We start from the raw sequence: 532,300 nt of genomic DNA, 5'->3' as shown, positions 1-532,300 counted from the left end.
ACCATCTTGTTTATGCAAGTGCAGCAACATTTTCTCTCTGTTTCCCATTAGTTGTGAAAATGAACCACATTCATTATACAAATGTCACTGCCTGCTGGTGGCGTGCAAGAAGGAGCTGGAGGTGGGGTGGGGGCTGAGAGTGAAGCTGCTAATGAGCTGTCATTAAGGAAAAAGAGCAGCTCTGGCTCATTTTCAGTTTTGTAACTGTGTTGCCAGGTGCACATATACAGCGAGGTGCGCATTTTCATCGGGGAAAATAATTGCTGCAAGAAATATAAAATAATAATGTGAACTAAAGGGCAAAAACATGACAAAATGCGCTAAAATTTGGAATAAATTTTTCCCGTGAGAAATATAGTCGTCCCTCGCCACTTCACACTTCGATTTTCGTGGCTTCACTCTATCATCGCTTTGAAAAAAATATATTAAGTCATAAATCATGCTGTTTTGTGGTTGAATACGGCCTATTTAATATTTATTATCCTTAAATTAAGCTTTTTCAAGCATAATGTATATGAACTAAAATACAAATACAAGGCATTCAAGGACACTAAGCATATGCAGTACTGGTCACTAGGTGTCAGTAATGTTACTGCAATGTTTGATGAAACACACAAGGACCAGACTTGATCACTGGAACAACAGGCTTTTATTGCTGATGTGATTTATCGCACAACAGGCACAGTAATCCCTAATAAAAACAAGGTCGACTGTTGCGGCCATTACCCTAGCAAAGCTCAAACTCAACTCTGGATCCCCGACGTCACTTCCTGTCCGCTCCTCACTCAGCTCCCCCAAGGTGAACACATCTATAGTAACATACACGTACATGAGTCTTATTTATGTCTTAAATGACTTATTTTCTGTTATTGCGTCTGTAAAGATGACTATAGGGGTGTTATTTCACATGTAGAGGGCTCTAATAATGTTAAAAATCATATTTAGAAGGTCATAAACAGGTTTTCTAGGCTCTCACTATAAAAATATTGGATTTGTAAATAAGGATTCTTACTTTGCGGAAGTTCACTTATCACCGTCGGGTCTGGAACCAAATCACCGCGATAAACAATGGATTACTGTATTTTTTAAATGTGTCCAGGGCCGATTTAAAAAAAAAAGTCTTACAAGATTTGCAACTATAGAAGCACATTTTCCCCAAACAACATACAATTGGTAAATTACAGCCGAGTGTAAAACTACCAAGAGCACAGTGTGGTTCTTTGAAATTGTCTGGTGGTTTTCGACAGGTAAGTTGAGCTTCGACAATGAAGCAGATGGCGCCGCAGACTCTCTCACTCTCACGCAATATTCAACAGTCATTGTGTGGAGGATTATTCATGTACACTTTAGGATTCTGCCGTCTCATGTAGCCTTCTTTCAGCACACTCCCATGCGGGCGGACGATATTGCCACGCAGCACACAGGTGCCGTTACACAGCATCAGGTGTCTTTCCTAAAGGTCACACAGGGACGGGAGGATTCTGAGGAGGAGAGAGAGGGTGTCCTAGATTTGCAGCCACTCTCTGTGGACACTTGGTTTGGTTGCCATGGACAGTCGGGGGCTAGCTCTAAATCTGGCATCCAACCTGATTTGCTTATGAAATCAGGTTAGCTCTTTGGGGCTCCTGTCGTGTTAAACGGGTCAAGTTAGGCGCACAAAAGGGAGAGTGTCTACGGCGCTGGTGTAAATATGACGGTGCAATACTGCTATTGGTAGAACCAAATCAGCCTCAGCGTGACTTCACCAAGCATCTTTCCACAATTGGCGTCAAGCATTTTGCCTTTTGTTTGGTTTCCATGGCAACACCAGACTGGAAGCCTCAGAAACTGTGGACTGCCAAATGAGCAAACTCATTACAGCCTGATTGTCAAGCCGTTGTGATTAGTGGAAATGAGAGGAACCCATCCATCTAAACAACTTATTAGATGAGGCCTGCCTCCACCAATGATCCACTTAAGCTGTCTGTTGGTACAGCAACCTGGAGCCTCCTCGCCGGGAGATGGGAGGGGTGCGAGAGTACAAGCGGCCATCTGGCAGGAAAAACCTTTCAACTGATCCCTAGCCTGACCTTTATTTTGATATCATTATGGAAGTCCTGTCCCTGAAGCTCCATTTCTACATCAGGGTCAATACAGACCGACACAGTCGAGTCTGATGTTCCTACAAATGTGTTTGAGTCTTAAAAAAACAAAGAAAAAAAAGACATTATCAATGAATGAGGAAGCAGAGGTGTGTGCGTAACATGTGGTCAGGGTTTAACAGAAGCAGAACATCCAGGAGGAAGTGGACATTTTTATGGATAAAATGTCAAAATCGCTCTCTGTGCCGAGCTCCGTCATGCTCGACCGGTCCATCGCACGCACATTTGCTATTTTGTTGCCTTATTTTGATTCCATGATGACGACATCACACAGCACCAAGATGAGCAGGTCATAAAAGTCAAATAATGACAATACAAACACTTTACATAGACGAGAGCGCAGTGGACAAACTATTTCCCCCCCGCATTCAAACATCACACTTGTAGCATTTAAACATTAAAAAAAGATTACACGTAAATCACTTCTAAAAAGTGTCATTATGAATAATAAGAAGTTCATTTCTGACAGTTTCCCAAAACTTTGGGTCTTTTATTTAGTAAAATGCTGTAATCTATTTATGAAATTATGTATTATGAACAAATTGATTATTACATATGATATTAATAAAATACATACACATTGTACATTTTTTTTAATGAATTGATGTATGTTTGGGCTTAACAGTTGATAAACCTTATATTACAGAAAGCCATGGTGGTGGTTGTATTGTATTAACATTTGCAGTGTGATGGCAACCTTGCAAATGTGCAGCTTATTTGCTTTGCAACAATGTAAAAGTATGCAAATGGCCTTGGTCCACATGGAAATATCCCAACTTGAAGCCATTTGGAAGAATTTGGTTCTGCTGGGACCAAAGAAACTGCTAGATAATTCTCACTAGGGTCGCGGGGGTATGCTGGAGCCTATCCCAGCTGACCTCGGGCGACACGTGGGGTACACCCTGGTTGCTAGATAATCATAAGGCAAACATTTGTCAAGCAAATTAGGCCAAGAAGGTCGCTTGTTAAGATGCACAAGTGCAGATCTCACTAAAGTGACGACACCCCTCACATTTCAGCAATCATTGTACTCCTCTCAAGAGCGAACACTGTGGAACAGGGGTGTCCAGACTTTTTCCACCGACGACCACATACTGAAAAACGAACGGATGCAAGGGCCAATTTATATGTATTTCAAGAAGAAGCTGCATCTCAGCTCTGTGATCTACTGTAGGTGGAAAAGTGTTTTTTTCCCATTTATGCTGTTGTTTTTTTAAATTGTCCATATAGTTCAACTTTTTTCTTAAATAATCTTTGTAATATGTTATATTTTTTACTTTATTCCCATAATATTATCACTTTTTCACCAACCTAATTTTCAAAAAATTACTTTGTTATATATATTACTTATACATACTATATATATATTTTTTTTTTATTATCATAAAAATATTTATTTTTTTGCATTTCTGTTGTTTTGTTGTAAACTATTTCAGCTTTTTTCTTGTAAATTTTGTTCTCGTAATTAGGACTTTATTCTCGTAATATTTTGACTTTATTCTCGTAACTTTTTCCAAAAATTACAACTTTATTTCTAATAATATTACAACTTAAATTTTTTTCCTTTATTATTTCAAGTTTATGCTACTGTTATTCTTCCTTATAATATTATGACGTTATTTTTGCAAAGTTCTGATTTTTTTTCTCGTTAGATCACAACTTTTTTCTCTTAATATTTTGACTTTTTTCTTGAAAAATGACTGCTGAACTATCCAGTTTTCAAATTGAATATATTTAGAATGTGGCGCGGACCGATAAAAAAACAGCCGAGGGCCACAAATTATCCCCGGGGCGCAATGTGGACCCCCCCTGCTGTAGAGAGTAAACGTATATATACTTTAGAGTAGTCAGTGTCCAGTTTGTACAGCAGTGTAGATTAAGTTTCCACTCAAAATGAGTCAACACAGCCATTATGATCTAAATAACACAGGTGTGTACACCTCACAGTGAACATGCCCCCTATTGTGTCCAAAGTGTTAATTTTCACTGACTTAATCCTCTTGGGCATGGCATTTACCAGAGTTGTACATGGTGTTACTGGAATCCACTCCCACTCCTCCATGATGACATCACCAGCAAAGCTGGTGGATGTTTGACACCTTGCGCTCCTCCACCTTCACCTTCAGCTTCCTTAACAAGGCACTTGTCATCTTGGAGGCGAGGCAAGTTCATTTATAGAGCACAATTCGTAACCTGGGTGAAGTTGGACCTCCACTGCACGCAAAACTCTGGTCAAATAGCCCCATTCGTTTGTGCTGCGTTTGTGTTGTTTTGTGTAATGCTGTTTTCGCTTTTGAGTTATTACTGATTCTTTCATAGCTCAAATAATTTCATCCAGCCCCCCATTTGCTCCAAATTAAAGCAAAGTAGTCCCATTCATTTGTGCTGTGTTTGTGGTGTTTTGTGCAACTAAAATGACTGTTTGTGCTGGCATTCTTTTTGAGTCATTAAAGAGTTAAGTTTTGGGCTATAATCAGCCCCCCTGACATGTTCACAATGAAACCAAAATAGTCATTCCCCCCCCCCTTCAGTTGTGCTATTTTGCACAGTAAAAATGATTGATCCAGCCCCCCACTATTCCAACCCGGTGACTATACAGTACATCACATATACATTATACACTATACCGTACAGTACACCACCAGGACTGTTCCTTTGAAGTCAGCAACTATCTTTACATTTGCTAATTACGAGACAGGTGACACTCAGTGCTGAATTATTTACGAGCCTCACAAGCAAACTTGTACCTGAAGTCTTGCTCCAAAGTGCTAGTAATTTGATGTGTGAATGAACTTGGATGTGGACCAGTGTTCCCTCTGCTGTAGATGCACCCACAAGCTACGTTGCTGTCGCTAGCGAGCTAGCGTGCTGTTCTCCTGTATGTTCAGATACTGTTTGCATGGTCTCCTAGCTCCCTTTGACCAGGGTTGCAGCTATAAGAAGACTGCAGTTTTCATGTGAACACGCATGGGGCATTGTCCCTGCAACTGTGGCGGCTATGTGAATAATTCATAGCTGACACTTAATGATTAAAGGTTTGTTGGGCGTCACACATCACGCCGCCAGAGAGATGACTCTATGCTAGTCACACATAGACTCATCTCTTAGAACTACATTGAGAAACGTTTAAAGTGTGTTTCATGATTGCTGTAGGAATCTGTACTTGAAGAAGAACAGAGGTCAAAGTAATTGAGCAAGAACTGCGCGGCGCGCCACTCCGGGTCCACTTAAACCTCTTTTCTAGGGAATCATTTAACGAGGAAAATTGGAGGGATGGTTCCCGTTTTGTGTTCTTCTTGGTTGCCAACGAATGAGGTCATTATGTCTATTCCAGTCAGCGCTGGAGGCTTTGTCCTTTAAACATTATTGACAAATTGTACAAGAAGCCGCTCACACTAAATTTGCTTGAGACTCTGATGCTCCATATACAATTTGTGACCTATATAACGGACTGTGAGACACTGTCATCCTTCACATTCTTCACAAAACACACAATAAAGGACAACCTAGAGAGAAGACTGGTAGAGGACAAGTTGTAAAAAGGATGCATCCAGAAAAGGGACGTTTCATAGAGCAGAGGTTAATAGTGCAGAGAGGATTGACAGACAATAGGTCGGGCTAATGAGTCATGAGGTTGGCTTTACTGGTGCTGAGGCATTTCCGCAGCCGCACGCTACTCAGTCTGCCATCACAGCGTCCAGTTCAACCCACAGACATGTTTGACATGCTGGCTGTGTCATTGGCTTCTTTCAAGGCACTTTCTCTTTACTGTGCGTTTTAAAGATATAAAAACAGATCGAAAGCGACAGCTCAGTAGTGCACGTAATGGGATACACCTATGCAGTCTACGGGGATTGCTATTAAAATACCTCCAAACACCTCCAACAAGGTTTTATGGTTTTACATCCATGCTGTGACCATGTAGCAACAGGTACATTCATGATAACATGTAATACTTACACTATTTTGCGTATTTCGGCCATTCTGAGTATTACTGGAGCTTCCCAGCTTGGCGTATTGATGTCACATACAGTAGTCACTTAACAAATAAACCTTCTAAGAATGTTATCTGAACATTCTGACCATCTTCCCAAAATGTTAGTTGGGAATGTTTGCAGAATGTTAACGTGTGGAGTTCTGTCTTTGTTATCGGAATGTTAGTTGCTAATGTTATGCAGAAACATTCACAGAACGTCTCTAGAATGTTTTATCAGAACATTGAAAGTACATTCCCATGCTTATTTTGTTTACCTCTACTTAATTCAGAATGTATGCTAAAAGTCAAGCAGCTTTCAAACTGAAAGTAAACCACTGTTTATTAAAGGGATAGTTGGACTTTTTTTTTTTTACATGAAGTTCTATGACATCCCCATCAACAGTGTAGCGCATAAACAGCGACTTACCCGCCCCCGTGTTGATCTTGCTACCTCATCATGTCTTTGGCAACAATCACGTCTTCAGTGAGTAAGCTTAAATGTTCATTTATCCCTTCCACACATCATTTATATGTATTTAGATGTTTTATGCATGTAAGACTATGTATTGTAAAACTAGGGACCTGCCGTTGGTATCGCGGGAGATGCTTCCATTGCTACTCAAAAGGAACATGAAAATGAATTCCTGTCACAAACGCGTAAGAGACTGTTGAATTTGTGTTTGCGTGTGTGAGTTAATAGGCTGCTAACTGGTTCATCGAGTCAGGACTCTACCGTTTGTATTCTGGGATGGGAGAGGGAAACGGTTTCCAAAATACCTTAAAAATAAAAAAGATCACGGGCATAAAAATGAAGACAGTGATGCCATGGCATTGCCTCAAAGCACCTACATTGGATAAAAATCAATCATTAAGAATGACTTTCTTCAAGCAGTGGAGGCTCAACGGAGTGCACTACTTGGCTGCAACCAGCAGAGGCGCTACTGATTCAGTCTCAAAAACATGACGTTTGCTATGCATTTATCCTATTGACCAGTCCTTGTCATAGCAATCTGATTGGAGGCGGTCATGTCAATACCCATAGGGAGCTGGCGGTTCTTTAAACATGTTATCTTACTCACAATGGCGTACACCATTGTTTCGAGTCCCTCGCACGCCATAGCAAGTATTGCATGTCCCTGTGGCTCTGATCCAACAGGAGATCAGCGGTGGTACCAGGGAATGCTGAGTCATTATAGCCCACCAGCTGCCCGTCTAGACTGCCTGGCAGCACCAACACGGCTGTAGCGCCGTCCTTCTGTGTTCTCCCTTGACCCAAAAATGAATGAACAATTTCCATGTTATTTTGTTTCAACAATTTATTGTACTGTACATCATCTTACAGTCAAACTAATATGCAAACACATTTTCTTTTGTACAAAATAGAAGCTATAAAGGAGGGGAACTAACATTAACACATCCCGTGTGGTCAGTCATTTCCTGGGTCAACCTGTAAAAGAATAGGCAGCGGGGGTGATCGGCCATTGCTCAAAATGACCGATAAAGTCCTGCGGCAGACAATTTGCTACATACAACTGTGAAATTGTGAAGACTGAGGAGCCAAATTGAGGTGGGGGGGTTAACTGTATGGAGCGAAGCCAGTTGGAGTTGAAGTTACACAATTAACCAAGTGGTCAGCATTGTGACCACATTACAAGTGAAGCGCAGCCCTAAGCATCTCCACAGTGAAGCCATGAGTTGCTTTTTTGCAAGGTGGGGGGGGTAAGCCTCCAGCCAAAGTCCCACCTGTGTCACTGAAAGCCTTTTATATTACATATTTTCATTCTTAAGAGGATAAAGAAGTCCATCCCTGTTAGTCTGGTGCAGTGTTGTGATAGGTAATAAAAGGGTGTGGGTTCTTTCAACAAGAGAGGCTCTGCAGAAAAGAGGCTGCCGTCACGAGGATGGGGAGCAAGGTGCAAGAAGAGGAGGTGAAGGCAGCGTGCAGCGAGAGGCCCGCTGCAGTGGGGGAGTTGGTGGTGTTGGTCGAGCTGCTGTAGGTGTCCGTGGCCATGGTGGGCATGCTGCTGTTGGAGGTGTAGTTCATGCCTGTGCTGGGGTCTGTGCTGTTCTGAGAGACCACCTGATTAGGAACATGAGGAGGAAAAAAGTTGATATATAGAGAAAACACTGAAAAACTGACCACACATTTTAAATGCACGCGGTATGGTAACGGTTTAGTTGATTTCTAACATGTTTAACAAAGTTCCATTGATGTACAGGACAATTCATATCTGAAATGAAGTAGGAAGAAGCAGAGCTTATTTAATCCATCCCTTCTTCCCAAATGCAGTTAAAACAAATGAATTAATCAGGAAGTCGCACAACATACGCCCAGGTCGGGTTTCTTCTGACACCAGAAGTAACTTTAGACCCTCTCGCCACATTTGCGCAGGGCAGGCATCATTACATCTGAGTCATCAAGTCTTAGGTGTAAAGAAAGAAGGATAAAAACACATAGAGGATGATAAACATAGGATGACAAGGATGTAATTTTTTAAAATTACTGCACCATTCAGAAGATCATTCTATCAATTGTAAGGTTACTCTCTAAAAATCCCCAAACAGATGCTCCAGCTCCTTAAATGAGAGACTTTAGACTACATAATAGCAATACAACTCATAACACAACCCACAACATTTTAGTCAGTGTCAATGCAGGCTTACCTGTGTTGATAAGCAAATGGCAAAGGCAATCACTCCCAAGTGGACGATGGTCATTTTGCACATGTTGGACCTGTTGTCAAAAAGCGATGCGAGTGGACAAAGCGTTCTCCCTCTGTCGATAATTTTGCTTCCAATGCTGCAGCCGTCTGCCGCTCAACTACTCTTATATACGCAGCCCGGTGACGTCACCAATAGCCAGGAAGTAATGAGGGAGAGAGGAGGGAAGGGCGAGACAGCGGTCATGACGCCATATTCTGTGTATTGTACTGTTATTAATTACGTAAGCGGTTAATTAAAACACTTTGAACACAATTGGAAGGGCAACCGACCATATAACCTCTGTATATTTTTTTCACTTACTTCACTTTATGCTTTTACTGTGGCTGAAATCAGCAACATGTCGAACGGGACGAGCAATACAGTTGACACCTGCACCAGACCGACCGTCATTACGTTCCCATGGTGACCATGATTGGCAAACCACTCTCAAATGAGGTTTGCACCATTCTCTAGTAGAATAAGCAGATTTAGTTAATCGTTGGTATTTATTTGGAAATCAGTTTCAAGGAATTACTTTATATTCATCTACTTAGGTTTAAAAAATTGCGTATGTAAACCTGTTGAACGTCTCCTGTCGGGCCACTAAAAAGCAAGGCAACAGTGACATCTAGTGCTCAAACAACAGAACGTAAATTTAATTACAGTATTTACTGTATCAGGTCATCCATACTCCATCATTAGGACTATCTATCTATCTGTCAGTCTATCCAACCATCTTAATTAATGTATCTGTGTATCTATCATGCTAACGTGGTGACTAACTACTAGCTAGCTATCTCTAATCTTACGATTCCATCACATTATATCTCATGCAGCATAGTTGTATGTATAAAGGTGGTAACAGTAATATTTGTTCTAGAATAGTCTCTCTACCTGTCAATCTATATGTTTTTAAATATATAAATAAAATAAACTCATTACACTGTTTATAAAAGTACAGTACACGATAATGGGGTTCTATCAAGTAGACATTGCCCCCTGTCGGCCATTACAGCTACTACAAGTCACCCCTGAATACAGTGTTACTTTTTCAAGTTGAGGAGTCAGGGCAGCCTCCAAGATGTTCCAAATCCTTTAAATTGAGAAAGTAAACATGCTGCTATCATGTATCCATGGACTTTTCATAATTCACTCCAGATGTTTGGGGACTGTAACTTCATCCCTTTGGACAGCCTCGCGTCCCCTGTCATTTGTCTAAGTGGATGGCTACTTTAACCCCCCACCCTTCTCTCCTCGTCTCTCTCTCAGAAAGGACCATCGTTCCCTGCAGAGGCACCAGATGTGCGCTGTTATGGAGATTTGGAAAGAGAGGGGGGACCTTTTGTGAGGCATCAGATAAGCCCAGTTTCCCAAAGCAGGGTCGGATCGAGTGACATCAGCGGGTCTACGAGGGAGCGAAACCCAAACCCCGAGCACGAGGTCAGATTTCTGTTTACACGAGCGGTGCTGCCTGGATTCCTCCAACCAGAGCAGACTGAGCAAGAGTGGAGACAGTCTTGTCTTCCTGGCTGTCTCTCATTACTAGAACATAACACTTAAATTTCACTTTTAAGTACACTTAATTTGAAATACATGTTCTGTGGTAGAACTAGTACTAGTGTTATATTATACTAGTGCAAGTATACTTCACTAGACTGAATTTTCCCACATTTTTGTAAGGATACAAAGTAGTATTGTATGTTAAACACCATGTGTGTTTCAGGCAGCAAGTTGACCTCTACCCAGTCCCAATTTCCACATTTCGGTGTCTACCGGGCCAACCCCAACCCATTGAAGACTGACATTCACGTCCAACCATGTACTAATATTTCAACATGTTAAATTCTAAACTCAAGATTCCATGTACAGTAGAAGGTAGTGTGTAAAAGATGGCATGATGCACAGATGAAATTATGTGCTAGAAATACACTCAAACGCCCTTTTTTGTGGACGTACTGTATACAGTACATCCCACAAAACTTTGCAGAGTACTCACTTAATAAAACATATTTGTGATACTGCTGTCATCAGTGGCGGTTCTGGCTCGAATGAAGCCCTGGGCGGATCGACGCATAGCAGAGAAAGTGACATATTCACAACAATAACACAATAACAACATTCACTGATATCGTGTTGTGATGACTATGATATAACACATTCACAAAATTGGCCACAAGTATTTTTTTTGATTGTCAGTAAGTGACATTGACAGCTTTATACACACGCAAAATACAATACCAGATTGCTGCTTGTCTAGCCCTGGCATGAAACCCCATACTATTGTACTAAAATTTGTAAAATACATCTAGTAAAACAATATGGATTTACTTACTGAAACTGACAGATCGACTGCAAGATAGGCTAGAAAGACAAGTGACAGTGATCCATATTTAGCTAGCAATTCGCATGAAAACCCTGATTATTATTATTATTAAAAGATTTGTAGTGACGCTGCAATCGACTCTAAATTGCCCATAGGTATGAATATGAGTGTGAATGATTGTTTGTCTATATGTGCCCTGCGATTGCTGCTCCATATTTGCATAACAACAAAATGTTTTACTGGTTTGACATTTTACACATGAATAGGGGATAACTTCTTTTTACACTCGCACATCAATTAAGAAATGAGACACACGTGGAACATTGAAAATCAAAATTATTAAAAACTATTGTCCCCCTCTTGTCCCCGTACTCCCCTTTCTGTTTCCTTTTCTCTTCTTCTCTATCCCCTCCTGCTCCGGTCCGGACGCTCCATATTTGCATAACAACAAAACATCAGTCAAATAAATTATGTATAATAGTGGAAAGAGCAAATACTATCTGCCTTAATGGCTAGACAGGACAAAAAAAAAAAAATCTAAATTAAGTGTGTTATTGTTTTACCACCAACAGTGGTTTGGTTAACTTCTTTTCACACTTTTATAACAAATGTTTTACTCTTACAGTGGCTAACTTCTTTTTACACTTAAATGACAGTTAGTAAAGTTAAGAATCCTAAAACGTTACTTAAAACCTAGCCTGTACACTTAATCAACAGTTTATGACAGCAACGGTTTGACCATAGAAAGTACACAGAATGAATCTGCATTATGTGTTCCTTCTATGGGGATAAAAAAACAACAACTTTTGTATGCAAATCTCGATCAAAACAGTATACCAAATGTATTTATATAAGTAAGCCAAATGTACTTTAGTGTACTCCCAAAGTCTCCGGCAGTATGCCTCTATTTCTGCACATGTAGGCTATGTAAAAATAACCAGGTAAAAATAATCACGTAAAAGCAATACAACGCCTTTCTCACTCATGTTTATGTTGCCGAATGCAACCCGATCATCTCTCATCTTTTCCTAAGCGGCTGGGAAACACGATAGGCACTAGTTCCCCTGCCTGGCCTTTAACATCCAGAATAACCACGCAGCACAAATGTTTCTCTTAAAAGCTCACAATGCTTAAAGACGTAGACAGACAAGAACTTCACCTGACTTCCTCATCTTTTCACACATCTTGACCTTGTGGGCATTTCAGGTGTTTCACACTGGACATGCTCTGATCAAAAAGATGCCGGGTGGAAAAAAAAACCTCCGCCTGGTATCATTTAACCCACCGTGGCCTTCTCGTCTCCTTATTTTAGGACAAGACTATACAGACAGTGTTTGTACTGTGTCCCCTCAGATAAAACAGTCTTTGCATTCCTTATGAAATGTATCTGCTGAGATTTGGGAAGGGGGGGGGACGGCGGTGGGTGCCAGGTGTTGGGTTACAACAAATCAGAGGCTCTCCCTCCTCCATCCTAAAATGTGGTGTGGAGCGCAGCATCAAGTGGTGCAGTTACACCAGGACTAGCTGGGTTAGCTTTCAAAATAAAAGCAAAATAAAAATGGGTAAAGCGTAGCAGAGCAGAAAATCTGCTTTAGTTATCATAGTTTGGGTTCACAAAATATAGACATTTTGACAAATATTGACACTTGTTGAAGAAATGCTTGGGTAATGCTAAATTTGACGTATTTTGATATTTTTACATTTAGTCATATTTTCCATGTTCTTAGTTTGTATTATTTTACTTTACCAATTCAGTGTTCAGATGTTTCAATGGCAGGCCCAATTTATCCACATTTTGGTCCACTGAGGCAATATGACCTTATTGTCATGTCTCAAGTCCTTATTGACGAAGCTACCGATAAAATCTAATATTGATAAATGTTTTTGTTTTTACATATCGTTGTTGTTTGAATGAGTGTGTTGATACTTTGCCAGTGAAACAGCAAATACTAGTTCAGTTAGCGCAATTACATGTATAAAAAAAAAAACTCCAAAGTTTAGGTCCTTTCAACTTTAATTTCTCAAAACATATAAAAGCATAGAAGCAGCCAACATTACATACAATATCCACCACAGAGCGTAATATATATATATATATATCTATATCTATATCTATATCTATATCTATAGATATAGATATAATTACCCCTCTGAAGGGATTTTATTTACATAGCCAACCGGAAATTCTACTTCCGGTATTGACACCAGCTCGACGGCGGTAAAGAGGAGCGAGTGGGGGCTTGTTCAACAGTGGAGCCTCCAGCACGGAGCGCACTACACACGCATGTCCCGCGTTCTCTTTGCGTGGAGCCCCAGATGAGGAGCTCACACGTCCGGGAATGACAGCCGCTGTCATTGCGAGTGACAGCTTTCACTCGGACTCACTTCACTGACTCAGTGAAGCCCCATCTACAGTTACAGCAGATCCGAAGCGGATCCACTTCTACAGACCGGGACTATGCCAGAGATGGAGAAAGGGAGACCTCCAGAAAGTAAACGCAGCAGGAAACCCGCGCACCCCGTAAAGAGGGAAATAAACCAGGAGATGAAGGTGAGGAAACGCTCGTTTTTCCTAATTTAGTGAACTATGCACAAATCACTGCAGGACTAACATGCTTAATGCACTTCTTATTTATGTGACCATAACTCATAAGAGGAATTGTTTTGTACCAGCAGTAATAATAATAAACATCTCTATCAACAGTCAAGACGTTTTAATTAGGCTGTAGATGTTAGCACAGTAACATTCATCTTTTGTGACGTCATGTGAGGCCAGCTGTGGCCGGGACATGCACGCTGTTGTGTCCACTGGAGATCCAGATGTGCGTCACTTCTTCACAGCGCCTGCTGGGCTTGGAGGGGAGGGGGGCGTGAGGACCCCTTAAATAACCTGCATCAGCCCCACACTGGGTGGCTGAGAAGAGGGGAGCACCACAACCACCTAACTGAAGATTTTAAGGTTGTCCTTCCAGTCAAAGACATGACTCCCTCCCTCCATTATGCACACATTACTGGATGGAAATGTATCCATGGACTGTGTGCTTTGTTTGGGTTCGGACACTGGTTATTTGAGACTGTTGGTAAGGGATATCTGAGGCTCCTTCAAGCAGGCGCTGGGAAGGAGGGGATGATTCTGGCATTTAGTGCAGGGAGGAAATGTGCGCTTTTTCTGTAAGTGGTTTGGACTGCGGAGTTTTGATATCCAGGGGAGGTGTAGTGTTACGAGTTCCCCTAATTTTAATCAAAACATGTGAAACGCTATCCTCACTTGATGTAAGCCTGCCCCTGGTTGGATCGCTCAGGGTCGGCCCCGGGCTTGTTGGCTTTGGCCGCAAGTTTCACTGTGGTTTAGGATATGGCCTGTCACTCTCACAAAGCAGATGTTTGTCTGAACTGCCAGAAAGAAACAAAAACAACATTGTGGGAAGTGTGGGCGGACAAAACTGTTGAATGAACGACACAAAGCTTTATCCGCAGGAAAACAATACATCACTGTACCTACGAGAGGGGTATAGAGAGTCTGTCACTGTGCCGGTTATACCCTTGACACCTGAATTTCACACCTTGAGAACAAACCTGTACCTCTTCTTTGGTTCTGGAAAAAGTACAAACAGTCCAATTACAGTCCAATAATTAACCCCAGAGCAGGCATTTTCAAAGTATGGCATCCAAATGATCACAAAACAACTTTTCAATCAACCAGACTGCATATTTTGTGTTGAGTTTTGTGTGTTTCTTTGCTCACTTTACAAGCTAAAACTCAATGTACATTTGACATAACTAAGTTAGCTTGTTTTTCTTTAGTTTTGTCAGTCTTCTGGAAGCTCCCAAGGGAGGCCCGGCTCACACTTTGAAAACCCTTGTCCGAGACGATCATAAATCAGGGTAAAGCATCTCTCATAAGTTACAGCCTACAGTATATACAACAAAAGGTCAAAACATGTACCTTGATACTAATACTTGGCGCTACACTGTCAGAAATATGCGTAAAGGTACAAATAGGTGTAAAACAAGAGTCCAGGTCGATGTCTGTCCTTTGAGGTGCTGTCCCTACTAATGTACTACATAACTCTTTGGTGCCAAAAATGGGACAATTGGTACAACTCCTCGGAGTTCAATAAATAGCCGTAGCTTGTCCGAAACAAGTATGATAAAGGACAGTTTCTGGCCCTTAAGGTACAATCCCTACTAATAATAATACACCATATTCATTGGAGTTCAGTGTCACCATTTACACATTTTTCCACAGACAAGTACTGTAAGCTCCTACGGGTCAAAAGTCATACTGTATGTTAGAAAAGCCGTGCCACCCCCACCCCAGTGACTGGCCGCTGTGTGTATGGTGTAGAGGCCAGACTTGAGTTCTTGAGTGAATGTGTAGCCATCTTAAGATGGAAAGAAGTTCACACACTGGAAGGAAGGATAACTGATTTCTCACTCTGTTGAGGTCCGGCCCAGTGTTGTCTCTGTAATACATCTGTTTCAACACCACATTGGGTCCCACTCCCTCCACTTCGCGTCCAGAGCGCAGCACCAGACACCAGATACTTGACTTTAATCATCGTTAGGCATATTTAGTTGGACATGATACCAGTGCTTGCACATACACAGCAGAAAGTGAGCAAGTCAAGGGAGAGATCCATTTCTCTGAGGCCCTGGTGGAGAGCAGAGGTCGGAGTGAGGAAAAGCAAAGGGAAAGAATGTGCAGTCGGTATACGCCACTACAACACAGACCACAGCAGACTGGCTGGGCTGGAAAAGGGTGAAACCTGAGAGGCAGGGCTGGGTCGGGTGTCAGGGCTGGAAGGTGTCGGGGTGGAGGGGAGGATGGTGAACACGGAGAGGATGGATGTGGAGAAGAAGAAGGGAGAGAAGCGGGGGCATTTCCGAGAAGCGTGGGACCTCGCTGCGGTGTTGGGTGTCCCGCTCTGATTTCTGCCCGTTCTGGATCAGGTTTCTCCTCCAATCCGGTTCTTCCAAAAGCCACAGAGTGAGGTGGGTGGATAAAGAGAGAGACCTTTGTGTTTTGAATTTTTTTTAAATCTGGTCATAATAAAATAAAGAAGAGGGGGAGACCACACATCTGTAGGGAACAGTATTCTTTTCTCCCGCTTTTTTCCCAATTAGAAGAGATAAACAAAAGGATGATTCATAGATCTCAAACTGGTGTTGGGTTTTAAACCTTTCCGTCTCAGATTTAGCAAGGGTAAACAACATGAGCACATCATGGAAAAAAGCGTCATACTGTACTCCACTGTGCGCACTTTCATTTCTCTAGCAGGGCGGGAGCTGAGGAAGAATCCCTCCCATTCATTCAGAGTAGTAGTGTCTGATTATGTTTAGCATAGGATCAAAACTTGTACACAATATCCAATTTGTGGCTCAGTTACCTTATACGTTTCAAAACAATGTTAATCCCGTACTTCTTTCTCATTTTTACTCTTGTAGACTTTTGCTGAAAGCACCATGAATGAGCTCCTGGGATGGTATGGCTATGACAAAGTAGATCTCAGAGACTCCGAGGCCAATGAGATCAGGAACTACAGGGAGAGGCGCCAGCATGTATCTGTGTTAAAAGGTAGGGGCACTGTTTAAATGAATTGGACATGACTCTGCCAACAGGTTCTGCAGGTTTTACTGACATTAAGTCATTCAGATTTGCAGCGCCTACGCTCTCATTGACTTTTTGGATCCTTGTCTTACAGAAAACTCCTTGCCAAAACCCAAGACCGCGGACAGCAAAGTCAGTCACTCAGTCCTTGCAATGAAAAGTGGTGAGAAGGATTCGTCCAGAATCCCTTCGTCACCTTCCTCTTCATCGACAAGCACATCCACACCCAAGGAGCACAAAAGTGCACCTGTCATTGTCCCTCTCATAAAGCCATCAGCAGGTAAAGATTCAAATTTTAATCAGAGAGTGACAGTTTTAATTGCCCTGACTCTATAAGTGAAAACAATTTGTTTTGTTGAACAACGTTTGTGGTGTACAACTAGAGGATTTGCATAGAGGATATCTACTGTATATATCTGAAGGTAATAGATTAGTCGTAGTTGGATCCAGTTTAGGGCTATACAACAAAAATCTGAGTAAAACATGCAATCTAATTCTAAGTGACAACAATTTTCTAAAACTATTTTTAACGAGCTGCATCACAAAGAAACGCTGCCTTTCTGCTAGAGGAGGACTCATGCTGCACTGTAGCATGACGGCTAACACTTCCCCCTCATTCTCTCCAGAGAGTTGACTAGGGCAAGTTAACCCCACTGCCCTGGCCGGCGAGGCACAGTGGCAATCATACATCAGCTCGTGGGGGAAGAAATTGCGTTCATTAATTGACTTTTCTTGTGACTTGTCTTTATTATGGGCAAGAAAGTACTGTGGAATGAGCGAGCGTGCCATGTTTTTGACTTGATGGATTATTTTCAGTCTTTCCGTTTCTAAAAAAGTTGTAAAATTGTCTTTAAAGCAGAACAACACAATGAGCAGTCAAATAATAATAATGATTAAAATAATAAAAAGTGTGATTTTTTTTTTAAACATGGGGTGTGTGTGTGCGTGCGGATGAGTGGCCGTGTTAAAAAATTGGCCCTGAGAATCGCAATCTCAATTCTAAGTAAGTAAATCGTGAGTCACATTTCTTGCAGAGTCTTGCAGCCCTTATCCAGTGTATCAAAGTTACATAAAACAAAGTCTACTTCATGTACTACTTCAACATTGTTGTATACTTATGTTGTTGCTAATATTGCTGCACCTATGAAAACTGTAACTCATCGGTTACGGTGTATGATGGAAAAATAGGGCTGCGAAGTTGCAGTTTTGCAAATGTTCTTTTTTTATTTTGACGGCTGTCTTCTTCTCCCCTGCAGTGGACGACGTGCAGAATGTGCAGATAGTGTGTGTTTGGTGCCAGAAGGAAGGTGTCAAGCGCTACTCTCTATGCATGGGTTCCGAGCTGAAGAGCTTCTGCAGTGAGAAGTGTTTCGCCGCCTGCAGACGGGCCTACTTCAAGCGCAATAAAGTGAGCAATGACCGAACATATTGATTGTGAGCGAACATATTAATGTTCATATTCATATCATTGCAATAGAGGCGTACCCCTTTACACACCCTCAAGGATTTTGTGACGTTATGATTGCGCCAGTTCACACAAATTCAACCAATCCCTGCAAAGTATGTGTCACTTCGTAACTTTGTCCAATCCCTGCAACTTCTCCGCACATTCTGGCCAATCTTCGTCATGTTTGCCAATCAAATTTGTCCCTGACTAGTGCTCAAACTTGAACGTCAAAAGTGTCAAACCAGTAAAATGTGTCCCTGCATTGTCCCCCCCCGCCCCCATGTTCTCGCTGGACTCCCTTCACCATCCATTCAGTCAGATGGCCCACCAATAACAGGGCTGCTCTCCGATACAAGTATTATAACATTTTTGAAAAAGGATCTCTTTGAACATTTGTTAGGAAAAAAAAATCTTGTGATGAAGGTCAAAGTGTATCGAGGACATATCAGGTTCTCGTTAATGGTGCGGGTCAGCCATTAGAGTGGTTTCAGTTTGTGAGACAAACCAAAACAACTACTATTAGGGACTGCTCTGATGCACACAACACCATTTATCACCTTCCACTAAGACAGAGATATACCCAAATTAGAGGTAAAGAGTGACAGGGTGACAGGCAGAGATATCAGCTTTCACCATCGCTGTTGCCTATACTGCAGGAGGCTTATTCATAAGATTGCTGAGACAAAAATGATGGGCTGAGCAGACCGTGTGCAACAAACTCTACTTTGTCAGAGGCGGGGAGGGAAGCGGCATGGTTGGCTTGTTGCTGCTTGTCTGAGAGGAAGGCCAGGAGGCCTGGGGCGAGGTGTCCACTTTCAGTGCATACCTTACCTTCAGCTGCCTCATGTGTCGTAACTCAACACGACTCGGTGGGCTGGGGAACACACTCGGATCCACAGCGGATCATCTTACATGAATCAAGAGGAATTTCCCATATTAATACTGGCAAGGCATTATTAATATGACAATACATCAGTAGCATCATCTCGCTGCGTGGTTGTAGAAGTATATCTGTTTCACCACACTTCCCTCTGCTGTACTGAATTGTAGGGTTTGATTCATTTCATACTCTTGCCTTCAAATTCGCCTTAATGCTTGTGGATTGATTCCAGCGTAATATTTGGATTTGAAGAAACAACATCATTTTGATTCAAGTTCATCCATCATATGTGAACTCACGTTTGCCGGTTTTCACCAATTAGGCCAGAGATGAAGACCTTCATGGTGAGAAGTCCCCCCTGCACCCCCATACGGAGGACTCACCCAGGCTGGTGATGAAGATAAACAGCAATGTTAGAGTAAGTACACTATAAAATTACAAGATTAAAACATGCACACAATATCTCACATTTAGGCAACCTTTTTATTGCGTATTCTCAAGGGACAATACTAAAAAGAGAAACTTGGATATAATATGCTGGGATGCATGTTTCCCTCAGTAAAATAACAGCTCACCAGTGTCGGCAGCACTCATGCAGCCGCAGACTATGAGTCTACCACCATAATGCTTGATTGTCGGACAATCATCTTGGTACATCTTGGTACTCACTTGTGTTGCAAACTTTTTAGACAATAATAGCTGTGTATTTTCAGGAGATAGCAAATCTGTACTACTTTATAAACTGTACACTGACTGCTCAATAGTACTATTGTGTATTACTATTGTGTACTACTACACAAGTACAGTCGTCCCTCGTTTATCCTGGTTAACTGGTTCCAGACTTGACCGAAATAAGTGAATTTACAAGATGTAGGATTCAATATTAATAAACTGAATATTTTCATAGTTATAGCATAGAAAACCTGTTGATGACTTTATAAATATGTTTTTACCATTATTGGAGCCATGCAGACGTGACATAACACCTTTAACATAGTCACCTTCACACTCCTATTATTCTTTGTTTAAAACACATTGTTAATGCGCAGGCTATGGGAACACTAACTAATTAGCCTCCAATTTATTTATTCGAAATATAAGAAAGGGTTTCAAACGGAGTGGGGAAGAAAGACAAAGTAAGAAGCCAAAAAAACTTACCACTTTCACACGAAATAGGATAACTTCTTTTCACTCTTTTATGTCGGATATGCCATGGCTGACTACTTGCAGTGTGATGGTAGTGTAATGTAAGGTCATGTGTCATTAATGTTTTGTGTCATTACTGATGCCTACTAGCCAGAATACTACATATAACTTGTATTTCTTTGTTTTTTTTTTTTTTACTAATAATGGGCCATCGTCAAGCATGAAACAATGATCATTAAATAATACATTTTTGGAAAAAATGCGTTAGAATGAGGGAGCGCTATTCGAACCACGATGTAGGGAGGGATGACTGTATATCCAACTTTCCTTTCCATAGTTGTGTCCCTTGAGACGATGCTATAAAACAAATTGTTTGCTGAAATGTAAGAGGTGTACTCACTTTTGTGAGGTACTATAATTAACATCGGATATGATGGGATCTCCTAATGACCCTCCACAGTCTCTCTCTCCTGTAATGCAGGTGTGTGATTGGTGTAAGCATGTCCGACATACCAAAGAATACCTGGATTTTGGATCTGGAGAAGAGCGACTCCAGTTCTGCAGCACCAAATGTCTCAATCAGTACAAGATGGATGTTTTCTACAGAGAAGCCCGTGCTGCTCTTACGTGTTCCAGTCCGGCTAGAGCCGGCCAGGAGGGGAGATCGGACACCAGTATTGCCGGGCAAAAACTTCTCACTCCAGAATCTTGGAATAACAGCAGTAGCACAGGGGAAGCGCATCATAGAAACATCTCCCCTAAGGGGCCTACACCAATCTTGGGCTCAACAGAATCATCCTCCATCTCCCCATCAGAGTCGTCATCATCATCTTCATCTAAGCTACTTGGTTCTGTACAGAGGACGGGGGACAGGTCCATCCAACAACCACCTCCTGCTTTGGCGGTGTCACCTCACCCTACTCTTATCTCTCCTCCTCTTCCACGCCCCCCTTTAGATCATCAGCCAATTCCTCAAATGCCAATGCCCTTCATCAGGCCTCCTCTTCATGCCCAGGGCCTCAGAAGCCCCCTTGCCAACCATCCAAGACAATCAGGCCCCTCTTCTAGCCCTATCCACAGAACCCCCCACTCTCCACACCTGCAGCCTCCCAATTCCTCCTCTATGAACCCCCCAGGACTGATGCACCCCTTCCCTCGACCCTACTTCCCTGGCTTACACTCCCCTCCAGTGAACATGTTACCTAGAGGCCCTGTCCCGATACCTCCTATAATGAACTTAGGCATTCCTTCCTTTAGTCCACTCCTACCACAGCCCACTGTCCTGGTACCTTACCCCATTATTGTTCCCCTGCCTGTCCCAATACCCATTCCAATCCCGGTTCCAGTGCCTCCCAAAACAAATCATGAAATCCCAAACCACAGTGGCGTTATACAGCCTGTCCCAGAGGGAACAGACAGATGTAGAACCATGCCCGCCAAGGTTCCATCTCCTGGAATACCTGAAGGGAATGCCCAATTTGTACACCACAAAGTGGGTGGAAACTTGTCACATGGTGACCCCAATTCCAAGGACATGAGTTGGGTTAAATCAGAGAGGCCATTCCCATCCCCATCATCCACATGCCACAGTGGGACATCGTCCCCCAGAGCACAGTACAACACATCCCCTTTCTCAACACGCAGCTCGGAAGGACTGATAGACTATAAACAACAACAGCAGCAGTCAGAACGACAAGTTATACAAAGGGTACTACAAAGAACCCAAGTGAAGCTGGAACCTAATGCCAGGGGATTACAGGACTTCTCAGGGTTGGAGGAGTCACGCACTGTGCAGAGTATCAAATCAGGGTTCCATGACATCATCCAACCCCCCAAATCTCCTTCACATGACACTGTAAACCAAAATAAGGACTCTCATGTGTCACCTCCACCAAGCCCTACAGTGAACAACCACCCATATGGTGCCATGTCTTCTGTCCTGAAATCTCAGAGCCATGGTCCAAATGGGATGTCCTCTGTACAATCCACAGGCAGTTCAGACTCACTCTTACCCCAAAGAGTATCAGCACCCCCAGCAGATACTGCACTGACTGAGCAGGAGTCCATAAAAGAGAACAAGTGCTCTGTTGTCGGCCCTGCACGAGTTGAGGGTCCGGTAGGTCAGTCTGAAGAGCCTTTAGTCACAGATGCAGGAGAGGACCCCCATTTCCCAGATGAGGACCATGCCTATGCCCTACCCACTGCACCAAAGACAGGTGGGAGCCCCACCCCGCTGCTCTTGCCCAAACTCAGGGACAAGGGTAGCTTGCGAAGCCCTGCTAATACACCCAATTCTGGAGACATGGAGCCAGCTCAGAAGAGGAGATGCTTGCGCATCCGCGATCAAAACAAATAACAGACAGAGGTAAGAAATGCTAATCCCGGGCTAGAAGGAATCATTAAACAGTGGCATGTCTTTCAAAAGACATTTTGCTAATGCTTTAATACATCAATTTGCATTGTGGCAACCCATGTCGGTTGAATTAAAAACCACAAATGATTCCAAATATCACTTGACCAAGGACCGGAAAAATGTGTGCACAGACTCCCATAGGGGAAACTGAATCACAGGTTTCACATGGTCACTAAACAGCATGGCGCCAAAGAGAGAGAATCCTGGTTACCTGGCACTCCTCCGTGCTCTAGGGTTACAACAGGGGAAGGAGGTGAAGGGCACGGGCAGTGAGAGTCACTTTGAAAGGCGATCACTTTCGCAACAACCTGACAGTCACAATGCTCTGGTTGCATGCCAGGATGCCTTTGCCTCCACACAGTAGCATGTGTGTTAAACATATACTTTCATCCAGGTCGGTTTGCAGGGCACGAGGTGGTTATAGTGAAGAACAGACTCAAGTCAGCAGTCAACAAGACAAATCAAGCAAGGTTAATTAATGGTGACACTGCAAACAACTTTCAATGTCAATGTAGAGATAGTCAGAAGAGGTCCTGTGACTAGAAGACCCAGCTGGGAAACAGCTGTGGGGCTTCTTTAGAAAACATGTGGACAAAACCAAATGATTCCATTATAGATGTCACAGTGACACTCACAGCGACTGTCATCAGCTTGCCTGACTATAGCGCTCGTTATTTCCCCCCATCTGCATTCACAACTGCTGTCCGTTGCCAACCAGATGTTAAGTAAAGGAGAACAGGCCCCTTGCTCTGGACCTATCAAAAGGCCCTCTTTATTTCACTTTCTGGGTTGGGAATCCAAATGCCTGTAACACCACCCGTGCATCCGCGCCCACTGGTACCTTGCCAATAAAGAGATCATGTTACCATTTCACTGTATGTCCTGAGATTAATCCGCTGATATTTAAGACCTGGTTTTTAATTTCAGCTGCTCTGCTCTTCCACTGCATGTTGCCCCTCAAAAGGGCAAGAGTCATCTTAATAAAAGCTTTTAAAATTCTGGCCCATTCACACAGAAAAGTCAACTGCTTTTTTGTCCCAAGCACGGCAAGATTTGCTTTCACTAAAAAGTGTGTGTTGTCATTTGTTGTGGTTTCAAGTGTTCCCTTAGTAACCGATACATATGAAATCACAGCGTGCTGCTTGTGTCGTGCAGACGGATTTATAGCCCTGCGATGTGTGTAATGGGAGCTGGCTGCTGCCCTACGTGAATGGCTTTAGCTTGCCACCTCTGTGCTCCGACCTGAGCTGTCCTATTGTCTTTACCATTACATTTATTTTAAACTATCTCTCACTCTGACACAAACGGCACCCGACTGGGGGATTTTGGCTCAGTAAACTTTTTCTGTCTAAATTTCCTTGAGTTTATTTGGGATATTTTATAGACTTGTGTAATCTGAACCCACCACTTGAGTATTCGCTGAGCTTTTGAAACTAAAACGCAATGAGACGGGGGAGTATAGAACGCTGGCTTCACATGAGCATGTGCCTGTTTGCATTTAATATGCTTGTGTGTGTGTGTGTGTGTGTGTGTGTGTGTGTGTGTGTGTGTGTGTGTGTGAAGGAGGCCAGATGTTCTTGGTTTGATTGTGTAAGGTATCAGTATGGTGTCGACCGGACTAAAAGTGTATATATGTCATGGGTGAACAAATAAATGTGGTGTGTTAACTTATCCTCATCTCCCCTTCTGTTTTTTTTCAATGAATGAACAGCACCCCTGTTCAACACAGGATGGCAGTGCCACATTCAGTACCACGCCCTCTGGTGGACGACGCCAATGCTAACACCTTCCCGCCTGATCCCCACAGCCCACCAGTGTTGCATGGCCTGTGGACCAGCAGGTTGCCAAAGCCAGAAGCAACCCACATGGCCACATGACCACAAGTCTCCTTGGTGTGCGAGGGGGAGGGACACAACACAATCGCATGTTTTGGACCAAAACAAGTATCCCCGGCTAGTGTTGTGTCCAAGGACTGTTTGAGACAGACGATCGTTTAAGATTTTGTCCCTTGAAGTGTGTTGGTGTGCCCAGATGTGATTGTCTTCCTCCTCCTCCTCCGCCTCCTTACTCCACACAGCAGACAGGGCACTGATCAGCCTTGTGTGGTCTTCTCAGATGGAGCCCGAACATGATCTCTTTCCAGGGGAAACGGCTTGTTTTCTCTGCCCAGCTTGCACAAAGAGCCACATTGTTCCTCTCCCCGTATACCACACGGACTCCCCACTCCAGGTTTTGGGTTACCTGGCCGACGGAGGCTCAGACTTCAGGAGCAGGAGGTTTTATTTTTATGACCGACAGCTTGGAATACAGGATACCCTTCTCCTCTCCATCTCCCTGCCCAATCTAAATACACTAACACTTGGGTTCTGAGGTTTGGGTTCCTCACTATCCACTATCCGCTTGTTCTGCCTTTCAGGGAGGGATGAGATGGGGAAAAAATCATCACAAAGGGCTTTTTGGTTAAGACTGATGACTGAGCAGTTTATGATAAGATGTCTACTGATGACTGAGCAGTTTATGACAAGATGTCTACTACTGTAGATATATGTTAAATAGTGTATAAAAAACATAGATTATAAAACAGACTGATCTACTGATACACAGTAGCTGGGATGGTGTGTGTGATCACTTTAGTGGTCCATGAATGTCATTTAAAAGACCCCGCCCATCAACATTTGGACAGCAAATCATTTTTCCAAATGGAGGGACATTTGATCAAATTTCCTTGAGCAACTACGGGGAAAAAAATAATTCATCAACGACTGTATTGACCTGAATATAAGACTTTTACCCTAGAAAAATAATCTGAAAACGACAGGTTGTTTTATATTCAGCGATTTATACATGCCAACCCGCAGATGGCGCCAAACGACCTCTCTGCGAGCAAGCTTTTCTTCCTGTCACTCCCTCACACCACGGACCATTAGAAATGCAGCCACAAAAAAGTGACCCACTCGAAAAAAAAGTGTCCCAAAGGTTTGGCAAGGTAGCAGACAACAGATGCGTAACTGCTAAGCAGCTAAAAAAATATATATATTTTTTTTATCGTCCACAAAAATATGAATATTGAAAAGGGTCATCTTATGTTCAGGTATGTCTTATATTCAAGTCAGTACGGTAATTAATTGTTGCTTTTTTACAGGAGAATGTTTCTCTGCACTCCTGTTTCCACGCCAGTGTTGTAGCAGAATAATGCTGTCTGGAGGAGTTGTGCCATAGCATGGATGTAGCTCAGCTTCCCATAGCTGATATCATGTTCTTCTTCAGACAGAAAACTCAACAGCACTTTTGTTGGTGGCAGCCAAGTAGTGCACTCTATTTTTAATCAATGATCAATTAAATGGATTATTTTGCTCGTCCCTAGTTTGACGTCTTTTTAACCCAAATATTGACGTAAAGGCAGTTTAACTGATCTGGATTCTGGCGTTTTTAAAAAAATGACTCTAATAACATGATTCCAGAAAAAAAAAAAGAGTAATATTACCAAGTGTGGTGTTTTTATATATATATGTATATATTCAAGCGTTAAATACTGCAGTATGCAGTGATCAGTATTACAATCCCTTATTTTGGGAACACATCCTGGGATTTTATCCAGCAACACTTTCTTGCTGATCATCACAGAGACACCCATCAATGTTATAATAAGTTATGACGTTACATTACTTTCACAAAAGTGCTTTCATTTGTCTATTATTCCTCACATGTCATAATTATGAGTGCCGATGCTGTCAAATGAACTTTCTGTTTATACGGTTAGGTCCAGACGTTTTTGGACAATGACATGATTTTGCCTTTATACACCACCATAAGCGTTGTCAAGTAAAACCATGTTGTGATTGAAGGCAAAATCATAGTACTCCATTTTAGTCCTGGGCCTAATTGTACACTGCATCCCCACTAGAGAGCAGTATGTGCTTTGGAAATATTACACCTGTTTGCTTTTAGCAAAAAAAAACAAAAACACCAGGAAACACTAACAATGCCACCATGAAATGCCAAATAGATTCTCTGCCAGGCCATTATGTTACCTATCACACAAACAAGATCACGCCTTCTGTTGACGGGATAAGTCACATGACTCAATAGAATAACATCCAAATATGACTCCCGCTTGTGCCATCATTCCAGAACTTTACATCCATTAGTGTGTCCTCCATCGCTCAAGCGTGAGTGAGCCCACTGTGGCAACCCACGTCACGTCACCCCACTCATTCCACATCACAGGCCAACAAGACAAAAAAATGACTATTTGTGGATTTATTGCACATGATTTTTGGTTTTAAAACGATTTAGTGCCACCGTTTTGTTGCTCGTATAGCCCGCTGTCTGAATGGATATCACAGGTTGTTTGTATTTGAACTCTTTGTAAAGTTAAATCAATAATAAAAAAAAAATATTCCAAGCAGCAGCATAATGTCAAATCTCAAGTGTCATGTATCCTAATTGTGAATGTGTGTTTCGCTAATTAACTGATTCAGGGACATGACATGACGGCAAGAACCTTAGTTGCAAAAGAAAAATCATCTATTTTTAGCAACAGCAGCAACATGTCTGCAAGGCTGTGCATCAGCATTCCTAAAATACTGAAAGTCAGTGGAGGCTTTGAACAGATTGATGAGATAAGAGGGCAGGAATTCCGGCTTGGTGGGGGCATGTGTCGGGGGTGTATCCCGACATGGAGCAGGATGGATGAACAAAACTGGTGGACCAGAACACTCCAAACCCTTACCAATAATAAAACGTGTATGGTGAAGAAGCTGTGTGACTATTCCGCGAAAATAAAACCCCACCGGAAGTCACTGACCTTGAAAATAAAAGCAACAAACATACGAGTGTAATACTACTACTACATTTAAACCCCATCTTTTTTATATTCAGCTGAAATCTAGCAACTATAACATTCCACCTGTTTGCTGACCTTAAAAATAGCTAACATACGCTAATGTTTGATCATATTTCAGAGTTATTTAAGTAGCAGCTGTTTGGATGAGAGCTGATTTTAATAAAGGCAGACTAGCCCAAACAAATAAAACTGTTTTATTTTTGTTTCCGACTCTTATCTAACTTATTTTGTCTGGCTATGTGCGTTTTGATTTCGTTTAAAAGAAAGAGACTGGAGTTTTAATTTGGTAGTCCGTACCGGAAGCGTCATGTCACGCCTCAGCTGTCTCTCATGTCTCTCGCACGCTGTACTCGGATCAGTTTGCCGAGCTGCACCTGGGAAAGACTCGGCTCACCTGAGAGGGAAGACCGATCCGCTTCTGTTCAGTACCGAAGAGTCCAATTGGAGCTCACCTGTCTTTCGCCACTTTTCACTAAACTTTAGGCTTTTAGGAACTCCATGGGTAAACAATAATTAACCTGACTAACTTGAACCGGGGAGCTGATATGAGGAGTCTTACCAGTCGTGAGTAGTCGAGCCCAGAGACTTTTAGAAAAAACACTTCCGGTGTTTTTTTCCTTCCTTTTATTTATTTATGACAGTTAAAGAGGAATAATAAACATGCTCGGGGCGGAGAGCATGCTGGAGAGCCGGCTGAAGAAGCTGGAGGCCCTCATGAAGAACCCAGAGTCGGTGCTAAACTTGGAAGCGCTGCTGGTAAGTTGTTTTTTTTAATCAATACACATATAGCGACGATCGGTGATGACGTCGTTAGTCATTCATGGCGGCAGGTTTGATGATCACGTGATCTTCTTTGACACATGTCAATACTGGGAACTTCATCAAACGGCACGTGCAATACAAAGTTTATTATTATAATTTACGTTACACTGAGTATTGTACACTTAATATTGTGATGAGCTTGTGTGTACAGTATTTAAAAGGAGGCTAGCTTGAGAGCGCTGATGACTCATCAATGCTGTGTGGTGCCGTACAAAGTCAGTTGACAACTGTTGTTGACAACTTTTAATCAGGAATACTGCTGCACTTCAACCCCTTCTGCCTACTTTATACCAACAAGCTCTCTCCCCAAATTCTACGAATGGTACTTTCCAACAGCTGATTCATTCATTTGAGCTGACCTGGATAAGTTGGGATAAGAGTTCTACATGTTTGCCATCCCTCAAGACAATCAAAGCCTATAAAAGTCCAGCCTCAGCCTTTTAAGAGAATGTTTCCTCATACCCTGAATTGTTTTTCCACTCTTGCTATTGAAATAATGCTGCATGTACTGTATGTCTTCATGCCACCCAGTATTTTTTTAAGCAATGTCCGTCCGCCATGTAACTTAACTATGGTGGAGGGCAGCTCCCACACAGGAAACTGAAGTCACATCCTGGAATTGAGATGCCGATAAACTGCGTCGTCCCTTTCCCGTTTGACTGCACAACACAAAAGGTGTTTTTGTTGTCATTTGTAGAACAAATGCCACTGTTGGAGTGGATTTCTATTATTTTCGATACATATTTTTTTGCAGTTTTTTGTGTGCTTCTGAATGAACTGGTGTTTAGGGTTCAGAATGAAGACATGATTAACCTGTTGCTGTTGTGTATTCATATTTGTTCACGAAAAGGGGAATTTTTTTAATGTTTAACATCTGGACTCTCCCATAAGTGCCGCCATAGAAGCACAGTCTAACATGAAGCATTTCAGTCAAACAAATAATACTTTTCACTACTTTTTGAAAAATGTGAGGCCTGAAAAGTGGGCTAACCGGTAACAGTCAATGCCCAACTCGGTTGACATTTTTTAGAGATCAAACTCACCCGACCGTGTTGAGATTTGTTCAGATTCCAGGAAAAACAATCAAAAGAGTTTCCTCTGTCGATTCAGAGGGATAAACACACAAGATAACACCTGACTTAACATGGCTAATAGTACAGAGAAACATGACCATGTTGTTATGATTGTTTTAGCAGCACAGTGCAACCGATCTAATCTTGTTTTGTCTTTCTGCTAGCCTAAGTAGCAATGACAACGCATTAGTAGCTCTATTACAGTCAGGGTGCTGGGAAAATGGAAAAGTTACACCAGCTATTTCAAGCATATTTGGTCACATGTCCAATGTATACATGACTTGCTTTGCTGTGTCGTTCGTACCTTGTCACCGTTAAAGATGAAGAACTTTGAACTTGGGCTTTGAACACGACCTCGGTCACCTTGTGTCACTTGAAATTATATAGCAGTGATTTAAAAAAAAATGACTTAAAAAGACACAAATAATATACGTTTAGAAATTCCACAGTTTTTCTATGTTTATGTTGTTTTGTTCTCATTGTGTTTTGGAGAGAGCGGTGACCTGTCCCTGTTCGACAGGCCTTGAACGCACCGTAGTTGTGTGCGTGCGCTAATGTCCTCCCAAGCTACACAGCTAGCCGGTCCATGGGTCTAAAAAGGCTGGGGACGAGGTTGGGATCCTTGCTTTGGGGGGTTTTCAAAGTGTGGCACAGTGAGTCCTGCCTCGGACTACTCACAGAAAACATGATTTTCTCCCATACATTTTGTGGCTTTTTCTGATTACTGCCGAAGAACTAAACATTAATTTCATTTTGCCCTTAAATGTTACTGAAACAAGCTTAGGGGTTTAAAAAAAATCTTCATTTTTCTCATGTTGTAGTCACTATGCATTCCCTACACTGTACTCTTTACTTGCGTATCTTGCTTGCTTGCTGCTGTAACAAGTAAATTTCCCCGCTGTGGGATAAATAAAGTACATACATGCTGCCCCACCTGAAGTCCAGCCTTTATTATCTGTACAGGAAATGTTCTGGACCATCATATAAGTGTAAATGTAAGTTAGCCACTGTAGTGTGAAGGTGATTTGCCTCACAGGTTTTTTTTTTAACATTTTTAAATGTAAAGTATGAAAAGAAGTTAACCACTGTGATACGTAAAAACAACAAAAACTTAACTTGAATAAGTACATTTGTCTACTCCTCTCACACCCTTTGTTTAGGTTGCTCAAAAAAAAGCAAAAAAAAAGCACACTGATGCTTGGTGAACTGATGTCGCATGAGGTATACTGATGTCGTACATGATGACAGAAAGTTTTGTGCGCTTTTAGACAATTTTTCCTCAAAACTTCAATCAAACTGTTCTGACTTCTAAGGTTCCACTATAATGCGTCACTGTAGATTTACGTCTACACATTTTAGTGGTGGACTATTTGTGTCCGGTTCAAGTGTGACAGCCTCCATTATGTTTTCAGTCTTATTTTGGTAACATCAGTGCAGTGACACAGGCGCGCACGCGCACGCACACACACACACACACACACACACACACACACACACACACACTCACACAGTGTGTGCGTTATGGCTGCCTCAGTCCAAAGCCATAAGCTGTTTGTCCCACAATAAATAGCCTGTGAGCATGCGGTCTATTTCCAACCGTCTGCAGTTGGGGGGGAGAGCTCTCCTCACCGTCGCTATTTAAAGGTGCGGAATTGTTCCGGATGCCCCCCCTGTCTGCTCAGGCACATGTCCACCGACAAACGGGCCATGGCGTTTTGATTCCATGCTGAAACCCGACGCTGCTGATGAAAAGGATGACACAAGTGAGGCCATCACGTTCAGCGCCCCCGCCCATACAACTGCCTGTCTGTGTTGTTTTACAACTTACAATGTCCTATTTTCTTAATAGATGATAGAAAAAGATGACATAAAAAGGTTTCCCAACATTTGAATCAGTTTTATCCCAGGACCACCCAGGATTCTGTGTGTGCGAAATTAGAGAAGAAAGGAGAATAAAACAGTATCATAGTTGGCTACATCAGTCCCCCCTCCCTACCTGTTTAAGAGTCCCTGTTGGTCCTGACTGGAGCTAAAAGATGATGTACCATAGTAGAAGTCTGCATGGATGCAGCTCAGCTTCCCATTGCATGTTGTTCATGTCCCCGCCTCTTGTCAGCCGGGATAGGCTCCAGCATGTTTGTGACCTTGAACAGAAGAAGCGGTAGAGAGTTACATACTGTAGTTCAAAATGTTATGATAACTTTCTCATGTTTAATGTCATGCTAACCATTGTTTTCCCTTCCAGGATTCCATAAATGCCTTGGCTCACGACTTGAACTATCCTGCTCTGCGGAAGAACAAGAACATCGAAACATTTTTGATCCGATGTAAGAGCTGCCGTGTCAATTAGAACATACAGTTGTTAGATTTCTCTTGTGCCAGGAGCCTAAATTGATCAGGCTGACCATTTGCACTCATCTTTCCACTTTTTCCGACAAGATCAAGTATGGCTGCTAGAGTTCCCATTCACTGTAGTCCAGTGTAATGAACGCCTGACTCACGTGACCCTGATGAAGTTGTTAACAGCTGACCCTCCTCTTTCAACACGATTGAAGTTTGGCCTCCGTGTCGCCGTGGTAACACGCACATCTCTCCACACAGTTGAAAAGGCGGTGAGCCAGCTGCGCGAGTTGCAGGTCAAGCTGGACGACTTTGAAAAGGTGAAGCTGATCGGAAGAGGAGCTTACGGAGAAGTGCAGCTGGTGAGATCTTCCTCCTTTGATGAATTGGATACACAGTACAGCTGCACGATAATTATTCAACTTTATTTATCACATATACAATCTACAGTGAAATTCATACCTGCATTTAACCCATCCTCTTGAGGAGCAGTGGGCGGCCACTGTTAGGGAGGCCATAGGCCAGCATCTTGGTCAGTGAAGCAGCCCTGTGTAGGAGAATCTTGGGGGCGTAGTGGATGAAGTGTCTTGCCCAAGGACACAACATCCCTCCAGTTACTGGACAACCCACTCTACCTCATGAATCACGCTGCTCTGCATACTCACAATGCAAGACCTGCACCACAATAATAAACATATTGTTCAATGAATACCTCTGTAACAGTGTCAATGAAAACATTACAGCAAAGTTAATAGTGGACGAATATTTCAATTATTGAACCTAATTTTATAATGCATCGAAGCTCTGATCCTGTTCTTAAGTAGTCTCATGTGACACTACAAGCTTAATTCTCGTGTCTGGCGAATGCTTTGTAGTGTAAACGTGTCTGGACGGGAGCAGTGTGTGGGAGAACGTAGTAATAGAGAGCGTATTGAAGGGGGAAACAAACGTGTGTCAGCTTGTCTTTCTCCAGGCGTATGCCTTTAAGTATGGCCTCCCGCCTCCCTCTTTGGCACTCATGTAATCCTGATCACCGTGACATCGTGATAATCTCACTCTTGTCTAAACGTCTGCCTTTTCCTTCCCCACGCCTCTGCTGTAGGTGCGACACAAGGCCTCTCGCAAAGTCTACGCCATGAAGCAGCTCAACAAGTTCGAGATGATCAAACGGTCCGACTCGGCTTTCTTCTGGGAGGAGAGGCACATCATGGCCTTCTCTAACAGCCCCTGGCTCGTTCAGGTGTGCACATGCTCACTTTTTATTGCGCTTATTGTTACAATCACTGGAGGTTGTCACTGTTGTTGTGGAATCAAAATCAGTTGAACGACTCAGTCAAGAAAGTACAAGTAATCCAGTCATCCCTCGCTATATTGTGGTTCGAACATTTTCCCAACATTAATTTCTGTAATTTCCAGACTAGATTATAAATCGCACTTTTTTTCATGGTTTGGCTGGTCCTGCAATTTATACTCCGGAGCGACTTATATGCTTTTTTCACACCGACAGCCACGAGAGGGCGCTCTAGACTTGTGTGCCAGTATCTGCTACTCCTATCACTCCTGTAGCACTGAAAATGTACAATGGAAACATCAACTTAAAAAGACAGCTGAGAAAGACGGAACACAAATGCCCTCGAAAAGAAAATGAGATTCTGCAGATTACAAGCTGCAAGCAAACTAGTTATGTTGTTTAGACTATAGTTAACTGAATAACTGCTAATATGTTACATTAACATACCAAATATTCACATTACGTTAACAGACACCTTTTTAGTCTGTTGTTCTCCATTTTGTTGTTTTTAGTATAACTTGCCTTTCAAGATGAAATGTCTGGTCTTTGTCTCTGATTTGATAAAAATAAATTTCTCCCCAAAAATGCAACTTTTAGTCCAGTGCGACTTATACTGTCCGTAAAATATGGTAATTAATAAATGATCGCTGTTTCATGGTTGACTACGGCCTATCATTAGTCAAAAAATATGCATATTTAAGACAATTTTATGTATTTTTTGCCTAATGTAAGCCTAACTTTTTCAAGCATAAAAATGGCTAGCTTAACTTTTTTGAAGCATAAAAATGGCTAAATGAACTAAAATACAAACAGTATAAGCCATTAAGCCATACCAACTTGTGAATGTAGTATTCTACATTGGTCAGTAGGTGTCAGTAATTGTTCGGTAAGACTACCACCAAAGCACCAGACTCAAACAACCGGCTTTTATTGCAGGTTTAAATGATGTCACAACACGCACAAGAATAACAACATAATAATAATAACATAATAATAATATCAGGGGTTACTGTTGTGGCCATAGCCCACAACAAGCTAAAACTCAACTCTGAACCCCCGACATCACTTCCTGTCCGCATCGTTTCTGCTCCCCTACAAGGTAAACTGTCTTAAATGGCTTATTTTCTGTGATTATATCTACTATATTGGGGAATACCAACATAAACGTGACTAAATGGGTGTTATTTCATGTCTAGATGGCTCTAATAATGTCAAAAAACGCATTTAGAAGATCCTAAACTGGTTTTCTATGTCGTAACTACATTTATATGTATAACATTTATAAAGAAGGAATCCTGCTTTGCGGAAATTCACTTATGGCGATGAACGAGGGATAACTGTATGTACTAGTTTATAATGCATGTCTTGTTTATGTAAACAGCGTAAAGTACCCAAGTCTACCCTTTCATTTAAAACTCTGTCAGGTCTGGATTTTTTAAAAATATGTTTAAATTCACACTGTGTTGGACACTCAACCTTCTAAATAGCTTTATATTAGTTAGGCATTCACAATCTATATGCAAATGTCAATGTTTGACATATTTCTTATGAGAAATGAGACAATGAAATCACCCCCTAAATGCCAATTTTCCTTTACAGTATAGGATTAATTCTACAAATATAAGGCAGTCAAGCATTATAATTCATTTTTTTAACGCTATATAAACAACTTGGAAAAATTTTTTTACTAGCATAATAGACCTTTTGATCACAATAATCTTCCTGTTCTGCACTTGCTATATATTTAAAATAGGTGCTAGTGTTGGGTTGAAAATGTTGTAAAAATGTAGACAGCTACATGTGTGAAATATGTTCTTGTTTCTCTTGTAGCTGTGCTGTGCCTTCCAAGACGACCGCCACCTCTATATGGTGATGGAGTTTATGCCGGGCGGAGACGTGGTCACCCTCACCTTGAAGTACGACATACCAGAGACGTGGGCTCGCTTCTACACGGCCGAGGTGGTGCTGGCCCTAGACGCCATCCACTCCATGGGTTTCATCCACCGCGATATCAAACCCGACAACATGCTGCTCGACCGGCACGGACACCTCAAGCTGGCTGACTTTGGCACATGTATGAAGATGGATTCTGTAAGTTGCCATCTAGCCAGCCTTGTTCTCAAGGCTACAGGAGGTTTGGTGTGTCAGTTGCCTTTTTACCAGCTCCATTGCACCATCTAGTGTTAAGATGCGAGAGCAACTCACAGTATTTTACATCAGCAGGATTTCTTCACTTAGTGTTTGGGTCTCTATAGCTCAAAAACATCACTTGTGCAAATGTATCCTACAGTTTTCATCTCTTCCTTTCTTATTATCATAGTGTTTTTGTGTGTCCAAAGACAGGCATGGTGCGCTCCGACACTGCCGTAGGCACACCCGACTACATCTCCCCCGAGGTGCTCCAGTCTCAGGGTGGCGAAGGTCACTACGGGCGGGAGTGCGACTGGTGGTCTGTGGGCGTCGTCCTATACGAGCTGTTAGTAGGCGAGTGACCTCTTGTGGATTTTGTGTGCTAATACACTCTTTACATGGAGACAAATGCATTGACACGGATAATCACGCTTAGTTTTGTCACACAGGGGAGACTCCGTTCTATACAGAATCCTTGGTTGGAACCTACGGGAACATCATGAACCATAAGAACTCCCTCCGCTTTCCAGATGATGCGGAGATGTCTCAGGAAGCCAAGACCCTCATCTGTGCCTTTCTAACAGACAGGTTTGTACTTTTCTGCTTTATTCTTTCTGACTCTTGACTGTGGCTCATGTCAGTGTTGTATGTTGCCCTCAGGAGTCGTGCCATAGCCTGCATGGATGTAGCTCAACTTCCCATAGCAGACCACGTTTTCTTCTTAATAGTAGTGATGGGCGGATGGATACTGCAGTATCGATGCTTCCGACACCACCTCCTCATGCTCTAAAATCTATTCTCAAATCAAAATATCGACACTTTTGATAGTTCAGTCAATTGAGCTAATGTATATGATTAGCAGGAACATGGTGGAAAGTAACAAAACTACTGAGGTCTTGTCAAAATGATACGCAGTTGGTGGGAACTACTTTTTCCTCCTCCTGAGTCAGTGCGTAAAGCGTAAGCACAGTGGCAGACTGCTACGTCAGTCAGTCTCACTCTGTTCAAACAACGGCCGATCGTAAACGGAGCCATGTGTGAATTGTGAATAAAGTTTTCATTCTTATGGTACCTACTTCTTAATAACTCATTTATTTTAGTGGTTTTATTATGTTGCTTATTTTCTTCTTTATTATTTAAAATAACGTTTTCATATGTTTTATACAGTCATGGAAAAAATGATTAGACCACCCTTGTTTCTTCTTCATGTTAATGCCTGATACAACTAAAAGTACCTTTGTTTGGACAAATATAACAATGACAACAAAAATAGCTCATAAGAGTTACATTTTTTTGGCAGTACAATGCTATAGCTATTCATGTAAGAACTTAAGTGACTTTGGTTATTATCAAGAAAACCATGGGAGTTGCTAGATATCAGCTCTCCAATTAAACTCTTATGAGCTGTATTTGTTACCATCGTTATTTGTCCAAACAAATGTACTTTTAGTTGTACCAGGCATTAAAGTGGATCAATAAACTGAAGAAACAAGGGTGGTCTAATCATTTTTTCCATGACTGTATGATTTTGTCCTCTGTTTTTTTCTGTTGTATTACCTCAGTATACTTCAGGGTTTAAAATAACTAAATTACTGTGATGTCATGTATTCTTATTCTTCATGACACATGAAGTGCATTTGCACAAAGTATCGGATCGATATCGCCGATACCAGCCTGAATTTTATTCAGCATTGGCTCAAAAATGAAATCAGTGGTATCGCACGACTACTGTTGTACAGCAAATGATTTGAGACCGAAACAACAGCGCCTCTGCTGGTTACAGCCAAGTAGTGCACTCCGTTTTGCATCAAGACACAGCGACATTATACATTTCAAACAATATACAGAGTTGATGAGAATGATCACTCCCAAGCTTAATTAAAAAAAAAGGTTAACTCATGAAAGCATTTGACTTTTGTAAGGACTAGCTTGACTGTAAAAACTAAAGTGAGCGTGCGTAACACCGCCCCTCCCTGGGAAGGCTGAAACAAGACCATTTCTGCCTCAGTACAGAGGAGCCTTTCAGGTTTCCTCACTCTGTTTATTTACCTTCTTCCTCGCCATTCTCTCACCACAGTTGAAAAAGTCTGCAGTGACGCTCCCTCACTCAATCAAAGATCATCTTCTCTGATTACCACTCTGACTTGATTTCTTCACATCTTTTCTTCTATTGTGATTCATTTTTCCATTGCCCTTTTTATGCTTTCAGGGGTTTTATAACTCACCTCTTCTCTCTTTCCCGCCGCTGTGTTTTTTGAGTCTGGAATGTCCCACACGTGGCAAGGCCAAGCTGCCGCGCCCCTTCGGCCGTGCACCCAGCAGTGGAGGAGGGAGGAAAAAGGGGGGTTAGGGGGAGAGAGAGTGTTGGTCGAGTTTTCAGAGCGGTGCAGAATGAGGCAGCTCAGTTCGTTATAGTTGCTATCGCACTCACATCTGACCTCTGTTATCAGAGGTGGTTCTGGTGCACGTCCACCAGTGGTCATGTGGTTCTCCACGCTGGTCAGTGTGGTTCACTCCTAGTGGTCAGTCCACTCAGCAGTGACTGTGATGACATGTTGATGATGGTGGAAGGTACTCACAGTCTGATTGCTTCGCACTTCCTGCTGTGTGCAGGGAGATTCGTCTGGGCCGCACCGGAGTGGAGGAGATCAAATGTCATCCCTTCTTCAAGAGCGACCAGTGGACCTTTGACAACATCAGAGAGAGTAAGTTTCTTTTGGAAATATTCTTATTATTCCCTCATCTACGACCTGGTTTGACCATTTTGGTGGCAATTTGCTTCTTCGGAGTTAGTTGATGGGTGATCTCCATCTCCTCATGTGCCCATCCTGCATGGTGCGGAAGACATTGAGGGCTATATGCTAACAGTTCATTTCTGAGTACTAAAAGCAGAGGCACAACGCTGCAATCTACTCCAGCAACACTGACTCACTGATCAAATACAGTATGAGCCAAATATTATGTCATGTTATCAGGCCATTATCAAAGTCGGCATGCAAGCGTTGGGTAAACAGTTTTGTTGTGGTTTCACTGCAACAAGGCCAACTATAACGCTGCACGGCCACAGGAATCACACTTTTAAAAGTGTATAAAAAAGTAAATCCACCTTTGCTTGACTTTATAGCTTCTTCAAAAAAGCTGATTTGAGTTAAAGGATCAGTTTCCACAAAAGTTTGTGTCTGTAAGCATTTCAAACATCATTTGTGAAGGTGCAAAATTGGACTACACATGACAGAATTACAGCAGGATGTCTCTCTGTATGTACGACTGCATGCAGCCTTCTTCACCTGGCTTCCATTATGACAACACACACAACTTGTGATCAGAGTCTGGCATGTCTGGAATATGAAACCACCACCACCACTGCTCTGCACACACACACACACACACACATGCACACACACACATGCACACATACACACACTGCAAACATGACCTGCTACTGTCCTCTATGGCACCCTCCAGTTTTAAAATAACAACAGTGCCCCCCGCTGCGGCGGCTCCTCGGTTGGAGTTAAAGAAGTCGTCACCACTGCTGGTAGGCAGCGCACCACCCCCACATATTCTCCTAGGGGCGGGTGGGGCCAGCTGTGCGGCAAAGCCTAATGAGAGGAGGCACCAGAGTCGCGGGGTTGTTGCCGCTCTCTCACTGTCACTGTGGCCTGGGCTGCCTGTCATTAACCATCCTCTATCAGGGTGCATACTGGGAAACTGAGCCACAAGAGCCTCCTTGGAGCGAGCCGGTTTCTCTTTCAGCTCACCACTTTTTGGCTTTTTATTTTTCTGTGCTTTTCATTTACCCTGATTGGCTTCTTTCCTTTGCGCACTATTTTCACATTATGAGAAAGAAGTGAGCTTGAGGAAAAGAATCACTGTAACTTGTGTGTTTTAGAAGCATGATGGATCAGAATCAAAATTGTATTTACATTTTTATTTACAAACAGTAGTTTGCAACCAACTTTTTTCACGTAGATGGCTTGAGTTCAATTACCAGCAAGGGCCCAAACACCCATTGGGGATGTCTGTGCTGGTCCCAAGCCTAAACAAATGGGAGGTTTGCATCAGGAAGGGCATCCGACGTAAAAACTAAGCTACAGTATATCACTCATGTGACTCGATGTGGATGCCAAAAGTCCCAAAAAAAAAATTGCACATCCAACTTTCATAATTGCCAACATATACAACTTTAAATCACTGCATTTTTATTTTACCTTTCATAACCTTATATCCTTTTTTCCCCAATTGGAGCAGTCCCAAATCGTTTCACACATTGTGTTATGTGACCATGATGTCACATAACATGTTATGTGACCAGTCAAGTTTGATTAGAAAAAAATCATACATCTGAAGACAATTTGTGATTGGACGATGTCTTCAGTTCACTTATTGCCATTTGGTTTGTCCTATGACATATACGTTTTTCAAATTAAAGCGTAAGAGAGTAGGCTGTATTTGTGAAAGGCTGTCTGTGTGTGTGTGTGTATATGTAATGTTTGTGTACGCACGTGTGTGTGGGCGCACAAAGTGAGCACTGTGCGTGACCACCGTTCCGGTCACGGCAGCCTTGCCCATGTCTCGTTTTTTTTTTTTTTTCTTTTTTACTTTTTCCTTTTTTACTACTAGCGCCCCTGCCAAAAGACATGCTTACTCGTGAAAGGGTCCTTTGAAGGCTTTAAACGTTAAATGTCTCTCTCCAGCTGTAGCTCCGGTTGTGCCAGACCTGAACGGCGACATCGACACCAGCAACTTTGATGACATCGAGGATGATAAAGGAGCAGCCGAGACTTTCCAGCCACCTAAAGCCTTTGTGGGCAACCAGCTTCCATTTGTCGGCTTCACTTACTTCAAGGATGACCAGTAAGTTTTGTTTTGTCTTTTATTGTGACACCTGCTTGTTAAGTCTTAGTTTTTGTTTCATATCTGTTTTTTCCACCCATTCAAAAAGCATCACGTGTAGCAACGTTAATGCAGGGCCTCTGACACAGGAAACGAGCTGCGAGCCACGACTGCTACCTTTTTTTCTTAAATAGAACCTTCCAGCATTCACACACTGTATGCCTGTTCACGCTCCACACTGTGCTTCCTTGTTCCGACAGCCGACCCAAAACAGCTCTCGCCTCTCACCATGAGCTCCTAAAGCCCGCGTCCTCTTCAGAGTGCATTCCACAAAAAAAAAAAAGAAAAATGTAACAACCTCATTTGGTTTGAGGTTGTCTGAGTACTGTTATTACTAGCTGTTGTTGTTGTTTCCTGTCTTGTAATTCTCAAGCTAGACGAAGATATTATTATGTGCAAGTCAAGATCAAAATTAAGCTTTTTTTAAACACATCAATTAAAAATGTTACAAAGATGTGCACACTGCCGATTGTATCTGGAAACTATTCTTCCATCCTGTAAAAACTGGCCTCAGATTCTTTATTTGTCATAAAATACATGGTGCAGGGCCATGTAATGGTTTCCAGAGATGCTTGCTTACCATCATCATATCTCTAAAAATAAACCCACCCAGACTGGCACTTGATTTCAATGCAAAACACCCCCAAAATGTTACAAATGACGTTTCCTTCTCCTCTCTCCCAGGCTGCTGAAGGCAACTAAAAACAGCTCAGAGGACTCTGATAACGAAAAGGACAAATTGGAGGAAAAACAGCGTCGCTCCGACAACAAGAAAGAAGTAAGAGTTTACTCGCATAAAGAAGTTGAATTTAATAGAAGCGCGGCATTCACGAGAATCTGAAAAGTGATGATTGTATAATACAGTTGAGCCCAAAGTGATTCATTCCCTGGCCATTTCTTAGGTTAAAGTGGTATCCTCTAGCTGGAGATGACACAAAAAGTGACAAAAGACTTTGTTGACTATTGTTTTCGAGATATTCACTTTCACCATTCTCATTGTTTTTTTTACATTTGGAAAGTTATTCATGTCCCTGACAATCTTGGATCCTGGTTACTATTTTTTTGTTTCCAAGTGGGTCTTGTCTCATTTTCAAAGTGTGGCATGTTGAGAATACAAAAGAGCTCTCCTACTCCCCCAAAAGCAGATTTTCTGGAGCATATTTTGTGGCATTTTTTGCTCACCCAAGACTGTTTACTCTCACCGCAGGAACTAAATTTAGTTTTTTGCCTTTAAACACAACTGAAGTCAGCTTAGCATTTTCTGAGCAGGTTTGAAAAAGATGTTTTTCCTTATTTTTCTTAAGCTGCTGTGAGTCCCATGTTGTCATTTCGAGCTAAAGATACTCATTCACCAAACAGAACTCAAAATTTGGCCACAATATGAATAATGCAGGGCTTTACTGTATATGCTTGTAGTATTTGATCACATTGTTTTCACTCCCCTCTGCTTTGCTAGCAGCTGCAGAAAAAAGTGAATGAACTGGAGGAGCAGCTGGACCATGAAATGCAGGCCAAAGACGAGCTGGAGCACAAGTTCCGGTACGAGCTAAACCGCATAGAAATAACACTGAGATGGCCTCAAAGCAGCGTCACTAGTGGTTACAAGATGACAAGAATATGGTTGAAACTCTTTTCACTCTATAATCTTCATCTTCTCCGCAGAAATGCCACCAACAGTTTAGAAAAGTTGGTCAAGGAATTAGACAAGGAGGTGAGGATGCATGCCACTGCTGCTTGATATCACGCAAAACGATGTTCTCTGTTTATTCCGCTTAGTCTGCGTGTATTTTCATCCCTCTGTGGTCAGATGAACAGCAGACAGCTCGTGGAGGCCTCACTCAGGCAGATGGAGCGCGATCGAGTGCTCCTGCAGCACGAGAGTTCCGAGAACCAGCGCAAAGTGGAGATCGAGACGGACAGGAAACGTGGACTGGAGAATGAACGTGAGCACCCGTTTTAGAGATCTACATAATGTTCGATCAGCATTCATTGTTCTTCATGTCTTATATTTTTATACTGACACACTAGTGAACAACCTGAGGGACCAGTTAGAGGATCTGAAGAAGAGGAACCACAATTCACAGCTCTCCAACGAGAAGAACGTCCAGTTGCAGAAACAAGTGAGGAAAGGGGGTGCTGATGTAAAATGATGACGAAGCTTCACAGCGTGATTATTTATGTGAAAGGTTCACGTCGTCTCCTTTTCATCGGCAGCTGGACGAGTCCGCTGCCACGCTTCAGGCTGAGCAGGATGCGGCGGCGAGGCTGAAGAAGAGCCAGGCGGAGATGCAGAAACAGGCCCAGAGCCTGGAGCTAAGCCTCAGGGAGGCTCAGGAGAAATGCAGGCAGCTTGAGGAGGGCAAGATGGAGCTGGAGAAGCAGCTGACGGCGCTGCGGGCCGAGCTGGAGGCGGAGAGGAGGGAGCGCGGCATCAAGACAGAAATAATCGCAGACCTACAGGGTGAGCCGCTGTTTTTTCATGTAATGGCTTTGTTTGTGTACACAAGTGGAGGTGAACTATCATTATGAAGTATTAAACACCAAATAACCTTTTTCGTGTATGCGAACATCTGTTGCAGTGGTAAAAATCCAACACGTGCTCCACTTGGAGCTGAGACAAGGAATAAGATGTTAATTGTTTATTGGAGCAGGTCTCGGGGAAATATTTAGGTCATAGGTGGAAACATCTTCTCAAAAAGCCTGAAGCAAAAGGCTACGAATGGCAAAACTGAAGTGCGGCCAGAACCTCTCATGAAATGCTTTTTGGAAACTTAATTTTAAATGTTGAGTGGGGACACTGAACAACAAAGTGTGGCCTGTTTGCACTGATGCCTCAGGTTTTTCCCCCTCCTCCTGTCTGCAAGTGGGCGGAGATAGGTAAAAGTGAAAACAAATATGAGGCATTACATCATGGTTCACCTGAGGATGTCATGTTGTTTTCCATATGCATGTTTTTCTCTCTCATGTCGTGCAAATGTTACCAGTCTATTTCTATGTATTCACACCTCTCTACTTCTTTGTATTCACCCACCTCAGGACGCACGTCTGGCCTGCAAGAGGAGGTAAAAGAAGTGAAGTCATGTCTCTCCTCAGTCCAGACTGAGAAGAACCAACTACAGGAGACGCTGAATGACCTCGAGAAGGTTGGTTTCAGATTTTTGGTTCCTTCCTTGAAGTATCAGAACTTCTAGTCAATAAAATAGGACTTTGTCTGTTTAGGAAAAGAGCAACCAAGAGATCGAGTTGACCTTTAAGTTAAAGTCGCTCCAGCAGAGCCTGGAGCAGGAGGAGACTGAGCACAAGGCCACGAAAGCCAAGCTCGCGGACGAAAACCAAATTTATCAATCCCTCGAGGTGGCAAAATCTGCCGCCTTAAAAGGTGAGCGAGAAGAGGGGTAAAACTGACAAAATCATTAACGTGTGGCGACGTCAACATATTTGAATTCCATCTTCCTTTTTTTCATTGTGTGACATCTTCATGGATTACAATTGAACAGTATAGTATAGTGTCTCTGTCATCGCCATGGTGACCCTGGATCACCTACAGTACTTTCAGTTTGAGCTATAAATGACAGTCACACTTTATAACAATAGGGGGCGCCCGAGTGCAAAAACTCTAGTCTTATGTTGGTCCTTACCTTGTGTTGCAGAGATGGAGCACACGCTTCAGGAGGAGCGCATTCTGAAGCAGGAGGTGGAGGCAAAGCTGCTGCAGCTGAAGAAGGACCACTCCATGCTGGACTGCGATTACAAGCAGGCGCAGCACAAACTGGATGAGCTGCAGACGCAAAAGGAGAGAGTTTCTGACGAGGTTTGATGATGTGACGATACTGTAACTGTCATCTGCAAAATATACAGTATAGATTAGATATGTGGATGGTCCTTTTTATGAAAAAGTTTAAGCATCACTGGTATAAATGACAACTTATTAGTACTGAAATATTTACAACACAATTCACAACCAGCTTGCACCAAACTAAGCTCACTGGGTTTTTTTTACCGTTACAATTTTGACAGCTTCCCATTGATGCAGCAAATCAGTAGGGTCTGAATGAATTTCACCCTCTGCACATTACCCCGTAGTTTAAAAATTACACAGCATACAATAACTTCCTTAATTTGACCATTCAGTTGCACAAAATCATGAGGCATCTCTAATGAAGAGTACTTACGCAGGTGAAGAACCTGAGCCTGCGCCTGGAGCAGGAGATTCACAAGCGCAGTCTAGCCCAGAGTGAGCTGAAAATGGAGAAACAGCAGGTGACCGTCCTGTGCACCTCAGAGAAGCAGCTCAAACAGGAGCTCAACCACCTGCTGGAGATGAAGCAGGTCCTGGACAAACAGAACAACGACATGCGCAGGTCAGACAACAACACGCGCATATGGTTGATTTAAGGCAACTGCTCGGGGAATGACAGATTGATGGTCCTGTCGCAGGGAGAAACAGGAGGCTGACGGCCTGTTGAAGGATTTAAAGGAACAGCTGGAGGCGGAGCAGTATTTCACGGTAGAAAAGTCATCTTTTTTTGTACAGCGATTGCTCCACGCACAGTAGTGCTACTTAACCACTTAATATGTGAATTTGCAATATGAAATGAATGGCAAATCCTGTTTTTCTCTTTTTGTAAGACCCTTTACAAGACGCAGATCCGTGAACTGAAAGAGGAGTGTGATGAGAGGAACAAACTGCATAAAGAGGCTCAGCAACGGCTGGCAGAATACCAGGAGGAAAGGTAACTGCAGGCTAAAAAGGCGGATGAGTAAAAGACTGCATGAATATTCAAGTAGCACGGAAGAGTAACTGTTTTTTTTTTTTCTTTTGCTCCGGGGCTCCTCCTGTAGTTGTGAAGTGTCGTTTACTTTTAAGCAACTGGGTGACTAGAAATACAAAACTGAAGAAACTTCTACGTATTATCAGCCAGTGTATAATCCCACTCTGTTCGAAGCTAATATTTTAAGTCACACAGTTGCTATTTTAACTGGATTATCTATTTTGATGCATTTTTTACTAATGTCATTTTTTTTGTCCTTGTATGAAAGAACAGATGTAATACATTCATACATTTCTTCAACAGTTTAAATTGATGAGTTCCATCTTGTTTCTTTTTCTCCTCCAACCACAGGGAATCGCTCGCATCCCAGCTGGAAAGCAGCCTGACCAAGGCAGACTCGGAACAGCTGGCTCGCTCCATCGTGGAGGAGCAGTACTCCAAACTGGAGAAGGAGAAGATCATGAAGGAGCTGGAGATCAAAGACATGTTGGCCAGACACAAGCAGGAACTTGGCGACAAGGAGGCCACAATCAGCTCGGTGAGAACACAGTGGATACGTAAATGAATAACAGCATTTTTTGCATCTTTATTTCATTACAATCCATTTAAAAATAATGATTGCTTAATATTTAAATTGAATTACCGTGCCGCTGGTATTGTCTTGTTAATTAAAGAATTACTTTTTTCTTTCTGTCTTTCACTGCATTTAATCGTATTTTGGTGCATTATTGCCACCAGTTGCTCACATGTGGTCCAATGTGGTCCATAAGCGATCCTAAACTCCACAAGGGACTTATCAGATGAGCAAGTCATTAAAAATCCTCAGCTGGCGTCCTGCATTTTAAATGAAGTTGGACAAGAGAATGTGTGTTTTCCAGTGAGGCACTGTTCTGGAACATTAAAGTTTATAGTTGTTATGGCGACGCAAGCTAACTTGTCGCATTCCCAGCTGGAAGAGTCCAATCGCACTCTCACCGTGGATGTTGCCAACCTGGCCAGCGAGAAAGAGGAGCTCAACAACCAGCTGAAAGAACTGCAGCAACGTGAGTACCGTCAAACAGCATTTTGCCTCGGTTTTTGTACAATAGCGCACGTAGCAAACCAGTCAGTTTGCCCTGTACTGTATCGTTCTGCGAAATCAAGTGCTCAAACAAAGCACCATATGTGTTGCTGACTTGCTGTCTGTGTATTTTTTATTGAACGTGACTGCTAAATAACCCGACATGGGGCCAAAGAAAGTTGTGATTGCCACGAATTTGATAAAGAAGATGAGAAACAGTATTGAATTTGATCTGGACAGGCTGTACGGGCAGTCTGCATCAACGATAACTTCTATCCATTTGTCATTTGGCATTATTTTGCACTGTTTTTGTTTTTGTTCATATTATTTTTTGTTGATATTTTTGGGTGTCTGGAACGGATTAATTGGATGTACATTATTTCGGATGGGAAAAATGTTTTGGTTTTCGTCGAACCTTTTGGAATGAATTAACGAAAAGCGAGGTACCACCGTATTGTTGAAGCCGCAAGCTTCAGCAAATAGGTGGAAAATAAGCAAAAAAAACAGCCTTTAAATTCTTGGAATACAAGAATGATCTTTTATTTGCCATTTCTGCAGAGCTCCAGCAAGCAAAGGATGAGGAGACGGAGATGAGCTCTCTCATAGTGTCCTTTGAAAAGCAGCTGCAGAACGAAAGGACGCTAAAAACTGTGGTGTGTGTTACCCTGCCTACACAAGGCTGGAAAACCTCTGACTCTTTCCTTTACTTTCAAGAATGTTTTCCACAAATCTTTATTATTCCAGACACTTTCCCAGTCGTTACTAAAAATGATGTTGGGCTGCAGGCTTTTGTTCAACTTGAAATGTTATTTTCAGCAACGGCAGGCTTCTATCACTGCAATTTTCCTCTTAAATTTGTCTTATCAAGAACTGCAGGATTATTGCGAGTTCTTGTAATTGCCTTAACCTAAATGAGAACCTATCTTAGAAACATGCTTACATTTTGTGAATGAAGCCCACTGCAGCTTTCCAAGTGCATTTTTGTGCCTTTTTCCACATTGGAATTAGTGTAAATACAAATCTTCTGTTGAAAACTTTGACATCGCATACCTAGTTACTATGGACCAACTAGTATTAACTGCACAGGCAGTTTTACTGCCATATAGGTGTAAAAAGAACTTAAGCACATTGAACTCAAATCCAAATTCCTGCACACCCTCACTGTATTCTGTACGCAGGCCGTCAACAAGCTAGCCGAGGTGGTGAGCCGGAGGGAGACGATGAAGGGAGTCCACCGAGGCATTGACATGGAGGTGCACAGGAGGGAGAAGGAGAACAGAAAGCTGCAGCTGGAGCTCAGATCAGAGAAGGAGAAATTCAACAGCACCATCATCAAATACCAGAGAGAGCTGTCGGAAATGCAGGCGGTGAGTACGCCCACACTACTTAGACACGGAATGATACATGAAGATATCCCCAAGAAGAACAGGGATTTCACAGCAGATACTAGTGGATTAGGACTCAAATATCTTGTGCAAAAACAGCCGAGGTGTCTAGGTTTTCTTCATATTGAAAGTATTACCGTTTTGTCTTTTCAACCGACATAATTGGTTCATCAATGTAGAACAACTCATATGCATCATCAGTGCGCACACAGATGATCGTTGTAACCAAGTTGCGACCAAGACAGGACATGCCCAAATTATCCAGGCTCAAAAAATTGTGTTTAGGATGGTGAGATTTTGAGTTGTAGTGCGTTTTCAGGCTCGGGCAAAATACGCATGACAGCCGCTGAACGAGTTTTTATGTGGACATTCAAACTTTTGAGTTGCGTACAATGAAACTATTGTTACATGGAGTACGAATCTTGCACCTGTTGTAAAATGATTAATGCTATATATAGTACTTTGGCCACTTAAAGCTAAGCAAGGCTTTCCAAAATGCGGCCAATTCTAAAAATATAATTTTTAAAATGACTACAAAATGTGGCCAATTCTAAAAATATAATTTAAAAAACTAACTAAACTAAACAAAAAAACTAAACTGATTTTTTTTTTTAAATCAAATGCAATTTTTTTAAATCAACTGTAATTTTACAAGAATAAATTGAAAAATATTAAGAGAAAAAAAGAGAAAAAGTCGTAATTTTATGAGAATAACGTAATATTACGGGAATAGTCATAATTATGAGGAAAAAATGAAAGTGCACTCGGTTTCTTGCTGGTGTACCATCGGTGGTGGTAGATTGCCTCGGTTATTATTCAAGTTAGGTGGTAGGTTGGTGTTTATTAGCACTGTTTCGCACATTACTCATAGACCAAACCTTCTTCATGGGTACATTCTTCCTACCAAGAAGACAACAAAGCGGACCAAGTTTCATCAACATCACACGTTTGTGTATGTCGTGTAGCTAATAGCGGAGGAGAACCAGGTACGTCAGGAGCTTCAAATGACGCTGGCCAGCAAGGACAGCGACATCGAGCAGCTTCGGTGCCAGCTCACCTCCCTCAGCGTTCACTCTCTGGACTCTACCAGCATCAGCAGTGCCAACGACCTGGACGCGGGCGAAGGCTACCCAGGTACCACCAAACCTTTACAAGAATTAGGTCTCCTCTTCCCGTTTCCTCCGTTTTTCACTTTGAATCTTCTGCACTTTTCCACCTTTTTTTCCCCTCCTTCTTCCCCCTATCCCAACCCCTGGGGCACAGTGCGTATTACTCACTCACAAACCTCTGAATCAATGTCCTTCACCTACCAGCGCACACACAAATCAGTGCGCATCGACACTCGGCCCGACCTCCGACGTTCTGCACACGCTCTTTTTGACTCTGACTCTGAGGATGAAGAGGAATGTGAAGAGCGGGGCCAGAGTCCCCTGGCTCTCACTTACCCGCAGCCTGAGCCTGAACATGCAGGTGACCCTGCATGGTGGTTCATGGTGTACATTAGAAATATCCATTGTGTATTGATACACGTTTAAAAAACACATTGACTTCTCGCATGTTGATGACTAAACCCTCTATTCTGTTTACTCTGCTTCTGCTGTGTCTTTTAATCCCGTTTTACTCACAGTTGACTCTCAATGCTGAATGAAATGTCGTTTACAAGTCTCCTCTTTGTGTTGTATTACTTTTTAGACTCCAGACTAGAGGGCTGGATTTCACTTCCTACCAAGCACACAAAGCGGTTCGGCTGGGACAAAAAGGTAATGATTATTTCTTGTATATTACATTCATGTAATATCCTTTTTTATCCTTAAACCCAATCCTCCCACTTTGTTTCCCTTCACAGTACGTAGTGGTGAGCAGTAAAAAGATTCTGTTCTACAACAGCGAGCTGGACAGAGAGCTGGCCAACCCTTTCATGACCTTGGACATAGAGTGAGTTCAGTCATTGTCATTTATGAAATAATCTACCATCAGATTGGAAAATAGAATGTAGTGACAGAGAAGTGTCATCGCCACCATAAATTCTCATTCAATGAGTCATGAGGAAAATAAAACAAGGTCAAAGTTAGTAGACGTCTACCAGTTTGACATTTTGTACAACGCACTTCAGTCAGGCCAAATAAACATTAGATAATATGTTATGTAAGATACAGGATGCTTAAAGTTGGAATAAATCAATGGCGTCGTTTTGTGTACGTAGAGTATAGCATCTTTCCAGGCAATAGTTATTGTTCAAAATGCTTGATTTTTTTTGTTGTTGTTGCTCGGAGAATAGAGAATAGAAGTTTGAAAAAAAGTGACCTGAAACGGGTGCAAGACAAGAACTTGTAGCTCCTGATTTGTGTTGATACACACAACAGTGCGTAGCGGTCAAGTCAGAGGTATCAGCTGTAAAAGTTTGATGTCCAGTTGAGAGTTGGCAAGCTGGCAGTGCACTGTGGCCTGATTCAATGTTGGATTTTCACCGTACGTCTACTTTCATTATTTGGGGTTCTTGCTGTTATTTGAGCTCTTCTCTCTTCTTTTCCTGCCGCAGCAAGCTGTTTCACATCCGACCTGTCACTCAGACAGACGTGTACCGTGCAGACGCCAAAGAAATCCCAAGGATATTTCAGGTAATGGAATAACATAACATGAATAAAACATTTTTCTTTCTCTTTCCCGCTGCTTTGCTAAGCCGTGTGCGAAGCCTGTTTTCATGCACTGATTTGCACCACTGGTGCTGTTAACGTGACATTTTTTATTTAAAAATTAATACAGAACTGAGAACATGTTCATGTGTGAGAAATTGTATACTCGGTAGGAGCTGCTGTTTTGGTTAGCAGATGTTTTGACAACGTTATCGTCTGCGCTCACAGATCCTGTATGCCAACGAAGGCGAGAGCAAGCGCGAGCAGGAAGTCACGGAGGCCACACCCTTCGGCGAGCGCCCCTCCTACATCAGCCACAAGGGCCACGAGTTCATCCCCACGCTCTATCACTTCCCTTCCAGCTGTGAGGCGTGCACGCGGCCCCTGTGGAACGTCTTTAAGCCACCGCCGGCCCTCGAGTGCCGCCGCTGCCACACCAAGTGCCACAAAGACCACCTGGACAGGAAGGAGGAGGTCATTGTGCCCTGCAAGGGTCAGTATATATAACTTACAACTTTCATTTTTTAATGTGCATTAACTAACCCGTGTTGCTTCTCTTGTTCCCTGACAGTGAGCTATGACATGTCCATCGCCAAAGAGCTGCTTTTGCTGACCAACAGCCAGGAGGAGCAGCAGCGATGGGTCAGTCACCTCCTCAAGCGCATCCCCAGGAAACACCCGTCAACCGCCGCCTCCCCGCCCCACGTTCCCGACATGGCGCCGGCGAGATCCTCCCCTCGTGTTTCGCCGCGCGCGTCGCCCAAAGGCTCGCCGCAGATTTCACCACATCGCGGGGCCATGAAGATGCCGTCCACCAGACAGCACCAGCAACCATCAGGGAAAGCCAGGTACGGTTTTTAGTCTTTTCTTATTTTATTTTTGCCTTTATGATTTATCATGCAATGCACTCTTATTAGTAATAATCATGTTTATCTGTGCTGCATATGCTCATAAATGTGCTGACATGCGATGGATATTTTACATTAACCCTTGACAGGACACTTTTTAAAATACTATTATTATTATTTCAATTTATATATCATTTATATATAAAATATTAATATTACATTATATATATATATATACAGTGTATATATATATATATATATATATATATATAATTATTTTAACTATTCTATTATCAAACAATTGTATTTTCCATTAACCCTTGATTCGTTAAAATGCTTTCACGATTTCAAGACTAGAAAAAACGATTACAAATTAAATTCTCATTTTTATTTTATTATACCTACATTTTTTTTTTTACATTTTACCCTTCATAGGACACCATAAAATGCTTTCTTAATTTCAAGCTAATTAAAAAATGAATTATCATTGTATATTTTAGAATATACATTTTTTATGAAGTATTTTTACTTTTACTACTTTTACTACTTTACTTGAGCGCACTCCCTCTTTCATCACCTTCCCCGTTGAAGGGTCAATGTGATGTTATGTTGACGCAGTTAGCCACATGCTAACTGGCTCTCGCCCCTCAGCAGCGGCCCCATGCTCCGCATCATCCTCCACTGACCTCTTCACCTTTGACACCACCATTCCTAACGTCTCTCACGCTTGGGAGACTGTAAGTAGTGGCGCTACCACGCACCCGCCTGCCAACCTGCCAGCCTGCCCACCTGCCGGTGTTGCCAATTAACCCTCTAACGTTCACTCACCGCTCTGTGTAATTGGCAGTGTATTGCCTTCAGTGATCCTTCAACTTACTGTTTCAGATTGCTTGAGTTTGGCCTGAAAGACTGGAGGTGGTCGTTGGACGACACCGATAGTGATGATGATGATGATATGGTCTTCTGAAAGAAGTGAAAAGTGGGGGGAAGGAGGGTAACTAGACCTCTGCATGTGTGCTTGCAGTGAATGTAATATGTTTGGAGTATTTCCTTGTATTGTGGTCAGGGATATTTAATTCATCAACAGCAGTGAGTGCCAGGCATCAGTTAGCGGTTTGGCATCCATTTGAAAGTGGGGGAGGCAGACCTCGTTTTGTTGCGGGGAAAAAAGGAGGCGCTGCATTATGACAGTGCGCCATGCACCAGGCAATCAATTGAAGCATGGCATGTATTAGAGTGGAGGCTACCGTAGGGTAATAATCTTTTATTAATTTGTTAGCTGAGTGAGTAAATATTTATATATTTAAGTACCCATCCATCCATCTTCTATGCCACTTATCCTCACTAAGGTCGAGTGTATGCTGGAGCCTATCCCAGCTGACTTCGGGCAAGAGGACTGGAAGTGGACTGGTCACCAGCCAATCGCAGGGCGCATGTAGACAAACACACACATTCACATTCACACCTATGGACAATTTAGAGTCTCCAATTAACCCAACAGCTTGTTTTTGGAATGTGGGGGGAGAAAACCCACCCACGCACGGGGAGAACATGCAAACTCCACACAGAAATGCCCAAACCCAGATCTTACCGATCTCTTGGCTGTGTGGCCAACATGCTAACCACTAGGCCACCGTGGGGGCCTATTTATTCCAAGTAGATTATACAAATATTGTTTGACTAATTTGTTAACTGAATGGATGAACATTTAATTAGGTAGGTTGCATAAACGCAAAGATAAAGTGCATTCACATAATCAGCAGTCAGATAGGATGTACTATGCTGGGGGGGCATGTGCTATTTTGTACAGAAAAAGGTGCTGTTGAGAGTCCCTCCATGTCAGCTAAGACGCAATTCTGAGCTGTAGTCATGACACACACACGTCACCAAAGAATGCAAAGGATAAGATATTTTGGGCTATCTTGGCGCCGATGGTCTGAGGAAAAAATGTACAAAAAGGCAGAGGGGACTAGCGATCAAGGCCGACTCTCTCTCCTTCTGGTCAGGAAGCCGCAGGAGGACATGAGGAGAGACAGTTAGCCCGGATATCAGAAGAGTGTGGAATTATTCTGTCTGAATTGTTTTCAATACATTTTGTAAATCTTCAATTGGAGTGCGAGTCTTCTTTCCTTCTCATAACTAAAGATTAACGAACACGTAAGGAGAGGTGAAATTTGTTTCATTAAATTTACTGAAGTGGTCCTTGTGGCCTTGTTGGGGTGCAGAGAATTTCATTTCCAACACTACTGTTTGAGGAAATATCAGTAAATACAACTAAAATGGACATTTCCAACCTATTGTTGTGTTGTTTACTTGAATAATAGCAGTTCATCGGCATTTTTTAGTTTACTGTGTTGATACTTTGTTGGCCGTTAATAATAGTTTCAGCTTTTTCAATGGAATATTCTCTCTCCTTCCTCCCACAGTTAACGGCGGCTGAGCAAAGACATTGTCCTCGTCTTTGTGGATGATTGACAGCAGTGTGCCGACAAATCAAGAGGAGAGAAATTCACTGGAAGTGTAAGAACTTTAAATAAGAGGAACAAGAGCACTACTTCTTCTTCAGGATAGTCAACACAAGCCTGCTTTTTCATAGCAAAAACCAAAAAAGAAAGTACTTTGACATTCATGTTTGAAGTGCAAGGTGTGTGTGCTTTGTATACCTGTATAAATTAAGAGGACTAGCACGTTTAGCACATGTGGATTGTATTATTTTTATGAGCAGAGAATATACGGCACACGCTGAGTTGACACAACAGATTGCACAATGTCATTGGTTTGTCTCACATTGTTGCAAAATGTGAACAGAAACAATCCCATTTTCTCTTCGATTACCAAATAAAATTATTGTACCCAGAAATAGGTTTCCATTGTGTCTTGTCGTGTTGTTTAAATTGGCTTCCTTTGCATATAACAGGAAAGAATCTGCTACGAACAATCCAGTAAAAGTAAAAAAAAATAAAAAAAAATGTAAGCGTATTTTCGCGGGTACCAGGTGACTTTTTCCAGGAGAGTTTCATCTCCCTTTGAGGTTCTTGTGGAGTGTGTGAGCTTGACTGCCATCCATACATAAATGTTTCAGAAGCGCCTAAAGCTAACCGGCGGACTCATACATCCGTAATGTAATAGCTCATCATGTTGCCTGTCTACTAAAGATTGGACTCCACAGTGCACATCTAATATGTTCTCTTATATCAAAGTCAACGGCTTTATGTCTACGTAGGTTAAATGACCACCTGATGGATGACCTGCGGTGGGACACACACACACACACGGAAAGAATTAAAGTCCTCATCGGATTTGTTCACAGACCCGACTGCAATAAATGAATAACTGCTATACAAGATTCATTGTTAATAAATGGAATATTCTCATATTTAGAGCAAAGAATACCTGTTTATGACTTTCTAATCACAGTTTTTAACATTATTAGAGCCAAGTCGACATGAAATAACACCCTTATAGTCACCTTTACACTGCTATTATCATTGCTTACACCACATTGCACAACTCTGATGCTGCACGGACTCGAGACAGCTAGCGAGCTAACCAGCTCGCTAGGACATCCCAGAGAGCAATATATCCTCCTGATAGTATTGATCCTCAATTGGTATGAAAGTTCCTCCAGTGTTGACAGTAAGTCACATGGTGGCTGGTGTGTCCTTGACTGTGTTAGGAAGAGTATCATGTTTGCATAGTAAGTAATGATTACTTTGGGATATTGCTCCCTATCACTCAGTCATCATCTGCAGCCTGACTGACACTCATCCAGCTTCAAGCATCAACTCCTCTTCTCTTCGTGATGAAGGCGTGTGCTGCAGCAGTCTTCTTCCTCTTAGCCTACGTCAGCCATGTTTCTTTAGCATGCCCACCGCTTTGCAAATGCTACCCGAGAAGAGCTGAGGTGGTCTGCAATAACGTTCCCCTGACGGCGTTCCCCTCCGAGGGCCTCCCCAGGAACACCAGCACCCTCACCATCCAGTTCACCAACATCACGTACATCACCGAGCAGGATCTCAAAGCCACGCCCCACCTGAAGGAGCTCCATCTGTTCAGCAACCGCCTGAGGAACCTCTCGTCGCACCTCCTCAGGGGCGTTCCTCACCTCGTCGCTTTGGACCTCACGGCCAACAAACTGACCCACCTGCCTGCAGATGTCTTCAGCCATGCTCCTCTTCGTAGCTTGGTACTCAAGAACAACCTGATGAAGGTAGCGGACGCCGGGTGGCTTCCGGACAACTGCAACCTGACTTGGCTGGACTTCTCTGGGAATCGCTTGACCAAGATCCCAGCTGATTTCCTCCAGAAGATGCCACATTTGGAGAGCCTCGACCTCTCCAACAATCTCCTGGAGAAGATCTCGGCAAATTCTTTGCATCAGCTCACCAAGCTTGATCGCTTGAATCTGCGCAACAACAAGCTGGACGCTCTGGATGCTGCTCTACTTGGTGGAACCCGGAACCTCACCTACTTGTTCCTTTCCAGGAACCGGCTCACTCACCTCCCAGAGAACATTTTCCAAGAGCTCACTCAGCTCCAACATCTCAGTCTGGATGACAACAAGCTGAGCAGCATCCCCACAGGACTGCTGGACCACCTTACGTCTTTAGATGACGATGGACTGGACTTGACCGCAAACCCCTGGATTTGCGACGGTAAGATGGAGTACCTTTTCAGGTGGCTGCAGAAGTACCAGAAGAAGCTCTTCCTTCCGGGGACCATCACATGTTCTGGTCCACAGTCTCTGAAGAGCCGTGCAGTGATCTCACTAACAGAAAGTGATCTAAACCTTCAGTCTTAGTCATGAAGACGTGCTGCATCATGTATGTACACAACAGTCGCTGAGCTGGTAGCAATTGCGGTAACAGTTTGCGCTTTATCGCTATGACAACATTGGTTCTGTTGCTCTTGTGTTGTGCAATATACTTGTGAATAAATGACCATGTGGTTAAAGAGCTACGATTTCCGTTCCGCTTTCTTACACACTCCAAATCATTCAAGTTAACAAACATGTCAGTTGTTTGAAATTTGAGAAATAACAGCCCCACCCTCTTTGTGCTTCAGGTAAATAAACACCCCGGCGAAATGTATGGTAGTCACTCCAAAAATAGGAAAAAAAAACATTTGGACCGTTAAATTACTGCTCTGTATTGGATATAACTAAACAACATGTTGGGATGAAACTACCATCTTCTTGTTTTGCTTTCAGTTTTACCGCAGGGAATACAGTAGAACCTCCGTTAGCGTCCTCCCCAGTTAGCGTGCTTTTCGGTTCACGTTGAAAATTTAGGCCCAAATTTTATTTGTTTATTTTTGGTTAGCGTACAATACGGCGCGCATCTCGTCGCATTGTTAATATAGTCCAACCGTGTTCTGAATGTACTTTTATCACAAACGTCTTTGTTAGCATAGCTCGCTAGCAAAATGGCAACCAGAACCCGAAGTCAGCTACATCGCCCGTCTTTGATGCCATCAGCGGTTGACTCTCAAAAATGTTAGCACAAAACACGTTTTTTATGGTTTTACGTGCATAAAACAATTCTAAATGCAGTTCATAAGTACACAGGACTTGATGGAAAAGGTCCTTTGTGCCAATAGATGGTAATCACAAGTCCGGCTTTCCACTCAACACAGCTCGCTAACCCACTAAACTCGCTTTGCAGAATTCCCCTTTAATTCATAGCAAAACAGGAAGGTGGTGCTGCTACATTGTGACTTTGGGAGCAGTCACTTCCCAATCACGTCTTCAATGAAGGTAAAAGTGACCTTAAGTGTTTATTTATCCCTTTCATTCACTATTTGTATGCATTTCGAATTGTTTTCTGCATGTAAAACTATAATTGTCAAACTATAAAAACATGCTTTTGTTTACATTTGTGGCTTCTGGAACGGATTCATTGGATTAACATTATTTATGGGAAAATTTGATCCGGTTAGCGTCCGTTTCGGTTAGTCAGCCCCTGTGGTAGGAATGAATGACACTAACCAAGGTTTCGCTGTATGTGAAAACCGAACTGCATTGAACACATCCATCAGGAGACACGCTAACAATGGAAGAGAATGAGGGTCTCCTGTATTGACTTCTTGGCTTCGGTAAGGAGACACATTTTATTCAAGATTAGACTGAGGGCAGGGTACGCCAACGTTAGCATATGTACAGTATTTATTTGTTCTTATTACTAGCTGTTAATCACAAAATGTTACAATCTGCTGAACCAATGACCCGACAGGTACTAGTAATAGTACCTGGTAGTACCTGCTGTAGCTAGCTGTGAGGATAACAGGCTAATGGCAGTACCAATACATCCCTGCCTTTAGACGTGGTAACCTCTGATGGCTTTTCAAATGTTTGCTCGGTTTTGTTTGCATATTGCAACATCTTGTCCAGACACATGTCCTCGTCGCTCCCCGCCTAACGCAAACTCATTCTACGAAAAACAGACATTAAGGTAAGGATGAGCGGTAGCCGACTGAGATATGAACCATTCTGATATTTGTCTTTTCATTTGTCAAGATGAACTTGAGGCTTCTTCTGACAACGTGCTGTGCTTTGACTACCTGTGGCGTCCATGCTTGCCCACACTTGTGCTCCTGCTCCTTTTCGCCCTCGGGTGCTGAGGTGGAGTGCAGCGACACCTCCATGACATCCTTCCCTGTGGACGCTTTGCCTCCCAACAGCACTCGCTTATCCATCCAGTCCACCCAGCTCAGCACCATCAAATCGGCTCATCTAAGTGCAGTGCCCCTTCTAAGGACGCTCCAGCTGTATCACAACAAACTGGAGAAGCTTCCTTGGGATCTCCTGACGAATGCTTCCCAGCTGACCACTTTGGATCTCACAGGTAACCATCTTGTACGCTTACCTGCAAAGATCTTCAAGCAGAAGTCACTGCGCAAGCTGCTCCTTAAAGACAACCTCCTTGAAGAAGCAGATGCTGACTGGTTCGTGGATAACAGCAGCCTGATTCTGCTTGACATATCAGGGAATCATTTATCCCACATCCCGTCTGCTTTTCTCCACAAGCTGAAACACCTACAACATCTAGACTTGAGTCACAACAACCTTGAAGAACTCCAAGCAGGAGCCTTGAAGAACCTCCATCACCTTGACACTCTTAACCTCGCAAGGAACAAACTAAGCGCCCTGAATCCATCGCTTTTCAACCACACTCGGAAGCTCTCACGACTGTTCCTGCAGGAGAATCATCTCAGAGAGCTTCAGCCGACCCTCCTTTTGGGTCTGCAGCGCCTTCAGATGCTTCTTCTCAACCAGAACCAGCTGCAACATCTCCCCCAAGGCCTGCTGGATGGCAGGAACTCTACTTTCCAGATGGTTCTGACGGGAAACCCGTGGCAGTGCGATGAGAAGATGGAGTATCTGTGGAGGTGGCTCAACGACCACCCTCACAATGTCTTCTTTTTGGACGAGGTCACCTGCGCTGGCCCCGAAACGCTTAAAAACAGACCGGTGGTGTCCTTAACGGAACAAGAACTTGGTCTTGCCAGAAATGATGATTTTGTAAAAGACGAATTGCCTCACTTTTTGGAAAAATAAAATCAAGCATATAATCAAAGCACAATGCAAATACATCCCCTAGCGGCTTTGTGCTGTCTCGAAATGCAGCAAAACGTTTTATTTATCCAAAAGGTTAGTTTCCGACATTTGCATTGTCATACATGTCATGTCAAAGTGTAACTATATTGTCAATATGCTCTTATATGCGCTTCAAATTGAAGGTCTTGATGAGGGCTTTCCAGATCTGTCACTATATTGCCGATATGTGTTCATATGATGACGTAATAACCACAAACATGATCAACGCAAAAGCGACTAGGTCAAAAATAGCAACAAGCCATATTGAGTCACATCTCAAATTAAAGGTCTTGATGAGGGCTTTCCAGATCTGGAACTATATTGTCAATATGCGTTCGTATGATGACAAAATAACAAAAAATTGTCAGAGCAAAAGCGACTTGGTCAAAAATGACAAAAACCCATATTGAGTGATATCTCAAACTGAAGGTCTTGATGAGGGCTTTCCAGATCTGTCACCATATTGTCAATATGTGCTCATACGATGAAGTAATAACCACAACAGTCATCAGAGCAAAAGCAACTAGTTCAAAAACTGCAACAAGCCATATTAATAATAATGGATTAGATATAGCGTTTGTCAAGGCACCCAGAGCGCTTCACAATGAAGTGATCCCATTATTCATTCACTCCTCAGTCACACACTGGTGTGTGGTAAACTACATCTATAGGCACAGCTTCCCTTCCCTGCGGCATCTCCGACCACCATCGGACATTCATACACTAAACTAGTGTGAAGGCAAGGATCCAACCGTCAACCTTCCGATTTATGGATGACCTGCTCTACCTCCTGAGCCACTGCCACCCCGTATTGAGTTTTTTTCTCAAATTAAAAAGGTCTTGACGAGGGCTTTCCAGAAAGAGAATCAGAAAAATGTAGGTATTCTTTAGACAACCAGTCAAATTAGTAAATGTTTGCACCCCAACTGAAAATTGCTAGTTTGTCATAAATTGTGACAAAATGCAAGATGAAATGCCAAAGAAAGAAATGAAGGACTATAATCTTGGTTGATGCATCACAACATGTAACAATTTCCAGCTAGCATACACAAATATGACCCCTTGTGGCTGAGAGAATAATAAATAAATGGGGAGCCAATGCCTTACATTTAACACATGCTTTATAATGGTGACAGGTTGACCTCGCAATGAATTATTACATTTATTTCTTATGGGAGTAATTGTCTAAATGCTGTCAGAAATGAAGAAAAAAATTGTGGTGTTTTTGTCTTTTTTTTTATGGTTTTAAGGAAATCAGACAGACCCTCCTCCCAGTTTCTCCTGCTTGCAGCATTGTGTGTCCTGATGTTTTTAATGAGTGTGTGGGAGCGTGTGTGTGGGCTGGAGCAGTGGCTGCATCTTCCAGCTGACCTCTTCAAGACTGTGTGGTTTGCTTTTTTTGCTGCTCTCTAACAATATGCATCCAGTCTTCCCATCATCTCCCAAGAATTGATCACAGGATCAATTCATAAATCTTAAGTACATAAAACCGCCTCACTTATGAAAATGAAACTCATCAGTGAAAGAGCGTTTGATGTAGAGCACAGTGAGTGCTAAAGGTTGATGAAGGTGCTTGGAGGAGGTGTTCATAAAGCAAACATGCACACTCTCCTCTAGTAAGGCTGTGGCAGGGCAGGCAATACATTTCATCCTGTTCTCCGTCTAAAAGTGAGCAGGCAGCTATTGGGGGGGGGGAGACGCCGCCCGCCTTCTCTCCTGACATTTCACGGCACCGCTGGCCAGTGGATGATGACTGACTGACACCATGTTGGGAAAAGGTCATACGTAAAGTTTTCCGCCTGCTGGGAAATTGTTTTGCTCAGACAATTTTGTTCTAAAGGTTATGAAAATGTTTCAAAATGTACAAATCCTGCCGGTAAACATCTTGCTCCATTTTTCGATTCAAATAACATCCAGTTTATTTTGAGGCTCTATCTTAGATGCTCGCTAATTCCTTTGGATTTTACAACATTTCTGAATTGAATATTTATATATATCATATATATTATATGTAGATATATACTGTAAACAATGACCAACTCATACTGTATATTTGGGATACTGAGAGTGATGTTCTTCATTATTGAATTATTCAAATCTCCATTTGGGCATCTCTGTGTGGAGTTTGCATGTTGTCGCCGTGCGTGCGTGGGTTTCCTCCCACATTCCAAAAACATGCACGTTAGGTAAGTGGTGACTCTAAATTGTCCATAAGTATGAATGCGAGTGTGAATGATTATTTGTCTATATGTGCCCTGCGATTTCCTGGCGTCCAGTCCAGGGTGTACCCCGCCTCTCGCCCGAACTCAGCTGGGATAGGCTCCAGCATACCCCCGCGACCCGAATGAGGATGAGGATAAGAGGCATAGAAAATGGATGGATATGCTCGTAACGTTCCGACTTTTCTTCCTGTGAATTTTTCGACTTTATTCTTGTAGTATTACAACTTTTGTCTCGTAAATTGGCTACTTTTTTTCTCATAAGTTTACAACTTTTTTCTCATAAAGTTACAACTTTTTTTCTCATAAGTTTACGACTTTATTCTCGTAAATTTAGGACTATTTTCCCAGAAATGTATGATTTTTTCCCTCAAAATCTCAGATTCTAATTTATTACTACTCCATCGTACTAAGCTGCTGAACAGGACGGGTGTGGAAAAAAAAAAAAGAAAGAAAATGTTACACGTGCTCATCTCTTACCATTTATCCAAACTGGCCAACTGCTTCTGAAAAGAATCAGAAGACATTTCCTAGATTGAAGCCTCCAAACATGCACTTTTAAATCTTTCAATCGATACATCAGATATTTTTTCCCTTCAACTATTTTCCTGTTCAGTCCAGGTTAAAAGGAGAAAAGAGGCTCATTAAAATGTAACCTGAAGGTGCAGGAGAAGCTTCACACTGAGGCAGCCAACAGAAGATGGACATAATTAACATGCACGCTTGTTCCCGCTGAGTCCCTTTTATATTTGATCAACCCTCCCACACATTGGGACTCAAACCTGTGCGCGTGCTCAGGGCTCTGTGGCTGTAATCATGTGCAGCATGTAGTGGAGGCGATGAGTGTGGAAACGGCATCAACATCCCATGCATTAACCTCCATGGGCATCCATCACTATACCGCCTGACATGCGTTGCATTCATGCCGACTCATAAATCATAGCTTGACAATACAAACTGGAGGGAGGCTTTAAACAAAATGTAAAAAAATGCTGTTATCTCATTACTGACACAGAGGACTGAGGTCGCTTCCACAACGGCATGATTGTAAAGGCTCTCAAGGGAATAATAGGCCATTAGGAGGCTACTGTTAGCTGGTGCACGCTGCATGTGTTTAAAAACCATGCTGCACATGTTATTTTACTTTGGCTGACAGAGTGCGACAGGCGGACAAAGCTTGAATGAAGACATTTTCGTTTCATTGACTCAATAAGGACAGTTGAAAGGCTCAAAGTGAGAAAACTGGAAGACTCCAGGACGTAGACCGAGCCGACGAACATCCCCAATGCCATACAACGCATATGACAATGTGACGGAAAATATGGTCTAAAATTCTGACAAAAATCCTGAATATTTTATTTTTAAAGTGTATTCCTCCATATAGGGTATAAAGAAAAAATTGGTAAAGATGGCGGTATAATTTGCCAAAAAGTGCTACTAATTAAAGGCAAAGTAACGCTGCATTCTTTTTTTAACTCTTGCTATTAACAGCTGCCTGTATAACCTCTCATTCAGAATTCGGCCAACAGTTGTGCACAAAACCTTTAGTTGTTTTTGTTTTACTTTTAGCGAGGGTTAACTTCTTTTTACACTTGTTAAGAATTAACATTAAGAATGTTTAAAAAAAAACGAGATGTGTAAAACTTGTGTGTAGGCATGCGCCAGTTGCCAGTTTCACAGTATGAAAAACTCACTAAAACAAACTAAAAAAAACACGAAAATGAATATTAATATTTGGTATGTAGATTTTAGGCAGGTAGTGAAGATTATTCGTTTCAAGTGGAAAAAAAGAATAATATATTTTTGCAGCCTTACAGATATTTTTGACTGGTCAAAGGTGTAAGTAAATTTTAAGTGTTCGCTTGTTCCTTCAGTGGACTACGCAAACCAAAAAAATGTTCTCAGTTGGTGTAAACATTTTTTGAGTAACACATACAGTGGCACTTCGGTCAGACGAATACTGAAACATGTGAAAACCGAAGCAGTTTTTCCCATTGGAAATAACGTAAATCCAGTTAATCCGTTCCACACAATGCAAGAGTGGTTAAGTGGCGGGTTATTTAGCAGTCACACGCAATAATAAACACACTAACAGTGAGTTACTGTACCAATGCATAGGGTGCTTTATTTGGGGACTCCATTTCATGGAATGATACAGTACAGGGAAAGCGGACTACTTTTTTCCGTGCAATCTTGTATAACAGACAGGGAATGAAAACCAGTGCAAGAACTTCAAAAACTGAATCATACAAAACCTGGGTCATTGGAAAACCGAGGGTCCACTGTAATTTTATCAAAGTTGAACGTTTCAACTTCAATAAATGAACTTGTCATTGCCGTCAGATCCCCTTTAATCCTTCAAGCATGTAAACTGCTTTGTTCCTTCATACTGATATACCGCACTGAAGTTTTAATGACTTTTTCAACCTAGCTCACCTTGTCCTGTCAGGACTTCGACGTAAGAAATAAAGCACAAGTTCATTACGCTGCCTGCAGGGACAATGACACCTCATTGACAGGCTAATAAACTCTGTAAAAGTTGCAAACACCCTGCATAAAATTCTGGAACATGAATGTTCCTGTGACCAATGTTGACTTTTTCTGTCTTTGGACATTGATTTCTCCAAGCTGAGTAATCATTCACATAGACCCACACAGGGGACAACCTGCCCTGGCAGATTTTAATTACCCCCAAGCATTAAAAAAAGGTCAGCACACGGCATTTCATCGGCTACTGACATCTAAATCTCCTCCATGGCTCCTCACATCCTGTGCCATAAGTTATTTGGGTCCGCTAACGATTGTTTCACTCTGATGGGATAGGGATTATCATCCGGCAGGGGCAGGGGCTTTACGCAGCATCTATAAAAGATCTTTCACCTGTTGTTGGCCTGCTGTGCTTCTGTTTCATGCTGCAGCAATGTAAAGGGGCTCCCAGGCTGCAGGAAGAAGGTCAAGGCGGCTGAGGAAGCTTACGTATCAATGTTTCTGAGGCAGAGTGAGATAAAGGGTCCCAAGAAGTATGGGCATTCATTGAATGCGTATTGACCGGTTTTGTTTGACATGTAGCTTGAAAGACCTGGTTCAGGACACAGTATTTCTTCAACGTCAATGCTGACGTGGGGCTTGGTCTTAAACCTCTTAACATGCAGACACATCAGTTCAGATTGGATGTTGTTGGAAGGGTTGGGTAAATCTTAACTTAACTTAACTCTAACTCCAAACCTCACTCAAAACCAAATCCTAAACCTAGACTTTGCTCTGTCCCTGACTGGACTCAAACTTAAGCCTAAATGTCACTTTAACCTTAACTCAAAACAAAAACTTAAACCTCACCCTATATGTAACTCTAAATTAAATCCTAACTCAAAGCAAAAACCTGACCATTAACCCAAGTCCAAATGAAACCCTAAACCTCACCCTAAAACCCAAATTAGGGTAAGGTCTAGGTGTTAGGACATGGTTTATGGGTTATGGGTTACGTTTAGGGTTTTGTTTTTAGTTTGGGTTGAGTTTAGGAATTTATTTGAAGTTTGGTCCAAGGTTAAGGTTATAACTCAAAACAAACCCTAAACCACACCCCTAAAACGAACCTGATACCAAACTTCAAACCAAATCCTAAACCCAACCCAAGCTCAAAACAAAAACCTAACTTAACCCCTAACCCAAGTCCTCGATCTAATTCAAATCATTGTTCTAGCCCTAAAACGTAACGCAAGCGCTAAACCTAACGCAAGCATAAGTCTAACCTCTTAACCCAGTACTAACCCAAACCATCAATCATCTCTACGACTACTACAGTGTCACAAATCAACATCTGTTTTCAAATGTTTGCCGTTTCCCTGATCCAAATAATTAGCTAGGGTAGGACGCCACTTTCAGTTAGATTGTTCATAACAATAATGCAAAGCCATTTTGCTGTATTTATTTGCTTCGAAAACAAAGCTTCTTAGAATAATTGCACAGCACAGATCAATAGTCCATCCCAGGGGAGGGAGGTACAGTAAGTCTAATGAAGCCCTCGCTGAGGATTGTTTTTAATTTAAGACATGCTGCTTTCAATTAATTGCGACGGTTGCCGCTATTGAGCATGGGCGTTTTCCACTCCAGTGACACACTGGCGTCTCTCTTTGGGCCCTTTTGGTCTCCAAGGTCAGTTTCCTTAATGAGACGTCCACACACGTATCAGTTGAAACATGGATCATGTGCTCTTAAAGCAGGAATAAAGAAAGAACTTTTTCATTTTAGGGCACCAATGCATGATTTCCTCTCCAGTATGCAAGCTGTGATGCACAAGAGAGCTGTTTGCTTCTTTTATGTGCCAGCTGATCTTTGGAACCCTCCAATGAAATTCATTTGCAAACAAAGTCAAGCAAAGGATGGATTGATTTTGGAATAAAGCGAGGCGGCTTTAAAACAAGCCTGAGCTTTCAATGATTCATTAGGCCGTCAGCCCTCAAAGAGCAAATTTACTCATTTCTTGGCAGGAAGGTGCAAGGTGTTCACTCCTGCTGTCAGATAAGGAAAAGCACCTTACCGGAACATTTTCAATGGCTGACATTTGAAGCAATTAAAGGGATAAGCACACAAGGAATCCTCATTTATTTATTTGCATATATGTTGAATTGGATTGGATATAAAATGTGAACACTATGCACCCCAAAATAGAAATAAAATGTTCAAAAAAGAAGTCGGTAATGAGTAGCTGCGCCATTCTTGTTAATCACCTCAAAAATTGGTTTGGGCATGCTTGATGCCAGTGTTTCCAGGAGGCTAGTGGAAATGTTGCTCCAGATGGTAACCATGGCTTCTTAGAGGGCATTCACTGTTCGGAACTGATGACCATTTTTGTAAACTTCCCTTGCCATCCATCCCCAAATATTAGATTTAGATCAGGGGAGCACACAGGATGGTCCAAAAGAGTGAGGCTATTTCTCTGGAAGAAGTCTTTTGTCAGGCGGCCATTGTGAAAAAGCCAGTCATTACCACACCGACCAGGGCCTTCAGTCATGAGGGATGCCGCCTGCAACATTTTCAGACAGACAAGGCCTTTGAAGACATTTTTTGTTCTTAAAACCCTTCTCCTACAGATGCCATCTGATGGTTATTGGACTGCACTCGGCACCAGTAAACAATCTACATCTGGGCTGAGGATCATCCCGTGTATTGACGGACAGCCGATCAGATCCTCAGGCTCAGGGCCACTGACATTTTTTTGGATCTACCACTTGACTTTTTTGTTCCATAACCCTTGATCTTTGAAGAAGTTTCAAATGACTGCCTTACTGCCTCCAACCTCCACAGCAATCGCCCGCTGTGAGAGGCAGCTCAACAGTCTGACCGCATCCAAAGAGAAGTTTTTTCTATGTACACAAAAGGCCTATTTGGGTGAAATATTGTTACCAAATCTGTGTTAGTGAGCACAGAGATAATCAATCCACCTCACAAGTGTGGCATATCAAGATGAAAGTGAACCTTAGGCTGGCCACAATTAAAGGCCGCTGTACTGTCCAAATACTTCTGTCACTAACTGTAGTCATATAAAAAGAGTGGCACGAAGCTAAATAATGTGATTTAGTGGCGACGGGGAACTTTTGCTGCATTCATGAGTGCATGATGCCAGCAGATCTTATTTATTTAACGACTTTTGCATTTGCACAATTGCTTCTTGTATGTGTTTTATGAGCAAATGTAAACACTGACTGGCCACTCCATTAGGTACACCTGCTCAGTCTATTGAGAGCCAATACAAGAGATGCGTTAAATTAACACAAGGAAGTCAAGTTTCTATGTTGGTAAACAACAAAACTACTATGAAGAGAAGATAATTTAAACATAAGGTATTATTCAGCAGTTTGTTGGGCACTTTGGTGCAAGTTTTACTGAAGAACACATCAATGTAAGCAGAGAGGAGGCCGTTTACAGGCGAGCAAATCTCATCTGCAAAGAAGATGAGTTTGAATTCTCTATTTCACATAAAAGGCTCCCTCATTCCTCCTTTGATTACAGCCTGGAAAAAACAACGAGGCTGTAACTCGCCTCCCGAATGTGAAGATAACCAAGCTTATGCCACTTTATCCCCAACAGGCTCATATCTTTTTCATTAAAAGAAGAGGAGATGAGGTCATATATAACGTCGCTAATCTGTTACCAGTAAACAGCGAAGCAGCTTTACAGTGGGAATCCATCATGTTTTTGGCAAACACACAAATTTTTATGATTCTGGCTGAACGATAGAATTTATTTCCCCCATCAATTTTTGAAGCAGTGGCTATAAAAAGTGAGCACGCCGGTGTTAACGTTAGCTTTTCAGTTGTGACAAATACAGAACCTTTATCTCTTCAAGACTGGACTATAGTAACATCCTGTTCATTGGAATTCCCCGCAAAGACATCCAAACATTACAAAACATCCAAAGTCGTGCGCCAGAATCCTAATGAAAAAAGTAAAAATAATAATGAAATTATCAACACACCACCCCAACCCAAAAATCACTGCACTGGCTCCTGGATTGAATACAAAATCTCTCTGCTTACCCATAAATGCATCACCAGTCAGGCACCAACTTACTTACAAAGTTACTCAATCCCCAAACATCCACCCGCCACCTCAGATCATCAGGCAGGATGCTCCCCCAGGTTCCCCTCACCAGCCTCCGGGTTGCAGGGGCAGCAACCCGAGGCAGCAACTCTCTCACTTGCTACTTCATCCAGGTCCTCCCGGCAAATCTCAAGGCCTTCCCAGGCCAGTTGAGAGACATAGTCTCTCCAACATGTCCTGGGTCTTCCTCGAGGCCTCCTACTGGTTGGATGTGTGCTGAACACCTCCCCATGGAGGCTTCCAGGAGGCATCCTGACCGGATGCCCAAGCCACCTCATCTGGCTCCTCTCAATAAGGAGGAGTAGCGATTCTACTCCGAGTTTCTCCCTCGATGACAGTGCTTCTCACCTTATCTCTAAGCGAGACCCTACGGAGAAAACTCATTTCGGCCGCTTGTACACACGATCTCGTCCTTTTGGTCACTACCCAAAGCTCATGACTATAAGTGAGTCACCACAACAAACCGATGCAGAGTCCGCATCACTGCAGATGCTGCACCTGTCTGCTTGTCCATCCTTCCCTCACTCTTGAACAAGACCCAGAGGTCTTGTCACAGTAGTGTCAGTTTGTAAAAAGTTGGTAGTCGAGTGAGAGCTGAAGGTCTTGGCCCGGTGAAGTCAGCAGGACCACATCATCAGCAAAAGGCAGAGACCCAATCCTACAGCACCAAATCAGATCCCCTCAAGGCCCTGGCTGTGCCTAGAAATTCTGTCCATAGAAGTAATGAACTGAATCCATGACAAGGGCAGCCCCGGCAGAGTCCAACCCTCACTGGAAAGGAGCCCGACCTATTGCCGGCCAATGCAGACCACGGTCTGAGTGAACCGCCTGAATTAGGTGTACTCCCTGCAGGACTCCTCGAAGAACACAGTCAAATGCCTTCTCCAAGTTCACAAAATACATGTGGACTGGTTGGGCAAACTCCCTTGCACCCTCTAGGAGAGTGTAGAGTTGGTCCACAGTTCTACGACCAGGACGAAAACCACACTGCTCTATCCGGTGGCTCGTCCACTCCAGAACCCCTGAAAAGACTTTACCAGGAAGGTTGAGGATTGGATACCTCTGTTCTAACATGTCTGCGTTCTTATCCCAAATCAGCCTCAATTAATACATTCTTGTATGTGTCCTTCATTCGTTGTGCAGTTTGGCAAAGTGTGAACTCCTCCTCCAGGGTGTTCCCCAGGTTGCTGGAAGCCTCGGTCCCTGCCAAACTTCTCCACCCTCTGTGGAGTATCGCTGGGCATGCTTACAGGCTGAACACCTAGCCGTTTTAGCTGGAGGTCAGGAGAACCACAATGGAGAGAGGGGCGAGGGACATCTCATAGGGAGGCAGGCCGAGGTGCACGGAGCCCTAGGATGCAGGCATCAACAGCGTAATTGCGTCACAAAAGGTACATTTTCTTCTGCTACATTTCCACATGTACTTGTTTTTCTGCTTGTGGTAACATATTTCATGGTTTTAAGCTTCAATCCTGTTTTTCCTATTTTACACAAGCTTACGATGAGTCTTGGTAATTGTTTTCTCGCTGATGGAATCAAAGCTGCTCCAGGGTGCATTTTAAACACTCGTTCAGTACACAACATGGAACATTCTATCCCGTCCTATTCCTCTGGAAAGCGACATGAGGGTGATTATTTCTTTTTTTTTTTTTCTGCAGCAGAGAATAAATCCCAAACGGAGGCTACACTTGGGGGCAGGCTGCCAAAGCTATCCATGCTCACATTATTATTCAAATGAAAGCGTTTGACCAGTTTATGGATGTGAATCCATTTAAATGTCTCATTTGTAGCGCCTCAGGACTCACAAGAACAGCAATCAGTCTCATTTTATCTTATCTTTTATCTTAGTACTGGAATGTGTTTCATTAAAGCAACACTATGTAATAATTGAACTTGAAATGAATGTACATGGTTCACTGGCTTGTATATGTACTGTAAGCTTCCATCAGGACGGAATAGCATCTTTAACATTGGATCACCTACTGTAGGGGTCTGGTCGAGCGTTGTGTATGTTTATCAAACTGAACACCAAAATCTAAATGTTCATTTTTTTATGTATTATTTAATTAGGTAAACCTTAACTATTTTTATTAAATTATATCCCCTTCGATACTATTATTTAAATTAATTGCCTTTCTCATATATTACACAAAATGTTCAACGGCACTGGCAGAAACTGCGTTAGTTACAGTCCAAATAAATTATGGTTATAAAACAAACAAGTACACAACAATGAGTGGCAAATGCATTCACATTTTATCTGAATCAAGTGCAATCAACACTTCAGGTTGAATTAACAATGAATGAATTAACAAGTCCAATTAAATCAAGTCTGTGATTAATTCTATCTGATAAAATACAAAAAGGCCAGATATGACCTGAGGAGGTCCATACGGGAGGCCAAAAGACAGTACAGACAGAAGCTGGAGGGCTACTATTCCACCTCAGACCCTCGGCGCATGTGGGCGGAGCTCCAGCACATCACAGACTATCGACAGCAGAGTAGCGTAGCCACGTCCAGCCAAACCACACTTCCAGATGAGCTGAACGAGTTCTATGCCCGCTTTGACACCCAAACTCCTGATGAGCAGAGAGGGTGGCTGAACCTGGGGAGCACACAGGACTCACCTCTCATGGTGACATCAGCTGATGTGCGCAGGGTTCTTAACAAAACAAACCCACGAAAAGCAGCAGGGCCAGACAACATCCCAGGACGTGCACTTCGGGTTTGCTCATCAGAGCTAGCTGATGTGCTTGCTGACATATTTAACCTGTCGCTTGCACAAGCATCTGTACCGACATGCTTTAAGTCCACCACCATAGTGCCCGTACCCAAGAAGAGCAACGTGACCTGCTTGAATGACTATCGCCCTATAGCACTCACTCCTATTGTTATGAAGTGCTTTGAAAGAATAGTCATGACCCACATCAAAAAGAGCATCCCGGCGGCAACTGTGGACCCTCTACAGTTTGCATATCGCCAGAACCGGTCCACGGATGATGCAGTCAACACTGCCATCCACACAGCCCTTTCTCACCTACAGGGCCAGGACACATACATCAGAATGCTATTTATAGACTATAGCTCTGCTTTTAATACAGTCAGCCCCCACAAACTCACAGATAAGCTCCTCACACTTGGCCTGTCTCCCTCCCTCTGTAACTGGGTGTTTAACTTTCTCACAGGCAGACCCCAGTCAGTCAGAGTCCACAATCGTACATCCAGCTCAAGAATTGTGAGCACTGGGACCCCACAGGGGTGTGTGCTGAGTCCTCTCCTCTACACGCTCTTCACCTACGATTGCGTGGCCTCCCAGAACAACACCAGCATCATTAAATTTGCGGATGACACTACAGTCATCGGACTGATCACTGGTGGTGTTGAAACATCATACAGAAGAGAGGTGGCGGACCTCATAGCTTGGTGTCGTGATAACAATCTCCTTCTCAATACAGATAAGACTAAAGAGATGATCATTGACCCAAGAACAAGGGAAAAGGAGCCGCATAGACCCCTGTTTATTGATGAGACTGAGGTGGAGAGGGTGAAAACCTTCAAGTTCCTTGGCACACACATCAGCGAGGACCTCACCTGGTCTCACAACACCCAACAAATTATGAAGAAGTCCCAAAGGAGACTGTACTTCCTGAGAAGACTGAGGAAATTTGGCATGCCCACCACAATCCTGAGTTGCTTCTACAGATGCACTATGGAAAGTGTCCTTACCGCCTCCATCACTGTTTGGTACGGTAACTGTACAACACGTGATAGGAAGGCACTCCAGCGGGTGATCAAGACCTCACAGAACATTGTTGGGGCAGCCCTCCCCTCACTGCAAGACATTTATAAAACTAGAGTCCTACGAAGAACACACAACCTCATCAAGGACAGCACACATCCACAACACTCATTATTCACACTCCTACCGTCAGGCAGACGCTATAGGAGTTTGAAGTCCAGGACCACAAGGCTGGCAAACAGCTTTTACCCACAGGCCATCAGGCTCCTCAACGAAGCACTCGCACACGCCGCACGCAACACACGCACACACTCATAGCACTCTATTTATTTATTTATTTATTTGTATTATTTACTTGTATTAATGTCTCTTCTGTTGTTGTTGCTTAATTTATTGGTATATATGTTTATGTTTCTTATGTTCTTATTCTTTCATTTGTTTTCTTTCTTTTCTTGGGAGAATGAACAGAATAAGATTTTCATTGCATGGTATAACTGCTGTTTTACTATGCACATGACAATAAAACTCTCTTGAATCTTGAATCTTGAAAATATGACTTGAACTTGAATTTGATACCTCATTCACTTCTCTAACCTTGTTATCAGTACATTTTTTTTATTATTACATTTTATTATTTTTTTAATGTACAATTTTTTAATGAAATTGTAATTATAATCTGTTGATTTAAATTCAACACAGAGCAAAAACGGACGGTACATCTAATTAGATAATTAAATTGATACAAAAAGAATACATGTATTTTCTTCATCCGTAATTATTTATGCACATTTTGAAATCACTATGGACACAAAACAGCTGCGGCTGTCCTGCAAGACGAGACAGAAGGGAAAGTGCTGCCATGTCACAACGTACAATGCGTGTTAATATGTCATCATTAGAAAACAATGAGAGGTGCAGGTCAGCTGGCGGGAGTTTCATTGCCCACGTAGGCAAACATTGCTTTTCAAATATGCTGCTGTGTCACTGCTGTGCTACTTACTGTTCACTGGAGCACACTGTCAGGATATCGTTACAAGAACTAAATGTCCATTGGAAAGTGTCACATTAACAGCCATGTTTTCTTCCAGTAATGATTATTTTTAGGTGAAAGTATGTATTTATGCGCCCACAGAATGCCTCAGACGAGCAACACGTGGGTGTGAAAATAGTGCTTATCCAACATGTACATGCATGCTAGTGTGCACCGGAGGCGATGTTTGTAACGAGTGCTTGTGAATCTATATTTGAACCTGAGGATGCATGTTTATTTGCATATTGTCCCCTGCTCCTTTACCCCCCCGCCCTCGCACAATGAGCGCCTTTGACATTCCGGCTCCACCTGTCACACCGCACAAAGGCCTTTCTGTCAGGTTGCTGGTCAGCCGAGATAGTCTGGTCCTGTTTGGAACACGAGTGGGCGGACGGCGTGTGTACATTGAACTCACTCTTCTGTCTGTACTGTCTTGATTTCAGCCTGCAGCCCGGTGGTAGTACAACAGGCAAGCAGTGGCGAGCAGGAGGTCATTGTGTGAGCGCTAAGAGGCGAATATCAACAGTGATCTGATGCAGGGGGTGTCCAACCTGTTTCCACTGAGGGCCACATAGTGAAAAATGAAAGGATGCAAGGTCACTTTAATACAGTATTTTGTAAACCAACACTTGGAGATAGGCTAAGAAGTTATATACTGTATATATATATATTTCAAGAAAAACCTGCATCTCCGCTTTGTGATTTACTGTTGGTGAGAAAAGCAGCTTTGCTCTATTTTTCCCCTTTTTGGTGTTTTTTTTTCATTTTCCAAATATTTCATATTTCCTCTTAAATAATCTTCATAACTATTCTTCTTGTGATATTATGACTTTATTCCCATAATATTACAACTTTCCCCCAACCTAATTTTGAAAAAATTATAACTTGTTTTGTTTGTTTCTCATAATTTTACGACTTTTTCAAAAAAGTACAATTTTTAAAAAATATTTAAATATAATATTTTTCCTTAGAATAATACGAGATTATTCTCATACTTTCTCGACTTTTTTTCTCGTTAGGATGCAACTATTTTGACTTTATTGTGGTAAAATTACAGTTGTTCATTCCATTCCTGCAGCTGTTTCTCCCCCCAACTATTTCAACTTTATTTTTGTACATTTTCTTCTTGTAATTATGACTTTATTTACATATTTTGAATTTATTCTCTTTTTCTGCAACATCACAATGTTATTCTTGTAAAATTATGTTTTGTTAGATTACAACTTTTTTCTTTTAATATTTTGACATTTTTCTTGCTAAATTACTGCTGAGTTTTCAATGTTGATATGCAAATTAGGTAATGACGCCATCTAACGACTTCTACGACAGCCAATACCTACTTTTCTTACTGAAAAGTTGGCAAAGGTGACGATCATCCAGGTCTGAAATCAGCATTTTCAATGTATTTATAATGAGTGCTATTGAACTGGGGTGCCTTATAAAGGGGAAAAGCCAGGACAATTCCAAGGTCCAGGGGGCCCAAGAAATTGGTAATAACTTATAAAATGAGTAATTAATTAATTGATAGATTTGTAATTGATTAATTTTTTCATGTGTCTCAGAATGCACCATTGCTACTAGTTACATGATATGAAAAAAGGAACCATAAAATCACCTTAATTTAGGCAAAAACATATTTTACTTACTTTTTTAAGACAACTCGTGAAACTTCCTGAGGATGAGACGCCTTCTTAAAGGAGACTTTGGTGAACTTCCAGCGCTGAGAAAGGCTGCTCTCGTCCGCTGAATTCAATTATTTTTCGGGCTACTAGCTTTAGCCGACTGACTGTCAGTCTGACTGTTAGCCGCATGGTTTAGCTGTCGTGTGACGTGGGCTGCCGTGAGCCTCCAAAACTCACCACACTCCGTCACTTGTTGCTCTTCAAATGCGGTATGAAAGCTTTTTACGCCCGCAAGAGAGTTTTCGTGGCACGTGTTAGCAGTCAGGTTGAGGCTCCACTCGGAAGACATGATTGCCACGCTGCCCAAGACGATAGTTAGGGCAAGACACTACACGGCACGCAAGGGTAGCTGCGAGATGCAATCGTGTTAAACCACAGGTAGTCTTTTGTGGTTGGTGTTGAAAGGCATTTATCGGTATACAGTATGCCGACCACGCGATTTTTTACGGAAATCGGCCAATACTGATCGGTATTGGCATCCCTAACATACAGTATACATATTGTAGATGTTTTTTCTCCCTCAGAGACGTGTGTGAAATGTTATTTACTCCCATACTGTTTACAATGCATAACCATGTTCATTCTTTTTATAACAATACCTTCAGTAGTCTGTTGATATACTGCATACAAATACATATTTAACGTTATGGCTTAGTCTACATCCTGCAATATTTACACATTATATATTGTCAGGATTTTTTTTTACTATTGTAATATTGATTTTTATTTTTTATTTCATGATGTATCTTTATGTCATTTATTTTTATTTATTTACTCATTTATATAAGCTTTTCTTTTATAACATTTTTTCTGAGCTATCCACATTGGTTTTTTTTCTCTCCCAGTTTGAAGGTGGTACATGTTAAGTGAACTGAGCGCTTAGATGTGGAGAAAGGGGTGGGATTAAATAAGCTTTGCTTCTTCCTGCTCCTTTTCAAACATGTTGACTTGTGGAAGTTGAGCATGTAATCATGGATAACCGTATAGGATGTATCTGAAGTAATCTGAGTACTTTTACGGTTTCTACTGTACCGCCTGAATGAACTGCCTTTATTACAAGGAAGCTTTTTATTCATTTTAATTTAAATACAGCATATACTCAGACAAGCTGTACAGAAAATGGATGGATGGGCATACAGTATACCCAATAAAGCGATGTCCTGCAGTGCATGCATTTACAGTCAAGACAACATATCACAGCCAGCAAATTCAAACCATTCATCTACAATATTAAGCTTCAATGTCATGTTTTAATGACAGACTCCCGTTGTGACATTTCCAAGGAGTGCGATTTCCAGTTGCACCTTTTCATGTAACCTTCAACTTTGCTTTGCTCCTTGCACCCCACAGTTACAGACACACACTGAGAGGTCAACGTAACGATCAAATCAATCCATACTGTGGACCCGTGAAAGAGAAGCACGTGGTGATGGCTGCAGCCTTGTGAAGTCTTACTGTTTGTTACTGGATTGGGGAGGGAATAGCAGCCTGCATGCAGAGGTCACAACCTTTTAAACATTCCTGCACTGCATGGATGGAGTTTATATCTGTTGCGTTGCCTCACGCAGTCATGCAGTGTCCGAAATTACAGTGACAGGAGAAGACACGCTACGGACAGCTGTGACTGCAAATGGAGCTGCTGCACTCCCTTACGGCCACAACATTAGGCACACGTGATACAGTAATAACGTTATGCTTTGGTACGAATTCAACAATATGTTTGTTACTGTGGTTCGCTACACGAGAAACCGCTCTCAGTATGGTGCAACACGGCTGGAGACAACCACAGTGTATCCCAATGCACACCTTCTACACGCGTTCCAATATTCAAGTGAATGAAAGTGGGGCAAATGGTGCACTGACAACCTTTTTTTGAACAGAAAATCTACAAAATATACATCTAGAATTGAACTAGGAGACACAAGATGGTCCAATACAAAAATGTAAACAAGTTATCTTTGTTTTGAAGATAAAATGTCAAATGACAATTAATTCAGTGTCCCTGTTGGGTACAATAATAAACATTGAAAGTAACACGGTGCTGAGGATTTATACACAGCAATAAACTACAGTACAGTACAAAGCACAAATGTAAAAGCTTGTTAGTCGAGATGAAGTCGTCCTGTCACATTTCATCTGCCTGCAGGGACAGAGGTCAATACTTACTCCATACGTCCCTTTAGGACCGATTCCTTCAAACTCATTTAAAACCTGTAAGAGAGGATTTCCCAAGTGATCCTGCAGCCTCCTGTTCATAATCATACCTTCTTGGTTGTTAAGGTGGAGTGTGGGTTAGTTTCTTGGTTTATTCCAGCGGTTTTCAGACTGTTTGACCCTTTCAGGCCACCGTACTTTTTCAAAGTTCTTTAGCAGTGTGGAAAGGAGCACATCATGTCCACGTAGGGTGTTAAAGAAGTCACATCGCATCACATAATGTAAACAAAAATCAACAAATAGCTTTTTTTCTCTTAAATTATGACTATTACGACTTCAACTACAGTGGAACCTTTAATGTCCGAAACTGTTTCCCCATAGGAAATAATGGAACTATAAATAATCTGTTCCATTGTCATCTTAATTAAATGTACAGGCAATGTTCTTAGTCATGTTAAACATTCTTAACAAGTGGAAAAATAAAGTAACCACTGTTTACATGAAGACGTAAACACAATAAAAGGGCCAGACTTGAACTTTAATGACCAATGCTCGCTGAACTGAGATATCATACGCACAAGACACAACAGTCGCTGTTTTGTATGACTTCAGGGGCGTATTTTTTCTTGAAAATTTTGATTGCATTTGTAAGAGTACAGTCCACGAAACAGCAATCATTTCCTAATTAATTTCTGAAAAAACACAATACAGCAAGGGAGCGATACTCGAACCGTGATATTGCGAGGGACGAATGTATTCCGCATTGCACAAACTATTTTTTTTACCTTTTAGTGATTCACGTGTCACATTTTTCCAACACTAAGTGTAACAAGAAGCTAACTACATTAAATACAACAAAATAAAACAGTTTACCATAAATTTAGAGTAATTGATAACAAGTGACGCTGGAGTGCTTTGAATATGAGATTACTTCTAAAAACTTCATGTTATAAAGCTAAACAAAAGAGTAAAATGCGCTTTAATGCTCGCTGAATGCTGAACTTTTGTGTTTTGGATGGTGTTAGAGGCATATTTTTTCACAAAAATTACAGACTGTACGACCTCATGGGTGTTTGACTTTAGAGGTTCCACTGTATACACACACTTGTCTTTTATTTTGAAATTTTGACCCCCCCCCCCCCCCCCCAATGAGATGAACTCATGCTTTCAGCTATGCTCTCCAAGCTGGTGTCCATGTTGGGGGTCTGGGTTGGCATCCCTCCCCTTCAGGGGGCCTTCAGCAACGACATGTAGGTGCCCCCCCACACGACACACGTGTTTGTGGGTGTCACCCTGCCCCCCATCATGGCCCGAGCGCAAGGCCATCAGTTCAATCTCATGCTTGGCAGCTGTCTCCAGCACCTGCTGCTTGTTGTAGAACAGGACGAAGTTGTTGATGATGGGATGGATGGGCAGGGCGATGGCGATCACGCCGCACAGGAAGCTGATGGCGGCATTGCACCTCCCTAAAGTGGTCTTGGGGTACACGTCTCCGTAGCCCACCGTAGTCATGGTGATGACGGCCCACCAGAAGGACTGTGGGATGCTGGTGAACAAGGTCTCGGGGTGGTTCTGCTCCATGGTGTAGCCCAGCGCAGAAAAGAGGAACACCCCGACGCCCATGTACATGAGGAGCAGGCCCAGCTCCTTCAAGCTGCTCTTCAGTGCAGACGTGAGGGTCTGCAGTCCTGAAGAGTGGCGCGCCAGCTTGAAAATACGCGCAATGCGCATTATACGTAAAGCCTGCACCGCCTGCTGCACGTTGGCCAGCTCCATCACGCCTGCACCAAGAGAGGTCAGAAGGAGCACCATGAAGAAGGGCATGATGGCCATGAAGTCGATAATGTTCATGAAGGCTAGCATGAATTTGACTTTATTGGGCGAGGAGATGAGGCGCAGGATGTACTCGATGGTGAACCAGCCGATGCACACCGTCTCGATGACCTCCAAGGTGGGGTGCTCCATGTGGTTTCCCTCTAGGTCCTCCACCTGCATATCCGGGATGGTGCCTACACACATCACCACGGAGGAGATGAGGATGAAGATAAAGGAGGTGATGGCGATGATATGTGCAGGGAAGGAGGACTCCGGCTTCTCCATGAGCCTCCACACGCACGTCTGGAAGCGCTGCCAGCCGCTTGCAGTTGGATCTCCTTCCCGGTCCACCAAAATTGTCCTCACCTTCTCTGCAATCTCTGCAAGTTCCTCCTCCACCTCCTTCAGGTGGCTCTTGCAACACTCATCCAAGAAATCAGAGCCAACTTTCCAAAACTCCATCTCCTTCATGAAGCAGATGGGGCAGATGCCTCGCTTCACATGGATCTCCCCGTAGTAATAAAGCTCAGTGATGCACCTGAACGCGTCTGGATCCCTGTCAAAGTAAAACTCTCCGTTATCCGGGTCGTAGTCATCACACAGTGCAGAGATATCCTCCGTGGACTGGTGGGACATGGAGTTCACCAGCTCAGCCAAGCGGGTGTCCGGGAAGCGGTTGAGAACGTCCCCGCAAAACACCTGTTTCACCCCGCCGATGTTCACCACGATCTCCGAGTAGTCGCTGCTAGCTTCGGAGCAGCTCCAGTCTGCGTATCTGCTCCTCTGGGTCCCCCACATCGTTCTGAGGAGGGGTGATTCTCTCAAACTTGTTGGACAAGTCTAATTAAGTCAGCAGGGTAGTTTAAAAAATGTAAAAAAAAAAAAAAAAAAAGGAAAGTCATACGTGGTTTCTGTGTGAAGTCTCCTTGCGTTTGGAAGCTGTGCGCGCCGACAAAGTTGGATATGAAGCGAGAGTGATGTTAAGTGAGAAATAACCGAGCCGTCTAACTTCCGGTATTTGCTGTGGTTTTATTTTGAAAGCTCGTATTGATTTTCTCTCTGAACAAACGTGTTGTAGCTACCTAAATACTATCGATTAATTGATCCTGTTACACGAACGATGACCATACTATTCCATGAACTAACATTTGTATCTAGATGTTTTTGTTTTTACATATTTGACAAATTTAGTTCAAAAACTGTCTGAAATAAGGCCATTTGGGCCAAGTCCTGTAATGTTAGCCAAAAGGCTAATTCTTTTACTGTATCTGGTAAATATCTTTTCTAAATAGGAAAAAGATGATTATGATACAAGCTGGGAAAAAACACATTTGAAACACTTGGTACTTACAGTAGAAGTCATTTGTCTCCACCTAGTGCCCAATCCGCCACACACCTACAAAACGTAGCTCTCATTTGACTTGTGACCAAATGAACTCGGTCATTTGTTTTCTTCGAAATAAATAGTAATAATATTTTACTACTTTTAATTACTACTAGTGATACTCATTTTTAAAAACTGTGGTTGTGGTGTTGGGATGTTGTGTTTACTTGACTTTTAGCATCCAAAATTGTAAGCTCCTATTTCCGGAATGCACAATATGTGGACTGTTACGTCACTACCACATTTTAGAAAAATACTGCGCTCTAAACTACATTGTAAACATTTGCATGTTCATGTTGGGAACTCGTAGGTATTCGTCATTTCCTCTGTTTCAATTATTGGTGAACGTAGCAATACCTTTAACCCTTACACGGCGTCTTCCGATTGGTCGACTGCTCGGAGCGCTCATTCTCAGCCAATCAGCGTGGGCCACGGTGAGTCTCATCCACTGACTTTTCTGCTCGGGCGCTGCATCAGCCCTTGTGTGTGTACTGTACTGTGTATGTTTGCTAGCAAAAGAAGTCGTGGAAGCGCCATAAGCCATGAAATCACAACTTTTTGGTGAGTCAAACTTGTGCAGTAGTTTTCGTAACTTCTTTAAAACGTCAAAATGTAGAGTTTGTTTGAGAACAGGTTATCAGAAAGCGTAGCTTGTTTGGCTAGCTTGTAATAATGACTGTAGCGCCAAATGTTTGCAGGTCCCTGTAATTAAATACAAACCTCAAATTTTAACCAATAACGTGTCCATGTTATATTAATCGTGTTTTTTTCTTAAAAACTGCCTCATACGTTTTATATTAAACGTGTCTTACATTGGCTTTTTCCATTACTCTGCATCACTACATGCTTCAGAACATTGTATTTAGTCCTAATATATGACTTATATATATATATATATATAACACATTTTTGCAGGAGTGTCGTTGGGTTGCTCGCTGCTTGTGTGTATCAGCGCCTTTTATTCCTCCAGCGATGATGTAATCGAACTGACCCCATCCAACTTCAACAAAGAGGTGATCCAGAGCGACAGTCTATGGCTAGTGGAGTTCTACGCTCCCTGGTGAGTGCGTACACATCTGGGATGGGCATAAACTAGCGCCAGTGTGTGTTCCACTAGAACTAAATCATGCTGAGTTACTTGTATTAATAAATTATTACAGTGCACCTGATTATCAAATAAACGTTCATCGAATTACATCTTTACAGGTGTGGACACTGTCAAAATTTGACGCCTGACTGGAAGAAGGCAGCCACAGCCCTCAAGGTAAACACTACATATTTGTGTTATTAGGATACATTTAGTTTAATGGGAGTACTCAAGTTTGAAGCACACTAAGAAAGTTGTGGAGTTGACATGTAATTAAGCTATGTAATAAGTGTGTTTTACCTCAGTGCCCACTTTCTTGCCGCAAGGTACCCACTAGTACTCGGCTCAACAGTGCTACTTGCTTTTGCACTGGCTATTATTTCCAATACCTTCTAGTACCAAGAGTATATGGCTAGAAACTACACGCATACTAACGTTACCTTACTCCAGTCTCCAACTGGCCACAGCGCTTTCTTTTCTTGCTGCTCTCAGTCTTCTCTTGGATGAAACATATGACTATTAAGTCTCCTTCCTGTGCCGCTTCTCAGGCTATTGTAATGCTTGAGGATGCATGGCTAAAAATGACCAAAATAAACACATTTTTAAGTTAGCGTACCCTGTTGCTGGAGTAGTCTACTCCAGTCTCACTTGACTGTTTTCTCGCAGCCCTCAGTCTCCTCTTGGATATGCTTGAATGTTCTCCTTCCTGTGCCGCCTCACAGGGTATTGTGAAGGTTGGTGCAGTAGACGCAGACCAGCACAAGTCTCTGGGAGGCCAGTATGGCGTCAGAGGCTTCCCCACCATCAAGATCTTTGGTGCCAACAAGAACAAACCAGAGGATTATCAAGGTACCTGAGGAGAGGATGTTTTATGGCATTTTTGCGCTCTATTCAAAAAGTGGTGTCAACTCATTGGAAGTTTCTCGCATCCCCCAGGTGGACGCAGTAGCCAGGCAATCGTGGACGGCGCCATGAGTGCTCTACGCGCTCTGGTCAAAGAGCGACTCAGCGGCAAGTCTGGTAGCTCTGGGTACAACAGACAGGTATGAGATGATTCAAAGCAGCTTTAATGGTGCATACAAAAAGCTAAGTGCCCCCCAATCCTCAATAGAGTGGCGGTGACAGCGGTGGAAGCAAAAAGGACGTGGTGGAGCTCACAGACGACAACTTTGACGAGATGGTCCTGGAGAGCAACGACGTGTGGCTGGTGGAGTTCTTCGCCCCCTGGTGTGGACACTGCAAGAAGTGAGTTGGACTCTTGGAAATGTCAAAGTAAACATCCAAGTAAAACTGTTTTTTTGTCCAGCTTAAGTTGGACTCCCATTTTTTAGGAAAATAGGCCCCTAAAATTGCACAGAATATTTTGAAAGAGTGTTCCTGTGCATTTTAGTGAGCTTCGTAAAGTATGGTTTATATGATGGTTGACTGTGTGCAATCACCAGTCTGGAGCCTGAGTGGGCTGCTGCCGCTACAGCCGTCAAGGAGCAGACCAAGGGCAAGGTTCGCCTCGGAGCTGTGGATGCAACCGTACATCAGGGGGTGTCCAGCCGATATGGGGTGAGTATTACAGCATCAACGTGTACATCACATCAGTCGTTGGTTGTGGCCCCTGCTGGTTGCAATCAAGCAGTGCACCTTGTTCGTACTATACAGCAGTCCTTTCTTAACTCGGAATACCTACTCTCCATGTATGCAGATCCGAGGTTTTCCCACCATTAAAATATTCCGCAAGGGCGAGGAGCCTGAGGACTACCAGGGAGGACGCTCCCGAAACGACATCATCGCAAGGGCCCTGGATCTGTTCTCTGATAACGCCCCAGCTCCTGAACTAATAGAGGTCAGTTCGTGCCAGGACAAAAGTAGGTGGACACAGGAAAAGGAAGAATAACTGCATGAATGTGTTGGTCGTGCAGATTGTCAACGAAGACGCCCTGAAGAAGACGTGTGAGGACAGTCAACTGTGCATCATTGCCGTCCTGCCGCACATTCTGGACACAGGTGAGACACACACTTTCATACACACACCTTTTGTACCGAAGAGCCTCGCCTATTTGCAGTTCAGCATTCACATCCCTGCATATTTGTGGATTTCTTTTCTCTGCTTTAAATTGCATATAGAAGGTGATTTAATGGCAATGAACAGCTATGAATCCAAAACGCTGTCCCACAAGTTAATTTGCTCAACATTTTCCAGCAGGAAAATGCTTGACAAGACGCAATGTTGTGTAACTGCACTTTCTGTATACTGTATGCTTGTAATTGTTTCTTAATGTGTAAAACGGAACTTAAAATGCATGTAATTAACTGTGACACTATTATAGGGTTTAGAGCAGGGCTCACCAACGTGGTGCCCGCGGGCACCAGGTAGCCACCCCACGACCACATGAGGTGCCCGCAAGCCTGCTTTTCATTCAGGTTTTCAGTTAATAATGAAAGAACAGTAGAAAGAAATGCATTCTGAAATACAAAATGTGAGTTGTGGACACCAGCATTTTGTTAATGTTCTGGTAAAACAAGCACATTCGCTTTGTTTGGGTTTAAAATAAGCTCTGAAAATAAATGTTACAAAAATGAGTAGCTCTTGGCCATTTTCATTTTGTAAAAGTATCTCTCACAAGGAAAAACGTTGGGGACCCCTGGTTTAGAGTGTCAAAAATAGGTGTTTTAGTGCTTTTTATTGGTGTGTCCATTGTTTGTTTTTCTTTTTTTTTTCACCATTCGTGGGAGTAACCTTACTAAGTATTAGTGCCTTTAAAGGCAGTACATTTTATGTCCACAGGTGCTGCTGGGAGAAACGGCTACTTGGAAGTGATGCTGAAGATGGCCGACAAGTACAAGAAGAAGATGTGGGGGTAAGAACTGAAGCACACTGCCATCATGCGGTATGGACTCTTCAGAGTCTCAGTGGAGAAGTGACTTAACAAGCTTCTTCCTTCCATCAGCTGGCTATGGGCCGAGGCTGGCGCTCAGATGGAGCTTGAGGCCTCCTTGGGTATCGGTGGCTTCGGCTACCCCGCCATGGCTGCCATCAACACGCGCAAGATGAAATTCGCTCTCCTCAGGGGCTCCTTCAGCGACACCGGTATTCACGAGTTCCTCAGGTGAGACATGCATGCTCCCTTTTGTGTTTTCGGAAAAGCACAGAAGGAACATTTAAAGCAGCAAGAAACAACACACTCTTTTGCAGGGAGCTTTCTGTCGGCCGAGGCTCCACCGCCACGTTGGGAGGCGGAGTCATGCCTAAAATTCACACTGTTGAACCCTGGGATGGTAAAGATGGACAGGTAAGAGCAACATTTTCATGTATGGTGCGTTGAATGACCAGAATGTCAGGTATCGCTGGATAACAATGCAATGATAGTGCTATGATGTTTGGTTGTATAGTGTAATGCCAAAAATATTGTCTATCACCCAGCTTCCTGAGGAAGAGGACTATGACCTTAGTGACGTGGAACTGGATGATGTCACCAATGACAAAACTGAGTTATGAGAAGAAAAAAAAAAAAAGTAGGGGGGACCAGGATCCGACCCTGACTATAAGGCTTGGATCTGGTCTGGTTCTATGCGACCTTCACCTTCCCTTCTCCTGTGGATGGATGGAAGGCCTGTTCGGTCGCAGTTACTGAAATACTCCAGAGGAGGCGCCTCATTTCTCACATCGTCTGTCGTTAAGTCACACACACACACAGTGGGGTGGGGGGCACTGTTCTTCCCTCAGTTAACTGCTGAAATAATGGAGCATATTTAGAGAGGAGGGGAGGAAACTGATTGTGATGTTTTGAGTGTTCATTTGTCTCTTTTTCAAAGTTCCTATGTTAAAATGTGGATTCAAAACAATCTTAAATGTTAAACCGGCATATTTTTTTTTTTCTGTTCCGATCCAATGGGTGAGTCTCTTGGTGGGTTCAGAGTAAAGAGGCCTGGGGTGGGGGGGTTAATGTGCAACATCTTGTGTAGATTTTTCTTACACAAACTTTATTTCAATTGTGTGAAAACATGTTTGTTACAATAATAAAACATTACACAACCACAGTCTCTCTATTTAAAGTCACATAAAAATGCATTCCACAGAGTGCATGCAATACTAAAGGCATATACATCTTATGTATAGAACAGCCACTCAGCATTCCTGAGCAACATATAGTCACTTCTCAACAGTTCAAATGTAATATTCATTTAACGTAACGTAGCTGAGTCATAATACTTTGAAGTAAGTGATCCAGCCAATATAAATACATGATATGGCACTTGACTTGGGGGTAAAAAGCATTTACACAGAATAAGCGCATCAGTCCACAGAAAAGCCACGATAATGTAAACATAAGACATGGAGTGCTATACTGTACATGTCAGGACCATGTTGTTTTCCAACAGTGCGGCCTCAGAACTGACGAGAGGTTCCCTGATCGGACTGCAGGAGTCTGACGATGGATGGGTCACTCTTGGCACCTTTAATGAACTCCTCCAAGGACAAGCGACCTGTCCCGTACACGGCACAAAAGCAGCACACTTAAGGACAGCTAGTTGACACGTTGGCCACCAGGTGGTGCTGTGGGCTTGCTGTCATATCTATTATGCCTGTCGTCGGGATCAAGTGACATCTGCAAGGCACCATGCGTCCAAAAATCGGGAGAAATCGGAGGAAGCCTGGGAAATAAGGGAGGTCTTCCGGGAAAATCAGGAGCGTCGCCATTAAAGAAGGGTGATTTATTGTTTTAACTTTTACTATTACATATTTATTGCACCTGTTGTTACTAGGGCTGTCAAATTCTTCAAATTTGTAATCAGATTAATCAGTTTTCAAATTAATTCATCATTATCAATCACCATTTGCAACTATGTCTGAAATATGCCCATTTTTACTGTATTTTATTGAAAGAAAGATAACAGGACAGGATTACAGTATATACAGTATATTTGTATTAACAGCTCCAAACTAACTGAAAATTTCAATCAAAATTAAATGAATTAACACTAGTGTCTTTAATAGTAGCAGGACATTTGAATCACACTTTAACTGTGTTGTTATGAGCAATGAGTGGTTGACAGGTCACCATGTCATCACAGGGGAGTATTTTCTGGGATTTCCGAGCATACTTAAATGCTGCAAATTGAATTTCCGCATTACAAAGTGAGTGATAATATCCACTTATTGTTTTTCCTTGTATTTCTTTTTATGTAGACCACACATAGATGTGTGATATTCGCAGTGTCCCTAAATGCATCTCGCTGTAGTCTAGTGACAATGAGGAAGTGTCGTTCCGATGACGAAGGGACTAGAGACGTGTTTGTGAGCTGGAGATACATATACACATAGATGTGTGATATTCGCAGTGTCCCTAAATGCATCTCGCTGTAGTCTAGTGACAATGAGGAAGTGTCGTTCCGATGACGAAGGGACGGGAGACGTGTTTGTGGGCTGGAGATACATATATGGAGATGGAATTGCGCTGCTGTTGATGTGTTCAGGTCAGAAAAGAAGTTATAAAAGAACGTCAGACTGTGTGACTCTATGGAGACGCTACACTGTGACTCAGTCTGCCGTCATAACAGAGAGGTGTGGCTTACCATGATCCGCATGCATTGAACATAATTAATGAAATACATTAGTTCTACTGTGTATCTTATTGTGTGTGTGTGTGGCTCACTTTGAGGCTACTGTTTGTGTATCAAGAGTTAGGTCCGATGCCAATGAAGATTGTGCCTTTATGTAACATGTTTCTTTCCCATGAACAGATAATAATCCATGCTCTGTTGGCAGGTGTGTAACGCATGTTGGGTGGTGAAGAGGTGCAGTGTTATCGATATGTTTTTGCTGAAACAGACAAATATAGCAAAACATCAGTCTCACCGTCGTTGTCGATATCCATCTGTCTGAAGATCTTATCCGTCCGTTTCTCCGGTGTGGATTCATCCTCGGGCATCTTCATCACGGAAGACACCATCTTATAAATGGCCTACAAAAGAATGGTGACACACAGGATGGTTATTTTTACTCAAGGCATTTATAACCGCTAACATTTTGAGTAGTTTTGTACTCTACAAAAAGGTCTTGCTGGAATGAGGAGAAAAGCATGGGGGCAAAAACACCTGAAGAGCAACAAAAGCATTGATGCATTTCTTATGGGCAAACACAACAGGCTAAAGCCAATATTGATACGACCCAGCAGGCAGCTCAGCTCACCGCATTGGAGTAGTAAATATAACCACAGAAAGGGCATGGGCATGCTCCAGGAGAAAACATCTACCGTCCTACATGCACTCAAATCCTTTTTAACAGAAAGCTGATAAATGAATAGGAAGGACGCAGATATACCATTTTGGTGAAATATGAGGACCTTTTTCAACCTTAAATAATAGTCAACTAAGCAGTTTGTGTGAAAATTGTTCCCCTACTGCAGTGGAAACTCCACAAATTCCAAACGCCCAAAAGGTTGCACAGTTCAGAGTTTAACCAAAATTTCCAAGAACAGCGTTTTTGAGTTACAAGCTAGTAGAGGTGTGTTAGACTTGTTGACTGTTCGACAATTCGATTCGGAGGAGTCTGGACTATCAGTGTCACGTCAAATCATATAAAAATGTCATGTGATCAAGATTGTACCATTCTGACTACATGGGAGGTGGCCACGGCTGCTGCGGAGCATACATTTTTACATAGAATGTCTTTGTGTTATAGTCTATTTTGAAAGCAAACCAATCTAATTTGTGCTAATAAAGAATTGAAAATGAAGTTGTGTTTAACAGAAGACCTATACTTAGCATGCATTCATAAAAACACCCGCTTCAGTGGCACAGTCCAAAGGAGCTCAGGTGAGCGCTAGCTTTGAACGCTAGGAAGACCGTGAACATCTATGCACTTACTGGCTCAAATTGGCTACTAAAAAATCTGTGTGGAAGTATTGTGACAAGGTTAAAGATGACTCCAGAAAGCAGATGTGGGAGAAAGTCACTGTTTTGCAAGACTCAACCAAGTCAAGTCTCAAGTAAAGACTTGCAAGTCCAACTTTATTAAAATGTGACCATGCAAAATACGCATTTTTGACCTGGAATTAATATAAAATTAATTAAGCAATTAATTATGCTCAATATTTCAAGTTAATTAAGATAAAAAGGTGTATTTTCTTAAAGTGTGCAGGGTAGGGGGTACATGGCTTCAGGGCAAATGTCTGAAGGGTACGCCACCGTAAAATGTTTGGCAACCACCGCTTTAGAGGCTCCACTGTATTTGCAATTCTGCGACACGTAGTGGTTTTTCCAATCAAACATCTTTATTACCTCCGCCAAGCGCAGCGCAAAGCACAAGCACTGAGGTCATGTGTTTGTTTGCTTGTGTTCAAAATAACTTGAAAGTTCAGAATGGATTTGGATGAAATTTTCAAGAATTGTCACAAATTGGATATGGAAGAACTGATTACATTTTGGGGGTGATCCGAATCGCCGTCTGGATCCAAGAATTTTTTAAAGCATTCTTTAACTTTACTTTGCAAAATAGGATCATTTTCGGCATTTGTGCATCTAACTCCACAAAAAATGGTCAGAGCGCTTGGGAAAAAAAACTACAAGACAAGTTTCCAACAGGTTCTACAAAATATCAAAGTGTATGAATGTATGAATGTAGGATTGCTTTTAGGTTTTAGGACCCGCAGCATACAATAATATGGAAACTGGTACTGCTTGAATAGTACTAATTGCTATTTTGCCCCTGCAGGTTCTTCTTGCCCTGTTAGTACCACAACAAGAAATACTAACAAACAACAAAAGAGTAGAGTAAGGTCTCCTGAAATTAATGTCCTTTCCTGAACTTAATTGTCATATTTTATTCAAAAGGAGAGTGATGACAGCAAGAAAATGGTTGCAGCAGTGGAGACTGTGGGAGTGTAATACTGCGGGTACAAGAACTAGGATCTCGTAACAGGTAGTACCTCACCTGGACTATCTCCAACATCTCAGCCCGACTGATGTAGCCATTGCCATCCAGATCATACATGCTGAAGGCCCAGCGCAGTTTCTGCTCCAGCCCACCGCGAGACGTCACACTCAGCGCGATGATGAACTCCCTGAAGTCGATGGTGGCGTCGCAGTTGGTGTCGAAAGTGCGGAAGACGTGCTCAGCAAACTTGGAGGCGTCTCCGTAGGGGAAAAAGTTAGCGTAGATCTTCTTGAACTCCTCCACAGTCAGGTGGCCTGTGGGGCAGTCTTTGAGGAAGCCGCGGTACCACTCCTGCAGCTCGTGGTCGGTAAACTCTGTGTTCTCTCTCAAATCGTTGAGGACCTCAGGTCGCAGCTTACTGTTCTGTTTTCCCATGATGCAGCTGGGCTGGTGTTTGTACAGTATCCACACTCCCACTGCTTTTGTTTTAGAAGACCACTCTGCTTCCTTCTCTCCTGCAGGGGACCAACAACTGTCATTAATATCCTTGTTGGAAAACACTCAATGATTCATGGGTTCAATACACTCACAGGTAGTCGTGCTGCATTCGAGTGATTTGGGAGATTGACTGTTGGATAGGCAGGGATTGTGCTTGACTCTCACTAGAGTGTGGTACATTCAGACTAAACACTGTGCCAACAAATTTTAAACATCAGAACTTCACAAAGGCTAACCAGAGCTTAACATGCCCACATGACGCGGTTTAACTGACAAATCATGACCAGGTAATACTGTTTTATTCCAGTCCTGTAGGTGGCCGGCATCATTAGCAAATTAACAATCTCGATTCTGACTCCAGTTTATGTTAATGATACTGGTACGTTATAATAATACACTGGCATGATAAAATAATCATAACAAAATGTATATGAATATTATAATATATAATTATATCATTGTTTTAGTTTATTTTTATTATTTCATTTATTTATTTAAGGTTTAAATTTAATTATTTAAGTTTTTGTGCGTTAAAAAATAATTTTTCCTTTTTTATACAACAAAAACCAACAAATACAGTCATCCTTCGCTATATCGCGGTTCGAATATCACTCCCTCACTATATCGTGTTTTTCCAAAAAATTATTAATTAAAAATCACCACTGTTTCGTGGTTGACTATGGCCTATTATGAGTGAAAAAACATTGAAAGACAATTTCTATGTAGTATTCTGGTCACTAGGCATCAGTAATGTTATGAGACATGACGTTAGATTTTATTACCTTTCACACTGCATGGAGCCGACATGCCATGGCTGAGACGGACATGCCATGGCTGAGATCGTGTGGAAAAAAAGGTTCTTCTCTCATGCTGTGTGGAAGTGGTACGTTTTTGGCTTCTTTGTCCTTCTTCCCCACTCCGTTTCAAACACTTTAAGTTTAGAATAAGTAAATTGGAAAGGCTAGTTAGCTTGGTAGCTTGCTATGCTAGCGGCAGCCGTCTTTTGTCCCTGTAGTGATCCCGTAGCCTGCGCAATGTGATGTAAATAAAGAATAATAGAGTGTAAAAGTGACTATTGGGGTGTTATTTCATATCTACAGGTCTCTAATAGTGGTAAAAATCATATTTAGAAAGTCTTAAACGGGCTTTCTATGTTGTAACTATGAAAATATTCCATTTATTAATATTGAGTCCTACTTTGAGGAAATTCACTTATCACGGTGAAGTCTGGAACCAATTAACCACGATAAATGAGGGATTACTGGATTCCTTTGTGTTTCAGATAAAAATGTACTATTTGTTTGTTGGAATGTTAGATTGTTATGTTATATAGTGAATCAACTCACTAGAGAAATATGGTTAATCATCATTTTTGCGCAATCGTATGAACTCGCTAAGAAAATGCATTGCCAGGCAATAATTGCCTTTTCTGTGCTACCAAGAGTGTGAACTCACACAGCAGGTGACACAATCCGACAGCTGTTTTTTTTTTGTGTAAGCGTGATCGCCACACTTAGAGGTTGAACTGAATAAAAAACAGGAATGTGAGTATAGTACTTCCCCAAACTGGATGACCCATTAGACTTGTATGCCCCTCACTTAAATCAATGACAAGTGCTGTACTAACATTTAAAAAGCTGTTTGACCAAATTAGGTCATCTCTTGAGAAAACACATTACTGGCATTTATGACATTTTTTAACATTGAGCTGAATGAACATTCTGCCTGCCCGATAAGGCACAGAGAGCCCCTCGAGTTTGCCATTCCTCATGCCCAACCCCCATGTGCTGCCTGGTCCTACTTTTTCCAGTGGCTTCCCCGCCTAATGAGTCTGCTTCACACGCTGGAGGTTGCAATGGAGCAGCAGGCCAATTTCACTGCAGCTTGCAAGGCTCACCTCTTTTCTATGTCACAGTTGGTCAAAACAACAGAGCCCTTTGCTGTGTCCCCAGATGCAAATGACTTTATGTAAGGCAAAAAAAACAAAACTGCATGTGTTTAATTACATGAACTTGGACAGAGAAGAACAGCCAGACTTGTAACTGCACGTGAATAGAACAAATTATGTACATTTATGTCATATTATCACAGGAATTGTCCCACGTTTACAACCGTATTACAGCATTTCCTCAAAGAGTGACGACATGCCTTATAAAATTCACCTCAACATGACTATGACTGATGCCAGCATGTGCTGTAGACGTGTTTGCCTCAACACAGAGCAGACGTGGCATCTGTAAAGATGAAATTTTACAGTGGAGTTGCAAGATAAACCGACTCTAACAAGAGCAGAAGCTTTGACAAATTTCACCACCAACCAGCCAAGAATCAGGGATTCAAAAAAAGCTGGAAGTGAGAAATGATACTGTATCGTGAGTCACTGAGGCTTTGAAACAATTTCGTAATATACTGTAAATATAAAATACACATACACACACAGAGCAATGCAATGCAAGTTAACATTTTACAAATTAAATTAGTAGATTGTAATGTATTGTCATAGATTTTTTTCATTCTACTTTTCTTAAAAGTAGTGTTCACATCGGGAATTGGGAAAAAATGAAATTATACACCAGTAAAACGAATAGAAAATGTATTTGTACTAATACACTGATAATAAACACCTGGTACTCTCTGCAGTTGAGCATTTCGAAGCCCCGATAAGAGTTCGTACGGTAAAGAAAATGTGGGGATTATTATTTTCTTCAGCTCAAACCTCTTTTCTTCACGATCAAAAATGTAAAACACAGTGCTCACTTAAATCTGGTTGTTCATTTAATGATGGTAAGGGTCACACATCATTACCCCGTGATCACACCTGTGCAAACACGGGCAACATTTTAAAGCACTCTTTCATGCTTTTTAATTGGATGTAAATCAAACAAAACATGAGCTCAGAGTGCAGGAGGACTCTTCATTTTGTGTGCGCTGGTTATAATAAAGACACCATCAAAGGGGTGAACCGATGTGGTGTCATCGGGTTAAAAATGATAAAAAGAGAGAATAAGAAATGAGCTCTGTAGTTATTTATCATGCTTTTTGTGCTGGTTCTCTGAAGTACCGTGGAGAACATCACGCACTGGATCAGGATGAAGTCCCCTGACACACCAGTTGCCAAGGCAACGGAATAGTGGTGCTAAAGCTCAAGTAAGGGAGGCAGTGCAACTGTCAATTCGGGGCACTAAATAATGCGGCACATATGGTATATAACATAATCGGACACATAATAAGCATTTACAAAGATTGGGATGAACAAGGCAATATCAGTGAACCTTTGACCTCAGAAATGTTCCTCACATCTTGTACAAACTCAAAAGAGTGTCAGCTTAGGAATTCTGACATAAAAGTCCCGCCGTTTGGTAGCCTACTACTGTGACTATTACCACAACAGCAAGTCGTGTACTTTAATATCGTCACAATTTTCCCATTTTTGACAGTTGTAATGCAAAAAAAAACAAAAAAAAAACAGTACAGTACAGAACTGCACTGCATAGTGGAAAACTCATGTAGGTGTGATGTGTGGGCAGCCTGATACTGTTGTGTTTATTTTCCACTGCGCATATCTTTACTATATAGTATCCCTTTCCAACAGCCAGTTAGTGAGCAGTCGAATGCTATGATTCCCATCAACAATTCTAGGAGTAAACAGCTCAGTTTTATTTGTTTCAGTCAAATTAAATTAAGTGTTTGACTCACTTATGATGATGGGTAGCACTCATTTTTCATTTTGGATATTCATAAATATACTGAAATACAAATATTAACCCTTGAGTGGTCCTTGACATTCTGTAAGACATTTATTGTTTAATTTCATTGTTTTATTTTATTTCATTGTATGTATGTCATATATGCATGCATTCCTTAAACAAATCATTATGTTATTTATATTTATTCATATATTTTGTTGCTTTATTTAACCCTTTCAAGGCCAGTATATTTACAAAACCTGACCAAAACAAAAAAGCCAAACAAAACAAAAAAGGTGATCAGACTTTTACAACAAAGTATCAGAACTTTTCCTGGAGAAGAAAAGGCATGTACTTCACATATAGATAAAAGGTAACAAAAATTATAATTGGGTCTAAGAAGTATCTGAAAACATTTTGACAACATTTTTTAACCAATGTGAATTATTCTCCCCTTTATTTGTTATCTCCTGATGAGTAACCAGTATTAACATAAAACAACTCAGTGTCTCACCAGCCATGAAGCTCACCGCACGTCACTGTTTTCATTGTTATTATTTATTTATTTATTTATTTATTTTTTACATACACACCTTTCAAAACACATTTTCTGTATCAACAATTTTGCTGCATGGTTTGAGCGGGAAAAACTAGCACCCTCTAGTGGACAAATATAAAAGCCCAACACTTCCATCATAACATCAAGGGTTGCATTGGTTTATGTTAACAGATTTTTTTTACATTTAATTTTCAATGGTTTTCAATTGGACATTTTTGCCTCGAGGAATGACAATGTCACTTCTTGTTAAGCCCGCATTACGAAACAGATGACAATTATTTTAAAAATAAATATCCTCTGTCACCTATATTTATTCAACGCAGCCAAACTGGCTTAAAAATAAAACGAACAATGACACAAAATGTCCCCAGGATCTCTAAAGGGTTTGTTGTGTGGTCAACACAGCCAAGACCGCAATAAGGATGTGATGCGGTCTTAAATGGGTGTAACCCTCAAACTACCGTCCTGTCGTCACTTGAATTGTCACGACACACTTTGTAAGAGTTGCTATGTCATAAGAAGTTTGTTTAAAAAGAAAGAAAGAAATACCTTTCCTTTTTTATTGGGGCTGTATAGTCTTCCGGTAGAAAAGTACGTTTTGGTCGGTCCACTTTTATGTCGTCTTCACAGCAGCTTATCTTCAACTTCTGACGAATAAAACATAAAAGAATGCACTCTGAAATGTGTTAAAGCTGACTTTGGTGATAAAATGTAGTATAATAGTTATTTTTTACCGTAGCGTCTTGCCGATGCTGAAGCTTGGACGGTTGGTGGAAGATGTGACAAGAGCTCGATTTTCATCCGGCTTGTCCATAAAACAACAATGGGGTAGACTCTTCATTTACATGTCGACTAAACATCTCTCTGTGGTAACTCCACTTTTATGGAATTCTAAATGGTATTAAACATTTACAGTAGATGTTTTGGTTGCCAAAAATATTTGATTTTGATGGTTTGCCTGCTCGTACGTGTGTCGTATATCCACGCGCCCCCCTACAAACAGAGTGGTTCATTCCACTCTCTGCTCGTTGCTTCCATCGGAGAAAAAGTCTCAGCGTCCGGTGGAAAATTATCTCTGAGGACTATTATTAGCTCTGTATCTGAAATACACGTCTGAGAAAAAACATCTGAATGCAAAGTTATTGCAAGAGTTATTCAAAAAGTTCCAGTTCAAAACTCAAGTTTACCGCCAAGAATCTGTATTTTTTTTAAATCCATAAGCCAGCACCAGTCTTTTTAAAGTTAAGGTCAAAGCTGCAAGAGTGTAATGATCTGCGTTTTGACAAATTAAAAACATTTATTCTTAATTCTGCAAGCTTTTTACCCAAGTAAGCCCATGCAAGTGTATCTTCACTTTTGCAGGTTACAGTGACACTTCAGGAAGTGTGGTGTGTATGTTAGCATTTCAAGTGAGTGAATCAATTATTAACTGTGTGTGTGTGTGCGTGTGTGTGTGTGTGTGTGTGTGTTTCTGAAGCCTGACACCTGTTCCCATAAGCACATGGCGTGTTTATCTCACTCTACCTAAGGGGAGGGAAGGGGTGCATGCAGGTGTAGGGAGATGAGGGGCACTTCTTTTTACACTTGTGTTGTATAGAATGTGCAGTAAACGCAAAAGCTTGGCTTTATTGGTTTTCTGTGTTATTATATGTGGTTAACTTATTTATACATTTGCATGGCAGTTAAGAATGTTAAAAGGTCACTCCAAAAATTGCAGTAATGGGCCACTAGCGGTGAAAAAGTGTCTTACTTTATCCTTATAGGGTGCGTTTGTCTGATTTTTTTCCCTGATTGTGTTCCTGCTGCTTCTCCCTGACCTTTCTCTGTTGTGTGAGGTAGCAGAGTCATCTTCCCCAACCTAAGTTCAGCAGGAAACAGCACAGCAAGCGCAAATGGCATACTTTCTTTCTAGAGAGTAGGCTTGGGGCCATAAGCAACCGGGCCCCAACAAATTCTGCCTAGCAACAAGTGGCCACGGAAACAATCTTTTTCTTTTCTCCAACTTCTCAGTCAGGAAAGTAGCTATTGCCTGTCCCGGAAGTTGCTAGAAGTCGTTAGATGACGTCATTGGCTGATTTGCATATTTTTTTGCATATGATGTTGTAACAACTGCTGTAGGAAAAAGCATAACCTCATAGGAGAGACAAAAAAGTGAATAAAAACACCTTAATTATGCTTACAACTACAAATAAACTTTATCCTTGGTTTGTTCATTTAAAATTGGCCATCACTTCAACAAAAAAAAAACAATTTTAATATTTTATCTCGGCCAACGCTTGTCAAAGTCTGGCCAGTGTATTAATTACATCACCTCCGGCCTCCACCTTTTATCTTGCAGTTAGGACTACTTGTTTAATTTATCACACAATGTTCTTCCATCACACGTTCTGACCCACTGATAGGTAAGTGATCGAGTCCCAATGAAGCTTGAGTGTAATGAGTAGTCATTTAATGAGGATTAAGAAACATTTACGTTTATAACCCCGGCGAGATTCACCCCGGTGTCATCGCGCCTCGTGCAAGCGTGATTCATGGATCCGAGAGCTCCCCTATGCTATGGAGGAGAACAGAAACTGTAGAAAAGTACGTGCTTTCACTTTTAAGTCCCCAAATACCACAAAACTCTCCAACGACGCCAGAAAAAGTCGCTACATTTGTCGCTAGTCACTTTTGTGACGATATGTCACCATGAGGGTTTAGAATTGTTGCCAGATTTAGCGACAAAGTCACCACGATGGCAACACCGGTGGCAATTCGTTAAGCAATTTGTTGTCCGTGTGGGCTATAACGCTGCATTTGGTTGACATTTAGTTAAAGAAAAAAGACATAATTAATGTAAACCATACTCCTGACACTGTCTTTTACTTTTTCTCCAATTAATTTTGTTGGAGACATGATGGTTAATGAACATTATGGTTAATGTGAATCAAAAATAACCATAATGAAGATGAAAGAGAGTTGATTTTGAAAAAAACAGTCCACTAGAGGGTACCATGAGACCGACAGTAAACAGGTAGGCCTTGAGAGTGTATCTGTCCAACATACTGTTGTTTTGACATCAGGCAGAGTCTCATTTCAGCAGTCATGTTGTGTAATTGGCATACTGCTTGTTTTGTTTGAAGAATTGTTTGTTATTTTGCTTCTAAAACGCACACCACTCTTATTTACACTTGTACTCACAAATATGGCAGAAAATATTGCGATTCCATTATCAATTCAAAACAATCTTTTCACCAGCGCAGTCACATTTCTATATCATTTATATCATCTGCCTGTTTTTATTGGTTAATGTTTTATTACTTGTCCTTTTTATGTTGTGCCCGTATTTTAATGGATGTCTTGATCTTGCTGGATGCAAAACAAGCTTATCTACTGCTACTAACAAAGTAACCTCACCTACAATGGACAATAATGTGTAAGAATAACGATTTGGTATGCACACCAAAGCAACTGAGTTGAAAGAGTTCACGTACGTTTAGGTGGATAACCAGACGCCATACTGTTCACTTGTGAAAGGATGAGTGATAAGTGAGGGTAAAGTCTTCTGTGCTTGTTAGAAATATGTTGTATTATGCCTCGTTTCTTCAGAAAAAAAACTTGCCTTCCCCAATATGCGTGTGTTCCTCAGCATGACTCACTTCTGCATAAGCACTCAAGTCCTCTGCCAATATAAAACAGGGTTTCCCCATACATTGTCATCTTGCACTACACAAACAAGCAGCACAGTTGACTTTTCCCTGCACTAAATAGTAACTCTAATGACTCATAATGTCGCTGCAGTCAAGTCAATTCAATATATCCATATGGAGCAGATCGAGAAGAGAACCACGCTCCTTACACATGAAAGAAAACCAAATGAACCTCACATGCACTGTCCAAACCAGTCAAGAGTTCAAAGAGAGTGGCGCCACATACCTCGCATACCTCCACCCCATCCTAACTAGATATTCCATGCAGTATGCCTGAATTTTATCATTGAAATATATGCATTATTAATATATACTGTATATATATCACATTGATAGGTGAGTACAGTGATAAGCATTACATGCACTTTAGATGATAAGCTACAGTACATGTGCAATCGAACATATTTGCTCTACTTTGCGATGTTTGATTGCGCTGTGCTGATGGCAGCAATTCTGTGCGAGACAGTGAATGACTTTTATGAATTCTCTTGGGGAATTAACACTTGTCTTAAAACCTAAATGTAAAAATGATACAAAATGCAATTCAAATGCACGTTATGAGACATGGTAACATTGCATGGAAAGCGTGACTTATTTGATTTTAAATGTTCCAATAAAGGACCAATAAGCTATTTAATGTATTATTTTAAAGCACCCATTGGAATACTTCTTAATAGCAGACTTTTTTCATTTATTTCTAATAAAGATGCACCAGTTTATTATTATTTTTCTTTTATTATATCGGATTTTAGCATTTTAATTATTATCATTACCTGTCTGCACCGACTGGCTGGGCGTGTCACATAAGGCAACTTAATCCCACCATAAAGGGCTATTTGTATCTATTATATAAGCCATGGGCCTACATATGTATGCACATTCATTTACAGCGTGAACATTAAGGAGAAAAAGTGAGAATAATAGCATTAATCCTAGTAATAAAACAGAACAATCACGGCGGATAACTTGATTTTAATATACATGTCCATAAAAATAATGAGTTTTTGCATGCCAATGTAACAAATATACAGTACAGTACTTACAGTACTATGCAATATGTGCACAATGCCATGCATCGTCGTAATCAACTTTGGTCTGCCATATTAGAATGGCGTTATCGATGAGTTTAGAAGTGTTATCACTTTGTGTCTGATAAAGTAGACATGTATAATTCCAGGGGGCTGCACGGTGCTTTATGGCACAGCGATACCCTGTGCATGACTTCTATGCGTCTGGACTTTCAGCTGATGTTTGCCCCATCTACACTGACCATATCTTAGGTATTATAAACCTACAGTCTGTCTACTGTATGTATTCCAGCGTATAGGATGCAGTCACCGCATGAAGTTAATTATTTGAAGTCAATTCTGGTATTAGTTATGTCTTTCAGTTTATTGGCTATTTTATAAGAATATAATAAGGGAAATCAGTAAGATAAATAGCAAGCCACTTGTGTTAAAGAGATAACGAGGTGAAAAAATGTCAGCAAGATGAGGCTAATGACCATCGATGTACTGGTTGTTGATGAATGTGCACCCTGACGTTGGTTACATTGCATTTCTGAAGGAGTCAATGGCCTTTTGGTTGGAAAAATAAAGTTTAAGTATATTAAATCCATTTCCTGATTGAATCACTTGGATAAATTGCACACACTGTAGCTTATCATGAAGTGCTCAAGGGCTAACCCATTTGTCACTCCCCCCCCTCCCCCTTTTTTTGTACCCTAACCATGTGCATGTCAGTCAAATGTCTTTCACTTGAACACATTTGCAAAAATTATGCTGGTATTACAAGTTTTACCATTGCGAAAGACAATAATGTGGATAACGCAACCAAGCACAGGATTAAAAACATAGTGCAGCCCTGAGTGAAACGGTTTCGCAGCAAATAAAGACCTTTGAATATTTGTAGAGCAAAGTTCATTATGCGGCCATTGCTGAAGTTTGGAGATTGTTTTTGTTTTCAGTTAAATGCAGGGGACTTAACTAACACAATACACTATACTATACTGCACTATACTGTACTTGCATGCATACAAAACAGACAATCCTGCGTGGTCCTCTGATCTATACATTTGGGGATAGATGGCAAGGGAAGTTTACAAAAATGCACATCAGACCCAGCTAGAGGATGCCGTCTTCATCACCTGGAGCAACATTCCCACTAACCTCCTGGAAACACTGGCATCAAACATGCCCAAGCCAATTTTTGAGGTGATTAAGGGGAATGGCGCAGCTACTCATTACTGTACTGAGTCCATTTTTGAACGTTTTATTTCTGTTTGGGAAATTTTTGCAATTTCAACTGGTCTAAAAATGTCATTATCAGGAGTGTGTGAATGTTGATTTTAAAATCATCAACGGAGAAAGTTCATTGTTCTTTGTGTTTGGAGCACGCCTTGATCACTCACATAGCACACGTTGTATCAGCGACCTCATTCACACAGCCGCCAGCTTCTATGATCACTTACCAACCACATTTACTGTGTGCAATTTATGTATATGACACCGTGAATAAAGCCCACTGTACAGGTAATTATGCTACTACACACACTAGTCGCTTGCTAGCAGGCACAGCAACATATAGTAGTTGTTGCACTTGTTGCTTGGAAGAATTCGTGGTGCAGAGTTGGCCAATAAAAAATGACACATGCCAATCACGACACTGTCTCCTCGGTAACATCAGAGGAGCCCGCTGCCCAAATGGCTTGGGCAGGACGGGGAGAGTTAGGAGGGAATACAGACACAACTCCAAAAGCAGCACAATAAGCTGTACACAAAATTTTGTGACTTTTCATGACTTTTGCCAATAACCGATAACATTTACATGACCTTACGGCTCAATTTTGGAGTTTGAAACCAGCAACGTTACTTGAACTTCTTGACACGGCACGATCAAACAATTTTGAACGATTTCTGAGAAGTTATCTGTGTTGTAAGCATCTGCTTTGGACAGTTTAGTATCCTTGAAAACCTTTTGCCTTTGTCCCTCCACACTGCAGTGGCTGGTTGGACTTTGAGTGTTCCAAGCAATGGCTCATTCCTCCGAGTACCCCCCACCCCCACGCCCCCAAACACACACACACACACACACACACACACACACACACATACACGGGCTTGAGATGGGTATAAAAGCTCTGAGTCCATCCCGACAACTCAGTCTTGTCTGAGGGGTCGAGCTTCAAGAGCCCATCATGGGGGACTCAAAGCTCTGCCTTCTGCTGGTCCTGAGCACCACGGCTCTGGCTGGTAAGTTGTTTGTACGTTATGGAGTTATAGTGTTTAATATAGTGCGTGATCATGTTATTGGTAGGATATCCAAATGAGAAGCTTTATGCACAACATTGATGTTACTGTAAATTCAAAGGGTTTATTTAAATAAATTGTAGTTGAAAGTATTTCCTGTATAATGAGTATAATGAGCATTACTAATAAAACTTTTGCTTATATTGACAGTAACAAGTAATACATAATACATTTTGGAAGCGTGTAACACTGTTGATTTCATGACAAAAATGCATGTCAGGTTTTTCTTGTAGGATTATTACCTTTAAGGTGTGTCTTTATCATTGTTTACGTGCTGAGTACCTTACATGGCTTTGTACCAGTGCTTCTTAAAAGGGGGGCTAAAAGTTTGGTCTCTTCTTGCTAGCTCAGCAGACAGATAACAGGTCCTCAGTAAAGACTCCAGTTGAGTTTCATGTCAGAACCTTTACTTTTAAGCCCTGTAAAACTGAACATACAGAAATAAAGCATGTCAATTATGACTTACATAAGATACAAATCATTTCTCTGTCACATTCAACATAAACAAAATTCATTGAAAAAAATGCGCTAGCTCGATGCAAATTTACATTGGAAATCCCATCTACGAGCTAGTGATTAGCATTAGCGATTTCAAACACCTCCAAATGACGGCTAATTCGACATTTAAATGTACATTCCACTTAAAGAGATGACGCATAATGAGGATAACATACTTTTGAGCTAACATTTCAGGCAAACAAGAGACAAGACTGACACATTGGACATCTAAATGGCAGTAGCTACTTCCTGATAATACAAACTAAACATAAATGCATACTCCCAAAAAACACACACCCCTGGAGGGACATGACAGAAAATAATTGTGCACTATTGCTTTACACTAATCTTTCATTAAGCAAGGGCCATACTAATAGATTATGATTTTTATTAGAATTTCTCTCAAACAATGCAACTTTTGATTACAATGTACAAATATTTACTTTCTTCTTTACAGTTGCCCAAGATGAAGATCAGCCAACTTGCCTGTGTAAGTTGCATCAGACCAATTGCTGAAAAATTAATCATGGCACAATAACAATGACTGTCTTAACCAAAAACTGGTCACTGCTCTTCTCTAGTGGCCAAAATGTACAAGACCCTGCACAAGTACGAATACCAATATGAAGCCGAATCTCTGAATGCCATCAACGGAGCCTCGCCTCTCAAAAACGGACCAAAGGCAACATGCAAGGTACAAGCGGTCCAGTTTCTTTTCTGATTAGTGGTGTTGAAGGGGCGGCAGTCACTTAGCTAGGCTACATATCAGACAACACAAGACATCTTTGTCATTCTGCTGGATTGGGTGGTGCACTTCCCTACTGATTAAAAATGGCCACTGTTTTCTAGTCACTGGTTTGTGCTGCAACTTGCGGCTTTGTAGAATTTGGGTGGACCAAAGAACAGAGAGTTGCCAGGAACAAAGCCAGACAGGCACCTTTTAACCTATTATCTGCTGGATATAGAGGGTCTCTGCCCTACCATTATAAAATGGCCACTGGTGCTGATCATCCTCACTCACTAGTTTTCTCTCTTGATGCGACATTTGACAAAGTGTCTCCTGTTGCAGGTTGAAATCGAAGTTCCGCAGACTTGCAGTTTCATCGTACGCACCACCGGGTGTAGCCTGAGGGAGGTGGTCGCCATGGATTCCGATGGCAACCCCGGGTTCGGCGCTAGCCCAAGCTCCAATGCCTTTGCTGCTGAAATGGAGCGGTAAGGGATGCCACGATAACATCTGCTTCTGAGCGAAATCAACATATTGAGACAAATGTATTCTCTGTGGTCTTTTAGATATCCTCTGAAGGTTGTGATTGAGGGTGCCTCTGATGTGAAACTCTACCCTGAGGAAGGTGAGACAACCACCATCCTGAACATCAAGAGGGGTATCATCTCCGCGCTGGCTGTGCCCCTGATTGAAGAGGACAAGGAAAACAATGTGGTATAGTGATTTCCTTTGGCAAAACAGCTACAGTATTCCATTTCCCCAATTAAATTAACAATGCCTTCTTTTTAAAGCATGCTAAACATCTAATTGTGTATTTGTCTTAGCCATCAATCCACGGTATGTGCAGGACCTACTACACTGTCAACGCTAAACAGGACATTGCAACTGACATCAGCCTGGAAAGGGATCTGTCCACGTGTGACAAATTTGTCCCAGTGAGAGATCACACTAGCCCCTTGGCGCTCATCTCTGGCTTGGTAAGACATCCAAAAAACAGCATCCATTAAATTGATATTAGCTGGGATGGGCTCCAGTATGCCCCCATGACTCTAATGACAATTAAGCGGCACAGAAAATGAATGAATGAAATGAGTAAATGACAGCCATTCAAAACTGATGTCGTCATCTTGATTTTCAGCATTACCCACTTGCCCAGTTGGTCAGAAGCTCACAGAACTGCAACTACAAGTTTGACAACGACAAGAAACACATGACCTCCGGGTCATGCACAGAGAAGCATATCCTGATCCCATTCTCCCACAAGTAAATCTGAATTTTCATTGTATACCATAATGTGCTTCACTAATATAGCATTTTGTCTGGGTCCTAAAGTAGTGTGTTGTTATTTCTAGGGGTGAATATGGTGTTACTAACATTGGAAAGCAAGAACTGACCCTGGTTCAGGTCTCTACTCACAACGACAGAGTTTTTGACCACGGTAAACCCACAGTCTAATCTATTGAACTCTCAGCTCCTCAGCAAAACCACTGATTACAACAATGCTATTACAGGTGATAATGCCAAGTGTCTTCATATGGACACTGTTGAGCACAAAACGTTTGTCCAGAACAAAGACTTTTACCTGGATCTCCTGAGACAGCTGGCCACACTGCCTGAGACCGACGGTGAGAAGAGGGCACACCTCTTCCATCAAATTGTTACCATGGTCCGTGGAATGAAGAAAGAAACCCTGAGTACCGCCATTCCTGAGTCGCTTGAAGTGTCCCGTGTCCTGACCTACCAAGTTCTGTCCCAATGTGGAACTCCAGAGTGCAGCAGTGCCATCATGCAAATCCTTAGGGGCTTTGAGACCACATTACTTGAAGTTGACGCCACCGTTTTTGCACTGGGACTCGTTTCCAACCCTTCTGCCCTCCTAATCAATGACATGCTGCAAATGGCCAAATACAAGCCAAGCAAACCCATCATGTACGCTCTGAGCAACGTTGTCAAGAGGTGAGTGATGTTACCTTTATTCAAGTTATACTTGTGACTGTCAAACAGGATTCAAAGGCTTTAAACATCTATTCGCCATCACAGGTTTTACAAAACAGAAGGCAAACTAATCCCTGAGATTCACTCTGTTGCTGAGTTCATGGCAGCCCATTTGGGTGACTGCTCAGGTGACAATGCTTTCCTGACTTTGAGGGTAGGTGTTTGACCAATTGGGTAATTCAATGACATGTTTGACATGGAACTATTACCCAAAAGCCTGTCTGGATTTGCATTCTTTACAATTAGAAAAACTTTTATTGGTGTTGTTCTAGGTTATTGGGAACATGGCTCCCGCTGTTGTTCCTGCTAGTCCTGCTCTCAGAGCGTCAGTGCTCCTGTGTGTGAACCAACCAGACGCTTCCCTTGCCGTGCAGCAAGCCGCCATCCAGGTTTACAGGCTGACTGCCATCCCAGATGAGGCAAGTCAACATTTTTAGATATACTATATTGACCTGAATGGGTTGTCTTATATTTTGGGTTCTACAGATCTATACATGCAAACCAGAAGGGGGCGCAAAATCAATTTGCCCCAAGGGAGTTAGAGCTTTTCTTCCTGTCATTTGTATACACACCAGTGATAGGTGTAGCTGTGACACAGACACATGATTATTCCAAAAACAGGTCTTCAGAAAGAGGGGTCGTATTTTGGCTATTTTAAGAGTAATTGGAATAATTGGTTATAATGCATGCTAATTTGTCATTGTTTTTAATCACAGGGAAGAAACGTTCTTACTCAGGTCCTTTTGGACAACACCAGCCCCGTGCAAAAGAGAATTGCTGCATATCTTGTACTTATGAAGAACCCTCTGCCAAGTGAGCTGGTGCGGTTGGTCACTGCCTTGCCCATCGAGGAAAATACCCAATTCAAGAGCTTTGTGGTGTCCCACATAGTCAATATTTTGTCTTCAAATGAGCCTGAAACCAGAGAGTAAGTGATCATTTTTTGGGTGTGATTTCAGAGCGCAACCAAACTAATAAATAATTTTGGTCAGAGGTATAACTGTATCTTTGTTTTCTTGCAAAGACTCAGACAAAAGATTCGTGATGCTGTCCAGGACAACGAAATTGGACCCATCATGGACCCCATCAAGTTCTCCCGTAACTACCGCATTGGATCTGTGGAGGGAAATATGATCTTTGAGGGTACCAGCTACCTGCCCAAAGAGGTCATGCTTGAAATGACACTTAAGGCATTTGGCTTTGACATTGACATGATGGAGGTGGGTGATCAAGATTGAAATAGTGTCAGAAAAAGTTTACCTAAGGTTAACCTGGGATTTGTGGTAACCTTTACAGGTCGGTATGGAGGGTAAAGGATTTGAACCAACCGTCGATGCTCTGTTTGGCGAGAATGGATTCTTCCCCGACACTGCCCTGAAGACAATGTACTTTGTCTCTAATAACATGCCACTCAGGGTCAGAGAGATCGTGCAGAGCTTCATTCCATCTTTGAGGAACGCTGAGATGAAGAAACTGGTATTTGAGTCTGACGATTTGAGGCTGAAAACAACTCTACTCTGGATGTATCAGACAATTAAGTCATTCTTCTGTGTTTAGGTCACTCAGAACCTGATGAAAGAAGTTGGGCTGAACCTCAAGAGGCTCATGGAGAAACTGAAAACCTCAAACTCTCCCGATGCAATGGTGTATCTGAGATTGTTGGGAAATGAGTTGGGATATCTGAAGAGCAACGAAATGGAAGAGATGGCTTACGGTGCTGCCATGGTGATTGACAGCATGTTCAAGATGTTCCCAAGAGATGTAAGGAAAGAAACCTGGTGTGAGGAGAACAGATTCAGGTTTATCATCTATGTGGGCTAAATCTGACTTCTATTTGTGCAGCTCTTGATGGGACTGATGACAAAGGCAGACAACACCATCTTTGCCCACTACATCTTCATGGACAATGAATTTTTCCTGCCAACTGTCACTGGTGTGCCTCTGAAAATTACATTGTCTGGAACCTTCACTCCTGGTGTCAAGGCTGGAATCAAGATCGCTCGTGACATGGTAAGTGAATGATTTGAGGGGAAGATTTTGTCTTTCGCACGTTTTAACAACATCTTTCTGTGTTTCCTCTGACAGAGTGAAGTGGCTTTCATGCCCTCTGCTGGCATTGAGTTTGCAACCCACATTGGAGCTTACATACCCGAATACGTCAACTCTGGATTGGAGATGCACTCCAACATATTCCATGAGAGCGGCCTTCAGGCCAAGATCTCCATGGGACGGGACAATGTCAAGCTGACCATCCCTGCTCCAAGGAGCCCAACCAAGCTCATAAAAATGACGTAAGCCACAAACAAAGTACGACATTTGTGTGAAAGTTCAATTTATGATTTCCAATCATCTGTATCATGTATTTAGAAACAATCTGGTGGCAGTGAGTGGTTTAAAGGTCATGACTCTCCCCACAATGGTATCAAACAAGATCGACGTTAGCAGATGCACCCCCTTCTTTGCTGGAATGAAATACTGCACTGCTCTTGAGTACATGGACGCATTCTCTGAAGAGACAACTCCCTACTTTCCCTTCACTGGTGACAGCAAGTGAGTAAACCCTCAAGAAACATGTACATTTACAGACTTTACGTATTTGTTTGTATGCGTAAACTCTTCTAGTCCTGAATCTCTGCACACAAAACAGTGAAGATTTTTCAAAACATGCACGGTTATGGATTTGCCTGTGCTATGATTTTTTTATGACAAATACACCACATGGTGGCGCCATTATTAAACCCCAAACTTTGACCCCATAAGTCGGATTGGCTTGAAAATCAACAAACAATTTGGTCCACACCTATAGGGGACCGACAAACACATGTCTGTAAAATATGATCAAGATTGATTGAAAAACATGGCCACTATCAACCAAAACAAAGTGGTCGAGTCTTAACAGCTAATTGTTCATAAGTCATTGACTATTTGGTTAATGATTATAAAACTGTATCTGTAAGTCTGTATTACGTATATGCTTGCATGTCTTCAAAAGCATTATGAGCACATCTCATAGTGGCAATGTTCTACCTAACAAAAACTCATCCATTATTTGATTTCTCGATAGGTTTTCACTGGAGCTCCATCCCAGCGGTGAAGTCACAGAGTATACTGCCACTCTTGCCTATGAGCTCCTTCAGGAGGGAGAAGAGGGCAAGCACAAGGTGGATGCTCTGAAGTTTATTCTGAGAGCTGAAGGTACTACACACCAAGACCAAACTATGGCCCATAGCTGCTCTGAAATGACATTATTGTGTTGGTGGGATAACAAGGCACAAAGCCCACAGAGGCCAGAGCAGTCATCAAATTCAACAGAAGGAAGAACATGATCACAGCTGACGTCCAGATCCCTGACTATGATGTGGAAGCAGGACTGAGACTGGGCATTGTAGATGGCAACACCAAAGGCAAAGGAACCCACTCCATTTCTTTGGATCTCATCAACAAAAACATCCCTCAGCTTTCCCTGATTGGCCGAGCCAAGTAAGAAATCAAGCACTAATGGACAATCACCATGTGTAATATTTTTTATTCTAACTCTTGGGTGTGTTTTCCAGTCTTGAGGCCATGAAGAAAGGTATGCTGCAAATTCAGCTTCTGGTCCCCTTGCTCAACATTGACGCCTCAGTCACAGCTAACATGAAGCGAGACAAAGAGTTGGAATTGAAGCTCAAGAGTGACATGAAGGTCATAACTGCTTCGTCCAAGCAGGAGCTCACAATGAAATATGGTAATATACATTTTTATGCTTCCTGTCCTAGAATGCAACATTGTCAGTTATAAAACATGCCGTTCATCTACAGTCATCTGAAAAAATTTGGATACCACATGGGGTAACTGTAAATGACTTTTGTGGAGCACATCGCTCAAAATGCTTTGGAAGACATGCTGGTATACATGTAATAAAGATATCAGAAGTTTTATAATCATGGTCAGTGGTTAATGAATTATGGGCAATTACTGTAGTTGATAAGTTCTGTATGTATGCCTGTTTTGTATGTAGGCCATGTTTTTCACCCAATCTTGCTCAAATTTTACAGACATGTGCTTGTCAGTTCCCTTAAGGTGTGTACCAAATTTCATAAAGGTACATTGGGTGTATTGTAGAGCTGTGTGTGAGAAATTTCAGGTCAATTCAATTTCTGGAGGTCAAACTTTGGGGTTTAACAACAGCGCCACCATGTGGTGTATTTGTCAGTAAAATAATAGCACAGTTAACACAGTAGGGGTGCATTCACCCTTTTGTATGAAGTGGTTCAGTAGTAGAAGAGTTAGGTTCCGCAAACAAACACATACAGATGTGAAAAAAATTCCATGGGGTTTAAGTGCTAAAGTTAAGTGTTTATTTGTTCTCCAGATGCGAGCAAGGTTGCAGTTGAGTTCAAGTCTGATGCAAACGCCGATGCCACCATTTTGCCAATTTCTGATATAGTTGAGAAGTACACATACGAACTGCTCAACACACAGGTGGGACAGACTGACATGAAGGTCTCGCACATATTCAAGAAGTTTGGGGAGGTATGATATAAATCTATTATAAGTATTATTTGTGTTAAGATCACGTAAAACAAAGCTTGTATTGTGTCATTGTCTATTAGGCAGCAAACAACTACATGGAGAAGTATGGTGATGACCTCCCTTACCTTCAGAACTTCAGAGTACCAGATATGCCTGAGATTTCTCTGCCAGAGACATTGTTCCTGAACACGTAAGTGTGGGTGAAAAATGGGTCACATTAATGGCTAATTGTTTTTTGAAAAAACATTTGTGTACTTTTGTACTTTTGCCAGTGAAACAAAGGCTGTATACTATTTCAACAAAGAGCGCTTTACCATCACTATCCCTCTGCCTCTTGGAGGAAAGTCAACCGTGGACCTAAACTTTCCACCAGCTTTAACTACACCTCACCTGTCTCTGCCTGAGGCTGGGCTGGAGATCGTCTCCAGGGAGATTCCAATTCCGGAACTTTTTGTTCCCGAGAGCCTCACCTTCACTGTTCCTCTTTTTGGAAAAGCTGAAGTTTCAACTGTGATGAGAAGCAACTTGTACGACATGGAGGCCTCAATGACAGCCGGTAAAGATGTTGTGGAAGCACCAAGCTACTCGGCCATGTTTGCTGTAAAAGGATCCTCACCATTTGAAATCCTCTCAGTTAAGATTGAAGGTATTTCATAGTTGAGATCTTTAATCAATCAAATTTGTTATTGTCACATGACCTACAGTCTAAAATTATAATTACTTTATATTTGTTTTATTTTGTGTTTCTTTAAGGCTCTGGTATGTTGGCCACAACTGATTCACTCAAGGCCCAGATAAAAGGCGCTCTGTCCCACAAGTTCATTGAAGCTAGTGTCAATTTTGTTGAGGATACAACCATCACTGACAAAATCAATGTGAAATCAAGCAGCAAGATTGTAGCCACAAGCCCATTTGGCCTCAATGTTGACATCGACCACAACTCTTTGGCTGGAATCAACACTGAAACAATTTTAATCAACAGCAAATTTGACGGAAAAATCAAGGCTGGACCCTTCCGTGGCCAGACCGTTTCAGCTCAGTCAATGAACATCCTTCCATTCAGACGAGAAGCAAAAATCGATTCTTTAGTTAACTTTGACTCAAATATTGCTCAGGCCGAAAACACCTTTGAAGCAACTTTTGCTAAGGGTCGCCTTTTAGTTGTTTCTAACACCAATGCCTTTGAAGACACCCTGAAGCATTCTGCTGAGCTTTCTTTCATAGACAGCGAGTTGTCACTGAAGTGCCACTCCAGTGCCCTTGCTTTCGGTATGAACATCGGAAACAAAGCTGAAGCCTCTGCTGGAGCTGGAAAATTTGTTCTGAGAATTGAAACAAATGGAGACCATTCTGAAAACCGTGTTTACTCTTTGATGACTTCCTCTCTTGATGTCAATGGCCTGACTGTAGACAGTGACGCCACCATTAAGCTTCTGGAGAATGAGGCCAAGCACAAATTGACCCTGAGATTGGACAAGGACGGTTTGACCACAGCAGGAAAAAACACCCTCCAGAGCCCGCTGTCTCTGGAAAACGCCTTCAGTTTTGGGCTGGACACTTCAAAGGCATCGCTGTCCATCACCAATAAGGCTTCATTGTTTGACCTCATGTTTTCTAATGGCAATGACCTGCTTGTGACCCTCTCCGGCCTTCAGTTCAACTCAAAGGCTCAAGCCCAGGCCAATCAGTTTGCATCTTATGGCCACGATATCACCACTGACCTGTCTCTGTATGCAGCATCTGCAGTTGTCAACAACGATCTGAAGCTTCTCACTACTAACCTCAATAATAATGTTCACCTGCAGGCAGACCTTTCCAAGATATACCTGACTGGTATCCTGAAAGCTACCTGTGATGAGGAAGAGATCAAGCACGTATATCAGGTTAACTATGCTGATATGACAGCCAACATAAAGTGCAGCACAACTGGCAAACTTTTTGGAACTCGCATGAGCCATAACTCAGAGCTTGAAATTATTGGTCTTGCTGCCAGGTTCACGAATGATGCTCGCTTTAACTCACAGTTTCTGCGTTTTGACCATTCTCTCCATTCCAGCATTGTTCCTTTTGACTTCAACCTTGATGCCCTCTTCAATGCTGATGGAGACATGGTCTTGTATGGAGAGCACAGTGCACAGATGTATGGAAAGTTCCTCTTGAGAGTACAGCCCTTGGCTTTTGCCAGCTCACATGAATGCCGTGCCTCGGTGACCCAGAAGCTAGAGAATGGCTTTTCCTTGGGGACCACATTTGACAATAAGATGGACACGGTTCTTTCCCTTGATGAACAGAAGACCAGTTTTAGTTTGAAGTCCAAAATGAATGAGCATGCCTTTAATCATGACATGAGTGTTTACAACACCATTGAGAGAACTGGCATGGAAATTTCTTCTATTATTCTTACAAACATTATCAACACTGAGTCCACAGAAAACCAGGAATTTGCCGTCTCAGGCTCCCTCAAGTATGACAAAAACACAAACTGCCACCTCATTAATTTCCCTCTTCTGGAAAATGTGCCTCTTTTCTTGGAAGGCATCAAGGATGCTGTGGTGCGTATTGCGGAAATTGTGCAGGACTACATCAGCAATGAGGAGATAAGGGCACAACTTGAGGCACTTCCTCAGCATGTAGGTGAGTTTGTTACTCAACTTAACATTGAGGGCCAAGTCATTCAGATGAAGGAGTTCCTTAGGGATTTTACCCCAAATCATCTCATCTCCATGGAGGATGTGAAAGCTGCTTTCGGAAACCTGAAGATGATTTTCCGCGAGCTAACCAGTGATGCTGCCCTTAACATTCAACACTATGCTGCCATTGTGAAGGAGATTATTCTCAACAGCAATCTGTCGGAAACCATGCTTTCAAATATCCAGGATCTAGTTATCGCCATTAATGATGAATATGACATCAAGGGAACCGTCGTGTATATTATCAATACCATGAAGAGGATGATCCAGCAGATTGATTTAGAGCAACTGAAAGGCACCAGTATGGCATTCCTGCATAATATTGACAGCCAATATGAAATCGGGATTAATCTGCAGTATTGCCTGGATGAGATGAAAAGCTTCAGTGAGAACTTTGACATTGTTCATTTTGTTGCTGAGCTGAAAAAGTATATTGCATCTCTGCATATCAACGCTTTCATGAAGGATCTGGTCAGTGACATTCCGATGGCAATATTCAGTGAGATGACAGAGTGTATTAGGAAACTGATCCAGAACCTGGACATCCTTGGCAAAATCAACACATTCTCTGCCAAGCTCAGGGAAATCATCGTAACTTTGGAAGCTGACAAAAAGGTCCAAGTCATCTTGGAAAAACTGGTGGAGGTTATCAAGCAGTTTAGAATGGAGGAAACCTTCAGTGCTATGGCCAAGATGGTGAGAGATGCAGATATCCCAACCAAATTCCAGCAAGCCTTCCAGAATGTTATCGACTACCTAAAATCCACTGAGGTTAAGGAAATAATTCAACAGCTGCAGGCCTATATTGAATATATGGTGCAGGAGCTGAAGTCACTGAATTATAACAAGTTTGTAGATTACGGCAATGATATCGTCGCTGCCCGTACTGTTTACATTAATGATCTAATCCAGGCTCTTGAAATTCCCCAGAAACTTGAAGCAGTAAAATATTTCTTTAATGTTGTCTATACCTCTGCTAAAGACATTATCAATGGTCTGAGAGAAATCAAAGCTGGCCAAATGATTACATATGTAAAGGAACTGATGGACCAGGCTGTGTTTGGAGATATCAATAGATTTATTAAATATATAAAGGAAGAAGTTACAAAAATTGACATCAGAAGCGAAATTACCTCCTACCTGAAGTTGGTGCGCAGTGTCTACAACAAAGCCTTGACCTTTGTTAGTGATAAGTGTACTCTTGTGATTGATAACATAAGGACAGTGATACCCGAGCAAAAGATCATCAGTGAGATTCAGCAAATCTTTGACGCACTCATTGCTGAACTGAAGAAATGTGAACTAAATACTCCATCCTTCACCATTCCTCTCACTGACCTCGTAGTACAATCCATGACCTTCAGCTTGGATAAACGTCGGCCAGTTGATATCCCCACTCAGCTGGACATCCCTGAATTCACCATCCTGGGCTTACATACCGTCAAAGCCACCACCATTTCCTTTGATGACATCAAACAGAGAATCATCCAAGTTATTGATTTCATCCTGAACTTCAATATTCAAATACTTGATATTGATACTTTCTTTGGAGACCTCAGAATGAAGTACATTCCTTCCATGCCTGAGATTAACTTCCAAGAGATCACTCTTCCTACGTTTTCCTTCCCAACCATCCCACAATTCCCTTTAGAGAAGATTGTTGAGTCTCTTAAGGTTCCTGAGATGCAACTGCAACTGCCAGCAATCTCAAGCAATATTATCGTCCCTTGCTTTGGTAAACTCTATGGTGAGTTCAGGTTCAACACTCCCATCTACACTGTCAAGACATCTGCTGAGTTCCAAAACACCACCACAACAGCACTGACTCCCGAGTTCACAGGCATCATTACTTCCCAGGCCACATCTCCCAGCTTTGAAATTCTCAATTACAAAGTTGACTCAAGTGCCCAAATTGCACTTCCCAAAATGAGCCGTATTGTCCTTGCAGAGTCTGTCAAGGTCAACCACCTTGCTCTTGCTGTTGAGCATCAGGCCTCCCTATCGCTGTATGGTCTCTCTGCCCAGGCCCAGGCAAAAACTGCGGTGAAAGTTAATAGTCCAATTTACACTGCTGATGTTATGAGCATAGCCTTTATTGCCATGGAAGAGGGAATGTCTGCTTCTCTTGACACAACCTACAACCACCTTGTGGACCTTCCAATCATTGGGGTCAGAAGTGATGCCACCATGAATCAGAAAGCGATCGTGCGCCAAGACGGCTACGCCCTCACTCTGACTGTTAACAATAATGGCAAGTCTGTTGCTGAGGAGGGCAACCACAAGAGCACCTTTTATCTCTCTTTCAGTCCAAGTGCTGTCACACTAACCTTCTCTGGTGACACAGACTCTAAATCATTGACAATGAAACAGCAAGTAACTGCTGAAGTTAGCCCTATGATCTACGGGTTTAATTTCCAAAATGAGATGAAGACCCAAATCATCAAGAACAGTCGGATTTCAACCTCTGGAAGTATCAACCTTAATAAGATGAAGGTTGAGCTGAAAGCAAACCATGACACAGAATTAACTGGATCGGTGAGAGGAGCTATTTCTAATGGAATTAACATTGCTGTCATTCCCTTCCAACTCATCACAGACTTCCAAAACACAGTCAGTTGTCGTGTTAAAATCTTTGGCGCACCAACTGCTAAGATTGGTTTGCAAAACCATTACTCAGCCACTCTGACACCCAATAACCAGAGGATGAACACAATTTACATTGCTCACCTTAATAAGTGGGCAATGACATCCAACTTCACCATCGATAACAACAAAAATGAGGCTGGCGTCTTTACCGCAATGGAAGGTAATGCCAATCTTGAATTCCTCAATAAGCCCATCAGCATTCCTGCTTTTGAAATTCCCTTTGCAGACTTCCGTACCCCAGCAATCACCGATGTGAACTTGTATGAATTGATTGGGTTGAAGCACCTCTTCATTACAACTGATCAAAATGTTGGCATACAGGTAGATAACAAGATTGTTTATCAGAAAAAGCAGGCTGCTCCCATTGCTGTCATAATGGGTCTCATCCAGATTCCACCTGCAGGTGACCTGATCACAGAGCTGTCCTTTAAGTCCGCTGTCATTAATGTGAATGTCAATACTGGACTGTATGCTTCAGATGACCTTGTTTTCCGTCTTGGAGCTACCACCTCCTCTGTGTTTGAGAGCTTGAAAGCCAAGCTTGACGGCACCACCAGCCTGACCACTAAAAGAGGAATCAAATTGGCCAATTCCTTATCGTTGGAAAATCGTCACATTGAAGGAACTCATGACAGCACCATCACCGTGAATACTAACACTCTGGAAACTGCTGCTTCAGCGGCTTCTATTGGACGCATTTCACTGCCTATACTTAGCTTGGAATTGAACCAGAAACTGGTTGCAGACACCAAAGCCAAAGCCAAGGTTCATGTCAGTTTGAACGTTAACGGTGATTTCAACATCCCTGTGATCGAGGCTGTTGGAAAAGCAAACAGTGAATACAGTCTGAAGCTGGAGGGAACCAGAGAAGTTGTTTCCATTGAAGCATTCACTAAGGCAAACATGAATGGCACAGTGCTTGATGGCTATCTAGTACTAGGAGTCCTGGATAGTGACGCTAACCTGTTCTTGAATAACGGCCTACGTTCCACCTCCAAGGTCATTGCAGATGTGAAGCTTAACCATGGTACCACCAAAGTGATCAAGTTCGATTTAATTGACAGTCTCGACTTGCAAGCCTCCCTCAGTCGTGTCTCCGCTGTGCTCAAGCATGCAAGCAACAACGAGCTCAACCTGTTCACTTTCAGCACCAATGGGAAGCATACTGGCCAGGCTACAATTGATCTTGCACCAATCTCTTCCCTGACTGCCGATATTGAAATGAATCTGTCTCAGCCCAGCAGCCTGGGTGATTTCACCATCGTGGACAAAACTGTGGCCGAAGTAACAATCGCCAAACAGAAAATCTTTACTAAGGGCAGGTTTGTGAGCCCGCTGTACATCTCAAACCTGGAAGTACAACTAGAGGGAAATGCTCCTGTTTTCAAAAGCACACTAAAGTCCTCTGCCACGTCAACTTTTGTCATCTTAGACTATGACATGGATGGTGAGTTGATGAGATTATTTTTGTTATCATAAAAATTGCACATTCCGTAGCAATATTTCTCATCTCACTCTCTCATTTCCCCAATAGCTTCTTCGACGCTATCCTTTGAGAATGCTGATTTGAACATGATCAACAAGCTTGTCCTGACACATGCCGACCTAAACATGGATGTCAACCACGTCATTGACCAAGCCATGAGGTAAGATTATCTCCTTGTTGGTATATTTTGGTATACAACAGTGCTACAATGTTTTTCCCCCTTCTTTCAGTGTCTATCGCCAAACCCTCAATGTGGACATTACCAGTCAGACTTTCACCAATATCAACCTTCGCTATGCTGCTCGCAGAGATGGTCTTAGTGCGTCAGTGTCAGCTCCATCCACTGGCTTTCTGGGCTTGCAGTTCAATGGCAGGATCCCATCTCAAATGAGTGCAAGAGTCTATGGCCGTTATCCTGTGAGTGGAATAACCTGCAAGTTAAATTGATGACTCAAATTATAGTATTCCTTGAGTGATTTTTCCTCATTCTTTCTCACAGTCCGCTCCAGAGGTTGATATTGACATCTTGGTCATCAAATCATCTTCCAAGAGTGCCAACAGTCTCCAGATTGTCTACAACAGGGAGACACCCAAACTCATGCTCTCAGAACTCAGGAAGAAACTCCCCTCCATCGTCTTTGCCTTCACTGAGTTTGCTAACAAGCATCAGATCACGGGGAGCATGGAGCAGTTGAAGAATGTGGTCGTAAACCACATCGGTGATGTCTATAATACCGCCATCAGCTATGATGTCCAGATGAGCCAGCTGTCAGTCCTTTTCAGAAACAGTGTCGTCCAATACCAGAAAACCATCCAGATTGCCTTGGATGCTATCATCAGGATCCTGAGGGAAACCAAGTTCAAACTGCCTGGGTCTGAAGAAATGACAACAATTCCTCAGGTCCTAAAGAAGGTGACCAGCAGCATTGCTGCCATGCTGGATAGAACCCTCCAGATTGTTTATGAGAACATGGCAGTCTACTACAACATCTTTGTGGAGAAAATCGGCAGTGTGAAAGTCAGCATGCCAGTAGGTGATGCAGTTACTGTAGCCCAGGTCGTTGAAACTTTAAAAATATATGTGAAGGGTATCTTAGGTGGACTGGTGTACTGTGTGGAAAACATGGACAGTCTTGACACGATGCTGGTGAAGATTGGCAAGACCCTGAAAGCTCTTGTTGACAAGTCCCAGGAGTTCATTGACTCGATCGGGTCTGACTATTTAGATGAAATCGTGATTCACATCAACAACATCTATCGTGACCTTGTCAGTCTCACGAAGAACTTCGTTGACCGTATCGCTACATTTGATATGGAGCAGCTGTACAATGTATACGATTACATAATGGACGTGCTCATTTATGTAGTCGACCAGGTCAACATCACCATTTTTGAATGCTTGCAACAATCTTTACAGGGGCCTCAAAGCAGGGTGAAAGTCACACGTGAAAGGCTTGAGATTGACCTTCCCTTCTCTTTCCAACTGTGAGGAAACAACCGAATCTGCATAGAACACTCCCGCCTGTTTGGAAGGAGTACGGAGTACAGTATTTATGACACTCAATGTCTGAGAGTTGCAATTAAACCTGTTTTTCACAAAGACGGATACTCCTGGAAAGAATGAAAATTGTCAATAAAGTATATTAAAATGAACCATAAATGTCTTTATTTCTAGAATTATCATGGAAAACCTTAATTTGGTAAAGGCAACTGAAACCAAACTGCATTGATTGGGTGGTGTTTGAACGAATACAGGAGTACCTTACAGTACAGTAGTACAGTAGTAAACCTTCAAAACCAAATTGAAATTTCCACTACTAAGTAAGGAAATAACTTCTTTGATTACTTCTGTGCAGTGTTTTCACATTGTGCACACTGTAATTTCATACTCTAACCAGAGTGTGAAAATATAGCAAATACAGAATAATACTTTCTGGGCCACAGTATTTCTTCTTAATGAATTTAACAACGGTGCAACAATGTGAAAAGACTTGGCTTGAATTATCAGAGTTAGAATTCCACATTGACATGGTCAGCAGGAGTCAATAGTAAATAGCAACAGCAGTTCAAATTTCGCGGCCTTCACAGTTTTTCAAAAATACCTAAATAAATTATCGCTGTTTTGTGGTTAGGGTTAGGGTTAAGCAAATCCTACGTATTCTTGGCATAAATTGAGCATTTTCAAGCATAAAAATGAATGAAAATACAAATATACGGCATTCAGAAGACGCATGCAAAGACATGCTATGTAGTATTCTATACTGGTCATTAGGTGTCAGTAATGTTACATTGATGAGACTATAGCCAACACAGGAAGTACACTGTCCAGAATAAAACAACAAGGAACTGTCGCAATGCTAACGTGTGAGTCTTTATTATCATATATATTATCTTATATATTGTCTTATTTATGTCTAATATGTCTTATTTTCTGTTTATTATGTCTACTATGTTGGATCATACAAGTGTAAGATGTCTGGATGGCTCTAATCATGTTTAAAAAAAACATATTTAGAGGGTCATAAACAGATTCTCTATGCTCTAACTATGAAAATATTCAGTTTAAAGATAAGGAATCCTACTTTGCGGAAAAGTCTGGAAACAATTAATCGCCACAAGCGTGGGATTACTGTACTGTTATTAGTGAGCGTGAGTGTTTGTTTTGATTTTAGTATATAACACAACATATGCCTTTAATTTGTCACATGGAGGGATTCTTCGGACACATGAAACACAGCAAGACATGCTGTGAGGCTTATTGATTATTAGTGATCCAAACAAAGGCTGAAGAGATACACAATGATGTCATGTGACCTATTGACCTACAGTGATGGGTCATGCTTTCCATTCTTTCACCAAATAAAACAAGCAAAGGCTGATAAATTAACCTACTGGGGAACTAATGGCATTTCTGTAGCATTTTTGTTGTATTATTGGAGGTAATAAACAGAGATTGTATGCTTGTCTTTAGTCAACCAGTTAATTATTCTCTCTACTGTACACTGTAGGTCATCAGCAGGAGGACTGCTGTCCTGATACGGAACCAGACGCTTTTCTATACCGACTAAAATCCTGCAGAACCACCTGACTGTGAGATAGCTGTGCTCACCACATGTGCCACCATGCTGCCCGACTCTAAGCCCAATGGGATACTTTGGATAAGGTTGTTGTTACCCACCGTTATGCAACAGAAGACTGTCATCCTCCGTCTGATTAAGTTATCTTCAATGCTCCTGCAAACAGTGTGTCCAAAGTGCGGTCTGGGGGCCAATTTCAGACCCGCAACTTGGCCCTGTCGATATTCTAGAAATAAAATGAATTCATTCTTAATGACATATATTTTTTAGATGTTACACTAATCTGCTTTGTCACCTATAACACAAAGCTAAGATGTGGATGCTTTTCAGATAGCTTAGCAAATACTGGCCTTCACCGGATTGGTTTTAGCATCTTAAATGTAAAAAATGTATCAAAGTGGCCCCCCACATCCTTCAATTTTTAGTTGTAAAGCGTTTGGACACCTCTGAGATCTTAATTTGTATTTCAATTATGATGTTTAATGACGAATTGCATTCCTTATCAAGATAAACTGTTAAAAAAAATAAACCAACAAATGTAATTCTTACATTATTATTTGTTAATAATTATTAGAATGAAAAATCATAAGAACTACAGTCCTCAGATGAGCCAAATAAACAAGAAAATTACATAATGTGTCTTCATTGCTGATTATATTGTACAGCAGGGGTCACCAACCCGTCGATCGCGATCCAACAGGCAATCTTTGGGACTTTGCAGGTCTATTGCGAGAATATTAGAAAAACAAATTTATTATTACATCAGTGCAGCGTATCCCCTCCAGGCACGCATTTTGACCACCGAACACGCCCGTACGCCTTGCCGCTCTCCAGGCACGCAACCCGCAACCTGCACTCTCCCTCTCCCCCGGAGAGGGAGAGTGACAGAGCGCAGCGATGTGCCTGCTCATACAACAGTCATTACTGCACGTTAATGTGGCTCAAAATCTACCTTTGCTGCCTCAAAATTAAGGCACAACTATAACTCCATAGATGTGCACCTTGAAAAAACGCTGCTTCTTAGGACTGACTGTTGTAGCTCTTTCGCAGTTTCACGACCGAGACCAGAGATCTTGGACTCAAAAAGGTTGGTAACCACTGCTTTATAGTATATTGGACTTATAATAATGTTGCAGGGTAAATAAATCTTAAATAAGAATAGATTCAAGGTAAAAGCTAGTGTAATACACTGTCAAACAGGCAGCAGATGAGTCACATTTGTTTGTGTCAGGGGTGTCGAAAGTCCAGCCCGGTACTCATTTATTATCAGCACGCACAACATTGTAGAAATAAAATAAAACGCTAAAAAAACAGCAAAAATGGGAACAATAGAGCAAAAAGGCACAAGCTTAAAAGCTTAAATGAAATCAAAGTCTTTTTACAAAACTTACAAATAATTATATAAATATATCAAAGTGGCCCCTGGCATCTTTTGATTTTTCCATATGCGTCCCTTGTTGGAAAAAGTTTGGACACTCCTGTGCTTTGTTAATATTATTTATATTGCTCAGCCAAAAGGCTATCTATCGGAGCTGTCCTGAATTAGTTTTAAAGGTTACTCATTGGACTTTAAAGTAAATTATACGTGTTTGTTTTACAAAAACAAGAAGATTTACCAAAAAGTGACACAAAATAGTACGATAACCTTCCCGTAAAAATTCCACATGACTACATTTCCTTGCCCGTTGATTTGTCGTCTCCAAAAACTGCAAATCAGAATATTCAGCATTATCACAGTGGCCACCCCCACCCAGTGCTGACATCAAGTCTTGATAGTTTGTGAAACATTTTTTACCTTTGGCCTGCCACAAGGACTGCTCAGACTTTGGAACCAGGGCAACACATTTCCAAGTCCCGCTAATCGCGTCCAGGCAGACGGAAGAACTATAAAAGCCTAAAAATCAAAGCACGGGGATTAGTCTTCACCCAAGGAGGAGACTCGTCTTACCTGAAGGCTTCCAGGTGCTAAGCCCGACATGGGGGGTGCCAGGTTCTGCCTTTTGCTGCTACTGGGCACATACACACTAGCCCGTAAGTACTACTAATAACCACTTATAAAGAGACATATGTTATTATAGCATGTTTTACATTAGAATTCATGTTAAATGGTAACTAAATCTGTATGTAGTAATTGTAATAATATAAAATTTTGTGATTCCTTCCAGAGCAAGATGTAGGAAGTGTGGATGACCAATCTCCAACATGCTTTTGTAAGTTTCCCCCTTTATCCTCAATAAAAATAGTAATGACTGTAAAATATTTGAGATGCTGATCCATAGGGTCAGTTTTTGAATCCGTGCTGTAGGGCCCAGCGTTGCCACTGTTTATTGACACAGTCAGAGAAGTATTGATTGAGGGCCGTAGGTTTGTTATTCGTGTTTTGGAGATTTTTTTCCAGCATTTTTGGTGAAGTGTTATGTTTAAAACATACGTTTCGGTACAAAGTGTTGCTGTGACTTGTGCTTTAAATCTAAATATCACTAGTCGAGCACAGGGGTGTCCAAACTTTTAAAAATTAACGATTGCAAGGGCCACTGATATTTTGTAGACCAACACATGTAGATATGCTAAGAATTTTGCTAATATTTTGACTTCATCCTTATGATATTATAACTTTTTCCCAACCTAATTTTCCAAAAATGACAACTTTATTTTGTTTTATTTGTTTCTCATATTTACATTTTTTAAAAATAAGGTAATTTTTAATATAATAATAATATTTGCTACTATGCAACTAAAAAGACATTATTTTTCCTAATAATATTACAACTTTATTCTTGTAAAACTGTGACTTTTTTTCCTTAAAGAAGAAGTTAGAAGATGACTTTTTTGTTTTAATATTTTGACCTGTAAAATTACAGCTGTCTTTTCCATTTTTGCTGTTTTTTCCCCAACTACTTCAACTTACTTCTTGTAAATTTCCTTCTTGTAATTACGGCTTTATTCCCATAATATTTTGACTTTATTCTGATAACATTATAATTTTTTTTGTTTAATTTCTTTACTTTTCCATAAATTGCAACTTTATTTGTTGTTTTGTTTTTTAATAATTTAATATAATAATTTCTATTTTATGTTTCTAAAATGAAGGGTTTTTTTGTTGTATTAGTTTATTTTTGTAGTTATTCTCGTACAATTATGACTTGTTCTTGTTAAATTACAACTTTTTAAATATTTCGACTTTATTCTTGGAAAATTACTGATGATTTTTCAATTTTTTCAGTTTTTTTTTTATTTTATTTGTTTAAATTAAATCAGCAGGCCACAAATGGCTCCCAGGCCGCACTTTGGACACCTCTGGTCTAGCACAATGATCTCAAACTGTGGTACAAGTGCCACTGGTCGTACGCCGACTCCACACCACAGATTTTAAAAAACTGAAATAAAATCATATTTGAAACATACATTTAGATGTGTTAAAATTGAATTCCAATTTGTTTTGCATAAATATTCATGCTTAACTCGCCTCAAGTACAAGCCACATATTCCAACCTAAGCCACGATGGCAAGTGGTGGATTTGTCTAACCCATGTTGGAAACGCATTTCAGTGGCCAAAAGATATAAGAACTTCAGACGCTTTGTGTACGACTATGAGGCTGAGACCTTCAACGGCGTTAGCGGCGCCACCAACAACAAGAGAGGCCCCAAAGTCTCCTGTAAAGTATGTCTCACGTCCGACCTGAACCACAGTCGGTAGGCTTTCATAATGAGGCTGAACAGCGTTTCATCTACTGCACAGGTCGAACTTGAAGTGCCTCAGACCTGTAGCTTCATCCTGCGCACTACAGAATGCTCCCTGAGCGAGATCCTTGCCGTAGACGAAGAGGGGAACGCGCTGTATCGCCCCGCTGCTGGAGCTCAGGCCTTCAAAGCTGCAATGGCCAAGTACGAAGCCTTTGACTTTTAAAGACAAAGCAAGCAATATCAGGTTGTAAGCGGACATCTGTTCATGTCACCAGGAACCCACTGAAGATCACAGTGGAGGGACAGACTGATGTGAAACTCTTCCCCGAGGAGGACGAGCCCGTCAACATCTTGAACATCAAGAGGGGAATCGTCTCCTCCCTCCTGGTTCCCGCCATGGAAGAGGACAGAAACAACAAAATGGTGAGAGGACTACCTGTTCATGTTCTTGTTTTTCTATTTATCTTTCACTCCAAGTAAAGCTTGGTGTCTGTTTGTGGTGAAGACTCATGCAAAGATAAACGAGTTGCACAATGGTGAGATAAACTGGACCAGCTGACACACGAGTCACCGCATGTTCCCACATCACCACCGCGGGGTCGAAGTCCTAGATAACTTTATCTCTGCGATCGCGTCACCTGCTCATATAGTAGACTTTAATCGGGCGTATTGATTAATAGTCTGACTTGGGTCGAGAAAACATGTTTACCGCTCCAGTGCTTGAGATTTACTTTGAGACTGAACTTTTGCTTTTACTATCTCATGTGCTTTTTTATATTCCAATTTATCTTCCAATATCATACAAACTGATAAAATAATGCTCAGTTTCATTTTTCATTGGTCTAAATTTCACAAGCAATGCAATACAGCCATTTTAATGTGATGTCGTATTGTGTTTGTTCCTGTAACAGACATACGTAGACTGAAATTGACTCTTTTTTGGGGGGGTCTGCTCCATGTAAATCACTGCTCTGTATTAAATACAACATACTAGAGTATCATTACAAGGAGAAATCACGCCATCTGGTGATGGCTTCCGATGTACTCAGTAACGACACTTCCGTGTTTTCCAGGCCACGGTGTATGGCATCTGCGCCACCGACTTCACGGTCAACACCAGAGGAGACATCGCCACCGACGTGACCGTCAGCAGGGATCTTTCCGAATGCGACGGCTTCAGCGCTCACAGACACGCCACCAGTCCCTTGGCGGTCATCTCCGGCATGGTAAAGGCCTCAAGCTGATACGCACATCAAACAAAACTGCACTCCATCAATAGAGTGAATTGAATACATACAGTAATATGCAAAATCATCTCCACCCTCAGCACTACCCCTTGTCCAAGATGATCAGCAGCCGCCAGACTTGCAACTACAAGTTTGACAACCAGAAGAAGCACATGACGAGTGGAAGTTGCACAGAGAAGCACATCTTCCTGCCCTTTTCCCACAAGTAAGTGTTAGAAGATAATAACCCAACCAAAAGATGTGAGAGGTTCTTGTTGTTTTCCAACCGCTGTAACTGTGTGTCCCGTTTAGGAATGAGTATGGAATTTCGACTCTGGTGAAGCAGACTGTGACTCTGAGGGAGACTGCCAAGATTAATGACAGAATCTTTGACCACAGTGAGTGTCCCTGCCTTTAGAACAAGGGGTGCCCAAAGTGCGGCCCCGGGGCCATTTGTTTGTTCATTGACCCGTGGCACATTCTAAAAATATAATTTAACAACAGCAAAAATGGAACAATCTGCAGTAATTTTACAAGAATAAAGTCAAAATATTTAGAGAATAATTAAAGTAATTTTATAAGAAAGTAATTTTATTAAAATAACATCATAACGTAATTTTAGTAGCTTAAAGTTCAGATATTAAAGAAAGATGTAAAAAAAATGTAAGTCATAATATTATGAAAAACAAACAAAACAACAAATAAAGTTCTAATTTTTGGAAAATTAGGTTGCAGAAAAAAACAAGAAATTTTACAAGAATAAAGTCAAAATATTATCATAATTACGAGAACATAATTGACGAGAACAAAGTTTAAGCTTTTTTAAAAAAAAAACAACAACAACAGCAGAAATGGAAAAAAAAACAGCATTCTAACAAGAAAAATAAAGTATTAAAGTAAATGAAGTAAAAATAATGTCATTTTAGTAGCATAGTGTTGAAATATTAAATAAAAAAAATGTTGGTTAAAGTTGTATTATTTCAGAAACAAACAAAACAAAATAAAGTTGTGTTTTTGGAAAACTGGAGGAGGGGGAGTTATAATATTATGGGAATAAAGTCAAAATATTATGGGAATAAAGTCATAAATGTCCGAAACTTATTCAAGAAGAACATTGAAATATTGGGATTAAAAAAAAACAAGCAAAGACCGATGTTCCTAATCCTAATAATACGTTTTTCACCTACATCACAAAGCTGAGATGAAGTTTTTTCTTGAAGTATATATATACACAAGTTCTTAACATACATTATGTTGGTTTACAAAATATCAAGATGGCCCTTGCATCCTTTCATTTTTCAGGATGTGGCCCTTGGTGGAACAAGTTTGGACAACCCTGCTTTAGAATGTGCTCCAATCTGCATAATTGTTTTTTCATCCTTTCATGGGTTGCCTTGTTTGTTTGTTTTTTTATGAACAGATGAGGCCAACCTCCGCTTCTTGCCAATGGACCACGTTGACAACAAGTCCCCAGTGCAATCTAAAGATGCCGCCATTGCCACAATGCAGCAGCTGGATACCCTGTCCCAGACCAGTCAGGGCGAGCAGCGTGCCTCCCTCTTCCACAAACTGGTGTCTGAGCTGCGTGGCCTGAAGGCTGATGTGTTGGGATCGGCCGTCCTTGAGATGATGGATGTGTCCAACTCCCTGACCATGCAAGCTCTGATCCAGTGCGGTACTCCGGAGTGCATCAGCGCAATGCTGAAAGTTCTCAGGACCGTTGATAAATCTGCTCTTGCAGTCGATGCCGCAGTTTACGCCCTGGCACTGCTGCCTAACCCCTCCCGCCTCATGGTCAATGACATGCTGGCCATGGCTCAGTACAAGCAGAGCAAGCCCATCATGTATGCGTTGAGTAATACAGTCAGGAAGTAAGTAAACAACTTGTTCATTCCGCAGATGTCAGTGGTGGTTTCTCATGTAAATACATCAAATTTTGTCACTAGACTGTACCAGACTGAGGGCAAAGTCACTCCGGAGATTACTGCTGTTTCTGACTTCCTGGCCTCCCTTCTGGGCCCAGACTGTGCTGGGGACAAAGACCTGACCTTCCTGACACTTAGGGTTGGTTATCAAATTTTAACCTCACACATGCACAAACTATCATCTCTCGAGCAACCAGTCTGTTTTCAGTACTGTTGAACCCAAGCCAAGTCCAGTACTTAAGAACTTAGCTATTACTACCTTAAGGATATACACCATCTACATTTACCAAACAAGGCTACTTTATTGCCACTAAATTGCAGTTCTTCATCTTGCCAAGCCATTTTGGAAAACAGTATGCTTGGGAAAAATGTAGACAAACTTGTGGAAAGCCTTACCAGTGAGGTGAAGGCTATTAGCTTCCATTTACACTTACCATTCTTTTTATGCACTTCCATCCAGGTTGTAGGTAACATAGGAGATGTCATGGAAGATGCCAACCCCGCTATCAAGAACACCCTGTTGAAGTGCATGAGACAGCCCACAACCACCCTGTCTGTTCAGCTTGCAGCCATCCAGGCTTTAAGACGCATGTCTTTGACAGATGAGGTAACTAGCAGGAAAAAAAAATATTTAAATTCCATTGGGAGTCATTTACACAAATGCATTGACAAACTTTTCCGTCCAGATTCGCGCTAACCTCCAGAGGGTCTGCCAGTATCCAAAGGGTGCTGTGCAGAAACGCCTTGCGGCCTACCTGATTCTGATGAGGAATCCCCAAAACAGCGACATTGAGATGGTGAAAAAGATCCTGAAGCAGGAGCAGAACGAGCAGATTAAATCTTTTGTGACCTCCCACGTCTACAACATCATCTCCTCCACCGATTCTGACACCCAGAAGTAAGAGTCCTTCCAGACATGTCCTGAATAATCAAACCAAATGTTAACACATTATTTTTCGCTTCAGGCTTGCTAGGAAGATGATGGACGCCTTGCAGGACATTGACGTGGTCACTCACAATGACTACACAACAAAGTCTCGCAACTATAAGCTGGGCGTGGCGCATGAAAACATGCAGGCTAACATTCAGGGCAACGTTATCTTTGACCCTAGCAACCACCTGCCCAGAGAAGTCCTGCTGGAATCTACCCTGAAAGCCTTTGGCTACAATATGGATATGTGGGAGGTGTGTAGCACTGCAGGACGTCATTGATAAATGTCGATAAGAAAAAATAACTAAATCTCATTCATAGGTTGGCATCGAAGGGAAAGGCTTTGAGCCCACGATTGAGGCTTTGTTCGGAAAGAATGGCTTCTTCCCAGACACTCTGTCCAAGGCTCTGTATTGGGCGGAGGACAAGATGCCAATCAAGATAAAGGAAGTTCTGGAGAAGTGGGTTGTTCCGTTGAAATCAGAAGGACAGAAGGTACAATTGAGGTTCACTCGTTCATTCATCATGTAGTTCCCGTTTTGTGTCATGTCACCATTAAAAGAGCCCCCTTCCCCCCAAGGTTCCTGAAGATCTTATGAGAGAAATTGTTCGCAATTTCAACAAGCTGATGAAAGAACTGCAGAATCAAGAATCCCCGGAGGCCATGGCCTACCTGAAGATCATGGGAGCAGAGCTGGGTTTCATCAAGGCCAGCGAACTGAGGTTTATTGTAGATAATGCCAAAATGTATGCAGACATTTTCCTCAAGGTCCTCCCTACCCAGGTACTGATTTTACTACTTATGACCATTTCATGACCACGGAATGAGAGCTTTTAAAGTGATTCTTTTTTTCTTTTTTATTAGGTTCTGTCTAAACTGATGTCCGGCACGGACAATGAGATCTTTATCCATTACATGTTCATGGACAACAAGTTTGTCCTCCCAACTGCATCTGGCCTGCCTCTGACCTTTTCTCTATCTGGCATATTTGCTCCCGGAGCTAAGGGAGGCCTTCGTATTTCCCCAAACATGGTAACAAAATTTTGTTCGAATTTTGTGGTTGAACATTATTATTAGTCAGACAATATGCATATTGAAGCAAATTTTACACATTTATTTGCCTAAATTAAGCATTTTCAAGCATAAAAATGCCTGAATGAACTAAAATATAAATATAATATAAAATATTCTATATTGGTCACTAGGTGTCAGTAAGTGGTTGTCGAGACAAGCAGCAGACTTGATCGCTGAAACAACAGGTTTTTATTGCGGGCTTCTCATAAAAATAATAATATTAATAATATAACAGGGGCAACTGTTGCAGCCATGACATACGACATGCTAAAACTCAACTTTGAACCCTCAACGTCACTTCCTGTCCGCCAGTACTCAGCTCCCCTAGGGATCACATTTACTGCAACACACATGAGCACTGTTTTAATTATGTCTTATTTTCTCTTATTATGTCAACTATACAAGCGTCTGTGTAGGCTCTCAGTCGTACAGGAGTTGTCCATCGAGGAAAAGGCTTCTTGAGACGTCATCTGTACTTCTGTGAAGAAGGTGTCGGACGTTTCGCTGTATTTAAGGCCTAAGCTACCAGCACTTATTAGTTCGCTGACGAAGCTCTTCGGATGAGGAGCGAAACGTCCGACACCTTCTTCACAGAAGTACAGATGACGTCTCAAGAAGCCTTTTCCTCGATCAACTATACAAGGTAATATGAATGTAAAGGTGACTATATGGGTGTTACTTCATGTCTAGAGGGCCCTAATTATGTTAAAGACTGTATTAAGAACATCATAAAAAGGTCTCTATACCATAACAACGAAAATATTTCATTTATAAAGAAGGAAACCTACTTCTCAGAAATTCACTTACATATAAATGACGGATTACTGTGATTGTATACGTTAATGTGTTTTTTTGCTGTTGTGGTACACTATACCGATTGATTCACATCATCTATTTCGTTCACAGAATGAACTGTTGTTCATGCCCTCTGTTGGACTGGAGTTTGTGACCCGAATGGGAGTCCATGTTCCCGAATTTGTTGACTCGGCTGTTGAGATGCACACCAGCTTGTACCACGAGAGTGCCCTCAATGCTAAGCTAACCATGGAGCCAAACCAGGTCAAACTCTCCATCCCGGCCGCAAAGGGGACTACAAAGCTCTTAAGAATCAGGTGACAACTGCCATAAAATGGCGTAGATTTTTAATACAGTAGTCCATTTTCATGAGACAATACCATGTCTCAGTTCATTGCGGCTGATTATCACCTTCATGCTGTAATCGTAAAATGTAACTTACGTTTCTGTTCTTTCTTTTTACACAGCAATACCGTGCTGATCGTGGGAGCAGACTTTACTGCCGAAATCCCACACAATATGGGCGACGTAAACTGTGACTCCATCCTCGGATTTAATTATTGCACTAAAAAACTGCAAGTTGACCTTCATAACAAAAAGAACGTGCCTTACTTCCCCCTGAACGGAGAGACAATGTAAGTCAAAAAATACAAGTGAAATTTTAGCAGTCTTTTAACCGTAATGGGATTTTTTAATTGTATTGAAATGGGGCATAAATGAAAAGCTAATGACAAACAAGTTTAATCTTTGTACTGTTCACCTCAGGTTTGCAATTGACATCAAGCCTGTCAAAGAGGTGTCAGCCTACACAGCCACTATTGCATACAATCTCCTCAGTGAAGGAAATGATGGCCGCCAGAAGGTTGATTCCCTGAAGATGACTCTGAAAGCTGAAGGTATACAATCATAATAATAGAAGATCAATTCTGGGAGTTCCCTCACCTGTCATACACCGCTGTTGAGTCCTCTAATCTCCCAACTCCTCAGGAGCTAAACCTACTGAAGCTTCGGCCACCATGAAATACAACAGGAACAGGAACGTCTTCACCACCCAACTCCAGATACCCGACATTGATGTCGAAGCCGGAGTGAAGCTTGGCTTGACTGACAGCAGCACCAAAGGCAAAGCCATCATCCTTGAGCTCTCCAACAAGAAAGTGCCACAGCTCACTCTGACTGGTCGTGCCCAGTGAGTAACTCAAACCACAAACTTAAGCTAGTATTTGGATTTTGGTCATCCAGGCAATAATTGTACCTTATCAATGAATTTCAGGCTTCATGCCATGACTGATGGAATGCTGCAGGTTCAGCTGTTGGTCCCCTCTCTGAAGACAGATGCTACCATCTCTGCTACCATGAGCAAAGCTGAAGATATCATCTTTGAGATCAAAAGTGATGTGAAGCTCCCAGAGACCTCATCCATTCAGTCAGTCACGTTCAAATATGGTATGTCTTAAAAAAAAACAAAAAAAAAACACAACTAACATTGATTCAACCAGTCCAGGGTGTACTCTGCCTGTCGCCCGAAGTCAGCTGGGATAGGCTCCAGCATACCCCCGCGACCCTAATAAGGAGAAGCGGCATAGAAAATGGATGGATGGATGGAACATTGATTCATTAATGTCACACTGTTTCACCTCAAGGGCTAACCAATATTTTGTATTCCAGGCGAGGACCAGGCTGAAGTTAAGCTGATGTCCAACATGAATGCTGAGACCAAAGTTCTAGTGCCTTACACTGAAGCCCTCAGGGTCTGGGTCAGGCAGTTTGCTAAAGATGCCATGGATCATCGGGTTGTCAACACTGACATGAAACTGCATCATATTGTCAACAAGGCCCTTGAGGTGAACTCGCTTGGTTGGAAGACTGTGACTTAACTTGAGTTCAAATTCTTCCAGATTACTGTAGTGATGGCTGTCTTTTATCATTAGGCCAGCAAGATCTGGATGAACAAGATCTCAGCTGATGTCCCCTACGTGGAGACTATGAGGAACAACATTGCAAAGGTGGAAATGCCCTCCATGCCCGACAACCTGTTCATGAACATGTAAGGGACACCTTATAGTTGTGACAGTTTTCTCTCTTCTTTGCCTTTTCGGTGAGTTCTCATTTTATCTCATTTTTAGGGAAAGCAAATTCCGATACCAGTTCAACAAGGACCATCTGACCATCAGTATTCCATTGCCTCTTGGAGGGAGATCCTCTGAGGAATTGAGGATACCTCCCATGGTCACATCCCCTCACATTTCCATGCCACAGCTGGGAATGGAGCTCGCCCCACGGGAGATAAACATACCCACATTTACAATCCCCTCTGAGCGAGAAATCACTCTGCCCCTTATTGGAATGGTGGAAGTGTCTGCCAAGGTGAACAGCAATTACTACAACTGGGAGACAACTATGTCTGCAGGCAACAACACTGTGAACTCTCCAAACTACATAGCAAAGTTTAAAGTTAAGGCTGACAGTCCAATCAAACTTCTCTCCTTTACAACTGAAGGTAAGGTTTATTTATTTTTGAATCAGACATTTACAAAAAAAAAAAGTAAGCGAAAGTGATATTTTACTGGTTTGTTTGCTTTAAAGGAGCAACAGAAGTTACCGATACAGATGAGAACACAATGAAATTCACTCTAAATGGCACCCTGGAGCACCAGTTTGTGAGTACAAGGGTTAATGTGGAGGAAACTATGGCAGTCTCGGACAGTGTCAAGTCATCAGGAATCTACAACATCCATGCTGCCACCCCTCTTGGTCTGCGGACGTCTTTGGATATTACCAACCACTTCACACTTGATTCAGCCAAGCTATTTGGCGATATCAACGCTGACGGAAGTGTCAGTGTTGGATCTTTAACCTCTAGCACCACATATCTCAACACCTTTTCAGTTGACCCTACAAAGAAGGAGGCCCGATTGGAGAGCACGCTGAGAGCAAACTCTGATATCCTTAAGGTTATGAACAAGATCAAGGCTGTGTACGCAAATGAGGAGCTTATGATTGATTCCAACACCAATATCAACAGTGACCCCATCAAGCACTCGACGAAAATGAGCCTTAACCACAAGGATGCCAAGCTTACCATTAAGTCTAACTCTGTGACCAAGGCTAATCAGAGAACACTTCAAAATCATGTGGAATTCACCGCCTCTGAAGGTCAAGCCAACCTCCGTTTAGAAAATAAGGCTGATGATACAGTAAACCGTGCCTACTCTTTGCTCACTGGCTCCATGAATCCCACTGGCTTGGAACTCAATACTGATGCCTCCATTACCATATTTTCGAGCCTTTCCTCTCACAAGGCAACCCTGACCCTGAACACGAATGGCCTGACCACCAGCTGTATTACAACTGCTCAGCACAGAGCACTGACCTTTGAGAATATTTTCCATGGGGGACTTGATGCTGCTGGCGCTACCATGTCTCTCACCACAAAGGGAGGCATTCAAGATAACAAAGTTGAGTTCAATGTTGAAGGAAAGGTTGCCGGCTCGGAAGTCTACCTCAATGGTCTCTTTACGGGCGACGTCCTGGGTGCCAACACAAGAAATACAATGAACTTCAGAGTAAGCGAAGATGGCCTTATCGTATCCAACAGTATAGTTGGATCTTTTGACGAAATGAGGACCGATAATACTAATTCCCTTTCCCTTACACTGAAAACTTTGACCCTCCACACCAAGAGCAACAACGTCCTTAACAAGAGAAACTCCTACATGCATGACATCACAGTTACCATGGAGCATTTTATAGCCACAGTTATGGTGAAAAATGATCTGAAGATCATGGAGATCAACGTTAACAATGATGCACGGTTCACGGCACAACCCTACAATGTGGAGCTGATGGGAACACTGAAGGGAGTCTTGTCAGGCGATGAACTCAAGCACACTTACGAAGTCAAGTTCAAGGACATGGTCCTGTCTACAAAGTGCAACACCAATGGTAAACTCCTGGGGTCTCAGATCACACATAACACAGATATGGAGGTCGCTGGTCTAACGATGAAATTCAACAATCTTGCCGATTACAAATCACAGTCTCTTCGTCTTGACAGCAAGATCAATGCTGTTGCTAAACCCTTCTCCCTTAACATTGATGCCCTCTTCAACTCAAATGGTGCAGTGTCTTTTTACGGACAGCAGAGTGGAGAGCTATACAGCAAATTCCTCCTGAAAGCTGAACCCCTACTGTTCACGCATTCATTTGAGTACAGAGCCTCAACCACTCATGAGATTGATGGCAGGCCCACTATCAAAACCAACGTGGACAACAAACTCAGCAGCACATTGAGTCTCCAAGAGCAGCGTGTCAATCTGAAGGTGACATCCAAGGTCAATGACAACACTTTTGAACAGGAAGTGGGGGCCTACAACAATGCAGAGAGAATGGCTGTTGAAATGAAAGGTGCATTGGCCACAAACCTCTTTAGTGAAGACAGTCAGGACTATAGTGTTTCTGGATTTGTCAAGTATGACAAGAACACTGACAGCCATTTCATCCAGATTCCATTCACCGAGCACCTCCCTGCCATGATTGAAAATGTAAAAGCCAAAGTGATGACGCTGATGGAAAACAGTATTGAACTGCTGACAGACATCAGCACCAAATATGAGATCAGCACCAAGTTTCAGAACAAAATATCTGAACTGAAGGAGGTCATTGACAACTTTGACATCAAAGTCTTCGTCCAAGATGTGAGAAAGTACATCAACTCCATTGAAAATGTCTTAACCAACCTGACGGCCAACTTGCCAATAGAAGAAGTCATCAATGTATTGAAATCAATCAAGGATGCCATCATGGCTTGGATCAAGAAACACAACATCCCTAATAGGTTCAATGTCATTTATGGCAAAGCGGAGGAAATTCTGTCAAAGTATGAGGTTGAGAAGCTGATCGGGGCAGTGATGGATGAGGTTGTTAAAATCATGAAGCAGTATCAGGTGAGGGAAAAGATTCAATCTGTATTTGCTCTGCTTCGGTCAGTTGACATTGAACCTTTAATTCAAAAGGTTATAGTACCTGTTAAGGAGCTTGTGAATGAGCTGTATTCCTTTGACTTCACACAGCTGATTGATGACATTAGAAATTATGTCATGAGAATGGTCCAGAAAATACAATCCTTTGATTATGACACATTAACAGCAGAGTTGAAAGAGAAAGTGACAGACATGAGCAAGATTCCCTGCTTTGGAAAACTCTACGGAGAGTTCAAAGTAAACTCGCCACATTACAAACTGAGGACTACTGCAGATCTAGAGAACACCACAGCTACATCTGTAACACCAGAGTTCAAATTGAACCTTTATTCTCAGGCCAGATCTACTTTGAAAGTCCTCCAGTTTACAGTAGATGCTAGTGCACATATTGCTCTACCCAAGATGAGACGTCTGGCAATCTCAGAGTACATTAAGATCGATCAGTCATCTTTCAAAGTAGACCACAAGGGGACAATGGCTGTCTACCACCTGGCAGGCCAAGGTTCTGCTGACACATCTGTGAACATAGCAACTGAGTTGTATTCTGCAGATCTTGTCAACAACATGTTCTTTGCCATGGAAGACGGACTCTCTGCCACTGTAAATACAAACTACAACCATGACCTCAACATGCCGCCCCTGAACATCTTCACTCACGTAACAACAACTCAAAAGACGAATCTTACGCTGGAGGCAGACTCCGTTCATGTGAAGATGAACAATCTGGCTAATGCAAAATATGCAATCCAGGAATTTTCAGATGAGGTAACCCACAACAGTGACATGGACCTGGTTATGGATCTCCACACAGCCAAAGTGGCTTTTATTGGTGCAACAGGCAGCAAATTTGTAAAAAACAGTCAGAATGTGGTTGCAGATATCTGCGTTTTCCGTCATGCTATTATTGATGCTAAATTTGAAACAGAAGGACCTGACACAAACAGTGTTGCACTGCTGAAGTTCCAGGCAAAGGCTGAAGATATGCAAATAGATCTCACCGCATCCCATGATGCTAAACTAAATGGCGGAACTCTTTCAAGCTCTGCCCTTGCCTTAATCACGCCTACCAAGCTCATGTTTGACACCAAGAATAGGGGATATTCCAGGCTACACTTTCCATTCCAGCTGCCTGGAAAGATGGAATTCCAGAATGACATGCTTCTTACGCTGACCTCTGAAGTACAACAAGCCAGCTGGACAGGAATGGCCCAATTCCAACAAAACAAATATTCCCATTACTTTACAATGGATAACGGCGAAAGGGAAATCAATATCGTTTCTCAGATCAATGGAGAGGCTAATCTTGATCTCTTGAGGCTACCAATCACTATTCCTGAAATAAGAGTGCCATATTTTGGAATGAGGACACCAAGAGTTGACTTCACACTGTGGGAAGATGCTGGCCTGAGATATTTCTTCATCACAACTCAGCAGACTTTTGACATGAGCTCCAAGATGAATTACATGAAGAACCCTGAGATGTTCACCATTAACATTAATGTAGATCCAGTAATCAGTGTCATTAACAGCAACATCAAGACGCTACACAAGAAAATGCTCATCGGAAAAGATAAGGCTGCCGCAGTACTGGCTTCATCGTACGGCAAAGCACAGGCAAAGTACGAAAAATACAGCATTGAATTGCCTAAAACAGTGACAGTCCCTGCTTACAAAGTTCCAGTCATCAATGTTGAGATGTCAACATTCACCATTCCCCTCCCAGACACCAGCCTTCTCACAATGCCTGCTCTGCATGTCCCATCAGCAATCAGCAAGTTGACCCTTCCCAAAATCACTCTGCCCAAAGTTAAGAGCATAAGGGTTCCAAAGATGGGTGATCTGACCTACGAGTTGTCCTTGAAAACACCAATGATCACTCTCAAAACCAACACCAGCATTCTCAACCACGAGAGCTTCATCATCAAACTTGATGCATCCTCATCTTCAGAGTGCAAGCTTCTAACAGGAAAAATTCAGGGCAACACCAATGTTAATGTAGTTGGCGGATTTAAGATGGCCTCTGTCCTGTCTGTAAAACACGCAGTGGTTGAAGGAAGCCATGACAGCACAGTCGTCTTAAGTTATGAAAACGCTGACGTGTCCATCCGCAATTCAGCAATGGTCAATCTGCTTGATGAGACTATGGAAATCTACCAGGAGATGACTGGAAACCCAGAAAAAGGCCTTGTTTCCTCTCTGTCCATTCCACCTGCTGGACATGTTGCGGTTCAGATGCAGATCGAGCGGCCAGCACAAGTGAGAGCAAGACTCTATGGTCGCTATCCTGTAAGTAGCAGCTTGAAATTGCCTTTTAATTGAAACCTTTAAGAAAATAATGTATTAAAATATTTGGTATGATTATGTTCTTTTTTGCAGACTGAACCAAAAACAGACATTGATATTTTGACCCTGAAGATGGCTGTAACGAATACTGAGACGCTGAACATTCGGACTTCCTGGAACATGGAGATGCCTTATGAGGTGATGCTGGTAGCGAAGAAGACGGTACCTGCAGTCGTGCAAACAGTCACTACTCCTGCTGTCATGACATACGAGAAAATTAACCGTTACGCCAGAAGCCTTGGGGCTTCCCTCGACCAGGCTAAGAACCAGGGTACAGTGTTGTTTAAGAATGCTGTTGACAACATTGCAGCAGTTAATGCCTCCAATGTCATAACATCTATCGCAGATCAGACTTCATTTATACTTAGAAAATACCAACAAAGGGTTGAACTTTTTCTTGATGCTGTGGTTAAATTCCTGGGAGAGACCAAGTTCCTAATCCCAGGGCATACACAGAGGCTGTCAGGGCTTGAGCTCTATAACAAATGTATTAACTATGTCATCACAGAATCTGACAACGCATTTGAGCAAATCGCACACTTCCAGTTATTCAGTTTTCTAAAAGCCGTTGAAATCTTTGAAAACATTCATTTCACAATTCCTGGCTCTGACCGTAGTGTCAGTGGAAGAGACATCCTTGATAGCTTATTAGAAGCTCTAACAAAAGTCCATGAACAAGTGACAAAAACACGGATATTTAAAAATATTGACAGGGATTTTTCTGCATTGATGGACTTTATTGTGGTCCAAATGCAGAAGCTTTACCGAATTATAAAAACCAACAATGTAGCAAAGTTCTCAACCTTTGTGACTGACATGTATAATGATGCCGTTAACTCCCCTGTCTTTGCTAATGTTGTCAAGCGGGTTGAGATGGTCCAAAGGATAATTTCTGAATATCTCACAACTGTCACAAGCAAACTTCAGACCATTGTGGCTGACATCTCCATTGAACAGCTTCAAGCAGACATTCAGCCCTCATTTGACTTGATGTTGAAACGCATGAATGCTTTCCATATCGATGTCATGAGAGTCCTTCAGGAGATGAGTAACACAGTTGAACCATTTCTGAGAGCTGGTGACAGACAGATGGAGGTTGATATTCCTTTTCCCTTTTCTGCCCAGTTTGCCTAAATACCATGGCTAACCATCTCTAATCCACAATGTTGTCCTGTCGTTTTGTCATATACAGTACATTTTGTTCATAATTTCACAGCTGTTGACTATTTTGCCTCATTGTATGTTGTACTATTTAAAAACCTGCTGGCTTAAATAAACACAGTTTTTACTGCAAACACCTTGATGAGTGTCCTGTATGTGCTTCTCAAGGGTATATTGTTCTTTTCCCTGTGAAAAATGGAAGAAAAAAAAAAGACAATCAAAAGGAAAGTTTCAAACAATGCCCAACCATTCACATACAGTATTAGTCATTTCTATTCTAAGGTCTAAATATAGCAGTGACACAAGTTCTCATATTCCTAAACAATGGAAAAGCACAAAGATACAGTCCTTTTGAGAGTTGCTATTAAAAAAATAGCAAAACTAAAAAAAAAACATCAAATGGAATACATGATTTAGTTACGTAGTTTTTCATTTTGTCACATTCGGATACTTTGTTCAAAGCACTTTTTTTAGCATAGATTTAAGGCATTTTTTTAGTCATTCAAGCTTTAATTGAGGATCCCTGAATTACAACATATTTATACAGTACATGCGTTTTTCGTACTACTAAACATGAAATGTGAACTCAAGACAAAAGGGTGCACAATATTGTAATGTTCAAAATACTGAAATTTTGTATCTGTAAAATAAATTAGATTAATTAAACATTTATCATGACTGATTAAAAAGCAGGAAGTGGATGATTTAATATAAATGTTTCTGTTAAAAGAAGTGAGTACAGTGATCCCTCGTTTATCACAGTTAATTGGTTCCAGATCCGACCGTGACAAGTGAATTTCCGCCAAATAGGATTACTTCTTTATAAATGGAATATTTTATTAGTTAGAACATAAACAACCTGTTTACAACCTTCTAAATATGGTTTTTAACATTTTTATAGCCCTCAAGATATGAAATAACACCCATACAGTCACCTTTACACTCGTATTACCCAATATAGTAGATATAATCAGAGAAAATAAGCCATTTAAGATTCAGAGCAGACTTTTACAGCCGCAACAGTAGCCCATGTTATTATGATGATTATGCTATAATTGTGCCTGTTGTGAGATCATTCAAACCTGCAATAAAAGCCTGTTGTTCCGGCGATCAAGTCGGGTGCTTGTCTCACTGAACATTAAAGTAACAAGTCTAATAACAAGAATAGGCTAACTAGTTAGCTCGGTAGCTTGCTATGCTAGTAGCGGCTGTCTCTTATATCCGTGCAGTGATCCCGTAGCCTGAGCCATGTGATGTAGACAATGAATAATAGGAGTGTAAAGGTGACTATATGGGTGTTATTTCATGTCTACAGGACTCTAATAATGTTGAAACCCATATTTATATTTATAAGTTATAAACAGGTTTCCTATGCTCTAATTACAATTTTTTTTTTACTGTACATTGAATCCTAATCCTACCTACTGTGGAAATTCACTAATAGTGAATTGGGTCAGGAACCAATTAACCACAATAAACGAGGGACGACTATTTGTTTTAGTTCATTTAGCCATTTTTAATAATTGAAAACCCTTAATTTAGCCAAAAATATGTAAAAATAGCTTAAATACTGTGTGCACCCCCCCCCCCCCCCCCCCCACTAACGGCCATATTCAACCACAAAACAGCATGATTTATTAATGTTTTTGAAAAACCGTGAACGAGTGAAGCCGTGGCGAGGGAAGACTGTACATTAAAATGAGACACAAAAAACGACATTGCTTTGATGGTGGCAACCAAGTCATATTTTTTTATTAATTTATTCAAAAAAAATTCTGCATTTATGTTGACAAACTGCTCCCGGTATTCCATTGAAAACAGACAGATTTTGTAACATCAATTGCATTAACATGTAACTGGCATACATTGGTGAACTATCACCAATAGATTAGTTTGGCACAGTCAGCACATTTTGCCAGCACAATTGTAGAAAAGTATACCATTTGAGTAACGCCTATCAATTTAAATATACTGACAATTAGGGACACAAGAGGGGAGCCAGTGTGGGAATAATCAGGCAGTCCAGCACAATGCATTCCTGTCCTGGAAGTCAGCAAAAAAAGCCCAGCAACGGGTAGCAGGCAGGAATGTGCCTTTTTACATCATTGTGATTTAAAAAAAAAAAAGATACTCTTCCAAACATTATTTTGACGATTGTTATTGGCAATACTAACGTTTAAGTACAACTCAGTTCTCCTCACAATACTCTTTGTAAGGACGTTCCTTGTAAAGATAAGCTAGATGTGCACCCCTATTGTCAGGTAAAGGCACAGTTACGGTACACATTTCATACACATGAGCACATCAAATTGTTTTGTTTTTTTTTTTATCTCCAAAATAAGGCGATACATTCACAGTCATTGTGCTGACAGTTTGGTGGTTTGACACCATGTCTACCTGTAACAAGTTAGTTCATATTGTTAACAAACACAATACAATACCCCCACTTAACATTGTCTTTTCTACCCTTTAAAATAATGTCATGATAGCCATCAAATGGCTTAATCCCACATAAGTGGTTATTAGCACACTTTTTTTTCAAACGCATACCATATTTACCAGAATGAAGACGTCTTATATTCAGGTCAATACAGTAAAACCCCTTGTACTGTATGTCTAAACTTAAATATTTTAGATTCAAGACTGAATATCTTGCGCTTTCTCCCAAAACACCTTACAGGCTACCAGTGACAACAATTATGTGCTTAAATGTACCTGACTAATATGAAAAATATACTTTCATGTTATTCAAAATTGTCACTGTGGTGCAAAATAAGGTTTTGTAGCATAATTTCACCACCTGATAGATTGACGTTTAAAGACATGGGATTAAAAAACAAAACAAAACAAAACAAAACAACACAACAACAACAACAACAACAAAAAAACTATACATTTGTAAACTGCATTTCATTCATCCATTGACAAAAACAGATGCATGGTAACAAGGGATGGGCATAATAGATAATGAATTAAGTGGACTAATTGATCTTTAATGAGTCTGTTTGATTGTTACTAATGCTGTACACTCAAATGTCGTTTTTTAATATATTTTTTTAAAAGATATGCAGTATAAAATTCACCAACCATGTTTTTTGATGAAATACTGTTAACTCACCTCATACACCACAAGTAAATTACATGCAAGTGCAAGCCACGTGTTCTCAGACAAAAGGTGATGTCAGGCAGAGGAAGGAAAACTGAGTACCTGCAAAACAAAAGATTTAACTTTTTAAAACGGCGGTACGTGGTGTAAAAAAAACAAAACAACCACTGGTTTAAAAAAACTGAAGAAGATTTTTGCAATACAAATTGTGTGGCCATCTAAATTGAATATAAATAATCCATTCATTGATTGTCAATTTTCACCATAGTCCAGCAAAGAAATACGTGCAGGTGGCATATTTTCCTGCCAAACAACACCTCCCAACTTTCTTAACTTACCGAGTGGACATAAATAACAAGTGCAAAAGTTACTGCTTTAAAAATGGCAGATAGGCAGTGGTCTAAATGCAGTCTATAGACTGGGAAGTTTTAAGGCAAAAAACGTGTTTTCAAACAGTCACAATCATGAGTCCGATTCAATGTCCAAAACGAATCAGACGAGGATCGTGTGTGTCCAAAACAACGTCTTTGGAGGCGGACTTGATCCAAAGCAGAGGAGGGACACTGCCTAGCTAGGCCTTGTCGAAGCGGGTCTTTGGTGGAAAAAGTCACATCAAAACGCAGCATTGTCGACAACCAGCCTGTTGAGACTTTTTTTTCTGTAGGGCTGCACGTGTGGCCGTTTCGAACACCTCCCATATGCCCTCTTTCGTCTTAGCCGAGCACTCCAAATAGTCATAAGCCCCGATACGCATCGCCATGGCGCGGCCGTCCTCAGGTCTCACCGGCTCCAGCTTCAACCGGGACAGCTCGTTCTTGACGTGCTCGTCGTTGCGCAGATCCTTCTTGTTAGCCACCAGAATGATGGGAACGTTGGGGCAGAAGTGTTTCACCTCGGGCACCCACTTTTCCGGGATGTTTTCCAACGAATCCGGGCTGTCCACGGAGAAGCACATGAGAATGACATCCGTGTCCGGGTAGGAGAGAGGGCGTAGGCGGTCATAGTCCTCCTGACCGGCGGTGTCCCACAAGGCCAGCTGGACTTGCTTGTTGTCCACCTCGATGTCCGCCACGTAGGTCTCGAAAACGGTGGGGACGTACACTTCCGGAAATTCGTCTTTGCTGAAGAGGATCAGTAGACATGTCTTCCCGCACGCTCCGTCCCCGACAACCACAAGTTTCTTGCGGATATCGGCCGCCGTCTGCGACTCCTTACCCATGTTGAACTCTTTCTTTGTGTCCCTAATGGTGCTGTTCACTTTATAAAGCAAAGGGTGCTTTCCTAAATATAGCTATCCAATCGGAAACAGGGAGGGGATTCTGGAGCAACTGGTGATTGGACCTCGCCGGCTTCTTCTTTCATAGGAGGGACATGCATGATGCTTTACGGGAATGAGCCGTTCCAAAGTAAATTAAAAAAAACTCAATGTACGTCTCAACAGCGGGTATGCTACCGTTAGCCGCACGACAGTTGTTTAGCTTTCAGAGTAAATGATAAAAGGGTTTTTTTCATTGTAACTTGAGGTGGGAGTATCGATCCGAATATCGACACTGGCCAGTCGTGTGTAGTATCGGCGTCAATCCGATACTGGCATGATGGATTCTATGTTACTCATTTGTCGTGCTGTTCATACTGTGTGTGTAGTATATTTACAAGGGTGTGGGCTATCGCCGTATCTGAATATTATTGTTATCGTGAGCCATGTACGCCCAACTGTATCGTATTGTGACATACCCTGAGATTCCCAGCCCTATGTCGTGTGCCTTTCTCTGAAAATGTACAGTATTGATCAATTCATGGGTAAAGCGGTATAGAATATGGATGGATAGGATTTATTTTCCTCAAACAATTGTATCTAATAAAAGGTAATAATTTTATTATTTTGTTGAATTTGTTACATTGTCTTATATTGTACAGTCCAATCTTGGCTTTCGTACGCCTCAGTTTTTGCATCATAAAACATTTTTGCCTCAGTTTTCATTCACCATCTCGGTTTTTGCACAATATTGCACATAACAAACTAGTCAGTTTTCCTTGTACTGAATGGTTTCGCAAAATCGAGTACCCAAACACAGCACTGTATGTGCTGCGGATTCACTGTCTCAGCATTTTTTATCATTAAATAACCTGCCATGGGGCCAAAGAAGGTTGCTAGTGCCAGTAATTTCACTAAGAAAAAGGTGAGAAACACTATTGAATTTGATCTTGCCAGGATGGATCACCAATAAGTTCCATCTATTTTTCATACATAATTATTTCACATTGTTTTCTACATGTAAAACTATAATTATTCTCTACAAAATAGTATTTTTGTTCGTATTTTTGGCTGGATTAATTGGGTTTACATGATTTCCTATGGGAAAAATTGCCTCGGTCTTCATACGTTTCGGTTTTTGTCTGACCTTTTGGAACGAATTAATAACGAAAACAGAGGTACGACTGAATGTATGACATAAAGTAATTGTGACTATAATAAAGATAAACAAATTAAAGGCAAAATCACAAAATCATTCAATGAGCTTGAAACATAGCCAAGTAAAAAGTATCAGTATCGGCAAAACTGGACCTATATTTACCGCGTATCGAATCGATACCAAAATGTGTAGTATCGCCGTCTCTCATGGTAATGAAGCTGGGAGGAGACTTTTTTTAACGCCGTCTCCTGCAGTTGACGTTACTTACAGGTAGGGGGCAGCAGCACTGGGACAACGTTAGCAGAGGCTATCAAAGCCTTGCAAAAAAAAAAATCTGCGCTCTCTCCAAGGAAACAAAACAATATAGAATCTGGTTTACGGCGTGTGCCTCAAGCCCAGAGCCTCTCTCGGATACGACAACGCGTAAGTACTCCAGGTTCTTTGTCCAAGAGAGTCCGATCGGCTGTGTTTTGCACGCCGTCGTTGTGCGAGCATTTCCTCTTTTGTTTAGCGGTTAAGGCCCCTCTTGTTTGGGACTTGAAGGGGGTGCCATGTTGTTTTAGCCGCTGCTGCTGCTGAGTGCCTGATGATTTAGCTAGCTCTCGCACAACTTGACACAATTAGCAGCGCTAGCACTGTGCGACATTTGTGGTATATTCGTAGGGAAATCTACAGCAGAATCCCCCACACGACTCACCTCTTCGTCGAAGACTACACACAATAATCGCTGTTAAAATGCAGCGCGGATTTATCAAGCAAACTTTGATGTTAAGCCATTATAAACAGGCCAGACGCGACTAGCGGTGGAGCTAGCCATAGGGAGCTAGCTAATGCTAGTTACAGTGAAACCGCATACGTGCACACTCTCATCCGTTTGGTCGTTATACTAAAGATTAACCAACAAGTAACACATTGAATAAAACCAAAATATACTCACCATGGAAGTGCAGCCAAGTAAACCAACCAGTTAGCGGCACAATTCCTGGTTGTGTTTGCCAGCTAACTCGTTAGCAAGCTCGTCTGTCGAAACGCCTGACGACCATTATGTGTTGTTTGTAACTTTTCCACGGTGTGTAATTGCAAACCATCGCCGTCACTTTGACTACAAAATGTGCTCATGGTGGGCAATTACACCATTAGTCTTTAAATGGATCCACAACCAGTGTTATAAGAACACCAATTGTATGGCCACAAGCTAAGCTAACGACAATGCTAACATGCTTCTTGTTGTGCAGTCGTTTTGTTCTTTTTGGGCACACTTAAACTTTTACTGATTATCGTTCGAAGATATTTATTTTCCGTGGACAAACATTTTATTCAACTATTAGTCGGAATGTAAAAGTGTCAGTTGAACTAGATGTATAGCCCATTGTATCGTTGAACATTTTCAATATATAGTTTACGTAATGATGATACGTTTTGATTGACACTGTGATAAATGCGTGAAAAAGTAGTGTAGAACTGCACTGTTATGTTTGTAGTAATTTTTGTCATCTAGATAAGCGATCAAAATTAGTAGACGCTACAATCTCAATAATAAACTAACTTACTTATATATGATTCTATTGCATTTTGCAAGTGTACTACTGACAAGACAACCATGTAACGCAAATGCACTGTTGTGTTTAGGTTTTCCCGTGGAATGAGCATTCCATGCAGCATCCTAGGTATGAATGACGTGGCCTGGCAGGAGACGAGAGGTGGGATGCTGCATGCAAACGGTGCTCCTGAGGCTGGAGGTGTTAGAGTGCACACTGGAGGGCCCCTAGCTGCGGTTGCCGGGCCTCCAGGAGGCCCGCATTTGCAGGGCATGGACAGGGGTGGCAATCCTACCCCGGGAACACCTCAGCCTCCGTTGAGCGGTCGCTCGCAGGATGACGCCACAGTGGGCTACTTCTTTCAGAGGCAGCCCGGAGAGCAGCTCGGGGGTTGCGCACCCAGCAAACATCGCTGGCCGACTGGGGACCCTAATCATGTTGATCAGGTAACAAACCACCATCAGAAATGACATTGTACAGCTGGTAAAGCAGTATTGATATACTGTCGATTGGATCGTGTGTGCATTGTCCGACAAAAGTCATGCGTCCACATCGACATGGCGTCTTACAGGTCATATGCGATTGTAGGACTTTTTTTTAAAAATGGTTTCACATTTACCAGCTGAGATGTAATGCAGAGGATATAAGTTGCAGATGTGCTGCAAGAAAATAGCATTTCTCTCGAATTGACCGTATTGTCATGAGCCACACATCCTCTTTGTTGAATAGAGCTCGGTATGTTTAACTGGTACTGCAGGGTTTCCACTACATGTAAATTGATCGTGGAGCACCACCACAGCAAAATAAAAGCAGCCACACCCTAAAAATGACATTTTTTTAAAAAAAACTTTTGGTGACATCATACCCAGCGTTTTGGTGCAGTTGGCGTTCACACTTTCCTCACTCAGTCTAGAGTCAACTTGCAGGTGGACCGGTTCAGTGGGCCGTGTTCACAGTTGACCAAACGAACCGTTCTAGGAGAGCAAACTGACTAGAGTTTGTTTTTATCCGACTAAAAATGACAAGGGTGAACACCCCCTGGAGCACTCTGTGCATTCCATCACCCTCATCTTCCTCAGCACAGCGCTTGTCTTCTTGGAGCTGTGTTTGAGCTCCTTATCCTGTTGTAAAACTGCCATGCAGCCCAGTTTCCCAGAGGAGCGGCTCATGCTCTACTTCAGAATGCTGCGATCCATGTTGAAATTTCCTCAGCGACCACATCCCCCCCACAGCGTTTGTAGCAGATGCTACCACGACTATGCATGACTTCCGACAAGACACAATTACCTTGCTATTCAGTTGTTGTCAATGGCTTTGTGGGTCCTTTTCAGCGCATAGTACATCCATTCTGCTATAGAAGCTTTACACTGACTACTCAAAAGTGTATCTCCCAAGTACAGTGGTGTGAAAATGTTTGCCCCTTCCTGATTTCCTATTTTCTTGCATGTTTGTCACACTTAAATATTTCAGATCAAACAAATGGTCAATGACAACACAACTGAACACAAAATGCAGTTTTTAATAGATTTTTTTTTTTATTATTCAGGGAGAAACAAAATTTAAACCTACATGGCCCTGTGTGGAAAAAGTGATTGCCCCCCTGTTAAAACATAGTATAACTGAGATTAATCGAGCTCTGTCAGTCTAGAATAGGTAATAAAGCCATTTCTAAACTTTTGGGATGCCAGCAAACAACAGTGAGAGCCATTACCCGCAAATGGTGAAAAGATGGAACAGTGGTGAACCTTCCCAGGAGTGGCCGGCTAACCAAAATGACCCCAAGAGTGCTGCGATGACTCATCCAAGAGGTCAAAAAAGACCCCACAATAACATCCAAAGAACTACAGGCCTCACTTACCTCAGTTAAGGTCAGTGTTCATGACTCCACCATAATAATGACACTGGGCAAAAACGGCCTGTGTGGCAGAGTTTCAATACGAAACTACTGCTGAACAAAAAGAACATTAAAGCTCATCTCAATTTTGCCAGAAAACACCTCAATGATCCCCGAGACCTTTGGGGAAAATACTCTGCGGTCTGACAAGACAAAAGCTGAACTTTTTCGAAGGTGTGTGTCCTATTACATCTGGCGTAAAAGTAACGGCGCATTCAGAGAAAGAACATCATACCAACAGTAAAATATGGTGGTGGTAGTGTGATGGTCTGGGGCTGTTTTGCTGCTTCAGGACCTGGAAGTTTGCTGTGAGAAATGGAACAATGAACTCTGCTGTCTACCAAAAAAATCCTGAAGGAAAATGTGCCGTCATTTGTTCATGACCTCAAGCTGAAATGACCTTGCGTTCTGCAGCAGGACAATGATCCAAAACACACCAGCAAGTCCACTTCTGAATGACTGAAGAAAAACAAAATGAACACTTTGGAGTGGCCTAGTCAATTGAGATGCTGTGAAATTACCTTAAAAGGCGGTTCATGGTGAAACCCTCCAATGGGGCTGAATTACAACAATTCTGCAAAGATGGGTGGGCCAGAATTCCCCCACAGCACTATAGGAGACTGCAAGTTATCGCAAACACTTGATTGCAGTTGTTGCTGCCAAGGGTGGCCCAACCAGTTATTAGGTGTAGGGGGCAATCACTTTTTCATGCAGGGCCATATACATAGGTTTGTTTGTTTTTTCTCCCTTAATAACAAAAGGGCTCATTTAAAAACTGCAGTTTGTGTTCAGGTGTGTTGTCACTGACTGTTATAATTTTGATCTGAAACATTTAAGTTAAATGTGGGGTGTGTACTGACTTTGTGATACGGTTTATATGTTGCTAAGCTAAGAGGGAGAAATTTACAATCTACCAGTTCCAGGACCTTTGTTCAACCACAATGTTTACAGTGGCTTACGTATGAGGTTTTCATTTCACAGGAGTTACAGTACAAGTTTCCTTTTACTGGTCTGTTTGCAGTGAGAAGCAGCAATAAACTTGTCTTATTTGCATTATTTTTACACTCTTGGACAAATAAATTGTTCCAAGTATTTTTGCATCCCTCTTTGTTTCAGGTCCGTGCTGTAGATGACATGAACTATGACTTTCAAGCTCTTGCTTTGGAGTCTAGGGGTATGGGAGAGGTACGACTTTTCAAAAATCTCTCCGTCTTCTGCTTTCTATCTGTTATTTTTCCACCCATGCTAATTCAAAAGTGACTGGAAAGTACATCAACTAGCAATCAACACTTTAGTGACACTATTGCACTACCAGCTTTGACTGTAATATCTAAATGCTAATGGTTTATTTTAAAGTTAACGGTGACAAATATCACGTGTATGCTTGCACAGTTAAAGGTGTGCATGCATTCATCTCACAAAGTGGCACATTTTGTTACTGAAGCTTTTGCCAGCAAAAAAGCTGTGGGATTCTGATGAACTCGCGAAGGATGGAAGAAAAGGAATGCTTCTTGGAGAGGAGTGGAGGGACAACGCATGGGGATCATCGCGTAAGTGAAGTAGATTTTGATGCCAATTCGTTAAAATGTCAATTTTTGAAGTATGTGTAATTTAGATTTACTGCGCAGTACATAGCCTACTGTAGATATTTGATCACAGCCGTTTTTTTTCTTCAGACCATTCGGTTTCCCAGCCAATTATGGTCCAGCGACGGCCAGGCCAGGGTTTCCACGGGAACGGCGATGCTAATTCCGTGCTCTCGCCCCGCTCAGAGGGCGGTGGCTTGGGTGTGAGTATGGTGGAGTACGTCCTGAGCTCATCTCCTGGTGACAAGATGGACGCTCGCTACAGGAACGGCGGTTATGTGAGTCATTGCACCCTCAAAGTTTGGAATGAATCGTCCTCCACATAGTGTTAGCTGGTGTTGTTTTGACTACAGGGTGGAGGAGATACTGACCCAGATGGGAGAGAGAAGAGCGATGGCCAAGAGAAAGTGTCTCCCTTTGAGGAGGACAAGAGCCCAGAGATGAAGGTGGGAGATGAGAATGATCCTGCAAAAGCCAATGGAAGAAGTTTACTAAATGGCATGGACAGAGACTGCAAAGACTTCAAGTATGTATCTTCTACTTATCAGTTGACTTGTAGGCTTCATGTTGTAAATGTAACTTGTGTGCCCCCACAACAGTCCAACTCCGGGAAGCCGACAAGCTTCTCCCACTGAAGCGGTAGAGAGAATGGGCCCCAACCAGACAGGGCTGGAGATGTTGAGCCAGCACCATCATGTCCATGCCCTCCAACAGCAGAACCATGGCCACAACAAGGGCCCCGTGGAGGACTTTCAGAGCCAGGAGGCACAGAACATGGGTGGTATGGAGCAACAAGCTGGCGTGGAATCCCTCCAGTTTGACTACGCAGGGAACCAGATTCAGGTGGACTCATCTGGAGCCCCAGTGGGATTGTTCGACTACAACTCTCAGCAGCAGGTATGTTTCATCACGGTCTCTACGTCAACTCTGAATTTTGTTACAGGTTTTGAACCCCTTTGCTTCGTTTCTAGTTATTCCAGAGGTCCAATCCCCTGACTGTTCAGCAGTTGACAGCAGCCCAGCAGCAACAGTATGCCCTTGCAGCGGCTCAGCAGCAGCATCTTGGTAAGTTAGCTGATCAGATAGTAATGCAGCACATTTAGCGCTAGCCCATTTTACACTGCCCTTTCAAAGCCAGCCTTGTTTCCGGGCTGCTCTTCTGTGTAAACAACCTTTACATGGAATGATGGGACCAAATCACCTTGCCATTTGCTCCTTTTGGATAAATCCATGCTCGAGCATGCGATGTAAAAATTGCACCTGCCGAACTGTCCCACTTTTCCTTGGGGTTCCTGTCATAGTGGTACACTGTACCATTTGTTGAAGGATTTGTTCTGGAAACCATACAATTAACCTTCTGTTTTTTTTGTTTTGTTTTGTTTTTTTTACTTAGCTGGCCTTACTCCTGCTTTTGTGCCAAACCCTTATATCATTAATGCTGCGCCCCCTGGAGCTGATCCATACACTGCGGCAGGCTTAGCAGCAGCAGCCACTCTTGCGGGTGAGCACCTCTCTGTTGTTCGTATGTATACTTTGCATTTTGCAAACAGTTGTCATCCTCAGCCTACTACTTTCTTTCACTATAGGCCCTACCGTGGTTCCACCGCAGTACTACGGTGTTCCTTGGGGTGTGTACCCAGCCAATCTTTTCCAGCAACAGGCCGCATCTACTGCCAATCACTCTGCTAATCAGCAAGCATCCAATCAGGGACCAGGGCCAGGCCAACCTCAGGTAACAGTGCTTTACTCTGGTACACTCCTCGGATTCAAATGCCGTGTGGCTGCTTAAAATGGTATTCAAGTTAGTCAGAGCATAAAGGAATGTTCTTCTATTCACAGCAATGCAGTATACAAGTTAGATATCGCTGCAGTCTTTGATTATGACATTGTCTTCATTGCGACCAGGTGATGCGCACAGGAAACAACCAGCGTCCTCTTACTCCTGGACAAGGCCAACAAAGCCAGCAGGAATCACTGGCTGCTGCAGCTGCTGCAAACCCTGCACTGGCGTACACAGGAATGCCCGGTTTGTGAATGACTTCATACGACCATCCCATGCAAATGCAGATCCTGTTTAGCTGTCATATATGCTGAGCTAGTAGTTCCTTCATCATTTCAGGTTATCAGGTGTTGGCCCCTGCTGCTTACTATGACCAGACCGGGGCCCTGGTGATGGGCCCAGGTGCCCGAACTGGCCTCAGTGGACCAGTTCGTTTAGTTCAAACCCCTCTCCTCATTAATCCCGCAGCAGCACAGGCTGGTAAGTACTTATAAGGCATAGCTAATAAGGTTGTGGGCAGAAGTTTGCATATACTCATTGGCATGAAGGTCACATGCATTTAGGGTCTCTTATGGTGGAATTATTATACAATCTTCAATTGTTTTTAAAAACGGTTTTCAATTATTTTGGATTTTTTTCTAATTCACACAGGGTCACAGTGATACATACAGACTGAAATGTGTATATACACACACACACACACACACACACTCACCTCTAATAAGTGGTGTTGAAGGTTCCAGAATGTCCAGAAAGGCCAAAACCAATTAACTTTGTGTTAGCGATCAGGATTGACTGCAGCTGGTGCTTACCCTTTGGCAGCAGAGAAGAATGATATTGACAGCACTCAATTGACTACTGAAATGACATTCATGGCCATGATGAGTGCTTCATGAGATAGTCACCTGAAATGGGTTTCACTTCACATGTGTGCCTTGTCAGGGTTACTTGGTAAAATTTCTTGTCTTAGTAATGGGGTTGGTACCATCAGTTGTGTTGTATGTGCGCGTGTCCAAGCATGTGCAAGCATGTGTGATCGCTTGCGTTTCAATCTCATTAAACTTTCTGGAATCTTTGTTTACACATTTTGCCTGGCTCTCACTGCCTCTCCAGTGGAAGCTAGCCAGCTCATTTTTGTCCTACGTCCAAGTTACAAGTGGCTATCAGGTTCATGGGGTACATGCTAACTTTGTTAAAGTGTCACTTAACAATCTTGCTCTCTTATCATTATAATACTTATGGCTTGTCTTCAAAACACTAGTTGCATGTCTAAGTTGTTCAACATAAACAGGTATTGTGTCAAGCTTTAGACAGTGATGCAATCACAGGGGTTTGCAACAGATAGCTCATAAGCTAGCAGTAACTTGCCACCTGATGTTGAGTAGTTCACCAAAGAATATTTCCTTCACTGCTTAGTAATTACACCTGAATTAAATGACAAATGAGCACACTGAGTGTTGTGTTATTTTGAACAAAAAAATATATTATTTGACAAGTCATTTACCATGTATTTGTATTACAAATGACTTCTCGGAAAGGAAACGTGTTGAAAACTTCACAAATCAGCCTCATATTTGGTATAATTGTGTAAAAATTAATTCACACAGTCTCCCTCTTTGCTCTGGCTCCTCACCTGTCCGCAGCAGCTGCGGTGTCGGCGTCAGGTTCCGGCAACAACATGTCAGGCCCCCCAGCCAATGGCTTGTACCGCTCCATGCCTCAACCTCAACCTCAGCAGCAACAGCAGGCTCCCCCGCCGAGCAGCGGCCTGCCCTCGAGTTCATTCTACGGTTCTGGATCTGTCTCAAACACCTCTCAGAGCAGCTCACTTTTCTCCCACACCTCTGCTGCACCTCCACCCCAGAGCTCCTCCCTGGGCTTTAGCAGCACCGGCAACTCGCTTGGTGTAGGCCTGGGCTCTGCTCTCGGAGGGTTTGGCTCTTCTGGTCAGTGGTGAAAACACCTAAGTTCTTTCCACGAAAGATGTTTGTGATGCTTTTATTACATGCTTTTATACTGTACTCTTTTCTTATTATAGTATCCAGCTCCACCAGTAGCAGCGTGTCTCGCAGGGACTCCCTGTTGACAAGCTCTGATCTTTACAAGCGTGGCAACAGCAGTTTAACACCCATTGGGCAGCCCTTTTACAACAGCCTGGGTTACTCCTCCTCACCCAGCCCAATTGGACTCACCCCAGGCCACTCACCACTCACGCCTCCACCTTCTCTGCCCTCCTCTCATGGTTCCTCCTCCAGCCTTCACCTAGGTGGGAACACTATCACTTCAGGATTTTCCACTATAAGACCATTCTGTGCTGTGTATTGAATTAGAAGTGCAACAAACCACTAAACGGTTTATGACACTCATCCTGCAATCTCAGGAGGCTTGACAAATGGCAGCGGGCGTTACATCTCTGCAGCACCTGGAGCTGAAGCCAAATACCGAAGCACTGGGGGGACGTCCAGTCTATTTAACTCCAGCAGCCAGCTCTTCCCTCCGTCTCGCCCTCGCTACAGCCGATCTGATGTCATGCCGTCCGGCCGCAGCCGGCTCCTAGAAGACTTCAGGAACAACCGCTTCCCAAACCTTCAACTCCGGGACCTGCCTGGACACATGGTGGAGTTCTCCCAAGACCAGCATGGATCCAGGTTGCTGAAATAAGCGTTCTGGTTTAAAATGCCACTGCACTCAGCGCAAGTAAGGTTTCATACATTTTTCCTTTCAGATTTATCCAGCAAAAGCTAGAGCGGGCAAGTCCAGCTGAGCGGCAGATGGTTTTTGGAGAGATTCTGCAAGCAGCTTACCAACTGATGACTGATGTATTCGGGAACTATGTCATTCAGAAGTTCTTTGAGGTAGGCACTGACTGTTCAATGATTCCATGCTGATGTTTTTGTAAGGTGGACATATTATATTTAACATCATGGTTTTTGTGTTTCAGTTTGGAAGTGCAGACCAGAAGCTGGCTTTGGCAACTCGTATCCGAGGTCATGTCCTTCCCCTGGCTCTACAGATGTACGGCTGCAGGGTAATTCAGAAAGCCTTGGAGTCCATTTCTTCTGACCAGCAGGTAATTGTAAGTGAGATTTTCTTACAAATTTCCTTACCATTGAGTTTTATTGGGATGTTTTGTTTTGTTTTTTTTTACAATGCAGGTGTACACAATGGTGGCACTTTGAAATGTCAGTTCTGACCCTTTAAATTCTTTGTTTCAGAGTGACATCGTTCGTGAACTGGATGGCCATGTTTTAAAGTGTGTGAAGGACCAGAATGGGAACCATGTGGTACAGAAGTGCATTGAATGTGTCCAACCTCAAGCCCTCCAGTTCATTATTGATGCCTTCCAAGGCCAGGTAAACTGCTTATCGTATTAAATGTAATGAGTGCGTATGGTGGTGTTTGCTATTTGTCGGATAATTGCATGCATAAGTTACCATAGAGCCTCTAATGATGGCCTCCACTGTAATAGATGTATGGACCCAATGAATTGCCATGGTCATACACATAGATAAATGCTGCACCTCAAAGGTACACCAGTGGTAGTAATTACCTTTTACTATGACTGTTACCATGTTTTTTGTGCGTTTCTCTACCACAACAATTCTTGTCAAGGTTGACATTGTTAAATGCAATTGCACAGGTCTAATAATCCTCTGTTAATCTTACTGCTCCTTCTGCAGGTTTTTGTCCTCTCCACGCACCCTTACGGCTGCAGAGTAATCCAACGGATTTTGGAGCACTGCACCCAGGAGCAGACTTTGCCAATACTGGAAGAGCTGCATCAGCACTCCGAGCAGCTGGGCCAGGTAAGCATCTGTTTTATTCTTTGCATCTTATGCCCACCATCATCATCGTTATGTGTATCTGCATGTCTGCTACATGTCATATTTTAGCATCGTAGTCACTGTGTTTGCTAAGTGTAACATTTAATGTATCTATGCTGTGTTAGCTTTCATTACATCTGACATGTGAATATTCAACATTCCCCCCCACCTATTCCATCCAGAAATATCAAGGCGTATCATTGGAGATGACACCCAAAACATATTATACAGTGTCCCGTGATGCACTGTTCAAGGTCAGAGCAATTTGCCTCTCTTGCGGATGTCCCTCTTTTTCTCTTCCTCTCTCCCTCTTTCACTGATTTTAACATTTAGATAGATTTGAACTCCCCAATTTTTAGGGGACCCTAACCTACCAATCTCTCTCTTGTTTGTTTTGTTTTTTTTTGCCTTTTCCCTTTTCTTGCTTGGTTCCAGAGGATTCACATGACTTCCCTTGTGTCTAATGATCTGCGTTTGCCCGCAGCGTCTCCTGTTTAATCTTCCTAAACCTAATTAATTAAATAAACACCCTTAGTTTTCTAGGGAATTACTGTAGTGTCAATTTGACGTATTGGTGGCAAGCAAATCGCTACATACGCACATGAAACCGGTTTCACAAGAAATGCATTTGAGTGCAAAAATGTGTAAGATCAAGCTGCCCTCTAATCTTATTGCCACTTTTTATTGAAATAGATTAATTCCCAATGGTGTTGTCTCCATCCGCTCACACCTAACTCACACCCATAACTGTCCATCACCCGTTTCCGAAGGGGCAAAGATGCTGCTGGTTTTGTGGCCTGTTGAGTCATTCTCCAAACCAGCAGCATTGGTTTTGTCTGACCTTCCGCAGTGATGACGTCATGGTCTTTGTAAGACTTGAACTTGAGGGTGTCTCTCATCTTATCACCATGCATGATTACCTCCATATTGACCAAGTCCACTGGTTCAGTGTAGTGCACGTGTGTCAGATGAATGCGTGTCAATCGTTGTGTGCTGAACCTAAACCGTGTGATGATGTTGATCTTGCACATCCGCTACCCTCCCCTGCAGGACCAGTATGGTAACTACGTCATTCAGCATGTACTGGAGCATGGAAGACCTGAAGATAAGAGCAAGATAGTGGCAGAAGTCCGTGGGAAGGTTCTTCTCTTGAGTCAACACAAATTTGCAAGGTTGGTCACTAAGCTAATCTTTTCATGCCTGAAGAGACAATTTGTTCTAGTTTGTTTAACTTTAAAGAGGGAATGGTTAGAGCTGAATACTCACTCACTTAAACTTTCTTGTAAACGTCAGCAGTAGGGTGCAATCATTACACACAGTGGCACGGCTCACTATCTTTTGTATCTTTCTCTTTTTCAAAGTTCTGACACTTGGAACTTTTTTGCAACCATCCTAAATTAAAAGAAAAAGGACAGATTCCTCTTAACGCTCGGAAATGTGCAGTGGGCTTGAATGCCTCATCAATCTCAAAAAAAGATGATTTAAAGGATTCCCTGGCTGGAATCTGCCTGTTCTGTCTTCAAAAGAACCACTATCCGTTCTTTACAGAGACTGAGTCACCAATGCTTGGAAGCTTTGTTTGGGCACTCATCAAATTTTTGTTACTTTTGAAAACCGAGGTTCCACTGTGCATTTATTGTAGAAGTACGGTAAATGCTCCACGTAATACCTCTATCTGATTAACCCCTGAATCTCCTATAGAGTTTTGAGTGCTTGGTCTACAAAAGCAAATAACCACCAAGATGTCTAATTAGCGGCGGTTCGAAAAACGTTGGAATTAATTATGCATTTGAAGCATTCGTGGTCAGCATCCAGCAGCTTTAGCTGCCTCTGTATGCACTTAAAATTTTTGGTTGCATTACTCAATCGTCAGTCGCTACAGTTTACAATTTGACACATCAGCAATATTAACGCTGGCTGAGCTGTTTGCTCTTTACCGCTATTACAGCATTGGTTCTGTTGTTGCCGTGTTATGCAATGTACGTGTAAATAAATAACCATGTGGTTAAAGAGAGCTACATTTTCCTTTCCGCTTTCTCATGCACTCCAAATCATTGTTAAAGTAAAAACAATATTAGGTGTGTTTGTGTGTGTGTATATATATTCGTGGCCATAAATGTTTATGCCAGAGATGATATGCCAATGTTTTTGGCATTGACTGTATATATGAGTTTTCAAATTTCAAAAATAACACCCTCTCTCCAATTATTGCCTGATTCCAGTCAACACGCAGTCCTCTTTACATGGACGTGGAGTGTGAGGCAGACTAGCCATCTGGCTATATAAGCGTGAAAAGAATGCTTTATACCCTTCTAAGTATCAGTGTGTATTGCTCTCTATTCATTGTGTTTTATATCCTAATTAGCCACCTGAGAAGGGAGTTACTCTCCCTTCAAGGCTGCCTTTTATCTGCTATCCGCTGGGCTGGGCCTCCTGCACAAAGATGCCTACCTCCCTGAAGCTGTACTTTCTGATTCGTTAGATGTGGAATGACTTATGTTGCTAATTTACGTACATGAGTGTGCATACCAAGTGGCCGCAGAATAAATGAACATTTGTAAAAGTATTTCAAAGACAACATGAATTGAATACAAAAGCTTAATAATATCAGTCATAATATTGAAAACGGCTATTATCAACCCCCCTTTTTTTCATCAACTTGTGTTCGTACACAGCGTGCCAGCCATTAAATGTTCAGAATCCTATAAAGTCATTGCGTGTATTGGTGTCACATTTTATGGTAGTTTAGTAAAAGGTTGGTTCATCGGCCATTTGAGTTATTGTGCCAAGCCCTTTTCTTTTTTTTGTATGCCTTGGGTGCGGCATGTCCTCTAACTGCTAATTACCATGCAATTCCTCCACGCAGCAACGTTGTCGAGAAGTGCGTGATTCACTCCTCGCGTGCCGAGAGAGCCCTGCTGATTGACGAGGTGTGCTGCCAGAAGGACGGCCCCCACAGCGCCTTGTATACCATGATGAAGGACCAGTACGCCAACTATGTCGTACAAAGAATGATCGACATGGCCGAACCTGCTCAGCGTAAAATCATCATGCACAAGGTTGGTGAGCTGATTAAATGGGTTTGGCAAATGTTATGGGAGAGGCCCAGTATGCTGGCAAAGATTATGTACAGCTATCAAAACGGTTACAAACTTTAGCACTAGTAAATTTTACTTGTGATTTTATTTGTAGTTGTTAAATAAAAACAAAAAAGACTAATTAATTTTCTCTGTAATAATTAATAATAATAGCAATTGAATATTTGCTTTCAATGTTGCATGAAACTTAAATAATTTAAAAATGTATCCCAACGAGAGACACATTAGAAATGTCGTCATGTCCACCAAAGTATTTATTTTTGTGTGCAGAACACACGCAATCATTTTATTTGTACCTCGTTCAACTGTTGTGTTAACATGACCTGAAAGCACAGAATGGGCCAAAAATTGCAGCGCTTTCATTGATTCTGATTCTTATGGATTCAAATCTCATTCAAAAGACAGTATACAGTTTCATTTGAGTTGACCTCGACACAGAACACATGAAGGACATGTTAAATACAATAATCAGTAGATTAAATTCAAGAATTAAATGAAAGGGTCATACGACTGTCTTATTGGGAGGAGGAAGTAGAAAAGGTGGAAGAACAAATAAAACAATAAGATCACTGCTACTTAGTTATTTCTATTGACGCTCCGATCAGGGTTTTATGCTGCCGATTCCGATACCAATCATACATGAGTGAGATCGGCCGATACCGATAACATGGATTAACTGTATATTTTTCAATGTATTTATGATGAGTGGTATTGGTAAATTGAATTGATGTTTCTCTTGCAAAATTGAAAAAGGAACATTTTAAATATTGAGGATGTCCAGTAAGGTTATTCAAAAGCAATTTTTTTTTAAAGTATTTTCTTCTGGGGGGGGACAAGCAGTTGATGGGCGTGTACTGTCTTTAAAAAGCACCATCGCCAACTACTGTCCTGGCATGCATATTGCAGCTTATTGTCATGGAAGTGGACTGACCTGACCTGTCCTGTCTTGGGTTGGGTTGTTTGTAGTATGGACCATACAGTATTTTCCTAGAATAGAGTTTGAATTCTAAATTGTTTGATCATATAATCCATTCTGGGTTTTGGGAGAGCCACTGTTGTCATGAGAAATAACGAATTTTTCCACCCCTTAGATCCGGCCTCACATTGCCACATTGCGCAAGTACACTTACGGGAAACACATTCTGGCTAAGCTGGAGAAATACTACATGAAGAGCGGATCTGAGCTGGGCCCCATCGGCGGCCCTACAAATGGTCTCATGTAGTCACGCTGACATCGCGGATTCCCGAAAAAAGACGCAGGTTCTTTCAACATCTTCCCTAAGACCATTTTTGTGAGGAGAAAACAAAAAGTCAATTCCACCTTCAAACGCTGTGACAACTGACTCCTGCCACTGTGCCGCCCCCTGGTAAGAGCTGCGGGGCGGCAAACTTCAGCAGGCTTATTCTCTTGGGTAAAGCACAAGGCCATTGTTAATTATGTAACTGATGTATTTGACTGGTTTTCATATTGTACATTTAATTTTTTTTACCTTGTAAATTCTTTGTAGAGGGAAAAAAAAGACATTTGCTGAAACTTCTTACAATTCACACCAGCAAGTGACTTATTAAAACTAAAACCGAATGACAAAATTCCATTTTGCTTTTTGAACCGGCTGATCTAAGTTGAGGTTATTTGATATTTCTAGATGATCCCATGCAGAGTTGAATCAATGGTATCCCCATGCCAAAGCAGTATACTATGGATGGTGGGGGTGTGAGGTTTCACTGGTCTTTGAATGCAAATCCATGGTAGTGTTTTTAAATGGATTGCCTTGATTTTTGTTTTGTTTTGTTTTGTTCCTTCCATTTCCGCGTCTCTGCCAGAGCAGTTATTGTTACCCTGTGGGCAGTCTGAATAGTGTTGGTACCAAAACCCTTCTATTAATCATGTGATTTAACAGGTACTAATGACGAGAAGTTAAAGAGAGGCGATAGATGGTCATAGCGGAGGCGATTTTTATGGGGATAGTAGGCGGGGCTTGGCAGCATGCCGTGGCAGGTTATAATGCTTGGATTTTTATTCTTCCCTCTTAATCATTTTAGTGTCTCGTAACACGAACACTGCCCCATAGCTAACATTATGTAGTAAATCATCTCGGGCTTATAGGTAGTTTAGTGTAGCATCTTTTGTGTGATTTGTCGCTTTTAGCCCACCACCGCCGCCACATAATCGTCACAAGTGTAAAGGGGAGTTTATCCCAGCGTTGTACATGAGGTGGCATGAATTAGTGGGACTCGGAAGGGACGTCTGTTTTTAATGCTCCAGTGTTTGTATTTCTAAACCTTTTTTTTTTCTTTTCTTTTTTGGTCGGGAGGGGGGAGTGTCATCATTTTGGGTATGCGTTGATTGGCGGCCAGTGGGGCCATCTTAAAGCTATACAACTGTCCTGTAATAATCGTAGTGATGGCTTCTTTGCTTCATATGAATTGTAGAATATATGTAGTATATGTGCAGTCGGTAAGTGTAAGATTTTTATTATTATTAGTTAAACTGAGGAAAAAAAAATCTAGTTGTGGTGTTTGACAGGCCTTGCAAACTTGTAGTGATGCTTTTATTCCCTCTGTACAGTTGTACATTTGTAAACGTTGATGCTGTAAATGGATGTCTTTTACATTTTAGCGGGGAGAAAAAGGCTAAAAGTGTGCATTTTTTTGATGTGTGTGGGCGTGTGTATATTCATCACTCCTTTCCCCCTCTTTTGAATATAATGTATACAGTTTTATTTGAGCAAGTGTTCTTTTAATGAAAAAAAATGTTAAGGCTTCACAATCGGGCATGTATTTTGTTTTTAATCTCTCTTACGGGGGAAAAAGGACAGCCTCTATTTGTACTGGAGCTGCTGTAACATCCACTGTTCATAGTCTTTCTGATGTGACACTTTTAAAATGGATTTACAAACAAAAAAATTGGAGGCTGCCTTTTAGTCTTCTGCTAACTTCACAGGATATGATGAGAAATATTTTTGTACAGAAAAAGTGCTGTATTTTGGAGCAGCGACTACCTTGTAAGCAAAAAGCATTGTAAAATATTGTCAATTATATAAATATGAACATATGAGTTTTGTCACGCTGTCAAAGTCATGTACATTTTCGGGTGGCCTTATGTACATTTCCAGATGTTAGATGAAGAAAACCAACTCAATTTTTTGGAGGCAGAATTGTGACTATGTATGATTAAACTGTTCTAACATTTCACCTGCAGTGTGTGTGATTTATTATTGCTGTATTTTGGATTCATTATTTAGTCTTTCTTTTTTTATATTAAAGTTTATTTATTTTCTTTTTTTACTATACAATAAAACATAATAGTTTAAAAAATATATATATATATTTATTTTCAGGATTTTTTTTTGTTCATCGTGCATTCTATTAGCGGGCGGGGTTTAGGAAAGCGAAGCCTTTTTTTTTTACAGCATGAACTCCAAATCAGCTGACTCCAAACATGAGGAAACGGTCAACTACGTTATTTCTGACTATTTATTTTTTGTCAATATTTACAGTCGACACATCGGTAAGTTTCAAAGTGATTTTTGAGGTCACGCTTATTGAAACGTCAATAGTCATTTCGTACTCGCAGATTCGTCTCTTCCGGAATTCACCAAGGCGTTATTTTAAATATACATGTTTCGTATTCATTTTGTATGTAGTTGGCAATGATTTGGAAGTGCAATGCATGCTGAGAAATGTTAAAAAATGTTTCACGTATTTCAACAAGCTATACTAAAGGGAAACCGTTCCATTTAAAGTGTCACTTCCTGTGTGTCGTTCAAAACGGCAATATATTCTTTTTTTTTTTTAAATACATGTTTTGGAGCTAATGTTGTGGCCAGTGAGTATGTTCTTGCCTCAAAAAGAGGATGTGTCGAAAAATAGAGACGAGGAGAGGAAAAAGAACCACAATAGCATCCGGTGGAGTTTTTCCTGTCCTGATTGACATACTGTATGATTCTCCACATTTTATGGTCTTGACCCCTTTCTCATCATTCATGTCATTAGTTTTGGGCCTCAGCAGAAGACTTGGAGGGATCAGGCTCAGGTAATTCCGGCTAAATTATAATCCATTACATATGCTTTCATATGCTATTTTTCTAATATGGAGTCTTCCCCTTCCCTGCAGCAGTTGACAATATGAATGATGGAGAATCTGAAACCAAAGATGATGTATGACTCATTTTGCATTTCCATCTAAAATTAATACGAGAAGTTATTAATATTACCTGTCTTTTAGAGTCGTTCAAAGTTGACTTTTGAACATTTAAAATGGCTTGCAGAAGACACAGAATCAGCCGTTTTTACTGAGGCAAAAGGCAACAGCTTATTGAAGAATGAAGGCATTGTTGCAGGTACTCTTAACTCATTTTGTTTGTGGTATTAAAAAAAGAGGATATAAATATGTGGGATTTTTTTATGCACAGGTGTTGTCGCAGGGGGAGTTTTGGGTGCGATACTTGCTGCACTGGCAGCTGTATTTATCTACAAATGGCAGAAGACTGATAATGGAAGAGACACTCAGGTCCAGCAGAGAACCTCATGAGATTATTAGTAGTTTATTTGTTTATAAAGCTTGTTTTAATATATTATAGGTGCTGTCAGTGTCAAAATGAAGGTGTATATATTCCTTCTTTATGCTTCCTGCCGTAAATATGGAATTTGAATTTTAGCAACACTGCTGTAAAATGCCAGTATTTTAACATTTGGTGCAAGAAAAATCAATATCAATAAAGGTGTGTTGTCCTGTAAATGTGTCAGAAATATCAGTGACTATTGTAATAGTCTTCATGCATTACTTGCCTAAAAAAAAACAGTTTGAAAAAGACCTCTAATAATCGGGGTTTAGAGGATGGTACTTGCCAGTCCGCACTGCAATGGAGCTCTTTCAAAGCATATTTTAGCAGCTGGTGAATATAGCAGAATATACAAATAATGAATATAGTCAATCAAGTGTACAGTATTGTGTTTTGGCACAATCATGTCCTTTTGTGACAGCGGTGTGCCGCCAGGGCCAGCAAAGCCTTTTCTGCTGGCCTAAACACCATGAGAAGTACTGACCTACATTTACATCTTAAATGAAATTCTATCAATTTGCTCCAAACTGTTATCTTCATTTCGTAGCGTGTCTCTTAGCTGCACTACTTTTAGACCGTTTATGTCAGGGGTGTCAAACTCGTGCCATGGAGGGCCGAGACACTGCAGGTTTTCTTTCCAGCCAGTCACTAAAACAGGTGATTTTAATGATCAACACCTTCAGTTTGAGGGAAGGAGCTCATCAATTAAATCACCTGCTGAAGAAACTGGTTGGAGAGAAAACCTGCAGCGTCTCGGCCCTCCAGGGCACGAGTTTGACACATGTGGTGTATGTGTATGTTTGAGTTTATTTGTCCAATCAGATTTCACTTCCTATGTGTTGCCATGTCGATGTAATCTGCCCAGAGCCTTCAGATTCAGTATTGTAGGTGGCTGTTATGTAAAGTCTATTAGCAATGGGGCTGTCTCTTTAACCAATCAGATATCAGATTCGCCTCACACGCAATAGCGTACATCAGCATTTTTCTGTCCTCTGATTGGCTGATCAGAGCAAAAAAAAAAAGGCCAAGTTGGAGCCATTAGCACACAAAACGCCCACAATGACCGATGAAAGAGAAAGGAAAATTGACTTGGTGTCGGACATTCTTTAAAAAAAAAAAAGAAAAAGCTAGACATGGTTTGTTTGCGTCTTCCGATCAGTGCTTCCAAGCGGCACAACTGGCTTACAGCCTCTAAGGAGCATACTCCATTGAGTTTTTATGTTTTTGTCACATTATTAGATAAATACTGATTCTGAACTGCTTCATATAATGTTGTAGCGTAGAGGTTTTGGAGTCGCCTGACGCTTGTTAAACACCACAGGCAGTTTACACCAGTCTGCGAGCAGAAATACTCGAGCATATCGTCATTAATGTTAAAGGTTAACTGGCTTTCGTGCTTTTTTTTAATAATGATGTTCAACACCAATACGTGAAATGCCTTTCTGTAATGCCAAGCATTGTGTTACTGTGTTTTTGTCCAATATTGCTTTAATTGCAAGGTGATGGTGGTGGTATTAAGAGGTGGATTAAGTAAGAGTTAAATCCCCACTGGGCCCAGGTACCAAATACACCACCTGCCACAGGTTTATGCATTACTACTCCACAGCCTTTGCTTCAGTGACAAAAATAGCAGTGTGAACACTACAATGCGAACCAGGTTGTTCATAAATGTTAAGTCCACATCAGAGTGTAGAACCACAAGTTTGGATGCAGGCTTAGCAAATAGGAATCATGAAATGGATTTCAAGATAACAGTAATGAACGAAATGAAAGCAGTACCATAAAACATTTGTTTTACCCTACTGATGACGTGTTATTGCAGTAGTAATCGTTTGCTAACAAGCACTGGCTGTGAACTGAATTTGCAACGGATTTGATGTGTTTTACACAAACGCTCTTTGACGTTTCTGACGTTTCTGACTTGCCGTACTTACTTTCATTTCCGGGTTTTTTGTTTTTATTGAGACGTAAGAGCAGAGCGTCAGGAAGGTGTTTCTGGCTCTGTCTGTTGATTCTACACAATTTCTCCTTTGCCTTCTCATTACTCTTGTGGTGGGCATGCAGCATTTTAAACTAGGCCAAGACAAACTGTACAGCACCAGATGCTGTGGATGTTGCCACGTCCGGACGGGAACTATCATCCTTGGAACATGGTACATGGTACGTAATATGGATTGTATGGGATTGATTGAAAGCTAGTTTTGGGAAACATTTGTGTCGCATACATTACGTTTACCTGTCATTATACGACATATCAAGTGAAATAACGTCGACTCGGCCAGGTTTGGGGAGTTGTGTTATTTCTCCAATAATGGCCTTCAATTGCAAACGGTAACTGGATGTCATGTTAATATTAGCATGCTAGCTTCTCAGGTCTACCGACTGTTTTAGTTGATTCCTTTTGAAAAACGAAAGCGAAAATAAACAACACTGCAAAGGATGTTTGAGTTTGTTGAGGATTTAAATGCGAAAGTATCGAAATATTAGTCAGATAGAATCATAGCTAGTAAGCTAGTACTTGGCTGAACTGTCGGATTTGTTTTTCCTTTGAAAAGGGAAACGACGCTGAAATAGCATTTCGATGTGTTTAAATTCATTTAAAAAAATATTGTTAACCTTACCACCCAAAAAATATCAGGTAGCGAAACAAAATGTTGTGTATATATATATATTTGTTTGTTTGTTTAGTAATTTAACAATATTGCATTCCGGTATTTAGCATATTTACCGTCCAACTTTGTATTTAATGACAGATAAATAATAGCAATATACAAATACTTGCATTCAGTCCAACTGCTATTTATTGTTTTCAGTGGTTGCACGACCTGATAACCTGTCAGTTGTGCTACATGACAACACTAGACAGGAAATACTGATTTAACTGCAAGTAATAAACCCGTGAAAAACTGGCTACACCATGTGAGGAGCAGCGACAGTATTGCTAGATTGAGACGGTTCTAGACTTGTAAATATTCCATTTAGTAACATTCCTTCCAGTTACGCCACCTGACTTACTGTTTTTTTCACCTGCCTTTTGCTACAGATATCAAATTAAACAGGTTTCTGTTTGCATACAAGTTAGGTAAGTCTTTTACATAGAATAAAGAGTAATAGTTTGTGTACCAACATGACTTCAAAGAAGCTCTTTTTTTTTAAAGATTTGAAAAATGTGTACAAACCTTTTTGCTCAGCCATGAAGGTCTTTTGGAGTCCTTAGGTGATTCAGCATCCTGTTTACTGCTATTTATGATGTTATGTCGTGTTTGTGAAGTGCCATGTTTTCGGGCGAGCCACCCCGATATTTGACAACACACAGATTTCCGGACAACGTTTTCAGGTATCTCAACAGATTTAAGATGACTCTTGTTTGAACAGTTTTTCTGAAAACTTGCGTCTGTCAAAGTACCATTTTTAAGTCATCAGTTTGGGCAGGTGTGCCACCTGACATTTTGGAAGTTTGAGCTGCCAAAACAGCTTAAAAAAAATAATTATATTTGAATGAAGTGGAACCTTACACTTTCCAAGAGTAAAGTTAAATATGGCATCAGTTGCTTACATTATTGAAAAATGAAATAATGCACTTGGACACAAAATGCACTTGTCATGACTCATTCGCTTTTAATGTATACCGTATTTAAAATTGAATTCATTAAATAAACTCAGAAGAATTTAGTAATTCCTTCTAGATATTACGACAGTAATCCCTCTTTTATCCAGGTTAATTGGTTTCAGACCCGCCTGTGCGAAGTAAATTTCCGCAATGAAGGATTCATTCATTGTAGATGGAAAGTTTTGTATTTAGAGAATAGCAGACCTGTTTACAATCTGCTAACTGCGATTTTAAACATTATTAGAGCCCTTTAGATGTGAAATAACATCCATATAGAGACTTAACACCTTGTCAAGTATTGTTGTTGTCTAGTGCCCGACAATAGTACAGTAGTCACCACTACTTCCCCCATCCGTGAAGTAGTCCTGGCGTTATTTGTTCCTGCTGTGTTGCGTTGTTTCCCGTGTGACGCCACACAATAGCAGGCATTTTGTTGAGATACTCCCATTTTATTTGTTTTTATTGTGTGTGGTTTTTATTGGAGTGTTTTTTTTCCGTCAGAGGTCTATTTTTTCTTGTTTTTGTTTGTGATTTGATTGTGATTTTTCTAAGTGCAGTTTTTGCTAAAAAGAGACCTTCCATTTTATTTCAATTGTTTTTTTTTGTTTTTTTTAATGTATTTTATTTTATTTTAAAGCCCTTCACATTCCAATTACTACGTTAAATACTCTTGAGCAGTTAAAGTTTCTGCTTGTGATGCGGCGTACTTTCATTATCTTGCCATATATTATCACTACATTAATGAAAAAATTGTCTCAAAATAATGTCAATATATTTTATCTGCAATAATTTGTACGACAACTATTGGCCAGCAAAATTTGTTACCGTGACAGGCCTATGTTTTACCCATTATAGTAGATATAATCAGAGCGAATAAGCCATTTAAGACATAAATAAAACTTGTTCTCGTGTGTGTCGCACTAAATGTGTTGCGTGTGGAGGACAGCGTGTCCGCGGTTCAGAGTTGAGTTTTAGCTTATTGTGGGTTACGGCTACAACAGTGGCCCGTTTTATTATGTAATCTGCCTGTTGTGAGATAATTTAAATCTTCAAAAAAAATTGTTTGTTCGTGCGATCGCATCTGGTGCTTGACTCACCGAACAATTACTGACACCCAGTGACCAACGTCTAATATCACGTTCACAATTTGAATGAGTCTTCTTAATGCCTTTTATTTGTCTATTTTAGTTAATTTAGCCATTTGTTTAGCCATTTGTTGCCATGGTTATGCTTACCAATGCTTAATTTAGGCAGAAAAATATGTGAAAATTGCTTAAATATTAATCTTTTTTCACTAATTGGCCATATTCAAACAGCATGATTTATTAATTACATTTGAAAAACCGTGACAAGGGAGAAGCTGCAAAATTCGAAAAGCGATGTGGTGAGGGACGACTGTTATAAATCACATCCAGGGGAAAGAACAGTAAATTTGCTCTTTTTGTCTTTTTTTCTTTAAAAATAGTTGTGTATCCATTTTATCTTTGCAAGCTTTTTGAAGCTTTTTTTTGTTGTTGTTCTCCTCAGGTTATCAACCTGCTTATGGGAATCCTTCTAACAGTGGCGGCGACCCATCCAGAAAGCGTTCCCTCCGTCAACTTGCAGTATGCAGTTATTGACCATTACTTAACATCTGATCGGATGTCAGGTAGGTTTAGTTGAGTGGACACTTCATTAGGCACACCCACACGCACTCATAGATCCACGGCAACAGGTTAGTTTTGCTGGACACTGTCAGAGACGTGTAATTGAGGGTTGTTCCTAATATTTAGTTCACCTTGGCGGTTATCAGAGGACAATGTTTTATTTATGATGCTATCAATTCTGCACCGATATCTAAAGCAGACAAACCCATGAGCTGTGGTTTTGGTGAGGCTGAACTTGATGTCTGCAGAACACTACAGAGCTTTTCTTCTTGTCACACGCACAGATGCAGCTGCGACACAGACGACACGCTGGGAAAAGTGTCCCAAAGGTTGTTAGCAAACAACAGAGGAGGAGTTATGACGATAATTTTAAGATAATGGTGATCAATGATGAGTCCTATTGAAAAGCACAAAAAGCAGGTGTTGTCTTATATTCAAGGTCAAAAGTACCTTTGGATGGTGTATTAGTGACGCACCAAAAACAACAGGAATAAACAAAACCATGACCAAAATGCATGCATAAAATAACGTTGTGTTTTACTTGTTTCACGCCAGGGAACGCCGGTGCCGGATTGGCCATTTCTCTGCTTATGGTGACTGTCAGCGCTATGTTGCTGTATGGAGCCATTGCTGTAAGTGAACATTGATGTAGCAAACACACAGCAACACAGAAAGCACAATACCGTACAGCACAAACTGTCTTTTTCCTGCATATCTGTTAAAACTGGATTTCCCAAAGAATTCCCACTATGTTCCTTCCTGCTTTACCTCACAGGCCTGCCTGATGGTAACGGCTGACAGGTTTGATAGCATTTTGACGCAGCACAGCATTGAGCTGCTCATTGAAGATTGATGCGCAGCTAAATGTGTTAAACGCACACTTTAGCATGCCAGTAGCCTGCGCAAGTGTTGGGCTTCAGCCGTGCAAGAAACACATACACCACCCAGAGTAGACTCACACTCACCAAAATAGTGGCACTGTTTCCCTCCACCCGTGCTGTAAAAAAAACCCTGATTAGCGTCCAGTGTTTTTTTTTTTTAACTTAAGTCCAAGTAGTGCTGCAACTCAGAGTGTGATGCTTTGACTTTAAGCCAGCAAGCAGGTAACATAGCCTACGGCCGTCGAATTATTTAGCCTTATTTAGCCCCATAAACGAGACAAAGTATTACACCTCGCAGTAACACTCCAGCTGTTACAACATCTAAAGGTTTTTCAATGAAAACTGACCATTATTATGTTGTCATGGCCATTAAATTGTTCAAGTGTTCCTAATGAAGTGACTAATGAGTGTCTAACAAGGCTGACAATAATTCAGCATGGCTGTCATTACAAACACAGTGGAACCTCGCCTCGGTTAGCACGTTTTTCGCTTAATGTCGAAAAGGGACAACCAAAATGTTGCCTCAGTTTGCGTGCATTGTCCGGTTAGCGCACAATATGACGTGTGGCTTGACGTGATATTAATACACGATGTGATTCCAACTACATTGATACGTATTTTTATCACTAAACATCCTTTTAGCAGGAACCGTCTCCAGCATATGATGTCATCAGTGGTTGACTATGTAGTTCTTCGCTAAATAACACAGTTGCACCACAAGTCTAACCGTCTTTGGATCCATTTTGGGTTATTTTGCAGCCGTGCTCAAAAGAAAAGCGGAGATTGAATTCACGATAACTCATGGCTAAGCACAAACGTGGTGTTGATCTTGCTGCCACATTGTGTTTTTGGCAACAATCACGACTTCAGTGATGGTGAAAGTAACATTAAATCATCATTTATATGTAATTACAAGGATGAAAACAGGAGAAAAAAAAGTTCACCAGATGGCTGGATAATGCTTAAAAGTTGGTCTCTGCTGTATGTGACTAGCAGAGAGGCATATGAAGTTAAAAAAAAAGTAAAAAAAAAAAAAAAAAAAAAAAAAACACAACAAGAGAGCGAGTGGCCGAGGCTGCCATCCGAGGCGCCATCTTGCATGTCATTTTCTTATCATTGGAAGAATTTAGACTGGTATATAAAATTATGGCCCAACCTTACCAAGGTTCCACTGTAATATGTTGAATCCTATTTTGGTTAATAAACGCTACTTCCTGTTGTGATTTCTCCAGCATCGCAGTGGGATGCTCATCCCGTTCTTTTGCTACCAGATGTTTGACTTTGCTCTCAGCTGCCTGGTGGCCTGCAGCTCCCTCACCTACCTACCCAGGATACAGGAGTACCTGGACCAGCTGGTTAGTCCACTGACATGACGACAGTCATTGTCACCACAGGTTGCGTGTTGATGAAGCACTCCTTGACAGCTTGTTGTATTTTCTGGAGTCCAAGGCAACAGCTGTTGGGAGTTAAGTGGTGGTTAAGTTTGTTTTTCTAACACTTGTTTTTTTTTTGTTTGCTTTCTTCAGCCGGATTTCCCCTACAAGGATAACCTGTTGTCTCTGGACCCCAGGTTCCTGTTCTTCTTTGTACTGGTCCTCTTTACCTTCCTCATTGTCCTCAAGGTGCCTCCTTCCATCCTTTTCCTTTAACCATTAAATACTTGGCATTGTTGTAATGCAACAAATAGCATATTTTTTATACTGTAACAGCAATGATGCTTGTGGAATCAGACATAATACAACACTCTAGTTTTCCTGGCTTTATAGTTTATTTGGAGTCGTACTGTTTGTGTTGTGAAAAATGGTGGTTGTCTTTGATTGGAGGGCGGAGTGGTTGTTTAATGAGGTGTTTAATTGCATGATTGAAGCCATTTTTGTGTGCGTTGTTATTCTAGGCGTACTTGATGAACTGCGTGTGGAACTGCTACAAGTACATCATCAACAGAAACAAGCCAGATGTTGCTGTCTTCCTCTCTTTTGAGAATCAGCCCCAGGTCGGTAAACCAGCTCAGAATGGTGACACTTTGAAATAATGTGACGTTTCAAAAACAGCTTCCAAGTCATTATGTTGGTCCACTGACCTGTAAGAATTTGAATAATTTCTATTTTTTGCATGGCGACCCATGAATACATGTTAGAGAGGTTTATAATATTGGTGGACCAGCCAGGACACGACCCTTGTTGTGTTTGCACAAGCATAACCGAAAACTAGCTTCTGGCCAAGTTTTTGTTGGTTAAATGCTTTTTAAATTTGTATTTACCAGTGTCCTAAAAGAAAATTATACTTATTAGCTGTTGGGGCAGCCAAAAAACCCATTCAATGCACGTTCCACTTAAAACAAATGCTGCACTTCAATTAGAGGCCTCGCCTTACTATGACCGATATCACCATGTGTCACAGTAAACGTCTTTATCTCATCGCACACCATCTGACGTGGGATCTGTAAAGCTGAAGGGGCTGCAAAAATTTAAAAAATTGCAGCGCTCATATATATATACAAATACGGTAACCAAAATATGAGACATATAATAGAGTGTAGTTCAAACATAAAGAAAGAACATTTTTTGTTATTTTTCAATAGGTTAGTGCATGAAGTGTACACTGGCTGTAAGCCTCTGCCATGTGTCATGTGCAGGCCTCACCAGCAGGGGGCATACCGACCACACATTAATGGACTGTGCCACACTGGAAGAAACTTGAGCACTGAAAAAATTGTCTGAAAATTCCCTTAGCATAACATTTAAATGTAAACCAAATAACATACGCTACATGTGTACACAGAGACTTGAATCCTCCTGTCTTGCTTCCTGTCTTGTCCAGTCCACCTTGCCCACCTACGAGATGGCAGTAAACATGCCTGACAAGGACCCTCCACCACCTTACATGCCATCGTAAGGACCAGCTCCACTGTGGACACAACACCTGCCACCGCCAAATGCATTTCTACATTCCCTCACTTTAATCCTCTCCGAGCGCCTCTTATCTACTGTACATATAGTGCAAAGGTGGGATCTGTGATCTGTGTGTGCATCGAATGAATGCCCCCCCCCCCCCCCCCCCCCCCCCCCCCAATGTTTTCATGAAATGCATCAGCATCCCTGACAATCCACTTCATTGTAACTCTTAATTACTGCCCTGTCTTTAACATTTAAACAGTTGCATCTCGGTTTAGGGAAGCACGCCGCAGCACCCTTTTGGTTTATTTGGCTTTGCTGCGGTTCACTACTACCACCACCATCACCAGCCCAGATGTTTACATCACACTCTGCTGCCAGCTAGTTTTCCAGCTGTGTACGAGAAAGGGAGGAGGGAAGCTGCTTTTCCACCAGCCTAATATCAACCTGTGAAGATTTGTTGTTGCATGCCTTCTTCCCCACTTAACTGACCCTAACATGCTTTTTGGTTCCATTTAATTCTACCCAATTTAATGACTTAAATAAAGGGTTGACAACCGCTAGATCTTCAATGGAGTCATTTTATTTTTTGTTGCTACAGACGCCCAATAAGCACCTTACCCCCTATAGACAGCTGAGCGCCTAGGCTCTTCTAAGTATTCCCAATGCATCGTATAAAGGCCTACGAATAAAATGTGTTAGCCCTCAGACACCTAATACTGAGCCAAAATGAAATGCATTTAAATAAATGCCTTACCCCTAATAGGTGCCTGGTACTGAGACATGAGTGCTGAGGCCCCTTAAAAGGCTGCGTTCTTAAGTATTCCAATTAAGCGCCATCATTTGCGGAATCAAATTACACAAAGCATTTGCACAAGTAAAGGCATCCACCCAAATAAACACCTTTGGGAGGCCTTCATTTAAAGCTGTAAACATTCAGTTATACTTGCCAGCATTAAGTATTTGTGGGGGGGAAGCTGATAACGTATTTGTAAAAATGACATGCCTCACCTCCAAAATGCTATCATTTATATATGTATAGGTATGCGGTGAAGGATCCACCTTGATAGTTGTATAAACTTGGCCTGATCCCCCTCCCCAAAGTATGCAGAATATTTCAGAAGTTGCCTCTTTTGGCTCGACCACCCTGAATGCCATCACTCACTGAGGTCAGGAGCTCATGTGACCCACCCCCACCTCGAGTGACGAGGTTGGACTTAAGCCCCCCTCATATGAGGAGGTGCAGCAGAGGCTTGCTCAGCACAGACAGCGAGAGGAGACAGCAGACAGACCAAAGAGGAGGATGAGGATGATGACGATGAAGTATTGGCTGTGGAGCATCGTGTGCAGCGCCCCCTTGCTGCTGGTCGACGTGTTTGCCACCTACCAGGTCTTAGCAGCAAAGAGCTTTGCACAGAGCAGAAACAACGCCCGACCACCCGCCAGGACCCTCAACCTAGCAAGTACGTTCACATCTTCAAGTCTGTTTTTTAATCAACAGTAAAACGGAACTCATGTAAACTGAATGCCATTTTATGCTACCACGCCATATGCCGGAAAGGAAATACTGCACTTCTAACCCACTCAACAATAACATATAATCGCATTTAGTAATGCTATTTTTGTCTTATATTTGTGGTTACTTAATCACTATTTAATTCCGATGTAACATTTTAAAATATATATTAGTATTCCCCCCCTTTAAACAGTACAATACGATACATGTGACATACAGTACACTTTACTATACAAAAATATACTATTCCATATGTGTCTGGTACGACAATACTACACATGTGTTTCAAACCTTACCATACTATATCTGTCTGAAAACTTGTGTCAAACTATATTATACTATACTACTATATATTATACTACTGTATACTATGTGTGTCCGAAACCAAACCAAATATACATGTCTGAAGCCTTACTGTACCATACTACACTATACACGTGTCTAAAATCTTACTATACTGTACTACAAACGAGTCTAAACCTTTAATATGTCTGAAAGCCCACTGTACTATACTGTATATGTCTAAAATCTTACTATACTACAAATGAATCTGAAACTACACTGTATTATACTATGTCTGAAACCTTACAGTGTGTACTGTGTATGTCTAAAATCTTACTTTGCTCTCCTACAAAAGCATCTCAAACCATACTGTACTATATTATACTATGTGTCTGAAGCCTTACTGTACTTACAATATGTGCTGTTTGTGTCAAAAAGCTTACTTTACCATACTAGAGATGCATCTCAAACCATACTGTACTATATTATACTATGTCTGAAACCTTACAATATGTACTATATATGTCTAAAATCTTACTTTACTACAAAAGCATTTCAAACTGTACTGTACGATATTATACTATACAGTGTGTCTGAAGTCTTACTGTACTGTACTATATGCCTAAAATCTTAATATACTACACTACATATGTGTCTGAAACCCTACTATTCTATACCATAGTATATTTTACTCCACTATACACGTCTCTGTGCTACACTATACTATGTATGATACAGTAACAGTAGTACAGTATCAGCTTCATGAAATAAGTAGTTGGAGTTAAAAGTGCAATATTTCCATCTGTAATTTCATATATAATGTAGCCTAAAATGAAGCCATTTTTTGTAAGTATGTCATCATGAAAGATTATATTCTGATCTTAAATTCTGGTCTTAAATGACTGGATGAAGAATGTCCTGTGCACGGCACGGAATCTACTTCACCTCGCTGTCCAATGGAACGCATGTACTGTATCTCCCAATTTTGCGAGTTTTTACAACTGATTTGTACTTGAACTCCATTGGAGATACGTGCTTTACACTGGACAGGGACATTTTGAGACGGGGGTGTTTCCAACATCTTGACTTGATGCAGACAACCCAGCAATATTCCCACCTTATTCCACTAATCAGAGTTTGTGCTTTAAAGAAAGTCAATGTGCAGAAAGTCTTGGGCCACCATTAGCAAAGTTAGCATTAGCATTAAGAACATACAGTATACATATTTGTTGAAAAGGTCATTCAAACAACAAACCTAGTGGTGTCCAAAAACTTTTGCACAGTAGTGTATTATACTACATGTTACTACATGTTACTAAAGCCTTTTTTTCACCAAATAGAACAGTTTGGTTCACTTTGGTACTCATTTTTCAGCATTTCCACTGTAAAGGGTATCAAAATGTAATTTTTGTATTGTTACTTATTTTTGGTATCCTTTTGGTATAGTTTCACCATCCAAGCTACACACCCCACAGTGGAAATTTGAACCATACCATAGCATTTCCACTCCAAATTTTCAGAAGCCTTTCTGTCAGGCCACTCGCAGTAGTACGGTTTGCTTAACAGTGGAAATGCAAGCCAGATCAGGATTTTTGAAAGCATACCGAACTGTCCCACTTGTTGAAAATGTGGCTTTAATGTTACCATGTTAACTCTCCTTTTGAGCAACCTTCTCCCTACTAATGATCTCCTCTTTGGTGGCCCTGTAGTTCACAGAAGTGACTACACGTATAGAGGAGGGTATCACTACCACTACCAGCCACCAAGGATCCCTCCAGCGGTAGTGTATCCACCTTTTCCTCGATCTCCTCCAGTGACTTACCACAGACACCCACATGCTCCCATGTGGCCCTATCACCACACATTCAAGGGACCACAGGTACCACGGGTGCCGCACATTTACAAAGGCCCTGTAGCTCACCATCCCCAGCATAAACTCAAAGGCCTCTTACCTTACCACTCGAAAAAAGGCCCTTGCCCGACAAAATCCAACCCCACTGTTGCGACTACGCCTGTGGTGTACCTTCCGGCCGTCCCTCCCACCCTGCGGCAAACCACACCGCCACCCCTGCCACCGACGACAGCTGCGCCGCTAACAACCGCCATGCTGGTGGTGACCACTACTGCACCGCCTGCCGTGGAGACCACCACTCCAGTGCCGGTCAGTACCCAAAGCGGCCCCATCACCACCGTCAGTCCTGTGGAGACAGGTAGAATATTACCAGACAGGTTTGCTCAACTGAAGCTTATTCTTGTTTTCTTGTGTATCAGCTAGCAACAGGCGTGGAGCAGGTCAGTTGTTTAATGAACACACAAAGTACAAAGTATTTACAGTAGATACGGTCCATTACTGTCTTGTTTTTATCCGGAAAAAATAGTACCAATCACTTTGGTAGGTAAAAACAGCAGTAGTTCCTGTAATTCCAATTTCCCTTCATTTTGCAACCACAACAAAATACATATTTGATTGAAACGTAAGAATTATGCAGATTTTTCCCTTGTTGCTGGGCAGAGTTCATAGGGTTCAACAAAAACTACTCCGGAGAGCAGTGGTTCTCAATTATTTTCTGTCATTAATTTATCTCTACAAATCGCTGTATGAGTTGCACCAGCATCGTTCAAGCATGAATAAAAACACCGACAGACCTGCCAACCTTGAAGAAATGGTACAAGTATGGTCCCCCCTGACTATCACCCCTCCCCCCCAAGACCTCACCAGGCCACCCCCTCCCACACCACTATTTGAGAAGCACTGCAATAGACCGACAAATTTATTCTGGCATAGTGAACATTTGTTCTGTATTAAATATAACTTGTATTAAGTGCATTGCTGTTTCAAACCTGCATGTTTGCACAATACAACTATAAATGCAACACGTGTTTTTGCTCACCGTGTGTGTAGCTTAGTTTTGTCCAATTTGGTTTAAAATTGCAATGGAAGTTGAGTCATGAACTGTGTCCGTTACATTGAGAGTGAAGATAATTGTTGCATTTATAATTTTGTTGACTATTATTGAAAGTTTCGACACACACCCTCAATAACGTGTCCAAACTTTGTCGATTGTAAGTGACTGGTGGACGACGACTCCCAAGCCGTCGTCCATCTTTAGGTGTGTTTGTCTGTTCTTGTGTGGCATCCTTTTCACGCAGACAAATGCGATGAAAGGATGAGACCAGTGTGATGAAAATATCGTTCGGCGATGCACAAAGCTGGAATGTTCTCTGTGCATCTCAAACAAGTCCTCGTCTTCCTGTTGTGGTCAGTGTGTCGCTTCTGTTGTTCAGCCTTAATGCTGCCATGTTGATCACCAGAGACAGACTCTCAGTGCAGGAGCCGCCCCTTGGACCTGGTCTTCATTATCGACAGCTCACGTAGCATTCGTCCTGGTGATTTTGAGAAGGTCAAGATATTCCTGGCGGACATGGTGGACACGTTGGTAGTGGGCTCGGATGCCACCAGAGTAGCCGTGGTCAACTACGCCAGCACAGTCAAGATCGAATTCCTGCTCAAGGACCACTTCAGCAAAGCCGACATGAAGAAGGCCATCTCTCGGATCGAGCCCCTGGCCTCAGGCACCATGACGGGTTTGGCCATTAGGACGGCGTTGAACGAAGCCTTCACCGAGCAGTCCGGAGCCCGACCTCGCTCTAGGAACATCTCCAAAGTGGCCATCATCGTGACGGATGGTAGACCTCAGGACCAAGTGGAGGAGGTGTCCGCTACCGCCCGGGCTGCGAGAATCCAGATCTACGCAGTCGGGGTGGACCGTGCCGACATGGCGTCTCTGAGGCAGATGGCCAGCTTACCTCTGGATGACCATGTCTTCTACGTGGAGACGTACGGCGTTATTGAGAAGCTCACCTCCAAGTTTCGGGAGACCCTGTGCGGTAGGACAAAGACTGGACAAGAGACCTTCTTGTTCCATTAACCCTGGTTCTAGTCGCACGGTAGGAGGCACCTACAGTCTAACAGGGGCGTTCTACGCTGCGGATCATCTTAAAACCCTTAGAATTTAAAACGCTAACAACAATAATTCAAAAGAATACACGTGAACCCCTAATGGACTGCAGATGTCGGCACTAGAACCTGATTCTAGCTACAAAATTAATACAAAAGAAAGTGTTAGGGTAAAAAAAAACAACCTTAAACTTTCAATATTTATTTATAGTTGTTGTAATATACAGACTGCGATTTAAATGTACACAGAACCTCATTTTCCCTCCCAAAACACCAAGTTTAGAGATGGACAAAGCAATTGAGTGATTCCCAAGCTTTTTACGGCAAGCAGTACAGGTACCACCGTTTTTGCTACTTTCGTTTGCCATCACAGTTTAGGCTCAAACTTTGTGCCATACAAAACATATTGGATCAAAAGATGTTGTAATCTCAATGAGTTTCAGTGAATCTTTGGTTAATAAATGTGTACTTGTATGAGCATTTCATACATAGCAGTAATAGAAGTTCTATTTTAACAACATGGCTGCTGTTTTTAGCAGACGTTTGAACAAATGAGGTTCTGCTGTAAACCATTTGGTGTCATATTGCATCATCCTAAGATTCTTGTGTTTTACCAGTGCTGTTCAGTACACAGTGTGGTGATGAGTTAAGAGTTGAATGACTTTTAGCATATCTTGACAGCCCCGTCCTTTAATCCCGGCCAATTCTAGGTCTGGACCCCTGTGCCGTTGGAAATGACTGCGAGCACACTTGCATCAACAGCAATGCCTCCTTTTACTGCAAGTGCCGCAATGGTTATATCTTGAATGCGGACCAGAAAACATGTTCCCTGAAACGTAAGCTCCTAGGTTTCACTCTATGCGTTCCTGCAGTGAACATCAAGCTTGTGATATTTTAAAACCTGCTCATATTATAGAATTGATAGTGAGTGCGGGGATTTTTTAAAATGTCATTGACTGATGTGACGTGTCTTCACTGCGGAAAAGAGGTGAAAGCCGAGGTGGTGGCGGATCCTTGCAAGTGTGAAGCCAGACTGGCTTTCCAGAAGCAGACGCAGGCCGCCATCCAACAGCTCACTGCCAAACATATCCTTCCTGTTTTAAACAGCACACACTTTAAGCACCCTCTGTATGTATACACAGTATATGCTGTACACCCATTGTATGTATACACAGTATATACTGTACACCCTCTGTGTACAGTATACACAGTATATGCTGTACACCCTCTGTATGTACAGTATACATAGTATATGCTGTACACCCTCTGTATGTACAGTATACATAGTATATGCTGTACACCCTCTGTATGTATACACTGTATATGCTGTACACCCTCTGTATGTACTGTATACACAGTATATACTGTACACCCTCTGTATGTATACACAGTATATACTGTACACCCTCTGTATGTACAGTATACACAGTATATGCTGTACACCCTCTGTATGTATACACAGTATATGCTGTACACCCTCTGTATGTATACACAGTATATACTGTACACCCTCTATGTACAGTATATACTGTATGTACAGTATCTATGAACGCTTGATTTGTATTCATACATTGTATGAACAGATGGATAGATGAATAAATGGAGAAATATTTGCTAGATGATGAAAGAATGAACGGACTAACGTATGGGTGAATGAGTGGACAAATACCTTACAGATGAATGGATTAACCAATGAATGGACAGATGTGGAGGAATTGATGAATAGATGATGGATGGATGAAAGGATGGGTGAATGATGGGACAAATAACTGAAAATGAATGGCTGGATGAATACTTTTTGATGATGAATGGATGGATGGGTGAATGAATGGGTGTACAGATGAATGGATGCATGACTACCTAATAGATGAAAGGATGGGTGACTGATCGGACGTTATTTTATAGATGAATGCAGGATCCAGCAAACTAATGGATGAATGAATAGATGAACAGCTGATTGGATGGATGGATGGATGAAGGGATGAACAGATGTACAGACAGAGGGACAGATACTCGGATGGGACGCTTGGATGATGGATGGATTAACACATGATTGGGCGAATGATGACAAGATGAAAGGATGAATGAAGGTATGGACAAATACTGTAAAAAATACCGTTGTGACAGCATGCACTATCTGACTGCATTTGGAGCAGCGTTTAGTGGCGTGCGCCAGTAAATGCGTTTGCAGACTGTCCTTGACTGAGGCCACTAGCTGATGTGGCAGCGAGAATAGAACGTGTGGAGAACGAGCTGGGTCGAGCATAAAGCTTTGACAAAGAGGTGAGTGTTGACGCTGGGGGGTGATGGGCAGTAAAAAAAGAAAGTAAAGTCTTCCCAGCGACCACACAGTACGACCTAGTGTTTATTTGCTCTTCGCACAGGCTTCCAGTGGGTGTCGGAGACATGGATTGCTGCAACACACATGTGCTTCCTCGCATACCTGCTGGATGGATGTCAAGCATGCAGCAGACTGGAGCAGACTATGGTGCCACTAATCACATCTACAGTGTGTCTGCTGCTCAAACTACCACACAACATCAGTATTGTGTCCGCATATTGTACATACTATGATTTGTTGCTATTTTTATTATTGGTGGCATGCATTTAATCTCTTATTATTTCATTGTATATAATTTAACAATGAAGTTTTTAATCATATATGAAATAAGTTCTACTTAATCCCTTTTTGTCTGTGAATATTATGAGTTGACATACACACTACGTATGTTTTGTTTGCAAAAAAAAAAAAGATATTAAACTATAATAAAATATTATGTGTTTTCCTTTAACCTGCCCACTAAACAGTATTATGTGTAAAACCATCATTTTGAAAGAAACAAGGCTAAATTATGAAAATAATGTTAATTTGAATAAAAGAATGACAAATAAAATACCTAGAATAAAAATAATAATAGACTAAAATGATAATAATAAAAGCTGACATGCTTTGAAAGATATCAGAGCTATTAGAAGAAATGATACAGAACATACTTTTGATTGGGGAAAATTCAACAATTAGTATAAAAAAATGTAAAAGTAGTAAAAATATTTATATAAATAGCAGCAGTGGTAAAAAGACAAGTAGGAGGCACATAAAGGCAGCATTTTAAAAAGCATAAATGATGAACAAATGACTTCAGTGTTTGTGCATCGTTTGTTTGACTATTACTACTCTCTAACGTTTTTGTATTCCTTTTTGATATCATAGCCACTTGATCCATATCGAACGTGCCCTTTTGACTTTGAAAAAGCCAAAGAGGTGTTTTCACACCTTTCATCGGTCTGTCTTGTATAAGCGCCCATACTGTATATTTCACTGTCAATATAGAAAGGTAAATATGGTGGTCAGACATTTTTGTGTTACGGCGTATAAAAAAGAAAATCTGTCCCAGAATGCTACATTTACAACATCAACTAATGGAAATAGAAATAAATTGTTCTGGTGTGAAACGGTCGCCATCATAAAACCGTTATTAATTGTACAGGCAATGTTTTAAGTAACGTTTTTAACAAAGCGTAAAAATACTGCGATAAATACAGTTTGTTTTTGCCATCGTTATGTGACGTCACGCCGGACTCCTGTAAATCATGCGAGACTTCCTCAAATCTTATAAGAGCAAAATCACATGAGACTTTTAGCCTTTTCTTTCACTTTTTGGGATACTTTCCTTACTTCTAGCCTTTAGCACTAACGGCTGTCTAGCTGCCGACTGGTTAGCGGCCATATGCATGTCAGTTGAAAGAAAATGTTACAGTTAATACAGATTTTATGTTGGCGGCAGTTTAACTCTGGAAAAGCTTCATCCAAATCAAATTGATCTCAGTGGGAAATGTTGTTTTGAGGTACCACACAATTAAACAATGTTTCCTTTCAAAATGTATTCGTCACCGTTTATGCTTTTGGTTGTTGCTAAGGACAAAAAGGGTCACGGGGTCTTCCTGCGTGACCTCTGCAACGAGTTGGCTTGTTTGCCAGAAAGTGAGCTGAAAACAGTGCGCCTCTTGTGTGTCCTTGCCGAGGCCCACGAGTCAACATTTACCTCCCAGTCTACTCGCGCCTCCTCTTTTACGAGACAGTTGCTTTACGTCTGTTTGCCGTCTTCACTGGGCTTTCATGGTCACCACACGCTGAAGGTGAAGACGCCGCCGTGTCAGGGGGCGAGGAAGATGAATATGGCTGACACGTCGCTGTGAAGAGGAAAAAAACCTTGTAAAGATTCCCTGCAATGCTCAGAAAATCCATCGAACAAGCTACACCTTTGCAGAGGTGTCTCTGTGGGACTTTTTTCCACGTTACAGCTTTCTTTTTTTAAACGGGCACTTTATATTAATGAACATCAGCAGAAAATGCAAACGCAAGATGGCTATTTTCCATCCAAAAAAACACTAAAAAGACATAAATCATACAACAATTCAGGTTAAAACAATCTTATTTGAAGTAACAAATGACAAACACTTCAATATTTCCGCCTGATTGTTGGCTTTTTTTCCTAAAAGACAGCACAACTGTATTCCAAAATGTGTGTCAAACGCCCAGACAACAATGTACATTTGTATCAATATAACATATACTGAATATTATATTTGTAGCTGAAATAGAATGTAAAAACAAGGGAGTAAAAGGTGAACTCCAGTCACCCTCATGAGGGAAGAGAAGACTGACAGAAGATGTGTGATGGATGATGGTTGTCTCCCGGACTTTAATACCTTGTGTTAACTCTCTCAGTGTGTAACTGCATATCACAGCATAGAGAGACATTTAAAGCATGAGCCTCATTGCGGACAACATTTACTTTGGTAGTGATGTCTATTTGTACAGGTATGTCTTATTTGCATGGTATTGTATCATTACCTTACAGGCCTGTGAAAAATGGTTTTATTCGGGTTTTACACAGTCGGGGGATTAATGATGCACAAAAAAGGAAGTGCATGCACGACCCTGCGTGACCTCTGCATCTTCTCTGTGACACTTTTCACCCCAACAGCTGTGTTCTTCACTAAGAAGATCACGTGAAACGCTATAACATTGTCCATAAAATAAAATACACAAAATGAAATGATGACTATATTCTCATAATGCTAGTGAACGCCATGTAGTTAATAATCTGTTAAAAAAAATTAATAGACTGTTAATAATAACAAAAGTAGATTTAGTTTTTCCGGGTTTAGCACTATAAACCGCGCCTACCAGTGCCGCAGCTGAACGCTATTGGATGACGTCACTTCCGCATTTCTGCCGCAATGGCGGACGAGTGTGTACAAATATTTGAAACTGCTACCTCTGAATTTAAAAAACAGAATTTTAAGCGGGCGGAAGAGCTTTACAACAGGTTCATTTCATTCTGCGCACAATCCAGGTTGTTGTTTGTTGTCTAAATGTGGTAACTAAGCAAGGTAACAGCAGTTGAGAGTAAAACGGTATCATGTCGTGTTTACAGGGAATGTGAAGCCGCTCATTTGGCCACTGCTTACAACAATCGCGGACAAATAAAGTATTTTCGAGTGGATTTTAATGAGGCGGTGGATGATTACACCTCAGCAATACAGGCTGACAGCCAGTTTGAAGTCCCATTCTACAACAGAGGACTAATACACTATAGACTCGGTAAGAAAAGGCACCCTATCAAGGATGATAGAATCACATCATGTACATCCGGCCTTCAAACTAAAACAATTTGTGATTGTTTGATTGTCATAGCCAAATTAAAACAGTCAAAGGCTGTGTATCATGTGTAGTTATTTGTGTTTTTATTAACATGGCTGACTCATTTTACAAATCTCCATATTCTTTGAAAATAAAGCACGTCTGGTTTACTAAAAGTCGTGCCAAGATTATGTGTTCTCGAGGACACTAGATGGCGCTGTGTATATTCTAATCAACATCATATGGAGGCTTTAAATTGCCTGGAAGAGGGAAATGCAGACTTGACAAGCCAATAGTGTGCCATGTCATCATCTTTGTTTTAAATGTCTTTCAGGTTTATTTGACGACGCCATTCGGGACTTCCAACAAGCTTTAAAGCTCAAAGAAGATTTTGAGGATGCCAAAATTGGCCTTCGACGCACTCTTCTAGACCAACAGGACAAAATAAACAGAGGATATTGACATCTGTGAAAATTGCTCGCTAAATGTGTCCTGCGGGGAATTTGTCAAATAATTAGTAAATGTATGCTGCTTTTGTAGATAATGAACCATCTGTCATACATTCATTTTCTATACCGCTTGTCCTCATCAGGGTCACAGTAGTGAGTAACTTATAGGCAGGGTACACCTTGGACTGGTTGCCAGCCAATCACAGGGCACATAGATACACACAACATTCACACCCATGGACAATTTAGAGTCTCCAGTTAACCGAACATGCATATTTTTGGGATGTGGGTGGAAGCAAGTAGCTGGAGAAAATGCACACTCCACACAAGGATGTTCCATCAATGTTCCATCAATGTTCCTGTATGTGAGGCGGATACGTTAACCACCATGCTGCCCACATCCCTTATAACATACTGGTATAAGCCTATTAATGATATTTAAGCCTAATAGTCTTAATTTGGATCTGCAGCAAATTGTACACGTTCACAGGTATGCAAAGGCTTCATTTTTTGTCACGGAGACTGATCCAAAATTTCTCCAAAAATATGAGGAAATACTGGGAAGAAAATGCAATATTAACTCATATGCTCTTATGTTTTTGCTCATATGTTAACACCAAAAACATGACAAAATAGAAAAACATAGGCGCTGTACACCAGTGGTTCTCAAGTGGTTCGGCTGCAGGCTCCACCATCACCCCTCAATGACAAATGGTGTATATCTTATATTTTAAGGGACAGTTTTCAACACAATATGTTTTGGCGTGCTCTTCTCCAGCAGATATCTGTAACTGTGTGTCGGACAGACGGCGCATTAAGTTTCCACTTAATGTCCTTCCTTTCCCACTCAAGCTTGACAGTCGCCCAGAAACATGGTATGCACCTCGCAGTGGCATAGCAAGCGAATAGAACGTGAGGTGCATTCACAGCCATTGGCTCATTACATTATTTTTTTTTTTCCAGGCAAAGACCCGTGACCCACTTTTGGGTCCCGACCTATGAGTTTGGAACCACTGCTGTACACAAAATGGTGGAATCTACTAAAAAAATGGTGGAATCATTTGTGGAAATTAACTTGAACAAGAAATTGATAATAAATAGATGAAAATTGTATCGGCGGATGTTTTAAGTGTCAAAACAGACAAAAGATGTCCAGCCTTATTGGAAAAAGCAGTGGATAGATCATAGAAAAGGTGGAACAGACTACTTAATTGAATGGATTTAATAAAGGTAATAGTTTTCCTGGCAGTAATGATCATTAAGGCTTGTTATGACTATTTTTTTCACCACGTCAGTGATGAGAACAGAAATTCAAAACAATATTTTACTCATGCTTTTCATAGTAATAATATATGACAAACTATTATTGTGAACATCAGGTGGGTTTATGTAATTAAAACCATGTAATGTTTTGTTTTGAACTTGTAAGCTGCATCGAAACAACTGAAAAGTGTACCTTTGTGTTTGCGTGTGCGTGTGTGCTGTGGGGGATGATCATTGATTCCTTCCACCTGTGTGTTGCAATTTAGAGCCATTTAAACAGGTGGCGAAGCCCGAAGGAAACAGTCAGCCCCTTCTTCACTTCAGAGTTGGTGGGGTGTGCTGGTCTTGTAGTGCCAATCGCTGCAAGTGATTGGAGTCCTGTGACTGTTGTCTTTTTTTTTTGGTTCTGTGTGGTTGTACTCCCACTGACTGCAATATGAGGAGTCTTGGGAACATGTGAGTATGTTGGTTTCATATTGAAGTTTCATCATGGTTTTCTGTCTAACTTGCCTATGTTTCAGTTTGCTATGGAGCCTGCTTGCTGTGGTTTGTAATGGAGCAAGGCCTAATATAAAAGGCAGAACAGACTCACGTAAGCTATTTTTGAGGGGTGTTTTGGGGTTTTTGCGGTTCACACTTGTGCTTGATGTCCTTTTTACAGGCAGGGGATTAATGTCTGAGTGTTTGGGTAACTTGATGAGGCTAACACTGGATGAGGCCCTTGCGGTGGGGAACCAGCTTGAAGTGGAGGCCATCAGTGAGTTAACTGAACAAATTTATTCTGTTTTTTTTTTTTTTTTAAATGTCTGCTTTCCTTCCAGATGGCACCCAACACATTGTGCTAACACCCACCTTGGCTGCTCAGTGTGGCTACAGCATGGAGTCTGACCCATGGGGTAACACCAGAATCTACACCTCACTGATGGGCTGCTATGTGGATAACAAAGTATGTTTTTATATTCCTGTTCATGTGTAAAACCTTTTCTAATCTACCCAAAGGCTTAGTAATTGCCTTTTCAGCACAGAACGTGAGGTGCATTCAGGTGGTGCTGTTAGTAGAGCAGATCCTACATATGGTGCAACTGTCCATGTTTCCAACAAGCAATTTGGTCTTCTACATCTGGGGTATTGAAATTTGTGGCCCATGAATGACTGTCCTGTAAAGTCACTTAACTTGGGAGACCTGTGGAAAATTCACAATCTTTTGGCTAGCATTTTTGCTGGCAGTCTTTTTAAAAACTGCAGGGCCCTCCTGTCAGGATCTTTTGACTAGCCTAAATTATATTCTGCTTAATTTGCTCACTGTTTTGACGTGCACATGTGTAACCTAGCATTGACTTATCTACAATTATAGTGAAGGGAGTCTACACCACCCCGGCTTTCTGAAAATCTTTAATAGCCTTGTGGTAAACACTGGTTAGTTTTCAGTTTAGCTGAGGGCAGAGAAAATGTAGTAACTTGGCAACAGGACGGTGTAACCTGCTCTTTTTAAATGATTTGAAATTGCTATTCTGTAGCACAAAAAGCTAAAGTCTGTGAAAGATTAATCTGAGTAATTTATCGCACTATTCACATGGTCTCACGGCCTTGCAGCAAGTGCAAAGCTGAATAGATGTAACTTCCAGTGCAGCTTCACTTAAAGCTTAGAAAAGGTACCTCCAAGTACTACGGCGTGTTTGACTAGTATGCCCTCTTGCAGGATGACGCAACCTTTAATGTGGGCCTCAGGCTTCAAATGTACAGCCAGAATCTGCCAGATGTGGTCTCCCATGATGTGATGCAGACATGCCGCTACACCCGCTGGGCCTCCAGAGAGATTCTTTGTGACAGAAACTACATGGAAGTATGTGGCTGTGGCACATTTTAGCCTAGTTGAAGAGGTCACAGTCTGTATTCTTCTAGGTGTCTCACTACATGGCAGCTCCTGTTCAAGCGACCAAGGGTGATGAGTACTCCAAGAATGCTGTCCCCACTGTATGTAGCTTGAGACAACTGTTTGCTCTTTGCACTTGATGAAATGAAAGCAAATCTCTTGTTCAGGCTCCTGGTGTAGAGAATGGTATCTGGAAGGTGACGTTCTACACCCCAGAGCCAGTGGTCATGATGACTGGTGAGGCCCAGCAAGCAGGATACAGCACCATGGCCAGCACCAACCGCCTGGTTGTGCGAAGTCCATACAATACAGCAGAAACCTACTCTGAGGATGTAAGTCACACTCGATACTAAATCTACTTCTCACCTCCCCTTTTAACCCAGACGTCAATTTCAGGTGGCTGGAGTCCCAATGGAAGTTCTCAAGGTTAGCGCCTACCACAAGACGCCGCAAGGTTTAACTGTACAGAACATGGCGGCTGCTTGTCCTACAGGTGAGTTTCTTCAAGCATGGGACACGTTTCCACAGCTGCAGCTCACTCTAGTTTACCCTTTCGACAGGTGGCGTCCTCTTCACAGACGACATGATCTCTTGGCACATTCCTCGCCGTGTGACGCCCCTTCTGGATGGCAGCTTTAAGATCCTTGAAATGCACATGGGAATCAATGGACAGCGGCTGGATCGACCTCAGATGGCCGCACGGGGGTACACTCTGTCCACTACAGACTTCCACATTGTCGTAGAGATCCCTGTGGGTTGTCCTAATGGCTACAACAAGGTTTGGACCACCCTGCATCTGATATGCAGGACTTGCTGTTTATGTCCATTTGCATGATTTATTTAACGTGTATGCATAATTGCAGAGCCATGCCCCAGATTACCAGTACCACATTACCTACACTGTGGAGCCCATGCTTGAAGTCCTGTGGCGGGCAGACAAGACCCAAGAAGATACCAGATACAAGATTTTGTTCCCCATCACCACACCTCTGATGCCCAGGCCTCCCCAAGCTGTTGACTGTAAGTTAACAGCTTCAATGCCAGACAGGAGAGCCTTGGAAGTGTAACATCTTTTTTTCAAGATCATGACCACTGCTTGCTTGTTCAGATACCAAAGCCGAAGAGAGGGTGTTCAGTGTCCACGTGGGGACCTTCCTTGACGATGTGGTGCTAAGGAACATCACCTTCTCTAAAGACACCTTGAGTGTTGAAGAGTGTGAAGCGAGAGGCTTTGTTGTACAGGAGAATCGCCATCCTGGTGGCCTAAAGAGCTTCTCTCTGCAAGTCCCCTTTGATGTCCCTGAAGTTCTTATACATGTATGTATATTAAAAAGGTAATCCACAGGTTTCCAGTGTGAATGCAAACATGAATGATTCTCCTATCTGCAGAACCCAGAGCCGCTGGTTACAACCTACACCCTCTCTGTGGTCTTTGGCTTTATGGTCCAACCTGAACAAACTCCATTTGCTCACCCAGTGGAGTTGCAGGCCTCTCTGCAGGATGTTGGTAAGGGCCCTACCTCTGAACAGTTCAGAAAGTAGCATGTGATCAAATTCATAAGCGGGGAGGGAAAGGCGAGGAAACAAAAGCTGAGCCATGGTTTCTGAATGCTTACTACTAAATACGAGTAAACAGTTGCCTGGTTGCTTTTAGTTTTGTACGTATTGTAATGTGGTTCACTATAGTTCTGAAATTGGAATTTTTTTTTTTTGTGGCATCTGTTCCGTATTTAACAAATCAAGTTTGCATCATAGTTTTCACATTACAAAATTCATTTTACACTTACGGTAATTTTAATTTGGGAGATGAAATTGCAGTCTCTAATGCAATTTGTTTCTCCTAGTGCTCCCTACACTCTCAGGCTCTTGTGATGAGAACCTGTTCTATGTCCAAGTCAAATACGGAAATCAGGGCAAGAACTTCCGGACTTTGGTCGGCTATCAGGCGCTCACACCAGAGCTGGCCCAAGCCTTCAAGTTGCAAGAGAATGAGACTCACCTCACCCTTGTGGTGCCCTTCGCTGCCAAACAGACGGTGTATGAGGTACAACGGATGCCTTAACTTTGACGCAAAGTCTTCGACGTTTATAACTTGTATTTTATTGTAGTTCATAACATCCGATTCAGTCCGGGCCAGAGTTGACGTGATGCTTTGGGAGCCAAACAACAACTGGCTGCTTGGTGATATGTACCTGTGCTGCAACTTCCCCTTGAAGACAACTGGTAAAAATACCATTCAGCACAGCTTGGAAACATCCCACTTGCAGGATAGAGTCAAATATGAGACTGAAAATGGGTGTAGGCTTTGCTACACATCTTAAAATGATGCTTGAAGTTGTCAGACACAGGAGCTGACCTTGCATGATAGCACTGTAGCTGACATGGCTACACTGGTGTTCACCTGGGGTCCTCAACTTGTACACTGATACATCTGATGCTGTATAGACTTGAGTATCTGTAAACTTTTTTTTTTTTCAAGCTAGTCAAAAAGCAGGTTTAGTTGCAACCACCACGCATGCCTAGATTCAATCTGTGCTAAATAAAAACACTTCATATACACTGAATATTTAAATTTGGCGTGACATGCGATTTGAACTTTTACAAACTTGCCCTCCCTATTGTCAGAGTGCCACCCCAATGGAACCATGACTGCGCTGGCTGTCAAGGTGGAGTCTGTGCCCAACCTCATCCCCAACTGGCTGACACTAAAGGACAAGGCTTGCAAGCCGACCTTCAGCAACGACCGCTTTGCTTATTTCTATTTCAGCGTGGACTCCTGTGGCACCACTAGAATGGTAATTTATTATTTAAGTATGATAAGATGGTGTCATGGGCTTAACTACATGTTGTCTACAGTTCTTTGACAACTACATGCTGTACCAAAATGAGATTGGCCTCTATTACAACACCAAAGGTGCCTCCTACACGGCACCTGTTGATCCTGACTATAGGTAAGCCTTCATTCGTCCTGATAAGATTTTAATACATTAACACATCTGCTTTCCTGCAGGCAAACTATCTCCTGCTACTACACCATCAATGAGACTCAAACTGTTGGCTTTGGCCATAAATCCCGCAGCACTTACCCTGCTGCTGAGATTGGACTGGGGCAACTTTCTGTGCAAATGAGGCTAGCTCAGGGTAAGACTACACATTACAATGTTTGTGTAGATAAAACCGCTTCTGAACAGTCATGCCCCCACCCCTTCAGATTTGTCCTATGACCTCTTCTACCAAGCTGGAGACTACCCAGTCGTGAAGTACTTGAGGGAGCCTCTCTACTTTGAGGTGGAGCTGATGAATACTCGTGATCCTAACCTGGCACTCATCTTGGAGAACTGCTGGGCCACCGCTCATCCAGACAGGGCCTCTCTGCCCAGTTGGGACATCATTGTGGACACGTAAGATCATCTCTTGCTGGCTTTTGATACTGTCCCACCATTTCACTAACTTTTATTCCTTTTTTATAAATATACTGTAGCTGTGGGAACCATGATGACAGCTACATGGCCCTCTTCCACCCAGTCATGGTTGATACCAGAGTCAACATCCCATCCCACTTTAAACGCTTCTCAGTCCAGATGTTCACCTTTACCAGAGACAATGAGGTTCTTCAAGATGAGGTACAGCCTGTTGCCATCTTTTTAAAAACTCTTCCAGCACATGGTACTAATTCAGTCTCTTCAGATCTACGTCCACTGTGATGTCGTGGTATGTGACATAAACAGCCAAGCAGAAGATGCCTGCAGAGGTCAGTGTAAACATCCCAGCCCCCGTAACTCTGCATTTCAAGGGCTCAAAGGACTGAGAAGGGGTGAGTTCTAACAAATCTTGGCTAAACTGAATCAATGAGCAGTTGCTTTAAATGCTTGGCTTCTTTCAGCACAAAGAAGCACAGACTCTCACCGGCAAAGACAAATCTCATCTGGACCAATTCTGTTTAACCACCGGTCAAAACTCTGAATTAAAGTCTTTAAAAACATGCTTTGAAAGCGTTTTTCTTTTCCTTCACCCCAAACTGTACAACTTGTGTTACAGTAGTGATGCATATAGTACCCGATAAGTCACTTTCTATCAAATCTTTGAGCGGTCTACCCAAACTGGGAGTGAAGACTCATTGGACACCTAGAAAATGGTATCTTCATACTAACTTGCGTTGGTGTTCAGTGCTCTTGTGTCCTACTTGATTACCTTCTCAACAGTAACAAATGTTGGCAACCATATTCAATAACTAAAGTAAAACTTTTTAAGCAGTGTTTCCCAACCTTTTGAGCCAATGCGTTTTACTTTTTAAGGGGGGGGGGGGGGGGGGGAAATCACATGGTATACCAAACATGAATGGCAGCAAGTGGCTACACAGGTTGTGGAGAAGCATTGGTTTTACCTGCCAGTCACAACATGAGCAAATTTCATTGTCTATTTGGTCCAGTTAAGTGAAAATAGGGTAGTTGTCCTTTGTGGTTAATTCTGGACCAGACAAATGAATTTGAAGATTTAACAGGATATTTTCAGTCTTGTAAAAAATTTGCCATTAGAACCCTGTTGACAGTCACCTTTTTATGCTCCTATTTACACCACATTGTGCAGGCTATGGGATCACTGCAGGGATGGCTGTGGGTCATAGCCTTTAGCAAGCAAACAAGTGAGCCTCCAATTAGTTTTCAAATTGAGTGCGGAGAGACGAAGCCAGAAACCTACCACTTCCACATGGAATGGGAGAACTTTGACTACCATGTCGGACATGCCATGGCTGGCTAGATGCAGCGTTAATGTAATTTCTCAATGTAACGTTACTGCCGCCTAGCGACTAGTACATATAACTTGTCTTAATATTTCTGAACTAAAAATAGGCCATATTACATTTTTGAAAAACTGTGCTAGCGAGGGTGTGCTGTTTGAACTGCTACGTAGAGGGGAATAACTACACACGTTCATGTGCCACGGCACAGTAGTTGGGAATCACTGCTTGTGTAGTCCAAAGTACAGCTTGGAAAGCAGAATAGATTTACTGTCAACATGCAGCCATTAAGTACAGCTCTGTGACCACGCCCCATTGTGCTGTGGCACAGTGGTTGTAGTACAGCTTGGAAAGTACTGTATATATAGATGTACAGTCTAAATGGCAGCAAGTGAGTACACCTCACATTGAGCATGTCCAAATTCTGCCCATAATGAGATTCATTATGGGCTTCAGGGACACTTTGTCAGCTGGAGTGAGCTTAACCAGCTACAACTCAACACCAGCAAGACAAAAGAGATGATCATTATCTTCCAGAGGAAAACGTCTCACTTCACACCGGTGAACATCCAGGGAGCGGACAGCTACAAATTCCTGGGTGTTCACCTTAACAAACTGGACTGGTCCGTCAACACTCACGCCCTTTACAAGAAGGGCCAGAGTCGCCTCCACCTGCTGAGGAGACTGAGGTCCTTTGGTGTGTGCAGGACTCTTTTACGGACCTTTTATGACTCTGTGGTGGCCTCAGCCATCTTCTATGCTGTGAGCTGCTGGAGAGGGGGCAGGATCAATAGATCAGGAGAGCGAGCTCTGTCCTGGACGGTCCTCTGGACTCCGTGGGGGAGAGAAGGATGTTGGCTAAGCTGACATCCATCATGGACAACACCTCTCACCCCCTACATGACACTGTGGGTTCCCTTAGCAGCTCCTTCAGCAGCAGACGGTTACACCCACGGTGTAAGAAGAGGTTCCGCAGGTCCTTCATACCGACCGCTGTCAGGCTCTACAACACCTGCACCACCTGAACCATGTTGTTGTCACTATGTATTCTTTACTTGCGTATCTTGCTTGCTGCTGTAACAAGTGAATTTCCCTGCTGTGGGATTAATAAAGTACTACACATACATTCACGATTCCCTCAATGAAGCACAGCTCCCCAATGCTGGGAGCACCCGTGCAGCGCTGCCACCACTGTGGTTGACTGTAGGCAAGACGCACTTGTTTTGCTCCTTGTGTTGCCAACTATTTGGACAGTCATGGTCGTGTACTCCAAAGTACATGAACAGTATATCCAAGTTGACTTTCTGCAGTATTATCCCCAAGATGCTGAAATAAGGATTACACCCAAGTGTGACATAACACATCAGTGTACTCACTCTTTTTCAGATGCTCTAAGAGCCAGAAAGGTGATTACAAAGTAATTCCCCAGGCAGACGCTATTGAGGGTTTAGGAGGTTCTCCAGACCTCGTGGACTATGAAGGGGCTTTGGCAGCATGCTAACAGTATATTTATTTGCATTCCCATTAGCGTCTGCTCCAGCCGTTGCTTATCTTCTTGGAGTCTGCCATTAAAATGAGAAATTACAGAACATTGGAACTAAGACCTGCTAAAGTTACAGTATCTGACTGAATTTTAAAGTGCTCTCAAAACCCTATTGAGGTGTTCAATTAAAGCCACACAACATGCAATTCATGAAAAATTGTGGCAAATAAAACAGTCATGTCAGCAATAATGGTGACATAACGTTTTATTCACATGGAGTAACTCAGCCAAGCTTCTTGCTTTGCAGCTGGTGTGTTAGAAGCAACAAGTTCAAGACCCCTCATGCAAATTAACACACGTGATAGTGGTGGACACAAGGTAACGATTGTTACTGGTTTTTCCAAAGTGCTGTACTTCATCTGTGTAGCGGGTTTCTTCCTTAGAGATTTTCCCTTGCTGTCCCCAAGTGCTTGTTCAGGTGGGTTCAGTCAGTCAGTTCTGGTTCATTTAGAAGTGTCTGATAAGTATATGCACCAAGGACACCACGTCATGTTTAAAAGTCACTTTATTTTCATCACTTTAGAAGTATGCACCCAGAAGACACGTGTCTGAGGTCGAAACCTGAAGTGGCTCGTCTTTGAACTACCAAAAAAAAGGTCATTGTCAAATCACAACTCAAAATGCTATATTTTGCAAATTTGGTGAAAACCCATCCCACCTTTGATCCTGTTGTCCTGGCTGGAACAGCGCCTGTTCCTACACGCTTCGCTCAGACGATTCCGAGGGTCACAGACCTCCACATCGCAGTGGACGTAGAGCTGCAATGATAACTCAATTTAAAAAAAAAGCTTCACACACAAATGGTCAGAATTTTCAGACACATTTTACATCCCAAGCAAAGTAATTCCAGCTTCCAATCACTCAAGACAAAAATTACCCGCTTCTTTAAGTTATCCTGGTCTTGTGCAAAAGCAAACATCTGGACCTCAAAGCGCTTGATGTGGGACGGGTACTGCACTCTGTCATCTTTCCACACAGGGTGGAAGACTACACGGTGTGGATCAACTGGGTTTGCACAGCTAGAAAGACAAGATACTTGCAATGCTACATCAGCAAAAGTACCAATCCCCCCCCCCCCCCCCCCCCCCCCCAACCACACCGTACCCATTTATGATTAGATTCCATCTGGGCTGGGATGTCCTGTCCTCATCCACTGTGGCCCAGCAGCTCTCCAGCTCTAGTGACACTTTAGGGTTCATTGACCTCATGAGTTCCACCTCGAAATATAATGGCTGCTGCAGGTACTTTGATATCGGGTAGTCCGAGTCGCCATAAAATTCATTGTAGGAGTCATCTTTAAGAGAAAAAAAAAAAAGTCATGTGCACATGGAAAGGGAGGTTAACTCAAAAGGAAATTGGAGTGGAGCCGCAATCATTTTTGTACATTGCAGTTCACTGTGTAGCCGGTCTGATATTTTTTTTTTTTTAAAAGTGCAATTTCACGTTTACCAGTATGACCGTGCCTTGTGTTCTGCATCCTTGTGGCTTATTAGGATGACCATCAGTGCTCTGTTGGGTGTGTTATGGTCTTTACTACTGCTACCAGTAGAGGGGGTTGTATACTTGTGGGAGTTGTCCACTTGTCAGTAAATAAAGCTACAACAGTCTTGATTGGCTAAGGGAGAATCCGCCCATTGTGTTCTGCATTCTGATTGGCTGTAGCCCATTCTTGATCTTTGTACAGGACTGCCCGTTTCCTGTTGTGATCATACATGCTGAATGAAGGCAGAAGTTACACGACTAATACTGTAAATGAATCTTCGCTTCACGAATGAGGAATACGTTTTAAGGATACAAAAACGCTGCAGCCCAACGGCGCCAGGACAAACCACGATCAGAGTGAAATATGCACAAGTCACTTAATGTGTCCAATCCGTAAATTATTAAAATTCAAATGAAATTGTGTTTAAGAGAAATTTGAATGTGCATGTGAGGGGGTTTACAGCTTTAAAAAAAAAAAAAAAAAAAAAAAAAAGTGTGATTTCACTTATCGCAGACTATTTTGGGAACCTATCCGTGATAAATGAGGGAACACTATTCGGTTGCATTTTCCATGAGATGAGGGCTGAGCTCGGTTCTTGCAGTTCTACCAAAAATTGTGTTGTGGTCACTCCCAACCAAATCCAGCAGGTTGAAGCGCCATACTAAAATAAAAGCTTTTAGCATGCGCTACATACCCACTGCGAGCCTCAGCGCCACTTGCAGCTCGCCTTTTCCATTTTCTGCATATGGTTCATTCCTGCGAGGCCTGGTACGGAAGGTCATGGCACGACTTGTATTGACGTCATAGTAGCAAGCAATCTTCAACCTTGGGGGGTGAGAGAAGATTGTTGTGAGCTGAGATTTTTTTTAAGCTATAAAAGTGATGTGTCACATTTAAAGATACACCGAGTTTTATGACTGGTAATTTTGAACGTAACCTTGGCAAGCTGTAATGTCTTGTGCAAGGTTACACTGGAGGTCGTTGCAATTCATTTTTTATTTGCTTTAGTAACCTAAATATAGCATCATAACTATTCAACACCACTCAGTGAGACTCACTCATAGTCCGGCTCATCTTGGCTGGAGGCGCTGTTCTTTCGAAGTGCATCCGGCAGAGAGATTTCATTCTCGTACAGCATCGCATTGGACAAAAACTGAGGACAAGACATCAGATCTGAATGGTTTTTGGGCGGGGGGTCCAGCATGTCACATTACCTTTCTGGTGGTCCCACATGTGTTTCCCGTGAAGACAAAATAAGCATAGCGGTCGTTGCTGTAGGCAGGAACGCAGGTAGGGTCTGCGAGGGTCAGCTGACGGGGGTTCAGACTGGGAACAGACTCCAGTTTGATCGCCAGAGCAGTCATGGTTCCATTGGGCAAACACTCTGAAAGAGCAGCAGCCAATGTATGCAGAGTCTGGACGAGAGAGCAGCTTCAGTCTTCTGAACGAACCAGTCAGCGTGGCGGGGAAACTACACGTCAGAGTGAAGGCTTGGATATCTTTGTTGGTTTCTGGATTTTGCAACATGATGTCAAGTCTGCCTTTGATGAACGACCCCACCTTTTTCACAGATACCTCGATAGCCTGGGAAGAATTTAGAAGTTATAAAAATTACGTCAGTCCGAACTGAAAACACCAAGTTGTGCAATAGACAACTTTGCCCAATGCCTTTTGTTCTGTTCTAAAAGAAAAACTGCACTTGCGGAAATTTTGCCCATCATCCACAACCCTTGTGAGAGATGAACGCCTTTCGTGCGTGTACGAAAGAGACAGCTCAGACTGCATGTACACACAACACTCCAAAAAAAGCACCAACAATGCTCCTTTTCCATACGTGACGTGCATATAACCAAGCTACAGCGACATTATGCCGCTCAAACTATGTTACAAGCACATCGACACGTACCCTTAACACACCGGCAAGCAACTACCTTCACCAGACTCTGCCGCAGCACATCAGCATCCTCAACCCTACTAAAAGATTAAGGCTACACTTTATTATTTCAGAGTTTGGAAATGCTAACGCTAGGCGTTCCTGTACGGTTCTGTGAAATAATGTGCAGAGTACTTTGAAGTTCCGGTAATGCTTAGAATGGGCAAAATACTGCAAGTATTACATGTTAGCATGAATGCAGCAGTAACTACATGGTCACAGCATATATATAAAACAGTTATAGGCGGCACATGTGCAGTACCGAGCTCTTTATTTGCAGAACGCACAGAAAACAAAGATGTGTTCATGTTTAAGGATTGTGGATGATGGGCAAAAATTCTGAAACAAGTGCAGTTCTTTTTTTAAAAAAAAGGCCACCGTACTTCATGGAAGTAGACCTCAGGCGCTAAGCTAACATTTTACTTCATATACCTCAAAGGCGACATCTTGGGACGTGAAGGGCACCGCAACGCTGAAGTGGGTTCCGTTCTCTGCGAAGCTGTATTCCTGTGCCAGACTCTGCGTCATAGGGCGCGTTCCCAGGGTCGTTCGGAAGGTGTGGCCTTGCATTCCATGTTGCACGAGAATGTAGAAGTTCCGCGAGTCGCAGACTCCACTGATGGAAGGTTTGACTAGGTGGAAATAAGATTTAAAAATAACTGAGCACAACATGTTAGTGAAACATTCAATCGAAAACTAGGTTTTACAAAAAGACTGTCAAGTACTTGCCTGCAATGCATATTAGTGGCAAACTCCACTTTTACTTCAAAACTCTGACATGGAATCAATTGCAACTGACTTTAGTTGTCTTTGATGTTTTGCCTCATCGAGCAGGCTTCATCTGTTTGATGAGTAGCTCTGGTCTGAGGGCATGGCACAGGGGCCCAAAAAAACCCTTTTACAAGTTAATTAGGGAAAGTGGTGAATTTTCCCAGAACAAAAGGAATGAGTGAGGAAAAATGTCAGTTGCATAAAGTTAAATATGTAAATATTGAGAAAAAAAATTCCCAAAATTAGGTTGCAAAAAAAAGTTACAAGACTCAAAATACGGGAATAGTCAATAAAAATTTTAGGAGCTGAAATGGCTGGAAAATTGAAAGCAGAAATGACAAGGTGTTCTATTAAGTTGCAATTTCACAAGCATAAACTTGTAATAATGTAATAGTTAAAAGAAAAATTGTTTAAGTTGAGAAAAGTGTTGGAAAACTAGGTCAGGAAATAAAAATTCTGGTAAGTAAAGAATTTAAATTTGAGAAATTGAAATATGGCAAATTAAAAGCAAAGTTTGTACTAATGCTTCCCCCATACCAAAGCCGAGATGCAGTTCTCTTAATAAAACTAGCATATCTACATGCTTTTACAAAATATCAAAAGCATCTTGCGTCTCATTTTAAGCATGCGGGCCTCTGGAAAGGTTTGACTTCTGGTGTACAACCAGAGCAATCCAGTTGCAATGGACTCAGTGCCAAGACTGCCATGACCTGGTTGAATGGAAGATCAGCAGCATGGCAGTTGTAGAACGTTACAATTTGATGTCTGCAGCTCTGAGTGGTACCACCGGAAACCCAAGTCTAAGACATGCTAACAAAATGGACCGCATTTTATCCAAGTGGTGACTGCCAAGAGTATACAGGCCCACTAAAGTTTAAGACTTCTTGTACTTACCCGCGTCAACCAATTTTGCGTTGAGATTAGTAGAGTAAGAAAACTGTGCGAACTCTGGAAGGACCACCAGACCAAAAATCAGCTGTAGCGAGTAGACTTTAAGCCCCGTTTCTTTCTGTTAGGAGATAACAGGATTAGGATTATTTTTATAAAAAAAAAAAAAAAAAAAAGAAAGAGACTGTGGAAAGTGCGAGACTGACCTTCTGCAGGACGACCCGGTCTGCGAAGGGTACTTTGAACGTGAAGAACTTCAAGCTGCTGTTCTGAGCACGATGCTCCTGCAGGTTGAAGCCTCGCTTGCTGCAGTCCGTCACCATCACAACCTCGCCGGCCAACGTGATGTTGAGTAGAGCCACGTCAGGCGCAAAAGGCCCGATGGTCACTTTGAACACTCCCTGCTGTACATCGGTGTCTGTAGACGGGAGACAATGGCAGACTTTAGATGTGTTTGAGAGCGTGCGGGCGTACACAAACACGTCACAATGACGCTTACTGTCATACACTTGCACGGGTTGCAACATCGGCGGCGTCGTGATGGGGCAGAGAACTTTGTATCTTGTGTCCCGATTGGTGGCATCCTCCATCCATAGCAACTCAAGCATGGGCTCAATCACATAGAAGACAAAGTACTGACTATTCTGGACCACACTCTTGGGGGGGGAACAAAACAAAAAAGGTTGTTACTTCATTTATGCAGAATACCCCCCCCCTTGAGACCCACCTTAAAGAAGCCGCCGGGTGCCCCGATGGGAATATGGACTGCGATGTACATGTTGCCAACAGTCATGTTGTAGCGCCGAGCCGACACCTCCGCGGCGTCCAACCTCGTTCCATCGATGCCCATGTGCACCTCCAGAAGTTGCAAGTTGCCAGAGGAAATGAGTGGGTCTATACGGGTGGGCAGGAACCAGCTGATCAGGTTCTCCGTGACGTAAACACTTCCTAGACGGACATCAGAGGAAATGCCACAATTGGAGCATGCAAGCAAAAGGCCAACCTGCATCAAATTCCTATTGAATTATATATTTAAAGAAAAAAAAAAAAAAAAAAAACATTTCCCAATGCCTTAGTTAAGATGTTACTACGCATTTTCCAAAAAGCAAATTGCCATCCAATGAAAAGCATGCATCGCTAAAATGTGACTTCCATCTGAAAAGCCACAAGATGTGGAGATACTGTACAGGCTTTTTGTTGGACAGCAACATGAGGTGTCCTGGGGGGGGTCATCTTGTGCTGCTATACCAATGACACTATTCACCCCAGTATAAACCAGTGTGCACATAATGCCTTTTACTTAGTTGCTTTAAGCTTACCTTCCACTATTGGACAAGCAGCAGCTGCCTCAATTTCAGCTGTGAGCCACTTCTTTTTAAAGATAGTGGTGGCTTGCAGCACGGCCATCGGCACACCTGCCACCTGTAGGGGGACATTGGACATTATAGCCAGTGTATTTAAAAAAAAAAAGTCAAAGATTGGTTTTAATAGTTTTAATGCCACATCACCATTAGCTGACAATGTGGGTGTGTTTTATTTTCAGGTGTGCTAAAGCTTGCAGCACATTCGAATGTTGGTGCCCTCCAAGCAGCCAAGGAACCTGTCGCATAGTCCCTTTAACCGTAACGACCATCAAATAATGGGGTTTGTTCAGCCCCCAATGAACTCACATGTTGTATGTACGTGTCAGGCGCAGACTTGGAACTTCGCAGGACGAGTCTCGTTGGCGTGTTTGCAATCCCGTAGCCGTACTTCTGGGCCTCCATCAAAGTCATTTTCTTCTCTTCAGGTGTGTTGACCACCAGTGTTGAGATTTTGTATCCCGAGTCAATTAACTTCTTTAAAAAAAAAAAAAGAAAAGAAAAATTAAACACCCAAACTCTAATACAAAAGCCAAAAGAAGGTATCCAACCTCAGCAGCCTGTCGAAGATCAAACTTTGGGGGGGTCCCTGGCGCAAGATTCCGAGGCTGAACGTAATCATCTGGCGCGACCCTTTTCACGGACACCTAGAAATGAGCACTCCAAGTGACCATCCATCTCTCCTTGTGCCCTCTGCTGTCACATCTAATGTGCCAGCCTTGATGCTCGCACACACCCGAAGCCACTCATCATACACGCACACTCCTGAGCCTGTGAGGCGTTCACTTGCCTCCATATAGTTGGGATCACAGATTATTTCCCTGGAGGCCGGCGTGCTATAGCTGCAGGTTTCAGCCACCTGGTACACCTCGCCTTGAACCATTTGGTTACCATAGAGCCTGAGATTTAGCACTATACTGAATGAATCCCCCTATTTAAAAAAAAAAAAATAATATGAGGCCCATATTGAGACACAGCTCTTCATAAAATGTAGAGCTGCACTGTGGTTACCATGTTTTGAGCAAAACAGTTATGAATGGAGGCGTAGATCACGATGGTTTCCTGCGTGTCGTACTTCATACTGAAGCCGCACTGCGTTGCCAAACTTTGCGTGAGCCTATAGGCGGAGTTGCCTTCAAGAAACAACAAATGTGAGACAAAAATATGAACTGCATACGGAGACTAAGAACTTACCGACAACAGCAGAAACTTCCAGAAGCTTCCCTCGAAGTGGACCGACATCCACACGCAAGAGATTTCCCAAACATTTGGACTGAATATCTAGGAGAAACAACCTCAGTGCATTAAATGGATTCTTTAACAACACAAAGTAAAAATTAAAAAAAAGCCTACTTATGGAAGGTGTCTTTTGAGCTTCTATAGTCCCAAGTAATGACAGGAGAAAAAGCCTGGAAGAAAAACAGATGGACTGTCAAACCACAAGAAGCGCTGACATGTAAATTAAGCAGGCGAAGAAGAAAAACAAAAACAAACACAAACACCCAACAAACCCCAGTCTGAACACGCCAGCCATGACACAAAGCGTGGGAATGAAGAACCACACTGTCCTTGTCGTTGCAGACAGCAAGGGGGCAAATGGCTGGTGTACAAATACTGCAACACACAGGTGCATCCAGTCAGAGCCTGATGAAGCTCAACCGCACCAAGAACCTGATTGGACGGCTGACTGATGTACCGGCCCTTTAAGAAGGTAAGAAAAAGGTAAGAGCAAACCTCTGCTTTGGTTTTAATGTTCTGTTTATTAAAATGAATCACAAAATGTGTAGCAGTAGCCATGTTTTATCAGTACAGTGTCATTTTAAGCCATTTTAATTACATACGCTCTCTAAATCAACGCTAAATATGTCGGATGCTTGCTGCTCCCTCAAAATTGGGGATATTGCTCCATGTCATTAATTTGACTGTCCCATGTCAAAGTAAGAATTTCATTCTCAACATGTTTTAAGCAGCTGGGATGAAAGGTCAGAGTGGCAGGCACAGGTCTCCGCTTCTATCTTTTGTCTTTCAGTATGTGTTTGCTGTTATCATTTGCAATTTCCCTCCGTGCTTGAAGATTTATTGCTTTATGTCCACATGTTCCTCCTTTCCCGGTCATGTTGCTGGGCAGAATCCGTGCGCTACGACAAATTTGTTCCCCGCAGCTCGTTGCAAAATACACCAGGCGTGTTCACCGTGGCAACGTGTGTGCTCTGCTGCCCCACATGACTTTATACACAAACTAAAGTTAAAAAAACAACATACAGAATCTATCTAAAATACCTATACACAACTATCTGCAAAGCTATGTACAAAAAGTCTTATTTATCATTTAAAGTAATATCATTTTCCGTTTTAAAAGTTCATACTAACAAGTAGTTTTATGTATTTTTAAAATATTTTGTCGATTTATTTCATGTTACAGTTACCCGGCTTGAATTCCGCGATATAGGACATGACATGAAATAACACGCCTATAATATTAGTCACCTTTACACTCCTATTATTCATTGTTTACATCACATTGTGCAACTCTTATGCTGCAGGGACTCTGCTAGCTAGGGAACTAGCGAGCTAACCAGTTAGCTTCAAATTTATTTCTTCTAAACCTGAATCCAAAAACGTACCACTTCCACACGGAAAGGGAGGAGAACTTTTTTTTTCCACTCTGTCATGTAGATGTATGGGGCCGCACGGTGGCCTAGTGGTTAGCATGTTGGCCACACAGTCAGGAGATCGGGAAGACCTGGGTTCGAATGGGCATGTCTATGTGTGTGCGTAGGCTTTCTACAGGTGCTCCGGTTTCCTCCCACATTCCAAAAAACATGCATGTTAGGTTAATTGGCAACTCTTAATTGTCCATAGGTGAATGGTTGTTTGTCTATATGTGCCCTGCGATTGACTGGCGACCAGTGCAGGGTGTACCCCGCCTCTTGCCCAAAGTGAGCTGGGATAGGCTCCAGCATACCTGCGACCCTAGTGAGAATAAGCGGCATCGAAAATGAACGGATGGATGGATGGATGGATAACCTGCAGTATACTTTTTCCTGAATTCCGAATCATACCACCTCAGGTATGACATTTGACTGCGACTAGTGTTACAGTGTTTCGCACAAGCCCAGGGCATGGGCCGCAGCCCACCAAATGAGAGTCCAGAGCGCTAGCGATCAAGCCAAAAGCCCAAGCTGGTAACTTGATGTCCAGCGCGGCTCTTAAGGTGTCAGGGAGTGAGGTTTACCAACGTACTTCTGCACAACTGCATCAACCGGCATCCGTTACACTAAATCCTCGTTGCGGCGCCATCTGATGAAACTGGTGGGGCACTGCCCCAATTGCAAAATGGAAACGGCCACCACATGTTGTGACAACCAAAAATTAACAGAACGGCTTCCCTAGTTCGTGTACACTCACATGTCCACGAACATTTCATGAGCCAGCCAATAAGATGAGGTCACAGGGTCCGTGACATCATCCCTCCCTGGCTGTTCCCACATATCAACAGCCGCTTCCTCCCTTCCTCCCTCCTGCCTCCTCTCCTTCTTCCCGGCCCCTCCCTGCAAGGGTGTAAAAAGGATCAAAGCGGCGCCGAGTTGCTCCGCTTCCATCTCTCCGTGAAGCTGCATCTCCGCTCCCATGAGAGCTGCGTTTGGACAAGAATGTGACTGGAGGCGTGTCAGTGCTTAAAAGTTTGATTTGATGGAAAGTGAGAGTTACCGAATTCCTGGTAGGTTTGCCTGTGTTTTGCAACTCAACATCTAATTAAAAGTTAATAGAGTCGGTAATGAGCTGGATGTAGTCAGCAGAACGTGTTGCTTTTTCTATAAACGCATGCAAAGTGTATTTTATCACAGTTTACCGAGGAAAAAAGCCCGATGGAATAACAGCAGCGGTTGCTAAACATCGGGAAATAATTGCCTTAACGTATATTTTAAAGGACAGGCTGAATGTGTTGGAGTCGTAATTGAAAGCCTCTGGTGATAATCCTGTTGAGCTCACCATGAAGTGACAGTTTCTCATGCCGCGTTTCTCCTGCACAAAGCATTTCCTGTGTGTGTGGTATTGATTTCTTTGCTTCAGAGGACTAATGTATTCCACAATAACAGAGCATGTTGCACTCAAAGTCTTGACTTTCTGGTTTCTGCGTGTCCTCAGGACCATGGGGTACGGGCAAATCCTCCACAAGTGTGGCTGTGAGGAGCATCAGCTTCACCTCAACGTGGGGGGTCTTCGCTTCGAGGTGGATGGCGATATGTTGCTTCGCTTCCCTCACACGCGCCTGGCTCGCCTGCTGTGCTGCCGGAGCGAAGCATCCATCCTGGAGCTGTGCGACGACTACTCCGCCGCCGACCGGGAGTACTACTTTGACAGGAACCCTCGGGTTTTCCTCTGCGTCCTAAACTACTACAAAACGGGACGCCTCCACATCATGGAGGAGCTGTGCGTCTTCTCCTTCAGCCAGGAGATCGAGTACTGGGGCATCCAGGAGTTCCACATAGCCAACTGCTGCAGCAACTGGTACCACGAGAGGAAGGAGTACATCACCCACAGGGACTGGGACGCCAGGAGCGAAGACGGCCAACAGCCCAGTTTCGACTCATCCATGGAGGAGCTGTCAGCGCTGGATCAGGAGCTGGATAAGTTCAAGGGTGCCTGGTGTGCGGAGGTCAGGAGTTACGTTTGGCTCAGGCTGGAAGATCCGGGCCATTCCCGAGCCTCGAAGATCATCGCTCTGGCATCGCTCAGTGTGGTGTTGACCTCCATCATCGCCATGTGTGTCCACAGCATGCCCGAGTTTCAGCACTTGGACGACAACGACAAACCCATCGAGGACCCTGTGCTTGCCATCCTGGAGGTGATCTGCATCATATGCTTCTCCGCCGAGTTCATCATCAGGCTGATTGTCGCTCCCTCCCGCAGGAAGTTCCTCGGGAACCCGTTAAACATCATCGACGTTGCCTCCATCTTGCCCTTTTACGCCACTCTGGCCCTGGAAAACTCTGACGAGGAGAGCGCCGAGGAGAACGAGGACATAGAGAACGTGGGGAAGGTGGTGCAGGTTCTCCGCCTCATGAGGGTTCTCCGGATCCTCAAACTGGCCCGGCACTCAATCGGGCTGCGAGCACTGGGGGCCACAGTGCGGCACAGCTATAATGAGGTGGGACTGCTCCTCCTCTTCCTCTCTGTGGGGATCTCCATCTTCTCCGCTCTTATCTACTTTGCGGAGAAGGAGGAGCCCGACACGGATTTGGGCACCATTCCTTCTGGCTGGTGGTGGGCCACAATCACCATGACAACGGTGGGCTTCGGCGACACCTGCCCGGTGACTCTTGCGGGGAAGATAGTGGCCACTCTGTGTATCATCTGCGGACTTCTAGTGGTGGCACTGCCTGTCACCATCATTTTTAATAAGTTCTCCAAGTACTACCAGAGGAACAAAGCCATGGAGGGGCAGTGTGTCCCTAACCCAGAGAGTCAAGACCCTGACCTTCCTTATTACAACATTCGGGACTTGTTCACTGACAGTGTGTATCCTTTCATTGGGGATATCACTTTTGGGAACAGCGTCAGCAGCGTAGGTGACGATACTGATGCCTCCAGCCTGCATGATGTCGACACGGACGATATTGACGCCTGTGAAACTCAAAATTAAAATCCTACCATTCCTGTCTGTCAAAAACATGTTCCCACCGGTTTCCTTGCTTTTTTTCTACCAACTTGTGAAATACACAGCGCTCCCGCCACCAGGGAATCACGTGAACCTTGCTCCAAGGCCTGAAAGCCCATTTTCTGCTTGAGAAAACTGCAATGATGCATGCGGCGGGGCCCTAATGTTAATGTTTTTTCAAAGTAATCTCCTGTATCGATTTGTCTGCTCGCTTCAACTGAAGAATTCAATGAAACTTTATTGAAAGTGTGCTGCTTCATTCTACTCTTGAGTTATCTTTCCCTTCATATCATCTGACATGCTTTGACAGTCTGTTAAACAAAAGGTACACCAAGCTGATTACGCCTCCTAACCAGAACAGATTAGCTGTTTAGGTTTGATAGAACCAAATGAATTTCGATTACAGGGGCTTTTTTTTTATCAGGCGTGGAGACGTACATACTGCTTATTCCACACGGTGTGCCGCCATGACTTACTGTACCACTTACTGTAATGACACACAGTCAGTAGTGGAACGGGCAAGCATTGGGCGTACACGACCGGGACTTGATTCTAGCTTACTTCAATAGAGTACACTGGGATAGCCCTAATGGGAGATGTTAGAATTATCTCTGTTCCTGAAATTAACTTGTACTGGCAAAGCTACACAAAAACTAACACGTTCCTAATGGCGCAAAATGTCACACTGACAACCATTGAAAATATCTTTTTTTGTTAATCCCAGATTTATCTTAATATGAACTAATGCAGTCCTTTATATTACAATTTCAATTTGCACTACTGGCATTCAGTTTTTATTTTTTATATTTGTCCACCAGATGACACCCATTTTTCCCATTTAAAGCATGCAGCAAAATCTCTGAGCTTTTATTGCTTTACTACTGAAATGCAGGCATGAGCACGGACATTTTGGGGGGCAGGTGCTCAAGCCAGATTATTCAGCAAATTTTGTGAAAGAGATAAATCAATGTTGTTGTGCATCAAACCTTATTTGGGGGGAAGTGATGAGCTAGAGTAATTTTTATTCTGAAATGAGTGGAAAAAAAATAGGCTCCAGCAGAAGGGGCGCTTTTCTCATGCAGGGCAAAAGGGCAGATGCTTGAGCACCACTGGGGTTTATGATATGCACGTGCCTGCTGAAAGGAGTGGGTCTCCTGTGATGTTGGATAATGGTGTGTATGTAAAATGTGAACGTGTATCTTATTATTTGAGCTTTAAACAGTAGCTACGTGAACATGCTGACCTTTAAAGGGTAAAATTCCCCCAAAACAGAATTAATATTGGATGTTTAAAGTGAAAACAAAATATTTTTTAATATTTACAAAAGCGGAAACTTTTTTTTTTTATTCTGACGCTCTAGCTGCTAATCACTGACCCATCTCACGCCCTAAAAGTCCTTGAAATGTATATTTTATATGTATATATTATGTATATATATGTATATATATATATATATATATACATATATATAAACGTAAATCGCAAGATATGCATTTAATTGTGTCGTAATAAAATATTCATTCAGAAAAATGACAAAAACCTGAAGAAAAATGCTTGGAATTGAGTATTTAAAGCAAAGCAGGAAGCATTGATTTTTACTTAGCTCAAATAAAAGCTCTCTGGGTGAAACGCGTCATCTTTAGTGGATGCTTGTGGGCAAAGCGGCGGCATCAAGAATCCTTGCAAGGGACTCAGAAATGATGATGATGATGTTGATGATGATGCACTGTCTGCATAACACATAATGAGTGTCTCTCGCCGCTACACACAGCGACATCAGGGTGTTCATCATACACGCTGTGCGTCGCATCATTTCCCCCAGCGTATGACGCACATTACGTAATGTTACGTACGGAATGTTTGACAAGGCAGCGATATTTACAATGAAATTCTGTGTAAATATATTTATAAAATATATATTTATAAAATTAAGTAATTTTGTTGAATTTCTGCATGTGACTATACTGATGTGAAAGAATGTGAGGGAAAAAAACGAATGTTCAAACAAATCATATGTACACTATGTATTTTTATTTTTTGTTCATGTATTTTTATGTATTTATGTATTTTTCAATCTTTATTATTTATATAAACAACTCAATGTACCTCAAAACCTGAAAAAAAGAAAACATGTATGACTTGACATATAAAAAAATAATAAAAAACTCATTTTAAATCGTAATAAGATGCATCCTATATCGTAATTTACAGTTTAAACCAGGGATGCTCTGATCGATCGGCGACCGATCAGTTTCGGACGATTTCCGCAAAAAATCGCGTGATCGGTGTATGCCGATAAAACGCTGGCAATCCCGATCACAAAAGGCGATCACCTGTGGCTAGCAGTATTACAGGCCGCAGCGACCCTTTCGAGCAATGTAGGGTCCTACCCTAACTATAACTCTTTGGCAGTGTCATCCTCCCACTTCCTTCAAAACAAAAACAATCATGTCTGCCGTGCGGAACATCACTACTAACACGTGCCACAAAAATACTGTATTTGAAGAACAACATTTGATGGATTATGGTGCGTTTTGGAGGCTCACGGTCACGGCAGGTAACGCAGCAATGTGGCTAACAGTCGCCCGTATGTGTGTGACAGTCAGAAGGCTAAGCTAATAACCCGAAAAATAATTGAATTCATCGGACGAGAGGACACCGGGTTCGCTAAAGTCTCCTTAAAGCAGGCGCCTCATCCTCTGGAAGTGTCAGAATGATAGATGTCTTCAAAAAGTAAGTAAAATATGTTTTGGTCTAAATCAAGGTGATTTTATGGTTCCTTTTTCATATCATATAGCCGGAAGCAGGGGTGCAGCCAGGAATTCAGGGTCCCATGAACACAAATCACATTGCCCCTCCCCTTTATTACGTAATTACTAATTTAGGGGGCCCTATTTTGGGGCCCACTGGCAGTCAAGGGACATTGGAATTTGCCTGACTTTTCCCCTTTCTATGGCACCCCTAGCCAATAGCACGCATGTGATCGGTATCAGCCGATTTCGGTCCTGCATGGTCGGTATCGGAATCAGCAGCTTAAGACCCTGATCGGAGCATCCCTGGTTTCAACGGAAATATTAGTTTCAATTTTAAATCTTTATTCAGACACAAACACTCAATATGCAGCATATACCTACATGTTTACCAAATAATGTTTAGTTAGTAAATAAAAGGAAAAAAAAGTCAACAGTATGTATTATTGTCATGTTTCATGTTCTATTTAATCACAACATTAATTAAAGCAGCAGTATTTAATAATGCCATTTGTAAAATACATTATAATACCATTTTTTGTGTGGTGTGCTGGTTTATTAAAGGTAAATACTCACTTTTACTCCAGTGGACCAGCCAGGACACCTCTCCTGTTGCGGTAGCGTTGACATCAATGCTAAGTCTCGGAAGAATAAAACTTTTATTTACATACGTATCAGACCATGAACGCCTTCCTGCAATTGTGTCGTTTGTTGTGACCGTGAAGAAAAAAAGGTCATTTACCCATAAAGGTCACAGTTGCTGTGTCAGCACAAATGTCGGCGCATTAATGACCCGTATTTCTATTCTACACTACTTGGGTTTCAAACGTGCCCCCTTCAGGCCTTTGTGCTGTCCAACAAAACAGCAAGCTTCACTACATTAAGGCTGAACGTGACGTGGCGATGCTTTGTGTTGGCTCAACTGAAATCTTAATCCACATCCACGCGTGGCATGGCGGGATATTAAGTCAGCAGGTGGAAAGGCGTGACGGGACAATTGACTTTCTGTCAGGTACACTGCGCTCCATTTCACCACTGGCAAGGAAGGAAAATCATTAACTTTTATCTCTGCTTTTCCTTTAAAAGACGAGTTGTTGTAGTTTCCCAGAGTGGATTCCGATGGACATTTATATTACTGTTGTTTATCTGTCTATCTATTTATATACTGTATATATATCTGTCTGTGTGGGACAGTGCACCACTGTATCCAGCAGATGGTGCTGTTCTAAAAAAACATGTTACTTTAAAGGAAAACTGCACTTTAAAAAAAAAATGTTGCCCATCATCCACAATCCTTAAGTGAAACATGAGCACACGTGTCTTTCCCTTTTCCGTGAGTTGGTGTGGTCATGTTTCACATAAGGATTGTGGATGATGGGCAAAGTAAGGAAAATCTATGAATGAATTCTGAAATGAATGTAAATCATTGTTACACTGTGGAACCTCTAAAGTCAGAGAATTTTGACCAAATTGCATAAGCCAGTTGTTAGACTATCTCAGGAGACTTCCAAATTCTGCCTGGCAGCAAGTAAATAATTACAGTAAAAGAGACTAAAAAAAACATACAGTAAAAGAGATGACTATAGTTTTCATTTTTCCTTTTCATTATATTTTATTTTTCATATAAAACAAAAAAAAACGCCACTGCTGCGGTCTGAAAAACCACTGACCTGCGGTGTGCTCTTCTTCCAACCTTTATGGATTTATACGTTGCTTGTACATGTGGGAAACGGCGTAGAAAGAAGTGAAAATACGACTAATACGTCACTATTAAGTATAAGTACGATCCAATCGGTCATCAGGAGCTACAGTAAATGTGTCTTCACCTTGCCTTGGACACTTGGGAGTGACTTCCCATTAAAAGCATGGAGCGTTTCAATTAGCCTGTGTGGACATGTTACATTATACATTCTGGCCATCAGTCAAGGAAACACCACCAGAAGAAGATCATCCAGGCTCCTTCATGAGGCCTCTACTGAACACTACGCAGCGCATGTTCACAGGCTAGTGATACAAGTCTAATGATGATGTAGTTTTATGTACACAAATGAGGATAAAAAGTAAGATGGATTGAAAAAAAAGTGTCCGGTTCAAAGCTTGTGCTGGTGGTGCTGTGGCTCTTTGCTCCAGTGATGAACACCCACTATCCACATTGGATAGAGCGGGATTTTAATGGAGGCAGTAAAAAGAAGGCAGGCAGGAAGGATGGCTTGTAGTGGATAAGAGGATAAACATGCTACCCTGAATGGCAACACTGATCCCCTTGAACATGCCTTTTCATTTCATTTGCATTGATGTGTTGTAATAGACACTCAGCAGGCTACAACATTATGGAGTACATAATAGTGGACCTTTGGTGTACAGTATACCAGGGGTGTCCAGACTTTTTCCACCAAGGGCCACATAATGAAAAATGAAAGGATGCAAGGGCCACTTTGATACTCGTATTTCGTAAAGCATATGCTAAGAAGTTATATATTTCAAGAAAAAAAAAATGCATCTCAGCTTTGCCTATTAAAATTATTAAGCATTATTTGTATGAACTTTGGACTTTGTTTTATTTTTAACATTTTTGCTGTTTTTTTTGTTGTTTTTTTAAATTTTCCAAATATTTCAAACCTTCTACGTAAATAATCTTCATAAATTTTCTTCTCGTAATATTATGACTTTAGCCCCACAGTGTTGTAACTTTTTCCCCTAATTTTCCACAAATGACAACTTTGTTTTGTTTTGTTTGTCTCATAATATTACAGCTCAAATGCTGTTGTAAAAAAATATTTCAACTCTGTGCTACTAAAATGACATTATTTTTCATCATAATATTATGAGTCTATTCTCTTAAAATTACAGCTGTTTTTTCCAATTCTGCTGTTGTTTTTTCCATTGTCCAACTACCAAATTTTCCAAAAATTACCATTTTATTTGTGTTACTGTTGTAAAAAAATAACTACATTTTTTTTTCAACTTTATGTTTCTAAAATAATCTTATTTTTCCTCATAATATTTTCTGGCATTTTTGTAAAATGACGACTTTTTCTTGTTAGATTACAACTTTTTACTTTTAATAGTTTATTCTTGTAAAATTGCTGCAGATTTTTACATTTTTGCTGTTTTTTTGTTTGTTTTTGTTGTTGTTTGTTTTCTTGTTAAGTTTTATTTTTAGACTGTGCCATGATCCAATAAAAAAAAAACAGCCGAGGGCCGCAAATGGCCCCCAGGCCATTTTTGGGACACCCCTGGTCTCCCTGTTGGAATTTGATCACAACTATGGTTGGTTTGGAAACTATTGACTATGGGGAACATAATAAAGGTATACACCACACCACACTGTATAACCTAGACCACTTATAGCACTGCGCCTTAAAGGCACTGCAGCATATTCTATTTTACCTCAGCTGCACGTAGTAAATCATCGTACTCATCCACTTGCACCACGCAATAGTGCCTACTCAGCCTTTTGCAGCATCAATAAGTGTCCCTAATTAAAAATCTATGACAATCTATGGCTTTATTGAATTCATAAATGTCCTGCCTTGCAGCCCAATCTGTGTTATAGGTTTTATGCAGCATGGCTTCATTTCACCCTAGCGGTCGTTTGTCTTCACTGCTGCTCGTCCGGCGATGTTGAACAATCCTCAGGCGGAAGTGATTAAACAGACTGACGGGATGGGAGCATCGATCATTAAGTTAATGGACGACGTTGCTGTTATGACCGCTTGCTTGCGGCTCTATAGGGGAATTTGTCTGTCAACAAATCTTTCATAGTCTAGTCACAGATTGTGAACAGTTAGTGTTATGGTGTGATAATATTGGCGCTACGGCTGTAAAATTCACTTTTATAGCCATGATCAGCAAAGCACACACAAAAAAAAATTGTGCTCCCCCTCAAGGTTGCGTTGCCATATCATTGCCAAGTATCAGTTGCATAGAGCATTCCAGTGGCCGCTGTCTTTAGTGAACTGTGAGCCCAAAGGCACTTAAAGCGCCAAAGACATTATTCAGCGAGTAATTGGCCACAGCATTGCTGGCCATGCACCCCCCGGGGATGGCTTTGATTAGCCAAGAAGATGACCTTGTGAATAATTGATCTGTACGCTTTATTTCATTTCAGATAGGACAGTACGGTAGGTTCCTTTAAAAGCTGGCCGAGGTAATAACGGAAAGGAGTATTGAGCCTGGGAAGGTTATAATTTTAACTCATTTACAGCATCGGAAATATAAGACATCCCTGAATATAATTTTCAAAGCCTATTTTTGGAGAAATATATTGAAGATAAAATCAGGGAAAGGATTAATGTGTGCTTCGCTGCCCTCCATTGTGTTGCATTCAGGTGACAGTGGCTCAGGAGGTACAGTAGAGCAGGTCGTTCAATCCTCGCTCCCTCCACCCAGTCACTGTCATTGTGTCCCTGGGCAAGGCACTTGCCTCCGTTGCTGCCCACACCCGTGTATGAATGTGAACGAATGTTTGGTGGTGGTCGAAGAGGCCGTAGGCGCGAATTTGCAGCCACGTTTCCGTCAGACATCCAGGGCAGCTGTTGCTACAGAAAATGACAGAAAATAATTGCGAACCGCTGAATTTGCCTATGTTTTTCACGCAATTTAAATGACAAATATATATGGTAATGTGTTAAAGTAGGGAGTTCCTCTTAAATCGTCGCCATACTTTTAAAAAGACGTCTCGTAGTTTCTGCAGCAGGTTTGTAGATAATGTGTGCTGACATGTTTGTATGAACGTGAATGGTGTCAGTTCAGTGTATTTATGCCAGGATGTAAACAGAGGAAGCACTTTGGGGCGGGGCAAATGTCTCATAACAATACAGGGTGTAAAATATAGCCTGCAAACTGTACTAACAGCTTTCCTTGTGGTCTTTAGGAGGATAATAATTCTCATTTAGCCTCATCGAAAATGTCACGATTGATCCCAGTGTACAATAACTGAAGAGGATTTATGTGACGCCGTCTCCATTTGTGCATGCACACTTGCCAAAACAAAGAAGTAGATACTTGCTATGAGGGGAATGTTGTATTATAATTGTTTCATTTTATGTGTTTATTGACTTTTAGGCCCGTGTAGGTGAGCTCGGAAGCTGTGTGGGGGCAAAGCTGGGCTGCAATAAGACACAACTGTCTCTGAAAAATAGAAGTAATAAATACAAATCCTTACCAAACTGACATAAGTGCAGTGTGAACGCCTCTGAGGCTGCACACAGCTACACCTAAGGTGCATTCTGAACCATAAACAGAACTTCCACAACTCCACAATACTTAGTGGAGCGATTCAGGCAACAGAGGGCTTTTGAATGAGTTAAAAAAAAAAAGCTTGTGCAAAGTGTCTCAGCAATCCAGAGCACTACATCACCTTCCTATCGGAGAGGAGAAGGCTGCATGTTGATGACTTTTTGATGGATGACACATTCAGGATCCATCTGATGTGATGATGGAGCACAGTGAGATCATAAAAGAGCCAGCTGCAGAGTGTCGGCTCAGGCCTTTGAGAGAAACATCCTCATGGAAATAGAAACACGCTGATGACATCAACCGGGCTCAGTGGAGCATATTTTTGGTAATATCTCTTGACCTGAACGTACAGTGTGAGTGTGCGTATGCGGTAAGTCGTGTCTCTCCGTCGGTCCGTATTTAAAGTATTGCGCCAAAATAGTCATAACAGTGCATGAAATACTGTTTATAAAAATCAGGATAGATTTGGTTGGGGCCTGTTTGGAGTAAAAATGCAATGGAATACTCACAACAGTGCATGATATGCTGATTTAAAAATCAGAATAAATATGGTTGAGGCCTATTTCCAGTAAAAACGCATCAGAATAATCACAACGTGTGTATTAACAGGTCTTGAAAAACATGGGTGGTCTTATATTCCGGGTTGTCTTATGTATATTGGGGCCAATACAGTGTTTCAGCAGTTGGCATGTGGGGTAAAAGTCAAGTGTGGAATACTCACAACAGTGCATGATATGCTGATTTAAAAATCAGAATAAATATGGTTGAGGCCTATTTCCAGTAAAAACGCATCAGAATAATCACAACGTGTGTATTAACAGGTCTTGAAAAACATGGGTGGTCTTATATTCTGGGTTGTCTTATGTATATTGGGGCCAATACAGTGTTTCAGCAGTTGGCATGTGGGGTAAAAGTCAAGTGTAGACACTCTTGTCCTTGTACACAGACCGCTAATCTACCACCTGCTGCTTTGTCCTCCATTATATACTTTGTTAAAGCAAGCAGGCCAAAGACTCTTGTCATTCAGTGTGAAGTGTCAGGAAATAAGACATCAATCGAAAGCACTTAGTGAGCGGAGAAGACTTTGGCAGGGCAAATCTCATCAAGGTGGCCTCTGGAGCTTCTCTTTTTTTATGCAGAGCCATCAGACCTGTAATGAACTGTGCATGATTTATTGGGAGTATGCGTTATCGTTGCTGCAGTGATTGAATCATATCTGCTTGGATGTGTCTTTCCATTCAAATTGAATTCCCATTGCCTCATCCTTCACCCTGATGTTTGATTTCATGTCAAGGAATCCATCACACTGCTAAACCAGCGAGAGTCTCCTCTTGTTGACAGCGTGGAAGTGATGATGTCCGCTCAAATGCGGTAGCGAGGCAAATCTATGCGTTCCATTAAAGCGAGCAGAGGCAAATCTTTGAAAACATGTCCGCGTCAGTCAGCGCGGCGCAATCGAAGGACCATTTGACAGAGCAAGGCTGCTGACTCCAGCTAAAACACTGACTGGGCGGGTGGGGGGGCTGTTTAATTCCATTAAGTTAGTCAGCAAATAAGGATGGACTCTTGTGTCCACAGCCAAGCGCTTCCCGTCTTTAAATTGCAGAGCATCGAGATGATGTACGGATAAGCAATCAAGCGATAAGTGTCACGGGTCAAGAGGTCAGTGGGGGGCACATGACATCAGTCAAGGCCATTGAAATGAAGTTTGAGTGGTTTATCACTTGGATGGCCCCTACAGTCATTACATGGAGTCATTTGGGTCCCTACCATCAAGGACAGATGGGATGTACAGTCAGCAAGGCTGGAGAGATGATGTTGGTATATGACATTCTCTCCATCACCAAGTTGCTTTTCTTCACTAATACTGCATGTGCTCCAATCTGAGCTATATCGTATTCACCTGAATATGAAATATATGTTTTTGAAAAACAGACCAGTCTTATATTCGGCTCCAGTAATAAAACCCATCTTGTCGGTCCAAAATTCATGTTTGACTTACATTACAGACATGTATTCTGCTTAAACGCTCAGCATTTACAGTGTGGACATAGAAAAAATCAGTTCCAGGGTCAAACCAAACTAGGAGCATGAACGGGAACCAGGAAGTAGCCTGCTAGCATGTTAGATGTTAGTCCATCTGTTTGTTAACACAAATACACTTTTGTTAATAGTTTGAGTTGAGTTGAATGACATTCCAGTTATTTATATTATATTATATATATATATTTTATATATATACACAGGTATATATACACACACACACACACACACACACACAGTATATGTCATCATAGTTGCACTACGGACAAATGTCAGGGTCCAATTTGTGACTGATGAGTGGATGACAGGTAGAGGACCACATTATCCTCTCTGACCTTGGGGAAATGTCCCTTGGAGCTCGTCTTCTGAGGACAGCAGGCTATCCTTTACTAGGCATGTCCTCCAACGAAGGCCATGGCCTTAAAGAATGCAAGCAATGTGCAAAGAGGAGGACAGTGCCATCATGTGGACAAATCCACTGTTGGATTCTTCCCGTAATGCCACCATCATAATAAGTCCTTCTAAGTCTTTAGGAAATAGATACTAGATACTATAGTTTTAGTTTAATAGTGCACAACACCTACATATATTCAATATTTAGTCATAAAAGCCACATTAAAAAAAGCCAAGCTTAATGAGGAACCAATCATTTGTACAGAAGCCATGCTGGAAAAACACTCTACTGAACCAATGTCTCCACCTGTTGGTCTTCCAAAATACTGCATCCTCATCAGTTGTGGATTATTACTGTAAATCCTTTTTTAAAAATCACTAGAAATACCCTTTACGTGCCTCAATCCAGAGGTAAAGACAATAAATATCCTTTGTTTAATAGATGTAATTCATTGGAACAAATATATGTCCTTGATACGTGTTACGTTCAACATTTCTACCGATTTCTAATCAATATACTTAGGGGAACTGCTTTGTATATATCGTGCTTCTGCGGAAGGTGAAGTGTGTTACTCTTGTGTTCAATGCTTTCAAGGCCAGAGTTGAGTCTAGCACAGAATTTGAAGCGGGGTCCACCCACTAGCTCCGTGTTACATTCAAGATACGCAACCATTTTGGACCATGTTTGTGACAATTTAAGGTAGGTTTAAAGCATTTATAGTAATAAATGGATATAGATAATATTGTGTTATTATGCATCATTTATTTTCTCATACAAAGTGCAAATCATGCATTCATCAAAAAATAAGGCATTCATAAAAAATAAGTAAAGAAATGAGAGCATTTAAATGTAAATGTTTCAATTGAGACTTGAGTAAACCGTGCCCTGTTGTCATCAAATATACCAAAATGTGATATTTTCTTGCAGGTTTTTCCTTCATAGAGTGAAACAGAAGAAGTGATCTTTTCATATGCAAACTGCGTAGATAATATCAACTTTATTTTTTGTTTGCTATGTCACACTTTTGGTACCCCTTTCAGGAGAATGACCCATATGTAAAAATGAATCAGACAAAAATTAAGAAAACATCTTCATTTGAAAAGCCAAAGGTCATGCCCATTTGACCATTTAGGTACCTTGGAAATATTACATTTTTGCAAAACATTAAAAATGTATTATTTGATATAAAGTACAACTATAACCACCTGGAAAAATAATGACACATTTTTACAGAACTTTTTAATTTACAGAATTTTTTATTTCAATTCCAAGTTATATTGCAACAGATTGCAACAAAATCACTGAAAAATGCATAAATATGACCATTTTTTATATACTTTTTTTTTTTTTTGTACAAACGATTTTAAGGGCTGTACAAAAGAAGTGCACAACCAAACCCGACAACATTCACACCAGCATATTTGGAATAAAAGTGCTCATTTTGGTTTTTTAAATGAGCCGTGAATTTTTGTTTTTGTTCTGTGCGAATTATTGTTGAACAGGCTACCTGATCATGAAACACCAACACCAGAGGCAGGTCAACGTACTGAAAATGACATCTAGTCAATTAAATAAAGGTTCTAAAAAGGCAACATTGGCAAAAGCATACCGTATAAGTGCATTTAGAAAAAAATAAAGTTCTCTTGAATATTTTAAAAGATACAAATGTGTGAAAAATGTGGAGTGCCGGCCTGACTGCGGGACTTTAAAGCTGAATATTAACAGCGACATCAGCCAAGAAATGAGTGCGAGAGGCCCACAGGAACACTTGAAAGGGTTCTCTTGTGCTTATTCCTCTCTTTGATCATTCTCATGCATCCCTTTTAGCCCTTTACCAGTTTTTGTCTCAGTGCCAGTCCTCGTCGTTGTCGTCCTCTCCCTCCGTCGAGTCTTCCTGGCTGCTCATCTCTGCCTGATTCTCTGTTCCGTCCTGATGGGACGCTGCCGTCGCCGCCAGTGTGGCCTCCTTGCGGGCTCGGGCGGCCGCTGCTGCTGCCTGCTCCTCCGCCGCCCTCTGGCGAAGAGCCGCAGCCTTCTTTTCTTGCTCGGCGTGACTCTTCATGTGGGCGCTTCGACTCTTCACTTTGTTAAACACCCTGTGAGACAGTGACAACAGTTTGGGGTCATGCAACCAGGAAACCAGAATGGTAATGTATTCACATTTATTAAGAGGCAAATACTGAAAATTAAGCAGGCTTTGGTGCACTAAGGATATTTTTTTTGTTATTCCACTCCACTGTATACAAAAGCTTTACCATTAATTGACAAACTCCTAACAAAATGTGTTGCTAGTTCAACAGGAAGGACAGGAAGGGACGTCGAGGGTTCAGAGTTGAGTTTTAGCTTGTTGGGGGTATGTCCGCAACAGTAAGCCGTGTTATTATTATGTTATTATTATTGTGTCTGTTGTGAGATCATTTAAACCTGAAATAAAAGCCGGGTGATCAAGTCTGGTGCTTCGGTGGTGGTCTCACCTAACAATTACTGACACCTAGTGACCAATGTAGAATTCTACATTCACAAGTTGGTGGTATTAATGGTTTATACTGCAGTTGTAGTTTAGTTCATTTAGCCATTTTTATGCTTGAAAATGCTTAATTTGGGCAGAAAATACATACAATTAGCTTAAATATGCTTATTTCTTATTAATAATAGGCTGTAGTCAACCACGAAATAGCATCATTTATTCCTTAATGTTTAATAAAACGCAAGCGTGAGGGAGTCATGTTTGAAAATATTTCCTTTGTAATTCCTTTCTATCTCCGTTTTTTATATACTGTTTTTATTTCTTAAATACCAAAAACTTAATTTCCACAAAATGTATTCTATGTACTTTTTGAAAATATATTTTTGAATTAAATTCTTTTTTCATCTTTTCATTTTTTTCTGTTCATGTATTAATTTTTTTAACATAATACAGTGTTTCTACTAAACTGTACTTTTTTTCCCCCCCAAAAGATGAAAGCTGAGATCGTGGACAAACTCCATCATGGCATCCCTTTGAGCAATTACTAAACATCTCATCAGACTGCTCTAATGCAAAAATAAAATATAACCCCTATGCTGCCAAAAGGTCATATTTGCATGGTATCAGAGGGTTGCTATGATAGGCTCTGATGTGATACAAGAGTTCCTGTGAAGACTTGGCTGGACTTACCTGCCACACTTCTTGCATGGAAATACCGCATCGGGATCTTGTGTTGGCTTTACGGGCGCTTTGCTCTTCTTTGCTGCCACGTCAGTCCGAGGCCTTTGTGGCGTCGTTGATGCGTAGGCAACCTCCTTGATGGCATTCTCCGGTTCTTTGAGCACCAGCACGGTTCCTGCCTGGAAAACAAGTTGTTATTAGTACGTCAGGTGTGGTTACACACATTAGGAGCTGATTGACGCCAACCAACACAAGCACTCACATAGTCATGAGCTTGTAGAGACTGAGCCACCATGGCCTGCTGATTGCTCTCCTGGTCGTAGGACATCTCCTTCTTCTCCTCCACCTGAGTCGGTTTGGACTGCTGGGAACTCTAATGAGTCGCAAAACACGTGACAAAATCTATTAGTAGACAGATTTTGACCTACAGACAATTCTGCATTTGGTGCAGTTCCCACCCACATCCGGCAGATGGCGCTGTTTTGCTTTCTTTGCAATGCGCTTTATTTTTAAACTGTTTATGAAACCTGCCTGGCAACAAACGACTACGCAAACAGGATAACAAGATTGCACATTTACGCATCTAACTAAAGAGTTAAGATTTCACTTTTTTTCAGCTTTGGCTTTGAACAAAAATCTAAGAAATAATAACATCAATGTTTAAGAAAAAATTTAATTTAACTTTAAAAAAAAAATACATGTAGTACTATATACACGATGAAGACTGGATTCCCTATTTCCAACATGTGGCTGGAGGGGTGGTTTATTTACTAAACTGTAAGGAATACCAGGTGTTTATTATGACATTTTATTTTTGTAAAAAAAAAAAAAAAAAATCAATACATAATAATATACATATTTCATGTATTTTATGACTTTTGTACTATTATGCTGTATATTTTATTCAACAATTGTACCTGTTTATTGTGAAAAGTTACCAATATAATTTTATTTGTGCAAATATGATTCCAAATTTTCCCAGTGGGAGAAAAAAGAGGCACCTCTTTGTTCAAGCCGACAATGCACCCGACGATTTAAGCGACTATTTGAGGAAATATGGTACAAAATTCTTCATTTTGAGCTAATAATGAAATGAAGCACTACCTTATTGTCCACGACAGCCTCTGTGTATTTATCCACAGGTGAGTCGCAAGGGCCAAAGGTTAACATCCCATTGCGGGCGATCTTCACTTGTTTCTTGTACGTGTAGTAGAATTCAACACACTGAGACACAGTCTTGGTCTGCACCTGGAATGGAACATGTCACACATCCTCAGCCAATAGGAAAAGGAGCTTTGATCTTAGCTACGAGTAGCTCTAGCAAGCACCTGGTCTGCTATCTCGCGCCCATGCTATGATAAACAATAATAATCAATTCCTGAACGTTTGAAAAACATGTTGAAAACTTTCACAGAGAACACGCAAGGTTTGCAAATCAGAGCCATAACAGAAGAAGCCTTTTATCCGCACCCCAGTCAATTCTTTTCCTGGCTTTGTCGCTATTCCGTGCGAACAGCACATACGAAGCCGACCCGGCAATTTTCCAGCACCAGAGCTGTAAAAGAGGTGGCACAGGGTGTTCCCAAACTAGGGTGTATTGTTTTACACCAGAAGTGTCACTTTTCCCGCCCTGTTGTGTTGAAAGTAATTGTTGCTGTCCGAAAATGCTAAGTGTGTATGAGAGTGTGTGTGAAAGTGCAGAAAGTTACAGCAATAGTCTGCCCGTTTCACCGGGATGTGGCACAGGCGAAAAAATGCTGTATCTCGTCACAGCCCTTTGCATATATAAAATGTGCAGCTGCACTGTATTTCCCTATTTAACTTTGTTGTTTGCTAAATTTGTACATGGGCTTTTGCTTTTAGAGGCAGCATGAAATGGCGTACAGAATGACCTTTATGAAGATGAGAGGGAGAAATGAAGAAGTGTACCAGTTTCTGCACCAAGAAAAAGTCCTTCCTGTAGGCAGAGATCCCTTTATTGAAGTAGTGCTTCTCTTCTACACTCCAACTGTCAGAGCCTGCCAGGAAATAAAGAGGAGGAAGTGTGAACTCATGACAACGTAGCAGGCTAATGTGGCCGACTCGTATAAACGGAAAGGCTCAACTTACCTGAGTAGTGATAACCTGCCAAGTGATGGCCTTTGGGGAAGATTGGCTCCTGAAGCAGCAAACGTCTGAGTGTCTCCTAAAAGAATGTGAAAAAATCATTTTTGTTAAATAGTTACATATGACACTTAAACATCGACTGACATTGGCATAAAAAATGATTGTAAGGCACTGTGAGGGGTGAGCAAGACGGCTACTGAATACTACTGAAAGAACATTATTTTTCCTCATAATATTACAAGTATATTTTTCATAAATTTGCTACTTTTTCTCTTAATATTTAACTTTATTCTCATAAAATTACAGGTGTCGTGTTCATTTCTGCTGTTTTTTTTTTACATTTTCCAACTATTTCAACTTTATCCTTGTACATTTTCTTGTTGTAATTACGACTTCATTCCCATATTTTTACTTTATTCTCGTAACATTAACTTTTTCCTTGACCTCATTTTTTTTAATTACGACTTTACTTGTTTTGTTTGTTTGTCATAATATTACAACTTTAAAAGAAAAACGTCTTTTTCTTTAATATTTCAACTTTATGCTACTAAAATGATGATATTTTTCCCCCTTATTATTTGCTGTTTTGTTTTAATTTTCTTGTTAAATCTATTTTTAGAATGTGTGCCGCGGCCACAAATGGCCCCCGGATTGCACTTTGGACACCACTGATTTAGGCCATTTTAATAATGGCTGCACTCAAATGTACTCACAAGAAAACTCCCTCCACTTTCATGTAAACAATGCAGAACCAGCTCCTGGTTGGTTCCTCCGCCGCTGATCACACTGGAACATGCCATGTTCATCAGGTTCTCCACTGGGAAGGCAACAGGAGGAGGATTAGTGAGCAGACAGATGGCGATACAGGTGAAGAATAATGTTCTCATAATGCTACCCACCACTGTCCGGTTCGGTGTGTTGAAGCTGTGTGTCACCCAAAGGAAGCCAAACCAGGTCAGCCTTGTGCTGCTCCAACTGCGCCGAGTGTTCGTGCCGCATCTCCGGAATTTCCGCCTGGTACTGCTGCCCGATGTTGATGCGCCTGGACACAAAGAGGAGCAGCAGGTTGGATGCTAACACGGTGGTCGCTTGTGCTCACGTAGGCTTGTGAACGTCCGTTGGAGCTTACGGTTCGAGGCTAACAGGCGTGGCGTCGGTGATTAATGGCAGAACCGGTGGTGTGATGTCTGAACTTGCTGCAAAATAGAAGAAAATAGGCTGGGTACAGATGAAGACGTCTTGATTATAAGACTCACTGCAGGACTCACTGGAACGCAGGAGGCTTCTGTTGGCCGTCTTGGGCGTCGCTGGCGGGGGGAGGATTTGGTTGCTCACGGCAAAGTTGGTGAGGAAAGTGGAGAAGTAGAGTCCTGAGCCTTCTCGCAAAGGAGATAGGATGGGCGGGGGCGTGTAGGGAGGCAAAGCGAGCGGGTTGTCCGGCATGCGTACGGGGGAGCGTAGATTGCTCTGGTAGGCGGTGATGCTGGAGTAAACAGATGCTGGGATGAAGGTGGAGGGTCTGGGCGGAGGAATGATGAGGGGTTCCGGCCGAGGTCGACGTTTCTGTTTGGTTTTGCCCTCCTCGTCTACACCTGGATCGTTTTCTCCGTCCTGGATGGGAGGAAGAAGAATCATAAGACACTCTAATATCCTCCAATAGTCACGTCCCATATCCTCTACTTGGAAAAAATAAGTGCCCCACATCAAACAGATGCCTCTTATTATTATAGTACATTTAATATTATCACTTATGGATCACTTATGCCACACGGAGGACGAGTGGTTAGCAAGTTGGCCACACAGTCAGGAGATCGGGAAGACCTTGCTTCAAATCTCCGCTTGGGTATCTCTGTGTGGAGCTCGCATGTTCTCCCCGTGCGTGTGTGGGTTTTCTCTACTCTAAACTGTCCATAGGTATGAATGTGAGCGTGAATGGTTGTTTGTCTATATGTGCCCTGCGATTGGCGACCGGTCCAGGCTGTACCCCGTCTCTCGCCCAAAGCCAGCTGAGACAGGCTCCAGCATACCCCCGTGACCCTAATGAGGACAATCAGCATAGAAAATGGATGGATGGATCACTTAGTAATACATTTAAAATAAAACACCATACCTCTAATAGATCACTAAATTACCCCTAGAACTGGTACTCCCTGCAGTTGAGTAATTTAACGCCAATATGAACAAATACGGTATTTAAACTATAACACAAACGTACTGTCTTTATCATCTTTAAGACTTAGAGGTAATAGTTTATAATTAAAAATGAAAATTCTACAGGGCTATATGGACAACGTCGTCTTTTCCCATCTAGAATGCCACATAGCCAGCCAAACTGCAAAATCGGACATATTTTCTAGGCTACAAGCAATGCTGACGTCCCAGCCAGTAACCTGCTCAAAGCTCTCTGTCACCGAGTTTCTGAGAGATCTCCGTCGAGCCACGATGACAGACGGTTTGCAGTCGGACGGCACCGCGGGCCGCTCCATCTGGCCCACTCGTCCGTGCATGGAAGCGCCCTGTGGTGCCGTTTGACTCCTGTGCACTGGCACCGACACGGGGATGACTAAAGGGACCATGTTGGCATGTTTGCCTCGAGGACCGTCTCCCTGCTGGAACACAGAAAGAAGCAAAAGGGGCAAAATTAAATGAGTGCACATCGTCATCCAGAAACAGTCACTTATTATTACTAGGGCTGCCATTAAAAGTGAATGGGAACTACCTGGAGTGATATTTTTTCATTACATGCTGTATAAAGACGGTAAAATGTGGGAAAATGAAAGTAAAGCATTTTGTATTAAAGGTCAATTACTGACACCTTAAAATCCATCTGTATTATTACCATATAAGGGCTGTAACTATAAAAGTGCATTCATTTGAAGAATATTTTTTTCTAATTACAATATGCAATTAGAAGACAAAAGTGCACAAAAAGTTAGGGTCACGGATAAGCTGGAGCCTATCCCAGCTGACTCAGGGCAAGAGGTCGGGTACACGCTGGACTGATCGCAAGCCAATCACAGGGCACACAGTGTAGTGTAGACAGACAAGCATTCACACCTACAATTTAGAGTCTACAATTAAGCTGACATGCATGTCTTTGGAATGTGAGAGGACCACACACATACAGGGAGAACATGCAAACTCCACACAGAGATGTCAAAACGGACATTCCAACCCTCGATCTCCTGACTGGCAGTAAAGATGCGACGCACTTGTACATCCTGAAAATCCAACTTTCCACAGATATTCGTGTCATTTTTATCAACCTTTGGGACAACTTTCACGGCAATCTCTCTCAAGTCTGTTTGAAATGTTAAGCACAGTAAAGGCATCAGATGATAAACTATGGATTGTGACTAATTGACAGTATGTGAAAGCGAGGATTAGTGCATTCAAGGCAACATGGGAGTTCAACTGTTCAGCTTGACAGTGTGGCCCCGCCCTTGGGAGCGCTGAATGACTGAGAAAGAGTGTGAGGAATGTGGAGGTGTGCAGACATGCAGCTGCTCTGGAACACTTGTGCACAACAGCGCTCATATAAATAGTGTACCTGCACTCACTGTCAATGTGAATTCGCTGTCTGTTCAACAGATATCAGCACATGGTCTTTCTTACAGATACACACGCCCCTTGCACGATCGAATTGATCTATAATACAAGAGCTGCATCAAAGATTCTACCTTTGCAAAGATAGTAAAGCTACAAAGCAGTTATTAACTCCAATGAAGAAATTAGACACAGCTGAAGGTCTGAGGCAGTGCTCCATTGCCAATGGGCATGATAATTCGTTAACGGACCATGACGTATCCTATCAATTATGCGGAATTGATTGTTAATGTGTTGAAGCAACGGAGGCACCATGGACATCATTACTTTTATCAACAACTAGTAAGGCGCATGTACTTTTGTTTTTATTTTCCAAAAGCATATAGTATTTAATTCGTAAAACAGTTACTCAGTATTAAACTCAGTATTATACTCAGTATTATTTTATGTCATTGAAAATTAGTTTACACGATTTACTAAATATGACATTTTTTATATCCTAAAAATTTAAACATTTAATATTCTAAAATATTTTTAAATGGGAAAAAAAGATAAATATTTAAAAATGATTTAACTGATCACTAATTTTCTCTGGAGTCAGCAACAGGGTAATGTCTACCCAACCACAATAACAAACATTATTTTTTGCAATGGAATATTTTTGATACAGTTTTGGATGGCATTAGATTGTGCAAGTCATCATACAGTTGCAGCTGGTCAGTTTGCACTAATGGCTGCTGCATGGAGATGTACTCCAGCGCTCCAGACTAACTTTTTTTTTTTTTTCCTTAGGAGCACAGTGGCCCCTAGCTTAAAATTTTAGGAGCACATGCAGAAACTTTATGGGCGCGCACCGAAAACGGACTCGCATTGATTATTGATAAATACACAAACAATAAATGACAACTGTCTTCCCCATCCACCTCCTTTCTGTCCATAGCTTCCGGAAGGTCTCATGGTGGCATTACATTAGAACTCCAATACCGTCCCCTTTCCTTCTTCTTTGGTGTTTGTCTCCTTTCTTCCTCTCGAGGAGTTAATGTGGGTTGGCAAACTGGCTCATTTGCATGTTAGTGTCAACTACTGGGCTGAAGTGTGGAGCACGAGTTTATCAGCAACAATAACTATTCAATAAAATACATTTGGCAAATTAACTAGCAAGGTTGCGAACTTCCGGGACACCTTGTTGGCAGAGCCAGCCAACCCAACAAACATGAATTGGATTTGATGCCTGTTTTAGAGTATACTAAGACATGGGAAGTTCATTGTTTAATAATATAATATATAGTTAAAAATAACACAATTCACAGAATAAAATAATTGAAATATCTTTCTTTTAAAATGTGTCCTGCTTAATATTGAAGTGTCCAGGTTTATGACAGGGCAAGTGTATCCAACTTCCAGCACTATTAAAACCACTTTGACAAAAAGAAATTAGAGGTGAGCTATTTGTGTTTTACGTGACTGCCAACATTTCAAGTGTACTTTATTTACAAAGCACACCTCCACTCAAACACTGTGCTTATTGTCTTTATGCTATTTTGTGCTCATTTGTCATTACATACAGGCACCATGTCCGAATTCAGCAGTTATAACAAATACTAAGAGTTGAAGCAAATATTCTTTGGCGAGCTACTGGTAGTTCACGAGCTACCTGTTAAGATCCCGTGATAGCGTCACTATTTTAAAACTGGACGTACCACGTATTTATATTGAACAACGTAGACACACAACTAGTGTTTTGAAAACAAGACATAATTATTATAAATGGTGACAGTTTAGATTGTGACAAGCAGTCGATTTTGCTCTCGCCGTAATAAGGGATGTCACGGGTCAACTCAATACAGAACAGGTACTTTTATCTGGTGGCACATGCGCGAGTAGATGAAAAATCTGCTCGCACTCTCTCATCTTTTACTCGCAAAAATTGACCATTTAGTCGCAGTCTGGAGCCCTGCAATATGCATGCACACACCGAGGAGACTGTTGAGGTCATAAAATAAACAAACCCAAAAAATTGATTTTGTAAGAGCTGGAGGAAGTGTCAAACAGAAACAGAGGTGGCGGGGTGGGGTTGGGGGAGGGGGGTCCTTCCTCTTTAAACTACAGCTTGTCTTTCCGCACATTCACTAACTAGATTTCTCAAGCTAGAAATAAATATCTCTGAAGTATTAAAGGCTTTTTAACCTCTGTTTTGAGTGCTGACATGGACTCGGGCAGCGAGGGCATTTCTGAAGCCTTCTGAGCCAGAGTCTCCAAGTTGATCTCCTTAGACGCCCTCCTCCTCCTGCGGGTGCTCTGGATGACTCCCCCGGTTGCCACCTGGCCGCCGTCCCCTCCTCTCGCAGCCGCCTGCACCCCTGCTACTCCATTCTGGGAGGCTTCTTTGGGGGCTTGAGCCCACATGTGTGCAGCAGACGGTGGGGCTAGCGGGGATTGTCCATCTCTGGAGAGACGGCGTGAGCGTCTCGGAGCGACCAGCGTTGTGTCGGCGGGTTCGGCGGGGTTCATGGAGACCCTTTCCGGGTATTGCTCGGCGAGAGCTACTAGCTGCCCGGGTTGGACGTCCAGTGATGGTGCGGCGTCCTTTTTGTCAAGTGGGCATGGTTCAGGAGGTTGATAAGTGTTGAAATTTGTGGGTTGAATCTCTTGCTGGGGTATATTTTGTGCTTGCTGCATTTTCTGCATTTGTTGCTGTCGCTCGTGTAGTTGCTGCTGGTGGTACTGCTGCTGCTGCAACTGCTGCATTTGTTGCATCTGCTGCTGCTGCTGAAGTTGCTGCTGCAGCTGAAGTTGTTGTTGTTGCTGTAACTGTTGCTGCTGCTGCAATTGTTGCTGTTGCATCTGGTGTAGCAGCTGCTGCTGCTGTTGTTGTTGTTGTTGTGTTTTCGGCTGTTCTCCGTAAGATAACCCCTGCATTCCCTTGTTGCTGGGAAAAACTGGGTAGTATCCCGACGAGAACTGCTGCTTGCTGAATGTTGTCTGGAAGGGCTGCAGCATGGAGCCCTGCACGTTGTGAGGCGGGCCCTGCAGCTCAACACCTTTGTGGCCATGTTGGTACGCTTGCAGCTGGGCTTGATGCATTGCAGCCGCAGCATGCTGCTCCCACTCCAGCCCCCTCCCCTGGGCTGGAACCCGGGTGGTATCTCTGTACACCTCAACCGGCCGCTGCAGTTGATTTTCGCCCGCCATCTGAAGAGGGTCGTGAACTCCTTTATGGAACGCCATCTGATTGCGGGCGTTCACACCGCCCATGTAGGGCCCAAAGTTCTGTCCCCATGCAGGCACGGGGGCTTCCTGAGACCAGCCGGTGGGGGCTTGTAAGGAGTCCTGGTGCAGCCACTTTACAGGGGCAACCTGTTGATAGGGCGGTAGAACCTGAGGCGCTTTCTCTGTGTTATAAACACCAGAGCTGCCAGCTGAGTCACTCTGGCTTGACTCCAAAGATGGAGGTCCCAGTCCGTAGTAAACCTCTCCTGAATGCTGCACAGGCTCCTTCATGGCTGCCACACGATGCTTGCCACTCTTGTCAGGGTTAATTTGAGGAGGAAGACTCATTGTGATGCAAAAAGACCGTGTCTTTGCTTCCTGTGGTTGACTTTTTGTGGAAGCCGGGACTATAAATCCAAAAGGAAACGCTGTGGCGGAATTACCAATGATGTTCAACGCCCATCCTCTATCGTGTGCCGCACCTTTTAGGAAGAAAAAAAACACTTTATTTACCTCTGAGGGACAGCACACAGGAAATGGAGGCCCGCAAATAGCCCAGAAAGGTCAAAGACCATGCATGCTTAAAAGATATGCATCATATTTATGTGCAGGATCTGTGACGTTTTAATGCAGTTCGTAGCAACAATGCCGGGCCTTTGGAGAGTAGCTGCTATTTGGCCTAACAAGAAATACAGGAAATGAAGTTCAATCACATGGGTATAGAGCCAGTGGTAGCTGTGTTGGAAAAGCAGCAATAAGGAAGCGTTGGAAGCATTGAGCGGTTAGGCAATACACAACATACACGTTGATCATATTACCTCATATACACGACGGTTGCTTCTCCATGGCCAGCCCCAATGACTCACTTTGCTTACGATCAAAGTCATGCAGATCCATTAAGGGGATTGTGCGCAACAAATGTCACAACTCCAAACAACTTTCTCCCCGGAGTTTCCCAGTACTCAAATATGGCGAAGTCTACAAGGGTGAAATCATCGAAAGCCCCCGGAGGTGCTGCTGCAACTGCTCTTTTACACTGTAGTTACAATGTTCCGCATTGTATCAGGCGAAATGCTGCCGCGTTTTCCTGGAAAACACGTCCACAACTTTTTCCCTTGACCGACTTTCCTCACACAGCGGCGACGGCGTGTGGAAACACTGCGATTTCCGCACATTTGAACGTTGCGCAGTCGAAGCGCGCCCATCTAAAGTGGCGACGTTGGCTCACGGCGCGCGACATAACGCGCGACAACGCTGCAAACGCACACAAAAAAATGTGCAATCGGACATAAAGTGGTGCAAAAAGCACCGAACGCAGCGCCTCACCCACAAACAGATCACAGCTTATCCTGTTTTCCAACCTGCTGACTTAGCCACGCCCACAACTGCATCCGTGTGCGCTTGTTTTGGCGACGCCGACAGCACGAGGCGGCGGAGTCTTGTCAACGGTGCAGTCGATTGCACTATATCGTTACCTCACGTGTCACGCGCTTTGCACGAGGCGATATGCTGTAACATTGAAAATGAAATACTAATACTGTAATTAATATATTGGTTCATTCATTTTGGTAACAATATTGGAAAAGATTAAACTGAAAATACAGGCATAAAAATATGATATTTTATTAGGATTTTTTTAATTTTATTTTATGATGTTTTTCAATGTCAGATTTCTCCATCATGTCCATTTTGGCATTGTAGGAAAAGTATTTTTTTGCAAATACTGAAGCACTGACAAAGAGTCCATCGGAAAATTAATTGTTTAAAAACATTTCAAAAATATTTTATGTTTTTCAATGTCAGTCTTTCCCGTCATGACCATCTTTTTTTATTGACAGTGCTTTGCATTTTTTTGGTTTCACATTTCAGTGCCAATACTTTCAATGTGAAGACACACTTTGTCTACAATGTATTGAATGTATTGCCAATGAGAGGGAATGGTAATGGGTTAGTTTATTTCAAACATCCATCCATCCATCCATCTATCTGTCTATCTATCTATCTATCTATCTATCTATCTATCTATCATGATAAAAAAAAATATATACGGTCATATACTGTATCATCTACAATGTAAATGTTTTTACATATGTCAATCAAAACAGTGTGTGACTGTCTTTTTGCACCAAAAATGATAGAATAATTATATAACAATAATAATAATTATATAACAATCATTTTCAGGTGATGGGCTATTATTTTTATTTTATTTATGTTGTTATTATTATTATTATTATTATATAACTATTATTAATTATTTTTGAAAATACATTTTCACATTAATTTATAGTTATGCTGAGTGTACTGCTATGTTTTGTTGCATTAATCCTTTTTGTTCCTGGAAAAATGACAAAAGTGATGCCATTTACGTCATGTTCGTTCAGACTATGACTTTGGCATCTTTAATATGGATAACTAATTGTGTATTAAAATCCACATGATTGGGTAATGTGTTTCTTAGCTTTACCTGTAGTTTGGGCTGTGGGCGATTTTATTGTTAACATTTGTTGTGCATCGTAAAGGGGAGGGGGAAGGCGGGGCGTTGCCATGGTGATTCTGCGGCTCATTCGGGAGCTTTTATGACGTCATTGCTGCCGCTCGCAGGACCGCACTGGGCATTATCAGATGGTTAGCTTAGCTCACGTTTAAGGTATGCCCCGTCGCCGTCCTTTCATCCGCAAGATAAAGTATCCGTTGGAATGACGTGGCAGTCGAGAAGGGGACCATGGAGACTCTCTCCCGGGGTCTCATCGCTGCGACGGAGCGAGGTAACGCGGGGACGAGGTCACAGGCGGGGGAGTAAACATGCTAGTTAGCTTGTTTGGAACTAGCCGCCTTGGTCAATTGCTGCCTTGCGGTTTACCCCCCTTGGCTACTTACTGTTAATAACCAAATGTCGCCCCCAACTCCATATTTTTGCGTCATTTTTATGCTTCTGACATATGGTTTTAATCAGCTAAAGCTACCTGCTAACCTCTCGCGGCTATCAGAGCACCGAGCTAGCACCTGATGTGAATCGTGCACAATCAATCACTTTAAGCAAGTGATTAGAATTGACAGGAAGGTATCTAACGTTACCGATCATCACCCTCACTGGCAAGCAGTGTGCTATAAGGGCTGATGTATATATTAATTTTTGCAGTGACGGGTTGGTGCGACTGATGTCAGCTTGTGACTGCAACAGAGATCACTCACCATGAGTGGAGAGCACACAGACATCCTGTCAACGGCAGATGTGGTCCGAGACAGATGGAGAGTGGTAAGACAATAAGCTGTTTCTTTTGAATGCATCCAAAATACTCTGACATCACACCCATTGGGCTCGGCTGGCACACACTGTATGTTATGAAGAACTGTCCTGCAGGTGCGAAAAATAGGCGGAGGTGGCTTCGGGGAGGTCTACGAGGTCTTGGACCTGCTGAGCCAAGCCACTGTCGCTATGAAGGTGGAGTCTGCCACCCACCCCAAACCTGTGCAGAGGACAGAGGCTGCTGTGTTGAAGAAGCTGCAGGGTGAGCAACCTTTACTAGAATTTACAGATGATCAATGCACTGTGTACTTAATTCAGCTGGGATAGGCTCCAGTGTTGCCACAAATCGGAAATTGGTAGCCAGATAGTGGACATTATTAAACATGAGAGAGCATTTCTACTTAAAGAAACTGTATTAAATTGTTTGGGTCAATTGCACATGCAATACCTGGATGAATATGTAAATATAGTATTGTATATGATAGTACTTTACTAATGATTGAATTCCATTGATTCATTGGTATTCATACTGTACAGTAACACATCCAATTAAAAAAAATATCATGCCACATTTATGAATTTAAGTTGTCGTAAAAAGAAAACGCATTTGTCAACAATGTGTCCAAATCTGTATACGATGATGTCCTGACTGGTTCATATCTTGATAGGCAAAGATCACGTGTGCCGCTTTGTCAGTGCTGGAAGAAATGAACGCTTCAACTATGTGGTGATGGAACTCCAGGTAGGCTCATCATTACAGGGTCCTTGAATTAAAAAAAAAAAAAAATCCCCAAATCGTGATTTATTTCACAAACGAACAACTATCTGACGGAGAAACTCAAGCGATTGTACACAAACATGTACATCTATTTAACTATTGTAAGTTATCTAGCACTAGAGAGTGTAGACTTCTTCCAAGGCCAAAATGTAAGCAAAAGAAAAATAAATGTTGCACAAAGATGTAATGGTTTCTACCTTAGTTTTTTCGGAATTGGTGAAGTAGGTTTGGTCATTTTGTGCTTTTTTGTTTGTATATCTCATACAGTAATGATTTGGAAATGTCTTTACCTCCACCAGTGGTCAACCTGCTATTTGGTTGTTTTGAAACACTTTTTCCCATAGGGGATAAAGAAAATTGAAATAATCCATTCCAAAGATTGTTGACTTTGCCACTTATTGTACTTAGCAGCCTGAACAGAGGCACATACATCGCAATAAGTTTTATTTCTTGTGCTTTGGTAATCAGCACACAGTTTGTTCACTATCTCTTGTACACGTATATGGTGGCTTTTACAAAAGCACAATAAAGCCAAAAAAAGTAAACCACATATGGAATTAAGCCTGCATTGTGCTCCTGTGTCGAGCTAACCCTTCGCTGGCTCGCTAACCAAACCAAATCTAATCTGGCATTGCAGCAATGTGAACAATGAAAGCTGTTATTGGTCATCTTGATTGCGAACACCCTCTCCTCTGATTTTGTATCAACATTTGCAATGAAAGAGACACATCGATTAGTTCCAGCTCTAACAACACTCCCCCGTCTCTCTTTAAGTGCCATTGTTTGGTCACATGATGAAGCATTAATGTACACTGTGTAGCTCTGAATGTTAGGCTTTTAAGACACCAATGTAGTCGTGTGGTTTTTAATTTTTAGTCACATACCCCTATGACAATTTGCATACCACACTTTGGGAACCTAAGCTTAAGATGATCTTGAAGCTGAAGTCCTGCAAGATTTTTTTTTTTTTTTTAAATAAACATTTCAGTCCTGACTGTAAAATGCAACTGTCCAAAGGGGAGGAACCTGGCAGATCTGCGCAGAAGCAGGGCCCGTGCAACATTCTCCGTCTCAACAACACTGAGACTCGGCAAGCAGATTTTACAAGCCATTGAAAGCATCCACTCAGTGGGCTTCCTGCACCGCGACATTAAACCGGTAAAATAACGGTCGCCTTGACTACTCATGACAGTTTTCAGTACCATGATTAATGGCTGAACTTTCACATCTTTGTTCTGTCAATCACAGGCTAACTTTGCAATGGGAAGACTAGCAAGTACCTGCAGGTGCTGCTACATGTTGGACTTTGGTTTGGCCCGACAATATATGACCTCCACCCAGGAACTGCGTCCAGTAAGCACGCCCAGAGATCCCTAAAATATGAGATTTCCTTGGCTAAACAGTGTTGTGGTGTTGTTTCCCCATCTCTTCCAGCCTCGTTCTGTGGCAGGCTTCAGAGGAACCGTGCGATACGCTTCAATCAATACTCATAGAAATAAGGTGACTTGAGGCATTTTTTTGTTTTTATTCTCATCAAGGGTTTCCCTAGGATTTTTTGAAGCTGTGGGAAGTGCATGGGGGGCGGACTGCTGCGGGTGTGTCGTGCCACTGCTGCGTCAAGAAGTTTCGTTTTTTATTATGACAAATGAAAACTTTTCTGACTTGTTTATTTAATAACTTATTTGCTGAACTTTTTCAGCAACCATCAGAACATGAACTGAGAACATTGCAAAACTGTTATTGTGGGACTATTAGTACAAAAGTACAAGATTTTGTACTATTTGACACAAAGCTCAATTTAATTTGATGCTTGTTTTAGAGTAATACGAATACATAGGAAATAAATTGTTCAATAATATTATTTTTTTTAGTTCAAAATAACACAAAATAAAATAATTTAAATATTTTTGTTATAGAAATCTGTCCTGTATAAATTCAGAGTCCAGGGTTATCATAGTGCAGGTTTATCCAACTTACAGCACTATTAAAGCTACTTTGACAAAAAGAAAGGAGAGGTGAGCAATTTCTGTTTTTATGTGACTGCCAACATTTAAATTGCACTTGATTTACAAACCACATCTTCACTCAGTGTGCTCATTTGTCATTTAATACAAACATCATGTCTGAATTGAACTGAGGTGAACTACTCAACATCAGCTGGTGAGCTACTGCTAGCATATGAGCTATCTGTTGGCTGTGATAGCATCACTATCTTAAAGCTGGACACACTACATGTTTATGTTGAACAACTTAAACACAATTCTAGTGTACCACATGAATGTGATAGCCACTTGTAGCTCGCCCGTGGCACAAAAATGAGCTAGCTTGCTGCTGCCAGAGAGGCAATGAGCGCAGAGGCAAAATGTGTAAACAAAGATGCCAGAAAGTCGAATGAGCTTGAAACGTGAGCGATCACATACGCTGGCATAGATAAGCTTAGCTGACTTTTTTTACAGACTGTTTTTCATTCTCAAGGTAATAAGGAACAAAGTGTGTCCCTCGGGTTGCGTACTTTTAATCTGGTCGCACATGCGCAAGTGCCAACATGGCAGACAGGCGATTCCAGTGCATGATAATCAAAATAAAGTGTAGTGAAACATTTTTAACATTTACATTTTTTTTCCTAACTAATTGTGGTCAATGTGAGTAAATAATAAGCTACAAATGTGTCTATATAGCATATGCATCCATTCATACAGTATATTACTTAATATTGTTTTTAAGTAAAAAAAAAATTTTTAAGATGTGGCTTTTATTTTACCGTGGCGTTGTGCCATGATCAATTACATGTAGCAAAAACCCTGTCATCCATGAATCATTCGTGTTCTTTTTACCTAAGACAGCCATTTTTGCCTTCCATTAGAAACATTTCTACATATGTTTTGAGTGTCATTTGTGTATTATTTAGGCTTCGCTTTGGTATGCATTGTCACTCTTACGTGTGTGATTATGACTGTGCAGGAAATAGGTCGTCATGACGATCTGTGGTCCCTCTTCTACATGTTGGTTGAATTCATGTCTGGTCAGCTGCCATGGAGGAAATTTAAAGATAAGGTATATTTGGACAATGATGGTTGTGTGTTGAGTCATTTGTGGCGCATAGTAAATCTGGAGAGCTGTACAAGATATGCACTGACTAAAGTGTACAAGTATGTCGACTGGCCAAAGTACGTCCAAGTTTACTTTCTGTAGTATTGTTCCATGAGAAGATTCAGTGGATCTGCGCACATTTGTGATTCATCATTCACAGCCGTGCAAATTTGTGGATTTTTGTTAAATTATTTCTGCAAAAAACACACCTTACATTATCATTCTTGAGTTTTGAGTACCTATAGATTTTATAATTTAAAATGTGTTTAGTGTGTTAGGCATTTTGAGGGGGGGCTGAATCTAATCTACAGTCACTTTTTGCAAATGTTGATCCGAAACCGGAGGAGAATGTCAACGTCAAGCTGGCAGGAGGGGGAGGGGAAGTGAGCTGTGAGTTTAGAAATACACTGTAGATATTTTTAAAGGCGTCTCAATTACTCGTAGATTTTCGCCATCCTCTGGTGGTCTGGCGGGGATCTACTGTGTACTGTATGTACGACATGTACTCAGTTTTGAGATATTGTATGATACCGTATGTAAACTATTTTACACAGGAACAAGTCGGAAATCTAAAAGAATCATACGACCATCATCAGATGCTTAAACACCTGCCATCTGAGTTCAGTGCTTTCCTGGATCACATCCTCAGCTTGGACTATTACACAAAGCCTGACTACGAGGTTAGCCATCACTTGCTTTGTACACATATTTTTTTGTCTCTACCAAAAGCTGACAAATGCGTTTCCTCTGTGACAGCTCCTGATGTCGCTGTTTGAGAGCGCTATGAAAAGCCACAATGTTCTGCACAATGACCCCTACGACTGGGAGAAATGCGACTCCGAGGACATGCTGGCTGTCACTGCAGTTGTGCCGACTGGCCAGGAGCTCACCCGCCTCACGCCAGCACACTTGGGGTACTCCTCAGCCTTTTACTGAAGCACTTTGACTCCATATTTCAAGTCATGTCAGTTATTGCTTGTGTGAAATGTGTGCACTGAACGACATCTTCTCTCTCTCCCTCCACAGCATGGCCAATGCTTCTGTGCTGCCAGTGGAGCTGCAGAAGGAAAACACTGAGGATGTCCTCATGCTCGGGGAACGCTTCAGTGATGCTGACAATTGCCCACCTATGCCCACCCCGTCCGGGCCTGTGAGAGACATATGGGAAGAGATGGACCGCATACAAAACCAGAAACATGTTGAGCCGGTGATCAGGAAGGTCAGTTTGTCGGAAAAATGTAAGGAAATGCATACAAGTTTCTGGTACATTTACATATACAGCATTATAAACAATTGGAGGATGCTCGATAGGGTACATTTTGGCTGTCTACAACCATTTAACTGGGTTTTTCATGCATTGTGAATGAAAGCACATTTACAGTCAATTATAGTTGTCTATGATTCGCTTTCTGCTCTAATCTTATTCAGGTGGCGACTGAGGACGAGCACAGTCAGAACCATGGCAACCAGAGCCCAGCTGGGTCTATGCAGAGCTCTCCGAGACGAGTGCGATCTGAGACAATGTTCCTGGACCGGGCTGTGCCACTGCTCCGCAAGATGCGACAGAGCCAGAGCTTGGCGTTTGAAAGGAGGCTAGCACCTGAACCCAAGCCTACTATTGAACGTTTTCTTGAATCCTGGTTTGTAATTCCAACATTTATATTGTGGTGTCATGATGCTGTATTTCCTCATTTAGTGTTGATGTGTGTTTATTTACTAAACTACAGAGAGTACCAGGTGTCTATCGGAATAAATGGAAAAGGTCGCTCTAAAACACGTGTCAAACTCGTGCCCTGGAGGGCCGAGACGCTGCAGGTTTTCTCTCCAACCAGTTTCTTCAGCAGGTGATTTAATTGATGAGCTCCTTCCCTCAAACTGAAGGTGTTGATCATTAAAATCACCTGCTTTAGTGACTGGCTGGAAAGAAAACCTGCGGTGTCTCGGCCCTCCGTGGCACGAGTTTGACACCCCTGCTCTAAAAGCTTTCTGCCCAACACCTCACTAATTTTTATTTTTCATTTTTGTCCAGTCGGGGCAAACCACCAGCCCTTTCACAACTTGGGGAGAAAGCCGTGCCTGATGAACACTCTGGCACCGGGACCGCCGACCCCCAGGACGGCGGGGTCAGCGGTGGCTTTGTCGCGGTCAACGTCAGTCCTGTGGTCCAAGAGGGAGACTCCCAGGAGTGGGTCGTGCTGGAACTGGACCAAGGCAGTAGTTCCGGAGCCATCAAGCCTTCAGCTGAAGCCCATCGTGAGGACAAGCCAGGGGGGACCCGCGGCACTGCTGACACTGAGAACCATTCGTCTGGGCTGCAGGATGGTCCGGCTGTACCGGGCAGTCCTCTTCTGTCACACCGCTCTGTGGGTTCGTGGTTACTTGGCCACAAGAGGCTGCCAGGAATGTTGGGACAGATGCCTTCAGTCATGGGAAGACCCCACATGGATCAGGTCAGTTGGTCTGTAGTTTTATTTTGGAAGAAGTACTGGCACGGGGTTTTGAAAATAAGTGGTTGTCTTCAATTCAGGGTTGTCTTATATTCGGGTGCATATTGTATTTAGCTGAATGACTTTAATGGTACATATACTGTACAGTATTGTAAAACTTGGAGCATTCTAAGTGGGGAACGTTGTTGTCTTTTACCACCATAAATTTCTAGTTATTTAGAGCTTAGCAGAATGTTACAAATGTGTTACATTTTTTGTGAAAGAGTTGGTTAAACTAATTTGTCAGCTGACTCGCACATTTACGAACGTTCCAGCTGTTTGGAAATGTTGTTGCTCATTTTCTTCATGTTCAACTTGAAAGCTTCTTGCTTATTTTGTGTAAATTTTCCTTCCATCCTGTAATAAATCTAATAAAATGTTCTTTTCAGTCTTCCAGCTACACACCACCGTCTCCTGTTCTTGAGAAGAGCGATCCAATGCCTGTAGAAGCCACGTCCAGTAAATCTGATGAACTCCGGAAAGATGGAGGGAAGACTGAATTTGCTCCATCAAGCCCTCTTAAAGGATCCACTACTCTCCTGACAAAAGACCCAGAGAGTGATTCTGGTCTGCCTGACTGTTCTTCAGAACTGAACCAGCAGCCTCAAACTGTCTCTGCAGCCATCGCTTCTTTACGGCCCAAAGACTCTCCCTCCTCGCCTAGACTGAGCCGCATCCCGATACGAGATGTCAGCACTCCCCCGGACTCTCCGAGCAAGAACATTCAAAGGGAAAGACGACACCGCTGGAGTAGCCCGGTCCCTGGATCCCCCACGCACTCCCCTTCTCCGTCTCTGTCCTGTGAAAACCTGCCGGCCACTTTGCCCCGAGAACGGCTCTCCTCGGAGCGAGGCTCAAGGTCGGACTGTGGAGGGGAAGACCCTCTTTCCCTGTCTTCCTCATCGGGCAGTAAAAGTAAAATCCCACGACCCATGAGTGCCACTTTTGTTCCTGAGCAGCTCACCAGCAGGTTTACGCCTCACCCACCTCCTGGTAAACCCTCCGCGGGCCCTTGTGCCGACCATAGGTATGACATACACACACACGTATTTCAAGGTTTCACATTAGACCTATTACAAGTAACTCTGACTAAATGTTTAGCTTGTTAAATTGAGAAATAATATAAACGTATTGACAAACTATATATATGAAACCAGTGGGTTTTTTTGCTTTTTTTATGTAATTTACCACAGGTGTAAATGTTGATCTCGGTGTTTCGGAGGTGTTTCCTCGACTGCAGAGAGCACCAGGCTTCTTTAGAGGCTAGGCCTCTTTTTATATACGTACATGTATCTGCATGTTTTCAATATTATTATTATTGTTATTACTATTTTAGACAGTAATACCTTGCTATTTATTAATTTGTTCCAAAAGCTCATGTAAATCCAGTTAATCTGTCCCAGACACCCAAAAATATTAACAAATTCATTTCTACAGAGACTAATTTTACATATTTACAAATGATGAATCCAGGCGAGGTCAAATTCAATAGTTTTGACTGACTAGTTGTACGAAAACCGAGACAGTGTACTAAAACGCAGGCAGCATTTTAGAAGAAAAAAAAATCATACGAAAACTGGGGTGTTCAAAAACCAAGGTTCCATTGTACTATATTGTAAAACACTAAATATTTTTTTTTATTGTTTACGAAAGATTATACTTATTTAGAACAAAATATATTACAGTATATGCATTGCAATCACTAACGGGGGAGTGTTCTCGTCAGCGGGCCTATATTCTTCTTATGTCTTTTCCAGTTCTGTATTTGTTACTCTACTTTACAGATACCACATTCACTGTGCATTATAGTGACAATCATAGTAGAGATAACTGCTAATGTTAACAGTATTTTTTTTTCCTGATGGGGAAAAATATAATGTGTTCAAGTGGATGCACCTGGTAATTAACAGAGGCACGGCATCTATTAGAGTGGAGGCTGTTATTTGAGGAAAAAGTCAACAGCTCATAATGGAATGAAAGGTGTGAACAATGTACTCATATTGTCGTCTTCATTCCTCAAGGCGGCGGCACTTGAGAGTACGAGCTAGCAGCGCCAGCGACGCCGACTCCCTGTGCAGCCTGAATCAACTGGTGCAGGACCACGGCGGCGTGCTCATCAGTGCGCCTCCTCCTTGCCCTTGCAACTCTTCCTCCTCCCTCCTGCAGCGTTCGCTCAGCTGCTCCCCATCCCGCCAGGAGCCCCGTGACGTCAGAGCGTCTCAGGGACGCAGCTGCTCCCCGTCTAGCTTCTCCGGGTCTTCCCCACCGCCGCCACCGCTGATGCCTCCCCCTCCACCTCCACCTCGGCACGGTCCTCTGCAAGCCAGGTCCTCCGGGCAGGGTCAGTGGGGGCCTCGCTCCATGGGGCGGGGCTTGAGCCAGGACGGTAAAGGCTCAGGAAAACTGGCTCGGTGATGAACAGGAAAAACTGATCTGGATTGCACGTGTAAATACGGTATTGGCTTCAAGGGAATGTATACTGTATGTATAAAAATGTATTTATTTATTTATTTGCTACATTAGCTTACGTTAAACCATACATTGTAGAATCCCTTAAATAGATACACTTCAGGAATGAAAATGGTTGCAACCAGGCTGCAAAATTCGAGTGTAATTTTTGCACACTGGTTGCAGCCTTAAAAGCCAGCAGCATGTTTGTGAGTTTTATCCATGTACATATAAGGGAATGCCATCAAATTATTGTGTATTTGTATACGACATACAATGAGTTTATGTTTATAGATCATCCAGAACTAATAATTATCATGCTAAACGAATGGAAATACAGTACATACTCATTCTGACACTTGAAAGAACACTAAGAGAAAGGAGCGTCAATCCTCTGTCAACTTAAAAAAAAAAAAAAGGTCTTTCATTTTGTAGGTAAGATAGCAAAAAATCTGCTCTGAAATGCTGCTGTTGCCTAAAAAAGGGATTTGTTTTTGTGTCTTTTGAGTTGTCATGTCATCAATGCCACACATGTATCTTTAAATACTTGATGCCATATCAGCCCATTATGAGACCAAAAAACTGTACATATTTACTATTGAGGAAATGACACACATAAGATAAAATCACTAATATTCATCAACAAAAGCAGGGGTGAGCAGGAAAACTGCTTTCTTAATAGTAACCATGACTAGCTGTATATTGGAATGTATTGATAAGTGCACTCATTGCTCAGTATTGTAAACATGCATGAGCATCATCATTGCATTTTTACTTCTTTTTACGCTTGTGTGATAAGAATGTAAGAAAAAAACACTATCAGACCACAGAGACATGTTGCTTCCTTGTCTTCCTGACAGTAACACAACACATCGCCCTCAGACACCATGTGTGTGAGAGACTTCTCCTCATGCTTTGAGCATTAAATACCTCCTCATTGTGGGAGTCCTTCAAGAGATGGTCTGGGGAACTTTGGCTTGATGAAAGGAAGAAGCTCTTTCATTGGGCAAGCAACAGGCAACACTGAACTAGCAGAGAGCTTGACACTAACCACAATCAGTGCAACACAAAAATGACAACAGCACATGTAACAGGTAAGTAAAAACACATTGGGGAACAGCTACTACTATGGGGAATAACACAACTATGTTAAAAGTGTTGTATGTCCTTGTCTCCAAATTGCACTTTTTGACAAACATAAGCATCACCAACGGCAAGCATGTTACAAATAGTGGTTTAAGAGAACAGATTGAACAAAAAATGTGTCACAATTTTGAGTTAAACTGCAGAGAAAGTGGTGTAAATTGTCATTGGCCTGAATAAGTTGGTCACTCAGGGCTGACTGGTATTCATGAAGATTTCTGTAGCACGTCCACACACAAGCAATCTTGAGAGGCAATCAGCAATTTGCTGTCATGCTGTTGCAATACACTCAATGATAACTGACATCAGAGTGCCAGAGCTGCCAGGTCTCTGGCAGAAATAGTTCATGTTCTGAACTGTGAATAAAGATTGAGACGATTGACTCAGTTTTACTTTTTTTTTTGTGGAATATTTGGTGCAGCCCAGACTCTGCCTCCAGCAGCCACCAGGTAAATTGCGTTTGAGGTTTTATATTACATATTGCATTTAAAAAATAAAATCCATTAGAAGTTAAGTTACTTGCTAAATATTTTATAAAATTAAAATTTTATTTGAACTAGTTTATTTGTACAACCAGCAAAAATATATTTCTATCAAGCTGCTTTTGATCATGAAAAAACATGTCAAGCAAAAATATTTTTGATTTTATTTAAAAGGTTTTGTTGCTGTTTTTTTTACTAAAATCACTTTCAATGTGCTTTAATGGAGGAAACAGGCAGAAGATTTAACATAGTTCAAGCCAATCAAACTTAAAATACGACTGGTGGTATTAATTAATCAAGACCATTTTTTAAACTAACTTTTTATTTCCTGTAAATGCAAGAAGGCCTAAATGTCAAGTTTATTTATAGTACATACTATTGGTTAAAAAACATGAATGTGTACATGTGATATATTTTGATATAGCTCTATCACTCGTACATGACTCAGCCATACCTGTCAACAACTGTATTAGAAAATAAGGGATTGCTGGTGCTCAAGTGTGGATACAGTCACAACTGTTAGCCAAACCCTTTTTTTGAATGAAAATTAAAACATGGGACATTTACGGGAAACTGAACGGGGGGGTGATGGGAAAGAATGGCAAAATGCAGGAGGGTTGACAGGTATGGACTGAGCTGGTTTATTTTATAAAAGGAGTAATACTGTACTTCAAAATACTCAAAAAGTGATTATGTTAAGGATGGCAGATTTTTTTTTTTAAATTGCAGTCAGCAGCATTAGTTTGTGTATTATCAGGTCTAGAAGAGAGGGGCGTTCTGTCTGGGGTCATCTGGCAACACGCTGATGGAGTCCTCTGCTTTGCCACACAGCATGCAAAGCATTGTGTACTCCTAAGGGATGCAACATTAATACACAAGTGAGAAAACATCCCAAAAACAAATGCGAAATCACATCAAAGCCACCACCATTTAATTTGAAATTAATGCATGTTATAAAATGAAAGTATAAACTACCAGGGATTTTATTTTAAGTAAGGTGTGTATTTAAGCAGAATGTGAGGGTCTTGTATCATATATTGTCCATACCTGATATTCATCCACAACAGAGAATGTATATTCATGTCTGGCGATGATGTGGTCACAGTTTTTACAAATATCTGAAGGGGGGGAAAAATGAGGCAGTATGTTATTAAATGGTGAGCAATGGATTCTAAAGCTGTTCGAAAAAAACATTGCAATTCTTCGTTTATACGTCAGTAACTCACATTGAAATATAATTGTGATGTGTTTACTAATATGTTGTGCAGATTGAGTGACATAGACGTATAGAAATAGAAGATATGATAAACAGTATGTATCATAGAGACTTACGGTCATAGGTGACTATCTCCTCTCCATCATCATCCTCCGTGGCTTTATTACAGATCAACACGAAGTCCCTATGATGGCATTTGGCACAGCCCAGGTAGTTCATCAGATAGGACCCATTCTCCAAACAAGTGTTCCCCTGAGCAGGTAGAACATTATCGAACGTAGGTTGTTAGAATTTACATTTTCTGTTGCATAATCAAGATACAGTAGAAGCGTTTTACTGCTCACAATGCAATAATAGTAGCAGTAGTAGTAGTGTCTAACCTACTCGATCAGGGTATTCTTTTTGCACACAACCGTTGCACATTTTAACTAAAAAAGCAAATAAATTGTATACGGTTTTTGGAAACAACTACATGTATACAAGATTCCTCTTCCGTATAGAAAGACACCGCCTGCTAGCTTGCTAGATCTGTAACGCATATTCACTACAGGACGGCAAAGGTAAAACAGCGCTTTGTATGGTATCAATGTGGTTTGTAGATCTAAAAATAATAATGGCTGCCACCCAACTTCCGCCCTTACAACTTCCCGTCTTTGCTTAAAAAACATAATTATTCCTAAATTTAAAATACACAAATTGTATTTGTCTATCTTAAATGTTTTAATGTGACACCTTTTTTAGGTTTTAAAAACAACAACTTTATGCTTTGTAGCTAGGGGTGGGAACCTGACGTCAACAAACATGGCGTCGCTGCAGTAGTTCAATGTAATCACCATGTGAACTTTTAGAGTTTCCCCTCTTTGTCAGTGTTAACAGTATAGGCACATCATTCGGGTAAGTGTAATCCCTTTGGAATGTACTCATTTCCACCAGTTTCGTTTGAGCAGGAATATTTGCACTTTTTTATCGACTGTTTAGTCCAGGCGTATTACTGTAACCTGCTGTGTACTTAAATATTAAGTCCAATTGGATGTAGACTTGCAACGATATTCATACAAATGTGATCCTTCATATTTATTTATTGCTCTAATTAATTACTTATTCGTTTCTTCTTTCCTAGACATGGCAACGGTTGGACCTTCACATGCGGGGGGCAAACCATTCTTGCCGAACAACCACAACCCACAAATGACAAACTACGGGAAAGCCAAACGTCATTTTTGCATTTTGTGTCGTAAGACATATATGAAAAATGTAAGTGGCCCTTAAGTTACGTAATATCCACCCTTCCATCATTTTCATCATTCATCCATCAGTCCGTCGTTTTCTATACTTATTAGGGTCAGCTGACTTTGGGCGAGAAGCAGGGTACACCCTGGTAGCAAGTCAAGCACAGACCACATACATAAACAACCTTTCACACTCACATTTGCACTCATGGACGATTTAGTGTCTTTTTTTTTAGCCTAATGAGGTTTTTAGAATGTGGGAAGACACTTAAGTATGCAGAGATAATTCACGCAAGCACAGGGAGAGAATGCCTCCCCTCATGTCTATGCTGTCCTTAAGGTAATGTGGTTGATAATGCTGACTAATAGTGGATGTATGTGTGTCCCCCCTAGAGATCCCACGAGCATATGCACAACATACTACATCACAAACAGCTGGAATTAGTGCTGGGCAAGTAAGTTAAGTCCACACAAGTTTGCCCCTGAAGAGGGTTTTGCGTTATTTATCTTGTGTTTTCTCCAACAGCGTTGACTGTCATGATTGCCTGGTGTGCAAGGTGTTCTCCATGGACCTTGACCAATTCGCCCAACACATCGCCACCTCTCAACATGAAGCCAATTTAAATAGCCTGTTACAGAAGAACATAAAGGCCATTTCACTTGCCGATACACTCCCTCGAGAGTCCTACAACAGGATCCTGGAAAGGAGCAAGAACTTAAAGAAGGAGGAGTAAGATTCACACCTGTTACTTCTATTTGTTTATAGAATGAAGCATTAATGTCCTTGTTCCACTTGCAGGAAAAAAATAGTAAGAAAGGAAAGAAAGAGACAGAAGCAAATCGCTGGGCAGAAACATGCGTCAATGCCACAGAGAGCCAGTGGACAACACCAGGCAGTGCACACACGGGCTGGTCCTAATACATTCAAACAAGGGAATCAGATGCAGCAAGACAACCGCACCGCTGTCTTCCAAAACAAGGAGAACAAACTAGATCAGCACGTTGACACCACAAGCAACCGCTCCAAAAACAACAGCCAATCAGGTGGCGCCGATATCCCACTGCAGCAGTTCCCATGCGCCGGGGTGGACCAATATCACAACAGGCCGTACCAGACTGAGGACACAACCGACTTCACTAGTGATCAGCTTCCTCATTCAGGAAGCATCATCTTCAGCCAAGATGAGCATAGCGGGTCTTTTCAACCAGAGAAAAGTGCTCCTGCCTCACACATGGGCATTGCTAATCCGGTTTCCATACAGGACATGGACGTCAGCTCCATGCTTAAGGAAATTAGACGGGCACTTGGTGTGAGGGAGCCATGTAGGGCAGATCGGGAAGCCCGGAAGCAGACCGCCGCCGAGTCAGGAGCCCGGCCATCTGAGCCATGCTCTTCAACCCTCAATAAGGATGTAAAAACATCTCAACGTAACACGGATGCCCCTGTCAGCCTGTCAGAGCGCTGCTCTTCAACCCTCAATAAGAATGTGAAAACATCTGAAGGTAGCACGGGTGCCCCAGTCAGCAGGGAGACAAGCCAGTCGCTTAGCTCCACATCTACAGTTGAGTCCAACGGGAACAGTAGAGGCAAGGTTCGGATTGCTCACAAAGCAGCTGGAGAAGTCACTGTTAGAAAGATTATCCCACAGTTTCCCGCTTTGTCTGGGCCTAAAAGTAAGCAGAGCTGGAGGAAGAGGTACAGTGAGAAGAAGAACAAGCAGAAGAGCAAAGAAGGGTTGCCCAGGTGAAGGAATCATTATACCACATATCAGTTTTTCTGCAACAGTTGCACACACAAATAATTAGAGAAACACTTGACAGTCCCCACATTCAGGGGTGTCCAAACTTTGACAAAACAAATATAATAAAAAAAACAGCTGCACACCCCAAATGCCCCACAGGCCAGACTTTGGGCGTTTAATCAATAAGCTCTTATATGGTGACATGACGACAACATAAATGTGTACCTCATCTTAAAATTACCATTATGCACAAATCCAATGCTTTTACCAGTCAAAGATTACCGAGTATACTATATTTTTACAATATTTTTTGTTTTGCTTCAGTTTTAGAATTGAGGTGTTGAACCCTGAGCACAACCCATCTGCATACGTCGCTGATGACCTGCCGCTCTCAGAGGGCTTCCACTGGGAGTCTGTCTCAAGTCCATGCGCGCCCCTTCCTCCTGCGATTCCTGCTCCTCTTTCTCCTCAGCAAGACGCGCCAGCGAGTGCGCCTAATGCAGCCACACAGTTGGAGTCAAGGATACGAGCATCGAATGTGAAAGTGGAGCGTGAGGACGAGAATAGTGACGGCAACAAGAGGAAACGCCAACAACCACAAGTCAGTTTTTTCAAATGTAATACCACATTAATGTGAATATAAGACGGGAAAAAAAGGTTTGTCTTGTTATATTTGGGGTCTTAGATTTATACACTGAGTCCCCTACTAACAAACATCCGACGTGCGAACACTCGTAGATACGAACACAAGCCGACTGGTCTATTTTTTCATGTGTTTTGCCTTATAAGCCCATAATTATTTATATTTAAGTCCATATTTCACACGCTTGACCAGTAGAGGGTACTGTGACACTGCGAATGGGACCAACAGGCGATTAAGACCAGTCGGAGGAGACCGAAGAAAAGCTAAATTTTAGCTGTACATGCAACCCGGCACAGCTTGTGATTAAAGTTTATGAAGAGTTAATAGGCCTGCTTATAATTCTACACCACCCACGGAACACTACCTCTTTTGGAAGAGTCTAACGACGACGATTTGTCCTTTTTTCAATATCTCCGCCTCCTCCACCACCAACGACGTATGCTCGGCCACTCCTATTCAAAGGTAAATAACATTTATCATTATGTATTATTATATCACTTTTATTATTGTTTTTTCATTAATTATCCTCGTTTAATATTACTACTGCATCCAAACTCATATTTACATACATACACATATACTGTATATGTATACACGTACATGTAGTACCTATATCATTGGTAATATTACCTTTTCCCCTACTTCAGAACAATTCCACTTAAGAACGGTCGTCTGGAACCAATTGTGTTCGTTAGTTGGGGACTTAGTGTACATTCAAGCGAACAGGTGGCGCCAAACCACTTCTCCCCAAGAGAATCAAAGCTTTTCTTCCTGTCACACACACTCAAACCTGCGACCATTAAGAAATTATTTTGTCTTTTTTTCCCCTTGGTTTTGTCTCCAAAATATTTTCCCCATGTATGTTTGCTTTATATTTGTGTCGATATGGTACATTGCAAAGTTTCCCAGTATGTTTTAAAGGAATTTATAAATATATTACTGCAGGAAGACGGTGCTTCTGATAAGGAAGGAGCTGTTAAACGGAGGAAGACAAAGTTAAAGAAGGGTAATTCTAACATTTCATGCGTTATTACCATCAGTAATCATGCAAATCTCAACTCAACTCTTTTTTTTTTTTTATTATTATAGACCAAAACCAAATGGACCACCTTTTAGCGGTGTCCCTCCGGGAAGAGGAACTGAGTCATTCTCTGCAGGATTTGGACAAGTCCCTAGTTCTGGCCCGCAATGCCTTACAGTTGGCCTACACAGAAGTGCAAAGGCTTGTGTTGTTGAAGCAGCAGGTACCACTCCAACGGTTCTTCTTTTTTTTGTCTTTTCCTCAAGTTTGGTTGATTTTGTCCGTTGCTGCTGTTTTAGTGCACTGCAGAGGTGGACGGTCTGAGAGCCAGGCGTATTGAGATTCTACAGGGGATGCAAGGTACCGTATTTGGGCTTTAAAGCCAGGCATGCTACTAGAAAGTTCTTCATTTTAATTTTGTGATCACTTCCAGAAGTGTATTCTGCAAGCTCTAATGTGGTGCAGGTTGGCACCACATCAGCAGGATCCTCTGAGAGGTCATCTACTACCGCCTTTGCCCCTCTCACCAACCTCTATCAAACGCCCACTCCGGCGTCCTCCATGAGCCAGCCTCCACTCGCCTCTCTCCCAACGCCAACCATTATGGTTAAGCAAGAAGTCATGAGCCTGCCAGCTTCTCTACCGCCGCATGCCCAAATGAACAGCGAGGAGGTACCTCAGCTACCACCAGAAACCTACCCTGTGCTGCCACCGTCTCTGCTGCTACCGACTCCTCCCACTGGGGCTGCTCCCGTTGTGGCTCTTCCTACTGTAGCCCCTCATGCTCCGGCTCCTCCCACAGTGACTGTCAGTGAACAAACCAAGCCAGCGTGTTCAGTACCGGTGAATCCATCTTACCTTCATCCGGATTCAGTGCCGAGGGAGCGTTCTTCAAAAGAGCAAGTTATCCAAATAGATTCTGAGGATGAGCATGAAGAACATTCTTCCACAGAACGCATAAAAGCAAATGAGAGTGGGGGGAGTAGGCCTTCATCATCTACTGCAGCAGGTGGTGACAAAGGGGATGAAAGTGATGATTTAATGGAGGTAACGGAGCCCTCCAAAACGGTGGTTATCGACATTGATGAATCCGAGAATGAGGAGTCACCCGATAGTGGACCCTCAAAGGGGCCAAGTCCACAAGAGGCGCCTCAAAAGGGTGTCGGTGTGGATTGCAGTTCTTCAAGCACACAGACTTACCAGCAACACAATCTGATTAAGAGGTGTACTTGCTTTTTCATCTCCTATCAGGAATAAAGTTTGGCACTAAGTGTGTTCTCTTTACCGTCCCTCAGGCAAACTGCAAGTCCTGTTGTGCCTGTAGGTGAAACAAGTATTCCTCCAGGTGGGTGTCATGTTTTTTTGCTCTGCCGGCTTCTCTCAAATGTCGTCTACGGAGTCAGTTCAGTTTAGTCCGCCATTGTCCTGTGTGGAATTTGTGTTATTCTCATTCCATTCCCAGTTGCACAAAAGTGTTGACTCTTTGTCAGCCAATTGGTACTATACCACTGCAGTTGGTACCCACACTAAAAGGTGCCGAAAAGTGTTATTTGGTGCCCTTCGCGACTTTTGACACGACTGTCAATCAGTGAACACACTGCACACATCTGTGTGTAAGACGAGTGAAACAACATCTGCACACATTTGTAAGGAATTGTCCAAAACGTGATAACACCAGCTAGCATTTTAGCACTCAAGTACTTTAACACCTAAGCACTTTAGCACCCATGCACTTTGTCTCTCCTAGACTAATGGTTTTGCAAGTGCACATGGTGTTCTGCCATTTGTTTTTACTGTTTTTTTTCTTTTTTAAATTCTCTCATTGTTACTGTAGAGTAATCCTAGAGTTTTGCGGCTTCACTGTTTTAGTCATTCCTTTATTGTGGTTGAATACGGCATATTAGTTTAAAAAGTAAACATTTAATCAAAATTTGTAATGCTTAAATTAAGCATTTTAAAGCATAAAAATAACTACATGAAGTAAAATACAAATATAAGGCATTCAGAAGATGCATTCAAAGACATTGAGCCATGATATGTAGTATTCTACACTGATCACCAGGTGGCAGTAATGTTACATTGCTGAGACAATAGCCACTGCAGGCAGTACCCTACAGGAAAGGAAGTAAAAAAAAAAAATAACAAGGAATGCTAGCAAGTGTGAGTCTATATTATGACTTGTTTTCAATTATTGTGACTATATTGGTTAATACGAGTGTAAAGGTGACTGCAGGGGTGTTATTTCATGTATAGATGGCTCTAATAATGTTGATCAATCAGTCAGTCTCGCCCCACCTTTTAGATAATTGCAGAAGGGTGCCAAAAGATGGTATGGTGTGATGTTTTGGTACCCTTTTGCAGTTCTCAAAAGGCAAAAAATAAAATTTTGTAGCTGAGCCGAGCTTGGTGCAAAGGTTGTCTCTGCTGACGTCAAATTCTTTTATCAGTGGCTGTTGAGGTGACGGAGGAGGAGGAAGACGAGGAGGAGCCATCATTGGGAGGATTTTCTAATCACACAGGGTCTGTTCACGGCCTTCACATCCACGATGGACTCTTGTACACGTGCTCAGCAGACAACACAGCGCGGGCTTACAGTCTGGCGGTATAATAGACACGGCCTGGATGCTCCTGCTTTAATTCAAGCATGATCTTCATGAGGCGCGCTTATGTTGTTCCATTTTCCCTCACCCACAGAACAGGGAGTGCCAAACAGTGTTTGAGGGTCACACAAGCAAAGTCAACTGTCTGCTCGTCTCCGCCTTTCTGAACATGCCAGCACGACTGTACACCGGGTCCAGTGATCAGACAATTCGCTGCTACAGTTTAAAGGTACAAAACAACCGCCATTCCAAATAGAATTTGTTTTGGGAGCTTTCTTAATGTTTTTTCTTTGCCACTAGTCTAAAAAATGCCTGGAAACCATCACGCTCGCTGACAGAGTGCTGTGCTTGCACATTGCCTGGAACATTGTGTTTGCTGGCCTTGCTAATGGATCAGTAGCCAGCTTTGATTTAAAGGTAATACCCACCTTCACATTGCTCATTTTTTATTAATGTTGTTATTGATATCAGACTCCCTGGATTTAGACTCTGAAACCACTGGATGTGTTCGAGTGCCATGGCCCCCGAGGGGTCAGCTGCCTGGGCACGGCACAGGAGGGTGCCCGCCGGGTGCTGCTGGTGGGTTCCTACGACAATACCATCAGCGTGCGGGACGCTAAGAGCGGTTTGCTGCTGCGCTCGCTGGAAGGTCACACCAAGACGGTTCTCTGTATGAAGGTGAGGAGACAGACGCTTGGAAATAATTTCAAATATGGAATCTGGAATAAACTTTGATATTAAAAAAACGAATTTTCCCATTAGACTGAACGCATATCAAAATAATCGGTTGCAGGGTCAAACTGTAACCATCATAAAACCTTAATTAACTGTACAGTCAATGTGTTAAGAAACATTTGAACATTTTAACTGTCATACAAGCGTAAAAATAAGTTACCCACCGCTAATAGTAAAGGATAAAAGACCATTAACTAACTATTCAAGTCACATTCACTTCTGTAAGAAGTAGACGTAGTAACAGTAGGGATGGAATGGGAGGAACACATACAACATATTGCATGCATTGCATGCGCATGAAAGCTCAATTAACGTAAATGCTCCAATTAGCGCCTCTAATTAATTTAGCCGCCAAGTCCCCAATCATGCCCAGGTGCAAGGTCTACAAAAGCAAATAACTGCCGGGCTCTCAAATGAATGCTGAGTCAAAACATATTGGCATTAGCAGCTGTGGCTATAGGCTACCTCCTGATGTAGTACTCCACAAATGGCAGCATGCAGCAGGTTTACCTACCTCTGCAAGCACTTGAAAGTGTTCTGTTTTGAGTGACTTTAGAGGCATTGTTGCCCCATCGCTAGATTCTAGACAGCGTATGCCAATTTTATGGCAAGACATGAAGTATTTTAGTAGGTTTGGGTCCCACAGAGTAATAACGTTTCTAATTTGTGTCTTCAATCTTGCTTGGGCTCTGCCAGGTGGTGAACGACCTGGTGTTCAGCGGCTCCAGTGACACGTCTGTTCATGCACACAACATCCATGCAAGTGTCAAAGCTGTACCTGCCATTGCATCATGCCACATACCTGTACATTTTTATGCCACTATTTCTGACGTCTGTTGTGTAGACGGGTGAGTTGGTGCGTATCTACAAGGGTCACGGTCATGCTGTCACATCCATTGTCATCTTGGGGAAAGTGATGGTGACCGCCTGTCTTGACAAGCTGGTTCGAGTTTATGAGCTCCAGGTAGTAGAGCCTTCCATTTGTGGATGAAATAGCTGTTTTTAGATGTATAAAGTCATCTGGGTGTGTTTTTATTTCCAGTCCCATGACCGCTTGCAGGTGTACGGTGGTCACAGCGACATGGTGATGTGCATGGCTGTCCATAAGAGTGTGGTAAGGGGACACCAAAAGTGGCCGAATTTCTTCCCGAGTCGCCATCGTGTCGCTTCATCTTCTGTATGCCGTTGTCTAAACAGATCTACACAGGTTGTCACGATGGAAGCATCCAAGCTGCCAAACTCAACCTGATGAAGAACTACCGCTGCTGGGTAAGAACGTCTTTTCATCATTTTTCATTCAAAAGGTGTTTGCATTTTCTTCTAGCAGTTAAAAGGAGGTATATTTTTACCTCAATTCTACACAAAATCACCTGATCCAGTGTATTTCCTTAAACAGTGGCCTCCTCTCTAGTAGACACCGGTCTTCAATTAATTAGTGTCTGTCATCTACTCAGAAATCCCCTATCTTAAGTAGACACCTCCTTTTTTCCCCTCTCAGGTGGTGCCACTGGGTAGCTGTATCTCCTGTATCTCCACTATGATGTGATACTACCATGTATCCAGTAGATGTTAATAACAAAATTACAATTTACTGTATTTCATCATATTGGCAAATGACCACAATACACTGATATAACAATATAATATAACAACAAGTAACAATAATATATACAGTAAGTGATTCATTGTGGTAATGGTGATGGTAATGGTTTAATTTTATTTGAACATGCATACAAGTTACAATGGAATACATTGCATAGTACAATTCGCAGTTCCACATGTCCAAAAGGAGTAGGAAGAAGCAAAGCTTATTTAATCCTGCCCCCCGCCCGTTTCACATCAATTGCAATACATTTATTCGCTTCCTGTGTTTCATATGTGGTCTCTTTTAATGCATAGAAAAGTTATAAGGTAATGTAACAATGTGGTAATATGATTGTCAAGGTTTTTCCGCAATCATAATAAATAATAATCAGTATAATAAATAACAATCAACACAAATAGACAAGACCGAACAAGTTCAAGACTCTTCTTCCTTGTATTTCACAACTGCTTGTATTGTTTCTTGAAATCGCTCCTCTCGGTGCTTTGTTTGAGTTCCTTACTCGATCCGTTCCATAATTTGATTCCACTGAAATGCTGTGAGTTTTTAACTGTGTTTTTGCGTATGCGTTTTAAGTTGAGTCATTCCTTGAGATCACATTTGTACGCTTGTAGAAAAATATTGTTTGAAAATGTACTAAGTCAAAGAATTTTAATATTTGTGATTTTAGAAATAAAAGATTTGTGTGTTCTCTATACGTGGTATTATGGATTATCCTTACTATTCATTTATGCAGTACATTTAATACGTGAAGATTGCTTTTATAGTTATTACCCCATATCTTCACACACATTATACTATAACTATAGGAATTGAAGTATAAATTATATCATTTTTCTTTATTGTATTTGATATTTTTATATTCCATGTTATTTTATATTTTGAGTTTGTTTTATAAATATAAATGACCAATGTAATATATTATAATATGTACCTATTATGTTATAAAATATGTGAGCCTGGTGCTCTATGCGGTGAGGTAACGTAGCAGCCCTTGCCACGATTTAAACATGGTGATGGTAAGTGTCTGAACATGAAGAGAAACCCACACAGAAGGGAACTTAACTTCCTTAGCGGCAGGAAATAATCCTGCATGTAAAAGTGGCACTTGAAAATGTTCTTTGTCGCCATCTAGTGGAGAATGTTTTCACAACCTGCAACGACATACAGTACAGGCCTGCTTTGGAGCAAAACAAAATAAAGATTTCATCGAATTTCTTGGTTTTGTGTGTTTGGCAGTGGCAAAGTTGCTCTCTGATTTTCGGCATGGCCGAGCATCTCGTCCAGCACCTTGTGGGAGACCACACCAACCCCACTCTGGAGACGGTCAAATGTCGCTGGAAGGCCTGCAGTGCTTTTTTCTCCACGCAGCAGGCGGTCAAGCAGGTAATACAACAATCATCAGGTCATCAGTCTGCTCGTATTATGTATTTACGTGTTTTGCTGATCTCTTCAGGAGCTTCCAGAGCACATGCAGACACACGTGAATGCGGACAGCAAGGTGGAGACATGAGTGAGGACGGACTGACTGCAGCATTTTTTTCCTCATTATTCCTCATTTCAATCCTATGATTATGAACTCTTGACCTCATAATGAACACACGTTGAAATGTTGAAATCGTTTTTGTTTCGTGTCTTTTATTTGGGCACAATCGGTGGACGTTACAAGGGCCAAATTGTCCCGATTCTCTTAAGGATTAAAAAAAAAAAATGTATTGAGTACGTGAGTGGTACACATTAGTGTGCGATTTACGTGTACGTAGACAGCAGCTTGTCTTTTTAGAAATAAAAGAAACAAAAAGAAATTATATCGTTATTAAATTCAACACATTTTTAAAATTCCTTCTCATATCAATTTTTACGACAAAACTCCAAACATTGAATGTAGTCGATAATACAACCGCTCCTAATGGTGAGGTCCACTTCCTTTAAGACTTGATGCGTGGAGATGATTAAGAATACATCGTCAGCTGAAGCCACTGGAGGAGAACAATAGAAACATTACTTTAAAAAAACAACAGTTTTACTCCTATATTTAACATTTACTCTTCATTCTTTTATTATTTAACTAAGGTATTGTTTACATACGTTCTTGACATCCTTATTACACAACATGTTGACTTTACCTTCATTAACCTCAATTACCTTTAGTAATTAATAATAATAATAATTAGTAATTATGTTCTTTTACTATCAAAAACTATTTTATAGTATGTTTTTTTATGTTTTATAATACATTTTGTACAGCAATATATATATATATATACATATATATTTTTATATTGCATTCTTCTGAATATTTTATTGTTTTGCATTTACACAGGCTAAACTAAAAAAAAAGAAACCTTAAAAATATGTAAAATTTTGTAATTTATTGGTACTAGATAAATGAACAGTGCACATACTGTCCTGTTTCCCCCCGCCAAACTCAACTAAAGTCAGATTTGACCCTCTTATTGCATCTATAGTATCTTGGCCATTTAGATTATAATACCATATATTTGGTCTATTACATTGCCGAGTGTATGATGCACATATATAAACACATGCAGCTATATAGGCCTTTATGAGGAAATACAGTACGCTAAACAACTAATTGCCTCATTATAGATCGTGTACCAAAGGTCGTGTCTGTTCTCATGCATGCAGTAAGACTTAAGAGCATTTGTCTAACCTCCAGCACGTTGAGCTTGATCAGTCCGTCTCCGTCTTTGTCAAAAGCATGAAAAGCCCCTACAGGCAACACAACATAAGCGTACATTTGCAATATACAGTATGCATACAGTATGGGTACAATAACAACATGCAGTATACTTACTGAACATTCCCTCCAGTCTGACAAAACAGCAGATGTAACTATCAAAGTCAATGTTGAGGTGTTGGTCGGCGTAGCGCATGGCGATGATGTCATACAACTGCTTGTTTAGGTGGATGCCTTAAATATGAAAAAATGTAAATATAGGAAATGAAATGAGAACTGTAACGCTGCATAGCCTAACAGTTCTTAGATATTTGGTATGCAAATGTGCCCCCTAGTGGCTGTGTGCGGTATAGGCATGACATCAGAGTCAATGCATAGACGAGGAATGACTCGTGTTTCTGCGGTTTTCTTTCACCTGCATCATTAACAGCATTTCTCATCTCAAAACTACTGATGGCGTCGCTTTGGTCTTTGTCGTAATGTTTGAAGATCACCTGCCAACACAGCCAATGGAAATTGCAAGACAAATGAGTGAAGTGACAAATACAATAAATATGGCATGAAACAAAAGTAATGAGAAATTAGATCAGTTTAAAAGAAAATACCTGCCACTGCTTGATCTTTTTCCAGAGGTGTTTGAACTCTTGGAGATTTAGTTTTCCCGTCCCATCTGTCTGAAATTTGGCTCAGTTATGGAGGAAAAACTTTTTGATGAGTGAGAACAGGATCTGAATCGCATTTATTGACAGTATCAGTGTTTCCCATTTACCTACTTTACTCATTTGTGGTGGTCCACCAATATTAGATTTGGATCTCCACAGAAGGATTTGCCGCTTCCTTTATTTAATTTTAAACATTTGGTCTCTTGGCCCTCGCTCACACGTTAAAATGAGACTGTCGTTCCAACTCAGTACAGCAGATGGTATTGTAACTCTGCTTCTTAAAAGACCGCACGCACCTGTAACGCAGCAGCCCTGCACCGTGCCGGGACTCCATCCCGCACTCACAAATCCCCACTGCCCAGCGTTTTTTAATGTTTTTTATATACTCTATGCAGTGAAAAAACGGTCTGGGTGAGAGTTGGGTCATCTTAATATTCGAGGTGAAGAGATTTATGCATGCGAACCGACATGCAACCTTTTCTCAGTAACAGATGTTGAAAATGAGAGGATGTCTCACATCAGGATCAATACATTTGGATGAGTCAGCATCTGCAGCACAAGGATACATCCATCAGTGCAATCATACTGCGACATGTCTCCAGGCTGAATCCTTCAGATTTCTTATCGTCCACTGTTAGGGAGAAGCACATCTCCGGTGAGGGGTCACGCGACACCGGATGCCGTTTGTTTGACTCACATTTCGAGAGCACGTTCTTCATGATGGTCTGGAGCTCGTTGGCACAGATCTGCATGTCCTGATAGGATGGATGATCATTTTACACATCAGGATGAATTCAAAGTTAACGTCCTTGCCGTTCACTCACCTCACTGGCGATTTGTTTGTAGATGACCCGGAACTGTTTTTCTTCTTCAGTTTCCTCCTCGGGCTCTAGGAGTTTTTTCTGGACAGAAAACATAACATACAGTATATTTTTACCACATTGGCTCTACCTACCTACCTACCTACCTACCTACCTCCCTACCTCCCTACCTTCCTACCTTCCGTACCTGGTAGTTGATCTGCTCATGGTGTATGCCTACCTAACTACGATATATACAAGACATCCCTCTTTGTCGAGACCCGTTTTGGGATTTTTTTTGTCATGAATCATGTTTAAACAACTGGTAGATTACAGTTAAAATGATATCAGATTTCTTAGCTGCTAACAGTTGTTTGACGCTGCTTCAGTGACTACCATTATCTTAAAATGTGCCCAACCTCTGAGACACGTATTTTTCCAGGAAGAAAAACACTGATTGGGTTGGGGAGAAGTAGTTTGGTGCCACCTGTTGGTTTACATGTATACATCTCCAGACCCCGAATATAAGACATCATGTCTTTTCGCTAATTTTTTTTTCTAGGGTAAAAAAAATTATTCCGGCTTATATTCGGGTCAATACGATACTGAATTATCTCCCTCCCTGCACGCAGAACACGTGCTGTGTGTGTAGGGCCCCACGATCCATGGAGGACCCCATTTTTGGTGCATTCTTTGCAAATGCGCATTAAATGCGTATCGCTGCCGTGAGGCATCGAGCACCAAGTCAGCCTGAGGAAGGAGAAAACACCGCGCTCGTTGCCACAATCAATGACAACACGCAGCAGAATACACCGACTGTAGTGGTGTAATGGTACAGCTGCTGCCTTAGAAGACAGAGGGTGTGGGTTTGATCCCTACTTCTTTCAATTCTGTTAATTTCTCAATCTGCGCTAAAAATAATTTATTGAACAATTTGTTTGCCATGTATTTGTATTTCTCAAAACCGTGTATCATGCCAACACAATTGTGCGTAGGGCTCCAACCTACTTCTCCTCCCATTTGCTGTGATTTTATGGAATCATTTGAAAGGTTGCTGTGTATTGCACAGACTACGAAGAGTACTCATGAGTGGATGCATGATTTCCCTCTGATAACAAAGGAGAACGCGAGCACATGGGGGGGGGGGGGAAACAGCTGCTGGCGTAGGGGTCGGTTCTTTTATTCCCAGTGATGTTATTTGACCCGCACCATGTTACGTTACGCAACACAAACAATTACCTTTGGTTTCTTCCTCATCTCACCCTGAATACCGTCATGCTGGATCTCTTTGTTGGCGCGTGCTCGATCCGACACAAACACAATAGGCTGTTAAAAAACAAAAAGACAGAAGGCAGTGAGGAGGCAACTGTGCCGTCGTCATCGCTAACGTGACGTGATTGGTAACATGGTGGTGGGGGTGCAAACATGCATTGTTACCTTGTCCTTCCTTTTCTTGCCTTGCTGGAGGACGGTTGAGATGAGATGAAACAGGTTAGTCACACTCGCGAGACAACGACGAGGGAAAATGTAGTGTGTTTAAAAATACACATGACTTCGACAGTGTTGTGCTACTGCAATTTCCATGACTTGGTGGATTATTTCCAGCCGTTCTGATTATTTCTGTGGTGCACGGCTGTCATGAATGACCTGTGAGAGGAGCGATCGCATTCATTAAATTGTACATCTTTATGTATAAAGAGCGTGCTTGGGGGTTGACTTTTGGATTATTTCTATTATGAACTCGCAAGGAGCGACGGCAAGTTTTGGGTGTGCGAGTCTGTTGAAGAAAGAACTCTAGAGCCCTGACCTCAACCCAGTCGTACCAAGTGGGTGCAACGTCAGTGACCTCTGACCTCAATACTCTAGTCCATATGAAGCAATGGTAATGACGGATGCCTATTAGATGTGTTTCAAAGCTTGTTGTCACTGCAACATCAATTCATGATGTTGTTCCTACACGTGTGGTGTGACGAACCTGCAGATGATCCGACCCGATGGTGCTCTCCGCTTCCCTGTGAAGAACACATTAACATGAGCTTGATCTCATTTTGGTCACAGATCACGCTGACACATCCTTACTCTGACGTGTTCCTGTTCTCGGAGAACACCCTGAGAATGAACTCTCCCTCGTGGTGAGGCTGAAAGGTGGTGGGGATGACCACGTACTCTCCCGGGGGGAGTCTGAAACGCTCCGTCACCTCCCGTAAGTTGATGTAATGTTTGCATTTAGCCGTGGAGGCGGTAAACAGGAAGAAGTCCTTCTGCAGATGCTTATTCTTGCCGCACATCTGCAGAGGGAATAAAGTGGAAAAGACACATTTTTGCTTATTTGTGTACTTTATTTTTTGTAGAGCATTCTTTGTTTTATTTATTTGTAGCATTCTAGCACTACAAAAAGAATGGAAAACTTTAGTAGTTTTCACTTTTTTGAAAATGAGAATAATCGAAGGGCATCGAAAACCTTTTTATGACTTTCTAAATACAATTTTGAGCATTATTAGAGCCCTCTAGACATGAAATAACACCCCAATAGTCTCCTTTACACTCATAGTACCCAATATTGTAGATATAATCAGAGAAAATGAGCCATTTCAGACATGAATAAGACTCATGCTCGTGTGTGTTTCAATAACGGACATGTGGACAGGAAGTGACCTTGAGTACGGCCACAACAGTAGCCCGTGTTATTATGATTATGATGTTGATGATGACGACTGTTGTTATTATATTATGTTCTTATTGAGCCTGTTGTCAGATAAATAATTATAAAATGAAAGCCTGTTGTTGGCGATCAAGTCTAGCGTGTGTTATTAGTGACACCTAGTGGCCAGTGAAGACTACAGCTCATAAACGTCTTGTATTGCCTTATATTGGATTAGTATTTTAGTTCATTGAGAACATTTTCATGCTTAAAATTGCTTAACTTAGGCTAAGAATACGGAACATTTACTTAAATATGCATTTTTGGGCTGACAATAGGTCGTAGTCAACCGTGAAACCACAATCAATTATGAATGAGCTTTTGAAAATCCACGATAGATTGAGGGAGCGATGTTCGAACCGCGTTGGAGCGAAGGATGACTGTAATAATTATTATATACTTTATCATTTAAAATATAACATTAAAAAATAATAAAACTAAGAACATTTCAGGATTTTCCCATTTTTTTGTCAGCGGTTATTTTGCACTACAGGGTGCAGTTGCACCCCAAATGCAGCAGATGGTTCATTAGTAAAAAAAGCATGTATCTCCGAATGAACAACAAAAAAGGGCCCGTTTTGGATGTGTTTCAAATAAAAATGTTCATAATTACTGAAGTAATACTGTATAATTCCTGTACAGCATGTCTGCCTGACTTTATCTGACTGTATTCTCTTTCTTTTCTTTCTCGACAGTGTGAGGCACACATTACAGACTTGCTTCTCCCAGATGGCCGTACCTCTTTTGGCACCTGCGGGAAAACAACAGGATCGTGTTTTTATCCAGAGAGTCTGCTGAGTGCCTGAGGCCAGGTCACAATGAGGTCACATGAGGACTTACCTCATAGATGGAAAACCCAATGGTAAGGAACCTAGCTCCTATGTGCTTCTGCATGCGACGGCCTTTCTGCATGAGAGCCACAACCACCGTGCAGAAGTCCTGCGGGTCATCGGGGTCTTCGTCCTCGTACAGCTGCAGGTGATACTGAGGGTTTGTCCAAAATGTGTCTGTGAAGCAGATGATTATGACAAGTACGGGTGGTAGTTTTCTACTTTAATTTACGGAAATGTGTGTTTTTCCTTCCTCACCTGGGAAGTTTCTGCAGCCACCGGCTGAGCTGCCTCGCACCCAGCGTCCCTCATTGACTGACACTGTCCAGCTGTGCCTCTCCTCTCCCTGCAGTGTGTCGGGGGTCAGGTTGCAGATCTCCAGCTTGGTGAAGTTCCTCTTGAAGTCGTCAAAGGACATCCTGAGTGGGAGGAAGTGGATGGGCCAGGTGCCGCTGTTAATTCAGCTCAATATGATCTTGATGCGATGGCTGGCAATAAGCAGATCAGCAGCTTTGTCAATATCATACTGATCCTAGATCTCCTACTTTAATGGTCTGTAATACGTATTGGTGGACCAGCCAGGACACATGATTAGACAACCATTACTGTGATAACACAGATAAAACTGAAAGAGTATATAACCTTTTATTCTGGGCTAGAGCAAAAAAATTAAAAAATCTTACTGCTCCTTTAATTATTTATTTTTCATACACGACAATTTTATTTAAAAATAACACCAATAGCAACTATAGTGCACTTTGAATCAAAATAAAGAGAAATAAGAACATGTATGAGTGCCACTGGAGGTGTTTGTGATAGAAATACATATGAGTGTTACTCACCAGAATTCACTTGTCTCAACAGTTTGCTTTTTAAGATTGTCCTTGTCTGCAATAGAAATAGTGGACCACTCCTTTGATCTGTGGAAATACGGAAAAAGGTATGAGAAGAGTTTGTGTCATGGACCATATCTTACGTACTTGTATATGCAGTAAATGTGTCTAACGTGGGTTAATGCAATTAATGCTGTATTTGCAATTCACTCAATATTAGTAGTGAATATGTCAACAAAAACAGCTGGAAATATTATACTAGTATATTATAGGCACAAACGTTTTTCCAGATTTTACTTTGGGCTCCAGGGTCCCTTCCAGAGCACCCGTCCCCAGGGATTGCGTAAGCGAATCAGGCGGATCCTGCTGTCCTTTGCCGCCTCGTCACACTGGAAACAACACAAACACCTTCTGTTAGCATTTAAAAAGGAAAATGTACGGTTTTGTATGAGTGTACCTCCTCCAGGGCTATGATGGAATAGGCATGTCCCCGGACTAGACCAAGTTCAGTGCGGGACTCCATTTCACTGGCTGAGGTAACCTGGCAGATACAGTACGTACATTATACTAGTATTACATAGCATGAAGAGCCAAATTTAAACTGTATTGCTTCATTGGTTTGTCAGCATGATAAGGCAGAAACTGCACAGCTGGTTTCCATGCCACTTTGGGAAGGGGATCTGGGTTCAAATCTCCGTTGGACATCTCCGTGTGGAGTTTGCATGTTCTCCCTGTGTGTGTGCAGTCCAGCTTCCTCCCACACTCCAAAAACATGCATGTTAGGTTAATTGGCGACTCTTAAAATTGTCCATAAATGTGAATGGTTGTTTGTCTATACGTGCCCTGCCATTGGCTGGCGTACCTCTCTCTCGCCCAAAGTCAGCTGGGATAGGCTCCAGCATACCCCTGTGACCCTCATGAGGAAAAGCAAAAGGCATAGAAAAAGAATGAATGAATTCATTTAAATAGATGAAATATTCATGAAATAAATAATTAGCAAACAGTTTAAATCAATTTTTTCATATGTTTTTTACATGTTATTCCGGTTAATGAATTCATATTTTAACTATCAATTTATTTGGCTTCATATATTTATTTAATTTTGACACAAAAAAAACCCTCCATACAAACATTATGCAGTTATTTTGTGCTTAAAGGAAATTATGCAATAATTTGACTTTTGCTCTGTATTTTTTTTTTTTTTTTTTTTTTTTTTTTTTTTTTTTTTTTTCCCCCTGTCCTGTCCAGCCTTTAAAGCAGATAGAATTGTATACCTAAATGCCGTCAAGTGCTCAACAGATTTACTCTGCCAGAGAGAAGTGTGATATACACTTCCCCTGTCATACAAAATTTATTCGACCTTGATGCTTGTTATAAAGCAAATTTGGAGCGCCCGGACCGGAGCAGGAGGGGACAGAGAAGAAGAGAAAAGGAAACGGGGGGGGGGGGGGGGGGGGGGGGGGGGGCGAGAGGGGACAAAAACAAAAAAAAGAGAGACAAGAGACAAGGACAACAGCAGCAACAACAACAATTGTGACAGAACAACAGAAACATACCGAACGACATCAGCAAATAAATGTCCGTGACAACTATAAAGACGAACAAGGATAAAGGACAAATCAATATCAACAACCACAATGACAAAGCTGTCAATGACAATCAGACATAATAGCAGTCATGAAATGATGACCTATGACAGTGATCACAATGACAATACTGCATTGAAACAGTCGCACACAATAGCAGTCATGAAATGATGAATTATGATAGTGATCACCATGATAATACCGCATTGAAACAGTCACACATAACTGTAGTAATGAAATGATTATCCATGATAGTGAATAGAATCAAAGTTACTGTAATGCACATCATTGTAAAAAAAAAAAAAAATACATATACACACATATATACATACATACACATACATAAATACATATATACATATATATATATATATATATATATATATATATATATATATACACATATATACCGCACATACACACATATATATATATAGTCATACTGCTGAAATCACCGTCGCTGTAATAAAACCAACAACATAATAACACCCTGGATAACTCAGTGAGTAATGTGGGGAAGTACGTATGTACTGTGAGTGTGCATATGTACAGGTATCTCTGTATGTAAGGAAGACTTCATATATATATAAAGGTGCAGGAATGTGTGGGCGTGTGATTGTCACTGAGAGTGCATGAAAGGAAAGGGGCCGCCTTCCACCTCCCAGAGAGCCCCGCCCCAAATAGCAAGGCCGGGCCCCGGCCGCCAGAAGGCCACCAGGCCCATAGGGGCAGGCAGCACAAAGAACAGTGCCCCAAGAGCCAGCCCAGAGAGCCCCCCCCCCCCCGGGAAGACCAGTAAGGGGCCGAAGAGAGGTAATCCCAGCCAAGGACAGGGCGCCAGCGGGCCGGAGGACTGCCAACCCCCGAGACCAGCGAGAGATCACACCCCACAAAGGCAGACGGGTACCGGGGGCCACAAACCGGCAGGCCCAGAGACGCCTCCACAGCCGGAAAGAAGCCCGCCCGCGCCGGAAGCGCCAATTCTCCCCCACCGCCACCCCCACCCCCAGGGAGCGGAGCCCGGCCCGCCCCGGGCCAACCCCCGCCCGACCCCCGACACAGGGCCGCCCCGCCAAGGGATGCAGGAGGCACACCCTCCACCCACCCGGCGGAGGCACGGGCGGCAGAGATGTATCGCCCAGCACCTGACCCCACGGAGCAAACCCCTGTATGCCCCCCCCCAAATAAATAACTAAAATAAATAAATAAATAAAAATACACACACGCACGCACATACACACTCCTACGCACCCACACACACGCACATAAACGCTCCTACGCACAAACACACCCCTATGCGCACGCTCATACACACTCTTACTTACTCAAGCGCGCACACACACACACACACACACACACACACACACACACACACACACACACAGTGGTCGACTGCCCGACACCCGGAAGCCCCACCCTATCCCCCGTTGGTAACCCAAGGAGCAGCGGAGCCGGGGACCCCGGGGTCCCAGACATACGATTCAGAACCCAGGGGCGGAGAGCGCAGACTGCCGGGGAGCAGGAAGACACCCGGCCACACCCCCCCAGCGGTAGGACGCCGCCAGCGAGGCAGACAGGGGAGTCAGCGAGGAGGAGAGCGGGAAACCGAGCAGGCAGGCGGGAAAACGGGCGAGCAGCCAGGCGAACCACCACACAGCGCCAACCGAGACCCGCGGGCCAGCAAACCCCGAAGAGAGAGCGGGAGCACCACACCCCAAGCCGCAGGGAGGCCAAGCACCAGCGCCGAGAAGGCGAGACCAGCAGCCGACCAGCCGACGGCCCCCACATACCACCAGAAGCCAGACCAGCCACATGCCACCAGAGCCGACAGCGCACCACCCGCGCACCGGAGCCCCACCCCCGACAAGCCCACAGACAGACCGGGGGAGGCGAGGACACAGACAGCGGCCCGGCAGCGCACAAAGCGCAACGGCGACAGACGCCCAAGCGCCCGGCAGAGCACGACCCCCCCCAGCGAGCCCGGCCCCAGGGCACCCGCCCCCCCACCCCCACCCCGCCACCCAGGCCCACAGTACCCGCAAGCATGACCAAGCCCCAACCCACCTCTGTATTTTTGAAAAATATTATTTTCACAGCTATTTTTATTCTTACTCTGTTATTCTATTTTCTATTTTTACTCTACATGCTGTGCTCCTATTAACACGGTCCTGTATTCTGCGTACGGTGTTGCTGCGACTGGAACCGCCCCAAAATCCAAACTGTCGTTTTTGGTCCTTCTCCATGAACGAGGAAGTGTCTTGCTAACTACTCACCACAAAAACACAAATGTCAATAACTGTGTTTGCATGAGCACTCACGTCAATGGAGCAGCCCATCAGCGAGCCTCTCTGCAGGGCCTTCCTCATGATGTGGTAGAGCTCTTTAGGGGCCTCACACAACTCAAAGAACTCAGTGACTCCTCCAGTGAAGTCCTCCATGGCTTCCAGGGTATTTCCTCCTCTCAGGGCCTCATAAGAGCCATTCAGCCTGAAAGAGGGGCACTGGAGTCAATGCTTTGGAAAAAATCTCACTCTGTGCTTATTATTCTTACTTGGCGTAAGCTTTTTCCAAAAGCGCACTCCAGAACTCGTTCTTTCGGAAAGATTTGGTGAAGACCAGCTGGTTGTTGCAGGTGGGGATGCGGTCGTCGACGACCACATCGATCCATTCCCCATAACGCCAGAACTGCGGACGTTGTTATGCATTGCTGAAAGGGTGCTTATCATTGCAACATATGCGAGCAGTGATACAAAGAAACCTGGAAATGGAAGATGCCGGCATAGTTTTCTGTGAAGCTCTGATCGGGAGGAATCACTCTGTAGAGAAGCTTCTCGTTCAAAGTCAGACAGGTGATGGCGGCGAGCAGCCAGCAGTCACCTGTCAGCACCAGATTCACACATACAGTATTATTTTAGATCTCTAATAAGAGGCCATTCGGGACAGTGTAGATTGTAGAACATCAAACAAATCAACAAAAACAGCAGGAATATGGACATTAAATGGCAGCTATAGATGGAAGACATACAAATATAATTACATTTGTGCACGTATTGTGCATCATAATGGGGAAGATCTGAAACATTACCCAATTCTCCCTGACAGATGTCCGTCCTGGTGGCTTCATCCACAATGAATTGAGGGTTTTCACTTATTTCCTGTCATAGGAAACAGGAACAAAGGAGTGACTTTGAAGAAACATGCTTTTACGTGCACAATGCAAGCAGTTAAATGAGAAAATATGACCTCTGATCATTTTCCCTGTCAGTTAGGAGGAATAAACAAGAATATGGGGGAATTTACACATTGCAAGTTAGTCTATTATATCTTGCATCACATTTAATGTCAATTTCAATCAAGGGGTGTTTCGTTTAATCAGCCTTCATGTTTTTTGTCAGTAAAAAAGTCCCAATCAAAATGTATATGATACAGTTGGTATACATATTTGAATATTTTGAATATTGCTCAGCAGAAATTCCCAGAAATCTACCAAAAATTCCGTTCTGAAATATTATTTCTACTATTAATAATTAACTTTCATTTTTAGACCTTTTTTTTTTTAATTTTGTATTGCTTTTTTAAACTACGAATTTTAGATTATCTATTTAATCCTTACACTTAATTTTATAATAACATATTTATTTTGTATTATTTGTCATTATATTTAATTGGCTTTTTAAATTTTTTTACCAATATTGTTTATTGATATTAATATATTTAATTTAGCTGATTGGCGGAGCGAAATGACATGGTTTTACTAGGTTCATTCTGAAAAGTCATTTAATTAACCAAACATGGTTCCTTACCCTATAAAGCGCTAAATACAACAAAATCCAAGATAAATACATTTGTGACCAATCATGAGTCAGGAGTGAAAACAGAAAGTTTGAAGACAGAAAGTGGGTTTACAAATCTAAATATGACATCTGCCGTGACTGACGAGACGAGGACATAACTCTTGCAACTGAAATCCAGTCGGCCCGTCCAGCTGGGAACCTTTGAAACCCTCTCTGACATTTGTCACATATTCACAGCAAAGCAGCTGCTCCAGTTCTGCAGGTCGCGACCTCTCTGACTCTCCTCTATGTTGTGTTTAATCCAGATTGGCTCTCACCTCATAACTACACATCTCTGTCACTGCTGCCTGGAACTAATTGACTTCAGACCACACTATAACACATACACACTTATACACACACTCACAGAGGCACATGGTTGACCATAAATGTCAAAATGAAGCCTGATGTTACCGATATAGAACATGCTCCCTTGATGGGACTCATATATCACTAATTCCCATTGAGAGAGGTCACATGTAATTAATGTGAAATACAAAGCATCCTTGTGATGTTATTAGTAGCATAAAAGCGGTTTGTACTGTAGTGCTTATTGTAAGTGAACAAACATTAGGTACATCATCTAATTTGACAAAAAGATAACAATTCGTGTTTGTGTCAAAGAGATATTCATGTAACATTATTGTTTTATAGATATATTTACGGTATATACTACAAACGCCTCCCAGTGTGATGTCAGTGAAAAGAAAAAGAGATGACTTTTGTGTTTGTCAAGACATTTTTTTGTATTAAATGTCACTACATTATTAGGTGATATTAGTGGAATTATGTTTGGGATTAAAAAGTGTCATGTATTTCAAAGATTAAAAACATCATGTAATAGCATAATTAGTCCTTTCCAATACTTAAAAGTGCGTACTTGTACTGCTGGTAACATAAAATATCGTATTGAATCAAACATAAGTGAATATTTGTCCCCTAGAAAAAAGTCAAGTCGTCTTATACATGCGAACGACTTATCCCCCCCAAGTGAGTCAGAGCTTTCTTCCTGTCACTCACACACAATTTCAAGATGAGTTGCTGTTTCACTGATATTAAAAACAGGGTTTGAAAATATTTAAAAAATATATTTCAGCAAGACATATTTTGCTAAAATTATATTCAGGGTCGTCTCAGGGTGCAAGAGCATGAATTCGGTGGTTAGTCTTAACTAAACCCCTTTCCACTAAAGGGTGCTACATGGAAGAACCTATTAACATGTAAGCACTTGTTTTTACCACATAAATGGAACACATTTAACTCCAAAACATGATTCATTTGATGTTTGTAGCATTCAACATTACACTCAATGTGTGGTACTGTATTTGGAAACCAAGAGCTACATGTAGTCGCGTCACCATGTGGCCCCAAACACTCACCGAGGGACGTTTCCACTCAAACTTCATGGGAGGTTTGTGACTGTAGAAGAGTGAGGAGTCACAGGCGGGGAACAGAGGGTCTTCAAACAGCACCTTCTTCTTCACGTATTTGTCTCGCAGCTCCAGAAAGGTCTTGAGACGCTTGGCATCCTTCACGGCCTCGTTCCTGCTCAGGATGGCCGAATAGATGGAGTTGGCTCCAGCCAGGGGGTACTCTGCTTTCTCATCAGGCCCCAGTGATGCCTCCGTGCCGTGAAGCTCTCTGACGTTGGTATCTTCAACAACAGGCACTCGATGATGCTTGTCCATCTTTTCACGACAACTCAAGCTTTAAAGTAGTTTTGTTTTTGTGTGTGTGCGGCAAGTGGCTGCAGTGATCACTTTCAGTTGACGTTATCAACTGCAAAAAGTGACACCCAAGTCAACTCTCACACTCCTGGGTGCTGGACCTAAATATAGAACCCTTACAAGGAGGGGAGGAGGCTTCTGGTAGGCTCTCTCCAAAAATACACATCCATTTCTGAACAATCCCAACCAACAAAGGAGTTCAGACACTGCATTTACCTTCTCACTGATGAGTTAGCAATCTTATAAATGACATATGTCTTCAAATCGTGGCCTCTGCTATAATAAATGCCAAACCTCTTTTTCCCTGGGAAAAAATAACCAGCGCCTCTAATTAACTTTACTTTGTCATCTGATACCACCATGGGTCAAAGTAGTCTTTACCACAACACATGTTTTTTTTTTGTTCTTGTCGAGCTGCTGCGGCTCCCCTGAAGTCTCCTGGTACATCCCAGTGGAGGCCCGCCTCCCGCTATAAAAATCCCTGATATACATGAACGTTTTTAATTGAATGCATGTTATTGTTGACATTTTAAAAAATAAAAGACGTAGGGACACAGTTTACCGACTTTTGACTAGCGCTGTCTGTAATGTTAATATACTATAAAAATGCTAAAATGAAGAAAATAATGGCTTCCCTTTCAATACATGCCTTACCTCTAAAAGACGCCTGATACTTTAGGCAGTTGAGTAAACTCTATCTGACAAAATACAGTACACTATCAGAATGGTAGATTGTAATGTTTTGTGGATAAATTATTTGTCCTATTTTGAATTTACTGCAGTATATTACAGTGAAGTATTGTTTATTTTTATTTGTACAGTATTTCTACAACGACATCTAGTGGTAACTTAGACACATTGATTTTCATACGAAATACTACAGTATGACTCTCTAGGAGTGTCAGACCAAGGTTGCCAGGTTTGAAATTTTCGTTTGGAATTTGATGTTTGTTCACTTCAGGCAGACGCGGTATCTTGGAAGCCTTTTAAGTGAAAATATATAAATATACTTCGTAGTTGGCTTCAGTGGAATGTATTTATTTTGGCAGATAAAGTATATGTAGATACCAGATATTGCTGAACATTGGACCGTTTTTCAGCAAAACGGGGATTGAGTGTTCAGATATCTGGCAACAAGCTCCTGAATCTGACGCGCCAGTGCTACGCCAGTGCAGTGTGCATCTGTAACTTGTCGCCATCGTATCTGAATAAGTGTGAGAACTAGCTGCAGTGAGCCTTGAATATGACAACCTAATTATATAATTTACGCGTCTTTGTGGGATTTTAATGAAACGTTGCTATGTTAGGTTATCGTGAATGCGTTTAGCGGAGTCGTAATGGTGTAGTTATATGAACTGTGGCTAATAAACATCTTGAGTAGCAGCAAGGTTAACCCAAGGAGCGGTTGGCTGCTTGTTGGTGCTAATGCTAAGTAGCTAGCAGGCAATTACATGGACAGTTAATGGCATTGTTTTGACTTAATTGTTATCAATATTTTTCCGACTCCTGGTTATTTTGGCACTTGTGTCCTAACTGTATATGTTAGCTAAGGCGCTAGCATCGCCAGGAAGCTAGCCGCAACTTCGCTGAGAAACCCCCAAGATTTTTTTTTGTGAAGCTAACGAAGCTAACTACCAAGCTTGGCCGGATAAAAGTCTGTTAAACTGGAGCTGGCACCGTCACATTTCTTCCTTTAACACGTAAGTATTACATTTTCGCTACGATTAGTCGTATTTTTTAACGTTGGTACACCTTTATGGCGCTAACGTAGCATTTTGTCAAACGCCAGCTGTTATTCCGGTGGCTAATGCTATGCTAGCTGCCACATAGAATTGTCGTTTCATGGAGAAACTCGAGCTTCTTCTATGTGCGACTAGCGTTTAAAACGCCTGGAATTTGTTGTTACACAGCAGGCTGCTTGGCGTGAAACATGTCTGAGGGCTCTGAGAGCAAGCAGGCCTCGGACACTGTCCAGGAAGCCAAGCCAGAGCCGATGGCCGCTGCGCCCGCAGGTCAAGGCGTGTCGTCGGTGTCTCCTCCTGTGTCCGTGGTGAGCCAGCCCCCAGCTGCAGCTGCCACGGAGGATGAGGAGGAGGAAAGCGAGGATGAGTCTGAGATTTTGGAGGAGAGTCCATGTGGACGCTGGCAGAAGCGCAGAGAAGAGGTAAGTAGCCCATGTATTCATGCAAAAGTCATATTATTAATATTAAATTGCTTTGATACATTTGCTTTGTCCTCCTCGTAGGTGAATCAGCGCAATGTGCCTGGCATTGATAACGCCTACCTGGCTATGGACACTGAGGAGGGAGTGGAGGTGGTTTGGAATGAAGTCATGTTCTCAGAAAGGAAAAACTTCAAACTACAAGAGGTAGGTGCTCTTACGTTTGCCCGTAACTGTTGTTGAACACCGTAGACCGATGATCTGAATGCTTATATTTGACAAAATATTTCACTTTTTTGATGATATCTGGCAGTATTATGGTGTGCAAAGTAGTAATGGATTAGTGATACCATGCCATTGCCAGGGAATGTAAATGTAATCACGATATGTTATTTTATATCTCTCAAGATGCAGTATTGATACATCATGTGCATTTGTGCACTTTTCTCTAGTGTACCTTCCTTCATTTGCATTACTGTTACCATAAATTAAGCATGCCCAAAGTGCGGCCTTGGGGCCATTTTCCTTCACCAGCTAGCTTTTTATTGGCCCCCGGCATATTCTAAAAATAAAATACATTTATTATTGGTACATAGTCATAGATATTACACTTAGCATAGCTAAGCATACATTGGATTAGCATCCTTAATGCACAAAATGTATCAAAGTGGTCCCCCACATTCTTTATTTTTTTTTTAAGTTTGAAAATCCATGTAGTAAATGCTGTAATTAAGGCAGGGGTGTTTACCTAAAGAGCAAGGAGGATGGGGTGTTAATTGAAGCAAGTGATAATTGGAGAGAGGCTGTTACTATGTCCCTTTATACCATATTTTTTTAAGCTTGACAATGATATGGAATGAATGAGAAAGTAGAAAGAAAAACATAAAAAAACATGACCACAGGGTCATTTATTATATTGAACAACACAACAACACAACCAATATTATAAGCAGCGGTGAGGTGCAAAGTGCTCAGCCAGAATAATACCGCTGATGAGTTCATTTGTGAATAACAGTACGGCAGGTGTCACACAATGATATGTATATGGTTTCCATCAAAACATTAAACATCTTACCTCAAACACACAGTATCCTTTTTATCTGTGCTCTTTGTAGTATTATGTCACATGTTTAGTGCCTCAACAATGATGTTATATGGCAAGCTTGTAGTAATGCTTGCTTGTTATCAATACATTTAGTCAATAGTTGCTGTTCTTCAAGATTCAATTTTGCTCTCAATGTGTGCATGTTTACATAGTATTGTTGCTATAAGCTATTGTGCTGACTTCTTACTTCTCTATACAGGAAAAAGTAAAAGCCGTCTTTGACAATTTGATCCAGCTGGAGCATTTAAACATTGTGAAGTTTCACAAGTACTGGGCTGACGTCAAGGAGAACAGAGCCAGGGTAGATGGAAAACTCTCAACTTAAGTTTTTGTCGTAGCAAATAGCACTTGCATTACAAGTGTGACGTTGACTTGTTTACGTGTCCTGCTGCAGGTCATCTTCATCACAGAGTACATGTCCTCTGGAAGTCTCAAACAGTTTCTGAAAAAGACAAAGAAGAATCACAAGACCATGAATGAAAAGGTATTGAATAAAGGGATAGAAAAACATGTTTACATTTATACTTCTAATCATATGGTGATATTTCTTCCAGGCATGGAAGCGCTGGTGCACACAAATACTCTCTGCTCTCAGGTGAGGCTCTGCTTGTTACTATTAATCCAGCAGATTCACTTCTGCTATCCTGCGCTCACAACTCTATTTTACTCCACAGCTACTTGCACTCCTGTGAGCCTCCCATCATTCACGGCAACCTGACGTGTGACACCATCTTTATTCAGCACAACGGCCTCATCAAGATCGGCTCAGGTAGATGACACTGACAGCAGCAGAGATCTTAGTCATGGTCATGCTAAAATCACGGTGTCCGTATTTTCACTCCCACCAATCTAGTGGCCCCAGACACCATCAACAACCATGTCAAAACCTGTCGGGAAGAGCAGAAAAGCCTTCATTTTTTTGCTCCAGAATATGGAGGTAAGATCTTTGCTGGTGAACCGGCGATGGCGAAAGATAGAGGTCACATGGGTGATGTAGGTGACGTAGACACAAGTGCACTTGACAATGGCAGCCGAAGCAACAACCTAGTGGTTAGTGTTGCTAGTGTAGCGTTGTTCTGACGAGTGGCTGCCGTCTGACTCGGTCAGCAGCAGGGATTCATCCCCACATCCAGCGGACCCCACCGTCACTCTGCTTGAATGTACTTCTCTGCAGAAAAAGCTTCTGTTTTTTGGTCAAAATCTAAACTACCCTATGTTCTACCGCCAATATCTAAAGACGCAAAAAGGCTAGAAACAAACATAGAAAGAAAGAAGGGAGTCTAAAGTTTCTTTAGATGTTTATGTAGTCCTAAAACTCAATATTCTGTGGGTCTTGAAAGTTGAGCAAAAATGCCCAAAAAGTCACTCAGGCAGTATGGAGCTCTCTGCTCTGAACATGGCTGGCAGTCAATGACTTAATGTTATCGTACTTTATTGCATTGATCACAAAACATCGTTTTTTTCCCAGCTGTTGCCAATGTCACCACCGCAGTGGATATCTACTCCTTTGGAATGTGCGCCTTAGAGGTGAGAACTTGCATTCAGTCTGCTCTTAGCCCTTTAAGCCACATGATGACAAGGCCTGTTTGTGCTACAACACAAGCGAGTGTTCAGTCAGTAGCAATTACACCACCACTGGACTTGCAGTGAGCTTGTCACACAGTGACAAAGTAATTTACAAATAAATCATTAAAAAAATCATACAATGTGATTTCTGGATTATTTTATTTTTTTTAGATTATGTCTCTAAGAGTGGAAATGCATCTATGATGAAAATTTCAGATCTCTCCCTATTTTCTAAGTGGAAGAACTTGCAAAATCGCAGGGGGTGCAAATACTTATGGCCCTCACTGTACCTGTTGCGTGTAAAGGTGCTGTGATGCTATAATGTTCATTCTTTTATGAAGCCCTGAGTCAGACTGTTATGTTGAGTAATGACGTCCTGTTTGTTGACGAGCTGAGTTGAGTTTGAGACCTCTGTTGTAAACTCTTGTTTGTTCTACCAATTTGACAGATGGCCGTGCTAGAAATCCAAAGTAATGGAGATTCATCGTATGTTTCCCAAGAAGCCATAAACAGTGCCATTCAGTCCCTAGAGGACCCCTTGCAACGGGTAGGTCTTCTCGGCATGGGGGGTGTTTGGTATACAGAGAGAGACTCCATCTCTTCTCCATCTCTTCATGTTTTTGCTTTCCCTCTTTGTTCCTCCAGGAGTTCATCCAGAAGTGTCTGGAGGTGGACCCCAGCAAGCGGCCCACTGCCAAGGAGCTCTTGTTCCACCAGGCCTTGTTTGAGGTGCCCCTTCTCAAGCTGCTGGCTGCTCACTGCACCGTCAGCCACCAGCGTGAGTGGGAGGATATCGCCACACTTCAACTTCCTGTTAATTTGGCGTCGGTGTGTTTTAAAACCCATCCTCTGTTGTCTTGTAGATATGATTCCAGAAAACGCCTTAGAGGAGATGACAAAGAACATGGACCCCAACCTGGTGATTGTTGAAGGGAAGGAGGGCGTTCAGATGAAGTGAGACTGAGGGGTTTTATCACATGACATCCATTTGATGTATTGTTGCTTGGACTAACATTTGGCCTCTTTTGCTTCAGGCTGTCACAGTTTCCTGCCCTTGAGCTGGACAAATTTCTGGAGGACGTCAGGTAAGAGATGAGAGCCTGTGGAATAGTACTCCATAACCCACGGGTGTCCAGACGTTTTCCAGCAAGGGCCACATACTAAAAAATGAAAGAATGCAAGGGCCATGCTGATATTTTGTAAACTGCTAACAAGTTGTATATTATTTCAAAAACAACTGCATCTCAGCATTGTGGTGTACGTGAACAAGCATATTGTTAGTGTGAACTTTGGTCTTTGGTCCTTTTTTTTTCCCATTTTTGCGGCTGTTCTCTTTTTCTCTTAATATTTCGACTTTATTCTTGTAACATACCTTTGCCCGCAACCTAATGTTCCAAAAATGTGAACTTTATTCGTTGTTTTGTTTCTCATAATATGATGACTTAAAAAAAAAAACATCCTTTTTCTTTAATAGTTATAGTTATAATAATAGTTATATATATAATAGTTTTTGCTGTTTTAGTTTTCTTGTTAAATTTTAATTTTGGAATGGCCCCCGGGCCGCACTTTGGGCACCCCTGCCCTTAACCAGAGAAAAGCATTTTGGGAAAAAAAGATGTCAAACACGGCGCTGCAGCAGCTAATGAATTACTGTTAAAACAGATCACAGCTCATCTGCAGTGCTGTTGTTCAAACCTCCACAAATTAAAAAAATGCATATAAAATTGTATTCAATTGTAAAAAAATCAAATAAAAATAATTACAAAAAATAATGTGCTGCGCATATTAAGTCATTTTGGACTTAAAATAAAAACGTGTTCTTAAATGGATTTGTAATCTACACTACATTTGTACCTCCACTAGCTTTTGGACGATTTGTAAAAAAAAAGACTGCAAAAAACAAACTTGAAGTGATTCCACCTTCTCCCTCTTTTTGCTGATTCAGGAACGGGATCTATCCTTTGACTGCATTTGGGATTCCATGTCCACAGCAGCCTCAGCAGGAGGCGGTGAAGTCACCCATCGTGCCCCCATCTGTCAAAACGCCCACTCCAGAACCTGCAGAACTTGAGACCAGGAAGGTAAGACGGCCATCCGCTCGTGCTGAAGCAGAGGAAGTTAGCATTTTCTGCAGATGCGCTGATGTTCCATCACCACCCATCCGCAGGTCCTCCAGATGCAGTGCAACATTGAGCCGGTGGATGAAGGAGCCAAGCATCACGTGAGTCACCTCATTTGTCCTCACAAGTTCTTCTTTCTTCTGCTTCTGCAACAACAATGGAACATCTCTCCTCCCAGCTCACTCTGCTGTTGAAACTTGAGGACAAACTGAACCGACACCTGAGCTGTGACCTGTTACCAAGTGAGATACTTTTCACTTCAGCATCACCAATACACCACATGAACTCAAGTCGAAAACATGCACGTGGAATTAAGAGTCCCAGTACAAAGATGACCCGTGTGTGTGTTTGCATGATCTTCTGTCCTGTAGATGAGAATGTGCAAGAGTTGGCTGTGGAGCTCGTTCAGCTCGGCTTCATCAGCGAGGTAAACTCCTCACCCGGCCCCCCTCTTCTCCAGTAGACACCACTCAGACGTTCATGTGGCATCTGTAAAGCTGACCGCATCACGTATGCTTTAATGGAATTCCATGGGGGACAAAACAAAAATCAAATGTAGTAGTGTCCGTAGCGATGGTAAGAAATGAAAGCGACATTGAGCACAGAACATAAATACAGTGTGTACATGCAGTATACTGTATGTCATTACTGTCTGACCCTTTAAACTTACTAAAACAAAAAAACTATCATTCTTTGGGGTTTTGGGTTTTTAAAAAGTCTTTTTTTTTTGGTAGGACAGCAACAGTATCATTTCTAATGGTTTGAAAAAGAAAAACATACTGTAATATTGAAAATAAGTAACCTCTGCGAATGAAAGATTTTTCGTATAAAATTGTATTTGGTTAGTTTTTCCCTAATATTACGTAATGCCATTGACTCCATGTGGCAACCTGGGACGGGGAAAAGCCGAAAGTGAAAAAAAACCCAAATAATTTGGCGAGTTGAAAAGATTAAAAATGATTAAAATACATTTGACGAAGGATTAAGTAATACAAATAACTTCAAATCAATGTGTACAAATAAATGAAATGCCTCACCTATATTAGATGCCTGGTGCTCTCTGTAGTTGAGTAAAAAAAAAAGAAAAAAGAAGCCATTTAATTTAAAGGGATAGTTCTGATTTTTTTGGCATGAAGTTGTATGACATCCCCATCAGCATTGGAGCCCAATAACAGCGACTTACCCCCCACTTGGTCTCCTGAGTCCAGTTCTGGTCAGATTTCCGTGATGAAGAACGTAGTTCCACTTAGTTGCTGGGAACAATCAAGTAAAGAGTTTGGCTTCTAAAAACAAGATGCTTCAAAAGATTCAAACATTTGCATCACAAAAATGCCTTCTCAAAAAACTCAAACTCGCAAAACGCTCGGCGTTGTATCTCTCCCGCCACAAAGTCGCCCGTGCGTTCATGAAAACGTGACGAAGACATTCGCATGCTGACGGAGACGTCATGCAACTTCATGTCAAAAAATCCAAACTATTCCTTTAACTTGAGCCCATTGAAGCTGATATCTCCATCACCTCCCCCAGGGTGATCAGCCCCGACTCACGTCCGTTCTTGAAGAGGCCTTCTCCAAGTTCTACAGCCGCAACGGTTCTCTCAACCCCGTCACAGTTTCCTCGTAGCCAAGGACTGGCAGCGGGCGCTCCCTCCCTCACTCGGCCACAGCCCGCCTCTACTGCCTCATGTGGACAGACCAAGGACTGCGCCTCCTTTGCAGTCTTTGGATGCTGTGGTGGGACAAAGCTACCACTAAGTGGTTCTCTCTTATGTTGTCTTCTCCCTTACAGTACAGTACAGTACAGTACAGTACAATCTAGTACAGTACAGTACAATCTAGTACAGCCATCTGCTTCTCTTCTGGGAGAAAAGCCTCGTCATCGAAGGAAAACTCACTCTGGCTTATTTCTTTCACTTCTAAAGTCGTGTAATGTTTAAAAGAGTAAGCAGCTACAAAAGAGCGGTATTTTCCTTAAGTCAGTATTAAAAGTGTATTTTTAACATTTTTACTTGTTGAATAGCTGTCATTCTCTGTCCTTCCCCTCCTGCATTCTGAAGTGTGTTGTGGTGTTTAAGTCAAGTCTGCTTGTTTAAGCTGTGGATGAGAACATGAACGCGCCATGCTAGCTTCTCCTAAAAGCTGTGTCATATAGATAAAAATCTATTTATTTGTCTTTAAGTGGAATTTACTCACTGAATGTAGTCCCCCCCACCCCCCACCCCCAAATTTACTTTGCTGTTACTTTCTACCACAAACTTTTACAGGACTGTGAAAAGTGTGACATGGTGAGGCTGCTTTACATCAATGTGAACATGATTCTTTTTTTTTTGTTTATTCTGTGTGCATATGTCTAGCTTGCTACCACAGTTACTTCAACAAAATTAATCATCTTTAACATGTAGTGATTCATTTGGATCAAAGCATCTTAGCTTGCACCCCCACCCCCGTAAAATTATTCCAAATTAGCGAATGGCCATAATTGAGAAACGAGTCTTGCCTTTGAACGTCTCACAGGGTGTGTACATACTGACAGATTCTGGTGTGCTTTGGTTGTGCTGGCATCAAGTCTTGTAGACATTATGCTTCACACACTTTTCTGCTATATACGTTTGCCCTTTTTCTCTTTTTTTCCACTTTCTGAACATTAAAAAATCACTATCAGTACCTACTGTTTGTTCGGTGTGATGACTTTAATGAGCAACAAAGCACGTTTTAAAATCAAAAAGCTCGAAGTTACAGTGAAGAACCTTGAAATTGAAAGTATTTGATCCCTTATAGCAAGGGTGTCAAACTCGTGCCATGGAGGGCCGAAACGCTGCAGGATTTCTTTTCCAGACAGTTTTGAGGGAAGGAGCTCATCAGTTAAATCACCTGCTGGAGAGACTGGTTGGAGGGCGGTGTCTCGGCCCTCCCTGGCACCAGCCTGACGTGCATTACATCGAGTGATCATCCACGCATGCGTACATACAGTACACAAAAATATCCTTACATTACTCACCTCATACACCACCAGCCGATTACCCGCAAGTACAGGCCACTTGTTTGAAGCTAAACCGCGTTGGTAAGTAAAGGTAGCAAAATGTTTTTCAGGTCGGATGTTGAGTAAAATGTTAACCATTAATGTCTAAATATATAAAAATCCAGTCTATGTAGATCTGTTAATAATTCCATTTGGCAACATTTGTATTATCTCTTTACTTGTCATTCTAAAGTATTGTTTCTTCATTATACTGTTATTTTGTTTATGTACAAACCACGCGATATACTGTATGGTATAAAGTAGTGAAAAGGTGTCTCGTAGGGAGCATTAGCGCCCTCTGCTGGGTCTTTGCAGCCCTGACATCTGCGACTGCACCCCCTGCGTCTCCGTTGTAGATCGTTTTTCTATTTCTTTCCCTGAAGTGCTATAAAAAAAACTTTTCTTGACAAAAGTGTTATTCCTGTATATGCTAACGTCCATATATATGTTTCATGGCTAAGACTTTTGAAATTATAACGATAGTGATAGAGTTATTTTGGCGTGCTTTCAATTATGACGCAACTAGCTTGATTGTAGGCACGTGAGGAGACTACGTACGACGTAGTATGCCAATGAAGACCTGACTGAATGGGAAATGACATAATCTTACCAGGAGCATAAAGTGATCGTATTTTCAGGAAATGATCGTCGATACACGATTTGACGTTCCTCGGCACCATTTGCTACAGTAAAACATAACCAGAGACAGCATTTTGTTTAGCTCGTAAAGATGTTTTACCTTTAAATAAACTGTTGAAAAAAATGCAACTGGCAGAACAGCGCCCCCAGCTGGCTATAAAGAGGCGCAGTGCAGGCTGTATCCTGTTTGTGTTCGCCATGTCTTGCATGGGTCAAATTACCCTACATTATGGCATTCTTGGAATTACTGATTGTACATCGTACATAGGGTAAAATTGTCATATAAATACCATAATTATCGTACGTCTAGCAACGCTGGGAATACTAAAGAGAACGTCTGAGTTTGATTGGAGAGAGTAAATACCTGCGACACTTGTACAAAGATAATTAATGCTCCTTGTTGGAGGACGATTCATTGAACAATATCAAGTTGTTTTTATTGTTCGGCTGCCTTTATTTGCAAGTGCTGGCATCTTTATTTGTTGCTTTTGTGCCCTTCAGGTTGACGTCTTTCATGAAAACATGTAACGCAATGCAAGAAGCAAGGAAATAATCCATAAAACAGGCAAAACGTCACATAAAACATTCCTTTTCTATTTATTTACATACACAACAAATATAAAACTGTATGAGGATAAACTTTGAAAGGTCACAGAGGTCATTTGGAGGCGAGATTCGCGGGTCGAACAAACTCATGTTGTGTTTACATCCAGCTTTTCAGTTCATTTGTTTGGCTCTTTGGTAACCACGACGACCACTCAGAGATGACCAGGTAGGAAAAGGATAACTTCCTCCACACAGACGTTGCTTGCTTTGAGTTAAACATTCTTTAGAAACAAACACGCAAAGACAGAAGGAGAACTATGCACAGTGCAACATCTACAATAAAGTCAACTGATGGATGAGTTATGAGGCTACTCGTCGCTAGGTGGCAGCACTGTGCCGTGACAGCCTGAAGTAAACAACAATGAAAAACAAACTGGGTTTGAAAGACAAAAGAAAAGGTGTAGTCCCAAAACCTCACATCAGGATGTCTTTGCCTGGGCAGGCCAAAGAGGGCGGGGCCTGCTGCCGGCTCCACCTCCTGCTTCCTGGTAAGCATGATAGAGGTCATCCATGCTTCTTTTATCTCTCGTCTGCTAAAGTGCCGTTGGAGTCTTTGAGGCTGTCCGCCGTGTACTCGTACTCGCTCTCAGCCAGCTCGCCATCACGCTCGCAGATGACCGTCATGGGGCTGCTGAGGATTCGACAGCGAGCGTTATACTTGCTGCTGGCGGCCGATGGCGGCGTGCGTGAGCGTCCGTACTTGCCGCCGCCGCTCATGGGGAAGGCGGAGGACGTCGGCGAGGACAGAGCCAGGGCTTCGTAGCGGTTCCACTCGTCTGCCGCCCTCTTGCTGCGACCGGGGGAAGCGCACGGGCTCGAGGGAGTGGGCGGCGAGGACGGGGAAGCGGCAGACCCGGGGGAGTCCGACGCACCCTCGGATCGCGAGCGCTGGCAGCGGGGGTCCGTGGAGCGCAGCATCTCGGTGGCGGACATCCTGAAGCTGGTCTCCGAGCGGCTGCCCTTCTTCAGGAGGAGAGCTTTGAACGTGTCGCTGCTGGTGGATGACTTGCGAAGGTGCCGCTGGATGGAGCCCGCCTGGCGCGGCGACGATGACACCGGGCCCGGGGATGTGCTGGTGGGCGTCAAGGGCGGGGACTGAGAGTGACTCCCCGATCGGGACTTGTCCTCCTCAGACTCCCTGCGACCAAGAACCTTGCGCTTGGACCTGTGGACAATAGCAGACGACCACATCAGTGCCATGACAGGACAATCAAAGATGGCACTTCACATGTTGGCGAGGAAGAATAGCAAGAACATCATTCGTTTAGTTTGAATTTGGCTTTTTCTCCCGTGAAATGGAGGCTGCACTGCGTCCAAAGGACCAGTGAAAGCTCCTTTCACACAGACTGGAAAAGCTAGCATTTTTCCACTTCTCTCCACTGACACGGAATGAGGCTACCCGGCAATATTCCACGCTTGGAGGTTGCATCACTGCCGTAAGAGACAGCCTGTATCGCCCCTTTCACACTGCCTGTTCATGCTGGCAATTGTTCAAAGTCGACACCAGAGGCAGGATGGCGTCTGCGTGAAAGCGTATTCCGCCGTGCCCACAGCAGAGTGTGAAGTTTAACACTTGAGACTTGTTTGCGATTGAGATTGCGGGATGCTGTGTGAAAGCACTCTTAGTTGTGGCAGTGTTCTGTTCTGCTGGGTCCTGTGTAAAATGCACAGGTGAATCAATGGTGGGTTTACTGTTCCATCTCTGACAGGACCTCTAGCCTCTTTTTGCACAGAGATTGCGTGCATCAGTAGAGCTGGCTTTTATTCACCTGCGCCTTTCACACAAAACCCAGCAAAGCGGGACACTTCCCACAATCATGCTGGACAGCAACAGTTGCTTTCAGCACAACAGGGTGGAAGAAGAAGGCAAGGACTGGCCATCAGCCCTCCGCAAGTTCCCCTGATCAAAAGTGGGCCGATTGTCGGCCGTTTATTTTTGCTGCGCCTTTTCTCGGCAACATCACAGAAGGCGAGTAGTTGGCACAGCCAGGGTTGCCCCTCCCTACACGCAGAACGCGCACCGTGCGTAGAGGCCCACGATCCAAGGGGGCGCGTTGCTACAAATGTGCAAAGGATGCGCACCACCGCCATGACGCACGCATGCGGCTTCCAGTCAGCCCGAGGCTCTGTCGCCAATGAAATGACAGAATTCCGCTGACCAGCTGCATGCAAGGCATCCCTCGTGATGCCGCTGTGGGACAGGAAGGAGTGATAGTTATGGATAAAGAGGACAGCGAGACGAGTGGAAGTTATGAGTGACCCTGGCAAAATTGTTGTCCCAGTCCACCCCTGTGAAAAGGTGTTAACGTGTTTCGGCTTTGCGCTATACCCTTTCATACAGCATCTGTCCCGCTTTTAATGCTTCTTCCACATCTGGAAAATCTGGAAGAGTCCCAGAAAAGGACGACGAGCCGATCTTTGATGCTTGTTTGAAATAAAGCGACTTTATAACTGCACAGTGCTGCCACCTACAGGACTGGAGGGAACCAGCTTGCGGCGGTCGCCAGGGTCCGGTGCTGCTGTCGGGCCTTGGTGAGGTCTGCGCTCCGAACGAGTGCTTTGGTTGTTTCTGTGCTGGCAGCTTTTCACAAAAGATTATGCTGCAATCACTTTGGCCAACATTCCCCTCAAATCTTTGGCCCAAATTTTGCCATATGCCCGCTCTGCTCCCAGCCATCACTCGTCTGAGCGAGGGTGAGGATACATTTACCATGGAGCATGTCTGATCACATTTGATGGTCAAATGAATGAAAATGTGTACAAATGTGCCCAAAGCGCTTTTAATCACAAAAAACATCCATCCCCCTCTCAGGCGGGCTGCACTCAGCCTGCAAGCGTAAAGCCACGCCGAGCAGCAAACAAGGGATTAGGGCTTGTAGTGAATCAGCCTTATTAATGTCAGAGGGTCCCGTTGCTAATCCTGAAGCAACCGTGTCAACGTGGCCGACTAATTACAGGAGGAAGGTGCAGCGAGGGATCAAAATAATACACAGAAAAACACGTTTGAAGGGAGGAATGAAGGACGCAGTGAGACGCAATCCCTAATCCTCAGATTACATCTCCAAAAGAGAGTCTGAAGGTCACGCACGTACATATGAGTCTGTTTGGGGGGGAGGAAAAAAAGACAGTCAACTCCAATATGTGCTCGTGCCCTACATTCAACCTCACAGAGTTGCATAAGCGCTTCCTCGCACACCAGCACGCACACACCTGAATGCAGCCCAGCCGTGCGGTTCGCGGGGCACCAAACCCGTGGAATGTCGGGACGCCGTCGCTACTTTTTCATTGATGGATGCTCCTCTAAGCATCTACGAGGGGATTCCACGCTATGCTGTGTCTGGTCACAGGCCCAAATAGACATACAGTACATTTATGCACGGCCTATTACTAGTCCGAAAATCTATTTTTAGCCTTAATTAAGCATTTTCAAACATAAAAACGACTAAATGCAATGTGACAGGTGTCAGTAATGTGACTGTAATCATGTTCCAAATTCTGATGTTCATGAATGCACCTTGCTTTCATGTTATTGGTGGATAAAGGAGGAAGTGTTGTGGCAGGGACAGCGAGGAGGACAAAAGCGTGCGAGCTGAATTGGAATTATTCATCCTACTGGCGTTAAGGTTGGAAATACAACTTTTTAAAAAACGTCAGACTCGGTTTGACTTTATAAGAACGCTACATTACATTAAACACCACAAGAATACGTTATACTAGACACCACAAGAATACGTTATACTAGACACCACAAGAATATGTTATACTAGACACCACAAGAATACGTTATACTAGACACCACAAGAAGTCGTGGAAGAAAAAAACAAAACAAAACAATGAACTCTCCCAGTGTTAACATGTGTGAGTCTATTCCATTCATATCTACTATATATGTGCTGCTATACGAGTGCAAAGGTAACTATAGGGGCGTCATTTCACGTCTCGAGGGCTCTAATAGAGTTCAAAACCGTACTCAGAAGGCCGTAAAAAGGTTTTCTATGCTACAAAAATTCATACGGAAGTTGACGGAAGTTGACATCACGGTAATCACAGTCGGGTGTGTTATATTACAGCACATGTCGGTACTGCACTGGAATTTAGACAGTTGAAAAGTGCTTTTAGTGAGCCTTATTGGGAACACAACGTGTCTAGCAAGTGTGTGCCTCCAAGAAGCACTATTGTGCACTTTTTACATCTAGCCTGGAACCAACATAACACAGTAGCTGCCATACAGCACATACCACGACGTAACTTTAAGGAGGGGCACAGGAGGACACAAACGTACAGTGCTAACAGTACATGACGACTGACGATGCTTTATTTTAAGATGTGTAGCAAAGAGCAATAACACAAAAAACAGCAAAAATGGTAAAAACGGAGCAAAATTTTTTTTTTACAAAAAAAAAAAAGAAAAAATATATGCAAATATTTATATAAATAAATAAATATACATGTGGCCCCTTGCATCCTTTAATGGTTTTTCAGTATGCAGGCCTCTGTGGGAAGTTTGGACACCCCTGCTCGAGGGACGCTTGTTACTGTTATAACATTGCTTACTGTTATAACATTGTTTACTGTTATAACATTGCTTACTGTTATAACATTGCTTACTGTTATAACATTGCTTACTGTTATAACATTGTTTACTGTTATAACATTGTTTACTGTTATAACATTGCTTACTGTTATAACATTGTTTACTGTTATAACATTGTTTACTGTTATAACATTGCTTACTGTTATAACATTGCTTACTGTTATAACATTGTTTACTTCTGTTTTTTGTTTTCTTTTTGGAGACATCTCAGCATCATTTATGATTTTTGAAATATCAGCCCTCGTTAACCTTTCGGTGTTCTGTCATCATGCATCCATCATGTTCTATACCGCTTGTCTTGCAAACAAATCAGTTTGCCTTTTAACATGTCGCTGAATTTAAAAGCAATACAGTAGTCTTTATTTTTTCAAGCCGCTGTGCCTCCTCACAGACGTTCCCTCTGATCGATCGCAGAACATCCAAACAAGACATACGGTACACACACTCATCCTGTCCTGTTAGACAACATAGAAAACCTCCCATGACGTGTGTGTGAGTGTGTGTGTGTGTGTGTGTGTGTGTGTGTGTGTGTGTGTGTGTGTGTGTGTGTGTGTGTGCGTGCGTGCACGGTTTAAACGTAAAGTCAGTCAGTTGACGGCGGAAATAAACTCCCATGAAATGAATTTCCTGCGCTCGGTCGAGAGAAGTCAAAACTGAGGCGGCACGTGAGCGTGAAAACCGAAGTGGCGCGCCGCATGAGAAATTTATGTGTGTGTCCCACCCCCTCTCCCCCCGACTTTGAACAGCAATATATGTCAGCGAGAGAGCGAGAATAAGCACAAGCTGCTTGCCGTCTCTCTATTCTCTCTCCAGCGGCCTCTAACCCAGATGAAGCCCACCGGGTGTCGACTTGCTTAAAAAATGAATGAAGTCTTTTTGTTGTTGCATGCCTGAGACTGAGACATTCACGTCGTGTATTCTAAATGGTTGCTTCTACGTGACGACATGCTAGACATGTGGCGATGGGACAGTGTTGGCGTTAAGTTACGACAGTGAGGAGGAGGAAGGAAACGGAATGAATGATGGCTGTGCTGAAGCACGGCAGAGCCAATGAGAACCACAACAAAGTGTACATAGGAAGTAAGGCTGAGCATAATAATCAATTAACTGATTGGTGAGTCATCGCAAGTGAAGCAATACTGAGTGCAGTACTCGAATACAACCAGCAGAGGCGCTGTTGATTCAACAATTAAGTTGAGCTATTATTCTTCCCAATACAAGCCACTACTAGCTGGGATTAGACCGACGGGTTAGTTTTACCCTCCTGATGATGTATTGTTGCAATAGTAATCTTCATGGAAACAGGAGTTAAGAACATTCATAGATCTGATACAACAGTTGCGAACGGTACCTGTGAATGGCGGCAAAAAGGTCCTCTGTAGTTCGGGTCCGCGTGGGAGTCGGGGTCACCATGCTCCCCTCCGGAGTCCCGTTGAGAGATGACTCGGCCGTGTTGGATTCAAACACGTCACCTGCGAGGAACACACACACGAGTTACATCTTTGGTGTGTGTGTCGCCATCGTCGGCGCTGCCTGCCTGCGACTGATTGTCCTTACATTCTCTGGCTTTAGTCTCCTTTCTCCTCCTTTTCCTCACAACCTACTCGCTGGCGTCTTTCCCAACCGCCTGAGCCGCCGGCTGCGAGCGGTCTCACTTTACACTCTCTCATCCTCCCCTTCATCCCTGCCTCCCTCCCTGTGATGCGATGGAGCCCCTCCCCCCTATCGCTACATGCATGAAAAGCCCCTGGGATGCTAACCCCCCGCCCCCCTGATTCTTTACCTCTGAGGGAGAGGGGAAAGATAGCAAAGAGCGGGAAGGGATTAGATAGTAGACATGGAAAATTGATTTGGGAACAGGGATGAATGAAATCCATCCACTTGCTATATTGCTTATCCAGTTCAGGGTCAAGGCAGGGGGGGTAGAGCACCCTGGACTGGTTGACGGTCAAAGGCAGGGTGACTGTGGACTACAGTCAACTACATGAACCACTACAATACCAGAGAGGAGTTTGTGTGTAAGGCGCTGCTTTCCTGCTGATAAGCACCCCCCCAAGTCTTAAAAAGCTAGTGGCTTTAACTTTGGCTTCCTTTGCTATAAGCGGAGCGAATGAATTTCACAGCTGTCCACACAGAGCTGGCACACCACTACCCCTGCAGGATTAAAATAATGGGCTTAAACTAATGCAGCATCAGCGTTTAGATAAATAGCAATCAAGTTAAATGACAAACCTGCGTCGTCCTCCTTGGAGCTGATGGACCCCGCCGAGCTACTCGTCTCATCCTCATCGTCATCAGGGGTCTCTCCGTTCTGGCAGGGTTCTTGGTCCAGGCTGGCGTTCTGGCCCGTAGAGATATGAGACTCAGACTGGATGTCTGTGGACGTGTCGCTGCTCTCTTCTTGTGGCTCAGAGCTCTCCAAACTTTCTTCATCCTCCCCTAGCTCCTCTTCTTTAACTTGGGGTTGGGACACACAGTCTTTGTCTTCAGCTTGGACTGGCTGAGGGCTTGGCGGCGGGACAAAAGAGAATTTGGGTTTCTTGGAGATGATCGGAGGCTTCTGTTTGACAGAGAGGCTCGGCAATACGCTCTGCCCTTTGTTGTCTTCTATCCCATTTGAAAGAACGCAGCTATCTTCAGGTTTTCCATTGACAAGACAATCGGGTATGTCACGCGTGATACTGCAGTCTAAAGACAGCTCTTCGATAAGGTTTGACACAGGCGAGGGAGTAAGATCACATGAGTTATTTTGCTCTGAGGAGTTTATCAGCACCTGCGAATGAGACTTATCCAAGTTGTGGGGCTGCAGGCCCATAAAGTCTGTCCCTTCTTCCTGAGCTTTAGACAGCTCCAGGTCGATGTCGGTCTCCTCCCGCCGCCGGACTGATCGTAACTGAACGCTACGCAGAGCAAAAGGTGTAATGAGAGGCATGGGAGACTTTGTAGGACTGTTTGGAACGGCAGCTGTGGGCGCTTTCTCGGCAGCAGATGGGGAGGAAGAGAAGGAGGCAACAGCAGGCAGTGGAGGAGGTGGCGGGGGGCCCGTGAGGGACACAGGAGGTGGTGGCGGGGGCGGAGGACTAAGGCTCCCATTGAGCGACACACTGGGGTGAATTAGAGTTTCAGGGGATGGAGGAGGTGGGAAATCCGGTGAAATGGAGCAGCCTAGTGGCGGGGTCTGTGTTTGAAACTGTGGCGTGTGCAGCAGTGTGGGTGCTGGTGGAGAAGGAGAAGCAGGGGAATGTGCATTCATGTTTGGTGGCAGAGGAGGAGGGAATGGTGGTGGTGGGCTGAGGGGGGTGCTTGGAGCTGAGGACGAGGTCACGGGCACATGTGGTGGTGCGGAAGGCCCAGAGTTCTTGAGAGAGTCTGAGGTGTTAGAGGAAAGTGAGGTGGAGGAAGAGGACATAGATAGCGAGGAGATGAGAGATGATTTCCTCTCAGGAACTTTGGGCTTGGGTCGACTGCCTGAGGGAGACATGGACCGGATGCCATGTGGCACAGGTGTTCCAGCTGTGGGGGTGTTGGACTGGCTGGAGTAGCCGCTAGATGGCGAAGTGAGTCTGTGCACTCTTTCCGGAGATGTTTTCGGCTTTACTGCCACTCTTTCTTCCTGGCCTGAAGCTTCTTGTTCCTGATGGCTACCATGAATCTCAGTTCCATTCCGCACTTCTCCTGGTGGCCCGGTTGCCATGTTATCTATATGAGCTGCAGGTGTCTGTAAACTCTGGTCCCCGTGGTTCCGAGGGTATTCCATGTAGTAGCCCCAGGAATCAGCATAGTCGGAACGCAAGCTGCTGGTGTCACTGTGAGCAGGGGTCACGTGACATAGCGAGTATGCATTGGACACGCCCATGCCATTTGCACTAGTTGTTAATGATGTAGCGGAGCTCCCTGCGCTAATGCTACTTTGACTCCGTGGACGTAGCACCCAAGGGTCATCGTAGTCGCTGCTGGGGCTGTGTGAGGGTGAAGACGGGGAGGCGCCTTTTCCTTTCCCAGGTCTCAGCCCCATCTGGAGACTCTGCTGCAAGGTGGCAATCAGAGTCTCATTCAGCATGGCGTTGTTGGGCTCGCTGTTACCACTGATGGCGCTCACACCTCCAAGAGGCTTTTTGGGGCCAGGTTTTCGCTTCAGGGAGTCTGTGCGAGCCGGGGGCAGCGGGGGTTTCTTGGACTTGCGAAGGGAGATGCTGCGGGCTAGGGAGCGATCGCTATACAAGCTGCCGTACTCATCCTGATTGGCCATCTCACGGCACTCGTACATGCTGTGTCTGGTGGCCCGTCCAGCGCCCATCCCGTGTCCACTACCATGGCTGCGTGAGCGCAGGCCCGAGTCCAGGTGCATGGAGGTGTAATATCCGTCGTTGTCCTGGGAATAGAGTGAGCTGGAATCAGTAGTTGTCCTGGACGACACCTCCAGGCTGTTGTACAGCTGGTTGATGGGAGTGGAAGAGCTGGAGGTCAGAGTGTGGTGAGGAACCACCACATTTTCTGGTGCGTCGTAGATCCACTGCTCGTCTGTCTGACACGAGGGTGGTGTGGGTGCCAAGGTGCTATGACTGTGCAGGCTGTTGTCCGATTGCCCAGACTCGCTAGCGGGTGCTGCTGCAACCCGACTCCCTTCCAGTGGCGTGTGAACAGGAGTGGAGGTGGCCAGGGCTGGACAGGTGGCGCTGTGAGTAAAGCCTGCCAGACTGGAAGTCAGGGGATCAGTGCAGGAGGCTAGACTGAGAGGCCGAGCAGCTGGGTCAGCTGAGGATGGTGAGTGGGAATGCTGTCCAGAGGTGTTGACAGTGATGACCTCGGATGAGCTGGGCAGGGTGGCGTTGGGGATGAATGAGGTGGAATAGGCGGCATGCGGCAACACCACACAGGCTGGACCGCCACCCCAGTCGCTGGACCGCGTCCGCCTCACCTCCTGAGACTTGGGCCTGGGTAGGGTGCCTGTCCTGGGGACGTTCCTCATATGCACAACTGTATCGTCAGCCTGAAGCTTTCCAATCTGCCTCTGGGGTGTGTTCTGTTCTTCGCACTTAATAGGGGTGCTGCTGTAGATGGGATCGGCGCTGAGTGACACCCTAGCGCCCTGACGGGGCAGACTGTGAAATCTGGACGGGTCCCCGTTATGCTGATGTGGCAGCATCAAGATCCCAGAGCTGTCGCTGCTGGAGATGGATATACTTCCTGTCGAGGAGGAAGCAGAAATGCCGGCCAACTGGGCAGCGATACCCTGTCCTCTCTGAGCTCGAATTCTCCTCATGGACGGCGGTACAACCTTCACTTCTTCTGTCTGGCAGCTTGAATCTCGGGTCTGGGAACGTCGGAGGGTCGAGTTGACGCTCCCGACTCGGCCCAAAGTGGAGTACTGTCCTGGGATGAACATGGAATGTGGTCGTAGTTCTCCACCGCGTCCTTTTGCTGTCAAAAGAAAAAAATGTGATAAGCTTGATAACAATCTAGGTTTCTCTGAGAGTTGCACTACCTGTGACTTTTCCCTCCAACTTCCCTACTGGCTTCACAGAGAAGCTAATTAATTTGATTTTCTGCAACCTTGTCTGACGTGATAATAACTTCTGGTCTTGCTCATTAGGGAGGAAAGGATATGAGAAGAGACTCCTTAATAAGTTTAGCCTTGTCTACAGGAAGGACAAACACTCCCTTGGGGTCATTAGCTTGCAACATGCAGATACATGCAACATGCATACACAACACTTAGGTGGTCATGCATGGCTACTCAGAGCAGGACATGCAGGATACGGAATAGGCACACAACAAATCAAACATTTGGAAGAATCAATCAAGTCTGCTCTGCGATACTCGCCTTCCAAAACATACATCCGCTCCTCTTTCACCCTCCCTAAAACACATATAAACTGTACGCTGCAGCTGCTGCGATAGATTAAGCTGCGGGTCTGCTTGGCAAGTCAGTGCTGGTGCAAAGGAGAGGGAGCGATGAAGCGCCAGGACAATTAGGCGTCACGGCATTCAGAGGCTGTCGTCGGCTGCTGGCCACTAACAAGACTTTAAAGCTCCGTGCCTGTCTTCCGCCGGGATGTTATCGCTAAAGAGAAATGACTTTCTCCTTAAGCACTGCGGCCAGGCTACAGTGCACACGGGGCATAAATAATCATTAAGCATGCAGTGGTCGCTGGCACAGGTCACTTTAGAGGGAAGAGCCCAAAACCTTTATTTGTGAGGAGATCGTGCAGCGATGCCGGATACTGTAGTGTATTGTGTCAAATATGCAGCCTTTACAATGAGCAGAAATGCATGGTTGTAGACCACAACAGTGTATCCCACTGGGTATCCTTTAATACAGGCAAACTTTTTACACTGAGGGCCGCATACAGAAACATTGATGGATGCGAGGGGCTACTCTGACATTTTGTACATCCTAAAACTAATTCAGTGTAGGTCAATATAGGCGAAGCTATCTGAACAAAACACCCACAGCCATCTAAGCTTTTGTGACAAAGCAAATTAGTATCTACTGTAATAATATATCTCGTTAACAATTAATTCATTTTATTTTTAGAATATGCCAAGGGACAATAAAGATGATGATTAGATGCGGGCTGGAAATGGTCCTTGGGCCGCACTTTGGGCACCCCTGCTATAACAGTTTAAGAGCCTGTATATGTATATGCAGTCAAACTTGTCTATAGCGGCCACTAGCGGGAGTCTGCAAAAGTGGCCGCTATAGACAGGTGGCCTCTATAGACAGGTTGGCGTCCAGTTTGAATGTTGACCAGTAGAGGGAAAAAAAAGAAAAAAAAGGGGAAAAAAAATTAACAATGTTGATCAGTAGAGGGCACTGCGGACTGCGGATAAAAGTTGTACAGCACTACTAGGCTTGTTATTATCATGGTTCATGGTTCATGGTTTTAATTCATCCTGAACATGCATGAGTCAAACAGTAGCACATCACATAGTACAATTCACAATTTTGCATGTCCAAAAAGGAGTAGGAAGAAGCAAAGATTATTTAATCCTACCCCTCATCACTTTCACATCAGTTGCAATACATTTATTCACCTCTTGTTCTTCCAAGTGTACTTTGTAGGTCTACATGACAATGTAGTGCAATCATAGCCAAGGTTTTTACTTACTAAAAGGAAGCTAGAGGCTTAATAATAACTGATAGAATATATCCACGACCCACAGAACAAAGCTGTGCGAGTAATGTGTTACGCTTGTTTTTAATATTTTACTTTTTATACGGCAGACAGCTTTAGTTCATCAGGAAGTGACGGCAAGTGACGGTGGGCGTCCCGAGCAGGAGAGCTAAGCTCAGTGCTAGCTGTGAGTTTGGAGAGAGTTGGGAAGTGTGTTTATGTTGGCGTGGATGTAAAGTCCTGCAGTGTTCTCCGCTGCTAATAAAGCCATTAAAGTGCATCGACGACGTGAGTCTCTCCTTCCCCACAACAAGCAGCATTACAGTATTGACCAGTGCACACCAGGAAATAAACGGTGTCATTTCTTACAGGCATTGGCTGGACAGCTATGTAGTGGGGCTTGTTTAACCTTTGCCTTGTGGGCAAGCAGGAAGGAGAGACGATGCTGAGAGATGTGTGTGTGTTCTGAGCTGCTGTCTGGTGGCCGCGTTCAATAAATAAAGTTGGCAGAAGCAACAGGAGAAGTTTCCTTCTTTGCTTCGGAGCTGAATAACACTGACAAGTTAACAGACTAGTAGCGAACGGAAAAGAAGACGGCTTTTTTGTGTCGAATACAGAAGATGAGGACTTTGATGGATTTGTGGATGAGGATTGATGAAAAATAACGTGAATACATTCTAAAATACTTCAATTAAGTACAACCGAACTCAGTTTTGCTCCTGCTGCCGCATGCATGCTAGCGTATGTTTTTTTTTTATTGTAGCGTCGCTGGGAGCACGTCCTGTTCCCAGCCTAATTTGCGGTAATGTTTTGGTGCAAATGCTCTTAAAGTTACATGTTTGACCAGGAAATAGCAAGCTCAAAAGAAGACGGCTTTTTTATGTGGAACAACTGACAGTTTGTGTGGATCTTGTGAATGATTGTGACTGAGCTAGGACTCAGTAATTAAAGTCTACACACGACGGCTTCATTGATTGAAAAACTAAACTTTTTCGTGCATGAAGCTTCTACTTGACTCGGTAATTTGGCCACTATATTATATATCAGATATTGACCAAGGGAGACAAAATGGGTGGCCGCTGGCCGCGTTGGACAGGTGACTGCTATACACAGGGTCTATAACATGTAAATTTGCTGCGGGGGATTTTTTTCAGTGGCCGCTATAGGCAGGTGGCAGTTCTATAAAGGTGGCCGCTAAGACAGGCTTGGCTGTATATGTATATGTACCCTGTATATGTATATGTATATGTACCCTGTATATGTATATGTACTGTATATGTATCCAAACATTTTCCACCAAGGGTCACATACTGAAAATCAAAGGACTTTTCTATTTTTCCCATTTTTTCTGTTTTTATTTGTTTTAAGTTGATTTCTATAACGTGCTGCGGGCCAATAAAAAAAACAAGCTGCACTCTTGTTCTAGGTCTTTCTACTGTGTCAATAAGGTAACTCAAATATTAGAAGCAGCTCTCAGGATGATACAGTGCAGTTCCACATCCTAAACACCTATCTTATTACACTCTGCAGTTGTGACCTCCATAGATAAATGCAAAAATAAGTCAAAAGGGGCGAAACTGCTGTAAGATCTTGGAAGAGGAAAAAGCAGAACATATCCTGGCAAACGAGGACGCTTGGCTTAAAAAGTGGGAAACACTGGGCCTTGATCCAACACTTGCATGTATTGTTTTAGGATGGAGTGATAGAGTGGAAGGATGTACAGTTCTGTGGACAGCAGAGGGCAGCACTTGGCGGCATCCCCACTCACTCACTCATACACACACACACACACACACACACACACACACACACAGTGACGCATACCTAGCTCCAGGTTGACGTTGTCAGGCAGCCCTGATATTGTCTTTCTGCGTTTGACCTTCTTGGGCCGGCGGGACACGGTGTCAGTGTTAATGAGGGAGCGCCGGATGCTCGCCTGCCGGTCAAACACTGCGCCTGGTAGGCGAGGGGAGGGCGAGAGCAAGGCAGGCAAGACAGCACACAGTTAGTGTGGAGGACACATGCTCAAACAACATGCAGGAGAGTGTGTTTATCTTCAAGCGGACATGCAGCAAAGTTTGGACAGCTCAGTGAGGCTGGGTGGTGAAGGAACATTTCCCTCTCTTTTCTTGTGGCTTCAACCCAGTCGGTGTTGCACAACTGGACAAACACCACAACTTATTCCTGAGGTAATCTTGAGCAAACGTGTCGTAAAGATAATGTTAAAATCTACCACAAGAGGAATATGAGAAGATGTTGCTTCTTTGTGTTTGGTCACAGTAACTAAATAACATATCAGCAGTCCCTGTCAATGTGTGGGAAAAGGAAACATATGAAAGAAAACACATGCATCGGAAAGATATGAAACACACACGCACACACACACACACACGTTCCAAATCCATGTTAGTGCCTCGTTTCCAAGATGGAGGAAGCATGTTAAATTATATCCTGTTAATGTATATTTTAAGAGATGGACAATTAGACAAAATTCTAAAAAAAAAACAATAATTAATTGCTTAAATGCTAATTTTTACAATTTATTTTTTTACATTTTAAATTAATTTATTCATTTGTAGTTGGTAGATAATTTATTTATCCCCATTTTTGTAAATTGTAAATGGATTTATTTGGTGTTTTTAGGTACCGTAGGTATGTATAGAATTTATGTATCCCTGCAGAAAAACCGTGTGCAGCAAAGAACATACAGTATATGAAAGAAATTATATAGAACATTAATAATAAAATAAATGTTTTATACATATCTGAATATGTTTTCTACATTACAAAAAATAAGACATTTTTATAACAATTGTCAAATAAAACAACTCATTGATATATTAATATATTTTAATATTAAAAATGCCAATCTGGCTCATGAACCATGGCAACAAAAGTAATAAAACTACACACTCTTCATTCTAGTTGATCAAACTCATCCAAGCATGCCACCATGGACTTTCCCCAACTGTTCCCACAAAGCGTACAGTAGTCCAGAATGTCTACGTCAGCGGGATAATTAAGAAATAAAGGGATCTAGTCCAACCTGTGATTAAATATTACAGGGTATCTCTACACATGCCATCTGGTTTATAGATCACATATCCAAATAACACCTGGGATTCCCACCTATTTTCCACTCAGAAATGTCAGAGTGGGATGTTATATCAGCGTTTTTAAGAGGCAGACAAGTATAGCGCTGAGATATATAACACACTAACAAGGGAATTGCGACGACATATTTTTGCTGCGTGTTCATCTGTCACACAACACAAGCAGGGCCATCTGACGGGAGGTCAGATGACCAGCCTTGACCCTTTTGGTGAGACTGTCAGAACGCTTTTTCACACGCCAGCTCACACACGCACATGGAGGGAGGTGGGAGTTAAAGTGCAAGAAGCCCGCTGGAAGGGAAGGGGAGGAGGGAAATGCACCCAGGTATACAGTACAAGTTGCCTTTTCTATGCTAAATGGACCTCCAGGAATGGTTGTTTACCTGTGACGTTGATGGCGACGATGTCAGTGGGCACAGACTGCGCTGTCTGCCTCATCCTCTCCTCCGGGGTCGGGAGGGGCGCAGCTTTGGCCCACACCACGCCCTGTCCGTCCATCTCGGAACCTTCTCCCTTTTCGCTCTCTGCTAGCGGCGTCTGGGACCTCATGGAGAGCTGAGACTGATCATCGTCCGCCGATGAGGCTATGGACTGCAGAGAAGAAAAAAAAAACACAGATTTGACAGATTTGACTGTTAAAAAAAGTGTATGGGGGGGGATCGCTTGGAAGCAGCCTCCAAGGTTTTGTTATGTTGCAGCATCCACTATACTGTAGTTGGTGTGCAGCATATATTAAGAAATTAAACCACTTTCCTGCCCAGTTTGCACAAACACTAATTCATTCCTGCATAATCCAAAGTCCCATCAGTGAAGAAGTACTGTTTCCCCAAACAAAGTGACTAGAAAGAAGGCAAGAGGTGCTCTTATATAGTCACCATGCATGGATGGATGGATAATTGAGGGCAGGCAACAATGCAGAGCGAGAGGAGGAGAGAAACTTTTGTTATTTTGCATGATAGCAGAGCAGGAGCATGGATTGTCTTTTGGAAGCTGCTGTCAGGTAACGTTAGCCTCACTATGATGGTGGAAGGCGGAGGACGGGGATTGGATCGAGTTGGGTGAGGGGGGGGAATAACGAGGGATCGCAGAGGACACTTTAGAAAGTGGAAAAAAAGGTCAAGGGTGCGCATAAGAGAATGCAATGGATGGAACAAAACATGTAGTGATGAGCCTCTCCAGGGCCCCTCATGTCACGTGTGATTGTTTTGGTTGATGAGCAACATAGAATGCACCATAAATAGCCCCTTATTACAACCCATTGACCAAGTGCATGGTAACATACAAGCTCTATGTAAAAGCCAATTAAATTATCTTTTAATGGCCATTTGATTAATTGGAATACACTTTGTGGAGGAGTGGTGCACGGGTGGAGGAAGAAAAGACTACATTTTGGTGTTGCTGTTGCTTTTTTTTTTTTTTACTTTTCCAGTCAAAATCCAGTCTGATGCAGTAAATTGGTATCTATGGATGTGTAACAGTTGCGGTGCTGACGACAAGGACTCCGTGTTGAAAGAGGTGACCACTAGGGGGCAGGCGAGCACCGTTTTATTGAGTCTTCATAGTGCTGAATCAGCATGGGACTTCCAGAGCATGGGCCCTGCCCCGTTTAAGAACGCACTTTCACCAACTTGTGTAGCTCAAGAGCTGAATGATTTTGGCGAAACTATAAAACGCCATATTGTGACAAATGATAAGGAACACAACAACAAACACTGCCCCATCTTGGCTCCAGACAACTGAGTGTATTTGTGTATACAGTATATGTGCATGTGTGCACACCTTCTTATCATCCTCGTCCTCCTCATCCTGCAGGCTGCTGCTGGACTGCAGCGGGTCAGAGAAGATGGGCCCCTGCGAGTAGTACTGGGAGCTGCGGAAACCATCTTTCCTCAGCTTGTCACATTCTGGTGTAAAAGAAAAACATGTTATTGTAACACACTAAAAAGATAAATCACCATGTCTGTTTACACAGGACAACATGATTGACTACATTAAAACTACTATTATGAGTGCATGTCTTACTACAAGCACATTAAAATGCCACACACCAATGTTGAGTGTGTGTGTGTCCCTGTGGGATGCTGCCAAGAACTGCTCACACCTCCTCTCATCACCACCTGCTGTGTGTGATGTGTGTAACCAGAAGCTGTCTCACACACACACACACACACACACACACACACACACACACACACACACACACGCAGATGTCCCACTCCCCCCAATCTCTCAAAGTGCGTTTTGCATGTTGTCTTTGTTCTGCTTTGCTGGCATACATAAGTGACTTTATTGGCAAGGACAGCATCGTACTGTATATGTGTGCATGTGCAGGCAAACCTTGCATGACTAATTTGACTCATTTCCAGTACACATGCAACGTACAGACATGACGCTTCCAATGAGGCAAGGAAACCTCATTACTGTCATAATGGCGCTAATGATGGCGATGAGATGACTGGCGTTGATAAATAAACGAGCCCCCAGTGAGGGCTGTGTTGTCTGTTGCTAGGCAGAAATGGCCCACAACGCAATGTGATTAATTTAATAATCACTCGTGCAATGCATGCAAACTGTGTAAACAACATCACAACTTCTACCCTTGTGTATCAACAGTGAGCGCGATTAACTATTACACAATACATAGGAGATATTGACTGCAATCATGCAAGTGTTGCGCAACTTCCTGCACGTTTTCCACTGTGTTCAGGAGAGGACAACCAGCTGATGACTTATTGATTATTCTGCTTCCATGTGCCTTGCTTGTGCATGTTGGTGCAAGTGATCTGGGCTAATACCTTGGAACTAATAATTTGTGCTAAGAAAAATAACAAACGTTTTGTCTTGTTCGTGAATTAGAAGAAATTACACCTGACTACAACGTAGCCCGCCAGGCTGTATGGGTATTTTTGACTTCCTGTGGGGAAAAATCAAGCATAAAATAAAATATGTGACATTGTCTTTTAGTGAATTAGAAAAAGCTAGAACTAGAAATATGTGGTTGTAGAACACCACAATGCACCCCAGTGGGCATAGTTGATGGGTATGGGTATTTTGCACACAGATTCGTACTTGTTTCTCTCAACATTCATGTATTGCAAAATATGCAATGTTTGTAAAACGGTCTTAGAAGTCTAAACAAGGGTGCCTGTATGTGTCTTCAACCCTCTTCCTGGGAGTGGAGCAACCTTTTGTCACATCCACACAGCGCAGGTTCTCTCATCTGACACCTGTTGGCTTTCAGTGAGGACCCCTGGGGCTGGGTGGTGATGACAGAGTGAGGGGGGGCCTTATTTAATCCCAAATCCCAGGTGGTGTTCGTGTACACATCAATATTGCACAGGAACTAAACAATGAGTGTGTCTGTGTGTTAGAGTACGATACACTGTAAGCCCCACCTCCCTGATGATCTTGTTTAACTTTTATTTACTCCCGTGTGTGTGTGTGTGTGTGTGTGTGTGTGTGTGTATGTGAGGTGAGTACGGCTACTGTAAAACACCACCAACCCATGACCACAGTTGTTTCTCAATAGAATATTTTCGGAGTTATGTCATAGAAAACCTGTTTACGATCTTCTAAATGCGACTTCTAACATTATTAGAACCCTGTAGATATGAAATGAAACCCATATAGACACCTTTACATTGGTAATACCCAATATAGTAGATATAATCAAAGAAAATAAGACATATTAGACAGGAATAAGATAACAGGCTCAAACGTTAGCAGTTCCTTGTTTTTCTGGACAGAGTGCTTCCCGTGTATATCATCGATACAAAACATCGATGTGTTGTAATGGTGGCTTTAAATGGCTTTACACTCGTATTACCCAATATAGTAGACAAAATAAGAGTAAATAAGCCATGTAAGCTTTAAATAATACTCTTGCTTGAGCAGTTTCACAGTGAATGTGTTCCCTCGGGAAATTTAGCAACGAGTCTAGCGTATGTCTCGTCGAACAATGCCACCTAGTGGCCAATGTAGAACACAGTACTACATTCACAATTAGAATGCTTCTTCTGCCTTGTATTTGTATTTTAGTTCATTTAATTAGTTCATTCAGCCATTTTTATGCTAAAAATGCTTCATTTCAACCATTCATTTGTTGAAAAAACGCAAAAATCAAACCATGACATTGTGACTGTATTCCATTTTTTACTGGTCCTTTCCTAAGAATGATATTGTTGTGAGTCAACGTCCCCTGTTTGTTTGAAAAGAGGGCTGGGAGCCTTCATGTGTGCGTGCAACACACTAAAAAGGATCTCACACGGCTGTGTTGTTAAACAAAAGCACCGTGTTGATCACAAATTGGACTTTTTTTTTGCACTCTTGTCGATAAACATGGATGGGCTTGTCAGAGTGTGTGAACATTTTACTTCATGTGGTTGTTTTGGTGTCAATCACGAGTCCTCACAACTATTAAATCAACTACACATCAAACAAACTGTATGCTTAAAGAAAAATTGTAAATTATTCAAGAAAACCCCCCATGGATTACATGTTAGGGAAATAGTGAAAGAAAAAACATGAACATGTAATTATAATGGTAAAAAATACATTAAAGAAACTGTAACATCCCAAGAAAAGAAACACGATATGGCAAGAAAAAATGCCAGTGGTAATGGCACGGTCGTAAGAAATGTTACAAAAAAATTACATAATGTAAGTCCTAGTATTGTGAGAATTTGTTGTTGTTTTTTTACCAGAATAAAGATGTAGACATGTAGTGTTGAGGGGAAAACTAATATTACAAGAAAATATTTTATAAAATTATAAAATACTACAAACTACTGTACTTTTGGAGTAACCACTCTTCTAGAAAAGTTTTTTTTTAAGAAAAAAAAGAATAAAACTATATTTTCTAAGAATTTAGTCCATTGTGATAATTAATTGTCAACATACCATTAAAGAGGTAGCTATAATGCAAGAAAAATGTGTTTATTACAAGAATTTAGTACAACTTTTACTAAAAGTGTGTGTTTAATCACCAAAATTGGATTGGCAGTATTTTATAGACAAGCAGAGTTAGCTTCTATTTCTACTGCAAACAACAGAATAAAGTGTAATAAATTAATTTCAACCGCTCTAAAGTTGCACTTAAATGAACCACAGACTCCAGAATATTCACGATGGCAAAATGCTGCTTACCTCGTAGGGCGCTCTTCAGGTTGACTTTGGCCTGCCGGTGGAGGTCTTCTACACAGGGTGGCCTGGAGCCTGGCAAGAAGACGTTCTCCTGCTGGTGCCATGGAGCTGTGTAGTGAACTGTCCATTTGCTCTCCTCATCCAGGTTAGACACCGCTGCAGAGACAAAACAGATCACAATGAGAAGATCCTCAAGGAACCTTTCTTTTATGGACATTTCCTGATTCCAGAGAAGGTTTGTTTGTGTTGAGAGGAAGAGGAGGGTCTTCGTAGCCAGGTGTTGGTCTTTGCACCATTAACATGACACTTAACTGAGACATTGCATTAGAGGCCACACACACCCTCGGGAAACCGACCACCTAGTAAACTAGCTCCTAAAATTGCACAAAAATGTTCTAAAAATGAACCAAGCAAGGTGAGTACGTAAATAAGCAACAGCAATGTAGTCATTTCCAACCCACAAAATGTTATCTGAACATTTCATGAAACATCAGTCCATGTCTAATCAGTCAACCCACGCACTTACCAAGAGAGCGTATCCATGCCAAAGTGGGCGATCCTGGGTGCAGGATTAACTCCATTCGGTGGAACCTAATTCTAACCCAGACCTCTACCTGTGTGTGTGTGTGTGTGTGTGTGTGTGTGTGTGTGTGTGTGTGTGTTCTCTGGAGCTCAACAACTGGTGTGTCGGGCAGGACAGAAAAGTGGAGGACTGAAGAGGAAGGGGAAGGGCAATGAAAGGCAGTGGAGAGCTTTTTCACAGGTGCTAATGAGCCCTGCAAGGATGCGTACTGCGCGTGTGGGTGGGTCGGGGGAGGTAGGAAGGTTCAGGGCGGAGGCCCAAATAAGACTGCACATCAGCCGACAAAGTAAGTATGAGACAACGTGTGTGTACTTTGATGTCACCGCTCACCAACTGTGATCTCTTTCATGTCCTCTTCAAACCAACTGTCTGCATTAACCAATCTTTGCTCTTGTTTCCAGCCTCTGCTTTCATTACATAGACAAAAACAACAATAATACATGCAACATACTAGTAGAGCACACCGTTCAGTGCCCTTAATTGTATTATGCTACATGCAAGACGTCTGGGAAATCTCCAACTTAACGCTCAATAGTTGTGACCCTCCAGACAAACGATGGCATTAAACCAGCAGTTGGATGTTTAGGAAGTGATCATTTGACACTCGCCATTTAAAATACTGAATAACTGGATGCACAAATGAGGTAGCGATCTAGCCATAAATCAGTTTCTATGCAGAGCTAATCACGATAAATGGAGATTTATACTGAAAATCAATCAATACAGTTCCTATTGCCCCCCCATCTCATTGGGGGGCAGGTGGGGACATGACTTGGTGACTGGGGGGTTGTAGGTGTAAAGACTGGCCGGCTGGGGACCAAGCTGGGATAGGATGATCTTGACCAAGACACCAAAGTAAGTGTAGTATACACTCACAGATGATTAAACAGTCCCCAAGTATTCAAAATAAGCAAGCTAATTCCCTTCAATGAACCGCCAGCTTTGTTTTTATTGGTGTTCCGAATTCCTGCTCCATTTGTGTAACTACTGCATGTGTTTAAATCTCGAGAATCAATCAGACCCAAATATATGCACATATTTCTAACGCTTTTCGCTTTGCAACACACACTTAGCACAGGTAACCCTCCCCCACCCTCCTCTCACAGTATGGTCCCTAAAAAGGCCTCAGTCCTACTAAAGGCACACACCAAGGACATGCGGAGCACGGACACAAAGCCTGTATTGTGTCTCTGCATCAGTCCTCGCATCGGGCCTTTCAGCGGCCACAATACACTCTCTAGCGAGTCTCTGCTGGATCGCCGTGCAAAAGGATCTTTCAGACGTCTGCTAATCCTGCTCTTCGTTAACATCCCAGTTCTCCCGAAACGCAAAAGCGAGAACTCAAAAGTTGTGTCAGAGCTAAAAGTAAAATGGTATTCTGTAGACCTATTTGGAAAATCCAAACAGTTTGGCTGTGTTACTCTATATTCAAGCGTGCGATTAAATGAAACTGCAGTTCACTATCAATTCACATGTAAGGTAAAATGGAGTGCACTACTTGGGTGCAGCACTCAACTAGTTTGAGGTCTCAAGAAGTCACATGACCTGATGTGTGGGAGGTTGAGCTACATCCATGCAGACCTCCACTACTGGCACAACTCATTCTGCCTAATAAAAATTTGGCATGGAAACAGGAGTTCGGAACATTCGGAGACAAGATTCTCCCATCCTGTTAAGATATAGAAATGTATCATTTAATTGATCGTTAACTTTCCCAATTGTCTACCAAGAAAATGAGTCAATTTCCTACAGAACAATTACAAATATATGTACATGCAAAGTCAAATGTTTGGACGTGAGAGACAATGAGAAGGTATGTTCAAACTTTTGACTGGTACCTTAAATATGATTTCATGTTTTTGTTTTGATAATTCATGTTCATGTGAGGCGGCTTAAGGTTTGTTTATTGTATTGTATTGTATTGTATTGTATTGTATTGTATTGTACTTTATTTATCCCACAGCAGGGAAATTCACTTGTTACAGCAGCAAGCAAGATACGCAAGTAAAGAATACATAGTTTACACACGATTGATCTAATAAAAATATGAGTTTGCAATTTTTTGTTTGTGTGCTTAATGTACAGACAACAACATTGTCAAAATGATACCTGCTCACGCAGCTGCAACATCAACAAAACATAACAAAAGGTCTGAATGCCAAAGTTTGCATTGCTACTTGTTAATATGTGGCCACTTGACACCGTCCCCAACCTCTTAGTGTTCTCCAATCCATATAGTCAACCAATTTGCTTGAATGACATCGTACTGACTGCATAAGATAGCATTATCCACTTGTCTTGTTAGCAGAACACAGCCAATATATTAATGTCTGACTTTCATTTTTGACCATTTACACTTTCTAAAAGGTCAACACTACGCTTACAATGATGAAAGTTAACCATTAACGCCCTCCAAGAGCGTTGCCCACATTAAACGCAGACCAGGGGCTGAGTTTCGGAGCAAAGTGCAGGCATGTGAAAAAATGCTGAGCTAATGATCGACAACGATAATTTGAAAGCCTTGACTTCAACATACATGCACACACACAAACATAGACTATAAATACACCTGGGATTAAACGTGGCACGAGCGGCTCACGTGCTTCATAAGCAGCCATTGATGAAAGCCTGCATCAACTTAATGCTCCTAATGCTAATAGGTTCACTTTCTATTATAAATGTTAAACATCTTTGAAATTGGAAAGGGAAAGGCTCCAATATTTGTCATAGTAGATTTATAGAGCCCCCAGCTGCCAACTTTACAAAGTCTTGGCCGCCTGGTTTCCTGGTTACAAGTTGCCACTCAGTGAAATAGTGGAGGCTACACACCTCCACATCATAAAACTAAAACATTACAGAGTGTTAAATAGAAAAAGCCTTGCTGTAGAGAATTTACATATAAAGCGCACCAATGAGTGAATGTTATACAGCCTATGAAACACAACTTACCCTTCCTTTTGAAGTATTTGATCACAGATTTTAGCGAGGTCCCGATGAACACCATTATTCCAGTTGAGGACAATTAGGACAAATCCAGGTAGTAAAAGAGGAGGATGGAGCTTCACTCACATCCTCGCCTACTCCGCGGCAAGTGTGAGCGTCCACTATGCTGACAAGTGAGACTCTACCTCTGTCTCTCTCTAAACACGATCAACTCACCACTCCACCCCGAGGCAGTCCGGTCCTCAGGGACACACACAGTGGGAGGGGTGTGGGACCGGCCCCTCTGTTGTGCTGATGTGCTTTGGTTACCAAGGAGCCATCGCTGCCTCTCCCTTTGGTTCTCATCATTTCATCATCTAACTTCAATTTAAACGTGCCCCATTTTATTTACAAGCGTTAACCACTACAGCCCACTCATCTTGGGAATGTTTATGCATCTAATTAAACTGGCAATCACCTCCTTTTTGATTCGTTTTTTTTAACCAGCTATTCTTCTCAGGAGGATGCAGCTTTCCACCTGCATGCAAACATTGTCACAGTGCATTATTCAGAGGTGCATCTTAGTAGATCATACATTAAAAAAAGCTAGTTAATGTGAGCCACATGAATATAGATCACATACAAGCCTCGCCATTGTCCGACACACACAACGTGCACCTCCACCGCCCCTCCCTCTGCCACCGTATTTCTTTTCATCCCAAATGGTAGGAGACTGTTGTCTGATGGGAATGAAGGGGGGTGGGGGATAGTGGGCAGCAACAAGCGCTTGAATGGGACTGCAAATGATCCTTGAATTTGTGGGTTTTAAAAACAAAAAGCTCCCTCCTTCTTGAACACCAGACCCTGAAGACATGATTTTATTATTCATTTTATTTTTACGACAAATAACGCAATACGTTTGCCGAAGATAGTAAAACTGCACAGGAAATTGCAAACCAGACTGAATCAACAGCACCTCTGCTGGTTGCTGTCAAGTAGTGCACCCCATTTTACCTCCATTGCGTCCATTGCGATTAATCAACATTAAATTCAACACGGTAGTTCTTAATGATAGGTCAAGTAGAATCAATTATTATGCCCATCTTTACAACATTAAAATAAAATCACAAAATAATACATACTCAAGTGTCCGTACTTAATTTAAGGAGCGCACCTTTCAGGTGCTCCGAAATCCAAAAGGCAATGGTATTCTGCTCAAATGCATGCGTATTTTGCAAAATATCAATATTTGGGAGTAGTGTATTGACATGACATACTCTGAGCATGTTCTTTGCTTTTTATTGGGCTTAACACATGCCGTATTCCAAAAGAGGCAGTTACAACAAGCGGTGCTGAGAGAAGAACATGAGAAGAGTAGAAGAAAGAAAACAGGCTGAAAGTTACGTGAAGTAAACGGACTCACGGTCAGTGTTTTATTTAATGGAAAGAGGTTTCACTTACTTCAAAAGAAAGATGGGAATGTTAAAAAGTGACGCACTTGAGGCGTGTTTTATTAGCAGTTAACTTATTTTTACACTTGTAAGACTAAAGATCGACCAGTCCAGGGTGGACCCCGCCTGTCGCCCGAAGACAGCTGGGATAGGCTCCAGCATGCCCCCGCGACCCGAAAGAGGAGAAGCGGCATAGAAAATGGATGGATGGATGGATGGATGGATGGATGGATGGATGGATGGAAGACTAAAGATTTGACAGTCTGACCCTGGAACTGATCAAATTCAAATGACAGAATAGAGAGTCCACTGTTTAATGACTTCAAAAAAAGATGATTACAAACATTTAAATGCTGAAATTTAAGTGGTGGTGTGAGAATGGACAATAAAAGTTCACAACATGTGATACACTGTGTGCGTTTTGGTTGCTTGTGTTATGCCTGACTCAAACTGTGTGGCACGTGTACAGTATTAGGATCAGCCATTATTACAGAGCCTATTGTTCTCGCTCTCTCTCACACACACACACACACACACACACACACACACACACACACACACACACACACACACATAGAATAGGTCAACAGATACGCCCACAGAAGTAGAGCCCCAAATGTAGGCCACTTTGAGGATTATTTGCATCCATAGGCAAAAATGGACGCATCATACAATGTCATCTGTTCATTAGCATGAAAACACACACCATCAACATGATATTAGCCCAGTTAATTATGTCTGTCATTTCTGTGTGAAGGTGAAGACCCTTGACATGATACAACACGGAACAACACGTCTCTGAGGGTCGCACATTTGCATTATGCCTTAATATTAAACATTTTATTTTTACTGTTGTAAGACCAGACCACAATTGTGATTTAAAAATGGCAACAGTTGGACACTGGAGCAGTCTATTTTTATTTCCGATGGGAAAATTTGAGGTCTACCAGTATCCCAGATGGACCTTGTCGACCTTAAAGGTTACAAAGTATTTTCTAACCCAGTCACGAGCCTCATTACTTCAATATGATGGTCAGATTGGCATGAATTATTGATTTATCCTTCAATATCACACAAATGATTGTGTAATGGTCCATGGCACGACTTCATCGTCATGCCTTTGGGTGAAACAATATTAGCATTGTTGCTGGAGAAGGAAAATGGAGGGCATACATGAATTATTAAGACTTCTCGTAGCGCTTACATGCTGTGATTAAGAGTTCAAGATGAATAGACATGAGGCAGAGATTGACGAGTGGGGGTTGCAGCTGCCACATCATAAGGAGACTTATCAACATTTTGTTTTTTTCCACAAAAAGATGCACACACCTCCATCCTCACTCGACAGGTCTCTGCTTTTATTTTTGCAATTGGATTGGATAGAGCTAAGCCGAGCCCCTAAACCCCTCAACTGGACCTGATCCTCTAATGTTAAGCTCTCTTTGCTCTTTCTATCACCTAATTTTTACTGTCTTCTCTTCCTCAGTTGTGAGTGCTTTCATGGCTGATAACATGATCCAGCCTGTATTGATTTTACGCTCCACACTTCCACTTGAAGTCTTTGTTTTATTTATGTGCGTCTGGTTCATGCTCGGGCCATGCGCACACTGTCCCAGTGTCGGGGAGTCTGCCAGGTGGAGATAAGCAGGGCCAGGTATTTTGTACAGCACGTGAGTGTGCAAACACTTTGCGTGTCTGTATGTTCAAGAGCCATTGAAGCCAAACACGTGACTGTTTAAAGAGATGTTTTACTGCTTTGAAGTGCTTTGAATACACAAATTGGGTGAGCAAAAAGCTTCAAGTGTGCAGGAAACGGGAAGCACGACATACTGTACATTCATATGACTGGAAGTATCACAACTGGAAGTATGACTTTTTGGCCTTGTGACTTTTGGTGTTCCTCAAATCGTTGCTTTTTGTTTGTTTGTTTGTGTAGAACATACTTGTGGGGACCATGAAGGAGTAAGATCTCAACATGCATAGTGCAGGACACACACAGAAGTCCGCAAGTGCGATGTCTGAAAAGATTTACATTTTACCCAAACCCGACACCAGCAAAACGTGCGGAAGACACACGTTGGCCTCATGGATGGCGTACAAAGTGCAGAAGTTTGTCTTGCAACCTGGAAAAAAAACGTAAGCGCCCCTAGAGTTTGTTTGACATGTGTTACAAGGTCAAACTGTAGTCGTTTTAAAACCTTGATAGCAAGTAACAGTTTAAGAAGCCCAATGGTCACGCAAGTGCAAAAAATAAGTCAACCACTGTTAACAGTGGAACCAAAACAATAACGTGCACTGTCGTAACTATGATAATGAGTGACAAGGGCATCATGTTATTAGTTGTTAGTGTAAAAAGAAGCTAACCACCGTTAATGGTAAAACATAAAAAGAAGGCAATTTTTTTACATGTCAATTTGGGCTTAATTCCAAATTGTTCAACCTCCAGGTTCCACTTTAATCAAAAATAAATACAAAAAAGAACAGTAACTTCAGGCAAACAGACTGCAAAACATGACACTTCTAAAATATAACACAGAAATAAACATAAGACTGCTTTCTGTGAATGTACATACATTATTTAGGGCACGCGCAGGAATATGCACATTCTTTCATCCCTCCTCTACTATCTTTTATCGCTACATGGTGAATGAAAGCAAAGCCTCAGGGGCGGGGGTCAGTGGGGAACCTGATCGCTTTGGTCTTCATCGATATGCACGCAGAGTAAAGCTTGATGAATAATCTATTGGCAGAGAGATGCTGCAGCTGGGCAAAGGGATGATTGATTCAAAATCATTTGTAATCAATGTAAAGTCATGTTGTGGTGGATGCAAGGCTCATGATGCTGTGATCGCTGTTTAACTATTTGCCTTTTACATAGTGGTACAACTTCACAGATGTACTATGATAGAACATACACATAAAAAGACTATGGATTACTTTGGATCTCAGGCAGCCTGTTTAGCCAGAAAACGAAGACACCAATTAAGAAACAGTACAAGTATATACTGTAATGTTTACAAGGTATAAGGAAGACCCTGAGAACCATACTATCTAATATAAAATATCCTGAATGTCATCAGTTTTATATGTTATTGCTTCATCTATAGCCTACGTTAATTTATACATTACAGTAGATCACCGCTATTCGTGGGGGTTGTGTTCCGAGCCCACCCACGCATGGAAAAAAACTGTAACCGCACCACATGGACTATGCAGGTATCTAAATTAATGCTTGCACACTAAAATACATGCAAAACAATAATATTTTATAACCCACAGGTCATGCTGGGTAACTTCCTGTTGAGGAAGTGTGCACGTGTGCTTATATATCTTTTTATTTTAACACAAGAAGTGAACATAGAGGAGATGAAGTAGGATTAAATAAGCTCTGGTTCTTCCTACTCCTTTTCAGACATGTTGAATTTGGCAAGTGTAAACGTGTGAGCTTCTGTTAGAGTAACTTGTTAAGTATTTTCCAAACAAATATAATCATCACCGGCTAGTCCGGCCTAAATTACCTGACAGAAATTTCACATCTAACAGATTCTTATCCATCCACTATATTATGGCTAATTATCCCTAAAAATAGAGGGGCGGAAAGTTGAACGGTGTCCTGAATAAACACCCACTCTCACCCAAACACAGAACAGAAGCCCCACAAGTGACGGAGGGCGAGGCTGAGTAAACAATCAGTAATGAGTGTTTTTTCTGACGCTAATGATTCTAACATGGGGTAACGTTCCCGTCCATTACACCCCAGTAAATTCAACTTAACAACCCCACCCACCTCCCCATCCTCCTCACGGGCTGAATGACCTTTTTCTGACACCAAACTCACCCGCTGTGTCCCAGTCAGCCCTTCTGTCTATCTCGCTGACTGGTTTGGTCTCTTGCTCCATCTTTAACAGACACAACTGGCATCTGGTGTGACGCTCTCCCGCCATTCTGGCTGGGATGGGTGCCAGTTTGCCAACAGAATCTTCCAATTTTGTGCCTCTGACACAGAACCGCAAGAGGTAAGTTTCACGCCAAAAAGGTCAAATCCCCTGTCCTGCCCTCTATAATCCTTCCTTTGCTGTTTTTCTCCATCTCATCTGGCGCATTCATGTCGCTGGGATTCCTTCACAGAGACAACACAACGCACACGAGATGCGATGGTGGCACATTCAGGATACGTTTACACAACAATCATCTAGTAAAGACAGGAGAGCTCTTCCATTTAGGCTTTGCATACAGACTATGTTATCAAAATAAACCCAACAACAAATTTGCATTACAAAATGCGAAAACATTTCATGGCACATTGTGAATGTCTTTATGTTGTTAGCAGGCTACACACATCTCAGCAACTATTTTCTATAGTATATCTTCTCAAGGGACAGTTTGATAGAAATGAAACTTGACTTCACTAGCGGAGACAAATTCCAGACCCAAATTGACTTTTTGGATAAGGCGAGCAGTTGGTAAACACGCATCAGTGGCACAGTATGCACCCAGGCATTTTTGTAGCTTTGCATAAATGGAACAACGTCGTCTGGATGCCTAACCCTTCAAAAACCAACAGAAACCAACAGAAACCAAAACTTCCATTCTTGCCAGATATGCCATTTGGATGGTTGGGAGAGGTTGTGCGGGTTCATTGTGCACAAACAATTTCTGTATCCACATTTTTATTGGTATTAAGACAAATATTTTTTGTGGGCTACTGCTCAGCACTTCTGCTAACCCTCCACAAAGTTTCTTGGAAATCACTTACAGGGTTTCTGCATAACTAACAAACAATGGAGAAGGCAATGACACATTTGCACGCATGGTAACTGCAAACTGGGCGGTGTGCCTGTTTTTCTGTTTAAACAGAACACTTGCCTTTGAAAGGTTCCTGACATGGCATGAGGAACAATGGCACAGATTGTATCAGGAGCAAACTTTGCTTAAAAGACCTCCAGAAAGGACAAAAAGAATATAGATGGGCTGCATAGATGTTCACTTTGATGTGGAGGCATTTTCTGCTGAGCAGCCATGCGAGGCAAGAAAGACAGCAATGAGAGAGAAATGACATAATGACATAAAGGCGGGATCGACAGAGAGAGACAGAGAGCGAGAGATGAGCGAGGGAACAATTGATGCAGGACAGGTGAGACAGATGGAGCGTGATTGTAGGTCTACACAACAAGGTGAGGCACCATAAAGATAGATATTCAACAAAAGAAGACAGACTCCAAAACCAACATAAAAGGCCAAGAGGAGTTGGCGGTCATGCCTAATTTTCTTTGGGCGCTCTCGAGTGACCCCTCTTTGAAATCCAAGCTCGGTTGAAAGCTCGGTGGCAGAAAGAAGCTGTTAAAGACACGACGTGAAGCCCAAAGAATGAAAAGCAGGGCAGCTAATGGTCGTAACAGCGAAAGCAGGAAGCCAGACTGTCTGGAAGGTGCGCAACAGCTCAGTCACCAACTTTTACAGCCTGGTGCTACCTTCGGTCTCCATTAAACTGTACACACCTGTTAAGTTTTATAAGCAGCCTCATCTCCTCAGAACTCACAGTCGAGATGGACAGTTTTGTAGCCGGCATCAGCAAGTGTTTTATGGCCACTTTTGGTTCAGGTGGATTTGTAGCTAACCGCCTGTTAACGCCTTGGCAACAAGTTTTACATCCAATCCCCCTCCTCCCCCAAGTTGGCCTGACAACACTTGTGCATGCTGGCCTGTTGTGTTGACTTTTGAAACTAATTTTCCCTGCTTAACTCTGAGCTTTAAACATCCTTTATGTACTTGAAAGAACAGTGGAACATGTGGTCACGGATGTCATTACTGACCCGGGTAGAAGATATCCCTGAAAAATAGTATAAAAGGACCCCTCTTTTTCAAGACTTGTTTTGGTAAAAATATTTTTAAAAACAAAATTAAGCCTTTGATGTTGATGTTGATGATGATGTTCTTCTTTAGGCAGCAACTAGTACAGACCCTGGTTGCAGCCAAGTCGGGCACAAGTAATGATGTGGAGGCAGATGCAGTAATAACTAAATTGCAGAATAAACCAAATCATGTTGCAGTCCAAATCATCACTCAACCACTTTTCACTGTAACTTAAAATCCTGGCTGCCCTCTGGCCACATTAGGCCATTACCATCCAGCCATGCTGTCTCCACTCATATTGACTCAAAGCCCCTTGTCACTTCCGAGCGGAACCTCAGAGGAATCGCCACATCGATATCCATGAGGCACACTTAACAACGTCTGAGTGTGTGTCATTGGTATATTGATGACATCTCAATATAGATGCCTGAAAGTGGGACACCACTCTACTTTATTGTATGTGTGGAGGTACACCTTATTGTTCATGTGTGCGCCTGCAGCTGTTTCTGCTATCAACTGCCTTTAGACAGTTGACCTAATCACGCATTACACGTTGCACATGTAGGCTGACAAGTACATGGGTGCAAATGTTTGACGTCTACACGCATACATATGTCTTCAAGCAAGGACGACTGTACGCAGGGTTGGATTCTTGACCTACATCTCAACACCAGTTCTTTATGATTCTGTGTTATCCAATATCATAAATAATATCTACTTCATTTAATTGTTTCCAAGGACCTCAATGAAAACAACAGTAACAACTGCACGATTAAGCTGTGCAGTGTTGCTCTCGAGCTGCATGCGAAGGAGGGAGCCTTATCTGCGACAGACTGAGCTAATTTAGGTTAAGTGCCTCAAGAAGCTGAAGGGCACATAGTAACAAGCCACCTGGGGCTAAACTGTACTGCAGGGGGGAATGCAGTATGAGAGTGTATCAATAGGAAGTGGGTTAAAGCCCTACCAACAACAATATGTGCAAGTGTTCATCTGCACTTCCTCTAAAATGACCAGATACAGTAATTGACACGATAGTGTTTGACCTACTTCCTGTATTACACCTCATTTTTCACTGATGCATAACAGTAGGTCATTATCGGGAGGGGCGAGAAGGAGGAGGGGACACCAAATCATCCAATCAGCAATTGAAATGACAAACTAATTGACCAATGACCACAAATTCAGGAAGTGAGTTAGACTATGAGGCTCGAGGCAATGCTTCAATCACAACTCGGATGCAAGTTCTAGTGGATGTCATTGATTACTGGAATGAACAGTGGTGCGTTCATGAAAAAAAAGTAATCATGGCTTCCTATGATGAGGAACGGATGCTTAGTCGTTCATGTCTGTCTCGGTTTGTAACGATGTGTATCAAGATAAAACGATGTGTTTCCAGAATGTCATCAAAGCATTGCATTGATGGAATCATCTTAATTCATGAATTTAATGGCAAATTTAGCCTGCATTCATCAATCACTCGAGTCAAATACAAGGTTTTCATCTGGTGTCCCTATCATCTTACGTAGCCCACATAACTGCGATGATACGGCATATATCCATATTCCACACAGTTGGAATCCTGCAAGACAGGTTTAAATACGTCTCCAGAGAAGCTTAGTGTCAAGAGATTGATGTGGATCTGCATGATCTACAAAACACATATGCACAAATCCATTGTGTGACTGAGGGGGGTGTCAGCTGTGTTTTTAGATGCGTTTCACAGATGTGTGTACAAAAGTGCACATACATGTGCTAAAAGGAGGTTCCTGCCATGATAATCCTACACTGAAACCCCAAAGAAGAACCCCAAATCCACTTAAGCCCCTCCCTTCCTCCTCGTCCAGCTTCAGTCTTGAATAAATCACTGCTGTCTGTCTCTCCATCCCCTCCCCTTTTGGTCTCAACTGAGCTATAATGCAGGGTGGAGGAATTATTATTAGAGAGTTGCCCTCTTTTGGGCATAAAGAGTGGGACCCCTGTTTACAATAAGCCCCCAGGGAAAGCAATAGCCACCAAATTTAAGACCCTTAATGCCAAATTCAATTCCTCATGACACCCCATGCGTCATTTTGTCTTAAATACATGTGTGTCTCCAGCGTGATAGCCAGTTAATTCAATACAAATTCCATTTAGTAATTTGCATAATCACATCAGCATGTTGATATATTGACACTAAACATTTATTTTTTTGGTGTGCACTAATGTAATTTCTACAATCCCTTTAAAAGGCTGGTTAACAGATAATCAACTTAGTGACCTGCTAGACAATCAGTGCAGTTGCTTGACTGTGTTGTATCGCCACACTGTGGTGAAAATGAGCAACATCAAGCAAATAGTGTAATTTCTGCTATTAAACAAAACAAGGCATGCTTAAAAGTCATGTTTTAAACACACAACACATCAGTTAGTATCTCTACATGGCTTTAAAGATGTTTCCCTCTTCCTTGCTAGAAGGATTAAAACCTTGAAAAAAGAGCTGGACATCGCCATGGAGAAGATTACGCATCAACGGAAGAAATTTAGAGAGCCTCTTTAAATCACTTCCCTCTTTCTCTCCCTTGTTCCTTTTCTAATCAGTCTTGATGAGAGAACTTAACGGAACCTCCAACTGATTGGAACCTTTAAGGACTGCTCTGCATGAACGCAGGAAAGATGGAGAAGCAGAGAATGGGGTACTGGACAAAAAGAGAGCTTTGATGCTGGAGTGTCAGGCCGTCAAAGTCTATGAATGAGCCGAGTCGAAGCTAACATACCATAAATTACATTGCAAACCACTGCAGCGTCTACAACATGGATAAGCCAACATGCACAGACAGAAAACAGACTTATGAGTGCAAACAGGGCCAAGAACCTCAGCGCACCGGACTTTCATCAGCATGAAGTCGAAGGTAATAAAAAAAAAAATCTGATGCTCACTTAACAAATTGCCACAATTAAGCTTGTCTTCAGAACTAACAAGTGAACTAACTTGAACTTCAACTAATTGAAGATAAAGAAGCGGCTCAGGCAAAGGCACAGCTCAGTCTTTAAAGAGCATTTGTGTTTAAGGATTTTTATTTATGAGCGTTACCACTTCAATAGATTAGGAAATAGCCATTAATCAGCTTCAATGCCAGCGTTATGTCACTTACAGTTCTATAGTTCACCCTTAGGAAGCTGTCAGCTCAATATAGCGACAATAAAGCATGGGTAACCAACCAGTCGTTCCCTAATTATACGTTCTTATTTTTACAGGCACTGTATAGGTTCACAGCCGAGGCCAGGGATCTTGAGTTCAAAAAAGTGACCACTGCAATAAAGACAAGCATACTTTTAAATAAATAAACAAAGAGGAAAGAGATGCACAGTGACTGATATTGCCAACTATCATTGTCATTATCTGCTTGATGTTATAATGAAGCTGTTAGCTAAAAACCCCGTTGCACACAAATACACCTGATCCCTTCCTCCACCCTCTCGTCCTTCGTAGCTTCCTAAAAGAACAGCCAGCTGAGGCCAGGCGGACTTAATTAATCAGACCATAAAAACTACACTGGCAACAATGATCGATAGAAGACACAATAGCTGCATCAACTAACCACTACAAAAGGAGTAGTGTACATGCTTTGTGTGAGGACTTCAGGAGATGCACAGATAAAGAGAAAGATAAAGAAAATATATATTTATTAAAAAGAAATACAAAATACATTATACAACTGCAAAGCTAAATTCAGCTACATGTTAAAGGCTAAATTTATATATTTTGGCAGATATTAAAGGGATTTACATACAGTGGATGACTTGGAATGTTTGACTTGAAATGACTAATTCTGTGCAGTGAGTTTTTCCAATTGTAGGACTATCTTTAAATGTGGCGTTAAACGTACAAAATGTTGAGGGAGTCAAGCACATTACCCACACACATCCCATGAGAGAACGCCACACAACTTGATTACCTCCCAATATCTGTCAAAGATGGTTGAGTTTGTTTGATGGAGGAGTAGAAGCGCATGTTTAGTCACTAGCGATTAAGCTTTTAACAAGCTGAGCGGCGCCCCTGTCTGTCTGTTAGAACCACAGCTTGCAATTACCCACCGATTACTGTTCACCTCCATTACCTCCTGTCCAAATGCACTCGAGAGCAGAGGTGTTAAGACATGCACAAGTCCAACAAACAGGGTCTTGATGAAAGGCTGCAGGGAAAAAAATAATACAGCAGACCAGGCTGATACGGCAGAACACAGAACCTATTTTACAGTTGAGTGATCATCACTAGCCCCCCCCCACCATTCCCGACATTGAGTGACTATGCATGTCTGTGGAATCTCCTCTCTGCTCCATTGCTCCTCCAGCCGACTACTGGAGGGGGTCTGCCACATTTAGGACTGTGTGTGTACTTATTAATTTCTACTAATGCACATTTGCTGCAAAGGGTTACAAAACGAGTTAACTTCCTAGTGTGTCACTGACCCCTTCTTTTTGCTGGTGTCACTGTTTTTTGAATTAGACCAAGAGCTTTTTGTCAATTCTCTTTGTAATTGCAAATGAAGGATTAGGCGAGTCCCTTTACTGGTGAAGAAAATCCCCTTAAGAAGTCTAGGAGAGGGCAAAAACAGTTGCATTATCTCAAAAATGCATTGTCATATAGCTGAACACTGGACCAAACCAGGACCATTCTATTTATATCCCACAATTTGCCAATCCATTTCATTTGGTTTCACCTAATTACTTACAAGGCCCCTCAGGTGCCTGTCCCCCGGGAGCTGTTGGCACTGATTGGTCAATAGCTTTCCTCTAAAGGATTATCGGGTGAAACACCTGCTTCACCCTTTACATTGAATAAAACAAATGTGTGTCACACTTCCTGCTTATAGAACCAAGGCCAATGTAGAGACTAAAATACTCTGATTAGGGTTGTTTTAGTCTGTGGAAATCATCTGTTCATCAGCAGGGCATGATCACAAAGCAACTGTGATGCTTGATTCAACCTAAAGAACTCAGACAATACTGTACTCATGGCATGACATCTTGAGCTGTCATGACACGTTAGTCAAAGCGGGTGTGAGGATGGAGCATGTGCGCCTGGTAGTCACGCTTAATGCATGGGAATAAAGAATTCAGTTTTGGACAATGCTGTGTAGATAGAGGGAAGGGAGTGATAAACACAAACTTAAGTAGGATCATTAAGTTGGAATGCTAAATATCCCTCAGCACCATCTCCCCATATTGTCGTGACGGCTCCTTTATGTAGTGTAACGGCAGAGGTGAAAGTGGGTCACCTCATCACCCTGTCACGCAGTCAGTTAACTTCAGGCCCATCACCTCCAGCTGTTAGTTATTGTCTCTGGTTCCCAAGGGTGGTCCCGCTGGAGAGTATCCCTTCTTATGCGGTTTGACCGTCCCATGAGGGGAAAAACATGGCGTCCATGCAAGCACCAAATGACCACACTAATGAATAGAATCACGACAGAACCACACCATACTATGTTAAATTGTTATGCTGTCAATGCATTAGAAAAAATCCCCACAGCACCCACTTTCTGAGGACCATCCAGTTTGTTCTTAAAGGAAAACTTTAATACTTATACTGTAATACTTTTATTTTTTAAATTTTGCCCATCATTCACAATCCTTACATGAAACATGACCACACGTGTGTGCTAGAAACAGAGAAAAACCACTAAAAATCAGCTAGCATGTGGGAGGTAACAATGCACGTAACTCCTCGACATAAACACAAAGCCTTTCCATCGATGGTAACGCTGCATGCCACTCAGGGCAGCAGAAACACTCCATTTCTGTTGGCGTGGCTTGGGAAGCTCCACATTCACACCAAGTCATGCCGGTGTAATGACTTGCCTTCCATCTACTGCGAAGTTTCAACCTCTCTTCTTGCGGGCTGTAGCTCTTCCTCAGTATATTCAGGCTCAAAAACATAAGGTTCTGCATCCTCATTTGTCCAAAAGTAGGCGGCGGCGGCTCTCACAAAGTCTGCCAATGTTCCGGTAATGTTTAAGATGATCAGAATATGGCAAAAGTATTTAAAAGTAAGTATTATAATATATAACATATAACATGCATATAACATATGCATAAAGTATTGCATATATTATCATGAATTTACCTGTTACTGCATGGTCATAGCGTGGATATAAAATGCTAAAATGTTTTTGGAGGTTTTTTAGAGGGCTTTATTGTCAAAAAAAGGTGTGTCCCATGACGTGCACTGTTAGCTCCTTCATGCTAACTGTTTTTCTCTCTTTAGAACGCACAGAAATGGGAAAGACACGTGCGCTCATGTTTCACATAAGGATTGTGGCTGATGGGCAAAATTTAAAAAGAAACAGTATTGACAGTTTTGCTTTAAGGACCCCACCACCACACCAAAGACCAGCAGTGTCAGAGGTCACAAAGCCAATATACATTGACACACTCAGAGAAGACAGACGGCACGGATCATTCGATTACTAGGGGATGGAAATCAGTTAATGGGAAGAGACAAAGAACAGCTTGAGAAGAGCTCAAGGCACCACTGTGAGGGACAAAATATGCAAGAAGCAGCTCAGATGACGTAGTGTAAGTACACTCAGCTAATGCAATCATTACTGTAGCAGAGACTACTACCTGGAGCATTCCTTCCCAAAATAAGTCTTTTGGCTTAAATGTCTACTGTGTTGTTAGAACTATCGTCAAAAGATAGTAGTATGCTACTGCTTAACAACTTCGACTCTGGGGATTGTACCTTTGTCGTCTTGGATGGTGTGAGTCTTCCCCAATGGGCTTTTAGCGAAGGGACCAAGCAGAGGTTTGGGTGTCCAGAGAGAGTCCTGTTTCTGGTGGACCTTTGACACAGATAGCAGACGTTTGCGAAGGTAGCCCTCGGTCCAAGGTGGCCTGGCGCTGAGGAAGGCCTCAGACTGGAGGCTGTTCCCCATCTTGTTGGGGGACTGGAAGGAGAACGGAGCTCGCCTCTCTCCAGGGGGTTCCTCATAGCAGGCCCTGTGCCAGCAGCTGACCACCGGCCTCGAGGAGAGGCAGTGCACATATGTGATCATCCCCTTGCTAAAACCTTAACACCAATCAGCTACCCACCTCCCTTGGGCTATGCAGACCCCCCAACTCCTCCTTTTTGCACAACCCTCTCTCTCTCTCTCTGGAATCTCCACTTGAGGTGGTGGGATGGAGGGTGAAGGGTGTGAGCGCGGAGGGAGGTTGGAAGTTTTTGCAACCCACAGGGGACCCCAATCCCCCCTCCGATTGGGTCTCCTCCTCTCTCTCCTTCTACAGTTTTTGTCTTCCTGTCCCTCTCTCAGGGAATCCTATTGATTTGCATTGATTTGCTTGACAAAGGAAGGATGTGCACAGTGTTACATTACAAGTTTGAACTCTAAAACAAATATTTCACCGCAACTATTTTAGCAAAAGACTATCAGAAAATCTGGGCTGGCTTTTGGAATCACAAAGATGACCACAGAAATCCCGACTCAAAAATGAGTTTTTAAACAAAATAAATAGCAAAACCCATGACAACAGCATGTTTTTAACCAAAATGTTTAAACATGCTGTCTCCTACAATGACTTCAAGAACAATGTCCACAAAAAGTCAGGAAAACCACGGATCAACGCCTCAAAAGAAGTGTTGAGACAAGTTTGAAGCAAATCAGCATCCTCCGTCCTCTTCCTCTGTCCATTCAAATTGTCATTGTCCAGTGCTCCCACATGGCCATCCCTTCCAGCACCACACCCCTCCTCCCGATTCCTCTGATTCTCAACACTGCTGTTACAATCTGTAAACCCAGATTATCCAGCCTCCAGGCCTTGTCTCCGCTATAACAGTCAGCACAGATGGACACCATACTGCTAGTAATTACCTCCTTCATGGTCAGTACTCAGATGTGGTTGAAATCCGGGTTTTTCCAGGTGATACACTCGACAGTCACAAACTGGTGTGTCATAACCAGAAGGACAAATACCCAACTCCTGCGCTCGTTTACCATGACGTAAATGACTGTTGTTACTAAATACATGCATTCAGATGATGCCATAAACAAAACATTGTCTTTAAGTGGACAAAACAAACAAGCTGTGACATGCGTAATTGAAGCTGACTGTCCATAGTGAGGCACAGATGGTAACACCTGCTACCTTAGCATGGACAGATGTACACACAGTAGACGCCGGATTAAAAAAGAATATCTCACGATCAGAAGCGGCCCCTAACTTGACCAGTGAGGGTAGATGGGATTACTGTAATGGGCAGAAGTTAAGGCTCAATGTCTCCCTCTAGTGGTGGCACCAAATTCAAATAAAAACACAGAGGAGCCTCTCAAGGTGAATGCCACCAATAATTATACATTTGTCTTAAAATTAACAGTGGGTAACTTATTTTTACACTTGCATGAGTTGGACCCTGAAACTGATTATTCCCAATTTTTCACTGTGTATGCATTTGAATTTGAACAAATTGGGAGGTTAACCAGTGTCCTGGAACGGATTGCGTTTGACTCTTATTGGAATTTGTTATGTGTGTGTGCACAGCACACAGTTGGTTGCGATCCAGCCAAAGCCTCAGCAGATAGCCAGGGGCTGAAGGAGCCATTAACGACAGTTATCATTTCCACAGTGTCGAGCCAGCCAATACACACAAGCTGATTACAAAAGCCAAAACCACCTCATGCACGCAAATGCAAACCATAATGGACCAACCACAGCCTATAAATGTCTATAACCTCGCAGGTCATCCAGTACAACAATATTAGGGGCTCTGGAGAAGTCATGCAAACACTGACAAAAACATCAACAATGCATATTTGTGGCAAGGGGATGTTCACTCACATGTCCACACGGATTGTGTGTGTTGGGGAGGGGGATGAGCGGGAGGACTAAAGCGGAAGGCTTTGGGTGAGGGACAATGGTAACCATGGCAACGCATACATGCGAATGGAGTGTGGGGAGCACCTGCATGCTGTGTTTTAGTCTTCTCCACAGGGAAATGGCCATTGTCTTCCCCAAGGACGTCAACCGCGTTCAAAGGTTTTAATTCAGTGCACTTTTATCAACTCCTTAATCCTCCTCCTCTTTTTTTCTTTAATTCTAAATCTGGTCTTTATATTGTGAAGAAAAACCTTTTATGGAGACGGTAAGATTCCTTAAAGTTTAACCAGATCTGAATGCCTCCTACTTACCAGTCGAGACACTCAATACTTCTCTACCTTGTCATCCTGTCACACTGAGTGTGGGAGCATCCATCAAAACCACTACCAACAAAGCTGGAGGGCAAGCAAGAGGGTCACCCTGGGGTCAAAAGGGTCACGGCCTTACTCCAGACGTGCAAGGCTACCGCTCTGTCTCTGGAGTTCAAGTAGGTTAACGAGGGAGTTTTTAATGAGGGTCCTACAAGGGGTTGATGCAACATTAGGTACACCTGCACAATCTAATGTGAACCAACACAAGAAATGCAGACACAGTATGCGTCTTATGGAGTTTTTGTATCGAGTGTGTACAGTAAAGAAGGTGTAAATCCCCAGTGAAATGCCACCACAGAGTTGGAGGTAAATATAGGTTTAGACATATAGAGCTATGCGGGTCATTGCCCCGCCATCCCAAACTAACCTTGCCAAAAGAGTGTGGAAAATATATACTGTATGCACGCACATTCTTGGAATTCAATTCACACGCATGCAGACACACACACACGTAGCAATGCTAAAAAATATCATGTTTCAGCATGACTTTCAAGCAGCATGTGGACAAATATAGCTTCTGCAAAGTAGAAATAGATTTAAAAGATGATCCAGCGCATGCCACTGCACCAGGCACCCAACTCTAACAAGAAAAACATGGCAGAGGACGACCGCAATGTATGCAGCTGGGCATTTTCAAACGGAAAATCAGAAGCCACTTTTACACTTTTGGCGTTTCTGTGAATAGGGTGACAAAGTCAACCGGCAAATGTTCCACCTTTGGCGGTAGTATCAAAGCGTAACAGAGGTTCCCCGAGTTTTGTATAAAAAGGATAAATGCAGTGTTAGTTTCAACTAAAATGTATACATTATCTTCAATAAAGCTGAAGTTGCTTTCAAAAATATATTTATTCATTTTTCTGAAAAAATGCAGTTGCGCCACCTATTAGGCAATTTGCTGAATTACAGTTTCATTACGATTTCAACTCTAAACATGTCAAAACACAAGGAAATAGCATATGTGGCCCATGTTGCATTTTTTAGTAGTCGCCTGCTAACATCACCATCGACTGACCTTACAAGAAGAATAAATCTACTGGCTTCACTCCTGTTTGTGACTCAGAATCTCGACTGATCAGGTTTTTAATTTCTGGGCTTACATGCGCTCCTCAGATGGAGAAATAGCTGATGTAACATCCACAAAGCCACATCAAGAGCGCGTCTCGACAACCATAAAGAAGCTTACGCTAAAAGTCATAAAAGTCAAGGCTGCTGGCTGTGGAAAGACATGGACCAGAGTTGGATAAGGGGGCAGCTTGTTTAAATCATAACAGTCAATCTGCATCTTTGGCAACCACGAGAGCGACTCTGTTGGTGGGCGATGTCTTGCACTGAATCTGGGTCAGTTTGCTGCGCTCGTTGGACAGTTTTATGTTAGGACTGGTCATTTCAAGAAAGTCCCTTCATGGATCATCAAGAAAGTTTGCGTTAATTTATAGAATAATGAGTCCTGTTATTAGGTGTGCTGGTGGTGCCCATTAAGAAGAAGGAAGCGAGATCTTGCACAATTTGGAATTTGACCAACATACTGTATCTAAAGTCCCCCAAAACTGCACGTGTTTAGCTTTTTCTTTGGCTTATTGTGGCTTTTTTCTTATTCAAAAAGAAGGAGCAGCCTCCACAAGAAGAACATGAGAAGAATATACACAGAAAGTTGCATGAAGGAAGAATACAAACAAAGTCATATTCTGAATGAGTTTACGATTTTACAGTGGTTAACTTCTTTTTGCGCTTCTCCTTTGCCGTTAAAGTTAAGACTGTGGGTTTTTTTGGTTTTCTGTCTCAACATTACCAGTCATTAACTTATTTTTACACTTGCGTAACAGTTGAGAGGAGAGTGTTGGACCTTCTCCATGGCTAAAGTGCCTTGAGATAACTTGCTACAAAAACACAATTTTACGTAAGAAAGTTGAAATGTTTTAAAAATGGCCGGTACAGTTAATAAACAATGAGGATGGTGGCAAAAATGTATTAGCTTTATTTTCATGGTTCCCTTTGGTGGGGGGGGACGTTTCAAATTCTCCAAAAGTAACTAAAGGTCGTATTCCATGTATTCATAGAAATTCACCTGTGCTACACATAACCCGCTGAAATAAGTCAATTCTGGAAAAACGCATGCATCTGCAGAGTGGTATCTGTTTGGAGTCATACTGTGCGCCTGATGTGTCACTCGGTGTGGAAACGCCAACTGTCATGTGTTATTGCATGCAGCTGGGCTTTACCCCAAACAGTCCAACTGTTCTATCACTTCTGGAAACAAGAGAAAGAACAATCATAATGAAAGGATGACATGTTCCAGAATACGTCATAGGGGCTTTTTAAGGGATCTCTTTACAAAGTAGGGCAAATATTTTAAAAATCCCTGCAAAATGACCATCGTAATGATCTCACATGCATTCTTCAGAGGTGAGGAAGAGGCTAGTTGAAGCCAACAGCCGTGCAGTGAGAGGCGTCATGTTGCCTGTGTACAGTTTTAACGATTTACACAAAAATATGAGCAAAGGCTGCAGGTATTAAAGGAATTAGTTTTTCATTTTTACTGCACTTTTTTGTTTCTTAACTGGCCGGTCATGCAAGCCAGTACATGCAGGACACAGCCCAACAACACAGCAGGATAGCGCAGCCAAAAACACACATTCAAACATTATTATGAGGGGTGAATCCATCGGGAAGCCTTCCTGCTCAGTGAACTGGTCACAGGCACACAGTAAAGAATGATTAAAAGAAGACGGGAGATATTTTAAAAAGCAACGGGAAGGATATTGCGGAGAGGAAACTGCTGTGTGACACACATTAGTTTCCACAAAGGAGGGATGGAGTTCAACTTTTCTTTGTTTCACAAAGTCAGGCAAAAGTCCCCCCCAGCCTAACACACTCCTGCAAAAACATCCATGTTAGTTACAAACACTTACCTCTCAAACAGAACATCTCTCCTTATTTAATTCCACATTTATCCACACGAAACAAGCACCTTCCTTTCTTCACGCTCACTCTCAAAAATACTGACACTTACGCTCATCTCTCCCAGTGCCTCCTGCGCGCCATCGCCCCCTCCCACTCCTTCTCCTGCAGTCACACACACACGCTCCGAGTGGCAACACGCCAACTTCTACACCGCAGGAAACTGCTTTGCAAACCCCCCACCCCCTCCTACCACAGCTCCCCTCCACCCCCGTCCACCTCTCATTCGCTTGCCAAGCCTGATCTTTAAAGGCTCAAAGCTACTGTCGCTCCAAAAGCCACATCAGTTCTTCTTTATGTACATTTATAAACTAATATTTTTTGCATTGCCAGGGTAAGTTTGAGGCTAAGGGCTTTCATGCAACAATAACTGGGTAAAAATAGGAACAATACACCGTCAAAACAATCTATATTTCCTATGGACATGCACAAACAACAAAAAACTGAATTATGAATGCCAGGCCAGTAATCGGCTAAGTGACTTTACAAAGAAACATTATACTACTTTGACACAAAAACGCCACACGTTACAAAGCCAGATAGCCAAGGAGGAAATATAGGCATATGCCTCCATACTGGAACTTGTAATTACTATTAAAGTAGTAATTACTCTATTTAATATAAATATAAAAATATCTTTGTAAAGAAATGTCCAGTTAATATTACCACAAATGATTCTCATCATTCCATATTTTATTTAGTTGTATACATTTATTACATTGTGTAAATGTAGCTTATATAGACTATAGCGATTGTTGTATTTGTAATTTATTTATATTATTAAACAGAATTTTTATTTGTGGTAAGGAAATTTCAGAACGGTAAGAACAATCCCAATCAATTTCTATTGTAAACTATGCCCGATGGAGGGGGGTGCCATATAAAATCTCGCCATGGCCGCCACTTCAGGTAGGGCGTGCTCCGGAAGATTATAAGCTACAAACGCTATTACCACACTTTTGTCTGCCACTGTTGTTTTGACTGACACAAACACTCGGGTACGTTCTCCGTTTTATAAACAAGCGTTTCCCAAAGTTTAAAAAGTAAAAATAACCCGACTGTTTTAAAAAATGTTCATCTTGAAATCAGTTTTCACATGTTTTCAGCCACCAAAATATGTTAAAGATAGTCCTGTGCGAACGGCACCTAGATTACAAAAGGAAAATGGTTGTTATTTTAGGGAATCTGGACAGTCAGCAGTTCACAATGAGGCAGGGGGCCGCCGGCTTGACGTCAACTGACTATGCCCTGATCAAATATAATCACTTTAATCCCCACAGTTCAACTCTTTGGAGCAACTACAAGCTTGGTGCAGCTCAAATTCTCCATGTTTGAGCGCCCAAACGTAGACTAACAATATAATAGGGTCCCATAATAGTGTTTTGGAAATGTGTTACCCAAAATCTATCTTGCCTTGATGCTATAGTCTAATATTAATGTAATATTTTATATCAAAACACAAGCACTTTTCAACTAGCACTGGCTATTAGCAATGTTGTAAATAACGTCACAGATGATGCCAACAAATATGAACCTACAAAACAAAACGATTGATTTCCAATGTGGTTCATGCATTATGCCTGGAGATATAGGCCATCTATCAAACACAAAGTGCACATGAAGTTTTGGGACACTTGGGAATTACAGTGTCAGAGGTTAAAATGGAAGACAATACGGAGTTACAGCAGCTTCCACTATTTTGGGAATACTCGAGTGTGTCAGAGGTCAGTGATGTTCATGTTTTTTCTTAGATACAGCTAATGTGATGCTACTGTTGCTGTTTCAGACATATTTGTAAAAGACAAGTAGATGTGTGAGTCATGAACATGCTAATCCCAGCCCCATTATTGCTTGCAGGCCGTGACATGTTTGCCAAGACCAGATGTCGCCAGTTATGGGCTTAGCGTGTAAAAAAAAAAAAAAAAAAGGCGTCACTGGAAATACTCAACAAATCGAACACACAAGCTGCTACCAGACGAGATCATTAAATCCTTCTTCACTAAGCCCTCCACCTTAATTGGACACTGCAGACCCGAAAGTGGCTCGTATTAACCTCCGCTATAAAACCGCCAGCTCGGAAGAAACACTTCTGTGGTCTGCTTAATAACTGCTCTTCCTCAGTCGAAGGAGGTGGAAGAGCACAAGACATGGCATTTATTTTCCATCCTAATGAAATTTACCATAAAAAAAATAGTGCATTTATCGTCGTACTGTATGTGATCATGTGGGCTCCATCCCGCCGCTGCTGGATGGACGGGATGGGGCGGAGTCTGGAATCGACTGCTTGTGTGCCAATATCGTAGATTTTAGATGCAGGCCGATATCATCAGATTTTTTTTGCTGATATTGGCCCAGTATCCGATTTCAATATCGGATCGGGACACGCCTGATTGTTTGAACTGAATGGTAGTCCTACTATGAATCACCACTTTATGACATTCCCAGTGCTCTCCAGTACTCGCACAAGTATGTAATATTAGTAGTCATATATATGTAATATTATATATGTAATATTAGTCAGAACAAGTATCTCCATTGGCCGCCAAACAGTGTTTCCCATATATTTATTTTAAGCCCCAAACCACGCCCCTGCAAAGACATTATGCTTGATGACAGCCATGTTTCTCACAAAATTTGTTTTTACAGACATGTGTGTGTGTGTCAGGATAAACGTGCTACAGCTACACTGGGAGTTTTGTGGAGCACAATAAACTGTGTGAGAAATTTAATAACAACGCCACCATGTGGTCTATTTGTGAGAAAATGTTTTTGATGTTTTGACTTATTTTCACCCACTTGAGTACAGCGGTTCAACAATAGAAGAGTCAGCTTACACAGACAAGTACAGTTTATACAAAATTAGGACACCCAGTGAGGTAGCGTGGACAAGTGTAGCACAACATGTCTTTTTTTAAAGTACAGACCATGACTAATAAACGCATTCCAACCGACTTTTGTCAGTAGACAAAAAAAAAAAACAAACACATTCAGCTCCAAAATGGCTTTAATGCCCCGTAATCGACGCAGAGCCACCATCTTATCTTGACTCCCGGACATCTTCAACCATAACATGTTGATGTTTTTACTGCAGGAAGCTGTGCGTCACAGCCAGATGAGTACGACAGATGAGTGCAGGTGAAATCAGTATCACCGCTGAATCCCTAGGTGGACTGTGTTGGGCCAACATGGGTGCATCTTATCGACATCAACCTGGAGTGTCTTGCAAATTGAAATCCACAAACCTCAGCAATCCTCTCCCTTTCAAGACTTTTAAAAATTAAATCCTATACTACCAAAATAATAGGATGTGTATGTGTGCTTGAGGCATGAAAGAAATTGTGCAGAAAAAACAGTGAGAGATTTGGTTTGTAGTGGATGTAAACGGGATGTAATGCGATTTAATATAGGCTTTGTAGGGCTTTTCAGCATACTGCAAGACTGATCTGGGATCAGCCAATAGAGACATGAAAGCGTAGTACCGTAATATGGGTCAAACAGAAATGATGGGACTTACCTAAAGAGGGCGGTACCGTGATCAGCACATAGAGGAGAAGAGAAAGACGTATAAGTGCATATTTAATAAAGGTTATTTTTAATTAGAAGTGTGTGCACAACATGACTATGGGCTGTAGGCCACATGAGCAGATTTCCATGTCTGTCTTTTAATGAGGAATTGCTGGTTCACACTTCGCATCCTCCCTCAGGGCAAATGATCATCTGCTAATATGGATTTAAACACTGACCACCACAGGATGATGCGTGTATCAGCCAGGTAGGTAGTACTAAAACGCACGAAAATTGTTATGGAAGTGTTGGGTATAATCTACATCACACTATATAGCCTAACATCAAGATCAAGATTCTTGATTCTGTAGAATGTCAAATTTAACCTTCCCTCTATCGGCAGTGCAATTACAATATATATATGTATATATAAATAAAATGTTCAATGTAACAGGAAGAAAATACAGAACAATCATAAGCGGCTCATTAAAAGTATTTAGTGTGAAATGAGAGCCAGTCCTGGTTGTGGCTGCTCACATGCTGGCATGCCAAGGTAGGGTTAATATTTAGGTCAATATGCAGTTGCCCTAAATACTTCAAATACATAAAAACACACATTTGTACACTGAAAACCTAAATAAATAATTCTAAATATTACATCTCTAAATCTCCAAACTTGTGCGTGTCGACAGGCTCGCACTTGGCTCGCCAAATATGAAAATCTGGACCATTCACTTGCACATAAACATATACTGTAAGAAGAAGCAGTGAAGTCATCATGCAAAGCAGAGATTACACGGGCTGTCATACAGGCTTGACAGGGATTCAGCCTCAAGTCAACATTCCAAAAGTGTAGTCTACTGAATCACCTGGCCTTGAAAATCAGCACATACAGTGCTTACAGTACATGCCTGTCGGGGCATACTTCATGTTTGATTATAATTTAACATTTTGCACATTGCACATATATTCCACAAACATGGCCAACATGGTGGTGATGCCACCCTTATAATGTTTAATTTTGCCAGGAAAAATGATTTTAAAGTGTTTAGTGCTTCTTTGATCAACGAAAGGGCAATGTAATCGATTAATTGTTATTTAAAAAAAAAAAAACAACAACATATACATCTTAATACCTCTGGAAGTTCTGAACTCCTTTTTCCATGCTGTTTCTCATACACCCTGCTCTTCTTTACACAGCAAACTAGTTGAGTCTGAATCATTAGCACCTCTGCTGGTTGCAGCTGAAAAGTGCACACCATTGTGCTTCAGCTGTCTCAACACTCTGAACTGCGTATTAGCGCCTACTAGGGGTGCAACGATACACAAAATTCACGGTTCGGTTCCGTTCGATACGGTTGTGTTACGGTTCAATATATTTTTGATACAAAAAATAAACTACCTTGCCTTTTTTTATTTGAATTTTATTGAAATTGCCAACATTTTTCAAATTTGTCTCATTTTTCTCCATTTTGAGCATGGTATGAATGTGGGAGGCGGAGCTCAGTGGCTCTGTGCTTCACAATGCAACCTAAGTCATAGTAGTTGATTGCAGATACACTGAGCTTCCAGCGCAGAGTGCCGTCAGAAGTTGATGAAACAAATATGAACCTGCGCATTGCTCGATACTGGGGGTTACGGTTCGGTATGCATGTGTAATGGTTCGATACAGATACACGTATTGTTACACCCTTAGCGCCTACAGTATCTAATTACATTGTATCAACACTATCATGTCTGCCAAAAAACAAGTCGTTCCAAACTGCACTGATGCCTAATGTGTCAAGAACTGGAGAAAGTAAAATGAAATCCAGACAGGTCCAGACAGAAAAGCCTCATAAAAGAAACACTATTTCATTTTTAGGGTAATTATTTTTCCAGGGCCCATGTATTTAGGGAGAAATGCTCCTGCAGTTGTTGTTTTTTTCTACAAAGGAATCACTGCTTTTTGATTAACACATTTTAAATGCTTTTAGTAGAGCCTGAATATGTGCTGAAGATGGCTTCCATAGAGTCTATTAGGAATTAAACTCACCACATTATCATACAAGTATATATGCATATTATACACATCAAAATGTGCAGATGTTTTATTGTGTCCATCATTAAGTGTAATGCAACATGTTAAAAAAAAAGCATAATATACAGGGAATGATTACTTTCGCTCATGTTTTTTATCCATGTTTTGCTGCTGGCATCAGCCTTAACCAGCAGTGCCGCAAGCAGCTTACGCTCCAGATGGCTCTCTCACACCTGATTGGCCTGAGGCGTGCCAGTAGGCAGGTCAAACTGGACCCAATGAGGAAAACGCTTCCTCACACGCACATCGCCGTGGCAACGGAGGCACGCACCAAGCCAGCTAGTCGTGCTGGAGACGGTGCGTGAAAATTGCAGGTTTAGGAGCCACAGGCACTCATTTTGGGGCTATATTTACACCAAGCGTCTTGTAATGGGCTGCAGGCGTGCTGTCCAGATGTTATAAATACTTTGGATTGGTATGAGACGTTTCCTCTGTGTGCTGTTTCAAAGTGTATGTGCGCTGTGTGTTTGTGTGTAGGATAACTACAATGTTTATGCTGATCTGTCAGGCCAGGAACAAATAATATAAACATGTACAGTATGTAGCCATGTGGACAAAGACAACAGGCTTAATTGGAAGTCTTGCTGCAATCTTACAGCAGTCATGGTGTATAGTGTTCGATGCACATTAGCTAATATCAGCCAATCAATAAGCCCTTCCCTTCCTCAACGATTGTGTGATGATAATTTGTCATGGATGTGATCAATATGGATCTTTGAGTACCGGAAAATCACTGTGAAATCCGGATCGACTGTGGGAAAAATTAACTAAAACCTATTCATGAATTAACTGCTATAACAGTGTTCCCTCACTACATCGCGGTTCACCTTTCGCAGACTCGTTGTTTTGCAGATTTTTTAAATTGCAATTTCTTTTTAACAGCGTATGAACGTGCATCGTGTTCTGTGTCCTTGTGGTGTATTAGAGCAATCTATGGGTGCTCTGTTATATGTGTCTGTTATTGTATTGACTTCTGCTACCAGTAGAGAGTGTTGTATACACATGTGAGAGTTGAAGACGTGTGCAGCTGGAGTAAAGATGTCCCTCCACCTCGTCTCAGTATGTGTTTATGTGCCTGTATTAGGAACCCACAGTAGAGCTACAATATAATAATAATATAATAAATATAGAGCCACAACAGTCCTGATTGGCTAAAAGTGAAACCGCGCATTATGTTCTGCATTCTTACTGGCTAAGGGAGAACCCGCCCATTGTGCTCTGTGTTCTGATTGGCTGTAGACCATTGTAAATCAATCTCCTTCGTGCAGCACTGCCGTGTTTCCTGTTGTATGATTGCCACCAATCAGCTTGCAGTGACTCTGAACTCTGTATGTCTGCACATTTTCTCCCTGACGAAATCCACAATGTGGACCAAATATTCTACACCCAAAAGGCACAGGAATCCAACTATCGCACAAAAAGTTGGACTTCTGGACATGCTGAAGGAAGGTAGAAGTTGCGGCTGTAGGACGCCATTACGGAATACTGTAAATGAATCTTCCTTTTCAAGGAGGAGGACGAGGAGGAGGATTATACAACGACAGGAGCAATATGTTTTAACAAGGATACAAAAACGCCTCAGCGGAGTGGCGCCAGGATGAAGAGGCACTGTCAGAGGAGTAAAATACGCGTGTGTCACACACAGCTAATTTAAAAATACTTACTATTAGGTTCTTTGTTGGCTGTTTTGTAACAAAATCGGGATAAGAGTCATCCATGATGTCACGTTTGACTTGACAAGATCAACCAACCAGCTCCTCATTTTAAAAGCTAACCAGAACTTGACTTTAACTACAGAATAAACGATGACCTTGCCAAACGGCTGACGGTTGTTTGATCTGTGCTTGGCAACTTGTGCCCTTTGACTTTGAGAGAAAAAAAACGGCCAGGACCTCAAAGCATTCCAGTCATGCGCAGCCCTGTGCTGTTTTCGGAAAGTGGCGGGGGTTCACGAGTGACAGACTGAGATATGTGATAAACATCAACAACATGCGGTGACGAATGCTTGGTGAAGTGCTCCAGTGAGGCACACTTGTCTGACAGTCCAAACCAGAAAGGACTATATGAAAATCTGTGACCCCTTCATCACCTCTGTCCAAGTTGCATATTAAAACTGGTAAAGTTGATTACTACATTGAATTATCTTGTAGCCCAGATAACCTGACGAGACTAAACTGGATTTGAAGACGACGGAATGCTACTGAACTCCATTACGCTCCACTCGTGCACCAGTGCAACATTCGTGATCATTTTTTTAAACGAGCAACGTAGGCAAACACAGTGCTGCAGAATGTGTCATGATCCTAGCAAGCAGTTACTGCTGCTTTTACGGCTGCTTCCCAGGTAGCAGAGAATTTGAATTGATTTTCATATGGATGCTTATTGACAAATTTGCATGCCAAATTAGGTCAGGAAAATCTGGGCAAACAGAACCAGAGATGACGGTCAAATTAGGTCAAAGTTAGTGAGGAAGGCATCTGCTCTCGGTCTCAGGTAAAGGTTAGGCTATAGTTACAAGCTAACCGACACCACAGTTAACTGATCCATAACTAATCAACTTAATCAAGGAAATGTGATAGCTGGGGATTTGTTTTCTAACATATGGAAACACCCACATATTACGCCAGCCTGTAAGATTATCATAGCCATGACATCAGCTACTTCCACCTAGTACAAAGCATCATTGTTTACCTAACGAAGCCCTTTGACCCACTAAGCATCTCGCTAAAACCCCAGCAACACCTCCCACGTCTGCTCTATGGCAACAAGGAAGTGGAGAACAAGAGGCCATAAAAAGTTTCTTTTTTGCTTAGCATGTGCCTGTAAACAAGTCATTCACTGTCTTCCTGTTGGAGAACAAAGTTGGCCTGTGTCACCACGACACGTGCTTTCAAAGGTCTTCTGATAGATATCATTGGAACAGGATTAATAAACCAACAACCTATCTTGTGTTGAGGCTGGTACACCCAGTTGTCATCGTCGTCACTCTCCTCTGACGCGTGGCGGTCGCGGTGGTCGCGGTGCAGTTGTTGCGAGGATGGGCGGCGGTTGTGGACCACATGGAGCTCGTTCTGGCTATGAAAGATGTGTCGGCTCTGTCGGGAGAGGTTGGACACGCTGAGCCAACTGAAAGCCCGCGACAAACCGGCCGGTTTCTCCTTCTGAAAGGACGATGACCTCCGATCGCCTCTCATTTTCAAAAGACCAAAAAGGTCAAAAGGTCTTTTTAGTGATTACAATTTTCAGTACTGGTCACGAGATTCCAAACATTCTTGGGGACATCATCCAGATCTGTACGCATACGCCGCAACCAAACTATATGATTCCATGTTATGCATAAAAATAACTCCAAGCCACAGATCAACATTCACTCAAGTATACATTTCCACATCTTCTGGTCAGAACTGTCAAAATAATCCTTCCTTTGCGCTAAAGAGATCATTCCGCAATCCAGAAATTCTTTTCAGCTTTTCAGAAAAAAACAAACATTTCCTGGTGAATTCTTGTCATCAAAACAAGCAGCAAATTCATGTCCATGACCCACACACTAGCTGACTTGCATAGTCTCAGCACTAAAGGTGAAGACCAGCATCCATTGTCCACCTACAGACTGCAAGCAATCAAGGTTCCCACTGACAGAAAACTTCCCTTCTCCTTCCAGCTCAGTTGTCCCCAGTAGATGAAGACAAGGCAGCCAGGCAGATGATGGAGTGGAGTAAAACAAGGTCCAAGTTTAGGCAAGCAGGAGATTGAGGCCAACTTCAGGAAGCGCAGGTGATGAAGCAAGAATCCAACATGACGCTCAGGCTGAACTGTCTTTGAGCGTTGCAAGGTTAGGATTCCACTCAACTCTGGTCGCCACGGTGCTGAAACCCGAGTCAGTCCGTCCCTTCTTCCCTCCCTGCTGCTCTGTCTGTTTTCTGTGACCCAGGCCCCGCCTCTCCATCCATCTGCCGGCATGGCAACCACTCCTCTCTTTGCTGCTCTTCTATGCCACCTTCCACTTTACTCCCGTGTCTGCAATTCCCTGGAAATCCCTGCTCCTGTATCTGAGATGTTGTCTTGAACATAACTGAATATAATATTCCATGTACCTGATAACAGTTGACTTTTAGAGCGTATTGTTGGTCTCGCAAGGTCGTATGGTGATCTCTTTGGATAACAAGGGCACGTACAGACTGAGCACAACATTTTTACACAACTGTTGTGAATGGCATCTATTTCAAGAGGCTTTCATGAAGGCGCTGACATGTTGCCACGAGGTGCCAGACGTGACTTCTCAGAAGGAGCAGTTGAACATGTAAGAACATAAACACCACAAAAAAGCATTGCGCCTTTGTACAACAGTTTTGTAGTCCAAGTTATTATATTATACTGTAACTATAAGCAGAGCTATTGATGTCAAATGCTAAGTAAACATGAAGTCACCAAGGACACAGATGCCCTTAGGGACAAAAACAACATTTTTATAGGCCTCTTTGTTGTTGTTAGGGAGGTGGTTACACTAGGGTGGTGTGTGACAACCAGTGCTGTGTGTTTGTTTGTGCCCATGTTTTTTATTATTAATAAGTATGACGCATTCCGACTGAAAAACCACAGGCCAAATTCATTCCTGATTAAACTTGAAAAGAAATGTAGCTTCTGATTTTCAAACCACCAAGATCTCCTTTTGAGGATAGGTTACGCTACTGAAAGTCGATCCAAGGGTTTGTGGCGAGGATGTGGTGTAAAGCGAGACTCTTAAGTCCCCCCGCCCCAACGCTCAATAATGTCCCCAAGCTCATTTTATTTGTCTCTTTACAGGGGAAATCTTCCTTCTCCGCGATTCCTGTTTACACAAAGGACCGAGTGGTGACGACTGATGTCGCAGTTTTACTACTACTTTGTAGTACTGTAGTAGTAGTACTTTGAGAAAGACAGTAACACACATACATACAGACCATTGCACATGAGGACTTTGATAACTGGTCAACATGACTCTTTGCAGGATGTACTGACACTGACAAATGTGAACAATTTCATTTACTATGTTTGATGACAAAAAAATAGACAAATGGAAACGCTATGCTGGTCTTTTAGTCCATTGATTTGTCCATTTCCGTATGAAAAGTTGTTTCAATGAAATTCCCTAGGGGAATTAAAAAGTCAAAGGTCAGCATTCTGGGTGTACCACTCATTACTTCTATAAAGCTCCTTTCAATCTGGTAGTGCCCACTGCAGTTGACTTTGTCTTGGCGTCCCATTTAAACTAAACACCAAAGGACATAAGTCAGCGAGAAATGACTCTGGAAAAGCAGCAATAAGACATCATAGGCCACCTATGTCGCTTTGAGACCTTGAGATAAGAGAGGAGAAACAGAAAAGAAACAAACAAACAGAGCCACACCAAATCCGTTAACATGAGATGATGGGACCAACACAAACACAAAAGGTCAGGTATTTATGTCCAATTCCCAAAAACACCTTGCAAACTAGCAGCGGTGTCCAAAGTGGGACCCGGGGGCCATTTGTGGACTCGGGTGTTTTTTTGATGGCTCGCGGCACATTGAAAAAGTACTTGATTGTGTAAAAGCAGTGATACTTTGAGAAACAAACAGGACAAAATAAGCTGTCATTTTTGGAAAATTCAATAAAGTCATAATATAATATAAAGTCATAATATTACAGAAATAAAATGTACAAAGATTATTTGAGAAGAAAGTTGAAATATTTGGAAAATAAAAAAACAGCAAAAACTGGCCTCGGTGTCCCATGTCAGAGCTTGCAGCCTGGTTCAAGTAACCCAATCAGGCATCACGCCTGTTCAACGTGTGACACTGATACTCTAGGACCAGAGTAGCCACACAAAGCCTTAGAACTAACACTGAGGTAAGAAGCTAATGTATACTGTATGGCCAAAACAAACAGATAACGTATTGGCACAGCATCACTGTGATGGCCTCGGCTTCATCTAACATCCTATTTTTATCACGCACTACATTATTGGCTGGCACCTACTGCTTGAACTGTCATGTGGTGAACTCTGAACTTTGAACTCTTATCCAATTTAAGAGTCATCCTTCATCTCGCAACACATTTACGTTACGCCTTTGTCACTGTCTTTAAATCTAATTTTACAACAACTTCATATAATCTGCCTTTCTTTTGTCACTGCGTATGGTCACTGTAGTCCTAATGCTCACTACATATGCCTTCGAATCAGGGATGTCCCCTAATATCGCCCTATTGATATTATCGGACGACAGTGGCATAAAATGAGATATCCGATCATATTGTTTTTCTGCAGATCATGATGTCGTGCGCGAGTCAGTGAGACCTCATCAAACTGCAACGACCTCCGCAGAGCAACAAGCTCAGTCTGTTCACGGCCTGGAATTATTTCCAAGTTTCGCCTTCAGATTGTAAATACATGTATGCAATTTGCAATGACTGTAAAGTGTTAGGTTTGCATGCAATGCGGCTCCACCGAAATAGTAGCGCTGACTACGAATGAGAAGCTGCACATCGCGCCAATCAGGAAACAGAAAATAAGAACACAAAACAGGAAACGACAAAAACCATAACTAAAGCCCAAACTGTCATGCGGAACATGACATAAAGCTCTGGTTATATGAGTTGGGGGGAGCAAGGCATCTTCCATCAATACTTCTAATCTAATATCACATCTCAAGAAAACTCTCTTGAAGTCATACGCAGAGTTTTGGCACTTTTTCCATCACAAACACCAGCACAAACAGTGTTTATTTGTGAAATGCATCCAGTAGAAGAAGCAAAATGTGTTAATTACACGACATTAGTTTGAGGATAAAAGTAATTACTGTAATTGCCTATGTTGAAATGTTACTGTCAGGTCAGATGTTATATAGCATCGAACCATGTGCTCTATTTTCTACATGAGACTGTAGTACAATACAGTATTTTCTACAAGTATTACAACTATAAAAAATAGTATTCAATTGCTTTTCATTCAAGAGTTTTCTATTTATGCAAAGTTCCGTCCACAAACAATTGGCAATGCCTTTTTGAGTTGCAAGTAGTATTTTCTACCACAAAGCGGCGCCACTGCACTAAATTGCTCAGAATTGCAGCCTCTGTTTAGGTTTAATGGGCCAGAAAATGATGTGTGCTTGTGGGCATATGCCTAACATTTTACTACTGCCATTCAATAAATACCACATCTCCTGAGGAGTTGCCGAGAATAATGGTGTTTATGTGTGTGACAAGATAAGAAATCTATGGTGTAAATAAGACACCAAGGGATAGGGATGGCATACAGTGTGTAGTTGTACTATAGGCTTGGGACTAAAGCCATGGCGTTCACTCTTGTCAACTCTCTCTGCTAAAAAGACAAATCCCATCATTCCTGTGGACACGTGCTCCATTATTCCAAGTAGAAAGAGCTATTTGTGTGTGTGTATGTCTTACTTAATTCTATTATTCACCAGGAAAGGCTGCCGGCTTAGCTGAGAGAACATTTCTCAGACGATTCCCCTCCTGAGTGCTTGCGCTTACCGGTATGTGTGTGTGTTTTTGTCCACAGACAATGAGGAAAAATGTTCAGCAGGTATTGACCTTTGACCTTTCACCCCCAAACCAAAGCAGCAGCTGATTCCAAAAGCTTAAGTGCAGCTATGGTTCAGGATGTGTTGTTTTTTTCCGGGGGACAAAGGGACACGTGTGTCAGGCATGTGTACGTCTCTTATTTGACGCTGTTATTGTGTCTGAGAGTAGTCGGGAATAACGACAAAGAAAATGAATCATCACAGTTTGAGAAAGGAGTGGCACGGTAACGTATAAGACAAATGAATAGCAGTAATACGAGCAGGGAACTCACGCACTCACACGCCACACACACCCACCCACAAGAGGCTTGCGTCCAGCGGTTGAAAGGGAGAAAAGGGTGCGGTCGGCTCAACATTCCTGATCAGTCGTGCCTGAATGAGGGAGCTGGTCCAGCAGACGTGAGGCCAGATGTGCTCTGTATTGAATCACTGTGCATTTAGACCCACTGTACAAATATTGCAGAGTGATGAGTAGGGATGTTCGATATTGGCTTTTTTGCCGATAACCGATATTGTCCAACTCTCAATTTCCAATTCCGATATCAACCGACGCCCTTATGTGTAACATCACATATGCTTTTCTTGAGTAAAACTGTTCTTAATTAACAATACTCTTAAAAGTGTACAGTTGTTTTGTTGACTACTCCGCCCATCTCTGAGGAGATATTTAATGTATGACATATTTTATATAAGAATACATTTGTGCTTCTTGTGCCTCGATTTATGTTATTTTTGGAAAGATTGAATTTATTTTCAGTTAAAGGGGTTTCGTTGTAGAAAGGCGCTTTATGAAAGTAACTACATTTATTTTATATTCACTTACAGTGCAGCCTTGCCACATTCAAATTTTATATCAACAAAAGCGGCCGACGATGTATGTTGACGTCAACTTAAGCGGGCAGTTGTAAAAAGAACACGGTGGACCAGGAATTGATGAGACGGTCAACATTGCCGAATTAAGTGTAATTATAAATTATCGACGATAATCGATCATTTCAACCTTTTTTTTAGACCGTATTATCATTAAGTTTATAATTCAATGATGACTGTGTCATGTCACATTTGAGCTACTAGATGGTATTGAAATGTAGTGTATCTGTGTGAGGCACAGAAGATACCTACTATAGCACTTACGAATAGTGGGGCGTCACCACTTCACCTATCCTGGGTATCGCGAGCTCACGCCGCCCAGCACTATACATTCACTTTGCCGATCAAACGCCCCAACAAGCGCCACGAAAGCCCCACAGCACATCCACACTGGAACTGTAGCATTCGGCTTAGAAACTACCACTTTTGTGCTTTCATTCATATTAGCATTTCCTTGCAAACTGCTAGCTAGCTCTCAGTGTATTCAATCACTATGTCGCTAGCCCGCGCCTCCACATACTGAGACAAAGATGCTGAATAGCTGACAGGAGGCTCACTCTTTCCCTTAATTTGTCTATACAACCAATGGGCCCACACACAAGCAGAGTGAACCCTCTTGTGATCCAGCAAGATGAGGAAATGGAACAGGCATACGTCCATGTCGCACATGTCAATTTATCGAGGCATCGAAATGATCGACCTAGTTTTTTTTCTATCGTTCGATTAATCGTTTTATCGATTATCGTGACAGGCCTAAGTGGAATCCACTTGTGCAGATCCGGTTCACATTTCTTTTCATTTTACTTGTCACACACTTGTAAAAAAAAAAAGGTTAACAGATAAAGTAAAAATGTAAAAACAATAATGTAACAATCTAAAATAGCTTCGTTACGTGACGTGTGGCGGCCGTGAGTTCGCTTACTTTCACTCCTGCAGTAAATCTTTTTTTCTTGTAACTCTGCCGCTTCTTTATCTTATCCGAATGTAACTCCTTCTGTTTGAATACAAAACAATCCACAAAAGCCAAAGAAAAAGCTGAATACATGCGCAGAGTCACAACAGTTACAACTTTTAAGGTTACCCTTCATTAGGAATGAACTGTATGAACATGCCTTTTGTGCTAATACATTTTACGACTTAATCCACCTAACTTTACTGTCTTATTCTCGTCAAAGTACACACCTTTTCATTACAATTTTTGGACGACCTTCAATTACACTATATTGGGAATTAATTGTAGCTAGTTTCCGAACAATACACAGTAATTCAATGGCAGTTTTGTCATAACATGTATAATTGAAAATATCCTGAGCTTCACAGGTTTTTTCCCGCATGTGTTCCGTATTAAACAAACTGAATGTTTTTTCAGGTACAGTATTTGGCTTGCTGATTTATGAAATGTGGCCTAACCGGTTTAAAGAAGGATCTCCTGCAGCGACAGCGCTGTATGAGTGCGTGAGAGTGAGTGCGTGTCTCGAGTGGTGACAGCATTCTGACAAACAGCTGTTTGAGGGAAGAGGAGTAGAAGGCCTGTCAGGAATGTGCAGTATTGCTCAACATGCACAAACAAGAACCCAAGAAAGGTACAAAGAAAGAAGTTGATACAGGAATATGTTTACATAACACACCCATCACTCCTGCTTTGAGGAAAAACAAATATTCAATTCCTGCAGATGACAACACGCGTGTACGTATGTAAACATGTGACGCCGAGCGTGCACACTAGATGCTACCAGAACCACTGTACAAACAGCCAAACTCTCAATGTCAAAATCAAAAAAGTACGTCTTTTCAACAATGGCCTCCCAGAATTTTCTTACATAACATGTCAGCGATGAAGAACAAGTGACTCATCAGCAATAAAATCCACTTAATTTGAGTTTAGATGTGTCTTTTCCTAGGTTTTCAACGTAGTCGCAACGTAGTAGTAGCGATGCTATCACGGGATCTTAACAATTTATTTAAGCTACTTTCCGTGATGATAAATTACAAAGGAAGATGTCACATTTTTGCAGGGAATTATTCTGTTTTGCATGCATAACTTGTGTGCATCATGTCAGCCACATTTGTGTGCTTAACCCTTTCTGAAACAATTTTACAACAACACGTATCATTCTTGATGATTTGATAACTTTATGACGGGTTATTATTTTTTGTTATAGGAGCAACATTCCTCTGTGAAGATTTTATCAAGCCCTGACTGCTTACTTACTCCCAAAAAAACAATAGAAGAACTACAACTGAACAAAGAACACTGCTTATTCTAGTAGTGTGCAATAAGTACAGTATAAAAGCAGATAAAATGACATCATTTGTTATTTCTCAAGAAGCCCCAGGGCCATTAATCAATGGATGTTTTCTTTCCTCAGCCTAAACAGTGCGCTTGGCTCCAAAATAATTTGACCATTAGTAGAGAAAAACTTAACTAAATATTACACTGTTTTAAAGGCAATGAATGTCTATGATGTGGCTTGCAGAAGTGCTCTTGCATGTAATTTCTTCAGAAAGTTCAGCTGGGTCCAAACAAATAGAGAAAGGACGCCAAAGCCACATGTTAGACTCATTTGCTGACAGCCAGGCTGGCGACGCACCCAACAAAAGGCCGCTCTGAGGTGCGCTCGCTACAGGTGGCCTGTCCGTGTTCGTCAATGTGTGTGAGTGGAAAGAAAAACTAAACACAACACACTTGGATCAGCATGTGCACGTTTACGACCTGCTAAGAGGCATGAGCGTTTTTATGCGTATGGAGACACTTAACGGGTGTGTAAGTGGGAGGAAAATCTAATAAAAAGGCAGGATGAATGAAATAACGGTAGCAAGCAGCAGCCTTGCCATCAAGGTCGTCAAGGTGTGCATATTAAAGTGTGTGTGTGGCCCTGGAATTGAAAAGAGAAAGTGTGTGAGGCAGAGCATGAAAAGAGCGCAAAGGGAAGAGGGAGAGAGGGGGATTTATGCTGATGATGCAGACTGCAGGCTGACCGTTACGGTGACAATAGAGGATGACTTTGGGTCTCAGACAGCTGCTTACTGTCTGCCACTGACACATCCACACACAATACACACATAAGAAACACACAGGCAAAATGGTTCATTATTCTTTTGCCTTATTGCTTTGCATCAAGCTAACACAAAGCCCCTTTAAATGTTGGACTAAGACCAGCTTTGATTCACTAACGCACACTGGTTGGACCTCCTTAGCCTGACAGTCAAGAAGTGAGCAAACCCCGCTCACGAGGGATTTAAGAGTAGAATCCCGCACCAGCTGGCAGCAATGACTTCCAGTTGTTAGTCAGGACGGGCTTTCAAGGCACTTTACAGGCCCCGAGGTGGAGTACGCCTACGCGGGCTGATGTCAACCATGAGGAAGTTCATATTGGCCGCGCTACCTTCACGCATCCAACAGAAATAGCGCACCCCAAAGGAAATCTTCCACAAGCTGTCAGAAGTTTGAGAGCCGAGTTCCATCTGGCCGCGCTCCATCTCTCTCCCCCTTTTCCCATCTGTCTTTCTCCATCTCAACATCTTTGTCACATCTCTCTTGCTTTTCTTTGTCTCCCTCAAATGCTAAACACACCCCTGCAATGAGTACACACGCCTCCTCGTCTGATCATTAATCGCCTTTGTGTTTGGGTGTTGAAGGTGTAGACCACAAAGTTCACCTCGGACTTGAAGCCACCGCAGACCACTGCCACCCACCCGGCAGGGACTTTCCGGGCTGTCCGTCCCATAGTTGTGGGTCTACGTTTGTCTTCAAGCATCCATGCCTAGTAAGTACAGTGAGCCATTTCAGCGAGCATTTATATTACAGTATATCTCCTTACACTATAGAAATTCAACTTTAAAGTAGTCAGTGCACAGCTTGTATCGCAGTACAGATTTACTATCCACTGAAAATAAGTCAACACACGGCCACCATGCAAACAGCTGCCAAGATATTTGCTCGGCGGTATTAGCGTCATGGTCTGGGGCTGCATGAGTGCTGCAGTTCATTGATGGAAACATGAATTCTGACATGTACTATGACATTGTTGACATTATTGCCAACAAGTGACAGTTTTTCAACATGATAAGAAGCCCGAACACACCACCAAGATGGCAAGTGCCTTGCTGTGGAAGCTGAAGGTGAAGGTGGCCAAGTATGTCTCCAGACCTGAACCCAATGATGTCATCATGGAGGAGTGGAAGAGGATTCCAATAACAACCTGCGCAACTCTGGTGAATTCCATTCCCCAAGAGGATTAAGGCAGTGCTAGATAACAATGGTCCAAACACAAAATATTGGTACTTTGGACACAATTTGGACATGTTCACCACTAGATGATGTCACTTGTGTTGCCAGATATTTAGACAATAATGGCTGTGTGTTTAGTCATTTTTTGTGGGTTTTAAATCTGAACAAGCTGTACACTGACTACTCTAACTTTTAGCTATATCCAGTTTTGATTGTGTATTGTCCACTGAAAAGCTATAATAACATGGTTGCTGAAATGTGATGGCTGTACTCACTTTTTTGAAATACTGTATACAGGTATTGTTATAGATATCTTTCATCCTTTGGGGCCTGCTTTAATTAGATTTTGATTTCAGAGGTGGTTGGAGAGGAAGGTTTTTGTGTTAAATTGGCATTTTAAAAGAGTACATTACTGTCACTCATTATTGCACCCCATAGACTTAATTATATGAAGGCAAAGTAACTGTCTGTACCCTTCCCATGGCAACAATGGTACCAGTGTGCTCTCAAACTGGAGCAGTCATGTTTCAAGGCTACAGAAGCAGCACCTTTTGAGGGTACCACCCTAGTGACAGGCCATTGTAAACCTCACGGTGCAAGCCTGTCGCTTTTTAATCACAACATTGATGGAGATACTGTGTTTGACGTGCTGTCAAAACATGAAATGGTTTAAGGATTAAGCATGGCCAGCAGTGATTATGTAAAAAAAAAAAAACTGAGGTTACAGTTCATGTTCTGCAAAAGCTAGGAGTGAAAACCCTTCCGTATTAAGTGTTATTGTACATGTGATGCATCGGGGCTGCCAGATACAAGTTTGGAGAACAGGATGAACCGGGGTCCAGCGAGTCCACAAAACAGCGTGGAAGCTCGAATCGTTCAAAGGAGCATAAACCGCACTGAATCTTTCAAAAACAAATGTCATTCATGAGCTCTCCGAGCCGATTGATGTGTTTAAGGACCAGTACTTACTCACTTTCTTAGGTACTGTTGATGCACGTTCATACACAACATTCTGGAGAACACCATACTTTATGTGTCATTTTTATTTTTATAAAGGATGAAAGTATTTCTGTTTACTAGTCGAGTGACTGATCCTCTGAGTATGTACTGTATGAGTTGCAGGGGCGTGCCACGTTTCCAAAAGGTCATGGCGACATTGTACATGGTGTTTACTAGACACTTTCAATAAAAGCAGGTTGCACTAACAACAGCTGTCAAGATGTGTGCTAAAGACGTGTTTGGAGATTTTGTGCTGTGCTGATGGATAAATAAGATGCAAAAAAACAATATAGGAAGGGGCAAAGTTCGGCAAAGTCAAGTGCTCAAGCAAAGCACACTGTCCATGCATTTTTTAGTGAGTGTGCCTGCTAAATAACCCGCCATGGGGCCAGCAATTTGATAAAGAAGGAAACACTATTGAATTTGATCTCGCCAGGGTGTACATCTGTCATATATAATTATTCTGCATTGTTTTCTGCATGTAAAACTACAATTATTCTGTATAAAATATATTTTTTGTTCATATGTGTTCATTTGGGTGTCTGGAATAGATTAATTGGATTTACATTATTTCCTAATATTTCCTAATGTTGTCGCCAAAATTTTCAAACATTTTGGTTTCTGTCGGACGTTTTGGACTGAATTACTAACAAAAATGTACTTTACGCATAATTTGCTAACAAACTATAAAACCATGACCTCCACGGCAGAGTTGATTAATCTAGGGTCTACGTGGGCCCGTTGGACCGGTTGGCCCAGTCGGTTGTAGCTACGGGCTGAACGCCACGGAGAAAGCGGAGCACCGTGAGGACGAAGTAAGCGATACGGTTCGCAGGGGTGTGAGAGCAGGTCAGACGACTCGAGTGAGAAAACACATTTTGGATGACATGAAGTGAGTGAGCCTCTGTGGGTGGTTACCAAAGACGCTCCCAATGCATGTGTGTGTGTGTGTGTGTGTGTGTGTGTGTGTGTGTGTGTGTGTGTGAGAGACAGAGAGAGGAAAACGGATCGGCGCCTGTGGGCTCTGCATGGTACAGCGCTGACAAAACACTGAGGTTAATGATCTCACACACATACACACACTGTTTCACATTTTGTTCCCATGTTAAGAAGACACCCATTGGGTCAGAGAGCACTTCCATACTTTTCCACACGTTTCAATACAATGCATAGTCGATGCTGCACACTATATGATATCATAGGAAATGTACAATGGGTAAAAAAAAGCACTTACCTGTTGAAGTGCACAGGAAAGGTGACATAGGGTGGCGGTCAGGTGGAGAGCCAATGCCCATGAAAGAGAGAAGATAAAGAATTAACGCAATGAAATACTTAAACATGGAAAAAAAATCTGGATGCTTTTCTGGATATATAGAATTCTACATGACAGTATATTAGACATGCATCATCATTTAAAGAAGTCTCTTTAAAAAGGAATTATTCCAAAATATTGTTTGTAATGTATAATTAAACACAGCATGTTGAATTATTCAACGCTGAGCGTTTCGTCTGGCGCCGCGCTAAAGGTCACCAAAGACGATAAACACTGTAAATCTTTCTGAAATGCACACTTGTTATACAAGTGTAAAATGACGTTAATCCCTGGTAATATTAAGGAAAATAATAAAATGCTCAGTCTTTGCAAAGGCAAAATGCAAAGGTGATTTGTGTCGCACATACAATAGCTCACATTTTAACAGTCTTAATTGTCACACAAGCGTAAAAAGAAGTTAACCACTGCGAAATGTAGAAATCGAAAACGCGGTCACAACACAAGTCCTTTTCCTAACACCCCTTGTTGAGGTTGCTAATTGTTTTGTAATAATTGTCACAAAAAAAAGCACACAAGTTAACCCTTTAATTCTTGCTGAACTAATCTGATCTATTCTGATATCTCGTGTGAAGTCATGCACATCGGTGTTTCAAACTACGACGTCAAATTCCAAGTTGCACTTCTACCTGCGTAAGGGTTCCTCCTTTGCTTCGGGGTCCAAATCCTCATGGCTTTTAAGGGCATGATGATGTCTATTGTCTAATACTATATACTTGGTAGCAACACCAAACCACATCATACACACAGACTCACACACTTCCACTCACACCACAAGTGTGCAAAGCCTCTCTGCACGCGTGAAGAGCCCACACATGCTTTGGCCAATCAAAAACCTGTCACAAAGAAAGAGGGGTGTGTGTGTGAAAAGGCAAGGGGTGCCCCTAACTGGTGATCCAACACACCACCGACTTTGAGGTTGCTACGGTGATAGAATCACTATCTGTCGGTTGTTGCCGGGGCGACACGGCTTGGACCGCACTGTCGTCCTCAAGCCCCTTTTCAGGGATCAAGTTGGGGGTCATCGCCACATGCACGGATGAGCACACACACTTGTGAAATGTGAGGCGCTTAGAAGGGCTAAGCTGCTGTGCAATCACGCCTAAGGAATGGTGCTGGTTCATTTCGTGCGGGTCTAAGGTCAAAGGAGAGGTTGGTCGAGTCGACACTTCCGGCCTTTTGGCTTGATGGCTAGTTCGATGGCTGGTTTGAGCCCAGGCGGAACACGAAGCTGGAACAGCCGCATTACACATGGATGCAGATTTGTCGTCTATGTAGTATTTTACATCAAGCTGAGACTGACTCAACAGCGCCTCTGCTGGTTGCAGCTGAGTATTGCACTCAACTGCTTCAAGATCATCAGAATCAATTCTACACAACTGATTTTTAGATATCATTATGGGTTCTATACATTATGTGCATTTTTGTGTGTACATCACAATACACAATAACCTTTTGTCTTCCTTTGCCTGTCACTTTTCCTTTACTTCCTATTCACTACGTCCTTTCCCCACATGAGCATATAGGAAGCTCTCTGCAGCCGTAATGTGGCAAGGAAAATCCTCACAGTTACTACCATAAGTTCACGCCTATGAAATAAAAGTCAGACAATAAATAGTTTGTCTTGCAAGGAAATCGGACAATAGCAGTTCATCATCCACTGTTACATTGTCAATCCAGCAGGAAACAACAGTGGCGTTGCTTCTGGCGGCTGGTGACCCCAATGGAAAAAAAGGAATGTTTAGCAGGAGGTGACAGGAGGTGACGGCTGTACAATACCAGGCCTGCGCGTATCCTGAAGGGTACACGCAGGACGATGACAGAGACAGGAAATGGATCAGGATATATGCGATGCCATCACCCAGAGGAAGCTGGGAAACACACCTCTGGCAAAAAGGGACAGTGAAGGGCAGGAGTTCAACAGGAATATGGTTTGCTTGCAGGTATTTGTTTTGGAGGTTTGGAAAAGCTATGGTCTCATTGCATCTTAGGTCACAGTGGGCATTCACTGACTTAACCAAACACACACAACAGAGTAAGGATTTCCTCTTTCCATTCATTCTTCATGCATTTCCTTTCCTCCTTCCTCTCTCGGTTTCCCATGTCACCTCACATTTACCAACAAAATTCTTAGTGTGGAAAAGAAGGCCTACAACTGCATGCACAGTGAATGAACGCACCAACTACATACCGTATGAGTGTACTGCACAGGTAAAAGCAATTTTAAGGAAATTGCACTTAACGTGTCATGTCCATCATGTTTTCAAACCACACCAAAGTACTGAAGTTGCTTATTCAAGAATTGTGATGATAATTAAATGTACACTGAAGTACAAAACACTACACAACTCAGCATGTCTGACATGGAGGAGGAAATTAACCCTACCCCTTCTAGGACTAGGATCTACAATTGCCACAAATTGTTTGGTTTATTTACTTATTCATGTATTTATTTTTATTAGAGATGCATGATAAATATCAATAAATTATCAGGCCGATATGAAAAATTAGGACATCATACCGATAAATGCAATAACATTAAAAAATAGCTCCGATAACCAATCAACGCTCTAATGAGGCAAGATTACCTGTACTGTTCTGTAGGTAGGTTACGAGCAAATCAAGCGCTCCTTTTCTCCTGCTTGTGATGTGTGCAAACTCACTTGTAGACAAACATGTGAGATTTCTTCACTGTTTCAGAGTACATTTTGTATGCTAGTGGCACCAAATGTTCCTAAACAATCCGCAATGAGGGGAAAAAACATAGCGCTTCAAAAACATTGAACCTTATCAGCCACCTGAAACAACAGCATTACGCCTGCCCAGGTTTCTTCCTATCACTGTGGCGTTTGAAAGGTGTAAACAGTTTGCCACAGATGACCTGAGGGTTAAAGCGAACTGTGATTTGGACGAATGATGGACAACTGGACGACCAGCCCTTTACCTTTGTTCAAGATACCAGCTTTACCAACAAATCTATAGGTACAATTTGTCAAATCCAACTTTGTTTGAGTTGTTCTTACCTCCAGCTGCGCACAAACTACAGTTAAATCAAAAAATTGCAGACCTAAAAAGTTATCAGTATCTGTCTTGAGCAGCAGGAAGTTTTTGGTATTGGCATTTGTATTGGCTTGGGGAAAAAATATCGTGCATCCCTAATTTTATTAATTTTTATTAATTTTATTTTATTAATATTTTATTAATATCCACCGCAACATCCCAGTTTTGGGAAAATTGTGCCTCTGGCTATGCCTCTGGTGAAACTGAGCAAACAGAATTGGCTTAGAAATGGCTTAGGCAACAATATCAATAATACATTTTTATGATAGTAATAGTCTGACTCTGGAATGGATCATTCCAATTATCCCAGCTGGTGCCTATCCCAACTGTCTTCGGGCGAGAGGCGGAGTACATTCTGAACTGTTCACCAGCCAATCTCAGAGCACAACCATTCACACTCACATTCACACCTATGGACAATTTAGAGTGTCCAAATAACCTAGCACGCATATTTTTGGAATGTGGGAAGAAGCCGGCGTGCACGTAGAGAACCCACGCATGCACGGGGAGAATATGCAAACTCCACAGACACTTGATGTCCTAACTGTGAGGCCATCATGCTAACCACTAAGCCACAGTGCGGCCTGTGTACTTTTACAGGTTCGGGAGCTACAGCCAAGCAAGTATACCCAAAGATCCCCGTCTCTGACATGACACCAAGGCGTTAGATCTTTCTGTGGTTATTACATTTTGTTTTTGAATCATGTCTGTACAGGAATCTGCGGCATGTTCACTGTTTACATGAAGCACTTAGCAGAATGCCTCAAGGGGGGTTTCATGGCACTAACTTAAACAAACTTGCACTGAAGCGTCTGTTCCAAATAAGTCAAAGGAAGCTTTTGTTGTGCAACAAGATAATGTGAATGAGCAAATAATGTTGTTATCTGAATTTGATTTCCTCCATAATGCTACCATTTAAACTATCATTAGTCAGACGAAATTGGACTAATTAGTTAATAATTCTGTGCCGATGATAGATTGCATCACACCAGCACTCGACATTTGTTTCTACGTAAGCCGTGTCACTTCCGTCTTTGATTAGCCTCTGGTGGCTTTATTTTGCCTCAAATTTATTTTCTCTGCCATCTGCCTTTGTGACAAACGCCGCTCAAGCTAAGCTACGCTGAATGAGCCAATCACGGACATCACGACATGGGTGGGTGTTTTACCGTAATGAAACAGGCTGTGTTTTATTGGAAATCTTAACATCGAGCAAACAGAAAAGAATAAACATTGGAAAGGAAATATATTCGGTTTACATATGTCAAGGATATAAATCGGACTAGAAACAATGTTCATTCAGTACATGATTCATGACCTGATGAAATATAAGTGGTACATGGAAACGTGACCTGATTCCAACCACAGAGGCCCCAGAGTGTGGGGGTCTTAAGTTTCAAGCTGCCTTGCTATTTGAGGGTCTGGTAGATGTACGCTCATACAATGGGCTTCTGTGTCAAGAGCGCCGTTTGAGGAGAAGAATTAAATGAGAGGAGATGGAAAGCGGGAGGGAAGGAAGTGTATGGGCCTCACTTTTAGAGGAGAGGGGTTCCTGACATCTTGTGTGACAACATCACACTTTTTTGTTGTTCTTCAACATCAGTACCACAGGTTGATCAACAAATTATGGTCAACCTTAGAGGTTCCACTAGTTTCCAATTGTTGATGGATAGAGAAGTCAATTAGTCAATTAAAACAACAAACTAACTGAAAGCCTTCTGATTATTAGAGTTAAGAAGCCTCTAACCTAGAGATGTGTACCAAAACTCAGTATCGTTATGGCACCGGTGCCAATGTAAACAGTATATATTTAAAGCAAAAACAGCCTGCATGTCAGCTTCGTGTTACAGGTGACAAAGTGTATTGTTATTAGTGTCATTAACATTTCAACTTTTTCTCATTACTTTATGCCTTTTTACTGTTGTTGTGTTTTTTCTAGTTTAACTGTATTTACATTTTTTAGACTGTGCAGCAGGCCGCCTGCTCTGGAGATTACTTATTGCTGGAACATTCAGATTGTCATGTTTAGCCCTGTCACGATAACAAATAAATCAATTAACCGCATGATAAATAAAAAACAAAGTCAATAATTTTGCTGGCCTCGATACTGACATGTGCATGCGTGTTTGTTTTCCTTCTCTCGCTCTATCAAACAGGCTGGATGACAAGAGGGTTCACTCTGTGTATCTGTCTCAACACCTGGGCGCATTGGTTCTATAGCGGAATGAACGGAGTGAGGGAAGCCGTCCATTTTATTTTCACAGGTTTTTTTGTGTCTTTTTTTAATTTCATTTATTATGTTGTTTGTTTAATTTATTTTATTTAAAAGCTCTTGACATTCCAATTACAATGTTAAATACTCTTGAGAAATTAAAGTTTATTGCTTTTGATATGGTGTACTTCCATTATTATGCCATATATTATTATTACATTAATGGAAAAAAAATTGTGTCAAAATAATGTTAACAATAATATCGCTTAACGACAATAATTTGTAGGACAATTATCGTCCAGCAAAATTTGTTATTGTGACAGGCCTGGTCCTGTTTTTATTGCAATTCCAGAAACACAGGTTAGGTGAATTACAGCAACACCAATAATCTTCTATGGATCAAAAACAGATGACAATAATTCCAAATCTAAAAAGTACGCAGCGCAGTATGAATTCAGTGGGGGGGGGAGTGCAATCTTTGATTGCATGTGACAAAACTTAAGAAGACATACAAACTCAGACAGAAAAAAACCCCGCAAATGACTGAGGTTAAAATCCAGACCGCCAAAACCTTTTTCTTCTAATCTCTGAAAAAAATATGCATCTCAACTTGTATATGTCTTCAGAAGACTTGGGAACAAGCGGATGAGACCTGCTTAGACTCGTGTCACTTCATGGCTCCTGAAATTGCCTTCCCTGCCCATTTCATCCCTCGGCCGTCACCACATGAAAGTACTGGGTTGGGCTCCCATATGGTGAGGAGACGAGAGGGCGTGCACGTGTGTGTGTGTGTGTGTGTGTGTGTGTGTGTGGGGAAGGTGGCTGGTTATGGGGCGACCTATTGGCCCCTCACTTAAGACGCCCAGAAGACAGCTGTTTCTGTAAACTTTTCCCTTCTCTCTTTCACACGCAAAAAGCTAATTAAAGACATAATTTTACTGTAGATGTACAGTATGTCACAAAGTGAGCACACCGCTCACATTTCTACAAATATTTTATCATATCTTGTCGTGGGACACCACTAAAGAAACAATACTGTGATACAATATTAAGTAGCCAGTGTACAGCTTCAATGGAAATTTGTTGTCCCGTCAAAAACGCACACTCCTGGGGTTTTTTTGGCAGATTGTACAAAATGTGCACTCACCCTGTGTCAGATTAGTAAATAGTCACATCCAGATGAGAATAGTTCACTGGGTGAAAACAATGTAATACATAATGTACATCTACATGTGGCGCATGACACCAAAATTATAGAAGAAGAAAGAACGCATGCACATAAAGGCCGTCATCTTCCACTTGGCTAGCTTGTTGAGACTTACGACGAAGTGGATTTACTTCTTTTGGAGTATAAGACAACAAAACATCAGGAGAATGTCGACAGGGGTGAGTCGAAATGCTCTGATATTATGTTGGACTGTCCACAAGGCTCACTTCTTGTCATGTGAAGGGGCGGTGACGTATGCACGGAAACAACACGACAACGTTGCCAGATTTTTCCACTCTGTGTCAGGGCACCCAGAACGCCGTTCCCGTGTGGATGAAACGACAAAATAATTTGCCGTTTTTACCTGAATATGTTCCTGTGTGGACAGCCACTAAACCGCTGGCAACAAAAGTGACTACACCTCAAACTGGCCCTCCCTGGGGTGATGGCACTCTGTGTTACAAGGCCTTAGGTGTGAATGGGGAGCAGGTGTGTTAAAATTTGGTGTTATCGCTCTCACACTCGCTCATACTGGTCACTGGAATTTTAACATGGCACTTGAAGGCAAAGACCTCTCTGAGGATGTGTAATAAATAATTGTTGCTCTACATAAAGATGTTGTAGCGCTCAGGAAATCAGCGCTGATCGATCGGCCGGCATGCTTATTATTTAGTCCTATTTTCAAATACAGTACAATACAACAGAACACATACTGTAGATGTAGCTCAACTTCCTATAGCTGACATCATGTCTGATGACAGATGACACCATTTTGCCTCAATGACTTCATTGCAATCAATCAATTCCACACAATGGACGGAATTCTTTAGGCAAAGTTTTCGAATAATAACACACTTTTTTTGCACAAAATCCTACTCAGTTCTCTGGAATAGAGACTCTTGTGGTTTATGGTCTACATTTTACAGTCTTGGGTCATGAGTACACTAAATATTTGGAGTTATCCACCTATTAAAAAAGGGAAGGACGCAGCTCGCTTATTTCTCTTTTATCCACTTCAAATTCCTCTCCCTCCCTTTCTTAGCTCGCTGTCATTCTAAAGAGCCACTGAGACGCGACGGCTGCCGAATGGTCATCTTGCCGGGAAAGTATGTCACTGTCTGTGTGGCTGTGTGTGGGAGTCGGTGTGTGTATACTTGAGATTTTAAGCGTGTAACTGCACAGTGCTGCCAGGGTGAATTAGCCTCTAATTCCCTCTTTCTGTTGTGAGTATCCCTGTATAACCTCCGCAGAGTATTACCCAATGGAGGCTTCAATATCAATATTCAGAGCAGGATGTGGAAAGAAACATGTCAAGTGTCAACATGTCAAAGTCAAGTTACTAGTTGATGCTTGTTTCAAAAGCACACTGAAGCTAGTTAAGAAGACGTCAATGTGCAAAACAGAATGAAAAACAAGTGCAAGAATGCAGCACAATGGCCGTACTTGTTCATAAAAGATTGATAAAAGAGAAAGATAGATGGCTCGTCAGTTGATGGAGCGCTCTTTTCCTCTTAGCCCCCAGGGATGTGACATTTCCATCCAGACCGTGCATCGCTCTCTCACTCTTACCACAACAAAGACCCTCAGTCTCATTTCCAGACCTCCAGGGTCTCTGGGACCCAAAAGAGCCTTAACTGGCCATATTGGCACGTTTCACTGGCCCAAAATCACACAGCACTTCTGGACCTTCAAAACAACTTGGTTTTGTAGTCCCAGGAGGTTAGAATGAGGTTGGAGTTGAGATTGGGTCATTCTATCAGGGCTGAGGGTGCTTAATTGAAAAAAGGGGGAAGGGGGGGGGGTCTTCTCTTTAATACCAGGATGGCTGTGATCTACTTTTGGCCTCATTGAGATTAGCAGATTATCAGATCAAAGGCAGAAGCAATGTGTTTTCAAAGATCACCATATCATAGTACAATACAGCAAGCGGGAGCTCGGACTATCACAAGACTTACCGCATATTTTGTGAGACTTCAGCCTTTTGTAAACTTTGTAGTACTGGTGATGGCAAAAAAAGGAATGTACTGTGGAACTAGAAATTGAACTTTTAAAATACACACGTCTCTGTCCTGGCTGCTAAGTCAATTAAATGTGCCTGTGGTTTCATATACCACGGCACTACTTGTTGAAAGACCCATATAAAGCAGAAAAAAGCTGAACAGAAGCCCTTCCTGTCTAAAAATCAGTGTGTAGTCCCTCTAACTCTGAAAATATTAAATTTATTAACATTGAATCCTATATCCTGGAAATTCATTTAACGTGGTCGGGTCTGGAACCAATTAACCGCCATAAATGAGGGCTGACTGTATAAAAGGTAAAGATTAAGGTCTGTTTCCACCATTTCCGATGGGAAAATGTCTTTGTTAGTGCAATTAAATTGGAGAGATCACTCAGCATCTGAAAACAGAGCGTGTTTGACCCCAACAGTTCCACTATACACCGTCAGCATGTGTGGATACACACACACAAACACTGCAACTTGAGCAACAGCATCCACGGCAGCAGAAGAGATGGTCTGGACAAAATTCACACAGCTACAGCAGAAAGACACAGGAAAAAAAGAGCACCTATCGCTCAAAGGGAGGAATCGAATCTGTCATAAGCACCATAGAATGCTGTGAGTGAAACCACCCTACAGACAGCAGCATAATAGCAGTCACCCAATACACTTGTATCACTGTACTGTCAGAATGATACCGGCTAACCGGAGGGCCATCTTAGTACATTTACACATACGCAAGAGTTCTATTCACTTGAGGAAAGAACTCTACAAATGCACATAATCCAATTTCACATGTAAAAATTCTATTTGAACATTCTCGCATTTTGCATTCACCACGCTAATGCAAGCTAATGATTTACTTTAGACGATGGGAAATGTTCACGCTTATACATTATGCACTGGGATTGTTTGATCTTGTCATTAATAATGTTGATCTTTTATTATCTATAAACTTTTCTGCAAGGGATGAAACTTGGCTGCGTTGTTTATTTTAACAAAGTCTATACGACATGTTTAACCCAATGGTGTCCCACACACTCATTAGAAGAAAAAGTACAGGAAAACACAGCTGTGTCAATACATTAGTGACTAGACTGACTCTAAAAACATTGACAGTTCTCTCCCAAGTTGCTGAAGTACCCTTGATGCTGTAAAAAAGTGAATTTCCTTGCTCTTTATCGATCATATCATGCTGCTATTGTACGTTTAAAGCGACAGGTAAGACGCACACATGGTGCTATGTAGCGGGCAGGGACAGGAAAGGCGTGCAGCCTCAAAGAGAGCTTAAAGCGATTAAGCATTCTCTAGATGCATGGAATGATATTTCTCATAATCCCCTCCACTGATCTCTCTCTTTCTATCGCTGTGCGGCACGGGGAGGGTGTCCCTCAGGGTGCTGTCTTGTGCACGCACACACACATTCATGTCACAAAAACAGCTGGACGGTGAAAACAATACTCTGTGGATTAGTGTCGAGGGAATGTGTGCACACATTTGATACACACGGAAGGGCAAGATGGTTAAGCTAATGCATCTGACGACTTCACAGGTGCGGTTCGCATTTTTTGCAGACTTGTGATGAACCATAATTATTCTTAGTGAGTGTGGATATGAGGGTGTGTCCCTTTGTCTCTTTACCTTGGGGCCATGTTTAATTGGGCAACCTCATATGACCTCCACCTCGACGCATGTCACTTAACTAGGGCAGGAGCCCCTACAGTACAGGTAAATTGTGCAACAAGTGTGTGTCTCTTCTTCCTGTATCACATCGAATGCATGTTCTGTCCTGAACCAGAAATACGTGTTACACTTTGAGTACACCTTACCTGGACATGTGACCTAAAAGGAACACACCCACGTGCACCAGTAAGCCGACAGTACATTAAGCGACAACTAACAAATGTTTTGCACATAAACAGGTCCTGCAGCCAACCCACAGGGGCGCACACACGTACACAAACAAAACATGACACTGCTACATGCGCTGACGCTATGAAAACGGTGTTTCGATAGCAGTAATTTCCCTACAAGTCACGACAGTATGTTTGGCCGCATGCACGCACACACACATGCACAATGGAGTCTCTGTGGACATGGATGGAAGGAGCAGTGACATAACAAGAGTTGGTCATCAAAGGGGATGCCTGTGTGGAGTATGTCATGTTTAACGATGGCAGATGCTGTGTCCCTCTGTCTAAAAAGCATATGCATGTGCATGCACACACGCACACGCACGCACGCACGCACACTAAGTGAGATGCATGGTCAGACAGTTTGCATTCAGAGGGAAACATTACTGCAACATCAGCTCGGACTTTCTGTGTGGGCGTTCACTTCCCTGCACGTTTAAAGCACCAACAGGTAACCAAGGGTTGATATAAGATTAATACATGAAAAATAAACAATAAAATAACTTTTAAAATTTAAATAAATAAAATAAAATGTCTAAAATACACTAATTAAAACAAATAAACCTGACAAATCCAAAATCAAATGAATAAATGTGTAAAATAAAACAAAAAGTACAGCACAGAAAATAGTCATAAAATAAAATAAGTAAAATATATGTCAGCCTATGTCATTTATAAATATTTACAATTAATACAATTGTTAAATTAATAATCTAGTAAATTAAAAGTGCAATGTGGAAATTGGTCATACAATTGAAAGAAAAAAAATCTATAAAATAATTTAATTTGTTAAATTAAAATTTGTATAAACATAATGGTAAAATAAATTGAAAAGAACAGCATAATTAGTAGTAATAAAAGAAATTAATATTTACTATATGAATAATTTACAACTTCAAATTAATGACTTTGTAAAATATCAATATTATAATTATACAGTAATACATAAACGAGTTATGAATATAACATGTAGAAATATTATAATAACATCAAATGTGCAGCATAGTAATTTGTATAATTAATACAATTCAGCATTAGCATTGCTTATATTGTGTCGTATATTATTTTAATATTGTATTTTTTGGCCCATTCTAACCTGCCTTTTTGCATGTTTTAAAAAGAGTAAGGAGGGTGTTTCTTCACTCCCTTCTACTCTGGACTAGTAAACTAACTAAGCTGTTTATTCAGCTGGGGCCACCTGACTTGATACAAATGTTTACAATCCAAAACTAGTTCACTTAGTTGAGACACAGTTCAACAAAGTCAAATAAGAATCAAGGGGACACGACATCAGCACACATGACAGATGGAACAGCAACAACGCTGTCGCGCTGACTTGCAGGCAGCTTTTCACAAGCTGCCATCAATCCAGGGTATACAGTGCATACTGTATATGTACGGCATGTGTTTACAGGCTTTGCATGCACTTTAGTGCATATGGAGGATAACAATAACCTTTATGTCCCTGCAAGATGAGCTCCCACCTGCTTGTGTACATCAGCTGGTATTTAATGGACGTCCGACAATTCTATGCTTCCAACTTGGGGGTAACACTTTTGGGAAGGGCCTTTTCTCTCCCACAGTGCACACAGCAACGTCCATACAGCTGTAACTAACAGAAAATAGAGATGTATAGATGAGGAAGGGGACAAAAAGGCAATGAAAGCCGAAGATTGAGCAGGTGCCTGGTCTTTGCTGTGGGTCGCCACGCCACCGAGAGCTGACATCAAAGCGGATAGGATGGACGGATGAGGAGAGAGGAAAAGGTCTGCAAAGCATATGAAATAACAGGAAGACACGGGGTTGAGGGGTGAGGGGTGAGGGGAGAGGTGTGAGAGAGAGTGGACTTTGTAACAGAGGAAGCTGAGAGGAGAGAAAAGTTGAAGCGGCAGCCACAGAGACACATGCTGTAAAGATGTTGTCTCTCTTTTGTTCATCTGGACTGGCGTAATTAGTGCACAGATTCCATTGTGGCAAGCTAAGCTATTTGCTTCTCAAGTGGAAATGCATTTACAGGAAAACATCAGGGACTTGAGGACATTTTTCCCCACCCACCAAAACAATAGTGTAGAAAACAACACATAAGGCATGCAAACAAGAGGGACTTGTGGAGTCAGTGAGATGTGCATCTGCGGAGCTTCCTCTGAGCAGAGGTCACAAGGATTACATTTCTAAATCTTAAACCCGCTGGCGGAACACACACTTGATTACTCCAACTGCCATCTTGCAGAAAGGGTGCAGAAAAGGCAATAAAAACAGCAAATCAGTTGGATGTTTTGGCACAGGAAGCTAGAAATCCTGCTAATGTGGAGTCTACGGAGCCCAAACCACCTTTTGAATGAACTTGTCTTGTCCTTATCTTGCATGACTAAACACTTGCATGCATCAGGCATCTGTCAAGCTCTCTCCCATGGATTTTTCACTCCCTAATACCACTTTGTTCCCTAGCCAGGACAGCGCATGCATCCTTGGCGTTGTGCAGGGAGAGGCGTGAGAGAGGCCAGCACACACACACACACACACACACACACACACACACACACACACACACACACACAAATCAGATACTGCCCAATGGAAGTGGGATTCCTCCACTAGTTTGAATGCTGCATGCCTTTTCTTACTCCCTTCTCTATTTTTCATCAGTACCTCTGACCCGGCTCTTTTGTTTCTTCGTGGGACCAGGTCGACCTCCTATTACAACCGAGGCTCTTTTCCAGGGAATGAACCATGTGGGAACGAACATGTGGATTGCGGGTCAGAGCACTTGTGGTTCAGGGAGTACAAGGAGGCTGGACTGGATGTTGGAAAGACGCCTGAGCTCCTTACTCCACGCATTTCATCTAATTGTGCACAGTGGAATCTGTACGACTGAACAATAATGTGAACAGAAATCATCTGTTCCAGGGTCAAACTGTCAGCATCAGAAAAGCTAACAATCTCAACAGTCATGCAAGTGAAAAAACAAGTTCCATTAAAACACCAAAACTCTCGAGTCACATTACAAATGTGCATTTAATGTTTAATGTTTAACACAAAAAAACCTTATCTCTGATCAAATATTTTAACTCCTTTTATTAAAACAAAACTCCACCTTAAGGTAGGAAAGAAATACGTTGCTCGTGATTCACATGGGTTGTGGATGATAGGCAAAATATTTTTAAAAAGTGCTATTTTCCTTTAACTTTGATGAAATATTTTATTAACATCCCTTGTTTGGACAAAATGTTTGTTTTGGAAAATGCCATGGGAGGCAGCAGTTTGTGCTCAAAGTGAAATTTAAAAAATAAGTAAAAGAATGTTTAAAAATTGTTTAAAAAAAAATGTTTTAATTAAATTTTGCACAACTTTGGTTGAATTCGGAATCGTACAACCTCCAGGTTCCACTGTATTGCTGTGAATGTAAGAGGGTAGTAAAAGACGTTTTCGCAGCAAATAGATCATCCAGATGTGGTTTGTTGTGTACCACAATAAGGAATTCATGCATCAACGATGATTAATATTGCTGATTAGAGTAGCGCGAGAAACAGCCATCAGCAGACAGGCCAAGTGCGAATGAGCGGTCACACACTAAACATGACAGCATGCTTCAGATGATGGGCTGTCCGCTGTCGGGCCACAGATACTCTATAAATATCCGAGGGATGGCGGGAGGAATGCACGGGCAGTTTGTGTGTATAAAACAATGATGGTCAATGATGGTATAAGCAGGTCAGCAGGAAGCAACTGTGTTTGTTTTTATTCTGACTGAACCTCTGTTTACTACAACGGCTGCACATGCACAGTTAGCTAGTGAGAGTAAAGCTTTCTGACAGGACCAAGGCAAAGTCTCTACTAGCTACCAATTAACCTTTACAACAGCCGTGACCTACTTTTGACGTAAAAATAGCACACTCCCCCATTAGCATGAGTAATAGTAATGGCAGGTGTCATTAAGAGACAATTAAACTTGCACTGGCTGTCAATGAAATTCACTGTGTGTACAAGATTGTCATTCTGTCTTCACACTGGAAAATGCAGCCTTTATGAGCATATATTACTACACAACTACACATTTGATTTTTATTGTATTATTTGTATTATTTTATTATTAGTAGCATATATTATACGTATTATTGTATAAAATTATATGATATTTTTGCTACTTTTATATATATATATATATATATATATATATATATATATATATATATATATATATATATATATATATATATATATTTATTTGTTGATTTTATTATGAAATATGAAGATGCTAATTATCAGAAACAAAATGATGCAATGCACGTCAACACTGTTATATTCCACAGTCAATCGATTCATATTTTTGTAAAGCTTCAATTCTTGCATCGCATCTCCACCGATTATGGGGTATATGGCGAAAGTGGCTCAACAAACCCGGGCTTTGTGCTCAAGATGACTTAATCGGTACCACGACGGTGGTTATCAACTTACTTTGTCAAGTACTGTAAATTCACATGAACGGGGCCATTTGACGTCATATTATTCTACTTTTGCTCAAAAATGGTGTGTTTTACAAAAAAATGAGCAAGTAATTATTATGGAGCGTTATGAGGAGTTCCCAAAAGATTATCACTGCCAAAAGCAACACCGTCGCCACCAGTAGAGCGAGGGAGTACCGCTGGCAGAATAATGCTGAGCTTGTAAATGCGCAAGTTAACACTGATTATTATAGTAACGATACGCTTCTAGTCGTTTCACTTATCAACGCTCAACATTGCGCAACTTTGACATATTAACACTTACACATTTTTTTTAAATTGTAAATTGGAGAAACAACTGTCTTTTTTCATCTTTGAAATATGTCTATCATATTTTACAGCAATAGAATGCTGTACCTCGTGGTGACCACTATGTGGCACTGTTGACATGTCTTGTGGCAGCTTTTTCTTTGTGACAAGCTGTTCCTTATTGTTACAATAAAGAAGTGTTTTGTTGCAGTTGATTAATGCCTCAGAGTGCTGTTGTCATATAAGAATGCTAACGGGCCGAGTGAGTTATGCGTCTGCTAACATCAGCCTATTCATGTTTCATAATGCATTTTATTCCTCCTGCTTGGCTCAAAATGTGAGCAAATGTAGTACATTCTCTCGGTTGAAAATCTATATCACTTATAGAAAATTTTATCAGGGAATTCCGGCAGATCAGTGTGATCTCAAAGTAGCCACTCCCGTCGTAGCGCTGCCCGAATTATTCTTGCTCCCGTGTCCGCCGGGTTCTCAATAAATGGTGACGCCATCTCCGAATGAGTTACACAGTGAAACGGTGGCGTTTTCATAGCCGATTTTAAGCTGAAAGACTGGACATAACCTCGTCGGGACCAGGTTATGAGCTTAGTTAGTATAGTTACCATGGTGATATAGCTGCTTTGAAAGAGAGCAAGCCCGGCTTTACACGCAACACACCTCGCTAACCCACTAAACTCGCTTCGCAGTATACCCCCTTATGTCACCGTGCAATCACCTCAGGACTGATACACACTGTTCTTGTTTTTATTTGCACTCTGTGTGTGTGTGTGTGTGTGTGTGTGTGTGTGTTTGAGCACTCTGTCAAAGCTCAGGTGACCCACGTGGTAGCAACTCAAGCAAGACAAACTACTTTATGTAAACTTTTGACTCCTGAGTGTCAGGTGTTCCCCCCTCTGGGCCTCTGAGGGAATGACCTCTGACCTCCGGGGTCTTTTGCTGACCTGTACGTCAACAATCAAATGGATTAACAATGGAAATACTGAAGGAAGGAGAGGAAATTATATTTGCCTACCACATCAGTGTGCAAACTACATGTGATGATAACTTCCACTACTACTGATATGCGCCTCTTATAGGGGCGCCCCACCCCCCTATCCTGACCAGCAACCTGATACGTCTCAAAGCTGAGGTTAGAGTTGGAATTCGGACTCACAGCCGCCAATAACAACAAGGATGACCATAGTGGTCTTGCAGCGTGCTGATTAAAAGCTGACGTGTGCATGTTTGAGATTTAAGAGCTAATATCACAAATCCAGGTATTGCTCATCAGCTTATACAGTACATACTGTATAAAATACAACAAGTAGCAGTGACATAAGACAAGCACTTACAAGCAAATACATGAAAAAGTGCACAGAGAGCTCTTACCAGCCATAGTTAACAGTTTATTTGGGAAAGATTTAAGCTACTGCGCGCAATGATTTGGTTTATTTCAAATATGCTTAACAAAGTTACAGTTCGTTTAAGTCCCCCACATGTTTACACTTGCACAATTCAACAGCTCCGAAAAGGAGTAGGAAGAAGCAGAGCTTATTTAATCCTACCCCTTTCTCGTCTTTCAGCAATTACTGTTCGCTTGTTCACTTCCTGTGTTCGACATGTACCAAGTTACCGTTTTCCAACAGTGAAAGAAAGATAAAAGATATTTCAAAAGGCAGCCTGAGGAAAGTCATTTCTGGAAAGGGAGAGATGACATGGCACCAGCACGGAGTGGGTAGAAAGATAAGGAGTGTGAGACGGAGCAGAATATACACAGGGTGTTATGTAAAGTAAGCTGACTGGCATTCAAAACAGTACGAAACGTGTTACGTCACTACTAACTTCTTTTTACACTTTTAAAATTAACAATCTGCGTTATTTATCATGGGGTGTTGTTAGACACGGGCTGCTTGCCGGTTTCAAGGTATACCACAGTACGAAGAAGTCACAGTTTCAATACCACTTAAATTTTGCGTCATACCGTTTCTACGATATGAGAGAAAGTGGAGGTCCAGCGCGGCCACTGCGCAGAAATACTTTCTCACGTCCTGTGTTACTTCTCGCAGTCGAAACTGGCCATCGATGTGTTAAAACCACAGGTGTGTGCTGTGTGCCTCATTAGCATTAAGCGGCACAGTGCGCTGTCGTCGGTCGACAAGTAACCGTACCCACGTCAAGGGTCACCGAATGTGGAGATGTGATTGAGAAGGAGTCAGGCGTGGCGGATATTTATTTGCATTTTGTTTTGTTTTGTTTTTTTTTTTAAAGAAAATATCTATTGTGTTGTGATTTGAGTTGCAGTAGACTGCACTGAGAACTGCATTTTTTAATTTATTTAGAAAGAATTCAGTTATTTTTTTTGGGCCGCACGGTGGTCTAGTGGTTAGCATGTTGGCCACACAGTCTGGAGATCGGGAAGACCTGGGTTCGATTCTCCTTTGGGCATTTCTGTGTGGAGTTTGCATGTTCTCCCCATGCGTGGGTTTTATCCGGGTACTCCGGTTTCCTCCCACATTCCAAAAACAAGCATGTTAGGTTAATTGGCGACTCTAAATTGCCTGGCGACCAGTCCAGGGCAGCCCGAAGTCAGCTGGGATAGGCTCCAGCATGCCCCCACGACCCTAATGAGGAGAAGCGGCATAGAAAATGAATAGATGGGTGTTATATGGTTTAAAAATGACTGTTTTACATTGACTTTTTTTCTCCTTTCAATGAAGATATTTCAAAATAACACATTTTAGAGTTACCAGCCCATGCCTAGTTACTGTATTGTTATTGCGTTTTAGGATGGCGACAGTTTGACCCTGGAACAGATAATTTCTAGGAAATACTTTCAGGGTGCACACTAATTGCCAAAAACTGATTTCAATGACCATAAAAACTGTTTCTGTATTGAAAAATTGACAAAACTGCAAAAAAAATACCCGTGATTGAGTGTACATAACCCCGTACAGATGCAAACAGTAGAGGAGTTTGTGTCATAATAAAACTGAAAGAAGGGCTTCTGACGGCCTTGAAGCAAGCGTGGGAGCTCTCACACATATTTAGCTTCCACTTCTCCATAAAAAAAAAAAAAACAACTTTCAGGAGTGAATCAAAAAAATAGATAATGGGGGCAGCAAAGTCTTACCATGTGATAACATGTGCCAGCTGCCACATCATTAAACAGTCCTTAAAGGTGCAACAGTCAATTAGTTTCACATCACGCATCACGTTTGTTTGGGTCTCTCTCAGGAGACTGTTTGCCCATCTTATCATTGTGTGTCTGCGTGAGTCACAATCAGAGGAGACTGGAAGCCAAGCCGGTAAAAAAAAGGAAACTGCAGCACAGACAATGAGTCAGAACTTCAGTGGAATTATACATAGGCTTGTCTTCTGAATGCGACTTTGCAACATACTTTCAAGGCAAATATACTCAACAAAAGGACCCTCAGTAGTGAATCGATGACAACTACAGCATGGAAATTCTAGTCCAAATGAGTTGATGGTTCAGAGCGAACCATAACTCAAGAAACCACGTAAAAGCACACTGGGGCATATCACACTCACACTGCTCTACAGCAGTGGGTCTCAACTAGCCACATTTGACATTGTTCCTATTTTCATTGAAATTAAACCCAGCATTTTCCTTTATGAATACAAATACGTATAATTAAATACATCAAAAATAATGAACAAAGTAAAAATAAATATCAAAATTGCACAACATTTTATATTTTGCTTTCATCTGTGCATTGAGTATATGCCAAGGAGGAAGATGCCTAAAACAATAATTAATAAAATTAAAAAACAAGTCAGATTAAATATTTTCATGTAAATTTCATTGTACAGTACAACACTTATTACGGCATCTTTCCTGACATTGTGGATCATTTTAGCAATCGCTCTTATCATTTGCCACATCTACATTGCATATGCTTCCACGTGACTAATCGTGCCGGGACCGGGCCCGCCTCCACCTCCACCTCCACAAGTCAAACAAACCATATTTTAGGAGTCAAGAACGTCCAAGCACAGCATTGCATGTGCAGTAGGTGGACGTGGTTCAAGGCAAAGGCTCTCCTACGGGTCGGCCATGAATCAGACTGACAGGCCATGCCTCACGTTCTTCACCTCGCAGACACACTCCCCGGTGAGCGACTCCAAGTCTGAGTTAATGTGTAACTGCGCTGTGAGAGCAGAGGAGCTTTGACAAGGGACTGTAATCGCAAAACTACAGAAGTCCCGGGGGGGGGGATGATCACAAATTTGTCCTCATGTGAGTGTGTGTGCTGATGACACCGTGGCTTCCTTCGTTCACGACGGCCCTTTGAAGGCGGCAACACATATGGTCAGTCGGTTGGGAGGGAATCCATCATGTCTGACAGGAGTCAACGGCTACATTAGCATAAGTCAGACAAACAGAACCATGTGGTCAGGAGATACTGGTCACTCCTCCCCGGACTGTCTAACAGTCTATACAATTCCACATTCATCCAAAATATGCCTCAAAAAGACTATAAAAGCTTCCAACATCAGCATACCACATTAAAGCAACAACTGTTTTGCTTTTTCTTTGGCTGTTGTTTTTGGCACCACTTGTTTCAAAAACATTCACTCACTTTCAGAGCAGTAAACTCCAGCATCATCACATTATCGAAGGTAGGATGTTTTGCTGTTTGTACAGATGTTAACTTCTTTTTACACTTGTGTGACAAGCAAGACCCTGGAATGGATTATTTCCAATTCCGTTATTTCCTATGGGAACACCTTTGGTGAAGTTCGGTAGTCTATCATCATCCCGGAAAAACACCACAGCAAACTGCTTCCCAATGATTTATTGCTTTATACTGCTAATTTGTTTATGTTAAGTGTGACTATTCACAGTAATTAATTTATTTTTACACTTGTCTGATAGTTAAGAACGTCAGTGTCTATGATGGCGACAGTTGGAACAGATTATTTCCATTATTTACTATGGGAAAATTGTTTGACAAGTTGGGTCTGTCAGCATCCCAGAAACCAAAATATTCGAGACACCTCTCAGTATGATGCAGTACAGTTGTGCACTAGTGCAAACTACAACCACAATTATTGTTACATATTACTAATTTATGTACCTTGCGTGTGAGTATCCACAGTAATTACACGTTTTACACGTTTAGAACAGTTAAGAAGGTTTCAATGGTTAGGATGGTGACAGTTATAGGTGAACAGATATTCGTATTATTTCCGAGGTAAATCTGTTTTGACAAATCAGCATTCCAGACACCAAAATATCTGAGGCACCCCTCAATATGATACTGTACAGTTAGTTGTACACCACTGCAGACTGCAACCACAATTACACTGTATAATGTTCATTTATACCTGCTATGTTGTGTTTTCTCACATGGTATTTGATAGGTACAAAAAAGTGGAATGTGCATTTAAACTTTGGGAACATCCGCATTTTCACCTTGCTCAGCACAATGTGAGAAGGAAAGCAACATGAGAAATGGGTATATTCTCATGTTCTCTCAAATGGGTATATATAGGGTGTTAATAACCACTTTGTAGTGCGCCGTATGTCTTTATAGTGTGTATGGCTGTTCATGAACTTACGGATTTGAACTTTCTTGGGGTCTAATTTGCGGACTTGACTCTGCAGCATGTGCAGCCTTCCTTGGATCCTGCAGGACCTCCTGAACACCATCCCCGCCTCCATCTCGATGCCCAGGAAGATGTCGCTGGCAAGCCGGGAAAGATCGGACAGTTGGTGAATGATGTTGGTGAGGGTGTGACAGCTAACCTCGTCCAGCGATGAGAATAAAACCATCTTTTTCACTTTGCGTCTGCTGGGCGACTCGTCCACCAGCGTCCGACCGCCTCTCGCCGGTAACCTGCTCACACGCCGCGGTTCAATACTCCTCTTGGGAAACGGCATCTTTACTATGTCAAAAGCACAGTTAACCGCGATAAGTTTGAAAAACCCAAATCCTACTGGCTTGAAACGAACTCAAAACGCATGTGGCACCAATCGGCGCTTGTTGCTTGAACATAATCCTTCAATCCCGCCATGTTTCTTTGCTTGCTTGCTGTTATTTCCACAGCACGCTGTGCAGCTGTACGCCAACAGTCGTTACATCCCAAAGTCTATTCAAATTCAAAAGAACACACTAGAATGGAGTACAGGCTGGGGCCAAAAGAGAAAAAAACAAGGAAAAGTAAGGAGGGGTAAAAACCAAACCACGGAGAATCCTTCCAACCACCTGTGGACAATGGATTCGGAGCGAGAAAGCAAAAGTTTACCTGCAAGCCTCACCAGCAACGCGGATTGGAAAACCAGGACTGGATTAGATCGAAACTGGCACACGCACACCAATACCAGGATGAAAAAGTACATGTGTAATGATATAAGAATAGTATTGCATATTCTATTCTTTTCAAGCATTACTAATTAATTAAGATAAGCGGCGGTGCTAGCCGGTTAGCGTAGCACGTTAGCAGGCTAAGCTAACACAGAAATTACCAATAATAGACAGCATATAGGACAAATATCTAAGAATGTTAGTCATATATGTATATATTACCTTTAATAGCAGCGTAATTTCAACTTAACCGGAAGTAATAAAAGAATGAAGCTATAGACATATTAGCTAAAATGCTTGCTAAGTATAATAGCTATAAACTAGAAATAACACGGCCATGGTAGTTATACCTTTTCCCCTCTATGCATTCTCTGAAAGCTTTTCTTGTTTTCTGTGTTTATCTAGGCTGACGGTGGTCTAGTGGTTAGCACGTTGGCCAACACAGTAACAGCCTGGAAATCAGGATTCGATTCTCCGATTCGATTCCGATTCTCCGGTTCGATTCTCCCTTGGGCATTTCTGTGTGGAGTTTGCATGTTCTCCCCGTGCATCCCCGTGCATGCGTGGGTTTTCTCCGGGTACTCCGGCTTCCTCCCACATTCCAAAAACATGCAGGTGAGGTTAATTGGTGACTCGTGCCAGTGTGAATGGTTGTTTGTCTACATGTGCCCTGCGATTGGCTGGCGACCAGTCCAGGGTGTACCCCGCCTGTCGCCCGAAGTCAGTTGGGATAGGCTCCAGCATGCCCCCGCGACCCTAATGAGGAGAAAGAAAATGGATGGATGTGTTAATCTACTGCAGCACCTGGCATTCCCGCCATTGCACAGACAACCCAATAGTACACCCTGCTCCTTTTTTAAATAGCAAAGCTGCAAATTAAAAGCGGTTATTTGCCTCACTGGCTCCCTGTGGTATTTTCATTGCGGTGTGATGTGCTCACAGCAACCTAAAGGCTAAAAATGAGACATTCGTGCAAATATACATGCTACCTTCATTATCTCATGAGATCCAATACAAAAAGCTACATTTGCATTTCAATATTTATAACAAGCAGTAAACTAGATGACTATAAGGGATTTAAAGATGCACATCTATGTGAAAAAACAACACAAAGGAAATGGAAGCAAGCTAGTCCAGTCCAAGAGATGAACATAAGTTTAATCAAGATTAAATATATGCCCAAAAAGACCTTCTAGAACTCCCAAACAAGTCAAAACAATACAAAAAATGCCTCCCAACAGATTTTATATACCTCCTTTTAAAGATTTGTTTTCTTTCATTCGGGGCGTAAAATGTATGTTTATTTCATTTACCGTATACTTTAACAGTGCATCAACCTTTTCGTCGGAGTCTAAAACACGCCCACCCCCCATACATAAAGTTATTTATAGAATTATTTACATAGAAAAAAGGAGTCAACTCCATTTGGTGAGAAACAACAAGAGAGTAATCACACAGAAGATACCAAAACTTTGTAGATGGACACAAATAATTAAATGAACATAAGGTGGGAGCTGGATTCAATTAAATTAGGATAAACTGTGTTATATATTTGGGGCAAATAAGTGTTTGAATGTGATTTTTGTTGTTGGAATCCATTCATGTGTTTGTATACTTGTACAGTGAGATTTTTGAGCCAACAAGACAACCAATCATACATGTGATTGGGGAAGACCCAACATTGTACGATGGTATTCCTTCATTAATTGTGCCAAGCTCTTGCATGGCAACTGTAGTGGTTGTTACTCTTTGCACTGCAGTATGTTAAAATATCCACATCCTTAGATTAACAGCAAACAGGAAACCCTGGCTCAGAGTGCGGGAATCACTGTGTTGGTGGCTATGAGAGCATCTTCCAGGGAGAAGCCTCACCGGCCAACAACAGGGAAGGATTCAAGGCTGAAAATTGACCAAATAAAATATGACTGACAAGGACATGTAGTGAATATACGATGGGGATAGAAACTCTTCTTCCATAGGTTCAGTTTGGGACAAATAATTCCATACATTGGTCCCATCACCAAAAAGAAAAAAACAGGGCTCCAGGTGTGTTCATTTGTCACCATCTGGTGGTGGCTTTCAGAATCGCTGTTCTTCTCAGTGCCTCCTGCCATGACACACGCACCTGCTGCCTTCATACAAACACACACGCACACAGACATATATATTGACATACACACTCCTCGGTTCAGGCTTATCTGGTGTAGTAGACTCTGTAGTAAACACTCTTGGAGCGCCACAGTGAGTAGGAGTTGTCAAACTTGAGCAAGTACACGCCGCGGCCGGGGTACTGATGGCTGCCGGCGTACACCTCCTCGTGACAGTCCCGCCGGTAAACCGGCACAATCTCGTCCACTTGAGGCTTCCCTGCCCCTTTTTTTGCCTTCTCCTCTTCACTCGGAGGCTCGCCTAGAAATGCATGGACAACTTTAGAAGGCGGCGCTATAAGTGGTACAGTTTGAACAGATTCACCTCATGTTATACTAGGGGTGTCAAACTCGTGCCATGGAGGGCCGAGACACTGCAGGTTTTCTTTCCAGCCAGTCACTAAAGCAGGTGATTTTAATTATCAGCACCTTTAGTTTGAGGGAAGGAGCTCATCAATTAAATCACCTGCTGAAGAAACTGGTTGCAGAGAAAACCTGCAGCGTCTAGGGCCTGGAATCTAGGCCCTCCAGGGCACGAGTGTGTTATACTCTTGTTGGGCTGTGCAACAGTGCTACCTACAGTTCATCTCCATATCTTCCTTAGCTTGGTCCAATACGGTCAAGTCAATAACTAGCGTCAAACAGTGGAGTACTATTTGTCACAGTAAACTCTGATCTGCCTTGTGTTTACACTGCAGGGTGTGTAGGCAGGATGGCAAAATCCACGTCAGCTGTATATAAAATGTGACAACAGGGATTCTAGCGCTCTGTAGTACTGCATTGTTCACCCTACCAATGTGTTGATACCCCATAACGTAATCAAATGTGTATTAGGGCCCAGTTACTTGGAGGTGATTGACAATAGAAATGTAAAGTATGCATCCCATACCAAATACCCTGGTGCAAACAAACAGACTACACTAGACTGTCCAAAAGTGCCATACCTTCTTCATCCTCGTCCTCATCGCTCGACTCCGACACGTGCACGCTGACCGAGGCCGACGCGGCATCTGTCCACTCAAAGAAGACCCCGAAGCCGATGTCGTAATAGTCTGTGGCGAACTCCCAAAACAGGTAGGAACCTTCCTCGTGTGTGGGCACGCGCACCGTCACCACCTCACCACGCCCCACCGTGATCACGCTATCGGCATCCTGGCGGATCTTCTCTTTAAAGTCTTTGATTTGCGGGCGCGTCCACATGGAGGGCGCAGCGATGACTGGCGGAGAGTCTGCTGCCAAAAGCACGAGGCATATTACAATTACCCTCACTTATAGAATATTGTGATGTAGATGTGCCAAAACACATTTCCAAACAACATTCTGGTTATACTGGTGATAGCTAACTGTAACCGGGGTCTTCAAAGAAAAATTAAAGAAGTCAAACTTCAGGTATAATCTGCAAAAATACTTGGCTATACAGTAATCCCTCGTTATTGCGTTTAATTGGTTCCAGACCCGAACGTGATAAGTGAATTACCGCCAAATGGGATTCCTAATTTATAAATGGAATATTTTCATAGATAGAGCACAGAAAACCTGCTTACGAACTTCTAAATGCGCTTTTTAACATTATTAGAACAGTCTAAACATGAAATAACACCCCTACAATCACCTTTACACTTGTATTACCTAGGGGCGTCACAAGACGTTCATCAGACGAGATGATACATGAGATTGTGTCTATGAGAACGAGATGAGATGAGATTTTAACTTTATTTTTAAGAAAAGTACAATGAAAAAACAAAAACAAATATCACAATATATTGCAAACTACTAATATAATTTATACTACGTTACACACCTCTGCACTCTGTGTGTATGCTACCGGCCCCGCCTCCACCCACCGAGACAAAGAGACTGTATGTCAAAAGGGCTCACTCCGTTCATGCCACTGTTCTACGGAACAAATGTGCCAATTGCCCAGGAGCCTTTTTTTCTGAACAACAAATCTTGTCACGTTTTAATCTCATGAGAACTTGTGACACGCCTATTATTACTCAAATATTGTAGACATAAAAGACAGAAAATAAGCCATTTGAGACTTAAGACATAATACAGACTCACATGTTAGTTTTGGGGGTCACATGATCACCGAGTGCTTCCTGCGGTGGCTATTGTCTCATCAATATAACATTACTGACACCGAGTGACCAGTGTAGAATACTACATGTCAATAACATGTATTTGAAAGAGTCTTCTGAGTGCCTTACATTTATATTTAGGTTCGTTTAGCCATTTTTATGGTTGAAAATGCTTAACTTGCAAACAGAAATTTGCCAAATTTGCTTAAATATGCATATTTTTTGACTAAGCAATAACTAATGACTAACAATGAAACAGCACTGCTTTAGTAATATATATATTAAAAACACAAAATTCGAAGCGCAAAGTGGCAAGGGACAACTGTCAACCATTTGAACCAATACAAAACAAGTTCTACCACGCTTTTACTTTCTCATTTTCATGTTTTAAAGCAGCACATTATCCATTTACACTGAACTTGTTTCGTTGAAGGTCTATCTTCCTTTACACACAATAACATAGATGGTACTCTCTGCAGTTCAAATAAACATCCCCAATTATTAAGTGAGGAAATGTTTTATTAAAGAGTACTTCACTACACTGTAACCATCAGCTTCACAGATACCAACAGCATAGCTACCTTACCTAATAACGGCCCATTCTCAGAGACCTCCTCTGCCGCCTCCGGTTCCAGCTCTCGGTCTGCATTTTCCACGTAGGAGTCCAAGTGGCCGCCATTGACGGTGGGGGTGTCGTCACTCGAGGATGGTGAAGCTGCACACATCGGCCCCACTGCAGAGGCTGCGATTGGATCACCGGTGCAGAAGCTGCCTGCCTCCTGGTGGGCGTGCACCATGGAATCAGCCTGTTGCTGCTTCTGTAAGGCCGCCTGGCAAAAGAGCAGTTGGCTTATTTTCTTTACGTTTGGATATTGTTTCTTTGTATGATCTATTATAGGTTTTGAATTAAGCAGGGCTTTGTGTACAAACAATCCCACATGAGCCAATCTGAAACAGTGTTGTAATCATGTCATAAAAACACTAGATAGTGCATGTTGCCAGTGAAGAGAGCCGACCTGTTGCTGGGCCAGCTGGACTTGGTAGAGCTGCTGCATGTACTGCTGGTAGTGCTGCTCCTGGAGCTGACGGATGAGGCCAATCTGCTGCTCGGGGCTGTTTGGGTACTGCTGAGCGGCGTACTGCTGGAACTGCACTGCAGTCTGGGCATTCAAGGCCGCCATTATCTGCTGCCTGGGAAAAGGATGTCATAGGGACATGTTAAGAGTAAGGACGACAAAGCAGGAAGCAGGAGGGAAGAACAGATGGATATTGTTATGACATACTTCTGCTGCTCAATCCGTAGCCTCTCTTCCTCGACCTGCCGTCTTTCCTCTTCCTCCCGCCTCAGCCTTTCCTCCTCCTCGAGCCTTCGTCTCTCCTCCTCTTGCCTTTGTCGCTCCCTCTCCTCCTCCTCCTGCCTCTGACGCTCCTCCTCCTCTTTCCTGTCAAGACAGTGAACATTATCATAAAAGACCTGAGTACCGATAAAGCATTTCAATATAACATGTTTAGGTTTTAAACCTGTCATTAGTGGTGTGTTCTGTACAACAAAGTAGAAATGTGACGCATGGTCTTCTTCGTCTGCAGCCTAGAAGCAGAAAAAAAAGTATACCTTTTCCTCTCTTGCTCCTCCTTCTCTATCTTGTGTGAGGTGACATAAGGCGCAAAGAGGTTGCAGCACTTGTTGAGCAGACGCACAAACTCCACCATAGCCTCCTCCTTCTCCATGTTACCCAATGAAGCCCACTCTTTCCTGTGGAAAAGTAAAAAGCAGGGTTTTATATATAGAGACATTCATAACTGCAGCATGTGAGAAAAAAACAAGCAGTATGTTGATGTAAAAAGTACTCCATAGGGGCGTCACGGGACACTCGAGACAACACACAAGATTGGGTCTACGAGAATGATGTTGAGACAATTTTAACATAAAACCATATATATAAAATATATGATAATATATTGCAATCTACTTATTTAATTTCTACTACATTTCCTTGCATTGCTCCTCACGAGGCTACACACTTATGCACTCTGTGTTTATGCCGGCAGCCCCGCCTCCACCCTCCGAGACAAAGACTGTATAACTGACAAAAGGGTTAATTCTGTTCATGCAGTTGTTCTATGGAACAAACGCGCCAAGGTGCTGAAACCAATGCACAGCGTGAACTCTCTTCCTGCCTGTTTGGTGGCGAGACATGAGGGAAAACAGACGTGCATGCACATGGCAATATTTTGAGGCTGGTAAAATTATCGTGTTCATTTTCATTTATTGTGTGATTAATTTATTGTTGTCCAAGCCTAGTGCCCACAAAACCTCCGTGGAAATCTTCAGGTTTTAATTTTGCAAGATCTTGTGACACCCCTAGTACTCCGTAATCCCTCAAATAGCGACCTTTCAATTGGCAGGTCCTTGAAAAAATGAACGCCTCACCTCAAACAGAGGCTTTTCTTTTGCCCAAACAAAAGGGAAAAAAAGGGATACCACTAGGTGGCAGTACTCCCCATTACTATGACAGCTAATACTACTGTATGCGTACATGGCATCTGTAAAGCATGAAGTAGAAATAAAGGCCTACACCCAAATAAATGCCTAACACCTGGTACTGGCACTGGTATACAGTACTTTCAATCAAAACATTATTGTTCATTACATGACCACAGGAATATTTCACCTAATACTGATAGCATGTTTTCTGACAAATAAAACAAGTCTGATCTGTTCGAAAAGGGTTCAAAGGTCACATGTGCATGCAGGCCTTTCTGTGAGGGTTTACCTGCGGTCGTTGCCCAGGACATCAAAGAAGCCGACCTCGGGGGAGGCATCGGGATTATAAGCGCCCAGCAGCACCTGTTTGTGCAGGGCCACCAGGCGAAGCTTCTCCTCGTAGGTGGGGTGGAAGGCCTTCCCATCCTTATCTGAGGGGGAAACAATGGTAGAGGTTTGTATTGGACAGCAGACGTGGAGCACTTTGTGATGCCACAAGTGGCCCTCTGAGGGCAGCCATAACTGCAATGTGGCCCTCAGTGAAAACGAGTTTGACACGTAATTAACTGCGGTTGGCACTAGCAGCGATACTGAGATCCGTTTCTAATCTTGGTACAGCAACTGGAAACGCATGTTTAAGACTGTGTATATGCTTATGTATTAGGGGTGTCACAAGATCTTACCAGATTAAAATGTGACAAAAAAAAACTCTCGTGGGTGATAATAAATGAATCACACAATACATGAAAATTAACTTGATCATTTTGCCAGCTTCAATATATTGCCATGTGCGTGCATGTCTGTTTTCCTCGTCTCCTGCCTGCAAACAGGGTTCATTCTCACTCTGTGCATTGGTTTCAGCATCTTGGTGCGTTTGCTCCATCGAACAACGGCATGAACAGAGTGAGCCCTTTTGTCAGTCATAGAGTCTCTGTCTCGTAGGGTAGAGGCGAGGCCGGTAGCATACACACTGTGTTTAGAAGAGTGTAACTTAGTAGAATTTATATGAGTAGATTGCAATATATCGTCATATTTTTTCCCCATTTTATTTTTCTTAAAAGTAAAGTTAAAATCTTGTCTCGTTCTAGTAGACCCAATCTCTTGCATCATCTCATCTCGTGAACTGAGTGTCTTGTGACACGCCTATTATGTATAATAAAAACAACCAGCTTGAGGTAAACATTAAGGTTGGCTCAAACTGACCTGCTGTCTTTTGAATGTCATAACTTTATCAAAACTTGAGAAAGATGCCTTTCAATTGTGCTGCGAGTATAAGAACAGGCTTTGTCCTGGAGTACCAACTCACAAAAACTCAATTTCTATTGCTGACAGGAAACAATTGCATTGGTTGAGAATACTGAATTGGGCGTTATTTCACACTAGCTTACAGCTCACTGTTTTACGGCGATTAAACCAACATGCCATGGAATGCGTAGTATTTGAATAGCTTCGTGGGGCGTGTTTGCAGGCTTCCATAAATCACAACAAACAACGCAAAGCCAGGGACATTATCAAGCACGTACGAGACGCCATGATGTGACAACGAATGTTAGTCTTCACACACATTGTGATTGTAAGGGCTGCTAATGTGGCTGTGCGAAAGTACGATGGTAAGCCTCGCTCCCTTAAAAAGCCGTGCTGGACGACGAGTTGACAGCTCCGGGTTTAGGTTACGATCAAATCTAGCTATATGTCTCCTAAACCTTACACTCCTAAAGCTCACTAACAAAAAAACGAAATGGGTGTGTTGGTATACCTTTTTTGCAGCTAGCTAACTGCAGCTAGCTAAGTAGCAACATCGTGATGTGACAGTTAGCCTACCTAGCATAGCTATAATAGCTACAGCTAGCTAGCTCGTTTTTATAGCTCACGGTGTACTTTTGAGCAGATTTTGTATTAAAAATGTAACTTGTAAAATACCTTTAAAGAATTTAAGCGCCATTCCGTATAGCTCCTGTAGAGGAAAACCCCATTTCCCCTCTATAGAAGATTTGGCAGTCTCTCCATCTTCGCCCCCAGTGGCAACCGGTGTTTCGCTGTCGGGATCCTCCAGACCTTCGGGCTGATGCTCCTCGGGCTGGCCCTGCTCGCCCTCCGGGTCGGGACTGAGTGTAAGGCCATCGAGGGAGACTTCGAGCCGGCTGAAAGCAGCACTGTCGAGGTCGCCGCTCTGAACCTCTGTCGCCATCATGTAGAAACTGTCAGCTGAAGCGGCCACGTACCAACTTCCGTTTTCACTGCCCGGAACTTCCGGGATATGTAAATTTTTTATATATTTTTGCAACCGCTGCAAATATAATTTAAACGACACTTGCCGATGTTCACCAATTATATATAAAAATTTAAAAATCAATACGATATTTGCAGTTTTTCAAACGTTCTTTAAAATACAGTACAGTAGAACATTTGTGCTGTATGATCAATGTAGGCTAAAAAGGATAAAATAAGACACAAGTACACTATATTACAATGAATGCCTTTTGCATACATTAGGACACTCACGTTCTGTCCCCTATAAAAGTGTAATAAAAAAGTAATATATGCTTTTTTTTCAGTTCCACCGCATACATTTCAGACCTAACCATGGATTTTCTTAAAATATATGCCCTTTTTATCATAAGGACTTCTGATTTATTTTAATCGAGTAACACAAAATATGCATTTTTTAATAAGCGCAAAGTGAAATATTTGCGATGAGGTTAGTACAGCATTGAATAGGTCAAAAATGTATAAAAAAATGATTTTGATGCATTCTCATTTTTGGAGCAATGACAGTTTATTAAAATAGTATACTTTGTACCCTTACACCCCAAAATATTCCTCTGATAAATAAAAACGTAACATAAATACATAACAACAACTGATTATATTGAGAAAAAAATAGTTATCACAAATTGAGAAGTCATTAGAATTCATAAAAAAAAGATGTCTTTAAAACTTTTTTCCATTTTATTTGATATTTTAGATATCTTTCGCAAGCTACAATCAAATTTTTTAGTTTAGTATATTTAAATGAATATTTTAATGTATGTGACTTTATTTGTTGCAGTTTTTATATTTAGAAAATAAAATTAATTAACAAATATTTAAATATTTCAAGCAATGTCCATCAAATAACTTCAGACTTATTACAACAGATCTACACATGATTAAGATTAAACTGTGTAGGTTTATATTACTATTTAAATATGGTGTCTGACATTAAAAGGTTTAAATTGCTCATAGTCCTAATGACTTACGTTGCTATACAAGACGAATAACCATGCAAAGACATTGAAAGCATTAGAAGTTGAATTTTCCCTGCAACACATACCATAAAAGATGGCTCAACAGCCAAGACACTCAATTTGCCCCCCCAAAAAATACACTATATGAGAAGCTCGGAGTGCCATTCACAGTCTAATCAAATACACAAAGACAGCTAACATATCCCTGCAAACGGGAGAGGATAATTTACCTGTCTGTCTGTTAAATGTATAGTGGTCAGGCTAGAAAAAAAAAAAAAGAAGTGGTGCATCCTTAAAGGTGTCAAGGTGTCTTCGTGTTTGTGTCTACCAAGGCCCGCTTCCTTTCAGTCGTCAGTGTTTGATGTTTGACAGGACAACCTCACAACGGTCTTCCAGTCCGGTCCTATAACATTGTGACGATGTCTAAAAGATCAGGAACTTTAACAGCCTGGTTTTAGTTAGCGTTGCATCGAGCACACACACACACACACACACACACACACACACACACACACACACACACACACACACAACAGACCTAATACCCAATTAGGGAATCAGACAAATGCAACAAGTGAGCTAAGGTGCAGAGATCAGTGGGATGGTGATCTCGTGTTGTAAAATCCTACCACGGAAATACAGTACAAAAAAAACAAAAACAACTTAAAAATAAATAGAACTTGAAGAATAAGGAATATTGGCAATCATTTTGTTTAAGACAATTTTAGATGTTTAAGTTTACACTTGCACAACACGTCCAAAAAAGGGTAGGAAGAAGCAGGTCTTAGTACTCCTCCTCACACTGCAAAAACCTGAAAAAAAGTCCAAAATGTGTACTTATGACTGACAAGCAACATACTGTAATTTTTGTGCATAAGCCACAAAAACAACCTTGCAAGTCAAATTGGAATACTCCGTTGGCAGATTGTTGCTCGTATTTAAGCAATATACCTCAAATTTCTTTAAGTATCTTTTACTCTGATTTCATCATTCTTAGCATTCCGTTTTTGCATTATAAGCAAACAGCTAAATGACAGTTAGGTATGTGCTATACTGTTCATAAATATTTGTTATACCGCCTGTGCTCAAAATATGCACACAATGTTGTACTACAGGAATAAATTGGAAAAGATATGTGCAAATATACAGTACCTATAGTCGACAGTACAACACCTACTGTGCCTAGCATATTGATATGACCATTTCTTATCATAGGAATGATCGAAAATGTGTGCCAGCGTATAGCAAACCCGAACAAAAAGGAATGGTAATAGTTTAGTCTATTTTGAACACGCTCACATCTCCTGTCTGAAAAGGAGTCAGAAGAAGCAGATCTTACACCTTTCTAAGTGGGATTTAGAAAGCAAACAAAACAAGACATTATAAGAAAGTGTGCTATATGCTTTTACAGAAAAATGTGGACAGTGACACCGTGTTAAATTATTTTGGCTTTATAAGTCACCAAAGCATGTACCCCGCCTCTCGCGCGTAGTCAGCTGAGATAGGCTCCAGGATACCCCCCGTGACCCGAGTTAGGACAAGCGGCATAGACGATGGATGGATGGATGGATGGATGGATGGATGGATGGATGGATGGATGGATGGATGTCTCCAAAGCGGAGTTGCAGTAAAACCATGACGTTGTGATTGAAGTGTAGACTCATAGCTTTGATAGAAGATGATTCACCAAAGTGTTGAGGAATGATGGTCATTTTATGCACGCTAGCACATACGGTACTTGTGTGGATTCTTGTTTGTGGCTCTTCCTTTCACTTTAGTGTTCAGTAGGTGATCTGCTTTTGATGAATTTTCCATTCTGCACAGGCATTGTGTAGCAACGTGTTATACAGCATGCAGACATCATTCCAAAATGTCTTTCGGCCAAATATACAGGAAGAAAAGAGGCGCCTACCTCTTGACATGATCCCCCAGTGGAATTTAATGAGGCCCATTCAGCAACAAGCACCCCCTGAGTACTTTTGAAGCACGCTTTGTGTATTGTGACACACTTTGTTGTCACCAAAGGGCAAAGAGGGTGAATCACTTCCTACGTGCAGCCAAGTTCAAAGCAGATGGAGGAAGAAGGCTCTCTCACTTGAGTTGATGGTAAACGCATTAATAAGCAGAGCAGTGTCATCTTTGTGGATCCTGTATGGATGCCACCAACAGGAAGGCAATTCTATTTGTATCAGACATAATAAAAGCACATTTGTGATTAATGCATTTGAATGTATGCCGTGTTACCATATATTTCAAACATCAGATCAGATTCAGTCAGAATCTGAATTACAATGGAGGGAATTAGTGTGTTGTAGGAATGTAAACACACACTAGAAGAGTAAAATATCAGATTTAATGCTGACAAATAACCAACTATGTGCAGTCCAGGAGTAAATGTGAATTAAGTGCAGAGATTGCTGCCCTTAAGTGAGTGAAATTGCCTAAGAATAGTTATAGCATATCCAAAACATTAAAAATCAAGGCAATACAGATAACCTCATTAATATAGGACTTGACCAAACAAGAGAACTGCTCTTGTTTAGTTCCACTCTTAGGACTGTTGCTCTGTTTGTTTTGCTGTTGTTATAAAATGTAATTATGCAAACAGTAATTACTCCTGGCAATTAACGAGAGGATCTGCTAGGTATTTAACAGCAACATTAGATAAACCTCCACATAAACCTGATATTACAACATATTGTCTTAATATGCCCACTTTACAAGTGGATTTTTTTTTGCCATTTTCGACAAAATGATAAACATTTTATATATGTTGATCTTATTATTGGGTTAGTCATGGTTTATGTACAGTTAGGGTGCCTAATTATGTACTTAATGTGCAAAGATGGTGTTAATGTGCAGGGGAATGATTTTTGCATAAGCAATCCATAGAATTAGGGTAAAAGAATAAGACAACTTTATTTATTATTGGATTTTAACAGCAATTATCTTCTGTTTGTACTGTTCTGTCCACTATTAATACGATTTGGTAGTTTGCAATGTAATTGTACAAATAATTAGTGCAATAAATTATCAGAGGAAGTACTTGGTCATTGAAAGTAATATTAGATAAATCTTTTAAAGAACGAATAACAACTTATTAAGTGAATATTCTGTTAGTATACCCACTTTAGGCTTGTATTTGTGCAACTGTCGACTTTATTTTCTCTTTTTTAGAATGTCCAAACGTGAAATGATTAAATTACGAGCTCTTAGTGTTTTCCAGTTTTCTATGACAGATTTGTATTTGTAAATTTGAAGTACAAAGGCGTATTCTAGTACATCTGGGCGGTCGTGGAGAGGAAAGTGGTAGTTTCCGACGGTCTTTGAAGGTAACAGGTCCATTATGGCGTCGCCCATGCCAAAGCGGATAAATGTTTTCTCTGCAGATGTGTATTGAACGTGCAGATTCCATTAAAAGCTCTTTTAAAATGAGACCTGCGGCCAGCGTCCAAGGTGAGACGCCTTCACACCTCCGGAGACGTCTGAAGTTTGCAGCGGATCCACTGCAGTGCCAGTCGGCGTTGATGGCCGCGTCGTTCACACTTGGCAACCCCGCGTCACCTTTGATCGCTGCCTCATTTAAGTGCAAGGCTCTCCCGGCTCTTGCAAGATCAGTTTGTGGGGATATCACGGCGAGGAAACATGTCTGCAGTCCATGGAAATCCGCCCGTTGGGGATCTCAATCACTTCCAAATGTACCACGAAGGGAGCCTCCAGATGAGCAACATAGTCAATGCAGGTTGGTTCCTCTCAATACTACAAAAGGCTTACTATTACTCGAAAACAACCTAACATATTTGTTTTTTTGCTAGATTTTAGAGCCACGGATGTAACCAACTACCTAGCCTCTGCAGCTTCAGTGCCAAGAGTGGATAAATGCGTGGCCATATTGACCCACAGAAGGAAAAGGACCAATTTCACTCAGCAGCAAATTGAAGTGCTGGAGAAAGTCTACTCAGACACCAAATATCCGGACATCTACTTGAGAGAGAGGCTGGAGGCTCTCACCGGGCTGCCCGAGTCCAGAATTCAGGTAAATGCATCTACATAAATAAAACCAAAGCTGGACTGTATAGTACACAAATAAAGCATGTATGCTTACATCAGTTCTGTGCTTTTTTTTTCCACCTTTGTGCACGAGTTCTTACACTTTCTTCAATTTCAGGTGTGGTTCCAAAACAGGAGAGCCAAATCTCGTCGCCAGGTAGGCTCCTCAGCCACAAAGGCCCCCAACAAGCCTGCATCCTTCAGCCAACTCCAGAACAGGATGGCCACAGAGAAAGGTGATTGACAGCCATGTTTTTGGTTCAATTATTTACAACTGCCTTTTCTTTGTACTGATTTCCCCCTTTTGTCTTCTTCTAGCAGTGTATGATAACAGCCACAGCACGGAGGCTCACAGGACATCTGCTTTTAGACTCGAGGACAGTTACAGACCCCCGGTGCACCCAAATGCAGAAGACCTGCACAGGACCAGTGTGTCAGCATCCTTTGTCTACGACAAAGACGCTAGCCGAGTGAAGCCCGAGCAGATGCAGCTTCACCAGCTGAGCGTCAATGTCCCCTCCAGCAACGTCCTCCTTTACCCCAACGAGCACCAGCACAAAGTCCAAACCGGCATGACCGGCAACCCTACTCCCAAGGTTCTGGTGGAATATGACAACTTCCCACCCAACAAGACCATCGGACCCGAGATGAAAGTGGTGATTCCGCCCATCCCCACGCAGAATAACTTTAGCAGGTCGTCGCCCAAAGACGCCGGGGGTCAAATACAGTACCCCCAAGTGAGGGCCGCGGGGGATGGTTTCAGTAGCTTCTCCCCGATCCACGGAGCAGAGACGCCAGACTTTTCTGATTCAGACTCTGATTGGGAGAGCGAGGCCATGGTTGGCTTTGGTGGCTTTTTGTAATGTGCTCTCCAGAGATTTGCATTTGTATCATAAGAGATGACATACAGTTGTTTTATTTATTGTAAAATAGTAATAAACTTTTGAATGTTTTCATCTTAATTCTGATATTCTTGTTTTTTTTCCACCAAAGGCTGCATACTGAAAAATCAACAATGCAGGGGCCATTTTGATATTTAGCTAATCCAACGTAGATATGCTAAGAAGTTGTACATCGCCACATTGCAGTTCAAATAGCGCTCCCTCACTATATCACGTTTAAGAAAAAAAAAAAAAAAAAGTGATCACTGTTTCGTGGTTGACTATGGCCTATTATTAGCCAAAAAATACTAAAGGACGAGTAATATGTAGTACTCTGGTCACTAGGCATCAGTAATGTTACGAGGCATGACTTTAGATTACATTTCCTTTCACATTGCGTGGTGACTACTTCGTGGCTACTGAGGCAGCACAGCCAAGTCGACGTGCCATGGCTGAGATCGAGTGAAAAAATGCTTCTCTCATTCTGTGTGGAAGTGCTAAGTGTTTGGCTTGTTTGTCCTTCTTCCCCACTGTTTGAAACACTAAGTTTAGAAGAAGTAACTTGGCGAGGCTCACTAGTTAGCTCGGTAGCTTGCTATGCTAGCAGCGGCCGTCTGTTATGTCCCTGTAGTGATCCTGTAGCCTGGGCAATGTGACAGGGTTCTAATAACGTTAAAACCCATATTTAGAAAGTCATAAACAGGTTTTCTATGCTGTAACTATGAAAATATTCTATTTATTAATACTGAATTCTACTTGGCGAAAATTTACTTACTGCAATCGTGTCTGGAACCAATTCATTGCGATAAACAAGGGATGACAGCCAGCTTTGTGTTATTGCTTTTGTTGTTTTTTCCCAACATTTTTGCTCTCGTTTCTAAGTAGTTTTCTACTAGTATTTTTAGAATGTGCTGCGGGCCGCACTTTGGACACCCCTGGCTTATAAAGTAGGAGTGACTCATAGCTTTGTAGTATTATGTTTAATATAAAAAGACAAACACGTATATACAATTGCCCGAGGGCGTGCTCATATAATAACTTTACAAAACTGAAAAAAAAGGAGATTCCCTACAAAATATTTATCAGTGGCTATGTGTGGTGGTCGCAGCAACAGCCATGCCAAATGTGGAAATGCTAAGATCATGTTGAGGAATAAAAGGCATTAAAACCCAGGAATTCTCCTTTATAAAAATATCAATGTCTCTTTTGAGTGCACACAAAAATTACAAAAACCATTTCTGAATATACACCAGAAATGTTGACAACAGTCCCAATGAATGACAGCTATTGTACAATTATCTACAATAAACACTTTTATAAAACATTCTTTAGCCTGCACTGTGCTTTCCCGTCAGTGGAACACCAAACAAGCAGGGAACCTACTGTATTTTCATAAGCATTACACACCAACTCTTGAAATAAATAAATACCAACTATAAGACTCAATGTTTGGCACGTGGAACAGACAAATACATTGGAGCGGTTGGAGATGTGACTTGTGAGGCAAAACCATTAAGACTCCCAAGTTTGTGTTGGATGTGGTGCACAAACATTTTCATAGAATAAAACTGGAAGGTAAAACTATTCAGGACGTCCTTCCACTGAGCTATTTCATTGGATTGGAACATCCAAAAGGGATGCTATATACATGCACTCGGGCTTGTGTTGACAGTTGGAGCTGGAAGTGTTTGTGCATGCACCTGGGCCGTGGAGACGACACACTCAGACTGCGTTGGTGTTGTTGGCTGCAAACGCGTGCAGATTGCCCAGCTGACTCAAGCCGCTCTGGATGTGGGCAACGTGGATCTCCACATTATTCTGGAAGCAACTAGAAGCACCGTAACACATAAAAAGGAAGTGAGCTGGGAAGGGCGGCTTTTAAAAGGACATGAATAAAACATGAAGAGGATCAATTTAAAAGCTACCTGAGGTTGGATGGATCAATGGAGGCTTTGATGTCATTGAGGGAGTCCGTTAGAGATTTGAACTCAAATGAATTCAGGTCTCCTCCGTCTGCCAGACACTGGAAAGCAAATTCAGACAAAAGGCATTGAATGGTGTGTTGTGGGTGTATGCAGGTACAGTGGGTTGAAGGTAGTTAGGTACAACCAATTTGACAACATGCGTGTTATTGATCCTTGTAGGAGTGGGATGACAGTGCACCACGACAACCAGCAGAGGGCACTGTTATTCTTTCTTTTAGGCATGCAATATACAGTAATTACAGAGGTGTGATTCATTAAGGCCACAAATAAATTTGGACCGCCAATTCTCCAAACAATTCTCCATGTTTGTGAGTCTCTTATTTTGAAATATTTTTGAAACTGTTACTTCCGGTTCTGATTTTACTTAAGTTGCCATCGGTAATGCCACTCTCTCTGCCGCTTTCTATCGGTGCAGAGTTCATGGCTAATGTGAGTTTTACAATGCTTCATGAGATATATTTGAAGCACTACTGGCTTCTCCCAAGTGTGTGTCATGTTATCGTCGTAATGACAGTTGTGTTTATCTAGTAAATAGCATCTGATAGCTAAACGAATCAGCTATTATGGTTAACCTGCACATGCTGATTTAAGACTACAGTTTACAATAAAAGCTGCATCCGCAAATTTAAAGAGAATTTAAAAAATACATTTACGTATAGGCTGCACTTGTCTATAAGCCGCAGGTGTCCACATTGTAACATGGGCTATATACACAGAAAGACACACTATAAACCTTGCAATACTCCCTACACTAGGTGTTCCCAGTGTTACTTGTTGAGTGAGACACGAGACGCTTTGCATCATGGGAACTGTAGTTCTTTTAGGCATAAATTAGCCGCATCATTGCTTAAACTGCAGGGTTCAACACGTGGAAAAAAATAGGGACTTGTAGTCCGGAATTTAAGGTAATAACACGATCTTGTACTTGTGTATTTCAGATACTAAAATAAAATGTACAGTGTGTGCATTTCAGAGCCCACAACTAAAGTTGACAAACCCATCTGATGACTTTGTATTCTCTGACCGAAATCCAAGAGTGTCAGTAATTCCATACACCAGTTTCAGTGTTTCATTCACCAGTTTTTAATACTCTACACTACCCGTTTACCCTCGCTCATAAAGACATTATTATGGGACTCATCTAGGAGGTGTTGGGGGGGAGGATTTCCAGAAAATTTTGTAGCTCTTCTGCAAGTTCCCATAGTGTCCATAGTAATTATTGTATGCACGTGTCATGGTCAATTATGCAAAAAATGTACTATGATGTCATTTAGTCCACAACCCACCACCACAGTTAGATTTCAGTTCTGTGGGAAACACTGGATTCAATTACAGAATTAAAGCATACAATTCCATTGTGAGATTTAAGAGTTCACTCACACTAGGCTAAACGTGTTAATCATATGACATTACTGTATGTTGCATGCTCGTGTATGAGCAAATGCACTGGTCTTTGAAGGGTGCATTGTAATTTTAGAATCGGTGGGATCTATCAGACCACATCAGTAATGCTGGGAGTGGTACTCATTTTTGCCGTATAGGCCTTCTGGGAAATCGGGAGGTTTGGCATTTCAGCGTTAATGGTACATGAGCTTTTAGGGCATGATGGCACTGACCTTGATCTGTAGCAGCAAAGCTGTGAGGCGGGAAACAAGGTGCGTCAGGCTGGAGTTGGACACGCTCTGTACGTCCTTGAAGGAATCGCTCAGCTGCAGCATCTGCTGGGCCTCGTCTTCACAATGCCGCCGCAGGTCAGCCGGATGGTCGGCGGGAAGCATGCCCTGATCTGGAGAGAGCTAAATAGACAAAATGATTGTTATCAACAGCATAGTGTTGAAATTATTTTCATCTGTTAGGATGAATGACTTACCTCGGAACAGAATTGCTGAACTTCATGTAGGACTTTATTAAGATCTTTGTTGAGCTGCTCCAGTTCAAGTACTGTGGTAGCGTAGCGCTTCTGGAACTCACGCTCAATAGGCAAGGAGTAGGACTTCTGAAATACATACACATAGTCAGAGTTGAGCGCCACAGTTACGTCATAATACTCCCAAGATGTTCACTGTACCAGCTTCTCCGCTTCTGTGTTCATTTCTTTTAAGTGCTTGATATGCTCTTTCTTGATCATCAAGATCTTAGACAACCTTGTCTAGTAACAGAAGAAGAACATATGTTAGGGTTAGGATGCCGGTGCTGAGATACAAGCTGTATCAGAATGCCATTTTTTTTTTTTTTTTTTTGCCATTTTAAGAATATCCATTTACCACTTGGACCAGGAACTTGACAGGAAATCCACCGAGGGTGCCTCCGTCTGCACCAGGCAGCTTGTTGCTCCACGTCGACTGGTTGATAAGAGGGTCATGGTCCTGTTATAAAAGGCATGGACATGATTAATCTTGATGTGCAACACTAAGTCTGTGACTTACAATTGTAGCATTGGCCAAAAATGTACTGTACCATAAGGACAGGTGTGGTGGCAGATGTGTAGGGCCCTCTGGGTGGAGTCATTAGGTTCTGTATGTAGCGTGTTGTCCGGTGCTTCTGGGCAAAGGCTGAAATGGGCATCGTCTCATTGGGCTCATTGCTCTGAAAGGAAGAATGATGACAATGTCTTACAATGTGTAAAAATCTACTGTATACACTGCAATATTATAATGCAGCAAAAAACAAAAGTGTAAACAATTGAGATGTTAAGTACCAGAACTTCATAGTCAGGCACGGTGTGGGTTCCTAGGCCACTGCGGTCGAAGGTCACGCGATAGGTGGCGGCACTCGTGTCGACGGCATCAATCTGCCCAGTAAACAACCCGTCATGGACACCTCGAAGTCGAGCTGTTGAGATCACGGTATTAGAAGTTACTAAACAGCAAACATGTAGGACATATGCTCTGAAAGTATGTGTTACCAGTGACTTTGGTGCCTATGATGAGAGGAAGTGGGATCTCATCAGGAAGGTCTTTGCAGGCAGACACGTCAGACAGCTTTCTTTGCTGCAGCAGGCGCATCTTCTGTCTCTTTTGTCTTAGCGCCGTCCGTTCTTCGGCAAAGAATGCAGACGAACACCTGAATTTATAAAAAAACAATCAACAACAACCTTCAAGTCTGACTGCGTCGTGCTAAGTGCGATGTGTACCGTCTGGGTTTCCCCATCAGTCTCCGGATTGTTCCCCACTCTACTCGGGTCAACTTCCGTGTTTTTAAGGTGGGGAATGACTCCTTCAGACACAGACAGAATTCATTGTCTCCCTCAAAGAGAGGCCTGGGAGGGAAAGAGAAAAGGAACACAGTTTTAGAGTGATAACTACAATAACTGGGTCTACATCAAGGAAATGTTGATTGCAATTTTGAAGCCATCACATTGACAATAGAAACTAGGGATGAGCCGGATACTCGTGTAATACCAGTATCTGGCTCATCTCGAGTTTCTATTGCAGTGATGTACTGTACGTATTATGAAGCAATGACGTAGTAAACTTGTTGAATCCGCGAAGAGTGCAGTGCAGTGTGTGTGAAAGCCATTTTTAATATATACATTTGGACTTGTATTTCTGTTTATGTGTGGCAATTAAAATAAACGTGTACAGTGAAGGTGAGAGGCCGACTTTACCTGTCAATGTTGGAATAGAACCATTCATAGATGCACCATTTGTGAGCTTTGGGAAGCTTTAGAAGGTTCCTTAATCTCAGTCCTATTCTCTGCGATGACTTTTTATCTGGAGTCACCACATTAGTAAATTTCTGCAACACAAAATTGACACATTCAATGATCACACAATGTACATTGCACTTTCACCCATGTAGCATATAATTTATACTGAGAGGGAGGAGGAGGATGAGGAGGAGGAGGAGGAGGAGGAGGAGGAAGAAGTTTTTTGTTAACCTGTGGGGTGGTGTTGACCCGCTGGCTCCTTCTAGGGGATCTAGAAGGAAGACGCTGCTGTGGCTGATCATCCTCATACCGACTCCTCTTTGAGCCTCGGGTGGGCTGTAATGTCCAATGCGGAGTTTAGCCAAGTATAATTACGCAGGGGGACAGTGAATGTTTGTCTGGCAATAACAGGACACATTTTGTCTATTACCACGTCCATGGTGAGGGACGACTGACGTCCCCTGGTGTTGTGAGCTCTTGGGAAGATGTTCTTTTCATTCAGAGTGTTGGACAAACTACCCTCTGTGGAAAGTTAAAGTCATAACATGGACAAGGAATCCAAAATTATGATATAAAAATAATGATGAGAGCAGTGGTAGTACAGTGGAACACTGGAAAAAAAAAATATGCATATAAAGCTGTAAAAGAAAAAGATGTTTTCATGTGGGATATCTTGGAAGACCTCATATCAGAGAGCATAAACAAATTAATTGTGCACATTGTGCCTTTTCTTTGGCTTTCTTGGGACACTATTCCAAAAGAAAAACATATGTTACCAAACTCAAGGCAGCATGTTTTGTTTTTATGCAACAACAGTGCTTCACTTCTTTTTATGCTGGTGGGACAGTTAAGAAGTTTAGCAAGAGAAATGCGTGAGGCACCTCAACAAGGCACTTTGCCTTATTATAAGACAAATTGCCTATAAGATTTATAATGACGTTTATGATGACAACAGTTTCACCAGTTGTTTATAAATAGCAGCAATTAACGACAGACATTACTATTTTCACGTGGAGTAGGTCTAGAACCACACTCCGCAAAATAGGAAGCACTGAGGCAAGAGAAAAAGTAAAGTGTAAGGAAGAAACAATGTTGGGGGGTGGCAGAGAGAAAACAAATTGGCGGTTCATCAGCATTCAGAAATGAATTGTGTTCGACCATAGACGTTCCTCTGTATGTGGGATTGTTGACTATTTTGTCATCGTAATTATTCACCAACTACTACCTAATTACATCACATTATCACAGAAAAACAGTTCACATCACAAACCACAATATTACTAACAGAAAAAATAGTTGTGAACATTGAGAAATGATGTTGGGAAGCCATAATGATTTAACACATCATAGCCTATAGTGGCAATTCCTGCTTATCATGCCCCCTAGAGGCTGTGGGCAGTATTGGTAATGACATAAGAACAATCTGATTGGACGCTTAAAGTCCTTAGGCAATAACCTAGCATCATAACAAAATTATTGTTTTTCTGTGACCTTCTTACGGAAAAACTCAACTTTACTTACAACCAAGCAGCATGAAGAATTTTTTTTATATGTTCAAGAAAAATGTGACAAGCAGTTAAAAAGATTGCAAGAGTAATAAGAAGAAACAATTTATCCAGACAATTGTTGACCAACATACCTTTAAGACTGACGAGTGCCTCTGCTGAGGAGCCTAAGGGAAGATGATGCAAGATTAATTATTAGAATAAAATGTGTACAAAAGAACTCGAAAAGACAGGCATTAAGCCAGTTGATTTAAGCGAGGCCTACACCCCAGTTAGAGCTATCAAGCGCGGGTAACATTATAGCGACAGCTGAGTGAACAGGGCGAATGGTAGGAAATTAAACAGCAATAGTGTCACAAATCCGAAGATAATGTTCACTTGCGTTCTGCATGAATACGCCGACTCAACCTGCTGCACTGAGCACATTGTAATAAATCAATAATAAACATACGACAAAATAATATGGTAGTTTTCAATAAAGAACAATACTAATATGAAGCCTTGCTAGCGCGAGGGTTTAATTAAGGAAAGGAAGCTATGGAGAGATCCTTTTGTTATTCGCGGCTGCTAGCAGGTAGCTAAGCTAACATTATTTGTTTACCCAATGGAACTAAAGAAACTTGCTCAACTCCCCCTATTAGCTTTCGTTAGCCGCTCATGCTAACAAGCGTTAGCCTACACGGACAGACCGGTATCTCACTACGTGTAAAAAAATACTTTCCAAACTTAGAGAGTAACGACGGAGATCATCGCAAATGGTGGGTAGTTTATCGCCGCGTGTGAACACTACAACGCCGGAATTATTGGGTAATAACAAAGCGACACTGTGTTGAATTTATGTTGATGTTACTCACTCTCGTCTAACAGCTGGTCCATCTCCGCCATCTTGAATCAGCCGCGCCGCTTTTTCAAAGAGGTTGTCAAAATGCATTCTGGGTCGGGACGCTGCCTCAGGACTAGTTGACGAACTCAAAGAAGCTCATGTGTGACTAAATTGCACTAGTACGACTAATTCGCATTAAAATAATATTATATAGCATTTTAATGACTCAGCCTAAACAGGCATCGCCCGTATTCACTTTGTCCACTCCTGAACCGAACCTTAAGACCTGGGCGGCGGGAGGATGACAAATATTACATTTTGCTCTGGTGCATTGTAACTGTATCGTAAGTAGAGCATCAAAATGCAAAGAAAATCAACACGTTTGTATTTAAATTCAAGCAAATTGGTCAAAATGTGCTTTAAAAAGTAAAAGTGTGCACTAATCTGGCGTCCATGTCATTCTTTGACGGGCAAGGTGATTTTACATTTCTCCAATTCCCTCAAAAGTTCACCTGCACCAAGCCAGAGGGCCAACAAGACATAGGCCAAGAATCTAAATTCAGGCCGTTAGCATTGCTGATTGCAACATGGTAACCATCGGATAGTATGTATTTGCATGTGAAGGGCTTAAACATGGAGCTTCAGGTTGTGCAGTGGCATCACGACCTTGACATCACTACAGAGAATGGGACCCCTCAGCAAAGATGGATGCCTGCTGCAACATCTCCACATAGCACACATACAACAAACATTGTCTCACTCAACACCCGAGATGGCCAAATTCTTTGCAAATTATTCATGCATAATACAAGACGGACCCTTTGTAGAAAGATTGTTTATTTTTGCAAGGGAAGACAGCTGCAGAGACAAACAATGCAAATACATACTCGTACATGTCAAACGTTACAGTTTTCTATATGGGCGGAGTGAGTGTAACTATGTGGCTCTGTGTGACAAATCCCTCCAAACCTATCCCCCTATGTCTTTTCTAACTAAAACTCCAAGTTTTCTATGTAGTTTTTGAAGTATTCTTCTTCGAGTGGATATGCAAGTACCAAATAAAGGCAGCTAGCTAGTACTGTAAATCTGCTGAAAAATCGCATAAAGTGACAGGAGATTAGCATCATTCCTTTAGCAGAGGGTATCGCTGCAGGGAATCAAACTCAAGGGGTGTTCTCACCACAAGGAAGTTTTGTAATTGAAGTTGATCTTCAGGAGATACTTGAGGTTTATTTGGGCTACGTCATACACGATGTATCTGTGAAGACTGTTAAGGAAAAAGTTCATTATCATAGTAAAAATGTAGCGCACATGCACATTTCTAGTGATGCTTTTGAAGCATCATTTGTCAGAGCTGCCAAACTTGAAGACATTTAATGAGTATTTTATTATTTTTCCGCATTGTAGCTGCTTTTTTGGTGTTATGTTATTTCCACAATGTCCCGCAGGCCTAGAAAAAGACGCACTTTTGACACCTGTGCTTTCTTCACCACACCACAGCTCTCGTAGACTACAGTATTTAATAGTTTGGTAGCTTCCTTAGTCGTGAGCGAACAATGGTAATTAAAGAGAGAAGGGGAGTGTTATCGCAGATGGAAGTGTGTGTCAAACAGTCACTTTTAAGGTGATCACAAAGATGGGCTGTGCACACTCTAAATGAGTCATACACAGGAAACACCATAATTTCCAGTCTATAAGCAAGCCGCTATCATTTTCTCACTCTTGAACCCTGTGGCTTATATAGTGATGCGGCTAATTTATGGTCACGTTCTAATCTCGCGACATCCAATATACTTCAGAACAGCCATTTTATGCTGTATGCACAGACGCTCATATTGAAATACACACGAAGAAATGCATATGATGCAGCTTTCAAGTTAAAGGCGATCAATCTTGCAACTTTTGCTCAAGTCTGCCAGTGGATCCTGACAGCCTGGAGCAGTGTCCAAAAATCCACTATCACCAACAGGTTTCAATAGGCTGGCCTACCGTGTGACGAGGACAGCATAAGCTCAATAGCAAATTTGCCGAGCTTCTGATTGGCCATGCGCACGACAGCTGCTCTGTCGTGTTTTTGTGTAAAAATACTTTTTTTTTTTTTAACACCAGAGTGGGGGAAATTTGTGTTTTTGGCGCCTCAACAAAAGAGAATACATATTGACTGAACTCAAAACGAAACCAGCGGAATGCAAAAAAAATGTGTACCTAGAAAGCAGTGAAGCTTACAAGCATATTCAAGTCTCACTATTTGTGTAGCGGACAAAAAAATGCATATCTGAGTTGTATGGAAAAGTAGACAACACGTCAGCATAAAAGGATACTCGTTGTACAGTAGACTTGTGTCATCAATGTTGGTGTGGGATCCTTTTCCCAGTGGCACTTGTACACCGTCTAAAGTGGTAGTAGCACTCGATTCCGGAGCAGTTCTGCCCAAACCTGCAAAGGCAAAAATAAAATAAATTAAAAAATCAGTGTCTGTTGAAGCATGAATTACTGGGAGAGAACATAAATGTCATACCTTTAACACTATGCTTGCCCTTTGGTAATTTAGTGATATGGGAGGCCTTTTTCAGCTCATGCCTGAAGTGAAAAACGAGAAAACATCATCAGCATCACTCACACAGATAGTTTATTCAGGATGATGTCACTTACATATTGCCGAGAGCAACTTCAGCCAGCAGGAGAAGTCCCACAGGGTTGGACTGTGATGTGTGACAGTAGTTTGCGCTCTTGGACACCATGTCAGCAAAGTATACACCTTTGCCGAACATGTAACCGGTCTAAAAAAAAAAAAAAAAAGATAAAGACTAAATGAAATGATGCCTCCTATAATGAATAAAAGATCAATGCTGATTTGTACTCACCACGGGCGCTTCTGGAGGGGCAATGCGGAGACCCTGAGACAAGATGCCAGCGTAGTTGGTGGTACGTGAGCCGTGCCACAGCAGCTGGCGATTGTGCAGCTCCTCGAAGGGGCGGAACCGCTGGCGCTCTCCCTCGCGATTGATTTTGAAAATCTTGAATGGTAGGTATTACAATAATGTACAAAGAAATTAGGGCTAAACCGAAAACAAATAGCACAATTTATGACAACAAAGTTGTAATGCTACAGGAAGTATGTTAGAATATCATGGGGAAAATGCACATTATTATGAGAACAAGGTCTGAACGGTCTAGTGAGGATGAGCGGCATGGAAAATGGATGGCCTTAAAAAGGTCCAAAGCAAATTTATGAGATTATCGTAAAATTCCGACTTTATTCCTGCAAAATGAAGTTTGGCGATATAGCGACTTTATTGTGATATTAGGATTTGCTCATAAAGTTAGGACTTAAATCTTATAAAATTCAGACTTTCAAAAAATTACTATTTTTCCTTGTACATTAAAATTGTTTTTCCAGTCTTTTTCCATTCATTTTCATGCAATTCCCCTTTTCTCATAATTTATGGCTTTAATCAAATAAAAATCAACGAAATTTTGTCTTAATTCTCATCAAATCATACAATTTTTCAAAGTAACAGGACTTTATGCTTGTAAATTTACAACTTTTTCCCTCAGACAATTATTTCATTTTGGCAAATTGGGACTTTCAACTAATATTACGACTTTTCTTGGTATAATTACAGCATGACATTTTTTCCTCACAATAGGGTGATTTTTTTTTGTAAAATTATGAATTTTCTCTTAATGTACAACTTTATTCTAATAAAACCACAACTTTTGCTTGTAATATTAGGACTTAATTTGTAAAATTAAGACTTTCTCGACTTTATTCAAGCAAAACAACTTTCCTCTATTCAAATTATGACTTTTTCTCCCCTCACTATGGTGACAAAACCAGGAATCAGGTCGTGATTGAACAATTTTCCCCAGAGGGTGACTTACGTCTTCTACTTCCAGCGTATACGTGTTGTGCGTGGCAGCATGTGTGTTCTTCACATATTGCATAATGATCTCTGCCTCCTGTGTGGTCTTGTCCACAACCTGATAGACATAAAAAAAAAAAAAATACTTTTCATAGCATTGCAATATAAAGCCAAAGTGATGCCGTGGTCTTGACCTCAATCTGGGTTTTGAGCTTCTCATAGTTGATGTCAATTGGATCGCTCTCATTGTCCTGGGCCCCTCCTCTCAGCAGACTGTAAGCCACTTCAATGTCCAACAAGTTGTCCAGCATCTGAACTTTAGCCTGGACAGTGATGTATACATATATTTATCAACCATCTGCACTGGGTTCTTAAATTAAGACATGAAACATGAGGACACCGGATAGTCTTGTGTCCATACTTGAATAAAGTCCAGGTTGTCAAGCAGTGGGGGTTTCTTCATGCCAAAGTCGTGAGGTATCAGGGTGTAGAAGCGATTGGACAGATCCAAAATCTGGGCTTCGGTTACACAATCTGACACAGCCTAACACAGGAAGAGGAATATTTTTGTTGGAACAGCTTGAGAGTTGGTTTTAATGTGAGAAATCAAACCAATTAGCAAAGAGTGTAACCACACAGGTTGGCTGACCTGTTGAACTTCAGTGAGGAGAGCGTAAGCGCTCTGAATTTGCCGCTTACTCAGTTTTCCCAGGGGCATCTTCTGGAGGTCAATCTGGATGCAGGATAGAGAATAAAGCCTTACAGATGTACACTCATTTAAAGAGATCATGTTTTTCCTAAGACTTTAGTCCACACAGTGAAGCCCGATCTATGTTGTTTGTACCTCAAACTCCACCATTGCCTTCTTCATGCTCTCCACATCGAAGATTATTTTAATGAGATCCTGGACAGGTTTGGCCAGCTTGGACTTTGTGCCAGCAGTGGCCGTCAGCCTCTTCACAGCTTCTTCATCCTGCTCAGTAACACCAACGCCAGTCACACACAGTTACGATATCAGCTTCCAATGTGTCCATACCTGTCCATAGTCAATCTCCAGTGGGTAGAACTTATTGGGGCATTTGGTGAAGTCAGAGCAGCCCCACTCATTGCCGGTCTTTTCTCTGTACACGGACAGGAAATTCTTCAGCGCAGAGTGCATGTCCCCAAATTTGTCCAGCTTGTTGCCTCCGATGGTGGTGCCCACTCTGCCCCATGAGCGGAACACCCAGTACCTTGCACATTGATGACAAATGTGGAAACCATTGTTACTACGTGATGGATTCTAAGAAAATGTGCGAGCTCTTAGTAACCCACCACACCTTTTCTGTACGTCGTCTTCAAGCAGCTGCAGTTTGTAGTAGGAGTTGGTTCCTCGGACGATGTCCACAAGACCCAATGTGGCGCTGTACATTTTCCCGTTCTGCTCCAACACATGAGCGCTGTTCTCCAGACCTAACAAAACCCATATTAGCAATCAGTCGAATTCAAGGGGGCAAAAAAAAATGGGACCACTTTAGCTAACCTGTCATTCTGACTACCTGAGTCTGGATCCACAGCAGCACCTCCTTTGACTGTCAGTTTCATCTTCTTGGCTTTGCTACCGCCTGCAAGAGTGAGCATGCAGTTTCATACAAAGCCATAGACCACCGCAATGTATCACACCAGGTATCCTCCATTTGTTTATGACACTGTACAGTATATGGACCACAAAGTTCTTGGAGGCAGGTGAATCCAACCTATCGACAGTGTCTCACTGTCTTCAATTACTCAACAGAGGCTACCAGGTGTTAGAGGACAAGCAACTATATTTTTTTTTGTACAAATCCTTTTTTTTTTATATCATCTAATATTTAGTGTATGTGGTGATAAAATGTTCAAGTGAGTAACATACCAGGCGATTGAGGCACTACCTTAATATTTCATTGTTAATTGAAAATAATTACAAAATGATGGTACGGAAGTGTTTACCTTCCTCCTCCTTTACTCTGCCGGTGCTCTTGGAAGCCAAGGCTCCAGACTTGGAGGCCGCAGGTTGGGCCGCCGCCTCCACTTTGACCTCTGCTCCCCAGGGGGAGATGGCGTGCAAGGAGATCAACTCCTGGAGCGCTTTGCCCGACGACTTGATGTCCACGAGGAAATCTTCAGACACAACGCGCACGCCGGCGTCCTTCACTTCCTCCATTTTCTTGCTCATCTTCTCCACCTCCTCTGTGGGCGGGGACCGTTATGTACTTTCAAAATAAAACGTTTTGATGAAAAGTCAGTTTGTTGGTAGGTTACTCACTCTTGGTGCTAATACAGAGTGTGGCCTTTGTGGCCGAGCTGATAATCTTGCCACCCATTTCCTCCACGACGGCCTTTATGTCGTCTTTGTTCTTGGCCAGCTTTCCCACAGTCAACAGTTTCATACCAGTGAGAGGTTTGTCTGTGGGAAACATACACACATTTTAGTATGGCTTCGTCTTCATGACTGTACTTCTCCACAAGAGGTGCACTTGCCACTCACCTGCGGTTCCACCCTCTGGGAGTGGCTTAGAGGGGGCGCTGGAGGCACTTGCCAGAGGTTCAGCTTTGACTGCAGGCACGGTTTGAGGTGCGGTTTCCTTTGGGTAAAGTCTGTCCTGTCGCTTAAACTTAAACTTTTTTAAGAAGGGAACTTCATGGAATTCCTAAAAAAACAAACAAAAAAGCAGATATGTATTACAGATATGTTTTTTCAGCTGCCCTCCACAGGTTCATAGCAAAATAAGAATTTACCACAACACTGACAGCAATTTTGATAGATTGAGATTGTCATTTGGAGTTTGATTATGGTCTTTATAATATGACACAATCTCCCAACCTACTGACTAAAAACCTGACAAGGGAGTCAAAATATAAAGTTGAGGTGCACTAAAAACGTGTTGTTTTTTTTTTCCAGTGATCAAACACCGCCACATCATAAAAAACGTGAAAAGATAACTGTACGTTGTTATATTCAGGAAAAAAACAAAACAAAATATATATTAGTGATAACAGTCATCATTTTTAGACTACAATACATAATTAACTTATTCTTGTCAAGTCCCTCCCCCTCATGATAATGCTATGCATGACATCACACGAGATGACATGACATGAGACCTCAGTTTAGTCGTTAACTTCATTATACACTTGTGACAATTAAGAAAATTAAAATTTGAGGTGACATGTGAGTCAATCATCATTTTTGCGTGTGCCGTGTACATGTACAGTTCATAAAAGCTTCATAATGGCAATGGTTTGACCGTGGAACAAATGATTTCCATTTCCATGATTCCCTATGAGAGAATACTATAGAGGACCTACCTTGGGCATGACCCAGTCTTTGCGCTCAGGTTTTGTCGTTTTGTACACACATTTCGTCCAAGCTGAGATGTCCCCTGTGCAGTAATAAGCATCCCCCTTGAACACCAGTTGGCCGCAGCACTCCTTGCAGGGCTCAAGAGCACCAAAGGCCATGGCATCAGCCAAGCTGTCCACCACCTGTCAACCATAAAGCCGTAAATTTAACAAAAGCGCTATTTAAGATTGTAGAATCATTTTGAGGCATGCTCACATTTGACTCTCCTGAGGGAGCCCTTTGGTTATTGGCGAATAGAAGCTCCTCCATGTCATTGACTGAACAATACTTCCTCAGCTTGTCTTTAATTCCCCAGATCAGCTTACTTTGGTTCTGGAGAGAGACAGAAAGTACTCTAAGATGGAGAAAGACGATGAAGGTGTGTGTTGTATGCATATTGCAGTGTCTCCCATGGAAATCCAAGTAACCTTCAACTGTTCCTCCAACTTTTTTTTCTCCTCCTCATCCGCCGTCTTCTGTTTCTTCGAGACACCATCCACTTCTTCGCATTTGCGCTTTCTGTAAGGAAACAAATACTTTTGGCCTGACTTTTCTCCGAAGGCAGAAAGGCTAAACATAGTAAAGTTTCATCCGCATATGATTTATTCTTATTACAAAATGTAATAAGAGAAGATATTTAAAGATATACAAATTTAAAAGGGACCCATCATAAAAAAAAAATAGTGGTGGCCACAGTATATGAAAAACTGGACTGGTTGCACAGAAAGAAAAAACAAACAAGCCAATTAAACTTAACTGCAACAGCAAAATAGCTGCTCATGTATTGCAAAAACAAAAAAAAAAAAACAACACTATAGATACACAACCATAATCAATATATTCTTCATCTCACCCTTCTGATTTGACCGCAGGGAGCCTCTTTTTAAGCTCCTCCTGGTCTTCCGCCCGCAGCACGTTGAAACCTTTCAGCTGAGCGCCGCTGTACTCAGGTTTGAAGTCCAGCTCCTCCCTACGGCTCACAAAGCATGCCGTGTGGTACCAGCGGTCGATCAGGCCCAGCTGGGGTTTTTCTGGGTCCACCGTTTTATTCGACACACGGATCAAATCCTGTGAGCGGAGACAACGGCATCACTTTTTTTTTTCCCAGTTCCAGATAGCTAGAAATGCATAGTCGCAGGTGACCACAGCGTAACCCACAGGACAAGGTGTGTCATTTCTCATGCTGTCCAATACACAAGTGGAAGAAAGAACAATTAAAGTGTAGTTGCTCACCTTCACTAGTGGGGAAGTTGACACAATCACAAATATGAGGGAACCTCTAATTTCCAACTTCTTTTTACACTTGCACGCCAATTAAGAATGATTAAAAAGTGCACAGTAAGTCATGTTTGCATTAAGCCATCATTACTTGTTATTAAAGTTAACACCTTGCAATAGCCCCTTTAACGCTTCCTCTAAAAACTGGCATTTTTCAACCTTTTTTTGTCACTGTTCTGTATAAACGCCACATAATCCGGCAGCAAAAACATCCCGGCAATAAAGCGCCTTCATAGGCAGAATCACAAGTGTCCGCCTAAAAGGGAATTCTGCAATGTTGTCACGAGTGTGAGGTTTTACGCTCAACAGCCGCTAAGCTCTGTGTGAAAGGCAAAGGTGGATAAATGTCAGATCTTTTGCGGCAATATAAACATGGGATCCCTGCGTGAAAGACGCTATTGTTATTGTCGAGTCTATTAATAGTGGTTAACTTTACACTTGTATGACAGTCTAGATTGTGAAAATGGTTTTATGATGGTGACAGTTTGACCCTGATACAGACTATTTACATTTCCATTACTTCTCCTGGACAACGTGTTTTGGAATATGAACAAACCAGAGGTTGACGTGCATTGTGAAATGAATTGCTATTCTATGTGTTCATACCTTTTCTATCTTCAACCCACAACCTTTGCAAGTGCTGCGGTTCGATTTGGCATACTCCACTGCAAAGCCATTCAGCGTCTTCTCTTCTTTAGCCCTGCCTTTCTCTTCCCCTTTTCCTACAAAAAAAAACAAAAAACAAACACAAAATGCTACCCCACTCAAAGAAAGAAAGAAAACATGGATGAAACCATGTTGAATTTGGAGAATGAGGCGCCGACCTCCAGTAGCTGCTCCACCACCTTCGATAGCCTTCTTGACCTTCACCTGGTCTTCCCAGCGGAGGTCGGAAAAGCCAGCGATGTCGGCGGGGGACTGAGCTGCTGCTTTCAGCCAGAAGCAGGAGAAGTGATGCCAGTGTGGGACCTTGCCGTCAAACATAGGCGACTGCCACGAAAAAAGCAAATAAAGTTTAAACCAGTGTCAGATGCAAACAGTATGTAGCAGTATGTAAGGCAGTAGTGGGAATCGCAATTCCATACAACATCATCACCAACAGCAGTTACATCACAGCATCCAAAGTATGCCCTCGTCAGTAAGTGCACAACCGTACATACATGACGTTATCGATATCTGGTGTAGTCGTATCAATAACAATAATAAGAGATAACAAAGAGATAGGACGGGAAAGTGATATTTTGTCGCACAACACATTGAGACAAAAATGATATTGAAAGGTCTACAAGTGCACACGCTTTGACACTGGACAGTGACTATCGATTTATCATGCAGTCGTATGGATACTTTAGCGTAAGAGTTAACAATTCAATATAATGTGAAATCAATATTATGTTGCACAAGATATCATAATTCATATATGATCAAATGTACAATTTGTCTACAGGTGAACAACAGCACATACTTGAACAGCTTCAGTATTGAAGAGATATATTGATATCGCGTTATCAATATTTTTATGCCGACTACCCCTAACGTAAACAGCTGTAATAAACAAAATCACAACATAGTGATTTCACTAAAGCACAACTTGCACTCCGTATGACTAATGACAATTGCTTCTTGGATTTCAGAAACTGTAATTTTTAAAAAGATGCTAAAATCGTCAGCTGTTGATGCCAAATTGCGTTAAAAGGCAAGACACGAGAAGCAGTATAAATGGAGAAACCTCATTCATAGTGGCAGCCATTTAAATTCTAACGAAGGCCTTATAACCCGAAAAAGGGACATTTACACAAATTAAGCCATATAAATAGTATGTTATAGGTAAGGTTTCCGGAACTCTAGTCAAAGAAAAGGCCTAATACTGTCCAAAAAATAGCATGGCGTCAAGCTAGTTAGCTAGCTAGCTAGCTATCATCAGAAGCATTAAGACGACATTACCTGCACCATGATAGCCATTCTCAGCGATTTGATAGCTATGTTTTCTTTGCACTTCTTGCACGACGCACGGCCGCTTTTAGCATATTCGGCTTTGTACAGCTTGTCGCTCTGAGAGTCCGCCATTTTCGCTGACTTTTAAAGCCAAATTTCAAAGACAGACAATGAGACAAACTTTCTAAGGATGACAGAGCCGCACAACAATCAGAGCCGCACAATCCCGCGTGTTTACGTGCACAGAGCGCCTGGGACTTGAACAAGAGGGCTCACTCTGGCTTACTTTCGTTACACTAGGATGAAAACCGAAAGTGTTCCTTAGTAATACCGCTTTAACTTTTGAAGATTTATCATATCATCATGTGAGATCATCAAAATTGTCTTACTCAGTAAACACAGTAAAGATTTTCTATAAATCCCTTCTTAAAAAGCTATGTATTTTGTGGATATTTGTTGTATGAATAAAGACACTTTCGATATTGTTTTATTCGGCATCGCAAGTGTCATGACGAATCTTGGCTGGTTTGCTTGTAGTTCAATTTTAAATTCTAATCTTCAAAGTATGAATGAATACGACCCCATAATGTTTGCACAATTTCGCCTTGGGAACTCATCTGTCCTGGATAGACGATCAAAGGACTACCAGCTCCAGCTGCAGACAGCAGTAATCGAGTGCAGAGAACAGACGTCATATGCATATTCGGTACGTTAATACTGTACTGTAATCCTAAAGATTACTAGATCATGCTAAAGTATTTATGGTGCATAAAATTCAACAAAAAACATTATGTTTCATTCTACTTTTGATTATTTCCCATTCAGTGTGGTATTACGTTGCGAAAACAAAACAAATACAAAATCACGTACTTATTTTTTCTTTTTGTATTTGACTTTATTAGCAAAAAGTATTCCTAATAAAGTGATATCACTATTACAGTCTCAGAATGATAATAATTTCAAAAATTATTTCAGTACCCCGTCCATTATTCCTTTAACCATAAAAATCTGAAGCAAACAGCATAGATTACCTCTAATTCTTTAAAAAAAAAAAAAAAGTGTTCCAAATCATGTAGGTGCGGTATTTTAATTAAGAGGTATTTTAGGCAGTGACCTTTCCTTACACACTACATACTAATTTAAGTCACATATAAGAAGTGTAAAATATATAATAGGTCCTTTCAGACTAATTATTGACAATAAATAATTGGAAAGCAACTTTATGTGCTCTTGAATTCACATTTTAAATAACACAGCAAGCAAATGTAGATTTTACGAGATGTGGGACATTTGAGATGCACTATCGAAAGTGTCCTTACCGCCTCCATCACTGTTTGGTACGGTAACTGTACAACACGTGATAGGAAGGCACTCCAGCGGGTGATCAAGACCTCACAGAACATTGTTGGGGCAGCCCTCCCCTCACTGCAAGACATTTATACATATAGAGTCCTACGCAGAACACACAACCTCATCAAGGACAGCACACATCCACAACACTCATTATTCACACTCCTACCGTCAGGCAGACGCTACAGGAGTTTGAAGTCCAGGACCACAAGGCTGGCAAACAGCTTTTACCCACAGGCCATCAGGCTTCTCAATGAAGCACTCAGACACGCCGCACGCAACACACACTCATAGCACTTTATTTATTTATTTATTTGTATTATTTACTTGTGTTAATGTCTCTTCTGTTGTTGTTGCTTAATTTATTGGTATTTATGTATATGTGTTTATGTTTCTTCTGTTCTTATTCTTTCTTGTGTTTTTCTTTCTTTTCTTGGGAGAATGAACAGAATAAGATTTTCATTGCATGGTATAACTGCTGTTTTACCATGCACATGACAATAAAACTCTCTTGAATCTTGAATCCTGTATCCTGAATAAAAATGGAGTGTAGAAAACATGAATTAATCTGTTAAAACAACACTGACAAAATACAGATACAAAAAGCAGATAGATAAATAGAGAATAAAACATTTTTAAAAAACACTCGATGTATAGGCCATTGGGAATCTATGTGAGGTGATAGTGGTTGTTTTGAGGTAATTTGTGTGTTTGGCTTGAAGGTATCAGAACCTATTGCAAGATTATTGGCCTTTGAATTATGTAATTTGAAAACTTTGTCATTATTTCAACGTATGGTGAATTAAGCGACGTCCAAGCATAATGATACACGGAAGGAGGGTGGAATGAAAGCAGCTGCCACTCATCAGCACTAGAGGGCGCAGCGTGTCAGCTTGAAGCCCCCGTTGGTCTCCCTCAGCTTCTCCTTGTGTCTGGCTTGGACTAGACTGAACACTATTCCCGCCATGGTCATGCGTCCACTGGTTCTGCCCCCCGGACGTCCATCTGGGGAAGTGTTGGCTATCTTGCTGCGCATGGTGCTGATGAAGTAGGTGCGCACCTTGCCCTGACACTCGCTTACCTGCAATGACAAAATCAGTGATCGCACGCAGGCCGCTTATGCATGAGTTTCAATAGGAGCTCTCCATGCAGTTCAGGGTAGTTGCGACTACCGTAAATCCACCAATAGATGGCCCCATTGGTTTGGCTGTCATTACTCCACAGGCCTTGTGACCGTCTTGAAGACTGTTTTGAACCAGTGTTCACATAGGACAGGGGTGCCCAAACCTTTTCCACCCAGGGCTGTAAAATCAAAGAATGTAGGGGCCACTTTGATGTTTTATATTTTGTCAACCAATCCATGTAATATATCCAAAGACATCTAAAGCTTTAGTTTTCTTGTTGAATTTTATGTTTAGAACATGCAAAGGGCCATTAATGAAACATCTGGGCCGCAAATGGCCTACGCGCCGCACTTTGGACACCCATGCTTTAGTACCAAAGTTTGAATTGATGTAACAGATTTTTTTGCTGTTGAATTTCGTAACCTGATTTTTTAAACATGATTATGTGCTGAAAATGTAACTGAATAAACATTTGTATTTGTGAACTGTCAGGGGGCACATGAGAGGCAGGGAGGACTTTCAATATTAGTGCAGACCAGTCAACATGTATGAATTTGTCATACTCAGCATGCAATATGACTCTTGAATACGCTTGTATGCTCCACTGCTCTCCATTTTGTTCCATTTCGCTGGTTTCAGGTGTTAACAACAACTTCTTAGTTAAAGTGAACACAACCCATTCCAGGATTCTGGTCCAGTTTGTTTGAATTTTGAATCCAAAATTCCCAGGATAAATAATGTAAATTTAATCATATAATCTGGTCCAGAAACAGTTTAGCATCACTAACTGCAATTCCAGTGTAAAAAAAGTTAACTAGTGTTAATTGTGAAACGTAAGAACAATAAAAGACTCGACATTAATGATAACAAACATAGGTGTCGTTGCAGATGGCGTCACACAGCTTGTTTTTTTTCAAACATTCTTATTGTCAGACAAGAGTAAAAAAAAATTACTACATCAGACTAATATATTTAATAACAAAAAAGCAAAATAAAAAGCAAAATTCCTTCTTACTTGCTGAACTGAGGTCTTACGTGTGACATCAAAATAGACGTCAGGACAACGCGTGTAAAGGCAGTTGGAACTCCAACACTCTGCACGTTTTTAGGGGCATATTTGTCCCCGCAACTGCAGTGGAATTCCGAAGTGTACGATCTCAGAGGCGTTCAATCTTAGATGTTCACCTGTAGTTGGTTAGTTAGCAGGGTTACGCAAATACGACATAAACAATTCCTTCAAAATCATGCCTTAAAATCCATATTTGGATAATCTAGGGTGGGGGTGTGCACTGTGAGCCTTTCTCACGGAATATAATACGTTTGGGCCTCCCATACGCCCCGAAAAACTGATTTCCTGGAGTCTTCTTGTCACCCAATACTCACTGTTGGAAACTGTTTTCCTTTGACATATCTGAAGTTAGCTGAGCAGATTTGTTTTCGCTGTTTTTCTCAAGCTGCTGCGCCTTCCCTGATGTCTCCTGGCCTCACACTAAACCAGATATACCCACAATATGACAACAGGAACACTTGGAGACACTCACCCCCTTGACAAAGATTTCTCCTCGCAGCTCCAAGGCAAAGCCCCACTCCGCCAGAATCTTTCTAGTTGCCTCGGGCACCTGGATGCGTCCGCTCACCCCTGTGCTCTCCATGCGGCTGGCCAAGTTCACCGTTGACCCCCAGATGTCATACTGAGGCTTGCTGGCACCGATTACGCCTGCTACCACCGGCCCGTGCGCAATGCCTAATATAGAGAAATGCTGGATTTTATTATAGACACTAGATTTGATGTGTTCCAGTCAGAGGAACCGCATGGCAGCTTAAGGGCAATGAGAAGTATTCATTTAAATCAACCTTCATATAAGCTGATGACTGTTTACAAAAGTGTGTGCACTCAGCCACTTACCGACACGGAGCTGAAAGTCTTTGGCCGAGTGCCTGTTAATCTCCTTCAAGGTCTCCTGCATTGCCATCGCAAACAGAACCAGCTCGCTCAAGTGATTCCATTCATCCATAGACGACTGCAGGAGAGACAGCTAGATGAATAGTTGACACAACTACATTTAACAGAAAGTGAGAAATGTCTCTGTCCCACCTGTCCATCTGGAGCGAGACCAGAAGCGGCCATATAGCAGCTCCCAATGGTCTTGATTTTCTCCACATAGTCAAAGTATGACTCCTCCAGCAACTGAAGAGAGACGCAGAGATGAAAACATGTTATGTAGTAGTAGTAGTAGTACTTTATTAATCCCACAGCAGGGAAATTCACCTGTTACAGCAGCAAGCAAGATACACAAGTAAAGAATGCAAAGATGCTGGCGATAAATGCACAAGCTATATGCTAACTAAGCCTAATACTGTCCATAAACCTTACCCAACCCAACCTTAAGCGTATCATAACCTTATCCATAAACCTAACCCTCATTCAAAGACAGCACACCATTTAAGTTGAATTCACTTTTTGAGTGTATGTTCTGGGATTTCCGAGCATACTTGAATGCAGCAAATTGTACTTCTGTATTAAGAGTTACTGTATTAAGAGTGATCAGAATATCGACTTACTGTTTTTGTATGTATTTCTGTTTATTTAGACCACACATACACGCATAATAAAGACGTTGTTGTGATGTCGGAGTGTCCGTGAATGCATCTCGCGGTAGTCTAGCGAAAACGACGAAGTGTCGTTCGGATGACGAAGGGGCTAGAGACGTATTTGTGAGTTGGAGAAACATATATGGGTGTGGGAATTGAACTGCTGTTGATGTGTTCAGGTCCGAATAAAGTTATAAAAGAGTGGGAATGTTACACTGTCGCTCCGTCTGTCGTCGTAACCAAGAGGTATGGCTTGCCACGATGGTGTGCATAAAGTAGGCAAAAGAAACTCACGTAATTAATGAAATAAATTAGTTACCGCGGTTAACGTGTTGTTTTTGACAGCCCTTACCTCTAACACTATCCCTGATGGCCTAACACTGATCCTAATCCTAAAATACGACCTCTAAACTCAACCCTAACCCTAGCTGTAAACCTATCTGCCCCAATCCTAACCCTAACGCTAACCCTAAAAGCAACCCTATTACCATACCTAAGCCTAACAGTAACACCCTTACCTTGACCTGAATCCTAGCCCCCAATTGTTTGTTCAAAGGGGCATTTGATTTTCCACTTTAGATGTGTTTTGACAAGTGATGCATTCTTTTCTTGCATACTTTATCCACTATCAAGCTCACCTCATCAAAGCCTGCAATGATCTCATTGAGCAGTCGTAGGCAGTCCACACCTTCATGTCTGACCTCTTTTTGCTCAAAGTACTCATTAAAGCCAGCAATAGAAGCAAACATGACTCCCACTTCATCATATGACTGGGAGTAAAGCTCCTACAAAGAACACACGGACCTTAATTCAGCTGTATGACCAATTAACAGTAAAATCACATTATCCTCACCATCTATCTAGCGCAGAAACATAGTAAATCAAGTTTATAATGATCAGTATCTAGTGCAGCATCTGTACCTCATCGTTCTTGCTGCGCTCCAAGAAGTGTCGGGCCACGTGCACAGGCAGAATATTGTGCAAAAGACATTCATTATGTTCGCGCAGCTCCCTCATATCCTCCACTTCCTGCTGAGCCTGCAACCGCCACAGGAAGTCCAGCCTGGCAGTGGCTTCCCACTGGAGAGCAAAACAGCAAACGCGTGTACAGGACAGTACATCCATTGCTTTCCACCTCTCTCAATGGATCAAGAAGATATAGAAATAGAGAAGGTACCTGGCGTCCATTGTAGAAGACAGCAACAATAAACATGACCAAGAGAAGAATGGCGATCCATTTCCTTCTGACATAATGAGATCTGTGCACATGAAATGTTCTGCTCAGTGAGTGCTTACTGTGATGCTAAAGCTAAAAAAAAAAACCTTCACGGGCTGACCTGTGCAGCATGTCGTGGCGTGCAAGAGAGAGGAAGGCCAGATGGATGAGGTAGGAGTAGACGGCCACCGCCAGCAACAGCACAGCCAGCCTCAGCAGGGAGTTGAGGCGTAAAAACACTGCGCACGTCACCATGGCGATCACGCCGCTCAACACAAACACCTGCATAGGTATGAAACAGTAGATTTTGGACAAATACTCAAAAACTGTTTTGGTTGTTGTTAGATTATCATCGTAAGTATTACCTCTGGGAAAGAACACACAGTGAGTGAACGTGAAGGCATGTTGGCACTGTCCATCACATTAGTCTCTTCTCGGTTCGTGAGAATGCACCATACCTGCAGTCAAAGAGGGGGAAAGGTGGACAGAGCATGTACTTTATTCATTTTTTGTTCGTAATTATCATTCTTTTTGTTTTATTGTATTTGATCTCACACTGGTTTGTCATTTACAATATAAAGTACACTGTTTACTGGCCTTTTGTCTGTGACCCTGAACAGGACTTTTCGTTGATGTATTTTATTTTATTTTATTTTATTTTACTGTGGTTTTGTACAATAAAACACCACATACAGTCGTCCCTTGCTACTTCGCAGTTCGAACATCGTGCCCTCACTCTGTATATATAATAAATGACCTACTATTAATCAAAAAATATGCATGTTAAGCTATTTTTATGTACTCTTGGCCTAAATTAAGCATTTTCAAGCCTAAAAATGACTGAATGAACTAAAATAATGAACTCAAATACAGTACAAATACAGTTTAAGAGATTAAAGGACATTGATGAACTTTAGTTTACACTGGCCACTAGGTGTCACTAGTAACACACGCACCAGACTTGATTGCTGCTAACAGCAATTATTGCAGGTTTGAATTATCTCACAACAGGCACAATAATAACAATAATAATCATCCTCATCATAATAATAAGACAGGGTACTGTTGTGGCCACACTCCAGATAAAACTGAACTGAATCCCCAATGTCACCTCCTGTTCACACGCCCGGAAGGCATTTATTGAAACACACATGTGCATGAGTCTTATTTATGTCTTAAATGGCTTATTTTCTCTGATTATATCTGCTAGATTGGGGAATATTAGTGTAAAGGTGACTGTAGGGGTGTTATTGTATGTCTAGGGGGCTTTAATAATATTAAAGAAATGTATGTAGAAGATCATAAACAGGTTTTCTATACTCTAAACACAAAAACATGTGATTTATAAATAAAGAATCCAGCTTTGCCGAAATTAATGCATCGTGGGTCGGATCTGGAACCAATTAACCGCGATAAATGAGGGTTTACTGTACAATTAAAGTGACTGATGTTCCACATCGATTAGTTCCAGCTCCAACAACAGTCTGGATGGCGCTGTCACCATTGTTTACTTCTAAACTGGAAGCTAATTAGCTAGTCAAAGAGAGTTGCTTTGGTGGAGCGTTGCAAGTCATGTGTCAGCCCCAGCAAAGAGCTATAAGCTGATCAAAGACGCTGTCAGAAGGGCCGACATAGCGACGACGCTGAAGCATAATTCAGGCTTAAGTGTGATGAATGAACAAATGGCCACCAGTTCACTGGTTAGTAATAGCACTCACCATGTCCATGGAGGCTAAACCAAAGTTAATGACAATCGCAGTGAGGGTGAGCATGTTGCGAGCATTGTTGTTTTCATGGATCCAGCAGCAGAAGTGTTGCAGTCTAGCGGGACACCACTTGAATTCTTCAGCTAACACGACTAGCAGCAGCAGCATGTAGGTGAGTAGAAACAGGGAAAACTGGAGGATGGCTGGGAACAACCTGCAGAAAAAAGACAGAACGGTACAAGACAAAATGTTCATTGCCAACAATCGAGTTGTGTTGGTGTCTCCTGACCTGGGAGCAGAGATGAGGGCCTGGGCAGCCATGACAAATAGGAGCATGATAAAGGAGCACACCAGGTTGGAGTTGAACATTTCATCTCTCATCTGGGAAAACTATGGCAGTCGATAAAAGAGGGTTAGAAGTCAACACTGCCAGTCACAATATTCCATAAGGTGTATCTTGCTATATTTGCATGGTTGTCAAAATGTACCCATACCTTGTCCTCAATGTGTGAATCCTTGAACACCAGAGACAGAGGACTGATGTGCTCCTGATGCATACGCTCACTGCTTCGAACCTCAATGGCATGTTTGATGCGTTCATTAATCTCCTTGGAGGTGGACCGCCAAATGTTGGGTAGTGATCCGTTGGTAAATGAGGCCAAGATCTATAAGGAAATATGACACTGATCAGATCAGTGCAGGAGGACTGTGAAACCAATGGAATCAAAACCTACACTATTCATGTCAATGGCGCTCCCAAATGGAATCTCTGGATTCCAGGTTCGAATTATTTTCTGGACTTTGGGTGTCTCATTGTAGTCGTCTTTATATCTGTCCTCCAGGGGACAAATGAAAAAGGTGTCAATGTTGTGTCGCCGCAGAAACTCACTCCGGTCCCCTCCTCGTCCATCCTCCGTCTTGTAGGTGCCTTCGAGGCAGTCCAGGGTTGCCTTGGAGATGTGGATTCGCCTGTTGGACGGAAGATCATGACAGCAGGTGATCTACCTTGAAGGAATACCTTATTGACCCAGGTATTTTTTTTCCCAAGAAAAAAGCCTGAAAAAGATGGGTCGTCTTATATGTTATTCATACACACACACACGCACACACACACACACACACACACACACACACACACAGACGCGCTCTAAACAAGTGTCTCAAAGGTTATTAGCAAGTTAGCAAACAACAGAAGAGTACTGTAGTTATGATGCTAATTTTAAGAGAATGGCAATCAAAGAGGCAGTCATCAAATAACAGTCCAGCAGAAATAGGATATTGTTAGTTCGCAATATACCGTTTTTTATTTTCATTGATATTAATTTTGTCCTAAAGGTCTTAAGGTCTTATACTTGCAAAAACCCACTTACCCTGGTATCCCGCCCGCCTCTAGCATGTTGGCAATGCCCACATCCCAAGACCAGACGTCAAACTGCCATTTCTGCAGACCTAGCACCCCACACAGCACAGAGCCCGAATGGATGCCAATCCTCATGTCCATGTCAAAGTTGAGGAGCTTCCGTACAGACCTGACGTTGGCGAATGTCATGTCAGAGATGTTTTGGTATCATCTCTTAGCTGTAAACATATAACAACCACTGTCTCAAGCCAGGTAGCCGAGAGTCAGACTAACCGAATGGTGTTGATCATAGCCAGCCCCATCTCAACGCAGTGACGGGCATGGGCACGCTGTGGCTCTGGGACTCCTGACACGCAATAGTAACAGTCTCCGAGTATCTTTATTCGCAGGCATTGGTGCTCCTGCAACATTGATACAATATTGAATGTACATATTGTACATACAATAAAACATAAGGAAAGAAACATGCTCAGCTTTGTACCTCGGCCAGGCGATCAAAGCGTCCAAAGAGCTCGTTGAGGGTTCGAACCAAATCCTGAGCTGACAAGTTCATGGATAACAGAGTGAAGCCCTTGATATCTGCAAAAAGTATGCTGCGGAGAGGAGAAATAGAAAAAGAGAAACAAAAAGACAATTTAGCTATTGGGACGATAACTACATTGGGAATAATCTTGTAAATTAACAGAATAAAACTATTCAGGGTTGGGGTCGAACCATCACTCTCTGCCTTAAAAGGCAGCGGCTGTACCATTACACCGCAAGGGACTCCAAGGAGAATGGGTGATTTCTGCGTGCTGTCAATCACTGTGGCAACGAGCACGGCGTCAGATAAGTCGTGTGTTTTTTTTTTCTCTCCTGCCTCGAGCTGACTCGCTGCTCTATGCATCACAGCAGCGAGGGAGGGGCGGCTCTTTGCACTCACCTGACATCCTTATACTGGTGAATGTAAATCTTGTGAAATTCCTGAGGATTGAGCTCGTCTTCCATGCAACTCATGTCGGCGATCATCTCCAAGGCTACGAATCGGGGCAAGATCGATAGCACCAGACGCTCCTGTTTGGAAGAAATGTTTATGAAGGAGGCAACAGTGTTACAGGAAAGTTAAGGACTAAATATCATCAAAGGGTGCATTTGACAGCATACATGTAATACAGATATCCTCAGATGACGGTCATGGTCAATGACTTATTATTTATCAGTTGTCCCGCCTGTGCTCTATTTTGTTTTCATCCAATTTTGCTCAGGTTTTGCAGACAGTGCTTGTCAGTCCTCTAAAGGTGTGTACCTAATTTCATGGTGATTCAGCTCAACACCTTGTAGTTGCAGTGGGTGTTTTGTAGAGCGCATTGAGCAGTGAGAGAAATTTCAAGTCGGTTTGCAAACTTTGGGTGTTTAATAACAACGGTTTTTCACCCTTAGATGTGCGCTGGTTCAGGAGTAGAAGAGTTGTCTCACTAAATACACACGGTCATGTGAAAAAATTAGCACACCCACATATGGCCATCATTCTACCTGTCTCTGGTTTTCCTGCTCCAGTTTGAGGCGTCCTTCAATGCAACGCCGCGTTTCTAGAAACACCTGTCGCTGTGAATGATCTGTCAGGTAGTGGATGAAGAATCCTGCTGTGTTCATACCCAGGTACAGAAGGCCTTTGGCAAACACCTGCAACCAAGAAAGTATTCATTCACTCAATGTAACCAGGAAGTACAACAACTAAGAGCCATCTTCACAATAGGTACATCTTCACAACCTTTCTTAAAAGTACTGCATCGTTGCGGTAGCATATGATCTCCAGTAGAAGATGCAATGCAGATGTCAGCGATCCAGCACACATGGCCCACAGAAGAGGTAAGGGCAGCAGCGTGTATGTGGCAAACAATGTGAACAAAAGGTACCACGACGGGTCTTTCTCCAGTCCGTACGCGAGTCCTCCCAATACCTGCGTGGACTGCGACAGCCAGCTGGCAAGCCCGGCATAATGGAGCCACTTTGGCGACATGGAACCCTTAAAGTTTAAAACCCCGATGCACAGCGCCACTGCAAACACCATGAACATGCACGTCAAGCAGCCTCGCAGTGGATCCGTGACCTCCTCAGGGGCCAAAGCCAGGTACAGAACCAGGATCTGCAGCTTGGCCACTGCGTCGATGACGTTAGTGATGGCTAAGGAGTTGCGTCTTTGGTGGGAGGAGTGTTGCTGGTACAGTTTTTCCAGGTCTCGGGACTTAAAGGTGTGCCTCAGGGTGGGTATATAGATCCCATGAATAATGCGGCCCCAGTGCACAAAGAAGTCGGCATCGCTGGCGTATTCATTCCAACCTGATCCCACGCTGCTGTGCATGCTTATGGAGCTACAGATTTGGGAAGGGTGGACTCGGAACGTAGAGGAGCGTCGCTTGACTCCACGTGAAGCCTTGCTGCGGATTTGTCTGTTGATTTCTTTCATGTAGGTATCCGTCACAAAGATCTTGTGTGCCGGCTCCACACCCACCTATCAAAGCAAATAATAACATACAATCAGTTCTTGCAAATACCCCTCTTTAATAACCAGACATGGGATGGTGCTTCACCTGGGCGCTGAGCTCCTGCTGGATGATGATGTGTTTCACAGCATTCTGCCACAACATCTTTTTACGCCTCAGGCCGGGGGACAGGGTGGCGGTCGGGCAGGGTGGCTCACACAGCTCCATAGGGGAGATCTGTGTTGTCTCAGCAAAGGTCACCATGGCGATGGCAACCTTGGCTTTAGTTGTTGATGGCAGATATGGTAAAGATGGCGGCCTAGATGTGGCAGTAGAAAACATGAAATAAGTCAGACATTCATTCATTTATGAGTTTGGGGAAAGACTATGGACTGGGCACTTTTGGCTAACAAGAAGAAGACCAGACTGGGTCATAGCAAGTATTTACTTGAACTGAGGGTGCAGAGCGCCAGATCGGACCACCTGGTTGAGTCCACGTGCTGCCAGAAGCTTTTCAACCAATGACCTGGTGGCCAGATTTAGACATGAGCTAGTTAATGCCCCTGAGTTAAACTCCTCCAGGTGGTTCTGGCGCTCTAGATGCTGACGCCACCCCCACTCCGACTGCAGGTCTACTGCCATAGGTCTGATTCCCACAGCTTCCAATCTGGACAAACTCTTAAAAATTGCCATTGGGAAGAAAACTGAAGTTCCCTTGTAATTAATCCCAATCCCACAGCAAAATGGTTATCAAAAGTGTAAAACCTAGTCCGAGAGTTTTAGATTACAGACAGTTTATACTTTAGAATCTATTGGTAAGCACAAATTGTGGATATATCAAAACCCTCAGACTGACCTGTAATGTTCAGCATTTTGCGTATCAGCTCCTTGTGTTCGCTTTTAGCCATGATACAGGCAGACAGCCCATCATAATCCATATTTGAGGATCGCCTTGCATACATGTATGATCCGCACAGGGATGAGAAAGTTCAGGCATAATCCAGAAAACAAAAAATACTTTTTAAATAAAAGTAGCTCCACAAACGAAACATGGGACTTTTATCCAATAAAGAAGGAGGACAAATATGCAGCCAAGACGGGTAGAGCCGTTCCGGCAGGATAGTAGGTCACCACCTGGTCTGTTTTGAAAGGAAGTCCATAACTGGCAGGAAGCAGGGCTGCAGCAATGAGGAGTGTAAAGAGGATTAGTTAGTCAGCAGCCATTCTTGCTGGCCTTTAAAGCTGCTGTCACTGGGACCAAGACAACGGCCAAGTCAGCCAAATCTATTAGAAGATTGGCTGACACTTGAAATTCTGCCAAATGTGTGTTTCATGGAGTCTGAACAATTTACTCACCTACAGGATCTGCAGTATTTGAAGTAAGGCGTTTCTTTGAGAGGAGGCCTTTATTTGTACAAATGCTTGCGTAATCCGTTGATGGTCAATGGAGAATTGTTCCTCTAGTGTTTCAATGGCAATGAACTGTCTCAATTGAGGTTGCCTTTTGTTATTGCTTCCTATCAATATCAGTTGTTTCCACACCGTCACATATGATGTACCTGAAGTTTGCACTTGCTTCACAGCTGTAAGACCAATGCAGCTGTGTATTTTGGTTTATTAATTATTGATTTATTTATTTTCTTTGTTTAAAAAATAAAGGCCTGTTTTTTTTCCTTTTTCTTTACTTACACACCCGATGGAAGCCCTAACCAAATGAAGGTTTTGTGTACTGAACTGTACCGCTTGATGGAAACGTGGCTATGGTGAAGGTGGTTGCTGGTACCAAGTGTTATGTTTTTACCTGGGGAAAAAAAGGCCTCAAATGGGAAAAAAAGGGAAACTTGCAGAGGCATGTGTCAAAAACAATGATCCAACAAACAGAGAAGCTACCAGCAGAACTAAATAGGAGGAACTCAAATTAGCGCCAGGTGCACATAAACAGAAAAGTAAAGGCAGCTGAAAACGCAACGGAACAAAACAGGAAGTGGAACAAAAAGACATCAAAACTGAAACTCAGGCAGAATGTAACAAACTGTCACACAGGTCATGACAAAAAGTTTGGACACACCTTTCCGTTCCATTGAATGACAAAATATGTCTAAACTTTTGACTGGTACGGGACTTCTACCTCGTAACACCACTGTCTGTTTGAGAGGAGGCCCTTCCTCATTCAGAATGATATCTTCATGGTTTAATCATGACCTGAAACGAAAAAGATGAAATTATCCCTAACGAAAAAAGGGTTAAATGATGGCATATTATGATGATGACGTCCTCTCGCTGGGCAGAAAGCATTAGCAGTGCTATCATCTCCACGGCTGTAAGCTGGTTACAGTTTTGAGACTTTCTTTGCTAATTGTAGCCTGGCAACACACAAAGCCCCTAAGACTGATCAAATGAGTTCCCATCTGTCCCAACGTGAGTGTGTACACTCGCTCAGACCAGTGCGGCTCATAAGTGTACATCTAATAATAGGTTCCCACGGGGTCTAAGGCAATTAGCTCACTTATAGCTGCAGCCACATTTACATTACAACTGGTAAGCATGTATGGTATGTTTATTTTGCTTACCATGATTATGAGGGTTACATTAAGGAACATCACGTGCTGTACGGAAGCTATATGTTTAACACAATCTTACTTTTGAGGCAGGATAAATAAATCAGTGTGAATCTATCAATGATTTTTACTGCTTAAGATACAAGGTCTGAGGAAACTGAAGCCTACATCCACCTGCCAATGGCATTCGGTGTAAATGAAGCCATGGTGCCGTCAGTGAAAGAGTTTGCACTCAATGGGAAGTTATTGTGAAAAGAGATCAGTGAAATTGCCAAGCCCCTCCAAGCTAATTAGCATTAAGGCAAAGTACTTTGGCTGGGCACTAATGAGCTGATGGTCATTGGTGCTCAAGTAAAACAGGCTGACACTTTTGCCTTTGGGAGTGCTGAGCTTGTCCCTTTTTGCTGAGCACAGCGCTACCTTGTGTCAAAGGAATAGTTGAAAATATAGAATATAAAAGGCACTGCTAGTGTTTAAAACATCAGCCTCACAGACGGTTCTAATCATCTCTGTGTGCAGTTAGCATGTTCTCCAAAAACATAGATAACAGGTTACTTGGACACTCAAAAATTTCCATGGGTATGAATATGAGTGTGAATGGTTGTTTGTCGATAGGTGTCCTACGAATCCAGTGAGCACAATTATTTGTGTGTGTTTTTGTGTGTGTTTGTGTATAATTTCTGTGTTTGGAGTTTTCCCCTGACGGCCACCGTATGAAAAAAAATCCAGCCTTAGCTTCCTGACTCACCGCTGTCACCAAGTGGTAGAAAAAAGAACGTACTCTCACGCTGGTCATTGTAATATTAAAAAAACAATTAGGCTGTACAGTATCTTGCCAATTAATTAATTAATAATTGATCTTCTTACACTAAAAAACTAATATTTTATTTGAATAATATCGTCCCCTGTACGTGATGTGTTTGTATTCAAAGCATGTTCGGTCAAGACGTGGGTTGACTCATGTTTAGTAACGCGACTGGTAGCAAGTGCAGTTGTCATATCGCTGCCTTAACTTTATTCATTTAGTCCTGGTAAAGGCCAATTTAACGACTAGGATGTGGAATACATGTCGAGACTTCTGATGCTGTTCATTTTATGGTAAGCGGTGACTGTTTCTGCAGGTCGTGATAGTTCAAATGAGTAGTAGTCAGCTAACATTAGCTAGGTTAGTTACAGATGTTAACCATGTCAGTAATATTTCATAACACCATCAGCTGTTGGCGGATAACCCAAAGCAAGATAATTAACAGTTCCCAAATTAGAGAAAAGTCAGCTAGGCGTCAGCTGTGAAATGGAAACTTATGGCTACGGCTAAGCATTTATGTTAGCTGAATGGTAACCAACACCGGTTTTTATTCGTAATTCCTACCCGGATGCCTTAAATTGGAGTTAATGTCATCATGTGTCGTTGGTTAAACAACGCTGCAATGCAAGCAGTGTTATGTTAACGTGTGAGGAAAAACGTCGGCAAATTTTGGCTTGCTAACATCCACAGGCCAAAGGAAATCCTGCGGTTTTCCTGATTGAAGAAGCCCAGGTGAAGCCTTAGTTAGGCGGCCGAGTGTCACTCCCCTTTCCACTTCCGTGACACTGGAAGAGCCCCGCCACCTAGCGGCAAACATCCAACATGACAGGTGAGCAATGTCAACCCAAACCACAACACCTGCTCTCCATCACTGTCCAGAACAATAATTTAATTATTTAACATATATTTATTTCTAGAAGACAGTTGTTACCTAGAAAGGTTTTACCTGTTTAGATTTGCAGCAGTAAGTCCTCTTAGAAAGAACTAATACATTCGACATTTTGCCTGGATTGACACCTCCTCAGTGCCACGTTGTTAGAATACCAAACCCACTAACTTAATGGATGCCTGCATGGTTGCACTTGTTTGTGGGTTTGTGTACCCTCCTCTTTTGTCTCTCGCTGGTCCAGAGAGTGAGACTTGGGTTGGATAGAGAGGCCCATTGTGTCAGTGAGATGTTTGTCAATGAGAGATGCGCACAGAGCGCAAAGCTGTTGGACTAATCGCTAATCTCTCTGATTAATACCATGGACATACGTATGCTAGAATATTAATAACTTCTTTAAGACGGGGACACTTGAGGTTGTCATTTGGCGCAGACATCTATCGAACCAGGTTTTTCGTCCTGGTTGGATTGCATTTGTAGTTCAGTGGATACTCGTTGAGTGAATTCTTGCATTCTTGCTAGAAGTTTGTGGAAAAGGCAGAAGAAGGCTTTGTGTAGTGCACATTTGATACATTTTTGGGTCTTGATTTGTTTGGCTGCCATGCACATGCCTGTGTCCGACGTCCCGGCCTCGCAGAGGCTGGCACTGGATTGTGGCACCCTTCTGGATCATCGTGTTGGCCAGGGTAAGTAACAACAGTGCCTCTTTTGTTACGGAGCAGTTTGAAGCAGCACCGTAAATCTGCATCAGTGCATCCTGTATCATTGAGTCAGTCAGGTGTGATGATACAGATACTGAGTGTTTTTTTTTTTTATTATTGCATAATGACACTCCTCATTTATTTTTTACCAGACAACACACCTCAAATAATGATTTTTTTCTCCTCTTTGGAATAAAATAACCAATTGGTGGCTGTAATTACCTTTACTATGACAGATGCCATCATGTGTTGCAGTATATGTGAGTGCCAGCAAAGCAGGCATGGCATCTGGAAAGCTGATGTTTACAGCAGATTTTAAAGGGAGTGCTGCAGCACAGGGAAAAACTTTTCAAAGAATTAGGGATCGGATCAAAAGAGCGATCCGGCGTTGGCTCACATTTGTTAGCATTTAAAAAAACAAAAAAGAAAGCAACAAAGGTTTAACCTTGGGTGAGTGAGCGAGAGTGTTTACCTATTGTAATATTTCCTATAAAATAATAATTTTTTATATATGGAAAAATATTAAAAAGTAAATATTGTTTAATATTAGGAAAATGCATTAGCCTCACCTATAATAAATGTCTAGCCCCATACTTTCTGTAGCTGAGTAAATAAGCACCTGCATCCACTATAATGTGGAATTGTGCGCAAGGATTTTTTTGTTTTAATGCTGGTGATCATGGTTAGTAATTGCAGTGTTTGCAGTTTATCATCATTTCAAATAAAGGCTGTCAAAGCACATGACAAACATGGCAAACATGGCAAACATTTAGGGCACTCCGGAAGAAGTGAAAGTAAAGTAGGAAGCATGGGAGAGGTTGATGACAGAGAGGATGGAAGGAGCGATGCTGGCAGGGGGTGGAGAGAAGGAGACTGCGTGGGTGGGAGGTCTTCTGTCGCTTTCTATCCCAATTTAACTCCCCTCTATCATAGCAATCGCTGTGTGTTTTGTGCAAGTTAGATAAATGAATGCTATGTGTGACGTTGCGTATTGAATGTTGTTTCACGTTAAATCTGCACCAGAAGACAAATGGGAGAATCCAAGGTCATCCTGGCACGCTTCTCTGTGACGTTGCCTCTCAGCCCCCTTTCTTGCGCGCAAGTGCCTGTGTGTGTGTGTGTGTGTGTGTGTGTGTGTGTGTGTGTGTGTGAGTGCACAACCGGGGGGAAAGTGTGTATGTGTATTTCATTGCATCGTTGCAGCCTCTGCACCAATCACCGTGCGCATTCATACGCCTTTTAGCTCCAAGCACACGTGCCGGCATTAATCCCTCAGTGTGTGTGTGTGCATTTTTAGTGCTCTTGGCACTAAAGCAGTGTATGAGTGACCGAACCTGCTCGAAGGAAGCGTCTGTAGCCTCCCGCGTCACGTTCCATGTACGGTAAGAAGACTAACAATTGTCGTGCTTGTGTGTTGATGCCTGTGTGAGCATGTGTGCTGATTGAAAGCGATCGGCATGCAGCCAGTTTGTCTGCATTCCTCAAACACATTTCATGAGTGTCACGTCATGAGACCAATGTTCCTCTTCTTAGGACCATGAAATTATTAGCTTTGAAGAAGACACCACTTTTGAAGATGTTTATCTTTTGTAATGATGGTTCATCTCATCATATCTGCTGTTTGATCTCATGTGGTTTCCCCGACACTTGCAATGTATTTGACACCAACTGTCATAGTATGTACGCTATAGCATATCAAGCTTATTCAAACGTGCCTTTTAATTGTGTCTTCAGACTGTCCCAACACTGAGATCAAGATTCCGATTTAATTTGACAACCTTCTTTGAAAGTTTGATGCAGTGGTGCAAATATTGTCACATCGTGAGCAAAGGTTGCTGATTTACTGGTGGCGAAATGTTTTGCTGTGCGCTAGTTTCATCGCCGGATTGATTGTGATTCATGTGTCAGATTGGCCTTGTGTCAACGGGATTGGTGCGTGTGTGTGTGTGTGTTGATGGCATTACGCCAACCATGTTCTTTGCCACCCACTCTGGATTAAAATCTGTGCCTCGAACGTTTACAACAAGGACGCCTTTGCAGATTTAAAATATGCTCTCAATGGATCAGCAAATGGGAGTTATGTATCATGTGGACACAGACGGGAAGTTTCATTTCATCCCTGACGCCGGTTTAGCTTTACTCTCCACTTCCCAATATCATCATCATCATCAACATCCTCTCCACAATGCTCATCTCCCCTTTCAATAGCTTTAGAGCTTCCCGCAACCCTTCCTGTGCAAGCTTGTTATGTACAGCTATGGAAAATATATTAGACCACCCTTGTTTTCTTCAATGTCTTGTTCATTTTAATGCCTGGTACCCCTATAGGTGTATTAATTAAGAAAACCATAGAAATGGCGGGATATCAGCTCTTACATTAAACTCTTGTGAGCTATATTTGTTGTCAGCATTATATTTGTTCAAAGAAATACACCTTTAGTTTGACCAGGCATTAAAATGAACAGAGAAACAAGGGTGGTCTAATCATTTTTACCATAACTATACGTTGAATCAGCCTTGCTTGTTGTGTGTGCTAACATTCAACTGTGTCCTTTCATTTAGCCGTGTGAAAGATTTTAAGTACCGGTAGCTTTCTTGTTGGCCTCCAGGACGGATAGCTTTGTAACCAGCATGTAAATTGTTCTGTGTTTTTACACACATGCGTGCAAATTCAGCATGTCGTTGTCAGCTATGTTGTTATTCATTTGTGTGCATATGTGTGAAGCATCCAAACCCTGTGCTTGAAGATGACGGGTTTTCTCTGCTGCCTGGCCTGCACATACACACAGTGGAACCTCTAAAGTCAGACAATTTGGAGTTGCACCACAAATATACCTCTAAAGCCAGAAATGGAGTTCTAACAACCATATCTCAAGCGACTTCAGCTCAGTGAGCATCCATGACAACTGCCGTTTGACTGATGATCACACCGTGAGCCTCAAACTCACCATACCACAGTGTTTGTTCTTCCAATGGCGTATTGAAGCTTTTTGACGTGCTTCCCACGCAAGATAGTTTTCATGGCATATGTTGGCAGTTAAGTTGTTTTGAAGTGAGAGGACGACGCTGCCCAAGATGTTAGTTTTGGCAAGGCACTATACTGCACGAAAGGGTCGCTATGGACTGGAATGTTGCTGGCCACAGGTGATGGGCTTTTTTCGGCATACGGCAATCACGTGATTTAAAAAAAAAAAAAGAAAAAAAAGAGAGAAAATAAATACAAAAATTTGGGAAATCGGCCGATACTGATCGGTAGCCAATCAAGTAGTTCATATCATTAAAGCATTTATGGGGAAGTTTCAGACATTTCATCCAAAAACAACCCTGGTTAGCGCCCTCATTTAAACCGTGCAAACTTTTATGACCCTGCCTCTTAAAAGCATCACAATCGTGACGTGGTAAGGAAGCGCAATCAAAACGATGAATTGAACCGGGATCGTTCAAATTCAAACGCCGCCCAACCATATTTGTGGACTTGTGGCCCTGTTGTGTGAAATCATTTTTGCCCTATTTTTTTTCACTTCTTTACAATATTTCTCTCTCTCTCTCTCTCTCTCTCTCTCTCTCTCTCCCTCTCTCTCTCTCTCTCACCCTAATGGGGCAATGTTAATCTTAACATCCTGGGGGAAATGGAGAGTGTAATCTGTTAATGTACCAGGCCATTATTAGGGAGATATAAATAGCCTTGTGATTGGCTGGTTCCTTGCTGTGCTGACCCTCCCTCACATGCGTGCACACACACACTAAAGACATTTTTGGTCATCCTGCATGGGCACGCAACTCTCTTTCCAATCAGGAAAACATGTCAGAGGTGTCACGTATCGTCGTTATGTCGTTCCCGCACAGTGTTTGTGCAATGTGTGGGTTTCAGTGCGCCTCGTGCACCTCTGAATGTGTGTCTTGCAGGGTAGGCGGATGTCGTGAGACCCCCTGTTATGTTTGTTTCTCCACTGCTGCCATTAAAGTACTCACTTATCCACCCATTTAGTGTAGCATTCCTTCCTAGTTCCACGCTTGACAAAACCCAGAAACACAAACTTAACAAGTGTGTGTGTGTGTGTGTGTGTGTGTGTGTGTGTTTATTTATAGTTTTCATAAGTTCATAATGTAACTACACATTTTGTGTACATATGGAAATTGTTATGTAACTTCTTCTATACAGTGGCTGAAATAGTATTCATACCCCTTGAACTTTTTTTTTAACATTTTGACCACTAACGAAATAAATTTTGGGGGATTTTATGTGATAGACCAAGACAAAGCGGCACACAATTGTGAAGCAGAAGGAAAACATTTTTTTGTTTACAAATGAAAAACTAGAAAATGTGTCATGCAAAAGTATTCAGGCCCCTTTACTCTTAACTGCAACCAGCCTTCAGAAGTTGCCTGATGATTGCTGAATGATTGAATGTTGACCTGGTGATTAAATAGAGTCCACCCGTGTGCAATCTAATTTCAGAATAAATACAGGTGTTCTGTGACAGCCCCAGAGGTAGCATCATGAAGTCCAACAAACACACCAGACAGGTCAGGGATAAAGTTGTGGAAAAGTTTAAATCAAGGTTGGCTCATAAAAGGATTTACCAAGCTTCAAACATCTCACGGAGCGCAATCCATCATCTGGAAAAGGAAATGGAACCGCAAACCTATCAAGACATGGCAGTCCACCAAAACGTACAGAACAAACAAGGGGAGCACTGATCAGAGATGCAACCAAGATGCCCATGGTGATGCTGGAGGGACAGCCAAGATCCACAATGCAGGGGGGGGGAATTTGTCCACTCGACAAGTATTATTTGTGTGCTACACAAATCTGGCCTTCTTATGGACATAAGAAGTCCTGCATTTTGCCACAGACCACGTGGAGGACAGAGCAAATGTTTAAGAAGGTGCTCTGGTCAGATGAGATCAAAATTGAACTTTTTGGCCTAAATCTGTAGAGGAAAACTTGCACCATCTCCACTGTCAAAGGTGGTGGCAGCATCGTGCTGTGGGGGTGCTTTTCTTCAGCAGGGACAGGGAAGATGGTCACAGTTGATGGGAAGATGGCTGGAGCCAAATACAGGGCAATCTCGGAAAAAACAACCTGATGGAGTCTGGAAAAGACTTGAGACTTGGTTCACCTTTGAGCAGGATAACCCTAAACATAAAGCCAGAGCTACACTGGAATGCTTTTAAATTGTTTTTTGAGCAACACTTTGAGCAATACTTCCTTTGTTATTACTAGTCTACATGGCAACTTCTATATTGTTTGGATCATCTTTATTTATGTATTTGCACTGATAATAGTTGCCCACACAGAAATGTTTTTCTTTTGCGCAAAACAAACAAAACAAAACGATCATGACACAAAATAGTTTGGGGAAAAAAACAACAAAACTAAAGTACTCACTTAATAAAACATTTTTGTCATACTGCTGTCATAGATAAACAACTATGAAATAGGAGTGAAATGAAGTGTTGATTTTGACACACCCCTCAGTGAGTTTTCTGAACCAACGCCATCTTGGTTGTGACGTCACTGCCAGTCTACATTCCGGGAACCCGATTCAAACGCATGCCAAGCCAAGACAGTGACATATTCACAACGATAGAACAATAATAACATTCACTGGTATTGTGTTGTCATAACTGTGGCCACAAGTGTGGTCAGTATGTGACACAGTCTGGAAAATAAAAGACCAGTTACCCCGCAATGTAACCCCATAGTATTATTCTAAGATTTGTAGAATAGATATAGGAAACAAAAGTATGTGTTTACTTACTGGAACTGACCGATCGAGTGCAAGATAGGCTACAAAGACAAGTGACAGCAATCCATGTTTTGCAATCCATTCAGGTTTAGAACACCAAGCACAGCCATGAACGCACGCGAAGAAAATGACCTATTCACAGCAATGATAACATTCACTGATATCGTGTGAGGCGTAGGCTAATAAGAAGCATATTAGTAGAAGAAATTTGAATTGACATTGGCGTGCTTTTCCATTGTCGAACGTCTTGTGGGTTTTATTAGTTTTATTTCCATCTGCGGGACTGTATGGAAACATTTGCCCCATGAAGTCTGACGATCTGGCGAGGCGGATGGTGTCTTTTAGAAATGTGAACAAGCATACGCCGTCTCCATGAATGTTCCGGCAAAAGCCTGCAACACAACAAGCGGGCATAATATTTAAAAAAAAACAACAGCAATTCATCCACAACTGGACCATAACAATTGAGTAAGCATTGGAGTGAAGGAGAAGGTCCGGGAAGAACCATCTGGTGTCGACGTCACTTGTCCCTCCTCCTTCAGACCCGGAAGAACTGCCGACATTTAAAAAAAAATGATGAATATTTACATCGAGTCTAATTTAAATCTAACACAGGAAATATGCCTTTGAATGTTATTTTTCCCAGCGGAAATAACAAGATTAACGTGTTTTGATGTCACGAGCACTTTAAAACAAAGCATGTTGATGTGTTAGAACGGCCCAGTCAAAGTCCAGACCTAAATCCTGTCCAGAATCTGTGGCAATATCTGAAAACTGCTGTTCACTAGCACACTCCATCTAATCGGACTGAGCATAACCAGCCATGCACGTAAAACATACCCAAAAGACTTGCAGCTGTAATTGCAGCGAAATGCGCTTCCACTCGGGGGGGGGGCTGAATACTTTTGCATGCTACATTTATTTGTAAAAAAAAAAAAAAAAGTGAAAATCATTGATCATTTTCCTTCTATTCCACATTTGTGTGCCACTGCAATGGTATTTCACATGGAATTCCAATAAAATAGATTGCTATTTGTGGTCATAATGTGACAAAATGTGGAACAGTTCAAGGGTTTTTCAGGCTGCTGTATGTGATAATCTAAAAACATATTGTAAAAGGATGAAAAATAAAGATGTGCAGCAAGACGTTTTTGGCCATCATAGTTCCCTCAGTTGATCTATAGTGCAAATGCTGTGCTCTACGACTACGGTATTGTATTTCATGATTTTGCATTTAGAGCTTCCCTATGTCGGCCCCCGAAATATGTTCCCTGAGAAAATCCGTTTTCATCATTGTTCACAGTCTGGAGCCAGCAGATTTATGCTGCACAGAGAAGGTGCAATAAGAAGCTTTACAGTGTGATTCATTCAGTGTCACGATCCACCTCCTCCCCCAACACACACTCCATCCATCCTTTTTATTTTCTGCCCCTTTCTATGTCTCAGCCTTTTTGTCCTCTACCCCCTTTTCTCTCCTCACTGGGGACCTGCAGGATTTTTATTAATTCATCATTGACTCCTATACGCAGGCCCCAGGCCAGACAGCAAGGGTTGGTGGGTGTAGCACTCAGGAGGGACGGAAAAACAGAAGTGTGAAGTGATGGAGGATAGTCGTACCAGTGTAAAGTGTAAAAAGAAGTGCATCACTGTTTCTCACGAGATCAAAACGTGACGTGATTTCTCGTTCAGAAAAGAAAATGTCTGGATAATTTTGCCGGCGTCCATATATTTCCATGTGCATGTGTAGGAGGTTGGAAATGCTACATGCAGAATTGGAAATTAAACAGGCACACTTTTTTGGTTGTAATTGAACCTTACTAACTACTATTTTCTTTGTACTTCAGTGTTCCCTCGTCTATCGCGGCTGATCGGTTCCCAAAATAGCCCGCCATAAGTGAAATCCGCGAAGTAGCCAACTTCATTTTTTTACATTACATTTTTACATTACATTACATTACGTACATTTATTATATATGTTTTAAGGCTGTAAAACCCCTCACCATACAGTACACTTTATACACTTTTCTCAAACAGGAAGTAACATTTTCACACATTTTTCTCTTGTTTAAACATTCTCAGAAAAGTTTATACCTTGGTTTAAATTTGAATGATCAACCTACAGGTCGGAGACAAGTAATGATTAAGTCACTCATGCGTATCTAACTCCTGTGACCATGCCTTTTCGTCCTGGCGCCGTTCCGCTGTACTGTAGTGTTTTTGTATCCTTGTGAAAACTTATTGCTGTAGTCCTCCTCCTGTTACAGTCCTCCTCCTTCAAACCCAAGATTCATGTACAAACAAGCAAGCTAGCGATGACACAGGAGACACGGCGGCACGAAGCAGATTGATTGACAATGGTCTACAGCCAATCAGGACGCAAAAAACAATAGGAGGTGCAGACAGACGAGAGAGGGCAGAGAGACTCACCTTCCCGCAATGCAGTTTTTCTTAAAGGGCCAGGCTCAGCCTGTAATAAAAAAAAGAAGCACAAAAAAAAATCTGCAAGACAACGACTCTGCGAAAGGTGAACTGTGATAGAGCGAGGGAACCCTATTTAATTTTGACAGTGTAATGACATGTTTACACCAGCAGAGGGTGTGCCATGGTGCTGAGTGATTCAATGCATTGCTGCTTCTTAAACAAGCTCAGCCATGAGAAGACACAAACTTTGGATCTCTCTATTGTTTCACAGTCATTTTTATTGACAATAAACATTTAAAAACGTACCTGCTTTGTTTTGTGACTCAGTTAAATAAAAAAATGTGTTTGTCCAGTCCTATTTTTTCATTGCACTTTTCTTAAAATCAATGTTAAAATCTGGTCTCGTCTCGTGACAACCCTACTGTTGACTGTAAAAGGAATTGTGTTGCTGACCAGCAACATAAGTCAGTGCTGCTGTTTGTCAAGCCTTTTAATACGTTTAATGATGACCGAGTTGGTCCATGCCTAAAGGGAACAGCTATTGATTGTGTTGATTGGCTGACTCACTCTGAGGACCGCAGGCTGGCAGTTGGGTCACGGGTAATCTTTTTAATGCGTTCTCTGTGTCCTGTTAGAATTGGCGCTTCATCTGTTTAACAGCGACTGCAACCCGTGACTGTTGAAGCATTCTTTTTCAGGAAAATAGAAGGGAAGGAAAATAATTGAGATGGGGTGGGGGGAGCTGTTTCTTTGCACATTGTTATGCGTTCAACTTGTGGCCGTTGGCCTTTCAATGACCCCTCCCCCCGTTCTTCATCTTTTGTATCAAGCAAACTTGTTTATCAAGAAGCCGGTAGAACAGCGATTTTCAAACAGAGCTTCATTAACGGTTAGATGATGTGCTGTAACTCGTCCAGGGAGACCATCATGAGTCCATTACTGCTGAATTTCCTCATCTAACCAAAATTCAGCTATCAGTGACTTGCAAATTTGCTAAACAAATATTGCACTGTTTGTTCTTGTCAAGCCTGTCTTCATTACAACATAGAGAGAGAGCTTATGTGTGCCTCAGTATGATTGGGGCTCTACTGTATTATCTTGTGACCACATTCCTTCCACATCTTGTCTACCTCAGTTTCACTCTGCCTGGGTTTTGTGTCAGGCAATAAGAGCTTATAATGTGCAACAGCCATGGGAGACAGAAGAAGACGCCTAAAGAGCTTCTAGTGTTGTCTTCTGTAACTGCTTGTTTTTAATCTTAACATTGAGCAATACATCTCTGGACATTGCTGGTTAAAAATTCAACATCTGGCAACCAGAGCCTTTGAGTGTTTTGTTTCATTTGCTAAGATACGACGACGGCTCTTTCCAAGCCAGGCACATCTCTAAAGAATTAGCATCTTAGCTCACTGCTACACTTGCTCTTGACATTGCCTTTAACATATCTGCCACATAGAATGGCAGATCACACGTTTGCATGTTATTTTTCTCCATGATGGTCGCTACATTCTGACATTTAAGGGGTGTGCATGTAACAGGTTCCACCAGCTGCCTATAGGGCGCCGACATTTGAGCGTTCAAGTAGCATTGCAGTAATCCCTCGTTTATCACGGTTAATTGGTTCCTGACCCAACCACGATAAGTGAATTTCCACAAAGTAGGATTCAATATTAATAAAAAGAGTATTTTCGTAGTTATGGAGTACATGTGTCAAACTCGTGCCCTGGAGGGCCGAGACGCTTCAGGTTTTCTCTCCAACCAGTTTCTTCAGCAGGTGATTGAATTGATGAGCTCCTTCCCTCAAACTGAAGGTGTTGATCATTAAAATCACCTACTTTAGTGACTGGCTGGAAAGAAAACCTGCAGTGTCTCGGCCCTCAATGGCACAAGTTTGACACCCCTGTTATAGAGCTTAGAAAACCTGTTTATGACTTTCCAAATAGGATTTTTACCATTTTTAGAGCCCTCTAGACAAGAAATAACACCCCTATAGTCTCATTTTCACACATTTTACCCAGCATAGTAGATACAATCAGAGAAAATAAGCCATGTGTAAGACATAAAAAAGACTAATGTTTGTCTTCCGGACGTGTGGACGTGGTGATGACTATTATTATTGTTATTATTATTATTATGTTGTTGTTGTTGTTGTTGTGACTGTTGTGAGATAAACAAATACTTTAATATGATATACTGTATAATGTATTATGTTAATACAATACATAATAAAATCCTGTAGTTGGCGATCAAGTCTGGTGTGTGTTACCAGTGACACCTAGTGGCCAGTGAACATTGCAGTTTCATCAACATCTTGTATTGTCTTAAACTGTATTGGTATTTTAGTTCATTTAAAAAATGCCTAATTTAAGACAAGAATGCACAACATTTGCCTAAATATGCATTTTTGGACTAATAATAGTGATCATTTATTTATTAATTTTTGAAAAAAGGCAATACAGCGAGAGAGCGATGTTTGAACCGCGATGGACGCACGCACGCGCATTAGTTAGTCAGCTAATAATAGCGATTTGGCAAGGTGTAGCTACTAATGTTGGCTATCATTGAATGAAACACTCCAAATCGTTGGTTGCTTCTCTGAGACTGTGCACGTGCTACGGACATGTGCGTGTATATGAGACAGCCCTGAATGCATGTTATTTTATTCGAGCCGAATGGAAAATTTACAACAATTTTTATGCAATTTAATTCGTAACGTTTTTGTACAATCTGTTCTTTGAAACCACTATTGGTAACATATGCAAGCCTGTGGTAGGGTTCTTATATTTTTTTTGTAAAAAAAAGCCATTGCCAATTGTTGCCTTTTTAAATTCATGTCACATCTTTTATGTTTGTTTTTCCCTCCTGATCGTCCTATGTCCTCTTAGGGGTTTGTGGTTGCTGCGGGGCTCTCAGGCCTCGTTACAAGAGACTGGTGGACAACATCTTCCCTGAAGACCCAGAGGTGAGGGGCTGAAACAACAAACACACACAGACGTGTATTGACACTGTATATTTTCTAGATGTATTCTGTCTATTCTACCAACTCCGCGCCCAAAACCACAGACTTCAGCCTTAATTCCAAACAGAAGTCGAAGGCCAGTTACATCTGCAGAAGTTGATTTGTTGCACGTGCAAACCTTTCATCGGTTTCTGTGTGATTTCTGCATTAACCCACTTTCATTGTCAGATCCTGGGCCAACACTGCAAAACAACAGTTTGGCTCTCAGCTGCCGGCACAGGAAGTTTGTGCTGTAGACTGAACTGATGACAAATTCAGGATAAGGATTCTTTTTAATTGGAACTGAACTCCCAGTTACTTTAGATGATGAACATGAACAAGTACCTAAACATGTTTTTTGCTCCCTATTTGACTGTTTTCTTTCTCTCCATTACTCCCCAAGGATGGACTGGTTAAGGCCAACATGGAGAAGCTGACATTTTACGCCCTGTCGGCGCCAGAGAAGCTGGACCGTATCGGAGCGTACCTGTCTGAAAGGCTGTCAAGAGATGTGGCCCGCCACAGATATGGGTGAGCATAGGAAAGTCAGTTTGCAGGTCCCCAAGAAAGCTGCCACATTTCTGCCCTATCAAATGCCGCAAGTATTTTGTGTTCCCTTAAACATTTGTAGCTGAATCTTTTATCCTTACAAAATATTCATTCACAGATCATATTTACCACATTTCCTTAAATTGTGGCCTCCACTCTTAATAGTCACCAAGCCCCAATCAATCACTAAATAAATAAACACCGCTCCTCCGATATAGGAAAGCAGGTGTTTAGGCCTGTCATGGTAATCAATAAATAAATTAACCGCACAGTAAATAAAAATGAACTTGATAAGTTTGCTGGCCTTGTTAAATAGACATTTGCATGCGGTTTGTTGCCGTTTGTTGGCGCTAGCAAGTGTAGCAAGTGTAAGGAGTAACAAGCAAGCAAACGCAAATGGGTCATTCTCCTGAAAGGGGTACCAGTGAATGAGAGCAATCACAGGCGTACCAGCGACAGTGCAGTTACTTCAAGGGTCTTGACGCACAGACTGCAGTGATTTGAAGGCATAGCCATGTGAAAATATGCTGCAAACATGTTGAATAAACAGAGGAAACGGTGTTGAATACTTTCTTCGTGGCTGTTGTCCTTTGTGCTTCAATTTCAGCTCGTTTGCGCATTGTCATTTTGTGATATGAAAAGGTTTGTAACAAAGACAATTAAATAAATAATACAACACTGTGGAAATTATGTTTCAGTTACCGTGATTACTGAAGTATCACACCTCATCGTGCACCATTTTGCTGCATCCAAAACATGTAGTTTGACCAAACTCCGCCAAAACGTTACACCTCATTAAGCGTAAATGGCTGTAAGCGTAAAAGGTTGTAAAAGTGAAGCAAGGAAGTGTATATGCAAATGAGCTGATGCCTGCCGTGACACACAAAGTGAACTTCCTGGTTATTTCTCTGTTTTTTTTGTCAATATTCAGACAATACTGAAAGTGACACTGATTAAAAATTAGACATTTTTGTTAAAGTGCAATTTTTGCCAAATTTTATGTTAATTGGTGTGTTTTTAGCAAAATTTGTTATCGTGACAGGCCTACACGTGTTATTACTAGGTTGCTGGAAATAAGCTGTAGTATGACTGATACCAGCTTGTGTTGCATTAGAGGCCTTTTCCACAACACACGCAATGTCAGTATAGATGGCGTCTGTAAAGCTGACATTTATAGTGGTGCTTCAAAGAGAAACTGCTGCTGTGTGCTGCAGCTGAGTCAATAAATCTCCCTAACCATTATTTTAGGAAATGTGGTACCTGTGGTGTTAACTGTGTCTCCTCTTTAGTTATGTATGCATAGCCATGGAAGCCCTGGACCAGCTTCTGATGGCCTGCCACTGCCAGAGCATCAACTTATTTGTGGAGAGCTTCCTCAAGATGGTCCGTAAGCTGCTCGAGTCCGATAAACCCAGTCTTCAGATCTTGGGAACCAATTCAGTGAGTAGTTAGGATTATTTTAGCACTAAAAGCATCTTTATATTTGTATCAAATTTCTTTGTAAAGGGATGATACATAATTGACATGAAAACTAACAGTGCACTGAAATGTTGGAAGACATTCAAACTGAATCCAATATGGATTATGTTATGTTAATAATATCCATAACATGAAGCATAAAAGACACAAATACAAATATGAAACAGAAAAAAATTGCATGTTGTTGTTTTTTTTTAAATGTTATGATGGAAATATAAATATTTGATGTATTATGTAATAAACAAATTTTGCCCTTTATCCGTATACATACTGTAATTCTATGTCTAATAATTTGGACAAATTGGACTATCTGTTCATCACTTTATTCTTTTGCTCATGTCCTGACAGTATAACAATGGTATACAACTATGCCATTATAATATATGGCAGAATAATGCCAGTACACTGTATCAAAAGCAATAAACTTTGAATTTCTCAAGAGTGTAACATTGCAATTGGAATGTCAAGTGCATTTAAATAAAATGAATAAAATACAGAACATAATACATTAAAAAACAAAAAAGACAAAAACACCCCAATTAAAATAAAATAGACTATAGGTGTCTTTTAGCAAAAATTGCACTTAAATCAAAATCATAACAAAAAACAATAAAAAAATAGACCATCTCTGTGTTAAGAAAAAAGCAATTTTGTAAAAACCACACACAACAATAAAACAATAAATAAAATGGCGATCAAGTCTGTAAACAAAATTGCACTTGAGTAAATAATGAACTTTGGGCATTATTCCTTAACAGGAAGGCTTAACATGTGAGCGTGCACCATCTTGTGTTGTTTTGTTTACATTTACTTTGCCGACAAAACACCTCAGTAAGCGTTGACTGTTGGGACAAAGGCTCCGCTGCACCTCCAGTGGCAGGTTTTTTTTCCCCAGTTTGGAAAACTGGACAGGATGGTCGTATCTGAAGTTAGTCATGGTCCCCTTCTTCGTCGCCACTACTTTCAAACAAATGCAACGTATCAGCTCATTTTTGACCAATAAAACAGCCTACTAGTGTCTTTAAAATGATACACTACTCTTTGATGTCCAGTCGCGGGTCGCAAAATACGATTTGGTGGGCTGCAAATGGCCCACAGGCTGCGAGTTCTAGACCCCTGCTTTACACCAATAGATACACTTTTATACCAATGCCTATAAATTATGGTTACAGTTTTGTCCGACAAGCAGCCTTTTTTTCAAAGCCTTATTAAATCATGCTTGTGTTACCAGTTCCCTTTTATAACACAGGAATTGTGTTCCTGGTTTGACGTGCTAGATAGGAAAAGGCAAGTTACCCAAACACACATACTTTGCAATATTATTCAGTTTGATTTTGTTTTGGGCTGAATTAGAGGTACATTTAGTCAACTGCAGAGGATGTTTTTGGAAGCTAAACTGCTGCATCAGCCACGAGTCATTTCAGTTGATTTAGCAGGATGGTATTAATCAACGCTTGAAGTACTTTCCTAAAATGAGCGGCCATTATGAGGAGAAGCCTTTTTGAGAAGATTGGAGAGTTCTCTGGCGACAGAAGCAGCTCTCGCCACTCTCCGCTGGGTCAGCAGACGACACGTAAAGCTCATTTCCTTTACGTGTCCTCTGCTGTGGACCACATTGGCAAAGCCGTGCAGGCATCTACCCAGATTGACAAGACACGCCATCATCTTGTTTGTAATCTTCCCAGCATCAGTCTGTCTTGCACACCCACGTGATTCTGAATTCGGGGCAAGGCTGTGCATCATGCCGTTATTTTAGGAATTTTGCCACATGTTCTGATGTCAAGCAATGGCCGTATATTGGATGGTGTCTTAAGGTTTGTTTTTATTTATCATGTGTGCTGGCCCATCTGAAGCAGACCTGTGCCAGAGAGAGGTGAAAGAAGCGGATTAGACAGTTTATCACAACAGGACTTAAGCCTGTTTTTATCACACGCTGTATCTCCGACCTAAAACCCGATACTGCTCCGCTCAGTCCAGCTCCCTAACACATGACCACACGAGTCTGTGTTTCTGTCCACTTTACTCTTACTTCCATGGCCAGAGAAGCTTAAGGCAAAGATTGGTGTAGATTGAGATGCAATAAATACATATCCTATACTAATGCTATAATCTCACTCCTTGTACGGGCTTGCAGATTTCAGTCAGCGGGAGTCAGCTGATACAATAATGCCTTCAGAAATGTACTACAGAGTAAATTTCTATCAACAGTCCTGGCCTCACTTTACAGTTTTTTTCAGGGACACTTAATTTAATTCCAAAACCACTGGAAGCATATATTTTATATACAGGAAATAGTTGGGGATGTTTCTCATTTGGTCATGTCACCCATATGTAATGTAATTACCATCCCCTTTGACAGTTGGAGAGGGATGTGAAGCTAAATGTCAGGATGTTTTAATAAGGCCTTTTTGTGGCTCAGTTGGAGGTCCACCTCTCACCCTCACTTTGCTCACTGCTTTTCACTTGTAATTAGATGTTATAGCACTCACTTTTAACATTAATTCATTTGACATTCACCATGGGGATTAGAGACTGTTTTAGTAGTTTTAATCACACAAAATAAAGTCAGATTTGGAGCTGTAGACTAGAACTCAGGCTGACCCGGTTGTGTAAAAAATGAATAATTAACGAATGTTTTTTTTCTCTCCTCCTCGCAGTTTGTTAAGTTTGCCAACATAGAGGAGGACACGCCCTCGTACCACCGCAGTTATGACTTCTTTGTGTCACGCTTCAGTGAGATGTGCCACTCTGGCTACGAAGACCCTGACATACGCACCAAGTGAGTCCAGAAACCTTCAAATGTGAGAAATAAAAATAAATATAAAAATAAAGTATGTCTCAAAATTGAGGAGCAAGTGTGTTATATTTTTCATACTGGGCACTGGAAGTTCAACATGGCACTTTATGGCAAAGAACTCTGTGACGATGTGGAAAAAAGAAATGTTGCTCCACCTAAATACGGTCTAGGATATAAGAAGGTTGCCAACACCCTGAAACTGAGCTGCAGCACGGTGGCCGAGACCATACACTTTTAACAGGGCAGGTTCCAATCAGAACAGGCCATGGTCGACCAGAGAGGTTGAGTACACATGGTCAGCGTCACATCCAGAGGTTGTGTTTGTAAAACAGACGTATGAGTGCTGCCAGTATTGCTGTCAAGGTTGAAAGGGGGGGGGGGGACCAGCCTGTCAATGCTCAGACCGTATGCTGCATACTGCATCAAATTGGTCTGCATGACTGTCATCCTAGAAGCAAGCCTCTCCTAAAGATGATGCACAAGAAAGACAGCAAACAGTTTGCTGAAGATAACCAGACTAAGGACATGGATAACTGGAACCATGTCCTGTCGTTTGATGAGACCAAGATGAACTTAATTGATTCAGATCGTGTCAAGCCTGTGTGTGTGTGTGGGTGTGTGTGTGTGTGTGTGTGTGTGTGTGGCAGCAACCAGATAAGGAGTACAAAGAAAAGTGTGTCTTTCCTGCAGTCAAGCATGGTGGGTGGGGTGTCATGGTATGGGTACAGTTCATTGAAGGAAACATGAATGCGGACATGTATTGTGACATACAGAGCATGATGTCCACCCTTCATAAACTTAACAACGTTGCAATATTCCCGACCTAAAACACATCTCCAAGATGACCACTGCCTTGATGAAGAAGCTGAGGTTAAAGGTGATGGGCCTAAACCTTTCTGAGCATCTGTGAGGTATCCTCAAACGGAAGGACGGTAGAGGAGTACAAGATGTCTAACATTCACCAGCTCCATGATGTCATCATAGAGGCCTGAAAGAGGATTCCAGATGCAACCTGTGATGTTCTGGTGAACTCCATGCTCAAGAGAGTTAAGACAGTGTTGGGAAATGATAGTATTCACTCTAAAGATTCAAGATTCAAGAGTTTTATTAATGCAGTCGTCCCTCGCCCCATCGCACTTTCAATTTCGTGGCTTCGCTCTATCACGTTTTTTCAAAATATATTAATTCATATATCATCGCTGTTTTGTGGTTGAATACGGCTTAGTAGTAGTAAAAAACAAAATAAAAAAAGAAGCATGTTTAAGCTAATTTTTGTATTTTTGACAAATTAGCATTTTCAAGCATTGTCTATTATGATGTCTCTGATGTCTAGTGTCAAAGTGACTATAGGGGTGTTCTTTCATGTTTAGAGGGCGTAGAGGGTGTATTTAGAAGGTCATAAATGGGTTTTCTATGCTCTAAAATATTCATTTATAAATAAGGAATACTATTTGCGGAAATTCATTCATCACAGTCAGGTCTGGAAACAATCAACCGTGATAAACGAGGGATTGTATTTGAGTGTACTTACACTTTGGGCCAGTGGTTTAGACATTAATGGTTGTGTGTGTAGTTATTTTGAGGGGACATTAAATTTACACTGTTGTCCAAACTGTACACTGACTATTTTACATTCCAAAGTCTCATTTAATAAAATATTTGCAGAAATGTGAGGGTGTACTCACTTTTGTGACGACCTGTACATATTATATACATTTTGTTTTTACAAATTCACCTAGTGTTTTGATGTGTTCATTTTGTATATCACTTGTACAAACTAAAAAGTGACATTTCAGACTTAGACAAGATACTTTTTCCCTCTCTTAGTAAAAATGAATCCTGAATTGTTGTCAAATTACTGAAAATAGATCAAGTGAAACCCTCTGAAGATAAATATAACAGACCAGGAAACATGAATTCCTAATAATAATCTCTTCCACACGTCTCATAATGTTTGCTGTGTGTGTGTGTGTGTGTGGGTTCCAGGATCCGCATGGCAGGCATCAAGGGTCTCCAGGGTGTGGTAAGGAAGACTGTGAATGACGAGCTTCAAGCCAACATCTGGGACCCTCAGCACATGGACAAGATCGTCCCGTCTCTTCTGTTCAACCTGCAGAGCGGAGAGCGCACAGAGAGGTGAGCTGTGCTTTGGATGAGTTAAACACAAGTGACTTACACAATTAACACAACATTGCCTGGATTTTCACCCCTCTGCTGCTCTCACACAATCCACAGTTGTCTTGTTGTAGACTACTCATGTAGTTTAATTTGTATTAGGCCATATTTTCCCCAGCAGGATTAGACATCACACATGTCGCTCAGCATCACTGTCATCACTGGGCAAACAGAAATGGTGCAATAGAAGGAGACTAAAACCTAACAGAGCATGCCTGTGAAGGAGAGAGCGTGCGCAGCCTCAGTGTCCTGGCAATATTCCATAAACTTTGACGTCAATGCCGGCAACTGAAGGATAGTGGAGCAAAAAGGACCGTGATAAGATTAGAAGCAGAAACTGAGAGGAGAAAACGATGGAGAGACAGACAAGCACTTCCTTCTCCGTATGAGGTCGGCTCCTGCTGCACTTCCTCCATGTCTCCTCACAGTAGGTTTAGCAACCACTGGTAATAGTCACTGACAACACAACAACAAGCCATAAAAGTCATTGCAGAGTGTAATTAGGGTCACAGATGGCGCTTCTTCCCTATTAATTGTCATGTGCAAGCACCGAATGTCTTCCTCAGATGTCAAGACAATACCTTAAAGACAAATTGGTTCTGTAATTATTCAGGTCAAGAGTGTATCTCGGCAAGAATGGAGACGGCTCATGATAATATTTTTACAGATGTACAAAATGTGTATTTAGCTCAGAGGAATGGTGTGGTGTGACAAATAGAGCCAAAAGGAAATGTCTGTCTTAATCAAACTGATTGGAGACTAATGCTTATCTTCCACATTTTCTCTCCTTCTACCCTATTCACTCTCCTGTACTTTTCCTCCTTCTCCCCCTCTGCCACCAGTCGCTCGCCCTCTCCGCTGCAGGCGTCTGACAAGGAGAAAGAAAGCCCAGTGGAGCTGACCGAGCGCTGCTTTAGGGAGCTGCTGGGACGAGCCGCCTATGGGAACATTAAGAACGCTGTCACCCCTGTGCTCATGTAAGACAACCCCCCACCACCCTCCACCATGACAAACATTTTCATCTACAATATCGATCTAGTCTTCGCTGTTGGAACTCAAACTACACCAACTCTAGTTACACTCGCGGTTCCATAATATATTTCCATTCCATTATCCCCAGCTTCAGTTTCCCCCCCATATCCATTGGCTTCATCTTCGTCATTTGCTGTACGAGAGCAGCTATTTTCCATCCATCACTGTCCTTGTTTTTGTCCGTTCCTCATCACTCAAGTCATTTATCACACCGTGTCCCTGCCTCCCCTGAATATAACAGCTACACTCCTGCCAACTACACCGTAGAAATGACCTTGAGTGTGTTGGATGGGTTCTATGAAACTGCCATTTAGTGATGATTAGCCCTTTCTGCCACTTCACTGCTTCCTGTACCAACCTCTCGATTGCTTGCAAAGATGTGTTGAATAATTGTGTGTACATTTACTGTAACTAACTTAATTACTAAATTCTCCTCTGCCTTTCCTTATCTCTTGTGTCCCCGTAGGCATTTAGACAATCATTCACTGTGGCAGGGAAAGACCTTCGCTGTGCGGTGCTTTAAAATCATCATGTACTCCATTCAGGTAAGTCACATCCTCAATGACTTCCCCCCCTTTGGATGGTAATAGTGATGGTTTTGTTTGTTGGAACATCCAATACTAACACTTGCACAATTCATCTGAAAAGGAGTAGGAAGAAGCAGAGCTTAATGAGTTGTGATAAAAGTCAGATGTATCTCTAATAAAGTTGTCAAAAACGGTGGTAACTAAATTATTTGATTACAGTAATCCCTCATTTATCGCGGTTAATTGGCTCCAGACCCGGCCACGAGAAGTGAATTTCCGCAAAGTAGAATTCAGTAATTCAGATGTTCTGTAACTGTTAAAGAGACTGTGTGTTAGGCAAATAGATTTGCAGATGTGTGTTACCGTGATTTAAAATTTTAAGTTCATTTGGAGCTATTCATACATACTGTATATAATTCTGTCCTGCTGTTAATAAAATACACTAAAAATGGGCTTTTTTGGACATAGTTGCAAATGGGCCTAATTAATTCATTAATTTTAATTAATTAATACATTTTAAAACTGTGATTAATTTAAAAACAGCGCTACTCTTTAAACAGTATATTTTTCCCCGTCAGTCGCAGCACTCTCACTTGGTCATCCAACAACTTCTTGGTCATCTGGATGCCAACAGCAAGAATTCAGCCACCGTCCGAGCCGGGATAGTTGAAGTTTTGCTGGAGGCGGCCGCCATCGCAGCCAGTGGCTCCGTAGGTGAGGTGCAGGGCATCTGTCAGCATCAGCAACTTGCATCCGGCCTTTATTGACGAGCTTTGTGTGCATGTCGCAGGCCCCACCGTGCTGGAGGTCTTCAACACTCTTCTGCGACAGCTCCGTCTGAGCGTGGACTACGAGTTGACTGGCTCGTACGACGGCAGCACCAACATTGGCACCAAGATCATTAAAGCTCATGAGGAGAGGCAGCTGCAGGAGGCTGTCATCAGAACCATTGGTGAGTGTGTGACTTGTTTTTTATGTGCTTTTTACGGTGCTCCGATCAGGGCTTTATGCTGCCGATGCCGATCATCCAGGACTGAAATCAGCTGATACTGATCACATGGATTAATTATACATTTTTCTAACAAACCTTTAGCTATGCTCAAATCCTCAGCTAATAACAAAATATGAAGGAGTGCCCGGTTTAAGAGGAAATTTTAAAATGTCAGCAACTCAAAAATACTTTTAATTAACAATTTACAGTGGTATTTTTTAGGTAAACATTTTTAGAAGACACAAGCATGTTCTTATTTTGTGGCCAGGAACACCAACCTGTCAGCTGCATCAGGCTTAGCAACTGTCTGACAGACTGTCTGACAATGTACAGCTCCTTGTACATTTGTGGTAGCGCTTGTCGTGCTAAATAATTGTGACTGCGATGCTCGCTGGACATCGCGAGTCCATCGTTTTCAGCAGGTTTTTAAAGCCGTTTTTTCCACTGTTGCAACGGGGCCATATCTTAGCAATGTGATAGGACACCTCTTTATAATAGCACACCACTTTAATGAGGAACGCAACAGGAGCGCGGCAGACAGCGCGCACCTTTACACATTCCTCGTATTGGAGTTTGTACCAAATTTTAAGGTGGTGCAAAATATTTTTTTATTCTCTGAATTCGAAGTACCTCTACATTACTGAGCTACCGCTTATTCTTTACTGTCGCTTCAACTGGAGCAGCCGGGCTTCTGCTTTGTCCCTCCCCACTCCTCCTGCATGCAGGGATGAGGGAGATACAGCACAAATCCAGTCTATATCGATATTAACGATATGGTTGGTTTTGATGATGATGCTTTATATTTTAAAAGTATCGATATACCACCCAGCCCTACCAAATGACATCAACATTTCAATTAATTATTATAAACACTCTTAGCGTGTAAATGTTGAGCAACAGAAGGTTCACTTCTTCACTTTAGCACTGAACTTAACAGATGAATAATGATAATAATATGGCTTTTATTTTTCTTTGAATAAGAATTGTAGCATGGACCATTTGACGTTTCTGCATCAGCAGTCCACAGACCATGTATTTCAATAGACCATGCATTTAGTTTTCCTTTTTCTCAACATTCCTTTTTTCTCCACTGGGGTGTCTTTCTTTCAGGTTCATTTGCCAACACTTTACCAACCTACCAGAGGTCAGAGGTCATGCTTTTCATTATGGGCAAGATCCCCGTTCCAGGTGTTCACCCGCTGCTACCTTCTACAGGCTCTGGGTAGGGCGCTGTCACAGACAGACTCCACAGTTGCCAACTTACTCTTTGTTTTGGTGAGGTCAGTGTTTTTAATTTCATTCTTTTTCAGGCCTGAGGGTACCAGGATGATTCAGGTTATGTTGCTTAAGTCCTTGGTTCAGGTAAGTCTGCAGCTTTGTTTAACTCGGAATAAAGTAGGAAAAATGCTTCTCTGGGCATAAATAGATTTTGATGCTTCACACAAACAGCACTACTGTCAAAAACATAACCAAGTGTTGTCACCTATTTCTCATTTCCCCTTTTTTACGAAGGTGACTGCAGGTTTCCAGACCACCAATATGCTAACAGCTCTTCCTAGTTCTTTCTTGGAGCCTCTGCTGTCTTTCTCCCTAACTGAGGACCCAGAGGTCCGACTGCTGGTGCTCCAGATACTTCTTAGCCTCATTGACAGACATGGCAACAGGCCCAAATTCTCCAACATCAGGTGTGTATGTTATGCTGAACAGATCATGACAGGCATAGCGCTTTAGATGTTTATTGAACTCACTAGATTTTACATCACTTTGTTTTGCAGCATTATTACGGACATCTCTGTGCTGAAACTCAAAGTTGACAAGTGTTCCAGACAGGACAACTTGTTCATGAAAAAGGTAATGCTACAGGCTTCACACACAGAAGAAGAGCTACTCTGTTTGATGGTCTCTGAACGCTTGCTTCGCTTCCTCAGCATGGCCAGCAGCTGTACAGACATATCTACCTGGGCTGCAAAGAGCAGAGCAGCGGCCGGCAGCACTACGAGAGCCTCTTCGCCTTGCTGGGTCTTCTCAGTGTTGAGCTTGCCAACGAAGAAGTGGTCGTGGACCTCATTCGCCTGGCACTGGCTCTGCAGGTTTATTGTTTAAAAAGAAATGTTACTGACCGACTGATGCTTTAAAATGTGAGGTTCCATGGGCGTTCCTCAAGGATCCGCATTAAAGCCTCTTTTGTTGTAGGACCTGGCACTGTCCACCGATGAGGCACTTCCCATTTATAACCGTTGTGCAGTTCACGCACTTGCCGCTGCCTACCTCAACCTCATCTGCCAGCTTACCACTGTCCCCGCCTTCTGCCAGCACATACACGAGGTTGGGCTTGTTCTCGTCTTTGTGGTGCATGAGTTGCAAGCACCTTTTGGTTAACACACCCCTCTCTCCAGGTAATCGAGGTGAGGCAGAAGGAAAGCCCTTACCTGTTGCCCGAGGATGTCTTTATTGATATACCCAGGTATGTACGAGGTACATGCTTTCTGACACTAACGTTACATTTCATGTGACACCTTCCCTCTTCTTTCCCAGGCTCCCCTCCTCGCTTGACAAATTAGAAAGTGACTTGTTGTTCCTCCAATCAAAGATCACAGAAGTCCTCGGGGGCAGCGGCTACAACACGGATCGACTGGCGACCCCTTATGTCCCTCAGTACACTGGTAAGGAAGTGGTTCTAAATGAGCCCCATTTTCCCTCAAGCCACATGTTTGACTAAAATACTTATTTTACAGATGAGGACCGTCTGTCCAAGAGAAAGAGCATTGGGGAGACGATCTCACTGCAGGTTGAAGTGGAGTCCCGAAACAGTCCGGAGAAAGAGGAGGTAAAAGTCAACATGGCTTTCAACACTTTACACTCAAGTATGGAACTCCCAGGATTACTTGGGAGAATATTTAGCATAATTCATAACACATACTTGTACCCTGCATCTGTTTCTACTCTACAGCGGACTCCAGCTGAGGAGATCACTTTTGAAACGCTGAAAAACGCCATTGGTATGTCCGCCTTGTCTCAACATTGGGGCTTTTGGCAAGGGGGTACTGTTCATTTTTAATGCTCCGTGATCGTCACAGACAGGTTTGCTGTTCATTACAGTGTTGCAATACTGTATTTGTTTTTATTTATCAGGCAGAGAATGCTGTACATCGTTTGTCTAAAGGTTATGCACAATTGGCCGACCAATATTATTGTCATAAAAATGAGATATCTGTTCATATCAGTATCTTTTTTTCTGCCAATAATGATATCATGGCGCGAGTGGTAATGTGCTCCACACAGCAACAAGCTTAGCTTGCTAGCTCAGTATGTCCGAGGTCTGGAATTATTTCCAAGTTTTGCCTTCGGATTGTAAATATGCAATTTGCAATGATTATAAAGCACTGGGAGCGGGGGGAGTAAGACATCTTAAATACTTCTAATCTAATATTGCACCTCAAGAATAATCAGTCGGACTCTCAAACAGCAAAATAACAAGATGTGTTGAATGAGACCAGTTTCTAATTTCACTGATTGTGTTAGTCCAGAGTTTCATACTTTGCACTTTACTTTGTTCTTATGCTGATGTTTGTGCAACATAGAAATGTGCGGCGTCAATTTCAGATTCACTGATTTACAATGTGATGATTGACAAAAATAAAGAAAACACCTTCAGGCGGCCCTTCTGAAAAGGGAAATGTCTATCTCTTGTTTCCATTGACAGCTATAGTCCTGGCTCCCCTTAGAGCAGGAAGGGACGTCTCCTTTACCTTTCATCTCTCTTCTGACCCGATTCTCATGGCAATGCATCCTGTTCTGGTCCTCGTCCATAGGATTCTGGAATTTTCTCGTTAAAACGCTTCCTGACTCCCCAAATTGTATCTTAGGATGATTACGGTAACTTTATGGTCCTTGTGCCTGGCTCTGTGAGATCCCCAACTTATATGGCCTTTGGGTTAACTATTTCACAAGCAGGTAATAAAGCGCCCCAGTTTACGACTATACTATTATATCCTATGTGACTGATAACATAGTTAGCATGCAAGACATTGATTTTATTACCGATGTGTCCGCCTGAGAGCTTTTGCTTGGCAAAGGAATGTGTTTTGGAGGAGTAGTGTGAACATTTGCCATGAGCCGACCTTTGTTGTTCGTGTGCAGAAGATGGCTGTTTTCCCCAAAATTCTAACTCTAACAGAAGAAATACAAGTATAGTCGTCCCTCGCAATATTACGGTTTGATTATCGCTCCCTCGCTATATTGCATTTTTTCAGAACCTAATTAATAAATGGTCGCTGTTTTGTGGTAGACTATGGACTATTCTGGTCACTAGGCAGCAGTAACGACACAAAACATTGAGACAGTACCTTACATTGCATTACCTTAACACTGCATCAAGTCATGAAGTCAGCCATGGCATGTCCGACGTGATAAAGTGAAAAAAAGTTCTCATCCCAGTCCTTGTGGAAGTGGTAAGTTTTTTGGCTTCTCAAGCTTAGAAGAAATAAATTTGAAACAAACTGGTTAGCTCGCTAGCAACGATGAATAAGAGAAGTGTAAAGGTGCCTATAGGGGTGTTATTTAATGTCTTCAGGGCTCTAGTAATGTTAAATATTTAGAAAGTCATAAACAGGTTTTCTGTGTTCTAACTATGAAAATATTCCATTGACATTGAATCCTATATCATATCAATTCATTTATCGTGTAACCAGTTAACCGCTATAAAACGAGGGAGGACTGTAAATGTAACGTTATTGGTATATCGGTAAAAACGAAATATCCAGCATCTCTACTTTTTAGCGACGTTAGGACAGTAATGTGTCTCAAGCACCAAATTTGAGAAAAATCGTATCCTCAGAAGAGGCACTTAAACGGTTGCTTTTGAAGTTCCAGATTTTCATGACATCATGAAGGAAAGAGCTCTTTTCTCATGTACACGATACCGCCTCTGACCTGCCCCTGGCTAGATAATCCTGCCTTGTGTGTACACCCACCACTTCACGGAAGACAGCTTGCCAAAAAAATATTTAAAAAAAAGGCTTTGCTACAGATCTTAAAATGCGTCAGTTAACTTTGATCATGTTGTTTTTCTTCAGTGACTAGGCTAACCTAGCTTAATGTTAATGTGAGTGTAATGTTAGCACCAGCTCACATAGCTAGAAAAATAGCATGATATGGGACCTTTAAACTAGCTTATTAAAATTTAGAGACATCCATAGACATGCTGGGCCTGTGCTGGCATGTGTTTCATGATATTTGTTCATGTTCATGATAAACACCTGCTAACACACAATCATGGCTTCTCTGAGCTTATCTTGTTCTTGGGTCCCTCTAGTGGACAGTGTGGGCATGGAGGAGCAGGAGCGAGAGCGGAGGAGGCAAGTGGTGGAAAAGTTCCAGAAAGCTCCCTTCGAGGAGATAGCTGCCCACTGTGGTGCTCGGGTACAGCAAAGATACTTTTCTACTCTCCTCATCTTCCCAGGTTTGGCTTTTGTCTTACAGTGTTTTGTCGTTCTTGTCCTGCTTAGGCCACGCTGCTGCAGAGCAAACTGAACCAGATCTTTGAGATTACAATCAGGTGAGTGGCCCTTTCAGCATTGTTTGCGTCAGTAAATCCAAGAGGATGCTGACAATCATGAACCCCTCTCTTTCACTCTCTTCCAGACCCCCTCCCAGCCCATCTGGAACCATTTCATCCGGTTACGGCCAAAGCCAGACTCGATCCGTGCCCATCTATGAGATGAAGTTTCCCGACCTTTGTGTGTATTAGCCAGTGAGGTTGCTGAACTGTTTATCCTCATCGGGGAGGGAAATGCAACCGGGGCTGATTGGGGGAGGGGCAACCACAGCTGCTGTAAGCCAAAACTCTTAAGATCAAGCCACATTTTTGTTGACCAGGGAGTGTGATTGCACTTAAAGCGAATGAGCTCTTCATTCGGAATGTTTCTCGGACAATCTTTTTCCGTCTGCACTGATTTTTGTTCCGCCTTTTTTTTTTTTTTGCCAAAAGTGCTTTCCTCCCCCAATTATTATTGTACTAGTCTGATAAAAACTCCCCAAACTAAACAGTAGGTGTTCTGTGGTGTTTATATCCATGTTGTTGTCCCTCCCGTATAAATGTGTATATACAGAGGATATATATGTATGTATAAATCTTTAAGCTTGTGTACAGTCGAGAGGTGTGTGCAGATTGTATATTTAAAAACTGGCCATTAATGTGCTGAAAAGCCCTTAAGCTATACAATTTCTTCTCTATTGAATAACCAGCAATGAATTCAACTACAGAAAGCCCAGACGGCCGCCCTCATTAAATCTCAAATCCACATTAATTAATAATCAAGTTTAGAGACAAGTCTTGCTTTTGATTTGTGTTGTTGCCATAGCATCCTGAGGGTTGAGTGTGCCATACTGGCGCGCAGGCCCGCCCCCGAGCGAGCACTAGTCTCGCTCAGCATCTATAAGCCATCTTGAGTGTGTACAAAAACACACTTGCACATTCACACAAGTAAAAAAAAAAAAAAACTGCAATAAATTAACACTTGTCCGGCTGTCAGTAGCGGTTGATGTATGTGTTTGGATTATGTGTGTGTGTGTGTGTGTGTGTGTGTGTTTGTCCAGTCACAAGCTCTTTGTTGTGGTGCTGTGATGCTCCAACGTTTTATTTTCCTCCGCTTCTGTGAATTAATTGCGTTTCGAATAACATTCTGGTGCCCTAGATGGTTTGTCTCTACGACTGTCATGTCATTTGTTTTTTAATCTGTGTTAACTTCATGCTGGTGTCCTCACATGTTAGTGTAGCTTATCTGTGCACGAATGAATCCCTTGACTCCTTGAAGTATTTATCTTCTTGTGTTTTAACCGTCATGCGTTTGTCTCTTTGTTGTCATGACCTTTTGTTTTATGACTGTGTCATCGGGGTGTTTTTTATTTTTGGAGTACAATCCTATAAGCTCCTGAAATATGTGAATCTTCTAGTATCACAAGAAGTGGCAGTGATTCCATCTTGTTTTTTTGTCTGGTTCTACTCGTAGGTCAAAGATGCTCATTCTGTGAACCCTGCACTTTAAAACAAAACTGGATGATCTAGTGACAAAGGCAGCTTTTTTTGGATTTTGGATGAAAGAAAAAAAAAAGCCTTATCGGTGTCCTACCTGCATGCATCATGATGTTATACCTTGTTGTACAATAAAGTTTCCCGTAAGTTTCCATTTTCTCATCATCTTCTTTGTCAGTCAAACCTACGGTGGACGACGGGAGCATATGCAAAGCAACATCCGAACGATCCAAACCCAGAAGTGATCCAAGAACAAAAAAAGTACATGCGATGGGAAAATGGTGCAAATGGAGAAAACACAGAAACAAGATTGCATGAAATTAATGGTGCACGTTCATGGAACAAACTGGGAGTCCGCCAGGCTACCATGAAGGAATACCAGTCTGTAAAGAAAGTTGGAAGAATGAAAAAGTACATTTTTGTTTGTCTTTGTTAAACTCTTGGCCGTACAAATCGTCTGTTCTGTAATGCTGACAAATATTACCTCTTAAGTCCTTAAAAACAGATACAGTGGAAACTCGGTTTTTGACTAAGTATTGCCATAAATATGTCGGTTATAGTATGGCCAAAGAACGCATCTCACAAAGTTGTCCAAACAGCATCCATGCATTGGTGACTCTGTGTGTGTGAAGAATAGATTGTGGTTTTTAAGAGCTGGGACACAGATTCCAGCCAGTAAATTAATCATGTTTATTATGTGTGTGTGTGTGTGTGTGTGTGTGTGGTTTATTTGTTCTTAGAATGCACACTGAACGATGAACAAATCTGTTGCCTGTCGCCTTTCTTTCTCCCAATAAGTAATGTGCACAGTGCGCTGATGAGGCGTTCAAGCGCATTGTGTATTTTTGAGAAACGAGTGCCAGAACTTTGATAAAGAAGGTGAGAAACACAATTGAATTAAAAAAGTAACAATGTAGTGTTTGTTACAATAGGATTGTAAGGGTTCAAAGTTAACACAGGTTGCAGGGGGAACGATTTAACGGAGACGCATAACAGATAGTGAGCCGTGTTAGTGGTGATTGTACCTGCTGCTGGAGTGTACAATTAAGGTAAATTGAGCAAGTATATAGCTGTAATTTTAATTCCGTCCACTTTTTAAAATTAGGTTTGTAACGGACTAGAATGAAACAGCGCCCGTGCGGCTCGTCCGTCCCTTCCTCTCCCTGTACTCTCTCATCCGTGTTTGCTAGTCTTCAATAAAGGTAAGTCATGTCAGTCATGTCCTAGTGGCCACCTTCATAGCTGGGGGACAATTTTGCCAAAGCGGCTCTGTGGTGCAGAACATTAGTTCAGCCTAACCGCCGTTTCCGCTTGGACACATTTCACTGCAGCACACAACTTTCCGTGTGCAAGAGCTATCAATAAAACCACGTCTTGCATGAACTGCAAGCTAGGTAAGTTTTCCATGATTACTTTGGTCGGTTCCGGTCAAGTTTCTTTCACTACGTTCACGTTGACATAAATTCTGAATTGTGATTCGGCACATAAATCTGTTAATATTGGAAGCTCTCTGTAGCAGCATGAGTGGGCATGTAAACCAAAGAGTCTAGAGTTAAAACACGAGTGCTAACGGCATCCACTTCCGTATTATGCTCCGCGCGGGTTTGCCCGCCATGGTGGGGAGCAGAATTCAGACACTGTATTGAAAACATGTCCTCGGCACAACTATTAATTCCTTTAATGGACGGTTCAAAAGCAGTGGCGGAGTTTCGGGTATTGAATTAAGGTATCAACTTATTGCCACCCCTATGTGAGTAATGGTCTTACCTTTGCCGCCCTAATAAAACATTTGTGGTACCGCCACTGGTTTATAGCGACAGCATTAAATGGATTCCAGAGATATAGGATTCACTGTTAATAAATTGAATATCTTCGCAGTTGGCATAGAAAACCTGTTTATGACTTTATAAATACATTTTTAAAAACATTATTAGAGCCCTGTAGACAGAAATAACATGCCTTCAGTCACCTTTACACTCCTATTGTTCATTGTTTACAACACATTGCAACTCTTATGCTGCTGGGATTTGAGACGGCCGCTAGCTAGCAAGCTAACCAGTTAGCCTCAAATGTATTTCATCTAAACTTAAGAAGCCCGAAACTTACTACTTCCACGAAGCTAACCAATTAGCCTCAAATGTATTTCTTCAAAACTTAAGAAGCCAAAAACTTACCACTTCCATGCGGGATGGAAGGAGAACTTCTTTTCACTCCATCATGTCGGACATGCCATGCCTGACTTCATGACTTTATGCAGTGTTAAGGTAATGTAATGTAATGTAAGGTAATGTGTCAATGTGGCCTAGTGACCAGAATACTACACATCACTTGTATTTCAACATGTTTTGACTAATAATAGACCATAGTCTACCACGAAACAGCAATCATTTATTATTTAATTTATTTCTGGAAAACTGAGATATAGCAAGGCAGCAATAGTCGAACAGCGATATTGTGACAGATTACTTGTGTTTCTGCGTGCAAAACTAATATTATTCTCTATAAAATGTGTTTTGTGTGAATATTTTTGGGTGTCTGGAATGGATTAATTGGATTTACATAATTTCTTATGGGAAAAATCAATTAGGTAAGTTTTTATATGTTTTGGTTTTCACTTATAGGTTGCACTGTATTCCTCAGGTCTGGCGCCTCTGGTAGGCTGGCTAACTTCTGTATTGTTCGTGTGATTGCAGCATTTTCCCGTTGCATCTGTTTTATGATGTTTGTGTGATTTTGACTTTGGATCATTTCCGTGTGGATTTTTGCCCTTGTCAGCCTGCATACACAAACCAGCAATGCGATTTGTTTGCCGCAAAAAAACAAACTTTTTAATATTAGTAATTTACAAAATTCAGCCATGAAAGAACCTTTTCGCTCATTAATAACATATACAACATGGAAATACAATAGAAGCATATAGTCAAGGCCGGGAGGGTTACAGCAATCAACCCCTCCTTAACATGCTGATGACAAAGTTAGTTATTGGTAATAACATGCAGTGGTTATTAAACCTCCCCTTGCCACTCCCACCCTCACCCTACTATCCTCTGCACATCTTTGAAAATAATGTCCCTGAAGATGTTGGCCAGCACTCCCTGAGGTTTCTCCTCATTGCCGTTAATGTTGGTAGCAGCAGACGGACTCCCTCTTTGAAGTGGTAGCACTGTTTCTGTTTGCAGGGCTTGGATCTGATTCCGGTTGAAAATGTCGTCTTTACTGTTCAGATGCCTGCGCGCCTGAGGGAGGAAAACAGCCTCCGAAGACAATGAGGGCTCCTTCACGGGGAAGGCAAAGATCTTAACCGGTCTGCGTTTGCGGCCGGAGGGTTTGCCCCATCGGAAATGCTCCATTGCGTAGGGGCTCCTCTTGGAGCCTTGGGGTCCCAGCTTTAGTCCAGGCGTCATGTTCCCGGGCGGTTTCCCCCAGCGAAAGTGCTCCATTGAGTAAGCGCTTCGTCTGTTGCTTTGAATGCCCGGCCTGCTTACCTGCGTCATGTTCCGGGAGGGTTTACTCCAACGGAAGTGTTCGATCAAATAAGAGCGCCGCCTGTCGCTGTTGGCCTTAGACTCGGGCGTCTTGTCTTTGGTTGTGTCCCGGGACAGGCCGGGTAAGAGCTCGTTGTCTTTGCTGATGTTAAGGGCTAAAGTGCTGAGATCGGGACGCTCTGTCTGGCTGGCGGATCTGCAGATCTCAATGCAATCCTGCATGGACGTATTGACAGGGACATCAGAGGGAGATGATTTCACAAAGCATTTTTATTATTGGGGCTGGAGGTTAGAATATTTCCAAACTCACCAGGGTGCATCTTTACAAGGGGCTTTATTATACTGGAAGATTTGCCAAAAAAATGACAGAGAAGGCACTCACCAGTATTCTCTCGTTGTTGCTGAGGTTTTTGCAGATGGAGCACTCTGACCCAAACACTGGGATGGAAATACACGCCATCAGTGCCACTGACAACCAACATGGGAGCACCATGGTCAGCCTAGTACACAGCTGCTCAGCTGAAAAGGAAAGCAAAACGTACCACTTAAGAAAAAGATGTCCATCAGGTCTTTTTTTTCTTTACCGGTTGGCTGGGAGATGAGCTTTTATTGCCTTCTGGTGTTCAGTGTCCATAGCAAACACAGCATCCCATGGGATGAATGTTGTTTCTTCTATATGAAGTGTGTGGCCCCTTAAGAAGCCCCCACCGGTTCATGTTACAATTTTTGGGTGAGCAACATTACAAAAACATAAAATATATTTTTAAAAAAGCAGAAATAGTTGTGTACTAATATGGTTATAAGAAAATATTTAGAAAATTATCAGCTATAGACGTGCCATCTATAGTTGCACTTAAAATGAACCTGCATTGTAAATTACATTTATTTGTAAAATGACTTTCAATTGGTGGCCAATTTCAATAAATGTACCGTAATATTAGTTGTGAATTTTTATTTTTTTGTATTAAATTTTATTATTCGTTATTTTGGATATTATTTTTCATTGTTTATTTTGTATTTTTATTATTACTTTTAGATGGAAGAAAATACTCAGAGTACTAATACAATAATAATAAGTAATACAAACTAGTTGAGAATGAATCAACAGTGGCTCTGGTGGTTCCAGTCAAGTAGTGCAAATTTCTATATTTTCATAATGACGCAGTTATTCTAAATAAATTGTATATTAAATTGGTGCTTATTCCAAACTTACCCCGTCATTACATGGAGGGAACATGTGACATCTAACTTAAAGGGATAGCTGGGATTTTTTGACATGAAGTTGTATGGCATCCCCATCAGCGGTGTACTACACTAACAGTGAACACCCCCCCCACCCCCCACCCCGTTGTTCCGCTTATATGCTGGGGCCCTTAAGTAAAGAGTTTGGCTTCTCAAAACAATATGCGTTTAAAAGAGTAATACATTTGCGTCACAAGATCACTGTTGCTGCAGTACACTGCTGATGGGGATGTCATACAACTTCATGTCAAAAAATCCAAACTATCCCTTTAATAGGCTTCCTAGTCAACGAGGCATGTTGTCAAAACAACAGCTGGGTGAAAATAAAAACCATCGACATGCAACAACTGTTCCCTTGTCCACCATCATGTCGGCACATTCCTCTCCCATTCCCTCAACCTAACAGGTTAACAGAATAGAAAACAGTTTTTCCGCATCATGAGCGGAGGGGGTTGGATCCACATGTCAGATTTTACTGCAGTCAATGTTGACACGCATGTTCCAAGTGACCTAGTGGGCAAAAACCAGAGTGCTACAATGCAATTTCAAGTGGAGACAATTTACTTGGACACGAACCACATCTCAAGCGTGCAATTTGCTAGTCTTTGAAGCCTCACTTGTGCGTTGATTCATCCACCGACACATTAGCTGCTCTCATGCATAATGCAAGAATTTACTCTGCTTTAATTGGTGGAGCAAGAAAAAGCAGTTTTTCTTACCCCAGCGCCATTGAAGTTGTAACAAATTGTTACATTTTTGTGGTGAATAGTAGTGCTTTTTGTTCCCATTTTTATGACGACCCCACTCTTGCCAGAGAAACAGTAAAGCCAAAATAAAGAAGACTTCCTCTCAAGGCAGTGCTTGTTAAATTTTCCGCAGACTCTTGTTATGTTTAATGTTTTACCTTCGCTAACTTCCCTTCGCACTTGTGTGACAGCCATCATCAAATCAACCAAAATTTGTAAGTTTTTTTCATATGCGGTGTATGACAATTGTTTTATAATTAGAACAAAAAAGCTGTAATATTATGAGAGACGTCTGGCAGGTCGTATTTGTCCAGAGGTGGGAGAAAGTCAGCATTTTTCAAGTTTCACGTGAGTCTCAGGTCTTTTAATCTCAAGTCTCGAGTCAAGCCTCAAGTAGAGAGGTGCAAATCTAAGTCAAGACAAGTCGACTCAAGTCCAAATTCATAAGCTTGAAAATTTGGACTCCTAAGTCCTAAATCGAGTTCAAAGTCAGAAGCACTTTTTAGTGTTTACCAAATAAAATGCCATTTTAACAGTCTATTAATTGTCACAAATATAATGAATGCATTTTGTATTCTTTTATATCTTAAATAAAATAAAACCAGTTTGGATGAGACAGGAAAATTTTCATGTAATCCACACATTCGTTGTTTGTTCGTAAACCTGATTGGACGGTAATAGATGCGTTCAATGACGCATATTCAAAGGGAAAATATGTTGTCTCGCTGGAAATGACATTATAACGATCACGTTACTGGAATTCTTCCAACAGGGACACATTTTATTCAACACATTTACTGAAAATCATCAAGTCATCAGACTAAAGTCCGTCGATCCCGAGTCAATGGTGTCAACGTCCAAGTTGAATTGCGAGTCTTTGATGATATTGTCAAGTTGTGTCTACTGTCATCAACATTGTGACTCGAGTTCACACCTCTGTTGATTTAAAAAAAGAAAAAAAAAAGTCCTAATGTTACCAAAAACAGTGTAAATGTTAGAAGAATTGACTCGTAATGTAAAAAAATTAAATAAAAAAGTTGTGTTATGTTTTTTTTTGTACATTTCAGAGGGGTCAGCTTCTTTTTACACTTGTGTGACAGTTAATAGCGTTGGAAAAAATGACAGTTCTGAAGCACATTTGCAACATTAATCACTTTCGGCGTTAAATTTGACAAAAAACATTTTAAAAAAAAGAGCTGATTTGCAGTCCAAGTATTTTTCATCAACTGATTGTCGAAATGCTGCATGAGTTATATGACAATAAAGTTGCAAATTAGGACAAAAAAAGCGCTAATGATAAAAAGTTGTAATTTTTTTTTAGACTGAAATGACAAGAATGAAGTTGTTATGCGACGTTGTAGTTATGTTATGTTATGCTATGCAAATAAAGTAAAACAACATTGTGATGTCACAAGAATGTACGTCCTTCACTACAAGTCTTTTATTTCACTCTTGCCTGACAGCTGAGAGGCGCATTTGCAACACAAGTAAATTGAGCAATAAGCCGTCATTATTACATTTGATTATTAGAGACTGTCATTATTACATTTGATCAATAGAGACTGGATGTGTAGTTAAGACGATATGCACAAATATGCGCACTAACAGTTGTAATGTTGCACACGTTGTAATGTTACAAGAATGAAGTCGTCACGGGAATAGACTTGTAAAATTATGACCAAATAAGCTCTCATAGTACAATATCTTTTTTAAAATTCCTATTAAAAATGGTAACGTCACCACAAAATAATGTAACGACAATAAAGTTGTAATATACACATACATACATACACGATGGGAAAAATAACTAATTCAAACAGTGATTCAGCCTTCGAGATTAAACTGTAGTTCAATTTAATAATACAGTGTCCTTTGAAATCCTATTGACTCCCACAGATTCTAAACAAAATTATGAGTTATTTTGAGTTTTTACATGCTAAATAGGTGTCCTTTTAGAAGTAAGTACTACAAAAGGTTGTTTTTATAGACATTTATGTAAGAAAAGACTCTAGCAATACATGCATATCCAGTGATTTCAAAATGTAGTTGCTTTAGATTATGCTAGAATAATGCAAAAGATTCATTTTCTCATAAGATCGGGGTTATAAAAACAAAACAAATTGTTGATTAATATCTATTAACGCAACTTCTTACAGCCTTTTGCTGCTTTCTTGTGTCATTACCAGCTAAATCAGCATGTTTTCTGCTCATTTTTTCAATAATTCCATGCTCCCATGCACCCGTGTCATCTACGTTTACCAAACTGCTCCATGCCTCCTCTACGGACCCCTTGTCTTGTTTTTTTTGGCGGGGGTTTTTGGTCGAAGTCCGATGTGTGAGGCACATTTGCAGCAATAACAGAAACAGATGGCAAATTTGGCTGTAGATGTCCCAAAAAATGACATGTGATGCATGCAACACTGTCAAGCAGCAGCCAGGCATCATGCATACATTCTCGTTCTTGGTAATCATGCACAAACAAGTTCCTTTACCTTCTATTCAAACCTTTTCTGCAGTTCCTACTTGTTTTCCTCCCTTTCTGCTTAGATTGTGTGGTGCCTGCTCTGCCTCTCAAGCGCTGTACAGGAGAAGCGCTCACAGAAGGTCTGCTGCCAAGTCTTCTGGGAAAAAAGCTCTTTTTATAGACTCTTGAAGCTTTGGAGTCTCAAGGCCTCGGGGTGTGATGGAAGTAAGGGATCTCCTACTTGCTGTGGGCGGGGAAGAATGTATCACTGACTCTGTGTGGTATGTGTTTGTGTGTGCGTGTGCTAGAAGTCCATCCCACGTCCTTTTTTTTTTTTTTTTTTTTTAAATCAATAGGGCCCACGTCTCCTAACAGGTGAAGCACCCTGGAGGATTAGACTTTAGCTTTTGCCAGTCTTTTTAAAGCTTTTTTGAAAGCATCAACTGTGATGCTGCAACCCCAAGGGTACGTTCACACTTGTCGTGTTGGGTTTGGTTAAAAGTGAACAACGCCAGTGCGTTTGCTCTCTGCTGTGTGACTGCGGTCATCCGAACCCTGGTGTGCACCAAACAAGCGGGTGGAGACCCGGCTCTCAAGCAAGTGAACTCTGGTGCAGTTCGCTTCACTTGAGCTCGGATGTGAATGCTACACAGACCAAAGACATGGAGCAGGGTTACAATGGCAAATCTGGAAGAGAAAATACAATGGAAGTGCTGCCTCTCTGCTCTGTGTGCGCTTTCAAAGCATATTTTAGAACAGGGGTGTCCAAACAGGGGTGACCGCAGCTTAATATTTTACATTTTGTACACCAACCCTTGTAGATATGCTGAGAAGTTGTATATATTTCAAGAAAAAACAGCCTGCATCTCAGCTTTGTGATATAGGTGAAAAAGTCTATTATTAGTATGAACATTTTGCTTGTTTTTCCATTTTTACTGTTGTTTTTTTCAAAATATTTCAACATTTACATTTTCTTCTAATGTTCTGACTTTATTCCCATAATATTTTGACTTTATTCTGGTAATATTAGAAGTTTTTCACAACCTAATTTTCCCAGAATTGCAAGTTTATTGTTTTTGTTTGCTTCAATAATATGAGGACTTTAGAAAATAACATACTTTTTCTTTAAAAGTTACATTTTAGTTTGTTTGTCATTCAATTTTATTATTAATTTAGTTTTTTCCCCCCTCATAATTTTACAACTTTATTCTCGTAAAATTACGACCTTTTTTGGTAATATTGTGACTTGATTCAACAACTTTATTTTTGTGAATTTTGTGTTTTTTTTCCATTTTTGCTGTGTTTTTCTTTTCTTTTGCTTTTCTTGATGAATTGTATTTTTAAAATGTGCCACGGACCAATAAAAAAACAGCTGCTAGCCGCAAATGGCCCCCGGCTGCACTTTGGACGACCCTGTTTTTTTATTCAATCTAAGCTGGGAAAAATAGAATATAAAATAACCTTTGTATTCCAATCCAACAGACAGCATTGACCGAAATTACTAATGTCATAAAAACTGCCCAATTAAAAAGGACCATTTGCAGCGTTATGCGGCTGCCTAGAGGGCGAAAACTTTTTAACATGCTTCATGCATTGTAACCCAGCTTCGTGCACGTAAGCCACACTCCATGTAATGCACGCACATTAATCCTGGTAATGATAGTGATTTGGCAAAGTTTACCTGCTAACGCCCCATGGAAAAAAAAAATCACTTTTGCGCCCCCCTTAATTTTTTAACAATATTTGTTCTAACTTTTACCCCCCATACGGCGTCATTTGCCCCCAATTTACATGCCTGACAATTTTTATGCAGTTTTTGTGAAAAATATAGACATTTTTGTTCAGTCTGTCCTTTAAAACCACTATTGGTAACATTTGCTAGTGTTCTTATATACACTGGTTGAAAAGGTGCAATCTTGAACCAGTTGCAAAGAGTCCTTACTAGCGTATGTTCTGTACTGCAGAGTTTCCAAACATTTATTGGGCCAAGGCGAGCATTTTAGAAAAATCTCATGTCACACAATCAAACTAAAATGTATGAATGGTGGATACACAGGTTCATTATGTACCCGCTGCCATCTAGTGGAAGAGCATTGCATTGTTCTGCCACTGTCATTCGCTACATGTTGCTTGCATAGATAGATGAACATAGATACGTTATTTGGCGTAAATCTTTTTCATGTCCCGTGGGACACCGGATAAAATCTCTCGGAACACTAATGTGCCGCATCACGGTGGTTGGGAATCACCGCTTAGTGTGAAAGCTCTGCAAACCGCACACTCTGTCACGCTCTGCGTTGACACTGGTTGGTATTTTGGGTCATTTTATAGTTTGGTTATTTGTATTGCTTTTCCCTTGTTTTAATCACTCCTTTTGTGTTTACTGTTCAGATCCCGGGGTTCTTGAGTTGGGCGGAGCGACAGGACGTGCGCAGCTGTCGCTCATTGACATCACCCTTTTCATACTCACCTGTGGCGACTGGATGGCACATGCAACCTAACCACTTGGTAATCCTTCCTCTCAGTCCCCTAAAGGTCATTTTCTTCCTGGCACATGTCAGGTGTGTAAATTGATTGGATGTTTTTGTTGTTTTTAATCTTGGGTGCTCATCCCCAAGTGGAAACTTCATCAGCACCGAAGGACCTGACTCATTCTTTGGACGCTATGACGACTGCAGCCTGCAGAAGGTGTAATCGCACACACACACACACACACACACACACACACACACACACACACACACACACACACACACACTTTGAAGAGGGTGGGTTTTTGAAAGGTTCAGTCAGTGTACATTATTCTTGTGTGACGCCTGAATGGAATATGTAATTCTTTTATATGACGCAACCCCCGTAATTTCCTTCAATAATCCTTTTTGCAGCATAACAAGATACTGTAGGCCTCTTTCTAAGTAGCCCAATACTAATAATGATTCTGACAGTGTTTCCCATACATTTGTTTATTGGGCCGCCACTGACTCATAAACACATCATAATGGGACTGTCTGTGAATGGAGCTTGTCGGGTCAGCTCCATACAGGAGATGGCATTGTAACTCTGCTTTTCAACATACCTCAACGCACCTGGTCTGCCAAAGATTGAGACGACGCTACAGGAGGGATCCGTGTTGCCAATTTAGCGACTAATATTCAGACTAGCGACAAACTTCGCAACTTTTTCTGGTCTTATGGGACACTTTTGGAGACTTAACAAGAAAGCACATAGCATTCTTTTCAACAAGCAGTGGGCGCTACAAGGACAATGTCATGAAGATCTGATAATGAAGTTGTTAAGGGGAAGAAAAAAAAGAGTCAAAAGCTAATGTTGCGAGTCTAAAGTTTAATAATATGAGATTATTTGGGATTTTACTGGAGTAAAGTTGCACTGTATTTGTTCGACAAAAAGTCATTATATTAAGAATTACACTAAAAAAGACGTAATGTTAGAAGAATAAAGTCATAATATTACGAAACCTTTAAAGCTGTTGAAGAAACTAAAGCCTTAACTACATTTTTTTGCAATAAAAAAAGTCAAATGTTACGAGAACCAAGTCCTAATGTTATGAAAAGGGAGTCTTAATATCATAAGAATAAAATTGTAGTTTTAAAGAATAATGTTGTGTATAAAGTTTGAATATTATGGGACAAAAATCTAAATTTTATGAGAATAAAGTTGTAATGTTACACGAAAAAAGACTGAGAATAAAGTTTTCAAATGATGAGAAAAAAGACTGAGAAACTAACGAGGCTTGGGCGTGACCCCTAATAGCGCTAAGCCACGAGGGAGCGAGATGAAGTGTAAACTGAACTGAGGAGCGAACATACAGTAAAAGATGACAGACCTGTGTATAGAATACCAGGTAATATCAGGAAATGGGAAGGAATAAACAATCTGGTCGTATACAGAGCTGTCAAGAATTAACGCACACAAACAACAAACGTGAGAAAACGCAACCAGCTGGATTAAATAGCACCATAACCGCTAATAAGAGGCAGATGTTTCCCGCTGCTACGCCGTAACTGAAGTCAAGGGGTGGAACTGAAATATATATATATATATATATATATATATATATATATTATTAGAGTGAACATTACAGTGTTTCGTCTATACGTTGTGCCTTTTTGCCCTATTTTTGCCCTTGAATTTTCTTTCTACTTTGTGCTGCAGGCCAAATATAGAACAAGTCGCGGGCTGCACTTTGGACACTCCTTTTCTAAGGCAATGGTTGTCAAATTTTTCGAGTATCACCACAAAGATACATACTCCTGATCAAAATTTTAAGACCAATTAGAAAAATTGCAAGAACTTACATTCTGAACTGTTGGATCCAAAGGAAGTTCTAAGTAGGGGTCCAAAATGCAAAAAGAAGAGTGAGACAAAAAAGGTTTTGAGTAAGCAAAACAGTTTATTGCAAACAACTATTAAACTGAAATGAGCTGTTCATCTGCTGATTAAAAGTTTAAGACCACAGCTTTTAAAAAACTAAATCTTGGCAAAAATGTAGTTATGCATTCTAAAGGAGTCCCATCAACAGGAGATATTTTACTCTTATTTAAATCAAAGTTTCAAAGTTGTTTTGTGACAATCATGTATTTTGATTAGTCTGGATTTAATATCAATTTCAGTTTAACGAGTGTTTTGGATTAAATTAAAAAAAAAAAAATCAGACTGAAGAGTTTGCAGAGCCTGGTCAAGTGACATTGAAATTGAGTAGATCACTCCAGTGGTACCTCGGTTAATGTCCGCCCGAGTTTGTTTTTCGGTTAACATGCAAAATTTTTGCCTTGGCTTGCGTTTGCATGCTTGGTAATATTACGGGAATATAATTCAAATTGTTCGGTACACGTTGTAAGCAATTGTAATGTTACTAGACAAATGTTACATGACAAAAGCCACAAAGTTACGAGAATAAATGTACAATTTTGTGCCAAAGCCAAAATTTGACCACAAAAACAGTCGACCCTGGCCACGTCATGGTTCCAATTTCACGGCTTCACTTTCAAACATACATTAATTCATATATCTGTATATTTAAGCTAATTTTCCTTTTTTGCCCAAATTAAGCATTTTCAAGCATTAAATTAACTAAAATACAAACACAATTACAAATCATTAAGAAGACATTGTCAGATTGTGAGTGTACTGTAGTCATTGGTCAGTAATGGTTCTGTGAGACTTGTGGCGGCATGGCTCAGGTGGTAGAGTGGTCGTCTCCCAACCCGAAGGTTGTGGGTTTGGTCCTCCGTGATCATGTCAAAGTGTCCTTGGGCAAGATAAAGTTGCCCCTGTTGCTGCGTCATCAGTAGGTAAATGTGCTGACAGTGTCAAAGTGCTTTGAATGCCTTGGAGGTGGGAAAGCGCTGTACAAGGGAATGACCATTTACCATTTACTTCATCTCCGGAACTACAGGCTTGTATTCCAGATTTAAATGATCTCACAACAGGCACAATAATATAATAATAATCATAATAATAACACGGGCTACTGTAACCCAAGATAAGTTAAAACTCAACTCTGAACCGCTGAAATCACTTCCTGTCCTTCACACATCCAGTCTAATAATGTTAAAAACTGTATTTAAAAGATTGTAAACATGTTTTCTATACCAAAACTGAAAATATTCCATTTATACAGAAGAATCTTACTTTGCGAAAATTCACGGATCACGGTCGGGTATGGAATTGATTAACTGCGATAAATGACAATTACTGTACTTGCAAAGCTAAATATTTTTGAGTTGATACCCTTCTGTGATGATTCTTTGGCATTTCAGCTCTGCAAATACTTAATTTTTTTTCTACTTCTGAATACAAGCAGCATACAATACAATGGCCGAGGTTAAAGGTCGGATTGACACGTTTCCAAACAGAATGGCTGCAATTTCCAACCCCTGGAAATGAATTTCCTCAGCGTTCAAAGGTCATATAATGTCTGTATTGAAGCAGTGTGCACCAAGGTTTTCTAGTGTTATTATTCAATGATCTGTCTATTGGTGCTTACACAACATGTTTAAAATGCCTGACAGAGTGATTACTCATAGACTTATAGAAAATACCACAGTGAGGCTTTGAAAATATAATGTTGTTTTTCTTGGGCGTCGTGTATGTGCTATGTTAACCTTTTTGAGGAGACGCCAATTTGTCTCATGTGCTAAATCATCCCTCCAATGGGTGACCCTCAGACTCCATCTATTTAGGATGAGGATGTTAGGTAATGATGATAGTTGTCATGGCCTTTTTTGTACACAGATGGCAGGAAGCTAGCAAGAGGCGAGGGAGTGATGCCAAATAGCGCTAAACCACGAGGGAGCTAGATGAAGTGTAAACTGAACTGAGTAGTGAACATGGCATACTAAAAAAATCAAAGGATGTGGGGGCCACTTTGATTTGATTTTAATAGATTTTGAAAAAATAATACTGTATATAAAATATATTATATATATATATATATATATATATCTCCAAAAAAGTGATAAGCTCTCTCAAACATACCCCCCCCCCCCCTTTCATAAGTGTTCAGTTGTCCATCCATTTGCCATTTGTAATATTTTTTTTCCATCATTTTCTGCATGTAAAACTATAATTATTGTCTATAAAATGTGTTTTGTGTTTTTTTGGGTGTCTGGAACGGATTAATTGGACTTACATTATTTTCTATGGGAAAACTAGGTTTGGTTAGAGTCCATTTTGGTTTGAGGGGAGACCTTGTGGCTAACGAAGACACCACTGTACGTCATCCCCGTACAGATGGATTGAGCTGTTTCTGATACTGTCATTAAAGTCATTAATATATAAGGAAAATAACAGTGGTCCACAAACAGACCTTGTGGGACCCCTTTACAGCCATTGAGATAGTTTGATAAGAAACCATCAGCCACCACAGCCTGAGTTCTACCAGATTAATAATTCTCATTCCATTAACAGGACGTGTCATCGAAGCCAATGTTGTACAGACTCTCTAGAAGTACAGCATGGTCACCTGTGCCAAAAGTTTTAGAAAGATCAATAAAAAAGCATAAAAATCAAGTTTGTTGTCTAAAGCATGTGCAATATCATTCACAACCTTCATGGTTGCTGACACAAAACCATGTCCAGGCCTCAAACCAGACAGAGATGTTTAGAACGTTTATGTTTTGATAGGTAGGAATAAAGCCGATCACTTATGAGACGTTCTAATATTTTCGCCAAGCAGGGTAATTATGAAATTGGCCGATAGTTATTCAGTTCATTTGGGGGATCACCTTTATGAAGAGGAGTTACATAAGCTGTTTTCCATAGTTTAGGAATGCACCCGGTTGATAGAGTCAGATTAAAGGAAAGGCCTCAAGGAAAAATGACGGTGTTCTGTGTATGTTGACATAAATGTAGAATTGTTGATTGGTACATTCTGGCCTATGTTGTGGAAGATATGACTTTCACATTTTCATCAAAAATGTAGACGGTGTCTTGGGAGAACTGTACTGGTAAAGATATGAGGAGGGGGTCTTCGAGAGAGCTTTCATTATTTTCCTTTGATGGATTGCCACAGCAGTCTAATACAGATGTACTGTAACATAGTAAGATGATTTAGCTTTACGCCTTTCAACAAGGCACTCATTTCGGAGATAGCAGTAATACTGCTAATCGTCACTCGGGCAAGGTTCCTATTGCGCAACATTGCAGCAATGTCAGTTGTAAAGTACTATGGGTAATTTCTGTTCTTTACTCTTAATTTCTTAAAGGGTGCATGTTTGTCAGCAACAGAGTTAAACGTTTTATCAAAATAATTTTGAGCTAAGATCTGGGATAGCAGTTATAGAACGCATATCACTCAAGGACAAATTATATATATAAAAAAAAAATCATGATCCACAGTGTCTAGATCAGGGGTCCCCAACATTTTTCCTTGTGAGAGCTACTTTTTACAAAATGAAAATGGCCAAGAGCTACTCATTTTTGTAACATTTATTTTCAGAGCTTATTTTAAACCCAAACAAAGCGAATGTGCTTGTTTTACCAGAACATTAACAAAATGCTGGTGTCCACAACTCACATTTTGTATTTCAGAATGCATTTCTTTCTACTGTTCTTTCATTATTAACTGAAAACCTGAATGAAAAGCAGGCTTGCGGGCACCTCATGTGGTCGTGAGGGGCTACCTGGTGCCCGCGGGCACCACGTTGGTGACCCCTAGTCTAGATACCATGCCAATGTGGCCCCGAGTGGTCATGGGCATCATTGGCACGACAACATGTTTTGATTCGCGATGGCGCTACCATGAAGCATGCTGAAAACAAGCGGTTCTGTGGTAGATATTGAGCAAATGTATGGCAGACAAAGAACAGTTTTACTGTTTTAGCTCTGTGATAAATTCACATCTTAGGGACTATTCAAGTCCCAGTGCAGATGATGAAATACTATGTACTGAAACTGGAACTGGTCAGTGGGAAAAAAAAAAGCCAGATTACTTTAAAAATGCTGCTGGGATTCCCTTAAGTACTGAACTCGTTGAGCTTATTGCCGCTCATGTGTATGATTGTTTTAAGGTCTATACTGTACTACTAGATGTAATTCCATGTGCATCATAAGGCCGCGAGGATAAAAAAAAACCTTATCTATTATATTATAATATATTATTATAATATATAATCAGTTTTTTTTCATCTTGCTTTCACGGTCGTTTTCCTGTACAGGAAGAGGGGGAAACCTCCCACAAGCTCAGGATGGATCGCTGGATGCCCTTCCTAACCTTCACCATGTATCCAGGCTTGGGACTGGCACTACAAAGTACACTGGTGAGAGCCACCTGTGCTGTATATGGGCATCTTCCTTTAAAATTTATGTAGAATATTTGTGACCTGGCTCATCAGGCTCCCAATCCACTGCACCATGTTTCTTGGGGAGTGGAATAAAAATGGAGTGAGACAGATCCGCTGAAAATGTTCTTATCTTATTTATAGCATCAATAAGTTTGTCAACACCATACTCCGCCAGACCACCAATCATCTCTATCACCAAACCTTGTTCCTTCTCATCATCCTTATGGAGGTACAGACATCGGATTTCAGAATTTTGTGGCCTTCAGCTGCTTCTGGACAATTTCACAATGTGAAACAGTATACTCTACCCGAGATAGGATCGTTTTCAACAAGCTTGCGTCCCTCTTTTGATTTAATGCGTTCAGAACTTGAACAGCCTGCCTTTCTGCCAGAGATTCCATCAACCCTCCTGTAAACATGTCGTTGCAAAATTGACCTTCTATTTTGCTACTCTGACCATTCAACAATCTGCTTTGCTTCTCTTTCTTCCTAATTTGGTTGTCTAACTCTGCATTCCTGTTCATGTATAGCTCGTCATTGACAATATCTCATCCGTCATCCACTTCTAATGCTGCCTTCTCTCTTTGGCGAAGTTTCTTTGGCTGTTTGCACTCTCACGCTATCCCAGTTTGTCTCATCCCGCTCATCTACGAGCCCTTCAAAACCATTTGGACAGAATATTGAAGTTGAAACTTTAGCTTGGACAGCTTTTCAAAGTCCAGCTTTTGCATGGTTCTTGCTCTCTTCAGCGGTTTGAGTTTGTATTGAATTGGATTTTTATAGTCAAATCTGATTTGTTAGATTTTGTCCATAGTCAACTAATAGCTGAATATTGTCTTTTTAAAAAAATGTTTTTTAAGAGCACCGTTAATGGCGATCCCTAAATCTCATTTGCAACTTTTTCCACCAGAAAAAGGCAAAAATACTTAAAGATGCAGAAAGCAGTCTTGCCGGTTTCAGCTGCTGTTCTATCAGTCCGAAGTGTGTGGCAGTCGACTAGCTCAATAGCACTGTCCGGTACTCCCCTGTTTAGTTAGGTCTCTGAAAATCATGACGTTGCGGTCCAAAAGTTTCTTACTGTCAGTGATGTGGAGTCGTAAATCATCCGTTTTATTCACTTAAGACAGTACATTAGTGAGGAAATTGCTCAGTAAGGAGAGTGTGCGGTATTGCGCTTAGCTTTTATTCCTTTGCGCCTTCATTGCCAATCACTTCTGATGGTTCTTTTACTTTTTCCCCGCCCTACGGCCTACAGTACCCACGCAACGATCAAGACTTTCATTCTGTTTATCTTTCTCTCGCTGCGGCCCACTCCACAATACTCGATGTGTCTTTTGCCCAAATGGGATGATCAAGAATTTCATTCTGTTTTGTCTGTCTTTCATCACCACTTGGCTGGGATGCGACGACCAAGATTTTCATTCGGTTATATCTGTCTCTCATTACCTCTTGGCTATATGCGATGATCAAGATTTTCAGTGTTATATCTGTCTCTCATCACACCTTGCATAATCAAGCCTTATGATTTCCAGGGGTTTTGTATTGCATGGAAAAATCAAAACTCAAGAAAATTTTCCAAATCAAACTTTTGCTTTTCTGTTTTTCCTCAAGCCAATTGGTGTCGGCTCATAAAAATCTGTGTCAAGCCCACAATCATTTAGGCCATGATCATTTAACCTCCAAATAACCGGTTAAAACATAAAATTCAACTCTCACCGGGAGCTGGAAATTGTTTCTGTTCGTAGATCGCAGCGGAGTCACACATCCATCCCGCAGCACATTGGGCCTTTCTTCTTTAACAGTTTTTGTCAAGGTAGAGGTAGAAACCGGTTCCAGAGCGTCCCATCCCCCCAACATCCCAATTGCCTTTTATCATATTCATTCAGAAAAGTTGAAACAAACCCTTTTGAGTCTGCTGCAAGTGCCATTATGTATTCCGGGTTAATCAAAAACCGTTGACGTGGAAACGCCATCAAACTCCTCCGAATCGAATAGTCAACTATTGTAAGACACCCCAAGTTGCTACCACAGACACCATAATCATCCTGCTGGTATGTTTTTGCACCTTTCGCTGCTCTCTTGGATGTGTTGTAGTATTGGGATGAAGTCTGTCTTGTTCCTTGAGCGATCCCCAGGGCTTTTCCAGGTATACAACCTTCTGGGATGCTCTTCAATGAAGTATTTGTGATGACCGTGTCTTTCGACTTGCACCATTGCACCCATCTGTCTCCACGGGCATTTCTTTCTCAGAGTCTCTTTACCACTGCTCACCTTGGCATTGAGACCTCCCATGATAATGGTAATTTCATTTGTCTTGCACTGGCCTCTTCCAAGATCTCATCAAAGACATCAGTCTTCTTTTCCGTGTTCTCTGCTATTGGCACGTACATTACTATGATGGAAGTCCTTCCTTCCAACAGCCATTAGGTTGTTTAACAGAACTCGGCATGGCAAAGGCTCCAGATTTTTAACCCTCTTAAGCACACTGCAGCACTGTTTTTCTGGAAATGTCACATCATACGCTCCACTGCAATTTTATGTCGTCCTGGTTTTTGTTTTTACTTTTAGTCTTTATTATGTACATTGTTTGAGAATTAAATCATAAATGGAGTAAACTAATTATAATAATAATTGTGTTTCCACTCTCCTGAGCTCTTTTGTGCAACACTCAACCCAGATCATCCGTAAACACTGGATTGTAGCAGCCTCTTATTACACTCACATCCTTTACTGAAGTCAGAGGTCTTAAACTCGCTACATATTTTGTGAAGCCCTACTTGACATCAAAGTTTTGTATAAGTGCAACCCGTGCACACTGGGTGAGCTATATTTATTTGTTGTAGTGACCTTGAGTCACACAATTTCGGTTAGAACGCAAAAATAACACATATACTGTATTTAACACATATATGGCAACCACTACTCCTGTGGGGAATAACATTCAACAACTATGTTAACCCACGGTGGCTTAGTGGTTATCATGTTGGCCATACAGTCAGGAGATCTGGAAGATCTGGGTTCGTATCTCCGTTTGGGCATCTGTGTGGAGTTTGCATGTTCTCCACATGGGTTTTCTTCAGGTATTCTGGTTTCCTCATTCCAAAAATATGTATGTTAGGTTAATTGCAGACTCTAAATTGCCCATAGTTACGTATGAATAGGTATAAATGAGATTGTGAAGGGTTGTCTATTCGCTGCATTTGAAGTCAGCTGGGACAGGCTCCAGCATACCCTAGAGAAAGTCACCTGTCAGTTGAAACGTGAATACTTGATGTGGTCCAGCCTCACCCAGACACTACCTCTATCAGTCCCCAGATAAGTTCAGTTTGAGAACCCTGACTTAAGTGCGCGCAATTATGAATGAATGAGGCTCCATCCGTTCTTTCGCCTGCAGCAAGAGCTACAACACAAACGGTGATGAAAGAAGGAAAGAAATAAATGTTCTTTTTGCTGATACTAAACAGATGTGTGCCTCCAAACAGGCAATCAAGCAGTGCACAGTAAAATCTCAATTGGCATTGCTGATGGCACCGTGAAATGTGAACATATTGTTTCATACAGGCAGTGGAACATATTAAGGAATAACGTTGTGGTATTTTGGTTCATTATGCACATCAGTTTTATACAAGAAGAAATACAAGGAAGGCAGCTGCCCGCGATTCATTTTATCCCTTATTTCCTTCCTTGATTGCTTTTTGGAATGCCGTTTACAAGTTTTTTTGTGCTTTTCGTCAGAAGATGGCATCTGTCGATCGGATTTCAGATGTATTCTCATGTGCCATCCACCAGTCATAGCCTATTTATGAGTGGGGACATTCTACTTTGACACCGTTTTGTGTGACTTCCTCCACTGCTCTCACATTAGCAGTGGTCTAAAGTGGGCCACGCTATAGTGTTGTTTACAACACACTTGTTTGCCTTTACAGCTTTTATGGATATGCACTCACTGGCCACAATGTTTATCCACACCTGCACAATCTAATGAGGCATAGTTACAAGAGCAATATAGTAATGCTTGTTTTTTGTGGGTTTTTTTTTTTTACACTGACCAGTGGGACGATAAGCATAGAAGAGGAAATGTCATATATTGTGACATAGACGATTTTGGCCTTTTAACATGATGCAAATCTCATTATCTCCAGTTACTGTTATCATTTAGTATCTAAATGACCAATGATGTTTTATTATGTATTTGTTACATAACCCAACTGACGTTAACTGATGTTCACCTCGCAGCAGGTTTTGAGGTCGGAATGTAAGATGTAAGAAAGTTCACTGAAATCTGCCACACAGAGCGCCGCCATCTTGCACTGACGTCACGTCATTGCTACACGTACTGTACATGTATACTGTATTATTGCTATCACAAATTTTATGAATTATTACCGTCGGGGGAATGAAGATGTGTTTTCTGTGGCAAAAACTGCCTATTTTTGGAGAGAGGAAAAAAATCCATGGTCTTGCAGGCGCACATGTAGAATTGTGAATATGTGGGGGATTCACTGTAATCAAATCCAGTGGAGTTTGTTTTGCAAAGGTCAGCAAATTCTTGCAAGTATTTTGCTTCCCACAGTGAATGTCACAAATGTTGCCAAAATAACAAAAACTGTTTCACACAGAGTCAGGGTTGAAAACATGAGCGACATTTCACGGAATTCTAACACACACTGATCTACCGTCTTGTAGATCTGAACCTAATAAAGACCTTCTGGTTTGCTGCTTGTCAGCGCCCAAAATGCTTTTCCAGACTTTGTTGTCCCACTTGAGAACTTTAGCAGTGCTGTTCGGGCAAGCACAAGTCACACTTTTCATATATTTGATCTGTAATTGGTCTTAAGCCAGCAAGTTGTGGTATTTTGTGCATATAATCACCATAAGTAGGCGGTTTAATGGTAGAAAACATCTTATTTGCCTTACATTGGTAAAGTTGCACAGAAAGTAGTTGGAGGCAAACTTTAGCTTACTTGAGGAAGTATTCTTTGTATTCTTTGACTCTCTTACTCACACATTACAAACCAGCTGGAACTCATCAACCCAAATGCTTACCTCACGGCCGGTGCAGCCAAAAATAACACGTGGAACACACAATGTAACTGTACCACATGGACTATGCAGATAGCAAAATAGATGCTTACACACAAATATACCTGCAAAGCAATATTTTATACTAATTGATCATCCAAATGGCATGCTGGGAAGCCCACGAGCACCCTTCCCCAACAGGAAGTTACCCAGCATGCATTGTGGGTTATACATTTGTATAAAATAGTTTTGTTTTGCACGTCACAGTTTCGTGGTTACGTACACACTGTCATAAAGTATTGATATTATACAAAACTAGTAACTAATAACTAGTTAAGTGTATGTGGTGGAGTAATAGGCAGAAGAATATATTGTCGTAGTACATAGTCCCGTTGCTACCCTGAGGAAAGACGTCACTTTTGGTCCTTTTAGTTAACTAAACATAAGGAGCTCAGTGGAGAACTCAACATTGGCTGCATACCCCATCATGTGGGCTAAAGATGGTGTCTTTGAACATGTGAAAGGATCTTCTACTATAAAATGGACAGTGATGACGGCATTAGCAGCATCGTGGTCTCATTATTGACACTTCCTCCTCCCAATAAGCTTGTCTCACTCCTTTCAACTCTCCCTGGTGTGCAAGACAACAAAAGGGATAAATGCATGTAATGGCTCTCTTTTTATCACTGTTTCATTTACTTCTTGTATTTAGTGTTATCTTACAGTATTTATGTCTTATTTAGTTTTATTTCACAGTGGTTAGTGCCTTTTTTTTTTTTTTACACTTGTGTACAGTTAAGCCTGTACTGTGAAAGTTTGATGGAACGGAATATTCACTTTACATTATTTTTTATGGGATTAAAAAAAAATTAGGACAACTTGGAAGTCATCCAGTATTTTTTGACTTTAGAACAGTGGCGTCCAAACTTTTGTGACTGAGGACAGCACACTGAAAAATCAACAGATGCGGGGCGCCACTTTGCCGCCATAATTATATGCAGTCATCCCGCCTCACATCGCACTTTTTCAAAATATAATTAATAAATGATGCTGTTTTGTGGGTGAATACGGCCTATTATTAGTGAACAAAAATGCTAATTTTAATGTATTTAGGCCTATATTAAGGATTTTCAAGCATAAAAATGGCAAAATGAACTAAAATACAAATATAAGGCATTCAGAAAATGCATTGAAAGCACATTGTGACATGTAGTACTCTAAACTGGTCACTAGGTGTCAGTAACATTACATTGATGAGACAGTAGCCACTGCAAGAATTGTCATCTGAAGGTAAAAAAGGAACAACAACAACAAACAACTCTTCCAATGCTAAGGTGTGGGTCTCTGTTATGTCTTATTATGATATATTTGTATTGAGTAATATTACTGTAAAGGTGACTATAGGGCTGTTATTTCATGTATAGAGGGCTCTAATAACGTTAAAAACTATTTGAAAGGTCATAAACAGGATTTTTTATGATCTAACTACAACAATATACAATTTATAAAGAACCGGAACTGATGTACCGCGATAAACGAGGGTTGCAATCAGTCTGCCATTAGGCCTTCTTATACCCTGCCTTGGCAGGAGTCAGATGCTGGACTGTCTTCTAGCGTTACAGGCTATTGTTTTTGCCTGTGCATAAATTTCTGTTTCTGACCTCTTTGCCTTGTGCTTTTGCTCTAGTTTAGTTTCAGTGGCCCCTTTTTTTATGACCTTAGGTCACACTTTCTTTTTATGTTTTATATCACAGTTGTTACACATCTTTTTCAACGCCCAGTTGCACAACAACACGTTGTAAACATTGAGTTCTATATAATTTCCAGTTGGGAAAGTTAATTGCTTGTAGGCCAAAGTTGCTCATTTCTGGTCCATTTTAATTATTACAACAATTTATTCTGAAATGAATGTGGAATGTCTGCAGACATTTGAGCGCCCACAGACGCAGTAGAGAGGCGGACATTTATAGGCATGAAACTTTAACGGATGTCCAAGCATCCCGTGTCAAACTTTACGAGCTGTGTGAGTACAGAGGAGTGTAAAGGTAAAGTAGAATTCCGAGGAAGAAGTCGTAATACTGTGGAAAAAATATGACAAGATTCAGGATCCTACAAGGTTCTATAACACACACTTTGGTGAGACAAGCAGGATAATTTAATTTACCAAGCAAACAGGAAGCAATTTGTAAAACTAGGAGAATACACATCTGCAAGTTAAATATTACGTGTGGAGTCAATATTGGGACCAAAGCCGTTCAATTTGTATATCAGTGACATCTGTAAAGTGACGAAAGACTTAAAGTTGGTATTATTTGCAAATGATACTACTGCCTTTTGTTTGTGCGGGGAAGCATACATGAGCTAATTAAAAAAGTCATGGATGAAATGGCCATATTAAGAAGATGGTTTGATTAAAAACAGATTATCCTTGAAGAATTAAAATAATGCTATTTGGTAATAGCAGAAAGGACACGTACGACCAAATACAAACAGACGGAGTGGACATTGAAAGGGTGAACGAAAATAAATTTCTGGGGATCATAATAGATGAAAAATATACAACATAAGGTAGCGAGAAACACTTCAGTATTGAATAAAGCAAAATTTGTTCATCAAAACACACTTCACACTCTTTACTGTTCTTTGGTATTACCATATCTAACTTACTGTGTGGAGATATGGGGTAATAACTATAAAAGCAATCTTCACTCACTAAATGTACTGCAAAAAGAAGACGAGTGAGGATAATTCATAAGGCCGCGTATGGAGAATATACAAATCCCTTATTTTTTTAAATCACAAATATTAAAATTCGCTGATTTTAGTCAATTTTCAAACACCTAAAATAATGCATAAAGTCAACAATAACCTGCTACCCAAAAATGTCAAACAATACTTCTCTACAAGAGAGGAGAAATATGATCTTAGGGGAAAACTAAACCTGAAACAACGCTAAAAACCCACAGCATTTCAGTATGTGGAATTAAGTTTTATGGAACAGATTGAGCAAGGAACTCAAACAATGCACCAAGATGAGCAAATTCCAAAAACAATACAAGCATTTAATGTTTGCAAAATACAAGGAAGAGGAGTCTTGAACTTGTTTTGTTAACGCGTGTCTCCATTATTTATTTCTTATTATAATGATATTATATTAATTGTGAAAAAAATCTTAATAATTACATCATATTGTTACATGACCTTATCATTATTGTAAGGTATATTATCATATATATTGGTATATTATCATTATTGTAAGGTATGTATTAAAAAAATCACATATGGATGACAGGAAGTGAATAAAATGTACTGCACAAGATGTGGAACCGATTAAATTAATTAAATAAGCTTTGCTTCTTCCTGCTCCTATTGGACATGTGGAAGTGTGAGTTGAATTGTGTGATGTATTCCATTGTAACTTGCATACATGTTCAAATCAAATTAAACCATAACCACCATAATTTCACCTTTTATTTTTGGAACATTACAACTGCAAAGCTGTATTACCACATGTGGATCCAGCCTTAGCTCATCTTCACACGGATCCCCTCTCTTGAGAACTGATTTTTTTTCAGAATACCTTTCCAAAGATGGACCATAAAAGGGATACAAATTATCATTCACAGCAAAAAAACACAACCAAAATAAGACTGTTAAATCTTCTTCAATGTTCAAGGGATTTTTTTTCAGTGCAAGAACCTTACTGGCTTTAACGGCTATGTTAGCCAGCATTTAGAGTCGTGGGTCATTTTAGTCACATTTGATATAGTCTTAAAAAAAAGTCATTGTTAACATCAGTGAACAGCTAACAGCTACTTTTGATTAACTGTGGAACATCTGTATGTGTTTGAGTGCCCACAGGCATATGGAAATTCGGACGTTTATATGACATGTGACAAAAAGGCGCTGTGGACTTTAATGGATGTCCAAGCATCACACACTAAACTTTACAAGCTTTGTTTATATGAGTACAGAGAAGATTCAGTATTCTACAATATTAGATGACACATAAACCTAAAATGCAACAGTTTGGTGATACAAACAGCAAACTATTTATACTGGTCGCCAACCAGCCATTTGCAGGGCACATATTGACAGACAGTCATTCACACTCCCATTCATACCCATTTATAACTACAGACAGGACGTGACAAAGTATTTCCACGTACTGTAGTGGCTGCGCTGGACCTCCACTTTCTCTCCTGTTGTACAATTTTAGTAGTTTTGAAACCATAACTTTTTCATACAGGGGTGCACCTTGAAACCGCCAACTGGCTCATGCCTATTCTGTAGTTCACCATTGTTCTTCATTGTTCTTCTTCTGGTCACGTAATGGCGAGGGGGCAGTGAAGTCATTGTTTCCAGAAAGTAGCGGTTTGCTTGTCTACATTGCGACGACTAGCCGGCCTTATCAGATTTTCCCAGTCTGGAAGCCGTTTTCAAAAAATAAAGTTTCAGGGCACCCAGAACGCCTTTGCCGTGCGGATGAAAGACTGAAATTATGGAACACTTTGCCGTTTCGCCCTGAAGACATTCCCGTGTGAGCTTCCCCTGGGCTTCAGTTCACATACAAGATGCTCAATATGTTGTGAATGACTTTCATTAATAATATATGAGCTGTTTGTTCTTTGTTGCTGCCTGTATAGCGGAGCAGCGTACGGGAGATTTCAGTGGACAAAATGCGTGCCTGTTGGTCGCTCTCCAGGAGCTCACTGTTATGATAATGATAATTCTCACGATCGACCGGCAAAGTCCCGAACATCGACTAGTAGTTTACGATCAACGGGTTGGCGGCCCCTGCTGTTGTGAATCTCCATGTCAACGTTAAAGGCATGTCGAGAAATAAATATTTTCTTCTTTGTGCTTGCGTTGGTGAATTCATAACGTAATCTGTCACAGCACAGTGCAAGTCGTTCAAGCAGAATATAGTAATTTGAAACGTATGTGTTTTATGTGGTCACAAAATGTGGTTTTTATAGTGTGTGTTTTGTTTTAGACAAGCTCTGAGGTGTTCTGCCAATTGAGTGTGTGGGTTATGCCAATTGTGTGTAATCTTTTGAAAAAGCAGACCCGGTTTGTAAAATCATCCTGAAGCTGGGATGACCAAACGTCCTGTTTTCCAAGGACATGTCCTCCTCTCACCCGCGTGGAATGGAAGCGGGGGGGCTTGGACAGATGCCGATTTTGGGGAGGCCTTGGGTCGGCAACGGGCACGGATGGGTGTCCTGACATTCCTTGGAGGACACGCATAGTCCAGTCTGTATTTGCAGGATAACTAGCTGGCTGTTTAACAATATGACGTGGAAGAAGAATTACATTACAGGGAATGTGAGGACAACTGATTGGAAAAATATGTGGGGGCAGGGGATATCAAGATCCGACTTTAAATTGGAATCAGAATGGTTGCACAGCTCATGCTCGGAGTCACCAAAGTCACAATCAGACCAAAATGTGGGGGAGAGAGTATTAGGGACATAATTAGAGGTGGAAACAAGATAATTAGGCATTTGAGGTCAAAAAGGTCAGGACTGTGGGATCATACCAACATGTGAGGGACAGAATTAATTATAATAATAATAATCAGGTACACAAGACGGGTTTAACACACAAGAGGAACTAGACAAACTAAGACAGAACTAAAGCAGTGTTTACACCTGCAAGCATTTTGCTTCCACATTGTCCCGCAATTTGCAGTGACAATGCGTGTTATTTAATTACTTATTTGTGGCATGCCTGAAAAGCGTGAAGACTAGAGGGTATACGCCGAAAGTGGCTCCACAACCCCAGGCTTTGTGCTCAAGATGCAACTCGACAAAAACCTAACATCTGCAATCAAACTTAATTGGTCCCGCAACGGTGGTTATCAACTTGCTTTGACAAGTCCGGGTTGCGGCTTTGTGCTAAGTGTGCGTTCACATGAAAGGGGGCGTTTGACATCATGTTGTTCTACTTCCACTGAAAAGTGAAGCGATCCCAGCCACTGTATTTGATTTAAAAAAAAAAAAAAGAGTACGTAATTATTATGGAGCGTTGTGAGGACTTCCCAAAAGATGACGTGTTTTGTGGCGACTTAATTGTTTTTTTTCCTTTTTATAATAAAACAAGTGTTTTAATGCAGTTGATTGATGCCTCAGAGTGTCTATTCTTCCAGCAAATATTTTAATATGAGAAGACTAACAGGCTCAGTACTCACGCAAGGACACCTATGACATTTACATCTGCTAACATTAATTATTAATATTTATATTGCATTTTATTCCTGGTGCTCGCATGAGCATGTCTAGCGTATTCCCTCGGCTGAAAATCTATCTCACATATAGATGGATAATATCATCAGGGAATGCTCTTTAAAAAAAAAAAAAAAAAAGAATGTTTATGTCCCCTCTGGAACCATAGGTTCTATATAAATGGTGACGCCATCTCTGAATTAGTTAAACAGTGAAACAGTGGCACTTTAATAGTTGATTTTAAGCTGAAAGCCTGGACATAACCTATGACTTTAGCCTAAGTTACCATGGCGATACAACTGCTTTAAAAGAGAGCTATACCTTCGCTGAACACGCAAGTCCGGCAACACAGCTCGCTAAGCCACTAAACTTGCTTTGCAGAATACCCCCGAAATAAACCACTAATGTTATGATAACAAAGCATGGGGTATCATAATAATGCAATATTTGCTTTAATATGCAATCTTTCACTCTGTAAAGTTGCGGATGTGGCGTTTGTGACATGCATTTTCTCACAGGCAATTTGTACTGTCTGTCAAACATTTGCAGCATTTCTTGAAATGCTGGCTTTTCAATGGGGGTGTCAGCATTAATAGTTCCTGCTTATATTTGAACAATGCCAGCCCAGCCCTGATGTGCAGTAAATAGTCAACATTGCTGCCCTTTGATATTTATAATAAACAAAAACATTTATGATTAAAAAAATATACATATACCGTACTTAAAAAGAAAGCTTTGTTTTATGTCTTTTTGCTCTATTTTTTTATAATATTTAATAATATTTTTTATTAGGATGTTATTTTAATTTAAAATAGTCATTTTAATCCTTGTTAATCCTTGAAGGGAAATTTTATTATTATTGTAGTATTACAGTATTTCATACTAATTTATCATTTTATTAATTAGATACAGTGAATAAAGTGATTTTTTTTTACAATAAATTATAAAAGAAATACATACTGTAAATTACCCGCATATAAAAAATTAACAATGATTAAATAATTCATTCAAATATTTTTTTTAAAGGAATGTCAAAAATTATTAGATATAAAAAATAAACAATATGCTAGAATGGCCTGGTCAGAGCCGAGACCTGATGCCAGATTTTCTCATGTGGCAAATTCATCATGGAAACATAACTTACTTCCCTGAGTTCTGTCCCTGAAAAGATCAAAGAACAGTTTTAGGCGTCTTTATGGTGCACATAAAGTCTTGAAAAAATGGAAGGCAAAATGGAATTGCAATCAAATCAAAAACACATGCTGTGTATACATGTCATTATTTTGTTGCTTGCTAGTGATGTAGTGAGTGAAACATTTTCACTGTTGCATGCTTGGCTCAAATCTATTTATTTTATTTATGCCGTTTGTATTTATTTATTTCTTTGACAGGAGCATTGCACAATCTGTTGTCCCAGGGCAGAGGCAAAGTAAAAATACAATTAGTGATTCTATTTCATAGAATTAAACACGTACAAAATGTAAAGTACAGATAAACAAAACATCACGACATTAAATGTAAAATGTGCTACAGTCTGGAACGTGCCAATGTAAAGTTGACATAAGAGTCTCCCCGAGAGCGACTCATTTCACAAACTGCGGTGCTGATGCGAGGGCTTATCCGCTAAAACAGGGGTGTCCAAAGTGCGCCCCGCGACTGTTTTTTTTTTTTTTTTATTGGCCCACGGCACATTGTAAAAATATAATTGAACAAGAAAGCTAAAAAAAAAAAAAAAAAAAAACAACAACAATTTAAAAAGTAGTAATTTTACAAGAATACAGTCAAAATATTAAGAAAAAAAGTTGTAATCTAACAGGAAAAAGTCGAAATTCTTCGAGAACCACGTTCTAATATTATGAGGAAAAATAACGTCACTTTAGTAGCATGAAGTTGAAATATTTAAGAAAAAATAAGTTTTTTTAAAAGTCATAATATTATGAGAAATATAATGGGAAATTAGGTTGGAGAAAAAGTTATAATATTAAGAGAATAAAATCTAAATATTACGGGAATAAAGTCGTATTATTCTGAGAAGAAAATTTACAAGAAGAAAGCTGAAATAGTTGTAGTTGTTTAAAAAAAAAAAGCAAGTATGGAAAATAAAGTCAAAATATTAAGAGGAAAAAGTAATATTGTAAAGAGAAAAAAAGTTGTAATTTTACGAGATAAACTTATAATATGAGAAAAAAACTCTAAAACCCGCCATTTTAGAGTTTAAATATTAAAGAAAAATGTGTTTGTTTTTAAAGTCATAATATTATGGGAAACAAAACAAAATTAAGATGTAACTTTTGGAAAATTATGTTGGGTAAAAAGTTATAGTACTTTGGGAATAAAGTCAAAATTTTACGAAAAGAAAATTTACAAAGATTATGTCAGTAGAAAGTTTGAATATTTGGAAAATGTTTTAAAAAACAGCAAAAATGTGAGGGAAAAAAAGAGCAAAGAGTGAAGTTCATACTAATGAACTGACTTTATTGCACAAAGGAAGTACATCGCTGCCATGAGGAGCTCTTAGAGCACCTTTTTTTTTCCAAGTATAGTCAGGAAACGATAACGACTTTGTCACCTACAGTATATCGCGTAGCTGAGATGCAGTTTTGTCTTGAAATAACTTGTAACCTGTAAGCATATCTACATGTGTTGCTTTACAAAATATCAAGGTGACCCTTGCATCCTTTCATTTTTCACTTGTGGCCCACAGTGGAAAAAGTTTGGACAGCCCTGCGTTAAACTAACATTAGCCGTAAAAGTAACATTTTCAAAGGCTAACCATTTATCTTTCTTAATAATGTTACGATAACGATACGAGGGAAGTTTTTTTGTGAAATATTTTGAGTGCCTGTACGTGCAAACTTTGATGTGTAAAACTGTGTCGCTTGAAAGTTTGTTCTGCAATATTTAAGATGGGGGGGGGGGGAATCATGGTACACGTCTGGAGCTTGGCTACATCTGTACTCATTTGAATCTAAACAGGGCTCAACTGAATTTCACGCTATTAGAAACTTTAAAAATATGCTTCTTAAAAGACCGTGTATTGTCCAACACCACCCCTAAATACGTCTTACTTTTCTTTCGGGAAAAAAGTCCATACTGACAGTTTTATTACGATTCTGTGTCAGTCATCCATTGTGCAATGTTTTCCATTGTGCTCGTACTGATGCAGTTTTCTGTTTTGATTTGGCATGGACATACAGTACTGTATATAATGAGGTCATCTGTGTATTTTTGAGTGCTCACCTCTGGACAGATGTGCAGGAAGGTTATTCATATATACGCGGAACAGCAAGGGGGCACAAGATTGATCCTTGGGGTACCCCTACTGAGCCAGGAGGACATGGTTTAAAAAAAACTATCCAGGGCTAGGTTGAACAAGTGCCATTGTGTACCATATGGACCAAACCATCTCATGCAGATATAGGGGGGTGCCCAGTCAATATGGATGTTTACTTTTTGGTCAATGTGGATATTGAACTTAAACTGGCAATAACAAGTAAAAACAATGGGATTGTTTTATCGTTTTCTGACTATACTTTTGTCTCTCCTGCCTCGGCCACAGGCTGACTTGGTGCTCTGAGAGCTCCTCATGGCAGTGATGCACTTCCTTTGTGCATTTGCCAATAACGCGCCCCCTTGTGCGCGTATTCTGCACTGTTTAAAGCTGTATTTGTTGTTACCAAAATACAGCTACCAGCGTTTTGGTCATTCATGTGGGAACATCTAATAGTTGAGTGAAACTGTATAGACTTGTTATTTTCCCACTTATGTACCTAAGTTGTTTTGCTGTGTTAAAATGTTCCTGAATGAAGTTATACATTTGCATCAGAGGAAGTTGGCCCGTAATTACCAACTCATATATATGACATTTTCCCTCTATGTCTAACTGCTAAATAGAAGCGGAACGTAGAACTTTGAGCTAAATTTATGAGGATTTCGTCCCCCCTTAAGGCCAGTTAAAAACCTTTTACTGGTATTTTCCAAGTGCCACATCAGCTTGCCACGTGTACACTCACGTGTAACTTTCTCAAGCAGACAAGTCAACAAAGTATGACTTTTTCATGCATCTTTGTCACATTGTTGTTATCTTTGTATTGGTAGGATGTTTACACACCTTTTTACAGATTGTGCAGTTGTTTGTGACGTGTGGATCGACACTGAAATGTTGATACTTCCGAAACCAGCTGTTTGTGCTATAAAATGGATTCTCAAATCAAAATATCGAAACTTCAGTTCAACAGAACGTTTGTCTGTTGAAGCGATGACTAACTAACGGACCCATGCTTGAATTGTGAAAAAAGTTTTAATTCTTATAGTAGTTCTTAATCATGAATCATTTATTTTAATGGTTTTATTATTTTACTTCTTTTTTTATTGTTTAAAATACAATTTTCACATTTTATGATTTTGTCCTCTGTTTGTTCTGTTATTGTATATTAGCTTCGCTATATTGTAACTCACCCCGCTACCCTAGTATACTACAGGGTTTAAAATAAATAAACAAATAAATAGCTTAAATTAATTATTACATTATTAATGTATTTAAATTAATATAATAATAATTATTATTGTTATTATTATTAAATTCAGCATTTATTTCATCCATAAATTACTTAAATATCTTGCATTCTTCATGCTGCGTTATAAAATACACAACTTTACAAGACACGTTAGGTCAATTCGTATAAACGATCGGTATCGCCGATACCAGCCTAAATTTTACTCCGTATCGGATCTGAAACGAAATCAGTGGTATTGCACATCACTAGCAATTGTTGTGGATGCTGACTGTATATACAGGTATGTGTAATTTGGCCCAAATGTAATAATCTTTATCGTAGTTTGTTTTATTTTTTTGTTTATTTGACTGATGTGTTCATCTATAAAGTAAAGGCAATATATCATTTATAATTAATTTTAGTGTTCGACGTCAACATTTGTATTGTTTCCTGTCGCTTGTTCGTTGAAGCTGTAGTTCTCACATTGGCCACAAGAGCTCGCCATTTACTAAAAAAAAGTCCAGTTGAGGCGCTCTATTGTTACTAGATAATACTACCTTTACAATATTGTACATGTTGTGCATTTATATAAACGAACAATTAATATTTTTTTATAGTTTCCATACAACTATGTTGATATGTTTAATACATATAATATTTAAGTTAAATCAACATTTCATGTCTTTTTTATCTAAGGAAGTCCACCATAAAAATTTACAATAATTAAGCAAACGATAAAAGGATAAGTTTAATAAAAAAAAATATATAAAGCCCCTTTGTTTTATTTCTGCATACAAACACGAGTCAAACATGATCAGTCTGTTTGCAATATAAATTGGAGTATATAGTATAGTGTTTAGAATATGTACAATTTTGGTATTGAGCCAACACCAAGTAAATAGGGCCAACATCACCAATAACGATACCGATACTTTTTACTTGGACATTTTTCAAGCTCATTGAATGATTTTGGGATTTTTGTCTTTAATTTGTCGATCATGTACATAATCAGAATAAAACAAAGGTTTGGATTGAGCCGCCCACCTCAAATATGTACCCATTTTTTTCTACAGTGGAATAAAATCATCTTTTGCAGCAGTTTTGTGAAGGGTTCGTTAATTGAAATGCTCTCAAGTCTTGCCCTAATGTGTCAAAGCCTACATGTTGTGAAAATCTGAGGTATACAAATAAAGTTGTAGAGCCAAAGGGTCAAATAGGGGAGGTAAATATACGAGGGAGCGTCTTTGTTGGACGTTTAGTCACCTTTGTGGCCCCTGGAAAACTATTAAACCAGGAGGACTTCTACCAGGAGCCCCACATTCCTTAAATTCTTGTGGTGTGATGTCACAGATGCCCCCTCCCCGTTTTGACTCTGCTGCTGCTGCCTTTAAAGGCACTCAATAAACCTGGGATATTAGAATTGGCTGAGTAATGTAGATGTTTTTCCAACTGCGTTTTATCGTTTACACCAGCTTTACAAAAATTGTCACACCAGGACGACTAACATAACATAATTTTAAAACGCCGCATCGTTTAATTTCACCTAAATCGGCGTGTATTCTTTCCCTGTGCTGTGACTTGTGTTGTGAATTGTACTGGTTTAGTTTTTAACCAAATGCACATTCGCTACCCTGGGAAGTGTTCTCGATTCCAATAAATCCTACTGTTCATGAACGCAGCATCATCTCGTCTCTCCCCCACCCCTCCCGTCCTGAACGCCCCCGTCGGGCTAGCAGGGGCTCCTCCACTTACTAGCATAGCAGGCGTCCCACCGAGACAAGACAGAAGACCACGTCGCTTCTCTGTGCATTTTAACCCACTCTTGTGTGCATTTTCTTCACTCTTTTTCGGCGTCCAACTCCACGTTGAGCTTGCCGAAAACTTCTTTTTTCCCCAAACCGTAACGGGACCGTCTGTGATCTTCTCCCTCCCGTGATTCCCCGTGCAAGATCTCACATTCCAGGTGGAGACCTAAGCCAAACTTGATGGAGATTATGTATTTTGTCTGACGAAAAGAAAGAGAGAGAGGGGAGCTGCTCCACAACACCTCGGCATGTAGCGGGGTGAGTTTTGCCCTTTGGAAGTTGTTGATTACGGGCATTTTCTTGATGAATTCTATGGGGGAAAAGACTAAAACACATTAAAATGAGTAGGCCAAATGGCTGGGCCACGTAGGGATGCTAAAACAGGGCATCCCAAACATTGTCACGCCTTGTCCCCACCCCCTTCAACACAATGCCCCAAATATACATTTTACTTTTCATATACGTTAAGTAATCATGCATCTTTTGCATTATAAAGCGCTTAACATTTACTATGACAACTTCAGATAGTTAGGAAAGAATGCATTGGTGTGTTTCATTGTCTCATCAGTCAAAAAATGACACTTTTCCAGCAGATTATTATTGCACCTTTATGGGTGCTACACTCAAAAGCAACCTTCTTGACTTTTTAACATTTACAGCTTTGGAGTATACGTGCACCAACAATGACTCTGGAGTCCAGCAATTGGCCCTTCAACTACACAGATTATACATGTCTTCCGTACCTCCACTGTTGACAGTTAGCTGATGATGTGTTGCATAACTGTCTTAGTATGCATGTTAAAGATGTATTTGGACATGCACCAATAACTTAAAAAAATCATCTTTAAACTTACTGCAAATATAGCTGCAGGAGGCGTAGGTCCTACACACGCACACATCTGGCTGCCTTTATAAGCTCAAAGGCATGCTGTGTAAATTATATGGTGCCAGAGAGAGTGGTTTTTGTAGGAATACACAGCAGTTTTTAAAACACCGCTGGAGAATTTTAAAGGTCCCAAAAATTCCAAGTCTGCCATCCCATCACCAATTTAGAGTGGAGACACATGGAGGGAGGGAGAGGAGGGAATTTTGTTGTCAGCTTGTCATGCCAAAACAATGGCTGCTTGTTAGTAGTGAAATAGTTTAAAAATATGTGTTACAGTTGTGGCAGCCCAAAACACAATAACACAGAGCGTGCTACAACTTGCCCAACTCTCCTATTTGCCATCTTGCAGGTGGGATGGGTGGGTTGTCAATCATTGCGAGGCCCCGCCTGCCTCCGCCCCCTCATCTTCTGGTATTTAAGTATTTGTTTTTTTTTAAAGTCAATGTTTTACTTTGACATCATCGCAGCACGACACTAGCATATTGAGCAAAGAAGAACAATGCCACACAGTAAACAAACAGCAATGGAGGACATTGTTAGCATAGTTAGCATCATATCGCATTTATTGTTCATACTTCTTGGTTGTTGTCTTGCCTGTTGTACAGAAGGAACCACTTTATTTCGACGAGTCAGCAACCCTTTAGGTACCCCACTGCTTCAATCCCCAGAGCGCAGGAAACATGCGAAAAACCCAGATGCATTCAAAATGAGACACGCAAACAAACAACACTGAAGGAGGGGCTCCTGTATGGACTTGTTCTGAAGGGATCATTTTATCCAAGAGGAGACTGAGGGCAGCTGTAGACTTTGGAATATAATACCGCACATTAACGTGTGTTTTTTTTCTTTTTGTCTCACCGTGTATTCTCAAGTTTTACAAACCCTGTCTGAACAATATTATTTCTCATCTGTCGTCGTCGTCTAATTTGCATAATTGGCCATGACGCATGTGCATGTAATTTTCATGGATTATCACCCCAATTCAAGGTAAAGGGTTTCAAAGAATCTCCACATAAACGTGCTTTAAGAATCCTTCACATGTAGTGCCTCCTTGATCTTTGGCGGTGAAAATTAATTAGTGGCGGGCTGCCAGTACTTTTCCTACTTTTCACAACGGAAACTCAGTTGTTTACTATCCCTCAGTGATCCCCACTGTAAGACTTATTTTATACATTCATGTACAAACCTGCAATGGCAGCCAAGCGGATGTAAACGGTAGCAATGTGTTGCTTGTAAATTTGACGCCTGCGTTATTGCAGTGTAACATCCTATGTTGTGCATTAGTGTGTGATGTGGCTCCCTGGCGGTTGGAGGGGGATGGCGGATGGTGGTAGTGGGGTTGAGGGCGGGCGTCATGGAAAAAGTGAACAGCATCGTGGTTTGAAGAAGAGACGTGATGGCGGATGGTCCCCGCCATGTTCCTGCAGTTGAGACCCCCATATCGTTCCCACTGTTTATTTTTCCCTCCGTTCTTCAGCCCCCCTTTCTTCTCCTGAACAACTGTACCAACATGATAAGAGATGTCACGCCACCTCCTCCTCCATCACTCCCTATCCCTCGCTTGCTTGGTAAGGTGCTGGGAACATTTAGCATGCGTGGAGATGACATTCCCACCGCTGGCTTTCCTGTTACAGTAATATCTCTGTGATGTCAGTGATGCAGGATGCACCGGCATTGCCGATAAATAGTTGGGAATAGTGAAGTGTACTTTTGACCTCAGCTACTTTGGGCGTTGCTGGGATTTTGCTCCAACACAGTTTTGATATAAACTGGCTCAGAAAAAATACATGCCCTGGTGTGAGCTTTTGACCGCCGCTCTTTTGATTATTTTGTGAGAGTATTGCAAATCAATATTGTTCTTGCACACGAGTCCCTCTAAGCTTGGCAGTTATTTGCTGGTAGGACTGTGGTCATCAAATATACTGACATGACCTTCTGACCTCTGTGATTTTGTCCATTTTCACGCGGTATATTGTTAAAAAGGCGGTCTTATTTGATCCATTTTGTGTCTGATATTGTTGGAAATTAATATAAATCTTCCTTAAATAGAGCAGTAACCCCTCAAAATTAGCTACAAATAATATTGGATGGACTTCTGCAAAATAAATATATTAATTTGACCTAATAATGTTGCTTTAGTCTTTTTTTATGTTGAATATTGTTAAAAATCACTTGAGATTTTGCTCAAATCCCCGAAAGTATGACAGTAATAGGCTGCAAATAATAATCGTCTGCCTTATGGAAAAGAAATGACACGAATTACTCAAATGACTGGATGCTATGTGTTGAATATCATTGAAACTCAATAGACTAGGACTTCAGGAAGAGAAATATGCTCATATGACCTCACTTATTTTGGCCTTATTTTGTCAGCAACTATGGCGGTCATATGTCAATTGCCTAGCGACCCGTTTATAGTGTGTTTACATGTGATATGAACATCATCATTGTACACATTCTCTACAATCAGTGAAAAATGTATGAGTGTAATGCAAATTCACTCTGCTTATATGTGGTTGTGGCTGTTAGTGTGTACAAGTGTGCCTGAGATGGATGAGATGGAAATTGAGCAGATGCGCTTTCATGAAACGTCTGGCCTCCCGGCTGCATGCACCATCTGTTTGCAGCTGCTCATGCCTGTGTGTGTGTGTGTGTGAGTGTGTGAGACACATAGTGCACTTGTGTGTGTTATGGATCATGCACAGTTTATGATAAGAGTGTTGATGTATGAGAAGCATCCATTGTTGTGGCAGACTTGATCTCACTGGGTTTAAGACCAAAGAATCCACATTTTCCCCAAAATATCCATTTCATTGTTAAAAAACAACATAGTCCACCTCATACTGTAGTCAACAAACAAAAATGGATCTATTTTTTTCCTGGTGTAATCAAATGTTTGTGTGGCCACTTGTCGCTAGGCAGAATGCAATTACAAAAATGTCAAGTAATGCTCGCTGTTGTGTCCTTGGAGTATTTTGCTGAGAGTCAACAGTAGCAATCTGTTCAGTCTGTAAGGAAAAAAAATACTTTTTTCTTCACAGCGTCATGTGCTTGATCTGTTGAGGTGTTGCAAAATGACTTTGACGTTGCATAAAGTAATTAAATAAATGTGATATATTTTCTGCCTGATTCAACAGGCATGATGTTTAACATTAACAGGTTCATGATTTTGGAACAACTTTACTTCTTTTGGACGTTTATACAGCTAAACCTCAGTTTTCGAATGCTGTAGTTTTTGTGTGATTCAGTTTTTTATCAAATTTTGCCCTGGTTATTGTACAATATTGCACAAAACAAACTCTTGTATAGAGTTGCAACAGTTAACCAATGACTCAATGATTCATCGATTATCCAGTTATATGTTCACTATTTTGGCATTTGACTCATTATTTTTTTCACTGCAGACCTATTACCTTTGTGTTTTAGGCAAAACAAGATATTCACACACGTCAGCTGTGACTTTGGACTTTGACTTGGCTTTTTTCCTGATATGTTGCAGGCTAGACCACTACCTGTTTGTGTTTTGGTTCATATTGATTTGGTCCGTCTAAGGCCTAACCGATTTCTTGAATAATTGAAACAACAAGCTAACTCACCCGTTTTGTTTTAGGATTGGGTCTATGAAAACGAGATGAGACGAGATTTTCACTTTACTTGTAAGAAAAGTACAATGAAAAAATGTAAAAAATATTTTGCAATCTACTAATGTAATTTCTACTACATTATACTCTTCTGCACTCTGTGTGTATGCTACCGGCCCCGCCTCCACCCACCAAGACGAAGAGACTGTATGACTGACAGAAGGGCTCACTTTGTTCATGCCGTTGTTCTATGGAACAAACGCGCCAAGGTGCTGAACCCAATGCACAGAGTGAACTCTCTTCCTGTCTGTTTGGACGCGGGAGACGAGGAAAACAGACACGCATACACGCAGCAATATATTAAAGCCGGCAAAAGTATCGAGTTCATTTTCATTTAGCGTGTGATTATTATGTCTCCAGGCCTCCTGCCCACCAGACATTTTCTTTTCTGAACGAGAAGTCTTGTCACATTTTGATCTCGCGAGATCTTGTGACACCCCTATCGTCTAGAACAGATTCATTGCATTTACATATTTCCTATGGGGAAAATTGCTTCGGTTTTTGTTTCAAATGCTGAAACACTACAGTTTCTGTGTAAGCTCTTGAACGCAACTTTTTGGAAAACTGAGTCCTTGCGCTTATGCGAGTATGTCAGATTTATTCATATTACAAATGAGCTTTTTGTACTGAGCTTCTGTACTGTAAACTAAAAACGCAAAGAAACAAAGATCCGACTTTCCAACTGTGGATTGGCGTCAACTACTAAATAGTACACTGTATGGAGGCAGGCGGCAAAGCATTTAACCCATTTGTTGTGCTACAGCGCTCATGTGTAACAGAAGGGGGGAGTGGTGGGGCGTTGGTATCTGAGACCCAGACCAGCAACACAGATCAGATTGATTGAGTTACTACACATGCTACACTTGTGTCCTCGGCTATGGTCTCAGCAGTGGGCTACAAAGTGCTTTTTTGTTCCCACTATTGTGTGGAATAGTCTGAAAGCGACGGACTGCCGCGCCCCACCCAGCCCCCCCACCCCAGAGGGACGGAGGGAGTGAAAGCCCTGTCTGTTGAATTTCTCCTTTTGTCCAAGTGTAAAAACACAACAAATGTAAACAGGTTTTACTTGTGACATTTAGTCATGAGTTTAATTGATGTGCTGTTCTAGCAATGTCCAACCAACCAGAGCAAAATTCTGGTTTTGCTTTGGCTGGTTTGGTTCATTGTCAGGTCGCACCTGAAAGGGAAGGTCAAAACATTACACTTGTCAAAGGGGGGTAAACCTGTGTCAACAACGGTGTTTTGAGGCTCATTTTATTACCTTTAACCAGCTGTTCATACACGATGTAAGTTGGAGTTTCAGTTGAACGTGCCACACTTTGTTGACCTGCCTGTCAAACTCTCTCTTCTTACAATTTACAAACATAGCACGGGCTACATTTTATTGCGTTTTTGTAAATGTTTCTTCCAGTCATGGCCAATGGCCATGCCTGACTGGATTATAACCAGATCAGCCTAATTTATCCAGCCTTGGCCACAACATTGGTATCTTTGGCCAAAAACATTGGCATCTTTGGCATGCCAATATTTTTGGCCATGACAGTATTTTTACACTCATGCTACTACAAGCCGGCTTCTCAATTTTAGTTAATTTCAACTGGAATGGTTGATGCGTTAGCTAATTGGCTTTGTCGGTTCGTGAGCTAGCCAAACATAAATATAGTTCACTTTTGATAAAAAAAAATAACACCACAAGCAAAAGTAGGCTGTTGTTTTAAGAGAAGCGTTTTAATATTATTCGTTTTTCCAGACAACTTATCGTAAGTTCCGGACTTGGGATATTTACACAGAAAGACACACACTCAACCTCGCAAACCTACTTACACTCGGTGTTCCCATCGTTACTCATTAGCGCCAATGAGTGAGACGTGAGACCCTTTTTTACATCAGAGTCAACAGCTGCTGTGGTCCAAGCAGTCCAAGCAGAACCTGTTTTAATTCTACACTTGATCAAACTTATATAAGATTTGTCAGATCAACACATAATCGCTGCATAACACTTCAAAACATGTGATATTAGCTTTTATTGTGGAAATGCACTACTTTCTCTTTTGGCACGCTAAGCATCATGGAAGCTGTAGTTCTTTTAGCTATACATTAGCCGCATCATCGGTTAAGCTGTAGGACTCAAAGCGCATGGAAAAAAGTACAGGCTTATAGTGTCCTCATCATTTATCTCAATATGGTAAAACAAATGCGCTGTTTGTCATAAAACAGAATCTGTAGTAATTTCCCTGCCCATCAACTAATGGCAAACACAGAATTTTTCTAAACGGACTGCCGTAACATTCGATGCTAATTCATTGTCACCTTGCGTTTCAACAATGATATGTCTGGCCAAACATTAATGGAAAAACTACACAAAATACCTTATTGTTTGATTTATTGGTGTCAAACAGGCATTCAAGATAAACCACTCCACAAATTCTAACATGTTTACGTCAGGCAGTCGGCCGTCATTGTTTAAAGTTGTCACGTTGGTGCACACAATACTCCTAGCAACATGAGGCTAATGTACACTGCATTTCGTAATATGCTTAAAAGTATACAGGTTATCTATCAGGTCAGTCTAATGTCCTCTAATTTGCTGTAGGTAATCGACTTTTATGCCCTTTTTGAGCTAAAGCATTGTGAATTTTTTCGGTTTTATGTCATGGCAGTGCAGATGCAAATATTGGTGCCAGACCCAGAAAAACATTGGAAAACAAACAACACAACAAGAGATGTTTTTATGTAAATTTAGCCAAAACCTGCCATCGTGGAGAAGAAAAACAACCCTCTTTCCTCAGCTTTCACACGCCACAAAATTACAACGTGCGAATTCTTAACGTTTTTTTGCACACTTGAAATAAACACAACGGTCGGGCGAGAATGCGCCTGCAGAGCGCTAACCTATTGTCTTTCTGTCTGACTGGGTTGACTTGGCCACGCATTCTCCTCACTTTGATGCTGATTACTAGGTTAGAGCTACACTAACTGCTGTCTGGTCCTTTGGCTAACCTCGGTGGACCAAGCGGCCCAGTTGTGTTGTTGATCCTGTGTGTGTGTGTTTGTGGTGCACCCTTGTTCATGCTTGTCCGTGTTTGTTCGCTACACAGTGAAAGTATGTAAGTGTATTTAGTCCCGTTGTCGCTGACAGGGATCTGTGTGTGTGTGTGTGTGTGTGTGTGTGTGTGTGTGTGTGTGTGTGTGTGTGTGTGTGTGTGTGTGTGTGTGTGTGTCCCTCCCTCCATGCTAGGGCGAGGTCAGAGGGGCTGTTGTTGTGGTTCAGGGCAGGTGAGGGGTCATGGCGGCCACATGGACTAAAAAGTAAAGCAGATTTAGCCGCCTTATTCACCCATCTTGTAAGCGTTCCATAGCTTTGCCGGAATGGCCAATGAAAAACCCATATAAGAGCTTATTCATCAGTAAGGAATGTGACACTTTTAGGAACATCCAAAAGACAAGCTTTTTTTAATGGCAGCAAATAAGATATTTTTAAGAGCCTCTTGCCTTCTGTCATTCACTCACAAACATGCTTTTTCCTTGTGCTGCATACTTGTGTCAGGTGTGCTCTGTTTTTCCAGTCAGAGGAGAGAGGAATTTGGGCCAGGGTCCAAGCTGACTATCGTCAGTACATTACTCGATCCCGGGACAAGAAGCAACACATCCACTCCATTTGTTCTCCTCCTCCTTTTACTCCACTCTCCTCCCCCTATGATCACTGGAGCGTTCTTGCAATGCTTGTTCTCCTACTTGCATCCATTTTCCTCATACTCTTTCTTTGCCCATAACTTGTCTGGAGAAGAGCAATCAAGTTCGGAACTGGAAGCCAATACTAACTCACTTGACGTGAGCTTAAGTCAAATTACCCAGTGATTCACATTCCGACACTCAATTACAATCACGATGGTTATCGATTCAATTTTGAACAAAGTTCAATAGCTTGATATTATGAGACAATCTGCTTTTCAGTGGAACTCATTAGGCTGGAGATCTCCACCAAGGCACAATAATCCAAACCCGTTTGGCAGAAAAATCTTCACCATTCCACTCCAGTCCTGTAGATCGAGCTTTTTTTTCACCACAGCTCCATCTACTGGATTTGGTGGGTCACTGCCCCACTTGACCCCAATTCAAGTGGACCGCAACAGCAAAGATTAAAAAAAAGAATTACAACAACTTACTTTTGTTTTGTTTGCTTTATCTACAGTATTACCCGTGTGTTTAAAATACTTTCTTGGAGACCAGGAAACATCATGGATGTTTTGTTTTTATTTCACCCGTCCTCACACAAATGCTGAGCCACCAAGGCCACCCAATGTTACCGATTGCAGATTGTACGGATTACATTCCTGTGGGAAACATTGTACCACATAATAATACATAATAATGTCATACTTTGTGATGTTTGCATGGAACTCTGGACTTGTTCTTAACGAGTTCAGTCGCAAATTGCACGAATAGCTGATCATTATATTCCATAATCCGCTATTCTCTATGTCGTGCTACAACCGAAACAAGGTGGACTTGTTGTGCTTAAAAAGTACATTAACGGATCAGTTTGTCATTTATCATTTGGTGAGTTTTTTTTTTAATTCGAAAAACTAAAACAAATACTTTTCTTAAAAAAAAAAAAAAAAGAGGGAAGGGAAGAATTAAAAAGTTAATGTTTGATTTTTTTTTAGATTAAAAAGAAAATAAATTGTGTGTTAAATGTATAATCTGCCATAGTAAGTGGAGTAAGTGGTAATTCAAATTTAATCTTATTTTTTAACACATACAATAAATAATAATATATAAGTAATAAAGCTGTTAAATACATTTTATAAATGTAGAAAACTGACACAATATTTAAAATTCTGTTAAATTTGTAGGGGTAAATGCTTAATATTTTCATTGCTATGGTTATTAAAACACATCAGACCCCTACAATATACTATACTGTACTGTACTAAATCCAACAAAATTCTTGTGACAAGAAGACAAGGTACCTTTCCTCCCAAGAGATACGTTCAAATTGTTTTCCACTGTCTTGTAAACCCTAAAACCACAATTTGTGTGTGCATGTCAGCTTTCCCCCTCATGATATTACAGCAGCTAATGATTGTTTACATACTCAAGCCTCTCACAGTAATAGTTGACATTGTGTGTGTTTTTGTGGGAGAACATCACCTTTGTGATGTTGCACATGCTTACAACGTACATTACAAAGTCTGGCACTGTGTGTTGGCCAGAATGTGCGGCATAGGGGTGATAAAAAGAAGAGGAAAGGCCTCCCACACAGGCAGAAATGAGTCTTAGAAGCTCCATTCGCTCCTCAAAGCCAGCTGCCGACTTCAGATGGATGCCTCAGTCGGCTGTTTGATGTCCATTGATGTGAAGCCTCAAATCTCGGCCTTTCGTCTCCCAAATTTTGCCCGACACTGGGCCTCGCGGGGCTGCTGGGGGGAGTGCAGCTGCCACAAATGGAGGATCAAACTGTACCGCTACTGTGCCAGTCATTCAAGCAACCTTACTGAAAGTCCTTTTTTTCTATCCCCAGCACCTGTCCATCTTCCTCATCCTCATCCGGACATCTTGTGGGAATGGGCCAGCACCTGGCCAGGGTGCATCTCTCCACCCGGTGGTACGGCCGGCATCGTGCGAGAGTGAGGTGGGCAGTGGCCAGGTCTTAAAAGGCCAGGCCCCCTCTGACCCCTGTCTTCTTTGTGGGCTTTCTCCCACGTTGACTTTTGACCCTTTCACCCTTGTCGTGCCCGGCTGCCAGCGATGCCCTTCCGGCTGAAGCTGCGGCGCACGCGGCGCTACAACGTCCTAAGCAAGAACTACTTTGTGACGCGCATTCGCCTGCTGGACAGCAACGTGATTGAATGCACTCTGTCAGTGGAGAGCACGGGGCAGGAATGCCTGGAGGCTGTGGCCCAGCGACTGGAACTCCGGGAGGTGAGACAGTTTTATTCCGCTTATTCCATTACTAGAAGACTGTCGCTTCATTTGCTGTTATTGAAATCAATGAGCATTAAAGCTTTAAAGGGCATAATGTCAAAATACATGTTTCCCTACAGAGTCATTGGGGATTGGGGATGCGAATCAATGTTTATTGGATTGTATTGATACACGATGCCGGTGCATTGATACTTTGGAGGCCAATACAAGCATTGTTAGCATGAGCTAAAGTGGAAACTCTAAAATTACCGGGGATTCATGTTCCAACACTCACCTACGATCACAATTGATTTGAAAGCACAGGTTTAAGAGCTTGGTATTCAAGACAAACTACCTTAGAATGTAACTCAGTAGATTGAAGGCCTCCATCGAGACTGAAAAACTCTAAACAAGTCCGTCAGACTCATTTGACCGGACAATTCTGACATTCAGGGAGGTACCATTCCACTCCAGTCCTGTAGATGGCGGTGCAAGCTGCTGCCGCATGCGGCATACCCCCTTCTTTCACCACAGCTCCATTTGCTGGATTTGGTGGGTCACTGCCCCATTTGACCCCAATTCAAGTGATTAGTGACGGCAAAGTTTTTATTTTTGAAATTTAAAACAAGACTGAGCTTCTTTCTTTCTTAGCCCTTGCGCCATCCCTAATAATACAATACATATCCAAATATTGATCTTTTATCCCCTTCCACAGTGTATCACTACAACATCTGTGTAATTTTCCTTAGCCAATTGCCATGCAGCAGCATTTTAAAAGGAAAAACACAAGAAAATTATATTACAGTAGTACATTGCTATTATAAACATATGCTACATTTCATTTGTGTTCATGGTTTATTTGTAAGGAGGATTAAACAACATGTAACCAATGCAACAGAGGTGTGAACTCCAGTCAAGTGACTTGGAGAATTTTGATGACTTTGGACTCAACCTGACAATATCATCAGGGACTCGCAACTCGATTGTAATACCATTTTTTGTAATTGTAAAGGCCAAGTGTCTCAGTCCTTTTGGTCACAAAGTATGGATTATCATTCACAGATATTTTTTTTACACTGTGTTATTATTTATGATATTATTATTTAGTATACTGTCAATGTATTTTTAGAATTTAATTGTTTGGCTTTAATACAAATATTTAAATAAAATAATATTAATAACACACAATTCTTCTTAAATTCTGTATTTTTATACATAATTTTTTTGCTAGTAAAAATGGGACACTACCCTTACACTACCACCCTTTCTCATTCAATAGCATGAGCAAGTGTGTCCAAATTTATGACCGTTACTGTATAGCTACTATAGATTATAATACTGCATTGCAAGGGCGGTCTACATGGTTAGTCAAAGTGTGTGCGTGTGCTTTCATGTACAAATCAGAGGAACGATGTATGTGTGTGCAAGGTCGGGGGCTAACAAAGTGACAGAAGAGGGTGGTGTGATGTTGGCTACTCACACAGTGTTGTGGTATTTGCCAGGTGTCAGCCACGTTATAAATGAGGTGTTGAGATTCCTCAGCTCGGCCCCGTTTGTTGTGTTGCTCTTTATGTTTGTTTACGTGAGGCTCTGGCCGCACTTGCGTGTGAAGGGGATTTTTTGCGTGGATCGTGTGTCCTTGCAGCTGCAGCGACTTCTTTTTTTAATGTGCTGTAGTCCCACCGCACGCACAAAACAGGTGTGTAGCCGCCCCTAGAAAGCGTTGACACACGCAAAATAAATGTTGCTCTTGCATGCTTATTCACGTGAAAAGGATCGTGAAGTCATGCTGCAGGTTATTTAATGATCTAACCCAACGCCCAGCTTTGCTTGAGGGGGAAATGCCAGCGTTAATTATGGTTTACAGAAGACCATTTTAAGTCAAAAGTGTGCCGTTTATTTACAACTGCTTTGTTTTGGAACAACTGAAAACAGGTCCCTTAAGTCAACGTTTTTGATAGTGTCAGAGTTACCATTTAGAAATGATGAAAATTATGACGTTTTGATGAAATGACAAATATGCCCGGAGATGTTAAGTGATCAGTCTGGGCATGCCCAAGTGCATCACAATCAAAACAACAATGGTGGAACGTATCGCTGTAGTACAGTGTACATTTGTGTGCACAGTTGAACCTCAGTTTTCGTTATTAATTTGTTCCAAAAGGTTAGATAAAAACGGAAATGTATGAAAAACGTTATCTTAATGTTATATTCATGTAGAACTGACACCGCTGGTGTCGAAGTTTGATCAGATTCAGTTTCCCCCCCTTAAATGCAATTCTTGAACATATTTGTGTGATGCTCCATTCTCCTCCAGCTTCTTGTGATCCAATCTTTTCTGACACTTCTGTATCTCTGTCCTGGCTGTAGACGCACTACTTCGGCCTGTGGTTCCAAGGCAAGACCCAGACTCCGGCACAGCGCTGGGTGGAGTTAGAGAAGCCTCTCAAGAAGCAATTAGACAAGTTTGGCAATGAGCCGCTGCTGTTCTTCGGCGTGATGTTTTACGTGCCCAGCGTGTCCCGCTTGGAGCAGGAGGCCACAAGGTAAACACCCGACCAAGACTGTCTGTTGTTCTCAAAGCTTTTCACTTTGCATATTCTCCCTGGGGGGGATTGATTTATTGTGATTAAACAGCCGTATTGGAGGCAATCCAGTATTTTTCTCCCAGCTGATATCCGGTCCTCTCACGAGCTCTGTAGTTTGCGTTGTAGCTTGGAAACTTGGAAAAGTAAGTGCGATTGTTACACCCTGTGCTGTATTATACTCCACCGTCTCCTTTTTGCTGCAGTGGTCTGTTGGCTTGCTGCCCTCAGTCTCCTTTTGGATATTGGATTTTGCTGTTTGTTAACATGTCACCTTACCGCTGATGCTTTTTTTTGTTGATTTCTGACGTGGAAAACCACACGCCCCGTACTGACGAGACTAGAGCTGAGCAGTGGGAAACGCTGCAAAAAATTCTGCATATACAAAGCTAAAATTGCTCAGTTTTGATGGGTATTTCAATTTTTTTTTAATTTGTGGTTCGCTAAATAACCAAGCAATAAAACACAACAAAGAGAGTTGCTCAAAATGTAGCATTATTGTCTCAGTAAAGGCAGATGTTGCATTGGGTAATTACATTGTGAGGGTTTTTTTTCCTGGATGTTTCCAAAATCCTTCCATTGAAAACAGTGCGGCGGTAGATGCAAACCATCCCACAATATTGCATTTGTGTGTTGAATCCGCTCGTACATAATGCCACTGTCTTCGCGTCATTGACAGCTTGTGCTAACAGATGTGAAAGGCGGGTGCGTCCAGGGGTCAGCGTGGAGTGAACGCTCATTTTTGATCGCTTGTACTCGCACACGCAGCACTAACACCCAGCTGGTGAATATGTGGCTTCTTGGCTGGCTGGATGTGCAAAACGGTCGACTGCAGGTCACAGCTTTAGACGGTTGAATTTAAATTGTGTGTGCTTCTTTACTGTAGTGTCACTATTTTTTGTACTGATAGTTGATGTGAATGGATGACTGACCAGCCTGACTTTGTTAGAGAGTCTGCAGAGGCCAGGATTTGCTCTGTTAAAGGGATGGTATTCCAGGAATCCCCTGCGGGCTTTTATGGTGTGTATGTGTGTGTGTGTGTGTGTGTGGATATGGGGGTTGAAAGGGCCTGAAAGGCAATTTAGGGAACAATCGCATTCTCTTTTTCCTCTTTGTCTCTCTATTACCATGCCTGTACATAGTGTCAGAAGCAGATTTTTATTCTAGACCCGTATTTGAGTTCTTTCACTCCATCCCTTCATCCTTCCCACTTTTTTTTTTTTTTTCCTTGTGTGAGTCAGGAATGTTGGCACAGCCGTCCAGCGTAGGAGGCGGACCACACATTCCTCCCAGCAGAAGTGCAAGGGGGGGTTAAAAAGCACCGGGGGGAGGTGGGGGGGGGGGGGGGGGGTGTCTGGTTTACACAACACACACATGCACACACGCTGGCTTCACCTCACACACCTCGCACACTCTCACAAGAATCCACGGAGAAGCCAGCTGCAGGGCTGTCAGAGGGCTTAGTCACAATGCGCCGCATTGTTGGTTGTACGCTCTCCTCGGGGCAAACTTTTGGGAAAGCCCCGCCCCCTTTGTCACAGAACGTTGCAGGCAAACGTCACCGTCAGTACCACAGTAAATTCGAGGGTTATGTGCCGATGAGACAATTTGAAAAGTTTTTGTACTGTAAGTGAATGTAATATGCAGGCCGGGCCTGTAGTCAGCAGTGTAAATAAAGTGTCAAACAATTGTGTCATTTATACGACAGTATAAAATATAAACAACAAGGGTGAAACCCACTGCTCGAGCAGTAGTATGAGTAGTAGTAGTAGTAGTAGTAGTACATACACACCAATGAAGATTATTAGATTATTAAAGACTGTTTTGGGAAAAAAAGCAGTTGGTGCTCATGATTGTATTTTTTTCTTTACAAGGGGACATCGCCAGCTACTGGCCTGGCATGCATATTACAACTTTTTTAGTTACTTGCTCAAGTCTGGTTTCAACAATGTGTCAAAAACAAAGAAGGAAACAGTGTCAAGTTGTACCGTAAGACGCTTGCGTAGTCATAGTATGTTCATTCCCCGCAGGGGGGTGGAATTTTTGGTTCAAGTATGCCTTTGGTCGGCTTTTTATGTTTCTGTAAACAAGTTAGTTTCCAATAAACACTACTTTTTCATGCACTAAATTAGTCGGATTCATTTTTACGTGTGTATGTGAAGTCCCTGTTAACAAGCATTATTTGTCATTTATTTTTAGCGTTGTCGTGTAAATAGGCCCCTTCCCTTTTACATGCTACAATAGCTAATTTTAACCGTATTATCCAAGCGTGATAACTCGGTTCTGAAGAAACACGATTTGTAATGATTTCCGACTAATGTCAGGCATGGCTTAGTTGGACTAACCCAGTAATGTATAGCTATGAGTGTTGTGGTCTTTTTAATTGACTCAACTTTAACTTTAAAGCTTTCTTCATTACATTGTGGTGAATAAAAATACATTTACAGTATAATGACATATGATGTATAGATGTATAATGGTATAATGAGAATTTTTTAAACCAAAGCATCATTATTCCAAGTTTTGGAACAACAGCGTTATATTATTAATAATCATATATCAACGGATAAATAAAGTACAAATACAATACAATACAATACCAATAACACACCAATCATTGTAGTATCTTTTTACATTACTAGCACTTTCCTTTGAGTATGGAAATAAACACAACTTTCCTTTTAACATAGCTGTGCTTTGTTCTTTGAAGTTATTGTATTGGGTTCACATCGAGGTGATGTGACAAGGGGTGATTTTGGGGAATATCAGAGGAGCAGCAGAAGACGTGCAGGGACAGAGAATGTAAATGTTTGGCAGCGAGACTTGTCTTTTGGTTTATACCACATTATTTATGTGGTTATAACTCGCTGCCCGCCTGCTTGAACTTAAATATAATTATGTCTGGGCTCACCACACACAAAACTATGTTTATGCTTTTATTGTATACACAGAGTGAGTAGCTCGGTTTTGGGGATATTGTTTTCTTGATTTACCGCTGACAAATCTTGTGTGTGTCAAAAGGCATTTACAAACAGCTCTAGCTTAAGATGTTCTGCATTTGTTTGCCTTTCATACTAGCGTAACACCTTACGACTATCCTGATTTCCACAAACCGAAGAAGAGAGCAAACTCAATCATTCAACACTCAAACCCCACAGAAGACGGCTAACAACTTTTACTTTCCTTCAATTGTTACGCAGTGGGCAGCCATGTTGAAATGTGCGTAATGGCCAACATTTCTGAACATGAAAGCATGTTGCTGTGAACACGAAAGACAGTGTCACAAAGGAGATTACTGAGAAAGTGATCCGTTTAATAAGGTGGTCCCGACTTTGAAGTTGTGACTGATGTGTAACATAATGCCTGATCTCTCTTTTTTTCCCGTCGATCCATTCATCTGTTGCTTCTTCTCTCGATGCAGCTGTGAAAACTTCCCAGTGTGTGTTTTAGTGGATCTAAGTTAAATATTCAGAACGATCCAATTGTAATGAAACAATAATTCAATAAAGGCACGGCCCGTAAAAACACCAATGCATATATGAATGCAGGGATGCTCAGCCCAGGTATGGTATCAATCTAGTCCTTATGATTTTTCTCATTAAACATTACTAAACTGTGATGTTGATAAAGTGTGAAAGCGTAACACACTGTCTTGGGTGCAACCCCATGCTCACACGCATTGTGATTTGATGTGTGGATTGTGTAGATGGATCATCTCCTATTTAAAAGCTGGCCCAAAGTGGTCCAGAGGGACATACTTAGGAATCTAAACAAATCTCTGTTGATGAGCGCGAAAGTGGCCGACCTCAACAGCCCCCAAGGCTAACTGCAAGCAACATCCTTGAATTTTTGTTCAGCTAGTTATCACACACAGCTGCACTCTGTAGTCCCCCATGCTGATTCAACATATTTCAATTGAGATCCTCCTCGCCTCCCACACGAGTCGTCTGCTCTCATCATGGGGCCGCAGGGGTTCCCAGGGTCAAACTGCATGGGGTAGGGAGGTTGTGGTCGTGCAGCTGGCACATTCACGTTGAAGCATGCATGCACATATGTTTGCAGGCTTGTTGTGTAAAGTCTCCTTGGACATCTGGCAGCATGTCTTGCGCGGGGTTTGAACATACTTTGGGTGTATATAAAGGGCTCTTTGTGCCTGTGAGGGCTGCCTGGAGTGCCAAAAGAGCTCTCTGCCACGGTGGAAGTCACAAGTGACTCCACATTAGGGAAAGTTTACCTCATATATACTGCATATGTAGCTTATTCAACTCCCGTTACTCCCATGGTGATGTCATTCTCTCGTGGAGGGTGTGTGCCAAAACAGATCTTGGAAACTCAGCCAGTGTTCACTCCAAATATTCTATCACAAATCGTAGATTCATGGATTAATGCCAGATAGAGGCTTTCTGTTAATGAGGCTGACCCATAGACCCTTGCAACATTTATCAAGCTTTAGTTGTAAGCGCCTTTCACACTGCTGGCAAAAGACAGCCTTTTCTTTTCTCACCGTTCAATTGTCCCACATTGGAGGTAGCAACAGTAGTAAGGTAGTATTTGCAAGTTTAACATCCGAGTCTTACTTTCAGTCCTCTTGTGTTGTATTGAAAGCAACTGTCACCATCCGACAAGTGACACAAGTAACTGTGTGCAGAGACAACAGTTGAGTTTGCTGATGTTGTTTTGGCGTGGTCTCGTCAGTAGTCTGTGTAGATTTTGCAATAAACAGAATGTTGATCAACCGCCTCCTTGTCATTCTTACAATGTCCGGGTAGATGTTACATTATCATCTCTATCCTTGATGATAGTCGCGACAGTAGTGTAACTGCGCGTGAGCCACACACAGTATATTCTTCCGCTATAACTGGTTCTAGAGCGAGTCTCGTATTGACGGACCTAAATTACCTTTTTGGATTAATTTACGGGAGCGTGTATGTACTGTACAATACATGCTGACTTGTGTGAGAAATTTCAAGTCAGTCATATTGAGAAGTTTGGCAAACTTCACTGCTTAAAAAGGAAGAGCACACACTGTGAGGATGCATGTGTGCATTCCTGCATACAGTGTTTCAGGGGGAGTAGCTGTCAAAAAAAGGAGAAGGGAAAGTAAAATGCAGAAGTGTCATGTTGAGGCAATAGGCTGCAGCCATATGCTTCTCGTCTGCAGAGGTCACAAGTCGCTACACCCAATAGCTGGGTGTAGTTTCAGGGGTCAGAAGCCAGAAAGGTTAGTAGCAACCACTGTGCTATAAGATTAGATGTTTTTGTGGCCATGCTGTGTAGTTTGGACACCCCCAGGACCTTTTTGACTGTGCTGTTTCTGGCACACTTTCCCCAACTTTCAGTAATTTCGACTGTTTCCTGTCCGCCTCTATGTTGCACAAAACCCTCGGGAAAACACGAAGCGTGTGTGCAAACAACAATCCGCAATAGTTTTGATGGTTTTGTGTCCCGCTAGGCTCCTCCTCCTCCTCTCTCCCTCAACCGCATGAGGCTCCACCTCCTTCGCTTCAGCCACGGCGGTGCGGCCTGGCTAATTAGAGGGTTGCCACGGGAACGGAATGGCATCCTAGCCAATGGGTGTAATGACAGGGTGTAGGGAGGAGGAGGGCGGGGTCAGATTATAGGCTCGGCAGTACACTGTAGAGAAGCTAAAAAAAGGAAAAGCAGAAGTGAAGAGGGGGCGGTGGGTGAGAAAAAAAATGCAAGGAGGTTAAGAACGTTGGAGCCACAAATTCATGTGGTCCTACAGTGAGACTTGAATATGTACGTTGGTGACCATCGCTTCTGTACAAAGCCTTCACACTGGAAAGACTACGCCAGAGGTTGCCATGGCAACAAACAGGAAACAGCATGCAAGTTTTTGATGGAGTCGCCCTAACTGTTTCTCCCTCCTTCCTCCTGCCTGTGTGGCCACGCCGTTCTTCCAAAGACCCGCTCAGTCCAGGGCTAAAAGTGGACAAAAAGGCGCTGGAGAGAAACCTTTTTGGAATTGAACCACATTGTGTGAAAGCTCCGGTGGCCTCAGCAATCCGAGCAGTGTCATGTTATATTGTATCAGCTTACTGCCAGGCACAGCCACCGCAGCCCCAAACCACAAGGCATCCTGGTTTTTCCCAAACATTGGCACAGGAAATTGTAGCGTTCTTCTCCTTCTTGTGTTACGCCACCTCACAGACATCTGTCCAAGCATCACATTGCTACGTGTTAAACATAGCAGAATATTTGTCATAAATCTTGAGTGCAAAAATGAGTCACTTCTGTGATTCACTCATTCCTCAGCGGAATTCTACAAAAGGCCTCTATGGCAACTTTTTTGTCTTGATGTGTACTTTGTGTAGCACAAGCCCCTAGGTTAAAAAAAAAAGTTTTTTCATCCTGCGCCTTTTCATGTGGCATCACAGAATTTGTTCTTCATGTTGCAGCTACTTAGAAAAAGCATGCTTAAAGCTCGCAAACTGCTTTCAAGTTCAGTTTTTGTCAGCTAGTTTGTTTGATGAAAGCGCTGTAGTCTGATTACAATTACAGAGTACATGTCTCCACACTTATTCTTTGAACTAAATGTTAAGGACAACAAGTCTGTGTGTTAATTGTAGCGTACCACTTTTGTACAAAAAAATACCAATAACAAGTTGGATAGATAGTATTCAAATAGCCGGTTCTGCTAAGACCTGGACTCACTTTCGTGGCAGTTCATCAAGTAGCTATATTATTGTGGATGCAGTGAGAAGTACCATTCTTTCAAGTAGCCTCACAGATTTCCTTCATCTGCGTGCTCGTTCGAGCTGCACGATTCAGCAAAACATCTGAATCACAGTTTTCTTGCTTTGAATTGAGATTGTGATTCTCTGGGATGATTTTTTTTCCACACACAAACTAATGCTGATGGCCACGGAAAAGTGAGGAGAAAGTGTCTGCAGTGCAGCGCGAGTTCTTGTCTAAAATGTCATTTGTGCGTGATGAAGTAAACTTTAAAAAAAACATTGATATTTACAAATTACATTGCATATTAGTGTCTGATTTTTTTCCACGATTGTTTTGTGCAGCCCTAGTGCTCGCGCACATGATCGTCGAAGGAAAATAACACTAGATGTGTCTAGATAGCATTGAGAAACATATGTCGCTGCAGTGGTCCATTTACCTGCTGCCCCCAGTCTCCTCTTGGATAAAATGAGTCTACAAGTCACATACTGAAAAGGAAATACTGGACTCTTTTACCTCCATTGCTGTTGTTTGTTAGACCCAAATATATATCCAAACTCTAACCTTACCTACTCCTTGCTGTTTTCCAGGTATCAGTATTACCTTCAGGTGAAGAAGGAACTGTTGGATGGACGTCTCCACTGCACGGTGGAGCAGGGCATCAGACTAGCTGGCCTAGCAGTGCAAGGTAAGACTGTGTGATGGGTGACATACAAGAACGGCTCATGCGAATAATCTACCCAAGGGAGACAGACGGCACAAGAGAGCACAACCTCACCCTTTCTCGGGTCGTCTTGACTTCACTACCTAATATGGCAGCATACCACAGGGAGAGCCTAGTCCACTTGAGTTCCTATGGTATCAGTTTTAACACACATACACACACTCCTGGTTGATGTCTGTGTCTCCGGGGGAATGTAAACAGACAGTTTGCTTATCACCAGCTTCAAGGTTAGTCTTGGCCTCCACCAGGAAGACCGTTATCAGGCTGAGGAGGTGAGGATCCGCTTACTATGCACGGAGCAAAACACTACTTACAGCACCTAGTTGGCACGACCTTCTAAGTGGGAGTACTACGGCTATGTTGTTCACATTTATTTCTACATTCATTTAGAATCACTTACAGTACAAGAAGAAGTGAATCATAAGAGTGGGGGTTTTGTGGCTGTTGATTAAGTCTGAGTCACTTCTTTACTCTATAACGTGGCTTGCAGTTGGAATTTTGGAATATAATGGAGTGGGGTAACTTAATATACGTACAGTATCATGCAAAAGTCACCACTAGCTTTTTTTATGTATTCAGTTACAGGATTACAATAAAAGCACAAAGTCATTTCTACAAAACTTGGCACATGGCACAAGAAATAACCTATTACATTTTGGTGAGAATCAAGTAAATGAGACCAGAGCATCTATGGATTCATGATGACACTGTCTTGGTTGTACCAGGAAGTAGCCTGCTCGCTAACAAACACATAGATAAACGAGCACAAATGCACACATTTTTCAGTGTTGTTAACAGTCCGTCCTTGGCAGATGTCTGCACTTTATTCAGTCTAGGGACGCGTACCCAAACTACCATATCATATAATGGCGCCGGTGCTGACATAAACAGTAGTAACCGGACCAAAAATGCCTAATTTAGGTGCTAAATGAATGCAGACTCGGCCACATACAACAGGTGCTTGAGGGTGATATTGTGCAAATAATGTCTCTGTCGCTCTGTACACCAGTAACACAACACTTCCTCATTTTCCACCAATCATGGCCACGGCGAGGTGTATTCACAAACACCGGAATTCTGAACATCAACATTACAACACAAGCAAGTTGTTACACTAACATGCAACCTTGCATGTAGGCTTGACTATCAAACACTGTTGTAACGGTAGTCTAACATCAATGATCAATTTCTGCTCAGATTTTGGGGAATGTAAGCCCAAAAACAGAGAAATGTATGCAGTGAAAGTCGCTGTAAAAATGTTTTTGCACATTCCCTGTGTCCTGTATTGTATCTGTATCTGCTGGTTTTGTTGTGGTAATTATGACAGTTTGTTGTGGCTTTGTTGCATTATTAGTTATAATTTTTACTATTAAAATTAAACGAAAAGGTATATTATTGAAGTATTTAAATTCAATTCTTACTGAAATTGAAATGATTGAAACTGAAATTGTTGCTCAGTATATTGTATGTACTGTAAAGGACACATGAAAGTATTATTGAAATGCTGATGCAGCAAAATTAGGGAAAAACACAATTTGTCAGTGCCAAAACTTTTGCCCACGTCTGTTTGTTGTCATTAAGGAATCACTAATAGGCATAAAAACTTTAATAAGCGTACATCACTTGTTTTTCCAGCTGACTTTGGGGATTTCACTCAGTTTATGTCTCAGGACTTCCTCAGGGAGTATGTGCTCTTTCCAGTGGTGAGTAGTCCTTAAATCATGTTGATAACGTCAATACTTCTCTTTATTACAGAGAGCTACAATTGCGCTCTTGTTTTTAAACCCTAGAACTGGCCTAATGGAGACGAAGTGCTGGAGGAGTGGACTCAAAAGGTTGCAGAAGAGCACAAGAGCCACTGGTACTATAATTACATTTTCATGCAATTTTTGACTGAGTATGAGGGGGTTTTTCACCATTTTTTTCATGCATCTTTGCAGCCGAATGCAAGCAGCTGAGGCTGAGCTCTTGTACATTAAGGAGGTGGAGAAACTGGATGGCTTCGGCCAGGAGAGCTTCCCTGCTAAGGTGGATACTAAACCTCAAAATATCCACCACACTTCAGTAGCATTTCTTCTGATCTGTTCGTTCATCTGCAGGACAACTACACCAACGATATTTTCATCGGCATGTCTTTCATTGGAGTGTTTGTCAAACACCGAAATGGGAGGTCCATCATGCTCCACAGGCAAGTCCTACTTTAGCCAGCATGGCCTCGCATGTGCCACGACAACAGGCATACATTTGTGGGAAAATGTGTGTTTGCCGCAGGTGGAAGGACATCGGCACCATAGCGCACAACAAGTCTGCCATCACAGTGGAGATAATGAGCAGGGATGACACTATCATTTTTCACACGGTGAGTGTTATGTCTTTGCTAGTATGAGCATGTGCATCCCGGACACATCCATTTCGGTGCAGCTGCAAAATCTAACGAGTGCTTCTTCCCTCAGGCTTTTAAATCGGCAAAATTACACCCTTACATTCCTTCAAAATTGCACATATTTTACCTTTCTTCTGCCATAACATTTGATATATTTAATATATTTTTTAAATACTTTCTTGTCGAAGCCATCCACGACGCATTGTACTATGCACAACCGGGTATGTGATCAATAAAGTTAGATTAACACAATAAAATAAGGTTGCCGAAAAAAGTAACAGCTCTCAGTGTGATGCGGTGTTCTTCTACACCATCGCAAACTACAACCACAATAATAACCATATTGGGAAATCAATATCAAAACTGAGCATTATTATCTTTATATGCAGTTGGCAGTTCAGAGGGATGTTCTCAGATGAGAGTACTCTTAGTACTGTAGTGTTATGGCTGGTGCTGGCACACATGAGAACATGATGGGGGGGAAATCCACTATTACAGCACGTGCTATGTGGATGTTACACGTCAGTGTTTTTGTTTTGTTTTTAGGAGGATATGGAAATGGCCAAGTACATTGCTCGTCTTTTCACGGCCAGACACAAGTTCTACAAACAGAACAAGATTTGTGCAGAGTAAGAGAGCATTTAATACAACATCTTCTGCTTCCTTGTTATCTAATTTATTCCAATACGTGTCTTTTCAGGCCAACTCATTCCCCTGCACCAATCAGGAGGCGACCCACCTGGACTCACCGCCTCTCTCTGGTACTCTCAGCTTGTCAAAACCATCCCAAAATTGAATCAAGCTCTTTTTTGTCTGCCTTGTGTAAAGCTAGATGCCAGAAGGGTTTTGTAAAGCGTACAGAAAAGGCTGCGGTTAGAGTCTTGACCCCGCTCTCCCACTCATTGCCGCTCTTTAATTGGGCCACTGAGTCTCGGGTTTGACATGTGGTGTGGTGTGGGTGTTGTTGTAAAGTTTGCCTGGCCGTACTTGCTGTGATTTCCGGTGTGACAATGAAGGCAGTGATTTGTGTGTCTCCATCGCTGCTGGCCAGACAATGGCTGGAACTAAACATGGCACAATGGTCCCTCGCTCTAGTGGAATATTCTTATGTCTGTTGTTGACTACTCCAGAGCCCATAAATATGTCCAAATAGGGCTCAAAAGCTAAACAGCTAATCCAAATGCAACATGCTGGAAATTACATTTTATTATTTAAAGAAGGCGATAATTGGAAAGGTGCCGTTTTTTCAGAAATTTGAGAACTATATACAGTATAACATACATCCACAGTATACAAGATATAACTATAAACCTACACACAACATGGTGATTCATTCAGTGTATTGCACAACACTACAGCCCCAGAGCCAATGTTGTAATAGCAGGGAGTGAGCAAACTGTTCAGCCAGCATTAATAACGAACAACAGAACGGCAAGTCTAGCCCGCATGAGTTTCACACCGACACCCGAGCAGCGCAGCCAACTTTTTTAAACCACTCATAGGATGATGCAGTACAGTTCTGCGTACTACAACTGCAATAATAAACATATTGTTAAATTACAACTTTTTTTAAAATGCGACTCTTTTATTGTATCGCATTAGCTTGTGCAAGTGCTTATAATGTTCAGCGCACATACATAAATTGTAGGATTCCCTGTGTGATACCTGGGGGTTGCCTACAAACAAATTGTTTCATCCTTGTGTTTCTGTGTGTTTCTTATTTTAGCCACGGCCGCAGTCCTGTAACTTCCAGACAATGCATTCCCAGTATGGAGAACATTATCAAGACACACAGAGTTCTCAAGGTAAAAAAACACACACATTTAACGCCTGCCACTAGCCTTAGAGTTCAGCGTCCTTTATAATAATTACAAAATTGTGGGGATTGAGTGTCACAGCTAATAAGCCAGCAGTTTTGGGTTACTTGTTGATTCATCAGCTAAAGGACCTCAACCATGTCAGTTGTGTATTCCTGTCTTTCCTAAATAGACAGTATCTTCCATGACGACCCCTACTACAAATCCCAGACCAGCCTGGACCACTGCCAGGTGGACTTCCCCTTCCGTAACGGCACCTTGCCCAATGGAAGCATGTACAGCAGCCCCAGTTTGAGCTCCCTCAACCATTCCCAGACGTTCATCCCGCCCTCACCAATGTCCTCCAACCTCAGCATCCCGGGCAGCGAGCTCATGCGCCCCGACTACATCCCCAGCCACCGCCACAGCGCCATCATTGCTCCGTCCTACCGGCCCACGCCCGAGTACGATGCCGTGATGCGGCAGAAGCGGCGCATGCTCCCCGCTCACCACGACCTCCACAGCCAGTCGCTGCGTAGTCTGAACATTAGCAATGCCTGCGCTTATCGCCAGCCTGAGGCGTTGGTGTATAGCCAACCAGAAATGAGGGAGAGGGGGCCTTATCATGGCCTGGGACCCAGTCCTGGACCTTACACACAGGTAAGGAAAGCATCTAGACGTGTCGGTAGGTAGGTGGGTAGGTCGTAGGACATGTCAGTAGGTTGTTCAGACAGACAGGTAGGTAGACAGGTACAGTCTGTACCGTACATAGGTAGTTTGGTAGACAAACAGACCGGCAGGGAGGGAGACCAATAGGTAGATAAGCATGGTAAGTAGGTAGATAGACAGGTACAGTATGTAGGATGTGAATTTCCTCAAGACAACTCATAATGTGGTTCTTTGGTGTGTATGTTCTCCACATGCCTGTATGCACTCCCTACGATGTTTAAATGCAACATTTGTATTGATTCTATGTAAATTTTATGCCAAGTATTTTTTTCAAAATGTCTATTGCCGTCAATATTTCCCTATTCAATATTTACAATCATTTCCTGCTTTCCAGATCAGCTACAGTAAGCCAGTGTCTCATGGCCCCCATCAGGGCGGACCAGCCAGCAGTCAGGGGCCCTGTCATTCACCATGCATCAACGGAGGCGGAGGCAGCAGCACTGGCGGCGGCGGCAGTGGTGGCGGCGGTGTGGGAAGCTCAATATCTCACACAGTTAGTACGCCTGAGCTTGCTAATACCAAACAGCAAGGGACTAATCCTGGGAACTACGCCGCGACCTCTCACATTATGAGAAATCACATATCACGACCTCCCCCGCCGTATCCTTCCACCCCTTTCCGACCTGCCACCAGCACGCCAGACCTGGCGAGCCACCGCCTTCGCTGCATCGGAGGAAGCAGTCCAGAGCTGGTCACCCGCATGGTGCAGCTGTCGGTGAAGACCTTCCAGCCGGACAGCTCAGCGGTGGTGCACCAGTCCTTGCAGGAGGTCAGTGAGCCGCTCACCACTGCCGCAAAGCACCGCTCCACGTTGGACAAGAGGCACAGCATGGAGGTGATTAGCAGCATGAGAGCAGGAGGTGGCACGGAGGGCATGGTGATGAAGGGCATGAACACTCCCCTTCATCGGAGGAATACTCTCCGAGAGCATGTGATGCCCCCTCAGCCCATGCCGCAAGCTCAGCCCCAACCCCCTCAGCCACAAACTCAACCGCAGCCTCACCCACCTCCTCCTCAACCTAAAGACTTGCCCATACCTATTCCTCCCCAGAAGGAACCAGCAGTGGCACCACCTGCTCCCGTTACCTATCAGCATCAAAAAACACTTTCAAACGCCACCATGCTCATCCACAGCAGTGACAGTGAGGAGGAGGAGGAGGAGGAAGAGGAGGAGGGGCCTGAGCTTGATGTTCAAATCCCAGGTCTGAATGAGGACATCAGCATCAGTGCCCAGTTGCAGGCCGCCTTGGCAAAACTGCCCAACAAACCCCCTCCTGAGTATCCCGGTCCTCCAAGACCTCCCAGCAATGTTTCCATTCACACGCACAATCACAATCACACTCACCACCACAACCACAACCACAACCAAGCAGCACACAGCAGCCAGGGACCCATGGACCCATGCCAAACCCAGGGCCACATTCCTGGGGATGGCGATCCTGAAAGTGGTGGTAGTGGAACTCTGACACGAGGAGACCAGGGTGGGGTAAATGGAAATGTTTTAGGTCCCTCGATTTCGGAACCCGATCTGACCAGTGTGAAGGAGAGGGTGAGGAAGGAGCCGGTCAAGGAGAGACCCGTGTCGGAGATGTTCTCTTTGGAAGACAGCATTGTGGAGAGGGAAATAGCACAGAGGGTAAGACTTTAAGCCAATTCATCTGAAAAATGTCATTTCTCATTTTATTTGTGCCGTAAATGTGTACAAAAACAATCTATAGAGAAATAATCTGTTCCAGGGTCAAACTGTCACCCTTGTAAAACCTTTAGCGCATATGCAGGCCATTTTAACTTTATTAACACGTTGTCACACATCCACATTATTTAACACCAAACGTACTCTTTATCGCACGGTTTGCTAAACTTTTTCACCTCAAGAGACAAAGATTAAGGAAAAGTATATTACATATTTGAAGCCTGCGAAGGGCCGGCGACCAGTCCAGGGTGTAGTCCTCCTCTAGCATACCCCCGCCACCCTAATGAGGATAAGCAGCATAGAAAAAGGATGGATGGATATTACATATTTCCACTGACATTGACATACGCATTTCAAATAATGATAATAAAGAACACAAGAGTCTAGTTTTTGTAACAAACATAAATAATAAAAGCCCACTGCGAGTCATACAAACGTCAAAATAACCTACTACTAGGGGGGGCACAAAAAAATATGACAATATATTGCAAACTACTAATTTAATTCCTGTTACCTTGCATTGCTCCTCATGAGGCTGCAGTCTTCTGCACTTTGTGTGTATGCCACCAGCCCCGCTTCCACCCACGAGACAAAGAGACTGTATGACTGACAAAAGGGCTCACTCCGTTCATGCCGCGCCAATGTGCTGAAACCAATGCACAGATTGAACCTCTTCCTGCCTGTTTGGAGGGAAACAGACACGCATGCACATGGCAATATATTGTGTTTTTATTTACAAGAAATCTTGTCACCGTTTAATCTCACGAGATCTTGTGACAGCCCTAGTCGAAAGTGCTACAAGTGTAAAAATAATTACACAATTAATAAAATCGTCTACCTCTGATAACAATAGCTCTCGCAAAACGCATCTAGATGCTGGTGGCTAAATGTTAGCAGTTACATATTTTTTCTGGAAATTTGGATGGGATTCTGATTTCAAATCTTAAACCTCCGCCACAATATTTCCAAAACATTCTGTAAGGGGAGGAGAACATATGCTATTTTTTTCCCCTGAAACAATGCTGTTTAGCGAGTTCCTGATTAGTAGTAATCCGGGGTTCAGCACCTGAGAGGGTAGCACTAGGCTCTGGGTCCCGCCAGGCTGCTAAAACCTCTTTAAACCCTGCAGATTATGCTTTTGGCTTGGCCATTCTTCTGTAGCTTGGTCTGACTTGTAGAGATAAATCTGTTGAGTTTACAACTGACCCGATGTGATAAGTAACAGTGAAGCCAATGCATAGCTGAAGGTCACCCTCCTTGTTGTTTTGACTGTCCTGAAGAGGTTAAGAGGGGGAGGGTGGGGCTCTCCTGCAGGTTTTAATAGCATTTGAGATTAGGAGAGGTAATCTTTTTGAAGGAAGGTGGGACCAAGAAAATTGGGTCAGAGTTTGGTTGCCGTTGCAGAGAGGGAAGGAGGATGTACAATGCTACACTCGCCATGCTGTCGGTACCTGTAAGCATGGGATTCTCCTCTCTTTTGAAGACGCTGGAAAGACAGAAGATGTCTGTAGACTCCATGAAGAGACCCTTGATGATGGCGGCCCTCAATGGCCTCTATGTGGCCCGAATGCCCGTCCCGGAGTCTCCTTCGGAGGATGGTGCCAAGGCTGCCATTGATGAGCGGGTAAGACGACTGCAGCAATGCATGCACAAAGTGTAATTGGAATGCTACAGGTTCAAAACATTGCCTGTAGTTTGTTGTTCAGAAGAAGTAAAACCAATATTATCGCCAGTAATGTTATTAATGTTGGTAAATGAGAAACCACGATAATAAACATGTCAAATGAGTACTTCTCTGTTTAATAGGCACTGAACTCTGTAAATACTGTTGAGACACCGCTTTACAATGAGGGTTTTTAAATGGCTCAAAATACTGTAAACTTTCAACAAGAAGTGTGGGCTCACTATTTGACAAGTGGATTGTCATTCCTCATATAAAGTTTATCAAGTTATTATTAACTAAGTTATACATCATAAGTAAACCATTTGTAGGGATATTGTCACTGTAAAGTGCTACGAAAGTGGATTTGAATATTTTCTCATCCACCAGTTTCACTGCTCCATTGTTCATTGTTCAGCTAACATTCTTGTGTTGTAGAATAATAAAAAATAATACAATTATGATAATATATATTACAATATATAAATATATAGTTTATTTTAAAAATACAAGTAAAAAAAATGCTGTAAAAAATAAATATATATATACACTTTTGTCAATATTGAAAATAACTAAAAAAAAATCTAAATAAAAATAATATAAAAGAACTAAATAAAATAAAATTCAACAGTTTAAATATTATTTTTAAATAATAATAGTAGTAGCATATTTTGCATTTTTAAAAACTCCTCAAAATGCAAGTTTAGATAAACAGTTTAAATATTATTTTAAAATAATATTAGCATTTCCCCCCAGGAAAAAAAACATTGTGTGCAAGTCTTGTGTTTTATCTATGCAACTGCCAAACTGGATTATGTGGAAATGTTATAATACCAATACAGTATAACATGATACAAATATGATGATATTAAATATATAATAAAATCCAATAAGCCAACATTTCTTAGTTTTTAACATATACAAGATATGAAGACATGTTTGGTTGTTTCATGTCCCAAAGAAGTAAGTCAACTTCAACAAAAGTTATTGTGCTCTATTGCGGAAAAACAGACTTGTACTGGAGTGTTTTCAGAAGATAGTCATGTCAAATGAATGCTGCCTATGCGTTCGCTATTGAGAGGAGGAGGTGTAACACCAGGCCCTTTGTCCACGCCGTTGCTAAGCTAACGAGGACAAGCCCTAAGTGGGCCGTGGAACGTGTGGCATGGCGGTGCTTTATCGCCTGCGGGTCTGCTGGAATGTTAAGAATGCGACCCGGCCTCAGAGATGGACAGCAGAGAGGGAAAGGTGTGGATTATTTATGCTTTTCATTCTGTAGTGATGAGAATTTCACACTTATTTGTTTTTTTGTTTTTAATCATGTGTTGATGATGGGAATTAAAACACCCTCGTCCTCCTCCTCCTTTCTTCTTTCAGTGTAAGACATTGGAGCTCAAACTGGAAGAGGAGAGGGTCTTCACCGAGTACGAGCAGGTACCCAAAAAGAGGGCGGACAGTGCTCTGACCACGGCGACCCTCCCGGAAAACGCGGAGCGCAATCGTTTCCGTGACGTGGTCCCGTACGAGGAGAACCGAGTGGAACTTGTGCCCAACAAGGAGAACAACACGGGTTACATCAACGCCTCGCATATCAAGGTGGGCGTACCTGCGCCTTTTAGGTTCATATGTGCCATGTTGATCTGAATGGAAGATTTTTTTTCCCATAGAAAAAAAGACAAGTCTTATATTCAGGGGCTGGACATTTAGAGGTGCAACTTCCCCGAGAGAGTCAGAGCTTTTCTTCTTGTCACTTACACACACAGCAGTGACCAATACAGGGTCTTGAAAAAATACAGTATCAAGATACTTTAATACTTGCGGTATGTACATATAAAGAAGATAATGTCTCCTATAATCATGACCCTATGGAATATAATATGCTGCTTTCCACTGTACAATGGAGGCAGGGAGGCCTTTCATTAATAGTGCACACCTGCCAACATGTATGAATTTGTGGTACTCAGTGTGCAACTTGTATGCTTCACTGCTCTACATTTTGTTGCATTTCGCTGGTTTTAGTTTCGAGTTCACTACAGATAAATAAATACATACTATCAATTTCTCAATAGTATTTGAAATCGGGGGGTGTGAAAACATTTCTGTCCTCCAGTGGGGGCATGACAGAAGATCATTGAGAACCATTGCCATAAGGAGACAGGTCCTATCCGTAAGGAGACTGGGGGGGCATCGAAGAAAGGGAAAGTGGAAACTGTGGGCTGTGATACTGCAGCATCCAGAGCCACCAGACATTAACATGCCTTTATTTTGTTCATTTCTGACTGTATTGTCAAATATTCTGATACAAGTAGTACCTTGTCGTACCTGCTTTTGGAAAAGCATCATTAGTGAGTCGAGCTGTGGAAACTTCAGTTCTGACTGAAGTCTATTGATGTTAGTGTCTCGTGTAACGGCCACATCACACAGCAGACATGAAGGGCAAAGGCTTAACAAGACACACTCATTCTTCTTCTTCCCTTTATTGTGGTCACCTCTGGGCAAAGAAAAGCAGGAAGGATAAAAGGCAGGCCTTTAAGCTCAAAGAGCTGGCTGGAATTCAGCAGGAATGTTCTCCAAACCCTCTTAAGTCGATCTGAGCTAGCCCCCCTCCACCACACACACACACACACACACACACACACACACACACACACACACATCCTCTGTTCCTTCTCACTTGCATCATGCATGAGTTGGGCGTCGTGCATGCAAGTTGAGTGTGATCGCCGCCTGTCACAGCGTAACCCTCTTACGGCACAGCCATCGCCTGTCATGTAAATTAGCTGCCACAGAAAAACAACAGCCTTGTTTATTCCCCATCCATGTCTTCATAGTGTTTGCAGTCATGAGGTACTTTGTGGAAATCAGCTGGGTTTTATATAATCATGCTGGGTCTATTCCAGCACACATTAGGCAAGAGTGCACACTTTGGATGGAGCCTTATGGTTTTTTTATGTAATATAACACAAAACTGGCCACAACACTGTCTGCTGCATCTTGTATGTTGTTGCAACACTTGGCCCCAATGCAAGCGGACAATAACGAAAGAAAATATGGAAATAAATGATTGTAACTGCACCTTTATTTATTTGGACAACTAACATTGAATATGTTTTGCTTAGCTAGTGTGTTCCTCTCTGCAGAGTTCAGTGGAAAGGTGGTTTTTGAATATCCATCCATCCATTTTCTATACCGCTTCTCCTCATTAGGGTCGCGGGGGCATGCTGGAGCCACATCACACAGAGCCTATCCCAGCTGACTTCACACCCTGGACTGGTCGCCAGCCAATTGCAGGGCACATATAGACAAACAATCATTCACACTCACACCTATGGACAATTTAGAGTCACCAATTAACCTCACCCGCATGTTTTTGGAGTGTGGGAGGAAGCCGGAGTACCCGGAGAAAACCCACGCACACACGGGGAGAACATGCAAACTCCACACAGGAATGCCCAAGGGAGAATCGAACCCAGGCCTTCCCGAGCTCCAGGCTGTTACTGTGTTGGCCAACGTGCTAACCACTAGACCACCGTGCGGTTTTTGAATAATCACACTAAATTTTTGGTGCTGTTTTTCTGCCAAATAATCTGGTGTGAAGAATTTTGTTTTGAAAAGCATTTTGTTTATTTTCGTAGTCCAAGTTGTGTTGGGGGAAAAATGCCGGCTAGTTCGGTAGAGAATATTAGCTTAGCCTTGGAGCACCCTGAGTACGGTGGCCTTTAAGGGTCACAATATTTGGTATCATATGTAATTCATTGTGTATTTTTGAGTTAGTGTAAGGCAACAGACCACCTGATTTATTTGGTTAATTATGTGTGACATTGTAATGTCATTTTCCTAAAGTATATGTTTTGTAGTATTTCAGAAAGGATTTCATTTATTTGTAATAAACAAATTGTTAGATATTAGATTATTAGGTGCATTGTTAGATGACGCACATTATTCAAGTGTGTAGGTGTACCTAATGAAGTGTCCTTTAAGTGTAAGATTCTAAATGGGCTCCATACTGCCCTCCGGTGGTAGTTTGGCCGCATTACTGGCAACATTTATAGTTCTGCTTTAAAAATTGTAGCTTATCTGAATTTTAAATTTGGTTTGGCAAGGAGCGTATTTTGACATGTTTCATGTTTTTTTTTTTGTCCTCAGGTGACCATCAGAGGCGAGGAGTGGCACTACATTGCCACCCAGGGCCCGTTAGCCAACACCTGTGCCGACTTCTGGCAGATGGTCTGGGAGCAGGGGGTCAGCGTCATCGCCATGGTTACGGCTGAGGAGGTATACACGCACACACACACACACATGTTGATTGCTGATGGTGTCTGCCATGGCTTTAACTGACTCCCCATCCAGGAGGGAGGCAGGGCCAAGAGCCACCGCTACTGGCCCAAACTGGGCTCCAAGCACAACTCAGCCACTCACGGCAAGTTCAAGGTGACCACTAAGTTCCGCACCGACTCGGGCTGCTACGCCACCACAGGGTTAAAGGTCAAACACCTGCTCTCGGGTCAGGAGAGGACCGTGTGGCACCTACAGTACACCGACTGGCCTGAGCAAGGTTGCCCCGAATACGTCCAGGGGTTTCTCTGTGAGTCACGTCCTCCACTTTGTTAAATCAACCATACTATTTCTTGTTATTATTTCAACTTGTCCTTGCAGCCTACCTTGAGGAGATCCAATCTGTGAGGAGACACACTAACTCCATGTTGGACACCTCCAAGAGCCTTAACCCCCCTGTGGTGGTGCACTGTAGCGCAGGGGTGGGTCGAACAGGTGTGGTCATCCTCACTGAGCTCATGATCAGCTGCCTGGAGCACAACGAGGTCAGTGGAGCACCTCCATACTTGGAAAAAAAATTCAAATAAACTTGCCTGTGTTGTCTCATAGTGCGTGTGGACAAAGGTATCGGGGCACATAGCCATTCCAGCAGCAGGCAGTATTTAGTTTATCTGGAACAGTTCCATTTTCCTTGAACTTCATATTTTCGATATGAAGTTTAGCTAGGGAATAAAAAAAAATCATAGGAATTAATTGTAATTATTTTTGTTTTATTGTATTTTTTTTTTTTTTTACTTTAGCAAAATATTAAATACAATTTAATTTTAAAAAATTATATATACACACACATTGTTACTTTTTGTTAATCAATTGCACATAAAGACACAGATAAATATGAATACTTTTCCTATTTCAGGCTAGTATCCCTTATAAAAGGGGAAGAGAAATTGATTTTTTTTTTAAACAATATAAAGGCTATTTATGTAAAGTGTGCAGGTGTGCCTAATGAAGTGAGCGTTTCAGCCAAATAGGAGCAGAAGGGCGGGCTACGCTGCCCTCCTGTGGTAGTTTGGCAAAATTACATTTGAATTATTTGTACTTTAAAAATTGTAGAGATTTAAAAAAAAAAAAATTCTAAAAAGTCCATTGAAATTGCTTAAAATATATTTGTTGTAACCACGTTCCTTATTATAGACTAACTTTTCATTTTTCAGATTTTTGTTCAATTGTTGTTAATTTGTGTAAATTGCCATCATAGTGCTGTTAATTCCTGTTCTATGCTTTTAAACTATGACAAATCCTGGACTTTTGTTGAATTTGTTAAGTTACTTTTTGAAACTTATGTTAAAATTATTATTGTTATTTTATTTATTATTGTGTTTTAAAATATATATATATATATATATATATATATATATATATATATATATATATATATATATATATATATATATATATATATATATATATATATATATATAGTGTATTTAGGTGTTCTATGCTCTTAGCCGTGTTAAACTCTGTTGGAGGATGTCCAGTGGAATACAACATGGTCATCTACAACCATGCATTTCTATTCATTCTGTTTGGTTTGGTTTGCCCTCCTCTCCTCTCCTCTCCTCTCCTCTCCTCTCCTGTCCTCTCCTGTCCTCTCCTGTCCTGTCCTCTCCAGCCCGTGGAGGTCCCCACCATGTTGTCAGGTCTGAGGCAGCAGAGGATGCTGATGGTCCAGACCATCTCACAGTACAAGTTTGTGTACCAGGTCCTCATTCAGTTCCTGAAGAACTCCCGGCTCATTTGACTCGTGAGGACAATTCAGTCGGTCTGTGGTGTCATGTTGGCGGAGAGTTTCATTCATTGAAAGTTGGCGGTAGTTGTTACAATCCATAATTGCCAATGCAAAATATCCTAAAACTAAAGTCAAACAGGAAATTCAAAAATATTCTGAAAATGTATGAAATATATATATATGCCTAATCATCTTCCCCACTCATGTTGTCATTTAAAACACATTTCAACAAAATTTACTCCATTTTCTGAGATCAGATTGCAAAAGTAGTCCATAGAATTTGCCTGATGGACTTGACTGTTAAGTGTTGCGTCTCCTTGTAAATACTGTGTCATTGTGCCTTACTGATATCTCAACAAGAAGACATCCACGTGCCTATCCTTGTCTTAAAATATGTTTTTTTTTAACCTCCAAAGATAAAATCTTGAAATCAGTATTTATTACTTTTATTGGTCTTGTTGGGAGAGCAACGCATCAAATGGTCTACCTTCCTCTCAGGTAAGAGAATGCTGATGTTTCGGTTTGGTTTTTGAAGGAAAAAAACAAAACAGTCTGTTTATAAAATTGTACTCGGAGCAGTGATATTTTCTCAATGTTCCTTTTGTACATACGCTAATGGACACGTGTGACAAGACTTTTTATATCTTTCCTGACTTGGTACTCCAAAATACCGCAACCTGTTCAACTGTGCATGCATTTTTCAAATATTTCTATTGTATATACAAACATATATATATATATATATATATATATATATATATAAATATAACTATATTCTGAGATAAATAGAGGCTTCCTGCACTCTTTGCATCCAAGTGTTTTATTGCACTTCTATGTCACGCGGCATTCCACTGTTTGTTCATATTTAATCCCCTTTTTTGGCAAAGCTCACCCTTTTCAAAAAAGATGTGTACATATGTTTTGTATATGTGTTTCCATTGCATTCCCCTTACTTAAACATGTACTTGCTTATCATGCAATAAAGCCTTATTTTCTTTAAGAGTGGCCAAAAGCTCTGTTGGTTATTAATGCAGTGTTTATGTGCAGTGGGGAATTCCTCTCCACTTGTGCTAACAGTGAAGAGCTGTGAGTACAAACATGGGGCGCTTTTTAAGAGGCTCCCTGGTGGCCAAGCTTCCCTCCTGACTTCACTGGTAGGTCAATAAACACACACACACACAGGACATGGAACACATTAAGTGTCTCTCTGCTCTGAACAATGTTCATGTCATTGCTGATTCAAGCAATGAAAAGCGTGGATTTGGGGCATTTTCCGTTTTTTTTTTTTTTTTTTTTTTTTTCATTTCATTCCAAACGTATAAAAGCTTAAGATTAAATATTCAAAAAAAAAAAAAAAATCTCCACACTTTTAAAAACTTTTTATCCAGTTTTATCCCCCCCCCCCCCCCCCATTAAAAAAAAAGAAAAATAGAAGAAAATTCCAGACAACAAAAAACCTGCCAAATTTGTGCCTTTTTTGTTTTTATTTTTATATTTTATTTATTGCTGTTGTTCCATGAAAACAAAAAAAAAAGAAATTCCAGAAACATAAAAAATCCCCGCAAACCTTGAATATTTTAAGATACGTGTTTTGAAAAACAATTATTTGAAAATGTGGTTCGGGCTAAAGTTGTTGAAAAGATATGATATCGTGAATAAAATATTCCGATATTACATTTTTATTATGTTTTTTTTTTGTATTTTTATGGTTTTGGGCTGTTTTGGGACCTAAGGGTTAAAAGTCTAACTTAATTTTCAAGGGGCCTTAAGCGTTAAAACAACAAAAAGAGCATCACGGTGTAAATGCACACCTTCCTACATGGAAATGACAAAACAGCTTGAACAAAACAAAAAAAAAAACAGTATCTTAAATCCGTCATTGGCTTCCGTTCTTTCGGTATCCCAGCAGTAGAAAGTGCCATTGGAAGCAATAAAACACAGTCTGTTGCTTGTCACTGTTGTGCCATCTCTTTGTGCAGCTCTTTCAGATAGTGGTGATCTTTGCCATGGGCGACTTCCATGATGGCTATCGCCTGTCAACACACAATTTCATTGAAAACGTGATTCTAAATAATACAAAATGACTGCTTAATGTACCTTCTTCAGGGCACTCAAGCCCATAGAGCGCCTATCCAGTCCCATGTAGAGTCTGGCCAGCTTCAGGTACATGGACGACACGTTCAGAGAGTAGGCCGGATACAAGTGGCTGCATGGGTGTTTTTTCATGGCATGTTATTTCATAAACAATGTTGCTTTAGCAACTTTCATTTTCAGTTGTGTCAAAAACTGCATTTTTCAAGGTGATAATATCCGCTTTGGATTGAAACTGTCAGAAAACTTTAATAATATGTGTATTATTATGGTTGCAGATTGTGGTGGATGGTGTGTCTAGATCAGGTGTCACCGCTGGGGGGCGCCAGAGGGCTTCAAGGGTGGTATAGTTAGTAGCTGCATGACAAACCACCACAGAGTCTGTTTCCAGTTATTTCCTGCACTCTAGTCCCTGCAATAGCTACCTGTGTGGAAAATCACTTTTTTTTATGTCGTCTAAAATGATCAAAAATATCTAAAAATGACCAATTAATGGATGGATAGATCATGAATTTTAGTCCAAAGGGAATTATTTTTGTTTTCTTTAAAAAACAAGACAAAACAAGACAAAAAGTCTGTCTAGCCCTTTTTTCCTGCATTCTGCATTCTTTTATTATGTCTTCCTGACATGTAAAAATATTTAAACTATTACTTTAAAAAAAGAACATTTGCATTAATTGTTCAATACATTTTGCCAGGGATATTTTCCCAAAAAGTAAAAAAATAATAATAATAATAATAATAAAATTTTAATTCGACAAAATTATTTAAAAAAAAAAAAGGTTGATGTCGCTTGACTCATTACCACAACCATGTAGGGTAGTAAGGTAACCCCAACATGAGGAACTGCATCATCTTTCACATACAGGATTTGCATATACTGGTGTACCTAATGTAATGTCCTCTGTGCTTGACAGTTACCTGAACGGTATGAGGAGCTTCTCGCCGTATCTCACGGCTCCCTCTATGTCTGACATGTATATGCACACACCCATGGCCTGGTACATCATGTGGAGCATGTAGACGTTGGAGTCGTCAAACACTGCCCCCATCTCCTCCAGGCTCTGCTGGCACATCTCCAGCAGCTCACTAGGGGGTGCCACTGAGTCAAGGGCAACTAAGCAGAACATCAGTCCTGGATGGAAGATAATGACCTTCTTTTGAATCAAAGGATATTCTTTACGTGTTTGAGGGCTCGAAACTCCCGGATGGTCTTCCTGGCGTAGCGCACCATGGCACTGACCGCCTCGGCCTCGATGGGCTCGCTCTGCTTACGCACTTTCAGCTTCACCTTGTCCTTCAGGAAACGCGTCAATGACGCATTTGCAACATGTATGCTTTGTGACACTGTGCTGCACTCACTTTAGACCTGCTCTTACACTCCTGGCAGTCACAGGTGAAGTAGTAAGACTCTCTCAGCCGGTTGTTGCGGTCGTCAGTGGGGTAGAGCAGGTCTATGTAGCTGATCAGGACCTGCACGTGTAAATAAACAGTGTTTGTCAGCCATGCTGCTCTCCTAGCACAGGTTTAAAGATAGCACACACAAGCATGCGGTAACACAAATTAAATCCATGGACATATTTCTGATTGTCTGCCAGGCACCTATTAAACCAAAGTTTAAAGTTTAGGGCCGAAAATAACCGCCCGCCAGTCTACAGTGGAACCTCTGAGGTCAAACACAACCCAGATTTTTCCCACAGGAAATAACAGAAATAGGAATTATTTGTTCCAGGGTCAAACTGTGGCCATCGCTAACCTTCAATACCTGTACAAGCAAATTTTAATCACCATTCAAGTGTAAAAATAAGTGTGTCACTGTTAATTTAATAAGCAAAAAGTATTTTTAAAAAGTTTTTTCCTATTTTCTCAAAATTAATTATTCTATTACAATTTTATATGTTTACAATTATTCCATTAAAGTGCAGCATTGCGGAAACATTCTTAAACATTCATTAAAAAGAGGTTAACCACGATTAGAATAAAGACATTTTAAAACATTTCATTTCGGTTTATTTTTTTTGCAGCAATGTGAAGTTTTCATTTGTATTTTTATTCAATAACGTAATTAATTAAATAAAAAAGTAAAAAAAAAAAAAAACACTCTAATAACTAAAATTAAGTTTTATTGAAAAGTGTTTTATTAAGATATTTTAAATGTTTTTTTTTTTTTTACCAAAAATGTAGTTTTTAATGTTTGTTTATTTTAATTACTCTAATTAATAAATATAGAATTCATTAAAATATAATTTATAGACTGTTGTATTTGTATTTTTAAATATGTAATTTAACTAACAATCTTGTTTTTAAAAATGAATCTAAAAATATCCGTTTTATGCCAAAAGCTGAAATTCCAAATAGACTCCACTGCGTGTCTTTTCCCAGCGCAATGATTCCGTGACGTGTGGAATATCTAGAAAGATGAGCCAACCCCCTCTAAAGGCAGCTGTCACTTTTCCTCACTTCATCTCCAGGCTTCATGTCCTTCACCGCTCGAACCTCAGCCCGCGTCCTGTCATAAGTGACTATGACACTGGGGAGACAGCTGTGGTTTATTAGCGCCACGCTGCAAAGACACAAACACTTCATTAGGTACACCTGCACAAAGAGATCCAACGCAACAACAACTGCTGCCAAGCGTCCGCCTTCACGGCTAAAGAAGCATCAGTTTTGTTGTATAAATCACAAGACACCGAAATCAAACATGGTATGGTCCCTTTGTATTACGTCATCCTTAGTGAAGCAGGAAGTAGCGTGCAAGCTAACAAACAAGAGACAAACAAACAAGTACATGGCGCTCTACGACTCTTTCATTTTTTTAACTGTTCTTTTTTGGTGTTCAAGTCACAATAGAACCATTTTCCTCACCCCAGAATCAAAAATGGTACGGTTCCTTTGTCTTACTCCTTGAAACAGGAAGTAGAATGCAAGCTAACATACGATGACAAACCTTCTTAGTTTGTTGTTTGATTTGCAATACCGTCGTCCCTCGCTACATCGCGTTTCCAATTTATCGTGGTTTTTCAAAAAGTGTGACGTTGTGTGCGCCTTTAAGAGGCGGGCCTGGGAAAGGACATGTGTGACGTCAGCTAGCTACTGTAGAGTTGCTGAGTGTTAGCATGGTTAGCAGTGAGAGCGCCAGACCGCCAGTGACGGGCGTGAGAACAACACGTGCTTTCATCATGTTAGAAAACTCCTCAGCGACGCCAGAAAACGTCGCTAGATTCGCCGCTAGTCGCTTTTGAGAAAACATGTCGCCAGATCGAGCCACAAAATGGCCAGGTTGGCAACCCTGACACAAACACATACTGCTGCACCCTGCTGGTGTGGAGCGACTTCTGCTCACACGTGTGGTCAGAAGCAGCTGCTCAGCTTTCAAAACACAGCAAGCAGCTCAGATGTCCAGAGTATTTTGAGAGGGCGTGCAGTGTTACATCATCGTGGGTTGTGAATATGAAAATAAGCTTCCTACTCCGGGTAGACTGCGGTGCCCATGTGGGACAGTTCCTCGTCCTCTATGGTGAAGCCGTTACAGGACACCTGTACACAAACAGGATTCATGCACAAGATTCATGTATAACGTCACACTTTTCTCAACGCTACAGGTGTGTTACCTGCGAGAAGAGCGAGAGCAGCTCTTTGGAGTCGGGAAAGTCCAAATGTTTGGAGTAAAAATGATGCAGCCCGGCTATGTCTGCCTGGTTGTTCTCTCTCTTCTCATTGTCTATGTCCTCTACGTCTATTAACAGGGACACAGAGGCCAAGTTTCAGTGCGTCTGGACGCTTCGCAGGTATTAATAGATGGGCTTCTTCTGGTGGTTGAGACAGGAACACATTATCACCACGTCATTGAGGGAACCCAATGCCCAATGACCTACATTCATCACAGCCTCATGAACAAGATGGCTAGTATTGCAAAAGAAGACAAACATAAGTTCACTCCACCTGCACATAATCTAACGGAGCATGAGAGCTGGTCCCAAATGATACTCTTGTGGTTGTTGCATCCACATGAGCAAGCCTTTGGCGACGGAGGCAAGGAAGAAACTCCCTCGACACACAAGAAATACATCCCATAAATTAACACCTACTAAATGCAGAGGTTCCCCTAGTGGCCAGGCGTGTGCTCTACAACAACAAATAACCGCCAGGGGCTCTAAGTAATACTGTACTGGGTCAAAAAGCAGCTGTGGCTGTAGGCAACGTTCAGATGTAGCTTTGATGAACTCCACGAGATGGCATTAGCTGTATTTGAAGTCTCATGAGTGGTCTTTATCTCTTGATGTGATTATCTCCAAACCTTATTGACAATAATACACAGTCGTCCCTTGTTTCTCGCCGTTTGTTCCAGACCCGAGCGCATTCAATTCATCGCCGCAATATAGGATTCATTGTTAATAAAGGGAATATTTTTGGAGTTAGAGCATGAAAAACTTGTTTATGACTTTTTAATGGCGGGTCTTAACATTATTGGAGCCCTGTAGACATGAAATAACACCCCTATAGTCACTATTACGCTCCTATTTTTCACTGTTTACACCAGATTGCACAGCTGTTATGCTATGCAAATTTATTTCTTCTAAAATCAAGAAAGGATTTCAAATGGAGTGGAGAAGAAAGACAAAGTTAGAGTCCACAAACTTACCACTTCCGCACGGAATGGGAGGATAAGCTTTTTTTTCACTCTGCATCCATGGCTGGCTACATCGAGTGCAGGGTGGGGTAATGTAATAAAGATGGACGTCTCATCCCTGTGACATTACTGCTGCTTAGGCCTGTTGACATCTGTTATTGTTTTGTTAACAAGCCCTTTAAATATGACGTTTATGGGCAAAAAAACATATTTGGGCTTGAAAATGTGACTAACCTCCAACACTATTGCACGATTCGGCATCATAGGTCGAAGAAGGACATTTACGGACACTTGTGGCATGCGTGTGCAGGTTCATAGCATAGCGACTCACGAGACTGCATTTCTCCAATCTGTAAAATCTTCTCAGACTGACATCGTTCTTTCTGTGTTTTCTGCAAGGAAACCAGACGTGATGAGCAGAAACGTGGCGCTCGGTGCACCAAAATCTCAACGTGGGCTCCCAACCTTCTTGTCGAGAATTCGAGCCACCAGACGGGACGTCTCTGACGGGCACCACTTCTCCCCGAATGCCACCATGGCAGAGCATTCCAGCTTGTGCATGGCCCAGTCCCCCTTCTACAGTAACACAAATGGTCATATTACACACTAGGCTACCACAAAATGTACAATTTCAGTGTAAATATGTGTAAAGACTGGCAGAGCACACCACAAAGACTGCATCTCCAGCCTTTGCGGTGAGCGCTACCATAATAAAAGCCCTACTGCTTGGCATGTATGGCCCTACCAGCTGCAGCAATTTACAGCGTGGTGGAATGCGACCACACAATGTGTTAATCTTATACTACTCTCACCTTTTTACTCACCATAGCGTGCAGTTTGACCTCATACATTGACTTCTATTTATCTCTGATTCAGCTCGTCAAACGATGACACATACTTATGCTTCACTCCTATTATTTACATCATTATTTTCATATTAAAATTGGATCTTGCAGTAGTATTTGTGTGAACAGCTGGAGGGTAAGTAACAAATAACAAGCTGGAGCATAAAATAAATAAATAAAATAGATATACAGTATGGTACAATAGGAATACAAATAAAAGAGTGAAAACAATATTTCAAGATGGGATAAAAACAAGGTGCACGTAGAGTTATATATAATTATAGTAATACAGTGTACATAAATCATAAAATGGGCGTGTCATGAAACACGTGACCCAGTGTAAATGAAAACACGATGATATAATCATACCTGACATTTGACATTGCAGTAGTAGGCTTTCTTGCACTTCCCACATCTTGCGAGGTTCTCCTTCCTGCAAATGGTGTCACATTGTATGTTTTCTTTTATATGTGGCGCACGCAGCGCATGGAAATGCTCTTTGTATCTCACAGTGTCTTCTTGTGGCTCTCGTGTGCGTCTTCTAACACAGTGGTCCCCAACCCTCGGGCCGCGGGTCATTTGGTACCGGGCCGCACAGAAAGAAAAATAATTTCCATTATTTCATTTTTTGTGTGTGTTTTATTTTGAGAAGTGGCCGGATTCTCTGTTACATCCGTCTCACTTGACGCATGTCCATTGTGCGTGTGCTAACTTTATCTCATGCCGCCCAGATAGACTACTACTGTATTTTTACCATTTTTCTTTCACCTCATATTTGGTGTCAAATGCTGATACTATGTGGGAATGCATAAAGGTAAGTTTTGATGGCTTATTGAGTGCTAATGTGCACATTCGTCTCAAGTGAATTCATGCTAGCGCACTCACTACCTTTACCACTCACGTCAAACAGCCATGTAATAATCTCTCTGGAAAAACTTGGCTGGAACTTGAACTGGTGGATGATGGGTCGGCATTCATTTGGTGCTTTTAATTTCATGTTAGTCATGTCTTAGTTTTACACAATACATAATAAATAAGATAAATTAGATGGCTATAATGTGCGAAACCCCCCCTCCTCAAAAATGTAAAAATAGGTTGGGGACCACTGTTCTAACATGCTCCTCCATGACTGTCTGACTAGCGGAAGCAGTTGCTGGAGACTCACCCCTCGCCATTACTCGTAACTGATAGCAACGGATGGCTTTAAAACATTCTGCGGTATTAATAGAGCTGACCTTACACGGGGCCAGCTGTCTGGCCCGAAACAGTAAAGAAGTCCAAAAGTGTCCTCGCTGCACCAGTGTGACATGCTAGAGAGTGCTAATCTCTCCAAGTTTGAATGTAGAGAACGTGAGCTGATATTAAATCCTGGTTCGTTCCTGGCCACTGATTGGCTGCCAGCGCTCTTCCTGTTCTTTCTCCTTTGCATCTGTGCTTACCTCACCTGTCATCACATTTTTCTTCCTGTGTCTAATATTATGATTTATGTGTCTACTACACAACAACCTTTCTGTAATATAATAATAATAATTTATAATAATAATAATAATAGACATTTGTACCTCTTGAAGCAGAATTCACAGAATCCTCCTTTCTCTTTGGCAGACAGCACATAGGAGTAGGCCGGGCTGGAGAAGAGCAGCTCCCCGACCTTAAAGGCTCTAGTTACTCGGAGACCTCGCCCTTTGCCGGGGCTGTCAAATCTCTCAATCCCGTCGATCTTGCCTGTCATGCTGCCTGCCTCCCCCTGGTAGGTCTTCCTCCGGAATGAATGAGGAGGACCTGGATGGGCGGAACCTCCCCCTCCTAGTAGGGAACCACCCTGTTTTAGAACCCCAAATGTCCCCTGAAGTAATTTAAACTCTATTCAGGAAGAAAAAAGCTAGTGTGGTAGGTTTACAGTGACATTTTGGTGGCTTGGTAACGCAAAAATACTTTAAAAACACGAGTTAACTGCATATTCATTTTCTGTGAGTCTTTTATATTTATGAGCTCGACTTGGATCAAAGTAGTGAAACAGCGCCTCCTTGCTTGTAATGGCTGAGAAGCGAATTACATCCGCGTAGTCGCAAATGGAGTTTGTAGTTGTTTAGTTGGACTACAGCACCCGTGTTTCTGCTATTTTGACACCATCATGAAGATAATTTATGTACTAAGTATATTAGAAACAGTTCTCAGTATGATGCAGTGGGTTTTTACATTTAGCATAATAAATAATACAGTAAATACACAGAAATATGTTGTTAAATTACATACATACATCTCTGACAGTGTCCATCTAAACGTTCTTATGCATAACGTTTGCTCTTGTTTTGGATCTCACTGCATGTACCTAATTAATTGGCGTGCGTAGCAACAGTTTATTAATGTATGTCTGGGCAACTGAGGCCATCTAGTGGTGAAGAAAATTACAACCAAACCCCTCTGACAATAAACAATATAGAGCAATAATTAAAGTAAAATAAAACAACAAAAAATTGCAATACAAATACAATACCAATAATAATAAAACAATTTAGTTTAGGGCCCTATACCATTCCCTTAAAAAATATTATTTGAATGATATAGTGGAGTTTTCTGCTCATGTTTAGAAAATGTAGAAACTAAAAATCAACTCAAGTTAGCTTAGCAGCTTTGGCGGGAAAAATGTTTCTTTATTTTTATCAAGCAGCTTTAACTCCCTGGAGTCTTCCGGCACCTCATACTTTGAAAACCCCTTATATTGAGTAGTGTGGGGAATATAATAAAATTATATCATGTATACTGTCACCAATAAACAATCAAAAAATATACAAATAATATGGCATGAAAAACAACATAAAAAATAAACAAAAATATATTTTTGTAAGAGAAACCTGACAGAACTCAGAGAAGCAATGGCAGAGAGAGCCCTCATGTGGAGACGTGTTGTAAGTACACCTTAAAATGACATACTTGCCCAGTACTCGATTAGCTTAAAAATAACACATATGTAATATAAATTATAGATCCAAATAATATTTAAATTGCGTTGTTTCTTCTGAGAGGGAGACATATTTACATGTTTATAGATATTTACATATACAAAGCGAGCTAGCTAAAGTAAAACAGGCAAACATAATGCATCCAGGTATGTGTGTGGCCTTATTGTGCACACAAACACGACTGTGAAGATTTGGCCCTCATGTATCTGAAGCCTTTATCCAACCTTGCCCCAGTTTTCTCCCCCGATTTATTTATAATTCCATTTCCCAACTCTTTCAATTGAAAGATGTGTTCCTCCTCATTTTTTAATAATGTCCAAGCAAGGCAGTCATGTCCCGCCGGCAGATTATTCCGTCGTCTTTGGCGTCTCGTCTTGATTACATCAGAGGAACCTGATTTGATTTGGAAGAAACCCCCTTGTTCTGCCAGCGGATCTCTTTAGACCTTTCCTGGCGTGCTGAGTTCTTGCTTTGTCAGAGAGGATGATCTTGATGAATATGATCTGAGAGAGAGGGAGGGAGGATTAGGTGAAGGGATTATAATTTCCAATGATGACAAATAATAAGAAACAATAAATCCTAAAGTAGATTTAGTTCTCAAGGAAAACCTGTTATGGAAAACAGACTAAGAGACAGGGCAGAGATATTAAACAGATACAGTCAAGGCCTGACCTGCTTCCACACAAGTCGCCATCATAACTACACTTACTATGACGTCCATTCAATAAAATCAATGAACTGTAATTTATCATGTAAAATATTTACCTCCACTGGCCACAACATTAGGCACACCACCATAATCTAATGCAGCCTTTTAAAATGGCTAATTAAAGCATTCTTCCATTGCAAATATATCATTTTTTGCAGACACTACAATAGAGGCATTCACTTCAGAACATTTAACACGTGCTCTGCAGTCAATTACTTAAAAGGGCTTTCAGTTGGACTCCGTCGCCAGCCAAGTTTGTGCAGTACAACACACCTGCCTCCTGCTGACAAACAGTGATGTTGTCATGAGCCCAGCTAGTAACAGTAAAGGGAAAATCATCATTCTTTCAGCATTCACTGACATGTGCATTTGTGATGAATGAACGGCCACTTTATTTTCATGGGTGTTAGCAGCAGACGGCTAACACCTGGAGCTAGCTAGCCAACAGCTAGCTTCTCATTTATTTCAACCCTCGCAGAGCAAAATAAAGAGTTCAAATTCAACAGAATGGGAGTTACAGTACCTCACTTGTGTTGGTTGGAAACTGGACAACAGTTGCGGCAGATTGGGAGTATACTATAATTTGTTGTGTTTGTCCAGCTACAACGAGCACTAGAGACGTGCGAGTCATGAACGAGTCTTTGAAAACTCACGAGTGTTTTACTCAGTCGGGACTCACGGGTACTCGTCTCCGAACTTGTTCACTTACAGTACTCACCCCTGTGACCGCCATCCATCTATGACGCTTATTCTCACTGGGGTTTCAAAAGGAAACATGTCAGGGCGGGAAAAGTCGGAGTGCCTGTGATTGGTGACTCGAGTACTCGATTCAAAACTTCTTTTGTGACAGCCGTAAAAGTAGTCCAGTTGTGAAATCACTAACTTGCGCTACCTTAACTACGTTCCACTCCAAAATCGGCAGGGGGCGCACCGAGCTAAAAATGTACAAAGTAGTGTAAAGCTACAGCAGCATTGCATCTCCCAGTTTCCTTGCAGAGCAGTTGAGCTAAGATAACATGATCTGTTTCATAAACTAATAATAAAAATATAGTGTCTAAACAAGTCATGTTGCCTGTACATTAAAGCTTTGCGTTTAGGCTCACGTCAAAGTCAGATTACATTGCCTACTTGGATAGCACTGGATATTGCTTATTTTTATAAATGATCCATAGAGTGGCATCGTAAGTGCGCTGTTTTTACACCTCTCAAAGACGCGGTGTGTATAATTTACAGGCATACTGTTGATGGATACACGGGGCATTGTCACATTGGGAAGCTCATAAAGCAGCAGCTGCTAATGCCTCTATGCCGGGGAGGTCGCGGACGAGGCTTGTGTGTGAAATCCAGCGTGGTTAAAGACCTCTGCCGCTCTCAGCCTTGCGGTTGTACTGAACCAGGCCCTCATCACTTCGTATTCATGACCTTGTCATCACACGCCGTTGGCGGTGTGCTGCACTAACTAGGGGGTCACCGGCGGGGCACGGCTCCGGAGATGGATGCTTGTTGCGTGTTTGTGTACGGCGGTCATTTTGTCCCGATATTCCTTTGAGCTGAGGCCAGGCGATGTACACTAAATCCACTTTCTTACAGATGAGCCCCCTCTGACTGGACCGAGACATTTTCATCCCGTCGTGTCCCTTATCAGCCTCAAGTCTAGCCCCCGTGTCTCCCCTCCCAGCTGATGGATGGAAGGGGGCGGGGGTTGGTTTGACGCCTGCCGGCCTGCACGCTTGCGTCTTAGCTCGGTGGGCTTTTCAGGCGCGGAGCCTCATCTCGCTCTGTTTATCCATGTGTCTTTGCTTTGGCTCGCGCCCTGCGTGGCAGGCCACCGTTGGGCCGAGCGGGGTCCGCTGGCCTGTGTTCCCCCGCCTAAGCTGTGCTTTCACTGCAAGGCTTAGCGCCTCAGCCCTCGCCCGCTTTATGAGCAGACAGCTGGGCTAATCTGCTGCCCTTGCCTTGTCTCCTTCGGTCCTGTCTGATTGCGTCTTTGGACTCCTTTGGTTCTGTGATTGATGGCTGGCTCCTGCTCTGGTGCCTCAGATTGTTGGAACTGCATTGAAATTGAAAATCAGACGAGAAAGTAAGGCGAACAATGCCAAAATGCAGGAATACTGGAAAAGTCATTCTTTATTTGCTGTATTTGCTTGTAACACGCCAACATGGGCCAACAGGTCGAACAGTCAAACCTCGGTTTTCGTTGCTGCAATTTTTGTATGATTTGGTTTTTGTCTACATTTTTTGCAAAAATTTTATTAATTTTGTTTTCATACAGTCTGTTTTTGTCTGATATTGCACGTAACAAACTCGTCCATTTGCACTTTACTGTGTCCTAAACAAAGCACCCTACGTGTTTCTGGCTCATTATTGGAGCATTTTTCATTGCGACTGCTAAGTCATTGATTCTCAACTGGTGAGTCGGGACCCAAAAGTGGGTCGTGAAGCTGTTTGTGTATGTCTGGCCAGAAATATATATTTACATAGCGATCAGATGTCTGTGAATGCACCTCGAATCCTTGTCTCCGCTATTTGCTTGCTACAGCACAACAGGTTCCGTGCCTTGTTTAGGGGTGACTTTGTCCGGCTCAAGCGGGTGGAGGAGGAAATTGAGTGAGGCTTTAACGTCCGACACACAGCTGCAGATATCCGGAGGAGAACAGCGCCATACAGAGAGGACAGCGTCTCACCGCTGCAGCTCGCGTTGTGTTGCAAACAGGACATTTAAATATAAGATTATTGGAGAAGTTTGAGTTGAAAAAATTCCGCAATTTGGGTTGTGCGCTTATTATCGAGCAGTGATGGCGGGTCCCGGCAGACGTGGAAAAAACAGCTGTAATTTTACGAGAATAAAGTCAAAATCTTAAAAGAAAATAGTTGTATCGTAGCGAGAAAAAAGTCACAGTTTTAGAGTTGAAATATTGAAGAAAAAATGTTTTTTTTATTGTAACACTATAAGAAACAAACAGACCAAAATAGTTTTTTTTTGTAAAATTAGGTTGGGGAAGTTAGTTAGTTAGATTAAAAAAAAGATCTTGTTAGAGTCCACATTTTTTCTCCTATTATTTTGACTTTATTCTTGTAAAATTACTGCTGATTTTTCCACTTTTGCTGTTGTTTTTGTTTTTAGTGTTTTCATTAAATTATGTTTTGAGAAAGTGCCGCTGGCCGTAAATGGCCCCCGGGCCACACTTTGGACACACCTGCCCTCCATGAAATGGCAGCAATACTAAATCACGTTGGGAGCATGTGGGAGGTGAAGTCATGGCGCTGTCGTCCAAAGAGGCGCCATCAGCTTTTACCTCATCATTTCCCTTCTTACGCGGCATTGGCTGCCTTCCACAGCGTCTCCATCTCAACCTGCATTCTTTCCGTCTTCCATTTGCATCCATTTCAACATCCGTCCTGCATCCCTCGTTGCCCTCCTGCCTCCTCCTGCCCTCCCTCCTTCTCCTTCTTCAGCTAAACTTAGACGTGACAACAGTTGCAGGGTGACACCAAAGTCTAAATAAGACCAGAACAATAGTTTACTCCCCCCCTCCTATCTCCTCTATAGCCCTCATTATAGACCACCATTGTTCTCTCCATCCACTGCTGCTCTTTCAGGGAGTTTGTTAGCTATGCTAATGATTGCCGGGCCTGCGCGGGTTTATCGAGTGGGGATTTGATGCTCTTTAAACGGGCACTTCTGGAAAGCACGGTCAATCATACATGCGGCCTTTTTAGCCAGTCAAATGTCACCGGAGTGTGGCACGTGCCCCCCACCCCCCCGCCCTCCAAAAACCCAAAACGTATCTCCCTTTTCCCTCCCTCGCATTTCCTCGTGTGTGTCAGCATGTTTTGGAGACCTTGCGGGAAAGAAAAGCGCCAAGTAAGACAAGATGCGACGAGTTCAGTCAGTCAGTGAGACATTCAATCAGTCAGTAGGTCTGAAAATAGCCTGGCTCCTTTGAGCTGTCGTCCAAGAGGAATTCTCTTTCTCCTTGGTGTATTAATAGCGCCTGTGCATTGTTTCCTACAACAGCACTCCCGCAATCAAAGGAAGTCGGCCTGCCAAGTATACAAATATTTTCCTTTGTCCCTATGTTTAGATGGCGCATAAGAGTCCGTTCCGTGTGTGCACGTGTCGACGTGCTCGAGGATGAATGTCAGCTTGTTTATTTGTGTGCGTAACTATATCTACGCTGATACATCCTCTGTTTAGTTTTTTGGTGTATGCGCCTGTGTAACAACGTGACCTTTTTATTTGAGAGGTTGGGCGCAGACAGGTTGTCGATGTGCTGCTATGCTGTTTGATAGAGGACACGCTAATTTCATGAACAATCTGTTTATGTAGGGGTTTTTTGCTGCATATTTCATCCTTTCCCAGGGCCAGGAACCGTATTTGGTTACTTAAAGGGGAGTTCGAAATAAGCATGTGATGATTTGGATTTTTGGGTTTCTGTTTTGATCATATTGATATTTTGTGCTAGATATGCTAAGAAGTGACATTTCAAGAAGAAACGGCATCTCTGCTTTGTGATGTACTGTCTTATTAGTGTCAACTGCACTCCCTTTTGTCCTTTTTTTCCCATTTTTGCTGGTGTTGTTTTTTTTTCAAAATGTTCCAAATATTCCAACTTTCTTCTTAAATAATATTTGTAAATTTTCTTCTCGTAATGTTATTTAGTCTCATAATATTTTGACTTTATTTCCACAAAATCATAACTTTTACTCCAGTGTAATTTTTCAAAAATGACAACTTTATTTTGTTGTTTTCTCATTAAATTACAACTTAAAAAAAAACAAACAAGATTTTTCTTTAATATTTCAAATCTATGCTACTAAAATGACACTATTTTTCCTCATCATATTATAAGTTCATTCTTGTCAAACTGTGACTTTTTTTCCTGTTAGAATATGACTTTTTTCTCTTAATATTTTGACTTTATTCTCGTAAAGTTACAGCTGTTTTTACCATGTCTGCTGTTGTTTTTTTGTTTTTTTTTCTAACTATTTCAACTTTTTTCTTGTCAATTTTCTTCTCATAATTATGACTTTATTCCCATAATATTTCGACTTGGAGAATTGTCCAAAAATTACAACTTTATTCGTTGTTTGTTTCTCCTAATATTATGACTTAAAACAAATAACATCTTTTTTCTTTCATATTTCAATTTTATGCTCCAAAAATGACGCTTTTTTTCCTCACAATATTACAACATTATTCATGTAAAATTGCAACTTTTCTCATTTAATATTTTGACTTTATTCTCACATATCAGGTCTGGAACCAATTAACCATGATAAACAAGGAATACTGTAAAGTGGTTAGCTTCTTTTTACACTTGTATGGCTGTAAAGTACATGAAAAATGAGTGTAAGCAGCGGTGCTCAATTATTTTCTGTTATAACCCCTCTAGGGGACGTACATTTTTTCACGCACCCTGCTTGAAATACTATTGGGGACCTTTCTTCATTGATCTGTACAAACCACTGTATGAGTTGCTGGCGCCAGCATAAGTAAGGACACTAACAAACCTGGCAACCTTGAAGAAATGTTGTGAGCGGTCCCCACTTCTGGAAAGCGCTGGTGTAAGATGCAGCAAAGTGCCTTTGTCATTAAACGTGGATGTTTTGTTGTGTTATTGTCAAAACTAACAACGGTTAACTTCTTTTTCCACTTGCGTGACACTCAAGAACATTATATCGTTGATGGCGACATTCCCAGTAGACTTCCAGCTTTTATAATGACCACAGTTTGACTCAGATGTGTCTGACTACTTCATAAACGCCTTTGACGAGAGCGAACGTTTCTAGTTGGCCGTCCGATAAGGCAATTAGCTCTATTTGAATGGAAATCATTAGGCGTTAATGCTCTCTGTGGACCAATATTTTCTTCTTAATTGTCAGTGTCAGCCAAAACCGTGTGCCAAATTAGATGTCACAAGCTCACGTTTAATGTTTTTCAAATGTGTCAGAGCCTTGACCTTGCGTCCTCTGGCTCTGCCTTAAAGTCTCCCTAAATTGGGATTCATAGACCTTGACACTGTATGATAGTCTCTCTCTCACACACACACACACACACACGTGCAAGTATACATCGGGGGTTTGTTGTCTACCTGCAGAGTACTTTATGCACTCACATACGCCTACGGGCATACAGATTAGTCATACGACACACACACACACACAAGCTCACACACAGTTTGACTGTAAGTGAAGCAGGTTCAGGTGCCCTGTGGCCAAGCGGTGGCGTGGAGGCATCATCGGTCACTTGGAGTCTGTGCCCGTGACTCACCAAGGGCACAAAGGAATTAGTGCGATCCTCCACGATGTGACAGCTTGCTCTGGCTAAATGGTGTAATAATCTACCCCTCCTCTCGCAAACGTACCAACAGTGAACACACACACACACACACTCGCCTCCCTTTTTCGCCCTCCCCATACCAACTGGCACCGATAACATTGTCTTAAGCTATAAAAAAAGATTTCTCTGCCCCTTCCCCTCCCTCCCTTCCATCTCCCTCCATTGCGGTAATTATTGAATTAATGCAGATGGAGAGAGACATCTGCATGTTAAAGTGTTGGCCTCTCTCTTATGCACAGCAGATGTTCCCCTGTCATTTACTCAAATTATGCTGCATGGATACACGAAGGGAGCGAGAGAGCGAGAGGGAGAGAGACAGAAAGTTACTCGCCAAGGCGACATTGTCTCACAGTCGGCAGCGTCGAAATTCATGATGCATCTGTCCTAGTGAGCAAACACGCTTGTCTTCATTCGAGATGCTTCTTGTTTCATCCGTGTTCCTTTGCAAACCACGCCGTTTAGGAGGTATTTTTTTGGCCTCCTTTTCAGGTGGACTAACCAACCAAAGTACTTCCTCAAAGGTCAACAAAGCTTCCGAAGTATTCGGTGGGGAAAAATGGCCTCAAAAGTCACACAAAAATGTCTGCAGATCTTGCGAGAGCAAGCACGGGGATTAACTGCCCGCTTAGCTTTTTCTTTGGCTTTATTTGCATTCTTAACTCATTCAATCCCAGGCTTTTATCAAAAGACAACCCCTTCCATTTTAGACGATTTTGGCTGATCTTGGCACACATAAAGTTGTGTTCTATGGCTGTACTCTATAAACATGGAACCTACCGAGAGAAAATCTTTCATGAGAAAAAAAAGCTTGTTTCTACCTTTTTCCGTTCTTTAGTAATCAGCAGTAGAACGTTGGTAAGTTTCAGGAAAATATCAGTTCCCTACTAGAAAAGGGAAAAAAGAACAAAGACACAAATATTTTTGGCTTATGTGACAGCTGAAATATCTGAACAACGATACCAACATAAACAACACAAAAAGGGTTGTTTGACATCCAAGTAACAATTTATTTACAAATATAACACCATTAACTATTTACAATTTTCACATTTGGAACTGAACTATGTGTGTGCATGTGCGTGCACATGCGTGTATGCGTGTATGCGTATTTTTTCAAAACGTGGTACGCAATGTAAAAGCTGCCTTTATGCAAGGGCTTCCTCCTGCCGTCACGTCAGGTTCTCCTTCCTCTCGTGATCCACTTCTGCCTCCTACTGGTCGTTTTTATGGCATTAAAATTGTTTTCAAGGCTAATCCATCGGTGAGGAGTTGCATCAGCACCTCCTTTAGCCTCACATGCAAAAAAAAAGTGGGTAAAAGACGTACAAATACGTTGTTGAGATCTGGCGTTCGGGTTTATATAAACGTATAACTACGTCTTTGGTACTGAATGAGTTAAATTTCATTGCAGCTTGCATCATACCTGCGTATGTAATTGTTAATGTAGTTGACCTCCGACTGAAAGCTTAACCCAGTGTCGCGGGTCAGGACGAGGGACAATGTCCTCTTAAAGATTATCTGTTGATTATTTGTAGCCAGTTTGAGACACGGAGGGAGTCCATGTACAAGTGCATCCCTGACCTTCTCCTTGGGATTATGTTTCCCAGGTTGGTTTGGCCTCGGATCTCCGGATTACGTTTGATAAAAACATTCTTGTATTATATTTTCTGTGCTTATTTTATTAATACTAGGGGACGGGTCCCCTCTAAAAGCTCAGTCCCTCTGCCTGCTTTGAGGTAATCTTCTTCCACTTGAGCTTTTAAAATGTTTCAGGAAGGTAATACTTTTTTTACTCCTTCATTTTACTTTTCCCTGAATAACATTCAAAGTAATTGTTTATAAATTACAAATAAATACGGGCAAACCGTGCCGTTTGTATACACCAGGGGTGTCCAAACTTTTTGTCCGGCGAGGACCACATAGTGAAAAATGAAAGGATGCAAGGAGCACTTTGACATTTTGTAAAGTAACAGTAGCTATGTAGCAATGATAGCAAGTTATACTACAGTATATAGTTCAAGAAAAAACTGCATCTCAGCTTTGTACTACAGGTGAAAAATACTATTATTATTATCAACTTTGGTACAAAGTATTCTTTGTAATTTTCCGTCTTGTAATATTATGACTTTTTTCCCCAACCTAATTTTCCAAAAATGTAACTTAATTTTGTTTTGTTTGTTTTTCATAATATTAGGATTTTTTAGTATGATTTTTAAAAATATTGTGTTTTTTTCTTTACTATTTAAACTCCATGCTAATAAAATTATGTTTTTCATGATAATATTTACAACTTTATTCTCGTAAAATTGGGACTTTTTGCAACATTTTTCTCCTAATATTTCGACTTTGTTCTCATAACAGTTGACAGCTGTTTTTTCCATTTCTGCTGGATTTTTTTTTCAGTTTTCCAGCTATTTACTCTTTCTTCTTGTAAATTTTCTTCTCGTAACTTTCACTCTTTTTTCCCATATTTTATGACTTTATTCTTGTAACATTATAACTCTTTCCACAACCAAATTTTCCAAAAATTACACTCATTTGTTACTTTGTTTGTTTTTCACAGTATTATGACTTATTATTAACATTGATTTTCCTTTAATATTTCAACTTCATGCTTCTAAAATGAAGTTATTTTTCCTCATAATATTACAATGTTATTGTCATAATATATTTTGACTTTGTAAAAGGCAGATTTTTCCATTTTTGCTTTTTTGTGTTCTTATTAAATTCTATTTTTAGAATGTGCCACGGACCAATAAAAAAACATCCGTGGCTCACAAATGGTCCTCGAGCCGCACTTGGTCCCTCCTGGGAAACACGGTCTACATGATGCCCTCTAGTGGCCGAGGCAGCAATGACGGGCTCCAAGGAGGAAATCAAGTGCACTCTTCAGACGTATGTGGAGTCCACACAACACCTGACTTCAGTTCCAGCTTACTAGCTTGGGTTTCACATGTGCAAAAATCAAACCCAGGCTGTGCTCGTCTCAAACCGCATGTGCCAAGACTTCCTTTTTAATAATCCAGCCTGTTATTATTGTCACCATGAGAACACGCTTAAGGAAGTAAACCCTTTACTTGGCTCCAAGAGGCTATGCTTTAGTCGATGTACTGTTTTTTCTTTAAATATAAAAAAAAATTCCCAGCATATCTACATGAGTTGGTTTAAAAACTGTAAAAGTGGCCCCCGAATCCTTCCGTTTTTCAACATGCGGCCCTCGGTGGAAAAAGTTTGGACATCCCTGATGTAGACTTTGAATGATTATCTTATTTCCCTGAGGTTTACTGCCCGTTTGCACATGACATGTTTTACTTTTATTTTATGTTGAAATTGTTCATATGCTGCTTGTTCCACACGTTTGCTGAACATAAAAGTACATGGTTTTATTACAAAAAAAAAAAAAAAAAAAAAAAAAAAAAAAAAAAGAACATAAAAGTACATTTGTTCCTCGTTCATCACCGTTAATCGGTTCCAGACCCGACAGCGACAAGTACGTTTCCGCGAAGTAGGATTCCTTATTGTGAATGGAATATTTTTATTGTGAGAGCATAGAAAACCTGTTCACGACCTTCTAAATTCCTTTTTAACATTATTAGAGCCCTGTAGACATGAAATAACACCCCTATAGTCACCTTCACACTTGTATTACCCGACATAGTAGACATAACAAGAGAAAATAAGACAGAAGACATAACATAGACACACATACGCATGAGTGTTGCCAGGTCTGCTTGTTATAACGACTTTGGGCCAGTTTTTTTCAAATTCTAGACCAGAAACACTTACCGTTTGCTTATATCTGCATATTTTGGAGTAATAATTGGCCCTAGTCAGCTGCAAAACAGCGAGGAACCAGAGTATGATTTTTTAATGAACACATTTCAAAAAACCGTGGTAGAGTGAAGCTGTGAAAGTCAAAGTGTGAAGTGGCGAGGGAAGGCTGTGTTTGAAAATAGTAAAATGTTCTCCCTTCAGTTTATGTCCTCATAACAAGTGTTTGGAACGATATTTAAGCCATCAAAAGCAGGTGTTTTGTCGCTTCTTTGTAAATTTAAAAAGGTACAAATGTATCTGTTATCGTAATCTGTTATTCCCTCATATTGGAATTGGCATCGACACGGAAAAGATCCATATCAGTCAGGCCCTGCAGTATATATACCCCGTGGAGTCTGCACAACTTTCTTCTATTCTCAAACCAAAAGCCTTAAAGCCAACAGATGCTTACTCGTTATCATTGCCAGTTATCACTCTTAACTCTCCCTGATAAGACTTTACTTCCTGACCCAGATGTTAAGGAGTTCAATTTATCAGATGCACCGCAAGAGCGTACAGACGAGCGGAGTGGGGGTGAGGGGTGGGGGGGGGGGGGGGGGGGGGGGGGGGGGATGAGTGAGCGGTGAAAATACCCGCAGGCTTCAGAGATGATTTTTGTTTCTGGAGCGGCGTTAGCACAGTAAGGAGCTCAGCATCTAAAGAGGCTTTGGTATCGGCGGGAAAGATGTGCCATATTACAGCACGGCCAGAAACCTGCTTGATTAATGGGCCAGGATAATCACCTCATCAAATCACTCTCACTTATTAAATCTTGTTTAATATCGTAATGAGGGCCCTCCTGAGCTGCTTTGGTCAATTCCCCACCCCCCTCCCCGCTTCGGCCTTTTTGCTTTTACAGGAAGACTCTCCTTTCTACCCGTTTCTCCGTTCAGGATGTGCAAATCGTCTTCTGTCCCTCACGATCCTGTAATGTCTGTTTACAGCAGCACATCAAGGGCGAGAAGTGCAGCAACCGAAGCTTGGGTCTGTTTATTTAATCTCTCTTATTTATAATAAATGATGCGCTCGATGGCATCATCATAAATCACCGTGTTTGTGCGTGGGTCAGGACCTTCTTGAAGAGTGATGCAGCTTCCCAAGGCTTTGGTTCACTGGAGTTTATGGAAACACTTCAGGTGAAGTAATATCTGACCTGTCTCCTTGCGGGTGATTTGTGATGCGTATCCCTACATCCGTGTTACTTCTGGGACGGGATTTCAATTCCTTTACTTGACCTTCAGCAGGAATTGTGTTGCCAGATGATCTGCCTCAGAAGAAAACGGCTTACTATTGTCATATTTATGGTCTCCCATGTGTCAAAGTCAACTGCCGGGACCGGGCACAGCCCCCAAGAAGCAGAAGAAGGGTCCTCCTGTGCTGCATTTGTGAGGCCACAGGTCACTGATGCTAGATTAGAAAGCCTGGCTGACAATCTCCATTTACCCTAAAGACTGTTTTGGGATCAGGGCTTTGTGTAGGCCAGTTCTTCCACACCAAACCGTACGGACCTTGGAATGATGGAATAAACCAAAGGTCTTCCACAAGGTGTTCTTAAGACCGCCACAGAATGCCTTGGTTTGTTGAGGATTCATGGGAATTTGGGTCTCCTGAGCTGCCAACCTTTAGCTGGAGCCAACCCTTTGTCATTCCCGAAGGCAGCCAGTCCGGCAACAAATGGCCCAAGGTGACCAGGCTTGAGAGGAAGGTTAGGGATGCATCTTCCCCCCAAGTGCCTTCCATTTTTGTTGCCTTTATCGCAGAGCAGCTGTCGTGTACCTGGACCTCATGAGTGGCGCCTGTGCTGGGTATCTTGGCAGGCCGGCTCCCCGAGGATTTGGATACCAGAGTGAATCAATTCTTAAAGATGACTGTCTGCATGCCGTGTCACATGGACAAGCCCTGAGTGAAGGGCTTAAGGGGCTCTGGAGCTGGAATGCTCTTTGATGGAACTGGCTGGAGAATGAGGAGGGAGGGGAGGAAAGGAAAATATAGGGGGAGGAGATGGACCTATTGTTGTGCCAAGGAATGCCCTTGATGGAGATAGCGGGGTATTGTTTTTATGCCCGTGAACTCTTCTCGGACTTGGGGTATTAGAGATGATTTAACAGCGAGGCCAGAGGACGTCTTAGTGTCTTGCCTATTTTTATCCGCCGCAACTTTCTCGTTGCAGTTAACTTGTGATGCAAATGTTCTGAGATGCAGCATGCGCGGAAATCTTAGCACCAGACCGGGCACCTGTCAGGCGTCTGATAGGAGACAATACCCGCAGAACCTAACTCCTATTAAGTTCAGCTGAGCAGGAAATGGCCGATCTACCTCGAAGTCCAAAGAGATACCTGAGACAGTGACGACCATAAAGGATGACAACAACACAAAGCTAACCTCCCTTGCACTCTTTTTCCCTTTTCTTTCTTCTCGCATCCTTTTGAAAAACAGTGCCCCCCCGGACTACCCCCACTCTTCCACCCCACCTTGGAGAAGGCAGGTTTATTAATAGTTCAGAGCTGGGTGCTCGGGGCTAGCTGGATGAGAAGGTTAAGAATGACTGGAGTTAGCGGGCGGCGGCAGCGGTGGTAGCGGCGTCTTTTTTGGAGAATGAGCCCTACGCTCATCCCGCGTCTGTATCCATTTCATGACAAATGAAATACCACAAGCCCCGGCCAGAAACAATGGCTTGTTTGGCTGGCTGGAGGCCCTGTGGGGGAGTGGCGGTAGAAAGGGGGGGTGGTGTAAGACTGGCTTCCAGCCCCTGCAGCTGTCCCGGTTGTCACTCCTTGTCTTAAGGCTCACTCCTGGCTCAACGCTCCATCCCGTGGATCAAGGGGGATGTGTGTCGGCACAAGTGTTTGTGTATGTACAGTATGTGTGTGTGTGTGTGTGTGTGTGTGTGTGTGCGTGAGCCCCAAGAGATACCGCGAGGCGATTCTCTGTACTCAGCAGCATCTGAAAAACGGCCCCAGACACAAAAGGCACGTTGAACGGTGTTAAGACCCCTTCGCCGACTCCAGGCATGAAGTCATCAGCCTTGGTTTAGCCGCCTTTGTTCCACCGCCTGACTGACAGGCGGGGTGGCCCGTCAAAGACAATTGTGCGTTTGCTGAGAGCTGCGGATGTCAAATGCACTGACAACACAACTGTTCATGATTATTTGCTTTAATTTACAGCTACAGCAAACACATTTGGATGTGGTTTGTGCCATAATTTAACAACTACAAACACTTCTAAAAGGGATGGATCTACACGGAAACTATGTTGAACCTGAAGGGCGTTTCGTAACAGAATCGAATAAAGTCATTACATTAGAAAACATTACGGTTATTACAGTGGAACCTCGATTTTCAAAGAAAATGATTGCAAAAAACCTGTTGGTTTTTGTGCATTGTCTCATTATCGTCAGTCGGTCTCCGTGAAGAATGGATGCTGGTTCTTCTAGAGTTGGAACACGAGTTGGGACCTCCCAGTCAGGGAATCCTTTAACCATCTTTATTACGTGTTTTATTTGTTCACAGTACACGCACAGAATGATGAACAACTCTGTGTCTGTCTCATTCCTTCCTCCTTTCAAGCACTTCACTGAGTACCGATGAGGCGTTCAAGCGCATGTTAGAGGAATTTGTGTTTTCGTTTTATTTATGACGGCAGCAAAAAAGTTGCAAGT

The 532,300-nt window shown here is 41.8% G+C and overlaps 32 protein-coding genes and 2 long non-coding RNA genes across 77 annotated transcripts; 19 read left to right on the top strand and 15 right to left on the bottom strand.

The window, feature by feature from the left end:
• The first annotated feature begins 13,382 nt into the window (after positions 1-13,382).
• On the top strand, positions 13,383-27,637 carry LOC129172085 (sine oculis-binding protein homolog A-like). Of its 2 annotated transcripts, none has more exons than XM_054761464.1 (7): positions 13,383-13,694; positions 16,592-16,721; positions 16,849-17,034; positions 18,011-18,162; positions 19,404-19,499; positions 20,709-22,592; positions 24,352-27,637. In XM_054761464.1, the coding sequence occupies exons 1-6, from the start codon at positions 13,602-13,604 to the stop codon at positions 22,581-22,583; spliced, it is 2,532 nt and encodes an 843-aa protein (XP_054617439.1). In that variant the 5' UTR covers positions 13,383-13,601; the 3' UTR covers positions 22,584-22,592; positions 24,352-27,637. The 2 variants fall into 2 exon arrangements, with proteins under 2 accessions (XP_054617439.1, XP_054617438.1); XM_054761463.1 differs by having other exon boundaries at positions 20,688-22,592; positions 24,352-27,636.
• A 192-nt stretch (positions 27,638-27,829) lies between these two features.
• LOC129172084 (rho-associated protein kinase 2-like) lies at positions 27,830-53,781 on the top strand. 2 transcript variants are annotated; one of them, XM_054761462.1, is made up of 32 exons: positions 27,830-28,242; positions 31,627-31,708; positions 31,983-32,083; positions 32,824-32,961; positions 34,843-35,103; positions 35,352-35,496; positions 35,592-35,730; positions 37,756-37,847; positions 39,840-39,999; positions 40,723-40,816; positions 41,498-41,577; positions 41,701-41,749; positions 41,846-41,981; positions 42,067-42,158; positions 42,253-42,499; positions 43,075-43,181; positions 43,258-43,417; positions 43,689-43,849; positions 44,215-44,399; positions 44,476-44,545; positions 44,668-44,771; positions 45,162-45,348; positions 45,760-45,853; positions 46,429-46,523; positions 47,049-47,237; positions 48,221-48,389; positions 48,948-49,015; positions 49,102-49,190; positions 49,795-49,873; positions 50,117-50,381; positions 50,460-50,736; positions 53,163-53,781. In XM_054761462.1, the coding sequence occupies exons 1-32, from the start codon at positions 28,147-28,149 to the stop codon at positions 53,164-53,166; spliced, it is 4,215 nt and encodes a 1,404-aa protein (XP_054617437.1). In that variant the 5' UTR covers positions 27,830-28,146; the 3' UTR covers positions 53,167-53,781. The 2 variants fall into 2 exon arrangements, with proteins under 2 accessions (XP_054617437.1, XP_054617436.1); XM_054761461.1 differs by having other exon boundaries at positions 41,495-41,577; positions 53,163-53,776.
• On the bottom strand, positions 31,610-37,859 carry LOC129172089 (uncharacterized). Its single transcript, XR_008566909.1, has 4 exons — positions 37,574-37,859; positions 37,368-37,443; positions 32,184-32,396; positions 31,610-32,097 (listed from the first exon to the last, which is right to left on the bottom strand). It is a non-coding gene; the product is annotated as an uncharacterized LOC129172089 (long non-coding RNA).
• Positions 53,782-54,457: 676 nt separating the features above from the next.
• On the top strand, positions 54,458-55,691 carry si:dkey-90m5.4 (leucine-rich alpha-2-glycoprotein). Its single transcript, XM_054761466.1, has one exon. It carries the CDS (start codon positions 54,539-54,541, stop codon positions 55,535-55,537), a length of 999 nt encoding a protein of 332 aa, XP_054617441.1. The 5' UTR covers positions 54,458-54,538; the 3' UTR covers positions 55,538-55,691.
• Positions 55,692-57,107: 1,416 nt separating this feature from the next.
• LOC129172086 (phospholipase A2 inhibitor-like) lies at positions 57,108-59,971 on the top strand. The gene is made up of 2 exons (XM_054761465.1): positions 57,108-57,185; positions 57,251-59,971. The coding sequence occupies exon 2, from the start codon at positions 57,251-57,253 to the stop codon at positions 58,289-58,291; it is 1,041 nt and encodes a 346-aa protein (XP_054617440.1). The 5' UTR covers positions 57,108-57,185; the 3' UTR covers positions 58,292-59,971.
• Positions 59,972-74,672: 14,701 nt separating this feature from the next.
• LOC129172463 (potassium voltage-gated channel subfamily F member 1-like) lies at positions 74,673-78,873 on the bottom strand. Its single transcript, XM_054762198.1, has one exon. The coding sequence runs from the start codon at positions 78,366-78,368 to the stop codon at positions 76,923-76,925; it is 1,446 nt and encodes a 481-aa protein (XP_054618173.1). The 5' UTR covers positions 78,369-78,873; the 3' UTR covers positions 74,673-76,922.
• Positions 78,874-79,363: 490 nt separating this feature from the next.
• On the top strand, positions 79,364-83,986 carry pdia6 (protein disulfide isomerase family A, member 6). Its single transcript, XM_054762199.1, has 13 exons — positions 79,364-79,515; positions 79,870-80,014; positions 80,161-80,218; positions 80,764-80,890; positions 80,978-81,084; positions 81,153-81,286; positions 81,484-81,598; positions 81,738-81,878; positions 81,955-82,039; positions 82,821-82,893; positions 82,984-83,142; positions 83,229-83,325; positions 83,457-83,986. The coding sequence occupies exons 1-13, from the start codon at positions 79,497-79,499 to the stop codon at positions 83,529-83,531; spliced, it is 1,335 nt and encodes a 444-aa protein (XP_054618174.1). The 5' UTR covers positions 79,364-79,496; the 3' UTR covers positions 83,532-83,986.
• hpcal1 (hippocalcin-like 1) lies at positions 83,533-93,455 on the bottom strand. 2 transcript variants are annotated; one of them, XM_054762200.1, is made up of 5 exons: positions 93,389-93,455; positions 93,204-93,301; positions 87,969-88,426; positions 85,893-85,998; positions 83,533-84,520 (listed from the first exon to the last, which is right to left on the bottom strand). In XM_054762200.1, the coding sequence occupies exons 3-5, from the start codon at positions 88,344-88,346 to the stop codon at positions 84,423-84,425; spliced, it is 582 nt and encodes a 193-aa protein (XP_054618175.1). In that variant the 5' UTR covers positions 88,347-88,426; positions 93,204-93,301; positions 93,389-93,455; the 3' UTR covers positions 83,533-84,422. The 2 variants fall into 2 exon arrangements, with proteins under 2 accessions (XP_054618175.1, XP_054618176.1); XM_054762201.1 differs by having other exon boundaries at positions 87,969-88,421; positions 93,389-93,439.
• A 6,005-nt stretch (positions 93,456-99,460) lies between these two features.
• On the top strand, positions 99,461-115,857 carry apobb.1 (apolipoprotein Bb, tandem duplicate 1). Its single transcript, XM_054762380.1, has 28 exons — positions 99,461-99,594; positions 100,607-100,639; positions 100,731-100,843; positions 101,219-101,364; positions 101,443-101,590; positions 101,701-101,853; positions 102,015-102,139; positions 102,229-102,314; positions 102,388-102,832; positions 102,917-103,025; positions 103,144-103,290; positions 103,588-103,799; positions 103,896-104,091; positions 104,168-104,347; positions 104,429-104,632; positions 104,714-104,881; positions 104,957-105,162; positions 105,239-105,421; positions 105,936-106,066; positions 106,141-106,351; positions 106,426-106,598; positions 107,226-107,386; positions 107,467-107,576; positions 107,659-108,032; positions 108,140-114,169; positions 114,257-114,368; positions 114,439-114,625; positions 114,708-115,857. The coding sequence occupies exons 1-28, from the start codon at positions 99,540-99,542 to the stop codon at positions 115,695-115,697; spliced, it is 11,388 nt and encodes a 3,795-aa protein (XP_054618355.1). The 5' UTR covers positions 99,461-99,539; the 3' UTR covers positions 115,698-115,857.
• A 3,221-nt stretch (positions 115,858-119,078) lies between these two features.
• LOC129172537 (apolipoprotein B-100-like) lies at positions 119,079-135,542 on the top strand. The gene is made up of 26 exons (XM_054762386.1): positions 119,079-119,316; positions 119,451-119,495; positions 120,835-120,947; positions 121,026-121,171; positions 121,246-121,393; positions 122,044-122,196; positions 122,298-122,422; positions 122,509-122,594; positions 123,617-124,067; positions 124,143-124,260; positions 124,582-124,728; positions 124,808-125,019; positions 125,087-125,306; positions 125,374-125,547; positions 125,633-125,836; positions 125,918-126,085; positions 127,034-127,239; positions 127,390-127,557; positions 127,688-127,818; positions 127,910-128,111; positions 128,196-128,368; positions 128,591-128,766; positions 128,854-128,969; positions 129,049-129,422; positions 129,509-134,190; positions 134,281-135,542. Exons 1-26 carry the CDS (start codon positions 119,262-119,264, stop codon positions 135,379-135,381), a joined length of 9,894 nt encoding a protein of 3,297 aa, XP_054618361.1. The 5' UTR covers positions 119,079-119,261; the 3' UTR covers positions 135,382-135,542.
• Positions 135,543-137,136: 1,594 nt separating this feature from the next.
• LOC129172186 (rho-related GTP-binding protein RhoB) lies at positions 137,137-139,773 on the bottom strand. The gene is made up of 2 exons (XM_054761682.1): positions 138,853-139,773; positions 137,137-138,616 (listed from the first exon to the last, which is right to left on the bottom strand). The coding sequence occupies exon 1, from the start codon at positions 139,731-139,733 to the stop codon at positions 139,122-139,124; it is 612 nt and encodes a 203-aa protein (XP_054617657.1). The 5' UTR covers positions 139,734-139,773; the 3' UTR covers positions 137,137-138,616; positions 138,853-139,121.
• A 1,427-nt stretch (positions 139,774-141,200) lies between these two features.
• pum2 (pumilio RNA-binding family member 2) lies at positions 141,201-157,843 on the top strand. 6 transcript variants are annotated; one of them, XM_054761676.1, is made up of 23 exons: positions 141,201-141,351; positions 142,558-142,912; positions 145,477-145,545; positions 145,805-145,910; positions 146,037-146,224; positions 146,300-146,472; positions 146,546-146,843; positions 146,918-147,011; positions 147,340-147,447; positions 147,533-147,678; positions 147,852-147,972; positions 148,066-148,206; positions 149,373-149,672; positions 149,765-149,992; positions 150,107-150,374; positions 150,452-150,581; positions 150,668-150,802; positions 150,942-151,079; positions 151,407-151,532; positions 151,733-151,804; positions 152,601-152,722; positions 154,417-154,609; positions 155,740-157,843. In XM_054761676.1, the coding sequence occupies exons 2-23, from the start codon at positions 142,571-142,573 to the stop codon at positions 155,869-155,871; spliced, it is 3,630 nt and encodes a 1,209-aa protein (XP_054617651.1). In that variant the 5' UTR covers positions 141,201-141,351; positions 142,558-142,570; the 3' UTR covers positions 155,872-157,843. The 6 variants fall into 6 exon arrangements, with proteins under 6 accessions (XP_054617651.1, XP_054617653.1, XP_054617650.1 ...); XM_054761678.1 differs by having other exon boundaries at positions 149,370-149,672; positions 150,668-150,796; XM_054761675.1 differs by having other exon boundaries at positions 149,370-149,672.
• A 3,297-nt stretch (positions 157,844-161,140) lies between these two features.
• Positions 161,141-168,798, top strand: laptm4a (lysosomal protein transmembrane 4 alpha). Of its 3 annotated transcripts, XR_008567040.1 has the most exons (9): positions 161,141-161,373; positions 164,351-164,471; positions 164,754-164,798; positions 165,025-165,101; positions 166,583-166,705; positions 166,877-166,972; positions 167,245-167,343; positions 168,171-168,355; positions 168,523-168,798. XR_008567040.1 is itself a non-coding variant. In XM_054762501.1 (8 exons), exons 1-8 carry the CDS (start codon positions 161,272-161,274, stop codon positions 168,243-168,245), a joined length of 738 nt encoding a protein of 245 aa, XP_054618476.1. In that variant the 5' UTR covers positions 161,142-161,271; the 3' UTR covers positions 168,246-168,393. The 3 variants fall into 3 exon arrangements, 2 of the variants coding, with proteins under 2 accessions (XP_054618476.1, XP_054618477.1); XM_054762501.1 differs by lacking the exon at positions 168,523-168,798 and having other exon boundaries at positions 161,142-161,373; positions 168,171-168,393; XM_054762502.1 differs by lacking the exons at positions 164,754-164,798; positions 168,523-168,798 and having other exon boundaries at positions 161,145-161,373; positions 168,171-168,393.
• Positions 168,799-169,358: 560 nt separating this feature from the next.
• LOC129172627 (matrilin-3-like) lies at positions 169,359-175,680 on the top strand. Its single transcript, XM_054762579.1, has 7 exons — positions 169,359-169,707; positions 171,752-172,252; positions 172,314-172,334; positions 173,355-173,930; positions 174,711-174,836; positions 174,987-175,128; positions 175,677-175,680. Exons 1-7 carry the CDS (start codon positions 169,548-169,550, stop codon positions 175,678-175,680), a joined length of 1,530 nt encoding a protein of 509 aa, XP_054618554.1. The 5' UTR covers positions 169,359-169,547.
• Positions 175,681-180,116: 4,436 nt separating this feature from the next.
• Positions 180,117-187,217, top strand: LOC129172505 (uncharacterized). 7 transcript variants are annotated; one of them, XM_054762309.1, is made up of 22 exons: positions 180,117-180,971; positions 181,060-181,815; positions 181,881-181,951; positions 182,021-182,116; positions 182,181-182,305; positions 183,059-183,202; positions 183,262-183,333; positions 183,400-183,564; positions 183,629-183,725; positions 183,793-184,010; positions 184,096-184,252; positions 184,341-184,549; positions 184,622-184,739; positions 185,077-185,276; positions 185,341-185,455; positions 185,858-186,027; positions 186,089-186,183; positions 186,243-186,373; positions 186,444-186,633; positions 186,714-186,855; positions 186,920-187,046; positions 187,116-187,217. In XM_054762309.1, exons 2-22 carry the CDS (start codon positions 181,796-181,798, stop codon positions 187,193-187,195), a joined length of 2,742 nt encoding a protein of 913 aa, XP_054618284.1. In that variant the 5' UTR covers positions 180,117-180,971; positions 181,060-181,795; the 3' UTR covers positions 187,196-187,217. The 7 variants fall into 7 exon arrangements, with proteins under 7 accessions (XP_054618284.1, XP_054618279.1, XP_054618282.1 ...); XM_054762304.1 differs by having other exon boundaries at positions 181,060-181,147; positions 181,626-182,116; XM_054762307.1 differs by having other exon boundaries at positions 181,881-182,116.
• Positions 187,218-190,004: 2,787 nt separating this feature from the next.
• On the bottom strand, positions 190,005-197,537 carry LOC129172507 (uncharacterized). Its single transcript, XM_054762311.1, has 21 exons — positions 197,461-197,537; positions 197,303-197,358; positions 197,144-197,230; positions 196,961-197,082; positions 196,740-196,880; positions 196,501-196,596; positions 196,259-196,426; positions 195,908-196,010; positions 195,316-195,536; positions 195,088-195,244; positions 194,795-195,006; positions 194,595-194,709; positions 193,362-193,561; positions 192,448-192,580; positions 192,211-192,380; positions 192,055-192,149; positions 191,691-191,821; positions 190,618-190,807; positions 190,391-190,532; positions 190,172-190,271; positions 190,005-190,095 (listed from the first exon to the last, which is right to left on the bottom strand). Exons 1-21 carry the CDS (start codon positions 197,481-197,483, stop codon positions 190,028-190,030), a joined length of 2,730 nt encoding a protein of 909 aa, XP_054618286.1. The 5' UTR covers positions 197,484-197,537; the 3' UTR covers positions 190,005-190,027.
• Positions 197,538-199,521: 1,984 nt separating this feature from the next.
• On the top strand, positions 199,522-203,693 carry LOC129172506 (potassium voltage-gated channel subfamily S member 3-like). The gene is made up of 2 exons (XM_054762310.1): positions 199,522-199,670; positions 200,099-203,693. The coding sequence occupies exon 2, from the start codon at positions 200,103-200,105 to the stop codon at positions 201,594-201,596; it is 1,494 nt and encodes a 497-aa protein (XP_054618285.1). The 5' UTR covers positions 199,522-199,670; positions 200,099-200,102; the 3' UTR covers positions 201,597-203,693.
• Positions 203,694-212,819: 9,126 nt separating this feature from the next.
• mideasa (mitotic deacetylase associated SANT domain protein a) lies at positions 212,820-225,420 on the bottom strand. 3 transcript variants are annotated; one of them, XM_054762326.1, is made up of 13 exons: positions 224,868-225,420; positions 223,027-224,531; positions 219,684-219,902; positions 218,562-218,904; positions 218,423-218,489; positions 218,193-218,335; positions 218,007-218,110; positions 217,297-217,372; positions 217,117-217,205; positions 216,292-216,435; positions 215,450-215,560; positions 215,197-215,366; positions 212,821-214,135 (listed from the first exon to the last, which is right to left on the bottom strand). In XM_054762326.1, exons 2-13 carry the CDS (start codon positions 224,395-224,397, stop codon positions 213,886-213,888), a joined length of 3,087 nt encoding a protein of 1,028 aa, XP_054618301.1. In that variant the 5' UTR covers positions 224,398-224,531; positions 224,868-225,420; the 3' UTR covers positions 212,821-213,885. The 3 variants fall into 3 exon arrangements, with proteins under 3 accessions (XP_054618303.1, XP_054618301.1, XP_054618302.1); XM_054762327.1 differs by having other exon boundaries at positions 212,822-214,135; positions 219,705-219,902; XM_054762328.1 differs by lacking the exon at positions 219,684-219,902 and having other exon boundaries at positions 212,820-214,135.
• Positions 225,421-226,639: 1,219 nt separating this feature from the next.
• Positions 226,640-236,930, top strand: ttbk2b (tau tubulin kinase 2b). The gene is made up of 15 exons (XM_054762520.1): positions 226,640-226,817; positions 227,192-227,308; positions 227,414-227,561; positions 227,968-228,041; positions 229,095-229,235; positions 229,326-229,430; positions 229,512-229,577; positions 231,039-231,131; positions 231,722-231,847; positions 231,924-232,081; positions 232,194-232,386; positions 232,596-232,807; positions 233,197-233,617; positions 234,043-234,680; positions 235,675-236,930. Exons 2-15 carry the CDS (start codon positions 227,246-227,248, stop codon positions 236,066-236,068), a joined length of 2,832 nt encoding a protein of 943 aa, XP_054618495.1. The 5' UTR covers positions 226,640-226,817; positions 227,192-227,245; the 3' UTR covers positions 236,069-236,930.
• Positions 236,186-239,487, bottom strand: churc1 (churchill domain containing 1). The gene is made up of 4 exons (XM_054762521.1): positions 239,327-239,487; positions 239,059-239,194; positions 238,774-238,844; positions 236,186-238,578 (listed from the first exon to the last, which is right to left on the bottom strand). The coding sequence occupies exons 1-4, from the start codon at positions 239,363-239,365 to the stop codon at positions 238,486-238,488; spliced, it is 339 nt and encodes a 112-aa protein (XP_054618496.1). The 5' UTR covers positions 239,366-239,487; the 3' UTR covers positions 236,186-238,485.
• Positions 239,488-239,708: 221 nt separating this feature from the next.
• LOC129172395 (zinc finger protein 106-like) lies at positions 239,709-250,384 on the top strand. 3 transcript variants are annotated; one of them, XM_054762070.1, is made up of 21 exons: positions 239,709-239,836; positions 240,063-240,196; positions 240,565-240,626; positions 240,698-240,901; positions 240,971-241,915; positions 242,238-242,514; positions 243,502-243,562; positions 243,646-243,800; positions 243,877-243,937; positions 244,011-244,800; positions 244,873-244,922; positions 246,025-246,179; positions 246,272-246,406; positions 246,478-246,594; positions 246,664-246,855; positions 247,609-247,671; positions 247,757-247,876; positions 247,955-248,026; positions 248,110-248,181; positions 249,755-249,901; positions 249,972-250,380. In XM_054762070.1, the coding sequence occupies exons 2-21, from the start codon at positions 240,065-240,067 to the stop codon at positions 250,026-250,028; spliced, it is 3,867 nt and encodes a 1,288-aa protein (XP_054618045.1). In that variant the 5' UTR covers positions 239,709-239,836; positions 240,063-240,064; the 3' UTR covers positions 250,029-250,380. The 3 variants fall into 3 exon arrangements, with proteins under 3 accessions (XP_054618045.1, XP_054618047.1, XP_054618046.1); XM_054762072.1 differs by lacking the exon at positions 240,971-241,915 and having other exon boundaries at positions 249,972-250,384; XM_054762071.1 differs by lacking the exons at positions 249,755-249,901; positions 249,972-250,380 and adding an exon at positions 248,411-249,330.
• Positions 250,150-264,190, bottom strand: LOC129172396 (calpain-3-like). Of its 6 annotated transcripts, none has more exons than XM_054762075.1 (23): positions 263,841-264,190; positions 261,714-261,783; positions 261,387-261,505; positions 261,180-261,313; positions 260,947-261,115; positions 257,500-257,583; positions 257,340-257,431; positions 257,052-257,129; positions 256,468-256,628; positions 256,220-256,386; positions 256,119-256,130; positions 254,758-254,966; positions 254,654-254,690; positions 254,116-254,139; positions 253,912-254,004; positions 252,703-252,780; positions 252,576-252,633; positions 252,445-252,509; positions 251,822-251,890; positions 251,632-251,710; positions 251,334-251,450; positions 251,190-251,248; positions 250,150-250,494 (listed from the first exon to the last, which is right to left on the bottom strand). In XM_054762075.1, the coding sequence occupies exons 1-23, from the start codon at positions 264,147-264,149 to the stop codon at positions 250,468-250,470; spliced, it is 2,310 nt and encodes a 769-aa protein (XP_054618050.1). In that variant the 5' UTR covers positions 264,150-264,190; the 3' UTR covers positions 250,150-250,467. The 6 variants fall into 6 exon arrangements, with proteins under 6 accessions (XP_054618050.1, XP_054618049.1, XP_054618048.1 ...); XM_054762074.1 differs by having other exon boundaries at positions 253,918-254,004; XM_054762073.1 differs by lacking the exon at positions 256,119-256,130 and having other exon boundaries at positions 253,918-254,004; positions 256,208-256,386.
• Positions 264,191-265,354: 1,164 nt separating this feature from the next.
• On the top strand, positions 265,355-273,803 carry nrbp1 (nuclear receptor binding protein 1). Its single transcript, XM_054762605.1, has 18 exons — positions 265,355-265,888; positions 266,099-266,352; positions 266,434-266,556; positions 267,654-267,755; positions 267,849-267,938; positions 268,009-268,049; positions 268,129-268,223; positions 268,308-268,391; positions 268,923-268,981; positions 269,469-269,567; positions 269,666-269,798; positions 269,884-269,974; positions 270,055-270,105; positions 270,966-271,101; positions 271,188-271,241; positions 271,319-271,382; positions 271,512-271,567; positions 272,668-273,803. The coding sequence occupies exons 2-18, from the start codon at positions 266,119-266,121 to the stop codon at positions 272,761-272,763; spliced, it is 1,608 nt and encodes a 535-aa protein (XP_054618580.1). The 5' UTR covers positions 265,355-265,888; positions 266,099-266,118; the 3' UTR covers positions 272,764-273,803.
• Positions 273,804-275,370: 1,567 nt separating this feature from the next.
• nhsl1b (NHS-like 1b) lies at positions 275,371-361,125 on the bottom strand. Of its 8 annotated transcripts, none has more exons than XM_054761077.1 (8): positions 359,660-361,124; positions 295,374-295,526; positions 292,008-292,132; positions 290,612-290,819; positions 288,940-289,071; positions 282,230-285,418; positions 281,349-281,469; positions 275,371-276,568 (listed from the first exon to the last, which is right to left on the bottom strand). In XM_054761077.1, the coding sequence occupies exons 1-8, from the start codon at positions 359,979-359,981 to the stop codon at positions 275,923-275,925; spliced, it is 4,896 nt and encodes a 1,631-aa protein (XP_054617052.1). In that variant the 5' UTR covers positions 359,982-361,124; the 3' UTR covers positions 275,371-275,922. The 8 variants fall into 8 exon arrangements, with proteins under 8 accessions (XP_054617052.1, XP_054617054.1, XP_054617059.1 ...); XM_054761079.1 differs by lacking the exon at positions 359,660-361,124 and adding an exon at positions 326,887-328,433; XM_054761084.1 differs by lacking the exon at positions 359,660-361,124 and adding an exon at positions 318,313-318,507.
• A 417-nt stretch (positions 361,126-361,542) lies between these two features.
• acbd3 (acyl-Coenzyme A binding domain containing 3) lies at positions 361,543-369,360 on the bottom strand. 2 transcript variants are annotated; one of them, XM_054761086.1, is made up of 8 exons: positions 369,039-369,360; positions 367,408-367,549; positions 366,246-366,386; positions 365,917-366,075; positions 365,650-365,824; positions 365,220-365,463; positions 363,497-363,784; positions 361,543-362,814 (listed from the first exon to the last, which is right to left on the bottom strand). In XM_054761086.1, exons 1-8 carry the CDS (start codon positions 369,307-369,309, stop codon positions 362,600-362,602), a joined length of 1,635 nt encoding a protein of 544 aa, XP_054617061.1. In that variant the 5' UTR covers positions 369,310-369,360; the 3' UTR covers positions 361,543-362,599. The 2 variants fall into 2 exon arrangements, with proteins under 2 accessions (XP_054617061.1, XP_054617062.1); XM_054761087.1 differs by having other exon boundaries at positions 363,497-363,781.
• A 4,187-nt stretch (positions 369,361-373,547) lies between these two features.
• On the top strand, positions 373,548-375,350 carry mixl1 (Mix paired-like homeobox). 2 transcript variants are annotated; one of them, XM_054761089.1, is made up of 4 exons: positions 373,548-374,087; positions 374,161-374,381; positions 374,514-374,631; positions 374,717-375,350. In XM_054761089.1, exons 1-4 carry the CDS (start codon positions 373,991-373,993, stop codon positions 375,256-375,258), a joined length of 978 nt encoding a protein of 325 aa, XP_054617064.1. In that variant the 5' UTR covers positions 373,548-373,990; the 3' UTR covers positions 375,259-375,350. The 2 variants fall into 2 exon arrangements, with proteins under 2 accessions (XP_054617064.1, XP_054617063.1); XM_054761088.1 differs by having other exon boundaries at positions 374,714-375,350.
• An 814-nt stretch (positions 375,351-376,164) lies between these two features.
• Positions 376,165-383,497, bottom strand: lin9 (lin-9 DREAM MuvB core complex component). The gene is made up of 15 exons (XM_054762388.1): positions 383,270-383,497; positions 382,550-382,582; positions 381,341-381,432; positions 381,142-381,246; positions 380,869-380,999; positions 380,395-380,520; positions 380,167-380,324; positions 379,960-380,093; positions 379,719-379,847; positions 379,526-379,627; positions 379,330-379,410; positions 379,132-379,257; positions 378,878-379,057; positions 377,202-377,299; positions 376,165-377,104 (listed from the first exon to the last, which is right to left on the bottom strand). Exons 1-15 carry the CDS (start codon positions 383,298-383,300, stop codon positions 376,999-377,001), a joined length of 1,632 nt encoding a protein of 543 aa, XP_054618363.1. The 5' UTR covers positions 383,301-383,497; the 3' UTR covers positions 376,165-376,998.
• Positions 383,498-384,046: 549 nt separating this feature from the next.
• Positions 384,047-393,912, bottom strand: parp1 (poly (ADP-ribose) polymerase 1). The gene is made up of 23 exons (XM_054762387.1): positions 393,688-393,912; positions 392,568-392,733; positions 392,350-392,465; positions 391,319-391,533; positions 390,894-390,984; positions 390,682-390,798; positions 390,432-390,608; positions 389,611-389,773; positions 389,389-389,529; positions 389,073-389,312; positions 388,643-388,708; positions 388,424-388,556; positions 388,141-388,336; positions 387,949-388,077; positions 387,754-387,837; positions 387,526-387,648; positions 387,299-387,427; positions 387,124-387,222; positions 386,103-386,255; positions 385,891-386,018; positions 385,757-385,818; positions 385,560-385,674; positions 384,047-384,496 (listed from the first exon to the last, which is right to left on the bottom strand). The coding sequence occupies exons 1-23, from the start codon at positions 393,808-393,810 to the stop codon at positions 384,415-384,417; spliced, it is 3,048 nt and encodes a 1,015-aa protein (XP_054618362.1). The 5' UTR covers positions 393,811-393,912; the 3' UTR covers positions 384,047-384,414.
• A 626-nt stretch (positions 393,913-394,538) lies between these two features.
• On the bottom strand, positions 394,539-409,637 carry si:dkey-206f10.1 (adenylate cyclase type 8). Of its 7 annotated transcripts, XM_054761411.1 has the most exons (22): positions 406,845-409,634; positions 406,345-406,666; positions 405,597-405,807; positions 404,777-405,517; positions 404,539-404,688; positions 403,949-404,079; positions 403,508-403,619; positions 403,300-403,427; positions 403,037-403,195; positions 402,401-402,635; positions 402,161-402,331; positions 401,956-402,056; positions 401,679-401,880; positions 400,326-400,418; positions 400,082-400,242; positions 399,922-400,003; positions 399,666-399,824; positions 399,383-399,529; positions 398,248-398,340; positions 398,059-398,173; positions 397,694-397,896; positions 394,541-396,109 (listed from the first exon to the last, which is right to left on the bottom strand). In XM_054761411.1, exons 3-22 carry the CDS (start codon positions 405,750-405,752, stop codon positions 395,900-395,902), a joined length of 3,549 nt encoding a protein of 1,182 aa, XP_054617386.1. In that variant the 5' UTR covers positions 405,753-405,807; positions 406,345-406,666; positions 406,845-409,634; the 3' UTR covers positions 394,541-395,899. The 7 variants fall into 7 exon arrangements, with proteins under 7 accessions (XP_054617387.1, XP_054617388.1, XP_054617385.1 ...); XM_054761407.1 differs by having other exon boundaries at positions 401,679-402,056; positions 406,845-409,635; XM_054761414.1 differs by lacking the exons at positions 406,345-406,666; positions 406,845-409,634 and adding an exon at positions 405,937-405,990.
• A 94-nt stretch (positions 409,638-409,731) lies between these two features.
• LOC129172065 (protein EFR3 homolog B) lies at positions 409,732-438,345 on the top strand. Its single transcript, XM_054761415.1, has 23 exons — positions 409,732-410,423; positions 421,498-421,574; positions 422,014-422,141; positions 423,449-423,599; positions 426,296-426,417; positions 428,422-428,571; positions 429,453-429,587; positions 430,109-430,187; positions 430,748-430,883; positions 430,960-431,121; positions 432,271-432,382; positions 432,471-432,522; positions 432,673-432,845; positions 432,936-433,011; positions 433,089-433,250; positions 433,354-433,485; positions 433,557-433,624; positions 433,696-433,823; positions 433,896-433,987; positions 434,111-434,159; positions 436,475-436,581; positions 436,668-436,717; positions 436,804-438,345. Exons 1-23 carry the CDS (start codon positions 410,339-410,341, stop codon positions 436,907-436,909), a joined length of 2,532 nt encoding a protein of 843 aa, XP_054617390.1. The 5' UTR covers positions 409,732-410,338; the 3' UTR covers positions 436,910-438,345.
• Positions 438,346-439,512: 1,167 nt separating this feature from the next.
• On the top strand, positions 439,513-450,257 carry LOC129172145 (uncharacterized). The gene is made up of 3 exons (XR_008566926.1): positions 439,513-439,587; positions 448,522-448,638; positions 448,749-450,257. It is a non-coding gene; the product is annotated as an uncharacterized LOC129172145 (long non-coding RNA).
• On the bottom strand, positions 441,009-446,371 carry LOC129172144 (pro-opiomelanocortin-like). Its single transcript, XM_054761591.1, has 3 exons — positions 446,159-446,371; positions 442,061-442,197; positions 441,009-441,894 (listed from the first exon to the last, which is right to left on the bottom strand). The coding sequence occupies exons 2-3, from the start codon at positions 442,169-442,171 to the stop codon at positions 441,226-441,228; spliced, it is 780 nt and encodes a 259-aa protein (XP_054617566.1). The 5' UTR covers positions 442,172-442,197; positions 446,159-446,371; the 3' UTR covers positions 441,009-441,225.
• A 2,386-nt stretch (positions 450,258-452,643) lies between the features above and the next one.
• On the top strand, positions 452,644-508,248 carry LOC129172143 (tyrosine-protein phosphatase non-receptor type 14-like). Of its 2 annotated transcripts, XM_054761589.1 has the most exons (21): positions 472,366-472,742; positions 482,536-482,646; positions 482,761-482,936; positions 485,289-485,464; positions 492,790-492,887; positions 494,559-494,626; positions 494,714-494,784; positions 494,864-494,951; positions 495,023-495,111; positions 495,195-495,282; positions 495,853-495,935; positions 496,007-496,067; positions 497,033-497,111; positions 497,296-497,762; positions 498,166-499,467; positions 501,008-501,148; positions 502,562-502,780; positions 505,331-505,459; positions 505,535-505,769; positions 505,841-506,004; positions 507,132-508,248. In XM_054761589.1, exons 3-21 carry the CDS (start codon positions 482,763-482,765, stop codon positions 507,258-507,260), a joined length of 3,861 nt encoding a protein of 1,286 aa, XP_054617564.1. In that variant the 5' UTR covers positions 472,366-472,742; positions 482,536-482,646; positions 482,761-482,762; the 3' UTR covers positions 507,261-508,248. The 2 variants fall into 2 exon arrangements, with proteins under 2 accessions (XP_054617565.1, XP_054617564.1); XM_054761590.1 differs by lacking the exon at positions 472,366-472,742 and adding an exon at positions 452,644-454,910 and having other exon boundaries at positions 482,536-482,936.
• A 499-nt stretch (positions 508,249-508,747) lies between these two features.
• On the bottom strand, positions 508,748-516,569 carry LOC129172213 (N-lysine methyltransferase SMYD2-like). Of its 3 annotated transcripts, none has more exons than XM_054761742.1 (12): positions 516,377-516,569; positions 515,184-515,247; positions 514,435-514,545; positions 514,301-514,361; positions 512,951-513,075; positions 512,809-512,876; positions 511,800-511,902; positions 510,702-510,812; positions 510,516-510,636; positions 510,261-510,435; positions 509,346-509,454; positions 508,748-509,281 (listed from the first exon to the last, which is right to left on the bottom strand). In XM_054761742.1, exons 1-12 carry the CDS (start codon positions 516,544-516,546, stop codon positions 509,201-509,203), a joined length of 1,299 nt encoding a protein of 432 aa, XP_054617717.1. In that variant the 5' UTR covers positions 516,547-516,569; the 3' UTR covers positions 508,748-509,200. The 3 variants fall into 3 exon arrangements, with proteins under 3 accessions (XP_054617717.1, XP_054617718.1, XP_054617719.1); XM_054761743.1 differs by lacking the exon at positions 516,377-516,569 and adding an exon at positions 516,050-516,134; XM_054761744.1 differs by lacking the exon at positions 516,377-516,569 and adding an exon at positions 515,325-515,958.
• Between the last annotated feature and the right edge of the window lie 15,731 nt (positions 516,570-532,300).

The sequence above is a fragment of the Dunckerocampus dactyliophorus genome, chromosome 19, assembly GCF_027744805.1.
Source record: "Dunckerocampus dactyliophorus isolate RoL2022-P2 chromosome 19, RoL_Ddac_1.1, whole genome shotgun sequence".
NCBI classification, from domain to species: Eukaryota; Metazoa; Chordata; class Actinopteri; order Syngnathiformes; family Syngnathidae; genus Dunckerocampus; species Dunckerocampus dactyliophorus.
The sequence above is the reverse complement of the archived record's forward strand: the minus strand, read 5'-3'. Positions and strand labels throughout refer to the sequence as shown.

Coding starts and splice junctions, on each gene's coding strand:
- LOC129172085 (XM_054761463.1), top strand. CDS start 13,602: ATGCCAGAGATGGAGAAAGGGAGACCTCCAGAAAGTAAACGCAGCAGG. Junction 17,035..18,010: donor TCTCATAAAGCCATCAGCAG/GTAAAGATTCAA, acceptor TCTCCCCTGCAG/TGGACGACGTGCAGAATGTG. Junction 18,163..19,403: donor CCTACTTCAAGCGCAATAAA/GTGAGCAATGAC, acceptor TTCACCAATTAG/GCCAGAGATGAAGACCTTCA.
- LOC129172084 (XM_054761461.1), top strand. CDS start 28,147: ATGCTCGGGGCGGAGAGCATGCTGGAGAGCCGGCTGAAGAAGCTGGAG. Junction 48,390..48,947: donor CGCGGGCGAAGGCTACCCAG/GTACCACCAAAC, acceptor ATTACTTTTTAG/ACTCCAGACTAGAGGGCTGG. Junction 49,874..50,116: donor AAATCCCAAGGATATTTCAG/GTAATGGAATAA, acceptor CTGCGCTCACAG/ATCCTGTATGCCAACGAAGG.
- si:dkey-90m5.4 (XM_054761466.1), top strand. CDS start 54,539: ATGAAGGCGTGTGCTGCAGCAGTCTTCTTCCTCTTAGCCTACGTCAGC.
- LOC129172086 (XM_054761465.1), top strand. CDS start 57,251: ATGAACTTGAGGCTTCTTCTGACAACGTGCTGTGCTTTGACTACCTGT.
- LOC129172463 (XM_054762198.1), bottom strand. CDS start 78,368: ATGTGGGGGACCCAGAGGAGCAGATACGCAGACTGGAGCTGCTCCGAA.
- pdia6 (XM_054762199.1), top strand. Junction 80,891..80,977: donor CAAACCAGAGGATTATCAAG/GTACCTGAGGAG, acceptor CGCATCCCCCAG/GTGGACGCAGTAGCCAGGCA. Junction 81,085..81,152: donor GCTCTGGGTACAACAGACAG/GTATGAGATGAT, acceptor AATCCTCAATAG/AGTGGCGGTGACAGCGGTGG.
- hpcal1 (XM_054762200.1), bottom strand. CDS start 88,346: ATGGGAAAACAGAACAGTAAGCTGCGACCTGAGGTCCTCAACGATTTG. Junction 85,999..87,968: donor AGATGTTGGAGATAGTCCAG/GTGAGGTACTAC, acceptor ATTCTTTTGTAG/GCCATTTATAAGATGGTGTC. Junction 84,521..85,892: donor GATGGATATCGACAACGACG/GTGAGACTGATG, acceptor TGTACGGGACAG/GTCGCTTGTCCTTGGAGGAG.
- apobb.1 (XM_054762380.1), top strand. CDS start 99,540: ATGGGGGACTCAAAGCTCTGCCTTCTGCTGGTCCTGAGCACCACGGCT. Junction 103,800..103,895: donor AATGAGCCTGAAACCAGAGA/GTAAGTGATCAT, acceptor TTTCTTGCAAAG/ACTCAGACAAAAGATTCGTG. Junction 104,882..104,956: donor TCAAGATCGCTCGTGACATG/GTAAGTGAATGA, acceptor TTCCTCTGACAG/AGTGAAGTGGCTTTCATGCC.
- LOC129172537 (XM_054762386.1), top strand. CDS start 119,262: ATGGGGGGTGCCAGGTTCTGCCTTTTGCTGCTACTGGGCACATACACA. Junction 119,317..119,450: donor GGGCACATACACACTAGCCC/GTAAGTACTACT, acceptor GATTCCTTCCAG/AGCAAGATGTAGGAAGTGTG. Junction 125,307..125,373: donor ACAATATGGATATGTGGGAG/GTGTGTAGCACT, acceptor TCTCATTCATAG/GTTGGCATCGAAGGGAAAGG.
- LOC129172186 (XM_054761682.1), bottom strand. CDS start 139,733: ATGGGTAAGGAGTCGCAGACGGCGGCCGATATCCGCAAGAAACTTGTG.
- pum2 (XM_054761675.1), top strand. CDS start 142,571: ATGAGCATTCCATGCAGCATCCTAGGTATGAATGACGTGGCCTGGCAG. Junction 147,448..147,532: donor AGCAGCAGCCACTCTTGCGG/GTGAGCACCTCT, acceptor CTTTCACTATAG/GCCCTACCGTGGTTCCACCG. Junction 154,610..155,739: donor GTAAAATCATCATGCACAAG/GTTGGTGAGCTG, acceptor TCCACCCCTTAG/ATCCGGCCTCACATTGCCAC.
- laptm4a (XM_054762501.1), top strand. CDS start 161,272: ATGCAGCATTTTAAACTAGGCCAAGACAAACTGTACAGCACCAGATGC. Junction 166,706..166,876: donor AGGAGTACCTGGACCAGCTG/GTTAGTCCACTG, acceptor TGCTTTCTTCAG/CCGGATTTCCCCTACAAGGA. Junction 166,973..167,244: donor CCTTCCTCATTGTCCTCAAG/GTGCCTCCTTCC, acceptor TTGTTATTCTAG/GCGTACTTGATGAACTGCGT.
- LOC129172627 (XM_054762579.1), top strand. CDS start 169,548: ATGAGGATGATGACGATGAAGTATTGGCTGTGGAGCATCGTGTGCAGC. Junction 172,253..172,313: donor CGTCAGTCCTGTGGAGACAG/GTAGAATATTAC, acceptor CTTGTGTATCAG/CTAGCAACAGGCGTGGAGCA. Junction 174,837..174,986: donor GAAAACATGTTCCCTGAAAC/GTAAGCTCCTAG, acceptor ACTGCGGAAAAG/AGGTGAAAGCCGAGGTGGTG.
- LOC129172505 (XM_054762304.1), top strand. CDS start 181,849: ATGGTTTTCTGTCTAACTTGCCTATGTTTCAGTTTGCTATGGAGCCTG. Junction 183,565..183,628: donor CAGAAACCTACTCTGAGGAT/GTAAGTCACACT, acceptor CGTCAATTTCAG/GTGGCTGGAGTCCCAATGGA. Junction 185,277..185,340: donor CCAAACAGACGGTGTATGAG/GTACAACGGATG, acceptor ATTTTATTGTAG/TTCATAACATCCGATTCAGT.
- LOC129172507 (XM_054762311.1), bottom strand. CDS start 197,483: ATGGCTGGCGTGTTCAGACTGGG. Junction 196,597..196,739: donor GTGATCCCAACTATATGGAG/GCAAGTGAACGC, acceptor GCTCATTTCTAG/GTGTCCGTGAAAAGGGTCGC. Junction 195,007..195,087: donor ACCCGTGCAAGTGTATGACA/GTAAGCGTCATT, acceptor TCCCGTCTACAG/ACACCGATGTACAGCAGGGA.
- LOC129172506 (XM_054762310.1), top strand. CDS start 200,103: ATGGGGTACGGGCAAATCCTCCACAAGTGTGGCTGTGAGGAGCATCAG.
- mideasa (XM_054762326.1), bottom strand. CDS start 224,397: ATGAGTCTTCCTCCTCAAATTAACCCTGACAAGAGTGGCAAGCATCGT. Junction 218,490..218,561: donor CAGAAGCCTCCTGCGTTCCA/GTGAGTCCTGCA, acceptor TCTATTTTGCAG/CAAGTTCAGACATCACACCA. Junction 218,111..218,192: donor ACACACCGAACCGGACAGTG/GTGGGTAGCATT, acceptor TTGCCTTCCCAG/TGGAGAACCTGATGAACATG.
- ttbk2b (XM_054762520.1), top strand. CDS start 227,246: ATGAGTGGAGAGCACACAGACATCCTGTCAACGGCAGATGTGGTCCGA. Junction 231,132..231,721: donor GGAGGAAATTTAAAGATAAG/GTATATTTGGAC, acceptor TATTTTACACAG/GAACAAGTCGGAAATCTAAA. Junction 231,848..231,923: donor ACACAAAGCCTGACTACGAG/GTTAGCCATCAC, acceptor CCTCTGTGACAG/CTCCTGATGTCGCTGTTTGA.
- churc1 (XM_054762521.1), bottom strand. CDS start 239,365: ATGTGCAACGGTTGTGTGCAAAAAGAATACCCTGATCGA. Junction 239,195..239,326: donor AAAAAGAATACCCTGATCGA/GTAGGTTAGACA, acceptor CTACCTGCTCAG/GGGAACACTTGTTTGGAGAA. Junction 238,579..238,773: donor CTGTTGTGGATGAATATCAG/GTATGGACAATA, acceptor TGCATCCCTTAG/GAGTACACAATGCTTTGCAT.
- LOC129172395 (XM_054762070.1), top strand. CDS start 240,065: ATGGCAACGGTTGGACCTTCACATGCGGGGGGCAAACCATTCTTGCCG. Junction 240,627..240,697: donor CTGGAATTAGTGCTGGGCAA/GTAAGTTAAGTC, acceptor TTTCTCCAACAG/CGTTGACTGTCATGATTGCC. Junction 243,563..243,645: donor GAAGACAAAGTTAAAGAAGG/GTAATTCTAACA, acceptor TTATTATTATAG/ACCAAAACCAAATGGACCAC.
- LOC129172396 (XM_054762075.1), bottom strand. CDS start 264,149: ATGGACAAGCATCATCGAGTGCCTGTTGTTGAAGATACCAACGTCAGA. Junction 254,140..254,653: donor TCGGGTCGGATCATCTGCAG/GTTCGTCACACC, acceptor ACCGTCCTCCAG/CAAGGCAAGAAAAGGAAGGA. Junction 252,781..253,911: donor GGAAGAAACCAAAGGTAATT/GTTTGTGTTGCG, acceptor TTTTCTGTCCAG/AAAAAACTCCTAGAGCCCGA.
- nrbp1 (XM_054762605.1), top strand. CDS start 266,119: ATGTCTGAGGGCTCTGAGAGCAAGCAGGCCTCGGACACTGTCCAGGAA. Junction 267,939..268,008: donor ACAAGACCATGAATGAAAAG/GTATTGAATAAA, acceptor TATTTCTTCCAG/GCATGGAAGCGCTGGTGCAC. Junction 268,050..268,128: donor CAAATACTCTCTGCTCTCAG/GTGAGGCTCTGC, acceptor TTTACTCCACAG/CTACTTGCACTCCTGTGAGC.
- nhsl1b (XM_054761077.1), bottom strand. CDS start 359,981: ATGCCGTTTCCCAAGAGGAGTATTGAACCGCGGCGTGTGAGCAGGTTA. Junction 292,133..295,373: donor CCTGAAGAGCGCCCTACGAG/GTAAGCAGCATT, acceptor CTTTTACACCAG/AATGTGACAAGCTGAGGAAA. Junction 281,470..282,229: donor CTCCAAGGAGGACGACGCAG/GTTTGTCATTTA, acceptor TGTTCCTCGCAG/GTGACGTGTTTGAATCCAAC.
- acbd3 (XM_054761086.1), bottom strand. CDS start 369,309: ATGATGGCGACAGAGGTTCAGAGCGGCGACCTCGACAGTGCTGCTTTC. Junction 367,550..369,038: donor GGCGCTTAAATTCTTTAAAG/GTATTTTACAAG, acceptor TTTCCCCCTCAG/ATAAGGATGGGAAGGCCTTC. Junction 362,815..363,496: donor TGAGGACGAGGATGAAGAAG/GTATGGCACTTT, acceptor ATGCATTTCTAG/GCGAGCCTCCGAGTGAAGAG.
- mixl1 (XM_054761088.1), top strand. CDS start 373,991: ATGTCTGCAGTCCATGGAAATCCGCCCGTTGGGGATCTCAATCACTTC. Junction 374,088..374,160: donor GAGCAACATAGTCAATGCAG/GTTGGTTCCTCT, acceptor TTTTTTTGCTAG/ATTTTAGAGCCACGGATGTA. Junction 374,632..374,713: donor CAGGATGGCCACAGAGAAAG/GTGATTGACAGC, acceptor GTCTTCTTCTAG/CAGTGTATGATAACAGCCAC.
- lin9 (XM_054762388.1), bottom strand. CDS start 383,300: ATGGCGGAGATGGACCAGCTGTTAGACGAGA. Junction 381,433..382,549: donor GGCACTCGTCAGTCTTAAAG/GTATGTTGGTCA, acceptor AACTTTCCACAG/AGGGTAGTTTGTCCAACACT. Junction 380,521..380,868: donor TTCTATTCCAACATTGACAG/GTAAAGTCGGCC, acceptor TTTCCCTCCCAG/GCCTCTCTTTGAGGGAGACA.
- parp1 (XM_054762387.1), bottom strand. CDS start 393,810: ATGGCGGACTCTCAGAGCGACAAGCTGTACAAAGCCGAATATGCTAAA. Junction 390,799..390,893: donor AGTTGGAGGAACAGTTGAAG/GTTACTTGGATT, acceptor GTCTCTCTCCAG/AACCAAAGTAAGCTGATCTG. Junction 387,649..387,753: donor TCCTCACTGAAGTTCAACAG/GTCAGCCAACCT, acceptor TTCCTGTGTTAG/GCTGTGTCAGATTGTGTAAC.
- si:dkey-206f10.1 (XM_054761407.1), bottom strand. CDS start 405,752: ATGGTGACCTTTGCTGAGACAACACAGATCTCCCCTATGGAGCTGTGT. Junction 402,057..402,160: donor ATTCACACATTGAGGACAAG/GTATGGGTACAT, acceptor CGACTGCCATAG/TTTTCCCAGATGAGAGATGA. Junction 399,530..399,665: donor AGCGCAGCAAGAACGATGAG/GTACAGATGCTG, acceptor TGTTCTTTGTAG/GAGCTTTACTCCCAGTCATA.
- LOC129172065 (XM_054761415.1), top strand. CDS start 410,339: ATGCACATGCCTGTGTCCGACGTCCCGGCCTCGCAGAGGCTGGCACTG. Junction 433,012..433,088: donor ACAACTTGTTCATGAAAAAG/GTAATGCTACAG, acceptor TCGCTTCCTCAG/CATGGCCAGCAGCTGTACAG. Junction 433,251..433,353: donor GCCTGGCACTGGCTCTGCAG/GTTTATTGTTTA, acceptor CTTTTGTTGTAG/GACCTGGCACTGTCCACCGA.
- LOC129172144 (XM_054761591.1), bottom strand. CDS start 442,171: ATGGTGCTCCCATGTTGGTTGTCAGTGGCACTGATGGCGTGTATTTCC. Junction 441,895..442,060: donor GCAACAACGAGAGAATACTG/GTGAGTGCCTTC, acceptor ACGTCCATGCAG/GATTGCATTGAGATCTGCAG.
- LOC129172143 (XM_054761590.1), top strand. CDS start 482,763: ATGCCCTTCCGGCTGAAGCTGCGGCGCACGCGGCGCTACAACGTCCTA. Junction 492,888..494,558: donor AGCTGGCCTAGCAGTGCAAG/GTAAGACTGTGT, acceptor TTGTTTTTCCAG/CTGACTTTGGGGATTTCACT. Junction 494,952..495,022: donor AGGAGAGCTTCCCTGCTAAG/GTGGATACTAAA, acceptor GTTCATCTGCAG/GACAACTACACCAACGATAT.
- LOC129172213 (XM_054761742.1), bottom strand. CDS start 516,546: ATGACAGGCAAGATCGACGGGATTGAGAGATTTGACAGCCCCGGCAAA. Junction 513,076..514,300: donor GATTGGAGAAATGCAGTCTC/GTGAGTCGCTAT, acceptor CCCTGTTAATAG/ACGTAGAGGACATAGACAAT. Junction 510,436..510,515: donor AGCCCTCAAACACGTAAAGA/ATATCCTTTGAT, acceptor ACTCAGTGGCAC/CCCCTAGTGAGCTGCTGGAG.